Below are 576,716 nucleotides of genomic sequence, written 5' to 3'. Positions count from 1 at the left end.
TCTTCGACCAGAAGTGTGTAAGTGTTTCGTTTAGGTACTGTTGTCTCATATTCAGTACCTTCATGTATTGGAGCAACTTTTCTGACGGGTATGTTGGAAGGCACCGGAATATTATTGACAACAATAATTTCTGCGAAATTATAAGAGGCTTATTAATGAAAAAAAAAGAATAATTTTAAATGTCAGTAAAAAATAAATAACATGAAACGCTACATTGTTTTAAAAAATTGATACACGAATATCAGGAGATAATAATGACTGAGGAGGTGTCTGGTGCAGCTGCATCCGAGTCGAGTGGCCTGTCCCATATTTCATTCAGAACATACGCATACATAAATCATACAATATACCACTACGAGTAACAGAAGTTCAAGTGATAAATATTATATGTAACCAACGCCGTACTAGCACAACATAGTTGCAAACATGTTGCACAAGTCACAGGAGATTATACTCAATAAGAAGATTACATTTATCAAATATTCCGTAGCAACATACAAGTTTTCAGAGGGCAACATTGTTGCTTGCATACCTTAATCCAGTATCAGGAGATTATACCAAATAAGCAGATGACTTTTCATTTATATTTTGCAACAACGTGCAAGTGTTGATGAAGCAACATAGTTGCATGCGTACCACACTCAAATAACAGGAGATTATACTAAATAAGGAGACAAATATCTAAAGTTCCGTAGCAACGTGCAAGTTTTCAGGAGGCAACAAAGTTGCAGGCGAGCCGCACTCGAGTAACAGGAGAGTATACCAAATAAGCAGACAATATTTATCTAGTGTTCCGTAGAGAGTAGAAATGACATCAATAACTGTACAACATTGTTGCAACTGTACGAATTGTATTAGGAGATTATATTGCAACAAAGGTCATACTGATAAAACATTCTGTCTGTTGCATTCGACACAAAATTGCACATCTTATCACAAAATGTAACAAACAATTTTAATAATCAAATTGTATTAAGAAACTCATTTCGCCTATATAAAACTAGTGACGCAATACACTATTTGTCGAAAGTGTATTTTGTAATTTTTCTGGATATTTAAAGTTATTTAAGTAAAACAAAATTCTCATTGATAGTGAAAGCCATGGGTTTTATATAAAAACAAACACGCCGCTTTAGAAAAGAACTTTTTTCATGCGCAGTATTCGTTTTAATTAACTTTTACTTTATTTTCTGAAACAGAAAATATATTTTTTTAAATTCTTGCAGTTTATTAAAGTTGCTCATATTTTCTGTCGGTTTGAATGTCATACATTACAAAACTTTAAAAAATAAAACATAATCTGACTTTTAAGAGTTGACATTAAAATTTTAATCAGTAAAACAAGAAGAAAGAAAGCATTTTCAAAACTGATTATGCATAAGTATTTTTGTTAAATCCATTTTTTTTAATGTAATAATTATATTTGGCATGTATATATCATTTGTATGTATAATGTGAACATTGAATTTAGAGATAAATTGCACTAGTTTACTATCGGATTCCGTGGACGGCCAGACGTACGAATGCATCTATTCTCTAGGAACTGGACATAGAAGAAAGACTAACATCCACGAGCGAGAAAAGAATCCTGCGGTTCTTTGGGCATTTTTCCAGGGGAAACTCTGATAGTTTGGAGAAAACTATTCTCCTGTGTCGAGGAAACAAGGTCACGTGGACGTCAGAAAGACTAACGCAGCACCCAATAAACCATTAGGGAGATAAGAGTTAAAAGAAAAAAATGTTTAAATGTTAGGGTAAAACTAGTACAATCGAATCGGTGGGTGAATTTCGAGATCCGTGCAAGAGAGAGATAAGCATTATTTGCTAAATATTTTTTTGAATGGATGCAGTGATAGTTAGGGCATGTAGAGCTAATGGACGATACAAGAAAGGATAATTTTGGATATATATATAACAATTAAACCATATCAAATGCTGCATGGGACTACAAAAAAATATATACTCCAGGCTATGCAGTGAATTCAAGATAAAATATATTTCTAATTTCTCCTTGATGCTTAGTGTATTTTTTCTTGTGAATGTCTTAATTATTACTGTGTTCCATTGCAAACCAATAAATTTACAATTTGTTAGCCTTAGAACAGACCATCGTCTAGTTGGCCGACAAATTGTGAATTACAAATGTTAAAACATATTTACATGTATGTATGTGAATTGCTAAGTGTTTTTTTTCTTTCTTTTAGTTTATTTTCTCTTAAATATATATATATTAACATGTATGTATGTAAATTTTACTCGTATTATTAGATGTACGTATTATTTAAAACAAAGTCTTGTGAAAAAAGGGGTTTAAAAATATATTATCCCAGTGGCATTCAATTATCTAGCTCTAGAGCTTCACTAACAGAGGAAATCCGCAACTGTAAATAAATGGATTCGTCCTACCACTATTCAGTAAATTCATAAATAATAGTGATATGTTGAATACTTGCATGCTTGCATGCTGGTTGATGAAAATAGTGAAAGTCATGTCTCGAAGCAGACATCCCTAATGATGCTAAAAATCACTAAAAACGAAATAAAAAACATGTTTCTTATTTAATGAGGAAGTTCACTGGTTTTTTTTAAAATTATTTGTTAATAGACAAATCAAACTATTGAAATATAAAAAAATAAATTTAAAAAATTTAAAGAAATTTTTGAACAAGTGTAAAAACTGCTTTCAATTTTAATTAGTATGAATGTATTATTATTTTCTGTTTTTCATTTTATATCATGTACGTTTTTTTTTCTCATTTACTCGTATATTCAAAATTATATGAATTCTAATAAATAAATAACTTAAACAGTGTACGTCACTCTCCAAGCACAAGAGTTAGTTATTTTTTTTGGAGAGTTACAGTTATAACATTTACTAAATGTATAAAATGGCGGTCTCCGTGGTGTAGTGGTTAAGACGCTTGACTCACACACGGAAGGTTCCGGGTTCGATTCCCGGTGAGAATACAAAAATTCAATGTGATATTTCTCAAGCCTGGGTGTTATGTGATGTAATTCACCACTGTAATTGGGCCTCCTGGCCTGTTGTGGTGCTAATAATAATAATAATAACAAAAGTGGTTTTATATAGATTTAAAAAAACATGTACCATTTATGAAATATACTGAAATACTTATAATATTTTATTTTTTTTAACTAACCCAAATGTTTGAAAAACATATTTTTTTACTTAAATGTACAATGAAATGCTCCAATTTTTACCGCATGCGAGAAAAAAAAATGTTTTTAATTTACCGTAGTACTTTACTTCCTTATCACGAGAATACAATAAATTCAATTCAATAGTTAAAGTTCTTCTCGAGTTTTAACAACAACAAAAAATATGTGAAGCTAAAGCACCTATTTTATAAAATGATATTTAAATTTTAATAGATAATTACTTTTAAATATTCAAATACATGTCGATAAGCTATTAATTTTAGCTTGAATCACAAAAAAAAACAAGTATGTAAATACTATACCAGCAACTAGTATCTATTATTAAAAATAACGATTTCTTTTGACAGTTACATATTTTATTATAGAAATCTAACCCTTGAATGTGTGTCTGCAAAGATAATTGATGTCTTACAAAAAATATTGTCTAGCTGCATTACAAATCAAGCGAAATAGGAGCCCTTTATTCGACCTGATACGTGCTTCAAATCCTATTAAGATTTCGCAATACCATTAAACCGGTTTCGATCTGAATCATAGCATTACAAAACGTTTGAAATATTTTTACTTTGTTACCAATTTTCGCCAATTCAAAAGAGGGTCATCTTTCTGACGTGTTCAGGTCGAAAGAACAATTGTCTAAAAGGTCACCACTTTGAACTTTTTACCCTTTGAGGTACTTAAAACATTAACGAAGTGAGGGGTTGTTCCTTACCTTGACCCCTCGTAAAAGTTTTTTGCGAGGGTTTTGCATTTTGCAACAATGACGAAAGCTAACCGTTACTGAAGATTGACGTGGTAAAGCGCGGGACTGTGTCCAATGTATTATAACATTATGATATATTTATGATTTGTGTAATGTATTTGGTTATTTTATTGGTAATCATTTAGTCCAAATTCGCCAAGTATAAAATGTGTGTGTAATGTATTAATATTTCGTAGTGTAATATTTGCACATGAACACTTTCTAAATAACGTTTTATGTAAATGGCAGAAATGCCGTGTAAAAATAAATAAAAAATATGAGCTTATAATACTGTACAAAAAAGCTTAGGGCTGGTGTTTAACTACAGAGCGCTTCATTTATTACTTGTATTTTTTTTCATACGAGTACCTACATTTACAAAATCATAAAAATGGTAAAAGTATAAATAATTATAAATGATAACAATAAATAAAATAATTAGTTGTAACAACAACGAAAATTCCACATTGGCTTTGATAACATAGAATAGGCAAGGTCGATGACTCATGTTTTTAGGTAGGTACCTATTCTTTTTTATTTCATAAATCAACTCGATTCCCATTTTTTAATAGTGAGTTACTTTCAACCCATAAAAAAATTGCCACGAAAGTTGAAATATTTAGGTTAGTTATAAAAACACGAATATTTTTTAATTAAAAAATAATTTAAAAACAAATAAAATAGTGTGTACCTACAATAAGGGGTTGGGTGTTTTTTAAAAAAGGAATAAGGATGTCCAGTAATTTACGCTTGTCCGGGTAAAATAAAGAATACACTATTACGTGTGAAATAGAACAAGAACTTTGGGATGGTGTTCTTAACTCAGTGGCTATTTTCAGGCAATAATTGTTCAAATGGAAATCGAGTGGAAATTTTCTTGCTTCGTAGTCTAGTTGTAAGTACGTTTACTTACAAACTTGGCGGTCTCCATGGTGCAGTGGCTAAGATACTCGATCTACACATCAAAGGTTCCGGGTTCGATTCTAGATGAAAACACAAAAAATAAATGTTTAATTGCACATGTTAATAATATATACTCGTATAGAATTTAATGTTAAAAAGGTTTAAAAAAAGTTTTTTCAAGCCTGGGTGTTCTGTGTTGTAATTTACCACTGTACCTGGACGTCCAGGCCTAGGCCTAAAAAGTTATCATGGTCGACGTCTTAGAATATTCATTTAATAAGTGATTTATCACAGTAATATTTTATAGTCCCTGGACTAGCGTATGATGCGTAAGTTGATCATCTTACTTTTATGTATATCTTAAATTATCGCTGGTGTCTTGCTCTTTTGGTACTATTGTAGTGCCTTATTTAGCTTTGGATGCGAATAACAAAACGATAAAGTTTATATTGTTTTTAAAATTTTCGTCCAGCAAGCTTTTTTAGAAGTATCATTAATTATTTTTTATGCTATATATATTTTTTTAAATATCGATTGTCGAGACGATGAACGAATAAATAAATGAACAATTTGATTAAAATTAATTGCAAAAGAGAGCACAACATTTTCATAAACGAATATGGAAATTCAAGCGTTTACAGTGCTTATGACCTGTCATTTACACATTGAGTGACATTTAAGTAAAGTGAAAACATCAAACGACACGTCATGCCTTGACTTCCATATTCCATTAACAAAAATATTTTCCCTCTCTGTTGCAATAAATTTCAATCATATTTATTCAAATTTACTGAATTTTTCAAAAATACAATCAAAATCTTAACATTACTTAAAAAAATATTTTTAAAAGGGTTTTGCAAATAGGTATACCTATACTATACATTTAAAAAAAATCAAACGTCTCACCAAACTCTCTCCTAAATTCTTTTCGATATAAATTCACGTTTTAAATTATGTATCTTTTTACGTTTTATGCACCCACATCTCATTGCATTTTTTATTTATTTTTTATTTATTAATAGATTGACCGTGGTTTTTTAAATTGGCTCTAGAATTGCTAAAATATTTCTACTTATTTTTATGTAATAGCTGTAAAAATCCAGAATAAAATAAAATTCAAATAAATATTACTCCCTAGGGAGAAAAATCCAGCTTTGTCTACAAACATTTGGACATACTCAAAATATTATTGAATTATTAATTTAGCTTAATGATTAAGTGCGGTTTTTTTTTATATTACAGGGTAAGTAGACACGTTTCAGTGTCGAACTGGTAATATGAATTATAAAAGGCCCACTTACTGATTTTAAGTCCATTTTCGCGTACTTTCGTTTTCATTTACAGATCACGTGGGCCAGTTAATTTTGCACATTGGCCTTCTTTATTTATTCATCGACGGATCGGAGAAGACTTGTAAAATTTTAATCTTCCGCATTATTTGTTCGAGGCAATAAATGTTCCAATGGACGGTAGGTATCGTAAACGTGGGGGAGGCAAACACCCCTCTGGCCAAAACACCCCTTGGCCAAACTCACCCCTTCTTCCTCTACCAGCCTCAACCCCTTCCGCATCGCACGCATCTCCTAGCAAATCAGGGATGCCGTAGATTTTACTGTATTTTTAAAATGAAAAATACATTTAATTCATTGTCGTATAAAAAAACATCTATATTTCTGTTTCTATTGTTCGTTGGTCTGTTTTTTGTTATGTCTAGTTTTCTTGTTATTTATTTTACTAACAATATTTTGAGTTTGTCCAAATTTTTGTAGACAAGGACTGGATTCAACTCCCTGGGGAGCTGTTTATATTAACATTTTACAACAGAGATGAACAACATTCAAGAGAAGGTAATATAGAAGTCTAGGCATCTACAGGGCTTATGACCTGTCAATGGCTGGTTTAAGTGGCCACATTACACACTGTCACAACAATAAAGGTTTCAGCGCTTTAACTTCACTTAAATAAACAAATGGAAGAATTGAAGAAATATGGATGTTCAAACATAGGCAAAATGGTGAATGCCACACAGTGTGTAAAGTAGCCACTTAAACCAGCCATTGACAGGTCATAAGCCCTGTAAGTGCCTAGACTTCCATATTCCTTTCTTTTAGGTATTCTCCATCCCTTTTGTAATTTGTTAATATATACAGATTATTTTTACTTTTAATTGGTTTATTATATTTTTTTACTTATACAATCTACACAATAAGGAATTTCAGCGCTACGGGAAATTGGATATAAAAAAGGATTTCTTATGCGAGTAAAAATTAGACCATTTAATTGTAGGGTGAAGTAACTAAAAAATATCGAAAATAAAACCATAAAACAGATGAATCTCTACTTAATTTCTGCTATCGGAATTCCCAACTTCGACAACATCTCATTTTTTATTTTTGCTAGGTTTCACCTTAACCTCCATCATCAGACTGGCGAAATGTTAAAAAAAAAAAAATTAAGTACCTTTGTACTTCTAACTAAATGTGTACGAAGTTTATTACATGCAAATATTTTTATTGCAAAAATAATTGTGGCGTTTTAAAATTTAGCGTACTAGGCTAAACCAAATAATGTTCGTGATATTTAAAAAAATAGAAGTATTGATATTCTTACTTAATTTATTTAAGACTTAAATAAATTCTCCCTGTTTTTTCGTTATAATTCACTACCCCCAACTGATCGTGGTGCAGAGCAGAGATAATGATGATGTTCCAACAAAACAAGGTCACAGTCTCCTCAAAAATAAGATGTGCTTTAGCTGCAGATAAAAAAAAGGTAATGCAGTAAAAATCCCCGAGAATACTTTTTTCTTAGCGCGAAATTCGACATGTTTAACGCTAATGAAAAAATGAGTTGTTTGTTGGAATATATAATTATTTTAAACATCCATTGATCTATAAATATTTATTGTATAAACACCTTTATATTATACGGTTTTTTTGCGCTCTCCTCGTGAATTAAAAAAGAAAAAAAAAGTTTGAGTCTCCGTTCACTCTGAACAATCAACAGCTTCAGAATCAATATTTCTTTGTTTTATATTATCCAAGACCTAAGAATTTATCTCGAAAATAATGCTGATCGTTGTTTGTTTGTCAAGTTGAGAAACCAAGTGCATGATTTATTTATTCGCCTTAAATATATACTTTCGAATGCATGTTACCCTGGTACATACGAGTACATCTACCTTTGACGTTTGCTATGTAGTTTTCACTTTTTCATCCGCGCGCGTGATCTGGCTAAAGGAAACGAAACATTAACTCTCGCTGATATGTTTTCCTGGTAGTTTGACTCAATATAGAATTTGATTTGCAACCTTTTGTAGTTTGATTTGTCTGGTTGCATTTAACGTTTTTATTTTTTTAATTATCAATGTGAGAGTTAACCGAAATAAGTCATTATTACACATTACTGAAAGAAGTAAACGACATAGAAATGAGTTTCTGGTTTTAATTCATTTCAACAGAGAGGAAAAACATTTATGAGAAGGGAATTTGGAAGTCCAGGCTTTTACAGGGCGTATGACTTGTCATTGGTTGGTTTAAGTGGCCACTTTACACACTGTGTAACATTCACCATTCTGCCCATGTCTGTACATCCAGCCAGTCTGCAAGCATTTGGATATAATCAAACATTGTTGAGTTTCTGGTTGTTTGCTAACGCATATTAACATATTCAGTTTGTTTATTGACTAATAAATAAAGATATAACAATGAAGTCTCGACTTGTCAAATAACGATTTAAAAAATGTTATATTCTTATAAACAACTCTTACATATTTATATATAATTATCCGAGCAACTTCACTATAATGGATCAGTTTCATCAAACCTCAGCCATGTCGGTTGCGCGAAAAAAAATAAAAATAGGCTATTGCTTATTTTTATAAGTAACATTATCATTACATTATTTTCCCGCGGGGGTAAAGGAGGGTGATTTTTTTTGCTTCTTTTTCCTTCTTATAGCGCCATTTTCGTTCAAGTCTCCTTAAGAGCGATGAACGATAAACATCTATTCCACAACTAAACCTTCCTGCTTGAAAAATTCGGTTCCAGATTTAAATTGCCTTTGGATTTAATATTTTTTTTTGTAAATGATTTCTCAGATTTAGGCCTTTTAACCTTTATTTAATTTCACAATTCGTACACATAATTTGATTTCTATGTATTGCATTTATTTTAAATTGCATCTTGAACGCAACAAAATATATCATTTCGTTATATGATTAAAAAGTTACACTTAAGAAAACAATAGCAAAACGTTTTTAACAAAGATGAAAATATAAATATAAATGAAGGTAACATACACACAAAATATTTAAAATCAAGTACATATATTCTTTAAATAATAATATTGGAAATGTTTTAATTAAAATCTTTTATATTTTTACCACTATTCTGCACCTAAAATAAAATTTTACATTTTATAAGATCACATTAACTGAACAGGGAATTTGTTTTAAATTATTTTTTTTCATTTAAATCACACTTTTGTTTCTGTGTATTTTTACGCTACTAGGTACTGCATGCATTAAATTTAATAATGTAGGTTAAATCAAGTGTACCGCACTACGCGCCATCACACAACTTTGGAGGCAATACTTATTTCGTCTCATGTTATCCTAGTAACATGACAAATGAATATACCTACAAGCATTTTACTCTAGATACTTCGTGCAGATTCGCAGAGTTTAGAGGAATATTTGAATAAATATATATTACCTATCAAAGGCATGCTACCCTGGTAGTTTAAATCCATCTTCGGCGTTTGTTGTAAACCTGAGCAACAGTTTACGAAGCGTAGTTGGATAATGATAACCCTTTGAGTCCCGTCTGCGTGATATCTAGCGCACGGTACAGTGTCACATGAACAACAATATGAACTTAGCATGTAAATATCTAGACTATGTTTTACTGCCAATTCGACATTTTGCGTGAAATAGATAGAGAGACCAGTCTACGTTTGGTTTTACATGATATTCTCTTGGAAAACTTATCCTTATTTACACAATTTTTCTTTACCAAAATTATTCTAAAATCTGTTGTATTTGTCTGGCGTTTAATCGGTCAAATATTTTATGTTGTTCTTGTGGCCAAATTCAAACAGTAAAACAATTTGATTCACCCTAAGAATAATTATTTTAATTTTTCAATTAATTAATTAAATTCTTTAATTATTTTTGCGCATGCTTATAGAAACGGGATAGGTACTATATTGTATAGAATAAAAACTTCTCTAAAATTTGATTTGAAAATCGTATTTCCAAACATGAAACGAGTTACTTAGCCGTAATTAAGAATAATAGTAAACAAATTAATTTAAATAAAATAATGTATGCACAGCGTCAGCCCTGCCGTCAGAAGCGGCTGTGCGTATCCACGGTAGGGTGGTATGAGGGGAGTGGGATTTTGGGCAAATTGTGCCGGACACTGTCTTATCTCCGCACACTAGGCGGAATATTGATGATTTCAATACACAGTACGCATGCACGCCCCCCCTGACCCCGCCGGGGGCTGAGGGAACACGGGGGGCTCGGACGCTGCGCGCTATTTCCATATCTAAATTCTGTTTGAGAAAAGCGAGTGAAGAGAGTAAGGGCTAATAATTTCGTAGCCTACATCAAAAAGACACGTCGTTCATTTTATTAACTTATTTTGTCCGCGGATAAAAAAAAAATCATGATGACAGCAAACTACATCGTGGAGTGGCATCGGATACTTTATTTGAATTTTAGATTTTCTACATTTTATTCCAATTTTCGCAATTTTATTTCATTATATTATATTTTTACTTGGCTAAAAAAAATCCGGTTGTATGCTCCACCTAAGATATATCGCTAACCCAAAGCAACAGTGAGATAAACCCGAAATTTCCGATTTTGAGATAAACATGCAGATATGTTGATAACTTAAATAAATTAACGTTTTCAAATAATAACATATTGAAGTTAGATAGTTGACCTATGTCAAAATATTGATAAAATATTATTTTACTTATTTTATTCCTTTCGACCCTTCGCACACCTCATGGTCCGATTATCTGGGAATAGGTTCTTCAGAGATATCTCCCTGTTTCTTTGGGCTAGCGATATGCATAATGTATATCTCGATATTTAAATCTTGTTATTTTACCAACTTATTTTGGTATTTATTTAGATATTTAGATATTTTATATTTAATTTGAACCAACTCTAAGCACCGCAATCGTGTTTTAAAACATTCTTAGCCACCCGCGGTGGGTCAGAAGCGCGGGAACGAATTTGATCTACCGCCAAAATCGAAATGGCTGGGCCGCAGCGCGATTACAATCGGCAATTAAGGACGTCATGCATATGGTTGAGGATAAGTCCTCGCGAGAGATTACGAAGATACACTATCAACCTGACCTTCAAGTTTTGGGTAGTTACATCGATATGTACCAAGGGAACAAGCATATATACGCACTAAAGTGACATGCCGTCATTATAACGTCATAGTTTTACATTATACACTACCGACACTTCATCTTCAAGTTTTGTGCTGGGTACATCGATATGTATCGAGGGCTCAATTACCCCACGATACATATATCTAGACATTAAAAATGATAAAAATTTCGATCCATCGATCAATTTTTGGTTTAATTACTATTTTTTTTTAAATTTATCGTTTCGAAGTAGCCACTTTTTTTCTTAAAATACGAAAAAGAAATTATTCAATTTTGAAGTACTGTCAATTGTAAGAAAATCACGTAGAAGCTAGCATTTTTTGCTTTAGTTGTGATGTATTAAAAATGTTAATCGTTTCGAAGTGGCTGCTTTTTATCACAGAAGCTGATTTAAAATACGAAAGAAAAATACTTTAATTTCAATTTAGCATTGAACGCGGGAGAAAGTTTCAAGGACACTTATTAATTCAATTTGATCATATGACGTCTAAAATGACGTAATGAAAACACGTACCGACAGGTCGGTAGAGCATAACGAGGTAGATATAGATAGTAGTAAAGTTAAGTATACCGTCTCGGGATGTACCAATGAAGATAGTGTTTGTAATTGCAACCCTGGAATGCCTGGATCATTCCTGAATAATCATCGAAAACACGATTATGGGGCAGGTGACTGTCCAATTTCACTGCGTTCAGCTATCATCATATTTCAAGGTTAAGTAAGGTACTGCCATAAAAAATGCAAACATTTTAACATACATTTTAATAATGAAATTCACCCAAATATCTTAACGTAGACTAGACATATCAATGGTGCAGTAATAGTGGTAAAAAATTAATAAATTACTGCAAAGACAAGGGTCTCTAACTTCTCGAGAGACGAAGTATTTCCCGGCGGAAGAAAATGGCGTGTTTTCTTTGGGACTCTAAAAACATTTCAATTTTCCTTTTTGAAAATGCATACGCTAAAAGATTTACACAAATCAACCGAAGATTTTTTCTGCAGATCAATAATATAATATATATAGCATACTAGTGGACTCGACAGACGTTGTCACTTACCGGGTCCAATTATAAATTTAAACCATACAGGGACCCACCCAAATAAACACATTTTTTCACAAAATCGATCCAGCCGTTTAGGAGGAGTTCAGTACAAACCTACAGAAGAATTATTCGAAATTAGGTTGTTCGTTATTGACATTAAAAGTAACAAAAATACATTTAAATATGGAAGAGAACAAGGAAAAAAATGTGGACAATTGAAAACTTTCACCACTCACTCGGATTTTTCCTAGAAGCCTTATATGGCTTCTTTTCAGATTTGATTATTAAAAGCAAGTCTTTAGTTATAATTCACGAAAAAATCATATTCGGTTTATCATTATATTTTCAAATTACTTCAAAATAAAAAATCATGCGTAAATTTTAAAATTGTCCCTCGCTACTCCGCGTCCTGAGGCTGCGAAGCCATCCCCCACCCCCGCCTCCACTGGCAACCCCCGTACCCCACCCGAGGAACAGGGGACGAAGGAGAATGGACATTGTCCGAGATGTCGCCTCCCTTCCTCTGGTAGGGAAATTCGATATTTTCGCCCGTTTGCACCAATGCTTAAAAACAGGGGAGCGATGTTTTAAAATAGGAGGGAAAATCGAAAATTCCATTTCGAAGTCTTACTAGAATATTATATTTATCTTATTTTTTTAAAAACGTTTTTACCCTAGAGCCTATTACAAAATACAAGTAAGTTGTATTGCTTTATTTTCTATAAAATATTTTTACAGCAATATTTCAAATTTTTTAAGGTTTTTACTATTCCTTTTTTCGAAAGTCGTTAATCACTGCACTTTAACAGTAACATTTATTTTTAATTAAAAATGAGACCACCTATTGTATTTTTGTTTTCTATTAACTAATAAAATTTAATTACTAAATTATCAACTTAATGGATTCCACAAACTATTTTTTTCTTTCGTTAAAGTAAAACCAAATTATATCTTAACCAAAACTATTTTTTTTTAATAAAAAGTTCTTCACTGAAAGGAAATCCTAAACATAAAGGATTTCGTTTTTATAAAATTTTTAAAATCTGAAAATCATAAATAAATTTGGAATAGGCACAAAATATATTTGTGTTTGACGTTACTATTTTAAGTTTTTGTACGCTTATATGAGCAGCTATGGTTACACAAACCCTTTTCAAATCATTTTTCAATTAAATACCTGTATTAGTATGCCAGTTATACCGTTTACTGTAATTTTTGTATTGTATTTGGTAAATGTAAGATAATCAGTGTTATGTTTTAATTGCGTTTGGTGAAACTATTTGTTTAGGAAATTACATTTGTATATTTTTTACACGTTTTAGCAGTAAAAATTGCATGCATAAGAAACAAACGATAGGCTTCAAAAATAGGTACCACATATCAACTCTGGAACAAAACCAGGGGTGGTATTTTGAATGCTTTTGCTAGCGTAGAGAACGCTTCTTTAGCACGTATTTAAAACATAAATATACGCTAAAAAGGCATTTTCTATGCTTGCGAAAGCGTTTATAATACCAGCCCAAGAGCAGGGATACGTTAACTGTCATACGAAATAACAAGATAATCACACGTCATATGGTAAGAAAATAATACAAAGTGAATTTCTCTAGTACCTAACTATTTTTTTATATTTATATATCGTTTACACACTAATGTATCTCTTAATAAAAACGTTTTTCCATATCTATATGGGGCTTTTATGAATCATTAATGCATAATTATTAAAAACAAATAATATTAATTGATTTTATCTACGTCAACCATTTGTGTACCTCGAAGGTTGATAACTCGATTAATTGAATTGTGCCAACGTAGAAGGGCATATGCCATACACTGAGTGGTATTTAAACATGAAATGGTGTATTTATAGCAACGAGATATAATTGACGATGGTCACTTTGATGAAATCAGCATTATTTCATTTAAAAAAAACATTAAATTTGATTTAATGTATTTTTGCCTTAACGTTTTATTTTTAAATTTCTCTAAAAAAACAAAACCACGAGTACGCTTCTACATAAAAACAATTCTTTTAACTAGCTACAAGTGGCGTCGACATATTTTTTTTATGGAATCAATATATTTCTTTATTTTCCTGAATTGGTAATAAAAATTTGAAAATAATGAACTTTTTATGAAACAAGTGATTAAGATACGCTGAATTTCGTGAACCAGTTCATTACCTATTCACACAATTTAATGAGAAGGGTAACTGTATTTTACAAGGCTTAAACGACGTCAGTAAACTTCGGATAAACGGATACGTAATTTAAGATTTCAAATAAAGTTAAAACATGTCATCTTTTTTTTTTTTTTTTAAATAAATATCAGCGTTTTTATAATTTACCCGAATATTTCAATTTCGGTCGCCATTTTCAACGAGTTGTAAATAACTCACTATCAGAAAATGGAAATCAAGTTGGGTCAGAGTGCGGTTCGAACCTCGGAACTCTAATCCGTGAATCCGCAACACTAGCCACGGGACAACAACCCGATTCTAGGTATGTAAATTAAATTAGAAACAAGAATATATTGAGTGTTTCCAATTGTTTATAGACAAGGGTGGATTTCACTTCCTAGGAAGTTATTAAGATAAAACATAGGAAAAGTGGTAAATGTTACACAATATGAAAATCAGGTACTTAAATTAGCTAACGACAGGCCATAAATGTAATGTCATTGCCTAGATTTCTATATTCCCTTTTCAAAAATGTTAACCCCTATGTTGCAATAAATTTATGTTTGAATCGTCTCAGTTTAGTAAGTTTTATGTGCTATTGCGTAAATTGATGCACTTATTATAACGGATACATTATTATTATCTTCACCATAAATAATAAATCGCCCAATATATGCAAATATTAAAAATAAGATGATCATTTAAAACAGTGTTATTACGTGCGATATATTATTACAGAAATGCCTACGTTAGCACGCCGTCGTTAGCCATGTAAAAAGTCCAAATTTCCCTTCCATTGTACGTGATCTTATAATATATAATTTTGATTCGGGTAGGCAAATAGGTCGGCCAATCTACGCGTACAATGGCCGTCCGGCTGACGTTTTCAGTGTGGGTTATTAGATTATCGCCAACTATGCCAGGGGGTCTCCGAGTCGATATTCAAAACGGGGGGGTGTGGACGAGGCCCGGCGAGGGGCAAGCTCCGTCCCTCGATAGGATAGTGGTTCTAGGCAGATCGATCGAAGGACATGCGTGGGGCGGCCTGGCCAAGCTAAGGAGGGTGTGCGTTTTCTAAATTCACGCACCGTTTTGAAGTGGAAAACGCACGAGGGGACCGCATCTCCCGAGACGAGATTTCCTCTCGCGGTGGGGCCGAGTGGCGCGCAAACCGCAGCCCAATTAAGCGGTTTCTTTACTTATCTTTACGGTGTCTTCTCTCAACACTCAACTTCTTGATACATCTAACGTTTATCTTCTCAACACTCGACATAGAAAAACAAATTTCAAATATCACAAACTTTTCTGCTCGCACAAATTTCAAAAACACATTTAATCATGATGTTCACAACTACAACACACAAAACTAAAAAAATCTTCATGTATCTAAATATCACTCAGCGAAGTTTGACAAAAAATTTTGAAATAAACCGAAAGTCGAATAGTAAATCTAAAAGTTTAGCAATTAAAAAATATTACTTGGATCTTTTTTGATAGTGATAGTTATTAAAATATTTTCTCTAAATAGTGTATAATATTGTGTTTATGTTTCTAATATTATATTTTCTTACTATTTTGGACTGTATTAACTGATATGTATTGTCACAAAAAAAAAAAATTATGTACCGTCTCATATGTGTTTTTGTTTATATATTTAAATAAATTATATTTATTTATTTCTCCTGGAATTCATCTATTATATGTTTTATTAATAGAAAAAAATATTTTAAAAATATATAAAAAGTCATTCAATTGGATTCCCAATATTTAATTCAGCTTTAAATTAGCAAATAATAATGAAAATACCTCTAAGCATATAATTTGTTTTTATAATACATTGAACTACTATATACACTCTTTTTTTTAATCTTATTACTTAATTTAACCGTTTAAGTTGTATGACAAAGTATATCTGAGTTTTCTATGAAAAATGTATGCATATTTTATTTATCTACTGCATTTATCATCTGAGAAGTTATTGACAAAGAAAACCAGTAAATGAAATAAACAACTAAGAATATTCTAGATATAATAATAAATTAATAGTAACAAACGTGCTATTTTTTCATTGTAGTGGCCTCCGTGGTGTAGTAGTTAAGATGCTTGACTCACGCACAGAAGTTTCCGGGTTCGATTCCTGGTGAGAACATAAAAAATGACTTTTCTTAAGCCTCAATGCTGGAATTTACCGCTTTTATTTTACTCCTTGGCTGTTGCGATGAAAAAAAAAATTTAACGAAAAAAACAGGAACTGTTTTACACTTAACATGAAGATTTGTAATAATTAACGTAAAAAAATAGAAAAAATGTAGGCATATCAACTCCCTCGGAAATAGAATCAATAACGTCGTTTGTTCGATTTTTAAAAATTTAATCAAACTAAAGAGAAAATCTAGAGAGGAAATTTACTTTTTATAAAATATTACGAGTTTTAAATTTCAAGATCGGATTGTGATCCTGTGGGTAGTTTTGAGGAATTTTGGATCAGAAGTCCGAGGTTCGAACCCCACTCTAACCTAACCCGATTCACATTTTCTAATACTGAGTTATTTAAAAATCATTGAAAAATTTTGAAATTTTAACTTAACGAAAAAAAATTGGGTAAATCATAAGAACGCAAATATTTTTTTACTAACAAAAATTCACTCTGAGTTAATAAAAAAATACACTTCTCAAAATATCAATTGCATTCATTTACAAAAGACTAAAAGAAATTATTAATGGCAACAGGTTCACTGTTTGGCCATATATTATGTATCGTATCATTACTAATATACAAAACATAGTTCATTAAATAATCCATTCCTCACTAGAAACCTCCGTGTCGAAAACAGACAACAAGATAAGTTTTTTTTTCTTTAGAAACAATAAGTAATTTTATATTTATTGACACCTCAAAGTAATAATGCGCCTAGCTATAGAGGAGCCCAAACGTAGGAAAACTATTCTATGACTATTGGGTATTAAAAACGATGGGCCATACTCAGGTCGACAATTACCAAATTGATATTATTTTGTATTGTAAATACATTTAAATATGTACCTGTGTATTTTTTATTGCATGTTTATTCCAATTTATTTTTCTATATTTCGCCTATATTTATTTTATAAACTTTCAAGTTTTACATGGGTGTGTTTATTTTTTTATTTATTTATTCACTTTATTCACAATATACTTATGTTACACTAGTTTATTGAGACTTGAATCCCAACTCCATGGAAGCAAAGTCTTGTGTTGAGTTTGTTAGTTTGTACGTCACATCTCCGAAACGGCGAGTCGTAGCGGCCTGAAATTTGGACACGTCATTTTAGATGCAATTTCAAGGTTAACGTTGCTTTTTTCGAGTAAAATTTGAATCGACCTCTACTTGATAAAAACTAGAACTTTATATGGATGCCTAGTGCGGCCCCGACATATTGCCCGTAATCAACTGCCATTATCAACAGTAAACATACTTTAATTCACAAATTTATCTCCTTAATTGACAAAATATACTATCTTAGGTAAAAATGTTTACATAAGGAAAGTTTTTAAGCAACATAATACACGTTTCGGGACAATAAATGCCAAAAATCAATTTAAATCAAGGGAAAATATTTGAAATCAATTACTTGTAAAAACTGTCTCCTTTAACATCTTTGGCGCTCTGCTCTACTGCTGCAACCAAACATACTGCAATTCACCATGGTCGATTTTTATTTTTTATAACGTAAATATACAAGCTATTTACAAACAAAGCCAAGCACAGATTCAAAAGCGTATAATCGAACCGTTATGTTTATGTTGTCAAATAAAATAAAATGGCCACCAATTTGTAGCTAAGCAACAAACCAACATCGCTTGCGTTTTATGAAACATAGTGATAGGACTTCTCTATAGGTTCACGCATTATTACTCTGAGATTGATATAAATCTTTAATAACTGTCCACTGCATGCGAGTTAAAAGAATTGTATGAATTTTAATTGTGTGGATTGCACCCATTATTTTTTTTTTTTTTAATATAAAAATAAATATTTGCGTTCTTATGATTTACCCAAACATTTAATTTTGAGGGCCATTTTCAACGAGTTGTAAATAACTCACTATTAGAAAATGGAATCAAGTTGGGGTAGAGTGGAATTCGAACCATAGACCTTTGGTCTGTGAGTCCGAAACACTAGCCACAGGACCACAACCCGATTATAAATCCATATTTGGGCAGACACAGTTCAATGAATTTCATAAGGACCATATGATAGAGACTAATTATTTTAATTTGTTTCGATTAAATTTTTTGCTGAAATTATGGATAAAAAAGTCAGATTTAATTAGTTCTTTTTTTTAATGTACAAATAGCATTTATTTTTTTTATAATTTTCTCACTATTACTGACAAAAAAATGTGAAAATGTATACCCACACAAAAGCCATGCGTTTGTGGGATTTTTTTATGGTTATGTTATAGTTTATCTCTTATTTGTTTCTTATGTATAACTTTTGTAAAATGCAAGAAAAAAATGGAGCCAACATTTTTTTTTTAAAAAACGTTTACTTTTAACTTTTGTAAAATTTCATTTTTTACTCTTTAGATATATGCACATCATAAGAGCAATAATTTGTAACGATAATTTATATTCATATCTAATATATACATTCTGATGATAAGACAATATATCATTAATATTCGATGCCTTAACCCTTTACATGACGGTACAAATTATTCCAGGTGTAAAATACCAAATTTGTATATTTATATACGTATATTGTATCTTGTATGAGGATACATTTGATGTAACTAATCAATGTTAATATATATTTGATAATTTATTTAGTAGTTTTAGTGGTTTTGAAATAACAAGTTTCAAAAAACTACTCTTGGAGATCAATTTTGCGTAGAGTTTAATAAAAACATGAAAAATCCGTAATTGTCTTTAAGCTGTAAATAACATAATTCAAAAAGTTTAAATTTAAAAACTCTACTAGAACTGTGTTCCGAGAACAAAGGGTTGATGTAGGTAAGTAATTAAATTTTAAAAATTGACCTTATTTTATTTAACTACTAAAGTACCCTTTTTCTGCACCCAATAGTACGTTATTAATCATCTGTTTGTATAAATGTAAGACAATCAGTCTTACACATCATAAATATTTCATCATCATCATTTCTCTTTCCGCACCCAGTGCATTGGTAAACCAAATGCGGTGTATTTAGATCATCTGTTACATCCTCGGCCTCGTGGTGTAATGGTCAGCGCATTTGCCTAGGATGCAAGAGGACTCTGGTTCAATTCCCGTCATTGTTGATTTGAAATATTTATTTAAAAATATTTATTTTTATACACTGGAATATTCCATAGCCTGCTGGTACCTGAAGCTTGAGACTGATCATCCTACCTTCATGTAATAAAAAATCAGGTATCAATTCAGGGACTATAAGGTATTCTTGTGTAAAAACACCTTTTTTGAAAATAAATATTTTATGTCAACCATGACAGGAATCAAACTGGAGACCTTTTGCATGGTAGGCAAACGCGATGACGACCACACCACGGGGGCGACATAATAATACAGTATTACTAATTACTCTGGTTCAAATATTTTATTTCAATTTACTTTGAATTTATTTTGTCATAGTTTTAGGGGGACATAATTACTAATTTTTATTCATTTGATTGACTTATTCATCTCAAATTCGTTTATTTGTAGTTTTTTTTTGTAAAAAGTGCCTAATGTATGAACATTAATTATTTTTTTTTAGATTTTTCGTATCAAATGTTGAATTAAAAATCAATATTCTACGTACACCCTGACAGAAATCGAACCCAGAACCTCAAGAATGGTAGACGAACGCGCCAACCATTAGACGACGCAAACTTATCTCCACTTGATCCCGTCATTCAGAATTTTACCTGAGAACAGTCATCAGGAATCGAACCCGGGACCTCAAGCGTGGTAGGTAAATGCGTCAATTATTACATTACAAGGCAAACTTATCTCCTCTGGACTTTATTTTTAGGGTATTTTACCTGAGAGCAGCCATCAGACAGAACTGCATACTCATCCATCTGGACATGGACAAAGATAAAAAATATTTTTACAAGGTAAACGAAAGTCATAATTTCCATATCTGCACCCATAAGTACATAGGGCACTACATTAATAAACCGGAGCGAATCGTTATTACTCGATAAGTGAATGCAAGATGATCAATCACACGCTTCATATCCGGCCCAGGGGCCATGAAATATTGTAGCGAAAATTCAATTCCTAAATAAATATTTCATATCGACCCTGTCGGGAATCGAACTCGAGACCTCTAACATAGAAGGCAAATGCTCTAACTAGTACGCCACGAGGCAAACACGAGAACGATCTCCGCTCGATTGAATTAATTTAAGAATATTACCAGAGAGTTGCCATTGAGTAAAAAACCCTCGTCATTTTTTTTTTTCTTTTATTTCACACACAGAACTGTAAAAATCATGATTACGTATCTTTATTAATCATAATGTTAAACGTTGTGATACATACAGTATAAGAAAACAAAGGTATACATGGTAAAATGACAGTGTGTTCTTCATCCTCCTGGACAACGTACAAATATATACAGGATACTACAGCGTACAAAATACAGCACGGGGTATTTGAATTTCGCGTCAACGCTGTCATTGACCGTTGTGCGTCTGAGGGAAACTATTTCGTGAAATAATTTAAATTCCGCGAGCCCCTTAAATTGGATCCACCCCCCTCGGGGGTTGACCGCTGCCCCCCGAGGGCTGGGATGGCGGCGCGGGTGGGGGTCGGAGGGGGACGGGGCCCCTAATGTACCTACCTACATCTACAGTCACCTACATGTTTACGTATTCATATTCGTGCCTTCGCCCGCTCGTCCCTCCACACGATCCCTTCAAGGAAAACAAAACAGGAAGGAAGGAATGTAAAATTCGCGCACTTCGAAGAAGGTAACTGGCATACGTTAGTCTGTCGATGTCGGACATGAGGACGCCCAGTTACTGGGGAAAAGGCACAAAATACCCGGGCTTGAGAAAAGTCACTTTTAATTTTTGTGTTCTCACTGAGAATAGAACCGTCCATGCGTGAGTCAAGCGTCTTAGCCACTACACCACGGAGGCCTCCAGATTATTAAATGAGAACGAAATTTGTTAACCGAATCGCACTACTAGAAACTGCACAACGTTCAGACTTAACTTTGAAATAACTAATTACACGTTTTTCGGAATTTGGAACCCATTCAAAGAAACAGATATTTGGTATGCAATTATATTGATTTGTTTGACAGAAATGCTTGTTTGTTTTTTTTTCTATTTTCTTTTTTTTTCTAATTACGCATTATATGTATTTTTTTATGTGTTTTGTTTCAAACCAGCCTTTTAGACCTTTAAATGTAAAAATAAACTAAATAAAAAAAGAAACTCAAAAGAATATTGCTTACGTTGTAGAAAGCAATATTTATAACCTTCATCAGTTCAATTTTTTTTGCGTCACAAACATTAATACGAGTAATTGAAATAATCAAATAAACAATATGTATGTATAAACATGGTCATACTGGTAGCAATTTAAATGACTTAATTTATCGAATGTTGGGTAAGTAGCAAAAAAAATACTTAAAGGCAATAAACCTACATTTACATATGCGTTTTATTTTTAAAAAAAACATCGCAGGTATTAAATGTAAATGCCTAAACCATATATTTCGTGTGACTGAAAGAAAGTTCAGAGAGGATAGGTTTCTTTTACACTAATGACGGAATCCTTTTAATTTTACCATTTTACACATTCAAATTATTTTATTTTTTTCTTGTTTTGCCTTTAAATATACATTTTTTATTTAAAATGGAAATTTGCTTTGCAGAATGGTGAAGAACCTTTGCTGAAAATATGTCATTTAAAGTACACTTGTATCAATTTCAAGTAGGTTTACGTAATTGGTAATTTTCAATCCGATAGCTAAATCTTTTTTTAATCCAATTATCACACAAAAGTAGTAATATAGTAAAAGAGTGCAAACAGATAAGTACTAAAAATATCATCTCACTTTTCAATAAATAAAATGTAAAAATAAAATCAAGATATAAATCCCGAGATGGTTACATTTATTATGGACTGTCTAAAAATATTTCGAAATTCATTTTAATGTTACTAACGTCATTTATTTATTTTCTTATATTTATTTACATATACTGCATTATTACTCATTAGTCTTACGCTTAAAATCTAATCATTAATAAAATAAATGAATTGGCAAGTAATAAGAAAAACAATTATACAAACAAAAAACATTATTTTTAAGCTGAGAAAACTGAGTACCCTCTTTAAAAATAAATATAATTTTTGGTTTATTTATATGAGATACTTCTGGATCCCTTTTAAATAGTTGTTCTCCATAACACCTCTACTAGCTGCAAAACTTCTCCAGGCCAGGACAAGCCTTACACATGGACATGGACAGCCCTAGGTATTGTTAGGGGTGGATATGAAAGTACAGGGGAAGGAATACTTGGCGAGGTATTTGGTAAGAGATGGACCACCTACCCTTAAATATTTCCACTCATAAACCTACCCCTGTGCGAGTACGTGTGCTTATATATGGAAGTATATGCAAATATATGGGTTTCGAAATTATCTCGCTTCAAAGTGCAAAATGTAGATTATCCACTTTGACCAAATTATTAATAATACATGCACGGTGTTATAAAATATTATGCGACGTTAATTTATTTAAAATGATTATTCAAAGCCAACATAAATTAAAATGGAAAAATCAATCATCAAGAAATTAGCTTTCTTATTCTAAGGAGGTGGTTCTGAACTTTTTTGAAGTCAGGGAACACTTTTGATCATAAGGAAAATTCGCGGTAAACCAAAACTAAAGATTCAAAAAACATACAAAGATAACTTTTAGTAATAACAAGTAATAAACTACATTTATTTAAAAAATACATAAAAACATAAATACTCCGATGAAGCTTTTTGTGGCGAAAATGATTTAATGTGACACCTAAGCTTGTCAGTTTTTACAAATGTAAGCGATATTATATCTTAAATTTGATAAAACTACTCTCATTTCTTCATCCAACTTGCTAAGTTTTTCACGTTTCTTCATTATCATATTGGTTGATTTCGATAATATAAAACCTAGTTATCATACAAATATGAGGTTAAAAGCTGTAATTTTTTTTTATAATTAAATATACCTATACTTATGTTATAAACTTACTTGGAATGAACATGTTGAGCACGTGAAGGGAAAGATTGTCCCTGTAGCGGGAATACTGTACAGATTTTAGAGAATGCTTCCAGTTTTGCTGCTTCGAGCAATCTATTTTTCTATGGTCCATTCACATTTATCATACCTATGCTGTATTTGGGGTTTTGCAACTAAGAGCAAAATTTCTGAGGTGCATATTATTCTGAATAGAGCGATCAGAAATGTGTTTCACCTACCGTATGATACTTATGTAAGGGACATTTATTTTGAAACAAAAATCATGCCTTTTAGCATGCTTTCCTATTTCGAGATAACTGACACTATCATTAATACTACTCTCGACTCAATGCACAGTAACATAAAGCCCGCTTTCGTTAGAGACATCCATCGGTACAGTACTCGATCAAAAAATAATATTTATATTGGATCTGTGAAGTCTACGAAGTTTGGTACTAGATCTTTACAATACATAGGTTTCAAGGAATTTAATAAATTGCCACAAAAATTTAAAGTACCAATTTCAAAATATAGAAACAGGACGTGCGAATTGAAGAATTATTTTTTCCAGAAGTACTTTGAATAAATAATGTTAGTTTATCCAGAGAATGCGCATCTTGAACATATACATTTTAATATTTTACCGTTTTTGCTTGTATATGTAATTTTTAATGTTATTTGTGTTTTTTTAATACTTTTTTTTAGCTTGTATACATAATTTCAATACGTTTTTGATAAAAAAAAATAACCTGTATTGGGTGTGCGCATATTTTGTTAATTAAAAAAAAATATTTTAATTTGTACTAGTTCAGTATGTATATATACATACATGTAATTTTTAAACTTTTTAAATTTTCTTTCCCAGATTGCATAATGTAAACATTATTATGAATTTATTTCCATGCCTAGTATTCTGTTTATTTTGTTATTTTCAAGTATTTTTCATACCCTTTTTAATTTGCAGTATATCATAATTTTAATTTTTCTGCTTTTCTAAATAATATTATAGTTTTAAATATAAAAACGTCTCTAAATAAATTTGTTATCTGTTTGTCCCTAAATGAGTTTTTTTTAAAAAAAACTCCTTGGGAATATGTATAATATGTTTTTAATTAAAAAAAAAAAAAAAAAAAAAAACAGCATACACACAACACTATCGAAAAAAAAACATAAAAGATCATTCGATTACAGGCTATGTCTATAAGCAATATAAAAGCAATAACGCAAGGGGAATCCCCTGCGAGAAAGAGCTAGTAACCGAGCAACGGTTCTCTTCACCGGTGTTGTGAGGTGAGCGCACACAATTTCACTTTGCAAAGGTGCTGCCATCTAGCTTTTATATTTGCAACTCGCACAGTAAATGAGTCAACATTATTTTTTTTTTTTCATAATTTCGCGGAGCACTTGCAACAGGCTCGCGGAGCACCAGTGGTCCGCAGAGCACCGGTTAAGAACCACTGCTCTAAGGTAACAAATAAAACATAATGTAGTTATTTTCATTTACTGAATAATTTTTTAAAAAAATCAAATAAAAAGTTATAGTAAAATTTAACGATCAACGCCATGCATATGATACTAGAGATACAAAACTGTAAGATAAATAAAGAGAAAATCGAATTTAGGCAAAACTCGATGGCTGCTCTCATGTTAAAGTCCTGGAATAGAAAACAGAGTGGAAATGTGTACACCTCGTTGTATAGTGGTTGACGTGATCGCCTACTACTCTTGAAGTCTAAGGATGGATTACTGGCTAGGAGGACGTAAAATATTGAATTTATAGATTGTTTAAGCGGCAATATTTGATTGTTGCTGGACCGGCACCTAAAGCGTGGAACTGGCCACCATACCTTTATGTAATAGATGATCCAAAAAATCAGTATTTGGTTAGCAAATGAAGTGCCTTATGCACCACTGGGTGTGGAAAAGGAAACGGCGGTAATATTTTTTTACTAAAAAGTTATACTACAAAAAAAGTGTTTTTAGTATATCCAAATGTTTGTAAATAGGCTGGATTTCCTTCCTTGGGAGCAAAATTTAATTTTATAAGAAAATTAATTTTTTAGGAATTTTCCTGTCTAGACTTCTATATTCCCTTCTCAAAAATGTTTTCCCTCTCTGTTGCAACAAATTTAAAATATACTTATGTTTTGAGGTAGGTGCATCTGTATGTACCGACGGGTCTAGTACTCCTCGGTACGCATATCTACGCATTAAAAGTGTCAAAAAAATTGTTTCACATAGCAATTTTTCCATGAAATACGATTTTTTTTTAAATTTTTATAGTTCTGAGGTTGACAGTATTGTTCTCAAAAACCTATTAAAAAAATATGATTGAAATAAGTCAATTCAGTAACACAACTGTCAGTTTTGAAAACAAACGCCTTGATTTACTGACATAAATGTAGCTAAATTATGCCCTTTTAACATATAAGAGCATCTAGGCATTACATTGTTGCCACTATAAAAAATAAAAGTAAAATTATTTTTTTATCTTTTTTACTATCGTCCCGAGCAAACGTTTCGAGACCTTCAAAGACCCTGCTTTGTAATCGCTCGGTAGATAAATACAGATGATCGTTAAGCATTTCGTCTTGGTAATTGTCAATAATCAGACAAAAATCATGTTCAAAAGATAATATTCTGCTTGAATCGGGATTTTTCGGAGTTTAAAATCGCTTTGAAGAGGTCACTTTTTATCACAGAAGCATATTTAAAATATAAATGAGAACTATTTTAAATTTTAATTAAGCAAGGAACGCGGAAATTTTCGGGGTCATTAATTGGTTGGATTCGATCATTTGATGTGAGATCACAAGTCGGTAGAACATATCGAGGTAGATAGAGATAGTACAGAAGTTAAGTATACCGTCTTAGTATGTACCGATGAAGATAGCCTTTATAATCGCGGCCTTGGGGAGCTTTTGTGGAACTTATCGAGGGGGTAGAGAGGAAGAAATGGACTCTTATTTTATGCATACAAATATAGTTTGCTTCATATGTAGCCACATTAATGATTAAACGTCAAATGAAATATAAAATTGTTTCAAAAACTTATACAGTTTAGTCCATTCAACCTAATTAATTATTCTAGGTAGCAATAATGTTTTAAATGAAAATTATCATGTGTGATTTTACATGTTCATATTTATTTTACCTTTATTTCATCTGTGTGACCATATATAAAGCAAAGTGTAAACGCATGTAAAAAAATACAATCCCTTAATAATCTTAACATATTACAACAGAGAAGAAGGACATTTTAGAGCAGATAATATAGAAATCTAGGCATCTGTGTAACATTCACCATTCTGCTCATATTTGAACATTTATATTCCTTCAATGCTTTCATCTGTTGAAGTTTGTGAAGTTTATCACTCTCTTGGGGATATCGAAGATTCAGAATAGCACCCCTGACGTTACAAATGTTTCTTGAAGTATAATTCCTTATATATCACTAATATGATAATCCATTTGATGTAACTAATAACTGTCGATACATTTGTATCATTTTTTAGTAGTTTCGGCCATTTTAAAGTATTTAGTTCTAAAAAATTACTCTTGGAGAACAGTTTTGCTTAGAGCTGTCACCCGTTTGGTTGTGCAAAACGACTACTTCTTTACAAACCTCAATATTATAATTATGAGAGCAATGTCTTTTTTTTCAAATATTTTTGTAGTTTAAGTGTAAAGTGGATTTTAAATTTAATTATTATTGAAAAACACCAACTTCTTATTTTACAATCGCCTGACGATACAATTTGTACCACTATTTATAATAATTATTATTATGGATAACTTATATAGCGCCATTTTCGTAATATAATACCTCAAGGGCGCTTTACAAAGTGAATTTATAAAGATATAAATTTAATTTTAACTTTAACTTTTTAATTTAAGAAAAATAATGTACTTTTTCTTACTACTTTTCCACCACATGCTAAGAATTTATTTAAATGATTAAGAGAACAAGTGGGTTTTAAGTTTCTTCCGAAACATCACTTCACTCTCACAGTTTCGGATTTCTGCTGGGAGAGCATTCCATGCCGTAGGGCCTGCGACCGCAAATGCACGTTCGCCGAATTTAGTGCGCTGTTTGCGTAGAGGTATAATAACTTTTCCTTTCGACGTAGATGTAGCTGATTTAAGCGTAAGACGTTTGTCAGCTAGTTCATCTGGAATGCAGAGTTCCCTTAGATATTCATAAGCCAACAGAGTTTGTATTCCACACTCTGTGGAAAACAAAGCCAGTGCAATTCCCTAAGTAGTGGAGTGATATAACTGAATTAAGAGATTCCAAAAATAAGTCTCGCTGCGGCATTTAATACAGCCTGTAGGCGAGTCATTTTTTTCATCGGTAGACCTGCGTAGATACCATTACAGTAATCGACTCTAGACACTACAAACGCATTTATTTTATATAAAGAGTTTTAAAAAAAAAATATAAGCGAAATACGTAATTGTTTTCTGGCTATTATTAACATAACAAGAAAATTTCAAAAACTCTACTCAATCTATATTCTGGGATCATAGGGGTAATTTTGCAAGGAGGAAAATCAGTCAACACAGGTCTCGCTTACACCTTTCTAGCATAAAACAGTAATTTCACTAGTGCTTCTCCCTAACCGCCCAGTATACGTTTAGGAGTTATAAATGTCACTTCGCGGACAACTTCTGTTTAATTTGAACAACTAAACTATTAGAGGGAAATTCTGCGTAATTCATTAAGACTATTATTGTCTGCCACTACTGTTAGTAAAGAGAGAAAATGGTCCCGGCAGATTTCCATAATGACAGCTCGTTATAAACTTAAATATCACTCGTAATTTCAACTTTCACATTCAAATCCCTGCCGCCTATGTATCGTTCACGTGCTCAACTTAAACTATGACAGAGAAATATTACGATATTTTTATTTGTAATTTTAAATTTAACACTTTGTATCCTGGAGCCGTGTAAACACGTGATTAAAAAACTGCATTTTATTGACATCTAGTGACTTTTATTATTACTTTTTCGCTGCTGCTAAACCACGTGAAAACACAGGACCGGAACACACGCGTGGTTATTTTAATCACCCGTTTACACGGCTCCGGGATACAAATCACAAAAAAGGAGTGAGACCCTGTATATGTGCGAACATTGCAATGTGCCTTTCCATAAAGAAAAGGCCAATGTTGGCAAAACTATCATACAAAAATGACTTATTTAATTGTTTCAAATAAATATGAGAAGATTCAATTTATTTAACCCAGTATTTTTATGATTGTTACACTTTTAAGAAGCCTTTCACCAAGCATGAAATTTCACAAAAATGGGCCCGGCACAGGGTAAATTTAAGTGTATTTGGCCGGCACTCAAAGTGTTAAAAAGGTCTATGAAATACTGTAGGGTAAAAAAAACTTTTTTACTTATTAGTAACATGAAAAATATTTTTTAATTTAACATTTAAAATTCCCGCGAAAACCCTTGTACGTCACGATTCAGTTAAATTTTAAACTTTGTTTGTGAACATTTAAATTTTAATAGAATATCATCACGAATCTCGACGACACGGTTATTGTCAAGGCCAAACATGTTGCGTTTTTGTAGGGACATATTTTTCATCAATTCTATTTTAAAAGTTATGAATGAAAATATTTCGCCAGAATATACATATTGGTTTTTTAAATATAATACAATTAATTTTTCTAAATACATTTAACATATTTTTACAAGTACAGGTATGTGATATTTCTCTACTGTTTCCCTGTCTGGGCTGCAGAACAGCGTTTATTAGTTTTAATATCCAGGGTGACTAGAACTGAACCCGCCATAGCAAATTGGCGTATAGAGGAGGTAAATTTATTATTATTGGATCTCACTTTCCCTAGCTAAAGTTTTATAGTGTGGGAGATTTGTCAATTTTTATACTCTTTTGAGATTTTTCCGAAATTCGACCTCTAGGCATTTAGAACTATAAGTTTTTTCATTAGTTAAGTATGTTTTAATTATTTGTTGGTAGTCATAAACATTTGTGATTAAAATACGTCGGAACTTCCCTCAAACTAGGGTTAAAAAATAAGATATTACGCATTAAAAAAAAAATACTTAAAAAAAACCTTACGATCAAACACAAATTTTTAAAAAACTACGTTGATTCAATAATTTATTCTACTTTTAGTTGGTTCTCTAGTTCGTCACCTTTTTTTTAAAAGCGTCATATCTTATTCTTTAGCCATAGTTTGAGGAGAATTCCGACGTATTTTAATCACAAATGTTTATAACTACCAAAAAATAATTTGAAAAAAATTCTAAATAATGAAATAAAAAAGTTCTAAATGCTTGAAGGTCAAATTTTTGAAAAACTTCAAAGTATAAAAATTTACATATCTTCCGAACTATTTACGTAACTTTAGTTTAGGAAAGTAAGGTCCAATAATTATCAAATGACCTCCTTCATATGCGAATTTGCTATGGCGGGTTTAAATCCAGTCATCCTGTATTTTCTTACGAAAAAAAAACGTACTACACCAAATTCACATAATATTCACAGTTTTCATAAAAACTTATTAAGGGACAATTATCAGTGACAGGCCGAAACAAGATTTTCAGTCGATTTGCCTAAAATAAGAGTTTTTTATAACGTTTGAGCATAAATTCCTTATTATTAATTAAAGCCGAAATAAACTAAAGCTGGTCACAGGTCACGCGGCCGAGTCACAAACTACAAGATGCATCTGAGTACAGCCGAACGTAATCCGACACATCTAGACCACACGTTTCGGCTGAGCCGAAGTTTCGGCCAATTGTTCACCGAAACTGAAATCGAAGCCGAAACTGGCTGAAACTAAAACCGTGACCGAAACTTCGGTTAGTCACTAACAATTATGTAACAACATTCATTTATGGCGTATGTAAACATTTACCTACATTCGACGGCCATGTACAAAAGCAGAATAAAAACTATGATATACGTAACTACACTGGAACGGATTTTTTTACTTTGAGTATAATAGAAATATGACAGATACGTAAATAATCCTTGTAATGTTTTTTTAAGGTATGTTAACGTCATGTTTCATTTAAGAAAAAAGTTAAGGACAATAAATAGTAAATGATTTATTTTTTTTAATCCCGATTCGATTTTTATACAAGGAGAAATTGATATTTTTCAAATATTTTTTTTTACACGGTACCGTTTGTAACGTATTCCCCATGTAAAAAGGTTCCAGCATATTACAAATTAACAACTTAATAAGAAAAATATATATGTCATCATTATACCCTTAAACGTACTCGGTGGTGCATAGGGCACTGCATTAGTATACTAAGTGTAGGGTATATTGATCATCCGTTATATAAAGGTAAGATGATTAGCCTTACGAATATTAAAATATCAAAAATTACTAGTACCTGTACGAAATAAACACTCTGAATCGACCAATGCAAGAATATTAATTCAAATCACCTCTGAAAACAAATTTCAGTTACATGTTATAATTTTAGTTACCATCAAGTCTTGAGACTTTTCGGTGAGACACAATTTTTAAAAGGGGTTGTTTTACAGACATACATTTGATATTTCAATAATTTGATTATAAAAATTTATTATAAGGTTAAAAATAGGTTTTTTACTCTTTTTTCATTATTTTTATTTTTTATTGGGATAACCAGCAGCTGTATTTATCTTATATATAAAACAAAACAAACACAAATTAGCCAATTACAGGTTTTCACAAGTAGCATCACAGTAGGTTAAAAAAGATTCTCGAACATAAAATGAACAGTAATCTAATGTACATCCAATAGAAAAGAAAAAATACGACGAATTATTTCAAAAGCAAACGCCGCACGTCATTATGATTATTTGCAAATAAATATATATTAAATAATTTTGTTATTACATTTAAATTATTAAAAGTTCGCCATAAATATGAATTTTGCCTATAATTAGATAAAACAGGTTATATAATAGGTTTATGAAGAAAAATGTTATTCCTTAGAACTTGGAAAGAACAAAGAGAAAGTTTGCATAGTAGTTCAAGACAATCAATCAAACCAGAGGCAATTTTTAATAGATAAATTATATCGGCTATTTGACGGCGTTTTTGCAGAAGTTATAGGGGATGTTTTTTACATTTGAAGATCTTTCGTGCGAAGAATGGTTATAGGGAGATTCCGAACAATCTTGGAATAACGCAATTTAATGTTTGTTCTCCGAAGTAGTTTGTAATTCGGGGAACGACTAGGGAACCCTTAGTTTTTAATCTAATGTTGTGAGTGTGGGAAATTTTCTTTTTATGTTCCGGATCAACAAAGTGATCTTAAATCAATTTAAAGTAGTCTATACTTTACATAATATATTACATGCATTCGTTTTGTTATTAATTTTTAAGATATTTCATATTACCCGGAGTTTTACGACGGATTCACATATTTTTTTATATCTTTATTCTCGAACTACCACATTTCTACAGAATATAAAGTAATTATTTTCCAAAGTAATCCCAATTCCAAATTTATTGAAACATTTTTCAGAAGGGAATATGGAAGTCTAGCCATTTACAGGGCTGATAATTTGTCATCTGTCGCTGGTATACGCTTTTAAGTAGCCACCTTACGTACTTAGCAACATTCGCCATTATGTCTATATTTTAAAGTCTACATTTCTTCAAATCGTCATCTGTTTACTTTTGGATAGTAAAATAGCAGAAAGCTTTATTGATGTGGGTGATAGCCTTTTCAACACTTTTATCATACATCTGTTTTGTGTCGCATGTCGTTAATTCAGATTTCTGTAGTTGAATGAATTTAAATAGTTTTTGCTGAAAAAAAAATCACTGCCTTTAAAAAGATACACTGTACGGCCGGATAAGGTAACTGTTGGTAACTTATTATTGATATTTAAAGCATTAACTTTGTGGTCAAACAAAGCAGTAACATTATTTTTACTAACAGTATTTTTGTGCAACAATTATGGTGAAGGTGTATAGTAGGTTTTGCATGTTGGTTTAATTGATTTCTTGACGAAGAGACGGGTACGTCTCGAAACCGATAGACATAGAAAAGTCAGTAAGTGGTTAAATACAAATATTTAATAATATTTAGTGTTAGTTACTAAATTATTTTTTAAATGGATATTCATATCAATCAACATCATCATTTCGTTTCCACATGTAATGGGTCATAGGACATTGCATCAGTACACGATATTTTTTTCATGGAGCTGAGATGGTCAGTCTTGCGCTCCAGGTACCAGTCGAGGGACTATGAAATATTGTAGCGCAAGAATCCCTTTTTGAATAAATATTTCGTGACAACCATTTCGGGAATTGAACTAAACGCCTCTTGTTTCGTAGGCAAAGCGCTGACTGTCTGACTAGTTGAAAGGTGTTATTATTATTCAAACACCAAGACTGTGGTTTGGCGCCTTTAACCGAAGGGTTGGTGGTTGGTTTTGCTGAAAGTGGTCAGCTAAGCCTTATTTAGTTGAAAAGTTGTCGGTGGAAATCGTGTTTTATTAGTGCGGTCGAATATTGAATACATACGCATAACACAATCCCGGACTCTGAAGAAAATATTTCAGGACTATAAGAATGTTGACAGAGCGTGATATATAGGCAAGACAAGCGTGAGATGTTGAGATGAATGTACATTTAACGGTCCAATTTCATTGTAAAATCAATACGGGCCTCGTGCCCAATATATGTACAGCTATGTATTATACAAGTTGGTACATAGCAGATATATATAGAAGTACCTATGTAGCAGGTCCATTCTACAAACTACATGCTGATCCATTAAAGTGGAACAGTTCAGTTTTGAAGTGAAGGGGATAGAGAGTGACATTCACGGGGAGGGGTTGGGTGGGGGTCGAAGAGGAAATCTACCCCTTTACTCTTCCTTTGCCCCTAGTCGAAGTGGGCGCGGGGAGCGTATTCGCAAATTCTGCCCCGCTGCAGCCCAAACTAATTTCTTAAGAAAGAAAGGAGGAAAAAAGCGGGTGAAATGAGAAAAAACATTAAAAAATTGAGTCGAAGTGAAAACTTAGAAGTTTTTGGCGATTGTAATCGATCCTTTAAGTAAAAGTTGTATGTAATAGAATACTATTTCACTAAGTAGTAGTTTGAAATAATAATATATGTGATATATTTTGATTGTCGTTTGGTGTTATTTAAATTTGTTTTAATTTTTTTATTTGTATTTTTTTTCTTGATTTTATTTATGATTTATAAGTACAAATGATTTATCTTTATCAACTTATTTAAATCAGTATATACATTTTCATGCATTTTTATTTACCTAAGGAATAGTTATAAAAAATAATAAATGTATTTTTTTTTGTTTGTCGTTTAGTTTTATTCAAAATTGTTTTAATTTCTTTATTAATGTAAAAAAAATTCTTGGTTTTGTTTACAGGTTTAAAATATTTCAGTTACCACTTATTTATCAATACTTTGCTAACTGTAGATATTGTAATCCAAGAGATATTGATTTTTCTTTGGTTTTCGATTTACACCCTAGTCAAAATACGCTAAGGTACATCAATATGGCAATTACGTAGCGCCCTTTGAAGCATTTACCTACTCCCACCGACTACAAGGAAATAGGTGTTTTAACTTGCTGAACTGCGTCAAATTTTTAAAATAGTAAAATATTCGATAAAAATATATATTGTTTGTTTTCTGTGTATGAGTATAACTTTTCAGGGTTACAAAAAAAAGGTTTTTTTGAACCCAATTATCTAGATACAGAACTAATATTTTGAGAAATCGATTATTATTATTTACAGATCATTTCATCTATGTTACCACATTCCAGTAAGTGTACAAATAACAGTAATATTCATTTGTATGTTACCCTATTAATATTTAAAGCATTAAATTTATGGTCAAACATTTAACTAAATGTTATAAAATATTTGTATATAACCACTTACCGACTTTCCTTTGTCTACCGGTTTCAAGACGTATCCGTCTCTTCGTCAGGACACAAATTAAACCAGCATGCAAAACCCACTATACACCTTCACCATAGTTGTTGCACAAAAATGTAAAGCAACACAACATGCATTTAAATAAGCACATGCACTGATTAGGACAAACATGCACTGATTAAATTATAAAAATATTAACTGTATACGTTTTTTTATTATTATAATAATGATAGTTTTTTTTGTTAATGTTTTATGCGCTTGCAATGAAGCGCAAATCTTAAGATTGTTAAAAATATTAATAAAATACCGTATTTATTGTGCAATAGTTTTTATCTTTGCAAGTGTACCATCAGAAGTACATAAAGCATCTCTGTATCAAAGGTAGGTCCATTTCCTATGTTCCTTTTCCTTTCTTTGACACACTCCTGCTGAAAGCAGAATGGTTTAATAATTCAATCATTTTCGTTCAGATATGATATTGGCTTGTTTAACTAGCTTCTTTACACAGTGTGTATCATGCGCAATTCGGAATATATTTTAACATCTATATTTCCTCAATTTTTTCATCCATTGATTTTTGTGAAGAAAACCGAAACATTTATTAAAATGGGTATGATTCTACTGAATTATTTCATCTACTTTAATTCTTATTCTTAGATGTGGGAGTCAGAGCTATGCAAGCTCCTGATGTCACTGCGATCTGTAAATATCTATTGTGACGGATCCCCGTGAATAGTTCTCGCCCTCCAAACCCGGGTCTATAAAGACTTTGGCTGCTGTGAGGAAGGCGAGAGTTCTCATTTGGCTTAATCTCCCCCCCCAAGCCCGGATCCGCTAATAATCGGGCTATTAAGTAGGGATGTTTCACCTACTAACACGGGTCTGATAGTCATTCTCTTAAGGAAGTAAAATCTTATACTTATATTGGACATGCTCATAATATTGTTGAACATTTCACATAGATACTTTACAAGATACACTCTTCAATCTGCGCATAACTCAGCTCTACTGTCCGTCCACTTTAAACAACTGTTCTAACATTTTATTTTGATTTATTTTACACTTTATTTACATAAACAATTTATATACAATTTATATTAATTTACTTTGTTTATACAAAAAAAAAAAAAAAGTGAAACGAACTCCCTCTCTTAACACAAGTATCTACTTTATTAGAGAGGTAGAAACGTTATATATAAGATGTTCTGTATATTTACCTATTTTGTATTTCAAAAATGTATTTTATAAAAAAATAATTATTCAATAAAAAAATAATTTTAAAAAAAAGGGTGGTCATATTGCCTTTGGGCAATTTTTTACTACCTACCCAAATCATTAAGTTTGAGAAAATTACAAGTACATGGACATGTTGAATCTTACGATTTTATACAAAATTAAAAACAAAAATGTGTGTTTATATAATTTTATTTTTTTTATAATGGGTGATTTTTTTGTTATGATAAAACTTTCAAATAATAGTACTATTTTTTGTCAAACTAATGATGACTGTTGTTTTTTATTTTATTTATGCTCCGTAATAATATTTAAACGAACAATTTGGTTTATTATTATATGATCAACGTTTGCAAATCTTTTAAATTTTCTTTAAAAATAAGTTTTTAGGTCGCCAAACATACAGGGCTCTGCGTGAAATTGAATTTCGTGACAAGTTTGAGGACAACATTATTTCCAGAAATTATCTTATTAATGAAAATATATTTAGTCTCCGCAATCCTGTGATTTGACGACACGACAAAAAAATTTATTGGGTGTTAAAATATGTTCTGTCCATGTTTTTTCCAAATGAAGAGAAACAAGAAACAGAACAAAAAAAATACAACAAATTAGCCGAATATATATTCTTCTTCATTATTTTACAACAAATTAATCAAAAATTCAAAGCATCTTCACCGTACACTGGGCAAAAAAAGCGAGCAGTCTGGGCAGCTTTATTTCCCCGATTGAACGCAAACAGAAGGAGGTGTCCCAAACGCTCACTTTCGTCTACTTGACGTTCCATTTTGAAGGCTTATATTCAAATAAACTAATATATGTAACGTGAAAGCAAATACAATGTCTTGTAGAGCAGAAAATTTTCTTTTGAATGGCGCGGCGTTATAACCTTAATTTTACCCTTTTTTCTAACTTTTGCAGCTCATTTTTAAATTTGGAAAAAACGGGCGCAACTTATGTTAACACCTAATATATATGTTAATTCTTTAGAACACAATAAAAACCAAACTCATTCCAATAAGTATATATTATTATCAACAAAGTTTTGAGTATGTCCAAATGTTTGCAGACTAGCTGGATTTCTTCTCTAGGGAGTTATTCATATTTGAATTTATGGCAACAGACAGAAAAGATTATTAAGAAGGAAATATGGAAGTCTAGGCATTTCAGGGCTTATGACCTGTCATTAGCTGGTTTATGTGGCCACTTCACACACTGTGTAATATTCACCATTCTATCTATGAGTGAACTTGCACATTTCCCCAAATCTTCCACCTGTTGACTTTTGTGAAGTAAAAGAGCTGAAACCTTTATCATTTGGGTGAGATTCATCAGGCTGAATCAATTCATCTACTAGGCATAGCCTGAAAACTATGAATACCCGTTACTTTGCCTTATATGGTTTATGCTACAAATATATATATCTCTAATCTCCTGGCACTGTGGTTATTAATAATTATTTTTTGTGTTTTTTGCACTGAAACGGAAGCTCAATTGCGATAGTGTGTACAGCATAGTACTCTTTCTTAGACTTTTGCTTAGACATCTCATACCTATTAATCTTGATAAATAATGGCATAATCTACCCACTTATGTCAGAGACGCCCCCTTCTTTATTAACATTCAAATTCCGTATGAAATGTCACTTCCTGAATATTTAAGTTTTTCCTTTATCCTCCATCTTTTTTTCCTCTTTACACCCTCCTCTTTTCATAGTTAAGTATGGACATTTAGTCAGTTTTTACTTCATATATATATAATATACATTTTTATCAATATTTTATTCTATGAAAAAAATATTAATAAACGAACAACATGTTCATATAGAACTGATTTTCTCAATTCAAACAGTTTTGGTAGGTAGGAAGAAATTACTTTAAGGCAATATTACCTAATGCATATGTTTGTAAACTGTACAAATATATAAAGTGTTTAAATAAATAAATAAAAATTACATTCAATTTAATTCACCGAGAATTAATCCAAGATTCTCAGTGCTTGAGATAATATTTTACTAGCCATTACACCCCGTCTAAAACGTAAAGCTGGTCATTTTGTCTTTGTGGGAAAGATTACAAAGTAATACTGAAAATTATGTATAAAATGATTGTAAAACTATTTTTTCCTAGACAACATAGTTAAGAAAATTATTGTAGAATATGACAGTTTCGTCGACATTTTGTTTAAATAAGGTTTGATTTACATAATATTGCATTTACGTACTGTTTTGTTTTTAATTATTACTGTGGGGTGCACCCTTCTTTTTATTACCTCAAAATATGCCGAGTTTCTCTAAATGTGTGTAAGTTTAACGAAGATTGTATCCCACGGGCAGTTCATTAAGGTTTGTGGATATTAAAGAGACGGATTATTGAGAATAGAAAAAAAAATTGGGATTTGGCGCTTATGTTTTGTCATTGTTTTGTTTTCTAGACTCCATATTATTATTTTTGTAATGTTTTTAAGCATAGGCAAGGACTTCTCGATGGCAAACATTAAACATATTATTAAATATTCATATTATTTTGTCTGATCACAAGTGACAAAATTTATTACAAAAATAAAATATTTACAAAATAGTTCACTGAAAAAATGCATTTTAAAATATTGAACATTCAACTATCGAAGGAAAAATATTATGCCATAAAAAAATAAACTCAGTATGTAACAAAAATAAAAATATATAAATAATCATTTGAAGATTTCTGAACAATTATTTTCTATTGTTTAATATTATTTCTATAAAAAAGGGACTAAGTATTGAGAAATAATTATTTGAAAAAAAACAGGCTTAACATTTTCCACGATAGGATTCGCACTAGTTTAAAAGCTATACCTATATTTTCTCTTATAAATTTATTGGTTTCAAATAGAAAATGCCAGGATAGCATAAACGTGTCGGGTTATTTCTAGTTCCCGTGAGAAGAGTACCAATCTGTTGACTGAAATAGACATACAATTCAGGACTGCTTTGATAAGACGAGCAAGCAAGGTAGTCCAATCAGTGTCTACATATTCTTGTCTCACTCACGCAGCTCTCGAAGAGGTAAAGAAAATGAGAGAGATAATATTACTGTCTCCGAGTTGTCTCAAAGTTGGATAAGGTTCATGGTCTCCTGGTAGTAAACACGTGCATTATACGTCACTGAATTCCGTTTAACCCGGCTATGTATGAAGCATCAAACTACGAATTATGAAGAGTAAAATATAGATTTCAGAATAAACATAATACTCTATATTAAAATTAAAAACGTTATACAAATAAATGACGGGATTGAACGGCTGATAAAAAAATATACAAGTTACAAAAATAATTCAAATATATATAGTCAATTACGAACGACTCATCTCTATAAATTGCTTCTACTTCAATATAATATGCTCCAACAGAAAAAGATAATATTTTAGAAAACAAATTTCAGGGCGGTCATTGACCAGTTTAAGACGCAGACGGCCAATTGTGAAACTGGCGTCGCGGGTTCGATTCCCGTCTTTCTCATTTGTTTTTCTGAAAAGTTTTTCTCATTTGGCCTGGGTTGTGTGATGTATTTTTTACAAATTCCATCCCCTTGGATGAACTTTTTCTCTTTTCCACCTGCTGAAAAGCGTCTTTAATAGAAGCTTGGCGGGTGATTCCTTTTATAAATGGCAACTATAGAAACTGTACAATCATCTGCCTAAGTTTGAACATCAGTTTTTGTGTAATTATTTCATCTGTTTTCCTGAAGTTAAAAAGCTGAAATCTTAATCGATACGGGCAAGATTCATCTGACTGAATTATTTCCTCTCCGTATTAGGAGATGCCTAAAAATATTTTTTTATGTTCATATCGATGGCTCAGTTCTACAACGCAATGACTTTTGAGAAACGGCAGACCAAAGTTCTTTCTCTTCTTAAATTGTTAGAACAACTAAGTGAAGAACAGCACATATATTTATATAAAATATACACCTAATGGTTTCTAGTTTTAGAAGTTTGTTTATGCAAACTATCACACCATTTTAATTAGTTATGGAGCTGAAAGATAGCTAAGTTTATTAATTTAAATGTGAAAATCAATGTATTTTGTAGCAATACCTTTGTAAAATTAAAAATGAATGTTTTTTTCATACAATAATTTAGAGTATTAGAAGCAAACTAAGAAATCTCCACCAAAAACGGAAAATTAGTTATTGATGCCAAAATAAACTATACATAAAAACCTATCTACATAAATAATGGCGTAATTTAAAACCGTCTCTAAATCTTGTAAAAACAGGTTTCAATTTTACCACTTGACACCGCAAACTTAGCATTCTCCATTGAGTTAGTGAAGCATAATTAGAAACCCCACAATTATTTTTTCAAAGTTTTTTGCAAATATCTCAGTAATTCCTTCAATGGAGATTTATAAGTTTGCCTCTAATACCCTAAATTAATTTATCAATGGCTCAGTTCATAGAGTGACAACTAAAAAAAAAAGAAGTTTTAAACCATATTATTCAAGAAATAATACTCATATAGAACGAGTAAATTTTTAAAAATTCTGGAGCCTTCAACATATAGCTTTCGACATTTTACTCAGCTTATACTCATAATCAGTCACAAAAATTTACAAGACCAATTTTAAAATATTAGAGGAGGATGTGTTATTTTATTATTTTATAATTATAATATGGCTTTATCTCAGTAAATGAATAATATTGTTTTATCTCGGAATTTTATTTAACTTTTGCATTACTCGTGCCTGCGACCAAGCAAGGCAAAAGTTTATCCTGGGGAAAGGAAGGAGTTACCTGGTATTTTTCTATGTATTTAAAAAAAAATATGTTTGTTTATTTTTCTATACATATATTATTTACAAAGAGATTTAATTACAAAAATACATTTTAGAAAAACACATTTAAATTAAGCATAATTATAACATGAATTGGAAAAAATGCCCACAAAGACTTCAGCGTCTGAGCGTGGGCCATTCCTTTTTTAATTATTAAAAAGTCAATAGCATATATATATATATATGTATGGTATGACATGAACATGGAAAAAAGTAAAAGAGAAGAAAAACTAAATTAACATATGCTGATATTACGAAAACATGATTTATTTGCAGAATTAATGTATTTTTAATTTTAATTAATTTTTTAAAGAATGTGTTCCTTCCACGCTGATCCAAGACCTTAAACCTACTTTAAAATGTCCCAGTGATTTGATGTTATGTATGTAAATTTAATGTTTAAATATACTAGAAATATAGTTTTATTATTTTGATTTGAAGTTGTATTTAATAATACATCATAATTTTAATTCTGTTTTTGTTCATAATCCTTAAAAGTAAAAGTGTAATTACGTCTGTCATAAAATATTTTATATGCTTGTCCCTTAATGAGTTTAACCTAAAACCCATTGGGAGTATTTTATGAAATTATGTAAAATGTTGTTTCCTAAATAAATAAAAATAAAATAATTATTTAATTTTTCATGGTACATACATTATGCAGACGTTGTTTTACATAATGTATTTATTTTACTTATAAAATCAAGTAATTAGTTCATTTCTGAATAATCTATTATTATTATTTATTCTAAATACAAACATACATATATCTTACCAGTATCTAAATGGGGGAAAAATTTCGTTAATTTTACTGCAAGTTTTAGTGAATGAAAAAAAAACAAGTAAGCTATTTATTGATCACAATTTATTTTAACGACTTCGGCAAGATTAATGGAAAACTTCCCAAGTTTCATTTCTGTTCAATTTTTTAAATGTATTTCTTATTGATGGATTTATGAAGCGCAAGACGGATAAAATAAATAAAAATACAAATAAATATAGATAAATAATAAATAGACGTAACTTCCCGGCGCTTTCTCGTACCTACAACATGTACTTGCACGGCATTCTGGCTATCTCCACACTATGTAGGGAGGTTCCCATGTAAAGCAGGAGAGGTAGACTAGAGGTAGTTACCTACCCCTTACTTATGTACACTCTATGTTATATAAAGGTACGAACATACAATGAAAGTTAAAGTCCATCTCATAGAGGTCCTGCTTGCCTGGTCTATATACATACACAACTTTAAATATTATTTTTATTATATGTACAATGCATCCATGACTAAACTACAATAATTGTAACTTGTATTATGTGAGCGTTGCTATTTTTTTTTGTGTTTAATCCCAACTAACCGCATATTCAATCCAAAGTAAAATATCGGACAGCTTTTTGGAGGACATTTGAATAAATCAAAGACCTTTTCTAACCGTAACCTATTTCCCTTGCCATGGGCAGGGTGTAGAACGCTGCGTTAAAAAGGTGACAGAAGCTTAGGTAACAGTCGGCTTCCGTGATGCTGTGGTTAAGACGCTTGTCTCACGCACGAAATATTTCGGGTTCGATTCCCGGTGGGGACTCAAACATTAAAAGTGATTTTTCTCAAGTATAGGTATTCTGTGCTGTAAATCACTATTGTTTTAGGCCTTCTGGCCTGTTTTGTGGCAAAAAAAACAGTTACTTGGCAGAAAACAAAAAATCTTGTTATACAGAATGTCAAGAACCGTTGCCGTTTAAAAGTATGAAATTTTACAAAGCATAGAAATTGGTTTCATTTTCATAAAGATTTTAAATACATGTTTTTCTTAAAAATTTATGTTTTCGTGTATATAGAACATATTTTATTTCATATAATATAAAGGTGAAATTAATATTTTGTGACGACTGAAAATTTTATTAAAATATAACAAAACGTATAAACTTGATTGAGAGCTAAAAGTAGTACAGCAACTAGTAGTACACATTTAAAATACAACTTTTTAGTCTCTATTCGCTTTGGTATATAAAAAAAATACTATATCATTATACAGACATACAAATTTTATTTTTACCATATTTAATTGGACATCTACATATTATTTTCCCCAGTCCCTCATTCGATTACAGCGATTCATTCCCATTCGAACATACCACTTACGCAAACCAGATTTGTATTTAAAAATTACTCGATTCCTTTGTCGCCTGATCCAGAAATTTGAAGATCTTTGGACCTACCACAGAAAAATGCCCCTCATTCAAATGCATTCTTTTTTTTATATGAAGTAAATTAGGCTAGAGGAATATCTCGTTATAAAATCGTTATAAAATTGTCGTGTTTTTAGTGCCCCAAGACTAAATACTATTACTATATATTCAAACTTGCAATATTCTAGTAACCTTTATCGGCCTCATGGTGCGCGTTATCCCGTCACGCCGGAGGTCTCGGGTACAATTTCCGACATGTTTGATATGAAATATTCATTTATTTATTCAAAATTACGCTCGTTTTAAAATTAATAAAATTATTAAGGCTTTTAGGCTACATAGTAAAATTAATTAAATTAAATTATAATGACATGATGCGATAGAATAAAAATCCAGAAAAATAAGGTATAAATTTATTAAAAAGAAAGTTTTTACATAAGAATATTTCATAGTCCTTGGACTGGCACCTGAAGCGTAAGACTGATCATCTTACCGTCATGTAACAAGATACACAAAGATTGGTGTACAATGCAATGCCATATGCACCATTAGGTGCAGAGAGGGAATGATGATGATGAACTTTTAAAACTAGCTCTTGCAGTTAATATAAATTATTTTCTGAAATGATTAGTTTAGTATATTCTCAATCACTTATAAACGTTAGTAAATTAACAGTTAGTAAATCAAACTCAACAAACGAATAAATTCAAAAAAGCAACATAACTAAAATCAACAAACTAAAATCAATAAACACGAATCTAATGCCAAGATATCTTGTCCTGCTAATATTCTTCGACTCTGTAGTAGCTTTTTCCAAACAGCATGTGCTTGACAAAATCTTTTAAAAAATTGCACCTGAATTTCAAGAGGTACCTTGTTGTAGAATCTTATGCGGTTTAGGGCAACGAAAAATATTGATTTTTTGAAGTCTAGTAGTGGGCACAAATAGCATATATTTATTTATCTTCTGATTAAGATCTTACTTTAATAACATAACAACCTGCGCTAGATGTGCAGTGCCGCTGTAATTGGGTCTTCTGGCCTGTGTGGTGTCAAAAACAAAACAATGACACTGGCTTAGTTATTAATTTACAGTATTTTCATTTTCAATGTTTTATACCCAGAACAAATTATATTTCGTCTGGATCGAAGAAAGACGATGGGTGTGGAGAAAAAAAGACGTTGCCTTTCTGAATATTTCATATTAAAAAGTTAAATAAAGTCTTTTATTCCATGTTTAAAAAACAAAATATATATTATTAATATTTAAAGCATTAACTTTGTGGTCAAACATTTTACTAAATGTTATTAAATATTTGTATATAATCTCACCCTATAAAACCTATTCAGCTTATACCCTTCCTCCATCTCCTCTACTTTTTCCATTAATTCTCAAACAAGGGAATATTTTCATAACTTAATCAGTGCATGTTTGTCCTAATCAGTGCATATGCTTATTAAAATGTATTTCGTGTTGGTTTTATATTTTTGTGCAACAACTATGGTGAAAGTGTTAAGTGGGTTTTGCATATTGGTTTGCATGTTGGTTTAATTGGTGTCCTGACAAAGAGACAGGTACGTCTCGAAACCGGTAGACATAGAAAAGTCAGTTAGTGGTGATAAACAAATATTTAATAACATTGAACAAAATAAATTTATTACTAACACAAGTATCAAATGGTTTACTTTTGGATTTATCAAATTGTGGCGTGAGTGTCAAAAAAAATCAAACCGCTCTCACTTAAAGTTAAAGAAAATCACATACATCGTTGTTCTACGATCCCGACGATTTATGTGCTTTTATATCGTGTTTAATGTACTATATTTCATTTAAATGAAGAAATGCATGCACGACAAAAATTAAAATGGGGATTTAGAGAAGGGAATATGGAAGTCCAGGTTTTTATTACCCGTCATTGGCTGGTTTAAGTGGCCACATTACGCGCTGCGTAACATTTACCGTTTTGCCTAATTTTGAACATCCATGTTATTTTAATTTTTCATAATGTCGATTAAACCAACTGGTCCAAGAAGTAAAAAAATTTAAAAATATTCTTTAATCTTAATTTTCATAATCATCATTCCCTTTCTGCACCTAATGATGCATGGGGCACTGCATTGGTACACCAATCGGAGTTTATTTAGTGCATTCTTGTAACATGGAGGTGAGATGATTAGTCTTACGCTTCAGGTACCAGTCCAGGGACTATAAAATCTTCTTGTGTAAAAACACCTTTTTACAACAGAGGGAATAAGTGTTAAGTGGACTGTATGGAAATCGTTACTCACTTATAATGTTCTTCCGATTGTTTCTTATACGGAGCACTTCACTTTTGCTGTTGCATGGATAACGGTATCGTGTAGATGATGATGAACTGTATAAATATTTCAAATCAACCATGCCGGGAATTGAACCCGCGACCTCTCGCATGATAGGCAAACACGCTGACCACTGCGCCATGAGGCCGACTTAATCTTAACTTCATCATATTCAACAGATGAAAGGTTAAAGGAATGTGTAAGTTTAAACGAAGGCAGAATGGTGAATGTTACACAGTGTGTAAAGTGGCTACATAAACCAGCTCATGATAGGTCATAAGCCCTGCCCTGTTAATGCCTCGGCTTCCATATTTTCTTGTCTAAAATATTCTCTATCTCCTTTGCAATATGCAATAATGTGAAATATTGTTTTTACTAAACAAACATACAGATATAATATTGTTACGATTAAGTTAGAAATAATTCGTTTCTACTGCCGAAAGAGTATTTCTCCAGTATTGTAACTAAACGTGAATACAAGGGAAAATTCATGACTTAATTTTTTCCAACAGAGAGAAAATCATTTTTTAGAAGGAAACCAGGAAATCTAGGTATTTACAGGGCTAACGATCTGTCGTTGGTTGGTTTAAGTAGCCACTTTACACACTGTGTAACATTATTTTACTTCACAAAAGTCATCAGATGGAAGAGTAGAGGAAATTTGGATGTTTAAACATAGGCAGAACGGTAAATGTTACACATTGGGTAAAGCACTGTAAATGCTTAGACTTCCGTATTCTCTTTTCAAAAATGTTTTTTTCTCTCGGTTGCAACAAATTTAGATATAAATAGCTCCCTAGGGAGGAAATCCAGTCTGTCTACAAACATTTGGACATACTTAAAACAAAAAAATTAGGTCCTTGAAATCCGATTGTATTGTTGCTTCTTGTGTTTATTAGGAAACGTTTCAATCAAATTTGAATTAAATTAGTTATTTATCAATAATGTTTTGAGAATGTGCAAATTTATTTGGACATACTCAAAACATTGTTGAATTAACTACCCGGTAAAAGGAGAATTGGTTCAGCCGAATGAATCTCACCCACGTGATAAAGGTTTCAGCTCTTTTACTTCACAAAAGTTAACATTGAAAGCCCCTACCCACTTACCCGAATCTGTTTTAAAGGTGGTCCCTTTTCAGATCTGCACATTAAAAAAACAATGAATTTTTTTTTTTAGCCATAATGAACAGTAATTTTTTTTTTCAAAAAAAACCTTTCGTTTTCAAAATGTTCGCGTATTTTTTTTTTCGAATTTACACTTCCTGCTTTCAATGCCCCGATCGCCGCCAGAGCAACCTAAGTATAAACAGTCAATTTGTCTGTCACCCTCAATCAAATTTTACCGATTCTGACGGCGATGGGGTATGTTAGTTCATTAGCTTTTTAGTCAACCGGAAGAAACAAGTCCGCTCGAGAGAACCAGAACCGTTACCACTATCACCCCTCCACCAGCCGAATAATTCAAACCTACTAACCCCAAAAAAAGAAAATGTTTGTCAGCAGGTGGAAGATTTAAAGAAATTTGGATGTTTAAAAATAGGCAGAATGGTGAATTTATTTGTTTATTTTAAAGAAATAAACAGTCAACAATTATATGATAACATTTTTTAAAAATAGTCTGTCCAGTCTGACGATGTCAGTCACGTTGAAACCCGGTCACTGGTAAAAAATTTATTAAAAAAAAACTATAAATAAAAGTGGAATAAAACCACATACGTATTTTTATTGTTATAATAAAAAAAATACGGTTAAAAGACAGACCAGCAAAGTTTCTTAATAAGAGTCATACATATTATTAAATTTTGTTACAGCAAAATGGTGTGTTTATATGTATTTATATATTTTTTTGTAAATGTGAATGTTACACAGTTTGTAAAGTAGCCACATAAACCAGCCAATATCAGGTCATAAGCCCTGTAAATGCCTAGACTTTACTATGCCGTTCTCAAAAATGTTTTTCTCTCTCTGTAGCAACAAATTTAAACAGTTATTTATCGTTCACATCAAAGATATTCCTTTATTTGCATTATATTTTCAAGGGTTTTTTTTTTCTAGTGCACTTTGATTGAATAACACACAGAATTACGAATTTCAGTTATAAAAAATATCATAATAATATCCTTATGCTCATCCAGTGGTGCATAGTTCATTGTTTGCAACGTGTCGTGATTTTTTGTGCAATGGAAGGTAAGGTGATCAGTCTTGCACTTTAGAAGCTAGTCCAGGAACAATGAAATATTGCTGTGTAGAATCACCTTCAGAAGACGAGGTTGATTTATCTCCAATCGATTTTTTTTTTACATAATGTTTACCTGACAGTAGCAATCGAGTGAAACACCTACCAGGATTCTTGTTCTTTTTCACACACAGAACTGCATTTTTTATCCGCTTGGACACAGAACAAAAATAAAAATTGGACACGTATATAGCTTTGAAGACAGAAGATCTTTTAACAGCATTTTAAAATCATAATAGACTCATAAGAGTAATTAAGAAAGAATAAAACGTAGTTATGCAGAAAGCAGCCAGCCGTAGAAAAGGGAAACTGAGATAATGGCACTTTTGTGAGAAGAGTGAACTATCAAATTTACACAACAGTTGGAATGTTTTTGACTTAAATAAGTGATAAACAATGAGAACATTAGTTTTTTTTTATACTACAAACAAAAATCGTATTCAGTTTTTGACCAGTTTTAATGATTTTTAAAGTATCATAAGATTTTTCTAGTGCTGAAGGTGTTTTCTGCAATTTGAGAAGTGTCGTTTTTTTTATCGACACCTTTTTCAGAAGCTGATTAATACAGTGTTTTTGTATGAAAGTGGCTGTTTTTAGCAGAACATCGAATTGACATTGGCACCCAATAACATCAATACCATTTTTTTTCAAAATTGTGGACTGGCTGCTTTCTGCATAACTGCGTTCTTATTAAGCCTTAAAACATACTATTGTCTAGTTAGGTTACATATTGTAAATTGCAAATGTTTAAAATAAAAAAAAAAAATGTGAATTGTTAAATGTTTCTTCTTCCTTTTTGTTTCTCTTCTCTTCAATATCCATATATATAAATATGTATGAATATATTTTAATTTTATCTAATCAATGGTGCTGTGTTTAAGCTTAACTTAGATTATCATCTTAAGAACAATTTCACACTCATATTTTTCAATTAACCCAATAAGTTCTCTAAATAATTATTCATGAATTTTAATATTTTCATTAATTTACTTTACATTTAAGCATAAATAAGAAAATCATTTTTTGTTCTTTCAGCCTCGTGATCTTATGGTCAGCGCGTTTTCCTGTCTCGCAAAAAAAAACAAACTTCAAACTGAAGGTTAATAAATATATGTTAAACTACGTATTATTTAAGTATGTGTACATTGTTATGTTGGCCTCGTTGTGTAGTGGTCAGCTCGTATGCCTACCATGCAAGAAGTCTCGGGTTCGATTCCCGAAATCGCAGGAGACTGCCACTAAACATTGCATTGATTTATATAAAGTACTATTAAGTGTGTTGTCCAGATGTTTTTTAAAATTTGTATTTATGTTAAAAAATTTATTTTTAGTATTCTTTAATAATATGCAACCACTTTCACTTCATATAATGCTGTATCCCAACTCAACACAGGGCTCTTGACCTCATAGAGTTTGGAAATGGTTTTTTTTAATGGTGTACGTATATTTATATGAATAAATAAATAAATCAATAGTTGACATGAAATATTATTTAAAAATGTGTTTTTACACTTGAATCATTTATAGTCATGATATAGATAATGGTACGCTGCAATTAGTGTACCAATGCAGTGACACCATTGGGTGCAGAAAGGAAATGATGATGATAATTATATTATAAGAACACACATGGAATATGTTTATGTGTGCCCTATTTCAAGATTCAAAATAATAAAAAAAAACAAAAATGTCTCATCAAAATGTAAACATGATTAACATAAAAAAGGATTTTTTAATGCAGTATTTCTTAGTCTCTGGACTGGCACCTGAAGCGTAAAACTGATCATTTTACCTTCATGTTACATTTTTATATCAAGATATACCGTGGTTGGTGTACAAATACAGCGCCCTATGCACCATTTTTTGAGATGGCCCTTTATACAAATAATCAAAAACTAAAACTCTAGTCAACTACAAAACGAATTGATCGATTGATAATAATTAAAATAAATCCTTTTTTCAATTTCGACTAATTATTATGACATATTACCATCATCATCCCCCTTTCCGCATTCAGTGTTGCATTGGGCACTGCAATGGTCAGCAGCGTAGTTTGATCACCTGTTACATGAAGGCAAGGAGATCAGTCTTACGCTTCAGGCGTCAGTCCAAGAACAATAAAATATTGCAATTCGCAAAGCCTTTGAAATTAATGTTTCACGTCCGCCCTGCCAGGAATCAAACGCAAGGTCTCAAGAATGGTAGGCGAACACGTCGACCACTACACAGCCAGGCGGACTTATCTCCACTCGATTTTCTTAGTAATATCGAGTCTTGTATTTCTATTACGCACACATACCTGTATTCCTCATCCGCCCGGACACAGACAGCCCTCTACAAAAGTAATTTCAAACTAAAACAGATGATTTCAAAACGAATTGACTGGCTCAATTTAAATATCTTTTTTTATTTAATTTTAACTTATTTCATTTTTAAAACAAGTGACGTATAGAAAATGTCTATTTTAGGAAAGAGATAAAACTAATATTTTCTTTAATGCCACAAAGTCCGTTCGTTAGTTCAGAAGCATGGACTAGAAAATTGAATAATTTGTAGTAAATTTAAAGATTTATCGAACTGAGTGAAACGCTTTTCAGTAGGATTATACTATATTCTCGAAGCGTCCGAATTTTCTACGCGCCCCCCCCCCCCCTTATGTAGTTCCCTCTTCCCCCTCCCACCCCTAGGGGGGTTTCTCACCCCTTACTCGCCCCCTGCGGACCACCTAGCCGGTAGTGACTTAACTCACATGGACATAAGATGTAGGGGTGCCAATTTAAAACATAATTTCAAAGAAATACAAATATTCTAACATTTAAATTTAAATATTTAGTAATTATGATTTAATTTAGAGAGCCGCCAACGTCTTTATGGTTAGCGCGTTTTGCAATGTTTTTTTTTATTTATTGAAGTTTATGATTTTACTAGGAAAAGAGGGTAGTCGAATAATAAAAACATTTTCATTTTAAACAATTTATTTGAAGCACTAACTTTATAAATCCATACTAATATAAATAAGAACGTTTGTTTGCATGCTTGTTTGTTTGTGTTTCTTTCACGTCTCAATAGAGACACTGATTAACATTTTTTGCATTGAAATAGCCGACAAAGTAAGCAATTAAAAGGGATACTTATTTTTCATCGAATTAAAAAAAATATATAGGTACTTAATTTAATAAATGCAATGTGTGTCTGTGTTTTTATATGTTTGTGTTTTCTTTACGGATTGCCCGATTGACATAATATATAGGGTTTGAAAATGTTGTGGGAGAAATAGTTGAAAAAAGGGGGGGGGGATTAAGGAAAGAGCGTGAGTTTAATAGGTATATGGTGACACCAAACTAACATGGGGTTTTGCATGTTGGTTCAATATTTTTTTCTCAATTGGTCTGGGCGTTGTAGAGTATTTTTCATAACTCCCTTCCATATCTCTTCTTTATTGGTGTATTATTAATTTTAACGCAAAATTGTGTTTGTTTGTATGCGTTTCCTTCACGTCTCAACGGAGCGACCCATTGACGCATAGGGAAAGCGGGAGAGGTGAGAAGTAAAATACGATACTTATTTTCCATCCCGAATAAAAAAAGGATAATGAAAAAAACTTATAATTTTTCAAAAATGAGCAACATAATTTGAAAATTAGTAGGCGGTAAGGTGAAATGTCAAAAATAATCAATTTGAAATCATTTCTTTTATTTTCAGTAATTGATTTGAATTATCTATAGTTAGTTTGGTTTTTTTTTCGATTTGGTTTTGTAGAAGGATTTTGGATTTGAACAAAATGACGATTTTACGTCGCCATAGACTAATGGATAGTTTTTTTTTTTCATAGTAATAATTGAAGGATCAGCAATCGATAAATCTGTCTCTAAATAATATTTTATTCTATTGGGAATCATTTTTATTGATAAACGACAAAAAATATAATTTATGTAACTAATTTCTCCCGAATGCCAAGTGAGCTAAGCCGCGGGTAAATGCTAGTATATTATATAAAAAAATACATTTGAACAGACGTTTTAAATTAATCAACTATCCTTAACACTTCCTAAACACGTGAATTTCCTAGTTAGTCGTAACCTGAAACAAAAAACATATGTACAATTTCAAACTGTGAAATAAAAAAAATAAAAATTAAAAACACTTAGTCTAACGGGCATCTTCAAACTGACTAACTTTGTAGTTATTCATTATATAATTAAAATTAAAATAAAAAAACTTAAATTCAACCAATTAATATTGATTTATTTTGTGGACAGTGGTTTTTTTGAAAAAAAAAATTGTTTGTTAATATACTATCAAACGAAGCAAAAAATAAGTTAATGTATCGTATTATCAGCGCTATGATTTTTTTAGGTTTCGTAAATTTTTAATCACTCAACCCGTAATGTCACATGCTGTCGTCGGCGAGTTCTGCTGATTGGTAATTTGACTTCCCGGAAACCGGATATCTATCACAATATTATTATCATTGGTTGACTCGGATGAACTTTTGACGTAGATCTAAGTCGTTCAATTTTATTAATTTTTCATGTACTCTCGAAAAATTTGCCAAACAATTAAATTTTTACCGAGTATAAGAAAACATTTTAAAACCAATTTCCCATAGCACTGAACATTCTCATTACCAGATGGTATCAAGTTTTCTAATCAAGGTACAAGTTACTTAAATTTTGAAAAGGAAGATTGTGTAGCTTCGAAACCTGTCGGTAATTAAATAAACTTGAAGTGGTCAAAGACAATGTTTTTTTATTTTATATTAATTTCATTTTTATTTAATTCAATATAGGGGTTATTATTTACCAATATGATTGGTTAGGTTATATATAATTTTCAGTTTTTTTAAGTGAGCTTAAACGTAAACTTCTGTTCTTTTTTTTTTTTAATATTTATTTAAAGATACATATTATTTAAAAAAAAAAACAGGTATCACTAACTCTATGAGGCCAAGAGCCCTGTGCCGAGTTGGGATACAAGATAATGGAAAGCGGAAGCATACATATTATTGAGAAAACTAAAAATAAACATTATTACGGAAAAAAATATTTTAATAAACCTCTAAGCAACACGTTTTACCGGTATAGTAAATCTATGCTGTATTGAATGCAAATATGTGAAAATTACTATTCTTCTTCATTTTTCCACACCCTGTGGTGCATATCTAAATTATTTTTGTTATGTAGAAGGTAAGGTGATCAGTCTAACGCTTCAGGTACCGGTCCAGTAACAATGAAATATCACAAAGTAGAACCACAGTTTTTCAAATACCTGTCTTAAATTGAACCTAGACTTCAAGCTCGGTAGGCTGACGCTCCAACCAAGTTTAGAATGTGAAATAGACACAGATTCCTGGACGAGTGCTTTCAACTCGATGGTTACCCTGCGGTGAAAATCCTGTTAAAATAAATCGAGTGGAGATAAACCCTCTTCGTAATGTAGTGGCTAGCAGAATGGGCGTGAAACATTGATTTAAAATGAGATTCTACACTGCATACTACATTGTTCCTGGGCTGGCACTTGAAGCGTCAGACTGACCACCTTACTTTCCACTGCACAAAAAATATCCAGAAACGCTGTAATTGGAGTACTAACGCAGTATTCTTTGCACCACTGGAGGACAGAGAAATGATTCTAGAAGGGTTAAACCTAAGACACAGACACAGATTTTCTTTCTCGGGATTTCTACTTGAGAGCAGCCATCAGGTCGAAAACAAGCGTTCAGGATTGTGGTTATACGTTTTTTTTTGTTGTTTTTTTTTTAAATCTTACAATAGGGCACCCATAAACATATTCCTATGTGTTATCTAATTAAAACAATGTACATATATTTTATTTATAAGTTAATTAGCACATATTTCTCAACCTTCTGTTTGATATTTGTTTTAGTTTCTTCATAAGTGTTTTTCCCATTTCATTATATTTTACACTCAGAACTGTATTCTTCATCCGCCCAGACACAGTACTACTACTACTCATATGAAATGACTGAAAATACTTCTTCCGGAACGAATCGGTTTAATCAACAATAATATGTCCAAATCCGTTTATAAATTTTTGACATGCTTTATTTTTCATAGATTTTCATCAATCAATTTTAATACTGTCTCTAGAGGTTTAAATCCATTATTTGTGGACAAATATTTAAATAAACTCAAATATTCTTGTGGCGTATGTTTTTATTAGCTTTTAAAACAGGAATATTTTATATCATCTGAAGGGTACATTATATAAAGGATGCACGTCAAAAAAAAAGTTTTGAGATAGAACGTCTTTAAGGTTTCAAATATCTTAGACATTAAATTTAACTGATAAATATATTGCAATCTGCCTAATACAAACAGCTTATTGTAGTTTATGTTATCTAAAACGGTTTTCATTAATTTTAAATTATAGCTTTATTTCCGAGAGAGAGAGAGCGAAGTATGGACTTGGAAAAACAGGGATGAAATTAGGCTGAATGCTGTCAAAAAGCGATATCTCAGGCAAATGTGTAGTAAAACTATGTACGATAAATGCATGAATGTTGAGATCCGTACATTATGTAAGGCTGAGATAAGCACTATCGACAAAATCAAGAAAGGAGCTCTGCGCTGGTTTGGACATGTAGAGCGAATGGACAGCGAAAAACGGCTAAGAATATTTACAACGCAAATGTTAATGGATGCAAAAATAGAGGAAGACCGAGAAAGACATGGCATGACCAAAACCAACAAATACTTGAAGATGGACATGTCAAAATTCGGAATAATTGGCGCGCGTGCATGAGAAGATGTATGAATGTAGAGAAAGCGAGATTTGTATCCATAGATAGAGTGATGTGGCGTTCTATCCTCTCTGCCTACCCTTACGATGAAATGGCGTGATGGTTTGATGTTGTTGTTATTGTTGCTTTATTTTCAGTATTTAACTGATATCTACCATTTATCCCCTGTATGCATTTTTTTCTTGTTCAATCATCCTGCGAGGTAGAGCCTTTATGTCAAAATTCATTAAACATATATAAGGATCATGTGAACCTCCAGCAAATGCCATTATTAGTTTAAAACATATAAAAATAAACATCCATCAATTGATTAATTATGTTTAATGAGTTAGAAACTAGCTTAAATATATCTGCTCTTCAAGACCGTCGAAATAAATCCGACCTTCTAGTCCTATTTAAAATTCTTAACTCACTATTTGATGCGCCTGAACTCAAGCTTAATAAAATTAAACATCCCAACTAGAAACCTCAGACAAAACTTACGCTTTCATACCGATAACCATAGAACTAACTATGATTTGCATTCCCCTATGCCCATAATTTTTAGGTCTGCCAACAAACAAACCAGTCTTGATTTCTTGGATAACAAAAAAAAAACGATCACTGAATCAAATTCTATTATAAACACCTCTCTCCCGCTTCCACTCCTACAAAGTCTATTATATACCATTGTGTCTTTCTACTTTTCTTTATAATAATTTTCTTTGTATAAATATGTCCTTGAAAAGCCCATTAGGCGTATATATAAATAAATGTTTCCCTTGGCATTAAGTTCAAATTTTGGTATTTTCCTGTCATCATGAACGTTTTATCCCATTTCGTATTACTTTTTACCACCTTACATAAAATTGAGCTCTGTTACCTCGCTTTATTTCTAAATGGGAGTCTGATCTTTACTTTTTCTCTCAAATCTATTCTTTTAAATAATTATTCTGAATCGGGAACCCTATGGCTGCTATGTTAATAAAGCAAATATGCATATATGCTCGAAAATCTCCCTCAAAACTCCCTGTCACACACACATGCAAGACTCTACATTATTCGCACACATTATACGCACCTCCACTCTCTTAATTTGCGACAATATATACACGCACGTATACTTGTGTATTCGAATTCAATGCGTGAGCGAGTGTGTCTCCAAAACGTATGACCATATTAAAATTTGGCTCTCATGGTGTTTGTTGGAACAATATATAATAATATGCGAAGTATAAAAATGAATATAGGAACAATAATTAAATCAAAATTACAGCGAAGGCGGAAAACATTTTAGAACAGGCCATGCCTTTGTGGGATTTTTGTTTACTATTTTTACTGTTAATATGTTTTTCATTGCTATGTAATTATCCTTTAATTTTTGTATACTCTGTTTTACCTCTGAAAAATATAGGGAAAAAACAAAAAAAAAAATTTAAAAAAATACAATAATAATAAAAATAATAATACGGAAGTCTAGGCATTTACAAGACTTACGATACCTGGTTGGCTGGTTTATGTGGCATCTTTACACACTGTGTAACATTTACTATTTCGCCTATGTTTGCACATCTACATTTCATTAATTCTTTTATGTTTTGATTTTTATGTTACAATGTTAAAAGTTAAAGAGCTCAAAACCTTGTTGAAATTCATCTGACTTAATTATTTCACCTACTATAACGCCCAAACCATTATATGTACAATATCTTGAGTATGTCAAAAATGTAAAATCTTGATAACTATGGAGTGGAATGCACCCATGTCTACAAACATTTGAACAGGGAAAATACTGTTGATTCGTCCCTTCTTCGTCTTCGTCTTGGACTCACGGCTCAAAGGTCCGTGGTTCGAATCCCACTCTACCCAACTTAATTCCCATTTTCTAATAGTGAGTTATTAACAAATCGTTGAAAATGGCCCCCAAAATTCAATATTTGAGTAAATCATAAGAACGCAAATATTTAATTTATACAAAAAAAAACACTTATACAAAGTTGCTTTGACTAGAATATAACTAGGGATATTTATAAAACAGTAATCAATACATTCACCGTAGGGGTAGGCAGAGACGATGTACCGCCACACACGTCTATCCTGACATACATTCCTAGCTTCTTCCACATTCAAAAATCTTGTAATACATGCCCTTCGGTTGTGTCTACTTTTGACAAGACCAGACTTAAGATTTTGGTTTATCAGTTCATGCCACGTCTTCCTTGGTCATCGTCGTCCTACGTTATCGTCCATTCTCACCAAATACAAGTCAAAATAAAAATAACAATTTAGTGGAGCATAAATATCATTATCATCAGCATTACTTTTCCGCACCTAATGGTGAATGGGGCATTATAATCGTAGAGTTTATTGATTATTTTTTGTTACATGATGGTAAGATGATCAGTCTTCAGTTTCAGGTGCCAGGCCTGGGACTTTGAAATATTTCAGTGTAAAAACACAATTTACAATTCATATTTTTTGAGACCTTTCGTACTCATATGGTTAGAGCAAACGCGCTGACCACGAGGCCAACAGCCCATAAATGTAAACGTCGTAATTTAAAAATATAAACTGCATAAATAACAAACACAATAAATACAACTCTCATGGATGTAAAAGCCGAATGAGTGCAAAAAAATAATAAAATAAAATAATAATTTCGTCGGGGGAAATTTGAAATGCTTTAAGTGACAGAGTGAAAATGTTTACTGTAATATGAAATTGATTCAAAAAAACTTAATCATTTTTGTATCACAGAATCGTAATCACAACGTGTTTTTAAAATTTTATTTTCAAATAAAAACTGGATATTTGAAATCTGTATTAAAACGGGAATACAATAATTATTTTTCCAAAACATTACGGCCAAGAATGGCTAAAAATATTTACGATGCGAATGTTACTGGATGCAGAAATAGAAGAAGACATCGTATGACCAAATTCAACGAATACTTGAAGATGGACATGCTAAAAGTCGGAATAACCGGCGCGCGTGCATGAGATGTATGAATATAGAGGAAACGAGATCTGTATGCAAAGATAGAGTGACGTGGCGTTCTATCCTCTCTGCCTACCTTTACGGGAAAACGCATCATGGTTTTTTTGGTTTTGGTTTTTTACTCAAGACGAAAATTTATAATTGTCAAGACGAAAAAAAAGTTCACGAGGCAGGATAGATCATTTAAAAAAAAATACCATTTAAGTATAAAAAAAATACTTTAGACAGATTTTTACGTTATTCTTCTATTTTTGAAGTCTAAGTGTTATTCAGTAAATTAAATCGATAAATTTGACACATCAGCTGCTTCGCTTACAGTATTAGGCACACCTACATGCGCAATGTCTAAAGGTGTTACGCATACATTGAAATCAAAGAAAATTATACTCGTTTCCACTCGCATTACATCTCTTCAATTTCATGATATCCTGGTAGAGAGCGATATTTTTTTCTGCTAACGCCCGTTTTAATTGTCTTTGAATTGATAATTAATATACGATCTCGATTATCTGTGAGCAACTTAATCGGAATGCTCATAAAATCGAAAAGCTTCGGAACGAAGTTTTAGAACTAGAAAAATAATATTTAAACGAACTTTAAAGAAACTTGACAGAACGTGTTGTTTATATATTAAGAGAAATTAACAATAAATAAATATTTATATAAAAAAAAAATCTTACATTAACATATTTGGTCTACCTGAAGTGCTTTGAAACATATATTTTTTGGTAAAAAGTATGTAATGATTAATTAGATTACGCAATGTCTGTAATCGACTTTCAGTGAGGTTTCTTTAAATAATGGGAAAATGTCTCATGAACGACGGTTCCGCAAAAACTGTTGAATATTTTAAAGCAGGTGAAATTTTGTTTTAAATTAAAATCTTACAATATCTATGAGAAAACCTCAACTCTTAATTATCAATCTGTGCAACTTTGGAAACTAAAAGTGACCCATGTTTAATAATTTTTATACATGATGCATAAAATATTTTTTTGTTTGAAATTAATATTTTAGGAGTGATAATCGGAATCCCATATACAAGGATTCGTGTAAATCGAGAACATAGCTCTAAAAAACATTTGGCCGATTTCTTGATATCCTGGTGGAAAAATTTTACTACGCCCCCGCAAAGATTAACATTTACGAATACGTCGTCTTCATTAGAATATACCAACACTCAGTAATCTTTCTGCAATCGTGTTATCCAGGACTATAAGATCACCTATACATTTCTAGTGTAGTTGGGAATTAATTGGCTTCAAATGTGTGTGGTTTTTATTTTCTTTTTACCGTATTTATATGTATATATATTTAATATAACGTAACCATACTTATCAGGGAGAGGTTAAAAGTTCAAGTATATGCTTTCAAATGTGGTGCTGTATAGGAAATCACTTAAACTGGCGGACAAACGCATACATACATCCTGGGTTAGTGTTCTGAACGCTCTCGTGGCCGTAGAAAACGCGTTGCTAGCACGTAATTTAAGTACTTATTACATGTTAACAACGCTTTTTCTACCCCGCAAGAGCATTCAGAATCGCACTGCTGGTGAAGGTTCAAATAAATCGGACCCCACCATCTGCAGAGTACCTTTTAGTTGTGTTGATACTCTGAGAAGGAAAGATAGTCTGAAGAAGGTGATGCTGGTTGGTAGCGTAGATGGAGGGAGAGTACTAGCACGCTGGACTGACCAGACCAGCACTTCAACACGAGTGACTGCTAACCGCTGATCCATAACAACTGAAGAGTTAGTGATATTCGTTGCAATCCTAACTAAAAAAGTGCGGGGTATGTTTTTCGTCTTATGATACCAGAGAAACATGATATTGACAGGGCTAAGGTTACTGTAACGATAAATACTATCAATGAAGTTCATTCATAAATTTACTAAGAAATTCGAACTTCGCGGGGGCGTGTTTCGTGCTTCGTGAAACCAGGGAATCATAATGTTAACAGAGCTATTACGAAAAGTTCTAACTTACAGAATTCATTCAAAACAATCTTTCATCTAACTAAAGCATCGTTCTTCAACTTTTTGAGTATCACGATACGTTGAAAAGTAAATTAAGAAATAAATCAACTGACTTTACAACCCTGAAATAACATATTTTCCTTTTACCAAGGTTTTGCATTGCTGATGTAAAAAAAATCGTCTATTATTGGCAGAAATTCAGATACTTATATGTTTGTACTTCCAATGCCTTTTTGCGTTTTTATGTGATAACAATCAAAATACTGTTTTTATTGCGTCGTTCAATTAACTATAAAATTGTTAGTTTTAACAAATTACAATAACAACTATTATAATTACAGTGTTTGTTTTACAATAAATAGTGACACGTATTCAAAAGTTTTGTATGATTTCCTCTAGTTTTCGCCTTAGATGCTCTGGGATTTGACGCTAATAATATCGATTATAAAATTATTAAACCACTAAGTCGAAATGACCAAAAGTTTTTAAAGTCTTCAATTAATAACCTTTTCAATCGTGAAACTATATTTAAAATGACAGATTCCCTTTTTTACATTTAGATCGCACACTATCCTAACACTTTTTTGTAGATATTTGATATGATACATCTTAATATTTTGTAGGTTCTCGTAGCATTGTTTTGAATGACAGATCCATCTTTATTACATTTCAATCCTTCTGAATGACAAAAAATACATTGCGAGGTTCATAAGGCCAAGACTTCAATAAATTGGGCCGAAGTTTCGATCACGTTACAGTCGGTGTAGCGACTGTCACCCGCTGGTAACATAACAAACACTCTGGACATGCACGTAAGCGTTTTATTTTGTTCCGTTATTCGTGACCCCCAGTTTGAGAAGCGATGGTCATTCAGCGTATTCAAAGGCGAGGGGGCGTGTTTGCCAATTTATGATATCAGGGTATCATAACGGTAACAGGAGTGTTACTCCGATAAATGAGTCATTGACTCTCAAAACCCCTGTGACATTATACGTTTAGCATATAAATACAAAAAATACTTTATTTATTGTCGGTATTTAAAAATTTAAAACAAATACATTATTCGGTTGCTTAGTATCTTATGAGTTACATGACAATTTTGACTTTGAAAATAATTACTATGCAAATTTACTTTCCATTGCTATTTTTACGTGTTTCAATTGCGTCAAGAATTGTTATATCTCATTCTGTATATCCAATCTCTGTTATTGATAATTTAGTAAGAAAAAGGTTGTCACTTTACAATTTCTGTTTGTAGCATGCTATAAATGCACTTATTTAACATACAATAAACGAGTTGTTTTTTATGCATTTGTTGGAGTCAAAGTCAAGTGATCGATAGCACACACACGTGCCAAAAGATTTGACCTGCAATATAGAACAACAAACCAAGAAAACAACTAAACATTTTATATAGAATACAATACAGTACTGCACATAAGACATTAACTTACTAACGAAATCAGAATAAATATTTAGAGCAACGTCTTGGAGTCCATTAACTTCATTCACGCCATGAAGACATAAAGAACAATGGAATTCGACCTATAAAAGAGACCACAGAGCGTTGTAACATCAGTCAGCTGCAGTGCATTCAGATCAACTTCTCATCGCCGTACTCTCGCGCTTCACAACAAAGATACACGAAACTCAAAAAATCTTAATGTATCTAAATTTCGCTCAATGAAGTTCGGCAAAAAGTTTCTGGAAAATATTGGTCATTCCCAATTTAATAAATTGCCCAATGAACTAAAAAACGAAAAGTCAAATGGCAAACCTAAAAGTGTTGTGATTAAAAAATATTACTTATATCTTTTTGATAGTGATAGTTATTAATATAATTTATATATTTATAAAGTATAATACTGAGTGTAATGTTTCTAGTATTATGTTTTCTTTCTATTTTGGATTGTATATTCTAATATGTACTGTCGCAAAGGTGTTTTCTTTTTATATACAGTCCCAAATAGGTTTTTTGTAAATGTATAATATATTGTTTATTTATTTTATGTTTTAAAATAATTTTTAAAAAAGTACCTTATTTACTACGTAAATATATGCATACAATATCAATATTGTTTCTTCCCTCCACCTCCTGCTGAATTAGGAGCTTCGACCCTCAACAACTCATCAAAATCCAACAATGGAGACCCCGACGTGATCCGACGTCCCGACGTGATATCCCTCCGGGGTACCAGAATGGTATCTGATGAGACGCTCAACTACTGCAAACAACGCGATTGGAAACGCCTCTAGTAGGACAACTACAGTGAACTCGCTCCTTTGCGCTGACTCATCAACGCCGAACCTTCCTAACTTTCACTGGGCTCCACCCTCAACAACCAGCAAAATCCTACACATGTTAACAAACATAAATTTGAACACAAAACTTTGATAATCCTAATGTACGATATATTTTCGAATCCAATATTTGAACACTTTTTTTTGCCATAAAAAAGTGTTATGGCTGGTTTTGAAAATTAAGGATTTAAATACCATTGACAATATTGGGTCAATTAGAATCAAATAAGGTCAAATCCAAAATCAGTTTTTTTAAGCTTAATTAGATTTTTTTTGTTAACATATCACTCATATGCCCAAATTTTTGCAGACAAGTAACGGTTTCCACCCTCCGGGAGTTTATCAGTATTAAAACAGAGGTGCAGAAGAAGAGAATGTAATCTGTTTAAATCTAGGCATTTACATAACGCATAACCTGTCATCGGCTGGTTTACTTTAAACATTCTCGTATTTATCATCATTTACCAAAACAATTATAACTAAAAATAATCTGAAAAAAATAGAATAATTCGTTCGATTATACAAAAACGAGCGGTAATAAAAAAAATACCGACACTATTTTGAGTTTGTCCAAATGTTTGTAGCCAAGGACTGGATTTAACTTCCTAGAGAGTTATCAAAATTAACAACAGACATGGAAAACACAATAGAGAATGATAAACCAGCTAACGACAGATAATGCATCCCAACTCAACACGGAGCTCATGGCCTCATAGAGTTAGGAATGCGTTTTTTTTATGTAATATGTCTATATATATGAATAAATAAATAAAATTAATAACCCATATCCATCTGTTTAATGCCCTGTTATATTATATCAAATGGCTCCAAGATTAAAATATACGATAAATCATAAGAACGCCAATATTTATTTTTTTATAAAATGAAAATAAAAAAATCCTAAATTTTCTTATTTTCTTAATGGATATGACCAAGTTTTATTCTAATCGGCACAATTTGATATACTCGTACACCCTTAAACGTTTTTATCGAAAAACGTTAAACGGGGGCGTGTTTTCATATTATGATACCAGGGTATAATGATATTGACGAGTATGCTGGGAAAAATACTATAAACGTTTTTCATTGATAATTGATTGAGAAATTCACCCTTAAGGCTCCCCGCAGACGACAATTTTTTTATCGTCCGATAGTTAAGTTGCTTCTTATTAAAATTATTGCGTATAATGTTGTGCTTAGCGATTAAAAATCGGCATATTGAAAAGTTTAATGCTTAGATAAAATGAACATAGTCTAATTGCTTAGTCAGTACTTACTTACTTATCGGGTCCGGATTCGAGACCTTGCCACTTCAATGTGCAGCGACAGATATTGCCTTGTCAGTGGCCATACTCAAATCATCCACTTCACAAGTTAGTTGCGTTTGTGAACACCGCAGCAGATGAGAATCATCCTGCACCTCTCCACAATTGCAGTTTGTATCTCTCCCTCCAGAAAACCTCAGCTCTGTTGATTGTATTTGCACCTAGTCCCTCCTACCCTAAATCTGTTAAAAATTTTGCACGTAGTGAAGTCCAATTTGTGAATGGCATTATCCAGAGCCTATCGCCGAGTTTCTCTCAACAGATCTCTGCCTTTTTCTGCAGAGGTTTCCAAGTCAGTTGTGATTTTGAGGAAACTCCTTCTCGATTCCAGTCTTGGAAGAGCCATTCGATGGTCGTTAAGGGGGTGTCTAACACGAGTTATTTATTTACAGCTACTGACTGCCACAAAATATCACTCCAGAAAGCTTACAAAGGTCCTTACAAGGTACAACAGACGGGAGACAAGAAATATCCAAATTCATCTCGATCGACAGATTGAAGCCAGCCTTCACTACTGTGATGGAAAAGTCCATCGACACCATACCCACAGCAGTACCCACTTTGGACCCACCAGATCTACCTCCAGGAAATTATACCAACAATCCAAACCCTCCCCCGGAAAGGGGAACGAGAACAGAACGTCGTGTACTCTTCCCAGACAGGTGCCGACCATGAAAACAAAAATCTACTAAAAAGACATGAGCAAACAATTTTTCCCTGGATGCAAATTATGTTTTTAAAAACTCTTATAAGTTGCACAATAAGTTTTTCTGGGTTATTATGCCGTGTGTCGTTCGTACTCTCTACCGACGTTTCGGATCGCGTTACAGCGTCCATCATCAGGGTTGATGTTATTTGTGTATGAATATGTGTTACGTTAGGTATTTAGAATTTTTACCGTGTCGTAGTCGTTTTTGTGTGATGTTATGTATTTGGGACTTGTACCGTGTCGTAGTCGTTTAGATTAATGTATACCATTATGTACTTAGGATCTAGTACATAATGGTATACATTAATCTAAACGACTACGACACGGTACAAGTCCCAAATACATAACATCACACAAAAACGACTACGACACGGTAAAAATTCTAAGTACCTAACGTAACACATATTCATACACAAATAACATCAACCCTGATGATGGACGCTGTAACGCGATCCGAAACGTCGGTAGAGAGTACGAACGACACACGGCATAATAACCCAGAAAAACTTATTGTGCATCTTAACGGCCGTGAAAATCTAAGAAGTTTAATCTCTTATAAGTTATTGTTATTCCATTTTGTATTTGAGAATTCTCCATTGAGTTCGTGAAAAACAATTAGAAATCTCACAATTTTTTTCTAAAATTTTTCGCAAATATCTCAGTAAGTCCTTCAATGGAGATTTCGAAGTTTGCTTCCAATACCCTTATATATGAACTGTTCATATTTGTCTTGAAAATTTACTACTTTTATAAACATTATTTTTATAGACACGATATATACTTATAACATGTTTACCTAAAACTTGTGTACGTAGTAATAAAACTACAAACTGTGATATTCCAAAATGTCTTAAGAGCGTTCAACGATCAACTATTTATGTACCTTACAAAATAGTGGGTAACTTTTAATTCTTTAGCAATAACTATGATCGCCTACTCCATCTCCAACCTCTTTTAATCGTACGTAAATTATTTTATTAGTGTGTCAAAATATAACATAGTAACAACAAACATGAAGAGTACATTTTTCATTACAAATCAGACATTGTAGTCAATTAATTTGTTATTTCTGCTTACAGAATATCAAGTTTTGTACACTAAAACACTAGAAATTGGCGCTGTGGAGGAATAGAACGTACTCCAATAAACTTTTTCTATTGGCAGCGCTAGAGCAGACCTAATTTCACAAATACGATGTATTTTTTCATATGCGAGGTGGCATAGGTAGCTCGGTGCATTTTTTGCGGTATATCGTTCGCGTCCACACATAACACTCTTGCCCGCTTTAATTATCGCGAATATCTTTTGATTAATGTAATGTAATCTAGTATGTAACATTTTATAATAAATACTTCATACTTAATCTGCGTTTGTATATTAAATCCCAAGTCATTTAATGAGTCTGAATACACATCAATCCATTACAACATTTTTAATAACTCAAAATGTGTCGTCAGATGGTTTTTTCCGGTTGTTCTCGATCAGTTCTCATTGATCCATCCACGGAAAGCAAACCGGAAGTCTTCCGTAACTCTCATATCATAGATTGATTCATGTGAAGCAATGACGTTATTTAAAGTAGTTCGTTTTAATTAAAATATGTTTTATTATTTTTTTGGTACATTTTCAGGAAACCTTGCCGTACAAAAATGCTCCAATTTACCGCGCGCAAGAAAAAATTATTTATTGTATGTAATTTCCCGTAGGGCTGAAGTTCCTCATTCGAACACACCGTACATTCATAGACTGAACAGTCAACAAGTTGTTTTTATTTTGCATCAATGTTAATATTTTGTTTAATGCAACCGATTGTCGCAAACTATTGTGGGTATTTTATTATATAAAAAAGGCCACTGTTAAAGTCCGGTTGTTTTAAAAAATAGGTATTTAATAAAAAAACAAATAATATGTACAGTTCCAGGCAGAACAAATATCGGCCGCAAATATATATGACGTAAAACGGATTGCAGGATGTGGTTGGATGCAGTTTGCTCAGAATATGGAGATGTGGAGATCAAAGAGAAAGGCCTTTATTCACTCTTGGACAAGAGAGGGCTGATGATGATGATGATGAGGTACAGTGTAGGTTAGATTTCCCTATGAAGAGTCAGGCTTTTGTGTTTAAAGATATTGTTTTGAACATTCCATGCATTAAAAAAAAATTATGAAAAATTTGAAAATTTACTAAAAAACATTCTTCAATAATAAATAGTATAAATCATATTAAATAACTGTACTCGGACCAAATCCACATCTACTTACCTGTCCTTCCCATTTCTTAGCGCACTCCATGTAACAATAATACAACGTGTGAGTACCGGTAACAACTTTAAAAATCAATACACAAATAACATTCTACGAGTGAAGTGCGTTTTCTATCATCAAAATATTTTATAAAGCGAGCTGTGCCAGCGTCCATTTAGACCGCCAGCTCCAAACAAGTTGTGCCAGCGTCTCACGACCGCCAGCTTCACAAGCCAAGTTCCAGAACTCATCACGCCTCATCATCAGTAGGTTAGTGGAGTTGCGCAACCTTCCTTCCTAACTATACAGTCCACTCTAAATGTTCTTCCTCCTAGGACGAGGTATTCTTCACACCTCGTCCACTCCTTAACAAATTGTATAATAAATTATCTAGCAGATAGTCATGTTATTGTTTGTTTTACATAAAAATATCTGCTTTAAACCTGGTTAAGACATAATCCAGAGAAATCTTTTACCTTAAATATGTAGTAGATAAATAAATTGTAATTTTTGTTAATAAACAGTAATTATTATTATTATTATTATTTCAAAATTCACAGGTTCTTGTTATCGTTTCAAATACTTCTATTATAATAATCGTCGGTAATATTTCATTATCAGCCGGTTCAGACCACTAAAGTTACGTTACTACTATGCTCCTATCGCCAAACATTTTTTTCAAAGTTTGACAATCCAACCAAATTATTGAGTGATTGAAAGAGTATGTTTGCGGGGTCTCTAAAACTCAGCAGAATTAGTACAAATCCAGACGACGCCGACGCGGTGAATTAGGAGAGCATTATTCATTATTATGATATCGGCCTCGTGGTGTAGGTACAGGTCAACGCGTTTGCCTACCAAGCAAAAGGTCACGGACTCGATTCCCACATTGGTTGACATAAAATATTTATTTAAAATGATGTTTTTACACTGGAATATTTTTAAGTCTATGGCCTGGTACCTGAAGCGTAAGACTAATCATCTTACCTTCATGTAGCAAAACAATGATCATGATACACTCCGAGTGGCGTACCAATGCAGTACCTTATGTACCAATAGGTGGGGAAAAGGAATGATGGTAATATTGAATTATAATTTAATAAATGGCTACTCTCAGGTAAAAAGTCTGCAAAACGAAATCAAGCGGAGGTTAGTCAGCCTCATGGTGTTCTGGTCGGTGCGTTTCAATATTATCAGCTCATGTTAGTCCACTGTTGGAGACAAGCCTCCTCCTGTCTCCTCCACTACTTCCGGTTCATCGCCGCCCTTATCCACTATCTTCGGCAAAACCTCCCAATATCATCCGACCACATCATTCGTGAGCGTCCTGGGGACCTCCTCAGTTTGTGTCCATAATTGAGATGAATTCTCAATTCATTCCAAAAACACGGGGGTGAAATTTCGCGTTGTGATACCAGGAAATCATATTTCTAACGGGGCTATTTAGAAAACTCCCATAACAGCTGATTCAGAGGCGAAAGGACGATTCTGTTTATTTTGTTATTTTCAAGTATTTTTCATACCCTTTTTAATTTGGAGTATATCATAATTTTAATTTTTCTGCTTTTGTAAATAATATAATAGTTTAAAATTTAAAAACGTCTTTAAAAAAATTGTTATCTGTATGTCCCTAAATGAGTTTTTTTTTAAAAAAAACTCCTTGGGAATATTGTATATAATTATGTATAATATGTTTTCAATATAATAAAAAAAAAAAAAAAAAAAAATTTAAATACGTGATACTAAGAAAGCATCACATTGACAAAATTGTCGCGATCAATATTTCAAACGTGATTTATTGATAATAACATTGCGAGGGTGTATTCTTGAGATATTTTACAAAGGAATCGTATTATGGAGAGGTCTGTTAAGAAAACTTTCGTAACAGCTGATTAAGAGGTGAGGGGGCAAGTTTTTCAAAACGTGAGATAAGGAAGGCATCACATTGGTAGGAATGTCGCGAAAAATATTTCTAAATTGATTCATTAATAATTTACCGTACGTAATAAACTAATTTGCGAAGGTGTGATCTTGTGATATAAACAAGGAGATACAATAATGAAAAAGGTCTAGTTACAGCGAAATCAAATATGTTGAGGCGTGTTTTTAAATACGAGAGTAAAGAGAGCATCACATTGGCAGGACTGTCGCGAAAAAAAATTCATAACGTGATTTATTATATAACTTTGGTTTTAAATTTTTTTACGGGGCCAGGTTCTAGCATCGTTATGCCAAGGAATCATAATACTGATAGAGCTGATAACAAAACAAACGCTAAAGAAAATTTAAAAAACGTGATTCATTAACTTCTCTACGTAATAAAATACTTTTCGGGTGCGGGTTCGAGCATCGTTTTGCCAGGGAATCATAATATAGATAAGTTCGATGAGAAAATTCGCGTAAACGCTGATCTAGAGGTGAAGGGGCCAGTTTTTCAATACGTTGGATAAAGAGAGCATTACATTGGCAGGACTATCGCGATAAATATTTCCAAATTGATTCATTGATAATTAACCGTACATAATTAACTAATTTGTGGATGTGTGAACTTGGGATATTGAACCAGGAGATCATATAATGCAAAAGGTCTCGTGAAAGCAATATCAGAGACCTGGAGGCTAGTTTGTCAATACGTAAGATAAGGAAAGCATCACATTGGCAGGACTGTAGAGATAATTATTTCTCACGTGATTCATTGACATATAACTCTGGTTGATATTTTTTTGTGGGGGCAGGTTCAAGCATTTTTATGCCAGGGAATCATAATACTGACAGGGCTGATAAGATAACTCTCATAAGAGCTGTTGAAGACGTAAGGGAGAAAGATTCTCAATGCGTAAGATATGGAAAGCATCATATTAACAAGACTGTTGCGCTAAATATTCCTACAGTGATTCATTGATAAATTACTCTGGTTTAAAAAATATTTTGCGGAGGCAAGTTCTGGCATCAGTATGCCAGGGAGTCATAGTTATGACAGGATTGATAAGAAAACTCTCGTAAGAGCTGATGAATCACATTGGCAGGACAGTCACGATAAATATTTATTCTTGATCAATGAAAATTTACCGCTTATAATAAAATAATTGGCGGGGGTGTTATTTTGTGATGTTGTACCAGGGAATTCATCAACGCATGTATTTTTTACATATTTTATTTTTTTTGCACCACAACAGGCCAGGAGGCCTAATTACAGTGGTGAATTACATCACAGAGCACCCAGGCTTGAGAAAAATCACATTTTATTTTTTGTGTTCTCATCGGGAATCGAACCCGGAACCTTCCGTGCGTGAGTCAAGCGTCTTGACCACTACACCACGGGATCATATTACAGAAAGGGTCTCGTGACAGTGAAATCAAAGACGTGGAGGCTTGTTTGTCAATACGTAAGATAAGGAAAGCATCACATTGGCAGGACTGTTGCGCATAATATTCCTACAGTGATCCATTGATAAATTACTCTGGTTTATAAAATATTTTGCGGGGGCAGGTTCTAGCATCGTTATGCCAGGGAATCATAGTAATGACAGGGTTGATAAGAAAACTCTCGTAAGAGCCGATGGAGACGTGAAGGAGAAAGTTTTTCAATGCGTAAGATAAGGAAAGCATCATATTGGCAGGACTGTTGCGCTTAATATTCCTACAGTGATCCATTGATAAATTACTCTGGTTTATAACATATTTTGCGGGGGCAGGTTCTAGCATCGTTATGCCAGGGAATCATAGTAATGTCAGGGTTGATAAGAAAACTCTCGTAAGAGCCGATGGAAACGTGAGGGAGAAAGTTTTTCAATGCGTAAGATAAGGACAGCATCATATTGGCAGGACTGTTGCGCTTAATATTCCTACAGTGATCCATTGATAAATTACTCTGGTTTATAAAATATTTTGCGGGGGCAGGTTCTAGCATCGTTATGCCAGGGAATCATAGTAAAGACAGGGTTGATAAGAAAACTCTCGTAAGAGCCGATGGAGACGTGAAGGAGAAAGTTTTTCAATGCGTAAGATAAGGAAAGCATCATATTGGCAGGACTGTTGCGCTTAATATTCCTACAGTGATCCATTGATAAATTACTCTGGTTTATAACATATTTTGCGGGGGCAGGTTCTAGCATCGTTATGCCAGGGAATCATAGTAATGTCAGGGTTGATAAGAAAACTCTCGTAAGAGCCGATGGAAACGTGAGGGAGAAAGTTTTTCAATGCGTAAGATAAGGACAGCATCATATTGGCAGGACTGTTGCGCTTAATATTCCTACAGTGATCCATTGATAAATTACTCTGGTTTATGAAATATTTTGCGGGGGCAGGTTCTAGCATCGTTATGCCAGGGAATCATAGTAATGACAGGGTTGATAAGAAAACTCTCGTAAGAGCCGATGAAGACGTGAGGGAGAAAGTTTTTCAATGCGTAAGATAAGGAAAGCATCATATTGGCAGGACTGTTGCGCTTAATATTCCTACAGTGATCCATTGATAAATTACTCTGGTTTATAAAATATTTTGCGGGGGCAGGTTCTAGCATCGTTATGCCAGGGAATCATAGTAATGACAGGGTTGATAAGAAAACTCTCGTAAGAGCCGATAGAGACGTGAGGGAGAAAGTTTTTCAATGCGTAAGATAAGGAAAGCATCATATTGGCAGGACTGTTGCGCTTAATATTCCTACAGTGATCCATTGATAAATTACTCTGGTTTATAAAATATTTTGCGGGGGCAGGTTCTACCATCGTTATGCCAGGGAATCATAGTAAAAACAGGGTTGATAAGTAAACTCTCGTAAGAGCCGATGGAGACGTGAGGGAGAAAGTTTTTCAATGCGTAAGATAAGGAAAGCATCACATTGGCAGGACTGTTGCGCTTAATATTCCTACAGTGATCCATTGATAAATTACTCTGGTTTATAAAATATTTTGCGGGGGCAGGTTCTACCATCGTTATGCCAGGGAATCATAGTAAAGACAGGGTTGATAAGTAAACTCTCGTAAGAGCCGATGGAGACGTGAGGGAGAAAGTTTTTCAATGCGTAAGATAAGGAAAGCATCATATTGGCAGGACTGTTGCGCTTAATATTACTACAGTGATCCATTGATAAATTATTCTGGTTTATAAAATATTTTGCGGGGGCAGGTTCTAGCATCGTTATGCCAGGGAATCAAAGTAAAGACAGGGTTGATAAGTAAACTCTCGTAAGAGCCGATGGAGACGTGAGGGAGAAAGTTTTTCAATGCGTAAGATAAGGAAAGCATCATATTGGCAGGACTGTTGCGCTTAATATTACTACAGTGATCCATTGATAAATTACTCTGGTTTATAAAATATTTTGCGGGGGCAGGTTTGAGCATCGTTATGCCAGGGAATCATAGTAATGACAGGGTTGATAAGAAAACTCTCGTAAGAGCCGATAGAGACGTGAGGGAGAAAGTTTTTCAATGCGTAAGATAAGGAAAGCATCATATTGGCAGGACTGTTGCGCTTAATATTCCTACAGTGATCCATTGATAAATTACTCTGGTTTATAAAATATTTTGCGGGGGCAGGTTCTACCATCGTTATGCCAGGGAATCATAGTAAAGACAGGGTTGATAAGTAAACTCTCGTAAGAGTCGATGGAGACGTGAGGGAGAAAGTTTTTCAATGCGTAAGATAAGGACAGCATCATATTGGCAGGACTGTTGCGCTTAATATTCCTACAGTGATCCATTGATAAATTACTCTGGTTTATAAAATATTTTGCGGGGGCAGGTTCTAGCATCGTTATGCCAGGGAATCATAGTAAAGACAGGGTTGATAAGAAAACTCTCGTAAGAGCCGATGGAGACGTGAAGGAGAAAGTTTTTCAATGCGTAAGATAAGGAAAGCATCATATTGGCAGGACTGTTGCGCTTAATATTCCTACAGTGATCCATTGATAAATTACTCTGGTTTATAACATATTTTGCGGGGGCAGGTTCTAGCATCGTTATGCCAGGGAATCATAGTAATGTCAGGGTTGATAAGAAAACTCTCGTAAGAGCCGATGGAAACGTGAGGGAGAAAGTTTTTCAATGCGTAAGATAAGGACAGCATCATATTGGCAGGACTGTTGCGCTTAATATTCCTACAGTGATCCATTGATAAATTACTCTGGTTTATAAAATATTTTGCGGGGGCAGGTTCTACCATCGTTATGCCAGGGAATCATAGTAAAGACAGGGTTGATAAGTAAACTCTCGTAAGAGTCGATGGAGACGTGAGGGAGAAAGTTTTTCAATGCGTAAGATAAGGACAGCATCATATTGGCAGGACTGTTGCGCTTAATATTCCTACAGTGATCCATTGATAAATTACTCTGGTTTATAAAATATTTTGCGGGGGCAGGTTCTAGCATCGTTATGCCAGGGAATCATAGTAAAGACAGGGTTGATAAGAAAACTCTCGTAAGAGCCGATGGAGACGTGAAGGAGAAAGTTTTTCAATGCGTAAGATAAGGAAAGCATCATATTGGCAGGACTGTTGCGCTTAATATTCCTACAGGGATCCATTGATAAATTACTCTGGTTTATAAAATATTTTGCGGGGGCAGGTTCTAGCATCGTTATGCCAGGGAATCATAGTAATGACAGGGTTGATAAGAAAACTCTCGTAAGAGCCGATAGAGACGTGAGGGAGAAAGTTTTTCAATGCGTAAGATAAGGAAAGCATCATATTGGCAGGACTGTTGCGCTTAATATTCCTACAGTGATCCATTGATAAATTACTCTGGTTTATAAAATATTTTGCGGGGGCAGGTTCTACCATCGTTATGCCAGGGAATCATAGTAAAGACAGGGTTGATAAGTAAACTCTCGTAAGAGCCGATGGAGACGTGAGGGAGAAAGTTTTTCAATGCGTAAGATAAGGAAAGCATCACATTGGCAGGACTGTTGCGCTTAATATTCCTACAGTGATCCATTGATAAATTACTCTGGTTTATAAAATATTTTGCGGGGGCAGGTTCTACCATCGTTATGCCAGGGAATCATAGTAAAGACAGGGTTGATAAGTAAACTCTCGTAAGAGCCGATGGAGACGTGAGGGAGAAAGTTTTTCAATGCGTAAGATAAGGAAAGCATCATATTGGCAGGACTGTTGCGCTTAATATTACTACAGTGATCCATTGATAAATTACTCTGGTTTATAAAATATTTTGCGGGGGCAGGATCTAGCATCGTTATGCCAGGGAATCATAGTAATGACAGGGTTGATAAGAAAACTCTCGTAAGAGCTGATGAAGACGTGAGGGAGAAAAATTTTTAATACGTAAGATAAGGAAAGCATCACATTGGCAGGACTGTCACGATAAATATTTTTTTATTGATCACTAAATATTGACCTCTTACAATGAAATAATTTGTTGGGGTGTGATCTTGTGATATTGTTCCAGGGGATCATATAACAGAAAAGGTCTGGTAAAGGCAAAATCAGAGACATGGAGGCTAGTCAATGATTCATTGATAAATTTCTCTGGTTAATAAAATATTTTGCGGGGGCAGGATCTAGCATCGTTATGCCAGGGAATCATAGTAAATACAGGGTTGATAAGAAAACTCTCGTTAGAGCCGATGGAGACGTGAGGGAGAAAGTTTTTCAATGCGTTAGATAAGGAAAGCATCATATTGGCAGGACTGTTGCGCTTAATATTCCTACAGTGATCCATTGATAAATTACTCTGGTTTATAAAATATTTTGCGGGGGCAGGTTCTAGCATCGTACTGCCAGGGAATCATAGTAAAGACAGGGTTGATAAGAAAACTCTCGTAAGAGCCGATGGAGACGTGAGGGAGAAAGTTTTTCAATGCGTAAGATAAGGAAAGCATCATATTGGCAGGACTGTTGCGCTTAATATTCCTACAGTGATCCATTGATAAATTACTCTGGTTTATAAAATATTTTGCGGGGGCAGGTTCTAGCATCGTTATGCCAGGGAATCATAGTAATGACAGGGTTGATAAGAAAACTCTCGTAAGAGCCGATGGAGACGTGAGGGAGAAAGTTTTTCAATGCGTAAGATAAGGAAAGCATCATATTGGCAGGACTGTTGCGCTTAATATTCCTACAGTGATCCATTGATAAATTACTCTGGTTTATAAAATATTTTGCGGGGGCAGGTTCAAGCATCGTTATGCCAGGGAATCATAGTAATGACAGGGTTGATAAGAAAACTCTCGTAAGAGCTGATGAAGACGTGAGGGAGAAAAATTTTTAATACGTAAGATAAGGAAAGCATCACATTGGCAGGACTGTCACGATAAATATTTTTTTATTGATCACTAAATATTTACCTCTTACAATGAAATAATTTGTTGGGGTGTGATCTTGTGATATTGTTCCAGGGGATCATATAACAGAAAAGGTCTGGTAAAGGCGAAATCAGAGACATGGAGGCTAGTCAATGATTTATTGATAAATTTCTCTGGTTAATAAAATATTTTGCGGGGGCAGGTTCTAGCATCGTTATGCCAGGGAATCATAGTAATGACATGGTTGATAAGAAAACTCTCGTAAGGGCCGATGGAGACGTGAGGGAGAAAGTTTTTCAATGCGTAAGATAAGGAAAGCATCATATTGGCAGGACTGTTGCTCTTAATATTCCTACAGTGATCCATTGATAAATTACTCTGGTATCTGAAATATTTTGCGGGGGCAGGTTCTAGCATCGTTATGCCAGGGAATCATAGTAAAGACAGGGTTGATAAGTAAACTCTCGTATGAGCCGATGGAGACGTGAGGGAGAAAGTTTTTCAATGCGTAAGATAAGGAAAGTAACATATTGGCAGGACAGGTCCACTAAAAATTCCTACAGTGATTCATTGATAAATTAATCAGGTTTATAAAATATTTTGCGGGGGCAGGTTTGAGCATCGTTATTCCAGGGAATCATAGTAATGACATGGTTGATAAGAAAACTCTCGTAAGGGCCGATGGAGACGTGAGGGAGAAAGTTTTTCAATGCGTAAGATAAGGAAAGCATCATATTGGCAGGACTGTTGCTCTTAATATTCCTACAGTGATCCATTGATAAATTACTCTGGTATCTGAAATATTTTGCGGGGGCAGGTTCTAGCATCGTTATGCCAGGGAATCATAGTAATGACATGGTTGATAAGAAAACTCTCATAAGAGCCGATAGAGACGTGAGGGAGAAAGTTTTTCAATGCGTAAGATAAGGAAAGCATCATATTGGCAGGACTGTTTCGCTTAATATTCCTACAGTGATCCATTGATAAATTTCTCTGGTTTATAAAATATTTTGCGGGGGCAGGTTCTAGCATCGTTATGCCAGGGAATCATAGTAAAGACAGGGTTGATAAGTAAACTCTCGTAAGAGCCGATGGAGACGTGAGGGAGAAAGTTTTTCAATGCGTTAGATAAGGAAAGCATCATATTGGCAGGACTGTTGCGCTTAATATTCCTACAGTGATCCATTGATAAATTACTCTGGTTTATAAAATATTTTGCGGGGGCAGGTTCTAGCATCGTTATGCCAGGGAATCATAGTAAAGACAGGGTTGATAAGAAAACTCTCGTAAGAGCCGATGGAGACGTGAGGGAGAAAGTTTTTCAATGCGTAAGATAAGGAAAGCATTATATTGGCAGGACTGTTGCGCTTAATAGTCCTACAGTAATCCATTGATAAATTACTCCGGTCAATAAAATATTTTGCGGGGGCAGGTTTTATCATTCTTATGCCAGGGAATCATGATACTGACAGGGCTGATAAGAAAACTCTCTTAAGATCTGATGAAGACGTGAGGGAGAAAGTTTTTCAAGACGTAGGATAAGGAAAGCATCACATTGGCAGGACTGTCATCATTAATATATCTAACGTGATTCATTGATGAAATATTTTGCGGAGGCGGGTTCAAGCATCGTTATGCCAGGGAATCATAATACTGACAGGGCTGATATGAAAATTCTCATTTAAGCTGATAAAGACGTGAAGGGACAAGTTTTTCGATACGTGAGATAAGGAAAGGATCACATTGGCAGGACTGTCGCGATAAATATTTCTAAATTGATTCATTGAAAATTCACTGTACAACATAAAATAATTTGCGGGGGTGTGTTTTTGCTATATTTTACCAGGGGATCATATTTAAAAAAAGACTGTTTCGAAAACATTCGTAACAGTTGATTCAGAGATGAGGGGGCGAGTTTTTTGATATGTGATATTAGGAACACATCACAGTAACAGGATTGCCACGTTAATTATTTCTAACGTGATTAATTGATAATTTTCCTTTTATAATAAAACATTTTGCGGGGGTATGTTCTTACGATATCATACCAGGAGATCATATTTCAGAAACAGCTGTTTAGAAAACATTCGTAACACCTTATTCAGAAATGAGGGGCGTGTTTTTCAATACGTGCGATTTAGAAAGCATCACATTAGCGGGATTGCCACAGTAAGTATTTCTAGAATGATTCATTAATAACTTACTCAAGTTAAACAAATAGTTTTGGTTGTGGGTTCTAGCATCACTTTGCCGGGGAATTATAATTTTTACAGGGTTGATAAAAAAAAATCTCGTGCCACATGATATGGAGGTGAATGGGCAAGTTTTTCAATGCGTAAGATAATGAAAGCATTACATTGGCAGGATTGTCGCGATAAACATTTATAAATTGATTCATCGATTCATTGATAATTTACCGTCCATATTAAACTAATTTGCGGGGGTGTGATCTTGTGAAATTATACCAGGAGATCATATTACAGAAAAGGCTGTTTAGAAAACACTCATGACACCTGATTCAGAGATGAGGGGGCGAGTTTGTTGATACTTGCTATTAGGAAAGCATCACATAAGCGGGATTGCCACGGTAAATATTTCTAACGTAATCCATTGATAATTTACCTTCCATAATAAAATATTTTACGGGGGTCTGTTCTAGCGATATCATACCAGGGGATCATATTACAGAAAGGTCTGTTAAGAAAACACTCGTAACACCTGATTCAGAGATGAGGGGGCGAGTTTTTCGTAAAGTTCGTTTTATCGTTTTATAAAACTCTTGTAACCCGGTGTGACGGAGCAAGTTTTTCAATACGTGTGAAAACATCACATTTATTCATTATTTATTTAAATACATGTCGTTTATTACACAATATTTGAGACATAAGTCCCAATTCCATGGGACTGAAATTTTTGTGTTGAGATCGGACGAGCAATTAGTTGACACAGACACATGAGTTCATCTCCACAAACATAGGATCAGAAACACAAAAAATATTTTTTTTCAAAACACATATCTGGCACATCAATACGGTAAACAGTAAATTCAAACATTCGGAAAATCATCAATGAGTTTCCTACTCAAATCTCTCCCACTAAGGAAAATTCAGTCCTTAAAATCCTGTCTTGAAAATTGGCAGGACTGCCGCGATAAATATTTCTTAATTTATTTATTGATAAGTTAACCTCCCTTAATTGTGGGAAGGTTCGCTTTTGCATCGGCATGCCAGGAAATCATATTACTGACCGGACTGATAAGATAACTATCGTAACAGCTGATTCATATTCATTCCTTGTACCTGTAAAAATAGCAAAAAAAAACAATTTCAAGATTTTTTTTTAAAACACTCAGGTATCCAACAGTAGATCTATTCGCTGAGTTTAAGATGTTGGATTTAAGACAATGGTTCGTGAGGTGCCTACTGCTTAAATTTTCTGATAAATTAAGTTAGGTTAAAATAACTCAACAATATTAATACTCGCACAGCACTGTTTTTCCCCACTTGAATCAATCTTCTTTGTTAAAAAACAAAATATTGTTATTGTTATTGCTCTAAAATTAATCAATGATTCAATGCCAAATATAAAAAACTCAAAATACAAACCAAATTTTAAAGTAAAAATAACTGCACATACAAATAGTAGAGCCCGAGGTTTTTTCGAAAAATATACCTATGGGCGGGAGGAACAATCACATAAGACAAAATTTTTTTTTTTTTCATTGGCTCATCTTGTAGTATGAAACTATGTTCACGCGGATTGAAAAACACTTGGGTCAAATAACGGTTATAAGGATAATATTATCAATGTACTGTATTACACAAAATAAATTTAATAGTTATCGAATGCAAAAAAAGTTTTCTCGAAAAGGAACCTTTTCTTACTTTATGCCTTAAACGACGTTAAATTGGAGAGTCATCACCTTACTATGTAATCTCCACTATTATAAATAATCCAATTTCTATAAGTTTGAAGAAAAAAAGGACAGTCATTCAATATTGGATTTGATTCCCGCAATGTTTAAGCACAAAAAACTGTCACCTGAAAAGTAAGGCATTTTGACTTCTAACTGTCAGTAAAAATTATTCATGGAAGTTCGTTTTAATTTATTATATAAATAAAAGACGAGTGATACTTTGACCCACAAATTTGGAATATCCAGTTACCGGTTTCATCGCTTTTGCGACATCTTCGATAATGAGATAGTAAATTTTGACTTATTTTCCCCTTACCGATAGATATGTAGATTAATCAACATTATACTTTACATAAATAATACCCATATTATTTATATTCTAACGAATTACATTACTTTATAGTTGTTTTTTTATTATATATTTTACAATGAATTTTTGTTTAAGTATCATTATGTATTCTTAGCACATGTATATCCTTAATTTATTTTCATTTTTGTTTTTTGCAACACAACAGGCCACGAGGCCCAATTACAGTGGTTAATTACATCACAGAACATCCAGGTATGAGAAAAATCACATTTAATTTTAGTTTTCTCATCGAGAATTGAACGCGGAACCCGGAAAATTGTGCTGTTACTTGGATAATTAAATGTGATTTTTTTTATTTTTTTTTAAATTTGATAGACATTTATTTAAATTCAAAAAAATTCGTTATCATAATAATAGAGAATCTAGGTCATTTTGTGATTAATGACAGTCATAATTTATTTTCATAATTTTAAATATTTTAATCGTTTAAACGCGTCGATTTAAAATGTCGTTGCAAATTCAAGGTGCCATCATAGTATCACATCACCCTAGAAAACGCCAGTAAATAACAAAGTATTCGTGCAAAATGTGACAAATGAATAAGGGGTACGAATTGTAGCGAATATAGCAAGGGGAGTATTTCGCGCGTAAGACAACAATTGAGATTTTTTACAAAGAAAGTGATCCCGAAATAAAAGTAGGGTAAATGCGGAAAGGGTTTGTGATTCAAACAATACTAACGGACAATCTTAATCATATCTATTTTATAGACAAGTTGCAAGGAGAATCCAGTTCACAAATCCGGCCATCATTCATTCATTTAATGTAATAGCTCCGTGTCTGTCTAATAGAACGAAGGGGTTTTGATCAAATCTTTTGTTGAACTAGTTCTGATAATACAAGATACGTAACAATATGTATTTAAACAAAATTCATTTTACAAATTACAAATCTATGTATCTTTTCAAGTTCCGGTTATATAGATATATATATATGTCGGCCTCGTGGTGTAGTAGTCAGCGCGTTTGGCTACCATGCAAGAGGTCTCGGGTTCGATTCCTGACATGGTTAACATGAAACATTTCTTTTTAAAGGTGTTTTTACGCTAGAGTATTTAATGGTTTCTGGACTCATACCTGAAGCGTAAGACTGATCATTTTACCTAACAAAAAAAATATTTAGATACACTGCGATCGGTGTACTAATGCAGTGCCCTATTCACCATTAGGAGTGAAAAGAGAACGATGAGGATGATGTTTAATTTTCAACTATTAAAGTATACTCCATTTTTAATGCGAGTTTATTTGGATACAAATCAAATAAAATTATTATTTAAATTAAAAGTTCGACATCAATGATGACGTGATATTTAAAAACAAAATATACTATAGGTACATTTAAATAAAATTATTTACTTTATTTTAAGATTTGTAAATGTACCGTACCAATAAAATTATCAATAATTTTATTTTAACGAAAATCTTAAATATTTTCATTAGCCTTTTAAAAACGATGTTTAATAATTATTATTACTTGTATAATTTATTCGTTTAAGAACATATCATGTTTTATTTTCATCATTCCCCTTTCCGCACCTAATAGTGCATAGGCCACTGCATTGGTACACCAATCATTTTTTACATGAAGGCAAGATGATCAGTCTTACGCTTCAAGAGACCGAAACTATTTATTTATGTGTTTTTACAAAATAAATATTACAGTTTAAAAACACCTTTTTCAAAAAATATTTCACGTCAACCATACCGGGAATCGTAAACAAACGCGCTGACCACTACACCACGAGGCCGACATATATAAAAACTGAATATGAGGAAATCGTAAACACAAGTTTTTAATGCCCCTTTCGATATACGAACATAATTTATCCGTAATAGAAAAAATAGAATGCCACACAATTATTTATTATACAACGTATAGAGGTACGGACTTGCCATCAAACACATTTTTGCGTCTTTAAAAAAATCATGGCACGATCAAGTCCATCAAATACCTTAAGATGAACATGTCAAAAGTAGGAATAATCGGCGTGCGTGCATGAGAAGATGTATGAATGTAGAGGAAGCGAGGTATGTATGCCAAGATATAGTGTTTCGGCGTTCTATCCTCTCTGTCTACGGCATGATTGTTTGTTTTTTTTTTTAAAATCATTTATGCTTCATGATGAAAAAATACATAAATAATATTAAGTTTACCCATAATCTTAAAGATAACATGAAAAAGCATTTATAATATAACATGATTTAAAACATTTTTTTTACTGGAACGTTCAACCACAAACGTAATATATACATATACAAAATGAAAAATAATTTATACAAAAAAATCATGATTTATTTAACACTTTATATACATATAAGGGCGGGCACATTGCCTAAAGGCAATTTCTTCCTGTCTACTCAAACCGTTCAGTTTGAGAAAATTACAAGTATATGGACATTTTTTTTCAAAAAAATTATTGATAAACCCTTACGGGTTACACACATTTTACGAAATATTTTTACTTTTGAAATTCACATTCTACTGTTAATGATAATATTTTTAACATCTTTTGTAAAGGTTGTCTGAGACTTTTGCTTAGTTTTGTCTGGTAGTTTATTGTATAGTTCCAGTCCATGGTTTATAAGTCTCGACTGTCGTTGTCTCGTTTTAGAAGAAAGTATATGATATTTTTCTGATATTTTCGTATTGTGTTCTATATTTACTACAATTCTTTTCAAGTTTTAGTTCTTCGTCTACAGTCGTCTAGTGAATCTTACGATTTTATACAAAATCAAAAACAAGGATTAACAAAATAAAAAATTAACACTATACTATGAAGTTTGGTGGGGGGAGCGGAAGGAAAGATGAAGGATAAAGGAACATCTTAAATATTTAGATAGTAACATTTCAATCTTGACTTAAATGTAAATAAAGGAGGGGCATCTCTAACATTAGTGAGTAGATTGTTCCACAATCAAGCAGCAGCACTGTAAAAGAGGAGGCAAGAAAATTAGAGCGATGAAAGGGTATCAAAGGGGTTTTTTCGTTACTAGAACGAAGAAATAGTCCGTGTTGTGATAGAGGTTGGAAGAGCTCTCTCAGATAAACAGGCGAAGGGGGATTTTAAAAAATATTGTGAATAAGTGATAGAATGTGTATGTTTCTTCGATGCATGAATGATTGATTTTAACTAGCTCGGAAATGAGGAAGTTAAGTGAATTCTTATTTTTTTATTTGTTAATAGACTATCATACCAAGCCAAAAATGTTTAAAAAATATTTTTACGTACCTATCATATCATCAGGGCAATAAATTTTCAAGGTTTGGTAATTTTGTCCGCTTGTGATGTCACAAGTTCTCTTTCGCTTCTTCTCGGTCTGTTCTGCCGATTGGTCCGTTGATGGTAATTAAACCAGAAATATTTCACGATTATTTTATTGGCCGATTTATATGAACTAATGACGTCGTTCAAAGTTGTTTGTTTTAATTCTATTTTTTTTTTTCAGACATTTTTAAGAAATTTTGCCGTACAACTTAATGCTCTAATTTTTTCCGCGCGTAAGAAAACATTTTTTAGCTTCCGTACACCAGAAATCTATTCCAGCACTCGAATCGTTGGTTGATTTGGAAGAGCTAGTGAAGTCGTTCAAAGTAGTTCGTTTTTATTCAAATATTTTATTTTTTTGTACACATTTTCAAGAAACTTAGACGTTCAAATTAACTCTTTATTTTTTACCGCGCGTACGAAAATATTTTTTAAATCCGATTTCCCGTAGCACTAACCTTCCTCACTCACTGCCATGAGAATCCCAGCTATTCTAATACAAAACTTGTCATTTTTCGCAATTATATTCGCAGTGGCGAACGGTGATTTTATTTACAGGTTAGCTATAAAAAAATATCGTTTATTTGTACTTTAATAGTAGCTACATAATATAATGAGGGCTATATACACTATAAATTGCTATTTTTTCTATGGTTCTGTGTGATACAACAACTATCATCTACAAAATCAACTCAAACTACGTAACTTCGTGATATATTATATTGTATTATCCATTAATTTAACACATAACTCATTTAAAAGTTTATAATTCAATCGATACTCTCATAACGATTGAAATGTCAACTGGCCAATTTGTTCTAGAAATGAATCATGCTGAAAACGGCCGCGTCGAGCGCCACGTGTGTTGCGAGTCATATGTCAAAAGTATCGTCTCAAAGAAAATAGTCATTGAGACATAATGTTTGAAATACTGTTTTCCAAATCGAGATCTTCGAAGAATTTGTGTAAACTGCAAGTTGACTCTTGGAAAAAATCCCGCTACTGGTTTTATGTGTTTAAAATATAGTACACTTATTTGTATGAAGAAATAAGCTGGAGTAATCGGCTAGTTTCTTGACTCATTCACCTTCTAAAAATCGTGTTGATCTCAAAAACAGCATTTCTTAATTTGCAGAAACACCCACAATGTTGGCTCTAAGAGAAAAATCCCGCTACTGGGTTTAATGTGTTTAAAATATAGTACACTTATTTGTATGAAGAAATAAGCTGGAAAAATCGGCTAGTTTCTTGAATCATTGCTGGCGCTGGACGCGCTTTATTAATATTTGGAGAAACTTACAAATGGTGGCAACGAGCTATAAGAAAAAGTAATTATTTGTTTTTATTTCTGTAATTACAGTCATTGTTAAACATTATTATGGATTGTCAAATATAATGGTAAGCTGCGCATAATCGCTTCTATACACGATTCGCCCCTGTATGTTGATGTGTTTTGTCAAATTTGTACCAGGGTACCAGAAATCAATATGGATAATATTTTATTGTTCTCATCACTGATTTATAATATCCCTTCGTACGACTACACCCATTTCGTTCGTTTCCATAGATACAGGGGTGCTTTTCTAGTTCCCGTTTACGTTTTCACGCGTGTAATATCGCGCTCCAAAAGACACAATCTATTGATTACATTTCGGTACTGTAAATCAAACATTCAATGGATTCATTTTTTAGTACAAGTACGATGAGGGAGCTCAGCCCTACGGGAAATTGGATACAAAAAATGTATTTTTGTGCGCGGTACAAATTAGATCACTAAATTCCACGGCGAAGTTTCTTGAAAATGTATATAAAAAAATATATAAACATAAAAACGAACTACTTCACTAGTGCATAAAGTCACTAGTTCTTCCAAATCAACCAATGATAAGAGAGTTGTGATAGATATCCGGTTTATGGTAGGTCAACTGACCAATCAGCAGAACTCATTGAGAAGAAAGGAAAATAACTTAAAACGTCACACACGGAGTAATTAAAAAAAAAAAAATCTTAGCGCCGATAATACGATACATTAAAATTTACAAAAATACTTTTTTTCCGAAAATGTGACATTAATGTTAAAACGATACGTGAATAAAAATGTTCCACAAAGACTTGTGTCCACCTTAATATCTAATCCATTGTGCAATAAGTTTTTTTTAATTTTATTTTATTTAGTATTATATATTATATTTAGTATTTATTTAGTCTAATGTATTATTGTTATTATAACACCATATTAACATCTATACTTTGTTTTGAGACTGTTTTCTCCTCATTGGTAATCTCAACTTTTTTATCTCTAGTTTATAATATGTTTGGCATTATTGGTTAAATTATAATGGTTAAATAATGATGTACCCGTATGCTTGGAGAGCAAATTGGTGATGAACGAAAGTAAGTCAAAAGTTATGGTATTTGAAAGGGGAAGGGAGGTTACTGACTGCATAATAAATGTAAACGAGGAATGTCTTGAACATGTAAACAAATATGTGTATCTGGGAAGCATATTTTCAAAAGATGGAAGAGTAGAAAAAGATGTTTAATGGAAAGTGAATGCGGGCAACAAAATGAACGGCGCACTAAGCACAGTAATTGCTTATAAAAATATGTGAATTAAAGGCTTCTAAAAAGAATTTCAAGGCTTTTAAAAAGTTTTGTAATCATTTCGGCGAATTGATCATGTCCAATCAATTTAATCCCAGTCAGTGAAGAATTCACTTCCCTCTCTTCTCAATCCAATGAAGTACATATTATGTACTTCTGGATTACTTTCTTTCAGCACAAAGATGCTAAGGCTACCAGATTTCAGAGAACTCCTTCGGGCAGCTTTTCTCGTTTGACAACGAGCAAATTTTCCGTGTATGTGGGCACCGCCAAGGAGACTTATGTCCTCAGATGCGGTGTGCGGTATATGGTGGGTAAGCTGTGAATTAAAGCTACACCGGGAGTGCACATTGGAGTTTTAGTCCCAACACTTATGCATGGAAAGAAAATATGGAACTGGCAGAGGAAGGATGAAAGCCGAGTGAATGCGGTCGAAATGCGATCTCTCAAAATCAATGTATGACTGGGTTAAGAATGAAGAAATCAGGCGAGAGTGTAAATCTGAGTCAGTTATAATTAATAGGATTAAGAAAGGGTCTCTGAGATGGTTTGGTCATGTAGAACGAATGAACGACAAAAGAATGGTAAAACAAGCATACATGGCGAAAATGAACAGTAACGTGATACAAGAACGACCAAGGAAGACGTGGCATGATCATATAAACCAAAATCTTAAGTATTGTCATGACAAAAGCTGGCGCAACCGGATGACATGTATGACAAGATGTATGAATGTAGATGAAGCTAGAAATGTATGCCGGGATAGACGTGTGTGGCGATCTTTTATTTCTGCTTACCCCTACAGAGAAATGGCGTGATGGTAATAGTAGTAATATTATATTTAACCGCTTTATTATTTCATGAATTCAACTTTATATTTTATGCTTTACTGTGAGAAAGCAATTTTTTTAATTTTATTTGAAAATGTATTTGTAAACCTTTACGGATTATTACACTAATTTTACAAAAATAATATAAACATTTTTTATTCATGCTCTGTTGTTCAAAATCATATTTTTTACATCTTTTGAAAAGTTTCTTTTGTTTAGTTATTTTTTATTTTTTATTTATTTTCTTTTATTTAGGAAACATACAGTACAGTTACAAAGTTTAATATTTTACACAATTAGACTTAACTCTAATGGACCAGTGAAGTTTCCATATTATAAAGCAATTATATGTAAGGTTAATTATGATTATAAAAAAGAGAAGGAAAAAAAAAACATAAATGAAAGGTGTTTAAAAATTAAAATTTAATTAAAAAAATATATTTTAAAGTTTGTAGTTTGTTGTGAGTATTTACAAATGGAAATAATATTAAAAATGAAGAAAATTTCTAAGAGTAATTAAAAGTAAGGAATTGAAATAAAGAATGAAAAACATGCTCAGATGTAAAAATAACATAAAATAGTAATAACATTTTTTTAAAAAAAAGGAAAAACATAAATATACACATATTTATTTTAAGAGATTCAAAGAAACGATGAGAAGAATCTTTAAGTGAAATATAAGACAATAAATTTAGGTCAATTTAAAAAACATCTTCAAAATTAATGACACATTATAGTAAGAGCAGCAATGTATATGTGTATATATAAAATCATATATACATACATAATATAAGTATTTAAAAGTAGTTTAAAAGTATAAAAAACATGCCAATGCAGGAGAGAAAAAAAAGAATAAAGAAAAAATAACAAGTATAGCAAGTAATCTTTAAAATTTGAAAAAAAAACCAAGAGAAGTCGATAAAATTTCATTAAAGCGTTCTTTGTAGTAATACAAATTTCAAAAGAGAAATTTGATTTATAATAATAACATTAATGCATGTTATTTGAAGTGATGTAAGAGAAAGGGGATCAACGAAAGTAATGTCTGGTACGCATTCTTACTAAATTTGAATATCCCATGTTTCTTTACAGCATTACCTATGTAAGATAAACATTATTAAACACTTTATTTTTAAACAAGTAAACTACCGATTATACGGTAAAAAATACGTGTTTTGTTTTTGTAAATTTGTGTTGTGTTTAAATTAATTATTTTAAATCACATATATCGCGTTTGTAATAAAATAAAACATACGTAATCCTTATTCATTGGGGTTCTCGTACCGTCTAAAACGGGGTAAAAATGAATGTAACTATCAATCATTCATACACCGCGCACCCTTAGAGGCTCTATAAAATCAAATAAATATTTCTCCTTTTAAAAAGTCGTTAAAGCGCTTTACTCGGCGGGTAAACTGTAACAATCTAGAAAATTCGCAACATGTCCGAAATATAATCCACGATACCGTGTAGAGGAACAAGAAAATTAATTTATCAGGCAGTGAAGCGTTCATTGTTTAGGGTCACCGTCCGCTGTCCACGGTTGAATGAAAGATGACCCTTGCAATTTGTTTCAATACCTGACCAATATTTCGCTGTCCCTTCGAATGGCAGTTGACCCTTCGCAAACCCTTCCGTCTTCGCTACGTGTAATCCGGCAATTATTTGATAATTTTATCGAGCATATATTATAAGCTGGGGATCCCATCTAGGAATACATTATCTCCGTTACTGTACAAACAAAAAATTCTCCAAAAAAGCAAGTGGTGACCCCTGTCGCGTGTGACCCGATCGGTGGTCAGTCGACCCTTGGTGAGGTCAAACTTGACCTCGGTTTAGTGAGAATGAATGAGATTTACTATAACTGTAAGGTCATTTTGCAAATCATAATATGTATTTTTGTTACTTCAGAATGGGGAAAAAAAACATTATTTTTATCATAAAATTAAATGTTTCAGTCTTTTTTCTACTCCAGGTTGAAATTATCTACTATCTACGTGTATATAGAAGATGTTGCTAATTAGCTAATAAGGGTTTTAGAAGAAAATCTCCATTGAAGGAGTCACTGAGATATTTGCGAAAAACTTTTTAATAAAGAGTTGTGAGATTTCTAATTATGCTTCACAAACTAAATGGAGAATGCTAAAAGTTTGCGGTGTCAATTATAATTCAAATCTGTTTTTGCAAGATTTAGAGACGGTTTTGAATTACGCTATTATTTAGATAGGTACATTTTTATGTTTGGTTTATTTTGGCATCAATAACTAATTTTCCGTTTTCGGTGGGGATTTCTAAGTTTACTTCCAATACCCTCATATATTAAACAGTATTAAGTTTTGCTGTTGAAATTGTCGTATTTTGCGTAAGATGCGAATTTCGATGGATGCAGAAATAGAGGAAGACCGAGAAAGACATGGCATGACTAATATTGACTCCATATATATGTTCGGCATACTAAATGGTATAATCGATGTTCCATCATTACTGGGACAAGTAAAATTAAATATTTCGACTCGTAGATTGAGAAACAATGAATTTACTGTTCATCGATCAGAATAGAACAAACTGTGGCCTAAATTCTCCAATGACCCGTCTTTGTCGTATTGTTAACTCAAGACAAGATCTGGACTTTTTGGTTTAAGTTTACAACGATTTAAACGAGCACTAAATAAATAGTCCAGATCTTGTCTCGATGTCCCTTATGTTTGTCAATGCTTCTTTCTTTTTTAAAAATATTTTAAACTATTCTTTTATTGTAATATTTAAACCTTATAAATTGTATACATGGACAATTTCCGTTTATAAATAAATAAATGACTAAATCTAACAAATACTTGAAGATGGACATGTTAAAAATCGGAATAATAGGTGCATGAGATTTATGAATGTAGAGGAAGTGAGACCTGTATGAATTACGCTATTATTTAGATTGGTAGATTTTTACGTATAGTTTATTTTGGCATCAATAAGTAATTTTCCCTTTTTGATGGAGATTTCTAAGTTATTGAATAATATGTTATAGATAGAAAATACCCTCATATCTTCATTTGATTGTGTCCCTACGAATACCGTCATTTTTAATATTACAGAGAGAAAATATGGTTACATTTTATAAATTTATATTAATTATGTTGCATACTAAATATGCAACCAAAATCATTTAAAAATTGAATTGATATAAAAACGTAAAAAATTCCTTAATTTGAACTATCCCACTTACGCAATGTGAATATTTCCGCATCGAAAATGGCTTGACAGATTTACGTGCGGCTTTTTGCAAAATTATAAAATTTACGTCTTCAAGGTTTATAAATAATAACATTGTCAATATGTTGAGTAGAAAAAAATTAGAAGCATATATGTGTTTTTCGACAATTTTCCACGGTTGCATTCGACTAAAATGTATATTTTGAAAATTGGGCATGAGTTAAGTGGCATAATTTTAGAGGGTCCGGGTGCGTCTTTGTGTATTTTAATTAAAAACACCGAACTTGTTTCTATGGTTACATAAAAAGCATTATGAAGTTAAGTTTTGTAAGTATACTTAATGATGTTTAATCTTAAGAGAAAACGCGGTCTAATTTTCTTCATTCAAACGCATTCCCGTATTTCCTTTCTAGATAATGACACTAGAGCAGTGGTTTTTTTACAGACTATAGATATTTACTATTGGCGTGTTCCTATAGTTTCATTTTTTTTTAAATACTATGGAAACTAGACACAGTTTTATCTGCTGTCTTCGGGCGCACATTATATAAACTATTTTTGAAAAACGCAAAACGCACCGATACAGAAAATTTTATTTAAATACTCTGTCTAAAAAAAATAACGAAATTGGTTGACTTTTAGGGTGCGGAAAATGGGACAGCGAAACGTCGATTTTGTCTATTTTAACAAAAGGTCTGACATCCAGTTGTCTTTTTCGCACAGTATCGGGGAGGCATCTGCAAGACAGTGACAGAAAAACAATGTTCGAATACCTATTTATCAAAATTCTCTGTCCTCACAATTCATGTAAATCAAAACACAAAAATAATAATTTATACGTACATATTTAACTTGGACTAAATAAAATCATTGAAATCAATCATTCGATTGTGATAATTTGATATATGTATATACGAGTATGTACTCAAATCTAGCAATAGCAAAGCATTGCCGGGTTCAGCTAGTAGGAAATAAAACGTTACCTCGCAGTAACTTTACACAGGGCGTTTGATCTCGTGGCATTGGGATACGTTACTATTTTCTGAAATACTAGCTAAACCCGGCCACGCTTCGCTGTGGCTTTGTCTGTAATTAATTATTAGGGGAGTAAATAAAAATAGTCTTGCAACTGTACATTTACCGAGAAAACGCATTGCTTAAGTTGATATCTTTATTTGCTGTGAATAAGCTGTAGAATATATGAAATGCAATGTTCTGTAAAAAAATTGAGTCAAATCCATCCAATTACTTTCCGAGATTTGCCGCCGCAAACATACGGAAACTAAATTTTTTTATAATTACAGATTAAAAAGAAAATAAAGTAATGTACTGTAAGTGGCCATTCAAACCAGCCAATGACAGGTCATAAGCCCTGTAAATGTGTAGACTTCCATATTCCCTTCTTTAAAGTATTCTCCATCATTGTTATTTGTTAATATTAGTTGATAGTTTATCGGGATTACTTTTTTTCAGCACAAAGATGCTAAGGCTACCTGATTATAGAGAGCTCCTTGGGGCAGCTCTTCTCGTTCGGCAACGAGCAACTTTTCCGTGTATGTGGGCACCACCAAGGATACTTATGTCCTCAGATGCGGTGTGCGGTATGCGGTGGGCAAGCTGCAGTTTATCAAGACAATTAGTGTTTGATATTTTTATTTATATTTATATTTGGATAATTTATATAGCTCCGTTTTTGTGAAAATCACCTCAGGGGCGCTGTACAATAAATCAATATCCCAGCACGTCTTGCAGCTACAGAGCGCATGGACGGTTAGGATTCTTGTTTCTCGTCTCCAGTTATGATATATAGGAGCTAGATTACACGTCTTGCAGCTACAGAGCGCATGGACAATAAGAAATCTAGCCCCTATTTACATTTCTATTTTTTTATTTGACAATGGAGTTTAGAGTTTTAGTGATATTTTTAAAAATGGAATAAAAAACAAATTTATAAAAATAGAAGTTAGATAACAACAAGTCTTGCAGCTACTGAGCGCATGGACGCGGTTGGAATTCTAGACCTCATTTACTAAATTTGGATATTTGATAGTTGATAACATTTACCTATTGAAGCTAGATTACTAATCGTCTTGCGGCTACAAAGTGCATGGACGAGTGAAATTCTGGCAACTTAAAATTATCAATAAATTTACAAAAACAAACATTGAGCATAATAGTAAATTTGTAAAGTGTTCGTGCTAAAAAGTAAACAATAAAAAACTTAACAGATAAAGCACTTCAACACTATGGATAGCATAACAGATAAAAATATCCGAAGGGTAGTTATAATGTTATATATTCTTATACACAATAACATACATATTTTTATTAATAAAGACTGAAAAAATGAAAGTATATATTGTAAACGTCCACAACGAAACTGCTGTTATATGTTTTTAAGTACAAATTTGACTAACTTATACCAGTGTATTTTTTATCTCTTGGAAGTATTGCTTCTAGCTTATTTATCTACTTATTCAGTGATCAACGGAACATTTGGCGCAGACTATAGAAAAAGGGTGAAAGGAGAAACTGAAGGGTTGGATGAAAATTGTGTACGTAGAGACATCTACGAATTGGCAAGCAAACTATATTCATCATTATATCGAATACTCGTATTTATATGCATAATGCATGCTCTGTACCTAAAAATATTTTAAATTTAATTTTACATATTTTACTATATTGGATTAAACTATTCTATAAAAACAAAACTGGCGTATTAACAAATAATGACATAAACGAAGACTTAACTATGTTGGCTAAATGGACAAACACAAACTTACTCACACTTATTAAAAAAAAGGGATATTATCAATTTTTAATATTTAAAAAAATGACATAAAAAATATGCTTTCTTAAATTATGAACGGCTATGACATGTCATAGCCGTTCTCATCTCGACAATTTAATTAGCAAAGTGGTGACATTATCGAGTCTTTTTTTTTAAATCAAAAACTTTGGTCCAAAAACTAAAAAAATTTAATGTATGAAGCCTATGTAGACACTAAAATATGTTATATGCAACTACTGTGGGGAACGGGAAATCAAAATGATATTAACATATTACAAAGACAGCAAAATAAAATATTGAAATTAGTACAAGACCTCCCTTATCAAACAGCAACTAAAGAACTAAACAAACTAATTAATTGTAACTGAACTATTGAATCCTTAAAATTTATCCATAGGTTAGCTACTGATGCAATTGTAGATGAAGAACTAATACTTGAAAAAAATTGTGGTAAACATGGACACAATACGAAAATATCAGAACAATTTCATATACAACATTCTAAAACGAGACAAGGACAGTCAAGACTACCTAATTAAACCAGGGGCTGAAATTATTATTTATTCATTCATTCAAAACTACACTCGTTTTTTTTAATTATTTATTTATTAATCAAAAGCATACAAAAATTAACATATAAATCATCAAGTCCTGCATAAAATGCAGTTCGGTACCAGGTGCTTATAGTGTAGTTCTAATATATATACATAATCTTATCTCTTCAATTCTGTCAATATATAAAAACTCTTATTGCTATGGAAAAAAAAATATGTCCATCGAAAATAAAAAATTGTCCAAATAAAAAAGAAAAACACAAAAAAACTTCAATATGAATTAACTTATTATGGCTTTTTAGAGTCCGTGCTAAGCCATAATAATTAACAATGAAAAAAACATAATTAAATCAAATTATAATGACATGTGATGCAATGACAGGGTATAAATAACAAATAATAAAATTCCAAAGAAGGCAATGTAAAAAAAATAATCAGATATGAATATAAATTATATAAATTTAGATTCATGCATAATCCTGCCTGACAAAACAAAAAATATTTAAAATATTTTTTTTGTTTGGTACACCATTTTGTGAAAAGAACATAAATTATACTGTTATGGTATTTGTTACAATCAATTTAGTGTAAAGTTTCCGCAAATCAAGTTTTGTAAAATTTCCATTGAAAATAAGTAAAAATTGCATTTTTCAATAAAAAATTATAAAAGCGCCATCTGTGAATAATTAGTTTCATATTTTCGTTTATAATCACCTTAACAGAATAATCTTCGACTGTCTATAAAGAAAAATCGATATTTGTATGCGGAAATGAGTATATTTGCATGAACATTCAAAGTATCTTCATCGGTAATCTATAATTGAACATGTTTATAAGAAAAAATTGTATGCATATTCTGGTTTTCATACAGAAAACTTAATTAAACTTAAAAGCGAGATTTATTTTTGGAATCTCTAAGTTCAGTCATATCACTCCAATACTTCAAAAATAACACGGGATGCGTTTACTACAGAGGGTGGAATACGAACTCTGTTGGCTTATGTATGTATAAGTCACTGCACAATTCTGCTCCGGAATATCTAAGGGAACTTTGCATTCCAGATGAACTAGGTGACAGGCATTTTACGCTTAGATCAGCTTCATCTACGACGAGAGGAAAAGTTATTTTAGGAAAGGTTAAGACGCTTGACTCACACACGGAAGGTTCCGGGTTCGATTCCCGGTGAGAACACAAAAATTAAATGTGATTTTTCTCAAGCCTGGGTGTTCTGTAATGTAATTCACCACTGTAATTGGGCCTCCTGGCCTGTTGTGGTGCAAAAAATAAGAAAAACAAAGTAAATTATTTTACTGAAATTACAAATTCAAAAAGTTAAAATTAAATTTATTTATTTATTGAATCACTTTGCAAAGCGAATTTGAGGTATTATTTTACGAAAATGGCGCTGTACAAGTTATCTGTCATAATAATGAATGGAGAAAACAGGATTCTACGCCATGATAGACGCGTGTTCCGCTCCGTCCTCTCTGCCCGCCATTACTGGGGAACGGCACGTGGTGGCGGTGGCGGCGGCGGTGGCAATAACAGTTCCTTTGTATATTTGGTGACTTGCTCAAGGCTCAAGTGGCTCCGTCTCGCCACGACGGGGTCGGCTTTACGACCAGACCTTCCTCGATTGAATTTCGTTACTTTATTTTATTTTTTAGCATGTTTACACCCCCCTCCCGCCCCGCCGCCGCCCCCGCCCTAAACACATAACTTTCCAGTCTCACGTGAGGCGGGTGGGAGACGTGGCCGACGCAAGACGGCGGAAGCGTACTAACGACATGCATATGTCATCACATATCAATAATGCACTGCATCGATTCACCAAATGCTTGACGATTCATTAAATGCACTTATCAGCACTATGAAGTGTTTATCATTTCCTCATTTGCACCTAATGAAGAAGTTCAGATTTAAAAAAATATTTATTTGTTAATAGGCTATTAAAACAAAGCCAAAATTTTTTACTTTTTATTTTTTTGTATCGTATTATCAGCGCTACGATTTTTTAAAGTTTTGTATTTCTGAAATTACTCCGCGTGCGACGTCTCAAGTTCTCTTTCGCTTCTTCTAGGTCAGTTCTGCCTATTGGTCCATCGACGTTAAGTAAACCAGAAATCTTCCACAGCTCTCTTATCATTGGTTGATTTATATGAACTAGTGACGTCGTTCAAAGTAGTTAGTTTTAAATTAAGTCTTAAAAAATATTTTTTCGTTCATTTTCAAGAAATTTTTCGATTTAATTTAATGCTCTAATTTTTTACCGCGCGTAAAGAAACATTTTTCGTATCCAATTTCTCGTAAGACTGAAGTTCCTCATCATTCTTAGAATACTGTATTGTTTTTTTAATGGCAGTGTATCAGCGATAATTCGTAATATACGGACTAATTGCAGAAAAAATGTTTTTTTGTGTTTGTTTTTGGCATTGTATTGACTATACAGAAAACTTTAATTGACCTTTTATTTTCATTTGTTTGTAAATATTTTATTTTCTAGTTATAATGGCTACTGTTTTAATTAAATAAATAAAACAGCACTTACCGAATACAGACTACCTACAAAAGCAGTTTTAGTGACATACGCAAACTACAGTTTTCGTCATCGTCATTCCCTTTCCGCATCTAATTTTGCATAGATCACTGCATTAGTTCACCAATTGCCTCGTATCTTGATCATTTTTTAAGGTAAGACGATCAGTCTTGCGCTCCAGGTACTAGTCCAGCGACTATGAAATATTCTAATGTGAAAATACCCTTTTAAATAAATATTTCATATCAACTATGTCGAGAATTGAACCCAAAACCTCTTGCATGGTAGGCAAATGCGCTGACCATTACACCACGAGGCCGACAATAGTGGTCAGTATCCCCGCCCGTCATTACAGTTTTAGGGAATAAAATAGTTTTATCATATCTGTGCCTCAGAGGCAGACGGATGCAAATCCAAACGTCAAATGTTTAACAATGGCCTAATAAATCTACTTTCTGTAACTTATTTCTTGTAATTCAGAACAATAATTTGTATCTTTCATTAAAAGACTAACTTCTTTTTTAAATCAATGGACATGATTATAAACTGGATACGAAAATTTAAATGTTATTTCATTAACTTCTTAATTTGCATCCGTCTGCCTCTGAGGTACAGATATTACTATTTAACGTTTCTCCCTATCCATATCTGAGGGTGCATAGGGCACTGCGTTAGTTTTTCATTTTCATCGTATCTTGATCACTTTTGCTACATGGAAGGTAAGGTTATCAGTCTTACGCTTTGGGCACTAGTCTGAGAACAATTAAATATTGCGGTGAAAGTACTCCGTCTACATACCTGAACAAACCATTTTAAAGACCGGTATAGGGTGACCTTTGGAATTAAAACTTCGTATTATTAAAGGATGTTTGATTATTGATTAATGGAACATCATTTTCAAATGCATCCCTAATGTGAAGTAAAGGTGTATAGTGGGTTGTGCATGTTAGTTTAATTGGTGAAAATACGGGTACGTCTCAAAACCGGTAGACTTTCTAAATAAAAATCATGCATATTGAATTATGGTACATTTTTTAATGTGTGCGTGAGTATTGTATTTATATATATATATATATATATATATACGTAGGCGCTAGGGGTAGGCGCTCGAACTGTTACCAACTTCACGCTGCTGTAGCAACCAAACAGCTAATGAAAGTTCGCTCATGTTTCGACATGAGTCAGTCTGTTATATTGTTAATAATTCTACGGAAGCATATCGTTTTACGTCTCAGTTAAAAAAGTTATCGAAATGGAATTCAAACTCAACAGTGTTATTGCTCTATATTTGGCTGGAAAATCGCAACCAGCCATTATTAAATGAGCTACGACATTTACATGTGAACAAAATGTTTGTGTGTCGGGCCATTTCACGTTACAATGATACTGGTAGCATAAAAAACAGCAACCTCGACAGAAATGGTTCGAAAGGTGAAGCCCAGAATTCAACGTTATCCACGACAAAGCGCAGTTCAATTGGCGAAAAATCTCAATGTTTCTCCTCGTAGCTTGGGGCGATATCAAAAAATCAACTACGATTGAAGTCCTACAAAATACAAAAAGTGCAAGATTTAACGCCTGCGCAAAGGGCAGTTCGCCTAGCAAGAGCAAAAGTGTTAAAATATTTGCACGTTGGTGGCGAACTAGAAAATTTTGTCATTTCTGATTTTAAAAATTTACGCTTCAGCAATATGTAACCAAACAAAACGATCGTGTATGGTTACAGTGCAAATTAAAAGACAATTTAAACCAGCGAATTGCTCTGCGAAAGCAAGCGTCTGCATCAGTGATGGTTTGGGCCGCGGTAACTGCCACAGGACGCTCACTACTCGTTTTCATTGAACAGGGCGTAAAGGTAAATCAGCAAACCTACCGTAAAAAGATTTAGAATGAAGCGTTGTTACTTTGGGCACGTAAAAAAATCTGTAGAAATCATTAAACGTTTCAACAAGACTCGGCACCATCCCATAAAGCCCGTGAAACCTAACGTTTTTTACAAAAAAAAAAATCAGCTTCATTTCATCACAACAGTGGCCTCCATATTCCCCGGACTTAAACCCAGTGGACTTTTCCATATGATCCATTCTAGAGGCCAAACTATCAGCTTAAAAATATTAGACGGTCGACGCCTTAAAGATTGCTTTCGACGAAAATGGGATAAAATACCATCAGCCCACATTCGTGCAGCGTGTGAAGCCTTCTTGGACAGATTCGATGCTTTTATCCCGTTATCGGGTTGTTGTTCTGTGGCTAGTGTCTCGAACTCACGGACCAATGGTCTATGGTTCGAATCCCACTCTACCCCAACTTGATTCCATTTTTTACTAGTGAGTTATTTACAACTCGTTGAAAATGGACGTCAAAATTAAATATTTGTGTAAATCATAAGAACGCAAATATTTTATTTTTACATAAAAAAAAAAGATGGCTACATCGAATAATAACATTTTTTTAAGGAAATTGAAATGTTTTTACGATATACTTAAGTAAGACAAAATTACAGAATTTTTAATTGTTAACACTTCGAGTGCCGACCTCTGTATATAGATAGTAATATATAGCTAAAATTTTGTACCTTTTTAAAAAAACAAAAATAATCGGTCTACTTATGCATCTATGTTAAAACATTAAACATTGTTGTTTATTAATTTAATTTATTTATTTATTATTATAAACAGAAAATTACACATTTATACAAAGTTGCTTTGACTATCTAACTAGTTATTTACCAGGTTCTAAGCTAGTCAAAAAATATATAAAAAACAGTAATCAATACAAAAAATAAATAGTTTGTAGACAGTGGAAAATACATAAAAACATATTTAAAAACCCAGTAAAACACGTAGTAAAAACAAAATAAATGGTAAAAAACACGACGCTACAGAACCATCTGCAGAGAGATTTTTTAGAACAGTATTTTAATAGTTAATACGCGAAGGATTTTAGTATCCCTCCGTTTGTAGGAGAGTAAAGTTGTCCAATCTAAGGCGCGGCTGTAAACCGGGCCTATAAAACGACGAAGCGATTTTATGTGGAATGGGGGAGTCCCATTCCGTCTCTACCGTCCCTCTCCCTCTCCTCCCCCCCTTCCACCCGCCAACACTACCTGCCGTCATGTGACACGTCACCCGTCACCGGCCAATGGGGGAGACAAAAAGGGGCAACTATCGCCTACAACTATAACATTATAATATTTATTAATTTATTATTAAATGCGACCTCTTAGACGAACGGGTGGGAAATCAATACATGACAGAGTTATGAATGATGAGATCAGGCAAATGCAAATCTCAGGCAGGTTCAACATACCGATACATAGACATGCCCTATAGAGTAAAATACACAAAGTTATAATAGTTCAGAAACCGCGTACGCGCATCAAATTGAAGCCGGATAAACTACTCACAAATGAGTAGTTTTATATGTTTGCTTAGTACGCAACTGCTGATTTAAATTCAATTATGCTGTATTGTATCGTGTGTAAGTGTCAAAATACTGCTGGGATTAAAAAGGTATACGGTGGGATCACATTTCATGTGTCAGTAGCGAATTCACAAATAATATTATTTAAGAATTAGGTTATTCTACCATCTGTCAGATTGTTAAATAAAACATGGTGGACATTTTGTTAGTATCACCAAGATAGTCGAATTTCTTCGGCTTTCTATCGATAAGCCTAAGTGTAATATTAAACGGTAATAATTTTTTTTTAATAACTAAATTATTATTTAAAAAATAAATTCCTATGTTTGAAGTAGGAAAATTAGCTGTTTTTTATTTTTAGTCCAATCAGTAAAATATTTTTTGTGGTAAAACATAACATAACACAAAATTGTCTTGTGTAAGTATTATGGTAATATGTTGTTCACAGTCTGGCATCATTACGTGGCGGGGGCGTATGACAGACTTTTGGACACAGCAGGCTTATTCGGACACAATTTCGTTTCGCAAGTTCGTTCGTTCGTCTATGTCGAGGGAGCTTGTTCTGACTGGGTTCTGGGTTCTTTCAGAATATTTTTAACTGTAGTTATTTTTGTGCTATGGTTATTTGCATGATCAATAAGTCATTAGCACATCCCCAATTACACCATATTCTAAAATTTATTGAATTAAAATATAGCGTAGGACGATTAGGGTCTTTGCACAGAATTGTTCCTACTTTTGGTATTAGGACAATTAGGGTTTTTGCAAGGGATCGGTGTTATGACGAGAGGTAATTTCACCCGAGTTCGAAAGGGATCATGTTAGGATCTGTGTTAGGACTTTGCCAGTAGTGTCATGATCATTTGATGTACTTATGTGCTTTGGTATACGTATTGTTTATCTTCTGTTGCTTGAGTGCATGTTGTAAACGGGAAATTCTTCTAATGTTTCCTATATGTATTTGGGTTTTGTGTCGTTGTTTGATTTGTTTTTATTACTTATTACGTCTCAATTTGGAGCAAACACTGTATTCCTACAATCATGCTGGGAAATTAGAAAAAGGTGATTGTACTGACCATGTGTATTTGATTGACAATATTTGAAATATATTTAGATTTCTATATTTGATCACAAATTGACAATACTGAATTGAGGGGTACAATAAAAGCTTTAAACGTTTCTATGTTTCATTATTTTCACAGTTTAATTGTAAAGAAATATTAAACTTTTTCTTTTTCGCGCTAACTTTAAAACAAAATTATAGTGAATATGCGAAGCTGAAGAAAGACAAAAGTCTTTATGAACAGCTTCAGAAAAGGGGTGAAAAAGAAGAAGAAAAAAGAAAAAAAAAACTGAAACTTTTATTATGTGAGTGAGATTTATCTGACTAAACCAATTCACCTACTAGGCAACGCCTGAAAACAGTTTTCTAATTTTTATACTTCTTAAACCAGTTAGTTTAATTAACAAATGCCTTGAAGAGAATTCGTTAACCCGTTATATCAGCAAAACCAAAAAAAGTAGTCTCTCGGTAATCTGGGAGATATCGGACGAGAGCACAGTCAGATTACGGAAAACGCCGGATCACTGGAAAGCACTAATAATAACAGAAGCTATGTTGAATTGTATACATTACCAAGCTACTCGCTTGGCAGCTGCCTGTATAAAAACGCCAGATCACTGGCAGGGAATGGAGAAGTGAAGTGCTGGATTATAAAGGGAATACTTCACATCGATTTCTGTCTACGACCGTTCTGTAGCAGCAGGACCCGTATCTGAGTGATAATCTAGTTTCTGTTTGTAAACTATGTATTGTTTTTCAATAAAGACTTTTCATGGTCAATTTTAAAAATAATGTAAATGGGGCTAAATTTCTTACCTTGCCTGCACTCTGTAAATGTGCTCGGTAGCTGTAGCTGGAATCTTGCTCCTATCTTTTAGTCAAATTTATTGTAATTTTAAACGGGGAATCAGAATCCCAAATATACATGCGCTTTGTAGCTGCAAAATGTGTTGGAATATTTACTGTACTGCACCCTTGAGGTGATTTTCATAAAAACGTCAGTATTTAAACTGTTTTTATGAACTCTTTCCTCGCGTTGAAAATCGACACATTTTATTTATAAGTTTAAACTCTAATTCTGATAGTGATTATGACCATGAATATATAGACTCTGTACTTGATGAATACTTAAGCTATGAACCATTTTGATAATAAATTACTAACATATACTGTGAGCACCGCATAGTAGTGCTGTCATAGGCGCTCACAGACGTATGTGAGCACTGCAGTGAATGAGTTAATTATAATAATCTAGCTATTTTAAAACTTATTCCTTTACAGATATTTTAACTATACTTTGTTTCTTTGCATATGCTTATATTGAAAACTATTATTTTCAACTTGTAAAAGCAAATACATAAGCAAATAAAAGAAAAGTTATGTACAATTTGCATTTGGAGCCCACAATACATAACAAACATAGAAAGGATTGAAAATGTTCAACGAAAATGTTAAAATACCTAGATTATAAAAACTATAAAAAGCTTAGTACTTACAGCTAATCTTCCGAACAAAATGGATTTTATAGCCTTAAAAATAGATGCACTTGTATCTGAATTATGCTATTTATATAAATTATTAAATAATAAAGTAGACTCTTTTAACCTACTCTCCAAAATTAATCTTAATGTCCCCTTTCGCGTGACAAGAAATAAGTATTTGTTCCATCTGCCAGTCTGTAGCACTAACTATGCACAACACTCTTTCCTCTATTGTTCTTGCTCTAACTATAATGCTTTTTTTTCATCTATAAATATATTTTACATGCCCCTTAATTTATTTAAAAATAAATTAAGACTCCTTATTTCTAGCTGCGATACGATCCCACTTACTATTTAATGATGCTCACGCTTACACACGCCTGAACACTTACTCCTACACTAATACACATAAACACACATCTACACTTACTCTTATACAAGTACACATAAACCCACACTTTTGTTGTAACACAATTTAATAATATGTATGATTCTTATTTAGAAACTTTACTGGTCTGTCTTTAAACTGTATTTTTTTTTATGTTACTATACCATTGTCGACTGTTTGTTTCTTTAAAATAAATAAATAATGCAATACGCACATTATTTGATACACTAGTCCGCAGCATTCTAGAATACTGTTCCATCATTTGGGACCCTTCTGAATCAAACCACATCCTTGAAATAGAGAAGGTTGAAAAGCGATTTTTACGATACTTAAATCTTAAAGAAAATAATAATTATCCATTCTTGTATTTATCACTATTTCTAGCAGGGGTGCTGGATTACAATACCCTCGAATCTCATCGTAAAACTTGTCTTGGGAAACATTTCTATAAGCTGATTTCTGATAGTATATATAATCCAAATATACTGAAAGAGATCAGTTCGTATGTTCCCAATAATTATACTAGAGCGAGATCTCATGCACTGTTTTACACACGCAGAAGCCGTACAAATGCAGGTCAGAATTCACCCATTAATAGGGCAATTCGGTTGCTGAATACGGCTTCTGCGGATAATATGGATCTATTTTTCTGTACATATCGGCAGTTTAGCAGCTATCTGCTTTCTATTCATTCATCTCTAACTTCTATGTCTACAGTCTGTATTATGTGATGGGTTAAACAGCCCGTAAAGTAATACAGACTACAATTTATTGTCAAATAAATGTATAAAGCATAAAACAAAATTATTATATGATACGTTTACTTTACATTCCGAGTGCTTCAGCTAGTTATATTCCATAGTTGTAATAATTCTTAGGAAAAAAAAAACAACAAGAATAATTTCTCTGGGGGGAAAGTCAGGGAATTTGCCGACATATGAGGTGTCAGTGATCACTTTACACACTGTGTAACATTCACCATTCTGCATTAAAAAATGTCCATTTGTCTACAATATGTAGGCACTTAAAATTTTGTTTACAAGAATAAAAATGAAAAAGTACTTTATTTAGTATGGGGACGTAAATGAATGGATCAAGCAAATTAATAGGTACATATTTTACATACCCTTGCAAATACATATTTTAAAAACAATTACTTCATTTACACCACTAAATTATTAAAACATAGTTTTAGTTTAGTTGCCAGTTTCGTTCGAGCATATTATAATATAATAATAGAAATTGAATTGTGCCCACATAGAAGGGCATATTATACTAAACAAATGAAAAAAACCAGAAAACATATTTAAAAATGAAATTATATATTTAGCAACGAGGTACCATTGACAATCGTGGAATTTTGTGAAATAAACATGGTTTTATTTTTAAAAAACAATAAAATCAACTTAATTGAGCCTTGCCTAAGTTGTTAAATTACTCTAAAAAAAAAACACACATACCCTACTATATGTGCATAATATACAATACTGTAATAAAAACATCCTTTGAAATTTTTCTAATGAAATGTACAATTTTTTTTCATGTTTATGTTTTTGGGCAGTGGGGGAACAATCACATAAGTCAACTATTTCAATTTGTTTTTAATTTGCTCATCTTGTAGTATGTAAATATGTTCACACATGTTCCAAAACATGTAAGTCAAATAACGTTATTAAGGACAATATTAGTAATGTATTATATTCATCATCATCATCATTATTCCATGTCCGCTCACTAGTTGGAGCATATGGTGTCCACAAAGATCCTCCAAGCATCTCTGTCAGCTGCCAGCTCCTGTGCATCCTCCCAAGTCAAGATCGCGTCCCGTAGTTCTGACACGAACTGCCGACAAACAGTCAGCAGTGGACGTCTAGGATGTCGAGAACCTGATACCTTGTAAAGTAGGCAAGCGTGGTTAAGGCTCTCAGGAGGCATCCGCAGCACATGGCCAAGCCAACTGTATTGCCTCCGCTTGATGACAGTTGTCACCGGAGTCTGCTGCGTCCGTTCTCTTATTACACACCACCGCACACCCAATATTCTTCTGAGACACCAATTCTCAAAACTTGGAATTTTGGTATTTTGGGCCCTAGTGAGGTGCCACAATTCGCACCCGTAGAGGAGAATAAGTGTTATGCAGTTATGTTAAATTTGATTCCCGCAGTGTTTGGACACCAAAAACTGTGTCGCGAAAAGTAAAGCATTTTGACATATGTGAGTGTTCCCCCAACAACAACAACAACAAACCATCACGCCGTTTCCCCGTAGGGGTAGGCAGAGAGGATAGAACGCCATAACACTATATCTTGGCATACAGACCTCGCTTCCTCTACATTCATACATCTTCTTATGCACGCACGCCGATTATTCCTACTTTTGACATGTCCATCTTCAAGTATTTGATGGACTTGATCGTGCCACGTCTTTCTCGGTCTTCCTCGTTTTCTGCATCCATCAACATTTGCATCGTAGATCCTTTTAGTCGTTCTTTCGCTGTCCATTCGCTCTACATGTCCAAACCAACGCAGCACCCCTTTCTTAATTCTGTCAATAATGCATGTCTCAGCCTTACACACTTCACGGATCTCGACATTTGTGCACCTATCATACATCGTTTTACCACACATTCGCCTGAGGGATCGCATTTCGACAGCATTCAACCTACTTTCATCATTATTTTTCCAATTCCATACTTCGCTCCCATACATTAGAGTTGGAACTAGAACTCCGTTGTGAACTGCTAGTTTAGCCTCCTGCGATAAACATTTGTTTGCCAAAGTAGATTTTAGTGCACCGTTCACCCTGTTCCCGGCACACTCATAGATATTCAGATTTTACTCAAGTTTTTTTTTTAATATGATATATATTTTGTAGGTAGGTACTATCGTCATAAAATATGTAGTGAAGTAAGTATATTTTGTACCATGTAATAAGTTAATAAAATTATTTTATGCAATGTCAACTAAATATTTGAATTTAACTAATGAATAGTAATATTTTCTACCGCGATAATCCACTAAGGAAATATACAAAAATACAGTATTTTATTTATAGACTAAAATTTAACTTAAACAATAATTTACATAACGTAACAAGCCAAATTATACATTTCAAACTTAAGCTAAATTTTTTAATACTTTTAACTACGCACTTCCTAAAATAAATATAGATTTATGTATACAGTAAACCTATAATATATAAATATCTGAAAACTATTCGATAAAATTTAAGTGACTCACCAAGATTTCCTTGAAAATTTTCTGAAAATTTAATAAATACATAATTTAAGTTTATCTTGAAAAATAAATGTGTCTGCATTGTCCCATTCAAACCCTAACAGACGTTTTTTTATGGTTTTCTCAGCACAAAAAAGAAATAACAAAAAATATTTATTTTATATTATGTTATTGAATCACATTTAATATCAAATTATGCTAGAATGTTAACGAGTTTACGATATCGCATAAAACACGGTAAAATATATATTTAATAAAATTAATTATACTGTTTTTAATTCTTCTATACTATGTTGCAAAGATATCTAATATTTTAATCTTACTACTGGCTATATAAAAAAAAACTCAAAGTAATTAAGACTTAAATTGTTATTCAAATTTAAGAATATTGACGGTAAAAAAAGCTAAGTTACTGATCCCAACCTACATATTATCAATCAATCGATAAATACCAATAATACAATCTATTTATCTTACATATCCCTAATAGTTTTATATAACACCGGTCTTATCTACATTGTTTTGGAATCGACTTAAATAAAAAAAGTTATGCCCATTTTAAGTTTTTCTAAATCTTTGAGCGTCTCCTGCAACATTCATTTTATGGCGTATCACCCATTTAACCTTTTTACCGTCGATATAAAAACTTTTAATAATAATAAATTTTGAAAGAAAGACTTGTAAATAAATAACAGTGTATAGAAAATACATTTGTTTTATAAATAAAAATTTGTGCAGAGAGAAATGCATTTTGGATCCATTTGCAAAAGTTGGACATTAAAATTTCATCGATATTTTTTTTTATTTTTTTTTATTTCAAAATACAAAAACACAATTGTATTCCCATGAGTTAGCAAACTCATTCTGATATTAAAACCGCTGGAGATGCAGAGATTGCCTGTTTACTGATATTTGACACATTCAAATATGTAATCGTTCGGAAATAGAGCAGTAATAAATAATGTATGGTTAGAAATTCTCCAGTTCAGAATATTTTATATTAAAAAAAAACTTTCAAAGCAATGCAAATATTGTTTTAGAGCAAACGTGCCTCACATACTATCACTTTTTGTTCTGACTGGCATACTCTCGCTTTACATACTCTATCTAAACGCAGATTAACAATTCTATAATGTAAACAAAGCCATTTTTAAAAAAATTGTGTATCTTAACTGAAAACCCTTAATAAGAATTATGTTTTGATTTTTTATGAAATCTGAATAGAAAATTCAAGCATAATGTCGATTGTTAACAGTAAAAATATCTTAACCAAAAATTTCAGTCATATACACTATAAATGTGTTTCGATAGCTATCAATTTAGAAAAAGGGAATCACGTCATAAAATAGAGAGAATTGTTACCCTTCAATTATTGTTCAAATGTAAAATAAGCTTTCAACCATAAAAAGACTTAAAATAATATTTATTTCATCTCCCATAAAATTTACAAAATGTTGGTTAAGATAAATAGGCTGTTAACCACCGACATACTTTGAATAATGTGAGAATTTTTGCATTGTGAAAGAACACAATATCATTACTTATTATATTGAATTTTAATTCACTTAGTTTACTTGGCAAAATATATTTTTTATTCTCAGACTTTTTTATCCCGATTGATGGTCAGTTGAAAAAGATTGGTTGTAAAATAATTAAAACACTTTGTATTTTTACGCCACACATGAAACACACCCATGTGCGGAGTAAAAATACAAATATTCCACAAAATAAATTCCGAAATAATAAATAATAAGATAGTGGTCAGTTAAAATTGGTCGGTCAACTTAAAATTAATGTACAAATGTATGTATTATAAACACTTCAGCGGTGTAGATCCACATTAAGGAACTATTGCGTTTTTTATTTAATTATTTGGAAAAATAATGTAAATACATGGCGCATTCACCATGCACGTCTAACACACGCAAGTATCTAAGCAATATCATATTTAACAGACGCAAAAATATTATATATGAAATACCTCCAACCCAGAAATTTTATAATGTCCTCCACACCAAAGCGGACCAACATAATATTTATAACGTTTAATCATTTGATGTTCTTATATGCTTTTTAGTGTTGAGATATATTCAGCGCTACTATGGAGATGCCATAACAACATATTTACATAACAGATTTTCTTTAAATAATTCATTTCAATAAATTTTCTAACCAACCTGGCCTGTGAGTGCTCGTACTGGGCTTTTTGTGCCTATAGAATTATTTATAGATGTTCACACATTATACCTCTATAATTTACACATTTATCAATGTTTTTTTAAAAATGATAACGAATATCTAGACAAGTGCTCTTTATAAATCATTCTATTTTACTTTTGAATAAAAAATGAGGGAAAAACAGATTTAGGGAAATAATAACGGGTTTGTAAAATAAATAAACTTAATTTATATAGAATATATTTATATTTACAATTATCACTATGTATTAACAGAAGTGCAAATAAGTTATAATGTACATCAAACTTTGTAACATAATTGTTTTTGAAAGTCAATAAAAACATGCATATAAATGATGTCACCAAATGAAATTTTTAAAAAGTGCAAAAACAAAAAAAATCGAGTTTACAAAATTCATTAAAATGTTTAGGAATGTCTGGTATCAAATGAACATAAAATTACAATGACATCAAACATAGCCATTTAAATTACCAAGTTGTTTTATAAAACTTTTGATTCCCAATACCATACCTATAAATTATGTCTTTATGCTTGTGTTCCTTAGATTTTAAAAAAGAATTCAATTATTTTCCTTCTATAAAAGTATTTATTTTATTTTCATTAATATAAAACCGATTCAGGGGTGGTTTTAAGAAAAGATAACGCATTTCAATGAACTGCGATATTCAAACATCACATTTATTTTAATAAGTTTATTATTTTAATAGTTTTATAATTATTTATTATATTCATTGGTATCTAAGGCACTTTCAACTTATTTTTAAATTGACATAATTATTGAATGTACTGAAATGACTCTTTAGCTAAATCCATTAACTAAAACATGCTGATAACATGTTATGAACAATACTGTTCGCTAATACTTAACAAAACTTATATCTAATGAATAACTAAACTAGTTATATAAATAAATAAACTGGCTTAAAGAAAAATGTATCATTGGAAAGGCAGTACAATTATTTAAATATGAAAACATGTAAATATATTTAATGAGAAAAAACTATGTTACTTTACTTCAAATTAATTTAGATCTATGTAGCGTGAAATAAATTTTAATTGTAGATATTTATTAATTGAAGTAAAATCCTGAGGAGGAATCATTTACTCGTATACTCTAAGAGTATTCTATGTTTAAAGCTTATTATCATGGGTTTTGATTTCCTTTCTATGAAAACTGAGATAAAAATAACATCAAATGTAACTGAAATAAATAATTTCAAAATGAAGAATATAAAATAGAAGCCTACTAAATACATTGATTGTTGATTAGAAGATAATGCATTTCAGTAAAAAAAACTCGCCAATGTACAAAATGACAAATTCAGTAACTGAATAAATATAAAAATGAGAAATTTTTAAAATCGCAAACAATTAAGGTTCATTAATGGTGAAAAATACAAATTCAAAACCTTGTAATAAGTGTTTATAAATTAATCAATAATAAAGAAGTGGAGGCAAAGATACGGAGCCCATATTAATCCCATTCATAATAAAACATTCTCCCCAACTTTCTGTAAAACAGACAATTTCACGCTTTAATTATTATAGGTAACATATATTATAATAAGCGTTGAGTCCTGTGTGTAAAGATTGTCCCAAAATGCATGCGAGGTTTCAATTTTGCGCCATTTGTGCAGAAAAGTGATGCCAATGGAAGAAAAAAGACAGCGTGACAGCTGACACTTCAGGGTTATTAAAATTGCAATGCTACCCGAAAATTGAGCAAGTTTTGGACAAAATATGGTCAGAATGGTGATTTAACTTCATCAACAGTAAAGAGATTAGTTAAAAAATTCAAAGAGACTGCATCAATTAATGATCTTAGACACTCTGACCGTCCTTCAACAACTCGGTCAGTACAAAACATCAAAGCAGTTTATGAGTGTTGCTGAAAGTCCAGGAACATCAATTCGGCACTGTGATCAAGAATTGGGCATTTCAAGAAGCTCTCTACAGCATATTCTCACGAAAGATTAGCATCTTTGTGCTTAGAAAGTTTAATTGACTCAAGAACTGAAGCCTACTGATAACGCACAGTGATGAGAGTCTGTCGAATGAATTAAGGAACAACAAAAAGTGGATGCTGATTTTTCAAACAAAATATTTTTCAGCGATGAGGCTAAATGTATCTTGATGGCTTTGTTAATTGTCAAAATTGAAGTGACCGACTGAAGTTTCCATTTTAGCCAGTAAAAGGAGTCTCAGCCGTGGTTTTGGCAAAAATCGGTCGAACCTTGCGCTCAACAGAAACCTGCGGTCGATATGTGTTGGTTTATGTTCGGCTGTACTCGGCCGCGTGACCTGTGACATTTAGTTTGTTTTGACTTGTGATTTGTTGAATATAGTTAGTAGTTCAAAGATCTTTGATATTTATATTTTTTGTAATTGCTTTATAGTTGTTAAGTTGAAGTCACATGAAGAACTATTACATATAAGTTATATGTATAAGAAATTTGGAGCCAGAGATCAGCAGTACAACAATTAAGACTTCCAAATTTCTTTATAAGAATCATGTTTTCAGGAGTCAGTTTGAACAAACTACTAACATTAAATAAAACCAGATATCGTAATAAAAATTATCTAATTTATTAACTTTTTTTACATTTAAATAAAAATCTGCCAAAACACGCATTTCATTTGAAGAATGACCTTGCATTTTCTTGGTTAAGTCAGGTTTGTATGACTGTTTTTAATTTAATATGACAATTTCTCACTTACTCTCATTTCTCTAATTTACTTTTGATAAGGTTCACGCTTGAAAAATATTGTTCACATAAATAAGCCCAAGGGTGTGAGAACAGCAAATGCCCCATCTGATGAAATTGAAACAATTTTCAAATATGTTTTTTCCGTGCATTTCATGATAGCATTTGCAATATCCTGATCACGTATTGGACTTTTCAGTGGCAATAATCCTAAAAGATCTTATTTAGGACCCAACCCGTAGACTAAATAAATCGAACAATAAGTGAATCTTGCGCTGTGAGAGCTGCTGCACTCAAGTGGCTTAAGAGCCGCATGCAGCTCACGAGCAGCGGTTTGCCGACCACTGATATAGGCTATGCACTAATAGACATGCTCTTTTCAGTTACAACCATTTTATAAAATCTTTTCCTAAAAAAGCAATTGTAACTAACTGTTATTGAGTAAAAGTATATTTATTATTATCAACAAAATAAGTTACTTATTTAATATTAAAATAAGGAAAATAATTTTATGCGCATAATATAAAATAAATCAAATATCAGAATTGTATGACATTGAAATATCCAAAGTTCTAAGTGAATAAGTTACAGATGAAAAAAATTGTTATACGTCATTGCGTTGATTTTATTTCATTATTCAACTAAAGTCAAAATATGTTTACTTAGAAAGTTGCGATACGAAATAACTTTGTATATTTCAAAAATTAATCATTAATTCAGTGGTATGCACTCAGTATTAAAAATTAAAATATAAGGATATTTCAATCGCTGCACATATGTAAATTACTGATGGGTTTTTCTTTTGACTATTGAGGAGTAGGAGTAATGGAACGCCTGGCTGCTTCCACCTTCTCTTCACAACAGCGCCTGATCTGCTTGATATTTTTGATCAAATATACCGGAACGTCATCATCGCGTCTCTGTTGAGAGAACATAAATTATATTACACGAGACGCCATGGCAAAACCAATAATCAACAGTGCAAGAAATAAGTAAAAACACAATAAAATAATTTTGTTTAACCAAAAACGCACTGATAAACAATTGTGTAATTTTAAGAGCACGCAATACCGCTACAAACTATGAAAGAAAATAAATAAAAATGGAATGCATCAATCTTTTCTTACTACAAATCTACGCATTTATTTGTGGTGGAATTTCATTACACATAATATATTATAGAAATAAACGACAAGTGATATCTTTATATACATATATGGTTATTCCAAACTTGTGGATCACAGGTCGTTTATTTCTATAATAAATTACAAATCTACGCACTTTTCTACGCAAATGGATATATTGTGTGAACGATTTACACTGTGAATATAATATTAGCTATGTATCACCCGTCAATGGAAGAAGTGGTCTCCTGAAGCTATAGTTGTTTTATTTAAACAGAATAAAGTTATAGATCATTCTACCTGATAGGTCGCCCAGTTAAAGATCAATACAGTTTTCAATCAACTGACAAAGACAAAAAAAAATAGCTTAAAAAATAGTACCCAAATCGTTCAGTTTGAGAAAATTACAAGTACATGGACATATTTTAATACACATACTAAATTAAAAATTGAAAACAAAAATTACTTGAAAAAAAAATTCACAAAATACTATGAAGAGTGGAGAGGATAGTTAAGTTACTAAGTTACTTAATGTCTTTTGAAAAACTAATTATACTGCAGTAATTTCAATAATCAATAAATATTAAATTGTATAACAGAAACGTTTTTTTCTTATTGTTTAACCCTTGTGTGAGTTATGATGTCACATGAGTCTACATAGAATAGACTTGTATATCTCTTAGCAGGCCGCATTTTGCTATAACAAGCCTAAATTTTATAATTATTTTTAAAAATTATGGAAAACAAATTACCAAACAGTATATTATATATGTATGTACTAAATTTTTGTTTTTAAATAACTGTATTTAAAAACATGTACACTTTTGCATAATGTAACATGACGTTACAGCACCGTCTCCGGAGGCGTTTTTAAGCAGTCTTTTAAGAGTTAATATCACACAACTAGTGGTAGATTATACCATGCGCTTATTGCTTTTCATAGTTGTTACTTTTACAAATTGTCGGTATACCGATAAAAGCCTCTAAATGACAAAATTGACTAAAACAATTAAAGGGACTAAGATGATTTCATGCGCATTTATCAAATATAATGACAAAATGTACATCATAATTCTATTACTCTGATGACATCGATTGATTGGCCTTGTGGCGTAGTGGTCAGCGCGTTTACCTATCATGCAGGAGGTCTCGGGTTCGATTCCCGCTATGGTTGTCGTAAAATATTTATTTAAAAAGGTGTTTTTACATAAGAATATTATTTCATAATCCCTGGATTGGCACCTGAAGCATAAGACTGATCATCTTACCTTCAGGTAACAAAAAAATATCAAGATATGCCGCGATTGGTGTACTAATTCAGTGCCCTATGCATCATTAGGTATGGAAAGGGGATGATGATGATGACATGACTGTGTAGCAATTATAACACTTGTCACTGTATTTGACATAATATGTGTTCATACACGTACACATATTTATTACTAAGTCCCTTTATTTTTACAGAAGTGGATTACAGCTCAGAAAAACCGGGATTGAGAAAAATCACATGAATTATTGTGATCTTACCGGGAATAGAACCTGAGTGCACGGGGGAAGTGGCTTATCAATTACACCATGGTGGCAGCCAATTTACATAAGTCATCAAATGTTTATCATATTTTTCCAATATGCCATGATAATATATGAGAAAAAACTTTATATTTTATTCCTGTTACTGGGTGGAATGAAGAATTCTGTGTGTGAAATAACCCTGGATGAGTTTTGTTTGATGGAGAAAATTAAACTAAGTGGAGATAAATCCGCCTCATGCTCTACAGGTTAGCGTGTTTGCGCACCATGCCTGAGGTTCCAAGTTCAATTCACAGCAAGGTCAACATAAAATATTTATATAATGGGTGGCTTTTCACTGCAATATCTCATGATCCCTAGACTGGTGCCTAGAGTGTACAACTGATCAGCTTGTTTTCATGTATTGTATTACAAATGATCGCTGATACACTGCAATTGATGTCCCAATACTCGTAACCAGCGCCCTATGCACCATTATGTACGAATAAGGAAATAATAAAAACTTTATAAGAGTGATAAGTGCATTTAATGAAATGTTACGCTTAACTATGTAATTGATTTTTAGAATAACGGAACTGAGAAAAATGCTATTAGGATTTTCTAAAAATAAAAAATAAATTACAGTAACAGACATTTGAGAATAGAAGGTTTCATTCAGTTTTTTGTGTATATTAAAGTATAAAAACCTTAGTAAATAGTTACCCCAAACAATATTTGCATATTATCCTTCTATAAAAAAAATATATGTATAGCCTTTGAATGTTCTTGACATAGCAAACATGTTTTATTACGACATTCACCAGGAAAACCCTGTAAATATTTTTATAAGTGTTATTTTTACAATTACAGTACAAATATTCCCTGTTGAGCTATAATATTCAGAATTCTTTTTTTATTAAAAAAAACATCTTATTAATAATGTTTTTAGCTCTTAATGATTTGTCAGCCACTGCATAGCAATGATAAAAATAATTTTGAGAAATAGAGCATTAGAGCCCTGTATTTAATAGAGAAGTAACCAATCAAGAACGTTAGTAGATTGAAAGTTTTTATGTTTTATTATAATGTTAGTAACAAGTTACGGCTCGATAACAAGTATTCGGCTATAGTCCGACTCTGCAGGGATGATATTAATATAACACAGTAAATCACATGTACGCCAAATTACACCGACATAAAAACGCCAAATTCAAATAGAAATCGCTAATTTAAATTAAATTTGTTAGTAAAAGGTACCTGAAATAAGCATTCTCCTTCAAAATTTATGAATTCGTGTTTACGGGCTCTCAATAATAGTCCCACAAGTTTATCGTTGATGCGGGTGTATATCTGAAATCATATTTTTTTTCATGTTTTTAAAAGGCAAATAAAATACATTGGATATGGGACCATGGCAAAATTGTTAAATATGAAAAGAAAGTTATTATATAACACACAAACAAGGCGAAAAATAAATACAGAAAAAAGTAAATTAACTGTTGACAAAAAATTCCTCGTAATATTTTTTTTATATCTGACTTGTTTTATATCGTAATAAAGTTCTTAGATAACGCTCAATATTGGCGGTCATAAGCATTTATTTATGATACATGTAATCAATTTAACTATATTAGATGTTGACGTATTTTACGAAAATGAAATTTCCATTAGGTGGGCATTAGCAACATACGAGTATTAATGTAATTCTATTTTCATGTTAACCATAAATGTATCATTACAATTTGGATTTTCAGTTATGTTTTTAAAACCTTTTTTTAAATAAACTGATCTATGGACTTTATTTACAGGTCCTCCAAAATGAAATACAGGTTCAACTGCAATACTTCCTAAAAACAGCTTTTAAAAAATTTCAAAAAATTATTAATTAAACCTCTTCATTATAACATAAAACTACGCCAAACCTTTTTTTAATTTCATAACCTTCAAATTTCAAAAGAGTAAAAGCCGTATAATACTAATGAGAAAACTAAACAAGAAAATTCTATTCAGATTTGTAAACAAGAAATCTTGTAACTTATTTTGCAAATTTTTACTTCATGTATTAATTGGTTCATATTCTGATTTGAAATCTGTCTGAGGGCATGCGCAATAAATATATGTTATTATATGCACACAATACTGGGAATACGCACATGCCGATTTTGGGAGGAAAAAAATACATGGAATCTTTAAACAAATTTGGTCTTGAAGTGAAAAATTTAATTGAATTCAATTAAAAACTCGAGTGAAAAATGGGATCAAAAATTTAGGAAGCATTCGAAAATTTTGTGTTTCATATTAATGTAAGTTTTACCTATTTGTGTATTACATGACACAATATATTCTTAGTCAAATCTGACAGTTTTCTGATCTGTGTAATACAGCTTTAATTCACCAAGAAAATTGAGAATTATAAAATTTTCACCTACCGAAAAAATATATATATTTATCCATCTTAAAAAAAATGTAGAGTAATGTGGAACTAAGTTCTGGTATACAATTTAATTAAGACAATAAAAGTATAGTATTTTAATTGTGAGAAATTAGAAAAAGGAAACTGCAATACAATTTGTATTGATTTATGACACTAATTACTTGTAATATTTTCTTTTAGAATAGTTATTGGAAAGAGCCTACATGACTTTCATTCATTTTTATTTTTAATTCATTTTTAATCTATGTAAAACCGATTTGCCTGATACTTAATAATAGTCAATAAAGCAAAATAATCACTCCTTACACCACTTCATTAAAGTGAAATCTACAGAGCGTTTAGTCCTGCATTGAAAATAAATTTGTACACAGAATGGTATTCCTATTTCGATGTAAAATATTATAATTATTTAAACCATAAGGAAATGCTTTAAAAAACTGGCTTTTAATTATGCATGGCAATAGTAACAAGTAAAAAAAATTACCTCAAATAAATATCCAAATGATATGACCCTAATTTCATCGTCTACGATCTCTCCATATTGGTTGATAACTTCACATAGTTCCAACATCTCTTTACAGACATGTGAAAAGGCCTTAACTCCTCGTGCTTCACTTACTGATCCAGGAATGGGTCTGAAAATTATTAAAAATAATATTACCTCATAAATAACCCTTACATAAAAAGTCAAGAGTCTCGAACCATACTCCAATTCAATATTTTTCAAAGGACAGGTTAATAAATGAAAGCTGTCATATGGATTACTTCAAGCACCTAAGGCATATTTCTATTAATTGGAGTTATAATAAAAATAAAAGATCAAACATAATGGCCACTATCTTGAAACACACTGTATTCGAAAGATTTATTTATTCTGGATAACTTGTAAAGTGCCATTTGCAAGTTTAGTGCACATAAAACAATACAAAAAAAATCAATAGTAAAAAATATATAGAGCATTTTTTAACATGGTTAACAAAAGCGATGCCCGATAAACGAAGGGTGGCTATTGTAGGTAGTCCAGCATTCAGTATTCTCTGTCTAGTTACTTAAAACATGTGGCTAACAGCTGGGGCTGAGGGTCCGAGGTTGGTTAAGTACCAAGGGATGATACCTATTGTTCCGACAGCTTCGTGTCCGTTTAAGTCTTCTTTCTTTCGAATTGAGATGAAAAATTTATTAATACGATTAAAATTGAGAAGCGAGTGTACCGTTAATTATTTTTAATTTATATTGGATTAATGTGCATATTGTGTGAGATATTTTTATAATTTTGCGATAAAGGAATTTATCCAGTAACTATTTGGTGGCGTCAGAACATGTCCTGTAGCAGATGACACTCAAATTTAGAGTGTTTTAAATGGTTTTTTTAAAAAAGCTATCCCATAGATATTATGTGGGCTACTATCGACGATAGGCCGTGATGTTTAATGGCCTGTGTAAAGGCAAGGAACATTTTTATAATATTACAAGCACTTAGTTATAGACCATAAATCTCTCCCTCGGTTGAATCGAGTCGAGAAGTCGAAGGATGGACATTAAAATAGAATGATTTAAATAAGGAGGGTGTCACAATTGGCTAGATTAAATCTTAAGGATTGATAGGTAGAATGGTGAATGTTGGACGATGCGTAAACTTAAACCAGCTAATGACAGTTCAGTTCATTCATAAAATTTAGTATGTATTTAAGGCATGTTTCAAAATAATTTTAAATGTTTTCCTCGGCGAGGGGACACCCGGTGAAGGAACATTATTTTTAATTTTTTTAAAAATAAGAAAATTGTAAAATAATAAATAAATAAGACCTGAAAATGTGGTGGTGTAATGGTCAGCACATTTGCCTACCAAGCCAGAGGTCTCGGGTTCGATTCCCGACATGGTTGATACGAAGTATTTATTTAAAAGGATGTTTTCGCTTCAGAATATTTCATAGTCCCTGGACTGGTACCTGAAGTGTAGAACTGATCATCTTACCTTTATGTAACAAATATGTTCAACATACGCTGCAATTGGTGTACCAATGCAGTGCCCTATGCACCATTAGGAGCAGAAAGGGAATGATGATGATGAAATGCAAAGAAAAACATATTTGCTTCTCAAAAAAGTTTTCTAACTCTGTTATAATATCTATAAATTCTGATAAACTCCATAGAGGGTAAAATGCAGTACTTGTCTGCAAAAATTTAGAACTACACCAAACATTACCATAAACAATGAGTGAGAATATGATTTTTTGATAGTCAAAAATTCAGTACATGTCTACTGTTAACACTGAAAGTTTAATATTTACTCACTTTCCATAATCTTCTCTAGAGAATTTGGGTTTGAGTAAATTCTTTCCTCCTCCACACTCGGAGAAGGGGTTGAGCTCCTGAGCTTGCCGATGTGTAGCGGCTGCATTGTTGAATCTGGCTACTTTATCTTGTAATGATGAATCCTTCAAACAAATAATATTATTAGATAACATTACCTCAAAACATGCACTACAATAGTGGAGATTCCAGAATATTAGACATATTAAAGGAGCTCTGGAATCAGAGATTTATCTTTGGCAAACTGCTGTGTTGTAGAGCTTTAAATAACCTAAAATATAATTTTTATAACAGTGGCCGCCTGACATTGAGCGACAGTGAAGTATAGTATGTTTTCATTTATTTATTTGACAAATTGTAGTTACTTTATGGGCTGTTTAACCCATTACATAATGTAGACTGTAAATATAAGTTAGAAGTTAATGAATGGAAAGCAGATAGCTGCTAAACTGCCGATATTGAATTCTAACCCAGAACAAATTCATTCTTTAGTTGATGGGAATATAAACATTTTTGTCAATGGATTTCTTCAATCTTTGTAATAATAGAATAAAATTCAGTTATTTTTTAATACAAAATTGATATATTGTAGAGAAAAAAAAGTAAATATGCATTTTGATGATTTTACCCAAACATTTCGTTTCGTCAGTTTGTAAATAAAAATAAATCCCATTTTTTTATATGCCTTCACTTGTTTACAAGAGACTTTGAACTCACTATTGGAAAATGAGAATCAAGTTGTGGTAGAGCGAGGTTAGAACCTCGGACCTACGATCCATGAATCAATCATTTGGTTTAATTTTGCATATGCCCTAGAAATATTTTTTTGTTTCAAAATACGTGTTACTTTTACCCACTGTCCAATATTACTCGTATCACATACAAAAGTTGTTTGAACAAAAGCTTTATGGCTTTGTTGAACTGAATCTTCAGTCAAACTGTTTTTTTTAATTATTGTATAATAGCTGACTTCTTAACGGATATCATCAAACAGTTGATGCGTGGCCAGCGCAAGACACACAGGACGCGACGCAGGCCAGGTGCCCGGGTGCAGGTTTATAGAAGCCTTAATTTTATCTTCAAGTGTTGGGATCAGGAGGAATATTCTATACTTGTAGTGGACCAATAAGAAACTTCTTAAATCAGAAAATCCACTCAAAACCTGAGCTGATACCAGGGAGATTGTTTTTGTATCCCTTGCATGATCTGATGACTTGACTTTCTGCTTACTTAGTACTTCATATACCATACAACGGCGTTCGTTTGCAAATCTACACAAGTAATACAAAACGTCGTGTCGAACGCGTCATGATCAAACTGGTTTGACTTCCCCGCAAACCACATGGTCAGACCTAGAATGGCGCGTGGGCACCTGGTCCGCGTCACATCCCGCACTGCAAATTGCTCGCCACTGTGGCCACGCTTTTATCCGCATCTGAAGGGTGTGAATAAGGTACTGCATTTGTAATAAAAATGCATAGTATCTTGATTACCCGTTAGAGGAAGGTTAAGTGATTAGTCTTACTTTTGAAAAGCTGGTCAAGGAACAATGAAATATTACAATGTAAAACCACCTTATAATCAAATTTCATTCTTCATTCAGGAACAGAACCCGGCACCTCAAGTGTAACAGGCGAACTTTTTCAGAATTTTTATCTAAGTAACCATGGATTAAAAAATGCTTATTAAGAGATTTGGTTCTATTTCTCTCACAGGACTGTATTCTTCATCTGAAAAGAGCGCGTGAATCAGAAAAGAGGCCACAAGACCTCTAAAGCAGATCCGGGTTACTGGTAGGGGCTTTCAATTCATATCCGTTCAGATCAGACCAAATCTTAATAGATAATGATTATTAAATTATATTAACTATGAATTATTCTGTGTCCATGCGGGTAAAGAATTTGGAATGAGCTACCTCTTCTATAAAAATGCACCTTCTCTAGCCACCTTCGGGAAACGCCAGAAACATTACCATACACCCTCAGAATCCCGAACTCTCTGTATTCCATTGTTTTTTAAAACTCATATTTTTATCCCTTTTCTTTCCTTAGTTTCTCTTTCTCTCTCCTTTCAAACTCATTATGTGATTCCACATTCCTTATCCTTTAATATGTATAACATAATGTAAGTTTTAAAGTTAATATGTACAATATAGTGAAAGCCTTAACTCCCCATTAAAAAACGGCTGTTATTTTCAAATAATTTGGTTTTTTTTCATGCTTGCCTTTTAATATTTCATACATTTTCAATTTTTGGTACAAATTTTTGACCAGTCTGTTTTTTGGTTGGCTGGAAGATATTCCTTTCAGCAAAAAGTCCGCCAAAGTACTTATTCTTTGTAATTGAAGTATTAAATAAATTAATAAAATAAATATATAAAGAATACGGTACTGTGTTTGAAATAGAACCAGAACCCTGGGCGAGTGTTTTAGACTCGATAGCTATGATTGGAATATTATTGATAAAGGTGGTTCTTAGACTTCTTGAAGCTTGAAGAAAATACACAAAAAATTTAATGCATCGTACATTCGAATTAAAAGTACTCCCAGTTTCAAAATCAAAGAGCTCAAAATATTGTAAAATGCAAACGATATAATGTTTATTGTGTTAGTACAGCGCATTTCTATTAAGTATGTCGGATTTAAATTAATTTGTATTTAACTCTGTGAAGATTAATTAAATTTAAAAAAAAGACAATATTCTAATTATTAAATTATATCACTTAAACAATATAAATAATGGTAAAAATATATATTATAAACTAATGTTACTTACTCGTCTTGTTATTCAACAGACAAAATTATATAAGACATTTTTATCAACACTAATTTAATCAAAACAATGGAGTACTGTACATACCTATACTTGTAAAATACCCAACTTGAATCTGGATTTGAAGTTTCTGTTTTCAATATTCATAAATAATATATGTATCATGGCGGTTTAAAAAAATGAAATATTTGGATATGATTAAAACGCAAATAGTTCATTGTGAAGTTCTTCATATTACTCGATACAAGTATCGAGTTTGAGAGAATCCATCTTAGGATTGTAAATATTATAATGTTATTATGCTCTTGCGCAGTGTTATATAATTAATCCTTTAAAAATACGTTGGTCATAGAATGTTATTTAAAATAAAGAAATACCATAATACTAAATTTTACATTTCTATTTGAAATTTCCATTTAAAATACTAAAACCGAGCAATGATAACATTCATAACAAACAACTGACAAGAACAACGCTCTAGATTTTGAGGTTATATAGTGTTGCCAATCTCCGAAAAGGAACTAAAATTTTAGAAAATAAAAGGGAAAAATCGGTAAAAGTTAAATGTGAAAATTCAATTGGATGTACGGTAGGAGAAAACTTTTTTGCTTTTAAAATGGTGAAGCTTTTATGTGATCTTACTGCAATCACACAATCTTACAGCTAACTGCGACCGGTGCGGTGTGGGTAAATTTGAGTTAGGCCATCTTAAATGGTTAGTAATAATTTATTTATATGATTTAGCTGGTATCAATAATCCCAACTTCTATGATTTATCATAAATATTATTGTTGAATATTTACCAATTGAGTCTTAATTAATTAATATTTTGTTTACAATTTTTCATTACCGTTACGCGGGGGGATATAAACCAAAGTAAAGCGGTTATTAAATGGGGTAGTTTGTTTAGTTGGGAGATTGGCTAAGTTGAGAAAAAAAAATGATATTAGATTATCTCGGAGGCTGTAAATCAATTTACGCGTTCACACGTATGAAAAGACGAAAGCTGTGTTAACATAAATATTTTAGATACGTATGTACAGCTCGTATCAACGTACCTTTGCTTTAGTATTTATAAGGATTGAATATATTATTATCTCTGTGTTTTGTGTTTTCCATATAAGTAGGTAGAGAGGATGAAACATCTCAACATATTTTCCTTGCTTTTTGAGCTTATAAACGTCTTGTTATAATGCAATTTGGTTGTGCATATTTTAGAAATGAACAAATTTCAGGCTTTAATTTATCTGATCATGCCAAATCTGTCTTCGTCCAATGTTTTTATTTCAGTCATTATTCTATTGCAAAATTTAAACGATATATACATCATCTACATTGGGAAAATGGGTATGCAAATGTGTTCTTATGGCAGCATTAAAATGTATTCTGTCATAGTGCGTGATGTCAATTTTTCAACTTCTGGTCTAATAAGAAAAGAATAAAACACAGCCCTAAACAAAAAAATAAGTATTTCAACCAAAAACTTCTTCAATAAGAAATTTTAGTTTAATTCGAGGGAGGTTGGTGTCATCAAGATTGGCGTTACTGAGATTATATTTGTAATTAGTCATATTGTACATGATTATAGTCCTTAAAATGTAACATGATTAGAATGATAGTTGTCAGAAAAAGTGACGGCATAACTTTGTAGTAATGTCAAAAGAGTTATTTATATTGACACACGAAAAATCATTTGTATCTGGCGTGTTAATTTTTTTTTTTTAATACTGTACTTTAAACATAAATCAACATAAATGTATAAAATCAGCTTTAAAACTAAAAAAAAAACTAAAATAAACCTAAGTATTAACGACGTTCTTACAATCTTAAATCATTTTGCAAAAACGTAAGAGATGGAATGTAAATTGATCGAATAAAAAAATAATTAATTTGATGTTGTTCATGAAAAAAGTATAAATGTCTCATTTTTTGGTGAATAATTGTGTTAAACACTATAATAGGCTTGTTTTTGCGTTTTTAATATCAATTTTTGGAAACAGAGTTTCACGATTGCATGAATAAAATCGATTTGATCGGTGATCAGTAATTTTCCATCACTAATGAAATTAGTTTGACAGCTGTCATCTAATCGAGCTATATTTTGGACAATAGTATATTGGCACGGATGACAGAAGTGCCAGTGTTCATACTTAAAAAAATATTTAGTAGGTGATTTACAATTCAGGTTTTCGGGGCAGGTAGTCATAAATCACAAGCTATTCTTGGATAATGAATAAACGTAAATTATTTATTAAACAGTTTAATATTATTCAACAATTTTTTGAGAACGTTTAAATCTGTGTAAAAAATATTTAGTTTTTAGACTAACCACTGGAGGTCTAGTTTAGAACCCTCGAAGTCTACTTGCTAAAAATAAAAGATAGTCTCTAATTCAACATTATTTTTACTCGTGCTATGAAAAATAATAATTCTTGAATAACAAAATATCCGCAAAATTATATTAGTAAGTAGGAAAAAGTGGTTTGTTTTCCTAATTCTCCCTATGCTCATCTCCGTAAAGCGACCAACTGTACCTATGTCTACAATGACTGAACAATAAAATCGAATAAAACTACTAAAGAAAATGAAATACAAATATGAAACGGTTGATCCTTAAATTCGATCGTCTTAAATAAAAATAATCAAAAAATAACTATTTTATGTGTAACCGCAAAGCGCTTCGCTTTGCTTTTAATTTTCAAGAAAAACATTTTCGAAAATTTCGTTAAGACACTTCATAACATGTCACTTCGCTAGTTGCCAAATTTGATTATATGTAAAAGACCGAGACACTATAAATATTAGTGAATTATTTTTGTCCTGGAATTTAGGCTTCTGACGTCTTTCCGTTCAGAAAACAGTAATGTTATGTGCTTGTAAACAAGACGCTATCAACCCATGGGTTGAGTTCTAGATCCGTAATATTTTGTTACTTGAATTAAATTTATTTGGGTCACTTTAAAAATATAATGCGTTAAACTATTTGTTTCTTTCTTCGGTTTCCAGGTTTAATTATAATACCGGAACTAATGTTTCCACTATATTACGTGGGTATTATAGGTCGATCCGATAAATCGAAAGTTAACTTACGCATTTCTAAATGATATAAGTAACTGCACCAATAATAATAGATATAGATAACTTACATTACTCAAATTATAATGTACAAGTAATCACACTACTGTAACTATATATTTTTCCTTTAGCAAGACCCATCGACAAGCTTAAAGTTTGACAAGGTACAAAATAACAAATTTACTTTGTTTTTACGATTGTAAATTTTTTCTCCAAGTTTAATTTGTATTAACAGTGTTTTTGTTTATTTTGTTTCCAATGTGTTTTTTTATTCGTTTTATTTATCTTCGTTTGCCTACCATACAAGAAGTCTCGGGTTCGATTTCCGGCATGGTTGACATAGATTTTTTTAAATAAGTTTTTTACACTAGAATATTTCTAAGTTCCTGGACTGGCATCTGAAGCCTAAGACTGATCTTCATGTAACAGAATTGATCAAGAAACGCTGCGATTGGTGTACCAATGCAGTGCCCTATAAACCATTACGTACGGAAAGGGAATGATGATGATTATGATTTATCTTCAAATCAAAAGAATGTTTTTGATTTAGAAAAAAAACGTATCATTTTAGATGTTTGTAGCACTTACGTTGTAGTTCATTGTTATATTTTATAAGAATAAATAAAATTACTTTGTTTTAAGAACCATTTATTTTATTGTCACAACCGACTAGTTTCGAATATTCAATTTTGAATTTCAATCGGTAGTGACAATAAAAAAAATGGTTCATAAAACAAAGTAATTTTATTTATTCCCCAAAAAAAAAAAAAAGTATTGTTCACACTTCGACGGAATAACATATTATACTGTTTACTGTCATTTCAAACCGAAAGGTGGGGCTTGACATGAAGTTGAGTATTGCCCTATGTAAAAAGTCTACGATAACACAATACGAGTATGTTCGGAAACAGCGAGAACTTGTCCCTATTACAATATTTCATGGTCCCTGGACTGGTACCTGAAGCGTAAGATTGATCACCTAACATCACAATTGATCAAGATAAGTTATATTTTGTCTAGCATTGCAGTACCCTATGCTCGACCGGGTGGCAAATAAACATTATATTTTCAAATATTTAAAATCCATTTTCACGAAATACCTTTATTTTTTATTTATTTAACTTCTTGTGCACATGTATATGTAAATTAACGGGCTTATTGGCAAATTTCAGTTTCTTTCAGCCAACAAATAAATCATGTTATTTATGTTACAATACGTATCCGAGAGGAAACAAAATAATAAAACGAAACGTGTCCATACAAAAACAGAAATAGCAATTTTTGTATATAAATGAATTAATGTGAATACTAGTATTCAATTGATAAAGGTAATAAAAAGATTCGAAAGAATGAGATATTAAGGAAGAGAAAAGAGATGTTTTCTTAGGCGTGATTTAAACAGAGATACTAAAGAGACATCTTTGATGGAGAATGGGAGAAGATTCTTCAGTCGAACCGCATGAACACTAGGTATTATAAGTGTCACAAAATAACGTAAACAAAAATAATACTTAAATTTCTTGCAACAGAGAGGGAAAACATTTTTGAGAAGGGAATATGGGAGTCTAGGCATTTACAGGGCTTACGACCTGTCATTGTCTGGTTATGGTAGCCACATTACACACTGTGTAACATTCACCATTCTGCCCATGTTTGAACTTCTACATTTCCTCAACTCTTCAATCTGTTGACTTTTGCGAAGTAAAAGAGCTGAAACCTTTATCATGTGGGTGAGGGTGTGTAAAGTGGCCACTCAAACCAGCCAATGACAGGTATGTAAATGCCTAGACTGCCATATTCTTCTCAAGAATGTTTTCCTTCTCTGTTGCAACAAATTTAAATATGAACAACTCTCTAGGGAGAAAATGCAGCCAGTCTGCAAGCATTTGGACGTACTCAAAACATTGTTGAAAAATAATACTATCTACATTTCAAAACACGTATTCTGTGACCGAGTCCTTTGAACATTTTTTTGGTAAAATATTTCGTTCAAAACATCTGTTATAAAGCAAGTAGATTTTCCTAACTTCCGCAACAATAAATCTACCGTGCGTATTTAACAGGTGCTTATTTGTGTCGTTTTGCGGTATGTGCCGTAAATTATAGAAAATAAAGGTATGTAGACAATGATAATCCACGTGCTTTTAGTATCGTCAAGGGAATAAAAGTACTGTACGCACCAGCATTCTTGATGGACAGGGCGAGCAAGAACGCGCCCTGCGGCACATGGGGTCCGACAGCGCCACCACGGCCGGGACCTCGAGCCTGGGGCACTGGAAGACATCGTTGGGAGGGGTCACCACGCACTCGATTTCATTCCCGTTTTGCATTTTGATTCGATTCACCGCGGCGCCGACAGCCACAAGATTAACTTAGATGCGTCCGTTTTCTGAGGTGTGTACTACGCGCACTTCCGTCCACCACTAACCGCGGCGGAGCTGAGGAGCCGCGCCAGCGGCGGCGCGGCGCGGCGCCCCGAGCGGCGGATGCTCCGTCCGACTGTTTTGTTGTGTTGTGGGCGAGTTCCTGAACCCGTTACGTCACGCCCGAAAGTGACCGGTAAAACCAGCAAATGTAAATTTAGAAAATGAGAAAGAGCGGGAAATCCTCGCGATTTCCTTAAAATCGATATCAAAACGTTTATTTATTACCTTTATTTACTTTAACATATTACAACAGACATGGAGAATAACAAATTACAGCAGGGATGGTAAACATTTTAGAGAAGAGAATATGGAAGTCTAGGCATTTACAAGGCTTATTTTTATTTATTTATTCATTCATGTTTTACTCTTTCAAACTATAAACAATAATAAAAATAATGTGACCTCACAGGGGTTGCCCGTGCCGAGGATACTTAACAATACACTTTTTTTATGTTTTTACATTTGAGAATAAACAAAGAAGACTTACTTAATAAACAGAGATAATTAACGAAATATTCAGACTGTTTTAAAAACTAGGTATATATGTACATCTATATTATTTATATAACAAAACGCACTAAGAAAATAACAAAATCCTAACATAAACTATACATTTTTTTTTTATCAATATTCCTACAGAGATGAGGTAGATTTTTTTCAAATTCAGGATTATCGATATTCGAGCGTTTACAGGGCTTATGACCTGTCATATCAATATAACATATCAATGTCATGTCAATATCAATACATAGATGGTGCTCCAACACGCTAGTGAATGGTTTCTCATTTAATAAGATATATACAAGAATCAAAATGGTACCTGTGTCGATATTCGCTAATAAGCGGAATGGGGAATGTTGTAAAACGTAAAGTGGCCACTCAACCCAGCCAATGACAGGTCATAAGCCCTGTAAACGCTCGAATATCGATAATCCTGAATTTGAAAAAATTCTACCTCATCTCTGTAGGAATATTGATAAAAAAAATATATATACCTACTCCCCCTCGGGAGAAATCCAGATTTGTGTATGTACAAAAATACACATACCAAAAAATAATGTTGTATAAACTATACACTTGTGGAGCAGTTGACCTGTCGTGGGCTGGTTTAAGTGGCTACGTTACACGTTGTGTAACATTTACCATTTTACATAACATCCATATCTCTTCAATTCTACCATTTGTTGATTTTAGTGCAGTTAAAGAGCCAAAACCTTTATTGTTGTGAAGAGATTCATCTGACTGAATTATTTCACATACTAGGCAACGCTTGAAAATAATTTTCCAATTTTTAATTTTCTTCTTGGACCAGTTAGTTTTATTACAATATTTGAGTTTGTCCAAATGTTCGTAGACAAAATACTGTATTTCGCCCCCCCGGGAGTCATTCAAATTAACAAATTACAACAGGGGTGGAGAATACCTTAAAAAAGGGATTATGGAAGTCTAGGCATTGACAGGGCTTATGACCTGTCATTGGCTGGTTTAAGTTGCCACTTTACACTCTGTGTAAATTTGTTAATCTCAATGACTCCCTGGGGGGTGAAATCCAGTCTTTTGTCTCAAAACATTTGGACAAACTCAAATATTGTAAGACATTAAGAACATTTTACAGAATGGAATATGGAAGTCTAGGCATCCACAGGGCTTATGACATGTCATTGGCTGGTTTAAGCGGCCACTTTACACACTGTGTAACATTAACCATTCTGCCTATATTTGAACATCTACATTCCTTCGACTCTTATATCTGTTGACGTTTGTGAAGTTCTTTATTGACTTGTTAATTGCCATATATCAGCATTAAATTAAAATTATATTATTTATTATTTTTTGTTATATGTAGGCAACCTTTGCTGATGCGCCTATATCTCGTGTACTGCTTTTTGTCCAAGTTTTTCTTCTTTCAAAAAAGCATCCAAACGGTTTTTGAACTCGTTGACCGAAATGGAATGGACAACAAGGCTTGGCAATTTATTCCAGTCTGAAACTTCCCTGCGGGAATGAAAGAATTTCTTGAAAGAAACCTTCATGTTGAACCAATTTACCTGCTAGACAACGCCTGAAAACAATTTTTTTATTTTTTATTATTCTTCTTACACCGGTTAGTATCAACAATAAAATGAATCTCAAAATGTTTTACCTCTCTGTCGCAACAAATTTAGATCTAAATAACTCCGTAGGGAGGAAATTCAACCCGTCTGCAAACATTTGGACATACTGAAAACGTTGTTTTTATTTTTTTTAATTTCCAATTCAATAAAACAATATTTGTATTTCAACTCTGTTGTAACTATGTTTTCATGCGTTGCCAAGTAGGTGAAATGGTTCAGCCGGATGAATCTCACGCACATGATAAAGGTTTCAGCTCTTTTGCTTCAGATGGAAGAGTTGAGGAAATGTGGATATTAGTAATACAGTAAAGTGGCCACTTAAACCAGCCAATGACAAGTCATAAGCCCTGTAAATGCCTGGACTTCCATAACTCTTCCTAAAAATGTTTTCTCTCTGATGCAACCAATTATGTATATTTTTTTTGGTTTGTACTACTTTCAAGATCATGAGTCTTTTATTTGAACAACTTTATAATACTAACTTTTGTTCCCTGCTAGCCTGTTTTGTCGCATGAAAGCAGGGTATGTCTTTCTTTCAGGTTTCAGTGTAGGATATACTATTATAGGACGTAATGCTGTTTACATACAAAATAAAAATTTAATAATAATTGAAGTAGGTACAACATTCCCATTTGTTTAGACATTAAAACAAGTTGAATATAGCTACAATTGAACGAATGTGTATATTCAAACATCGGCAAAATGATGAATGCTCCATAGTGTGTGGAGACATTTTTTTTTGCACCACAACAGGCCCGGAGGCCCAATTACAGTGGTAAATGATCACAGAACACTCAGGCTTGATAAAAATCACGTTTTAATTTTTGTGTTCTCACCAGGAATCGAACCCGGAACCTTCCGTGCGTGAGTCAAGAGTCTTGACCACTACATTACGGAGGCTCTCCATGATCGTCGTGATATGATCGTCAAGATCATAAAACCACGACATTTTCTTCAGCTTTAGACAAGAGCGGTTTAAATTTTTTTTTACACTCAATAAGTACAAAAGTATATTCTTTAATACTCGGGTCAGTTACATTACTCAGAGTAAACATTCGCTCCCGCTTAAAGAGAAGCCCTTTAGCTCTATTGTATAAAACAAAAGCGTTCCTAATTTTTTATTTGGTTTTTAGTTTAAAAACAAACGTGTAACGGACGGTTTCAGTTTGCGTTTACAATTCTCGATCAGAGTACTTACCTATGGCCAATTTTATTGTTGTAAACTGTAACTTACTTCGTGGTTGATAATTATATAATAGTTTTAAGTTAAACGTTAGATCTTTACACTTTAGATGTAAATAGCGTATGTAATCCGTACATTTTCATAATTTTGCATCGAAAAATCATTTTTTTACCAAAAACAGATTTTACCGATTTTCATACTCACCGACACACACGTTTATCCTTTCCCTCACAAAAATTAAACATGATCCAAACGAGGGTACCAAACGACCCCAGCGCCTACTTGTATATGGCGTCAGGAGAATAAAACGTTGGAAGTGTTTATGACCGTGCAATAATTCATTCATGTTTTCGCGTACACATATTTTACTCATTCGTGTATTATATATATATTTTTTAGTTTGCCGAATGCTTATGTACATAAAGTGAAATTTACTCTTGTATTATTTACGTCTTTTTTTGTTTTAATATTTAAAAAAAAAAACAACTAAATCAAAAACAAAAATAGGAAAATGCTGCTTTTTATTAATTTCACGATTGCAAAAAATATACGGCAAATAGCTTTAATAATACTTAAGTTATCGAATTAAAATCGGTCTATGGGAGATTCGAATCCCCCCCTTCGGTCCGGCTAGGTTATTCGCTTCCCGAAGAGGTTTTTCATCCGTACATAATTTGTTAATCTTAATAAACTTAGGAGTTAAATCCAGTACGTATCTGCAGGTATTTGGACGTTCTTAAAATATTGTTGATTAACCACCTTACTTATTTCTCTATTCAGTGATTATCACGTGGAAAAACGTTAATTTATTTGTGAATAAAAATGAAACTTGATCAGTCTTATTATTCATTTCTAAATTTTGTACATTCGCTCTTAATTCGAGTATTGTGAACGAATGAATATTCACAGATAACACGCAATACAATGGTAACAATAATTATATTGTTATTGCGTGAGAACATTTAACTTTCTACTGCGAATAATCTCACTTATTCGAACGCCTACTTTTTGAAATTAATATTCCATTGAATTTAACGAATTTGGTATTCCGCGGGAAAATCACCAGTGAACTTGGTAAAACTTGAACCTGTGTGACTCTAATTATGTTGTATTAACGTCAACGTTTTTTTGTCGTCAGTAGGCTGAGACCGCTGAGACTAACGTTATTTACAAAATCAAGAAAGAAGTGCTACGTTTATTTGAAAACGTAGAGCGAATGAACGGCAATAGAACATCAAAAAGGTTTTTCAATGCGAATGTTGATGGATGCAGAAAACGAGGAAGACTGAAAAGGATATGGCACCACTAAATCCAACAAATACTTGAAGACGGACATGTCAAAAGTCGGAATAACATAGACAGGCGCCGTGGCGCAGTTAGGTCAGGTTCAGTACCGAAATAGGCGTTTATTGGCAAAAAATAAAAGTAAATACATGCAATACAAAATAAAACAAAATTAGCATTAGACATTGAATTGAATTGCAAGAAAATAATCATGGCAGCTTCACTAGATACAAAAATACCTGTTCTAAAGTTACATTTATAATATACGAGTATATACGAGTACTATATATATATGTCCACAATAATAATTATATATTATAATCGAAATAAAGAAATAATGAAAATAAAATACTTAAAACATTTATGAACAAGTTTAAAAAATTAAAACAATGATAATTTTTTTTTTTAAAATACATATGTAAAATATTAAGGAATATACGTTCAAAAAATATCGCGAATTTTGTGTTTTTACAAAAATTATTTATTTATTCACAAATATCCCTTTTGTCCCCTTCAAAGTAATCCCCACTCGATATTATACACTTTTGCCAACGTTTTTTTCCAAACCTCGAAGCACTTCGAAAAATCATTTTTAGTCATCTTGTTCAGATCCTCTTTCGATGCCGTTATTATCTCCTCAATCGTAGCGTAGCGTCGTCATTTCAGGGGCCTCTTCAGTTTCGGGAACAAGAAAAAGTTACAGGGGGGCAGATCTGGGGAATTGGTGGCTGCGGCATTATTAGTGAATTGTTTTTGGCCAAAAATTTACCCACAAGCAACGATGTGTGAGCGTGACGTTATCGTGGTGCAAAAGCAAGATTTTGTTATTTCACAAATTTCTTTTTCAAAGTTTCAGGCGGATTGCTTCGCGAAAATTGCGCATAACTTGCAAGTAATATTCCTTATTGACTGTTCTACCCTGTGGCAAGAACTCATGATGCACCACGCCCCTGCAATCTTAGAATACTGAAAGCAAAACCTTTACATTCGACCGAACTTGGCGCTCTTTTTTCGGTCTCGGCTCATGCGGCAGCTTCCATTGGGATGATTGAGCTTTGGTTTCCACGTCATAACCATAAAGGCATTATTCGTCACTGGTTATGACCCTCTAAACCAAATTTAGGTTGTAACTGGTCACCGAATCAAAAAGCTCCTGAGCAATGTTTTTGCGATGCAGTGTTTGGTCGAAATTGAGCAATATTGGTACTAATTTCGCAGCCACCCGTCTCATGCCCAAATCGTTGGTAAAAATCTATGGATATGTTTAGGTCCTCGGCAACTTCTCTAACAATAATTCGACGATTGGCCAATACTATTTTCTTCACTCCATCAATGTTTTCGTCTGTTGTTGGCGTGCAAAGAATGTCAAGGCTTTTATAAGGTTTTGTAATCATTTCGGCGAATTGATCATGTCCAATCAATTTAATCCCAGTCAGTGAAGAATTCACTTCCTTCTCTTCTTAATCCAATGAAGTACATATACATACTTCTGGATTACTTTCTTTCAGCACAAAGATGCTAAGGCTACCAGATTTCAGAGAGCTCCTTCGGGCAGCTTTTCTCGTTTGACAACGAGCAAATTTTCCGTGTATGTGGGCACCGCCAAGGAGACTTATGTCCTCAGATGCGGTGTGCGGTATGTGGTGGGTAAGCTGTTGTTGGCGTGCTCGGGCATCCGGCACGCTCTTAGTCGTTCACATCTTCTCGGCCCTCTGAGAACATTTTGTACCACCGATAAACGTTGCTTTGGTCCAAAAAAGCTTCGCCATATGCCACAGTCAACATTCGGAATGCGTTCGCGCACTTAATTTTGTTTTTCAAACAAAATTTTATTCAGATTCTTTGATCCATTTTTTGGAATAGGCAAAAATTGAAGACGAGCCAAAACACGTGCAAGCAAAGCAGCTGTCAAAAATTAACTGAACATTCAAAATGGCCGAACTTGTTAGACATGAGTGTCAATGTAACTCCACAAAAAAGTCGAAAATCGAATATACGTAACCCAGTTTATTACACATATAAAAATAATGTATAAATCAAATGAATGAAAAATATACATTGAGTATTGAAAATTGAAGGCAGCATTTAATTGTTATTCTTATAACCTCACCCAGCTGACTTCTTCCGATTCTGAGGAGCCACTCTTTAACTTTAATTGGGAATTTATTTTTGGAAGAATAAGTAATTTGTGGAGGTAGCTTATTATAGCATCGAGGTTTTATAAAACCAGAGTGTTTTTGGACAAAAAATGACTTCGTTTGAGGAACCACAAGACTACCTTTAGTTATAGCTCTGGTTTTTTATGTATTTTAACTAGTTTAGGTTTTTTATCATGGACATTTTTAAGAGAATCATTGGAAATAACTGTCTCTCATTCAAAACTTTTGATTTTTTAAATAGTGGTTCTGAATGACAGAATTTTTTTTTTGAAAATGATTCATATAATTGCTTTTTGAACTTTAATTAATGGATCTAGAATAGATAAAACGGCTCCACCCCAGCCAATTATACCATATCCAATCATGCTTTGACTTTGACTTTGGTTAGATGGCCAATTCCTACCGGTTGTGATGATTTGTTTGTTTTTTTATTTAAAACATGCATTATGAACATATTTCTTCCGCTTATTTCTAAATTTTAAATTTTAGTAATTATCTTTGATATGATGCCATTATTTTTTGCACCAAAGCAGGTCAGCCTAATTATGGTGATGAATTACAACACAGAACACTCGAGGCAAGACAGGCTTGTGAAAAATTACATTTAATTTTCGTGTTCTAACCGGGAAATTAAGTGGGAAAAAGTCCATCTCGTAGTGTACTAGTTAGCGCATTTGTCTGCCATGCGACGACAAACATTTGTTTTGATGGTGGTTTAACACTGTAATATTTCACTCTGTACAATTCGCCAAACTCTCAAAATTTTCCTTCTTTTAAAAAACATGGACTATCCTGGATTCAAACTAAAGATATTAACTCTTTTTTTCAATGATATATTTTGTTGCCCTTTAATAATAAGGAATATTTTAATGTTTTTTTATATGTTTTTTATTTCCTTTTTTAATTACTATAAAACAAACAAGTACCTTAAAATCTTTTACAGAATATTTTCTTTTCTCTTTCTTATACTACACAAAAATATTATATCTGCCTATTTAGCAAAAATTCATAAACATTTCTTGTAAACATACGAACAGGCCATGCCTTAGTGGGATTTTTCGTTTACTATTTTTACTGTTAATGTGTATTTCATTTCTATGTAATTATCCTTTATTTTTTTAATACTCTGTTTTACCTCTTGTCTATATTGTAAAAAAACAAAAAAAAAGGGGGAATGAAAGCAGTAGAGTATAAAATGAAAGCAGTAGAGTATAAAGTGAAAGCAGTATTAAAAAAAGCAATTCAAATTAACAATACATTAAACTAATCGGGTTGTGGTGCCGTGGCTAGTTTTGCGGACTCACGGATCAGAGGCCCGAAATTCGAACCACACTCTACCCCAACTTGATTCCCATTTTCTAAAAGAGTTATTTTCAACTCGTTGAAAATTGCCCCGAAAATTGAAATATTTGAGTAAATCATAAAAACGCAAAAATTCATTTTTTCTCCATAAAAAAAAATCGATATTTCGTATTCAGATTCAGAACAAATTTTTTTTTTAGTATGAGCGAAACCGGTAGGAAGACCCTCGGTTTTTAAACGATTTTCGAGTATGTGGGGGGAGTTCTTTCAGTGCAACATTTCGCTATCCCTGGACTGGTACCAGAATCGTAAGATTGATCACCTTACCTTAAAATTACAAATGACCGAGGTACACTGCGTCTAATGTTCCAATGTGATGTCCTTTGCACTAGGTGCATCAGATGCGTTTAGGGTATGAAAGCGGCAATAAGTCCGCCTTTTAACGATGTATACTTTTGTTTTTTTATTTCATATTTACAACAATGTATAAAACGGGACAGTGAGGACGTCTTTCATGTAAAAAAAAAAAAATTAATTAATAAACAATATGGTAAATAAAGATTAATTTTATTATGATTAATAAATAAGTACTTAAATTGAATCCATATTACAGCGCCTTTGAACTGTAGGCTTATTCTGTCACAATTTCGTATCGTAAGTTCATTCGTTCGCGGTGTATCCATCTCACTCTAACGCAATCTAATCGAATTTCACTCTCGTTCCCTCTTACGATACGATTGCATTTACGAAACTAATTATTTAAAAATAAGGCCACTGTTCCTTTGAGACGTCGCGTCAGCTCTCAGGAGAAATAAAATACAATTTTCTATTCATATCAAAATAATTTCTAGTTTTCCGTTAATCGGCCTTGACTGCGTCTCAGACAAATATTTACCGAGGCTAAATTTAGCGGAAGGAATCTGACACACATGCGTACACATATATGCGTACATATATGCGTACTACGTATTCCTGGAATGGTTGTGGAAAAGGAAAGAACATATTTGATTCAGTATGATTCGCTCTATGATGGCCCGAATGGCATCTTGCATTCCTCGTGACTCACGAATCGCATAAAGAATGCATAAACAAATTCTCCCGAAATATAAATATCCTGGGATAGGTGGTCGAGGTCACTCTTCTTTGGTATTAGACTTTGTGACTCATCGAAGATTTAAAGTTAGACAAAAATACGGTTAAAATTGGACGGCCACATCGAGCCATGATCGCCAAAATATCGTAACTGACAAAAACAGTATTTTGCCGAAGATAATTAAATTTTGTTTGACATCAATAGAATAAACACACAAAACTAAATTTCTGTACATCGTCATTTTCTTTCCGCACTTAATGAGTGCATAGGGCACTGTATTGTTACACCAATCGCAGCGTATCTTGATCATTTTGTCACATGGAGGTTAGAAAATCAGTATTACGGACTGGGACTATGAAATATTTTCGTGTGAAAATAACCTTTTAAATAAATATTTCATCTCAACCATGTCGAGAATCGAACCCGAGACCTCTTGAATGGTAGGCAAACGCGCTGACCATTACACCACGAGGCCGACAAATTTCTGCGCGCGAGAGGTAAACTACAGTATCTCCAAAAACCCAACTTGTTTAGGATAGACAACTAGTGATTTTTCATACTTTAAACATATTTTTCAATAAGAGGCTTTAAAGTCAATTTGTTTTTAAAATATATTGATTAAAATTACAAAAACACACATTTTATTTTTTTTGAGAATACTGTATGTTTACAATAAAAAATAAATAAATTATCTACGTTTTTAAAGAAATTGTAAGTTAATGCTATTTACCATGTATAGAGGACAAGAAATTTGATTTGAACATAATAACTCAATGTCATTATATTTGATGTTACCTTTCGCATACAGATTTGTTTTTCAAAGTATATTCCTTAATAACAAGAGTGGAAAAATATTCTCCCGTAAAATAATATTTACGTCGGTTACGATGTTTTAGCGATCATGGCTCGACATTGTTCGAAAAAGAAATGTTTTACGCAAATTTGCTTGCGAAATATGAATTAAAAAGGTTATTTTCGTAAAACAAAAAGGTAAGGTTTTTTTTACATGCGAGTACATAATAAAATATGCGGATAAAATTTTTGTACACGCGAGTACATATTATTATAACAGATATGGATAACATTTTTGTACGAACGATACATATTATTAGAAAACATACGGATAGCATTTTTGAACACGCGAGTACATATTATTATAACAGATATGGTTTTTTTTTTGAAAATTTATAAACCCTTACGGATTATTACATTCATTTTACATAAAATAATATATACATTTTTCATTTATACTCTGTTGTTCAAAATAATATTTTTTACATCTTTTGAAAAGTTTGTCTGAGTCTTTTGTTTAGTTTTGTCTGGTAGTTTATTGTATAATTTCAGTCCCTGGTTCATTAGTCTTAATTGTCCTTGTCTTGTTTTAGAAAGTAGTATATGGTATTTGTCTGATATTCTCGTATTATGTCCATGTTGACTACAATTTTTTACAAGTTTTAGTTATTCGTCTACAATTACATTAGTAGCTAATTTATGGATAAATTTTAATGATTCTAGTTGAAAGAGTTCAGTTATATTAAATTGCTTAGTTTGTTTAAAAAGTTCTCTAGTTGCAGTTAGATAAGGAAGGTAATATACTAACTTTAATATTTTATTTTGTTGTCTTTGTAGTCTGTTTATGTCATTTTGATATCCTGCTCCCCATAGTAGTTGCGTATAACATATTTTAGTTTTTACATAGGCTTGTATTTACATACAAAGTACACGAGAAAAACTGTTTTCTCTTGCCGCGAGAGCTGTTCCAAATAGCACCCTTGAGGTTTACGCCCGATTTTGCTGGCGTGGAAACGGAAGGTGGGCCAAATGTTATTCAGGTGCTCCTATATAATAATGAGCCAAACCCGTTGATTGAAATGCAATAATGGCGTTAAATTGTTATAATTATGTTTTCTGGCACTAAATAATGATCCCAAATGCTGTTCCTGCCTACGCTTTTGGCTGAGTAATAATGTAACTGACAGATATTTCAATCAAGATGGAAAAGCTTTTTTAAAGGGCATATAGAAGTCTAAGTATTTATTTATTTATTTTATTTTATTATTAATTTTTTTTTATTATTTTTTTTTTTTTAATTTTTTATTTATTTTTATAATTATTATTTTTTTTAATTTTATTTTTTATTCAGAAAACATACATAATAAGTATTAAAAACAACATTTTTTTAACATAAAAAGACCGATAAGGTTTTCATAAATTATGCAAAAGATATAAACATTAAATTGGCGGCCTCCGTGGTGTAGTGGTCAAGACGCTTGACTCGCACACGAAAGGTTCCGGGTTCGATTCCCGGTGAGAACACAAAAATTAAAATGTGTATTTTCTCAAGCCTGGGTGTTCTGTGATGTAATTCACCACTGTAATTGGGCCTCCTGGCCTGTTGTGGTGCAAAAAAAAAAATATAAAAAATGTGACAAAAAAATAAAAAATAAATAAGAATTTCAAGTGAGAAAAGAATAATTGTTGACATTTGCGTTTTCCATGGAGGTAATAAATAAAAATACCGAATGTACACTCCGAGCCATCCACGCACACATATGAACGAACATATAAAACATACACAAACATATGCATTACATGCGGCACATATACATAGCATAAACCACTAAAGATGCACATTCAGCAACTATCCCAAATAATCGACCCCATGAAGAAATTTTCTGTACAAATACAACGTGCAGTTAAAAATGTCTACATCAATACTGAGTCCATTATAATTATATGACTTATGAAGTCTTTGGCTGATTAAAGTGGCTACTTTACACACTATGTAACATTCATCATTCTGCCTATATCTAAGCATCCAAATTTCTTCGATTTTAAGAAATAATAAAAAAAATCTAAAATATTTTCATGTGGTGCGGTGTCTACATCAAAAGTGCAAGCATGCATATTATTAAAGAATACTAAAAGTAAAATTTATTACCCAAACATAAAACTGAATAAACATCCGGATAACACACTTAATAGTATATACATCAATGCAATGTCTTGCAGCAGTCTCCTGCAATGGTCTCTTCCCTTAGACAAAATCCAAACTTGTAAACTTTTAAAAATAGGTTTTTATTTTGCAGAACTTAATATATTCATCCTGGACATTAAATACTTTTGGGGCCACAAAAAGGAAATTTATCTGAGCGAAAGGCGCTCGTGTTTTTGGTATAAAATAATTCACATTACAGGAAAACGCCTTCGTAACATGGGCTCCTTCATATGTTATTCTTATAAATCCTGTCGAATCAGTCCACCATAAATTTATTTTTTAAAATGCTAACAAACTAGCAATTACCAGAGGTAACTTTAACTCCTCTGACATGGAAGTTTTTCGTAATGTATTGGACTTTTGAAACGTCAATTTAATGGAGAAATTTGGATGTTTAAACATAGGCAAAATGGTGAATGTTAGACAGTGTGTAAAGTAGCCACTTAAACCAGCCAATGACAGGTCATAAGCCTTGTAGATGCCTAGACTTCCATATTCCCTTTTCTAAGGTATTCTCCATCCCGGTTGTAATTTGTCAATCTTAATGACTCCCGAGCGGTTGAAATCCAGTCTTTTGTCTACAAACATTTTGACAAATTCATTTAATTCATAATTCATCAAGACATTTTATGGTAAAGTTGCATACTTTATTCCAATTTTTTACTGGTGCATGTTTACCAAAAATATAAATAATATTTGTTTAAATATGTCAAAAATCTTTAATAATTGGAACCTGACTACAAAAAGCTTGTTACTATCGAATTGTTCGTCTCAAATTTTCCGTCCTAATAAGACGAAACGTGTCATACTGTATACTCCTGTTTACTATAAAATTAAACGAAGAATTTTATTTTTGGATACCTTACGAATTCTCACCTAATTTCTCATGTTCTTATGAGTAAAAATTACTCATTAAATAGATCATCAAATAGTGCCTGACTCAACGCGGATTTTCTAGCGAGTTGGAGCAAGTTCACAGGCATGGGTCGTTTCTGATTGAATCACTTTAAACTGTGTCTGTACTCAACAAATGTTTTTTATTAAATGAATAACCCGCTAAGCCTCTATTTCACAGGACGCTCACAGTTAGCCGTTTAACCAAGTGCGCGTTAGAATAATGTTATTAAAAAATAAATCATTTTCAACGTGTTTGTTTACTATAATATCAAAATCAATTTCAATTGGGGTTTTGTGAGGGTTCAGTGTACGAGAGGTAATTTCACCTGAGTTCGATGGGGATCATGTTAGGATCTGTCTCAGGACTTTACCGGTAGTGTCTTGATAATTTGATGTATTCTGCTAATGTGCTTTGGAATACGATTTTTTTTTTTTAGTTGTGTTGGGCGAATTCTTCGAATATTTCAGAAATGTATTTGGGTTTAAGTCGTTGTTTGTTTTATTTGTATGACTAAATTTGTCTTCTTCCTTTTCGAAGCGGGATCTGGAGCGTGCGGCCGCAGTCTCGATTTGGAACTAACACTGTATTGCTTCACTGTCATGCTGGGAAATTAGAAAAAGGTAATTGTACTGACCGTGTGTATTTGATCATCACAAATTGACAATACTGCAGTGAGGGGTACAATAAAAAGTGTTAGCTTTGCAGCTTGATTGTAAAGAAATATTAAATTTTCGCTTAATTATTTTTTTTAAATATATAATGAATGTTCGAAACTAACAGACAATGATTTATACATAGTTTTGGGAAAGGGATGGGTGCTTTCATTTTAATGAGAAAATCAGCGATACAAGTACTGATTGACAAATATCGATTAAATTATACAATTCAAAAATAAACAAATGAAATTAAAATGCAAAGGATTGTGAGGACAAGATTGCCAATGTCCTATGCCTATTAGATACAAAGTATACTTAATAAGATACCGTCATCATCATGAGCTCGACAGCCCTGGGTGGGCCTTGGCTGAATCCAGGAGTCTACTCCACTCTTGCCGGCCTGCTGCCCTTCCTCTCTAGTTTCTCACTTCCAACATTGTCATATCTGCTCTGATACAGAAAGAGTTAGGCGTTATATGTGGTTTTGTCATCCATCCTAATTATATGGCCAGCCCTCCTCGAGCGTCCCACCTTGATGGAGTTGATTACATCGGGCGCTCGGTAGCTCTCTATTGTAACGACGACGCCGATGGTTGTTTTCTCTCACAGGGCCATAGGTAACTCTGAAGAGTTTTATTTCGAAAGCTGCAATGGTTTCCTCAATATTCTTTGGCATAGCCCAGGTTTCGGAGGCATATGTCAGGATTAGTTTAATCAGAGTTTTGTATTATTTTAGTATTTTTTCGTACTAGTTTCGAACGTAACTGTTTTTGAAGAGCGTAGTAGCAACGGTTGGCAGCCATTATTCTCCCAAGTCAATAAGATATTCTATAAAAATAACGCGTCAAAATACTTTAATTCCGCTAGTTAATTTAAACCCTCAAACAGACGCATGTTGTGGTTAGAGTAATGTTCTCGTACATCAGTCAACAGACGCTATATGGAATTCAGCTCATTTTATATTTAGCGAAATGTATCATTGAAGATTGGTGGTATATTATTTTAATTGCTTTCCGGTAGTTGGGGCAAGGTTAGAATGCATTGAAGCTGTTAAAGATTATGTTCATTTATTTATTTATTTACATACATAAGTTTATTGTACATTATTTGAGACATAAGTCCCAACTCCATGGGACTAAAAGTACATTACTTAATTGCTATGATCCAAATCAATTGAATTTATTTTGTACATGCAAGATTTAGGGTCATAAATACATATTTTATATGTCAATTTTAACTGCAGTTACCAATAAAATACGTACTTGTGTACGATGAAAATATTGATACGGTTTTTTAAGCAAATACCATAAAATAACGTTTGCTTACGAGTACGACAGAAAATAAAACTCGGACATCTAATCCGCAGTCCGAAACACTACCAGAGTATTACATCCCGAAAAATCTGATTTACATTCCTTGATTAATACACACGATACAATGTCCAACAGAAATTGTTGATTTAAAATAAAATCGTGCCGGATATCCCAGTTCATATTCAAGGTCTATAGCATGTTGCCAAATCGCCGAATCGCTACATCTTTTCTTCACTCTCTGATTTCTATAAAACTATCATAGCGTTTGTTGTTGCGTCGCAGTTAAATACTCGTATACATCACAGGCTAACAGACAGATCATCTCATTTTAATATTTAGAATAGCGCTTAAGCCTTCATTTTATATTTGGGATAAAAGGACAATAGATCCGGTAAACTGCATACCAAAATAAAACAGGGACCCTTCGAGTATCGTCTATCATCTTGTTAATCTTAATAATAAGTTAAGGAATGCTATCTTTGTTTAGTTTTTTATATTTTACTTTTTGTGCTGTTACATGTTCACTTAATTGCCATACTTACTAGTTCTTTGCTCAATTTATTATTATTGTGTTTTTTTATTATTTTTTATTGTTAACTTTTTAAAATCATTCTTATGTTGTTGAAATTCCATTCGTCGATGCGTTTTGTAGCTGCAAGACTTTTTGTGATGTTAGCTATCATATTATGTAAATGTTATTAATTATCAAATATCTAAATTTAGTAAATGTTTTCTAGAATTTTAACCGTCCATGCGCTCAGTAGCTGCTCAGTAGCTTTATAAATTTGCTTTTTATTTCGTTTTTTTAAAATATCACTTAAACTCTAAACTTCATTGTCAAATATTTTTTTTTACATAAAAATGTAAATAAGGGCTAGATTTCTTACTGTCCATGCGCTCTGTAGCTCATCTAGCTCCTATATATCATAATTGAAGACGAGGAACTAGAACCCCAACCGTCCATGCGCTCTGTAGCTGCAAGACGTGTTGGGATATTTATTTATTGTACAGCGCCCTTGAAGTGATTTTCGCCAAAATGGCGCCGTATAAATTATCCAAACATTAATACTATTGTTGTTATTCATTCCAAGTATTCTTTTAGCATCCTCAACAAATTTTCAACGAAAAATTGAGTATTTATTTATCCTGATTGTGTTGTGTTAAGTTTTCTGCAATTCTTTGAGATTAAATATCATTGCACAAATTTGTGTTTTGTATGAGCATTTTGTTTCCGAGAAGCCGTTATTCGTTGTTTTGAATAAATTTCAAACGAAAATATCAAATTGATTGAGAGTTATTTTGGCAAGCCGGCTGCGAAAACCGATAATGAGTTTCTTCAGCAGGCCATTGAGCGACTTGCGTAACAATAAAGCTTTTACTTTGAAGCATATTTTATTAAAACTAATAGGACCGGGGGCGACATTGATGTAGCATTTAAAAACTATATTTAAAAATACAAAACGGCGAAGTAAAATGTTTTGGCAAGAGATCACGGTCCCGGCGTCGGAATGGGAGGAATGTGGACCTGGCACGAGACGCGGCCAACACTTGTGACGTGGACGGAGTTTTTGCTGAATGAGTGACCGCCTCTGGCCACCCTTAATAGCTTGTTTATCGCGGCGAGTACTCCCACAAGATCAGTCGCCGCCTGACACCGTGACTCGTGACCGCCGCCGCCCGCCGCCCGCCGTCCGGCTTTAGACCGTCCTCCCTTCCCGTGCGCTGAAGGGCCACTCGTCACTCCCCTCCGACAAACCTTGCAATGCCGCTCTGACCGCTACAACGATACTTGCATTCTTATCATCGTCCATCGTCAAACCCTCAATTGCATTTAGAGGTGCATAGAGCACTGCATCGGTAGAGTAAATGCAGCATATCCAGATCATCTGTTACAGGAAGGTAAGGTGATCAGTCTCTGCTTCAGGCGCCAATGCAGAGACCACCTTATTTTTTAAAGAATCGAAAGCAAGAGCTCCAGCATGGTGGGCGAACGCGCCAACCACTACACTACGATACAGACACATCTCCACTCAATTTTCTTTTCCAGGATTTTTACCGGAGTACAGGGTTCTGGTTCTATTTATCACTACGAACTATATTCTTCATCCGCCCGGACACAGCTAATCTTTACTAACCATGCTTAAACCAGCCAATGACAGTTCGTAAGTCCTGTAAATGTCTGGATTTTAATTTTTCCTGCTCAAAGAGGTTTCCATCTCCGTTGAATTCAATTCGTCGGATAATTATTAACTATCCATCAAGAACTTGGTACTATTCAAAGAATTTGCAACATGGGGTTAAATTTTAGTTACGTGACATTTTAGAACAATATATTGAATCAATGCGTCATGTACCTTACTAAAAACAATCCTTTTATATTTTGTATTAATACTAAATCAAAGTACAAAAAAAACTTGTTAATTTCGGTTAAAAGTGTCTAGTATTAATTTAGCTAGTAAAAAAATAAATAAATGCTATGAAGATGTCATTTTCTAATCAGCTATATTTTATTTTATTCATTAAAAAAATTACAAAATGGTTGGTGGATACATATTTAATAATAACGATTCCACCTCTCTTATAGAGTGAAAACTCGTGTTTAGAGAGGAAGTTCGTTTTACATTTATTTTTATAGACATATATTTAGTATCTTTACACATATTTTTTATTAATATTTTATTTTTACTGTCAACACAGATTCCTTTAAATTTAAAAGATATTATATTCTAAAATATACACAATTTTTCAGTGTATGGATTTCAGGCTAGGGTGGGTCTCATGTGTTTTTTATATTTAAATTATATACTAGTTCTTTGTACATTAGTACACACTATATATCCCCGCCTAAATGGCATAAGTGATTTTTTTTTTAAATACGAGCGATGAAGTTAAGTGCTAGAGGAAATTAGATATAAAAATGTTTTCTTACACACGGTAAAAATTACAGTATTTAACTGTGCGGCGAAGTTTCTCAAAAATGTACAAAAAAGATTTAAAATTGGATTGGTAGAGAACCCAACAGAATATAAACACTCGTTCAGCAAAACAAATTAACTGTATAGTCTCATTTGTATCAACCGCCTTTGGTAAAAAGCATTACAATGTAATTGCTCCAAAAATATTTAATGATTTATTGCCAAATATAAAAGACGCAAAATGAAAAACAAATTTTAAAATAAAAATAACTGCACATATAAATAGTGTAGCGAGAGATTTTTTTGAAAAATATATGTAAATCAATAAACGTAGTACTTTATATAATTGGTACACATATTATTTATATATTTCATTGCTTTATATTTGTTTTATTATATATTATACTATATTATTTATGTTTAAGTAACTGTATTCTTGGCACATATATATATATATATACTTTATATTTGTATAATAATGATTTTTAATTTCTTACATTTGATTAACTAGGCATTTATAATTAAGTAGTTTTACTTTTTCTTTTTTATGTTATCGTTTTATTAGTATAGGACTACTTACGCTCTAAAGATAAAAAAATCTCCATCTTAGAACAGGCTGTGCCATGTTAGATGGAGACTATCATAAACAGAGAACACTCCGTTTTCATTTTACATTAATTTGTTTTAAAAAGATTCCCTGTTATTAAGTATGTTTATTATTTTTTTGCAATAAATTTATAAATAAAAAATAAAAATTAACTACTTTGAAACGCCACAGGTTCATGTGAACCATTATCAATAAATTAAAGGGTTGTTGTATTATGCTGTGATGGATTTCCGGTTTCCAGGAAGCCATGTTTGCGTTATAGGATTCTTCTTTTGAATGTCAGGAAAACTCACATATTTTAACTCGTGACGTCACGAGCGGTGAAATTTCAAAATTATACAATTTTAAAAAATCATAGCCATGATAATACCATATAAAAAATTTATATATATTCTGACTGACTGATCTAACCTGACGTACCTTTATGTACTAGTAGATCTGATATCATATATCATTTTTTTATTTGTTTTGGCTTTAATATTATGCGTAAAATGAACGTGCTTCAATTTTTCGCCGTCTCGGTTCAATTAAATGTAAGATATGGATTATTTCAACGATTAATTTAATATGCAATCAAGGAGAAAAATGGGTCAATGATGTCATTCGTTTACCTATGCTAATAATACAAAATGAACATTTATTTGTTCAAGAATATCAGTAGGGCAAATTTCATACAATCAAAATATATTTATTAAAAATACCAAGTAGAGTTATTACACAATTTATTAAAATGCCAAAAGGTTATTGTTGTTGGTTTAATTTTATTAACAAAAATACAACCAAAAAAATCATGAATTTTATATTGCAGTAATACACAAAAATTACAAGAGATTACAGTGGTCGTATTAGACTTAGATACATTTTATTAATAACATATTTACTAATGAAAATATCTTCCATTTTCCTATTGTCACATTTTAATCTAATTGACTTTATCGGTAAAAAAAAAATCCCTGAGCTCAGAGTTATAAAGCTTTTATTTTATTTGTATAAAAAACATTTTTAAAAAAGAAATTTCCCGTATTCTACGTATTTTGTTTTACGCAATAGAGGTAAAGGGGTCCTGTAGCGAATTATTACTCTGAGGTCTTATTCATATACAGACGATATAATATGTACGTGTTGATAAGTATGTACCTACGTAATAATTTCCCTACTCCATTATTATAAAATTAATTTTGACTAGTGATGTAAACAATGTGTTTTTAAAATAAAAGTCCACGTTTCGAGAGAGGTTTGAGGTAAAGACAGCGGGGGCTGTAACATTCCTTCCAAGGCTGGTATTCTGAATGCATTTACAGCGCGCAATAACGCGTATTTAGTATGTAAAAACGCGCTATACCGCGCTATAATTGCGTTTGCGTTCGGAATACCAGCCCAGGTGAGGAGCGTTAGTCACTTCCCGAGTTTATTCCCGTGGCTTCGTCACATTTGTCATTGACCAGTCACTCTAAAGCATTAGTCACGCTAAAACACTGTAGACCAAAGCAGGGAAACCTTTTTTTAGAGAGAGCCAAATTGGAAAAAATGGACTCAACGTGACAGAAAGCATTCGAGTAATTATATTTACGAGACAAAAATCAGATTAACATTAGATAAATTAAAAATACTTACTACGCGTTGATATAATAAATCCGGTGAATATTTGTTTTTTTCATTTTTTATTTTATTTTTAGTTAACACACATTTTTACGCATATATAATTTCAATTTTTATTTTTACAAGTAACTTAAATCCCACTAAGCCATTTTCCGTGGCTTGTTGGTGGAGATTTATATTTATATTAACTTAAATAATATTACCCAAATAAAAAAATAAAAAATTACAAATATAATTAACAGCTGGAAAGATCAGTAACATATATACAAATAAACTGTTTTTTTTCAAGCCCTAGAAATAAATTACATAAAAAATAAAAATATTTATCCACAAGATTCATACATAAACTTTTGATCGAGTGGCCACTTTCTTATTTCATTGTGTGTTAAATTTAAGTTCTGTAGTTAATAATTAAGAGTTGTTTAATCATACTTCTTACATATTTTTGATACTACAAAACAATTATACGAGAAGCGCGTATTACGGTTATGTTTGAGAGGAGTTTTGAAATTGTTACTATTAAATTGTTACAAAATGATGGAAAGCCACAGTTACCCTCAAACTGGTATAGTTTAATGTTTTTTGTACTGGAGAACTTTCTAATTCATTTGTGTGTAAATCTCTAATTAATTAAATGATAGGTGATGATAGATACTCTCCATCGGTACCAACGTTATTACAGCAATGCAGTGTATGTATCATTTGTTACTTAAAAGAACGATAATTTATTAGTTTTATGCTTTAGTCCAAGGATAACTAAACACATACGTGTAGCATATCTTTTTAGATACAAACATAACTGTTTCTCGCAACCTTGTTATGAATGGATGTCCTGATCTTACACGTAGTAGACACTACATAGTCAAATGTGCTGACTGTTTTAACATTATTGTTGTGGAAAACTACTTATATAACGCAATGTAGAAATAAATTATATCATGCATTGCATACAGATGACTTCTCCTATCGTCGTAGATGTATGTAGCTGATCTACCGCTATACGTCTGTCAGCTAGTTCATCTGAAATGCATGGTTCCTTTAGATAGCCCGAAGCGGAGTTGTGCAGCGACTTATACATAAACTGACAGAGTTTGTATTCCACCCTCTATGGAAAATAAAGTTTAGATAATTTCTGAAGTAGTGGTGTGAACTTAGAGGTTCTTATAATATACAATAAGAGATGGCAGTTACAGTTATTATTTATTTTGATGCTTTGATGAAGTCCAGTGGTTTTTTAGTTATTGATTTATTTGTTAATAGACTAATAAACCAAGCCAAAATTTAAAAAAATATATATTTGTATCGTATTATCAGCGCAAAGATTAAAAAAAAAAATGTATTTCTGAAATTACTCCGCGTGTGATATCAGAAGTTCTCTTCCGCATATTCTCGGCCAGTTCTGCCGATTGGTCCGTTGGCGGTAAGTAAACCGGACATTTTTCACAGCTCTCTTATCATTGGTTGATTCATATGAACTAGTGGGGTCGTTCAATGCAGTTTATTTTATTAAAATGTTTTTTTTTCCATACATTTTCAAGATTCTTTGCCGTACAATTCAATGCTCTAATTTTTACCGCGCGCAAGAAAACATTATTTGTATCCAATTTCCCGTAGGGCTAAAGTTTATCATTAAGTTTTAATACTTAAAATTAGTTCAGTGAAATTTCTTAATAAATGACAGCACTTCAGTTTTTCCAATCTGCGCAATAGCGTGCATTTACAAAATGCGCGTGTGTTGGCCTAATGAATATTCGTCATAAAAGAATAGATGTTTCCTAAAATGGCTTCTGAACTTGACTACACGTGATGGAAACGTAGTGCGTATTAGACGTTAATATAGTAAATGATCATAAAGATGAAATGCTGCCAAGTTTTCGGCAGACATCCGCCTTCGTCAAATTTAGTGTGTCCGCCGCCCGTCAGATACGTTTTCAGGGATAAATCATTCATTTATTACATTAAACTTAATGCTAAAGCTCTGAAACATTTCATCTGAACTTGGCGCCAAATAGGCATCCTACTGACAGCGTGACTTACATAAACAAACGCGTATTTTTTGGTCATTTCAACCTTCTTAATTTGCAGGAGAATACACATCGCTATCTTCACAATGTCGGGCTGGTAATCCTTTGCATGATGAAGTTCTCCGCATAAATGCCTAGCCTAAAAATGTTATTTTGTTATTTTTACCTTATAAATTTACCATCATTCGGATTATAGACACTTTTTCAAATGCCAATGGGGAAGTTTAGTGCTACGGGAAATATGATATATATTTTTTTACCCGCTGTAAAAATTAGAACATTTAATTATAAAAACAAATTACAACAGGGATGGAGAACACTCTAGAGAAGGGAATATGGAAGTCTAGGCATAGTAATTGTATGGTCAAGTTTCTCAAAAACGGACGAAAAAATTTATTAAAATGAAATAAATAGAAATAATCTAGTATTTTAGATAATAAATTTAATTAAGATACATTTTATTAGTTTCAATAAATGCACAATAATAATACTAGGTTTTTGGTTTATTAATGCTGTTTCTCTCCAAAAAAGGGACGAGCTCTTATGTTTGGAGAGGGAATTTCACTGAATTATCATTAATACGATTGTAGAATTAATTTGGCAAAAATATTAAATATTTTCATTTTTCGAAAGTCATTATTTGTATGTAATCTAGGTGTTTTTTTTTCAAAGTATTCCTATATAATTATCTATATATTAAATTCCAAACCCTGTTAAAAAAATGAGATGACGGGTTCAGGTCAATGTGAAATATATTTTTAAAATGACAATTAATCTTACTGCACCAGTACGCTAATCGCGGCGTAAATCAATGTTTTATTGCAAGGTTAGATGATTAATCTTACGCTCCACGTGACAGTCTATATCAGCGGTTCCTAAAAGGTGTTCCGCGGAACCCTGGGGTTTCGTGGAAGGGTCACAGGGGTTCCGAGAGAAAACCATAAATGGACATTTATTGAACCTCAAAAAATCCTAGAAACAATATTTTTTAGAGCAGGGGCGAATCGTATATAGAAGCGATTATGCGCAGCTTACTATTATATTTGACTATCCATAATAATACTTTACGGTAACTTTATTTACAAAAAAACAAACAAAAAATTACCTTTCCTATGAATTATTGCCACCGTTTGTATTTTTCTCCAAATATAAATAAAAGTATTAATAAACCGCGCCAAGCGACTAGCCGATTATTCAAAATTATTTCTTTATACAAATAAGTATACTATCTTTTGAACATTTTAAACCCAGTGGCGGTTTTTTCGTTCTAGAGTAAACTTGCAGATTACACAAATTATTTGAAGATTATCGATTTGGAAAACAGTATTTCAATATTTTTTTCTTAATGGCTATTTTTCTTTGATATGATACTTTAGACATATGACTATAATTACTTTCATGCGTCATTTTGCAAGACATGTGGCGCTTGACGGCTCTGTTTATTTCTGGAACGAATCGGCCAGTTGACTGAATTCATGGTGCTATTTTTTATAAACTTTTATATAAATTATGTATTAAAGTCATGCATAATATAGCTACATGATACAATATAACACAAAACTAAGTCGTTTGAGTTGAGTTCATGGATGAGAGTTATTGTATCACACAGAACCACAGAAAAAAATAGCAATTTATAGTATATATTACTTATCATATATTATGTATTTACTATGTAGGTACAAATATATGATATTTTTTATAGCTTACCTGTAAATAAAATCACCGTTCGCCACTAGTTATAGGACATTGACTGGGTTCAGAATCCATTCGCAAATCAGACCAAACCATTAAAATTAACTGTGTTGGAGTACAATCCAATATCAAGAATGTGCACATTATATAACAACATTAAAAACACAGAGATTGACATTTTTGACACTGGATTGTTTAGGTTTAAAAAGTGTATACAAAATGCGGTTTTATTATATTGGTTTTTAAAATGATTTAATTTTGATAATTTACACAACTAGTTTTATTAATTAATGAATTTTTATCCATAATTTAATTCAAATAATTTTCGGCCTCGTGGTGCAATGGTCAGCGCATTTGACTAGCATGCAAGAGGTCTTGGGTTCGATTCCCGACATGCTTGATAAGAAATATTATTTAAAAATGCGTTTTTACACTAGAATATTTCATGGTCCCTGAACTGGTACCTGAAGCGTAAGGCTGATCACCTTACCTTCATGTAACAAAAATGACCAAGATACACTGGGATTGGTGCACCATTGGGTACGGAAAGGGAATGATGATGATGATGAATTTTCGTTTTTTATTTTATTTAAATGTGTATGTCACTATTTTGTACATGTATACATAAGATGTATTTTGTTAAGGAATTTATTTTTGCGATAATTTTATTTTAATTTCAATCACTTGTATTGTTCATTTTATTTTAAAATGTACTTTATTAGTGTTTACGTGTAATTTATGAAAAATAAGTAGTCTCATTTATCATAAGAATATTTCTGTATATTTATTTATTTAAATCTTAAAGTAGGGCACACATATCATACATATTGTTATGTGTGTTCTAATAATAACATTGAAAATATATTTAATTTATAAATTGTTTATCACATATGTCTTGACCATTATTTTAAATTTTGATATGTTTTTTTCTTCATAAATATTTTTTTCCATTTCGTAATACTTTTTAATTGCTTTAAATAAAACTGAATTTTGTGACTTTGCCTTTTTTCTAAATGGAAGTCTAATTTTGTTCTTTTCTCTAGTATTGTGATCGTGTTCATGCTGGTTCCGATCAATTTTTTTCCAAAATTTTGTTTTTTTATTAGAGTTTATAATTTTATGAACAAATATCATTGTATTGTAAAATATTCTTTGTTTATATGTTAATAATTTCATTTCATTTACCATCGACTTTACCCTCGTATATCTGTTTTTTTTTCAAAATTATTCTAAAGGCTTTATTTTGTAATACAGTTAGTTTATCTATGTTTTCTTTGTTTGATAAAAATAAAATGCTACTACAGTAGTTAACGTGTGGTTCAATAATTGCTTTGTAAAGAGTTTACATATTATTTTTCATTGTTTGTAAACCAAACAAATAAATTAAGAATTTATCCTCTTTAAAACGAAAATTCGAATCAGCTGATTCAAACATGAATGACTTCTGGATTGGACTTAATGATAAATACCCTGCAGTGGTTGAGAAGGCTATCGTGGTCCAGCTTCCGTTTGTATAGACTTGTGAGATCGACTTTTACGCCTACACTAAAACCGAATTCAGAACTAGACTGGATGCCGCTCCAGAACTCCGTATTCAATTGTCAGACATTAAACCTAATTTTAGTGGTATTATAAGCAAAACTGTCATAAAAATAATTCTTAACCTCAAATACGCACAGTAAATATTTTAAATTCAAAACATACTCGTATTCTTTCTTGCTACAACATGCAAACAATAAGATGTTATGGGTCTTTAAAATAACAGTTTTGTCAATTTACTTTTTCATTGTCGAGGTGGGGTTCCGCCGAACAAAGGCAGATTAAAAGAGTTCCGTAGCCAAAAAAAATTGGGAACCGTAGGTCTAGATCAACTATGAAATATTATATACTGTGAAAACAAAACATATATTAAATAAATGTTTAATGACGATCTCGTCGGGAATCAATCCCGGGATCTCGTACATGCTAGAACTAAATGTGACAAATACACACTACACTAGGGGACGAATTTAACCCGGTATTTTCATCTCTTTACCTCAATGTTATGCATGTTTAAGATGAAGCTACATATCGTCATCGTACCCTAATTGGCACCTGGTGCTGCCTAGGACACTGCAGTGTATCTCGAACATTTGTTACAGGGAGGTAAAGTGATCAGTCTTATGCTACAGGTGTCAATCCAGGAACAGTAAAATCTATTAATACATAACCTCCTCATAAACAAAAAAATCATATTGACCCTCCCAGGAACTAAGGCCTCAAGCATGGTATGCAAACATGGCAAGTACTAAACTATAAGGCAGACTTTTCTACACTAAATTTCCTCTTTTAGAATTTTCATCTGAGAGTAGCCATCGAGTCGATAACTCTCCTCCAGGATTCTGTTTTTTTATATTTTTTATGGGAGTTGCTTTATTTTTTACCTTGCTTATAATATACGAGGTTTTTATTTCAAAAAGTGGATTTTTCTGCAATTAAATATCTTAAAATTTATCTAAACTATTGGGATCAGGAAGGACATATTAATGTGACAGGATTCTAGTTCCATTTCACACCCAGAACTATATTCATCATCCGCCGAGATTTTTTTTTTAATATACTATAAAATACGTTCCAGTTAGGCATAGCTGACCATCCCGCCAGATCCTCACACAAATATAATTTTAACATACATAACGGAAAATCGTAGGTAGGAAGAAATTGCCTTAAGGCCATATGCCCGCCCTTATTCATATGTGTGTAAACTGTTTATGTTTATAAAGTGTTAAAATAAATCACTAAATGAATAGTCACTATAATAATAATAATGATAAATAATAATAATTAAGATAAGTAATTTTTTGTTCATATTACCTTAAAATCAATAGAACATATTTTTCTTTAATACTTCATCTTCATATGAGTACCGATGTACCTAAGTTGAGTCTAAATATTAAGGTCTGTATTATAGCCGGTAAAAAAAATATTTTATTTTAGTTACCATGTACAAAACTTTTAGATATGTTTTGTTACCTTATAATTGTTTTGTTTTTTTATCTTACTTTAAGTTCCTTTTTATTTATGACGCAATTTTTTTAAAACTGGTGTTTCAAAATAGGCAAAATCGCATGATATCCTTTTCTTTTTGTACGATTTACCAGACTACAGCCCTAACAGGAAATGCAGTTTAACTTTTCTTCATTAAAACGTATTCCCGTATTTTATCCCTGTATTATGGGACTAGAGCAGAGATATTTTTACACTTTATAGTTATTTACTATTCGCGATCGCATAGTTCTGATTTTTTGGTCAATTGTTTCTTACGGGAACAAGGACCATATAAAACCCTAAAAAACGCCCTGTTTTAACTGTCTTCTTCGGCGCACGGTCCACAAATATAATAAATTATTTCATTGAAACAAAAAAATATATTTTAATACTCTTTCTCAAAAAACAAACAAAATCGATTCCGGTTTGAGGAGCGGAAAGCGGATTTAAGTTAAACATAATCAATAATGTTTTGAATATCTCCAAATACTTGTAGACTGGCTGGATCTCCTCCGCGGGGAGCTATTCATATTTCAATTTGTTGCAACAGAGAGGGAAAACATTTTTGAGAAGAGAATGTAGAGGTCTAGGCATATACAGGGCTTATGACCTGTCATTAGCGGGTTTACGTGGCCACTTTACAAATGTTTAACATTAACCATTATGCTTATGTTTGAACATCCACTTTCCTCAGCTATTTCTTCTGTTGACTTTTGTGAAGTAAAAAAACCGAAGCCTTTATCATGTGGGTGAGATTCACCTGGCTGAACCAGTCAATGACAGGTCATAAACCCTGTAAATTCATAGACTTCCATATTCCCTTCTCAAAAATGTTTTTCCTCTCTGTTGCAATAAATTTGAATAGACATAATCAGTCCAACGTGCAGTTGCGGGAGGATCACGGCATTTGCGAGAGAGTGTCAGAAAAACAAGGTTTAAATTAAAAAAGAAGGAAAGAAAAAAGTACGATACCAACATTACTTTAAATGAATATGCATTCTGCATTGGTGTAAGCATAAGGGAATATGTATTATTATGTAGGTACTAGTTATTGTGACCGTGAAACAACATGCAAACACATGGTCTCTGCAGCTAGTGAATTCCCTATAAGGTTAAAAGTATTTAACCGCATTTAGTGTACACTCAGAATATCATGTTATTTCCAGCCACTGCACTGGAAATAAGTACATTTTACGGCATAATAAACCGCATACAGACTCCAGGCTTTTTGTCAGATGTGTTCTCCCGCGTCAGAGAAGGACGATGAAAAGTAGAAGTCCTGCACTAGGTGAAGGTAAGAACCTGATGCTTGTAAAATACGGAAGTGTGGCATCAGTAGTAAATACTAAATACGTAGTCTATTCTGCATCATTCGTTACCGAGCAACGACAAATGCAACATCAGACCAGCTCAGAATTCTTTGGTAGGAAGAGCAATTAGTAATTTTTCAAAATTTGAGAAAATGTACGATCTTGACTTATTTAACGACTCCGCTTTCCGCTACAAACGAAAGCTGAGTTTCGTTGACACTAATAATATAAAGCCTTTCATATTTAACCCATCTTATAATATTTAGCCACTTTAAAAAAAAATACATGTGTAAAACAAACACCACATTTTACTTCATAAACCACACTCCTGATTCAAACTTGGAGATACTAACACAAATGGAGTCACGTGTTATACATATTCTCATCACATTTTGTTGTCCTGTTCAGAAATCTTTATATATATATAATTCTTCTGTACATGTGATGTCACTGAACTCTTCCTAAACAGCTTAACCGATTTACGTGAGGTTTTCAGCGAAATGTAGAACATTGCGCTGCGCGTGTTTATAGATATTAAAATCTTCAATCTAATCCTTTAAAAAAGTTAAAAGCATAAATTTCAAAAAGTGTGTCATTAGAAGTGTCATATTTGCGTCGATAGACGAGATTATGGGTCGGCATGGCAAAATCAGATCTTTTAGGTTAAAAAAACGTTTTATAGCGTATCCACTTTCCATTCACGTAAAAGACTAAAAAAAATACATCCAACCACAGCTTCCCCACCAGATACCGCTCACCCCATCTAAAGACTTAAGTCTCCGTGGCGGTGCCCACAGGAAAACAAGGAAAAATTGCTCGTTGCCGAACGATAAAAGCTACCTAAAGGAGGTCTTGTAATTTGGTCGCTATAGTAATTTTTTTGTTATGCAGAAAGAAGATTCAATTTAGTGTCGAAAATTGGCGTTTATTGTAGTATGGAATATGTCATGTTTACAAAACTGTCAAAAATATACAATTAGTTAAAATTAAGTGTAGTACAATTATGTAAAACAATATATATAAGGAAACACATTAGATCTGAATTTGTTGCAACAGCGAGGGAAAACATTTTGAGAAGGCAATATGGAAGTTTAGGTATTTACAGAACTTATGAACTGTCTTTGACTGATTTAAGTGGCCACTTTACACACTGTGTAACACTCAATATTCTGCCTACGTTTAAACATCCACATTTCTTTAACTCTTCCATCTGTTGACTTTTGTGAAGCAAAAGAGGTGAAGCCTCTATCATGTAGGAGATTCATCTGGCTAAACCAGTCAATGACAGGGCATAAGTCCTGTAAATGCCTAGACCTCCATATTCCCTTCTCAAAAATGTTTTTCCTCTCTTTTGCAACAAATTTAAATAGAAAACAATTTTCCAATTTTAAACACTGTCTATCATCACTAGGTATAGCTAAAACCTGTTCTGAGGTAGCCGCCAGCATTTACTAATTTATCAGATAATGCAGCATATTTAGTCTTAGTAATGTCTAGAGATGATTTTAATATGGAAATTTTGTAACAAAATACAAATACATCATTAGATGAAAAAAAGAGAAAAGTGAATTCTTTATTGACTGGGATGAATTAATTAGGCTTGAGCGACTCGCCGAAATGATCAAAAAACATATTTAAAATCTTTCATCTTTAAGATCTATAAAAGGGCCACGAATTGTAGCGAGAATTTCCATTCGGCGTTCATGAACAGAGAAAAGGGGACAAGACCGAAAATGTGTTCATGAGATTGAATAGGATTTCCGCTGCAGAAAGGGAAATCGACAGTCTTAAAAACATTTTTTTTTTAATTTACCACGACCTAACAAAAAAAAACAAAAACATCTTATTTTCTTACAACCACAGCTATCATAAATCTGTCTCAATCTATCCTTTCTGCACTATCCTAATATTTTTTATCGCGTAGGGTTATGTTTTTTACTGCTTCCAATTTCCCTATCATGGCCAGCGCATATCAGTCAACATATATCTATATCACCATCGATCTAAGTTCCCGATTATGATTGAAAATGTATAAGTATGGTACAGTATTCTTTATTTTTACGGGAAAATTTTCGAGTGTTTGGCTCTTAAGGCTACACGTTGGCCAACACGTTCACGAGTACGCCGGCCCTCATATTGGCAATAAAATCGCTACATGGGTGCGGGCCAATGTGCGGACGTGTATAATCTCTGGTGTGTATGTCATTAGCCCACAAAAAATACGTTGCTTAGACGTCGAGATGGACATGGACACGGAAACTGTTGAAGCCTCTACGTTTTTAAAATTTGATTTATTTTTTTAAACCTGAAGTTAAAAAAATTAACTTTGGAAGGATTATTGCTAAGAGATAATCGTCTAGTCAGCCAGAAAACTAACAGGTGAAAAATTGATATAAACTTTGACTTAATTAACATATTTTTGAATTACGGCTGTTCTTTATTCATTTACTTATGGAAGAAAACAGCTGTTAATTCAAAAATATGATATTTACAAACAAACCAAAATTACAAGCAAATTATTTCATTAGTGGGCAGATAAAAATGCTTTGGTTATCCACAATTTCATTACTTAGAATGTAAGATGCAGTAAAAAAGAAAAAAAAAATTTTTTTAAGTTTTAGCAACTTTAAACTTACTTATTAAATAATTATTAATACAGCGCCCATAGTTGCACATTGTATTAATGGGTTTTTAGTTACATTTAAATTATTTTATATGTATAATAAACAGTTTTCTCAATGGTATACTCAATAAATCAAAAAGTTTCTTCATTGCTCATATTTAGGCCACAATTTTGTCGAAAACCAATGGAAAATAGGCAAAAAATGACAGAAAAACGCGTGTTCTCTCCGTCAATTTGTAGCGTACTGATGAAAACTAAACAAATGTATGGTCGCGTTCACCAGTATTCACCCAGCGCCCTTTGACCTGTGTTTAAAAAACGACAGTATTCCGGGCGCGCGTGAGCGCATGTACCAGCGCGTGTGCCAGCTACGAATACTCCCCTCTACACGTTGGCCAATGCGTATTTGCCAGCGAACTGGCCAACGTTCAGAGCCGCCTTAAGGAAAGTGAAGCGTTGACCGTCTGCCGAGGTGGGCTAGCGGCCAACACTAATACGATTACCTGGTTCTAGGTCTCACTGTGTGACCAACCTGTGATCGCTTATGATTCACGACTTTGCTGGCGCCGAGTCTTGCTGAAATGCGATCTAAATAATCCCTAATCTCTTTCGCATCCAAACGAACTTTGCATGATTTTTTTATTACATTTTTAACTGACAATTCACCACACACACACACCGAAACTGACTGATTTATCATGTGACCCGGCTGTAAAAGTGAGATATTTATTTTCAGTTTTTAAATATATAATTTACTAAGACATATTTAAAAAAATATATAGACGGTTAAAAAATTTCATTTTTTCTGAATTATAATAAACTCCAAACAAAACGACCGTGGTTTTAAAATCAAAGGGATAAAAAATAAAATTGTCATCATGCCTAAAATAAATGTAAAACAAATGTTAGAAGTTCTCTAGTATTTATACTAAAATTAAGTGCGTGGCCACTGTGGCGAGCGTTTTACGACGCGGGCGCGCGATTCAAGGGTCTGGCCGCTTGGTTTGCGGGGAAGTCAAACCAGTTTAATCTTGACGCACGTGACACGGCGTTTTGTGCGACTCGTATAGATTTGCAAACAAGCGATGTTTGTAGTATTTAAAGTACTAAGTAAGAAAAAAGTCTACTATACCACTGGATTTCATCCAAAAGCAGATACATAGATGTCAGGTCATGCAAGGGATACAGAACAATCTTCCTGATATTGTCTCAAAATTTGTGAATAACAAAATTTAAAATTTTGTTATTCATTCAATTGGCTAAGACACTTGACTCACGCACGGAAGATTTCGGGTTCGATTCCCGGTAAAAACACGAAAAAACAATCTTATCTTAATTCACCACTGTAATTAGACTACCTGGGCCCGTATTCCAATAGGTAGTATTCCAAATTAACATTTACTTTCAATTATATCTACAGAATAAAATTAAGTTTTGTGTATTAAAATCATTTTTTTCAGAACGTGTTTAGTAACAGGTTATCGAAAAAGATATCTGAATTTTTTATATAAATGTGATATACACATTTTCGTACATAAATATCGATTTTACTTTAAACCGTCTCGATATGTACCGATGAAGATAGCATTTATAATCGCGGCCCGGCTTGCTGTGGTGCAAATAAAAAAATACGAGTAATATAGTTTAATTTCTTTTATTTTTTTATTTAAGTTCTAAAACAGCCGTTATTTTTTATTAATTAAGTTTTTTACGTATGTATCTTTAATATAAATTATGTTTTTTGTTACAAATTTCTGTCCGTTTTATGGTTGATTGAACGATTCCGCCAAAGTATTTATTCTTTGTACTTAAAGATTAAAATAAATAAACATGTTATAAATTTACACATGCGTGGCACATAAAGTTCTACAAGACAAGACAAAATATTATGGATATTAATAAAATGTAAATATTTTTTTAAAAACACGTAAATCTTAGGCCTATGAGCCTACCTACGTCACATCATCAAAAAATATTGATTTAATTGCCGAATCAAAAATATTTTTGTATTTATGTACGTTTGATGGCTTTTTTCATCTGGTTTACATATCTCAACAATAACAGGAAGCTGTCATACAGATTTAATGGATCACTTCCAAAAGAAATACATGTGTTTTTTGCCATTTCACTTTGCTCACATTTCGCCTTCTGATGACGCACGTGCGGCGGGGAGGCAAGTGGGAGAAGGGGCGTTTTCATAATCAAGTTCATTGAGTAAACAGAAACAGAAATATCGGCTTTTATATCAACTGCTCTTTTTACTACGCTCTGACGTCAACATTCACATCTTATCGCGAGACATTAAAACGGGAAGATGATATTAAAACATTTATTTATTTTAAACTTTAACCTTTCCGGGCCTGGAGTGAAAAAAATACGCGAGTCCCGAAGGGGGTACCAGGAATACACAAACTGAAATGCTGTAAATCATCATCATCATTTCCCTCCCGCACCTAATAGTGCATAGGGCACCAAGCAGGACACTCGTCGCAGCGTATCTTAATCATTTTTCGTTACATGAAGGTGAGATGATCAGTCGTACGCTTCGGGTACCGGTCCAAGGACTATGAAATATTCTAGTGTGAAAACACCATTTTAAATAAATATTTCATATCAACCATATTGTAAATCGAACCTGTGACCTCTTGCATGATAGACTAACGCGATGACCATTACCGCCGACAGCCGAGAATGAGGCCGACAAATACATGCTATGATTATGACATTTAAAAAATCTATCTGATGTCATTATAATTTCGTGGTTGTGTTTTATTTCATTAAATGAACCTATTATCATTTACAGGGCTTATGACCTGTCATTGACTGGTTTGTGGCACTTCGCACGTTTAAATATTTTTTATATTTGTCTTCAATTCATTCAAGTCATCTGTTGATTTTAGTGAATTTAAAGAGCTGAAACCTTTATTGTAGTAAAGAGATTTATATAATTTTACAAAATAATCTTAATAACTCCCTAGGCGGTGAAATCCAGTATTTTGTATAAAAATATTTGGATGAAATCAAAATATTGCCTATTTCATAATGTTTTGAGTTTTCTTCGAAATAATTTTTATTTCTCATAAAATACTGATGCGTAAGGATACTGTATGACGCGCTGGTACACGTTGAATAGCACTGATCTTGTCACACAACCCGTTAGAAGGGTTGTACAGTGGGAATGCGTGTAAAATGTAACGGACGATATACAAACAAAGAAAAATGTGATTGAGGAACTTCAGCCCTACGGGAAATTGGATACAAAAAATATTTTCTTGCGCGCGGTAAAAATTAGAGCATTATATTTTACTCCAAAATGTCTTGAAAATATACGAAAAAAATAATACAAAATATTTTAACTAAATCGAACTACTTTGAACGACGTCACTGGTTCATATGAATCAACCAACGATATGAGAGCTGTGAATGATATCAGGTCTGCTTACCGTAAATGAACCAATCAGAAAAACTGACAGAGAAGAACCTCTGACGTCATACGCGGAGTTGTTTCAGAAAGAAAAAACTTTAAAAAATCATAGCGCTGATAATACGATATGTAAAAATAAAATAAATAAAAAATTGGCTTAGTTTATCGGTCAATTGACAAATATATTTTTTTTAAAAGACACTGAACTTCCTCATTATGATTGAAAGAATTCGGCAGAAAAAAATATTTTTTAAAACTTATTTCGAATACACCAACATGGGCAATGTACATAAATCTACACAATTGTGTCAGTTAACATCAAACATGGATATATCCAGACTAAACATTTTTTCACAAAGAACACTTTTCTGAAACTGATTATTGCTATTCGACTAAATTGTTTTTTAGACTATATCTAGGTCTGACGTAGGTAGTAAAAGTATTCTACGTTATTTGATTTGATCGATTAGACTTAGTTTCCGTGTAAAACTTAAATATAATTTGGATGTAACTCATTTTGATATATCGGAATGGATTTGACTAGTTTCAATAAAATTAATTCGTGGATTTAACCAGTTTTGATCAAATCTGTCATTGAATGTCTGTGTCAGGGTTGTCACTTTTACGAAGTAAAAAATAAATAAAACTAATCGTTTTAAGTGTTATTGTGTTATTTGAGTGTTATTGAGTGGATGTTGCCGATTTCGATATAAAATCAAACTTCTGACAACAATTATTATGGTACAATATTGGATTTTCCCATTTTTTAAATAAGTATTCTATGTTAAACTAAACTTTTAATCGTGTTTCCACAAAAAATGTTTTTTTACCAATTTTGATATCCCTGACACAATTGTTTGCATTCATGTTATGGAGAGAACAGGTCAAACAGACGAAGTGGTGTGGTCTAGCAAAATATTTGTACGGATCTATCGGCTCCTAGATGGACAATGCCTGTTCTAAGGAACCGATATGTTGCGGTTAATAATAAATTTCGATTTGTGGAAATAAAAAAAAATGTACATACATTATAAATAATAATATTTTTACAAAATACAAACAGACCGGCAGAACTTGACAAATTGAAGTTATTTAAATAACGTATCGGCCTCGTGGTGTAATAGTCAGCGCGTTTGCGTACCGAGCAAGAGGTCTCGGATTCGATTCACACCTCGGGCGTCCCTGAGCTGGTTCCTGAAGTGTAAGACTGATAATCTTATCTTATAAGATACGCACCGATCGGTGTACCAATGCAGCGCCCTATGCACCATTCGGTGCGGAAAAGGGAATGACGATGTAATGTATATTGTTTTCGATTGTGGAGATTTTTTTTAGCGTCAATTTTAGTATGTTATTTGAAATGAGTTTTCGATATTCGTGTGTTTATTCAATAAATTGATTTCTTTTGTATTCAATTATTTTATTTGGAATCCTGAAATAGTGCCTACATAAACATATTCTTATATGGGCTCTAGTAATAACAATGTACATATATTTACTATTTATATTTAAAGCATCAACTTAGTGGTGAAGCAATATATATTTTTTTCTAAACCAACACAGTCATAGTAATAAAAATACATATAGAATAACAAGATCAATTACGAGTTTCATATAGAAACAAAAATTTAAAAAACAAAACGTACAGCTCGTTAGGTGTGAAAGGAAGTGGGATGGGAAAATAGGGAAGGAAGAGAAGAAAGAAGAAGAAAGAGTAAGTAAATATAAAATAATACATAAATAAATCAAAATTAATATGAATGAACACATACAAGAAACATACATACATACATACACACACACATCCATACATATACATACATAATAAGCACATATTTCTTAAGCTGCTGTTTGAATTTAGATTTTTTTTTTCGTAAAAGTTTTTTTCCAATTTTATAATATTTTTTTACTGCCACATATAAAATAGAATTTTGTGACTTTGCCTTTTTTTAAGTGGAAGTCTAATTTTTACCTTCTCGGGTAAATAATAATAACAAACGTAACCACTAAAATTGTTTTAGAAATATACGTATATTTTAATAAAAATAATAATAATGGTTAATTAACAAAAATTACAAATTCTTTATCTACTACATACATACATACTTATGTGATAGATTTCTCTGCATTATGTCTAATCTGCCTAACTAGGTACAACTTGTTTTAAGGAAGACATTTTTATGCAAAAATAAACAATGACATTACTACCTACTAGTTAATTTATTATAAAGTTATACAATATACATACCATTTATTATTTTAGAATGTTTTTTAATAATTTTTCCGATTTTTCTCTGCCTAAATCCAGTAATCATTTTATTACAAATTTATTCAATTGAATTCGGGTCACGGTTTTGTAATGTTCAGGTAACATATTGAATATTTTGGGGCCCAGAAACCTGAAATTTCTTTGCCCGGATTCTTAGACCCCATGACCCTTCTTTAATTTGACTTCAGGTAATGTGGGAGTGTTCCTTTTGGGATTTGGTAGAATAATTTGCTTTCACAAAAATAATTATTCCAGATATATATAATTGCCTTATATCTAATATATCGAATTCCTCCGCATATCTTTATATATATATACATAATTCCTCTGTACGTGTGATGTCACCAAACTCCTCCTAAACGGTTTAATCGATTTACTTGCGGTTTTCAGAGAAATGTAGATCTTTGCGCTGCGCGTGTTCGTATCTATTTACTTCTTCAATCTAATATGTAAAAAAAGAAGTTAGAAGCAAAAATGCTTTATTCGTCGACCTACCAAGGTTGAATTGATACAAAAAAATGGAAGGATGTTGTTTTTTGCTGGTAGAAAAATTTGTTTTTGAATGTTCACAAACAACATTTGTCTTTTGTGGATCTCAATCAGATTATTTCCTTAAATTCCTTATAATTTCTACCCATTTATTTATTTTTATTAGATTTTTGGTAATACTAAAATAATATTAAATTCAATACGTTTTTTAAAATCGTATTCCTACATAAGCACACCCCTCTGTCGGTGAGAAGACCGGAGTTTTACGTTTGCAAAAAGAATACTATATTTGAAAAAAATATTTATTTTACGTTTTGGAATTTAACCATAAACAGGTACCTATGTACCTACTTAAATTCAATATTTGATGTTTTAGAATTTAATCACAATTATTTAGGTACCTGCTTATCAATAAAAAGTCTTTTTCCAAGCTAATAGCAGGCAAACCAACGTTCGGGCAGGACAACGTCTGTCGGGTCCGCTATTATATATGTAGTTTTGATACATGTACAATGATACATATTATGAGGCAATGTAAAAAAATCAATGTTATTATTAATTTTAAAAATATTGATAAGATTATGCTCCAGGGGGACTCTAGATACCCTCCTTAGGCCCGGATGAGTTAAGTACAGAAATATATGCACTTTGGTTGACTTATTATATAACCTCATATCCACCATCCGTCACAAAAACTAGGTCTTACGAGTATGAATTCATTTGCCAAAATGGTATTTTTATTATTATTCTTTGAAATATGGGTTAGTGCTATATAAACTCCTGGCGTCACTGCGGCCGTAAAGCTCTATTGTGACGGGGTAACTCGTATTTGTGTAGTAAGAAAATTAGCTGTTGTGTATTGGTTGGAGCTCTACCCCAGTTAGAGATTTACAAAGAACACACGAGGTTGCTGTTTGATGTTTATTTATTAAATGGCGAATAAATAGTGAGTTGTGTTGCGCGAGTGTTACGTCGATGATTGGTTGAAGAGACTGCATTCGAACTATATTCTGTAACTGTGTGACTGATTGAACTGGACTGACTGACTGACTCACTGAACTTGTTGGGCTGACTGATGTTGTCTGCGTTATGTGGTCTCTTTATAGGCCAAGTTCCTTTGAAGTTTATTTCTTCGTGGAAGGGACTATGTGAATGTACTGTAAAACAATTCTCCCCATTTTATGTGCAATACTGTTAAAGTTGCATTATATGTTGTATTGGATTCTATAGAAAATAATGACATCGCTTTTTTCGGTCATCGCACTATTCCGGGTGAAATGTTTTAGCACGTGTGTGTAATCGATTATGGACTATGAACCCTACAAGACTACCAACGGTCAAATTGGGGTCACGGGTTCGATTCGAATTAGTCTGAGTGTTGTGGTGTATTATTCATATAATTTATTTCCTATCTGCTTACAAGCAAAGGCTGAGCAGGTTATTCCTTTAAAATATTAACTAACTAACTAACTAACTAACCATCACGCCATTTCCCCGGAGGGGTAGGCAGAGAGGATAGAACGCCACACCACTCTGTCCTGGCACACTTCCTTTGCTTCCTTCACATTCATACATCTTCTCATGCACGCACGTCGATTATTCCGACTTTTCACATGACCACTTTCAAGAATTTGTTGTACTTGATCATGCCATGTCTTTCTCGGCCTTCCTCGACTTCTACAACCAGACACATTCGCATCATAAATCTTTTTAGCCGTTCTTTCATCATTCATTCGCTCCACATGACCGAACCATCGCAAAAGACCTTTCTTAATTTTGTCGATAATGCTTAACTCAGCCTTGCATTCTGCTCTAATTTCGACATTAGGGCACCTATCAAATATTACAAATCAATATTACGGCTACTATTATGTAAAAATTCTGAATAAGGAATTTGAGTGGAGATAAATCCGCCTCTTTGCTGGTTGAATCGTTTGCCTACCTTTCTTGAGGTTCCGGGTTCGCTTCCTGGCAGCGTTGACGTGGTTATCATATATATAATGTAATATTGATTTTAAATGTTTTTTCTAACGAACCGTCTTGCCGTTTTGCCGTAAAGGTAAGGAGAGAGGACGGAACGCCATATTTATTATGCCTTTGCATACAGATTTCACTTCCTCTTCATTCATACATTTTCTAATGCTCCCCCGCCGATTATTCAGACTTTTGATGTGTTCGTCCTCAAGTATGTGAAGGATTTGGTCGTGGCATGTCTTTTTTAGTCTTCCTCGTTTTATCAACATTTGCATCGTAAACCTTTTGAGCCGTTCTTTTGCTGTCCATTCACTCAACATGTCCAAATCAACTCAAAACTCCTCTCTTGATTTTGTCGATAGTGCTTATTTCAGCCTTGTATAGTGTACGGATCTCGACATTTGCGCACCTATCGTACATACGTCTAAGAGGTCTCATTTTCACAGCATTCACCCTATTTTCATCGTCATTTTTCCAATTCCATACTTCACTCCCATACATAAGGATCTGCACCAGGACTCTGTAGCGAACTGATAATTTTTCCTCCTGTGACAAATAATTATTTGTAAAGGTTGATTTAAGTGCACCGTTCACTCCGTTCCCGGCACTCACCCTACTTTCAATATCTTTCTCAGCCATTCCATCCCTAATAAACATACTTTCCAGATATACAAAATCCTCTACCAGTTTCAGTAAAATTCTATTTACAGTAATCTCACATTTAGTCACATATTCATCTCTTTCAAAAACCATCACATTCGATTTATCGACATTCATCAGCAAATCGCTTCCCCGCTTTTTTAAACTGCAATATTTCATTATTCAAGGGCCGCGATTAGGAACGCTATCTTCATCGGTACATATCGAGACGGTGTAAAGTAAAATTGGTATTTATGTTAAAAAATGTAAATATTTGTATGGTAATTTAAAATATCTTCGTCGGTAATTTGTAATTGAATATGTCCATAAAAAAAAATATGCGTATTCTATTTTTCATACAGAAAACCTTATTTTACTTGGTCGATTAAACTGGAGATAAATGTTCACTTCCCATTGTAATACGGGTCTTGGGCCTCGATTACGATAGGAAGTTAACAGTTATCTTCAATTTTATCTACAAAGTAAAATTATGTTTTCTGTATGAAACAGAATACGCACACATTTTTTTTGTAAACATGTTCAATTTTAGGTTGCCGACGAAGATAATATGTGAAATTTTCAAACAAATATGCACATTTTTGGAAATTAATTTAAATGTTACTTTATAGACAGTCGACGAGAACTCTACTATATTGACTTCGTATTGTAATCGGGGCCCTGGACTGGCATGTGAAACGTTAGACTGATCACGTTACCTTTATGTAAAAGACGACGATCCATGCTGTGTTTTACAGGTGCCGTGGCGCAGTTGGTTAGACGGCTAACTGTGTTCGATTCCCGCCAGTTGACAATACTAGAGGTAATAATAAAAGGACAGCTTGCTTGTCACAGTATTTTTACGGATATAATCACGTAAATACTTGTAATAAAAAATGTGGAATCAAAACCATTTTCAGCTCTTCTACAAAAGCTAAAAATCTTCTGAAATCACCAAAGGACCGGGATGCTCTTGAAATCTAAAGTATTTTAATGAGAAAGTAACGTAGTTTTTTTATTTTTTTATTTATTAATTAACTATTTAAGTCAGCCAAATATATATTTTTTAAAAATAATTATATATCGTATTATCCGAGCTATGATTTCTAATTTTTTTTTTTAATTAATCCACTTGTGACGTCTCATGTTCTCTTCCGCCCCTTCTCGGTTAGTTCTGCCGATTGTTCCTCTGGTTGTAAGTAAACCGGAAATCTTCCACAACTCTCTTATCAATTTAAAGGTTTTGTAGCCTCTTTTCAGATCCGCATAATTTCAAAAACAATTCATTATTTTAGCTTTAATGAACGGTAATTTTTTATTTCTACAATTCTTTGTTTACAAAAAAATTGCGTTTTTTTTTAATTTTTACATTTACTGCTTTCAATGCCATCACCGTCAGAAGTATAAATAATTAATTTGTCACCCTCAATTTAATTTTCCCTATTCTGACGGCGATAGGGTATGTTAGTTCATTAGCTTATTAGTAAACCGGAAGAAACAAGTTTGATCGAGAGAACCATAACCATAACCCCTCCACCGGCTTAATAACTCAAAGAAAATCATTGTTCACAAATTCGCTCTATTCCTAGCACCACAGTATTTAAGACAAAAACCTAGCATCATCCTAGTTAAGACTTATCAAACACTATATTAACCAACCTATCAACCAACCTATCAACCAACCTATCAACCAACCTATCAACCAACCTATCAACCAACCTATAGACCAACCTTATTAACCCCACGCAGATGAAAAGCCACTGGTATATAACGTAACATTTACATAAAATCAACCCTGGTGGTGGACGCTGTAATGCGATCCGAAACGTCACAAAAGAGTGCCAACGACACATGTCATAATAACCCTGAAAAACTCATTGTTCGTCTGAACTGCCGAGAAAATCTAAGAAATTTATTCAATATTTACGCTCTTATCCAAATGTTTACACTTTTGGGCCATTTCCTGTCAGACGTAAATAATCGTGTTAGAAAATGGGAAACAAGTTGTGGTAGGGGAAGTTTCGAACTTCGGACATCTTGTTCCGTAATATGGGACCCAACCACGGGACCACAGCCTGTCTTAATTAAAAAACGAATTCTTTATAAAATTGCGGTTTTGATTATTTCCGTTTCACAAATAAAACTAAATCGTGCCAAAATATTTGTCAGTCTGGCAATTTCCCACTGAATGAAATAGGATAGATCGTAGGCTCCAAAGCAAAAACACAGTAGCCCACTAGAATCACAATTCTTAAAACGTTTTAATATTTGCATTGTATTATTTTTAAAATATTAATAATTATTACAAAAAATTCCGTTGCACTTCGTAATTCGGCAGGCGCTGTAGCGCAGTAAAACTGGCGTCGCGGGTAATTTTTAATAAAAATATTTTATTTTTTTTTTAAATAAAAAGAAATATTAGCGTTCTTATGATCTTTCCAAATATTTATTTTTAGGGCCATTTTCAACGAGTTGTAAATAACTCACTATTTGAAAATGGAAATAAAGTTTGAGTAGAGTGGGATTCGAACCACAGACCATAGGTCCGTGATTCCGAGACACTAGCCACAGGACCACAACCCGATTTGACATAGTTCAAATTAATATTTTTAGTGCTGTCAAGCTACAGTATCTTACAAGTTGCTACAGAATTTCGAGTAACAACACAACGTAACTGAGAGTAAATACTTTTAAATCAATATTTATTTAAAAAAAGCAGAATAACGCATCAAAAAATTTGCAACTGACTTATGTACATATTTTTCTTATATTGGTTTTTTTTCCCTTTATTATGGCCTTTACCATTCTTGGTAATACTAGCCAGAAACAAACAGTGTTTGCATATGTTAAATGGGAGAAAAACAATATTACAGACAAGACAGAAAAAACAGATAAACCTTATACATTTTTAAAATACATATAACATAATTGATCTTAAAATTAAAATTACAACAATTGGAAATAAAACGAAAATCGCAATAATAATATGCATTATTAGGAAAACACCCGAAACCTCGATAATACATATTTTACAACAAAAATATAAATTGAAAACATATTTGACATAGGTTAACTATTCTAGATATAAACATAATTTATAAGAACTTATTTCCATTTACATAATTAGGGTTACTGTGTTTTTCTTGACAGCCATCAAGGACGGAAGATTTCAATGGAATTCGGTTTTATATTGCTTGGACAAGACACGTGAAAGTTATGTAATGAGCTTTTTTTGACGAGTATTGTATAATTATATGTATAAACAAGCTTTTACCCGTGGCTCCGCTCGCATGGTATTAGCGAGAAATAAGTTGTTCAACAATGTTTTGGGTATATCTAAATGTTTGAAGACGGACTCGATTTCCTTCCTAGGGAGTCATTTAGATCTGAGAGAGAAAACATTTCTAAGGAGGCATTTACAGGCCTTATAACCTGTCATTGGCTGGTTTAAGTGACCGTTTTATACACTGTGTAATCATCCACATTTTCTCAACTCTTCCTTCTGTTGACTTTTGTAAACTAAAATAGCTGAAACCTTTATTATGCGGGTGAGATTCGTCTGGCGGAACCAATTCACCTACTAGGCAACGCCTGAAAATAATTTTCTGAGTATGTCAAAATTTTGGAAGTCAGACAAGATTTCTTTTCTAGAGGGTAATTTAGATGTAAATTTGAAAGAATGAAAACGTTTTTCGAAAGGGGAATATGGAAGTTCAGGCATTTACGGGGGTTATTTAAATGCCTAGACTTACATATTCCCTTCTCAAAACTATTTTCCCTCCCCGTTGCAACAAATTTAGAAATTAGTAAATTCATTAGTTTTGTCGTTTAACATTAAGAATTTGTCCAATGAAAAGACATTTTTTTTCGGGATAAAAAGTAGCTTGTACCGATTGCCGGTTCTCCGCTATACAAAAAACGTATTTTTGTCAGTCTATAACGATGAAGCATCGTTATTCTGTTTTAATATTTATTTTTCAGTAAGAGTTTTTCCGAGGGTGATATTTTTTTCTATACGAAAAGTAGCTTGTTGCACTTGTCAACTTACCGGCCATTCATATCTAATCGGCCCCTCTGTTGCGACGTGAAAGAAGAATTCACTCATTCATTAAGAATTTTCCAAAGGAGTGATGTTTTTTTTGGGATGAAAAATAGGCTATGACACATTCTCAGCTCTCCTGCTATTTTTTTGCGTTACGTTGAGCGGTTGCTCCGTTGCAACGCGAACGAAACACATTTTCGCATTTTAGTGTTGCTTAAAATGTAAAATCAGCAATATTCTGAATATCCAATTATTTGGATTTAACCCCTGGGCCCTAGAAATATGAAAATGTAGGCATTCATTTACAGGGTTTCATTTGTCATTATCGTTCTCCTTTCCGCACCCAGTGGTACATAGGGCACTGCATTTGTAAATCAAATACAGAGCATCTCGATCATATGAAAAAAATGTGATCAGTCTTACGCTTCAGGTACCTGTCCAGACGAATAAAATATTACATTTTAAACACCGAGAAGTCGATGTTCAGGAATTACATTTGAACGAACACCGAATAAAATAAATTAATTTGGATGTTTGCGCAATCACAGGGCTTATGACATGTTGTTAAATAGTGCAGTATGTTTGGTGTTATATTTTATTGAGCATAGAGCGCTTTTGCCTATACTGACATCTTCAATGCATGCAATCATTCAAGTTACGGCAACACAAACCATGGTTGATTGTGTAAAAAATATTATTACACCCGTCATTCAAACTGTTCAGCTTAGTGACTCCTGTGTATAGGCAATCTTTAAAACACATAACACTTACCCTGTAGCGACAGGCCATAAACCTTGTGGATGCCTAAACTTCCTTCTCATTAATAGATATATACATATACACGCAATTAGGAAATTCGGTTGTCTTTGTATTTATTTATTCTTTAATAGACTAATAAACTGCGACAAATAAAAAAAAAATCTTTATGTTTTGCATTATCGCTCCTTTCCTTTTTCCTCTTTTTTCCTTTCTCCCATTAAGTAATAGTTTTGATTTAAGATAATTTATAAACAAATACGCTTAATTCTATTTTTATATATCTTTAGCTTTTTAATATTTTGTTCTATTGAATATGTTCTGTAACTTGAATAATAAAAATAAAACTTTTATTTTATTGGTTTGTTGGAAGAAATTGCCATTTGGCAATAAGCCCGCCAATGTACAAATAACATTATGTACAAAAAGTTAAATAAAAAATAAATAAATTATCGGCGCAATGATTTTTTTAGGCTTTTCTAATTTTGAATTTACTCCGCCTTTGATGTCACAAGTTCTAGTCTGCTGATTGGCGAGTTGGCTTTCCGAAAACCGGAAATCTGTCACAACATCATTGATTGATTCAAAAGAACTTGTGACGTAGTTCATTTTAATTTATTTTTTTCATGCATTTTCGAGATACTTTAAGATTACTTCGAGATAATTAAATGTTTTAATTTTTACCGCGTGTAAGAAAACATTTTACATATCAATTTTCCCGTGGCACTGAACTTCCTCATTATATAGGGTAACGGGTTCAGCAATATCTTGTTAGTAATCTATGTACGTTTGTCCGGTTGTATGTCATTGTTTTTTAATAGTTTTGTTTCTTAAGTAATTTATTGGCCTCGTGGTGTAGCGGTCAGCGCATTTCTCCACCATGCAAGAGATCTCGGGTTCGATTCCCGGTATGGTTGACATGAAATATTTATTTAAAAATGTGTTTTTTACAAAATAAAAGACGAGTGATAATCCACAAATTTGATATATCTAGTGACCGGTTTCATCAAATATCATTAGTTAACCTGAAACACTAGCTAAATGACCCTTAAGACAAATATAATTCAATTTAATTTACTCTCATATAATCTTAAATTTTCTGTCCTTACCTCGGTTTTGTATAAATACATTGAATTTCTTAAAATACCAGTCTCGAAGATGTCGCGAAAGCGATGAAACCAATCACTGGATATTCCGAATTTGTGGATTAAAGTATCACTCGTCTTTTATTTTCTAAAATAAACGTGTTTTTACACTAGAATATTTCATAGTCCTTCAACTGGCTCCTGAAACGTAAGACTGGTCGTCTTACCTTCAAGTAACCAAATTGATCAAGATATGCTGCAGTTGGTTTACCAATGCAGTGCCCTATGCACCATTAGGTGCGGAAAGGTAATAATGAATATTTTTTATGTGGAAAGGCGGTCTGACTTTTCTTCATACAAACGTATTCCCATAATTTCTTTCTGGATTATGTCACTAGAGCATTGATTTTTTGGCAAATAATAGATATTTACTATTGTTTTATCTTTATGGTTTTTCTTTTTTGATAAATTGTTTTTTACGGAAGCTAGAATCATCCACAAACCCAAAAAAGCGCCCAGTTTTATCTGCTGTGTTCGGACGTACAGTATACAAATATGAAAAGAAATTTTGGAAAACGGAAAGAATACCGACACATAAAAATTAAATTTTAATACTTTTTCTTTGAAAAACCACCAAATCGGTTTAGTTTTAGGATTCCGATGGCGCGAGAGCGAAACATCGATTTAAGTTAGGCAAAATCAATGCCTGACATAGCGTCGTCTTTTTTACACAGTATCGGGGAGATATTTGCGAGAGAGTGGCAGAAAATAAATATTCAAAGACCTATTTATAAAAATTCTTTGATACCGCCCCCTTCCCTCTTAATTAAAATGAATTTAAATGAAAAAAATAATTTTTTCGCTGTTTTTAAATCTATTTGATTTATGGAGTAAAATATTGTATTTTTTTGTTTTTTTAACTAATTGATATTGATCAAAGCGTAAACGTAACAAATAATGAAATGTGTGTTATTGTTTTAACAAGCGTTCATGATGTGCATCTTTTCATTTCACAGTTTATTTATTAATTTGAAAATCAATATTTTCCACTAACAATAACACACCCAATACAATCATTTAACAATTATTTTATTGTTATCTTTGATAACCTGAGAAATGTCTCATTTTAAAAATAAAAACAGGACAAAGTTTTTAATTTGTTTATGTTCGTTTGATTATGGTTTATAATTGCAGCAGTACCACTTTTACAAAATAACAAGACTTCAATTGATTAAAAAATTATTATAAAAGACTAATCTTTATCATTTCCCTATCTCTATAAATTCTATAAGAGCCATGGACCCAGAAGCTAACACCGACTCATGTATTGAAGATTGGACAACAGACGTTAAATTTTTCACTTGTATTCGATTTTCAGTGTTTTATCTTTTAACATAAATTTCTCCATCTAATTTATTTATTCGCGATACATCCATAGATTTGATTTGTTAAATATTTTGTTCATTTTATTATAAGTAAATATTTGTTTATTACTACTTACTGACTTTTCTATGTCTACCGGTTTGGAGACGTACCTACTCGTCTCTTCGTCGGGAAACTAATTACACTAACTCGCAAATCCCTATGTACATCTTTATCATAGAAGCTTTTTATTTATTTTTGGATGGGAGTTGCATTTATTATTTAGCTTGCTTATTATGTAGATGTACAAAGTTTATATGTATTTAAGTGGATTTTTTCTGCGTTTAAGAAGCTTCTGTTGTATCTTTCAGGGTTAGGATCAGAAGGGATATTCTACAGTGAGCCAATTAGGAACTTCTCAGCATTTGCTCTTGTGAATATAAAACCCTTTGAAACTCTTCCACTAGAAGAGTGTTTGGACTTGTGTGTCCTACTTTGGTTTATTTGACCAACTATCATAGTTGTTGCACAAAAATGATGATAGGACACATGTTATTAGAAACCTACCATGAAAATTGAAAGTGCACATTGATGTTAGTTTTTAACAGCTAGAGAGTCTTATCAGCACGTTGTATTTATAATATGTGTATATTGGGATTAACATATTAGTGTACTTACTGTCCTGACAAAGGGACGGGTATGTTTCAATCTGGTAGACAGAAAAGTATATAAAAATATTTACTAACATTTATTGAAAGGTTTTATCACAAAGCTGATGCTATAGATATTAAAAATACTTTATTCATGTATGCAGCTCCTCCATTTTCATTTTACAAATTAAAATATCCATTATCCATCCCGTCAGGAAAAAACCCAGTTCTAGTCCGCGAAAATTTGGTCATTTATAAAATGTTCTTAGTGAAAATCATCTGATTTAAATAAATAAGGCAAATAAAAATTGGGAGTCAAAATTCTCGCCGTTGCATTTTGGATGCTTGGAAACCAATCCAATATTACGACTTCTGGTCTATAAAAAACTTACCCCCGTCCAAAAATGGATGTCACTAGTTTTTCTCCATACTTTCGTTCTCTACATTGGGCCAACACACGCATGCCAATGTAATATTCAAACTAAGCGTATACAGAGAATCGAAAAATACTATACGTGAATTCGGAAGTAAACTACCCACACAGATGTGTTATTAGATTCAATCAGGTTAGATGTTTATGTTTACACCTATTTTGTAATAAATTTATTGTTTTTTTTATTCAATTAGAGTTATGATTGTCTTTGTTATTTTATGTAAAGATCCATGTTTTGTCATTTTTTGTTAATGGCATCACTATTGCAATCTGTTACAACTCATATCTGTCAGTGCTATTTTTGTCAGTTAAGTACGTTGTGTTTTAAGTGTATTATAAGTTTTATTAATATTGTACGTATACTTAAAAAATATTGCAATATCAATAAAATAATGGAATTTTGCTGTTGTTGTTCAAACTATGCAGAATTTAATATCATCTTCATGCTCATATTTGCACCCGATGTTGCATAGGGCACTTCATTTCAACACCAAATAGAGTGTATCTTAAGAATCTGCTACATAAAGGTAAGATTATATGTATTACGCTTCCAGTTTAGGGACAGTGAAATATTGCAATATTGAAACACCTTAATAATATTTACGTAGACCCTGCCAGAAATCGAACCTGAGACTTTAAATATGGTAGGTAAATGCTCCACTACAGGGTGGACAAATCTCCACTCAATTTCCTTTTAAAGATTTTTACCCAAACCTAAATTTTGGTGCTTTTACAAGAACAAAAACGAACGCAATTATTTACAAGAATTTATTGGAAGGAACTATTATACAGATTCATAGAATGATATAATTAATGAATTTAAATATGTTTTTGATGTTATCGTTCAATATTGATCTGGTGATTGAACTATTTACTGCAGTTGACCGTAACCATGTAAGAATTAAATCATTTTCTTTCACCGGCCATGGTCCGCTCGCGTTCAAAGAAACCTTTCATGTTTGCAGTAATGTCATTTGTTTTGCGCAACTGCACCTAGATTAGAATTTAAAATTATTATTAAATGCACTATATAATATTTTAATATACGTACTCTTCAAGAAACATTATGCGTCAGCATTATCAAAAAAAGATAACAAATCTCAATGATCGAAAGATTATCGTATCATGGTGGAGTACGTTTTAATAGTAATGCAATTAAAAAAACGAATTATTCGATTCAATTTTGGTATTTCCTATTTAAACAAAATCAGGTTGTGCCATGCCATGCCATGCATATCTTCATCTTTCTTATTGCTTAGTGACTCGGTATGTTAGAATGCCAGGCACTGGGTGTATGATACGTCTCTATTCCCTATGGTCCTGGGCTAATTTGACGGCAGCGTTTTATGGTGTTCAGCCGCGAAGACCACAGGGAATCATGTCTCACATTGAATGGTGCTAATGTGGAGAGAGGGAAAAAATTCAAATATCTCGGAAGCATCCTCACAGAAAACCTCGACTCAGACCTATTTTCTGCCATGACAATCTTAATTTGAAACTTCGTCAAAGAATAATCAGATGCTATGTCTGGTTGAATCATGGACACACAAAGTAAGTGCTATTTTCAATTGCCTATGTCTATCAAGCAGGGGCGAATGCTCCTTATAATCGATTACATGCAGCTTACCATATTTTTTTGACATCGTAAGTAATGTTTTATAATACTGTAGTATTATTAGGAAAAAACACATCACCAAAAAAATATATTACTTTTCTTGGGTAAGTAAATTTATATATTCCTTTATTCCATACAGCGACCAGTTGCGCCTCTATTGGCCAAAATTATCACTACTGGATTACACGAGATTACTCTGCTCACTTTAAAATCACTAATTCAAATACGTCTTTAACCTAAAACTTTAGAATCTCGTTCGAAAAATTACACTTGCGATTACAGTAAAATCTTGCAGCTTTCATTAATGCAATTTAGTCTTTAAATACTTTTTCATAAGGGCTAGTATTCTTTAAAATACATCAATTTGACTTACGATAGTCTAAGGGAGGTGACAATATACGCACTCGTTATGTGTGAGAAAGAGATAACAAATATATTTCGTACGTCTTAACACGAAAGTTACAATAATAAGTAAGTAATTGACAATAATTGATCATACTTATGTTTCGGTGGTTTGAAAGTAAATTTGCTTTAAAATTATTAATATATTGATATTTTAATCGAAACCAATTGATATTTTAATCCATAATATAGTATAAATCCTTTAGTGGGTTTTAAAAAAACAAAGATTCGCTAATTGTTTTTTTATTGTAATTCGTTTTTGTGCATACGATGACAGTTGAATATTGTAGTATCCATTTAAACTTTTAAAATTTAGTTAGAGTTATGATAAAAACGTTACTAGTGTATAGTGTTAAGAATAAATATATATGAAGAATTATAACATGTATAACTTATGTCGTTTTGTGAATACTAATGTGATATAAAAGTCGATGAAACAATGATTCTTAAAACGTAATTTATGTTTTGTTTGGTGAACTATCGTACTCGGTAAGGTAAGGAATACTTTAAAATTATTAAATTATTATCATTTATTAAGAAATAGTGTTTTATTTCAAGACAAGTTATAATAGTCTGACTTAACCAAAGATGCACTGGTGCGCTAATGAATTATCCAGTTTATTCATTACTTTTTCGACACTTAGCCGAAAACGCGAAATTGCTGCGCGGTTAAGTCGTTGATTTCTAAGATGAAGGCGGGCCGGGGGGTTCGAGTCCACAGGGGTTACAATTTTTTTTGCAATTATGTTTTTTTAAATTGTATTTTTTAAATCAAATGTTTGTGCTACATTAGAAAATATTTTTACTGAAACTATTAGTCGCTGGAGCCATTTGTTAGGAATTATTTATTAAATATAAAATAGACTTGTTTTTTATATGCCATACTACCGCTATGGACATTTTATCAGAATTTTCATAGCTTACCAATTTAAAAACTCACCGCTCGCCACTGCTATCAAGTAAAATCGAGTGTTCTGTACGAAAATGTATATGTTGGTAAGAAAATTTAAGTTCCTACTATTGAAAATGTTTCAAAGCAAGTATTATAGGAATAACAAATTACAACAGGGATGGAGAATACCTTAAATAAGGGAATATGGAAGTCTAGGCATAGTTAATCTTAATGACTCCCGAGGGGGTGAAATCCAGTCTTTTGTCTTCAAATATTTGGACGAACTCAAATATTGTATTAAAGGAATATTTTTATACAGAACATTTTATTTTATAAAATGTAATTGTAGCACAACCCCAGCAACACTTTGCCTGTGCACTTACATGTCCATAAAAACAATATAATTGTTAACTTATTATTGATAGTAATTTAATTTCATGTCTCATGTTCATAATACGGTTTTTTATTCACTCGTAACAAGTTATTCAAACATTTTAGTTAATCGGTTATGCACATTGCTACTTTCAAACATTGATAATATAACAATAATGAAATTCAGTGATAATCTTTTAACGAATTTATTGTACAAAGCAATCACAAAATGCTATTACAAATAAATTACTATCCTACTTGAGATCGCTTATTTATTGATATCGCCGCTTTCTGATTCATCTTTCACAATTATTGCTCATGGATGATTTTAATCTGAGATATGAACTGAGTATCATATTATATCCAATAACGATCTAAGGAAGAGTCCAATGCACAGTTCAAATATAAATTATGCAACCTGAATTCAACTTAATCCATTAAAATTTATTAAAACTTAAGTTTAATTAATTAAAAGTGAAGAAAAAACTTAATTAATAAGTGTTATATGTATTTGTGAGAGCGTTATAATTTAAACATAATGTGAATCAGTAGGTCATGAGTTGAAATGGAAATATGTTCTGTACTAATTAACGTATTTTTTTGTTTGTTTTTATACCATTGAATTAGTTTTTTTTTGAACATACTGTTTTTCCCAACTTATTGTCATCTTCAGTTGGGGTGATGTTCTCGTATTAATGTCGCGGACTACGGATCAGAGGTCCGCGATTCGATCCCTGCTTTACCGCAACTTAATTTATTTTCTTAAAATTTAATATTTTAATCTAATTGAAAAAATGTTTGGGTTAATCATAAAAACGCAAATATTAATTTATTAAAAAAAAAAACAGAATTAAAAAATTACTGAAGATTGCGTCAGTTAACAAATACCTATCTGTAAACTGTTGTATAATTTCACAATACTGTATTTATTCCATTTTAAAGTAAGCCAACAAACTAGTTTGTTAAAACCACATGTGTATAGATCTCTATCGGTTTTTCATGCTAATATTACAATTTCAAGAAAACCAATAATAAAAATAGTTAGTTTTTAACGTTCAATAGTATCTGTTTTTTCATAAGCGCATTATGTAAATTATTAGTTCCGGTATTCAACTCAACTTAACATTGGCATCTCATGAGTTCAATTTCAGAATGTGTTGATATGAAATTGGATATTCAATTCAAACCTTTTTACTATACTTACAACTCTTTAAAAATAATATTCAATTTAATAATTCAATCATGTTTAATAACGAATTAGATAACGTTCCAACTGGTATTTCAAACGCAGTACTCTATACACTATTAGGTGGGGATAAGAAAAAATTGATACATTAAAAATCTTTTGTAAACTCATATACCACAAGACCATCAGTCTTGCGCTTCAGATACAAAATTTAATAAATATTGCAGTGTAAGTATAATTTCAAATAGACATAGAATTGTTGACTCAGTCGGGAATCGACTTCGAGATATCACCCATGGTTCTCCAACGCGTCAGTATCTACGATACAAGTGAGAAAATATGTAAAATGAATAAGGTTGAAATAAATTTTTCAATTATAAATTTGAAAAAATAACTGCTTTTCGCAAATTCGTAGTAATTTTTATTTATTTTTAAATTGTTGAAAATATTTTATAAACCTTTATAGATTTACATTCATTTAAACAAATTAAATGTATTTATTAATTCGTACTTTATTGCTAATGATTTGATTATTTTTGACATCATTTGTCAAGGTTATCTTAGTATTTTGTTTTTATGCAATTATTTATTCATTAATCAAATTAAAACACCGCAAAATGCTGTGTGCATTCGCGTCTTTTCAAAGAAGTTTCACTATTAAAAAGGGCAGAAACATTTATCTAATGAATGAAAATAATAATAAAAACTAAAAGATTACTTTTTTGAAGCAGGCACATACTTTTTTACTAAAAATATTGGTTACGTTTCAAACAAAAAAATATGAATGGTAAAAAATTTACTTACGACAACGAATTTGATGACGCTGATTTCGTGGTCTAAATCTGACATCTTAGATTCTGATTGAATTGATTAAAAAGATGTTGAACACTTCACAAGTTTTCACTAAAAAACACTGGACGTCTTCGGTTTCGCTCCCGAGAGAAACATGTAATAAGCAAAGAGAGTTAAAATTAATCAATTGAACGGATTGCTCTGAATTCCTTCGCGTGTAATGCTGGTTACTCTCCTAAGGGTACGGGTGTTGTGATCAGCGGAGGCAGCCTATTACAGAATGCTCTGACGTGCGGAAATCTTATAAATGCTTATATTATATTTAGCGACGTTATGTGCAAACGCAATTTAATTCGCCATGCTTTCGGCTCGTGCGAAAATATACTAAGCGACTGGCGTTCATTCTAAACATGCCATAGAACGGGGAAGACTATTCGCTCGTTCAGAAAATATAGATAAAACGAAAAATTTATCGATCCTAGAAATCGATAGAATATAACACTGTTATCCTCCCAATTACGTCCCGTCCATATCATCAAATAATTAAAAAAATGTCTGTCACGTTGAATAAATATTTGTATTGATTTGTAATTTTGTCGGTCTCGGGGTATAGTGGTCAGCGCGTTTGCCTACCATGCAAGAGGTCTCGGGTTCGATTCCCAAAACATTTGACAAAAAATATTTATTTAAAAATGTGTTTTATCCTAGAATATTTTATAGGCCCTGGACCGACACCTGAAGCGTAAGACTGATCATCTTACATTCATGTAAAAAAAAAAAAAGGGTATTAAGATCAGCTGAGATTGGTGTGGTAACGGAATGATAATGATGAATTAGTAATACGAAAAGATAGTCATTTATAATTCGATGTTGATTTTTTGACACCAATATTTTTATATGGGCATTTACCCTATGCTTATTGATTTTAAATTGTGATATGGAAAACTAAATGGGGCATCCGAGATCCTAATTAACAAAGAGCCGATCGACTGAGGCCCGTAAAGCAGTTTTGATAAATCTAAGGATAGATTTATTAAGGCCCGTAGGTTCAATTAAATGAGGCCCGAAAGGCCGAATTTACTAGCATGTAACAGTCGGTAACATCTGACTGTCAATATTTTTAATTACAGATTCTTTGCTATTCATTTTCTATCGCTTTTTAACCGCACTTTTTGTGCAGATATTTAATACATCTATTTTAATGTTACTGAGGCCCGTAGAGCGGATTTAATATGGCCCATAAGACAGATTTAATAAGGCCCCTAGGGCCTACTTAATGAAGCCCGAAAGGCCAAATTAACTAGCATGTAACAGTCAACGACTGCTGACTGTTATTAATTTAAATTACAGATTCTTCGCGATTTACTTTTAATAACTTTTTAACATAACTTTTTGCGTAGATATTTAATACATACACGTGACTTTTGTTTGGTTTCGGTTGCATTATTTTGAGTGATAGATTCTTTTTCATTACATTTAAATTGCTTCGAACAGCAAAAAATTAATTGTACGGCCCAAAGAGGTGATATTTCTCGGAGCCCGAGAAACTAATCAACCTAAGCTCGAAGGGCCGATCAACTGAGGCTCATAGGGCCGATGAAACGAGGTCCGGGGAGATTCCGGCCCGATTTTTCTAGCATGTAACAACTAGTATTTTTTTTTTCTCTTTAGATTCTTATGTTTATTTTTTTATATATAATTAGGTTGATTTTGTTAAATATTCTGGAACTATGTGCGAGATATCTTATAGATGTGCACCTATTTGATAAGGTCCGGTGTGACCCGTGTCGAAAAAATATTATTTTATAATTTAATTAAAAATAAAACATACGTAGCAGAAAATTTTAAGAAAATATATTTAAGTTACTAAGCACGATTCATTTGTCAATTTGTGCACAACCCACCTCCAATACATGTGCAATTTTCTAACGCCTAACCAAATATTCTTAAACCCTAACACAAGCCTATGTATTTAGTAGGCATTTACATACTTTAATTGGCATAGTCATAACATTTTGCACTTATTATTTATTATACAATTTGTTTTGATGAATTATCGCTTTTGGACAAAATCCAAAAGCGTCGGTTCGTGTATTTGCAAAGCGCTTATTTCAAAATACAGAACAGATACATGACATTACAATAACCACTATTATTTAAGTACCTACATAAATCCTACATTGCATTTAATTACATAATTCCGCATATTATTGTTCCTAAACACAAATGCACGGCTAATTGATTTGATAATAAAATTCAATCCATTTTCACCTACACCTACTGATATATTATCATCATCATCATTCTATTTCCGCATCTAATGGTGCATAGGGCACTGCATTGGTACACCAATCGCCGAGTATCTTCTCATAGATACATACGCGCAATATCCATAATTGTACATGTTTACACAGGATGTGACGTAATAAATGGATAACCTTATACCTTTAAATAGGGGAAACCATTATGGTTCAGAAAATAAAAATATGTACCCCGTAAAAGTCTCACAGTTTTCGAGTTAATCGTCATTTTTAAAAATTGTAAGAAAATTACACCCTTCGTCGCTCTTTTTGATGCCAATATTGCAAATATAGGCATTTTCTCAATTTGTTTTTTGGATAGTAGTTTGGAATAGGTGTGTTTTTAAATGTAAGGTACTTTTTTTACACTGCTAGTTTAGTTTTTTTGTAAGAAAATTATTTAGCTCTTTTCTTTTCTAAGTTTCATGTTTTGTAATATTTTTTTTAAAGTTTTACCTCTCGTGGTCAAAAAAATGTATGGCCACCTGAGTGCCTAATTAAAAAATAAACCGTCTATTTTATTGAGATTCTAAAATGGTAGAGCACACTGTGTTTCCAGTATTTAATACAAAGGTCATGGCTATTAAGGTGCGTGAAGGTTAAATTTTTCAAAATATAAGTTATACTAAAATTAACTTCATTAGTTGAAATTCACCTAAAAAGATAATTTTAACAACCGTGGAATTTCGAGAATTTACAATTTTGTGAGAAAACCAAAGTAAAATTCGAACATTTGTTAAATAATATTAATTTATTGAACTAACATTTAAACTAACTGAACCAACGTCTTCAAAGTGTCCACCACGTACCCTGATGCATGTTCTACGCCGTCAAAATAAATTTGTAATCTGACCATTCGTGTTTTGCTGTAGGCAATATTTTTTTTTCTTTCTTTCTTTTTTGCTGATTATGTACAAGGCTTATATTAACTGCAAATGTATGTTCCTTCTAATTTCTCTGACTATACTATGAGGATCTGATGGGATTATCGGCTGTGGCTTTGTTAAGGAACTCCGCATTTGCTTTAATAAGAAGAAACCACAGAAAACTTATTCAGGAGAAGCCGGACTATTGACTGGCATCAACAGACCTTCTTTTCCACTTTGAGAGCGTTCGGCATTTTGTGTCCTATTTACTTCAACAATCACCTTGACTATTTTTACCATGTATGATATTATCTCATGCAATAATTCCTTATGACTTACTACTGTTACGATATCTTCTAGGTCCTCATCCAGACTTCTACATCGCGCTTCCAGCTGCATTCGCTTTAAACTGAAAATGGGACAATGCATCAACAAATGAGGGACATCTTGGGGTTTGTATCATAACATGGACAGCTATTGATTTCTGAGAGCTTAAAACGGTGAAGATAGCTCATAAAACCTCCGCGGCCTGTAAGGATTTGAGTCAGTTAGGCAATGTAGTTGTATCTGAGCTTTACAATACGTAAGGCAGATAACTACAACCGCATCATCTTGATCATTTTTTGTTACATAAAGGTAAGATGATCGGTATTACGCTTTAGGTACCAGTCCAGAAACTATGAAATATTCTAGTGTAAAAACACCCTTTCAATTATATATTTAATGTCAACCATGCCGGAAATTGAACCCAATACCTCTTGTATTTTAGGCAAACGCGCAGACTACTACACCAGTAGGCGGACAAAATAAATCATCATTATATATCATCATCGTCATCTTAATTTTTCGATCAGCACACAGTAGTCGATAGATCACTGTATTATCTAGATCATTTATATTACATGACAGGTAAGGTGATCAACGCATAAAGTGCTAGTCCAGGAATTTTGAAGTATTGCAGTGTTTAACTATTACAAAACGAGGCGGACCATCAGGATTTTTCAAAACCGTTTTCTAAGAAAAGTGGCATGGTTGCTCGAAAGGGGTAATTGTTCCTATTTTTAAATAGAGCAATATCTTAATCTGTATTCATTGGAGAGACGTAGAACTGAGATGGACCTTATATGCATTTTCAAAATACTTAATGCTATAAGTTATGTCCATGTTCCCAACCGTGTCACCAGAAGTCAAAATCTGTTATTTATTAAATCTTCTAAAGGCAACTTTTGTTTTTATACTCCAATGTCCAGAATGTGTAGATTAGTCAATTCATCACACGACTTGGAATTCTTTGGGATATATCTTACGGTTTTTCGTATATCTCTTCGCGACTAAAACAGTGTGGGATGAAGTTGGATTGGCATGGTTAGCTCGAAGTCTTATGTCTTTCGTTTTTATGAATTTATTGTATACCATTATTGTATTGCCCTTGTTTATCTTTGCTACATAGTTTTATGTTCATTTTGTTCAGTTTCTTGTATTTATGTTTTGCATGTAACTGTTGTAATTGGCTAAGGCCCTATATATATAATAAATAAATAAATATACAATACCTCCAAGTTTTATAAAATCTGTGTGAGAGCTTCCATTATTGGTTGCTGACATTAATGCTCTGTAATGTTCATGACTTACTGGTAGCTTTACGTTGTTCGCGTATGGTATTTTATTTATTTCATGTAAAATCTGGTAAAAATTTTCATGAAATCGGGTAGAAAACCCACCCGATTTCATGATATCCTTATAAAATACTTATTGCGTATTTATTGCATTTCCGATAAAAATTTACTTTTGTGGGTTTCCGCCTTTTACAACATGGTCGAAATATAAAGTAAAAAATAAAAATAAAACAAATAAAAACTTGGTGGATAATCTTAGAAAAACAGTTTATTATCGAAGGATATCCGGCTATCCGGCTATCCGGCTTATGGGCTCGACAAGTATCCGGTATAATTAGCCGAATGGAACTCACCCACATGATAAAGGTTTCAGCTCTTTTACTTCACATACTCTTTTACATTTCGTGTATTTTTATTTATGTAAATGTATAAAATATCTTTCTCTATACCCCATATACAAGTACCCATGTGAGTACATTTCTTTATTTTTACTTATTAATGTTTCGTTTAGTTTTTCTAATGTTATTCATACTTTTACATAATGTTTATACTTATGTTAAACTGCTGCATTTGAATGTATAACTAGTGAATAGGGTGAATAAATAAATAAGCAAATAAATAAAGATGGAAGAGTTAGGGAAATATTGATGTTTAAACTAAACTCTTATAAATAAACAACTAAAACCGTGTAAGTCACTCTCCAAGCACAAGAGTTAGTCTTTTTTTGGAGCGTTACAGTGATAACATTTACTAGATGTGTAAAAGTAGATATGTTTAGAATTTTACAAAAATTTATGCTTTTTATGAAATTTATGAATAAAAAAAAAAAAAACATCGTCAGAATGTTACACAGTGTGTTGAGTGGCAAATGACAGGTCATCAGACCTCTAAATAATGCCTAGATGTCAATATTCCCTTCTCAAAAATGTTTTCCCTCTATGTTGCAACTAAATTTATTCCAATGTTAATTATCCATATTTATGTTTGAGTTTATGTACACTTAAAGTGAGCAGTCGTAAATCTTAATAAGTAAACTCCTATTTATTTGTATCATAAATATCTATCCAGAATTTAACATAAACACGTGTATTGGCAGATGATTTTAAATAAGAATACATATATTAGAAATGGTTTGTTTATTGGCACCACTTATTTTTTATTGGTCCAAAAATATTTACGTATTTACTCAGATTTTAAATCCTGATTAAACGTACACATACAATTCATCACCAGGTTTAATATTTCCTATCAAATATAAAACCTACGTTCGATCCTCGTCTCCTACTTCCTCAAGTTCATAGACTACCTAAGCCAAAAACTAATAAAACATATTCTTTTGCATCGTATTATCAGCGCTATGATATTTTAAAGTTTCGTAATTTTAAAATTACTCCGCGTGAGTCGTCACAAATTCTCTTCGGTGAGTTCTGCTGATTGGTGAATTGGCTTCCAGTATACCGTAAATCTGTCGCAACACTATCCTTGGTTGATTCGGAAGAACTAGTGACGTCGATCAAAGTAGTTCGATTCTTTTGTTTTTCATACGTTTTCTAGAAACTTCGCCGTACAATTTAACCTTGCGTTAGCAAACATTTCGTTTGTCCAGTTTCAGTTTTATTTATTAATATTTGTTTTCTAATTTGTCATTTTCAATAACAATAATAAATCGAAGTGGTTGATGAATACATATATCTAAGACACAAAGTCAAACTTGGTAAAGATAACCAGACATCGAAGTTACCAAGAAGAATAGGGTTTAATTGGGCTGCTTTCAGCAAGCTGAAGTATATTTTTGTAAATAAAGAAGTCCCTATATGCTTAAAACGACAAGTATATGAATCGTGCATATTGCCGGGGACAACATACGGACTAGAAACCATGTTTGTAACACAAAAAGGTAGCCAGATATTAAAATGTACACAACGATTCATAGAAAGACAGATGCTCGGTGTATGTCTAAGAGACAGAGTAAGAAATGAAGAAATAAGGCGCCGAACTGGAGTCGTGGATATCATGGACCGTGCAGCGAAATTGAAATGGCAGTGGGCAGGACACATGGGGAGGCAAAATGATGACAGATGAACACCCAGAATAATAAAGTGGAGAAGTGTTGGAAGGCCACAGAAAAGATGGGTCGAAGACATCGCCTCTATTGCCAGTTAAACATGGATGATGAAAGCGGGTGATAGGAAGGAATGGAGACGGTTGGAATTGGCCTTTATCCAGCAGTGGAGAGAATAAGGCTGAAGAAGAAGAAGAAGCCAAATTGAGCGATTTCCTCCTTCAATCACAATTTAAGCATATTGAATATACCTCGCTCCTGTTTATTGTGTTACCCTCTGCCTTTCCCGTTCCATTATTATGAGCTTCCTATTGTACCAGGATATCATGGAATGCATCGGATACTCTTGCCCGATGGTGATCACTTTAACGTCAGCATAAAGTATTAAGTTTGTAGGAGAAATGATAGTGAAATCAAAGTGATTTTTTTCTTTCTAAGATACAGTGAGGAAGTTCACTGGAAGTACTACTGGAAATTGTATAGAAAAAATGTTTTCTTACGCGCTGTAAAAACTATAGCATTCAATTGTACGGCAAAGTTTCAGTGTTATGTGTGTAAGTGTGTAGGTATCTAACAACGAAAACAGGCGTATCTATTTATAACATTATGTAACAAAGTAAAAATTTCAAAATTAATAGAAAAAAAGGTTTTTTCTATGCATTAATATTTGTTTTAATCAATTTTATTGCGTTTTCTTCTGTTTATCGTATTGAAACAATTTTTTTCTCAACTTATTGCGAAAACTTAATCTCATGGAATTAGGACTTGTGTCCACATTAATATAAATAAATAATATATTATTTTTAATTAAATAAATAAATACAACATTTGTGCAAAGTTATACAATTACATAAATATTTATTCAAAACCTATAAGAGTAACTAAAAATACAAAAATATGGTCATTATATTATCATAAATTCGTTTATTTCCCAAAACAGCTCTACACGTTGGCCTATACGTTCACTAGTACGCTGACAATTGCGTATTGGCAAACGTACAGTAGGGCGAATTTGAGGCTGGCAGAGCTGATGCTCGCGCTGGTACGTGCGCTCCCGCCAGACCTGAATATTGTCAGTTTTTCACGGTCGGTGAAGTAATTGTCAAAGCGTCCACACGATGACTGCCGGCCCAGTTTTTAATACGCCACTATCTCCCGGAGAGGGTGCACGCGTTTTTTTTTGTCATTTTTACCATTTTTCTCTGGTTTTTGATGGCGGCCTGAATATGAACAACGAAGAATTTTTTTTAATTTATCAAGTTTTAACCATTGAGAAAACTGTTTTTAAAATAAACATGAAATATAAAAAAAATACTAAAACCATTCATTTCAATGTGCAGACTTAAGAGCGGTAAACGAGCGGTATTAATTAAACCACTAAAAAAATGTGTGTATTTCTTTTTTTTCGATCCTACATTCCTAGTAATTTTACTGTGAATATTTTTTTTGTTTAAAAGTATTTATACAAAAAAATATGTGTACAAGCTGTATCTACCGACAAATTAAATAATTGGCCTATAACTTTGGTTAATTTGTAAATGTCGTATTTTTTATTGTGATAGCTATTGTTTTCATTAAATAAATAAATTAGTTATTTATAACAGCCGTAATTAGAAAATATATTTCTTTCTGCAGTTAGTCTGCCAAAGTGCATGCATTTTTTTATTTGAAGTTTTAAAAAATAAAATTAATAAAATAATAATTTTAAAACATAGCGGCTGCAACAGTTTTTATGCCCATTTCACACTTGAGCTATGTATTGTTTGTGCATTTTTGACGTACGCGCGCATTGACCCGTATCGAGGAACACAGAACGGCAGTGTTGCGATTTCGTTACCACTGCGCACCAACGTACTGATGAACGTGTAGAGCTATCTTTACAATATTTTTTTAAAACTAATATAACTCGCCGCATCCGCGGTGTGATGGAGGACACTTGAATCACGCACGGAAAGTTCCGGGTTCGATTTCCGATGAGAACCCAAAAATATTTTGATTTTTTTTTCTCAAGACTAGATGTTCTGTGCTGTTATTCTCCACAATAATTCTTACCTGACATTTGGTAGTGCAAAAAAACAGACTTGTTGGAAATCGAACACGGAACCTCACGTAAGTCGCGCTAATTATTATTACAATATTGCAAAATTTTATAGTAGAATTATTAATCTGCATTTAAAATATTAAAAAACATTGAATTATTAGTTGTTTCAATTCAGCCAGATGCAATTCGACCTGAGCTATTTTATTATTTGTACATTGCATACTGGACTTGCGCATAGTGCAATTTCCGAAGGGTATGAGTGATGACTGACGTCACGGCATGTGACGTCAGCAGCTGTGTAGGCTACCGTGTAACAGACAAACCACCTCCGTCGCTTTCCTGCGCTACTGATAACGGAGACCTGACTCGAGGACAACTTGCGCTGACTAAAGAATAATCAATAATATATTTTACAGGCGATTTTCCTGTTTAAAATTGTATTTCTGTGTCCAGGCGGATAAAAAATACAGTTCTGTGTGTGAAATGGAACCTGAACCCAGGACAAGTCTTTTCGACTCGATGGCTGCTCTCAGGTAAAAATCCTGAAAAAGGAAGTCGAGTTTATATAAATCCACCTCGTTGTGAAGTGATCTTGATTGCCTACCATTCTCGAGGTCATGAGTTCGATCCCTGGCTGGGTGGACGCTGAACAATTAAATGCTTTTATTTTTCCTAGCATGTAACAGTTGGATATCGCCGACTGTTACATGCTAGGAAATTTGGCCCTTCGGGCCTCGCTTTATCGGCCTCAATATATTTTTCGCATTCGCACCTCGCTCTTACACAACTTGGTTCTCATTTTCTAATAAATAAATGGTTTGGGTAAATCAAAAGAACACAAATATTTATTTAAAATAATAACAATAATCTATCACTTAGAATAACGCTTCAAGAACCACAAAGTTATAATATATTAAATATCCCGGCGGCCTCCGTGGTGTAGTGGTTCAGACGCTTGACTCACGCATGGAAGGCTTCGGACTCGGTTCCTGGTGAAAACACAAAAATTAAATGTTATTAAAGCCACTTTCTCTGCCTGTATGTTTTTTTTTAATTACACCACAAACCAAATACTCACTTTTTTCTGTTTTCTCAGAAAGCTACTTTTTTTGCCTGTCTGATATTATTTTATGAGCAAAATAAAAATACTGATGCCATCTAGCGGCCGACCTGTGAAACGTTAAACCAAAATTTCATCGAACATACAAACTACTTTCACATATTTTCAACTCGCTTACGAAACATTCTCGCTTTGGCAGTACATATTACATATACTAAAATTATAAATTTTCACCAGCGGGCAACATGGACTCGTACAGAACAGACGCAATAATCCATTTCTAGATCTAGAATAACAATATCTGCACCTCAGAGGCAGCCGGATGCAGATCCAAACGTCAAATGTTCCACAAAAGCTTAAAGAATCTACTTTCTCTAAGTGATTTCTATTAACTTTTAGCATTAATTTGTATTTTCAGTATATTAGTAACATTAGTTCTTTCATTATAAGATTTACATTGCTTCCAAATCAATGGACATGATCATAAACTGGATACGAAAATCGAAATGTCATTTCATCAAATTCTGATTTTGCATCCGTCTGCCTCTGAGGTACAGATATACAGGGGTTATTTAAACCCCTTCACATCCGAAACCCCGAAGATCAGTATGGGCAAGAAGACAAATTAGATTTTTTTCAAATAAAATATTTAAAAAAACAAATGGTTGCTTACTTCTGAAGGGGAAAAGCGAGGGGGTCGTGGCCACGCTTCTCCCCTGCAGAATTAAGCAACCATTTGCTTTTTTGACATTTTTTATTTTATTCGTTCTAAAAATTTATTTTAATGTGCCAATATGTCTTCTTGTTTATACTGATCATCGTGGTTTCGGATGTGACAGGGTTTAATGTATAAAATACCGTAAGACATAACGCTGTGAAAGTAACTGAAATAGACCAAATATGAAATACGAGTAGAGTTTTTTTTACATTAGTAAGATGTCGAATCTTTTTAGGCTGCAGAACTAAGTTTGTTCGATAAACCAGCTATATGTGGACCCCATTAAAGCTTAAAATCTAATTTTAAGATCTGGCTTAAGTGTAACTCTTGACGTACAAGTATATGATGGAGAAGCTCGCAGTATAACAACTAAAGCTGGTCAATCTCTGATCGCCACTGCAGTTTTACGACAACGCTCGTCCGCACATTTCACGGCAGATGGTCTCTGGAAGCTGGAGACTCTTCGTCACCTACTGTACTCCCCGGACCGTGCTCCGACAAATATTTACGGTGGGAAAAAATCTCCCAAAAGTCGGTAAAAAATACCCCTATGGCATTTGTCAACTCACGCCCACATGACTTTTTCAGCAAAGGCGTCAATTGACAATTCAACTACCATGCAAATGGGAAAACTGCATGTATAATATTCCTTAAAAATAAATATGTACAATACATATTATAAGCACATACAATAAATTTGAAAATAAATAAATGTCAGACTACATTTGAATTAATTACGTTTGACTATTATTTATATTATATTTTACATAAAAAACAAAACAGTTAACTTTTTGCATACAAAACGGAAATTTCATAATAAGCATCGATACACGTTCATAAATATAAATACCTAGTTATAAATTACCACATGGGTACTTTTTTAAATATTTGTACCACAGAGGAAGACGGATGCAAATCCAGAATTTAATGAAATGACATTTTGATTTTCGTATGCAGTTTATGGTCATATCTACTGATTTTGAAGAAATGTAAGTCTTATAATGAAAGAACCAATGTATTACGATACTGAAAATATAAATGATTTTTTTTAATTATTAAAAATCACTTAGAGATAGCAGATTTTTTAGGCTTATTTGGAACATTTGACGTTTGGATTTGCATCCGTCTGCCTCTGAGGTACAGATATAAATAAACACACTCATCATTACTCCGTTCTGCCATTTCGCCTTTGTTTGAACATCCTTATTTCTTCCATTTGTTTATGTTTGTGAAGTAAAGAGATTCATCCAAATTATTTCATCTCCAGACATAGTACCTACGCCCAGGCGCGGATTTTATTTCTATGTTCATTTATCTTATTTTAGTCTCTGGTTCTTGGAATCTTACTAGTGATATGTTGTTTTAAAAAGTATCGACCTATTCATAACCTGTTGCGAGACCGATTAATTAAAAAAATTAAATAACATATTTTATATTGTTTCACTCTGAATATAATATACATTATAAACAGAGAGCACATAATATATGCTGTTATTTTTTATTTTATAACTGATAATATTTAATTGAATATGACATTGTTAGCGCCACTAAAAAAAAACCTAATTCAATTTGTTGAATAAGTGTTAACACATGCTCTTGTGTTAGTAAAACAACTGTGTTTTTCTTACTGAATTTTCTTTGTTTGGAATGTAATAACTTTTTATTTTTCTATTTCCCTGTATTAATTTTTTAAACGCAATCAGTCAATGGTGTAATTAAATTATTCAAAATGACAATTGTGTGTATTTATTTATAAATGCTGCGTTATGCAGGTGCCCATTAACTGTATTGAATGTTAAGTACATTTTAATGATGATTCAGGATGGCCGATCACAAAATTTATTATATTTTAAAAATGTTTTGATGTTTTGATGAATTTTATGTCATAGATATTCTGTGTGTTTATATTTGTTTTCATTTACATTTGTTTTTATTTGTGCATTAGATGGTGATCGGTCACTGGCCCATTACTGTATTTATGTTGGCCGATTACTACACGAGTAACTAGTTTTATGCAGATGCCGAACAAGTCATTAATTGAACACTATGAGAAGAGTATTAAATTTGCTCTAAAATATCTTAAAGATCATGGTGGATTATTACGCTTTGTAGTTAGAAAATTCTGTGTCCTACGACCAAGTAATCGATAATGAAGAATCCAAATTCCAAACGCTTATTTGGACCATGCTGAAGTCCTTAAAAGTTTATTGCATAAGGGCTGTGGATTAATTTGAGGCAAATACTACTTGAAGTTAATTCATAACACCAATGTAATGGAGTCTCATAACACTGTTTTATCAAAAGAATAGACAGTAACAAAAAGAATTAGGTACAAAAATCATTGCAAGTTTGTTGATATTAAAAAAATTAAAAATTTTCAACAATTTTTTAGGATGTTCAAAAGTTTCCGATAGGCTGGATTTTTTCCCTGGGGAGTTATTTAGATCTTAATTTGTTGCAACAGAGAGAAAAACTGAATGAAAGGAAGGCAGAATAGTAAATGTTACACAGTGTGAGTGGCCACTTAAACCAGTCAACGACAGGTCATAAGCCCTAAAATCCCTAGACTTCCATATTCCCTTCTCAAAAATGTTTTTTTTCTCTGTTGCAATAAATTTAGTTTTTTTATTTAAAAAGAAAAAGGAAATGTTAGGGCATTTTTAACGAGTTGTAAATAACTCACTATTAGAAAATGGGAATTTAGTTGGGGTAGAGTGGCGATATTAGAGAAAAACAATCTAAGGAATTTTTCGTTCTCTATAAATAATGAGGAAAGTTTACTAACGACGCAAACAATCATGTCACTAAAAACCTTATGGCAAGTAATGTAGAAATGTCCATAACTGATCAATTGAATGAAACTGAAAATACTTGTGGGTCATCAAGCAATCTAACATACTTGAGATTTTATTATGGCCTGATACACCTGTTTGCTACCATATACAAGAGAACACTGTTTGCTACCGTATGCATAGATAAAAAATGTAGGGCAAAACAGGTGTAAAGAAAAAAAAAAAAAGAAAGGCTGAAGAAGTAAATTTAGAAAACGAAAAAAAAACGAATTAATTAGATAATTAAAAGATAAGGTGAAGAAAAAGTAAAGACAATTTATTGTTTGTATTATATCTTCAAAAAACCATTAAAAAGATTCCAAATTTACGGTGTTTTCAGTGAAATGCATATTCATAAGCATATTGCATTTCAGCCATATTTCAGGTGGTGAAATAATTGATCTTTTCCTTTGTCACGAGTGCTTTATCTTAGAAGATAATTTGAAGACTTGCGATGAAAGCGACACAAGTAATGTTTTGTTTGAACGTAATGATAACGAGGTAATAAATGATTCGTTTGATAAGGAGATAGATTAAATTTTTGATATTATATGACAAAAGCCATAAAACATTCATAAGTTCCTAATTTTCGTTGCTTTCCCATGATTTATATATCTATGTATAAACAAATGAAAACTTTAATATCGTAATAATGATAAAATCTGGGTTTGTTGTTGTTTTTATTTGTTTAATATTGTTATTTATCTATTTGGTTATATAAAAACAATGCTCGGCCAGTGGCTGATCATTGTAATTTTTACTGGCCCATAATTGGAACAATTTTTTATGTGTCTGATCGCTATATTGTTAACTCTTTGCTGGATTAAACTAAAAAAAAAATTATCATGCGCTGGATTAAATTTTTTTTTGTGATCTACACATATATCTCAACCGAAATGAATCTGAACATTACAGGCGGCTCCAGACGAAAAATGCTTGCCTTGTATTTATGTGGGTTTTGTAAACTGTATTATGTGTAGTATACTGTAATAAATATGGAACACGATATGGGTAACAATTGCCTGCGCATCGGAATGCGATATCCACAATTTTCTAAACGCACAATGGCATAACATAATATCAGTACTTTCATGTTGAATGTAGGGTTACAAAAGTGAAAATTGATGAATTTCCTAGTGATCATAGAATATATTTCCTAAAAGGTTCTATTCTGACCTCTTCTCGTTTTTTCGAGTTTCCACCAGTAGCGGATTAAAAAAAACCTCAAGGGAGAGGCGTATCATTATCGTCATCGTCAAACAATAATATCGCTTCGAAATGAAATCGGCCAAAAAAAATATTTTACTTAAAAAGTGATAGATTATTATAAATAACCTATCACTTTTTAAACATTACACACATGATTAAAAACGGGGAAGATCGTAAGTTAAGCCAGTAATATAAATCAATAAACCGGAATAATCGATTACGTATTATCCGAATAATACAAACAAAGCTACGAACATCATATTCGATACTTGTAATATATTTTTACACCACTAGATGAATGTCTGAATGTGTTATGATCTACGCATTTAGAAAAACTCCGTTGACAAATTTTCGTGAAGTCTGTCACTAGTCATTAATGTAATTATTATATCATGGTTGTTCTTTGTTATTTTAAAAACGAATCAATGCGAAATATTAGGTGTCGTCTACTATTGCATAGCCTTTAAAACGAATTCCGCCTTATTTTTCAAGTGTGTAGATTGAAACAAGTTTCGACTGAACTCTGAACATTTTAAGTGTCAGAAATCTATGCCAAAATAATTGTGGATAAGTTCTTTTAGTGCTTTTTATAAAGTAGGTAATATAAAATGAATATCAATCGGAGTCCAGCAATGACAATATACTCAGCGTATACAAACATCAGTGAACTGCCTTCAGCTCCATCCACACCTTCATCTTCCACTTCTGGTTGTCTCTCTGGGGATGACGTATCGGACTCCTCTCTTATTCCCGTGGGATTGGGAAGCATCCAGCTCAAAGTACCACCAGTGAGTTCGAAATCAACTAGTTTTTAATCGGAGTTTGGCAATTATAAAGTTCGATTGCGTCTTTTATTTTAATTACCTAACCTGTTAATATCTTCTGCCTTGATTGCGTAGCTTTGCAGATATTATTGTTTCAAATTTTGTTTTGTGAAAATTAAGATAAAATATATTTTCTGTAATTTATTATGAATATTGTAGTCTACAAATGTTGCGAAATTTCTAAAGCTTATTTTTTCATTTTTGCGACTTGTTTTGACAGATGCGTTCAACAGACGTTTGTATCAATCTAGGCATATCTATATGGTGCATGCTAAAATATCAAAAGTAATTTGTGATAAAAATGTTTGCTTGAAGAGAATTTTGCAGTTATTAAAGAAAATAGTTTATGTCTATGTTTATAGTTTATGACTATTTGTTTATTCTAGCCATTGTCTTTATATGGATGCATGTATATATGTTTCTATCTGTTTTAACTCGTTTGCGACACACTTTTCTCAAAGGATTTACTCATATGGACACATCACAACTCGCTTATTTTTTAGAATAATTTACTTGAATTGGACCATGGTTGATACATATTGGGACACTTTTATTGCAAATTGTTTTAACAATTAGTGTTTCCAACTGGGTAATCCATCCTTTATAAAATGCATGTGCGCTTGCCTCAGCTTCCTGATCTTAGATAGAAAATGCTTCAGGCTATCTTGCGAGACGATCCACACACGTCAAGCAGTATCTGCACCCCTCTGATATTAGCATGACGACGATGTCAATGTGGACATATTCAAATTAGGCCAATGTTATCGAAAGGTTCCGTGTGGAGCGCTGACGTGTTTAGTGACCTTGTTACATTGGCATGGTAAATAGTTGCGTCCCCATTCTGTTTTCATTGCTGGACAGACATAGCGTTGCCCTATAAGTTTTACAGTAGCTTTTATTCTGGGATGTGATAAATTATGGACGGTTTTGAGAGCGTTGAGAGGCGCTTATGATTCTACTGAAAGCAGTACAAAGGGACACAAATCTGAAAAAATTCAGCGTGCCCAAGAAACGTCAGAGGTCCTTGACGGTTTATGGCCGGCTACAATTCCTTATAGCTTCGCCCTTTTTCGAAAGTGGGTTTGTTCCTTTTTCGGATTCAAGATAACCAAGAAATTTCACTTCCGTCTTCCCAAAATGACTATTTTCTGAGTTGACCACTTGTAGATTGAAAATAGTTTGTGTAGGTTCTATTGGTGTTCGATTTCTGATGTTGATGCTACCAAAATGTCATCAATATATGCGTAACAATAATCCAAAACAGGATCCAAACCACAATTGCAAGATTTTGTCCCTGGAAGGTCTATATATAATTTATAATTAATAAAGTGATGTCACAATTGTCAAGGTCAAACATGTCGCATTTTTGAGGAGACAAATTTTTTAACAATTTTAATTTAAAAGTTATGTATATGAAGATTTCTCCACAGTATCCATATTGATTTTTTTTTAAAAGTACAATTTATCTTTCAAAATCAATATCACATATTTTTCATTGGTATTCGTAGTATGTGATATTTCCGTATTGTATTTTTCATGCTATGTAAATAAGAATAAAAACGTGTGTTAAAAAAATGCGTATAGATTAATAAAAAGATCGTCGACTAGAGTTGATCCTTTTATATTTTTATGAATATTTTTGAATAAAAAATACATTTGATATTGCTATGAATTCCTATTGCATTGTATTATCAATCATTCAATTCTATTTTTACTTGACAGTGCACTGCACTTATGCACATACTGAGAAATACCCTTTGATGATAATGTAATTATTTTATGTAAAGATACATAACCTTATTTGTTTAACCTTTGTATATCTATAAAGCACTCAATTAACTCCCTAATTATATTTCCAGTTGTTTTTATAACATTTTAATTCGCGTTCAGAATAGAAATTCTCAGAAAGGAGCAATTGAATTTGAGGTACATAATTATTATTTTTTCCTTCGCTTTTTAAAGAAATATTCTTGGTTACTGATTTTTGTTTCTTAATTTTTCATCCATTAATTTCTTGTTGTTATTTCCTATTGGGTGATTATCAATTTCTGTGTCTGGGCATACGAAGAAGGCAAATATTTCACATCCCCTTCAGCCAAGAAACAAACTAGGACTTCAAGCATGGTTGGCAATCGTGCCAACCATTACACTACGAAGCGGACTTATCTGCACTCAGTTTCTGATCGAGTGTAGCAATTGAGTCGAAACTCATCTAGAGTTCCAGTTTTATTTCACATACAGAATGTATGTTATATATATATACAGTGTATGTTATATATATACAGTGCTGTATGTGAAATAAAACTAGAACTCTTGATGAGTTTCGACTCAGTGAGTAATGAATTTTTTTTTTATTTACTTACCTTGCATGTACTAAAATTGATCTAGATATGCTGCAATTGGAGTACCAATGCAGTGCCCTATGTACCACTGTGAGTGGATAGGGATCTGATGATGATGATAGTCAAATTTAGAAAATTATTTAAGCACCTCACATATTTCCTTGTAAGGAATTTATACTATATTTATTATGTATGAGATGCTGTAAATAAAGAAGTATTAAAACACTCGAGGGCGAAAGCTGAATCAGAATCAGCATCAGCGATGTTCTCACAGATTGGTTTGAGGTTACCACCGGAGTTCGTCAAGGTTGCACCCTTGCACTGTTCTTTTTTATAATCCTCATGGACTTCATCCTAAAGAAATCAATTCCACTAGATCGAGGAATATCCATCTCCTCCTCCCAAAAACTCTGCCACCTAGACTATGCCGATAATGCGGTTATAATTGACGATTCAGTTGGGGGTTTTCAGGCCACTATAGGTACTCTAAATAGGTACTCCGCATCCATGGGTTTGATAAACAATATTGCAAAAACCCATGTGCTGTGTAACACTTCGTGTCTTGATGCCCAAAATCCCCTGATTCTGTCAAACCAAGTCATCGAAAGGATCGAGAGTTTCAAATACTAGGGAATATAAGTCATGGAAAATGGCAGCTTTAAAAAAGAACTCGGGAGTGCGGCTAGGAATAGCAGGCATTACATTCAACAGTATGAAGGCTGTCCAAATGCTGCCTATATGACGCCTGCATAACACCTATTCACCCAAAACAGCTAAATTCTGAGATTTGAGAATAGATGTCTCAGATGAATCCTGGATGTGTATTGGTTTGACTTTGTAAAGAATGAAGTAAAAGGAGAACGTACGCAAAAAAACTCCTGTGACAACTCTCATCAAGCGGAGGCTGACTAGGCCATGTACTGCGGATGCCTCCCGAGAGCCTTAACTACGCTTGCGTATTTTACAAGGCATCAGGTTCTCGACGTCCTGGATGTCCACTGCTGATTGTTTGTCGGCAGTTCATGTCAGAACTACGGGACGCGAACCTGACTTGGGAGGATGCTCATGAGCTGGCAGCCGACAGATGTGCCTCGAGGATCTTTATGGACACCATATGCTCCTACTAGGAAGCGGACATGGAATGATGATGATGATGAAATTATAGAATCTGAGACATGAGTTGCACTTTAAGGAAATAGAATTTGGCCACAAGTAAATACTTTTATCTATCTAAATGGGTACTATTTATATGTTCAGTAATTACATAAGTAAATAGGAAGCTTAGATAAAAGGAAATATGTAATATCTTATAACCTAAACTTATAATCTTGACCCATATCTATATTATTTAGTCTATATGTGTATAAATAACCTCAATTATTATAACCTCAAATTGGTATGGAGAACAATGTCTGATTTTGATAATGCTTCCGCACTTTTATACCTAGTCCTGCCATAAATACTGTTACACGAGTTCGAAAATTCATAAAATGTAAACAATAGCAGGTAAATACCCCTAACCTTTTTTCAGGTAAAGTACCAACCCTTATGCTATTGCTATAGTTAGTTAGTCGTTGAACGTCAACGAGTAAACATGGAGGGGGGTGTTAAAAAAAACCGAATCACTGTAATCGCGTTACACAAAGTTGAGAAGAAGCTGGGAGACATTTTTAACACCCTAAAACTTTTAGGTATAAGTCACCAGTTTGTGTATCAAACTATTAATCGGTTCAAGAATATTCAAAGAGCTGAAGACCGACAAAGATCTGGACGTCCTCGAACTGTGCGGACTCCAGGAGCTATTAAGGCTGTCAGAAGCCAAATTCATGGAAATCCTCTCCGTAAACAAAAAATCTTGTCTAGGGAGATGAATATATCGACTAGAAGTATGTCTCGCATCATTAAATCTTACCTAAAGATAGGGCTTACTGAAAAAGCACTGGTCATTTGCTTACTCTACCTTTAAGGGACATTGGGATGGCCAGAGCAAAAAAACTTATTTCATAATAGAGTAATAATTTGCATTGCAAATTCTGTTTTCTGATGAAAAAATATTTAACATCGAAGAAAACTTCAACAAGCAAAATCATCGAGTGTATGCTCATAGCTCTCGAGAAGCCGCTCAAGTCATTCTTAAAGTTCAAAGAGGTCATCATTCAACAGCAGTGATGATTTGACGGGGTGTCTCCTACGAAGGGGCTTCTGAGCTTCATTTTTGTGCGCAGGGTGAGAAGACAAGTGCGAAATTGCACCAAGATGACATTTTAGAGAAGATTGTTAAGCCTCTCAATGACACAATGTTCAATTTGAGATATTGGATCTTCCAGCAAGATTCTGCTCCAGCTCATAAGGCAAAATCTACCCAGAAATGGCTGGAAAATCACATACTGGAGTTCATTAGAGCTGAAGATAGGCCCTTCTGGAAGCCCAGATTTAAATCCTCTGGACTACGAATTGTGGTCAGTGTTAGGGACCATGGTCTGTAGCAGACGACATCCAAATTTGGAGAGCTTGAAACGGTCTTTGAAAAAAGCAGTGGCCAATTTTCCCATAGATATTGTGCGTGCTACCGTTGCCGATTGGCCATCACGTTTAAAGGCCTGTGTGAAGGCAAGAGGAGGACATTTTGAATAAAACATTTTTTTTCAATTAGTGGAATATGCATGTTGGTATAGTAATAAAAAACTTTTGTAAAATTAATTGCTTTTTTATTATAATAAAAACAGTTTGTAACAGTATTTACGGCAGGACTAGGTACATTAGCATATCTGGCAAAGGAACAGATATTTGCATTAATTTAATACATCATGCGGGTAAGGAGGCCCTATTACAGCGGCCAATTGCACAGAACGTCTTGGCTTAGAAACAATCACATTAAAAAAATATCTCATCGGGAATCAAACCATGCGTGAGGCAAGTGTCTTTGCCATTACAGTAGTACAGTAGCCCATAGGGGGCTACCTAAAAAAACATAATTTATATTGAATTGACTGTACCCGTATTCAAAATTGTGTGATATTATGTATGGTGAGCCTATGAAACAGGACGATTTAAAAAATCATCATACCCGTCCACACCCGATGGTGCATAGACCACTGCATTAGTACATTAAATGCAGCGTATATCAATCATCTGCCACATGAAGGTAAGATGATCAGCCTCGTGCTTCAGGTGCCAGTCCAGGAACATGAAATGTTGCAGCGCAGAACCACTTTTTAAATTAATATTTCATGTCGCCCATCCCAGGAATTGAACCCTGGACCTCAAGCGCGGTAGGCGAATACGCCAACCACTACACAATAAGGCGGACTTGTCTTCGTTCCATTTCCTAAAATTCAGGATTGTGAAATGGAGTTCTTGGATTCCTGGCAGGTTTAATGTAAATTTTTACTAACAAATTACAACAGGGATGAGGAAATTCTCTTATGAAAAAAGCGGAAAAAAAACTCTCGTATCTGTTAACTTGTAATGTAAAAGAGCTGAAACCTTTATCATGTGGGTGAGATTCATCCGGCTGTACCAATTCACCTACTAGGCAATGCCTGAAAACAGTTTTCCAATTTATGAACTTCTTGGACCAGTTCATTTTACTGTTGTAATTTGTGAACCAGTCTTGTCTACAACAGCTTATCCACCACATACCGCACACCGCATTTGAGGACATAAGTCTCCTTGGCGGTGAAAATTTGCTCGTTGTCAAACGAGAAAAGCTGCCCGAAGGAGCTCTCTGAAATCTGGTAGCCTTAGCATCTTTGTGCTGAAAGAAAGTAATCCAGAAGTACATAATATGTACTTCATTGGATTGAGAAGAGAGGGAAGTGAATTCTTCACTGACTGGGATTAAATTGATTGGACATGATCAATTCACCGAAATGATTACAAAACTTTTTAAAAGCCTTGAAATTCTTTTTAGAAGCCACCAGATCTGTATATCCGACAGGACCTATAACAGGGGTCTTGTCTACAAACATGTCCTAAATTTTTATCTTTAAAGTGGTTTCTGCTTTGATTTATCATTGTCCCTGAATTGACACAGGAAGAACGAAACTGACCACTTGACCTTCAAGTAACAGACGATTGAGACATACTCTGGAATCTCTTTTTTCACGGGAAGTATATTCCATAAAGTACCGTGTAAAAAAATAACAATGCTGGATAGGTTTCTATGTATAAATATCAATTAGGGATTCAAAAAAATTAAATCGTTTATTATTTATTGTATCTTACTATTTTTATTTAATTAATTATTAAAATACTAACAAATCATCACGCACAGGCCATGCCTTTGTGGGATTTTTTTGTGTTAATCTAACAGTTTTTTTTGTATTTGTAACTCATGTATACCTATTGTAAAATGCAAAGAAAAAAGAAAAAAAATAACAGGACTTTGAGTCTCATGGAGTTGGGACTTATGTTTAAAATAATGTGTAATAAACAACCTTTAAGTAAATAAATTATAAAGATTATTCACCATCGCCATCATATTGCGAGGTTAATACTACAACTAGGTAACCTGAAAATCAGCATTTGTGAGTTACCCACTAAGAACACATTTTTTTGTCGTCCTCCGTGAATGCACAAATAGACAAGTCGTGCATTCAAATCATAATAATATTTTATTTATTTTATTTTATTTTATTCAGAAAACATACAGTCATACAAAATAAGTATTAAAAACAACAATTTTTTAACATGAAAAGACCAATTAAGTTTTCATAAATTAAAAAGATATAAACATTAAATGTGACAAAAAAATAAAAAATAAATAAGAATTTTAAGTGAGAAAAGAATAATTGTTGACATTTGCGTTTTCCATGGAGGTAATAAATAAAAATACCGAATGTACACTCCGAGCCATCCGTGCACACACATGAACGCACATATAAAACATACACAAACATATACATTACATGCGGCACATATACATACATAAACCACTCAAGATGCACATTCAGCAACTATCTCAAATAATCGGCCCCATGAAGAAATTTTCTGTACAAATGCAACGTGCAGTTAAAAATGTCTACATCAATACTGAGTCCGTTATAATTTGAAAGAATCACCCTGCCTATTTGTAGCACTCACAAAGGAAAATACAAATATGTGTTTTTAGAGGGTAACTCAAACATGCTGATTTTGAAGTTACTTAGTTGTAGTAATTACCCCACGATATAATTATAAGCGAAATAAGTAAAAGAGCGATAACATATCCATCCACTGTATGTGTAACATTCTACCGAGTAATAAATACATTGATTGCATATCCAAATATTAGCGTTCTCATGATTTACCTGAATATTGTAATGCCATTTTTCTCTAGTGAAAACAACTATGCTTGAAAATGTAAACCCAGTTGTTCCTTGAACCAACTCTGAATCGTGAGTCCTCGACAGTACCACAGAACTACAACTTGGTTAAAATAACGACTGTATTTGTTGTCTGCTTTTATTTTTTCCGATTCAAACGCAATATTTATTACGGCTTCCTCTTCTGTCTCTACCTCGGTGTATATATATTTTTTCTCGTTCTAGGATGCATCATTAGAAGAGCTGACCAAGGCTATTGAAAAATCTAAGGAACTTGTGTTGAGTAGCGACCAATGTTCGACTGAGAGAAAATGGTTAGTGTGGTATTTAGTAGAACTTCGTTACCGAGTGCAGGAGCTGGAAGATCATCAGAGTAATCCATCTACCCTGGGATACACAATAGCTGGCCATCACTTTAAAGCTCAAGAAAATATTCAACCAAACACTAAATTATATTGTAACCACTGCAGCGGTGTTATATGGAGTGTTGTACAGGGATCTTACATTTGCAAGGGTATGTTGATTGTTCATTCTGTATGTTTGTTTGAAGATGCTGAATAGTAACGCTAGAGTGGTTATATTCCATGTATTGTAACTTAAATAAATATCCTTAAATACTTGTAATGTGGCTCTAAGCTCGGGAATGTTTAGTAGGAGAGACAAATCTAGAATGAGCTTGCCAAGTTATGTGGGTATGCATACCTACACTCCTTACATATATATAAATTGATTTGTGTGCTTTACAACAGGATGGAGCACATTTTTGAGCAGAGAATATCGCATAAGTCTAAGGCTCAAGATATTTCTATGGCTATACATTCATTATTCTGCCTATGTTTGTGCATCCATATTTCCTTAATTTATCCATCTTTTGATTTTCTTAAAGTAAAAAAGTATTTTTTCTGAAAATGTTCAAATAGTAAAAGTAGTCACTTTTGAGATCACCCGGGACTTTTTCTCATACCATATTGTATGTATTGAAATTGTCCCACAGCTCAGTTTTTATTGTAGATGGAATGTGATTTAAAAACTAACCAATCAGTACAAAGTTGCTGCATTTGCTCAATAACTTATAAAAATACGAAGTGAACGATAAATCAATCAGCATGCGTATTACAGAACTTGCCATTAGCGTTTGTCATCTGCAATCCTCGAATATATTGTTGTTTTCATTTGGCTATCATTATTATCAGTTTTTTTAATTAGTTCATAATTTTTCTTGTTTCAGTTTCAGTGCTGCAGAACAGCGTTTACTTTATATTTTTTAAATACATATTACAATTTGTCACCCACTAAATCAAAAAACTTCGGTGGAACACATTTTAAATAATAAATGAACAATAATAATAATAAAATTTTTAAAAAAGAAAATTAAATACACATTACTTTACTTAATGCACTGTGGTTAGTTTTGAGATTATTAAAAAACTTTCCAATTTTCTCAAAAACTAAAAAGATTTCAAAGTTTCTTATGAACAAAGTTTGTTTTTAAAATAATAGTTTTTAGACAGTAAATACTTTAGCCTACTCCTGAGAGGAATCAGAATAATGATACAGATATGGCGTTTTCTCTTAGATAAAGTTATTTTATTTTTACTTATTGGTGAACTTTTTACTAAAATGCATTTTTACAATAGCAAGTAAGAATTCATTCCTGATTATTTTATGAACAACCGTACTGGCGAAGAAATGCCATGGCGAAGAAGTCTTAGGAGCCCGATGAACCCATATCATCAATAATTTTAAAGTTCATTGCCACAGAATGATGTTTATTTTATAATAAAACGTAATATGTATATATAGTAACGATTAAGATTCCACAAGTACCCACGTAAAGGCTAGAACTATAAATTGTAACTCTAAATAGGCACAGCCAATCTCATTAATACATAAACACTTTTTACAGATATAATTATCTACTGTTATAAATAAACATACTGAGATGTTTTTAATCATTATTTTATTTTTAAATAAATGTGTTTTATATATATCAAGAGGAAAATAAAATAGGGATTAGAATATGCAATTGTATGAATATTAATAAGTAGAAAAATATTGTTTTCATTGTAATGTACTAGGTGTTTCAAAAAATTTGGAATAAGTGAAACAAGAAAACATTTTACGGCCAAATTCAGTTTTTTTTTTCAACACGAATTCCTTTTAAGTCTATACAGCAAGTCCAACGATTTTCTAACTTTTTTATCCCGTCCAAAAAGTAGCCCTTTGGAAGCTCTCCAAAATGGGCCTCTATTTCATCTAGTGTTCTTCATTTGAGTAAAATCGCTTACCGGTGAGCCCTCTCTTCAAGTTTGGAAACAGGTAGAAGTCGCTGGGGGCCAGGTCTGACGAATACGGTGGGTGAGGAACCTGTTCAAATTCGATTTTGTACAATTTTGCTTGTGCACTAACGATGAATGAGCAGACGTATTGTCGTGATGGTTGAATATTACTCCATGCGCATCTCAAAATATGGAGGTCACAGAAATATGTATAGAATGGTTTGGCCATCTTGGATACTGAGGGGCCTCAAATATTATATAGTAAAAAACACCTTTTTAAATAAATAATACATGTCAACCATGTCGAGGATCGAACCGGAGACCTCTTGCATGGTAGGCGAACGCGTTGACCACTACACCAAGAAGTCGACAGGATATTTTATAGTCCCCGGACTGGTACCTAAACAAAAATGATCAAGATATACAAAAATATTCAAAAATAATCCAGATACACTGCGATTGGTGTACCAATGCAGTGCCCCATGCACCATCAGGTGCGGAATGGGAATGATGAAGATGATGATGATGTTATAGCAGGGTTACCTGAATATAGAAGCGAATAGTATATTTTGGGATATCAACAATACATTTTATATTTACAGATTGTGGTTTTATTTGCCATTGCAAATGTGTTGGGAACGTGTTACGCGTGTGTGGACAAGTTCTGGCCACAGAAGGACACATTGAAACTGCCATCTGTCCTCAAAAAGGCCTTTCGGCTCAAGGCTACCGCTGTGCTGAGTGTAAAACTAAATTGAACTTTAGTAAGTACCTTATCAATCTTATTACTATGCATGCCACCATTATTTTAACCAGATCAAAATAGACATAAAAGCATTGTCATCCCAAAGAGTAATGCTATGCGATATTGTATTTTATAAAAATGTTTTCTTGGTTGTGATAACAATACAAATTCATGTATGAATAACGATTACTCTGACTTTCGACACATCTTCAAGTATATAGTATGCGTCTTATTTATGTGACTGCACTTTTACAACAAAAGCCTTTTTTGTTCTCATTTATTTTAATTCTTATTTTTAAATACATATAGTGTTTTAATTTCTTTTCCATCACTAATGTAAATTTTGATTACTTTTAGTATTACTATTTTATCCGTTATTTTTTGGATTACTTTAAATATTGTCTTTTCTTATAATTACTTTGAGCATATTTTTAATTTAATTTTAAAATTACTTTTTCCCCCTTAAAATATTGTTCTTCTAATTAAGAAGTTCGGTGGTTTGTAATTGAATCGATCCATGTTTGGTGATTTTGACATTTTTATCTAAGATTATTTTAACAATTCATATCTTTTATATGTAACAAAAAGGCTCTAATCTAACAAATAACTTGTAGAAAATTGTAACACCTATTTTAGTTCCATGTTAAAAGAAGACTAGTCCATTGACATGTTCCCTTTTAACATGGAATTAGATTAAACCATTTTATTGAGTGGCAATACTTTATAAGTGTCCTGACAGCTGTCAGTTTAGTAGTTTTGCCCTTTAAAAAAATGTGACTTGCTGCAGGATATTTAAGTCAATTCAACATGGTTACAGAGAAGAATCCAATGAGAAAGCGGAAACAAAATTCTGCTAACTTAGACCATCGAATGTGATCATCATTGGTATTACCTTAGAGTCATAATACGCCACCAGCTAATAGTGTCACCCATACGGACAAAAACCATTATATGATTATCAACTACGAAGTTAGCTACAGTTTATAGCAATGCAACGGGCCATATGTACTCAGGGCCCCGATTGCAATAAGAAGTTAACATTTGACTTAAATTTTATCTACAAAGTAAAATTAAGTTTTCTGTATGAAAAGAAAAATATTTATACAATTTTTTTACACATATTCTGCTTTTAGAAGACGAAGATACTTGAAATGTTTGTTGTTCAAGCAAATACACTCATTTTCGGATACAAATATCGTTTTTTTCTTTATAGACAGTCAAAGATAACTCTGTTAACTTCCCATTGTAATCGGGGCCCTGGTCGAGAATTGCAAGCGCAAACTGAACCGAAACCGCCCGTTACATATTTGCTGTTAAACTAAAAACCAAACCGAAAATTTGGAACGCTTTTGTTCTATGCAATAGAGCTAAAGGGCTTCTCTTTAAGTGGGAGTGAATTATTGCTTTAAAGATATTACATACACCCATATTGTGTTGTGATTTCAGGTGGAAGGTTAAGTGAGCCACGGCTTTGTGACTACTCTGGATTATTCTATTGCACAACATGTCACTGGAACGACGCAATAGAAATCCCAGCACGGATAGTGCACAATTGGGATTGGGATAAGAAATATGTGTCACAAGCTGCCTTTCAACTTTTGACCTTAACAAAAAAGAGACCAATCATCAATTTGGAGGAAGTCAACAATAAGCTCTTTAGTTTTGTGGGTGAATTAGATTTTGTAAGTTATATTGTTAATCACTGTACAAGAAAATTTTCTCATCCGTTATCTGATTAAAAAAGATAATTAATATTGGAGAAGCAAGCTGTCTTCCTATTTCACATGCCCTGACAACACTTTATCTGTACTGTATTTACTTGGTCCATGCTAGATTAATTAGGATTTTTCCTGGTCTTTGTCTATACGCCGGAACTTCTTTTTGCACGGGAGATACGCTTCACAAGTACCGTGTAGAAAAAGTATACTCAATAAAGTGATGGATAGGTTTCTTTATAAAAAAAATCATTTCAGTATTTAAAAAAAAAATGTTTACTATTTGTACTACCTACCTTGATTTTCTTGAAGAATGACACAAAATACTTCAAAAATTGTAACAAAGATTATTTAGCATCACTCTTCCATTGCGCATTCCTCTCTGCGCCTAGTAAGTAAAAGAACGATGTATGGAATTGTTTAATTATTTTAATTGTGTGTTTTGTAATATAAATAATATAGATGTACATAAATACCTTGTTTTTAAAACTGTCTGAATATTTGTTAATTATCTTAGTTTTTTTTAAAGTTAGTCTCCTTTGTGTATTCTCAAATGTAATTTTTAAAAAGTATATTGTTAAGTGTCCTCGGCACGGGAAACCCCAGTGAGGTCACATTATTTTTATTATTAATTATAGTTTGTAAGCAAAAAATATGAATAAATAAATAAATACTCGTGTTGCTATTACTCACTGTTAAATTATTATTTTTTTTATTTCTTTTTTGTACTGTTATTTCAAAACTGTCTAAAAAAAAAATTTTCCGGTGTATTTTAGTCAATCTATAAGAGTTCATAACCTATTGATTTCATAAGAAAGAACTCAATTATCCCGTTTGGACTCACTGCTATTCATTACCAAACTCATTCTGAATCAGTTAAGAGTCAAATATAAATTTTTTAGAATTCCTAACTTGCCTCATCTGCTGATTTAATTAATACCTTTTACTCGTAAAAAGTACTTTTAATAATATGTTAATTTAAATAACCTCAGGGTGTAAATGAATTAATATTTATGTATTTCCCAGGTTCACAAGATGCGAGGAGATTTCAAACACATTCGCAACTATTTAGTGGCTTGCCAAGAAGGAAGAACACTGATAAGTGGTGATATGCTTCACATGATAGAAAGCTCCAACTTGTACAGCATAGAGAACCTAGAAATGGCTCGAGATCGCCTTCTAGTTTCTCAGCTCAGTAAACTGCTAGAAAAGTTTAGAAGCCACATCATGGAGTGCCAGGTAAGGAATCAGTAAACCCAATGAATTTCACATACGCCATAAATATGTAAGCCCCTCACTCAAAGCTTACTCTGCGACCAATTTCACTAAGGAAATTGGTCAGTAACCTCTTTTGCTCGAGACTCTTACAACATTTCTATGGTTCTTGCATTATTATTACAGTAAAACCTCGTTTTTACGTTCCTCAATTTTATGTTTTCCCGCTTTTACACCTAAATGTCCACGACCCATTTTTATTCATACACATTCTCATTCAAATATTCCCCCTAATTAACGTTTTTTAAATTTTTTATCACCCCGGTTTTACGTTTAAATTTTTCTGAATTCATATCATGTGTCAAAAAAGCCAAAATTATGTCGTAATAATGGTGCCGCGGTCCGCGCGCCACTGCATGTGCCGCGTGAATGAAAAGTAAAAACAGGTAAACAACTAATAAAAGATAAATGTTTGTTTTAACCTAAATTCAAAGCAGGTGCAGTGTAATTGACCTTTTTGTTTAAGTGTCTTCCTTTAAGGTTAGTTTTAGTTTTCATTTGAACAAAAACGTCATATTGACTTGTACAAATCATGATGCGCAGTTGCCACTGTTTAGGAACAATAAAGTTTTAATATCAATGAATTGCGATGTTTAAAACATAACAATATAAATATTCAAATTTAAAAAAAGTATAGTTTAAAAAGTTGTCATAAAAGTATGAAACAATTTTGCAGCGATCTATATGACAGTTGTTTTTAGTGATGCCATAGAAAAAAAGTGATACCGTATAAATAAAATTTCCCAACATTTAAGGGAAAAAATAGTGAACGTTATTTTATGAGAATTCAAAATTTTATTTTTGTTATTTATTATTTACACATAAAATAATTTTAACATGTTGTTTTGAAATCAAAGAAAAAAACAGATTACATAATATTGTTTGAAAAAATACAAAATATTGAAATATTTTTAGTGAAATCATATAAAATAGTCAATAAAAAACATTAACAATCCCCAATCATCACCATTTTTACAACTTTTCTGGAAGTATATGTACACTATAGTGTAGCAAATTATTTTATTTTTCTGTAATTCCTATTTTTTCCATATATTTTTCATATCCTCACTTTACTGTTTGCCTCAGTTTTACACTCTTTTTCTTGTTCCTTTGAAAAATGTATAAAAAGGGTTTTACTGTATTTCATTTTTGTCCTATATTATAGGAGTATTGCCTCTGTGCTACAGAATTTCTAACCATTTGTCGGGAAATCGGATCACTATTGGAACTCTGAGTCTCCGAATGATAAGAAACTGATGGGTGTACATCTCTGTTTCAGCTTGAATTGCCTTCAGTAATTATTGCTGTCTGATATCAAACACTCTGAATTCCCTGAATAAAGAATAACTATGATACCTGTAAAGCTTATTCAGGACGGTTCTTATTAACACATGACTTTTGAGCTTTTGTTGCTTGTGATTGCTTTTGCTATGTACAGGTGTTCCACTCTATACTGTTATTAAAATTAAAATGCAATTCCACCAAGAAATGTCAGTAGAAAAACTCAATCTATACTGTTATTGATAACTTTTGCATGAAAATTATTTTGTGTAACTCTTTTTAACTAATGTCTGTCAATATTCCATCATATCTTTATGTTTTATTTCTGAATGTTGTCTTGCAGGAAACCTGCTCACAAACTTATACGACTCTGTTACAATTTGACTTACCCTGTCTGCGTAATCTAACAATATGAATCATAACATATAAATGTATATAAACATATACAGACATATACAAACATATACGTACAAGAAAGACATACTTTGCAGAGTGTCTCAATTATTTTTACATACATTAAAAATTATTAGTCTTCTGCTTCAGATTCCGTCCAGGGTAACTATGAAATATTATGGTGAATACACCTTTAAAATAAATATTTCATGTCAACCTTGTCAGGAATTAAACTCAGAACACTATCCAAACGAGCTAACCACTGCAACACCAGTAAGTTATAATATGTACATATTAAAAAAATAAAAAATTGCATTGTTACAAAACAAGTTAAGTTTAAGTTTTTTTAATTGAATTTTTTGTTTTACAACATAGTCTAATTTTAAATATAAATTAATTAAAATTTATTCTTAACCAAAGTACTTATTCTAACATATTTACTTTAGCTAGTACTGTGTTACTTGGTTATAAAATAATAAATACGATTATTTAATATTTTCTATATTTATATACATATATTTTTATTAAACTATATGATATAATTATAATACGAATCGGAACTGACTTGTTCATAAGACAGTGTCTTCAAACCACATGACTACTGGTGCAGTTACAACCTTCAGCTCTTGATGGCTAGGATTGCGTCTTGCCTCAGGTATTTGAACGAGTAGATATTTTAAACATCAAAAATCACATTAAATTTTTGTGATCACACCGGAAATCGAACCCGGAACCCTTCGACCATGAGGCAAGCGTCTTAGCAAGTGATTGCAATACTAGTAATTGTTTATTTCAGGCATGCTACGGGAAAGGCTACCTCTGTGAGCTATGCGGCAATGATAATGTCATATTTCCGTTTGACTCTGGTTCCATTGCGTGTGAGAAATGTAATTCATTATTCCATCGCGTTTGCTGGACAAGGAAACTAAAGACATGTCCTAAGTGTATTAGGATCGAGAACAGAGCAACAAATTCCGGAAGCCAAGATCCGGAAGACGACGTCGATTCGTGTATTGAAGATTGGACGTCTGATGTTTAATTCATTACATGTATTATTTTAACTCTTGATAAAAATTTATAAAATACTTTAATTTCTTTTTAAACATTATTTATTTGTAAGTTTTACTTTTTAGATACAAAATTTGACAATATATTGGGTGTTGATATAAATTGTGTCCGTTTTTTTCAAAAACATAAGAAAACATGAAGACACAATAAAAAAACTATTTCAATAAATTAGTTAACAATGTATCGTGGGTATACTGGCAAAAAGCTTTAACTCTCTAATCCCTGTTTTGAGAAATCAAGTCAATCATCTTTTATATCTTATTTAAATATAGTAAGATGTTAAGTGCACATTTAAGAACATGTTTTAAATTTTTCGGTTTCTAAATTTTATATTAAGGTATTTAAAACATTTAGCCTGAATAAAATACCAGGTATACGACTTAACCTTAAATTTATTTTTAAAACTACAGATATATGAAATTTAATATGAGTATTTTGGCAGTTTGTAGAGCGTTAAAACTTCACAAAACTGCATCATTAAGTCAAATCCGCCTATTTTCGAGTTAACGTTTTTTGTCAGTATACCCACGATATATTCTTGCATTATTTTTTGACAAATTTGACAATAATTCGTAGCATCTTCACTGTACACTGCACAAATATCGCAAACAGCTTTAGCAGCAAACTTAATTCGAAAGAATGCGAACTTAATTCGGAAGAATGCGAACAGAAGGAGGTGTCAATCATTTACTTGACATTCTATTTTGAAGGCTTGTAATCAAATAAAATAATACAATACATGTAACGTAAAAGCAAACACAATATCTTATAGAACAGAAAATTTTCTTTATTACCTTTACCATTTTGTTAGACTTCCGGTGCTCATTTTTAAATTTGGGAAAAAACGGACACTACTTATGTTAACACCTGTTTTACAAAAAAATCACAACAGAAAATTTGACAATCCATAAATATTAGAAGTCAGAGTAAGTTTATGTGAAGTAACTTATTGCCATATTTTCAATGTGACATTTTCTTACGTCTTTCTACCGCACTTGCAAATTGAATATTGTGATTTCGACTCTCACTACAATAAATAATATTATATTGACTTTAGTATGACTTTTTATAAACTATGATGTAATCTCCCAGGCAGGTCCTATTACTGATTTTATAGTTTGTGTCATCACTGTATCATGTTGAAATGAAATGAAAATGTATTATAAATAAACTTATTTAATTTTTGACCGATTTCCTTTAAGAATTTTATCGTTGATGAACTAATATGTGTTAAATGTATTGAAAGGCCGATACATAATGTTACCATATACTTCAATTTATAGGTGATACGTCTTCTTCTTCATCTTACTTAACATTATTAACATGTGTATTTAGTTTCGGTTCAGCTATAAATATGGGATAATCATTGCCAGCGTTCCGAGTATAAAACTGTATCTAGTATAGTAGTAAACAATCGGTTAAAAATGTTATGTAGCTTATTTGATTAACCTTTATTTCATATTTTTATCCCTTAAAAATTATATTCTTTAAAAATCTTAATCAATTAATGAAATCAATTATACAATTTGAGACTGAATTTTTTTTATATAAAAAAGGGTCTAATAATTTTATATTTACATAAGGTATTTTTTTATTTATTAGTGATTTAGTGATTTTAAATGTTACCGATAAGTGTAATGGAAATTGTTAAATAAAAATAAAAATTATGCGTTGTGATGAAACAAGTTTGTTCAATTTTTTTGTTTTTAATCTACAATTTGTTTTTTCTGAAAGAACAGACGCCTGACATTTGTGCAATCATAGTATTTATTAAATTCCAATTTAGAACAAATTAATTCCATGATAGTGATGTGATTTTTTGTAATACTTAACCTTTTTCTTGGCAATGTATCCTATAGGATACATGTAATTTCATTTTTTGTCATTAACTAAAACAGGAGTAAAACAGCACTCAGTTAAAACTGCTCTACCATATTTTTCATTCTTAAAAGCATTATCACAATCCAATCCACAAAGCAAAAAAAAACAATTGTTTGGGATTCTGAAGCCTTTTAAGCCGTCAAAATTTATTTTTTCCTCTGCCAAGATGCCAAGATAAGGGTTAATCAGTTTTTTTATTTTTCAGAATAATTTTATGTTTTTATATTTATATTCCTGTTTCATTTTGTTTCAAAATTTATGTAAATACATTTTTAGTTTTGGATAAGCCATAGACGAAATTCCATTTGAAAATAATGTATAGATTTTATAAGTAAAATGCATGTTACTTATACAAGCCTAACATTATTTTCTAATTGTAGACCTTGGGAATCAGTACATATCTAGGTACAACTGTTAGGCGACCGTTCTTATGCAACCTCCACATGCTTGTCATAAGCCGCTTGGCCAAATGCTTGGCAAGCCAAATGTCAGCCTCTTCACGATTGCATGTGTGGCAGTTTGTCCTCAGCGTCCAAGCGTAGCGAAATTCGAAGTTGCTAAGATGTATATGTTATGTAGGCGCTAAATTATTTTTATTTTAAATCAATGGATACTTTAAAAAATTAAGAATTCATCAATTGCTATTTAGCTGATTTTAAATTCTTGCTAAGCAAAATTTTACCTATATTTTAAAACAATATATAGATTTCACGGGTGCTATATCAGCCACTTATCGTCTTGCATTAACAAAAAGAATTTTGGCATCTTTAAATGGTTAAGTTACAAGAGTGTTCACTTTTTACTTAAAGTATCTAGCCAAACCATATAAAATGGAAAGCCTTTTCAAGTCAATTTGAAAAAAATATATTTTTGATACTCAATTAAATGTTATTAAAAGTTCGTTATGAATTAATAAACCATAAATAAATACCTAAAATTGTACAAGGATTCTGCGCCGGTAAAGTAAGACAAAATCCATTCTGTTTTAATTATATATATTTTTTCTTTTACAATACTATCAAAACAATGAATCAACATTTTGATTAATGAATTAATATTTTTTTTTTATTCATGGCCGTAGACAATTTTTTTCTTATCTTTATCGATTTCCCCGTTGGGTTTCAAATACGTCAGCGTTTGAAAGCTGTACTGACAGACCTCACATGCGTTTCCCACAAGCTTCTGTGCAAAAAAAACCGACACTGTCCCAATCGGCATCAAGCGCTCTCAAGCGTTCGCATTCCAAGCCAAACGCTTGATCCGCAGCTTGAATTTGTGAACGCTTGTCGACACTTGGCAAACGTGTATTGCTACCATTAGAACAATCTTCCTGTTAAATATTCTAACAACATCAAACGATACAAAAAAGCTTTTTTTTAGATTTATTCAAACTAAAGCTATTGTATCAGTCACCATTTTATGCATGTTTTTAGTCTTAATTTAATTTAATTAGAATTTATAATATTTACAATTTTTGGATTTTATGTTTAATTTTATAATTTTAATATTGTATATGATTTTATCATTTGTATATAATGTTTTTTTTTTTCAAAAATGCATTTTATAATTTTGATGGATTGAGGAGTTCTGTGCTACAGGAAATTACATATAATAAATGTTTTCTTCCACGCGGTAAAAATAAGAGTTTCTAAATTTAAGGTGAAGATTCTCGAAAATGTATAAAAAATGAATAAAAATGCACTAGTTAAATTAGAGCATTTAATTGTACGGTGAAGTTTCTCAAAAATTTATGAAAAAATTAATGAAAATGAATTCAGTCACAGGTTCTTGTGATACAACCAATCAATTTTAGCATTTTTATGTGTTGTAATAGACTTCTGGTTTCTAGGTAGCCAGTTTTTTCAACTTTTAATGTATTTTGACAGCTACGGGGCTCTACTTTTAAATGTCAGCACAACTCACCAACGACCACTCGTAACGTCACGAGCAGAGTAATTACCAAACTTTAAAGAATCATAGCGATGAGAATACAAAACATAAAAATAAAGTAATGATGTAATAACTTGTATTTCCATATAAGTTATTAATTTTTAAAAAATACTTGGTACACTTCCACTTATTTATTTTGGCCAATTAGCGCTTTCACCCCCTAATGGGCATCTTCAGACTGGTGAATATTATACAGTGTATGGATAATTTATATAAAACTAAATATTATCTTAAGTGTAGGTACATTTAAAAATAATTTGAAAAAGATACAATATGCAATATTGCAATGGAACAGAGTGAGACAAATGATTGAAACATGTGTTAGCGGTGTACTTTAAGAGAATGTTCTATTATATGAAAAATATTTATTGTTTTATTACAATGTACAGGGTCTAACTAAGGGGTCTAATAATAGCGATAGAATTTTAATAAATCAGCAGATAGAATTTAAAAACTTACCCTTATTAGCCCCCTTAGTTAGACCCTGTACATTGTAATAAAACAATAAATATTTTTCATATAATAGAATATTCTCTTAAAGTACACTGCTAACACATGTTTCAATCATTTGTCTCACTCTGTTCCATTGCAATATTGCGTATTGTATATTTTTCAACTTATTTTTAAATGTACCTACACTTAAGATAATATTTAGTTTTATGTAAATTATCCATACACTGTATAATATTCACCAGTCTGAAGATGCCCATTAGAGGGTGGAAGTGTACCAAGTATTTTTTAAATTAATAACTTATATGTAAATATAAGTTATTACATCATTACAATGGAATTCCATCAAGAATTGTCAATAAATAATTTAAATGAAATAAAAATAAAGAATTAATATTTTTGGCTTAGTGTGATAGTCTATTAACAAATAAAATAACACTGAACTTCCTCATTAAATTAATAACTGAACTAAAATTAAAACATTATTATTATTTTTATTTCTAAGAAAACTGAAATTCGGGTATCACTGAACACTTTTTGCTGGAGTAAGTAGTTTTTGTCTACTCAAAAAGTAAAGATTTATGAAATGTTTAATGTAAATTATAATTGCATGGATGATATAACAATTATTTTGATTAACTGCTTATTTTTTAGTTAATTTTTAAAATTATGGATTTTTTACAAAATGCAATCGTATATAAGTAAATATGTTTTAGTTTGTACCAGGTGTAGACGAAGGCAAAAAGATACTATTTATATTTATTCTTCAATTTACAATATTCAACAATCTAAAAATGCAAAACATTTTGAAATGTAAATATAAATAACACATCACTCAATAAATTCGTAGGATGACATATAGTTGGCGCCACTATTGACAAATCCATATTAGTTTTAGGGAGTACCAACCTTTAAATAATGCATGTTGAAATTTCAAAACCATCTGACGTTCAATTCACATGTTACAGTGGTTTTAGTGACACTACTTTTGTAATTTTCAAAACAATCGGAAAATCTGCATTTCATGTGTTGATGTAGCATTGCTTAAAAATACCATTCAAACAAAGCAATGGTTTGACAAGTGTTATTTGGATTCTGCTCCATCTAGACAAAAAGTATAAACGTAGTTTGCTGATTTTAAATGATATAAGATGATGATTCTGAACGCTCTAGTCGCCCAAATTTGGCAATTGTTCTAGGAAACATAAAAAGAGTCCACAAAGTAGGTTTGGCAGATAAGTTGATGTTGCGTGAGAAAGCTGTTACCTTAAAAATATCAGAAGGCATTGCCTATAAGAAAGCTCTGTTCGAAGTAGGTACCTCGTTTCCTCTCAGTTGATCGTTGACCATTCAGAGCGCTGTTTTAGCTCAATAAAAATATTATTTTCATGCACATGGATCCATCACTATACTCCGATAGTCCAATCGGCAGTCAGCTGAGTGGACAGCAGCCAGCGGAAGCCGCCCAATGTCAGCTGGTATGGCCTCTGTACTTTGGGATGTGTACAGCATTTTATTAATTGACAAAAAAGGAATCGAAATGTTAGGGAAGCATTAGAATGAATGTATCACTCTTGAAGGAGACACGTTGATGAACAGTCAAATTTTCCCCTAAAGTTTTTGTTTTATTAATCATACTACGAACTTATTGAGTGATGTAATACTATTTTATTTTTTTTATTTTGAATCTTGAAATAGGGCACATATAAACATATTCTTATCCAATAATACTAATTGTTTCCAATTTTTTTCAAACTTTCTTTGGAGTTTCACTAAATGATGTAACAAACTCTGCGTTTTATCAAAAGCTATATTGTTCACATATATTATCCAATTTGAAATGAAAGTATGTATTAACAAAAAGTATTTGTCAATTTTCATTTTTTTTTTTTTTTTAAATACATGTGCATTACAGCACACCTGCCAATTAATTACAATGTACATACGAGTTTTATAAAAAATTACTAAAAATGCCATAATGGAAAATTGAAGGATATATGAACATGTAATTCGTAAAAGTTAGAAAAAACAAAGATAACTTAATTACCCATACACATCACAATACATAGTTAGAGAGGAAGAGTCTAACACTGATAATCCAAGTAAGAAAATATCCACCTCTCTTAGTAAGCTTTCATCATCATCATCAGCCGTCTCTTGTCCAATGTTGAACATAGGCCTCCCCCTTTAGTCTCCATATTTCCCTATCCTGAGCCAACCGCATCCAACCACTTCCTGCAACTTGTCTTATGTCATCAGACCACCTTGTCTGAGGCCTGCCGACACTTCTTCTACCCGTTCTGGGTCGCCATTCCAGGACTTTTTTGGTCCATCTAGAGTCTATGATTCTGGCTATATGACCAGCCCAGCTCCATTTTTGGTTGGCTATGGACCACATTGGTGATCTTTGTTCTCGCTCTAATCCATGTATTGGTTTATCTGTCTCTCAACGAAATACCCAGCATTCTCCTTTCATAATTTGTGTAAATTTTTTTTTTGTGAACACAAAAGTTTCACAGCCATATGTCAGTACAGGGAGAACACAAGCATCAAAAAGTTTTTTCTTTAAGTAAATTAAATACTTCGGAGATTTTAGGATAAATGAGAGCTTACCAAAGGCGGCCCATGCTAAACCTCGCCTTCTTTCTATTTCTACCTCTTGATTATCTTTGCCGAGCTTTATTTCATGTCCTAAGTATATATAACTATCAATCTTTTCAATTATTTCTCCATTTACTAAGATGTTACATGATTGGTTTGCATCACTCATTATTTTAGTTTTTGAAGCATTCATTTTCAAGCCTATTTTCAGGGATGCTGTATTAACTTCGTTTATCATGTTTTCGAGTTCTTTCTCATCTTTAGCAAATAGGACTATATCATCTGCGAATCTGAGATTGCTAATGAGTTCGCCGTTGATGTTAATACCCTTGTCGTTCCAGACAAGAGTTTTGAAGACATCTTCCAGAGCTATTGTAAAGTAGTAGTAAGCTTCATAACAGACCAATCATTCTCAAATAGGCATCGATGGTAAATTGGTGCTGCATTCGGGAAGAACAAATTATCTGTGTTGCCTAACTCTTAAGTTCTTGACTTACCTCTAATGACAAACATAAATTCATCAATCCAAATGAATATTTCGTTATTTTCTTTATACTTGCACTGTTTACTTTCATACGAAGATTGCAACTTAAATATTAAACTTCCGCTTGCGTAACAAAAAATGTTTTATTTTTCTGTGTATCTAAAAGGCTGGTTTGCAATAACTTCATTCAACTAATTGTAGTTACTTAAGGCTGTAGAAGTGACAACTATGTAATACATATACTATACATATCTTAGAGTATATTAGATGTAAATACTCTAAGATACATATTAATAATCCACAATATCAAAGCTACAATAATAAAAATATTATTTGTCATACAAGAATAATCATTGTGGATGAGTTAATAAAGGATGTTTGTTTTGTAAAAAAAAGCAATAAATTTTTTAACAAATAAAGAATTAGTTTTATTCCCAATTACAATCATTACAAATATTTGGTTGAGAATAAATAATAAATCAAGAATAAAAGTAAATAATACATTGTAAGAGATAAACTAAAAGGCTTACTATTTTGTGTGATTCAGAATTTATTAAAATCTTCATGACAATCATTTGCAATTTTTCCTGTCACTGATTGCCAATCCAGAAATCAATTAAGTCATTTTAAAAACCACATAACTGACAGAAAATAAAATTTTCAGGGTGGGTAAAAAAGCAATTTTTTGCAAAAACAACACAATTTCTGCATTCATGTTGTTTTTAATTGACTTAAAGCTTTTTTGTTTAGCAAACCTGTGGTGCATGAGCTTCATTTGAAAAGAATGATCTACCCTCAATTATCAATAATCTGCAAAAAATCAATTTCTCGATCCTCTGCCTGTTATTATAGAGAGGATAATCAGGGTTAGGACAGGATTTATTGCACATAATCGGGGTCTTTTTGGTATTAATATTAAGACCTAGATGTGCAGAGTTTTCCTGCAGTTTGTCAACAATTTTCTGAAGATCACCCAACAGACTTTTTGAAAAGAACTGCATCATCTGCGTACATCAAGTCGCACAACTTTAGTAGGAGTTCATTTCTATGCCTCGATCAGGTGGTATTGATTTGCATTAGATAAAATCCATCAATATGATAAATTTGAATGGTACAAGGACGCAGCCTTGCCTCACTCCAGTGGAGACCCCGATCTAATCAGTCTAAGTGCTGCCAATTCTCAAACGATAATTGCTGTCTACATGGAGCACCTTTATAACGGCAATAATCTTGGGAAGAATACGGTACACATCGAGATTTTCCCAGAGAGATGGTATGTCTACTGTAAATATATTATTATTTTTCTTCTGTTTTTTTTTGTACTAACACTATCCACTCACTATTTATAAACAGCTAATCATACTTCTGCATAGTCTGTTTTTGGTTAAATGGATGATCCATGGTGTACAAAAAGTTAAATAAATAAAATAACTCAAAGTATTAATATGAGTATGAGCATTTACATATAAACTTAAAAACCATGATTTTTACCCATTACCTCCAGCCTGGATGGATGACGAATACAGTCCAGTGTGTAAAATAGAACCAGGGGTGTTTTGTAAATTAAATAGAGATTAAAAATTTCCGCCATACTAATTAGCGCATTCACCTACCATGTTTGAGCTTCTAAATTCGATTCCTGGTAAGGTAGACATTATTTATTTATTAATTTTCAATTTGATAAATTTGAACAATATCTGGGCTTTTTTGGTGTAAGTCTTTCTAGATTTACAATCGCTAAGATATACCAGATCCTGCCTTGAGGTAGTAATTATTATTTAATTTTTTCTCCAAGCTTTAATTTTGTTTATTTGTATTTTATTCAATTGTGTCTGTGTCGGAGACCAATTTTTTATATCTTAAATTTTATTTATATATTTTTTATATACAGTTTAGGAGATTTTATTTGGGAAATTGAATTCCATTAGGATCTTGTTGTAATTTACATTCATACTTTTTCGGAAAATTATTCCAGTATTTTATATTTGAACTTTATAATGATTTTAGAAGGTCCGACGCACTCTGACTTTAATTTTGTTGCACAGGTTATTTATTTTAGATTTTTAAAAGAAACTTTAAATTTTCACCTTTAAATTAGAATTTTCCCGCTATTTCGACTCGCCGAAATTCCGGGTCTATTTACGTGATTCGTATTGAAAATTATTTTATTACTTTTAGGTTTTTCGTGAAGAATCTAGTTAAGAACTCGAATCCATGATGATTGGCGATTTTCGCAGCGAAATCGAGCCCGGGGGGCGTCCGCCGTGGACTTGCGGAGTTCGGGCCAGCCGCTGCCGAATGCGCGAAAATTCAAATGCGGCACATCCGACGCGGCGACGGCTGCGGCCGGCGCCCCCGGAGCCCGATCGAGCTGCGGTCTTCGCCAAAAACCACATTTTTTATTATCTACCTACTATTCGACATTTAAAAAATGCACACATTTTTGACATTTAAGTATTCATACATTTATTATCTACCTGATTTTAAACGAATGAATTTCGCAATTTTTCTGTTTTTTCTGCAGGTAAAAACCCATTAAATCTAGCCTCTTGGGCTAACGTGATAATGAAGGTTTTTTATCCACTTGATAAGTTGGACAGGAGCTAGACATTATTGATAGATTAGAAACATTTTCACATTTATTTATACTTATAGAATTTTTTCTCTATGTAGTATTGTGCTACAAAAAAAAAAAAACTTTTAGAATGTGCACATTTTGGTAACCGATTGTGACACGGTACAACTTATTACATAAAATCTGTGCAATTTTGAATTTTTAAAAAAACTTTAAATTTTTCTCTACTCTGTGTTTTATTTCTACAATAGTCAAAATCACCTTCGCCCGCTTTGCTCCGAACCCGAAGATCTTGTGCGCCTTCGTCCTGTAGTCCTGGATAATCCACGTTTACGAGCCTTGCCGAAGGTACCCTTGTTTACACGCACTGGTAAGCAAGGCTTTGGACGGGGTTTATTCTACGGAATAAACAATGAAGGCTTGCACCGCAGGTCTCCGAGCTGAAGCAGAGTGAGGGCGCTCTACTTTTCAAAAGGGACGGTGGCGTCTGCGCAACACTCCCTGACCACCGATCCAAAAACTGGCAGCATAGTAGGATCAGCAAAATTTTCGTTTGCTAAGTGGCCGTCCGTGCTCTTCTGGCGCGGGCACGCGCGCGTGTCGGCAACAGTTCCTGTATGTTTTATATAGATTTGTGTTTGCCACTTTTTTAATGGACTAAGTCCGTTAATAAATAAATAAATATTTCCCTACAATTATAAACCCCCAATGGTTACAATATTTTTAGAAAAATCCGTAGAATGTTTGTTTTCCTGTCGATCATTCATCCTTATCGTGACAATATCGCCCCTTTGAAGATCAAATGCAGTGCCCTATGCACCACCGGGTGTGCGGATAGGAAAATGATGAAGATAATTATGATGTTGACTTTATGATGTAACGGAACTCATAGTTTTTTTATTGTATTATCAGTACTTAATATCACTAAAAATATTTTTTTTACGTACATTTAAAAATAAATAAAATAATGCAGTAATCATGTAACCACGTCTTGCAACACTGTATGAGTTAGTTAAGTACTAGTTGGTATTTATTTTGTCTAGTTAACCACATGGTAATAATTTCTATGCAAAAGTGACATTTCAAGCATTTTGTCTAGATCTAAATATCTTTGGAATTCGAGCCCGTACGGTTTGGTTTCAGTTCCTAGATTTTGTTTTGTCAGCGCGAAGTAGAGCGGAGCTCGTAACCGAGGGTAGACGGGGCGTGTTTTGTCATATTTAGTAAAATATATATTTTTACAACATAAACGTAATTCTTGAATAGAGTAAAATGATGTGTTTGACCGTCGTAAATAATATATTCCTTTTCGCTATTAAATATTCTGTGAATCGCGATCGAAATAATATGTGAAATTATATACGTATGTGTAAAATACACATACCTCTTCCAGTGAAATAACTTAGGAATTCGTTGCTAAAACGGAGAACATTCGCAGTTTTAATAGAAATGGTTTTCATAACACGGCGTTATCTTTTAATTCAAAGATGTATTTAGAGATGCATAATGTATTGGTGTATCTAGCGGCATTCATTTTCCTCTGTCAGGCCCTGAATGGCGTGGGTGGTAAGTCTAGTTATCTAAATAATGTAAACAGTGCAAAATTCCTATTTAATTCCTATAGAAAACTATTGCTTTCATATGTCGTGTCCTGTATTCCCTAAATATAATTTTGTCATGCTGCGCAAATGTTCCTCCATGATTATTTACCCATTCCGATTTTAGCTCACGGAATTATCCGATTATATGCCAACTTCTTATTCCGAGGTTATTATTTTTGTTTAATATTTCGTCTATTACCTACCGTTTACTTTCATTTATTGTTATCGTAATTCATCTCTTATATTTTTTACCTCCCATACAAAAACGTAATAGTCTGACAGTGACATTTGTATGGGCACTGCCTAGAAGAAAACACTCCAGAAAAGTAAGCAGTAAATTACATTTGCGAACATCGTAACATTTTATTTCATATTTCTTATCTATAAAACATCTTGCTTTTTTTGTCATTACTAGTATATTTAAAAATATAATTTTAAAAATGTTTCAATTATGTACCGAATGTTATTTACGAGATTAGCTTAAAAGATAATTAAATTGTTGTGATGATTATAAATGTGCAGTTAACTGGTTAATCATCATCCAGATTTTGTCTTTGGGTCACTAAGTTTGTGATAACTCTTTTAATCAAAAGAACGCTGACTTGTGCTAAATGAAATTCACTATACAAAGTGGCTGTATGCTAACCTAATGCATAATTCAATATGTATTCTGGATGTCAGTTTCGACATCTACTTTGAAATGAATAATTTGATAAGAATCTAACTTTTCCCAAACGTATCGCTGAATATAAAAGTACCCTTGTCATGATTTATTATTTATTCTACATATGTATGTGCATGCATAGTGTGGGCTTGAACTCTTTTCAATGTTCCTTGGTGCATCAAGTAAATACATGGCACAATAGTTATCAGTTTGGTGGATTACCCTTTTTGTGTGATTTTATTTTATTATTTTTATTTTATTATCTTTTATTCAGGAAACACGGTACAATTACATAGCTTTATAGTATACACAGTTAGACTCAACTCTAATGGACCAGTGAAGTTTCCATATTATTAATCTAAGGACATCAATTAACTATTTATATTTTTTCATAAAAAAGAAAAGAAAAAAACATAAATGAAAGTAGTTTGAAAATTAAAATCAAAGTAAAAAAGTTATTTTAAAAGTTTGTAGTTGGAAATAAGAATAAAAAAACATTTTGTGAAATGAGAAGACAAATAACTAAAAATAAAAAACAAAAATTATAATTCAGACAGCCATTTTGGAGTTAAAAATGTAAAAGTTATCTCGATAGGCTATTTTTTACGTGAAAAGAAAAAACACTGAACTCAAAACTAATTTTAAATTTGGTTGTTTTGGTTAGGTAAAATAAAAACCGGAAGTCAACATTGTTTTAGAGAGAACACATCAAAAGTCTCAACATCGCTGTTTTACACTAAAGAAAATATAAACATTTTAACTAGGTCATTATTGTTTTTTAACACATTGAAATTCTCATTTGGTTACATAATTATGATGTTAAGGAAATAATATTCACAAAATTCTGTTTCCTGAATATTTTACTCAATTTAGTTTACAGATTTAATTATCAACGTAAAAAATGCAGAATACCACAGAAAAGTCCTTACTCTAAAAAACAGAAAAGTATCTCAAAAATAAATTATTATTACTTGGTAGGCAATCTTATCCTCTATAGAAATGCAAAATCCGAGCAGCATGCACAGTTGGTAGTGTAGGTTACTATAACAGTGCAAAACACTCCAATACACGGGTAAAATTAGCGGTCCAAGTTCTGGTGCGCTTGCGCAAACTATTTAATTTCTCGGGAGCATTTCTAGCATATGCGCATCATTGAGTATTTTGTATGCGTATCTCAGCATCCGTCAGTCGTCAGTGGCCCCCCGTTATGTATGGTTGGTTGTTGCCGATTTTTGGGGCGATTACGTTTCATAATTACATAAATAATCTAAAATTAAAATACTTGGATGTTTTTTATTTTTATTATTTTAAATCTTGAAATAGGGCACACATAAACATATTATATACGCTCTAATAACAGTGTACATATATTTTATTTACAAGTTATGTACCTACTACCTACGTAGTTTTCCAGTATTAAAGGCATGTGCCGCATGTATCGCATGTATGGACGACACGCCACTGGTAGACACTCAATTTACTTGCCACATACTAATATCATTCTAAAGAAGGTTTATAAAATGTATTTCAATGTTTCATTTTAACTACAATGTGGCGCAAAAGTCATCACCCTATTGGAGAATGCCATCATTTTTGCAAATGGCGGCAAATGTCAGTTCTGCTTTGAAATTTGTAAAGTAAATAGATACAAAATACACGTCAACGAGACATGAAACACCATACTCCTCAAGAATGCGGAAAAATGGTTTTGATTTTTTTTGTGAAATAATTCATCGGTGGTGTTGGCGCGGCGAAAATTTAGGCGCAGATTTCCCGGTTGTCCAACACCAACTGAGCACACACTATGGTATTTAGCCGCTCGTGTAGAAGAGTATGGGACAACACGAGATGCTACCAGGTCTGGCCGGCCCCAGAACAACATTTTGCTGAGAATATCTTGGCTGTAGTTAAAGATGTCGCAGAGGACCCTGGAGTATTGACCAGACGACGTGCCACGCAACTGGGCATCAATCGGCGGTCTTTACAGAAAATTTTGGTTAAAAAACTTGAAGATATTCCCTTACAAAGTGCAAACAGTTCATTTGCTGTTAGTTGTTGACCACCAAGCGCGTTTAACCTACGCTCAAGCCATCCTAAATTTCAACCACAAGGAAGACAACTTTTATCGAAAATCATTATGAACGACGAGGCCTATTTACATCTCTGTGGATATGTGAATAAGCAGAATTATCAATTACAGGATGGAGCAACGGTGCATACTACATGAGCCACAACCAATATTCTGATGGCTGCATTTCCAGGTAGCCTAATCTCTCGTTTTGTTGCTTTGCACTGGCCGGCAAGATCGCCCAATTTAACCGTTCCAGTCTTCTTTCTGTGGAGTTTCTTGATGTCACGAGTCTATGTCAACAAGCCTCAGATTATTGAAGCTCTTAAAGAGAACATCTGTCAAGGTTTTTGTCGTGACTGACATTGTAGGACTGGTGGGAGACTAAACAAATTTCTATGTTATATACAAGTGCAACTAATGTGCAACTAATGTGCAACAAATTATATACAAGTGATAGTTACATACAAGTGATAGTTAAATACTGATAGTTATATACTGATAGTTATGTACAAGTGCAGCAAAAACCATATACGTATTTTTATTACTATAATTAAGATGCAGTTCCAACAAGAAATGTCAGTAGAAAAACTCAATATATGATTCAGTATTTTTGATGTGAACATCATAATATAGAGACCAGATAACAGAGGTATACACTAGGTGCGGGCGAACTAGTGAACAGAAGAGAGTTTGTATACAAACATTTCAATATGATTACTTGACATATTCTTGATTCTTGAATAATGGTCTCTGTTCATTGATAAACAAATATAAACACCCAGTAAGTCAAAGACATCAAGGTCTTGTAACTCAACCCTTAATGGCTATCTAGAATGAATAGCATGTACATACATACATGCATATAATGATAGTTATATTTATATATACATGTATTTGTGTATTTAAGTATACATTAGAGTTTAATTTGCGTAAAATATTAGGTGTACAACTTTTTTTTTTCCGAAATTCAAGGCCTTGTTGTAAAATACCGGTTATATATTATTTATGATTCAAAGTATTGTCCATTGCTGGCCACTACTTTCTCCCATCTTTCGGGTTGCGTACAAATCCCGCGTTGACAAAACTAGTCATCTTTTGAAGTGATCTGCAGATCGATAATTTTTTTTTTACTTCTTCATAAGACCAGAAGTGTCAGCAAGGCCATGTGCCATTGATCGAAACAAGTGATGTTCTCAGAGAGCAACGTCTGGAGAATATGGCGAGTGGGGTAGGATTTCCCATTTCAATGTTTCCAAGTATGTCTTGACCACTTTCGCAACATAGAGTCAAGCATTGTCATGCTGCAAAAATCACTTTATCGTGTCTCTCGTATTGCAACCGTTTGTCTTTCAATTCTCGTGCAGCTGATGTCATCCTCTTCTTAATTTATTTTTTAATTAAAATCAATATGTTAGTTTTATTCAATCTGTTACTTGTCTATAGTTTTTTTTTTTTTTTTTTTTTTTTTTTTTTTTTTTTTTTTTTTTTTTTTTTTAAAGGAATAACCCGCTAAGCCTCTATTTTGAGGCTTGTCAGCAGGTGGGATAGAGGGGATGTGGAAGAAGGTAATGAAAAATACACCACAACACCCAGACCAATTGAGATAAAAATCTTTCTGGCGTCGCGGGAATCGAACCCGCGACGCCAGTTTCACAGATAGCCGTCTAACCAACTGCGCCACGGCGCCTGTCAACTGCTTGAGTTGATAAATATGTATGAACATACGCGGCTAATTCCAAGTCACACCGGCCGCTGCCCCACATGGAACGAATTGTACGTGGCGTGTCAACCTAGCTGCCTTTTCACGTCCATTCTAGATGGCGTTCGGTTATGCAATGAGGGAACTGTGGAGGGAATCGCGGCTTTCATGCTGGCTAGCGGGCATCTATTTATATTGGCCGCTCGGAAGAATACTGAAAAAGAGTGGGGGGGCTGGCACGATTCTCATACCTAGTAAAACTCTAGGATAAAATTTTGTAACGTTGTATAAATATGTGCACATGTGAAAAATAAAACCTTGATTTAAAACAGTAAATACTCTCCTTTAACTCTACTCTGCCCGATTACTATGCTACTTTGTCTTCAGATCTTCACTGCACCTTTCCTGGATTCAGCAGAACTAGAAGTGGACTTACAACCCACTAGTCACCACCGTCACCGGCTCAAACGCATTAATTGCGTTCGATAACAATCGCGTCTGATTGTTTCACTCGGTTTTAACAGCTCATAATACTCTACGCTGAGCTGGTCCCATCAAATATGGAGCATACCTTAGAGCTGTGAATATTCGATTTGGCCGTCTACATGTAAGCATGGCCAGGAAATCCCCATGATTTTCTTTGTTTGGGGTTATCGTAATGGATCTATTTTTAGTCCCCAGATACAATGCAATGCAGAAATCCCTTCCGCCTTTGCCTTTCAGCAACTGTTCACAAGCAAACATACACCGTTCAACATCTCTCGCTTTCAACGCGTGCGGCACCCAATTTCTTTGCTTCTGAATCATTCCCATGGTTTTGATATTGCTTGTTGAGTCAGGCCTCCAATTCTTCAGCTTTGAAAATCTTTCTTCCACCATTATGGTTGTCTTCGATGTGAAAACCACCGTTCTTGAAGCGTTGAAACCACCCACTAATAGCTGCCTCACTATAAGTATTTGAGTATTTGAGAGCATTCAATAAACCTCTGCCGCAGATTTCATCATATTGAAGCAGAAAATTAAAACCTCCTGCAAATGATGAAAATTCAGCCCGTAAACTGTCATTTTAAATCGAGAATAACTTTATGATGCAGACCCAAATCGACTAATGTTTCCATGAGGTTATGTTGACTGGTGCCTAAGTTTATTGCATGACATGTTATTTATATTTATTTAAACCATTACTTACCGCTAAAGGCATCTACAGGAAATCGGTGGAAGCAAAAGTTGTACACCTAATATACTTACTCTTTATGTACAAAAATAAAATAAGTAAATATTAAATGAGGAAGTTCAGTGGTTTTTTTATTATTTTAATTTTTTTTTGTGTATCATATTATTGCTTATTAGGCGGTCTCCGTGGTATAGTGGTCAAGACGCTTGACTTACACATGGAAGGTTCCGGGTTCTATTCCTGGTGAGAACACATAAATTAAATGTGATTTTTATCAATCCTGGGTGTTCTGTGATGTAATTCACCACTGTAATTGGGCCTCCTGGCCTGTTGTGGTGCAAAAAAATTATAATTGAAAAATGAAATTAATTGCTACGTTTTTTTTGGGTTTCATTATTTTTTAATAATTAATCCACATGTGCCGTCACTAGTCTCTTCAGTGATTTTTCCTGATTGGTGAGTTGAAATTTATCACAAAACTATCACTGGTTGATTTAGAAGAACTTGCGACGTCATTTAAAGTAGTTCGCTTTTATTGTTTTATTAGGTAATTTTTTTCATACATTTCAGAACAATGTTCAGGGTCTCGAAGCTTTGCTTGAAGGGGTCGCAGTCACAAACAAGGCCAATTTAAAAAGCAGAGGATGGAAAACTGGCATGCAATTAGTATTATAAATAGGTACTTTTGCCTTGCTCGTGACCCCCCCCCCCCAAAGCAAACCAAAAGTTGGTCCTAGGGGGAGGGGGGATGTCAGATATTTTTCTACTCGTAAGGGGACGCGTATTCAAAAGGCTCGAAATATACTGTTTTAGAGAAACTTCACTGTACAATTAAATAGTCCATTTTTTTCTGCATGTAAGAAAACATTTTTTAAACTTTTGACGCATGTAAATTGATTTGTAATAAATAATATTTTTTGTCAGCATTAAAGCTCTTTTGTAAATTATCACATTTTAATTAGTCATGGAGCTGAGAGATTGTTAAATTTATTTATTTCCATATGCAAACATCTGTTTTACAAGAGAAAACCAATAATTTTTAACAGTTATACCTTTGCAGAATTGGAAAGGAGTGTTTTAATATTAAATTGAATAATTATAACTCATAACTTAAACATTTTGAGTTATCGCTCTATGAAACTGAGCCATCGATATATTCTAAGAGTAATAATTCTCTAGAGAAGCCCTTAAACTCTACAGCATAGAACAAAAGCATTCCAAACTTTTAGTTTGGTTTTTGGTTTAATGACAAACTTGTAATGGATGGTTTCGGTTAGCACTCGCAATTCTCCACCCAAGTACCTACGGCTCGTATTGCTGTAATCTGTAGCTAACTTCGTGATCAATAATCGTAGAATGGTTTTTCTCCATATGGGCAACTATTAGGATATATTTCATTGTTTTTTCTTCGCATATTTCTTATGTAGAAAGCTTTCAGGTGTATACTTATAACTCAAAAGTTTCTCACTATGCTTGCGTTTAATATTATATGGTATTCATGCGATGTTTTAATAATTTTCATTAAGAACTTATATTTTTTCTATTTATTACAATGAGGATGTTCAGTGTTTTTTTATTTGTTAATGTACTATTAAACTAATCCAAAAAAAATAATATGTATCGTATTATCAACGCTATGAATTTAAAAAAAAAATGTTATTCCTCGTATGACGTCTTAAGTTCTCTTCGGTGAGTTCTGCTAGTTGGTGAATTAACTTCCCGTAAACCGAAAATATATCACAACACTATCATTGGTTGACTCGGAAGAACTAGTGAAGTCGTTCAAAGTAGTTGGTTTTTATTAAAATCATTTAAATTTTTTTTATACATTTTCAAGATACTTCTAATTTTTATATTTTAAATTTTTACCGCACATAAGAAAATATTTTTCGTATCCAATTTCCCTTAGCACTGAACTTTCTCATTATGTTTTTTTATCAAAAAGATCTAGTGTCAGGTGATACTTATTCTTTTGCAAATTGTGTACATGTTGCTAAGTAAATTTCCTCATATGTAAAAATACCCAAATCCACTGTTCAATAATTGGATTATAATTTTTAATGACATTACCATCTTTCATACAATGCGGAACCAAAATATAAATATATTGACGCTGAAAGGAAAAAGTTACCAAGCGGCATATAGCAACTTTACAGAAGAGTCGATTCAAGTTTTTTTTGTTTTTTAATTAATAAAGAATTTCGTAGTTTTATTTCAATCTCATTTATGTGTGAGATTTTTTTTATTTATTAAAAGAAAAACTAAAAAACTTTAATCAACAAAGTTATTGGTTGTTATTATTATTATTAGTAATTTATTGTTGATTAAACTAACTGGTATAAGAAGCATAAAAATTTATAAATTATTTTCAAACGTTGCCTAGCAGGTGAAATGGTTCAACCAGATAAATCTCACCCACATAATGAAGGTTTCAGCTCTTTTACTTCAAAAAAGTTTTTTAGATGGAAGAATCAAAGAAATATGGATGTTCAAACGTAGGCAAAATGGTGAATGTTACACAGTGTGTTAAGTGGCCACTTTAACTAGCCAATGACAGGTCACAAGCCCTGTAAATGCTTAGACTTCCATATTACCTTCTCAAAAATGTTTTCCCTCTTCTGTAAAGTTGCTAAATGTCGCTTGGTAACTTTTTCCTTTCCCGCAGCGATTTGTAAGTATTATATTTTTTTTAATAGACCATTTAAGCTGTATAATTGCAATCTTCTGGTCTTAGGTGCAAACATCACAAACTTATTTCATTTATTAAACATTTGAAATAATTATTTTTACCTTAAATGGGACAAATATTGGTTTATCATAACAGATCAATAATTTTTTTAAACATTACACATAGTAAAAAAAATATGTTGGTACACCTGTTTACAATATTTTGAATATGCGAAATATTTACTTTGCGGAATAATTTGTATAAAATATTAAACAAGCGTCTATACTGTCTATACCTTCTGGGTGGATTATTATTACTGTACAATATTTGAAAAATAATTAACTTTGTTGAAAAATACATATGCCTCTAATAACAGACTTTCCTTAAGTATGTATTAATAATATTCATTGAATCTCTTTTCCTTTAAACAATTTGCAAAAGTTTTAGCAACCATCCGCGACTTGGAAAAATAAATATATTGTTTTCTAATAGATTTTTTTTGTTGCATAAAATGCAATCCTCTGCTTTATTCAGTACTCTTACAATATTACAAAAATAATAAAAGTTGCTAATATCACAAACCTTGATCATGAAATTAAATATTGTACAGTGGTTATATTACACCCTCAAATTATCCTTTATTTTTGCGTAAAATTATGCACCCAGCTTTTTAAACTATAAATTTGTTTTTTTTATTTTTAAAATCCCTTATTTATAATATATAAAATGAGGGGGTTAAAAACAAAAACGCTACTGTCCATGATCACTGTTTTTGGGAAGACCAATAAAACCAGTAGCGAAAGACTGATTTATTTGAAGTTCAATGTGCACATTGAACTTCAAATGAATAGTCTTTTAGCTACTTGTTTTACCACGCACAAGTTGCACATCAAACTTTGAAAAAATAGTCTTTTCGCCACTGGTTTTGTTGGTCTTCCCAAAAAAAAAGATCATGGACAATGGTGTTTTTGCTTTTAACCCCCTCATTTTATATTTTATAAATAAGGGATTCTAAAAATAAAAAACGATAGCAAAAGAGGCAATTGAAATACACAAACATCCAAATAACATAAACTAAGATGACGGGCTTAAATTAAACTCAACATGGTTCCCTGCGCTACGTACTACAAAAACAAATAGAAATGTGCCGACTGCGACACGGTACAAATTACTAGTACATAATCACATACTTTTTTCTTCAAAACACACAGTTTACCCCGAAGATGGCTCTTGTGATGGTAGCCAAAACGTCCGAACAAATCCAACACGGTATCACCCAAAAAAGAAACATTAATAACAGTGACCGTGAAAACTAGTTTATTTTTTATATATTGTGACTGTTTTATAAAAAATTTAGCATTTAAATCGGTTAGACACAATAGTATAATATTAAACTATGAAATATAACTCTTATGCTGAAATTATGGCATAAAATTGGTTTTTAGTTTATTTCAAAGCACTTAATTAAAATTACTATGTTGGTAGTAGGCTAATATTTCACCTATGTATCTAACTAGTACTAAGTGACTGCTTCCCTAATCCAAAACCTCACCGCACGCCCCCGGCGAATACCTATTATGTACCCATTTGTTACTCAGCAAGTTAGGAAGACTCTAATAACTTGTGACTTTTTCTGTTGACGACAGCTCTCAAATGCTACTGTGATATCTGCTACAAAACAAACAACACTTGCGAGACCGATGGATTCTGCTTTACGTCGACATCGTTGGAGAAAGATGTTATCACATATTCTTATAGGTATGTTTTAAACAATATAAATAGTATTTACATTTTTATTAATTTATGTGAAAACAGTTTTATCAAATATGATTTTATATTTACAAGCATAAGATACCTACGTATTGAGAATTTTTAATAACGTTTCTAACTTCTTTTTATAAGGTTTTTCAATTTACATGAGATTGTGATATGATTTGAAAACTTGATAGTATGTAGTTACATACTTATAATATATATAGTTTTTCAGGTTAGTTGTAGTAAAACAATGTAAGGCTGTTTGTTCGTAGATTTAAAAAATTACTTCTAATATAACTTATTAAGAAATTCCCATTTTCTACTCCTATACTACTCCTATATCATACTCCTGTCCGCACCCGATGGTGCATGGTTCACTGCATTGGGCATTGGTATACTAAATGCAGTGTATATCGATCATCTGTTACATAAAGGTGAAGTGACCAGCCTTACGCTTCAGGTGCCAGCCCAGGAACATGAAATGTTGCAGTGTAGAACCAACCACCTTTTTAATCAATATTTCGCGTCGACCTTCCCAGGAATCGAACCCGGGGCCTCTAGCATGGTAGGCGAACGTGCCAACCACTACACTACGAGGCGAACTCATCTGAACTTAATTTCCTTTTTCAGAATTTTAACCGTGAGAGTAGCCATCGAGTTAAAACCACTCGTTCAGGGTTCTGGTTCTATTTCACACACAGAACAGATAAAAAGTTATTCAATTAAATATATTTGTTTGTATCTAATCAACACAATTTCTTAAGAATACACATATGTATGAGTTTATTTTAAATTATATGTGTTTAGGATTTACAGTGGTATACGCCAGGGGTGGCCAACTTGATCAGACCCGAGGTCTTCTTGTTATTGTCCAGTGTCCGTGCGATCTACCAATCATCGTTTCCATATATGCACCCAGTGGTGCATTGTAACTCAAATTGCAGTGTATCTAGATCATTTTTGTTACATAGAAGATCAGTCATATGCTTCAGGATCCAGTCCAGGGACTATTACATATTTCATTGTAAAAACAAAGAGTTCACATTGACCCTGCCAGGATTCGAACATACCCGTCTACGGTACTGATTTTATTTCACAATCAGATTTTTTCTTTTAACCTTACCGTACATTTGATCAAATATTTCATTTTGTTACGCATACAATACAACTTTTAAAGATAGCTAAAAAATCTTGAAAGTCCTCATCTTTATGTAACTTTTTTTTTCCTTTGCCATGTCGCGATTGACAGTCGTATTAGCTTCGATTGGCCGACTGACCACTGCTAGTACACACCATCAGATGTAATTAAAAATTGCTGGCGACCCTTATTCTACCGGGCAGAATCGAGACACTTAGCTATCATCAAAAATACATTTTATTATTAAATATAAACTTTATGTTTAGTCTTAAAAAACAATCTGTTAAATATTTACCGTTAATGTAAATTACAACACTTTGAGTTTGTCCAAATGTCTGTAGACAAAAGGCTGAATTTCACCCTCTAGGGAGTCATTAAGATTAACAAACAAAAATCAACTTGTCTGAGAAGTTTAAAAATTGGATAATTGCTTTCAGGCATTGCCTAGTATGTGAAATAATACGATCAGATGAATCTCTTCACAACAAAAAAAGGTTTCAGCTCTTTAACTTCACTAAAATCAACAGATGGAAGAATTCAAGAATGTTCAAACATAGGCAAAATGGCGACAGTGTGTGGGCCACTTAAACCAGCCAACGACAGGTCATAAGCCCTATAAATGCCAAGACTTCTAAATTCCTTTCTCTAAAATTTTCTCCATCCCTGTTGTTATTTGTTAATGTAAATGTTATTCCAGAAAGTAAATGACGCAACTAAACCTTATATTTTTGTTACCTGATTTGATAATTCAGTATTTTAAATTTATGTAAATTTGCATTTATTGGTAATGCTCCTTCACCATGTTTAAGTATAAACATTCAAATGCTCGCATATGTAAATATATTTCATTCAAAATCTGCCATTTTATTGTAATCATTATTGAATTGTCGATCGATAAATCATATTAACCATTGTCAGTAACAGTCTTATCTGTTGAGATAAAGATTTATGTGGTCTTATTAGTAAATAATAACATAATAGTTCATGGAAAATTTGATATGATATTACATAGAACTGCAGGGAGAGCCTCACTTCATGGACTAATCATTAAATATCATATTACAAGCAATGATTTCTCTCGACAACTATAATATTGCATATATGTATACCAATATTTCTTGATAAAAGTCCCTCGAACATTAAATCTATTTATTATCTGTCTGAAAAAAATTGAGTGTATTAACAATAATACCAAAATACAATTTTTTTAAACTAAATTTAAATCAGACTAGTATTTTGTCAAGATACCTCTTGCGTATTTGATAAAAATATCCTTAAAGGAATGTTAGTGGTACTTATCTGTCTGCTTATTTTATTTATTTATTTGAATTATTCTTCCGAAATTGATAGTTTGAAGATTTAAATTGGCGAATGTTTTTTGTTGTGATTTTTTTTTTTTAAAAGACTAGAAATTTCTGACAATTGCTTTGTTTTTTTGGGTTTTATGGCTTTAATAGGCTCTAGTATTTTTTTAAATATTGAAACTACCATAAGACATTGTGCAATTTAAAAATTATTAATTGAATTTGAATTTTAGTATATTGGGCCCACCTATTAATACACACAAACGCACCCTATAGAGTAAAATATTGAAAAAACATAGGGACACGAAAACGTACCCCATAGTTATAGAGGTTGTTTAGTTAAACCAGGACTGCATTCAGGTATTCTTCAAAAATGGCTATCTTCCTAAATGTTTGTATTTAAATGTTTACAAACTACATTAGTTTTTGATAGATCCCAATCAGATTCTTTCCTTAAATCCCTTATAATTTCTAATAATTTATTTCTTTTTATTGGATTTTGGGGGATCCTAAAATAATGATAACTCATATTTATTACATTTTTGAAAATGTATTCCTACCAGTGCTAGCAAAAAGAGCTCCGCTATTGTGCCGCTAGGTGAAGTTTGACATTATTACAAAAAAGCATAATTAGATTGGAAGACGTATTATTTCAAGCTTTGTTAATCTAACCAATGAAAAGTTACACCATCCTTTTTACAATATCCGCAAAGTTTTTACACGTTTTCACGATACAAGCAGGCATTTCGGTTTTGATTCTAAACGTCAAGCTCAGTCACACCCGGCTGGTGGTTAAAGAATGACTAAATATGCATTGGGCATGACTGGGCATGGGTTAAGTGTCATCATTTTTGAGGGCTCAGGGCGCATATATGTATACTAATAGGTCAATGATATTGGGTGAAAAAAATATTTTACTATAATCAATATAGTATATAGTACCAAGGAGCCCAACTCTATTACCCACTACATCAGTGAAGTTATATAAATATGCCGTATATTTATGAAGAAAGTAGATATCTTAAATCATAAATGACCTGCATAAAATCTTATAAATATACAAATGTACTGTCATATTGCACTTGTCATGCTTCGCCGAAATGATAAAGTTAGGTCAGAAATTACGCAGCATTTTTCTTTTCAAATTAATGACTCTTCTTGGACTTCTTTCGAACAATCTTCTCTACATTTATACATAGTCGGATGCAGAGGTAGGGTCGGGATTTAACTTCAGACCGATGTACATATTATCGACTGTTGAAAGTAATACATTGGTGAATGTCAACAAACATTTTAACTTCTTACAGATGAGATCTAACTAACCCGTGTAAATCTGTATTTGTATATCTGTATTTATCCAATGAATTTCACGTACTTTTAATTTATTCTTTCTTTAATTACAAAAAGTTTTACTAGTTACAAAAACATTGCAAACTTCATATTTGACAAAACTGTTTTCTTAAAATTAAATTTTATCGTTAACATAAAGATTATTTAAAAAAAGCTTATCTTAAAAAGTGAACTTCTGAAAGGTTTGTGTATTTTACGTAAAAATCTCAAAAGTTCTCAGAAAATGTTCAATATAAAGAAGGGGGAGAGTGGTTAAGAGAGAGATGGGGGAGGGGGTAGCTAGTGACAGGGAGAGATATAACGGTATGGATGGATGTACACCAAGGTGCCTGGAGAGATCGCAAGTGTTCCCACCCGAGATGCCCTTGTGGTGCCGCAAGAGCAGCAACTCTTGCTGCCGAAACGTGGACTTGTGCAATAGCCCGCATTCCATCACAGGTAATACGACCTCAGCCCTAACAAACATTGTGGACTTTGTGAATTGTTTCCTTTGTGTGGCGTTTCTTTCATTCTCTTAACAAATAACGTAGCTTAACATTACCTATCGCTTAACACTCAAATGTGTTTTCCCAATGTATTTGATAAAATTCATACATTCGGAAACTGTGTGTTCTCTCCAGATATTTAATCAATCAAAATTATATATTTTTATTAATCTCTCGATTGGCTACCCCCTGTTTAATCAAACGATGATTTAGAATTAGGAAATTTGAAGTTTATTGCTAGTACCGAATTTGCTTAATAACAGTAGTGAAAGTTTTGGATGCATTTTCGTCCCGTTAACCCACTAAACCCCTCCTGTGTGGAATGCGATGCAGGTGTCTCGACCGCAAAACGATGTTTCCGGTTGAGAACCCCATCCTATGCCTTTCCACCGTGGCCCGAAACGACACTTTGGTGATTCAGTGTTGCAAGGAGCACATGTGCAATAAGGATGTAAAGTTGCAGCTGCAGGTGAAGAATACAGGTAACCAGCCCGGTGGATGCTCCCAACAACCAACTCGCTCTTCACTAACTTGCTCTTTTCCCAGTGTGCACCTGCATAAAATTTTATTTTCGCATAATAAATGGTTGATGGTTGTATGCATGATTTCATTTTTTTTTTATTTTTTAGGCTGTAATTTAGCATTTTTTTCCTTTACCACGCACTGAATCAATATAACACTCTTTTATAATGTTTATGTTACACTTTGTGCTATTCAAATCATATTTATATAATGATTTTAGACCTTGGATTCGTCATGCAGACTACTTGTGTAATCTATTTTAATAAACATATTAAAAATATATATACATATTATACAACTTTAGTTTATACATCTTTAAATATATTAACCAGGTTTTCAACCTTTGTCTATATTATTTGGTAAGTATTTTCAGATGATTCAATAAAACTATGCTTTGTGAAATACAAATTTATTGATATGTAAGTATTTTTGCCTTTAAGCATTGCTTATAGTTTAGTATTTCAACGCCCTTTGAAGTGATTTTCACAAAAATGGCACTACAAAAATTATTCAACTAATAATAATATTTGAAGATAAGAATATTATGTATACTTTTGTTATGGTTAAATATATTTTTTATTTTCATCGAATGAAGTAATGTTAAAAGTAATGACCACTAAAGTAAGTCTACCGTTAATTACGAAATATATTATGCATTACACTGGGATTATAATTAATATGAACCGAGTTGTGGTCCCTTGGTTGTGTCATGGACTCACAGCGGATCAGAGGTTTGAGGTTCAAATCCCATTCTACGACATTTTTGAACACAGTTATTTCCTAGTTGTTGAAAATGGCCCCAAAATCGAAATATTTGGGTAACATAAGAATACAACTTTAAATTTGTAGATTAGGTGAAACGTCAAATAGGTATTTTGTCTATATTGTACACAAAACAAAAATGATCTTGAATAATAGTATATGTCAGTTGGAGCCAATGTGAGTACTATAATTTGATACTACGACTTGCTTGCCGTTTTGGATGTGTTGTGGGCGAGCATTACCGCACACAGACCTACCATTGTGTAGATGTAGCATGCGCCAGAGTGATTCTAACCTATGGCTGTTGCTAGATGTTTTAACAAAGAGGCCGCATTCCCACCACGAGGCTATCCCGTGTGGTGTCGAGAACAGGTGGAGGAGCCACTAAGCGCCACCAACTGCTGCCAAGACTCGGACTTCTGTAACAAGCGTTCTGAGCCTCAACTTCCCCCGCGTGAAGGTATGGAGAGGGCTCTATTGCATTCCATCAAGGGGGCCGCTTGTTGTGATGTCCTGTTACTTCGTCTATTCATCACTGCATCTTGTCCGTCACTAAGTCTGGGGATGCGACTGTTCATGTTTGTGAAAGACTATACCTGCAATACTCTTCTTTGAACTAATATTCATTCAACTCAATTCATTAAATATATTATTGTAGATAGTAAAAAAGTTTTCTTTTTAATATCTAAGTATAAAAAAACTGAAGAATTTTAAATTAATCAAATCTGACTTTAGTTTTCTTGTTCATTGTGGTCAGTCTTTGTTGTATCCGTGTTTAATAATGTTTAAATGTAAATAAATGTATCTCAAAGTTCACATTTTTTTTAATGCAAAATATTTCATTAAATACAATATTGTATAGTCTTTAAAAGGCGTTTTTCATTAATCGTGGGTCCATTGCATGTATCTGCTCGTTCTCTACACTAGAGTACTTAACTTAATAAATTAGATTGTAGCACTTGTCTCACACAGGATATTCTAATTTGTGTACTCTAATGTTTGATAAGGTTTAACTGGGAAATAGTTTGACAAAAGAAACTGAAAATATTTATAAAAGGCTTATACCCGTATGCAGAGCAAACCTTAAGGTGAGGAAAGTACATTCTATTGTCTTCACCTTCGGGTTATTCTCTGCATTTAAAATTAGAATGTACTTTCCTCACCTTAAGTTTTGTCTCTGCATACGGGTATTAAAGTTCAATTAAAAACTGTTTTTTTCCTAAATATTCATTTTGAAGCAATAGCTCTTATTATAAATGTTTTTTTTAATATTTTTAAAAATTGTGTATCTGTTTTAATTATTGGGGTGTATATTTAATTTATTAATTTTATAACATTCATCATCACATCTTGGCAGATAATTTAATAATATAAACTGTGCAACTCGGTTAAGCTTAGACTATCTTATAATATCAGCGTGAAAGCACCACAATTATCTAAATGTAACATAAACAAGATACTAAAAAAATATGATATAAAATGGAAAATTGAAGGATGCATATGTAATGTCTCTTAGGTCCTGCACTAAATTGAATTTGAGATCAACTTTTTATTTTTGTTTGTACGAAATCTTATTAAACAGATCTTTTTATAAATAATATAGATTCAATTCAATTCATTTATTTAAATATAACATATACATTACAAACATATATTCAATATGTACATATTATAACAAAGAAAAAAATACACGAAAGAGACTCATGTCAAAGTAGTAGAGGCTCCAGAAAACCCCTTTGGATACATGGAACAGATCAACATCCAGAGCGATGTTGTTCAGCATAGCGGTAGCCCTTCCAACAGGCATAACCATAGGCAAATTGTTCCTGTATATCGGAATATGAAACAATTTATGCTGACGCTGTCTTAGGTAATAAGATTAAATAATTAATGTGAAAAACATGGTTGTTTCGAGTATTATTTTTTTATATAATTTTAACTCACTTATGCACTCGGTAAGAACTTAAAACCATTTAAAATTTAGTGTCCATATCATCTGATGAACTATATAGTTTTTCTTCAATCAATTCTGAATTTCATACAAGACTTGTTGTCTGTTTATCAAATGCCATATATTCACAGCAAAAATATACCATCTGGTAATTGCCAAATTCACGTGTCTACAAAAATATAACTTTGAAATATTTGGGTTTCAAGTTTAAAATTGGTTTAAATTCATTTAAGTTGAACTAAACTAGCTTCATAAAATTATCGTTATCTGGTTTCAACACACAATTTCATATTCACCATAGTGTACCGTATACTCTGATTACAACTTTCGTGAATTTCAGATATGCGACTTCGGCATTGGCCTGATTATATGATAGTTACGTCAGAGATTTTAAAGTCAATATGATCAAGAAATAAGACACTTGATGTCCTTTTAATTTTAACATCATTAGGTATTTTGTTTTTTTAAAGGTTTTTTTTTTGTTTAAACTGTTAGATGCATATTTTAAATAATTTTTACAATCATTTACACATAAAATCATAAATCTCTATCTTACATATTATGTTAAGTATAATATTCCTTTTGTTTATATTATGTCGTATTATAAAATTTACTAATGTTCACTTTAATCTAAACATATTTTAAATATGTATTATGTGCTTTTATATTGATTTACTTTCAAGTTCAATTTCCATAATATTTTTGCTTCTTGTGCATGGGATTATGTTGGTTTAGTAGTATTTATTATAGTTAACTTTTTTGTGTCAAATTTCGTAAACAATTCTTTTTATTTCTAATTTAACACCTTATCTACACGTAATGGTGCACAGGATTACTGCATCAATACCCGTATATGCTTTTTGGAGTCTTGCATTTTTCTTGAGGTACATGATTAATCTTATCTTCCCTTGAATAAAAAATATAAAAAAATGCTTAGATTTGAAAAACCACAATGCTGATCTGGCCGAGATTGAACCCAGAACCTGAAACATACTATTTTTTTTGGTGTAATGATGATTTTATTTTAAATTTATGCGCGGCTTTGTGCTAATTTATTTTGCTTCCCTTAGATTTGGTATTCTCAGAGTGTGTATAAACAAATATATAATATAAAATTCAAACAATTTTCAATAGAAGCCTGTTGATCTAAACTATCTGGTGCTTGGAATAACATTTTTATAAAAAGTTGTGTATTTACAAATGAAATATTGAAAAACATGACAATCAATATTTCATTATTGTTTATACGACTTTATGCTGGACTCATTCATCTTTAAAATCGTATGTGACTTATGTATAATGACAAATGGTAGCATTTTTGAACCACTTATGCTGCTAAAGTCAGTTAAAAATCTTACCTTGGTAATCAAATCTAAAATTGTGCCTGTTGAGGGTTGGACGAGGTGAGCATAAATACCTTGTCCCGAGGGAGGAAAATTTAGAGAGTGACTGTATTTCAAGGGAAGGTTGCCCAACTTCGTTAACCCGAAGCTAGCGGTCATTGACGCTGGCACAGCTTGTGTCTGGGGTCGGTGGTCTAGTTGGACGCTGACACGGCTTGGTTGTAGATAATGTTTGTTTGGAGCACTGAACTTGGTCAATGTTAGTTGGGCGCTCACACGCGCTTTTATTGTTGCGTGGAGCTACGTTAGAAAAAATGGGAAGTGGGACGGGAATAGATGGGTAGAGTTTTATTTGGAGCAATGTAGGTATATGGAGTTGGTCCGAGTTGTGTCTTTAACTCTTACTCACCATTCATCTTTGAATAACTAATTTATACCATTTTCACTAACATCAGTTAAAACGTATTACAGTGATAAATTAAATGACATAGGTGTTTCGAAATATTATAGCTGTGCCTATTTCCTATTCTTGGATTTAGTTTTTCTAGAAACATGATTTTTAAATTATATTAATAATCAACGATGTCAAAATACGTGTTCGACATATATTATGTATCAAACACCATGCTTTTAAACTCCATTAAATAAAATGTATTAATGTGACTTATTATGATATCTACATTTTAAAATTTTATTTATTTATTATATATTAGCTGAACCCGGACACGCTTTGCTCTGGCTTTGTCTGATATTAATTATTAAGGGAGTAAATAAAAATAGTCTAGCAACTATACATTTACCGAGAAAACACATTGCTTAATCAAATATCTTTATTTGCGTTGCTGTGTGACTGCTGTAGAATATAAGGAAATAAAATTGTAACTTTGGCTAAAATTGATAAAATGGCAGCACTGTGCAGAACTGTCATTCAGTACTTGTTAACTATGACAAATTATATGCATAGAATGTTCCGTTTCCGTGGAACTTCTGAATAACATACGAACCTAAATTTTAACATACATACATATATTTTTTTGCTTTTTCCGATAAATGTTACACATACAAAATACACTATCACTTAAACACAAAATCAAGTCGTAAATAAAATGATAATATGTATATGCTATGATTAAATAAATAAGTTATTTTAATCTGCTTTTTTATCCATAATTTTTTACAAAATATATATTTAATTAATTCATTCATTTTTATTCGTTTTGTCATTCACTACTTTTATATAGATTCCCTGGTATTAAATATGTACTTATTTATGCAATAAATGTATAAATAATGTGGTTTAAAAGCATCGCTGTACATTATCAGTATGTCACCTTCTTACAGATCACCACAGGAATTTCCAAATAATTTTCAAATATGTAATAAAATTAAATTTATGTTATAAATCTATCAAGACTTTTATATAAATCTACATGAATGGTGCATGGTTACCTAATAAATATATATTTTATTAAATATTATCGGCTTGGCTAACTTAGTTTCTTCCCAAAAATATGTTTCTCATAATTTTCTTATAACCTTTTTGTAGAGCTTTAAAATATTTTTAAAAAATTAACCTACATAGTTGTCTTTCTCCTTCACCGTGTTTTTAAAATGTAAATATGCACTTTGATAACTAAGCCGAAAAAGTATATATAACTTAAATATGATACCTACCTACTAATTCCAAAAATATCTACCTGCTATTTAACAGTATTTACCAGTATTTATTATTATGTATCCACTCTTTTAGTTTTTATCACACGCCATGTTGTTTTATTATATTTGGCTAATAATATAGTTAGTATAGTCCACTGAGGATGAAAGCAGAGAAAATATGGTTTAAATGCGAACCTTGGACAAACTGATGATGTTTTTTTATTTATATTTAAGCATAACAGACTTTTCAATGTCTAACAGTTTCGAGACATACCCGTCTCTTTGTTAGGACAATGACTGCATTAACATTTTAATATTGAATACACCGTCACGTCGTATTCACGAAAACATGCACTGATGCAGTGGCGTTCGTTCCATATAAGTATAAAATTGTAAGATTCTCTATGTCCATGTATTTATAATTTTCTCAAACGGTTTGGGTAGGTAGGAAGAAATTGCCTTAAGGCATATATTGCCCTTATATGTATATATTGTATATGTATATAAAGTGTCAAATAATAATAATAAACATAAGCAGTGCCTACCCTACTAGAATTTCATTGAAACAATAACAAAAAACAATATAAAAAAATAGAAGTAACTATTTTAAAATTTGAAAAATGCGCCAGAGATAATTTGTTTAAGTAGTTTATTGTACCAATCGGCGCGCCGCTATCAGCCTGGGTCGGCAGAGGCACAAACTACAAATGCTTATTTCGTTCATATGATCAAAACGTATATGGGTAAAAGTTAGTAGGCAGTGTTTTTCGAACGTTGGTAGGTACATTGTTTTAGAAAGTAAAAATTAATACGTTTCTGACATCTAGCGTTTTTATCGATTATTATTTAATAAAAGACAGTCGTGTCAAATAAATAACCCGAAATTGGTTTCTTTTACACAATCGAGAATGTTTATGTTCCGCGTTTATTTTGTTAATAAAAATTAATAAAGGTAATTTTTTTAAACTTATTGATTTGATAGCTAAATATGACGATATCTTGGAAAATCACTTGCAATTATCTAGCAGTTCATTTACGGGAATGTCAAATAGAGTCCAAAATGATTTAATTTCGAGTGTAGCAACTGTAATAAATAAAAATATATAAAAATAAAAAAAGGATTTCATAGCAATATATTATATAAATTTACCATTTATTTGGATATTTGATGTGGCTTAAGTACTTTCAATATTAACTACAGCATAGTGATTCAAACTAATGTGACGAGTGAAGGAAACTATTTGGTAAGATTTATTACTTATATAAAACTTACTTTTTTTTCTACTGCCTACCCTAGTTAAAAACTCTATGCACGCAGCTGCACAGATGTGACAACCGTAGTATCTAACCATGCACTGATTGCATTTGATTATTAATAAGTGATAATGTTTAACATGTTAATATTGTAATTGTCCTAACAGAGAGATAATGTCATCTCGAAACCCGTAGACATTGAAAAGTCGGTAAGTTGTTATATAATAATATTCACTAACATTCGTTGATGGAAAGTCGATGTATGATAGGGTTACGAATGATTAAATGGTAAAAAATGCACAATTATACTATAAAACATAAGTTTACTTGAAAATATGAAATGGCACTAAAATGACAAAATGAATAGATGGTAAAAATAGGCAAAGAAGACTTTGGTATGATCTGATTTTTATTTATTTGCACGTAAAAACAAAGCACATTTACATAGATTTTATAGGTATTTAAAATAGTACTGGAGTTTATGTCAAATCGGTTTCACTTATAATTTGTGATACAGCGCTCTCTCAGTAATCCGACTGCTATATTCCGCCGTTATTTTTACTAATTGGTAGCAAAAAATTAGGCTCTATAATTCGCCGGTATTCAATGTCGAATTCAGTAGTCTGCCGCAAACAAATGACGCTAAACAAATATTTTGTAATTTTATAAATAATTTTAATTAATTTAACCGTGCGTAAGACGCAAGTATAAATTCATCAACAATTTTTTTTTTTTACGAAATATCTGTTTGAAAATTTTATCATGTTTTGTATGTTTGTACAATAATCCTAATTTTTCACTAATTAGACACTTGCCTAATTTTTGGGGTGGCAGATTAGTGAGAAAGTACTGTATTTGTATGTTTACCAAGTTAAAATTTAGGTAAATGAACAACTTGCTTAAAAAACTCTAAATGCTTAATCAAAGTACAAGATGACAAGCTGTATGAAAGATATTATACCGGTGTAGTGTTCCTTCTATACTCTTCTACCCCTACGGAGAATTTGTATGTTAGTTGTAGAGTAGAACATATTTTGTATGAAGATAGTGTATACCGCCATGATTCTTCCGTAATGTGTCAGACTCTAGTAGTAGACGGTGGTAGTATTACACAGAAGTGTTGTAATAATTTCTCAATTAACATGGGATTATATTTTTCTAGTATTTGAGGGATTCGAGTAGGAAACTCCTTGATGATTTTCCGAATGTTTGATTTTACTGTTTACCATATTGATGTGCCATGTATGTATATATATGTATTTTTTTAAAATTATTTTTTATGTTTCTGATCCTATATTTGTGGTGATATACTCATGTGTCTGTGTCAACTAATTGCTAGTCCCATCTCAACACAGGACTTTTAAGTCCCACGGAGTTGGGACTTATGTCTCAAATAATGTACAATAAACTTATGTATGTAAATAAATAAATTATAATCATATTTTATTATTTATCAGTTACTAAGCAACGAGTTAATCGTGAATTAGTTTAAATAAAAATAGTATTTACAAACAATGATGTATAATTAAATAGACACGTTACTAGCCTAAAGTCGATAGCACTTCAGTTCGTGGGTAATTGTCTTCATTCTCTAAAGGAGTTTCGCTAGATCAGATGTGAAACAACGCAGAAAAACCTCTGTGTGTGATGAGAAAATGCATTGATTACACTGCAACTCTAAATAATTGAACAGATATATAGTTCTGTTTGTAAAAATAAGAAAAGGTAATAGATTTATGAAGATGTGTTAAACAACTTATAAATGAAATGTTATTATTAGAGCACATACAAGAATATTTTTATGTGCCCTATTGCAAGATTTAAAAGAAAAATGAATAAATAGTAGATAATTAATTTAAAAAAGATTATGCATTTTTCACAATTTTAAAGCCTGTAAGTAATAACACCGACAGACAGTGTCATAGCTATGAAAATGAGTTAAGCAAAAATATGAACTAAGAAAATATGTGTATCTCTTTTCACACAAATGTTTGTATCGTGATTCACTATCTGTTTATTTTTAATTTTCGAGGGCATTGGAATATTTGATAAATGTGAGATGTGGCTAGTAAATTAATAATGTGTCTATTTACTATATGTCAGTGAACGTATCTATCTAATTTAGATATTTGTGTTTTTTAATTATTTAATCTAATTAATAACATGGTCTATTTTGGGTAAAATTTTGTATATGTAAATAAATTAATATGAATTCTGAAAGTCATGTTTCATTTGCAGCCGCTACATTGAAAAAATATTTAATAGACAGAAGATCTTCTTACCAGGTAGTTTTGCGTTGACAATAGAATCAGATAAGTGCCCAAGAGAGGTGAGGAAAAACTCTAAACATGTAGGCTTCCGTAGAGTTCTACTAGTACAAAAATATTGTTTAGGCCATTGGTTTGAACAGTGTCCGAAGAGTTTTGGAAGCTTAACTATTTAATAGAATACAGTATTATCATCAAAGCTGTAGATTCAATATCATTGTCATCACTACACACCAAAAGAGTCAAATGAGATTCTTCCAATGCTATATAAACACAGAAAAAAGTTGCTAGTGGTGAAGTAAAAATAAACACATACTTTGAAAGTTTTATGTTATAATATAAAATGTTGAGAAAATATGGTTCAATGTGATTTACAAGATTGGTAGGCCAAATAACGGAACTATCGAAATCATCTTAAACATTAAAATAGAATTTGAATTCACAAACCAACACTATTACACTGTTCACCAAATAAACGAGGATGAAGAAGAAAATAACAATAGTGTGTGAAGCATTCATAATTAGTCAGATCAATGATGATTGTGACTCGTTTCTGGTGATTTTTATTCCAAGGGATAGCGAGAGATTGGACAAACTCCTTACAGAACTCCCGCAATAAATGAAAGAGCCGTTCGTTTTTAATGCTTTAAGCCTGAGTGTTTCATCGCCATTACAATCAAAAGAAAAACGTTTACTGGAAGTCAATTGCACATATCTATACACCATACATTGCGTACTGTTCAAGAAATTCACACATCTCAACTCAAAGCTCTAAATAACTCACCCCATATTAAAAATTAATCATTTTATTACTTTGGAATGTGGTAAAATAATTCTTTAATTTTGTCTTCATTAAAAACATTTTTTTTATACGAGCACACCCTACATTTTAGATACTCTAATAAACCTGTGTGTTTTACATAATCCAATATTTGTTTTTCAATTACATTGGTTTTACCATTTCAGCATAGTAATTATACAAGCGGTTCATTTAATTTGTTATAGTCATATCAATAGATGTTTTCTCTTAAAATTTAATGTTTTTGTAAAGTGCGTACTCTTATTTTTATAGTAAATCATTTGTGCCCAAAAGGTTATTCGTATTCTTTGGGATTGAAAGCTACACTTATTCATTGTGGACTGACACCATTGTCTGTTTTTTCTCTTTAATACGATGTTTGATGTATTTTTAATAATTGTCTTTTGTGCGCTAGGAATGAGTGGGAAGCACCATTACAGCGTCATGGAAGTAGCGACCTTGATATTCGTCCCTGTGCTACTAATTTGCATCATCGTAGCAGTCTGTTGGTTTTGGAAATTTCCAGAACAGGATAACAAACGATTAAGGGGGGCCTTCTTGCCTGGAGAAGATTCACTCTGTGAGCCTCAGAACCCCATCATGGGAGCTGCTACCATCCGAGACATGATTGAGTTGACCACCTCCGGGTCAGGGTCTGGTGAGTCTTAATTTCTGAGCATTAACTGAATCTATGATTGCAAATAATCCGCCACATGAATGGTTCCAATCAGATGCTGTCGACAATGGGGGTTATAGTTACACTAATTATTAGTCCGCCTCGTGGTGTAGTGGTCAGCGCGTTTGCCTACTATGCAAAAGGTCTCGGGTTTGATTTCCGACAGGGTTGACATGAAATATTTATTTAAAAGGGTGTTTTTACATTGGAATATTTCATAGTACCTGGAATGGTACCTGAAGTATAATACCCGTATGCAGAGACAAACCTTAAGGTGAGGAAAGTACATTCTATTGTATTCACCTTCGGGTTATTCTCTGCATTTAAAATTAGAATGTACTTTCCTCACCTTAAGTTTTGTCTCTGCATACAGGTATAAGACTGATCATCTTACCTTTGTGTAACAAAAATGATCAAGATACACTGCGATTGGTGTACCAATGCAGTGCCCTATGCACCATTAGGTGCGGAAAGGGAAGGGAATTATTAGTCAAAATGACTGCTGAAAATGTTTTTTTTATAATTTATTTCTTATATATGAGAATAACTAACCTAATTAATCTTCCGATTGCGTTATTGCAGCTGGTTTGCCTTTGCTGGTTCAGCGTTCCATCGCTCGGCAGATCCAACTATTGGATATCATCGGGAAGGGAAGATTCGGAGAAGTGTGGAGAGGTCGCTGGAGAGGAGAGAATGTAGCTGTGAAGATCTTCTCTTCTCGTGAGGAATGTTCCTGGTTTCGTGAGGCTGAGATCTACCAGACTGTTATGTTGCGTCATGAAAACATCCTTGGATTTATTGCAGCTGACAACAAGGGTAAATTCACTTAAGCAATATTGATAGATATCCCAAGAAAGACAATTTTTTTTGCAGTTCAGAATCAGAAAATAAAATTATAATTTAAATAATGTTTTTTTCTAGATAATGGGACTTGGACCCAGCTGTGGCTTATAACAGACTATCATGAAAATGGTTCATTGTTTGATTTCTTGACTGCCCGAACAGTAGATCCTGTAACACTGATCCGAATGGCTCTTTCCATTGCTACTGGACTGGCTCATTTACACATGGACATAGTGGGCACCAAAGGACTAACACACCATTCTGCTGGTAATTTTTTAATCAGTTTATTCAGAATAAGTTCTAAGCATGGACGTTAAACAAGATGTGGTTTAAAATTTTGCCTACAAAAAATTTAAGCCAATGTGATTTCTATCTGACTTTAAAAAGAGATCAAACCCAATCTGTATTTTGTATGTTGTAGTTAATCATCACCAAACATTCAAAATATTGAAGTTTTACCTGCCATTAAAACTCTTATCATGTTTCTATAGATGTCTGAAGTCCATATTGAAAGAAACACTCTTTTATTTTCCACGTTTCATGGTTTTGTTGCTATTCCTGAGTCTGGTTAACTCTGTGGTCACTTTTTCCATTTCTGTCGCGTATGTCTACGCTGTCCTGGTCACCATAGAAGGGTTTTTTTTCTTCATAAAGCTGGTAATGTCCCAGACCTTACCTGGACTCCGGACATCTATAGAAACATAATAGGAGTTTTAATGGTAGGTAAAACTCCAATTTTACGTGTTTTGAATGTCTGGAGTCCATACTGAGAGATATGTCTGTTATCTCCTGATGAACGGGTGAATTTTGGAGATTTACATTCCACCCCAGAGATTGTAGAATCTCTGCCGCTAAACGTGTTTGACATAGATCCTCCTTGGATTAGTTCTCTAGGAGGAAGTTGTCGGTAGACGATTGTCCGAATAAATGTGCTACAGTAGTTCTGCAACCCAGTTTGTGAGGGTTGCGAACATTTTAGAAGCAAATGAAAGGCCAAAGGGCAGAATTGTCATCTGTATCAAGTAATCTGTTCAAGTAATGTAACATAAGTCCTTGATAAATCATCCGCATGAACCTCCGATGCCTTGGTGCAATCAGGAAGTGGTAGTAAGCTTGCGATAGGACTTTGCCAGCCAAGTGTTGCAGAAATAATGGCACTATTTGATGACTTGAAAGTCTGAAAGGGACTGGATCTAGAAACGTATTGTTTTCAGGTTGAAGATCAATCTCTTAGACCCCTCCGATTTCAGTGTCAGGAACATTTTTAAAAGGAAGCTACGGAAATGGTCCACAGCTTCCTAGATACCAGTTTCTATCAGTTCCTTTATTTGTAAGTCCAGCTCGATAGAAGATTCTATTGGAAAAAGATCCAGAATCTTTCTGTGTGGCATTATGGGAGGGAGTTTTAATAAGAATAGTATCCTCACTCCCTCGATCATTTTCAGCATGAATTTTGATGTCCCAATAACAACCATGCTGATTGGAAGGACTTTAAGCACCATCCCTCAAATTGATTTTTCTCGTTTTCCTCGATTTTTCTCTGCGAGATGTCTTCACTGCCCTTGCAAAAACGGATCCATTATTTTTAAGGCAGAAACATAAGGCCTTGAGGTACCGGGTTGAGGACTTGTGGGTTTTTACTAACAGATTGTCCGTAGTGCCCGCTCTAGAGAGGAATGACGTCTGGTTCTCTTTATTGAACAAGTGTTCAGAGCTTGGCAGAATCTTATTGAGACCCTCTGACGTGTTCCTCCCCCCCCCCCCCCCCCCCCCTAACTGCCTCTGTTCGCCGCCCACATACGAATGAATGCCTTTAAAGACCCTTCGGTATGGGGAGTCATAAACAGAGAGGGTTTTGACTCTTTCAAACACGGACTAAGCACTATGTTGCTGTCGCGGCCCAATTTACCGGCAACTAAAACCCGGACTGGAACTCCTCCTTTTGAATGAAAAGAATGTGCCACAGAGCGGCGAAAGTTCTCTCCATGGAAGCTTGCAGATGAGTACTAAAGTCGCACCGTCGAAGCTCATCTCACTCCCAGCTCGATGAATGATGGTTCAGCAAGAATCTTTTTCTTCACTTCTGAATATCTCACCCCAGTCCAGTTTTCACTGTAAAAGTACTGGACTATGTTGATTTTGGCAATGGGATAAACCTGATGCTACTTAACTGTTGTACTGGGCTCTTAGAAGTCCTGAAGCAGACCTTTTTTGGCATCCTCTTTCTCTTCCTGTCCTGGAGGTCCTTCGAGGATGTTGTCTACGAGGAAGATTCAGCGCGAGTTGCAACCTCGGCCCCAATGCTACTGTGCTGATTGCGAAAAACCGTGTTTGACATCAACCCAATTAGTGTCACCAGATAGTAAATTCTAGGATCCACGAGGACCCTCATACACGTTTTGCCCAGAAATATGTTCGGAATCAAACAATGCTACCACATGGAAAAATGGACACTTTATCGACGCATAAACCCTTCTGTAGTGACTAGTACAGGGTAAACAATTCAACGGAAATGGAAAAAATGACCTTAGACTTAACCGCAGATCCAAGAATAGACAAAAAAAACACAAAACATGGAAAAAAGTTATTGTTTCTCTCTATATGGACTCCAGACATTATTCAGAACACGTAATAAGAATTGTGGTATAACCATATCTTTTGGCACTTGTGCAATAATTATAACATCCACTCACTCCCACAACTAATCTCTAAAACATATTTACACACACAAAGAAACTGATTTATGTATATTTCATGTATTTCTGTGGATATCTGTCTTATTCTCTGTATATGTCTTTGATTTTATATTGTTTTACCTGTATTACTGTTGATATCCCTAATAAATAAAATAAATTTAATAAAAATGTTTTCACTAGACTGATTTTATAATTTTGTTTTAAATCAGAATGACAGCAAATCGATAAAATATTATTTCCAATCAAAAGTTCCATAGTTTTACCTGTGTTCATATACTAAAAATACTTTTTTTAAATTTTTGTATTGACAAAAATGAATTATTTGCCTTCTTATAATTAACCCAAATATTTCAATTTTGGGGCCATTTTCAACGAGTTGTAAATAACTCATCATTAGAAAATGGCAATTAAGTTATGGTAGAGTGGGGTTTGAACCTCGGACCTCTGATCTATGAGTCCGCAACACTAGTCACAAAACAACTTAAATATTATATTGCACAGAATGAAAACCACAATAGCTTCTTGTATATTTTAATTTTTCACACCAATTTTTATTATATATTATACATTTTTCAAACAAGCTCTATTTTTATTCTTATATCTTTATTGTAAGTATTAAGTACCTATATTTGAAAGATACAAAGTAATACAAAATAATTGCAAATCGAAAGTTATTAATATGATTTCTTCCACGCTTTATTACTAGATGTGTATTTTATTATTATTTTTATCTCCAAGACAACCTGAACTAACCTTTAAACTTAGACCTATCTGGTAAGGTTACATTTAATAAGATAAATATTGCTGAAATCTCAAGAATTATTGCAACAAACATAAATAAACCTTTTAATCTGAAGATTAAACTGTAAATAACTCAATTATAATTAAATATAAAGCTATGCTGTGTACTGAGCAAAACAGAACTCTTTAAATTGCTTTCTTTATCATCATTTCTTTGATATAACGAGTAGATATGTACATTCATAGTATATTGTTGTTTTACCCTTTTTACACTGTATCTGTATGGCAGCATCCTTACAGCCATAGTTCATTTATTTCTTTACGGTTCCATGAACCTTTTACATAATTACAATAAAACCAGTGAAAAAAAATGCAATAAAACATAGCATAATATTAAAAAAAAAACAAAAACATTGAGAAAAGTATACAATGGGAAACAGTTTTTATTTATAAGAAAAGAAATATCACATCTGTAACAAATATAAATATTTACCTTTATAAAAGAAAGGTAAATAAAAGATAATATCAGTTTTTAAAAAAGAAGAAAGTTCTTTAAAAGGAAAGTTAAAAAGTTTACTACATGATTTATATAAATATTAATATTAAACAACAATAAATACAAACAATAATTATACATGCAAAAGTAAAGAGTTAAAATATAAGTGAAGAACTAATCATTATTCAAATTTTTAATTGTTAATTCTTTTTCAAAACACAGGACTTGATCATCAGAGGTGTGATATAAAATAAATTTAAATCATCGCTGTATTGATTTGCAAGTTGCTGCATGCGAATAATTGATGAATTCAATGAATAATTAGTGCCATGATGATGACTGTAAAACAAAAAATTAAGTCTTATTGGTCCATGTGGAATACGGAAGTTTATTAAAGTTATCAGTTCAGGGCAATCTATTTTATTATTTAATTATTTATAAATAAACTAGAGGTCATTTACTGTCCTCCCGTTTGACAGTAATGGTAAATTTAAATCAGTCATAAGGGATTTATAATTTATTTCTAGCACAGGTAGACCTAATTTATTTAGAATATATCTTAAAAACTTTCTCTGTGCTCGTTCAAGATCATATGAGTTGCAGTAATAAACAGGACTCCAAACTGCAGATGCATACTCTAGCTGTGATCTTACAATAGAACAAAATAAAATTAGGATTGTTTCAATATTTTGAAAATGCTGAGTGTTACGAATAACAAAACCTAACATTTGCATAGAATTATTGGAGATAATTTCATAGTGATGTGAGAAATTTAACTTAGTATCAAAAGTAACACCTAGGTCTTTAATAGAATGGACTTGTGTCAAAATATTGTATTATTAATGTAGCCATTGAACAACAGGTTTTCTGGATCGATTAAAGGAGATATTAATTTTGCAGATAACATTTTATGATTAACTTTGTCAAAAGCTTTTGAGAAGTCAGTATATATTGAATCAACTTGTGCATAAGATTCAAAGGCTCGACATATATAATCTTGATATAGTAAAAGATCGGTTGTACTTGATCGTCCTGACATCATATTCATCATTTCGTAGTTTTGACAAGTCCCTTTTCCTAATTTGGAACTGCTGTAAATAAAGAATTGAATCCTTCTACTGAAACAGACTGACGGTGGTTTATAATGTATGAAGTTATCCAGGGAAACAAATTTCCCCATTTACCAACCCTCCAAAGCTTGAGAAGTAGTATAGAATGGTTTATTTTATCAAAAGCCTTGGAATAATCCGTGTACAAAACATCAACCCATGTCCAGTGTCCATGGCATTCAGAACAACATCGGAAAACTCACAAAGCTTTGATTAGGCAGATCATTTCTAATAGAATCCATGTTGATTGACGGTAATGTGAGGTTTTATCACTTTTAACAACTGATGAGTGACTATTTTCTCCATGATATTACTAAATATAGAAAGCAATGATTTTGAGCTATAATTTTTAATTAAGCTCTTGTTTCCTTTTTTACGTATAGACGTAATGGTGGCTTTTTTCCAGATGCTGGTAATGTGCCTTCACTCTCAATACAATAATCATAATAATTAAAAAATATCTTTCGTCGCAGTCTCAATCCTGGGGATTGGTTTTCAGCAAAGTCCTACAACTCATCCTCCATTGGTTTTTATTCTCTGCAGCCCTCTTCAGCTGGACATATGAGGCACAGTTCAAATCCTCGCACACTTTCCCCAAATACTCTCGTCGGGGGCGCCTTCTGTAATTTGTTCCCTCAGCCGCTCCCTCTATTATGGCATGCAGGAGACCCTCATGGCGGATAAGAAAAGATATGTCAGAGGATATGCAATCTGCTTGGCACATTTTGAAATAAATAATGGATGTATGCCATCTGAACCAACTCCCTTGTTAATGTTTAGTTTGTTTAGGTATTTAGCCACCAAATAAATATTTATATCTATAGAATTAAGATCTACCATGCCATCTTCTGTGGAGAGTAGAAAATTACCACTTTATGTATTACACGATGAATATCCAAAAACTCGGAATTAAAATATTCAGCAATGGAATTAAATATTTTTTTGACCTTCATCGGCTAACTTATTTTTAAAAAACATTTGATGGGGCAATTGACTTCCAGTATGTTTGGATTTAACAAATGACCAGAAGAAATTAGGGTCTTAATTAATCTTATCTTCTGCAACTGAAATAAAATACTCGTAACATTCCCTAGACGTGTGTTTCTGTATTTCCCTTAGTAAGGAGAATGTATGGTAATCAGATATTTGTGGCATTTGTATATTGGTCAAGTTAGTCAATGAACATTTGCTACAGAATATATTGAAAAAATCAAAACACTTCCTTATTAACATAATACTAATGCTTTGTCTATGTAAAGCAAAAGAAACTTATAAATCAAAAGTGTACTAAATAGCATCAGTGACTATGTAAAAACTTCAATCTTGATTTGCCAACAAACAAGACAGTTTTCATTGTATGCTTACAATATATGTTCAGTTTTTTTTTTTTTAGTTATGTGACTGCGAAAAGGAAAATGTGAGTTCCTACCATCATCTGTTGGATTTTTTGTGATGACAGCTGAACAGTAATGATATAAATAACTTAAAACTATCAATACACATCATCATAATAATAATCTCCACCTTTTTACCACTCACCATTCCAATTTCTACCTAGTCCAATTTTCTTCCCTCTTTTCCTTAATGCTATCTGTATATATATTTATAATTTCTAAAATGCCCACTGGGTAAAAAAATAAATAACAAAAATAACTTTTTTTTTAAATATGTCTGATGCAGGAAAACCGGCCATTGCTCACAGAGATCTCAAGTCCAAGAACATATTGGTGAAATCCAATTTGTCCTGTGTTATTGGCGACCTTGGTCTTGCAGTGCGACATGACGTCACTCACGACACAGTTGATATTCCTTCTACTACCCGGGTCGGCACTAAGAGATACATGGCTCCCGAAGTAAGTGCATATTTTTAGCTCTTTTTTTAAATGACACTTACAAATGCCTCGTCACACAAGACCTATACTGAGGGCACATAAAGATGCTATCAAACTGTTAGCTAAAAATATTTACACATACATGTGCAGGTCGCTAGTTAGTGATGTCATGAAAGAGTAATATTAATAATGTCCATTATTTTTTATTTATATTTTTATTCATATAACGGATGCATATTACAAAAAACAACACATATCCCTAACTCTATTAGCCCAAGATCCCTGTGTTGAGTTGGGATATAAAAGTACATATTCATTAACTCTGCTCTGTCCGGGTGGATGAAAAATACATTTTTGTATGTGAAATAGAACCAGAACCCTAGACAAGTGTTTTCGAGTTGGTGGCTACACTTTGGTAAAAATCCTGAAAAAGGAAATCGAAAGGAGAAGTCCGCCTCGTTGTGTAGTAGTTGGCACATTTGTGTATCATTCTTGAGGTCTTGGGTTCTATTCGAAGAAATTGCCCCTTGTGCCTTTCTGGACATTGAGGGAGCTTTTGATAACACCTCAACTGAAGTCATTACTAATAGAATGACGAAATGTAGCGTTGATTCTATCACTTTAAAATGGATTAAGTCTATGCTATCGAACAGAACGGTCAGAACGACACTTCTTGATGCCACCATAGAGGTATCACTAACAAAGGGCTGTCCTCAAGGAGGTGTTCTATTGCCACTTAATGGTCCATTGTGGTTGACGATCTATTGTGTGAGCTCGATGATGCACTGTTTATGACTCAGGGATATGCAGATGACTTGGTGGTCTCGATTGTGGGTAAATGCCCGAGTACCATATCGAGTCTCATGCAGATGGCTTTAAAAAAGATGGAGGGCTAGTGTAAAAAGACAAAACTTTCTTTCAATGCCAGCAAAACAATTATAGTCCCTTTCACCAACAGGAGGAAGTTAGCTGCTCTTAAGCCTCCTACTCTTTCTGATAAAAATACAAACTTTTCCAAGCATGTAAAATATCTGAGAATAATCTTGGATCAAAGATTAACTTAGAATTTACACCTGCAACATTTGATCAGATAGTCATACTGAGCACTGGCTGCCACATGGTGGGAAAAAATGGGGCCTAAAACCAAAGGCTGCACTAAAGATACATACAGCCATGGTTAGATCTGTGGTCACCTATGAATCTATAGCTTGGCACAAAAATGCCCAGTAAAAGGTATGCAGCGGTGCATTATGCAGCCTACAAAGAATGGCCTGTGTAGCATTGCCACTGGAGCAATGTGCTCTACTCCATCTATGGCAATGGAAGCGATGTTATGGCTAGCTAGTTATGTTATGAGCAATGACAACTGTAAATCTAAAATTATGAGGAATTTGCAAGAATACCTCATCGATAATCCGATGTAAGCTATGCCATCGGATATAATGATTATAGAATTCAATTTCCAAAAGCATTTTACGGTGCTTATACCTGATAGGGAACAATGGCTGCCCGACAGCCCCCTACCCTACAGGGAAGGAGACATTGTGTGATACACGGATGGCTCCAAGAAAGATGGATAAGCAGGTTCTGGGATACACGGAGTTAGACCCGCCAAAAAGGTTCTCCATTAGCCTAGGGTTTTATCCCACTGTCTTCCAAATGGAACTCTATGCCTGCACTCATACAAATTTGTGCAGACAATACAAAAACAAAAGAATTTATATTCTCTCAGACAGTCAGGCGGCTCTAAAAGCACTTAACTCTGTCGAGATAAATTCTAAATTAACCTTTGAGTGCCTACGGGTGCTTAATTGTGTCGGCGAGTGTAACAGTGTCATATTAGTTTGGGTACCTGGACCTTCAAACATCGACGGTAACTAGGCAGCTGATTAATTGACAAGGCTGGGAGCTGAGACAGCCCCAATAGGCCCTGAACCCTACTGCGGGTTGCCTAAATGTGCTCCTCATAATGAGCTTAGGTCATGGGCCAGGAAGCAGAGTTTAATGCTCTGGCAAAAAGTACCTGGTCAGCACCATGCACTGACAAAAGGAACTGACAAAAGGGTACTCGCAAAGTTTTTCTTTTAACCTAATAAAGCTCAGCAGAAATCAAGTGAGGGTTATCAAAAGAGCCCTTAACGGGCACTGCAGATTAAACAAACACCTTGCTAGAATGAACTTTTACAAAACTTCTAGATGCAGGTTCGGCAGTGCAGATGAGGAAACACCTATACACATTCTATCTGAATGTGATTTTTTAGCCTCATCTTCAGGGGACCACTGATTAAACCTGAAGATGTTAAAGAGCTCGCCCCCTACCTAATAGCCTGATACTTTATGGATCTGGACTTAGAGGGGGAGATTTAGCTAAATGTAAACTTTCGCCTTCCACACAGTATCCAGGCTCTTTATAGACCTGGGCTTGGATGGGTAGAAGTATTCACGGGGACCCGTCACAATAGATCTTCACAGGTCGCAGTGATGTCAGGAGCTTTCATAGCGCTGACCCCTACCACTAAGAATAAGAATAGATATATCACCAGATTCTTCAGCAACTTTTTAGCATTTTGTGTAAACATGCTTTTGTGAAAAAAAATCCTAGATGCAGAAATGTTCTCTGCATTTTTCAACAGATTTAAGAATGATAAGAATGGATAAAGAATGATGTAAACAATATAATGTATATACTTGTGGTCTGAATAGGTTCTGGATGAGTCAATTGACAACCGCCAGCTAGACCCGTTTAAGCGCTCAGACGTGTACGCGCTGGGGCTGGTTCTGTGGGAGATGGCGCGACGCTGCAGCCTGGGAGGCATGCACGACGAGTACCAGCCGCCCTACCACGACTGCGTGCCGCCCGATCCCACACTGGACGACATGCGGCGCGTTGTGTGCTGCGAGCAGCGCCGCCCCAGCATCCCCAACCGCTGGCAGGCTGACCAGGTAATGTGCATTAGTATCAGCTGCCCTCGCACTGAAACAATCAAGTTACTATAAAACATTGCAAAACATCAAACAGTGTATCCAAACGCCGTTTTCACTGCACCTTGAAGCAGACTTGTATAACCCCTTTGTTTTTTAATATGAATGTTACATTTGAGGGTATACAGCAAAAACTGGGTCATTGAGAGCAAAACGAAAAATAAAGGCTGTATTTGTGGGACAATCAGTTCATTTATTTAATAAAATGAATTTTCAATTAAATTAATATGTCTTTTCCATTCAATCACAGAAAAATGAACAAAACTGTCACTTTGATTTTCTTTGAAAACTTTCTTGAACTGGCAAAAACTAGGTTGTTGCAGCAACGTCGCATTTAAACAGTTTTTTGCCGGCTGTGACCCCATATTTATTTCCTACAACCAAGACAGGCAGCCAAATTTTGCTAGTTTTTAATATTCATTCGTAATACTTTATTTTTTTTTTTTTTTTTGCACCACAACAGGCCAGGAGGCCCAATTACAGTGGTGAATTACATCACAGAACACCCAGGCTTGAGAAAAATCACATTAAATTTTTGTGTTCTCACCGGGAATCGAACCGGGAACCTTCTGTGTGTGAGTCAAGCGTCTTGACCACAACACCACGGAGGCCGCCTTCATTTGCAGGAGACTGCTGCGAGATATTGCATATACTATTAAGCGTGTTGTCCAGATGTTTATTGAAATGTTTATGTAATCACTTTTAATTTTTGCTATTATTTAATTAGGTACGTGGTTCCACTTTCCATTATGTTGTATCCCAACTCAATACAGGGCTCTTGGCCTCATAGAGTTTGGGATATGTTATTATTATTTTTTTGTAATTTATATGTTTTTGTACGAATAAATTTAAAAATAAAAAAAAAAGTAAAACTTATAGAAAAAAACTCAAAGAAAAATAATGTAAAAAAAAAGAAAGGTAGTTTCAGTTAATGTTTTTTGAACAAGTAGTCTGATAGGAGAAGATCGGTCTGTATTACGTAATAAAAATAAAAAATGGATTTTCAGGTGTTACAAGCCATGTCAAAAGTAATGAAGGAGTGTTGGTACCATAACCCGGCAGCAAGACTAACAGCTCTCAGGATCAAGAAGACACTCGCAGCCATTGGTGCAGAAGAACACATCAAGATGTGAAATATGTTACCTCCCAAGATTTAATTCTATAACTTATTAAAATAATATATGTACCAATAGATTTAAGTTTAAGCAAGGGAAAGCTCAGAAACATAATAGGCTTTAGTGAACATTAATTTACTATATAAATTTGGTTAAGTTTTACGATTGTTATTGAAATATATTTACGAGCACTAGTCTTAAAAGTGTGTTTACAAATTATGATCCAAGATCAAGGACAACTGAGTATAATAATATACATTCACTTGTTAAATTTCATTATATTTTTTAAACTTTTATTGACAAATTTGACTATCCGCTTTGCCTGACTGATAAATTTTAGTATTTGCATCTTTGGTTGCGAGATTTTCAATTAAGATTGTTTGAAAAATCATTATTGATTATTTTATGTCTACTGTGTAGGCTTCTTTTATTGACAAAGCAAAATAACTTCTTTCCAAGTGCAGCTATATTGCCACTCAGTTTTATTTGTAGTGTATTTTAATAAAAATAAATTACATTACAATGCAAAAAAAAATTTACATAATATTTCTTCATTTAACTAATATTTTTATACTGTTTATGTCACATTGTATTTTTTTTTCCTTTACATAACAATGCAATTTTTTTTATTTAACATTTCTTTATTTTACTAATATTTTTACACTGTTTATGTCACATTATCTCTATTAGCAAAGGAATGCATACTCGCGAGAGCTTTCCCTTTGTTGATTTTTAATATTCACAAGTTGTGAATGTAAATTTGACAAATTATTTTACTTAATATTTACATGCTAATCAAAATGTTTGTACCTTATTGGTGTACACAGTTATTTGCTTCAAAAAGTTGCTGTGAAATCAAGCATTAATCATTTAATAACGCTTCAAATTGTCATTCTTATTTTTATAAACAAGACATTTACAAAGTTTTATTGTGAATCAAAAAGATGCGTACTAAATAGAATGACATTGTTCAATTTTTTATTATTATTCGAAACGTCCTACTATCCTGTACTTTGGGATACATTTTATAATCCATAATAAATTGCCCAATCATATATTTAAAAAAAATATTGTATGTACATTGTGTTTTAAAATTTTATTTATTAAACTTATTGTCTAAATGATTCAATGGAGATATTTAAAATGAAAACATTTTTGTCGTTTTTATTATTTTTTCTAAAAAGTCTTTCCTGTCTTTTCTCCGAAAATTTTATTTTTGACGTTAGGTGTTTTATTTTTAAATTATTATGTACATGAATGATGAAATGTATTTACGAACTTACCTGCAAAAAATGTATTCAAAAATCTAATTATAAGATGTGCAATAATTTTACCACTCTGAGTACCTTGATTAATGTTATTTTCTTGGTGTTAATATGTATTTTGAAGAAAGTCAAAACACCTCAGAATTCATAAAATATTGTATGTATATATTTACAAATACATGATAAAATGTTAAAAGCTGTCAATAAAAACTGCAATAAAGCTTGTTAAATATAAAGATTATTTAACAGAATTAAAGATATAAAATCTACCTATTAATATTTATCAGCATGAACTATAAAATAAATATTTTTCGGAAATTCTAGCATTGAGTGGCTGGCTTAAATTTGTTGTAAGTGTATGTAATTTTTCTAACAACTGATGGAGATAATAATATAAAACATAATGTTTTATATGTACATACATTTTGTTTTTGCTAAAATTCTTTATTCAAATGTAATATAGATCTCCGAAATGTTTTCAAATTTATATCTTTGTACTCAATTTTCTGAACAATTTTTTTGGTAATTTGTAAACTTATTATTATTTTGAATATTGTTTCATATTTACGTATTATAAATACGTTAATATTCTGACATACTGTTTTTGTTTTGTTTGGACCATAACAGATCAAGAGGACCAATTACATCTCTCCGTTTTAAAAAAAAACTCGTTTTTATTATAGTGATCTCACTGGGTATCAAACCCAGAACCTCTGTTCATTAGGCGAGTGTCTTAGCCACTATACCATGGGCCCCTTTTTATGGCTTTCTTGTATTTGAACACAGTAAGTGTCTTAAAACGATACATGTTTTACATTATCCAAACTGAGAAAAAATTACATAATACATATTTAAACATAATGTGTGTCATCTTTACACAAGTTAACGATAGATTTATTTTTTAGTGTTCTAACTATGCCTTTACATTTAGATTTTTAAATGTCAAAAAAGTTGTATCCATATAAAAAAGATTTTAAGTATGCACGTTATTATATAATATATGTCATTCTACTTATAATATATACAGTAAAAAGGCTAAGTAATGTGCCACTATATCCGAAATTGAGATATGTGTCACTTTTCTCAGAATTTTAAGTTGTATTGTAGTTTACATCAAAAACCCTCTAGTACAAATTACATCATACAAAATTGGACTTATTTTTAAGAATTACATTTAAATCTGCTTTTGATATTTATTCTACATTGCCATAATATATGTGGTTTTTCATAATACCTGTCTTACCAACATTATTTTGAAATTGATTCTTAATAATAAAAAAATGCTCATTTTTCATTTTTTAAATCTTTAATCGACTCTTAGCCTTTTTACTGTTGATACAATAAGTACTTATGTTATAAATGCAATATGAAAAGCCTTTTATTAGTAGGTATATTGGTTACAACCCTAATTTTTATAAGTAAATTTACACTGATAACCACTGAAGCTTCCTTTTAAATCTTGCATATTGTATTTGAACAAATATATATTATTATACTATTGATTTGGTTAGATGTGGCCTGGTCAATCACAAATTGATGATACTACGTGCATACATAATATGTAGTAACTGCTCTCTTATCTTATATAAGTGGGGAATAGTAATAATTAAATACTGCTTAGCAAATTATTTCAAGAGATTAAGAGTTTGGGTGTAAATTTAACATTATTTCTCAAAAAAGTCATCGTCACTTGATACATAATTCAAAATCATTTTGTTTCATAATTTAGAAAAGGCTGTGAAAGATATATTTTATGTACCATTTTGATAGTACCTACACATAATATAATATAAGCATTCTATTGTATCTTAAAGTAATAAATTTTCAAGTGTTTTTATTCTTAACTGTGTCTAAAATATGAAATAGATAAAATCAATACAACTATTTCAAGTATGATTGATCTGAGCAAACATGTGTAATCTGTTCTAAACTTCATTCCCCATGGCTAGATGTTAGTTCCATATATTAATATGTATTTGTTAGAATATAAACTTACGTATGTGTATCGATGGATACATTCAGAGTCTGACAGTTTCGTCTGCCTTTCTCTGTATAACATTATCTTCCAGATGGATGTTTCTATGTGACTTGTACCGCGTGTCTATGTGTCAGTATCCTGATTTTACACTAATGCTAAATTATTCTTCCATTATATCATACCCAACCATACTTCGATTGATGGAAAAAAAAAAATAAGTGGTACAGCAATAGATAATCGGATTAGTTCTGAATTGAAGGTTTTTTTTTACAAAAATTACATGACTGAAATTGGAATCTTTTCTCATTAACTGCAAAAAACTTTATGTATTATAAAGTATTGAAACATTTGGAAATTTTTGAAAACAGTGTTGCAAAACATGTCTTCCGTGTTTTACAATATTGTATTCAAAACAATCCGAATATTTAGTTAATGTTTAATACAGAATGATTTTTGCAGTTAAAGAAAAAAAAAAACAAATCTCAGCTATACAGTTTTTGTAAAAAACCGCTTCAATTGTGATTCAATAATTAATACAATACACCCAAACGTCTGGCAACTGTTCTTAGGAAAAACATTCTATAAATACACACTTTGTTTTACCCAAAAAATTTATAACTTAGCAATTAAATTACAGGAAGTAATTTTGGAGAAAAACTTAGTTTTACTAAATACTGCCCAAAGTGGACACATTTATGCTTCTATACATTTACAAATGTTTTATATCAGTCTAAAGAACAAACACTAAATAAAATATATGTGATCTTTTACAGTAATGATAACTTTGACTACCTTTATCAAGATGCAGTCTTATCTAAAAAAAAATATAATATAAAGTCTCTCAAATAAATTGTTGGAAAAAAGTAACAGTTTTTTTTGTAAAATTAATACTTTTATGTATAAATGTGGTCTTCAACTCTCAACTTAAATTCATTACAACCCTGTGTTGTATTGTGTTGAAAGAATTTTTTAGAAAATGAATATCTCTTTATGTTTTAGAATATGAAAAATATTGGGTTATTTTTTAACATGTTTGATTTATGTTAAATTTATTTTCTGTTGATTCGGCAAATGTGGCCCAGCTGACTATAGGTATATCTTCAGCTCTCTTTCAAAATATAAACATTTATTACTGTTTAAGTAAACCATTTAACCTTTTTTTTTTACACATTTTTTAATCGCGAACTTTTATTACAAAAAAATTTACATGGGCTAGTAAGATGTTCAGTCTCGCCACAGGTGCCAATGAAGGGACTATGAAATATTGGATTGAAAAAATAGCTTTTAAGTAAATAGCAATTTATTGGGACGAAAAACTTAGTATTTTACATTTAGTGGACTAAGTTTTTTTCACATTCTTTGATTTTTTTATTGTACACTTTTTTACAAAAAAAATTGACACTTGGTGGTAAGATGATCAGTCTTACGCTTCATATGCCAGTGAAGGGACTACGAAATATTGCAGTAAAAAATAGGTTTAAGTAAATAGCAATTTATTGGGATGAAAAACTTAGTATTTTGCATTTACTGAAATAAGTTTTTTTTTCACATTAATTTTTTTTTAATTGTTAACTTTTTTTACAAAAAAAATGACACTTGGTGGTAAGATGATCAGCCTTACGCTCCATGTGCCGATGAAGGGACTACGAAATATTGCAGTGAAAAAATAACTTTCAGTAAATAGCGATTTATTGGGTTAAAAAACTTAGTATTTTGCATTTACTAAAATAAGTTTTTTTTTCACACTAATTTTTTTTTTATTGTAAACTTTTTTACAAAAAAATTGACACTTGGTGGTAAGATGATCAGCCTTACGCTCCATGTGCCGATCAAGGGACTACGAAATATTGCAGTGAAAAAATAGCTTTCATTAAATTGCGATTTATTGGGTTGAAAAACTTAGTATTTTGCATTTACTGAAATATTTTTTTTTTCACACTAATTTTTTTTTATTGTAAACTTTTTTTACAAAAAAATTGACACTTGGTGGTAAGATGATCAGCCTTACGCTCCATGTGCCGATGAAGGGACTACGAAATATTGCAGTGAAAAAATAGCTTTCAGTAAATAGCGATTTATTGGGTTAAAAAACTTAGTATTTTGCATTTACTGAAATAAGTTTTTTTTTCACACTAATTTTTTTTTTATTGTAAACTTTTTTTACAAAAAAATTGACACTTGGTGGTAAGATGATCAGCCTTACGCTCCATGTGCCGATGAAGGGACTACGAAATATTGCAGTAAAAAAATAGCTTTCAGTAAATAGTGATTTATTGGGTTAAAAAACTTAGTATTTTGCATTTACTGAAATAAGTTTTTTTTTCACACTAATTTTTTTTTTATTGTAAACTTTTTTACAAAAAAATTGACACTTGGTGGTAAGATGATCAGCCTTACGCTCCATGTGCCGATCAAGGGACTACGAAATATTGCAGTGAAAAAATAGCTTTCATTAAATTGCGATTTATTGGGTTGAAAAACTTAGTATTTTGCATTTACTGAAATAAGTTTTTTTTTCACACTAATTTTTTTTTATTGTAAACTTTTTTTACAAAAAAATTGACACTTGGTGGTAAGATGATCAGCCTTACGCTCCATGTGCCGATGAAGGGACTACGAAATATTGCAGTGAAAAAATAGCTTTCAGTAAATAGCGATTTATTGGGTTGATAAACTTAGTATTTTGCATTTACTGAAATAAGTTTTTTTTTCACAATAATTTTTTTTTATTGTAAACTTTTTTTACAAAAAAAATGACACTTGGTGGTAAGATGGTCAGTCTTACGCTTCATGTGCCAATGAAGGGACTACGAAATATTGCAGTAAAAAATAGGTTTAAGTAAATAGCAATTAGTTTGTAAATAGCAATTATCACTAAATATTTCATGTCAACCTTGTCGAAAATCTAAACCAGGACCTCAAGTATGGCAGGCAATCACGCTAACTATTACGAATGAGGGGGCCAAAGCTTTAATGTACATTTAAAAAAAAGGAAAACAGCTAAAAGTCACCATACTAAACTACTTATACACATTCTCTTTCTCGTATGATTCATTTCTTTACATATTACTTATGATATAGTTGCCATCATTTTCAATACTCTACCAACATTTTTGTTTCTAACCAGAACAAAATAATATTATCATCGTACATATCTAATTCCTTTGAATCGTGGTGTGGATTTGATTTATAATATTAAAAAGAAAAAAGTAAGGTTTTAGGATCATATTAACACCACATTTATATATACTATTTCGTAAACAAACTTTATGAATGCTGATTTACTATGAAACCAAAACAATAACCAAGACACACTTTAAACTTTGTTTATAGATGGATTCAAGAATTCCTCATGTAAACATACTAAATAAATATTAAATTTAATAGTTGATACTTTAAAAAAAAGTAAAAATATCTAAACGATACAAATAAATTTTTGAGAAGGTTGAAGCTAAGTTCTATCTTTGTACTTGCATACTTTCTCTTCTTGCTCTGAAGAACTGGTTTTCAAAACTGTACCCTATTACCCGTTTGAATATCTCATGACAGTAATATCATTCTTTCTAGGGAAAAGAGTGCGGTGTCTATCCAGTTTTTTTACCATTTTAAAACTGAAATTTTAATGAACAAATTGGACTAAAGATTTATAGTTTGAAAAAATTGTCCTCGTCTGCCAAAATATTTTACAAAAATTTACCTTGTGAATTAAACTTCATATCTCATCTACAAAGTACAATTTTACCAATGAGGAACTTCAGCCCTACGGGGAATTGGATATAAAGAATGTGTTCTCTCGCGCGGTAAAAATTAGAGCATTAAATTGGACGGCAAAGTTTCTTTAAAATATACGAAAAAAAATATTTTTATAAAAACGCACTACTTTGAACTACGTCACTAGTTCATATGAACCAACCAATGGTATGAAAGCTCTGAAGGATATCCGGTTGGTTACCGTAAACAAACCAATCGGAAGGACCTCTGACGTCACACGCGGAGATATTTCAAAAATACAAAACTTTAAAAAATCATAGCGCTGATAATATAAAAAATAAATAGAATTTTTTGGCTTAGTTTAATAGTCTCTTGACAAATAAAAAAATGACACTAACCCTCTTCATTGAAATTGGATTATTTTTGTAAATTTTAGAATGACTTTTATTAATCTGAATATAGTAAACATTGTTTTGTTTAATTTATTGCTCTTGTTTTTCCCTTAACACTAGAAATACCAGACAATTGCATTCATAGAAAGACCGCAACCATCATTTCGGCAGTTGATTGTGTATAATGATAAATATTGAAAATTTCTACAGTAATTTGGGTAGTGTGTTCATTAAATAAATATTATATTTTAGTCAGCGTACAGTTTGAACTAATGGTGTACATAGTTTAAATACATTTACAATATGTGTATATGTATTCGAGCTTGAAATTCGGTTTTAAACCTTGATGTTATTCTTGAAAGAAATTTGTCTTATATTTCTCATGTTAAGAAAGCTAAGGAAAGATGGCTTTTCGTGGATAAAATTATAGAAGAGGCGATTGGCTTAGGACTGTGCTACAAAATAGGCAATAAAACTATTAATATGATATGCTATGCAGATGATACAGCTTTAATAGCCAAATCTGAGGATGACCTACAAAGAATGCTGTATAATATCCACCTAGTATCACAAAGGCTGAACATGACAATATCAGTCAGAAAAATAAAAAGTCTAACAATATCCAGACAACCTTTAAGGTGTAAGCTGACTATCGACAGTAAGCCAGTGGAATAGGTCATGAGTTTCAGATATCTGGGAGTAGACATCCAAGTCATAGCGATTTGTAGACTAAATCCGTGGCCGTGGCTTCTCGCTACTATCCGTGGCCCTGTTATAAGTCCTATCGGATATACAGATCTGGTGGCTTCCAAAAAGAAATTCAAGGCTTTTAAAAAGTTTTGAAATCATTTCGGCGAATTGATCATGTCCGATCAATTTAATCCCAGTCAGTGAAAAATTCACTTCCCCCTTTTTCTCAATCCAATGAAGTGCATATCATGTACTTCTGGATTACCTTATTTTAGTACAACGATGCTAAGGCTACCAGATTACACAGAGCTTCTTCGGGAAGCTTTTCTCATTTGGCAATAAGCAATTTTTCCTCATCTCATGTCATATCCTCAGATGCGGTGTGCAGTATGTGATAAGCAAGTTGTATCTACATATTTATTTTTTTCTGTCCATGACTGACAACGGAGTTTTTGAGAAATCAATCTCTAGTTCTTTTTATTTTATTTAGTTGAATACTAATTTCCAATCTGCTATTTTTTTAAATCTTGTCAGTTTTTTTTCTTATTTCCGACTCTGCTCAATGGAGTTCTCATGTTATTCTTACATGTTTAGAACTACTATTGTCTTTTATCTTTTCAACAAAAATATAAAATAATCTCTTCTTTTAATACGACCATACAGACTAGCATGAAGTATAAAGGTAATGTATAATGGCCGATTAAATGATTCTTAGAAAATACGTATATGTTTATAAAATAGAGACTATATAAAACAAAGGAGAGGTAATATTGTAAATTATCTCAGCATAGTGGCTAATCCTCAGATTAATTGTTCCGGTTTTTCTAGGTATAATTTATCATATTTAAAAAAATAAATAACACCAATTTTTAAATATATGTGTAGGATCACAATTAAGGAAAAATTGCAAAATATAAAATCTGTACAAAGCTTCTTTTTTTAATCGTCATTTTACATTGCAAAGCTGTCAAAATGACTGCTTTTGTCTTTCTAGTTTTAAAAAACAAAAATATTTGATAATTCAATAAGTTATATGTCACCTGAAGCGTAAGATACCATCATCACACCTTTATGTAATTAACAATAATTAATATTCGCTGTGATTGGTACACCAATATAATGCCCTATACACCAGTTTATGTGTCTAAGAAAAGATAAGATTTATATCTCCCTTTTTATATGTATTTTACTGTCATTTATTCCCAGTATAAAGTACACATTTCCCTGTCAACTGATCACTTTTATGTACTTAATTTTAAATTAATTTATAATGTGGAGGAATTTATAAAACACTCATTTCTGGTCACATAATACATCTTCATTCAAATAATTATTTACACTTGAAGTTTATTGAATGAACATGTTGACATAAAAACTTAAATCAATTTTGACCTTTCTTCCACGCGTCCTTGTTATCGTAACGGGAGGGGGGTAAAATATAAAAAATGTAATTCAATTTTTTTATATATGTAGGACTTTTTACATACGAGGAAAAATAAATTATACTCATCATTGAAAAATAATATTTCTCAAAAATATTTAACACATTCTAAAATCAATTTAATATTAGTAATAAACAGTTCCTTATTAAACAGTACAGAGCAGTTCCCACGGGCGTAAGACTCTTACTATTTTGTGTCATTGCCATGTACCTACAATTATTGTAAACCTGTAAAATTTTAGAAGGGTGTATTTTCTATACTATAATGCGCTTTTTACTTGTTACTTACTCTGAAGCCCGTATTACACGGATCAGACAACTGAACTTGCAGCTAATTTACAGATATTCACTTGGTGGTACAACCTTCTGTTTTGAAATTAGTCTGAGGGCATTCGGATATGCATTATGCTCACAGTATGCTTCCACGGATTCTGAATCAGAAAACAAATTTATTTTTGGGTCAGAAATTAAATGAAGCTGTCGCCTCAAAAACTATCATTTTGCCTCGTGGTGGCAATTTTTTTTTCTTACATTATGTTCGTACAAGCATTCGAATTGTAATGCAAAATCAGATAAAATTAGCGTATGTACTAAAACTTTGCATTCACAAGATTTTACAATTCGCACCCCCAGAAGTACACTGTAGTTTTTATAAATCTGTTTTGCAGGAGAGCAAAAACAAATAGTTAAAAGTTTATTAGTGCTCACAATTTAATGCCTGGTAATTTTTGTGGTATTTTCTCATTGACTGTTAAAATATGAGAAGAATACTGTAGCATCATAATTACTGCAGAGTTCTCCTCAATAGTTTACTCAATTGATTTCAAAGAATGCGTAAGTTTGTTGTATCTCATTAAAAAAAATCATAGAAATATGTTAGTGTTCTCCTAAGAAACGAAAAAAAATGACATTAAACTGGATTCTCAACTCAAAACAGCCAAATTTAGGCTTAAGACAGTGTATTTCTGGCGGTGTCAATTATTATTATTATACTGTATGAGAAAAGATGACCAAATATTGATTTAATAGTCCTCTTACTAGGATAACCTGTTCAAAGGACTGTACAGTGTTCCAAATTTAATTTTTATTGTTCACATGTCACTCAATTTTTTAAAATAGTTCTATGCTAACATGCTTCAGTCAGATTTTCACTTCTTTTTTCAAAATATTTTTTATCTGTCAATACTCTGGAGAAGCATATTCAACAATTTAGCAGAGAAACAATTCTTGCACCTTTGACCAAATGCCAACAATGTTTTCTGATCGGTTTTTTTTACCACTTTTCTGATCTGTATAATATGGGTTTTACTTGCTTCATGATAGGGTTTCACTGATGTATTGGACACTTTGTATTTCAAACCCATTTTAAACCTTTTTTCTATATCCTTGGAAACCTTTATGAATTTTTGAGGTCCTATTAAATGTTGTTTTTTTTAGTTGTTGAAACTTCTAAATTTAATGTGCACACCACATGTGAACCACAATAAAATAAAGTTAAATGCCCTGATAACTAAGAATTTGTATTGGGAATATTTACTCTGCACCCACGGCTGTAATCTTCTAGGTTATGAATGTTCAAAATTAATATTTTAAGAACTAACTTCGTCTTTTTCCATGTTAAATAATATAACTAAATATTTACTTTCTGTAAAATCGCTACACCATTTAATTTGCCGATCGGTTTCAAAGTTCATTTTAACGCTCTGACAGAGGAACAGTTATGTTCTGAAACCGATCTGCAAATTAAATATAGGTGATTATACACAAAGTAAATATTTATGTTGTTGTATTATGAATATTTCATTTGAGAATTCACCTTTTTGTTAAAAATATTCATTGAAAATGATTTATTGTTCTTATTTTAGGACGAAAAATTCTGTATAAATTTGTCAATATTACTATCAAAATTGATTTGCATATAACCCTAGAACTGACATAATTAGTTTTGCATTGGAGATCAATATAGAATACCCACTAAATTATAAAACAGTGCTTTTTTCCAATGTGAATATGTCACAAATATCCTGGGAAACTTTTACTGACGCTATGCATGACCAGCTAGCTCTACAAATAAAAGTTTTCTCGGATGAACATTCATTTTCCTAGAAGATTTGTTAAAATAATGTTTTTATACCATTATAATATTTTTAATGTTTAGTTTTGTTTAGTATTTGAATCTACATTATTGATTTAGATTAAGAAAACATTATGTAACCTTATTTATATTTAGTAATGTAAAACATTGTACTTGTAAGTCTTTTATACTCACAGTAATGTGGTAGTAATTTGAATAAAGTTTAACATTTAGTTTTGTCTTTTATTTTCTTTACGCAAAACAAAAATGTTTTTACTTGAAAAACGTGTGTTTATCTATGACAAATATTCCAACAGACTTGGAGAACCAATTTGAAGTAGGATATGAAAGTCGATGATATAAATCAATGGGAGGATTTTCATTATGCCTGTTAAGACGGTTGTCTGGTCAAACGCACAACTTTTCATACAATTTCCTTATTTCAAAACACTGCTTATTCAAAAATTCTTTATTGCAATATACACATACTGTTTAGTAAATAACAGCATTTATTAATATTATTCCTGGCCTATTACCTTTCTTTCCCATCCTTTCCTTGACCCATCCTTATTATGGTACCTTCCATACATATAGATAGAAGAAATACTGAAATAGAACATTTTGATTTGGAACAAAACAACATTTTGACATTACACAAAACATTGTATACAAATTATTGGATTCATCGCGCGTCGTAAAAGTTATCATAAATCGTTACATAATTCACAGTGAATTTCGTCATTCAGTGCCCAAAATTGAAGAACATCCAGATCATATCAAAGGTAGGTCCATATCCGTGTTTCTTTCCTTTTTTCAAATACTTCTAACCTTTTACAAAACTGAATGAAATTAGTTTTTTTGCTACAGTCCGCTTTTTGTTAAAACAAACATTTTAGAATGCATCAGGTCAGGCCATAAGTTTGTGCGCATTTATAGCGTATATGAGATAACCTATGACTCACTACGTAGAACAATAGGTTTTCAAACTTGTCAAACCTTGTCATCGGTTGCCAGTGCATATTAGTCGGTCTACCCTCAACTTTCGTGAACATCGGATGAAAATAAGTACCCGTAGAAAATTAATATCGATAATCGAAATCGCCAGATCTGCCCTGTTCTGGACGTTCTGTTAATTTTGACAACAGCGTTCTTAACAATCTCGTGGAGTGAGAGCCACAATTAACAGTGGATTCATCTCGTCCAGGGTTCTGGTTCACTTACAGCTAAAGCTCATAGAATTCTTGTGGAGACTTACGTTGACCATGCTTCGTTGGAACATCATCATCATCATCATCTCCATTCTGCACTATAATCAGCTGGGTGTAGTGTAATTTGAGCTCCTTAAACCCGATGAAACCATCACGGGAAATCACTATTGACTACAATTTATGTTTTTGAGCCGAGCATTGAAGGATAAGCAGAGAGACACGAAAAGGCAATTTTGCAGCCTGACAACGCTCGGCTAAATGTTGCAAGGCCAGTCAAAACATACTTGGAAATGCTCAAATGGGAAGTCCTACCCCACCCGCCGTATTCACCGGTCAACACCCCTTTCGATCACCACTTGTTCCGATCCATGACTCATGGCCTGGCTGAGCAGCACTTACATTTTGGAAGCATGAAACGCCTACATATGAATTAACTCAGGCTCTCTCGGGACATGGATGCATGAGGGAATATCTGCATCGCTTTGGGCTGCGAGACGATAGTTGCTGTCCATGTGATGGCATCACTGAGCAGACTGTGGAACATCTTCTTGTATACTGTCCAATGTTTGATAGGCCGAGGTGGGAGCTTGAATGCAAAATAAACACTCTGATTGCTGCGACTAATAACCTAGCTGAGCTTCTGAACTGTAATGATACACGAAGAGAGACTGTTCGATTCATTACAGGGACGATCAAGCAGGCTAAGTTATTCAATGGTGGTATCTAGCTCCTTTTGTTTTTTGTGTCCAACTTTTACGATTTTTTATTATTTGTTAATGTAATATTTCTAGAATTATTTTGTTTATTCTGATTCTGCTTTATTTTTATTATTGTAAGTCTACGGTGAAAAATGTTGAAGTCAACGAAATACAATTTAAAGATAAATGTATTCGATAAAACCTTGCACATAACAAAAGCAAGGTACAAATAATTTGCAACTACAAAAAAAAAAAAAAAAGCACTTACATTCTCATGAAGATGACATTTACATAACCGAATATCGCACGCAACTACACTGGATCAGTATCAGGCATAGAAGAAACATTCACATTCTATATCTTCTTCACAATATTTAAAATAATCCCACTTCACCTGTTTATCTGAGAGAGCTTTCCCAATCTCTATCATAGCATGGGCTAACTCTTCGTTCTAGTAACGAGAAAACCCTTTCAATACACATTCACCGATCTAATTATTTTGCCTCCTCTTTCACAGTAGTAGCTGCTCGATTATGGAATAATTTACCCACTAATGTCAGAGATGCCCCTTCTTTATTTACATTCAAATCACGTATAAAATTTCACTTCCTGAATATTTAAGTTTTTTCGTTTTCCTCCCTCTTTCCTTCCCTCTTGACCCCCTTCTCTTTTCCTAGTATAGTGTAGATATTTAGTCAATTTTTACTTCTTAAAAAATATATATGTTTATCAATATTTTGTTGTATATTGAAATTATTAATAAACCAACAATATGTTAATTTACCACCGATTTCCTCGAATTGAATGCCCTTATGCATGTGTAGGTAAACTGTATATTTATAAAATGTGTTTAAATAAATAAATAAGATGCCAAAAAAATAGCTCGAAACGTGGTAACTTCAAAATATGAGTCATTATTTCGAGATGGTATTCGCACGCTGCCAGAAAGATGGTAGAAAATAATTGTTTGCGATGTATAATAGTTTCAATGACATGTTCTGTGCTATTTTTGAAAAATAAAACATATATTTTACAGAAAAAAACCTCGAAAACGTATTCAAATCCCCGATATACGCAGTGAAAGTAAGCGTATGTGAATAGGGAGAAACAGGAGAAATAAATACATATATATATATATATATAAAACGATGTTGCAAACTAGGCCAAACTCATATTTACGCTAATGAATTTTTAATTTTCTTTCAACTCCAATATCTCGAAAATGGTTCGTCCCGCTTAAAACACGTGTACATACGTCCTATTTTATGTAGAAATTAACGAAAAATATATTTGTAAAACTAGTTTTCCCCAAAAAATTAACAGCTCTGCGTAAAACACGCCTCATACGAGTGTTTTCACAATGTTTTAAAACTTTATGAGTGATCTTTCCCATTTGCTGTTTTTTGTACATTTTCCTGGACAAGGTACTTTAAGGCTTTACAAGGCTTTACAAAAATAATCATTGTATAGGAAGTTCCGATACCCCCGCGGACGGCGGCGGCGGGTAGGTAACTACGAACATTTGTTACGCAAGTAAAACCTTACGAAATGTGTCATCTCTTAAGTACATTCACGGAGACTGGACCGCTGTGCACGTGCAAACCACGAGCCCACTGCGTGATATCGCATGATTGGCCCATTTCACATACGGCAAAAATCTACACGGCATGATAAAATACAATACGGAAAATCGATATTTGAGCGTACTACTTGCAAATCCCGCAAAATCCAAAATTAAAAAAAAGTGAGATATTAATTAAAACTTATTCAGAATACAATTTTTTACCATAATTTTAACATTTTCAGTTAAAAATACGGCTTAATTTGTAAGACTTGACTTTTAAATTATCGGCTTAGCTGCAAAAATGACAACCTCTACTCGAGTATTGCAAAGTTGGTAAGGTATAAAATTAAATTTATTATTTCACTACTGTTTCTTGAGATAATCATACTTATGTCATCACTGCTTTCGTATAAAATATTTACTGATTATAATAAAAAAATAACTTGAGTATTGTATTAGTTTTTTGTGACTTGCTCAAAATAAAAAAAAGATGGATTTTACCGGGTTTGCAAGAAGTACCCTCATTTGTTGTTTTACAATTATTGACTTATTTGGCTAACGCAATGACTAGTACCTACGCCATGAGACCGATTAATTTCCAGTCGATTTCCTTTTGCAGGATTTTTACTTTAGAGCTATTTTTTATTAAACTTCAATAACGATTTTGATAATATTATCATTGAAATCTCTTTTGTTAAGTTTTACTATATTATTTTAATCGGGTTGTGGTCCCGTGGCTAGTGTTGTGAACTCACGGATCAGAGGTCCGAGGTTTGAACCTTACTCTACCCTGACCATATTTCTATTTTCTAATAGTGAGTTATTTACAACTCGTTGAAAACGATCACCAAAATTGAAATATTTGGGTAAATTATAAGATCGCTGATGTTTCTTTTTTTTAAAATAATATATTAACCGAGACGTTTTTATTGATATTTTAACTAAAGTCATTAACAGAGTTTTATAAATAAAAAAAGGAAAAATATAAATATTATCAAATTGAAATAGGTACTAACGAATCTAATAAATGTCAATCCACTATAATTTTACCGTGCCGTTTAGATTAAGATGATCTGTGTGAAATAGGCTATTCTCCGTCGGGTATCACGCGGCTGGTTTGTTTATTTGGAAATTCTTGTAATAATGAACAGACGCAGACGGTAGAATGGATAAATTCATGTCATTTGCGGCCCGGGGTGGGCCTGAGCGCGCCACTGAGTAACTTTGTGTTTTGTTCCCGCCAATTTTTCTCATCGCTTCTGTCAAAGTTCGTTGGAAGTCAAGCAGAATAACCAAGTTTGCTTACTTGCCTATTGTTTCGAGTTGCAGATTTTTTTATGTATTTAACGCTTGTATTTGTAATGATTCTTGTACCATTAAGAGCTGTGGCAAAAAAATGCATGATAGCGATCGGGTATCCCTGCGAAGCTATTCAAAACCGCTCTTGCGGCCGTAGAAAACTTTTTTATCTCGCGTATTTTGTATGTAAATACGCGAGATAAAAATGCTCCGAGATATTCAATACCTAATGAATTCGGATTTGAATCTTAATTTCAGTAATAAAATTATGAAAATGAACATCAAGATGTTTATTACGCTTTCAAATTAATACATTTTAGAAATAAAGTTGCGCTTTGTGACAAAAGGAAGGTTTAAGTTTATAATCTTAAGAAAAACTTCATTTATTTTGAATTTCGATTAAACGTATATTGAATCGGAAATAATAATATTGTAATCATTGGCCGCCCCTGGGACGCGCCCCCCAGGATAGGGTGCCGCGTGCCGTGGTGAGCCGTGTCCAGTGCGCCTGCGCGACCCCATTCTACTAGGATTTTGTGTTCCACCCGTTTTTCAGTCGTTTCTTATTGTGTTCCCCGACGGTTCGCCGCCACGGCCCAGACTGTTTTTTCCACCAATTCTAGTAAGTACGGAAGCATTTTACTGGATCTTTTGAGAACGATTCGAGAAAACACACCGGCCTGTGAGTCACGAAACTACACAACTCAAATAACAATATTGTCCTTCGTTGCTACATGTTTTGACGCGATGCACATATTTTCCATACTGGTGCCTGGCGCATTTGCGATCGATTTTTAACCCTCACGTTTGATGTTGTTTAGCGGCGAATCGCCAAATCAATATTTTTGTTCTTTTTGATGGATTAATTGCATGCAGATAAAAAAATTAACTGTGTTATTTTGTACCAGCGAAGTTTTTCAGATAAAAAAATTGGGAGCAGAGAAAATCAGCAGGTGTCGGCGCCGGCGCCGGCGCGCGGAAAATTTTCGTTGAATTTTTTTCACTGTCTAGCCAATATTGTTATTATTATTTTACCATTTAGTTCATTTTTTTAAGTATTATGTTTTCCAATGTATTCTGAAAGTAATAATCACACAAAAAGCAGAGTTTAGTGACCGTCCAAAACCAGAGACAAGCGAAACCGAATTTCGGCTTCTGTTCTAGTTTCGGCTAAAATCAAAACCGGATTTAAATAAGTTAAAAGTCGCTTCAAAACGTCTAAAACTAGGCGTTTTTCTTGTTTAACCTTACGAGTTTATTAAAACAAATGTTAAATAAAAATACACAATGAAATAAAAGGCATAATTTTAGAGAGTAAATTTGTATATTTTTAGCGCTTTTCGGTTCGTTGTTATGTTATGATTACATTTCTATCTTAATATATATATATATATAATTCCTCTGTACGTGTGATGTCACCGTACTCCTCAGCCGATTTACGTGCGGTTTTCAGAGAAATACAAATATTTGCGCTGTGCATGTTCGTAGATATCAAAATTTTCAATCTAATATGTAAAAAATAAGTTAGGAGCATAAATGTTTTATTTATCGATCTACTAGAGTTGCGTTCGAGGAGAATGCAATTGCAAAAAAATTGAAAAATGTTATTTTTTTGCGTATAAAAAAAGTTTGTTTTTGAATGTTTACGAATGACATTTGTTTTTTGTGGATCTCAATCAGATTATTTCCTTAAATTTCTTATAATTTGTACCTATTTATTTATTTTTATTGGATTTTTGGTGACAGCAAAATAATATTAAATTCAATACATTTTAACAATCGTATTCCTACATAAGTACTTCCCTTTGTTGGTGAGACGACCGGCGTTTGACGTTTGCAAAAAGAATGCCAGATTTGAAAAAATATTTATATAACGAAGTGTTGTACGAAAGTAAAGAAAGAAAAATTATTAGCGGTTACAGTGGCTGATTTACTGACATTTGCCAATAATGTTCCCAAACAAAATAAATAAATTACGCTTTTTATGTAAAACGAGCTGAACCCGGCAATGCTTTGCTATTGCTAGATTTAAGTAAATACTCGTATATATAATAAATTAACACTCTCAAATGTTTGATATCAACTATTATATTTAGATCAAATTAGTTATGTGTGTACACATTATTATTTTTGTATTTCGGATTACATAAATTATGAGGATATGCTGTGACAGTGAATTTTGATAAATAGATATTTGAACATTGTTTTTCTGTCACTGTCTAGCAGATTCCCCCTCCAATACTGTGCGAAAAATACAACTGCATGTCGTACCTTAAAAAGTGCCTAACTAAAATAGACAAAATCGACGTTTCGTTGTCACGTTTTCCACACTTCAAAATTGAACCGATTTTGTTATTTATTTATACAAAGTATCAGAATGAAATTATCTTTTTTGTCCTATTTTGCGTTCTTCAAAAATAGTTATCACATGTGTAGACTGTGCGTCCGAAGACAGCAGATAAAACTGGGCGCTTTTATGGGTTTTTGGATGTTTCTAGTTCTTATAATAAACAATTTATAAATAAAAAAACAAAACAATAGTAACTCGCCAATGGTAAATATCTATACTGTAAAAAATCAATGCTCTTGTGCCATAATCCAGGAAGAAAATACGGGAATTCGTTTGTCTGAAGAAAAGTCAGACTGCGTTTCCTCTTAAAATGAAATATTATTAAGTATATTTACAAAAGTAACCATAGAAACACGTTCAGTTTTTTTTTAAATAAAACCATTGACCTATTAATACACATTATGCAGCTTGAGCCCTCCAAAATTATGATACCTTAACTCATGCCCAAACAATCAGTCATGCTTAACGCGTGTTTATTCGTTCTTTAACCGCCAGCCGGGTTTTGACGTGAACTTGAGATTTAATTCGAAACCAAAATGCGCGATTGTGTCTTGAAAGCGGGTAAAAACCGTTGGAATTAACGCAAAAAAGATGATGTAACTTTTCGTTTGTAAGTTACCTGGGTACTTGTTTATAATTAAATTCCACAATTTAAAATAATAAATATTCTAATTTAGAACTGTTTTTATAAGGTCAAACTCTGCTCTATTTGCCAACAGGGGTGCACTTGATGTTGGAATACGATTTTCAAAAATGTATTGAATGTCAGTTAATATTGTATTATTATTACCAAATATCCAGTAAAAATAAGAACAGTTGTAGAAATTAAAAGGACTTTAATGAAATAATCCGATTGGGATCCACAAAAAACTAATGTTGTTTGTAAACATTCAAATATATATATTTTTTTAATATTAATATATATATTTTTTTTAGTATATGCATTCTCACCGAATGCAGCCCCGAGGGTCGATAAATAAAACATTTAAGCTCCTAACTTTTTTTTAACTTAAAGAATTGAAGATTTTAAGATCTGTAAATATGCTCAAGCCTAAGTTCTTCATCTCCCAAAAAACAGCACGTAAATCGGTCTAGTAGTTATTTAGTCTATCGAGGTCACACACGCTGATTTTTCAAATTCATGATTTTCTTACATTAAATATTGCCTTTGTTAACTTATTGCATTCAATATTGCGTTTGTTAACTTAAAAACTTTTAATATCAAATGTTCATTCGCGTATTTTATTTTTCTTAGGATACCTACATATCGTCGGTATACTGGTAAAACCCTCTAAATGCCAATTGACAACACTGAGAAAAATCTATTCCAGTGTTTGACTCAACAAAAGTATTTTCAACATTTTTAGGACACTCATGAAACCATATTAATTCCTTTTAATAGTTTTAATGGAAGAGATTAATTAAAATATATGGTAGATAAATTTAATGCTTTTTACCGGAAAACATTAAGGAATATATTTTTTTTTTAATAATAAGGTTTTATTTATACCTGATAACTTTGAAACTAAACCTAGAAGGATTTTATCATTTGATAATGCTCGAAATATGATATATAACTACATTTTGCAATTGTTTTTATCAAATTTTAACATTTATAGGGTTTTACCAGTATACCGACGGTAGTTGTGAATTATTTGCAGATGTATTCGTTAATTTTTACAAAATAACCATAACCATTCTATTCCATACATATATTATATATGTATACAGGGTGTTCTTTAAACCCTGTCACATCCGAAACCACGATGATCAGTATGAGCAAGAAGACATATTGGCAAATTAAAACATTTTTTTAGAAAGAATAACATTTAAAAAAATAAAACATCTAAAAAAGCAAATGGTTGCTTACTTCTGCAGGGGTGAAACGAGGAGGTGGAAGGGGGGAGTCTGACACTGCGCCGCGCTCCCCTCACTTTTCCCCTGCAGAAGTAAGCAACCATTTGTGTTTTTTACTATTTTATTTTTTAAAAAAATCTTTGCTCTAAATATTTTTTTAAATATGCTATTATGTCTTCTTGCCCATACTGATCATCGTGGTTTCGGATGTGACAGGGTTTAAAGAACACATGTATTTTATTGTTTTCGTGTTCTTTGAATGACCAAAAGACGTCCTTCTTAAGCACTTTGTCCCGGCATCCCCTTTCCATCAATTATTCCATCTATTTGAAGATTGTATATGCACAAATTGTATGTTTTCAAGTACATGTATCTTTGTTGATTAAAATAAATATTGTTGTTATTATTATATCTTGATTTTCTTGGACGCCTCGTGGTGTTTTGGTCAGCGCATATGCTAATAATGCTTGATGTCCAGGGTCTGATTCCCGGCAAGGTCGACATGTAATATATTTTAAAAATATTTCACAGTGAGACTGATCATTTTACCTTAATGTAACATGTAAAAAATGGTCAAGATACTCTGCATTTGGCGCACCAATTCATGGCCCTATGCACCATTGGGTTCCGATAAGGCGATGATGATACTGATGTATACTGCATTTTTACTACAGCCAACTCCAATTATCCGGATTAGTGAGCGCCAGAGGTTTTAACATAAAAAAATACTTAAACATGTCCAGCGATGTTAATGGCTGAAGAAACGGGCCGGCCGCCAGCGCCCTTTTTTATTTGTTATAACAGCTTATTTATTTTCTTATTTCCTGATATTTGGTAATCCGGATGACTGGAGTTCGGATAAACGGAGTTCTACTGTACTTTGCGAAATAAAGAGATTTTGAACACCATTACACGCACACATCATATCCTACTCTGACTATTTTATTTGGAAATATATAATATAATATAATTAATTTGGAAACATTATGTTAGCTATGATATCATAATATAGGAAAATATTTTGAATGTTCAATTGTTAAATTTAATTTTCAAACAGATTAATATCCCATAGTAAATAGATATTATTAAATAAAAATACATCAACATAAAAAAAATTTTTTTTCAACAATCAAACAATATTTTGTTACTGCCATCATAAAATTGCAACCGAGATGGAGAAACTTTTGAGAATAGCATACGGAATCATAGGTATTACATGGCATGTGACCTGTCAAATTCTGGTTTAAGTGACCACTTTTCACCCTGTGTAACATTCAAAAAAATGTTCCCCATATCTGTTATAATTATTTTAATTTTAATAAAGTCCATGGAGGTGAAATCCAGTAATTAACATATCTACACTAAATATTATTGATCTGTGTTTTAATTTCGTAATTTGTAGTTTTCAAGTTATCCACAAATTTAATTAATTAATCTCTGATATTACCCTGTAACAATATATGTAAACATGATAATATTGTGTATTAGCTAAAAATCATATACAGGTGTTATTTAAACCCTGTCATCCGAAACCACAATGATCAGTATGGACAAGAAGACATATTAGCATATTTAATAAAATAGACAAAGATTTTTGAAAAAATAAAATATTAAAAAAAACAAATGGTTGCTTACTTCTGCAGGAGAGAAGTGAGGGGAGTGCGGCGCAGTATCAGACTCCTCCCTCCCCCTTCTCGTTTCTGCCCTGCAGAAGTAAGCAATCATTTGATTTATTGATATTTTTTATTTTTATTTTTTATGACAGGGTTTTATGCACACACTGTATAGGTATCTCTATACCAGTGTTTTTCAGTTTTTTTTAATACGCGACTCCCCCCCCCCGCCCCCTCCAACGCAGTCACGAGCAATGCAAAAGTTAAATAAACATTAAGGTTAGATTAAGCGGGTCGCGACCCGCAGGTCGAAAAACAGTGCTCTATATCGTCAAGTTTCTGGCACAAGTTGGTGACTACAAATTTTCGAAAAATGAGATGTCTTCATAAACGGCATCAAATAATCTTTATTTAAAAAGAAAATAATAATATTTCGTATTTTATAAATACATTTTTTAAAAATAATATTCAGCTTGCAGTTTTATTTAAATTATTGACTTGGGGTGAGCTTTTAAATATAAAAGTGCAATATCTCACAACTAGTAAAATGTAGCTACCAACTTGTGCCAGAAACCCGACGATATTGTAGGATCTTTAACAAAATATCTTGCTGAGAATTTCATTTACCTTTTTGATCATGGTCTATCACTTCCCATTCCTCGACAATACCACATTATCCAGCACCTCGTCTCCTCCCAAACTGGTTCCACATTCCTCATCACATAATATGAATATTTATATTAAGTTTAAATGTCGCACTGTGAGTGTAAAAATGAAATAAGCGCAAATTTCTTATTTTCGAGATTTAAATACAAAACAATTGCATTGGTCACAAACTTTAAAGTGCAAAAAGGAAGTAACTTTTAATTCAATAACCCATAAAAAAGGTAAAACACATTTAAAAAACAAATTTTTCCAAGCAATGTGTGATTTTCAAACTCCCATATCTGGTATTTGAAAATACTACTGTTTTACACTTAGGGTGCGATGTTCAAGTTCTGTCTGCACACTAAAAAACAGCTGTAATTTGAAAACACATATCTGTATTTATATAGTTAAAAAAACATAAGTAAAAACTTTGACCAATTTTTGTTTCGATATTTGATTGGCTGGAAGATGTTGCATTTAGCAATAAGCGCGCCAAAGTGCTTTTTTTTTACTGGAAGTGTAGTAGAACTCCAATTATCCGAATAAATTGGGACCGGACCCCATTCAGATAGTTGGATTTTTTTCCGAAAAAGGGTCTATTTTAATAAATTACTGTATGTTAAAAATGGGAAAAAAAAACTATTTTTTAAAATTTAACGGACCCCGTGTCTCGACTTAAAATTTAGCCAGCAGTTACTCGCTTTAAATGGTGAACAACCAAGCTTCTGAGTTAAAATCTTAGCTTTTTCACTAAGAATAGGACCTGAGATTGAGTTTCCCATGGAACGTTGCTGCAAAAACCACCACTTAATCATTATTTTGCTAATCGCAGTACGTTTTCGTGTTAATTTTTTTTTTCTGAAATTCCGAAAGTGATTCGGATAATCAGCGATTTGGATAGTCGGAGTTCGGATAGTTGGAGTTCTAGTGCATAATAAATTAAAGAATTCGTACATTGGTCAAAGATGCGTCTTCATAAGAATTTTTTGTGTTATTTTTACAGAGATCGTACATTTTGAATGGATCCATAGCATCTAAATATGGCTCACGAACTTGTGTTTTATACCGAGTATCCGGAGAGAAAGAACTATAAAAAGCTTTTTCACAATGCTCTACTCACCGTAATAACTGACAGGTAATATTGAAATAATACATTATAGTTGCCACAGTACACCGAACAATTCTGCCCAAGCTCTGCTGAAATATATTTATGGCAAATACATAAACTACAGTATATTTAAAACATAATTTTTTCAACAATTTTAGTAAACAACTTAAAAATTATGACAAATTAAAGTAACTTCCTTAATCAGCTCCCTTAAAAAGTTATTGTTTTTAGCGTACGATTGTTTTTTTATCAACACTTAGAGTAATAATACGCTACTAGGTAATACAGTGGCCCATACAGGCAAAAACTATTCTATGATTATCAACCACGAAGTAAGCTACAGTTTACAGCAATATAACGGACCGAAGGTATTTAGGTCGAGAATTGCAAGTGCAAACCGAAACCGTCCGTTACACATTTGTTGTTAAACTAACTCTAAACCAAAAATTTGGAATGCGTTTGTTTTATACAATAGAGCTAAAAGGTTTCTCTAGTAAATTATTACTCTGAGTATCAAAATAATAATATATTGTTGCGGATATTTGAAATGCTGTTCCTAAGCAGACAACCAGTTTGTATCGTATCTACACTGTGTTTTTGCTTATAAACTGGAAACTTTCAGAAACATTATTTCGTTTTTGTACTGAAATATTTTTTTACTGCTTTTTGTTTTGTAACAAATGGTTCTAAATTTCTTGTAGTTTCATTTACATTTAACTTATTTTGTCAAAAAGCTGCCTTTTTGCCTATGAGGGCTGTACCCGCTGTAAGCAATTCAACTATTGACTAAAAATATTTTTGCATAAGTCTGCATCTGACTTGTCAAGGAACGGTTTGATTAAAGCAATATCTTTTTATTAATATTGTTTATTTGTATTGTTGTTTTTTTTATTAATAAACTATAAACATTTTCCAGGAGGAACAGAAGGCAGAACGATGAAACCAGGAACTTATTGGAGGATCCTCCTAATATTTCTAGAAACCCTTCACACTTTAGTGTTTTCTCATCAGTTCGCCTAGCAGTTTTGGACTCATGGAATTCACACTTCCATACACTTATGACCACCGGGGACGAAATTGAAGCAGAAGAACACATTCCTCCAGTTCATAATATTGAAACCTTACCACCGGTACAATACTCTTTAATAGCTAATTCTTTCTCATATACCAAAAACTATCATTTTAATGATAGCGGTCAGCGCGTTTGCCTGCCATGCAAGAGGTTTCAGTCCCGATATGGTTGATGTGAAATATTTATTTAAAACGGCATTATAACACCAGAATATTTCATAGTCCCTGGACTGGGACCTGAAGCGTAAGATTGATCATCTTTCCACTATGTAAGAAAATTGATCAAGATACGCTGCGATTGGTGTACCAATACAGTGCCCTATGAACCATTATGTGCGGAAAGGGAATGAAGAAGAAAAAATATCATCCAGTAACTCAGAAACAGGAGGGAATATTGACGCTACTGAATCGCGATTCTCATTTCACATTTCACATTCTCACCTTAGAAATAACATATCTTCTAAATCCTCTTTATATATCAGAAAAATGGAGGGATAAACATAATAAAAAAATAAAGATCATAATTAAAAAATTAAAAAATATTTATGCGACCGAAACTTAAACGGGGTTCAGTGGGAAAAATACCGTTTACGTTTATTATTCTGATAGCATTATTGTTCATTGTTTATACCCATTAAAATCTTAATCACTCGGGTTTTTATGTTGACAGTCTGGTTACTCTACCCTTACTACTCTTACCACGCATCTTATAGTGACCAATATGTAGTTTTAAACTTACTTGAATTACAGTCCCAAGTAATTTTTATTAAAGGAATGTATCGAATAAGCAAAATAACCCTAAGGAATCCATAATTGAATAAAGAAAATAATAGAAAAAAAAAATACATTATGTTAAAAACAGATATTACACAATATTTCTTATTGTAGTATTTATATAAAATAATAGATAAATCAATAATCACCTAAACACTAGTATAACTTCATGAGCTGTGTTTTTTGTAAATAGTATATAATATATTATAACATATTTATTAATATCACGTTTACGGCTTATTATGATTTTTCATTTTAATTTCCAGGTAGTTAATATTGGTCTTGTATCATTATTTTCTCTGATATTTGAAGTTGGTACAACAAATCCTGATATTTGTAAAAGAACTTTATTTTCACTCTTGGAAGTTTTGGAAGGTTACAAACCAGAAGAACTGGCAAAAGAAGCTTCTGAGGTAAGTACAAATACAGCTTTAAAAGATTATAAAAACTTTGCTGTATGTACACTATTGAAGATTTTCCTGACATTTTTTATAATATTTTGATCCATGATATCCACACATTAAATATGTCAATATTTTTTATTGAACGACCCATAAACAGTACTGGGGAACCTGGTGGCTCCGGGCACTTTTTCGTATATATTTTAAGTTTATGAAGATTCGCGTCGACAAAATAATTTTTTAAAAAATAAAATAATCAAGTCAATCTGTTAAGTACATGTGAAGCACATTACCACTATCAGATATGTGTTATTTTTGTATTTTCTGGTTTCCGAAAAGTGTCCGGAGTCGCCACTACAAGCGTGGTGACTTCGGACGACTATAAAATTCTCTCTGTATTCAATTAAATTAAAGTTCCGAGGACAACATACACTAAGTGACCAAAATATTAGTTTTTTGTTTAAATGATGTTGTGTGTAACACACGAGGGGTTGAAAAAAGTGAGAAATAATTTATTTTTTTTAAATAGGCACTTGTATATTTGATTAAAACAGTAATTAAAACCATTTAAATGTAGTAATCTAAATACTTTGGGCACTGAAAACTTGGCAGCTGCATCTCAAACAGATAAGTTTTTGTCCCGTACTTCCAAAATAGCTTTTTCAATATTTTGTGAATCATATTGCTGATATGGTCGTCCTCCAACCTTCCGTTTGTATATTCGCGGCATGTTTACTTCACCTCGCAAAATACGACATTTTTATATTTATTTTATATTCATTTAACGAATAGAACTCTATAGATCAAACCAATTAATCAAAATAAATACAATTATATTGTACTGGTTTGTTGAACACTTAACAAAAATTCAAAATTGGCAGAGACACGGTAGTGCCGCTATTATTATAATAAAACAACCCGCGTAGCGACATGCCGTTGCGAGCATACTGACGCAAGAGGACTGTGATTCGCGTTACCCCCTCCCTACAGATTACCTTGAAGCGAAACGATGTACCACTGTCCGACTTCCCCTGCCATGTCTGAAGCCACGCCGTTCCCCGGTATTTATTGACAGTGTCAAATGATTTTTTTTAAATCGCTAATTTAAATAATATATGTCCCAATGTTAGTAATAAAATTGCTGGTTGCTAAAAGCATTGAGTAGCAAAAAATTATATAAAAGTTTATGTATTAACAGGTTTTGGATAAACTATTTGAGATGTTGCTGCAGTTAAGTTGTGAACGTATGCCCAATGATCCACCCGCAATCTCTGATGGAACCAGCCTTCCTGCCATAGCGAGTTCTTGCCTATTGGCTTTGTCGGTATCTCGTGGCAATACCACTCAGCTCCTTACAGCCATCAGTCGCTGTATTATGTCACCTAACGCCCATGAAGAATCCAACATCATGGTAAATGCATATAACATTATTATGTTAATTTTCACATGGTGTAAAACTTGAGACAAAGTCATTCATCGTCCACCTTTCGAATTTCCGTTAATTCTGTGCTTATTTGAGGTACTACTTGTCTTTCCATATAGGTACAGGTTCCAGTGAGAATATAAAAAGCTTCTATTGATTTCAAAATAATTATGCAAAAAGTGATTTCATGCAGAGTGCTTCTCATATAAGCCTAATTTTCTTTTGAAATATTGTAAATTAGCATTTTATTAATTATCTGTACTGAGCATGATTAAAAAAATAATGCCAACATAATGCAATTAAAAAATCACGAAAAATACTATTTTATTGTGAATTGAATATGTAAAAGATATAAAAGACATAATAAAAATATGAAACCGTTAGTATTAAGTGAGATTTTAATGCCTTCACCGATCAACCAACATTCACCAATCCGTCTATGTTTGAACATCCATATTGCTTCAATTCTCCTATCAATATTTGTGAAGTAAAACAACTCATCAAAATTATTTAACCTACAAGGCAACGCCTGCAAATTTTTTTTCCCTTTTTTGACCAGTTGATTACTTAACAATATTTGAAGTATATTGTAATGTTTGTTTCTACAAATAGCTGTTTCTGAGTGTTTCTAAGTCTAACTTTTCTAAGTGCTGTTTCACCTTTAGAATTTTAAAAATAAATTGCGGCAAAATATTGACGATATTTTCAGTAAGAAATGAGAAAGCAAGGCCTGATCATATATTTTTACAGGTCCCTAAAAACATCATCACATTCCAAAGATTGGTTCAAAACTACATTATGGGATCTGCCACATTCTGCTACTGGCTAAATAGCGGAATTACAATTCAACACAAAGTATTTAGCTTTGACTTACCCCAGCCCGTGAACAAAAGCGAGAAGCCTGGAATAGTGGTTTACTGTCTGCTATCAGACGGAATTTTCTTGTTTCTCTATACAAATATTGGCTTAATGAAGATTGGCTCCGGGTTTGGTGGTACTATCAAGGCCTATGTTTACGTTCATAACCCAGACGCATTTGGTGGCAATCCTCTCGTGAGACTTTTGCACCATAAGGTAACAAATCATGTTATTAACTGTATTTTAAATTAGTACAACGTAGATTACAGCAAGATCTCAATAGAGACAGAAATATGTAACCTCCTCAAGTTCCCCTTTAATATTTAAATGCTTAGACCTCCAAATCGCCTTAGCAAAAATATTTTACCATCTATGTTGATATACGTATTATTTTATTTATTCACTCGAAATGTGCTGACACAAAACTGAACAATGCTGCTTACATTATTACATTTGAGTGTGTTTTACAGAAATCCCTGTACGCAAGAATAATAAGCCAATCGTTTTGGTTTATTGTTGATAAAAATAACCTGACTACTGATACCGTACAGGTGAATTGGAATGGAGTGGACGAAAGACAGATAAATACATTTGCGGATAATATTCACATCTGTGTGATATGCTCAACACTAGAGGTATTGTATTGATATATATGTTAAAGTGTATAATCAGTTTTCATCAAGCGTCCATGATGAGGGTCGATGAGATCAACCCTGATGATGGATGCTATAATGTGATCTGAAACATCGGAAAAGACTGTAAATGACACACAGTATAATAACCTAGAAAAACTCACCTTGAGTTCTTTCCATTTGTTTTCAACATAAATCTGAAATGCAATGTATAATATCCATTTTTGTCAAAGTCTTAAAGAAAGTATTGGCAATCACCTCACAATAGTTCATTTTCTTACAATCATTTTGAGTTTAAGAACATATTTTGAGTATTATTCAATTAAAATCTATAACCTACGTCCACTATCTATTAAAACAATTAGTAACGAGAAAATGTTCAAAAAGGTCATAAAAAAATAGATGGTGGAGCTAGGTAGAAGTAAAATGGATTGTTTCATTCGCCAAAACCAATATTTAATCAACTGCTCCACAAGTGTAAAGCTTGTGTTTTTTTTTTTTTTTAAAGGAATAACTCGCTAAGCCTCTATTTTGAGGCTTGTCAGCAGGTGGGATAGAGGGGATATGGAAGAAGGTAATGAAAAATACACCACAACACCCAGACCAATTGAGAAAAAAATCTTTCTTGATTTTTTTCTTGCAACTGGCGGGAATCGAACCCGCGACGCCAGTTTCACAGATAGCCGTCTAACCAACTGCGCCTGTCGGTGTTAGGTTTTTGTTCTTTCATTGTGCGTTTTGTAATATAAATAATAACGATGTACATAAATTAATTATAAACAGAAAAACGTAGTGTTTCAAACTGTCTTAACATTTTATTAATTATCTCTGTGTATTAAGTTAGTCTTCTTTGTTTATTCTCAAATGTAAAAATATTTTTAAAAAAAAAGTATATTGTTAAGTGTCCTCGGCACGGTTAACCCCAGTGAGGTCACATTATTTTTATCATTAATTATGTTTTGTAAGTGAAAAAATATGAATAAATAAATAAATTTATTTACATTCTAAACATCCATGATTATTTACTTTGGTTGTATGCCTAGACTACCGTATTCTTTGAGAAGTTATTTACCTCTGTTGAGATGTTTAACTCATTTAATAAATTTATTCTATCCAGGAGGGCTTAATTCTGAAGTTGTGCGAGTTACAAGGAACTGGTGAGAGTCGAGAAGTGGTGGTGACTCGGAAGGTAATCCTCAACTTATGGCGCCGTGTATTGTATACTCTCGGGGGAGCTGATGGTATTCAGACTCCGGTAGAGCTGACTGCTGCGGGGCAGGATGACGAACCCATGTACATGACTGCGGGACAAGACTTCAAACTTGTTCTCATGGCATCAGGAAAAGTAAGCTAAAATCCCTTTATTCTTTGATGATTTGTAAATTCGCAGCAACCTTTGCTGATAAATGTCACCAGACAGGTGATGCCACTTGAGAACCACATTTGCCTACTTTATCATGATCTTTAGTCCAAGATGTCAAGTTGACAGTTCACAAATGAACTATGAGATACATATCTGTCATGTTAGAAGGCAAAGGTGTTGACAATTAAAGAAAAAAAAAGAAATGTGATAACGCACATCAAACAATTACAATATTTAAAATACTGTTTTTAGTTTTATTCCACTTTTATTATAATTTTCACCAGTGATCGGGTTTCTTATGCTGAAGTGAAAGCAGAGGTTCTATTCTGAATCTTCTCGCGGGGGTAAAGAGTAGTTCATTTGTGGATTTTTATTTTTTGCATGCGACGTAACTTTGCTTCATATATTTATTCAAAGGGCTTTAACTTGTACAGAGGTTATAAACAATTTACGAACATAAAAATACTATTTAAAATTTTTATAAAAGAAATATAAAAAAATAAATTAAAATATTTTCACACAGATTATTAAACATCGAATTACGTAAAATAAAGAACAAACACATTTATACGGGATCAATTTAAAGAAGAGGACGGCACCCAATGAAATACAGTCAGCACGTTTAAAGAATTGTATAATTGTACAAGGCAACGGCGTGTGGCGGCACGTGAGGACTCCGGTCAATTCACAGAAGGCAACAGGTCTTCTCGGACTAGTTTGGTTAGTCATCGCGAGGGGCCCAGGTTGAACTGAAAAATAACTTAATACAATTTTTATTGATTGGTTGGAAGAAATTGAAGTTTGACAATATGGATGAAATAATTTTATAGCGGCCAAAAAGAAAATGGTTATTGTAGAGAGTTTTATATATATAAAAAAAAGTCCTATACCTGAGAAGAGCTGAATCTGAGTCATTTACCCTCGGCACTTTTCCGGTCGCCACGTTCCTCGTAGCTCCGCCCACTCCCACGTCACATAACTAGTTTAGTCACTAATACACTACACTCTGCCTCATTGTCGAAGCAGGGCCGTAAGTGTCCCTCCATAATATGGCGGAATTACGGATCAGATTTCATCCTGTATCAACGTAAAAACCGATCATGATGATTTTTTTGATTGATTGATTTGATTTGGTGTGTATTTTGTAGAACTCCGTATTTACAGTTATAATATTAGAAATCAAACACTGATTTGAGTCTACTGAACACTTTATTGTATTTTTACAAATATAAAAACAAAAATTTCGTGACAATTGTTTTGCCTTTTTAGGGCATTTTCCAACGAATGTGAAGATTAGATGGGTTGAATGTCCTTATATTGTTATATAATTCAAGGTACTTAAGTAGAAAATAAAAATAATCTTATAAACTATAGCATGTACATTAATCATAATTTAGGGGAAAACCAATGGTTAAGGGCGAGGCTAAGTGTTTGATGATTTTCACTTAGATCGTTATTATGACCTCGTTATTATGAAGCATTACAGTTGAATTGACCAAATCGCATTTGTTTTTTCCGTTTTTTAAACAGTTTTATAATGTCAATTATAATTATCTACAAGACTTGAGACATTTCTCAAAGAAAACTTTGTGTTTTTAAATATAAACTTGGTAAGTAGTTAAATTTTTCAATCAACATATATGTATATTTACTAAACTATGTTTTAATGCTAGTTTAGTATAATATTAAAAAATAGCAGTTTCAAATATGAAACACCAATATCTTAAAATAGCAGATTTGTACCAGCTAACCATACATCAATATATTCAGAGCATATTACAGCACATTATATGACATCTCTATTTTTTAGCTGTTTTATAACGGAAGGGCATTATCAAATGCATTTAAAACAAATTGGAAGCATATCTGCCGATGGAAGCAGCTGATGATGGGCAAAGGACAGAAAGTGACCATGGTGGCTGTCGGACATGAAGGTCAACATGCTCTCATGATGACTGAGGATGGACATGTGATGTTCAGTGGTCTCGCAAGGAGGGGCGAAGATGGGGACACTCCCAAGATAAGGCGTCAACCAAAACAAATACGGAATAAATTATTTGGAAAGGTAACTATAGTTGCTTTTATATGGTTTTCTTTTTCAATGTCATACTGTTTTAATTTTGTAATTTTAACATACATTCCCCTATCCGCACCCAGTGGTGCATGAAATTTGAAAAGAGTTAATAACCAAATCTACACAACAGTTAAAATGTTTTTGACTTTAACAAATGATAAACATGGAATTTATTAGTTTTTTTATACATTAAAAACTATTGAGTAAAAAAATATTAAGTATTTGACCAGTTTTAATGATTTTTAAAATTCGTTAAGATTGTTTTAGTGCTGTAGGTGTTTTCTGCAAATTGAGAAATACCGTTTTGTGATGGACACCATTTTCAGAAGGTGATTGAAACATTTTTTTGTATGAAAGCGGTCTGGCTGTTTTTAGCAGGACATAGAATTGACCTTACTGCACCCGATAACATCAATATCTAAAATTTAATTAAAAGTTTTTTTTTAAATCAACATGCGGTTGATTTTTAATGCGTTAGTGTGAGTTTTTTGAACGCGCAAGCTTAAGTTAAACCACCAGTAGCTATTGAGTGAAAAATCTCATCCACGGTTCTGGTTCTATTTCACACACACATATTGTATACTTCATCCTCCTCTTATGCATTACTCCTACTTTAACTTGTAATATTTCACTTTGACTATTTCAATGAGGAAGTACAGTGCTATGGGAAATGGAATATAAAAAATGTTTTGCCATTTGTTTTATATTTGCTCGACGTTAGTAAAAAACAATAGATGATTTCAAAAACAGTTTTGATAAAAAATTTACATTAAATATGTTTAACTCTTTTAATGTTTGTAGATTATGTGTAAATAAGCTGTTTTACTCTTATAGATGGAACACGACGTGGTTATTGCGATTGCCTGCAACTATGGTACCTCCGCTTTCGTCACTAAGAGAGGAACCTTATATATGTTTGGGAAGGACACGCATCATTGCTCTCCCAATGGATCGGTGACTGGATTACAAAATGTTAACGCCTACAAGGTATTTTAATTTATTTACTATTTAATAAACATATTTTTTATTACGACTATTACACATTTTTATAATCATAATATCTGTACCCCAGAGGCAGACGGATGAATCTCCAAACGTCAAATTTTAAACAATGGCCTAAAGAATCTACTTGACTGATTTCTAATAATTCAGAACATTAATTTGTATTTTCAGTATTTTAATACATTGGTTCTTTCATTATAAGGCTTACATTTCTTCAAAATCAATGGACATGATCATAAACTGGATACTAAAATCGAAATGTCATTTCATCAAATTCTGGGTTTGCATCCGTCTGCCTCTCGTATAGATTTTAGGTGTAAACATAAGTTGAGCTGGTGTTTCTACCAAATTTAAAAATGAGCACCAAAAGTACAAAAACAATTTACTGCAATGCAAAGTGAACATTTTTTACACGGCTTTATCGCGTTCAATCGAGGAAATAAAACTGCCACAGCTGCTCGAAATATTTCAGTGTACAGTCAGGATGCTATGAATGAAAGGAAAGCTTGTCGATGGTTTTTGCATTTCAAAGATGGCAATTTCAACCTGAAAGACATGGAGCATTCCAGACGATCAGTGGACTTTAATGAGGACCGCTAAAACCATATTAATTATGAAGATCTTCTTCAAAACAATTGGCTAAGCATATGAATTATATTCACCATCATCATCATAAGCTCGACAGTCCTTGGTAGGCCTTGGCTAAATCCAGGAGTATCCTCCACTCTTGTCGGTCTGCTGTCCTTCCTCTCCAGTTTGTCACTTTCGACAATGTCATATCCGCACTGATGCCGTCCTCCGTCACATTTTCGGCCTTCCTGGTCTTCGTCGTCCTTGTGGCACAGAGATAGTTAGGCGTTTGATTGAGTTTTTACCGTCCATTCTAATTATATAGCCAGCCCCACCTTGATGGAGTTGATTAAATCGGGCGCTCTGTAAATTTCATATGGCTCCCTATTGTAAAGACGACGCCGATGGTTGTTTTCTCTCGCAGAGCCATTCACAACTATTCTTCTCGAGGATTCTTCTTTTGAGAACTGCAATGGTTGTAGAATTATAGTGACATGACTGTATATCGCCATCCTTAATCATCCTACCGTCCCTCGATTGAGCGCAAACTGAAAACGGTATAAATAATGCTTCTAATCAAATTAAATCATATTTGTAACGTAAAAGCGAATACAAAATCTCGTAAAGCAGAAAATTTCCTTTCGAAGATGTATGACTTTTACCATTTTTAATATATTTTTTATCTTAAAACCTAATATATAAAAATATCGTTTGATGAAAAAAATCAATAATTTATAATTGTAAAAACTGTGTACATGAATGAGAGATTTTAGAAAGGAAATAATAGTCTCAGCTATGATCAAATTTTTTTATAGGTTGCTTTGGGCAAGGCTCATGCTGTTGTGTTGTCTCGTGAAGGAATGATTTACACATTTGGAATAAATAATAAGGGCCAATGCGGACGATTTTCTACTCAGTCGAGTGAGTAAATTCCGTATTTATTTATTTCCATACCTAAGTTTATTGTACATTGTTTGAGATATAAGTCCCAACTCCATGGGACTAAAAGTCCTGTGTTGAGTATTTGATGAACACTGGCTTATAAGTATGTATACATTGAAATTCCAATGGAGTGTATCACATTTGTTTGTTATAATTATTTTTAATAAGACAAAAATTACACTGGTACTGTTATAATATTTTTTTCCCTGCGAAGTCGAATCAATTTTCAAGTGGTTTAAATTACACATAGTTTGATTTTTAAACACTGATTTGAATCTACTTTAAATAGTTTATTTTATCTTTAAACACAAGAACGAAAAATTCGGACAATCGTTTCGCCTTATTAGGGCATTTTCAAACAATAATAATAATAATACTTATATTTTTGTTTTGGAAAAAAATATGATATAAAAAAACTAACGTAAGTATTTATTAACATGTATTGTGAAATAATTTAAACCACATTAGTTTTTAAATGCCCTAATAAGGCGAAACAATTGTCCGAAGTTTAAATTTTTTGGTATTGTGTTTAAAAATAAAACGAATGACATTTTGTTGAATATTAAAATAATAATATGGAGTTTCTACAAAATACACACTAAGTCATTAAATAATATTTTGAATTACCTTTTCAGGTAATCACTTTCGTGAGCCGTTTTGAATGTGCTTGTTTTTTAACCTAAAAATTACAAATGAAATCTTGTTTTTTATGGATTGATTATATATTTTAATCTTAAAAATGCACTATTAATATTTTTGATATGCGGAAATTCTCAATTATAAATTTGACAAAATTCTCTATTGTAAATTTGACATATTAAGAAAGGTTAATAAAAAATATGGGTAGTGGGGATTTTCAATTAATTTATAGAATTAATTCATAAAGTATAATATGCTTAGCCATGGTGACGAAATGTTTGCGGTGCAGCACGGGGAAAAAGGAGAAAACAAATAAGGAAAATATATTATTGACTAATTTGTTGTAAAATAATGAAGACAAAAAATTGACTCAATCCATAGATTATTAGGACACATATTTACATGCATAGCATTGTTTTAAAAGAGGCTGGATTTCTTTTCAAGCTAATTCCTCTCACTCTCTCAACCAAAATCAAATATTGCCCAAGTTATTATAATATAGAAATGATTTATTTAAATATAAATCAATTTTATTACAGAACTCAAAATTTGTCCTCCTGGAACCCACAAATGGAAGCAAGATCTATGCATGATCTGTACTCACTGCCTACGCTGCACTGAATTCTTGTCCAAGTGCACGAAAAAAAATAATTTTAGAGAACCGGGAGAGTAAGTATTGCTGATTTTATTTTTCTTCTGGTACTTGATAAGTATCTGTTTGATTTTATCAATGACTAAAATGTAAGTAGCATTTCAATTTGTAGATTTGCCTTCCCTGTCTTAATTCCCTAGTGGACTTTTGTCTAGATCGGTTATGATGCTACACAGAAAAATGCTGGTGTGCGAGATGAGAAAGTGCTTGAATGAGGGATGTTCATTTATCGTTCATCGGAAAATGTTTTCTTACACGCGGTAAAAATTAGAGCATTTCATTGTGCGTCGAAGTTTCTCAAAAATGTATGAAAATTTATAAAAACAATAACTATAATAATATATTATTAAAATTTAAAGCATTAATTTTGTGGTCAAACATTTTACTAAATGTTATTAAGTATTTGTATATAACCACTTACCGCCTTTTCTATGTCTACCGGTTTCGAGACGTACCCGTCTCTTCGTCAGGACATCAATCAAACCAACATCCAAACCAACATGCAAAACCCGCTATACACCTTCATTATAGTTGTTGCATAAAAATATAAAACCAACACGACATGCATTTTAATAAGCACATGCACTGATTAGGACAATTTTGGGGAATTATTATTATTTTTATTATTTTAGGATTAGGAAATATTTCACATTAGGAAAGCTTTGAAAAATAATGTTCCTTTGATAAATAATCAAACAAACTTCCAATATAGTCCTTTATACGATGTTCCACTGTAATGGTCACCTTATAAAACCTGTTAAGCTTATGCCCTCCCTCCATCCCCTCTACTTTTTTTATTATTTCTCAAACAAGATAATATTTTCATAATTTAATCAGTGCATGTTTGTCCTAATCAGTGCAAGTGCTTATTAAAATGCACGTCGTGTTGGTTTTATATTTTTGTGCAACAACTACGGTGAAGGTGTATAGTGGGTTGTGCATGATGGTTTGCTTGTTGGATTAGTTGGTGTCCTGACGAAGAGACGGGTGCGTCTCGAAACTGGTAGACATAGAAAAGTCGGTAAGTGGTTATATAGAAATATTTAATAACATTTAATAATAATAACTACTTTGAATTACGTCACAAGATCTATATAATCAACCAATCAATTACAAGGTTTTTATGTGTTGTGATAGATTTACGGCTATCGGTAGCCATTTTTTTCAACATTTAGTGTATTTTTCGCTACGGGGATCTACTTTTAAATGTCAGCAGAACTCATCAACCCAGTGGCGGCGTAGCGTGGGTTGGCACCCGAGGCGGTTTTCAAATGAGCACCCCCCAAAATAAAACAACAAATACTTACTAAACGTGCTTACGCGATTTTATTTTACTAAAATATTCAATAACATGTCAAAGTTTACTTTTCTTTCCCTTTCAATTGACAAAATAGAGAAATTGGATACTCGCGCTTGGCTCATAGTTGATCTTAAATACGATTTAATTACTTTAATTTTGAAAAGCTACTTTCAATAGTCCCATTTTACAATGAATCTCAGAACCTGCAGGGTAGTCTACTAGACTGCCATTTGGCAAGAAATGCTGATGGCTTCCAAGTCGCGCCGCCGTGGGACGATCTCCAAAATAATGTCTTCATCAGAAAATTCATCATAGATGTTTGACAAATTTAGAACTGTACCACGAAGTTCTTCTTCTGTTGACGTAAACAAAGTTTTAGGCTGCACAACACCAAGAATGACATCCATTGCTTTGTATCGATGGATTAGTTCCTCATAAAATCTATCGACACTTTCATGTATCGTGCAAAATAGTAGCGATGATAATACGATACATGAAAGTAATTTTTATTTTTTTTAGCTTAGTTTGACAGAAAACAAAAATAGATGAATACCACTAAACTGTTTAATTACAATACAATTTTTTTCTAAGATAAAATAACTTGTATTTAGCGGTCATGAGTCAGTTTGTTCCGCAATAAAATTAAAATACTCTCAGTATAATGATGATGTATACATTTTATCAAATATGCCTTGTAAAGGTGAAAAATATTTTACAGCAGGATTTTACAATGGCAGTGTTTGATTTTAGGGTATGTGGGTGTGGAGAGGGAGACAGCGGGTGTGAAGTGTGCGGCGCTTGTCGAACTTGTGCTGAAAACCAGCCGCCTACTCCTTCCACCTCCAAGGACAGCCGCAGTAAGTAATACGCTAAAATTGCAACAATTAAAAAAAAAAATCTTGTTCTCTTCCTTATCTAAAGCCCATATTCGAATTATATTAAATTAATAAAGTATTATTATTTATATTTAAAGCATTAACTTTGTGGTCGAACATTTCAAATAATGTTAAATATTAGTGCATAACTTCGTAATGTCTAACTGCTATTCGTGAGAACAGTCACTATAAATATTTACAAGTAAATAAAAAATACACCGTCACCTTAACCATCATCACAGTACGAGGGTTGATTGTATGCTCCACCCACCTATTTCAAAATGGGCAAGAAAAAATAAATTGTTTTTTATTGCACTGGACTGGACTTATATGCACTTCTTTCAGCAATGCTCCAACATTTCAATAGCTTCCTAGTAGAACATTTGTCTGACTCCTGCCAACCATTCATCTACACAGCACATGTCATCGTTGTTGTCCAATAATTTATTTCCTCGCAGCTCCTTGAGTTTCGGTAATAGTCGGCAGTCACTGGAGGCTAGATCAGGTGAATATGGGGGGGAGGGGTAGCAGCCATTGACACTTTGTGTGTTTAACGCCTTGTGTGCTGATGCATTGTTTAGCATTTTAGTACTGAACAACATTTTGCAGAGTACAGTGGCCTTTGTAACTAAACCGTTGCAGGTTACAATTTGCTACTCAGATACTTTGCACGTAGTCAACAGGGGCGTGCGATGAGGTATTTGATTAAGGAATCAATTACTTGATAACACAGTAAGCAATATTCAGTTCTTTGAAATAAACTGAAAAGCTATTTTTTGCTATAATTTCTTATATATTATAATACCATCATGTCAACCGATTTAAGTGCTAAATTTGTTATACAACACTTACAATTTACGAAAAATAAACATGTATTGGTTTGTTAGAATTGCTTCCACAAAGCTGAAGATCTTAATTTGCGCATGCGAATTCAGTACTGGGCGACCGCCTTATAGGAACCAACAGACTTACGAGAGCAAAAAAACATCATTTTGAACTCAATTATTTAGCTTCGGAACTTATATTTTGCCAAATGGGTTATTAATTACAGAGCATTTCATCTGTGTAACCACATTTGAGTAATTTGTACAAATAACAGAAATATTCCGGATAAACTACTTGAACCATTAAAGATGAAACAGAAATAAGTCTATTTATACTAAATGCGTCTACTTATATTACTGGGACCATCTTTTACTATTTGAGCTACTGAAAATATGAAACAAACTGTAAACTGTAAAGGCCGTACTTATTTTATTAAAATCAAAGTTTAATAGGCACAAAGTTGTTTAAATTATTATGAAAATAAAACTTTGTTATCAGTGTTACACAATTTTATTATTTTACAAGAACACAACTATAGTTTCGGGAGAGCACTCCTCCCATCGACGGGTGATATAAAACTAATATAATAAACACAGAATATCGTTCACAATGTCATCGAATCTAAACCAAAAATCATAATAATTTATAATGAAGTGTTACGAAGTGAATGCCGATTCAATTAAAAATACAAAGTTGTTTATTTATGTTTTGAGTAGTCGTAAACGTGTACCGTTAATACAGTGGTTAATACCATTGATGCAAGTAGACACAACGAACATTAATTTTCTAATATAATTTGCAAAATGAACAAAAATGCAATTATACTCTGATGTCCGCCCATTAAAGAAAATTAATCACAAGAAAACGTATTGTGTTTTGTATAAATAGAAATAAATAAATTTGAACTTTGATAAACCTCCCTTGAGGTTTTTTTTTCTCAAAAGTGGCGCTACATAAATAAGTGTTTTTATGAAACTATTTCGTATAATTGTATTTTCCAGGCCATCCTCCACTTGTTGTAGAGGAAATTGCAAGCAAAGCATCACGAAAGAGTCATACTTCACAGTGTAAACAACTACTGACTGATGGCCCGGATGAATCTTCTGACAACGATGGTTCACCCCAGAGAGCTGCTTGTCTTCCTCCGGCTCAAATAGACCTCGGAGGAATGCGGATAGCCCAAATATCCTGTGGCCTGCATCACACTTTACTCCTTGCCCTTTCTGGGGAGGTGTATAGCTTTGGTTCTAACCAATACGGACAACTGGGTGTGGGAGATCTCAACATAAGAACGTCCTTAGTGAGGATAAAGGTGCCTCTAGCCATTCAAATAGCTGCTGGATCCAATCATTCCGTCATACTGACACACTCCGGAGAAATCTACACAGTCGGTAACAATAACGTAAGTTCGTCCCCTTTCTCTTATTCATTACCAATAATAGAGCGTAGGGCCCTCCTTGCATGGCACACCAATCGCAGTGTATCTCGGTCATTGGTGTGAATACATGAACGCAAAATTATGCTTCAGGTGCCAGTTGATGGACTATGAAATATTGCAGTGTAAAAAGACCTTTTCAATAAGTATTTCATGTTAGCCTTATCGGGAGATTAAACTTTATGTATGGAAGGCAAACATGCTAACCATAAAACCACTAGGCAGAAAATGTTAGTTCAATTTAATACTATTTAGAAGTATTCAAATAATCAAAAGTTTGTATAACAGAGAGGGAAAGTATTTTTGAGAAGGGGTTATGGAATAAGTGTGTATATTATCACCTTCACTGTTATCAATATTTACCGTCTTATCCCGTGTACGTTGAATTCATTTCGGCTACCATTGCAGGAGCCATCTTCAGTGTAAACTAATTTACGAAATGCCAAAGTTACCAAAAGTGCTGTGAGTCAGCTGGCGAAGATTTGAAAGAATCGCAGCATAACCTAAAAGAGACTAGTGAAGGTCTTGGTTTGCTCGGGTTCATTTATGGTGTAGAATGTTGGACACAGAGAATGTGAAAAGAAAACAATCAAAGCTTTCAAAATATGGTGTTTGCGGCGAATGATATCTATACTCCAGGAACAAGACATAAGATAAAGACCCATGTGCCAGAAAAGGATCCTGAAGTTCTTTGGATATATTCCAGAGGAAACTCTGATAGTTTGGAAAAAATCCTCCTGGGAAGTGTCGAAGGGACAAGGTCGCGTGGACGTCAACCGAGAATATAAAGAGCTTAGTCGCTGAATTACCAAAACTATCGGGGACAAATTAATGCCTACAGAGTAGCACAAGACTGTTTCAGGTGGCAATACACATTAAAATAACACGAGTTATCATAAAAATCAAATTAACACAAAAATAAAACTATGAGTACTAAGAATTTAAAAAATAACGCTGTGATTAATAAAAAAGGAGAAATAAAGCTAAACACATCTTTACACTTTGAAGTTCTGTTTTTTAATGAGGAAGTCCTTTAACCGTTTGCTTCTTTGCTCGAAACTGGTATAGTTCTTTACCTTGGCGGGAAGCTTGGTTAAACATCTCTATAAATCTCAACAGAGGCAACGGTTTTGGGAATTGGATATGAAAGCCTAGACATTCAAAAAAATGATCTGTCATTAGCTAGTTTGACTTTACACAATGTATGATAAGCAATTTAAAAAAAATATAATTGGCACATATTTTTAATAATGATTTAATGTTTATGTATTTCTTTTTTTTACGAATTTTGAAAAGTGTTTACCAATCAATGATCAGATCAATGACTGATAATAGGCCCTGCAGGTGGCTAGATTTATATATTTAAAAAATGTATCCGTCGTCGAGGTACCTCTCTAAATTAAGTTTGATTTTTTTTTAGTTTTGAATACTTGTAAATAAATACATCCATTTTTTACAACGAAACTGAATTTACAAACCAATTTGTTTTAGAAAATTTGGAAAAAAAATTTCATAGTAATTTTGCTTTCAATGTTTTCAAGAGTAGGATTAAAATATTATCTAGACAATATGTTATAATATCTAGACAATTAGTTATCATACCTAGACAATTTGTTACATAAACGTAAACTGATCATTCTTGCACTTCAGGGCTGCTATTCTGAACGCTCTCACGGCCGTGTAGAACACCTTTATAGCGCATATTTAGCATGTAAAGCATTATCTACGGCCGCCAGAACGTTTAGAATAGCAGCCCAAGTGCCAGTTTGGGGACCATGAAATGCTGCAGTAACAAATCACCTATATTAATTAGCATTTAAAATTATTCCAGAAAGGACAACTCGGGAGAAGAGGTGACAACTTAACACCTAGCCCAATAGCTCACTTCGGGCCTTCCAGGGGGTGTAAGGCCAAGTGGATTGGTGCTTCTGGTGATGAGACATTTGTTAAGCTGGATGAGATTGTCATTAACACACAGACTCTGCAGTCTGCCCACATAACTGGGGATCAGCACTCATTATGTAAGTATTGCTACCAATGTTCAACAAGTAAAATGAAATAAAAATATTTAAGAATTTAAAACTGACCTTTTGATCTGAACTTCTTCAGAAGCATATAAAGCTCACCACGTCGGATGATGCTATGAATGAAAGGACAGCTCCTTGGCGGTTTTCGAGTTTGTAAGATAGTAATTTCGACTTAAAAGACATGGAGCATTCCGGACGACCAGTCGACTTTGATGAGGACTGCTTTAAGCATATTATGCATGAAGATTCCCTTCAAACTAGCGTAGAATCGGGTGAGCAGATGAATTGTTGCCGCATGACTGTATACCGCCATCTTAAATCGTCCTACTATCTTAAAACAACAAAACATCGACGAGCTGTCCTTTAAATTATATTTTTACAGAAATATAATGTACTAGATCAATGAATAAATATTTTAGAATAACATAAAGGCACATTTCTATGGTTTATTTATAATTTCAGTTATCCAACCTAAAAGAGAACATAACTCATTTAAACAGCTTCTGGTGAATAAAGGAGACGGCAAGCTGTCGGTATTTAACTCTAATGTTAATATAAGCTTTGGCAAAAGCCTGTTGTGCTCTGATCCCGCCTACGATGTGATTTGGCAGTACGATCCGGAAGCGAAAAGCATTATCTGCCACAATCTTCTGATCTCCAGTTCGGTGTTCTACAACCACAGTTGTATGGAGTTTCCCTCTGTAAACTTTCACCCTGATAATCCTGTAGTCAGATCGGAGATGAAGAAAATCAATATAATGAATGAGGAACTTGCCCTTTCTAAGGTTGAACGAAATAGTGGACCCCAAGACCATGCTGCCCTCAATATGCTGGCTTGTTTGGAACAAATTTTCGTCGCCGATAAACTCAAGTAAGAAAAAATATTTATTTGACTACATCTATTTATAAGTCCTAGTTTCGTAATAAAATAGGAATATTTTAAAACTTTATTATGTATGTATAATTTAATAAAAACAATAAATAATAATTCTATGGAAATAGTTGTATTTTTATTTATTTATTATCATATTATATTACGTAGACAAAATTACAATTTATACAAAGTTGCTTTGACTTTCTAACTAGGGTTATTAACCCCGTTAAAATATGTAAAATAGTAAAAAAATATGTAAAAAACAGTTATCAATTTATAGAAACAATTATAAAGGTAGTGGACAAAGTGAAAAACATAGTAAAAAATGGAGTAAAAACATAGTAAAAAATGTAGTAAAAACATAGGAAAAATGTGGTAAAAACATATTAAAAAATGAAGTAAACACATAGTCAAAAATGTAGTAAAAACATAGAAAAAATTAAGTAATAACATATTAAAAAATGTAGTGAAATCAAAGTTTAAAAAAAACAAAAGGTTGTGATTGTGCTATTTCCAAAACATTATAACTTTTGAACCAAATGAGATAATTTCAATTTATAAAGAACTTTCAATGTTAAATAATTATTATTTTGATAATAATAGAACATATTAAAATATCGTGTCTGGAACTACTGATGTTTTTTGCATAAAAATAAAGTGGACTACAGATTTTTATTTCAACTGAAAAGCGTATTTTATAACGAAAGTGGACTTCGATGTTTTAATCATGTATAAAATAGCTTATTGCAATAATTTCCGCATTTTTTATTTCAAAAGAGCGAAAAGTGGACTCCCGGTATTTATCCTCTAAGTACAAATATATTCGATCAAATATTTGCCGGTCATTACTATGCCCTTAATACTTATGTCAATGTGAAAATATATAATTTTTATGATTTTGCATATTTTATAAAAATTTGTTAATTTCTTTGATTATCGTATGCAATCTTAAATCAAATTGTTTTGGAAAACTAAATCATGTTAATTAACTATTTTTTTAAAGATATTATGTGACTTAGCAACAGAAAAAACTTGAATTAATAATACAGAGATTGTACAACACAAGAATAATATTGTGTGTGTTTTGAACAAGTAATGTAGAAATTCTTTCGTACATATTATGTGTACTGTGTTATATATTGAATATTAAAAAAATATGTTATAATTATACATATGTGTAATATATTTATGCGTATTTACAAATAAATAATTTTTAAATAAATATGTAAAAATGTAATTTAAAATATGCTGAGAGATGGAAAACAGAATAGTAAAAATGAAAGATAGATATTGTTTTTATATTTTGACTGTCTTGTCTTAGAGCGGAGTTATTTACCCTAGGTATACAGTAAAAACAACTTTTAGAACTTTTAAAAGCGTAATTATATATTATACGATAAATAAATTAATGTTATTATGAGAGTTTTTTTTTACTACTGATTTGATTGACCTAAAACCTACATGTTACAAAAAAATATATAGTTCAGTAGGCCAGTAAATCAATCACTGTCTCGAGCTGTTATATGAAAATACGTCATTTTTCAATGTAAAATTATTAATGTTAATGAAAATTTTACTTCTTTTAGATTTACTATATCTGAAGATCCATGTCAGGATTCCTTGGATACAAAATTTGGGCGAGGTGATGAGTATCACTTTGTGGATCGCTTCGCAGATTCGGCGGGTAACGGAGGTAGCTGGGGATACAACCCTAATAATGCCGAGGCTATTCGATTCATGGTGGACGGAGACATCATTTTAGGTAATTAAGTGCCCTATCTTTATCTGGGCCATTCTACATAAAATAAAATTGAATTTTCTGTATGAAAGATTTAATATTCAAATAAATTTATTTAAAAAAAAAATGTTTGATTACACGTCATCGACGTAGGTACTGAAATTTTTTCTACAAATATACACATTTCCGTACTGAAAACTGTTTTTATTTTAAAGACAATTGCAGGTAGTTCTGTTACCTTCTCATTGTAATCGAGGCCCTGATTTCATTCTTTAAATAAGGATCTGTGAGTAAAATTACATAAAACTTTCAAATGAATTTCACACTTTAAAATTTAAAAAATGGCTGTCGCGATGCTAAACTTATCTAAATACGAAAAAAAAAGTTTTTTTGATAGATATAGAAACGAAGATGGGGAACATTTTTACGGAGAGAATATGGAAGTCTAGGCTACATAGTGTTTGACGTGATCACTGAATCACTTAAACCAGCCAATAACAGGTCACAAGCTAAATGGATAGATAGATATTCCCTTCACTGGTGAAGTATTTTTTGATATTGATAAACTCAGAGATAAAATCCTGTACTTGTCTTCAAAGATTAGGACGTAGTATAAATATTTTTGATTTAATTGTTCATAGGAGGACTGGGGCTGTACGGGGGGCGGGGAGAGTATACTGCCAAAGTAAAAATATTTGATATTGGCTTCGAAGGGGGGGATATAGAGGGTGACGGAGAACTGATGGCTGAGAGCGAAGAAATAACCTTCCAGTGCCCATCAAAAAGTGTTTATAAAGTTTACTTTGACACGGCGTTGAAATTAAGGGTAAGTATTTTTGAGAAAATTTCTTATTTGATTGACTAAAAATAAAGATAAAATAGAATATTTTGTGTCACGCGAGATGATTAGCCTCATACCTCAAGCAGTGGCGAATGGTGATTTTATTTACAGGTAAGCTATAAAAAATATCATATATTTGTACCTACATAAAAGGTTCATAATATAATGAAAGTAATAAATACTATAAAATGATATTTTTCTGTGGTTCTGTGCGATACAACAACTCTCATCCATGAAATCAACTCAAACGATGTAACTTCGTGATATATTATATTATATAGATAAAAAAAAATAAAAAAATACCACTATGAATTCAGTCAATATTAGGCATTCAGTTGAAATGTCAACTGGCCGAATGTTATAGTAATTAATAGTGCTAAAAATGCTCGCTTAGAGCGCTATATGTCCTACAATATTATGACGCATGAAAGTAATTATGGTCTTATGTCAAAAGTACCATCTCAAAGAAAAATATTCCTTAAGAAATAATGTTTGAAATACTGTTTTCCAAATCAATAATCAAAAATGTGTGTAATCTGTAAGTTTAATCTAGGAGAAAAAGCCCGCACAACTTAAACAACCGTAAACTTATTTGTATGAAAAAATAAGCTGTAATAATCGGCTAGTTTCTTGGCTCACCGCAGGCGCTGGGCGCGTTTTATTAAAATTTATATTTATATAATAGAATAAAAATACAAACGGTGGAAATGATTTAAATCAAATGTTAATTATTTATTTGTTTTTCTGTAAATAAAGTTACAATAAAACATTATTATGGTTAGTCAAATATAATGGTAAGCTGCGCATAATCGCTTCTATACACGGTTCGCCCCTCACCTCAAGTGTCGGTTCATGGACTATGCGATATCGCAGGGAAAAACCACCCATTTGAAATATTTCACATCAAACGAACCCGTAGGCAAATGCACTAGCCACTTACCAGTACACCGCTTGACTGACTAATCTCCACTTGTTTTTTTTAGGATTTTTACCTTAGAGTCACCATCGAGTTGAATACAGTCATCTTTAGTTCTAGTTCTTTTTCACGTTCTCAACTTGGAAATTTATCTTGTTAATAAAAATATAAAGTTTTTAAAATAATGAATGTTTTAAATTCTTGATAGGCGAATCGATGGTACGTCGCTTGGGCGCTGATCAGCGGACCTACATCTGACAGCGGGATCACCGGAGGACGTCGCCAGCAAGCGTGCGGTTATACATTCAATTTCAAAAGTTCCAAGAAATCTACTAATGGAACCGATGTAGTCACAGGGCAGATTCCTCACCTCCTCTTCAAGAGAGTTTCCGGGAGCCCGAACAGTTCCAAATTGAATTTAGACACCGAACCCATCCATGTCTTGTCACGCAACTTCGGCACGGAAATAACAAGGGAGGGATTAAACCAACTACGAAATCTTTTACTGTGGAGTTGGAACGAATTCCGATCAAATTGCGCCATGTTGTCCACGAAAAGTTCTAGAGGCAAAATGTTTATTGAAAAAAATATGGAAAAAAATACACTCATTTGTTTATACTCTCTCAGGTTGACCCGAGAGTATTTGGTATTCTACTATCCACTTAGAGTCAAGAAAAATCCCCTGCCTGAGTCTGAAGAACTGATAATGGGGATATACGATATCAAATGTCTTTTAATAGGGATCTTGGAAGAGAACCAAATTCCATTCAATGCCCTGTATATCGGTGAAAAACATGCAGCTGTTGCTCAAACCTTTTTCAATAGGATTTTGGATGAAGTTCACATAACCTTCGAAAGGCTATTTCACATATTGTTCCCAACTTCCTTAATGAAATGGAAAATACTCTGTTCATTACTTTCCAATGTGAAGGTAACTGACATACCGTTTCTGTTTTTTTAAATTATGTATAATATAATTAGAAATAGGTAGTTATTCAATAATACGAGGGCATTGGAAGCAAAGATAGCAAACTCCCGTTTTGGTGTTTTTGAGAAAAATAACAAAAACTGCTACACTAATGCCAAAGAGAGTCTTCATGTTAGAAATGTTATTTTCACTGAACGTAAACTGTAAGATACTTATAAATTAGCTTTAATAGAAACACGAAATTAAAAAGCTTTCTTAATATTTGTATGGCACGGCCATTTTGAAAATTTAAATCTCAAGGCTGTCATTGGTCAAATAAAATGGCTGATGGATATTGCTATGCTTCCAAACAGTATTTTAGAACCATCAGAAGTATGATTTCAAACTACATTTGCAACTCAACTTATGATTTTTATAAAAATAAAGTTGATAAACTACAGAATAACATCATAACCGAAAAAAAAAACTATTTTTTGTATTATATATTTTGTTGCCCTTGTATAATATAAGGAATATTTTTTTGTTTTTTTTTCATATCTTTTATTTCGTTTTTTAATTACTATAAAATAAACAAGTACCTTAAAATCTTTTCCAGAATATTTTATTTTCTCTTTCTTATGTTACACAAAAATATTATAACTGTCTATTTATTATAGGAGCAAAAATTCATTAATATTTTCGTGTATACCCTTTGTGGGATTTTTTGTTTCCTATTTTTACTATTAATATATATTTCATTGCTATGAATTCATACTTTATTTTTTTAATACTCTGTTTTACTTTTTATGTATATAGTAAAAAAACAAAAAAAAATAAAACAAAATATATTTTTTGGCAGTTGCTATCTTTGCTTCCAATGCTCTCATATTTACAAGGAAAATAGCATTTATAAATGAAAAAATTGTGAAATATTGTCTTTATATGTGCAAAAATATACCCAAACAACATTTGGTAAATATTGAAAACAACCAATGAGATCAAGTCACATTTTTAACTTGTAATATAGAAAAAATATATATTTTCGTACATTATAATTTTGATTTGTTTATCAGGACGGAATCTGCAGAGATAGAGAACTATTACTTAGTGCAGTTCTGGCAAGTCTTGAGAATCATCCTCACCTTAAACACGTTTTTCCGTTTGTTCGTCGTTTTGAGCAACAGAGCTCTGTATTCATCAAGACATACCCTCTCCTTGCAGACAAGATGCAGACTCTTTCAAAAGTAAGATTGGTATTGTTACTTTACTCAAAAGTGCATGGTAAATACAACATCACTCCTTGACCAAAAAATTAAAAACTCAATGTTACTAAACTGACCTGTGTGTGATTTTTATTTATCATAATTGCAGTTTTGATAACACAAATCTCCATAACAATTATTGAATACACAATCAAAAACTTTTTTATCATTTCGTCGTTGTGCCGGTAACTGATAAGTTACATTGTAAAAATTGTTAAGGAGATTAATAAAACACTATCGTTTGACGATGGACTTTATTTTACATATTTTTTTATTGATAACAAAAAAAAATACAGAATTTAATTTGAAAACATATTAAGTATGTTTCGTTGAAACAAAGTAGTGTAATCTTAATGATAAATTAAAAATACTTTTAAAAAAGAAAAATCACTTAACTCTTAAAGCCCGGCGCCTGACGAATTTTTTTTTCTCAATAAAAACTGTCTAAAATGTTTAACTAACTATGAACTTATTTTCAATGTTTTTTATATGAACTGTTAGTTAGATCATTTATATTTTATGTATAATACATATTAAATAAGATTTACAAGTACAAATTTGCTGGAAGTTTTTCATGTTTTTTAACCATCATAAATATTGTCGGGGAGCTATATTACACCCTTCGCCGTATATAATCTCAACTGTCAACTATCAATATCAATCAGATTTTGTAATGTCGAAGAGTAAAAGGGAATAAACTAATTAATTTTGTTTTAGAATGATGAAATCAGCGTAACAGCCGAATTTGAATTGAAGGAAACTCTAGATTTATTAATTGACATTGCCACTAAACCTGCCAAGATGTATTTGGAACTAAATAGATACCCTTATACTAGTTCGACAAGAAACAGGGTGGTTCAACTCTCCTGCGCCCTGCTGAATCAGTTACTTGCTGAACTGACCTTCAGGATCATTAGCAGTGATGTAATATCTTCATGTTGTACTATTATATCCTATAAATCGAAACATGCTAATTTACACTTTTTTTAATAAAATTGAAATATTGTAACAAAAATAAGTTGATAAAATAGGTTTAATAAAACATAAAATGAAAAAATAGTAAAGTATCAACTTTACATTTTTTTAAAGTGATAAATATTTTAATGCGAATTTTTTTTTTATTTCAATATAATTGCAAGTTTTTTTTTTTTTTTTTAAATTTACTTACGCACCCACACACACGCACCCTCTCCCTCATTCATTCCCATACACATGTACTCTCTCCCTCATTCATTCACGCATACACACATTCACATACACACACATGAATACAAACGTTCACACATACAATTAAGTAAACTCTTTTCTTATACAGGGTGTTCTTTAAACCCTGTCACATCTGAAACCACGATGATCAGTATGAGCAAAAAGACATATTGGTACATCAAAAAAAAATTTTAGAACGACTAAAATCTTTAAAAAATATACAGAAAAAAAACAAATGGTTGCTTACTTCTGAAGGAGTGAAACGAGGAGGGGGGAGTCTGATACACAGTCAACAGGACGGCCGCGCCCCCCTCGCTTCTCTCCTGCAGAAGTAAGCAACCATTTGTTTTTTTTTTAATATTTTATTTTTAAAAATTTTCTTCGTTCTTAATATTTTTTTTAATATGCTAATATGTCTTCTTGCACATACTGATCTTCGTGGTTTCGGATGTGACAGGGTTTAAATAACACCTGTATATTATGTATTATTCTCTAGTATTGTTAATATATTTCTACTTATTTTTTTATGTAATAGCTGTAATAATCCCAAATAAAATAAAAATATTTTTTACACGTTTATTTTAAATGTTGTCATGGTACGACCATGATTCATAAATATCTAGAATAGATTCATATAATTGCGCCGTTCGAGTTATTACATTAAAATGCCCATGGATGTTGCTACGAACATGTCAGACAGGTGCGTGTCTGACGGAAGGAGCCAATTAGTGTTTTTATGCGCCCTTTTCTCCCTATTTGATCTCTTCCTGCCCTTTGGTAGAATAGGTTTTCATTTAGTCTCGTTATCTGCGCACCGACGCCGACGCTGCTCAGGTTGACCACGTATGCGCCAACCCCAGCGTTCCATTGGATCGCGTAGAAGATAAAGGCGCTTAACTTAGAAAAAGGGTTAGCTCCTTTCGTCAGACAAGCGCCTATCTGACGCATTTATAGCGACATCTATGGACATTTTAATGTAATAACTCAAATGGTGCAATTATGCAAATCTATTACAGATATTCTTAAATCACGGTCGTACCATGACTATGTCCATTGTTTCATGAGTATTTAAAAAAAATTATGGCACATTTTTTCATACAGTAAATAAATACACTTTTCTAATAGTAATTCAAATTGACCTTTTTGGTATTATAATTCGGTAGTCAGATGGCAGAAGGGACCATCTGTAATTTACAAAAATGTTCAGGAGAGCTGAAATACAACTCAATTTCAAGACTTCAATCCCCAAACTAATATATTTTAGTGTTGCTTTTCAATAATAAATAACCGTTCTTAATTATGGTGTTTTTTTTTGTGTATTTATTGAAATATTTATTAAAACTTTTGAAAACTAAAAAACAGAAAAAAATACAAATGGTCCCTTCTGCCATCTGATTACCGAATAATATGGCATTGTACACTAATTTTATTATTATTTGATAACTTTGTTAAAACCACTTTAATGTGAATTTAAGTTGTGCAAACAGAGTGGGCAATAATATATGAACATTTTACGTAGGAAATGACACCAGCCTGTAATATGATAACTTTGGTTACCCCTTCTCGCTTTATGTTGTTCAACTATATGTGTGGATGGGACACAACTAAGGGGTACCCGGATGCTATATCATTCACCGTAGATGTTCCGGAAGTCCTAATATTTGGAGTGGTGGTCTATGGTGGCTTAGAAATCCTGGAATATGAATTGGAAATTCTGTGTGATGTAAGTAAACAAAATACTTAGATAGGTTACCTTACACATTATAAACAATACTTTTAGGCTCCTTAAGATGACTTACGTATTTTGATATACTATTAACTATACTATTAACTATTAACTATACTATTAACTATACCTAGTGAGAATAGACGGCGCCTTATATGTTTGCTTATATTTTAATTTTTATTATTTGTATGTGTTTTACCTTCTTTACAGTTTTGCAAACAGATCATAATAATACTATGCATGCAATAGAAACGCCGATTTTTTCGACGCTGAACGTTTAACAGTTTACTGAACCAATATTGTATTTTGAAAGATTAATTCCTGTTCTTTCAACCAACCGTGATAGGGATTCATTTAATAATAAAAATGGGTAGTAAAAAAAACATGTATACTTTTTTAAAAAGTGGTCTCTATCTAATTCGTAATTAGATAGAATCTTTGATATCATGATGAGAAAGCAGCCAGCCATAGAAATGTAAAACTGAGAAACGAGCGAATTATCAAATCTACACAACAGTTTCAATGTTTTTGACTTTGAAAAATGATAAAAAATGAATACATTTTTTTTACTGCAAACAAGAATCTAATTATGTATTTGACCAATTTTAATGATTTTTAAAGTATTGTCAGATTTTTCTAGTGCTGTGGGTTTTTTTGCAAATTGAGAAATGCCGTTTTTGTGATCGACACCATTTTCAGAAGGTGATTATTCCAGTTTTTTTGTATAAAAGCGGTCTGGCTATTTTAAGCAGAACATAGAATTGACCTTACTGCACCCGATAACACCAATATATATTTTTTCCAAATTGTGGACTGGATGCTTTCTGCATAACTACGTTCAATTCATCTACATCATATGCATATATTTTATGTACCCTTAAGATTTAGTTTCAATTTTGGTGTTATTTATTTTATTTATTTCAGGATTCTAATCCCGGAAGCACATTTCCACAGTGGACTAGCCTAGAGTTTACAAAAGGCACCGCTAATGCATTTTTGACTGACACTGTTGACATAAAGTTTGATCGACCTGTGTATTTGAAGGTAAGTTAAGTAAAACTACAGGTTGATAGTTCATTATTTTATGTTATTTTGAATGTCCTAGTCATCAAGGTCAAACATGTCTTAAAATACATTACAAATTCTGGTTATTTTAGACTCACTTGAAATATGTGATTCGCCTGTGGAATCACAGCGCGCCAACTAAGAATGGGGAACAAGGAGTTTCCAGTGTCAAAGGCCCAGATGGCACGCAGTTCACTTTCTACAGGAGCACTTTAAGCCTGAACGGGACATCCGTAGCGCACGGTCAAATCCCTTCATTAATCTACGCAAAGTAAGTGTTCTCTTTACTAGAAAATAATCATGAAAACATTGGCAAAACTAGGTTTCAAAATTCAGCAAAAACTTCACTATATATTATATTCTCAGGCTCAACTTTACTTAAATGTCATTTGTAAAGTGATCAAAATGAGGAACTTCAGCCCTACGGGAAATTGGATACAAAAATGTTTTCTTACGTGGAGTAAACATTAGAGCATTAAATTGTACTGCAAAGTTTCTTGAAAATGTACAGAAAAAATAATCAAAAATATTTTGATAAAAACGCACTACTTTGAATGACGTCACTGGTTCATATGAATCAACCTATGATCTGAGAGCTATGGAAGATTTCCGGTCTGCTTGTCGCTTCTGGACCAATGGGAAGAACTTAATGAGAATAAGCGGAAATGAACCTCTGACGGTACACGCGGAGTTATTTCAGAAATACAAAACTTTAAAAAATCGTAGCGCTGATAATACGGTATATAAAAATTTAAAAAAATATTTTTTTTACTTAGTTTAACAGTCTATTAACAAATAATAAAAAAATCAAAAAACCACTGAACTTCCTCATTTATTATATTTGTTGCTAATTTTTAATTAATATATTGATATCATAACAGAGACAATAGAATTATCATTGATAGATATCTCTACCAAGCTCAACAAACCTCACCTTCACCTAAATACTCGTGACCGGTGCCAGGTTTCAGTTTGGTTTCGGCCAATAAAACGAGTTTCGGCCGTGGTTTTGGTTTCTGCCAACAATTGACCGAAACTTCAGTCAGAAACCTGCAGTCGGGATGTGTCAAATTACGTTCAGCTGTACTCGAGTGCATCGTATGGCTAAGTTATTTAGCTTATTTATATTTGTGTAATTCCTTTATAGTTAATAAGTTTTAGTTCCAATAGCGTACACCAAAGAACTGTTACATATAAATTATGTATATGTAAAACATAACAACGAACCAAGAAGCTCTACAAAGAAACAATTTACTCATAAATTTATACCTTTTATTTCATTGTGTATTTTATTTAACACATATTTTAAGGAACTCGTAAGGTTAAACAATAAAACACTTAATTTTGCGCGGTTTGAGGTGAATTTTAACTTATTTAAATAAGTTTAGGTTTCGGCCAAAACTAGAACAGAAGCCGAAACTCGGTTCCGGATTCAGCTGAAAATCTTGTTTCGGTCGGTCACTACTAAATACCTCTTCAGAAGTTGCGGAAGGCACAAATATTGGTCAGAATGGTAAATATTACACGGTGTGTAAAATAATTACTTAAACAAGTCAATGACAGGCCATTAACTCTGTAAATGTACATATTCACAAATCTTTTCATCTCTGTTGAGATGTCTATAAATGATAATCAGTCTATTTAGAAAAAATATAAAACAAAGTGGATTGATTTTCCAGCGTAAATCTAATAGGATTTGGTATTACTCAAAATATTATTAATTTTTATTTTATTATAGGTGCCAAGATAACTACTCATCGGTTTCAAGTAATGATGAGGACGTAAAAGTTACTCACCGCGATGCCCTGAAAGTGTCCAGCCAGATCTTGCAGAGGTCCTCCGTCTTGATGCAGAAAATCAAAGATATTATGTTGCCTGGGAAACAGTTTAGGGGCATTCAGCACATGGCTTGTTTCAGCACTCTAATTCCAATCACTCTTGTAAATCTATCTCAGCTGAATGATCCAGAGGTATGTTTACTCTTTCATTGAATTCAGTTTTTCAAATAAATCAAGCACTGATTTAATATTACACAATATCTCTCCGCCAGTACTGAATTCATTTAAATTGAATTATGGCTTATTAATTTACTATCGTGGATTAGTAAGACGATTATTTTTTTTCATATCAAAAGATATCTCAAATATTATGAACACTGTAATATAATAAATCCACACTTTATCCCCTTACTAACTCCACCACATAAAATATTTTTTTCAAATATTGTGTTTTATTTTTCAACAATTCAAAATAAAGATTTAGGAAATCACAATGCATATAAATCGCAAACATTCTTGTGAGAAAGAAATATACATATTCCTTTGGTTATAATATATTTCTGTGTAACTTGTAATCATAGATATTACACTGGATGTCAGTGTTACTATTTATGTGCTTGGTTGTGACGAATAAAATAATAATAAATAAATGTTTTTTACACCACAGCAGGCCAAAAGGCCCAATTACAGAACACCCAGGCTTGAGAGAAAATCACATTTATTTTTCTTATTCTCACCAGGAATCGAACTCGGAGCCTTTAAACATTTCAATTTTTAAGGCCATTTTAACAAGTAAATAACTCTAATCCTTAAAAAAAAACAAATTGCAATCAATCATCATGAACTTTCGCATATATATAAATTAAATTGTGTATCTTTTATGTATGTGTATGCGCATGGGTATATGTATGTATGTGTGTGCGCATAGGTACATATGTATGTGTATAATATGTGTATTCTAGTAAGTTCATATTTTTTTGTCAGTACTTTCTATTAACTTATAAATTATTATTATGTATTAAAATGTAATTGCCTAGCTTGGAACGGGGTATGTACCCTTGTTAGCTGGGCAAAGTGTACAAAAAAATACATGATAAAATCTATTAACAAAAAATAAAACTCTAAATTAAAAATTGTGTTGTCCTATTACGTCATTGGTTATGAAACAATATAAGAAACACTAAAAAATTAATTGTTTTATTTTCAATTTGATACATTGTTAAGTAATCTTGACCGGCATCGACATTGCGTAATCTAACAATAAATAATTAATAGATGCATTTACAATAATAACATTTATTATATCAAATTTTTCCTTGCAGAGAAAAGATCTGTGAAATAAAACCAAAAAAATAAAAATAGATGTATACAGTAAATACATACAGAGGTTACAGTGAGCGAGTAAATATTAAAAACGGTCATAGTCGCGACCAGCACAACAAAAAAATATTAATATGTTCAGGACCCACGTAGTAATGTCTTTTGTAATTTATGTTTTTAGACCTCTCTTCCATATTATTAATTTATATTTAGACCCCCTTCCTTTCAATCATAGTTTAATTTACAGTTTATTTCAATAAATTACACGTTTAACGGTGATTTTACAAAAAATAAATAAATATACAGCAACGATAAAAAAATGTGTAAATATCGAGCCATAATTGGCAGAACAATGTAAGCGACATTTTTGACGAATTGCATTTTTTTAAGGAAAAGTGTTCCTTATTGCCTTCTGCACAAGTGTTAAAAAAATTCACCTGCCACATTTAAGGATATTTATTTTTATCAATTTTATTTATATATTTTATTTATTTTATTTATTTTATTTATTTTATTTATTTTATTTATTTTATTTATTTTATTTATTTTATTTATTTTATTTATTTTATTTATTTTATTTATTTTATTTATTTTATTTATTTTATTTATTTTATTTATTTTATTTATTTTATTTATTTTATTTATTTTATTTATTTTATTTATTTTATTTATTTTATTTATTTTATTTATTTTATTTATTTTATTTATTTTATTTATTTTATTTATTTTATTTATTTTATTTATTTTATTTATTTTATTTATTTTATTTATTTTATTTATTTTATTTATTTTACTTATTTTATTTATTTTATTTATTATTTAAAAATTTGGGCAAACTTAAAATATTGTTGATAAATCTACCTGGTCCATGAAGAAGTATAGAAATTGAAAAAAAATCATTTTCAGGCGTTGTCTAGTATGTAGATGAAATAATTCAATTAGACGAATCTCACCCGCATAAATACAGGTTTCTGCTCTTTAACTTCACAAACACAAACAACAGATGAAAGAATTGAAGGAATATAGATGTTCAAGAATGGGCAGAATGGTGAATGTTACACAGTGTGTAAAGTGGCCACTCAAACCAGCCATTGACAGGTCATAAGCCCTGTAGATGCCTGGACTTATATATTACCTTCTCTTAAATGTTCTTCATCTCTGTTGTAATATGTTAAGATTAAGTTAAGTCAGAAATAATACCTTCTGTTTTTTTTTCCTTTTTCAGAGCTGCGTAAGAACTCTTCAGCTATTGTCTGATATAATTCCAAACGTGTCTGCAATAAATGCATTGGAGAAAAAAAGTACTGAATTACTAAGCCAACCAAACTGGAACACCACGACTCCGCACTATGTAAAAGTGGAAAGTGAGCACCCATACAGGCACGCGGAAGTTATAAATCAACGGTAAGTAATGATTCTACTCACGTTTCTATTATTTGACTTATTAATTCACCTAAACAATCCCGTTTCTGCAAGTCAGTTTACATTGGTATTGATGACCAACGTTATTTTATTAAATATATATCCAGAGGGCATAACAAAGACATAGTAATTCTAAAGAGACCGATATCCCAACTGAGATAAAGGAATTATAAAAGAATGTGCCTAATATTTGTGATTTCCATCATCATCACCTTCAGGCCTCTCTGTTGGCTGCCAGCTCCTGTGCATTCTACCGAGGTCAGGTTCGCGTTCCGTATTTTTAAGAAGAATATTAACTTTTTGGAAGGTAGGTGGCTAACCCTACGCTCCCGAGGCCTGAGGTCTGTGCCCAAATGCTTTGTAACCCTAAGGGCGGCTCAACATACCCACTCAGGCATGGGTTACCTTTCAATCTCTTTTCGTCTGATTTCTCAACACCAACCTGTCTGGCATGAGGCGCCCTTTTGGTAGTTACTACCGCCAGCATAGCTTGGTGAATTATTGAAATACTCAAGCTTCCTCACCACAATAGGGTAGAGATCTGGGGGAGGAATCGGTTTTCACTGAGTATAAGCCTTCATGAATGCAGTTCCTGCTATTTCTATCCACACCTTCAGCTCTTTTCGAAAGCTGCCATTTTCCGTACCATATTTATTTATTTAATAAACGCCCAGAGGGCTCTAACAATATTTGGTTAAGAAGTACATAAAGTATTATAGTAATTGACACAAAATGTAATAAGAATCATTTCACTAATATGTTAATTATAAAAAAGAAAAGAAAAAGAAACTATGTAAAGATGGATAGAAATCAAAAAGAGGAGAATCGAGGGGATGGCCATTTAATGGAAAGGATAGCTAATTTAAAAGCAGCAGGAGTGGTGTGGAGCAAGTCCAACAACTCATAATAATTATTAGCTGTTCTATAATTGCGTGCCAGGGGAAAATGGTGGGTAAAGTTAGTCCTTTTGTACTCTCACTGGAACATGTGTTGGAGTCTTGTGCTCCTTGTGAGTACACGAAAGTTTATCAGGGACAGTACTTTTGGGCAATCTATTATGGTGCATATCACTAACTCTTAACTAATACTTAACTATCGGCTCTTTTGATGACAGAGACAATCAACATTCATTTCAACAGTGTTTTGAGTTTGTCCAAATATTTGTAGACAAAGATTGGATTTCACCCCCTAAATTTATTAAAATGAATATAAAAACATTGAAACAGAGATGTAGTTCATTTTTATAGAAGACAATATGGAAGTTAAAACGTTTGCAAGGCTTATGAACTGTCATTGGCAGGTTTAAATGGCTTTACACAATATACAACATTTACCATTCTGCCATTGTTCATTAGACTAACTGGTCCAAGAAGTAGTATAATGTTTTTCAGCCGTTGCCTAGTGGGTAAAATCATTTTGTCAAATGAATCTCCCCCGCATCTATAAAGGTTTATCTCTTAAACTTCTCAAAAAGAAGAAAGAAAAAAAAAAGAATAATTAAAAATAAAGGTATAAAACCTAGGCAAAAAAATCTATATCTACTATTTATATCAAACAAACACCACACTCCATATTCACAACAATGGAGATACCAACAAAATATAGTCACGTGTTATCCCGTCACATTTTGTTGCCCTGTTCAGAAATTGTATTATAAATATAAATAAAAACCAACAGATGGATATTCAAACAAAAGCAGAATGGTAAATGTTGCGCAATGTGTAAAGTAGCCTTTTAAACCAGCCAATAACAGATGATAAGCCTTGTAAATACCTAGAATTCCATATTCACTTCTTTAAAAGTAAACTCCATCTCTAATTAAATGTAATATTATGTTATTCATCCATTTTACTTTTTATTTCCATCTGTTTACCTCATTTTCTCTTCCAGTGTGAGCTTTCCTTCATCAGTGTCATGGATGGTTCTGGAGATGGATCCTCGTAGTGGAACTGTGCAGCCTGAAGACTCGCTGACAATCTTTATCAAGGCCGAAAATGACTATATTCCCACAACTCCAGGCCAGGAACAGTTTCTCAACTTTCACAACTACAAAGTAACCAGCTTGTACCACGAACGTAGTTCTGAGACTGTATTTACCGATGAGGGCTGTGTGATTTCAACTAGCGGACCCACTTTTGTGCCTTTTTATCATCGACTATCAAATATGTAAGTATTAAAATCAAAATCAACCTTTTCTTTTCGCCACGCACAAGTTTATAAAACAAACACTAGTTTCGAATGGTTAAGCCTATCCGTCGTCAAGTGTACATTTTTGAGTTGATAAAAATTACAGATTAAGTAATAATAATTCGTCATTCATCATACGTCCTGCCTCACCTACTGGTCCATAGGGTACCTAATGCAGCGTATTCGATCATCTGTTACATGAGGATAAGGTGGTCAGTCTTACACTTTAGGTGCCAGTCAGGAACAATGAAATATTGCATTTTAAATAAATTTAAAAAAAAAAACAATAAATCATATATCTGTACCCAAGTATCGAATTTATATTTTTTTCCAAATATTTTTGAAATCAACTTGCAAGACTACAAACAATTGTATCAGTCATTTGAGAGACCCCATCAGTCAGATTTTTTACATTTCATTTAAATTTTTATAACAAACATTATTTTTGTGATTTCTGAAAAGTTTAGAATGACAGACTTGTCTCAAAAATGTATCTCAAAAAAGCTCCAACTGAGATAATCAGCTTTAAAATGTTTTATGGCATTAAAATCAGAACACTTCTATAGTTGCAACCAGTTGCCAACTGGCTAATATAAAATAATGTCAAATATCATATGATAGATCTCAGAGACTAAAATATTTTGAGCCGTAATACGGAAAAAGAATGCATCTATAGATGCATCGTTTTACCATCAGACAGGTGTCATGGGATTTCTCAAATAACCGATTCAATTATATTGGGTCCTAATAAAATAGGGGCCCAATTTCAAAGGGACACTAAAAATTAAAACCAGGTAAAGATTTTATTTTCGGCTATCCAGAATAAACACATAATCCCATCGCGGAAATAATTTTATATAGATTTTCTAGCATTTTCCAGATAATTCCATTTTTAAGGTAAAATTATAGGAAGCAGTATAATTTTTAAAGCCTTTCAGGTCTATTCAAAAACCAATATAGACAGTACGTAATACTATTTGATAAAATTGTGTTACTAATTTATATTATTGAATACCTACTCCTATCTTTGCAGAAAATCAGAGTGGCCTCAGAACGCTCTAATTGCTCCTGGAAACACCCTGCTATTTTCTATGGAGACTGCGACAGATTACATCAAGGATGAACATGCTAATCGGTAATCATTTGACATCATACATTTTTGTAACAGTAATACAATATACCAAAACGTCAGATCATACAAAAAACAGGTTTTTTTACATGTATTTTGTCAAAACTGATAAACTTCAAATTCTTTGTTTTCTAGATTCAAATACACTATGCATGTATATACAGCGCCGGATCTAACGGGATGCAGCCCCCTGTCGCTTACTGCAAAGGGATGGGAATATACGCGTTTACAAATTAATATGAGCATAAAATTTTCCCCCTCCCTTGTAAGCAATGAGAAAGTTCAGTGTTTTTATTTAATTTTTTTATCAAACTAAGCCAAAAATATTTTTACGTATCGTATTATCAGCGCTATGATTTTTAAAGATGTGTATTTTTTAAATCACTGCGCCCGTGACGTCACAATTTCTCGTCGGTAAGTTCTGTTGATTGGTGAGTTGGCTTCCCGGAAACCAGAAATCGAACTCAACACTCTATTATTCCTGGTTGTTGAATCGTTTTAATTCGAAAGAACTTGTAACAAAGCAGTTCATTTTTATTAATTTGTTCATACGTTTTTGAGAAACTTCACCATAAAATTGAATGCTATAATTTTTACCACGTATAATAAGTCATTTTTTATATCCAATTCTCTGTAGCACTGAACTTCCTCATTGTCTAGTTCTTAGTGCCAACCAAACTGTTATAGGTCCGGTCCGGCTCTGTATAAACAAATACATAAATCAGGCTTGCCAAATAATTTACTAGGTCTAAATCTTTTGCAACAAAACAGTACATACCGTCGATAAAAAGAAATATAATTCCATTATGTAAATAAACTACTCGGTTTATACTTATTATCATTCTTACATTCTTGAATTCCTGTCTGCAGGTACGGATTCAAGTGTCTTGTGATGGGATACGAGGACTCGCCTTACCTGGTAAACAACGAGAGCATGTTTGCACAACTGGAAATTGAGATCGCCTATGCAGCAGGAAAGTGTGCCGCTGCGTTAATCAATCCTCAAGTAGACAACTGCATTACTAAAATAGGTGAATTTTTTTTCCAGATCAAAAATATTTCTTAAAATTAATTACGCAAGAAATACTTGCTTTATGTCATCATCATACAGCCATTTCCGTCCAGTGCTAAACATAAGACCCCCTGCGTTCCTCAATGCATTTCTGCCTTGCGTTTTGTGCATCATCCAATCATCTGCATTTCTCTTTATATCATTTGTCCCTGGTGGGGGGGGGGTCTCCCACTACTGCATTTGTCGAGATCTTCATTCAGCTACCCTTCTAGTCCATTTTTGGCCTTTTAGTCTTTTAGGCAACATGTCCCGCAAATGACCATATAATCTTAGCCCTTTCGACAACGTCCGTTACTCCGAACCTTTTACGCATCTCAATGCTTCTTATCCAGTCTGAGTTTGAAATGTAGCATGGCTCGTCCATTTTTTCTCTGTGCAACACGGATCTTCTTTATAATTAATTTGTTGAGTGAAAGTATTTCTGCTCCGTATGAATACTGGAAGCACACATTAATATTCTCCGTTTGAGAGTTTGGGTAATGTTGTTGCTGAAGAAATTCTTCTTTATGTATACTTATTTTAAGTGATTTAATATCTGCATTCTCTCATGGATTAAGTAAAGTTTATCATCGTATTTATTTTACTTCAGATATGAAATATTTCATATAAAATATATACGAAGGTCATCCACAAAATAAGGTTACAACATTTATGTAGGATCGAACAATGCTTGTATTTTATTGAAATTCACAGAACAATTCATAAATATACTCAACTATTTTTCGGCCGAATCGCCGTCAAGATCGAGACATTTCTGTTGTCGGGGTACCAGTTTTTGTATGGCAGTGTCATAGAAATCTACCGCCAGCTGTTTCAGGTGCTTTTTCATTGCTTCTTCGACCTCCTGATCGTTGGAAAAATGTTTCCCATCTAAAAACTATTTTTTTCTCGAAGGCACCAAGTCAGGTAAATAGGGGATGATATCCCACCTAAACTTTGTCAACAGCTCCTGTTTTAAAATTCACGCGCGGTGGTCACGCAATTTTGACGGTGCTCCAGTGTGAGCATTTTGGGCAACCACCTCACACACAACTTCTTGTAAACAAGTTTTTCGACTCAATTTCACCAAATGAGACATCGTGAAATGCCAGAAAAGTTTTCGTGATGGTCGTCAAGCGTCACACGGCGGTCCTTTCGCACTTGTTCTTCATCTTGTTGCACGAGTTTGTCAGAAATCACTGATGGTCTCCCACTCCGTGCCTCGTCGTGAGTATCAGTATGGCCTCCTCTGAACAACTTCTGAACTCATCACATCATTACCATAAACTTCCATGAGCTTCCATGGATATTCGCGCGCGGCAGTATTGTTTAAAAAAACAGATGACCGCGCGGATCTCACACGGACGGGAGGTGGCGGGAGCGCGTGATGTGCTCTCCATCGGAAAAAAATACTGCGAGTAAACAAAATTGCCGACAAACACGCGTAATTAAATAAACTGACCGTTAGGATCCCCTTACACGTCAGCTGCGCCAACTTTGGAACGAAAAATTTCCCGCGGCCTCAGGAGCCTCTGTAACCTAATTTTGTGGATGACCCTCGTAGATAGAAATCGAAGTAGATAGATTCCTGAAGGAATTTGTTTTAAAAATAAAATAAAAATTCAAAAAATAATCCAATAACAGGTCATAAGCCATGTAAATGTCTAGACTTCCATATTCTCTTTTAAAATGTTTTTTTTTATTTATTATTAAATCTCTCAATAAATAAAATCATCTGGCTTGAATAACAAGTTTAACTGATGCAGAGTTTTTCTTTACAGCGGAATCTAACAGTGCTATAGAAGATGGAGAGGATATAGAAATGCAAGTTCCAACGGGAGAAATTCTGGCTCGGGGGCTGGCTCTCTCACAACTTCCAAATGTGGAAGAAGCTCTGAGTGGAAATATCAGCTATCGGTGAGTGCTAGAAAATATTATAAATTTATTCAAACATCTTCATGTCAGAAAACGTCTTCAGTCTTCATGCCTTCCATGTTTCTACAATATTGCTAAATGTATTTATGAGCTTTCTATACATTTCTACATTGTACCAATGTGATTTGTCACTTTTAAAATACAGAATCAATGTATTGCCATTTTTGTATGTTGTGTTTTTGGTTTGAATAAAACGTTTCGTCCATCGTCAAGTATCCAGCATTTATATTAGTCATCACTATATTATATGTACAAAAAAGTACAAACGCATCAATCATATACCGTAGCATAGCTCTGTGAATGATGAAGAATAAGCATATATTTTTACTTCATTAATAATACACAGCAACCGGAAAACGTCTGGTTTTTTTACGATTCTATGTATATATGCTTGGTTTTGGATAAACATTCGCATTCGAGTTAAAAAGGGATAATTTTTTATTGACGTAAAATATTTAGATTGAATTGATTTTCCAAGATAGACAACAGCGGGAATTTATAATCCTTTTTTTTTAAACTACCCTTACTTATTTAAACTAAGTATTTTTTATAAGCAACAAGCTGAACCGTACAATGCTTTGCTATTGCTAGATTTAAAGAAACACGATAAAAAGTTTGAGATCAATTATTGTATTAAGTTCAAATTTGATATGTCGATACATTTTTTATTTTGGGTTTCAGATTTCATAAATTTTGACGATATGCGGTGACAAAGAATTTTGATTAATACGTATTTGAACATTGTTTTTATGTCACTGCATGTCGTGCCTTTTATGCCTAACTAAAATAGACAATATCGACGTTTCCCTATCTCGTTTTCCGCACCTCAAAACTGAACCGATTTTGGTATTTGTTTAGCCGAATATTACAATGAAATTTTCTTCTACGTTTCTTTTTGCATTTTTCAAAAACAGTCATCATATTTATGTACCGTGCGCCCGAATATAGCAGATAAAACTAGGCACTTTTATGGGTTTTTGAATGGTTCTAGTTCCCATAATAAACAATTTATGAAAAAAAAAACAATAGGGACATGTCAATGGAAAGTATCTATGTAAAAAAAATCAATGGTCTTGTGCCATAGTCTATGGAGAAAATACGTGAATTCGTTTGTATGAAGAACAGTCAGACTGCGTTTCTTCTTAAGATAAAACATTATTAAGTATCCTATCAAAGCTTTGTTTCATCATGCTTTAACGTAACCATAGAAACAGGTTTGGTGTTCTTCAATAAAACCATTGACCTATTAATATACCGAATGCACCTTAAGCCCTCTAAAATTATGACACTTGACTCATGTCCAAACGATCAGACATGCCCAACACGTATTTAGTCGTTCATTAACTGCCAACTGAGTTTTGATGTGAGCTTAACATTTTATTAAAAACCAAAATGCCTAATTGTGTCTTGATAGCGTGTAAAAACCGTCCGAATAAACCCAAAAAAGATTATGTATCTTTTCATTGGTAAGTAGGAACCTATGTATATGTTTATGATTGAATTCCAAAACTTCAAATAACTCATTTCAAAACATGGAATTCTTTTTGGAAATGTCAAACTCTGCTCTTTTACCAACAGGGGTGCACTTTATGTAGGATTGCTTATTTAAAAAATGTATTTGATGTCAGTTAATATTATTTTAGCAATACAAATAATCCAGTAAAAAGAAATAAATTTGTTGAAATCATAAGGAATTTAAGGAAATTATCTGATTGGGAGCCATAAAAAAAATGTTGTTTGTAAACATTTAAAAACAAACTATTCTCATACACAAAAAAATAACATCCTTCAATTTTTTTTGGATACGTATTCTCGTCGAATGCAGGCCCCAGTCAACAATGAATAAAACATTTACGCTCCTAACTTTTTCCCTACTTAACAAATTACAGATTTGAAGAGCTACAAACATGCTCAGACTAAAACTTGTCATGTCCCAAAAAACAGCACGTAATTTGGTCCAGTAGTTATTTAGTTCATCGACGACACACATACAAGCATTGTCTTTTATATAGTTTTAACAATTTATTACAATATATAGATATATTGTAATAAATTGTTGCAGCTACGTGCAAACAAACATTCGGTTGACTCATGGACTAAGCACACAAGACTGCATAAATATATAACTCTCTCTGTATGCTTATGATATCCAAAATATTTTTTATGTCCTTGGGTTTTTTGGGCAGTTCAAAATTTAAGGGGAAAAATGATTGATAAACAAAATTAAAGTTGAGAACCATGATATATTTTTAATTCGGATACAAACATGAAACAATTACGATTTTAATAATACATATATGTAAAACTGTGTTATATAAGACCGTGACCCGGAGCCGTGTAAACACGTCATTATAATAACCACGCGTTGTGTCCCGGTCCCGTGTTATCACGTTGTTCACCAGCAGCGAAAAAGTACTAATAAAAGTCACTAGATGTCAATAAAATGCACTTTTTTGAACAACTAGTAAATCACGTGAAAACACGAAACCGGGACACAACGCGTGGTTACGTAATCACGTGTTTACACGGCTCCGGGATACAAAGTGTTAATAGTGTTAGAGCAAAACCGTATTGTTGAAGACCATGTTATAGATGGTTACCTGTAGATAATTATTTTAGACACATTGAACCGGCACTGGCAAGAACATACAAAATACAACTTACATCTACAGAGGATTCTAGTAAAATCTTAAGGCAAAATATATATGTCGCAGCCGTATTGTCATTTATGCCCGAATACAATACATATGGCTACCCAAATTACAAAACGGCTCCGTATTGTAAAAAATCGAATTGACGATTAGCTGTATTGCATTTTAGCTGAATAACCACGGTCACAGATAAATAATATGTTTTTTTATTCATTCCGGCTAACCGAACACTCAGAAATAATGTTTATTATGTACGGAAAAATTGTGAATAACGGACATTCACTCAATACTACTGGAAGTAAATTAATGTAGCCAATTAAAAAAAGAAAACACCCGAAAACCAATACATAACAATATTTTTATGTGTTATGTGAAGTTAGGTTAGGTTATGATAGTTTAGGTTAGGTTAGAGGTATTGGTACCTATCAATTATTCTATCGATTTACAATTCTCATAACCTAACCTAACTGATTATTAATAATAAAACAAAGGTGTTTTCTATTTTTTAAAGTACATAATATCTGTTATAATATTGGCCACCCTAACGCACTCTCTAAAAATTCTAATTTACAGTAATAATATGCTTTATGCTTTTATGTATTCCAACTCAAATGACAATCTGGCTGTGACATATACACGGTTTTTCAGGCCCGACCGCGATTCGTCAGACGAACATTCCTCATGGTAAGCTTTAAAAAAAATCCTACTTTTTTTTCCAAAAAGTCATTAAAAAAATAAAATAAATAAATTGTAATCTCAAAACGTAGTAAATCCTTAATTTCTCGGACAAGCAGTCCCTCCACAAACCGCTGCCCCTCTCCTACCCAGCCGCTTTCCTTGTCCGCGTCTGGTGCGTATCGCTTCGTTGATCCAATACGTTTTTATCTCATTTTTTTTGTTGGAGAGGGGTAGAAGTTTGCGGGAGGTATGCTAGTTTGAGAAATGAAAGATTTACTCCATTTTGAGATTACGAAGTTTTTTTTTTTATAATATGACTTTTTGGATAAAATTTATTGAGATTTTTTTAAAGCTTACTGTGAGGAATGTTCCTCTGAAGTTTCGCGGTCTGGCCCTGAAAAACCGTGTACATACATGTTTTTATGGTTTCATGGATTTAAAAAAACATTTTCACATTAGTTTTTTTGGTGTTCAATTTGATTGCAATGAAAATAGTAATATTTCATATAAAAATACTGATATTTAATCAAGTTATGTTTATTTTTAATATTTATGTTAGTTGTTATGAACACAGTTTGTTCTTATTTAAAAAACAACTGGCTATTGTGGAATAAAAAACCAAAACAAAAATTAAATGGTTTCAAAAAATTCATCATGGTTATGGATTTTTGTGATACCTATAATAAATTTATACAATTGTGTCCTCTGAACGTATTATGCTTCCATTTAAAGCTGCCTTTGCTTGGCTTATAATTCATAATATTTGACATAATATTATTTCATAATTAGAATGATTCGAAGTAAATTGGAATCTAGAGCTGCCTAAGAATTCTTACATTGGTTTCAAAAACAACTATTAATAAGAATATAAAAATAGGACGCTTATCACAGCCGTATTATGATATACAGCAATCCCTCTAATAATACAAATTTCGATAAATTTTTACACATTTCAAAAGTGTAATACATAATAGTTTCAGTAGTATATACATTAAAACATATATTATTATGTTCATATATAACATAACGTAAGTTCAAATAAAAAAAATGAGTACCAAAATTAAACAAAGTGGTAAAGGTAAATATTCGAATAAAAAATTTCTGCTCTACAAGATATTGTGTTTGCTTTTACGTTACATATAGTGTTTTATTTGATTACAACGCTACAAAATAGAATGTCAAATAGATTACTTTGAGTATTTTCGACACCTCCTTCTGTTCGCGTTCAATCGTGGGAACACAGCTCCAAAAGCTGCACGCGATATTTGCGCAGTGAACGGTGAAGATGATATGAATTCTTGACTAATTTGCTGTAGAATAATGAAGGAGAATACATTTTTGACTAATTTATCTAATTTTTTTTTGTCGTGTTCTCTTTTTCATTTGGTAAAAAACGGACACAGCTTATGTAAACACCCAATTCTCATTACACAATAATTAAATAAAATTCATAAATAAAACAAAAATAAGTATAAAAAAAACCTTACAATTAACATTGCTGTTCCAATAAATACTACTAGACGTCTCTCTGATTGAAGCATAAAATATTTGAAAGGATTAATCCAGTTGTGGTCCCGTGGCTAGCATTACGGACGTGAGTCCAAAGGATTCCTGAGGATCAGAGGTCCGAGGTTCGAACCCCTCTGTACCCCAAATCGATTCCGATGTTCTAACAGTGAGTTATTTACAACTCATTGGAAATGGCCCCCAAAATTTAAATATTTGGGTGAATTATTAGAACGGAAATATTTTTTAAATAATTTATCGCTAAAATGGGGTGCACATTTCCATGGCAACTTATATTTTTATCATAAAATTGTAAAAATTCCTAATAGTTTTTAAATATTTCAAATTGGTACAGTGCGTTCGAATGTTTGATGGACTATATTAAAAATAAAAATGACTTTTTTTATTGTGGCCCTAGTCAAATTGTAATTTCTTTTATTTATTTTTATTGCTAATTATTGTGATTTTCTTGCATTAAATATATACTCCTTGTTGATTTTCCGAATGTTTTAGTTAACTGTTAACCATATTGATGTGCCATATATTTATGAGTTTTCTAAATTTTGTTTTTCGTTTTTGATCTTATATTTGTGGTGACTTTTAGTCCCATGGAGTTGGGACCTCGGTCTCAAATAATGTGCAAGAAACTTATGTATGTAAATGAATAGCGAAATAAAAAATGTCAATTTTTATTCACAATATTTTTGACCACAATATACTGACCACTGAATTGGGTGTTACGTTCTTCCTTTCCTGAGCACATTATGGTGCATAAGGTATCGTAGGTTTTATTCATATCATGTAAAATATCCCCCTTAATTACATTAGAAAGGGTTTTTCAAGGAGCTATTATTTTTTATGCATAAACTAAATGTTGGCGTTCTCGTCATTTACTTAATTACTCTGATTTTTACAAATATTTCAATGCATTGTAAATCACTATTAGTAAATGGAAATCTAGTTGTGATAGAGAGTATTCGCACCTCGGTTTTCTGATCCGCGAGTTTGCAATACCACAGGACTACAACCCCGTAGGTACTATAGTTATATATATATATTTGGAACTGGAACTTGGAAATTTATACAGCGCCGTTTTTATGAAAATCACCTCAAGGGCGCTGTACAATAAATAAATATCCCACCACATCTTGCAGCTACAGAGCGCATGGACGGTAGGGATTCTTGTTCCTCGTCTCCAATTATGATATATAGGAGCTAGATTACAGCACGTCTTGCAGCTACAGAGCGCATAGACAATAAAAAATCTAGCCCCTATTTATATTTTTTCATATTTTTATTTGACAATTAAGTTAAGAGATTTAGTGATATTTAAAAAAATTAAATAAAAAACAAAATTATAAAAATAGAAGTTAGATTACAACAAGTCTTGCAGCTACGGAGCGCATGGCCAGTTGGAATTCTAGACCTCATTTACTAAATTTGGATATTTGATAACATTTACCTATTGAAGCTAGATTACTAATCGTCTTGCAGCTACAAATTTCATGGACGAGTGAAATTCTGGAAACTTTAAAAAGAAATTAAGCATAGTAGTAAATTTGTAAAGTGTTCGTGCTAAAAAGTAAACAATGAAAAACTAAACAGATAAAGCACCATTTCAACACTATGGATAACATAACAGATAAAAATATCCGAAGGGTAGCTTTTGTAGATTTTGGGTAGTCACTAGTCACTGTCGCGCATGTGCAAACACATGTTGTTTGCTAATAAGGATCTATAAATTGCTAACCGTTTTGACACATTTCTTTGGTTTAAAAAGTAATTTATAATTAAACAAAATTTTATATAGTTTTTTTTAAATTTAAAGTACCTTTAAACGGTTTAAAATTATTAAAATTAACTTTGGGTACTTTTATTAGTCGATATTTTTCGGAATTCATTGGTTGCTTATCAAAATAATAATCACATTTTAAAAGCTCATGTTTTTGAAAAATACATTTTTCTGAACATTTTTTCCTTATCTCTAAAACTAATATTTTTTTAAACAAATAATGTCTATAAATATTTCTAAAACTAGTATTTCAATGTCGCCAGTTTTCACTTATACGATAATGACTAAAAAAATAAGTATTTCAAATAATAAAAATAAAAGTATTTTTTTACCATACTGTGTAAAATAAACATAAATTAAAATCACCTAATTTTTTTCTTAAATTTTGACTTTGCTACAAACCCCAAATACTTTGTATTTTTTTTTTATAATTAAGGACCTTGCATAAAGAGGGAGGCGAGTCCAGTTTTAAAAAAATTGGTAAATTAAAAAAAAATGTTTTAAAAAATAAAGGACATATCTGAGATTACTTATTATACACAACATTAATATATTTATACTATAATACAGTTTTTAGAGTAATTATTGCTTATTTAAAACTTTGTTGTGGGTGTCAATTTTGAATCTGCCCCCCTTTGCACCAAACGTAAAAATTTGACTACCGTTTTAAGGATTATAGTTAACGACACTCACAATAATCACAATTTTTGTTGTTTAAAAAATCATAATATGTTCACTCTACTTTCATATTTTTTTGCCAAAAGGCTGATTTGCTTCCGTATCGCAGAAAATATACTGCACTGTAATGTATTACACTGTCCATGGTAGCAGATTCAAAATTCGCAATAGCTCGCTTGCTTTTCAACGGAATTGACTCTCTCGTGGAAAACACTGTTCATTTTTTACAAAAAAATAGGTGAAAAAAAGTGTAGTGATAAAAAATTGGATCTGCCCCCCTCTTCATGCAAGGTTCTCAATTCCTCGAACAGGAAGTAGGTAAACTTGGTTGAAAAAATTCATACAGCATAAAGAATCTTTGTGGATTCACTGGTGTCACAGAAAAACAATTTATTTACCTATGTCCTTGTTTATCTGAAATACTTGACACAATAATTGTCATTTGAGGAATATACATACACCGGAACCTCTTTTTACATGGTTTCGAAATAACATGGTACAAAAATTTACAATGCATAATGCTAATATAATTATTAAACTATTCGTTTTTTAATCCTATTCATCGCTTTTCATTTACTGGGCGTGTTTTATTATAATGATAGTGAATAATCTTTGTTACGTAGTTTATATTTTAAATAAAATTAAGGTACAATAAACAGTAAACAATTTCTTTATTTTAAATCCCGAAATGATTTTAATGAAAATAAGCCTATCCACCATTGTTCTTTTTTTGTATACTTTTTTACTCGGTGCTGCGTGGAATGTATCCCCCGTGTAAAAAGATCACTATCTAGAGTCCTATTCTGTCGTTAGTTCGTTCGTATTGTATGTAGGGGGAACTTACAAACCGAATTTCCATACCTTTATACAAAAAACTGTAATAATCACTTTCTGAAAATAGTGTCGATCACAAAAGCGGCATTTCTCAGTTTGCAAAAACCACTCATAGCTCTAGAAAAATCTGACGGAACTGTAAAAATCATTAAAACTGGTCAAGTCGTATGTAAAATAAAAATTACCTATTCATTGTTCATCATTTTTCAAAGTCAAAACATTCCAACTGTTGTGTAGATTTGATTATTCACTCGGTTCACAAAGATGCTATTATCTCAGTTTCACTTTTCCACGGCTGGCTGCTTTCTGAATAACTACGTTCTAATGTAATACGAGCGCCGTGCAGTCGACTACAAGTCGGTGGTTAGCAGCTCGGCTTTCTCCACGATGACGTGCAGCTCCGTTTCTCTGTAAGTCCTCCCGTCCGGCACGATGACGGGCACCTTGCTCCCGCGCTTGCTGATCCACGTGAAGCCGCTGTGGCCCACCCTGCGCGCCAGGCACAGCACCGCCGCGCCCAGCAGCGCCAGCGCCGCCGCCAGCCCCGCGCCGGCGGCCCCCACCACCGCCCACCGCACCCCCGACTTGCCGCACTTCTCCTCCTCGTACGCGCGCACGTACTTGAACTCCGCGCGGCTATTCCCGAACGGAGTTTCCACCGCGCACATCACGCCGCTGTCGTGACTGGAAACGGCGACTTTCCAGGTCTCTCCCGAGCAAGAACAGAGAGAATTGAACTTGAGGTCACTCAGCATCAGCTCGTACGCCTCTTCGTCGACCCTCAGCGCCCCTCGCTCGAAACTCGTAACTGTGTTGTTATCAAAGCGCATTTGAACCCTGCCGTCCACCTCCGTCACTTCCCTAGGAACTGAAAATCCGGCGAAAGCGCCAGAATTTATTTTTTCAAAGTTGTTATTCTTCACAAAGACAGTGCCGGACGATGTTATCCTGAATGCGTCCCCCTCGACGGTACCGAAGTTGCTGTTTTCAAGTTGAACAGTCTCGGCGCCGGTGATGAGGAATGCGCTACTTCTCACTTCGTCCACTGTGACATTATCTAGCTTTAAATTCCGTACCTGGATATCTGACGCAAACCGACTCGGAATCGATCGAAACTTTGAGTCTCTTATGACGAGTTGATCTAGCGAGAATTTCTTGAAGCACTGTGTCTCGATGCTCTCGAATGTGCTGTTCGATATCTCGATGGATCTCAGCCCCACGAAGTTGGAGAAGGCGTACGGCCTGACGCTTCGGAAGTGAGAGGACGTGACGGTGATCTCGTCTACGCGGCCCGCGACGGCCTGCGAGGGCAGCTCGTCCACCCGGGAGGCGACCACGGCGAGGCGCAGGCCGGGCCAGGAAGGCCAGGAGGGCGCGGGCCCGGGGGGCCGCCAGCGCCAGGCGCCTGCCGCCAGAGTCAGGAGCCCCGCGTCGCGCACGTGCACGCCGCGCAGCTCGCGCAGCCCTTCCAGCGCCCCCGTCAGGAAGGACACCTGAGCGCAGTTGCTCACCTCGATCTGGGTAGCGGTGGCCAGCGCCCCTTCAGTTCCAAAAATTACTACCTGCGAAAAAAAAAATTAAGCACGTTGTAAATTCAGCATAAATATTACTATAGTCCTTAAAATATAGCTTGATTAGAATGACAGAGGTCAAACTAATTTCATTAGTGATAAACAAATTACAACAGGGATGGAGAATACCTTAGAAAAGGGAATATGGAAGTCTAGGCATATACAGGGCATAAGACCTGTCATTGGCTGGTTTATGCGACCACTTTACACACTGTGTAACATTCCCCATTTTGCCTATGTTGTCCCTTTTCTAAGGTATTCTCCATCCCTGTTGTAATTTGTTAATCTCAATGACTCCCGAGGGGGTTTAAATCCAGTATTTTGTCTACAAACATTTGGACAAACTCAATCATTGTAATAAAATGATAAATAATTATACATTATAATTAATTAAATAGGTACAAAACAAGGAAATAGTGGGAAAGAAAAATGTGGAAATTGATGAGTGGTGAAGGACGAATAAAGGAAAGTAGAAGTGGAAAATTGCATTTGATTTGATGACGATAAATAAATAGAAGAAGAGACAAAACGTCTATACTATGAATGAAGCCAGTTAGTTCTCTTCTGTACCTATTATATGGAGTGTTAAATATATCTAGACATTCTAGACTATTCAAATTCTTGTTAAATGTTTCACATATACAATTGACGGTAGAATGTTTCCGATGATTTAGGTTTAATGTTAGGAATATAGAAAATATCAGTCTAGTTTCTAGTTGGTCTTGAGCTTTAAGTAATAATCTCTATCTCCTTGTTTTGTCCATATTTATCTTATTTTAATATATAGTTTATTTTTTATTTATATAGTTTTAACTTCAAGCCGTCGTCGCTTTATTACAGTATTATTTAGTGAATACACATAATTGGATGGCAGGCCCTACTATGTAATACATTTTATATAGTTTTTAAAAAAAATATTATTTTAACCTGTGCATCTGTTTGTATTTGAAATAAATAAAATAAAATAATAAGTAGGTATAATAGTTTATTAAAGTTGTCAATATTGTAATACCGTTCGTCCACGGCATGTTATATAATTAGTTTTTAAAGGGAACTACCCGCTAAGCCTCTATTTTAGAGGCTTGTCAGGGGACAGAGAGAATGTGGGAGGAAGTTATGGAAAATACAGCATAACAGCCTGAACAACTGGCAGGCATTGCACCCGCAACGCTAGTTCCGTCCGTCACAAGAAAATAACGCATATACACAATATTACAACGTACTGTATAATATATCCGTAGCAAAAGATTGTACTAGAAAAGGCAATTAAAAGTGATGACCTCAAGACGAATTTTAAACGAGTGCACGGAAGGTAAACGATTACGTCATTGTGATCACGCATGATGGATGACAAACCATGTACCGGGCGTACCGGCCCTGACTGCAATGGATAGTTAACGGTTATCTTCAATTGTCTATAAAGTAAATGGAATTTTCTGTATGAAAAATATAATATTCGTATAAAATGTATTTTTGGACACTTTTTATTGCAGGTTTCCGACAATAATGCTTCACATTTTTGTACAAATATACACATTTTCGTACAGAAAATATGAAATATAGAAGATTCCTTATAGACAGTACACCCGCTTAATTATACGATGTCAGTAATTATGTATGTAGTCGTATGTACATTATTATATTTTGTACCTTTTACATTATATTTGTATAACTTTTTTCTATTCTTATTCTTTAAATGTAAATTTATCTCGTTTCTGTTTACTTTATTTTTATTACTGTTTATAAATATTACATTTTTTTAAATTTTATTCTAAGTGCCTAACATTTCTTAATTGTTAAATTGCTTTTATTTTGATACCGATAGTGTACTTAATCAATAACTTACACCACTATGGAAAAAAATATATTGACGGTTTTCACAATTTTCGTTTAGACGTATTCTTATTTTCTGTATACAATATATGTAAAAACTGTTGTTTTTTTCCCAAGTGAAAATAAATAAATAAATAAAAATTCGATTTCACTTTAAGACAATTGAAGATAACTCTGTTAACTTCTTATTGTAATCAATACGTGATGAGATAGAACATTATTAAATTTAGGGCCTACTACATTCTAAATAATTGCATCAATAAAATCATAGGGCTTTACTCATAAACTTGGCATAAAGTTACGCCTAAGTATAGTGGTATAATTCGGATGGGAATTCGGTAGAATAAGGATCTTGTTCCCATCCGAACTATACCACCATACTTAGGCGTATCTTTATGCCAAGTATATGAGCAAGGCCCATAATATTTCGAACGGAGAATACTTCTTGTATCTACCTAAATTTTATTTTTTTATCCAGAATAAGTATTTATTTTTATTTTATTGAAATAAACGGCACTTAGTGCCTTTTACATATTAGTTACAATTACAATTAAATATTCATACATGTAAGCATAATTATAAGTAATACAGAGCATTCAAAACAATATTATTAATTAACAAATTAAGAAAGTCTAAAAAAGATAAACTATAGGGATATATAAAAATGAAATATTACCAATTATCGATAAAAAAAAATAATTTGGTATTAGAAATATTTTAAACTAGTTAAAAAAAAATATGAAAACAATTTTGAATAACATTAAATGATAAAAAATAAAATTATATATCATATTATTTAGAACTAATACTAAGGTAAATAGTATATATTTGTATATAAAAATATATAATGATGTAAAAAAAAAATGATGAAGAGTAATATTTTGTACTTACTTTCTGTTCAAGAAAAGAAACGAAAAAAGAAAAAAAAACACTAATAAAGAAGACAATTTTTAGCAATAGTAACAAATAGTTATCTAGAACTATTACCAATGAAATGCAGGAGAAGAGCCGTTTTATATGTACTAAATTTCATGTGAAATGAGTCACCAACGTCCTGGTACTCATTGCCTAGACTGTGAAGTCTATTGATGACTGCATTTTTACCATACGATATATTTTTCATCGTGCGTTTTGACGACTATTTTGTACGACTTTTTTCCTGTTTGCTCACAAAACATCTGATACAGAAGAATGAGGAAGTTTAATACTATGGGAAATTAGAAATAAAAAATGTTGCCTTAAGCGGTAAAAATTCTTAAAAATTTATGAAAAAAATTATAAAATGGTTTTAATAAAAACGAACTCCTTTGAACGATGTCACTATCTCTTTAGAATTATCCGATGATAGAGTGTTGTGAGAGATTTTCAGTTTACGGGAAGTCAGTTCACCAATCAGCAGAACTCACTGAAGAGAACTTGACGTCACGCGAGGAGTAATTTCAAAATTACAAATTTAAAAAAATCGTAGCGCTGGTAATACGACGCATACAAATATTTTATATTTTTTGTCTGGTTTAATTGATAGTCAATAAACATTTTTTTTTTTAAACCGCTGAACTTCCTCGTTAGGATAAAAATAAAGGCGGATCTACCCGCTGGCCAATAGTTTGCCAGCACACTGGCAAATACGTATTGGTAAACGTGTAGAAGGGGGTATTTGTGGCTGGCAGAGCTGGCACAGGCGCTGGCATGTGCGCCGGCGCGCGATCCGCCTATTGTCGGTTTTTCAACACAGATCGGAACGGTGGTGAACGCGTCCACACGTTAGTCCAGCGCCAGCGACCAGCTTTAAAGTGATTCTAAACGAAAATATGACACTAATCATTCATAGATGGCGCTTTTATCATTTAAAATATTTATAACAAGATAAGATATTTTTTGTTTTGTACACCATTTTGAGAAAAGGACGTAAATTATATTGTTATGCTATTTGTTACAATCAATTTATTGAAAAATTTCCGCAAACCAAGTTTTGTAAAATTTCCATTGGGATTAAACGTAAAAATGGTATTTTGTAATAAAACATTATAAAAGCGCCATCTATGAACAATAAGTCTCATATTTTCGTTTAGAATCACCTTAAATACGCTACAAATACCGGAGAGGGCGCACGTAATATTTTGTGCGCTTTTGACGTCCGCACATTGGTCACGTGGCGTCCGCACGCCAACGTGTGGGCAGTTTTAGCGATTTCATTGCTAGTACGCGCGCCAGCGTATTGGCAGACGTATTAGCCGGCGCGGCGTGTAAATCCGCCCAGAGACAAATAAGGCGAGTGATGTCACCGGCGTCATACTTAAACAACACGTCGTCGCTTTAGTTCGTTTTCGTCCAACAGACCATTTTTAACGAAATTCAAAGTGTACAGGAGTTCTATAAAAGCCTTTATTTATAAAATTGAAAGATTTATTTTTAAAAAATGTTTAGGGGGTTTTTTAAACGAATTTCGTCGATGGTTGTGGACATTATGTATGCCTATTTCGTAAAAAAAACTTTAAAGCTCTATTTCTGCTGATTTGTGTTTTGGTCTATTGGACAAAAACGAACTGAAGCGACGACATGTGTGGCTGCGTGTGTGTACTCTGATGCATACATTGCATTTATAATTTTTCATTTATTTATTTATTTAACTTTTTGTACATACTGTTATTTGCACATTGGCGGGCTTATTGCCAAATAGCAATTTATTCCAACTAACCAATAAAATAAAAGTTTTATTTTTATAATTCAAGTTACAGAACATATTAAATAGAAAAAAATATTAAAAAGCTAAAACTCAATGGGAAAAAGGAAAAAAGAGGAAAGAGGAAAGGAGGAGAGATTAAGGAAGATAAAGGAGATGTTTCTTCAGACGTGATTTAAACAGAGATAATGTAGTAACATCTTTGATGGTGGATGGGAGATGATTCCACAGTTGAGCCGCATGGACACTATATGAGTTAGAGAAGAAAAGGGAATTGTGGATTAAGAGAGTGCCTTGAGAATTATAACGAAGAGGTTAACCATGAACTAATAAGCGTTGAAATTTTTCACGCAGGTATATAGGAGCGTTAGGACATAATAGGTACTAGTAATAGACCGAAGTTTAGGTTTTGGCCAGTAAAACAAGTTTCGACCGCAGTTTTAGTTTCGGCCAAAAATTAATCGAGACTTCGGCTCAACCGAAATCTACAGTCGGGATGTGACGGATGACGTTCGGCTGTACTCGGGTGGAAGGAAAATAGCAGGTAGCAATTAGAGGTATTGGATTGATGTCCATTCAAATAATTAGTTATTGTATTCCCATTGTCTAACAAACAAAAAAAAAACTAAACTGATTTTGTGATTTTTTAATCTATTATTATGAGTTCTAAGATCTATCATATATACATTATATATTTGTATTTCCCTTACAGTCAATAGGTTAAAGTTCCTATGGCGTACATTGAAGAACTGTTACATATATATATGTTATATGTACAACATAACAACGAACCAAAAAGCGCTAATAATAATTAAATTTGCTCAAAATGTATGCCTTTTATTTTTTTTAGTATTGTTAATATTTATTTATAAATTATCTTATTTAAAGTATAATACATATGAATTACGTTCTCCGGAGTCACTGCAATTCGACTCAATTTTTCCCTTAGGTATATTGAATTCGTAAGGTTTAACGATAAAAAAGCCTAATTTTGGGCGTTTTGAAATGACTTTTAACTTATTTAAATTCAGTTTTAGCTAAAATCTTGTTTCGGCCGGTCACTTTCTAACAGGCACGCTTTTAAAAGTTTTCAGTAGTATTTATTATTTTTAGTTCATTAATATAAGTATTGTGCTATTTTTATACGTAATATATTAGGGAAATATTAAGTTTTTTTGTACATTTTTAAAGTAATAAAGGTTTATGAAATACTGTCCAGTAAAAAAATCTTTTTTTTTTACAATTATTAGTAGCATAAAAAAAACTTAAATTTGTAATTTTAAAGTCCCGCAAAAACGGTGATTCCATTGGCCACGCCCCTAATACGTCACGATTCATGTATATTTGTTCCTGCTATTGAAATTTGTGTAGAACAATATCACGAATCTTGACGTCCCAACAGCCAAGGCCAACGTCGCGACTTTCTAGTGACATATTTTTTAATATTTCCTTTTTTGAAGTTAAATATGAAAACGTTTCTCGGCAATATCCATATTGATTTTGAAAATACAATTAATTATTTTAAATCCATTTTATATATTTTTATGTGATATTTCCCTACTATGCCAATATGTACGAACACTATTCAAAAAACGTTTAATAAATCAGGTTATTAAGACGAGACCAATAAATATGAAAACTATGAAGGAATAAGTCAGTCATTTATTATGAATTCTACAAAATACGTGTTATACTCCTTACCCAGTTAAACACCAAATATGCACGATATGTACACGTAAGGGAAGGTGGGGCGTGTCATGACTAAATCACATAAGAGGTTATTGTAGAAAATCCTTTTATAAAATCTAAGTCATAATTTTAATAAGAAAATAAATAGTCATCAACCTATTATATGTTGGTATTATTAATTATTACCCTCATCACCCAAAGGACCAAGCGATAAAATGAAGTTTTACAAAATATGGAAACTGTCATAATCCGCCCCACCCGGGGATTCGTTGGGACAAGGGTGGGGCAAGTTGTGACGAACAATATAATTTAGTATTTAAGAAATAATTTTGTGAAAATAAGAACAAATTATTTAAATATTCGTAGTTAATGTAAAGTATGATTCACGATCATTACATATTGTATAATTCAAATGTTTTCTGTTTGGTGAAAACAATTCCTGTTTCCGATTAAAATCATTCTCCACTAGTCAAACAAAAGTCACAAATAAAATCTGATATGTATTCAGTGTCACAACTCGCTCCAATGACTATTTCCAATTAAAATGGCCATGCAAGTGAATTTATCTGAAGGAAGTAGTTTATTTATTGCCAATAATACAGACAAAAGATATACCATCTCAATAATAAAATATATAATATCTAATCTTGTTCTGACAGGACAGAAAAATACTTCGAATATTTGAAGGAAAGGTTATTTTAACATCTCTAAATCGCATTTTATCGTCTAACTTTTTTTTGACAGCAACTGACAGTGAGCAGTTTACACGAAATGAAGCTATGCGGGTGTTGCGAAGTCAAGTAACGCAAATTTTAAATTTGTTGTCACAACCTGCCCCGTCACAACACGCCCCACCTTTCTCTACATTAGGGCGGGTAAAAAACAGCGATTTTTCTATTATCAAAACAGGCCTCAAAACTTGCGAATTGGCATGCTTATTAATGGGAAAATACTGAAAAAATCTCACATTACTCAAATTATAGCGCAAAGGCCTAAAATTTTGAAAGAAAAACGAGAACTTTTTAAAACTTTTTTTTACTTTTAACACGGGGAAAATAATCATAAATATTGTAATTCTTCAAAAATATCATAAAAATACGTCATTTTGGCAAATTGCCATACAGAACTGAAATTAAATCAACATCAACTTAATGGAGATATACACATCACAACAGAGATGGAGAACACTTAAGAGAACAGAATATTGTAATCTAGGCATTGACTGGGTTTATGACCTATTGGCTGGTTTCAGTTAATGCTATTGGAGGTGCCACGATTCGCATCCGTAGAGGAGAATAGGTGTTATTCAGGCGTTATTTAAGCGGCGTTTGGTTTTCACCAATAAAAAATATCCGATCTTCAGACAGCCTCCATACTGTTGAATATGGCGCCTACTACTCCTAGCTGCACTACCAGTTGCGTTGCAGTTGTATTCTCCTCGTTGATATATGTATACACTAAATACAGAACTAAGAACCCGTCTTGTGTTCCATTCGACCTAAGTTCCGGAATCTAATAACTCGTAGAGTCAGTAAACGTGAAGCAGCGTAAAAAGGCGCGACATACAGCTTCGAATTCACAGTAAACTGCCGTAAACAGTTAGCCTTTTTTACTCTACTACGTGTTTTGTATGGCAATGTTAACGCGACAACGCTCATTTTTCGGAACTTAAGTTTAAAATATTGTTCTTTAAAGCATCATTTCTATTTAATTACAAATCCGTGATTTTCCTGCATTATTTTGTAACAAATTAATCAATAATGTATTCTTCTTATTTGTTTTCTCCTTTATTTCTACGATTGAACGCGAACAGAAGGAAGTGTCGATAGTGCTTACTTTCGTCCACTTGACATCCATTGTTTTTGACCAAATAAAATCATATATCTAACGTAAAACCAAACATAAATACGTAATGTTTAAAACTGTCTGAACATTTTATTTATTATATCTGTATATTAAGTCTTCTTTGTATATTCTAATATGTAAAAATATTTTTATAAAGTATATTGTTAAGTGTCCTCGGCACGGGTAACCCCAGTGAGGTCACATTATGTTTATTATTAAATTATTAATGGAAAAAAAGTTAAAAAGTAAAAAAATAAAATAAACACAATACAATACAATTTTTAGTGCAGAAAATTTTCTTTCGAGTGAGGTATAACCTTTATCATTTTGTTTAAATATTGAAGCTCATAATTTTTTTTTGTTAAAAAACGGACAAAACGTATGTTGACATTTAATAGTATGCACGCTTGTACCCACGACCTATTAGGAGCGCACTCGACGCGGCTGACGCATGACGTCACCATCCATTCGGCTAACGACAAGCCGATTTATATATGCGCGCGTTTTTAAAACCGAGAATTATGAATGAAAACATGTTTTTTTTAATATATGGATGAAGAATAAAGTACTAAGTGTGAAATATAATAATCTGTAATAATCCGTAAGGGTTAATTAATAAATTTGAAATAAAAAAATAATTTTAAATTTTTTTAAAAAAACAACCCTGGATGAGCTTTTGACTCGATGGTAACTCAAAAGTAAACATCCTGAAAAGGGAAATCGAGTAGAGATAAGTCTGCCTCGTATTGTAGCGATTGGCGCTTACCGTACTTGAGGTCCTAGGTTTGATTCCTGACAGGATGGGCATGAAATATTAATTTTTAGTTGGTTTTACACTGCAATGTTTCATTGTTGCTTTCAACTGAAGCATAAGAATTGGTGTTCGGTGCCCTATGACCCACTTCATAGCAATCGTAAAAATCCGCGTTTAAATATTTACTAAGTTCTCTTTTAAAAGTATCTCCCTATAGTATTATAAAACCATGCATCTTTAATTTGATACGATTTATTTCATTATAATAATAAAAATACGTATTCAGTTTATTTTTATTAAATCATACAAAAGTTTTATTGTACTCCCAGGAGTTACAACAAACTCATTTTGGGACAGAAAAATATTCACATAAAGATATGATAATAATATAGTAATATAGTAACAAGTAATAATATGTACATAAAACTGAAATAAGATAGCAAGTTAAGTATATAATACAAAGAAATTAAAACAAATCATAATAAAAATTAATATTAAACCTTAAGATACAGTAAGAAAGAAATATCCGAGGAAAAAGAAGAACTTAAAACTAAATTTCAGCTTCCACGTACTTTCTCAAGTAGTAATTTTTTTATAAATAAAGTAATTTAATTTCCCGTTTATTTATAATATTCGCCAGATACCGACATCGTCAGGCTAGTTATATATCATTACAATTAAAATGCAGTTCCACCAAGAAATGTCAGTAGAACATCTCAATTCGATGGCTTTCAAATTCAAACTAATTTTCCCAAAATAACATTACAAACAAAATATTTAAGGCGTTATATTGGGACAAAATATCAAACCAGCATTGTTTCGACATTATTAAGGTATAATAATCTCCAATAGCAAGAGTATCTGCCTCTTAAACATAGTTTCACTGATGTGGAAGATGGCGATCTCCAAAGTGATCATGTTCAGCTGCCTGACTGCTCTTCCAATCGGCATACCCAGGCTTGGGTCTATAAGGGCTAATGTCGTTAATCGCAATAACACAGGAGATTATTTTTTCAGCCATTTTGTGGCGTAACGAATATTAATAGAAAAACATTGCATTATGTATATCGATGGCTCACTTCCAAATAGGGATAACTAAAAATAATATGTTTTGAGTTTTTAAAAAAATTTTTTTTTTTAGGTAATCTTTTTCAAGAGTTTTTATTATTTACTCAAATATTTAAATTTTCTAAAAACTAGATAATTTAAAAAAATAAGTTTTGAGTTTTAAAAAAAATATTTTTTTTTAAGTAATCTTTTTCTAGAGTTCTGATTATTTACCCAAATATTTAAATTTTCAGATCATTTCCTAAAAGTCGTAAGTAACTTAAGCTGGAAAAAAGGAAATCGAGTTGTGGTAGAGGGGGACTTGAACCTGAGACCTTTGGTCCGAGAGTCCACAATACTACCACAACCCGGTTCATTTTATTAAAAAAAAACTGTCTTTTTTTATTTTATAAAGGTTACTGTTAAAAACAATTGGTTTTCTCGTTTTTTTTATATGGAAATAAAGAAACTTTACAATCTCTCAGTTCCAAAACGATTTAAAACGTTGTGATAATTTAAATAACTTTAATCCTATGACTAGTAACCGTTGTGTATGTATTTTACATAAATACGTACTTCACCTTATTTGTTTTGAATCAAATTAGGTCCATCAAAACTTTGGTAAGCCATTACTCATCTCTGCATGTAACTGAGCCATCGACATGTGTATAAAATAGTTTAATATATATGTTTTTTAATTGTCATCGACCCTCCAAAAAATGTTGGTTGAAAAAATTAAACCTTGCATTGGCCCTATTAGATCCAAACCAAAGAATTTATGATTTATTTTAATTTTATAATCGATTATTGTGTAAAGTAAAACCTTTTCAAATTTGAATAATCTCCAGAAATGGTACATTTTTTAAATCAAAATTTGGGCAAACGATAATAGTGCATACTTAAATAATGATTCTATTCGAATATTGTTATTATTTTATTATTATAGTATCGATTTCATGAAACCACAAAACGACCCTGAACACGAACTCATTTCTTTAACTGATCGCTCAAAAAATGATTGCGTATCTTCACGTACTTGCACATCGAATTATTGTAAACGTGTTCAAATCTCATGCTTTAGTAAGGATCAGTCATTTTTCAATGCGAGTAAAACAAATTAAGTTCTAAAATAAGTTTAGTGCTTCTGGACATTATAATTATACAAACTTTCAATCATACAGCGAAACTTCTCTAAAATTTAATAAAAAAAATATATAATTAGTTCGCCAATCGTAAACGCCCGTTGGAAAAAAAACAACCAAATAAGACAGCAATTAGGAGCTAGCACTGACGTCATTAGTAAAATGGACGAGAAATTTAAAATTATGTGAATCATTAAAAAATCACAGTGGCGTGAAAATAACGCGATGATTTTATATTTTGTCTTGTAAAAAACAAAATATTTTCTTGCTAGTGGGATGGCAAAAGCCATTTTCTAAACTGTACAGGACAAGCAAATTTAATAATTATTCCTTCTGTCACATGGCTTAAAAGTGTGAACAGAACAGATGAACTCCATGTTTTGAAAAGACCATTTCTAAATAAGAGTTCTATAAGAGATCTATTGCATAGACCAAAAGCGTTTAACATTTTTAGTTTGTTTTTTTTTTAACAGCAAACGTGTAACGGACGGTTTCGGTTTGCGCTTGAAATTCTTGACACGGGTATCTAAGGCCCATTGTATCGCTGTAAACTGTAGATAACTTCGTGATTGATACTCGTAGAATGTTTTTTGTCCGTAAGAGCGGCTCTGTAAGCGAGTGGCGTATTATTACTCTGCTGTAAGAAAGAGCACCAGATTTTAGCATGTTTTATGTAAAAATGTCTGTTTTGGAAAAAAAAGTGACAGATTTACCAGTTTACCATGACACGGCCGCTGAAATAATAATTTAAAAAATAAAGATCTTCTTAATTTTCATTAAGTTTAGTTCCTACCTATTCAGATTTTCATACCTGTAGTAAATATTATGTCTGTAAATATTAAGTAAATAAATTACAGCAATTTTACGTTATTAAATTATAAAAAAGTATAAGCTGTATTTTGAATTGAATAAACGTTAGAAAAGAAACAAGGCCGTGGATTCAGACATTTAAATGTAATTTTATTAATTATTTGGTAAGTTTTTTTTTCAATAATATTGCGTAAGAGTTGAAAGGACATTTTTTTATAATGGGCCATTTAATTTCTTCGTTGTTAATTTATTAATAATAGTTAATTAGTCAATGATACATTATAGAATAATGCTAATCTTGCGGACTAATTATAATTACTAATATTACTCATTAAAGTTCTATGCGTATGCAAAGGACAGCGGGGCTAGGTGTAGCAAAAATAATAATGTTGTAAACCTCTATACCAGCGGTTTCTAAAAGTGTTCCGCGGAACCCTGGGTTTTCGCGGAAGGGTCACACCCCAGTGAGAGAAAACCATATTTAGGCATTTATTGAACCTCAAACAATCCTTGAAAAAATATTTCCCGGAGAAGTTACAGGACGTCGACTGGGTTCAGAATCCATTCGCAAACCAGGCCAAACTGAGTGTGAGAATTTGATCGATGTTAAGAATTTACCTCCCTAAAAAAAATTCGAATCAACTGATGCAAACTTGTTCGACTTTTGGATTTTAAAGATAAATACCCCGCAGTCGTTGAGAAGATAAATTTAACTAAATTATTCTTAATAAATATGAGAAAGCAGCTAAATCAAGAGGGAGGGGGTGTATAAACAAGGCCAACACGTCATTCCCACCATTCGGATACCAACGATCTGTTCCTTTTTTATTAAAAAAAAATCCATTAAAAAAAATCCATATTTAAAAATGAAGATAAAAACATGAATTTTTTTTTATTGCGATTACAAAACAGTAATGTGTTGAGTATGTCCAAATGTTTGTACACATGCTGGATTTTACTTTTGTTTGCAACAGAGAACGAAAACATTTTTGAGAAGAGAATGTGGAAGTCAAGCCTTTTTAGGACTGATGACCTGTCATTGGCTGGTTTGTGTTAAAAGTGACCACTTGGCCAGCCAATCCCTTTTCCCTTTTTGAAAATGTTTTCCATCCCTGTTGCAATAAATTTAGAACAATCAAGTACTTTATTATGCGAGTACAATCATTTTTCAAGGCGCTCATGTTACAAATGTTCCCGTCCTCCTCAAGTCACTCTGTTAGCCAAGGTTTTCTATTTATATTTAAATCTTCTTATGATGAGTAAGTTGCAAATACATAAACATTATAATTATTTTTACAACTTTCATGTAACACTTTACTAGTCTGGCAAGCAACTAGTTGCATTACCATATATTTCTGTATACGTATAAATCGGCACCTTTGAAGTATTATATTACGGAAATGGTGCTTAGTAAGTTAAACATAATCATTGTGTACCGTTTCACTTTTTTGGTTAGTTGATATTACGTGTCAGGCTGAAAAAAAATGCTTCTTTTTGTGACTATTTCATAAAATAAAACACTTGACATATTTTCCTTATTTTTTTAAAACAATGAAGTCAAATTTTGCAATAACACGCCTTAATTATATGATCATTTATAAAAAAATAGATTATAAAGCAGTTATAAATACGCGACCTCGCGTTGCGGTTGTCAGTGCGTTTGCCTAGCATGCAAGAGGTCTCGGGTTCTATTTACGACATGGTTAACATGAAATATTTATTTAAAAGGTAGTTTTCACGCTAGAATATTTTATTGTCCCTGGATGGTACCTGATGCGTAAGACTGATTATTTTACCTTCAAATAACAAAAACTATTAAGATACGCTGCGGTTGGTGGTACTTATGCAGTGGCCTATGCACCATTAGGTGCGGAAAGTAAATGATGATGATTTAAAAAATATTAAGTCTTGTGTTCTATGGTTCCTTCTTATATCAGATAAAAATGAGAAGATTCGTGCTTACAAGTATGGTAAATACTAGTGATGAACAGATAGTAGTTTGGCCGGATACCGGATAATCAGCGAGCCCCTTAGCCAGATAGCCGGATATCCGGCCTCCTGGTATCTTTCAATAACTAACAGTTTTTCTAAGATTAATAATTTAGTTTTTATTCGTATGTTCCTTTATCCATTCACTTCAGGTAAAGGGCGGTGGCTCTTAAATGAAATTTTACTAATTTCATTTCATGAACTCATTTCTTCCATCTGTTCAAGTTAAAGAGTTGAAACCTTTGTAATATTATATAAGATTCGGAAGTTTTAAATCTTTAGAGATATTTTAGGGTTTAGGATATAATAGGGTTTGAGATATTTAAGCATCAGAGATATTCGAACTTTTAAGATATTGGGATATTCACGGATTTGAGATGTTCAAGATTCGGAGATATACAATATTTAGAGATATTCAGTAGTTTGAGATATTCAAGCATCAGAGATATTCAAGATTAGAAGATAATAAAGGATTTAAGATATTTCAGATTAAGGGATATTCGAGGATTTTAGTTATTCAGGATTCTGAGGTATTTAATATTTAGAGATATTTAGGGGTTTCATATATAAAATTAAAAAATATTCAAGGATTTGAGATATTCAAGATTCAGATATATTCAAGGAATACTATCATCGACGGTCTTCCAGGACTCCGCAGGTGTGAAGAATAGGCAACTCGGATTAGATGCATCCGAAGCACGCCAATGTGTAGAAAAGATATACATTTTTAATATATAATTAAGCAGGCCTTTGTGGAGTTGGATCGATGCTGTTTTTATGTGCCTCAAAATATTATTATGTAATTCGATATAACGAGATATTTTGTGTTACGCTAGACCGTGGTTCATATTTATTTGTGGAATCGGGGCAATCTGGCTGTGTATTGAAGTCTGGTTTCATTCTATCATAATATTCCGGAATCTGGATGTCTTCTGGACATATGTATATATTCATGTGCGCGCTTAAATCAGGAGTTCAATGAAACCAGAATATTTGTTCTTGGACGTGTAAATGTTACAAACATTTCGTTAAATTTCTCTAAAATGTATGAAATAATTTCCTAAAAAGAATGATTAAAAATTGAATTCAATATTTCAAATACATGGACCCATGCATGCTGTAATTTGCAAATTATTTTGCTAGCAAACACATTTGACATTAATATAAAAAAACAATGTTTCTCGTAGAACAACTAAAAGAGAAAAGTGACGTCATAAGTATAGATAGAAGCGGTGCGCTGTGGTTCTAAAAACCTAAGTCTTAAAAAAAAATACGATCACATTATAATACTAATCGTTAGCTATAAATTAATATAGCATGGAAATACGCATAGTTCAGTCCAGGATAAACTTAGATACATATTTTGTATTTGAAACACTTAGTAAGCTCGTTATATCCAAATTATTCATGTTTAGATGGCGTTTTCATCGATTAAAAATATATATATCTGCGTGCCAGAGGTAAACTACGGTAACTACAAATTTTATGAAATTGAGTAATTACTATGCCGAAATTCCTATTTTACATGGTTAATAGCATTGACTCCTAATTTCTTTTAAAACAAAGATTGTGGATTTATTTGTTATTATAACTCGACTCCAAACGATGTCAGGTTAAGGACACTAAGAAAACATACTGCACTCCCAAAGATTATTAAAATGTGTATTTTTGTAATGGTATCAATACATGTTCTGTACTGTCATCAAGCGGAGGCGATACGGTTGGCTTGGTCGCGTGCTGCATATGCCTCCCGAGAGCCTTAACCACGCTTGCCTACTTTACGAGGCATCAGAGTCTCGACGTCCTGGACGTCCACTGCTGACTGTTCGTCGGCAGTTTATGTCAGAATTACGGGAAGCAAACCTGACTTGGGAGGATGCGCAGGAGCTGGCAGCCAACAGAGGACCCTGGAGGATCTTCGTGGACACCATATGCTCCAACTAGGGAGCGGACATGGAATGATGACGATGATTAATATATTTTAGAAAACAAATTTACTTTAAAACCTCTCATTGAAAAATACAATATATTTCAAGTACGACAAATCACTAATTTGTCTCTCCTGAAAAGTTGGGCTTTTGGAGATATTGTGGTTTACCTTTCGCATACAGATATTTTTTTGATGTTTTCAAAATTATAAATATTACAAAAAGAATCTGCGATATAAATTGAAACACGAACTACCGCTTGCTCCATTAAAAGGGAATCAAATTAAAAAATATCAAATGTATGTATTTAAAAAATACATGGTAAATCTTGTTTTGAAATCCTGTTAATATTTTTCAATTATTTTAGTACAATGTACTGCGTTTTTCTTTATTATTTTAAATAAATTATCCAAAAAAATCTTAGGGAAATTATATTATAACAATTATTATTCGATCGTTAATTACATGTATTTATTTAATATCTATATTAAATACGTATTTATTAAAATACGTAATTTTCTTGATTTTTTATTTTCTCTGGTTAAAGCGTTGTATAGTAAGTCCTTCGGGTTCGAACTGTCAGTAGGGTCACAGTGAGTCATATCTTGCTGGAGGATGCGATTGTATAAAATGCTGCAAACGCCCAGTTGCATTCCACCGGCAACACTACTGACCAGTCCAACTCGTTAGCATCCACGTCGCGAACCCCGGGCAATGGAATCACACTCATAACGATGTGATCACAACAGATAACGAAAGGAAGAAAGGTGAGTTTTTGGCGCCTCATAACCAAAACCAACCAGCTAAGGGAAGGTAACCCCGATAGAAAAATCCACCAGAGAAGGCAACGGGAAACCCCTCTGGTCATCTTTTCCCAGGAATCACTACGGCGAGTACATCAATAAGCAGTCGTCCTGGCTGCGAAATGTAAAAGTAGCGCAGGACAGATACATATGCTTTCGCTGTGGTGGTTGCCAACGTCGGGGGGACCCGGCAAGGCACCAGAAGAAGAAGAAGTAAGTCCTTGTTTTTGAACATTGTATCTAGTACATTCAAGGCGATCTTGTTTTATGTGGATGTCTATTACTGTTTTTGTCATATTTAATTCCTTGTCTGTAAGTTCACCCAATATTATATTATTTTCCTAAAGATAATCAAATCGCAGCATTCATTGTTTTATCCTTCGAGAAAAAATGTAAACTTCTTCAACAAACGGTTATATCTGTTGTTGATAACCCTATCCTCCATCCATTCGCTATCGCCAGAGATTTACTATAAGTAGATAAGTATCTACTTTTTTTTTTTAAGGAATAACCCGATCAGCCTCTATTTTGATATGTTAAGTAAATAACAGCATTTATCGATACTATTCCTGGCCGATTACCTTTCGTTCCCATCCTTATGGTACCTACCTAACATCAAGATAGAGGATATTCAAAATTACAAGATTCGGATGTAGAACAAAAACCAAACAACATTTTTGACTTGACATAAAATCGGATAAAAAGTAGTTGGAATCGTCGCGCGTCGTGGAAAACATTGTCTCATTTTATAGTTCATTTTGTCATCCAGTACTAGAAATTGAAGAACATTCAGATCATATTAAAGGTATTCCTATCCTTTCTCAAATATTTCCCAATAACAAATTTGAATGAAATTCGATTTTCATTTACAGTCCGCCTTTTCGTTAACAGATAAGAATCTACTTTTTTTTTATTTTTAATGAATAACCCGCTAAGCCTCTATTTCGAGGCTTGTCAGCAGGTGGGATAGAGGGGATATGGAAGGAGGTAATGAAAAATACACCACAACACCCAGACCAATTGAGAAAAAAATCTTTCTTGGATTTTTTTCTCGCAACTGGCGGGAATCGAACCCGCGACGCCATTTTCACAGATAGCCGTCTAACTAACTGCGTTACGGCGCCTGCCGTATTGAATTATGATATTTAAGTGGGAACGTGAATTGTACACACAGTCGCCTTGTTTACTTACATACTGATGTCACCGTCTTTTTAAAACTAAAATTCTCACTAACGCGCGCATTACAGCTTGTCAAACAATCTGAAATTATATTCATTGCAAAAACACGACATATTCCGCTCATCACGCGACATTTCTGAAATCTACTAGAATTGAAAAAAAAAACAATTTATTTTTAATCTCACTAAATATTTATCAAATGAAGAAGTTCAGTGGTTATAAACTATCACACTAAGCTAAAATTTTAATTTTGTGTATCGTTTTAACATAAATATGTTTTTTTTTAAATTTTTAATCAGTTCGCGCGTGACATCACTAGCTCTCTTCAGTGAGTTGTGCTGATTGGGGGTTGGCTTCCCGGAAACCGGAAATCTATCTCAACTCTCTATCATTGGTTGATTTAGAAGAACTTGCGACGTCATTTAAAGCGGGTAGTTTTTTATTATTTTTTTCATGCATTTTAGAGAAACTTCGTTCTAAAATTAAATGCTCGAATTTTTATCACGCATAAGAAAACATTTTTCAAATCCAATTTCCCGTAGCACTAAACTTCTCATAATCATATTGGTGTCTATTAAATACTAAATCGAATACTTATGGAGAAGTAAGCACCATATTCATATTGTTAGAGACAAAGTTTATTGTATTTTATTTTCATAATAAAGTATAATGAATAACCACAATCATAAAAATTAAATATACCAGAATGAGCGTAGAATCAAGTTTGCATGCATCGCACTGTGTCCGAAAAATACCAAATGCTCTCCCCCCCTGCATGACATCTCAACTGTGCGCATGCGCGAAGTGGTGTGAACAATATATTATCATAACACAAATATAAAATAATTTTGTTTTATATTATGTTTTACCACAAAAAATACTTTGCGTACTGGACAAAAAAACAGGTGCTTTTATTAGGCAAACGTCAAAAATAACATTAAAAAATCATTTAGTAGTTAAGTAAAATTAATACGGTTTATACTAAGACTTATTACTAGAAAGCCGGGTAAAAAATTCGACTACCCCAGCAATACTAATAAAATGTCTGCCTTGTTTTATTTAACAATCTGACTTACGGTAAAATAATGGTAAAATAATCGAATTCTTAAATAATATTATTGGTGAGTTCGCTACGTGCACATTTAATGTGATCCCACCGTATTCCCTTTTAGTCTCAGCAGTATTTACACTTTAAAAAAAATAAAGTGTTTGAAGGAGAAGATAAACAAAATGAAAAACTTACAAACAAATAAAGTCAAATAAAAAATATTTACCGCAAATGTGTACAAATAATGCAATTAATTTACATTTCAGTGAAGGGATCACGGAAAGAAAAATTCAACGCTAATCAAAAGAATAATCGCTATGACACTGTGAATAAAATAAATACATATGCCTTTTTGTATTGTTTTATTAATTCTAGCCAAAAATAATTAATATTTGAAATGATAATTACTTACAAATTTATTCATATTTTCATAGTGGTTTTCCTTTCTTGATTTGTATGAATATTCATTTTTTTTTTAAATCATTGAACCATCAAGCATCGCATCGCTATGAATCAATAATAAAGAAATTATCATGCATCGCTTGATTTTGAGATAAATGTAGATACTCATTTTATTATATAAATACTGTTGAAAAAAAATCAGTATGGACGTAAAATATTGATTTAAAAGGTTACTTGAATTGCAATATTTCATTGTTCCTGGCCTGGCACCTGAAGCGTAAGACTCTGTGACTTACCATCATGTAATAGATGATCAAACTATTATGCATTTGGTTTACCAATGCAGTGCCCTATACTTTATTGACTGCGAAAAGGAGGATGATATTGATTATAAAAAAAATTATAAAATTTTAATCATTTCAATACATTATTCCATTATGATAAAATTATTTATATTATTTTAACAATAGGGAAATATCATATGCCACAAATACCGATAAAAATATAATGGATTTAGAATAATTCATTGCGATTCTTTTTCATTTTCGAAATCGATATGTATATTGTGGAGAAATGTTTTCAAACATAAATTAAAAAAAGAAATTTAATAAAAATACGTCGCTAGAAAAACGCAACATGTTTTGCCTTGGCAGTTTTGGCGTTAAGATTCGTGACAATGTTCTAAACAAATTTGAATGTGCAGGAACAAATAAACATGAATCATGGCATATTAGGGGCGTGGCCAATGGAATGACCGTTTTTGCGGGAATTCAAAATTACAAATTTAAAAATATTTTTTATGCTACTAATAAGCAAAAAAATATTTTTGATTAAAATTATTTTTTTAATGGACAGTATTTATACACCTTTATTACTTTAAAAATGTTTGAAAAAATATGAAATTTCCCTATTCATTCTATGACTAGTCTTATTTACTAGTAGATTATTTGCATGTATTTTTGTACCTAACTGAATAAAAAAAGGTTTTTAACTTTATACTATTATCTAATCTAATTTAATGTCGTGTCGTAGGAATCAAATATGAAACATGAAGCATTCGATGCAAATAGTAACGTGGTAATAAAATTTGAGTATTAATCTTAAAAAGGGTGAAATAATAACAGTGTTTTTGATAAACGCATGTTTTATTGAAATTTTCAAATAAGTCATGTGTACATCGCCAAGCAATAATAGTCATTTAAAATCGGCAAAACCGCATGATACGCAATTTAACAAATTAATAATTCAAGGGCAAACAATTTTATGTGGAACTTAAAAAAAATTTCGAGCAATATCAAAAAAATATTTTTTTTAAATTCGCATCTATAAACAAGATATTTACAGAAACGTCAAATATATTTCGACGCTTTACTGGCAGAATGCATTAAGTCATAAACAAGTTTCGAGTTCTTCGCATGTAAAGATTTTTTATTCTTTCAACGCATTATTTCTCCAAATATTTTCCTTTATCTTATTATTTTTTTAATATTGAAAGATTAATCTTTGTCCTAGGCAAAACATACAATTTTAAATCAAAATCTTGCACCTATATTAAAAAATATTCCAAAAATATAAAGACTGTTTACTTAATGCATTATGTCAGTATAGCCTCGATTTGTAACTTACGACTGTTTACATTGGAAAAATTGTGTATTTATCGCTTTTACAAAGAAACATTTTTTTTTCTTAATACTATCGGTCTACTAGAATTTTCCACTACAAATAAGATTTTAAAAAATTAGAAATAATCTAATCTAATATTAATTTCCAGATTTTTTTTACTATTTAGTGCGAAAATTTCTTAGTAACATAATTGTGTATTTATATTTTTTAGCAAATCAAAAGTTTGAATTATTATATTTAACACAAATATTACATTTTAAATTTCGTTGTCACATATAGCTACGCTAGAAAACGGGAATCAAGTTATTGTAGATCAGTATTAAAAAAAACTTTTACGTAAAAGAACAAACGGGTAAACCGTATTTTTTTTCCGCAATACCCATATTGATTTTGAAAATATAATTAATTTTTCTAAATCCATTTCACATATTTTTATCGGAATTCGTAATATGTGATATTTATCTTGTGAAGATAAAACTCCGTTAACTTCCCATTGTCATCCAAGCCCTGGGGTGGTGTTCTGAACGCAAAAACACGCGTAGAAAATATTAAACGCATTTTTAACGCGTATTTACGTAGGTACTAAATAAACGTTAACAGAGCGATCTCTTCGCGCACAATTTCGTTCAGAATACCAGCTATGGTCCTATTTCATGCACATAACTGTATTATTCATCCGCATGGACACAAAAATATACCCCAATGTAACAAGTAAAATTTCATATTATGTACCTTCACCCTTAAAACTCGCAAGTTTATTTTTTCGCAAAATTTAAACACAACAGCCATATGTTATGTCGATTTAAATGTGCGTGAAGAAACGTACCCATTGTTTGAAACAAGTAAATATACACAGGTGATTTGGTCTAAGACTTTTCAATACAAATAAATAAATGCGAGCACCGCGCAACGTGTTATATGAGAATTATCACTCTGAGGTTATAATATTATGCCTTAAGACCATTTTATACTACCTACGGTTAAAACATTAAATTCACACGGCACGATATAAAATTACATAGGATGGATTTACTTTTATTGTGTTATAGTAAGCATTTACATTTAAATGATGCCGAGATATTGGATACTTTTGGGCGGACTTACGAGCTAACTCAAATGCTTTCAGGTCATAGTGCTTTTCGAAAATATCTTTATAGATTTAAAAAAAGAGATAACGATCGCTGCCCTTACGATGGACTCAGTTCTCAGGACGTCCTCCATAAAATATATTACACGATTGTCCTATGTTCGACGCCGAAAGGTTAAACTGCAGACAAATGTGCGCACAATACGGCCAAATTTTTGAGAACCCAGAGGAAGTAATACAAAATGAAGCCACTGCCGAAAAATACACTGACTTTCTAAAGGCCATAGTTACAAAAATGAAAAAAAAATATGAAGGAATTGATTCAGACCCGTGAAAAATGAATATTGTGCAAAATATACATACCTGGAAAAGAAGCTACGACCTGTCAATGACTTATTTCAGTAATCGCATTACCATTCTGAAATAGAGTACATTTCAACAGGTTACTGCTTTAATCAAAAACGGTAGCTTGCCTAATAGATAATTGTAATTATTACAAATATTTATTTACATAATGTATTAGCATTGCGAGGTACCATACTTAAAGTGTCATCAATGTCATATAGGTACCTACGTTTAACTAAGGCCCATCTTATACGTAATTACGTATCATCCAAATACACGCGACACGGTAAAATTAAGTGGATTTATACTTCAACAATGTTTGAGTATGTCTAAATGCTTGCAGAATGGCTGGATTTCCTCCCTAGGGAGTTGTTTATATTTAAATTTATTTCAACAGAGAGGGAAAACATTTTTGAGAAGGGAATATAAAAGTCTAGGCATTTACAAGGCTTATGACCTGTCATTGGCTGGTTTAAGTGGCCATTTTACATACTGTGTAACATTCACCATTCTGCCCATGTTGAACATCCACATTTCCTCAACTCTTCCATCTGTTGACTTTCGTGAAGTAAAAGAGCTGAAACCTTTATCACGTGGGTGAGATTCATCCGGCTGAACCAAATCACCTACTAGGCAACGCCTGAAAACTATTTTACAATTTAAAAAAATAAATAAAAATGAACAACTCCCTAGGGAGGAAATCCAGCCAGTCTGCAAGCATTTGAACATACTCAAACATTGTTGAATAACTACCTGGTAAAAAAAGAAGTATAAAAATTGGAAAAACATTATTATTATGTAGGTAATTTTTTATTTCTGTACTATAACAGTTGCGTCCCAGCTTAACACGTCGGTATTAATGCTGTTATGTGCCAATGTAGTGCAGCACACAGATAATAAATATTCGAAGTCCAACAGATCAATTGAGAAGACACGAAGATGTACATTAATTTATTATTTAAAAACATTACAAAAAGCCATTATACTGTTACATTTGAAAGCTACCGTGTATATTAAAACTAAGTTTTTCGTCAGAGGGACGAAGTAACCACGGGAGATTAGATTTCTAATTCATCCTCCAAAGGACTGAGTATAAATTGACTGAGAATATCTAAGGGAACTATGCATTCCAGATGAACTAGCTGATAGGCGTCTCACGCTTATATCAGCTACGTCTACGGCGAGAGGAAAAGTTATTATACCTCTACGCAAACAGCGCACTAAATTTAGTGAACGCGCATTTGCGGTCGCAGGCCCTATGGCATGGAATGCTCTCCCAGCAGAGGTGCGAGGCTGTGAAAGTGAAGTGATGTTTCGGAAAAAAACTTAAAACCCACTTGTTCTCTAAATCATTTGTATAAATATATTATATTAATATTTCATACTCGATTTTTTTTTTAATATTTTTATTTTTAAGCACTCTTTATACCACATATATGTAAATGGCAGAAATGCCGTATTTAAATGAATAAATAATTCATTAAATAAATAAATAAATAAATAAATACATAAATAAATAAATCCGTAACATGTGACAATAAAATAAATTGTTTTAATTAAATTACACATTTAAAAGCTTAAATTAAATTTATTTAACAACGTCCTTGAGGTATTATATTACGAAAATGGCGCTATATAAGTTATCCATAATAATAATACAAGTTTTGGTCTTTTGGAGGAGTTTGATACAAAAAATATGTACATTTATTCTTCCCACGCTACATCCTGAGATTACCGCGTTGAAGCATATGGTTTTCAAGTGCATACGATAAACGACCCTTTTCAATAGAAATACATGATTTTTGCATTCCGTAAGATGTTAATATTAGTCTCAAGGGCTTTACCAAATGGTTAAGTGCCCAATGCATCAAAACTTTGGGTATATTTCATCCTGTGGAGAAAGTTATTTCTACCACCAGCTTACTAAATACAAAATGTCCCCTGTGTACGTGGTTGATCCATAACAATGCCACGGAGTTGAGGATTGACTAATTTTTTTTATATTGACAAAGACATAGACACAATCTACATCCACCTGATACTCGTACTACAAAATTTGGTCTAAAGTCTCTGCTGTACCTGGCTTCTAGGGAATATAACAGGTTTCCGGGGCTGGTATTCCAAACGCTCTCGTATCCGTATTATCTCGTCTATTTACAAACAAAATACACGAGAAAAACTGTTTTCTCGTGCAGCGAGAGTGGTTCAAAATAGCACCCCTGAGGGTATTCGAGGCTCTAATAATGTGGCTAACAGCCTAAGCTGTGTTACCTCAGGCAGTATGCGGAAAGTGTTAATAATGAATATATTTGTGTATTTGTATTTTGATCTTTATTTTGCTTGTCATAATATTTTTGTGTTTATAATAACTGTGGGTCCTGTCGTGAATGTATATTATAATAAATGTAATTATCTTAAGGGTCAAAAGGAGTTATTGTAACTCAAGGGGAATACATGTAATGTATTTGAATAAATAAAAAAAGAGATTTGGGTGAGAAATGTGCAGCGGGGGAGAGGAAAGAGGGGACACTAAATTGGGAACCCTCGGACAAAAGAAATAATGTCGCGCTCAAATACACAAAACCGTATTATGGAGCGTATTGCGACAGTATAATATTTATAAAAGTACTGTAAAATTAATAAATAAATATTTAAATAAAAAATATTGTATTACTCAGAACTGAAACCACGAAATTTTCTGGACATTGGGATATTGTTTAATTAAAAAATGTGAAAAATAATAAAAATGGATTATTTATGTGCAAAGTTTAGCCAGACCTCGTCAGGCGTCGTGCATTCGCATATAACCCTTCCGTAGCCGTCACAGCGACAGGGGGGCGTAACGCACCACGTGGCGGAGGACCCCCGGTACTCTGCCCCCCCGAGGGCGAGGCATCCCGCCAGCACCGTCAGCCTCACCCACACCTCCATCACACCTGCATGAGAAGCACTATTCACCGATCACTTGCCACTCCGGTGACGATTTGTTATCGCAACATTCACTTTATTTTATGAATTTAAAAAACTATTTATAGTTCGTTAAGCGTAAACAATGCTGTTGTTACTTTACAAATATTTCACTTCAATTTTATCAGATATTGAACCTTGAGTTGTTTTATTATTTCTGAATAAATAAGAAAATTTGTATCATATTTTACCAGATGCACCAATGAACTTTTCACCTGCCGCTGCTGATATTTGATAATTATCGCAAGTTTCTATTAATGTTACGAACTTTCAAAATTGTTTATCTGAAAAAGTAAAAATATTTGCTAAAATTTACGTAAACGTTTTTAATTTTATTTTCTCTTCATGTGGTTTTTCTCTTTTAATAAAATAATAAATTTTTTTCGCCCTGTTTGAGAGATGTTTACATTAATCGACAACTTCCAACTAATTACAATATTTGAGCTTGTCCAAATGTTCGTAGACAAAAGACTGGATTTCACCCCCCCGGGAGTCATTAAGATTAACAAATAACAACAGGGATGGAGAATACCTTAAATAAGGGAATATGGAAGTCTAGGCATTTACTAGGTATTCTCCATCCCTGTTGTAATTTGTTAATCTTAATGACTCCCGGGGGGGTGAAATTCAGTCTTTTGTCTATGAACATTTGAACAAGCTCAAATATTGTAATGAAACCAACTGGTCCAAGAAGAAGTATAAAAATTGAAAAATTGTTTTCAGGCGTTGCCTAGTATGTGAAATAATTCAGCCAGATGAATCTCTTAACAACAAGAAAGGTTTCAGCTCTTTAACTTCACCAAAATAAATACATGGAAGAATTGAAGAAATTTGGATGTTCAAACATAGGCAAAATGGTAAATGTTACACAGTGTGTAAAGTGGCCACTTAAACCAGCCAATGACAGGTCATAAGCCCTGTAAATGCCTAGACTTCCATATTCCCTTATTTAAGGTATTCTCCATCCCTGTTGTAATTTGTTAATTCCAACTAATTAATAACTGTGTAGAGCTGCGTTAGAGCGAACCTCGATTCACTGAACTGGAATTCGTGACTCTACCGCGGGATCACAATTTGACTCTTTGCGATCTTATTTGAGGTTCTAAGAATTAATTATATCGTTATATATTTTGTCAACTATTAAAATTCACCTTTAGCAGTAGCAATTGCTAAAACGTAATTGATTTTGGAACGATTTCTAATAATTATTATTTTCGTAACTATTTACTACTATCACTCTCACTATCATTGTCACTATCAGTATCACTGTCACTATCACTAATCACTCGCCACTCGCACCGCCACCGTCCGCTATCAGCGCAGTTGTGAAACTTAGCGGCGCAGCGGTTATCAGCGCCCGAGACGAATTACGAATGTGAGAATAAAAACTAGTGCCGCGCCACGCTGTGCCTTTTTTTAGTGCATGGAAAACATAAAGCTGGTGTGCGGTACATGCTACACACAAAAACATTACACGAAAATTATAAAAATATTCCGCGTAAAGTTTTTTAAATCCATATCTATAATATTATTGCAAAAACAAATCTGTTAAATTCGTTGTAGGTAGTTGTATAAAAATATTACTTAATCGATAAAATAACACTTGTTTGTCATATTTAAATAACTGTTTCTTATAGCTGTTTGGCGTTAAAGGGCATTTTCAACATCAATTTGAATTGATTTGTTAAATAAATTATTAGAATCGGGTTAGAAGAAATCGGAAGAAAAAAACTATTATTAAAATAAAATATTGTTTAAAAACATTCATGTAGGTTGTTCTTATAGCATTACATATTTAACTTTTGCCATTATTTGTAAATTATTTACCAATTTTAAATGCCTAATTCGCCGAATATAAAAATAAAAAAAATTTGGTTTATTTCATTGTAGTAATTCAAATGAAAATGATTTTTTTTTTGTGTTTTCATTTCGTTCGAATAAAGAGATTAGATGTTTTCACCTCTGTTGTAATATTGCGAGGTAATTACCACAAATAAGTAACTTCAAAATCAGCATTTGTGAGCATTCAAATCATCACAATGTGATTTTAATGAATCACGACTTGGCTATTTGTAGCATTCATAGAGGAAGATACAAATATGTATGTGTTTTTAGTGGGTAAAGCAAAATGCTGATTTTTAAGTTATCTAACTGTAGTTATTACCCCACGATATATTAAGATTAAGTTAGTGTTTAAATTCAGATTTAATGAAGTCTGTCGATTATTGAATGTATTGAGATAGATTCAATTCACAACAAATTGAAAATAGTTATGCAGAAAGCAGCTAGCCATAGAAAAGTTAAACTGAGATAATAGCACTTTTATGAAAAGAGTCAATTATCAAATCATCACGACAGTTGGAATGTTTTTGACTTTGACAAATGATAAAAATGCATTAGTTTTTTTTTATTACAAACAAGAATCTAATTATGTATTGGACCAGTTTAAATGATTTTTTAAGTTCTGTAATGTTTATCTAGTGCTGTGGGTGTTTTCTGCAAATTAAGAAATGTAATTTTATTAAATTTATTTTCAGAAGGTGATTTTTATGTATGAAAACGGGTCGGCTGTTTTTACCAGAACATATAATGAGGAAGTTCAGTGGTTTTTTTGTTTTTTTATTTTTTAAAAGACTATCAAACTTAGCTAAATATTTTCTTTTTCAATTTTCATATATCGTATTATCAGCGCTACGATTTTTTAAAGTTTTTCATTTCTGAAATAACTCCACGTGTGACTTCAGCGGTTCGTTTCCGCTTATTCTCATACAATTCACCCCATTGGTCCATCCATGGCAAGCTAACCGGAAATCTTCCATAGCTCTCATATGGTAGGGTAATTCATATGAACCAGTGACGTCATTCAATGTAGAACGTTTTTATTTAAATGTTTTTTCGTACATTTCGGGAAATTTTGCACTACAATTTGATGTTCCAATTTTTACCGCGCGCAAGAAAACATTTATTGTATCCAATTTTCAGTAGGGCTAAAGTTCCTCATTGACCTTACTGCACCCGATAACACCAATATCTAATTTTTTCAAAATTATGAACTGGCGGCTTTCTGCATAACTACGTTAAATTATATGCAATACACCATTTCCCAGTTTTATTATTATGTATTGATAACTTATATAGCGTAAATACCACCTTGAGGGCGCTTTTCTGAAGTATTGAATTAGAGTGTCAAATTCACACTTCTTTGTAAGCTTCGTTTTGTGGTGCATAGTGCATACCGCACGTCGCAAATTATTGTGTTACTTTTTACTTCCCATCACTACATCACTATTGGATTGGATTGAGAAAATAATAATGTATGATGTATTACGTCTACGTATTCTCGCCCGCGCATATAACTCTAAAACGTATTTCTCCCAACGTCCCAACTCCGCATTTAACTGATTATCTGTGTCTGTGTTCAAATTTAATTCCTCCAATTTCTCTCTACTGGAAATAATATAATGCACTCGCTTCATTAGACGACAATTTCCATACAACTATCTACCCATTCTATGCAATGAGGAACTTCAGCCATACAGGAAATTGGATACAGTAAATGTTTTCTTGCGCGCGGTAAAAATAAGAGCATTAAATTGTGCAGCGAAGTTTCCTGAAGTACGGAAAAAATAATCAAAAACATTTTAATAAAAATGGACTTTTTTGAATGAAGTCACTGGTTCATATTTTTTTTTCAATAAAAACCTTTTTTATCGTAAAAAAACAAAACATGCAGTAAAAAAATGGAGTCGGTCAATCTATGATATGAGCTTTGGAAGATTTCCGGTTTGCTTGCCATGGATGGACCAATGGGAAAAACTGAATGAGAATAAGCGGAAAAGAATCTCTGACGTCACACACCGAGTTCTTTCAGACATACAAAACTTTAAAAAATTGAACCCGCTGATAAGATATACAGCGTGTTCCTTAAACCCTGCCTCATCCGAATCCACGATGATCAGTATGGACAAGAAGACATATTAGCATATTAAAAAAAAAAATAGAACGAAGAAATTTTTTTTAAATAAAATATAAAAAAACAACAAATGGTTGCTTACTTCTGCAGGGGAGAAGCGAGGGGGGCGCGGCCGTGCGGTTGACATTGTATCAGGCTCCTCCCTCACCCCTCCTCATTTCTCCCCTGCAAGAGTAAGCAATTGTTTGTTTTTTATTTATCTTTTATTTTTTAAGATTTTAGTCGTTTTAAAAAATTATTTTAATGTGCCAATATTTCTTCTTGCTCATAGTGATCATCGTGGTTTCGGATGTGACAGGGTTCAAAGAACATCCTGTATAAAATTTTAAAATTAAATTGTTGGCTTAGTTTAATTAAAACAACAAAAAAACCACTGAACTTCCTCATTACAAAACATTAACTATGTACTGTGTAGTATGTAGGTAAAAATTGAAACTGAATTACCGAAAGTATATCCAAACAAAAGATAACACGAAACGTAGATACCATAGGTAACATAGGTATGGGTATACGAGTACCGATACATTTTTATTATCTTCGTTTCTCGGAATCGCGTTTCGTTTGCAATCCCGCGCAAGATAACAGCTGATAACTGATAACAAGTTAGTGCTTTAGCATAATATATTATGTTAGGAATAATCGGGAAATATCACATACTACGAAAACCGATAAACATATTTAAAGTGAATTTAGACAACTCAGTGTTCATATTGCGGAGAAATGTTTTCATACATAAATTAAATTTTTTTTTTTTTATAAATATGTCACTAGAAAAATACGACATACTTGGCATCAATGATGACGTCAAGATTCGTGACGATGTTCTATAAAAAAATTAACGGTTTCAAAAAAGTTCAAAATAAACATGAATCGTGACGTATTAGGGGCGTGGCCAATGCAATGATCGTTTTCGCGGGAATTCAAAATTCAAAATTTTAATAAAATATATACGCTACTAACAAGTAAAATACTTTAGAGTAAAAAATATTTTTTACTCGAGAGTATTACTTTTTTTTTTTAAATATTTTTTTATATTGGAGTTGCTTTATTATTTACCTTGCTTATAATATTCAAGGTTTATGTATAAAAAGGTGGATTTTCAGCAATTAAATTTCTTTTAATTTATCTAAACTGTTAGGATCAGGAGGGATATACTTATGTGGACCAATCGGGAACTTCTCAACATTTGCTCATGTGGAGAGGAAACCACTTAAAACTCTTCCCGAGAAAAGTATTTCATATTATGGCGTAGCGGTTAGTGTGTTTGCCTACCATTCGAGAGGTCTTGGGTTCGATTCCCAACACGGTTGATATGAAATATTTATTTAAAAGGGTGTTTTTACGCTGGAATATTTCATAGTGCCTCGACTTGTACCAGAAGCGTGAGAGTGATCAGCTTACCTTCATGTAACAAAAAATGATCAAGATACGCTGCGATTAGTGTAGCAATTACCAATGCAGTGCTCTATGCACCATTAGGTAATGATGATGATGATTTCATAGACCCCTATTACTTTAAAATTGTGGGAAAAAAACCTGATATTTCCCTATTCGATGATATTTTCAATAATTATACTAGAATTTAATAAGTTAAGATGTGGTCGTGGCCGTATTGTCTCGTGTGTTTACATACAAAATACACGCGAAAAACTGTTTTCTCGTTAACGAGAGCGGTTCAGAATAGCACCCCAGGAAGAGGTAAAATTCCACATTCCGACTCGTAGGTTGAGTAACAATAGAGTACTGTTCATCGATCAGCATATAACAAACTATCCCCTCAATCCTCCAATGACCCGACCCGTCTTTATAGTATTGTTAACTCGAGATCTGGACTTTTTTGATTTAAGTTTACAATTTAAACGAGCACTAAATAAATAGTCCAGTCCAGATCTTGTCTTGATGTCCCTTACGTTTGTCAATGCAATTTTTTTTTTAAATGTAAAACCCTATAAATTGTAGAAATGGACAATGTCCAATAAATAAATAAATACATGTAAAAGGCAGCGTAATTGATATGAACGTAAGCCGATCAGTCTTACGCTTAAGGAGCCAGTCCAGGGACAGTGAAATATTGCAATATAAAACCACCTTTTAAATCAATATTTCATGTCCACCTTCCCGGGAATCGAACTCCGGACCTCAAGTATGGTAGGCGAATATAGACTACGAGGAACGAGGTGGATATTTGTCTCCGCTCAATTTTCTTTTTGAACCCTGTTCTACCACATTTTCTTTATCATTTCTAATATTAGTTATTTACGACATACTGAAGATGGTTCCAAAATTGAAATATTAGTGCAAATCACAAGAACTATTTTTTTTTAAATTTATTTTCCCGGCTTATATTTAACTAATTGAACAAAAATATTCACCAATTTTAAGTCACAACATAATATGAATGTGAAATTAATATAATTTTGACAAAAAAATAACATACGCTGGTTTCAGAGCTAACACGTGTGTGACCATATGTTTTTTTGTGCTGACTTACGAATAAAATAAATCAACTTTGATAACAACAAGAAACATTAATAAACTTAAGATATTTTTAGTAGGAAACGTAGAACAATAGGATAAGTCAAGCCAAACAGTTCATTCTAAAATAATACTTTTGTCTCGTACTTTATTTTAGAGAATATATTTTTATCCGATTTATTGGTAGATTATGTACTATGTACATATTTGACATTATTATTTGCTAATAAAAATTAATGTTATTGCAATATTTTTAATTTGTCAAATGTTTGTAGACAAAAGATTGGATTTCACCCCCTAAGGAGTTTAACAAATTACAACAGAGATGGAGAACATTTCAGATGAGATAATTTGGAATTCTAGGCATTACAGGGCTTATGACCTGTCATTGGCTGGATTAAGTGGCCACTTTACACACTGTGTAACATTAACCATTTTGCCTATGTTTGGACATACATATTTCTTCAATTCTTCCATCTGTTGACTTGTGAACTTGTGACTAGTGAAGTTAAAAAGCTAAAAACTTTATTGTTGTGAAGAGATTCATCTGATCGAATTATTTCACATACTGGACAACGCCTAAAAAAATTGACCAATTTTTAAACTTCTTCTTGGATCAGTTGGTTGTATTCCAATATTTCAAGTTTGTAGACAAAATAATGGATTTCACCCCCTAGGGAGTCATTAAGATTAACAAATTACAACAGAGATGGAGAACATTTTAAAGAAGGTAATATGGAAGTCTAGACATTTACAGAGCTGCCAATGACAGGTCATAAGCCCTGTAAATGCCTAGTCTTCCATAATCTCCTCTCTTAAATATTCTCCATCTCTTTTGTAATTTGTTAATCATGTCATTCCGTTTCCCAAAAGTACGCAAATTATTTTAGTTAGAAAAAATCTTATTCATATATTTTAATTTATATAAATCAACATATTTCAACAGAGATGGAGAACATATTAGAGAAGGGAATAATATAAAATGTACAGGGCTAATTATATACCTGTCGTTGGCTGGTTTAGAAGTATGTGTGATTTTTTTATTAATTTTCAGTCGCCTATTAAGCTAAATAATTCGGATGAGTCTCACATGTATACTTGTGTAACAATGAGGAACTTCAGCCCTACGGGAAATTGGATACAAAAACTGTTTTCATGCGCGCGGTAAAAATTAGAGCATTAAATTGTACGGCAAAGTTTCTTGAAAATGTACGAAAAAACAATAAAAAATATTTTAATAAAAACACACTACTTTGAACGACGTCACTGGTTCATATGAACCAACTAATGATATGAGAGCTTCGAAGAATATCCGGTTTGCTTACCGTAAACGAACCAATCTGAAGAACTGACAGAGAAGAACCTCTGACGTCGTATGCGGAGTTATTTCAGAAATACAAAACTTCAAAAATTCATAGCGCTGAAAATACGATATAGAAATATGTTTTTTTGGAAATAGGGGCTAGATTTCTTACAAGACGTGCTTTAATCTGACTCCTATATTACATTATAATTGTAATATACCATTCTTGGAGACGAGGAATTAGAATCCCAACCGTCCATGCGCTCTGTAGCTGCGAGACGTGCTTGGATATTTATTTATTGTGCAACGTCCTTGAGGTGATTTTCACAAAAAAGGCGCCATATAAATTATCCAAATATATAGAAAAAAATAAAATGATTTGGCTTAGTTTAATAATTAACAAATAAAAAAATGTAAAAAGACACTGAACTTCTTCATTCAAGGAATATTTAAATTGGTGAACGTAATATTATTTGTCAATAGTTATGTAGACAAAGAATCAAATACATACAAGAGAGAGATTTGGGTGTACTGATGGATAATAAGCTTTTATTTAGAGATCACATAAATACAATAGTAGATAAGGCGTACAGACTTCTAGGGTTTATCTTACGAATCTCCAAGCCATTCTCATCACCAAATACATTCAAACTTCTTTACTATACTTATGTGCGAAGTCAACTCGAATTCGCTTCATTAGTATGGTCCCCTCAATATAATGTATATATTAATCAAATTGAAAACATTCAATAGAAATTTATAAGGAGCCTGGAATATCGTTTTGGCAACATTGAAAATGATTACGGCGCATCTTTGATCAATTTTAATATAGAATCACTACAAAAAAGGCGCCTTACATATGATTTAATTTTTCTTTTCAAAATTCTCAATAATATAGTTGTTAATATATCTTTTACAAAATATTGGTTTCCGTTGTCCTCTTCGCTATACTAGATTAAATTCCCTTTTTTTATGTACCAACTTATAAAAACAATTATTTCTCGAATTCATTCATTAAACGTACCTGTAGAAATTATAATAGACTCAGTATTGATGTAGACATTTTTAACTGCACGTTGCATTTGTACAGAAAATTTCTTCATGGTGTCGATTATTTGGGATAGTTGCTGAATGTGCATCTTGAGTGGTTTATGTATGTATATGTGCCGCATGTAATGTATATGTTTGTGTATGTTTTATATGTGCGTTCATGTGTGTGCGTGGATGGCTCGGAGTGTTCATTCGGTATTTTTATTTATTACCTCCATGGAAAACGCAAATGTCAACAATTATTCTTTTCTCACTTAAAATTCTTATTTATTTTTTGTTCCATTTAATGCTTATATCTTTTTAATTTATGAAAACTTAATTGTTCTTTTTATGTTAAAAAATTGTTGTTTTTAATACTTATTTTGTATGACTGTATGTTTTCTGAATAAAATAAAATAAAATAAAATAAAATAAAATAAAATAAAATAAAATAAAATAAAATAAAATAAAATAAAATAAAATAAAATAAAATAAAATAAAATAAAATAAAATAAAATAAAATAAAATAAAATAAAATAAAATAAAATAAAATAAAATAAAATAAAATAAAATAAAATAAAATAAAATAAAATAAAATAAAATAAAATAAAATAAAATAAAATAAAATAAAATAAAATAAAATAAAATAAAATAAAATAAAATAAAATAAAATAAAATAAAATAAAATAAAATAAAATAAAATAAAATAAAATAAAATAAAATAAAATAAAATAAAATAAAATAAAATAAATTAAAATAAAGTAAAATAAAATTAAATGAAATAAAATAAAATAAAATAAAATAATATATGATATGAACCGAAAATATATGTATAAATATTAGGCTTTGTGTATGGTGGTACACGCCGTTTTTCTTTGTTTCTATCATACATTGCCTAATCTAATTATTGGAGCAACTAACTTTTATAATGTTAGTGATTTTTTTCTTTATTTTTTTACTGTACTTCTGACTGCTATAACTTAAGCGTATTCATTATTGTTCATTGTGATCGCTCAAATGCTTAGCATATTTTTAAGCACGTCGATAGTTATTTGTGATTGAACTACTGGGCTTGAAGGGAGAGAACTATTCACGGGGATCCGTCACAATAGATCTTCTGGGATCGCAGTGACGTCAGAAGCTTGCATAGCACTCCCAACTCTAGGAATCAGAATAAACCTCACGAGGCATAAAATGACTTCACCTTATAATATATTATAAATAAATAAATATTATACTTATATAACCCTACCAAATTTAAAAAAATAAAAATAAAAATAGGACGTATAATGATTAAATAAAACGTTTCCGTTTTTTTTTTTTTTTTTTTAATTCTAACTTATTGAATTTCCTGACTATCAAAGCAAGTCATCAAAAAGGTCGAGAATTACAAATACCTGGGAGTATATGTTACAGAAAATGGCAGCTTTCAAAAACAATTGGGAGTGTGGCTAGGAATAGCTGGCGCCACATTCGACAGTATGAAGTCTGTCTGGAGATCGGATACTTAGTCAGTGAAAACCAAATGCCGCCTATATAACGCCTGTATAACACCTTTTCACCAGAGTCCAAAACAGCAAAATTCTGCGTTTCGAAAATATATGTCTCGGAAGAATCTTGGGTGTGCGCTGGTTAGACTTTGTTAAGGATGAAGTAATAAAAGAACGGACGCAGAAAACTCCGGTGACAACTGTTATCAAGCGGAAGCGACACGATTGGCTGGGCCATGTACTGCCGATGCCTCCTGAGAGCCTCTTTTTTTATATAGGAGATGCTTTATTATTTACCTTGCTTATAATATACAAGGTTTATATTTCAAAAGTGGATTTTTCTGCAGTTAAATTTCTTTAAATTTATCTAAACTGTTGGGATCAGGAGGGATATACTAATGTGGGCCAATCAGGAACTTCTCAGCATTTGCTCATGTGGAGAGGAAACCACTCAAAACTTTTCAGGAGAAGCCGGCCTGTTGGCGGCAGTCAACAGGCCTTCCGTTCCACTAGAGGAGTGTTCGGCATTTGTTCCCTACTTTGGTTTAGTTTACCAATTGCCTGCACAATATTTATCATGTATGATACTACCTCTCGTGTGAGTTCTTTATTACCCATCACCGATGGGATGTCGCAAAGATTTTCACCCGGACTTCTGCATGTCTTTGAAAGCTGAAAAAGGGGCAATGCATCAACCGGGCATCCTGAGAGCCTTAACCACGCTTGCCTATTTTACAATGGGGATGGAGAACATTTTAGAGAAGGGCATTTACAGGGCGTATGACCCAACAATGGCTGATTTAACTGGTTTTTAAAAATTATTTTTAAAATATATTTTTTTAAATAAATATTTGCGTTCTTTTAATTTTACCCAAATATTTCAATTAAGTGGCCATTTACAACGAGTTATAAATAACTTACTATTAGAAAATGGATATCAAGTAGGGGTAGAGTGGGATTCGAACCTCGGACCTCAGATCCGTGAGTCCGCAATACTAGCCACGGGACCATAACCCGATTCGAATATGGTTTGTTAGTTCAGGGATCTGTATCAATGTACACGCATCATCACTACCATAACATTAACGGGTTCATCCTGTGACGAGAGTGCGAGGAATAATGAGCTCATTAGGAGGATAATATGCGGTACCAGACAATTTTGATGAACACGTATTTGAACATTACTTTCTGTCACTATCTCGCAAATGCCTTTCCTTGCACTGTGAGAATAATACTACTGCAGGTCGAACTGATTATGCCTGACCAAAATCAACAAAATAGACGTTTCTTTGTCTCGTTTTTCGTACCCCAAAACTAAACCGATTTTGTTTTTTTTTTTGGGAAAGTATCCGAACGAAATTTTCTGTCTGTTGTATACTAAACGTCCGAAGACAGCAAATAAAACTAGGCGCTTTTGTGGGTTTTTAGACAGTCTTTGTTACATTTTTTTTTTAATAAGTAGAGACACGCCAATGGTGAATATATACTGAATGAAGTCCAGGAAGAAAATACGGTAATACATTTGCAGAATAAAAAATTGACTGCGTTTCCTCTTAATAGTCGAGCAGTGTTTCCAAAGTATAAGAATTTCTCTCTAGGTATGTTACATCCTGTGGAGTACGTAATTTCTACCACCAGCTAACTAAATACAATATTTACTATGTAAGGACATGATAGGTACACCAAAGGCAGCGTATATTTATATGAACGTAAGGCGATCGGTCTTACGCTTAAGGAGCCGGTCCCGGGACAGTAAAATATTGCAATATAAATAATAAATAATTAAATATAAAACTACCTTTTAAATTAATATTTAATGTCCCCCCTTTCCCGGAAACCGAACCCAGGACCTCAAGTCTCAAGTATCGTAGGCAAATATAGACTACGAGGAACGAGGTGGATATTTGTCTCCGCTCAATTTTCTTTTTGAACCCTGCTCTACCACATTTTCTTTATCATTTCCAATATTAGTTATTTACGACATACTGAAAATGGTTCCAAAATTGAAATATTAGTGTAAATTATAAGAACTAAAACTAATTTTTTATTTTAATTTTCCCGGCTTACTTTCAACTAAATGAACAAAGATTCACCAGTTTTAAGGCGCAAAATAATATGAATGTGAATTTATTTAAATTTTGACAAAAAAATTACATACGCGGATTTCAGGGCTAACACAAGTGTAAAATCCAGGGAGAAAATACAGGAATTCGTTTGTATAAGAAAAAAATTACCGCGCTTCCGCTTAATAGTCAATAGACGAGCAGTGTTGCCAAAGTATAGGAATATCTCTCATACAAAAAATAAATAGTAGAAACGTACGCGAAGCGATTACACCCCTTGTAACTAATTCGTTTCGTAAGTTCATTCGTATCATATCAGCGGGAACGAGAGCGAAATACGATTTTGGTTGCGTTAGAGTGAGATGGATTATTTACGAAACGAAATTGTGACAGAATGCTTAAGCCCATTTCACACGTATCGTCCAAATCCACACTACACGGTTTAATTAACTCTTAAAAGACTGTGGTAAATACTCCCTTTGCGCGCGGTGATGTAACATCGTGTTACCACTAGTAAAAGACGGATTATTCTAAAGTTCAGACATTTGAAAAAAAAAAAAAACATAGAGACATACTGTTTTATAATTCCTTTTCCACAATGTATGCGAATAAACATATAATTTGGCTCTGTTATATCAAATTAAATTAAAAATCACAAATACACCGCTCATGCTACGCGCGTGCGTCCCCCAGCATTGCCATCAACCGACTGAAGACTAAATCTGTTTTAGACGACTCCCGCCGCAGAACAGCATCTCTGTCTTCCTTGTTATGACTTTTATATTCGTGCTCTCTTGTATAAGGCATCTGTATAGATGTTTTGTTAAATTAGCGGACATTCATTCTTCGCATAGCAAGGATAAATATTTTTTGTATTGACATTTAGCATAGTTATACAAATTTTACTTTACAAATCGGGTGTGAAAATGTCCATTTGAAGATTACAAAAAATACAAATTCATAATTTTAAAAAATAAGAGAGATATATTAAGTCTTGTGTCCTATGTCGACTAGTGTGACATCACAGCCACACAAGAGTTAAGGTGGATTGACATTATTTTATTTTTTAATTAGCTTCTTCTCTCAGGTAAAAATTTACGGAGATACATATGATTTTGGTCCTCATCACGCCTGTCCTGTGGGCCAATGATCAAGTCGGTGTTGGAAGGGAATCCTTTATTAACTAGGAAATACATTAGCTTTAGTCATTCGGGTCAAGAAGTATAGGTTAGGTCAGCCATCAGCTCGCTCACTAATAATTATTTTACTTGTCGCTATGTAGACTTCCCTCCCACTCACTGTCATTTCGTTTTTTTTTTATTTAACTGTTCTTTTGCAACACGTAAAATGTAATTTTTATTTTTGTAAGTATTATTAAATTAATATGCTTCAACTTTTGTTTGTTTCTTGTCCCATTTTATCAAACGGTTTTTAACTCATTGAGTTGGGGATACGTTACTCATATGAAATATGTATATTACATAAGTGAGGGTACTACTAGACTTGTAAACCCGGCAAAATCCAAAATCAAAAAAAGTGAGATATTAATTGAAACTTATTCAGAATACATTTTTTTACAATAATGAGAAACTTGAGCCCTACGGGAAATTAAATACAAAAATGTTTTCTTGTGCGCGGTAAAAATTAGAGCATTAAATTGTAATGTAAAATTTCTTAAAAATGTACGATAAAAATAATAATAAATATTTCAATATAAACGCACTACTTTGAATGACGTGACTGGTTCATATGAACTATCTAATGATATGAGAGCTTTGAAAGATATCCGGTTTGGTCACCGTAAACGAACCAATCGGAATAACTGTCACAGAACAACCTCTGACGTCACTCGCGGAGTTATTTCAGAAATACAAAACTTTAAAAAATCATAGCGCTGATAATACGATATATCTTCTTCTTCACGTGTCATGTCGGGTCCCCCCGACGTTGACGATCACTTAGGAGAAAGCTTCCCTATCCTGAGCAGTGCGAAACAGCTCCTCCACAGTTCTAATCCCGGTCCATGCTCGAATGTTTCGAAGCCAGGAAAGCTGTTTTTTTCCGACCCCTCTACGTCCCTCGATCGTCCACTTCATGACAAGCTGAAGTATGACATATTTATCAACTCTCAACACAATTGAATTTAAATCCCGTTATACTGTAGCGAACGTCTTAAACAAAAATAAAACAAAAGTAAACAAAAATAATAATAATTATTACAAAAATAACGGTATTCCTTGAAAAAAACAACAATAATATAAAACTAACAAACCATCACGCCGTTCCAGTTTAATATTCTATTAACAAATAAAAAAAAATAAAAAAGACACTTAACTTCCTCATTACAACATTGTCAGTTAAAAATACGGCTTTATTTGTAAGAACTTGACTTTTAAATTGTCGGGTTTGTTGCAAACATGGCAACCTCTACTTGAGTATTGTAAAGTTGGAATGCATAATTTAAATTTATTATTTCACTACTGTGTCTTGACATAATGCTTATGTCGTCACTGCTTACGCGTAAACTATTTACTGGTTATAGTAAAAAATTGAAGTTTAAAGAAGTTGAAGTGAAGTATAGTATTAGTTTATTGCGATTTGCTCAAAATAAAGAAAGATGGATTTTGCCGGGTTTGCAAATAGTACCCTCAAGTAATGTATAAAATTCTAGGTCAGGGTTCTAAAAATATACAAGGTGTTCTTTAAACCCTGTCACATCCGAAACCACGATGATCAGTATGAGCAAGAAGACATATCGGCAAATTAAAATATATTTTTAGAACGAATAAATTTTTAAAAAATAAAATATTTAAAAAAACAAATAGTTGCTAACTTCTGCAGAAGAGAAACGAGGAGGGGGGAGTCTGACACGCCTTTAACCACGCGGCCGCGCCCCCCTCGCTTCTCCCCTGCAGAAGTAGGCAACCATTTATTTTTTTTAATATTTTATTTTTACAAATTTTCTTCGTTCGAAATATTTTTAAAAATATGCCAATATGTCTTCTTGCCCATACTGATCATCCTGGTTTCGGATGTGACAGGGTTTAAAGAACACCCTGTATACTAATGTTCCGGGCGTTTTTTGAAGGTGCCAGAGAAGATGTATTTTGTACATGAAGAGGTAGCTCATTCCAAAGTCTAGCACTTTAACAGAATAGGAATTGCTGAAAAATGATGTGCTATGTGCAATGAAGTGCCCTATGCATCACTGGGTCCGGATATGAGCATAATGATAATGATAAACTCCGAATATGTTTTGTATGGAATATAAAGCATAGATTTAGAATTAAGGTCTGCTGGTTTACCGATAACCTTTTTAAAGCGGGACATTTGAAATTAGGGAGAGTTTTCTAAAAATATTCCTCCCGTATTTATTTTTAAGTGTCTACGTTAAAAACATTACTCAAATGATATTTACAAAAATAATTCAAATAAACGCTCTAACATTTTCAGTAATTTTCACTGGAACAGAAGTGACCTTTTTTAAGTACGTGCTTCAATTTTGCGAAAAATAATAGGTTAATATCGTCGGCGGAAATTTGAAATGCTGTAAGAACAGTGTAAATTGTTCAAAATACGTAAGAGAAAAAAAGTTGTTCTTGTTGATAAGCTAGTACAAACATTGTACAATACAAATCTGTACTTATAACTGTCGGCGGAAATTTAAATGCTGTAAAAGACGAAATGTAATTTTTTTGAGGAAAGAAAATTATTTTTAAACCTATATTAAACTATTTTAATTTTTCATTTTATTCATTTAAAATTTATGTAGATGATATATTGACACAGGTAACATTTTAAAACTTTTATGTTATTAATGACTATGTTGTCACATGAGTAGGTACGTAGAATTTGAGACTTGATATTTTTTTAACCGTCATCCATTCCCTTTCTTAATTGACATAATGTTTGGTTAGGTTAGGTTAAGTTAGAGGAGGTAAGTACTGCTCTAAAAATTCGTATAAATTTTTGTTTATTTCACGTTAGTAAACTGTAATATTGTGTAATAAGGAACTTCAGCCCTACTGTAAATTGGATACAAAAAATGTTTTCTTACGCGGGGTAAAAATTAGAGCATTAAATTGTAACGCAAAGTTTCTTGAAAATGTACGAAAAAAATAATTTGATAAAAACGCACTACTTTGAATAACGTCACTGGTTCATGTGAATCAACCTATGATCTTAGAGCTATGGAAGATTTCCGGTCTGCTTGTCGCTTCTGGTCCAATGGGAAGAGCTGAATAAAAATAAGCGGAAATAAACCCCTGACGTTACACGCGGAGTTATTTCAGAAATACAAAACATTAAAAAATCGTAGCGCTGATAATACGATGTTTATAAATTTTGTTTTTTTTTTTGGCTTAGTTTAAAATTCTATTAACAAATATGTTTTTTTTTAAACCACTGAACTTCCTCATTATTTCGTGTTCCCATTTCTCATACATTTAATACTGTTTTGTAAATATAGCCAGTGGCTTTTTTCTCAAGTCCATTGGGATTTTTCGTTTCTTATTTTCTCGAGAAGATAATAAAAAGTCTGGGAATTGACAGTCATTGGTATCGACAGGTTTAACCGATAGCTTTAAACATTATATTACATTCACCATGGCATCTTTTTTTGAACATTCATTTATCTTAAACTTCACAATTAATAATAAAATAATTATAATAAAAAATAAACTTTAATAATAAACTGCCTGATGAGCTAAGACACGAAAAACTCAATAAAAAATCCAGAAGTGTCGCAATTAAAAAATGTTTCTTAAATCTTTTTGATATTGATAATTATTAATGTAGTTTACATAAGATGGTGTTTTATGTTTTTTATACAATAATGTTTTCTTTTTATTTCGGATGAATTAATTTGTATGATGTTATGTATAGTCAAAAAAAAGTTTTTTTCTTATTTACGGTCCCAAATGAGTTTCTAATAACTCCTGGGAGTATAATATGTAATTTTTGTATTATATGTTTTATTAAAAAAAAAAAATAATAATAAAAACTCGATGTATGGCGATTATTATGAAGTTGAATTATTTCACCCACTAGGTATCGCCTAAAAACACTTTACGAATTTTACGGGTACTTTTTACGAGTTTTTTCCAACTAATTATTATTTTTGGCAAAAGAAAATAAGTGAACTGTTTTCAGTCTTCCGGAGTTATTCCTCTCACTTCTTCCGAATAACGCCATCTTTTGACATAATCAAAAAACTATTTATCACTGACGCTATTTCGTACAGTAAATCAACTTATCATTCTTACCAAAATACTATTTGAATTATTCTATTTCATGCAAGACGTTATTATTTTTAATTTCTAAATAAAATAAATTAAAAAAAACTTCAATTCTACAACAAACTAACAAGTCATATTTTTATTTCGGATAGATTAAAAAAACACAGACCTTGCCTTAAAAACCCTAAATATCACAAACCGATCTTTTTTTAGGATACCTTTATGTACCTACCTGCTAAATACCACATTTTTCTTAGGTTTTAATATATTTTAATGAAATGAAATGATACCTACCTTTAAATCCCTGTGCCTCTAAACACCATAATTAATTTAATTAAAATTGTGATATTCGCTTTTTCTAGAAAATGACAAAACTTTACTGATAAAAGCCATAATAAACGAGGGTACTTTAAATTTACATAAGGCTAGGTACATCTTGTTTACCAAAAACCAAGTTTTAGCGTTGGTTTTTTGACAATCTTAACATTATTAATTAATTATTTTATATAAAATAAAATTGGTTTGAAGTAAAGTGCCATCTCTGTATTTTATTTGGAAACATAATTCGAGCTTAGCTGAATCTACGGCCGACGCGACGAAGAATAATTTTATAAATGAAAGTGATGTCAATACCACAATAAATCTGTTTTACTGTATAAGAAAGAGCTCGAGAATATAAAGTACAACAAAGAAGACAGAGACGCTGTTCTGTGGCCAGTGTTTGTGTGAAAGACACAAAACAAAAGAAGAAATTCATTCAATCAGTCGGTTCTTGGCAGTAAAGCTAGGGTTTCCTAGGACAGCGGTGCCCGTAGTTTAACGGCCGTAGTGAACGGTGATGCAGTGGACAGCCGTCGTAACGGTGACTAGAGTGTGGTTTCATAGGAAAACGGTATTATCAACACCATTTAACACCGTTTACCTCGGAAACCACTCTCTAGTCGACGTTACGAAGGCTGTCCACTGCATCACCGTTCACTACGGCCGTTAAAATACGGGCACCGCTGTCCTAGGAAACCCTAGCTTAAGCGGGAGTGCGCTAGTAATTTGACCGTAGTATTTATGATAATTTTAATGAATTATGGATAAGGAATTATTTAACAGTATGTCTATTGTTTTATTTTTTAAATATCTGAACTTCAGAATATTCAGTGATGGCTTGAGGATAAAAAAAATACAAATTAGATTCCTAAAAATGTTAGAAAATAAAATCAACATGATTACTTTTCAAAATGACTACGAAAATCTTTTCCCGATGTGTAAAGTTTTGACCGTACAAAATATGATGTATTATCGCCTGGTAACAGAGTACTATAGATTTCTACAAAACGCTGATATCCCATAAGTAAAAAACGCGCCAAAAAGTGAAAGGAGATTTCACAGAAAAAAGAGCTCTAAATTCGTATGGAGAGAGGACCAGAGCGTACCTATATACTCCCACCATGGTAAATAGACTCCGAGACGAAAAAAAAAACTGTTTTAAAAATCCTTTTCTTTAATTCTATGTTAAGTGTGTAAAAAAGTAAACAAAACTGTTTTAAAAATCCTTTTCTTTGATTCTATGTTAAGTGTGTAAAAAAAGTAAACAAAACTGTTTAAACAGTGTTAAAAAAAGTGTTGTTTGTTTATTTTTTATTTTAGTGTAAAAAAAAGGCTTGATTTACTTATATTTCATGTTTTTACTTTTACTGTGTTGGTACATTTAAGATTTTTTTCTTTATGTATGCATTTATGTTACTAAAATATTTAAAGACAGAAATCCTTGCAAAAAAAACTGCTTTTGCAGTTTGGTGGGAATTAAATTAATGTTAAAAAAATGCTTATGTAAAATAATTTCAATAAAAAAAAAACACGATGTTACATCACCGCGTGTAAAATAATTTTGTAGCACAGCCTTTTAAGAATAAAAGCAAGCAAAGGTTGATTTAAAAAATGATTGAACTGGTATCGCCTTAAAATGATAGGCGAATCAGCTGAAAAATATCGATAGTGTGCGGTAAAAAATCCCACGTTGATCGCAAAATTTCGCTCATCGCGGCCATGTCCAGAACGTATCCCCCGCTCTTTACTGAGAGATTTTTTACCTGCTAATATGTATATTTATTATTTATACGTACTAGCAATCCACCAAAACCCGCCAAGTGCATTGTACAATTTTTTTTAAACAAATCATTCAATCAATGCTAACGACTTAATATACAAAGATCAAAACTCAAGTCAGGTAGCGTGTAGCGTAGTTAATTGTAAGTATAATACATATGTAATGCCTAATGCCTAACAGTACAGTCATCTCCCATTTACTTCAATTACAGCTATTCTAGCTACCGAGATAGGTACTGAGTACTGACAGGACGTCTCCTTTCGGCGCAAGGAACGGAGCATTGGAGACAAGGAGCCCGATGGAATTCGGTATATTTAGCTCCAGTCGCCGCAGTACTTTATGCATTTTGCTGGAATCTACTTCAAATCCGGGAAATCCTTATTTTCTGTTTCATGGCCGACGTCTGATAATTTTTCTGCACTAGAATGACTAAACTATTAAAAAAAGAGTGTTTTTTTATTTAAATTTGTTATTGTATGTATTATATCAATTTTTATATATTTATGTTATTTCAATTTTTAAACAAATCCATTGTAAAATTAGCACTTAAAAGATCCATTAAATCCCCTTCAGTTCGTTTTTATCCAACAGACCAAAACACAAATCTGTAGAAATAGATCTTAAAAGTTTTTTTACGAAGTAGGCATAAATAATATTTTAAAAACCCATTAAACAACTTTTTTTGGTATGAATTATAAATAAGGGAAATATTTAAATCCATCTTTCTTTATTTTGAGCAAATCACAAAAAACTGATACGATACTTAACTTCACTTTTTTTTAAACTTCATTTTTTTTATTATACTTGGTAAATATTTTATACGTTAGCAGTGATGACATAAGCATGATTATGTCAAGAAACAGTAGTGAAATAATAAATTTAATTTTACACATTATAACTTTGCAATACTCAAGTAGAGGTTGGCATGTTTGCAACACACCCGATAATTTAAAAGTCACTTACAAATAAAGCCGTATTTTTAACTGACAATGTTATAATTGTTGTAAAAAATTGCATTCTGAATAAGTTTCAATTAATATCTCACTTTTTTTAGATTTTGGATTTTGCCAGGTTTGCTAGTAATACCCTCAAAAAAAGGCTTTCTCGGAACTCTTGTATACTAAACTCAATCTCGTTAAAATTGTCTGTTGGATAAAAACGAACTAAAGCGATAAAATGTCACTATGCATCTACGAAAGTATTCTAACTTTGTATAAATTAAAATTTCACGGGAATGCGGTAGAGAGTTGTGAGAGTATCTTTCACAATTTTAGATAGTTATCATTTTTTTTATATACAATAGTCATATCATTAGAAGCAGTAATTTTGTGATTTTATTTGTTGAATACTATAATAAAACTACTTCGTGTAAAATTACTAAAATAAATTTAATATGCCGACTGATTTCAGAACAATACTGTTAATTTTTCACGGCCTAAAAATAAACACATACTAAATATTTTAATTCTTACCAAATAACAAGTACCTACCTAGACACCTAAAAATACATCAACTGTTAACATATGTGTTAAGTGTTTTTGTGTTTGGTTAGAACTAAAGTAGTATTAGTTTATTTTTTAAGGCTGTCATGTTCTGAAACCGGTCGGCATATTTAATTTATCTTACACAAAGTAAATACGACGTTGAATTTTTTTTTCTTATATTTTAACAGCATTTTTACATAAATTTTGACTTATCTCGATCATTTTTTACGTAAATTTAAGATGATCAGTATTATGGTTATTATGTGTTAATGGGTGTTACGATAAATCTTTTTAAAATAAATACTTTCGTCGACATTATCGAGAATCGAAGCCAGGACCGCATGCGTGGTAACTGGTAACCAAATGTTGTAAACACTAGACCGTTTTTTAGGCTAGTTTTTGCTTCGTAAAGCATAAAATTAACATTTCGAGCTTGTATATCTTACCCACATAAATCTCGTATATCTGAGTATTGACAAAAACATTCAAAACTACTAATGATTTAATAAAATACTTGCGTATTATCTGCTTATTTATCTTAATTTCTTGCATCAAAATTACTCTCGTTTAAATAATATTATAGCATATACTTGTAATAATAATTATTATTATTATGGATAACTTATACAGCGCCATTTTCGTAATATAATACCCCAAAGGCGCTTTACAAAGTGATTATATAAATACATAAATTTAATTTTCACTTTTTAATTTAAGAAAAATAATGTACTTTGTCACCACATGCTAAAAATTTATTCAAATGATTTAGAGAACAAGTGGGTTTTAAGTTTCTTCCGAAACATCACTTCACTCTCACAGTTTCGGACCTCTGCTGGGAGAGCATTCCATGCCGTAGGGCCTGCGACCGCAAATGCACGTTCGCCGAATTTAGTGCGCTGTTTGCGTAGATGTATAATAACTTTTCCTTTCGACGTAGATGTAGCTGATCTAAGCGTAAGACGTCTGTCAGCTAGTTCATCTGGAATGCAGAGTTCCCTTAGATATTCTGGAGCAGAGTTGTGCAGTGACTTAAACATAAGCCAACAGAGTTTGTATTCCACCCTCTGTGTAAAACGTAGCCAGTGCAATTCCCGAAGTAGTGGAGTGATATGACTGAACTTAGAGATTCCAAAAATAAGTCTCGCTGCGGCATTCAGTACAGACTGTAGTGTACTATTGTATGTATTAGAATATGTTTAATATATTAAATCGTTTTAGAAAAAAAAACATAAACCCTCTTCATATATAAATTATTTAAATAAATTCTTAGCGGGTAATCCAAATCAAATTAAGGACTGTTGTGAAGCCCCTTGAGGTGTTATATGGGTTAAAATGGTGCTTTAAAAGTTATCCACAACAATGATAATAAAACTTAAGTTGGTGACAGATTTATTTATCAATTTTATCCAGAACTGAATTTTAATTTCTTAGATTTTTCCTCCCTTATTCTGGGAAATATTTTTTTTATTGTAGAAATAAAACATGAGTGATACAAAAATTCATAAATTTGGAATAACCAGTTTTAAAATTAAGAACCATATTATAAAGAAATCATTTGTAACTCTATTTTATTATCCTGAATCTCCCTAAAAGTATAAAGTAACCTACTATTTAAACCACCTTGGTATGGCTAAAATCCGTCGAAACCTGTTTAAATGGTTTTTTTAAATAACTTTACGATACAAACAAATATCTCAGATTTCAGTCATCAGTTACAATGTCCTTGATTCTCGTGCTAGTGACTAATGCATTTATCTCCTCTCAACTTGCTAAAAATAATAAATGTCTTTTTCACACAATAACTTAATGAATAATTTCAGCAATCTCAGGTGGTTAAAAAAATATGTTACTTTTAGTGTCCGGCTAAAACAAGAATCCGAAACTGAAACCGAATTTCAGCTCCTGTTCTAATTTCGACCGAAACCAAAACTCATTTAAATAAAGTCACACCAAAACCCCAAAATTATGCGTTTTTATTGTTCCTCAAAAACCTTAAGAGTTCATTAAATTAAATGTGAAATAAAAGGCACAAATCGAATGAGTAAATTTGTTTATTTTTAGCGTTGTTTGATTCGTTGTTTTGTTATACATATAACTTATCTATGGGTGGCTTCAGCCAGACGACAGAGTTTGATCCAGGATACGGCCCTACCCAATGTAGGGAGTACCGCTTTACCCACCGTCAAACTACTGGTACTTAATTCTGACCTTTCTCTTGACGCTTAAATTAGTAGAACGATAAGTTCATGCTTCTACCAGCTGAGACAAATTAAATGCATACGCAAAAATGGGCCGGTTGACGCCGCCCATCAATTAATACATGCGTTTGTAGTGTCTAGAGTCGATTATTGTAATGGCATCTATGCAGGTCTACCAATGAACAAAATGACTCGCCTGCAATCTGTATTGAATGGCGCAGCGAGACTTATTTTCGGAATCTCTAAGTTCAGTCATATCACTCTACTACTTCGGGAACTACACTGGCTACGTTTTCCACAGAGGGTCGAATACAAACTCTGTTGGCTTATGTATAAGTCACTGCACAACTCTGCTCCGGAATATTTAAGGGAACTATGCATTCCAGATGAACTAGCTGACAGGCGTCTCATGCTTAGATCAGCTACGACTACGTCGAGAGGAAAAGTTATTATACCTCTACGCAAACAGCGCACTAAATTTAGTGAACGCGCATTTGCGGTCGCAGGCCCTATGGCATGGAATGCTCTCCCAGCAGAGGTCCGAAACTGTGAGAGTGAAGTGATGTTTCGGAAGAAACTTAAAACCCACTTGTTCTCTAAATCATTCGAATAAATCCGTAGCATGTGACAACAAAATAAATTGTTTTAATTAAATTACAAATTTAAGAGCTTCATTTAAATTTATTTAACAATAGAATCACTATGTAAAGCGCCCTTAAGGTATTTTATTACGAAAATGGCCCTATATAAGTTATCCATAATAATAATAATAGTATAACGTAATCCGAGACATCCCAACCGCAGGCTTCAATATCCGAAACTCGTTTTATTGGGCGAAACTGTCCGAAACCGAAACTTCGGTCAGTCACTAGTTACTTTATAATTACAGGATTAGCTAATATTACGGAATTAGATAATAAATATAATATTATGATTCGGTGACTAGCATTGGATACTGGAGATAGAAATGAAAATATGGCGTAGGAATGTTAAGAGATGGTATAAGAGTGTGCTCTCTTGAACTTTACAGAAAATGAGTAAAAAATGTCACCCGAGAAACCGTACCATGTGCGCACGCGGATGTCTGAAGCCCTAAATATTTTGTAGAATCCAATATTATTTTTCTCGCGTCCAGACGGAAAGAAGATTACACTCCTGCGAATGAAATAAAACCAAAACGATGGAAGAGTGTTTTCGATTTGGTGGCGGCTCTCAAGTAAAAATCCCAAAAAAATAAATCGAGTGGAGATTAGTCGGCTCTGAAGGTTACCGGTTAGAGCGTTTACCGACCTTACCTGAGGTCCTGAATTCGGTTCCCGGCAGGATCGACTCGTTCAGGACCTCAATCATAGTAGACGGACGCGACAACCCTTAGGCGGACTTGTGATTTATTTTTATAATAAATCACCTTCATTATTCCTTTATCTCACCCTAATGGTATATAGGGCACTGCATTTGAACACTAGTCGCGGCGTGTTTTGATCATTAATTTGTTACAAAACGCAAGATAATGAGCCTTATTAATTTATAATAACCACATGCATATAATTTATTTATAAACACGCACAGTGTATGATATATCTTTGTACGAATATGAATGTGTTTCATTCACAATATCATGTGCATTTTTTTTATTTTGCTTGGATTTTAATATTCCACTGAAAGTATATTCTAAATGAATTATAAGTGGCCCAACTTAACATGAATATTCTAGTGAGTCAGAGCAAGTTCATAAAACTTCACTGTTACCGCGTACCTATTTCAGAACTGTCAACTGAGCTTCTCTTTATTAAGCTATCTTTCTCTATCTATCTATAGTATAAAAAATAGTAAAAGAGTACCCAAAACGTAGTTTAACATTTTGCATTATTTTTATACCTACACATGTATTTTTTTTGTAAAAAAATTATGAAAAAAATATTTACACGACAAATGGGAAAATTAATGCACAATTTGAATTCTGCTGTAATTTTTACAAAGCTGTGTTGGTAACGAAAACGGTAGTTATAAACTATTCGTGTAAACAAAGTCATTTGAAATTATTCAATGTTTGATATGAATAATATTGACAAAACAATAATCTTTTGTCTTTATTTACCAAATTAAAATAATATCAAAGAAAAATATGGCCGTTTAAAACATATGTTCGATCTGTACTGGTATTATGAATAATTTTGAATTTCATTAAAAGTTGAGACGATTTATTACAAAAAAGACAGAGGGTTTAATCGATAGTTTTTTATTCATTCAAATACATATTACCCTCACCGTTATTTCCACTTATGATTTTTTTAATAATAAAAAAAACTCATTTGTTGAAATTACACTATTCATTATTTTGTCCTCTGCTCTTCCGTGAAACACCGGGAAATTAAAAACACTTATTACACCTTATTAACTCATTTTTCTGTAGCGCTATAATTAATTAGAATTACAATTTATTATAATCCATTGTTCTCCGGCGCAACGTAGCTTCTACATTGATGGAAAAATAATTTCATCAGATCATTATCTGCAACAGCAAAAGGGATTTCCTTTTTGCTACATTTGTCTCACAAAGAGAAATTTTCAGCATTAAAATTACAGACTTATTTTTTTTATTTTTCAACATAGACGACATGAAATGCCTAACATAAGTACGCAATATGCACTAAACATAAAAAATTAAAAATATAATAAAAATAGTAAAATTACGTAACGATTACAAAAATAAATAATTTGAAATTAAATACACACAAGTAATCAAAAATATAAAAAAGGATTAGAAAAGATAAATTAATTTAATTCATTTTCACACAAGAAAATCAACGTATAAAATAAGACCAAAATTATGTAAACAATGTATCTACTACCGACATATAGTAGTACCTAAATGGTATTTTTGCTGAAACGGTTCTGCAATTTTCTTTTTATAAGAGAAAAATTTTAGTTTAAAAAAATATGTTAAATAATAGGTATGTCATTTAAACCAATGTCAAAAAAAATCGGTGGAAAGATGACTACGTATAATATGTCTTTTTTTAGACATCTGGATTTTTCAGCATTTTGTGTCAACACATAAAAAAATCCTACATTAACAAATGTTCAATATCTATTCATACTAGAATCAAGCTTGTCAACTAAAATTCAGATTTTTCTGAGCCCATCAAAGCCCTTCATATTTTTTTGAAAAGAGAAGTAAATCGTGTTTTGCCAACTTTCAACTGAAATATACTTAGAAATATCCTTAGACTTGCATATTCCTTTCTCAAAAATGTTTTCCCTTTTCTGTCGCAAAAAAATAGATTTAAAAAATACACACTTCCTGTACTATCCTTTTCACTATAACTTATGTAGGTACTCGTACTACTTACCTAGGTATTGCGTCCTTACAAATATGTATTTTTAATGCTTTGTTAAATTATGACATTGATATGTTAAAATTTAAACGATGGTTTTAGTCTCAGATGATTTAAAAAAACGAATGATTTAATTTTCGAAAATTTTACACTTCATCATTCCATGTCCACTCCCTAGTTGGAGCATATGGCGTCCACAAAGAGGCACTATGCATCTCTATCGGCTATTAGCTCCTATGCGTCATCGCGAGTCACGTTCGCGTCCGTAGTTCTGACATAACAGAACAAGACTCCATACTACATTTAATTTGCCAGTACCTAGGACTAACTCAAGGAAAAACGTATTTTTCTTTAGAGCGTGTCATTATTATAATACCGTTCTCTCCGGTCACGCAGATATTTCATCTCTCCTATATGAAATATAGAAGATTCCTTATAGACAATACACCCGTTTAGTTATACGATGTCAGTAATTATGTATGTACTCGTATGTTCATTATTATATTTTGTACCTTTTACGTTATTTTTGTATAACTTTTTCTTTTCTTATTCTTTAAATTTAAATTTATCTTGTTTATATTTGCTTCATTTTTATAACTGTATATATACCTTTTTAAAAATTTTATTTGCGACTTCCTGTGCCTAAAATTTCTCAATTGTTAAATTGCTTTTATTTTGATACCGATAATTTACTTAATCAATAGCTTAAACCACTGTGGAAAATTTATATTGACTGTTTCAACAATTTTCGTTTATATTTATTCTTATTTTCTGTATACAATGTATATAAAACTGTTGTTTTTTTTCCCAAATAAAATAAATAAATAAAGTGCCGACGAACAGACAGCAGTAGTCGTCCAGAACGTCGAAAACCTGATGTCTTGTAAAGTAGGCAAGCGTGGTTGAGCCAACCGTATCGCCTCTGCTTAGTGACAGTTGTAACCGGTGTTTGCTGCGTCCGTTTTCTTATTACTTCATTCTTCACAAAGTCAAACCACCGTACATTCAAGATTCTTCCGAGACACCTATTCTCAAAACTCAGTATTTTGCTGTTTTGGGCCATGGTGAGATGCCACGATTCGCATCCGTATAGGAGAATAGGTGTTATGCAGGCGTTATATAAGCGGCATTTGGTTTTCACCGAGTAAATATCCGATTTCCAGAAAGCCTTCCTACTGTTGAATGTGGCGCCGGCTACTCCTAGCCGCACTCCTAGTTCTTTTTAATAGCTGCCATTTTCTGTAACACTCACAGCTATTTGAAACTCTCGACCCTTTAAATGATTTGGTTTGACAGTCAGGGATTTCGAGCATCAAAGTACGAAGTGGTACACAATACATGGGTTTTTGCAAAACTAATTTTAAAATTTTCGAAAAAAAATAAAATATTTGTATAAAACTCGAGTTCTTATTATTTACTCAAATATTTCAATTTTTCAGACCATTTCCTAAAAGTCGTAAATACTAATTGTGTAATAAATAATAGTTGTGGAAATCAAGTGGGATTTGAACCTCGGACCTTTGGCCCGTGAGTCCACAATACTATAACGGGACCACAAACCGCTTCGAAAATTATACAAGCACGGTTGACGAACTCGCCAACCACTACACTACGAGGCGGACTTACTTGTCTCCAGTTGATTTCCTTTTGCGGGATTTTAACCTGCGTGTACTCTTCGAGTCACACACAGAACTGTATTCTACATCCGCTGCATACTAACTTTAAAATATTTTATCGAACCAAATCAATCTGTAAGAAACTTATCTGTAGGATGGCCTAAATTTAAAAATAAACCCAAGTAATAGATTTTTTAGCAATTCGCATGATAATTTTGGCAGCGGAAAATAATGTCTTGTAGTATTTAGACAAATGTGTATGTTCTATATATATATGTGTATGTACCATCCCAGACCTTGATGGGCTTCGTAGGCGGAAGAATACATATAAATATCTGGCGTGTTAACTTACTGCCGCTATTGCTTCATTTTCAAATATGATAATTGTCAAAATAAAGAGTTATCCATGAGAGACCGAGACTTTTGAAAGCAATATGGAAATCTAGGCGTATTTATAAACTGATAAAATTATCAAATTTACCCCAGGGTATAATTCATTGAAAACCCGTTTTATAAGAAAATTTTCATTTTATTATCTACTAGGGAAATATCACATACTACGAATACCGATAAAAATATATTAAATGGAATTAGAATAATTAATTGTATTTTCAAAATAAATATGAAGAAATGAAATGTTTTAATACATAAATGTAAAAAAGATTTTTTTTTAAATACGTTCGTAGAAAAACGCGACGTATTTGGCCTTGCTTGTTGTGACGTCAAGATTCGTGATATTGTTCTACACAAATTTCAATGGCAAGGAACAAATAAACATGAATCGTGACGTATTAGGTGCGTGGCTAATGGAATCACTGTTTTTGTGGGAATCCAAAATTACAAATATAAAAGTATTTTTTATGCTACTAATAATTAGCAAAAAACTTTTTTTTTTTACTGGACTATATTTCATAGACCTTTTATTACTTTAAAAATGTAAAAAGATATATTTCCCTGTTCTACCTGTAATAAAAAAAAGAGTTAGAGATGAAATCTTAATAAAATTGAGAATATGAAAAATGTACGAAAAATAGCAATGCCAAACATTTAAGACGACATTAACAACAGAAAGCGCGAGAATCAAGTTTGCATACATCGCATTGTGTCCAAACATTGCCAAATGCCGCCCCCCCTGCACGAAATCCCACCTGCGCGCATGCTTGAAGTGGCCGCGTAATGTTGCCAAACCACGAACAATATATTATCATAACACAAATATAAGTGTGTAAAGTTTGTGTTATGTTATGTTTTACCCCAAAAAATATTTTACTGACACGAATATATATTTTTATTTTTTTTAAATCATACAATTTTTTTTTTGTACTCCCAGGTGTTGCAACAAACTCATTTTGGGACAGAATAATATTTATATAAAGGTATCGTAATAATAAAAATACGGTAACAAGTAATAATATGTACATAAAACTGAAATAAGATAGCAAGCAAGTATATAATACAAAGAATTTAAAACAATTCATAATAAACATTCATATTAAACATTTACATACAGTAAGAAAGAAATATCCGGGAAAAAAGAAGAACTTAAAACTCAATTTCACCTTTCACGTACCTCCTTAAATAGTATTTTTTTAATATAAAAAAAACAGCTGCTTTTAAGAGGCAAACGTAAAAAAAAACATTAAATAATCATTTTGTAGTTAAGTAACATGAATATAAATCAATATTATACTAAGGCTTATTAATAGAAAGCCGGTTGAAAAATTCGACTACCCTGGCAATATTAACAAAATGTCCGCATTGTTTTATTTAACAATCTGACAGAAGGTAAAATAATCAAATCCTGAAATAATATTATTTGTGAATTCGGTACTTACGCATGAAATGTGATCCCACCATATTCCTTGTGGTGGTTAACTAATGGCCAAAACGTAAAACTACTCATTTATGAGTAGTTAAGTCGGCTTCAGTTTGATGCGCGTGCGCGGGTTCTGGACTATTATAATTCTTTGCCAGTAACCAGACAACAACAACGCTGCCACATTAAAAAAGCAAAGACAAACGCAGGATAGTAAAAAATATCATACAATGGACTTCACTACAATGACTTACCTGACTACATGAAACATTGTACCGGAGACAAATTTGAAATCGACATTAAAATGCACATGATGATTGTATTAACTTCACAAGACATCAAATGACTTGGTCTTATACGTTATGTTTATATAATCCTAACGTGTATTTAAATATATTAATAAATATATTTTAAAAACGCCTGAAGATGCCATTTATAAACGTAATTATAATTTAATCTAATTGTACCTACCTAATATTTTGTTTTTTGTGTGCACTTTAATATTGTAATTATTTTCTCTAGTTTAAAAGAGAAAGAAGGGAGGACTGATAGCTCCGTATTACTCCGTATGGATCCGCCGGCGAAAGGATTTTTAAGTTCGATTAAACAAAAAACTTTTTTTGATTTTTTATTACACTAATATTTTATTTATTTTTTACGTATGGAATGATACGCAGTGGCTATTTCAATGTATGCTTTTTTCTTATTTTTTTTTATTGTATTAGTAATGTATAGAAAACTATAATTGGCCTAAAATTTGGTTTATTTGTAAATATTTTTTTTTTTTGTAGCAATGGCTGTTGTTTTCTTTTAATAAATTAATAAATAAATAATGTTTTTTTATAAATTATATGAACGTTCAATGATGAAATAATGCTTAATATCATTTATTTTGATTTATTTGACACTTTATATACATATTCAATAAATATACATATAAGGGCGGGCATATTGCCTTAAGGCAATTTCTTCCTACCTACCCAAACCGTTCAGTTTGAGAAAATTATAAATACATGAACATATTGAGTCTTACAATTTTATACAAAAATTAAAAGCAAAGATTAACAAAAATAAATATAAATATTAAAAAAAAATAACACCATACTATGAAGAGAGGAGAGGGGATGGGAAGGAAAGAAGAAGGATAAAGGAACAATTTAAATATTTAGATAGTGACATTTCAATCTTGACTTAAATGTAAATAATGAAGGGGCGTCTCTAACATTAGTGGGTAGATTATTCCACAATCGAGCGGCTACTACTGTGAAAGAGGAGGCAAAAAAATTAGAGCGATGACAGGGTATTAAAAGGGTTCTCTCGTTACTAGAACGAAGAGATAGTCCGTGTTGTGAAAGAGGTTGGATGAGCTCTCTCAGATAAACAGGCGAAGTGGGATTATTTAAAATATCATGTGATGTGTACGGTTATAACTTAAATAAGCCAATACAGGCCATTAACGCAGTCAGTGTCTTTACACGCTGTGTAATATTCACTATATTGCCTGTGTTTGAACATCCATGTATCTTAAATTCTTCCATCTGCTGACTTTTGTGAAGAATGTGCGGAAACCTTTAATGAGTAGGTAAAATGATTCAGACAGTAAAACCAGTCCCTCCACGCACTCGAATACCGTAGACCGAGGATCTTCCTATCGGTTTCACTAGTAGGCATAAAACAATTTTTGACTTGCCTTAATTTACCTAATATATCAGTGTTTTTCAACCTGTGGGCCGCGACTAGAGTTGTAAGGAGGTAAAATTACCCCGATAATTAAATTTATCTGGTAAACCAGATTTTGGTAAAATAGGTATTTTTGGATAATTTTCGTTTTATATAATAACGTTACTATACTTGACGTTGGTTCGGCAGTTTTCTTCTAGAAATAACATTTGTTGCTTCTTACGTCTCGGTGGTCCATAAAACCTTATCCATTGTACAATTTCTGGACAATCAAATAGAGACTTGACTCTTTTGTACAGTCACATTAAACTAAACATTTCTCTCCTCTGTCGTGGGTAGTAATAATATGTGTGCACACTTGGTTAGGACAATGTAACGCGGTGCACTTAATGCTATTTATTTGTTTATTGGTGTGGGAGAGGGATGATGAGTTAATGCGTAGTACTTCCTGTGGCTTCGGTTCTTGCTACCTCACTCCACCGCACTAAAAGGAAATTCTCAGTATTTTATCAACTCTTAAAACGCTGAAAAATTCTTTACAAATGGTGCTGAAACGCCAAGTTACATAGCGCAAAAGACAAGATATTTTAAAATACAGTTATGAAAATATATTTTAAAATCATAGAGATATATATATTACTGAATAATATTTTTTCCATAACGAATAAACGAAGTTATTTATAAACAAATTACAACAGTGATGAAGAACATTTTAGAGAATGAAATATGGAAGTTAGTCAATTTACCGGACTCGTAACTATTTTTTTTTCTAATATATATAATTTTAAACCATTAAAAAACATATACATTATTACAAGAATCGATGAATAAAATTATTGTAAAATACATACTTACATAACATATTTTTTCTAACATCCGTATTCATTGTTGTTAGTACTAAAAGTAGAGCGAATGGACAGCGGAAGAACGCCTAAAAAGATTTTCAATGCGTACGTTGATATATTAGGAAAAAGACGAAGGCCGAGAATAATAATTTTATGGCATGACAAAACCAGCAAATACTTGTTGAAAGTCAGAAAAATCAACGTGCGTGCATGATACAAGTATATATGAATAAATATTGAGGGTGCGAAGTCTGGATGCAAATATTACAAATACAGAGTAGTGTGACGTTCTATCCTATGACTACTTCCACCTACGGAGAAATGGCGTTATGGTTTGTTTGTTTGTTGTAACTTCTATATTCCCATCTCAGAAACGTGCTCAGTCTCTGTTTTTATATGTGTCAATCGTAATAATAATAATTTTTAATTTTAAATATCATAAAATGTATTATAATCAAACGACAGGGAAGTGTACAAATAATATCGTGTTATTCAAATGGTTGAATAAATAGTTCTTATTTGACCAAACTATATCGTCTATCTTGCGATCTGTTTGACAGGATATTAGTCTTGATCCAGCGATGCAGACGTCCAACTTTCCCTCCACCTCTTTTGTGGTCGGCGTCCTTCTGGGATCTCGTGCATAAATGTCCTAGATCTTGGGTATTCTCGCTGGGTCTCTCCAAAATCGTTGTCTCTGCCTGCTTCATCTCACAATGTCCTCTATGTTGCACGTCCGGCGAATCTCTTCATTCGGTATCCTGTCTCCGAGGGTTCTACCTACGATGAGCCGCAGCGTTTTCATTTCGGAAGTTCCAGGACGTTTCGTTTGAATAATATCTGCTCTTGCTTCCGTAAGTCATTATGGGTCAAAACAAAACTTTGTAAATAAATAAAATAAAAAACGAAAACCTACCACTACGTATTAACAGAGCCGAAAAAGCTTTTCAAGAAAACATTTTTATTTAATTGATTTTCTTTTTAATTCGTTAAAATCCAAATAAAATTTATCCATCCATTTCTCTTGAGATATTTACCAATATCGACATTAATCATTGTAAACGATGCAATCCTTTACTTATTACTTTATCATTGTAATAATATAGAGTTACTCCACGAGGTAAACGCGGAATTTGTCAGCAAAATATTGTCAAAGCATAACGCATCCTGTGGATTTTTTATATATTTTTGTACACACTACTCTATATTTACACTCAGACTTCGCTTCTTCCACGTTCTTACATTTTCTTAGGCGCGCACGTCAATTATCCTTACTTATGTATTCTTTTCCATAGTCATAAATTTATATAAATAAAAATAACAAGAAGTTGAACGTTACAAGTCCATCCTCTAGCAAGTCCGCGGAGATATCAATATTGTTAACTACACTTTACAATAAAATTATTTAATAATATTTTTTTGTTTTATTCGTGTTCTGAATTCTTTCAATGCGCGTTGTTTTTTTTAATAGATATTTTTGGCATTATATCATAGAATCGTGATCGCTTAAAAAACAACAATTTACATAAATATTTGGAAAATTCAAGTCGATCGACAAACCTCGTCAAATTTCTCTACAATGGTAATACGGGTTATGTTTGACTAAGGACTAAGGACAAAAAGACCCCTCAATATGCGCTTTATGTAGTATAGGAACGTTGTAGTATATTGTTATGGAGCTTTGTCAATAGAATGCGGGCTTAGATAAGCTAACCTTACTTTAATTATCACTTAACGCGAGAAGTGAGATTGCATCCGGCTCGATGTAAATTGTGCATTATATTATGTACTTAATATAGGTAGGTATCTTATATGGATTAAACCGTTTAGGAACAACCATTCCGGCAAATAATACTTTTTCGTCTGTTATCTTATTTCATAAAAAAAAACAATTAAATAAAGGACTCACGCCACATATATATGTATACAAAACGTTAAAGAGCCTTAGAGCATAAAAAATGTTAGGGAAGGTTACGTTTTTGTAGCATTTTTTAATGCAAAAATGTAACTTAAATTATTATTTTTTTATTTATTCATACATATTATAAAAAAATACAATAATAATGTATCCCAAACTATATGAGGCCAAGGGCCCTGTGAAAGTGGAAGCATGTACATAATAGCAAAAATAAATATTAAATATTATTACACAAACATACATATATTTTATAGGGCATCTGGACAACACGCTTAATAGTATATGAATATATGCAATATCTCGCAGCAGTCTTCTGCAATGGTCTCTTCCCTTAGACAAAATCCAGACTTGTACACTCCTCCTGAAAACGACTTTCGTTTCGTTTTATACTATGTAACTTTGATTTAACCTTTTTTAATATAACCGGCACTCAGAGTATACTCACCTAATCCATGTTCGCTCCTTGAGTGGAGCATATGGAGTCCACGAAATCTCTCCAGGCCCCTCTGCCAGCCCTCGTGTCCTCCAAAGTCAGGTCCTGATATGAACAGATAATGAACAGTTTCGGGAAAGGGGCGGGCGTTTTCATGATCATTTTTTGAGAAAAGCCTGGTATAAATAAATTCCTTTTATGATGCGTATTAAAACTGGTATTCTATATGACTAAGAAGGTAGCGAACAGTACCTATAGCATAATAATTATACCTACATTAATCTTTTCAATGCTCTCGTTATCTGCATTCCACCCAGTATGAACTCAAATGAATGTCAACAATACATTTATTACCCAGCAAAACACAGTTCTATGACCCTGGGCAAAGACCAGCAGTAAAATGTTCTCTGTTAATATTTAAAAAACAATTATGTAAACATTAATGGTTCTTTCTCTCCTCTGATCCTCCTTCCACCTATAGCGCTCTTTGTTACAATGGAAACATTGTTTTCCAATATGAAAATTTTGCTGTTTTAATATTATGATTGTTTGCAATGGAGGGGCTTTTATGAGGATGCTTCATTTATAAATCAGTGAGATGGCATAGAATGGTTATAGTATACGTATATATATTCAGTTTCAAAGCAACATGTTTACTTGACGTTTTGAATAATTCAACAGATTCGTATGTAATTTGAAACTGAATTCGCCGGTACTTGGTACATAGTACTATTCACTAATAGGGAAATATCATCATTTAAAAAAAAAAATTAAAGTGATAAAGTTCTATGAAATACTATCCAATAAACAAAATATTTTTGCTAATTATTAGAAGCATAAAAAATATTTTTAATTTTGTAATTTTGAATTCCCAAAAAACGGTCATTAATTTCATTGGTCATGCCCATGCCATGCCATACGTCACAATTCATGTTTATTTGTTCCCAACCATTCAAATTTGTTTAAAACATTGTCATTAATCTTGACGTCACAACTACCAAGGCCAAACATGTTGCGTTTTTCTAGCAACGCATTTTTTATTTTATTTAAGAAGGTAAACATGAACAGAAAATATAAAGGAAAAATGATGAAACCCACTAAACCGCGAAACCAGCTTGTCAGCAGAAAAAATGAAAATAAAAAAATAAAAAATAAATTAAAAGTCATGATAAATAATCAAAATTAACAATGTTTGAATATGTCCAAATGCTTGCAGACTGGCTGGATTTCCTCCCTAGGGAGTTGTTCATATTTAAATTTATTTCAACAGAGAGGAAAAATTGTCATTGGCTGTTGGCCACTCAAACCAGCCAATGACAGGTCATAAGCCCTGTAAATGCCTAGACTTCCATATTCCCTTCTTAAAAATGTTTTTCCTCTCTGTTAAAATAAATTTAAAAATCAAAATAAAAATTTTAAAAATATTTTTTTTTTACATTTATGTATGAAAATATTTCTCCACAATATCCATATAGATTTTGAAAATACAATCAATTAGTCTAAATCCATTTTATATAACTGTACCTCAGAGGCAGACGGATGCAAATCCAAACGTCAAATGTTCAACACAAGCCTAACGAATCTACTTTATTTAAGTGATTTTTTATAATTTATAACATTAATTTGTATATTCAGTATCTTGATACATCGGTTCATTCATTATAAGACTGACATTTCTTTAAAATTCAATGGGCATGATCAGAAATTGGATACGAAAATCGAAATGTCATTTTATCAAATTCTGGATTTGCAGCCGTCTGCCTCTGAGGCACAAATATTTTTATCGGTATTTTCATATTATATTACTGACATTTTTTTACAAAAATATTCCAATTTTCATGCGGAAAATTTGACTTGACATTCCTTTTTTTATCTGTACATGTGTGCTACATTTTCATAACTTAATAAATGTTTGTTTTTCGGAAAATCCAATAAAAAATTGCATATTTTATGAGACGACGATAATATTATCATCGCGGAGATTAGACCTTCCTACCGTGTATTGGTATTGGATAATGATTCACGATGTTTTGGCATCTGACCGGTGAATATATTACGCGAGTGTTGGTAACTCACACATACGAATTCAATCATACTACACCGTGGTACAGAACAGAACACCGAACAAGACTTTCACGTTGAAGTTATTCATATATTTAAAAAAATATATATAAATAAAACATATTAGCGTTCTTATAATTTCCCCAAATATTACAAGTTTGTACAATTTTCAAACAAATTTTTGCAGGTATAATGAAGAAGTTCGGAGGTTTTATAAAATTACGACTATTAAACTACGCTATATTTTTTTCGCAATATATTTTTACGTACCGCATTCAACTTGAGACAGTTTTTAAGTTCAACTGACTATATATTTTTATACAGGTGTTCTTTAAACCCTGTCACATCCGAAACCACGATGATCAGTATGAGCAAGAAGACATATTGGCACATTAAAATATTTTTTTAGAACGACTAAAATCTTAATAAATAAAATATAGAAAAAAAATGGTTGCTTACTGCTGCAGGGGACAAGCGAGGAGGGGGAAGTCTGAACCGCACGGCCGCGTCCCCCTCGCTTCTCCCCTGCAGAAGTAAGCAACCATTTGTTTTTTTTTAATATTTTATTAAAAAAAAATTTCATTGTTCTAAATATATTTTTTAATATGCTAATATGTCTTCTTGCCTATACTGATCATCGTGGTTTCGGATGTGACAGGGTTTAAAGAACACCCTGTATTATTAATATTACGCTTTCAAATTTTAACACATATTTGAATCTATGTTTCAGGTTACAGAAGCCTACCACATTTGTGGACATATTATTATTCTTAATGATATTTTTTTTGTCCTAAATTAACTGCAAATGTTGCAAACATGAGACACAATAAGAAAGTCGTAGTTTCCCATGAAGCATTTTACTGCTTTAACCATGAGACAATAAAAAATATTAAAAAATTCAGTCTCCACGAATAATATTGTAAAAATATCATGCACAATTAGAGAAATTAAATAAAACAATTTTTATGCTTTAAAAAGCATGATATATTTGAAACGCTTACGTCATCAAATAAAAAAAATACAAACAAGAACAAAATTAAACCTCTGTCAAAAATTGTTAAAAAAAAAAAAAAAACTCAAAATTGAGACTGTGTGTAACTTGAGACATGTACAATGATAGAACAATTAACAAATATTAAAATGCATACACTATCTTCGCAGTCTGTAGTTTTCTGTGATAAAATAACTATTGTAGTCGTACCTAATTATAAAATAATTGAGTTTTCTCCTAATTATTAAACATAACTATCAGTAGAGATTTGAGGCAATTTCAGACTTAATAATTATTCTCGTTAAAAGATATACTTATTTATTTATTTTAGCACCACAACATGCCAGGAGTCCCAATTATAGGGGTGAATTACATCACAGAACACACAGGCTTGAGAAAAATCACATGTTAATATTTGTGTTCTCACCGGGAATCGAACCCGGAACCTTTCGTGTGTGAGTCAAGTGTCTTGACCACTACACCACGGAGGCCGCCATGACTTATGCGCCTAATTTAATGTATAGTCTCAATTTACCTTCCAAAAAAATGCGAATTTTTAGTTCACTCTACCAATCTGCGTCGAAAGTGTCAAACATGGCGTTGACTTGTTTACGGAAAAGTGCCTAACGAGATCGTACTATTAAATTGATATAGATCACTACAGTTTGTTTTTACTATTATGTGCCGCGGAAGTTTCGTCTCAAATTACATTCAAGTCTCATGTTGTATGCTTTTACGGTATCGTATTATCAGCGCTATGATTTTTCAAAGTTTTGTGATTTTGAAATTTCTCCGCCTGTGACGTCACAAGTTCTCTACGGTGAGTTGTGACTTGATTGATGTATTGGCTTCCGGACAACCGAAAATGTATCATACTACTCTTTCATTGGTTGATTTCGGAGAACTAATGACGTCGTTCAAAGCAGTTTATTTTTATTAAAATCATTTTTTATATTTTTTTTTGCTTTTTCGAAAAACTTCGCGCTACATTTAAATACTCAAATTTTTAACGGGCGAAAGAAAACATTTTTTGTATCCAATTTCCCGCTGCACTGAACTTTCTCATTTCTTTGATCTCGTTTATTGTATTTTATTTTATTTGCCTTAAAATGTTTATTTCCTCTTCCAAGTCCCCCATTCGCCTAATTAGCCTGGGAAAAAAATATTTGTTGTTCTGGTCATTTATAAAAAATATTTAACTGAGATATTATAAATTCTTTTGTTTCTGATTTGCACCGTATTATTGATTTATCAGTAGGTTCACATATTCCTTTTTAAAAAAATATTTTATTTATTTAGACCTTAGTCGGTTGGGCACCCCGTTCCGTGCTGTGCTTAAAAGATAATCGAGAAGTTCCGATGGAGCGGGTTCGAACCTCTGACCTCTAATCCGTGAGTCTGCGATACTATCACGGGACCACAACCCTAAATTTAGATATTAAAGTAGTTTTCTGTTCTTTTTTATATACTTTAGTTATACTTACACTAGATAATACGTAAGGTTTACTTTTAGTATATAAAAGTACCCTTTTGCCACTCACCATTCCACCTACGCATGAAAAGTAAAATTCGTTTTATTATTTCATATGTTGATATTTTAAATATATTCCCTTCTCATAGAGACTACTCACCACAAATGCATCTGTCAGTCTTGATTAATTATACATGTATTGTATCCTCTTGCATATTATGGGGAAAAGACAGTTTGGGACATACATTAAACACTAGTGCATCAACATGTATTTTTGCATTGTAATATTTTGAACCTAATGTTTTTATTTTATTTTATTCAGAAAACATACAGTCATACATAATTAGTATTAAAAAGATATAAACATTGAATGTGATAAAAAAAATAAAAAAGAATTTCAAGTGACAAAAGAATAATTGTTGAAATTTGCGTTTTCCATGGAGATAATAAATAAAAATACCGAATGTACACTCCGAGCCATCCACGCACACACATGAACGCACATATAAAACATACACAAACATATACATTACAAGAAGATGCACATTCAGCAACTATCCCAAATAATCGACCGCATGAAGAAATTTTCTGTACAAATGCAACGTGCAGTTAAAAATGTCTACATCAATACTGAGTCCATTGTAATTTCTACAGGTACGTCTAATGAATGAATTCGAGGTATAATTGTTTCTACAAGTTGGTACATAAAAAGGGGAATTTAATCTAGTATAGCGAAGAGGACAACGGAAACCAATATTTTGTAAAAGATACGGCGAATCAACAATTTTATTGAGAATTTTGAAAAGAAAAATTAAATCACATGCAAGGCGTATTATATGTGTATTATAAAAGTTTTAACCATAATGGTCTATTGAAGTTACCTAGATCAATTTTGACAATATCAGAGCAATATTTTATGCTCTAAATCCTTTGAGACCGTATGTATGTTCAAACTAACACTACGTTTGAAAATAATGTCGGTTTTTTGTTTTTGTTTTCTAATTTCTAGGAATCTTCTTTATGGCGTCTATTTTTGTCTGATTGGTAGGCATCCCGCCTAAAGTGGCATTCACATTTGACGATTCGACTCTCGTTAGAGCATTTGATTCCTCTTATTATTATTTGCATTATTTAGGTCAAATGACACATGGCCTGTGACCTAAAACGTTTATATTTATGTATTTTTTATAAATGTTTTCATTATAATTGTTATTTTTTATTTAATAAAATGGAATTTATCACCTGGTACCCATGCTGATAAAAAAAAAACACACTTTGAAAAACAAAGTGCCTATGTTCGAACTAACATAGCAGTAATTAGAATTAGAAATATGTACGAGTATGTGAAACAACTTATAAATGAAATATATGTACATTGTCGTTATTAGAGCACACATAAGAATATGTTTATGTTTGCCCTACTTCCAAGATTCAAAATAAAAATACATAAATAAATCATTTCTTAACTATAAAAAAAAACTTTTTTTTAAAAATAATTCTCTTACATCAAATATTTTTTTACAACTGCCAGATTTAATTCAGATTTCAGAGGGTTACATTATTTTGTGAAAAATATTTTTGTAAATGTTATACGTATAGAACATTACGATCAATTTCATAGGCTTCAGAGACAGTAGAATTCTATGAAATTACAGAAATAAAAAACGCAATTTTTCAAATTCTAAGATGCCATAATAAAATATGGTTTAACACTGCAATATTTGATTGTCCCTGGGCCCCGACTACAACGGGAAGTTAACATTTATCTATAATTTTATCTACAAAAAAAAGTTTTCTGTAGGAAAAGCAGAATATGCATACATTTTTATATTTTAAACATGTTCAATTATAGATTACCGATGAAGATACTTGAAATGTTCATGCAAATATACATATTTTTGTACACAAATATCGATTTTTCTTTATAGACAGTTGAAGATAACTCTGTTAACTTCCCATTGTAATCGGGGCCCTGGACACCTAAAGCGGCACCCTAACTTCCTGCATCGGACGATCGAGATTTGCTGCATTTACTTAACATATGCAGTGCCCTATGCCACTTCAGGCGCGGATAAGCGATTGACGAAGATAATACTTTTGAATATTTGTTTTAGTTTTTATTTTATTGACACATTTTCACACCGGAGTTTCTGCGACTTCGTGTGGGGAGGAAACATGCAGCGTACTAACACAAGCACGCCTTAGATGTGTCACTCAGCACAAGTTGTGGGAGATGCGAATAAACAGATAGCTATTTCTAACTTTCCCCACCACCTCTAATACCCTCCTGACCCCGCTCCCGAAGGCGCCGTTTCATTGGCTGCCTATACAATATTTTGTATAAACATTATTTGATGACTCCTCATATTCGTTTTAGCATTTTTCAGTGTAAATATCACGAAGCGCAGGTGCCAAGCGTACGCTCGCGATTTCATGAAACTACAGTGCCAAGATTTTCACAATAGCAAGTTTAATTATTTCCCCGATGCCAGTTACACAATGGTTTGTACTTTCGTAGGGTGAATTGTTTATCAACAAGATTTTGAGTATGCCTAGGGGTATTCAGATTTAAATTTATTGCAACAGGAAGGCTTACAGGAATAAAACGAGAGAAAATAAGGTATTCATGATCGTGAATCGCCTTGCTGTCGCTTCTTGCTGTGTTGCCTACGGGTGCGATACCATACAACTTGTTGTTAATATCTTGGTACGGGTTTACCTACATAGATAGATGCAATAAAAAACAAACATTGGAAAATATACACAGTACATTGTACTTTTTTTTTAAACATCCACTCACTTACCCGAGTCTGTTCTAAAGGTCTTGTGGCTTCTTTTCAGATCCGCACATGGCAAAAACAGTTTATTTATTTCTTAGGTGTAATGTACGGTAAATTTATTTATTTTTTCAAAAATAATCTTTGTTTTCAAAAGATTCGCATGTTTTATTTTTTTGAATTTACATTTACTGCTTTCAATACCTCGATCGCCGTCAGAGCAACGAGTCAAGTATATACAGTTAATTTGTCTGTCACCCTATCAAATTTTCCCAATTCTGACGGTGATAGGGTATGTTAGTTCATTAGCTTGTTAATAAACCGGAAGAAACAAGTCCAATCGGGAGAACAAGAACCGTTACCACCCCTCCACCAAAAAAAAAGAAAATCATTGTTCATAAAGTACATTGTACTGTACTATTATGGATAATAGATATATATCTTTTCTAATGCATACATTGTATATTATATTATTTCATTATATACATTTTTCGAAATGCCAAAAAAAAAATATTATTAAATTATGACTTATCATTGGCTGGCCTCTGCGCATCCTGTAACGCTCACCATTCTGCCTATGTTTAAGCAGCCACATTTTCTCAACTCTTCCGTCTGTTGGTTTTTATGAAGTAAAAGAGCTGAAACCTTTATTGGCGTGGGTGAGATTCATCTGGCTGAATTATTTCACTTACTAGGCAAACTTATAATACTTTTTTCATACATACAAGTTTTATATTTATTTTAGTTCTTAAAATTTGACTGGGATTAGATATTATTTTGGTTGTGATTTAATTTGTTATTTTTTTATTTTAGTTTTTAGTTTGAATTAGAAGTCAACAATATTTTGCTTATAGTCAAATGTTTGTAGACAAGGCTGAATTTCATTCCCCAGAGCGTTTGTAATATTTCATGAATTTCATATCTAAAATGCCTTAAAAATAATAATAATTCAACTACAAGAAGAAAAAAAAAGAAATATAGAAGTCAGCTGTTTTTCATAAAAATGAATACTGAGTTACTTAATATAATTTTTAAACCTTTAATTATTTGAGCTTGAAAAAAAAATCTTATCTTTGACGATCAGATTTTAAAAAACAAAAATACTGAAAACAGTGATATGCCTGGCGCTATTTATTTATTTATGTTTATTGTTGTGCACACAGTGCTATATTGGTATAATAAAATGATATTATTATAAAAAAACATAAACTTAACACAACACCAATTACGTACACAATACAATATATAAGACAATATCTGAACAGGACAACAAAATGTGACGAGAATATGTATAACACGTGTCTCTATTTGTGATAGTATCTCCATTGTTGTGAATAAGGAGCATGGCTATGGAGTGATGTGTGTAAAATGTGGTGTTTGTTTTATATGTATAGTACATTTAGTATTTTTTGTCTTTGTTTTTTACTATTTTTTTTTTAGAGGCAAAATATTATTATTATCATCAACAAGACTCAGCTTCCGTCTACAGCGGAGAGCTGTGGCCTTATGCTGTAACAAATTCGTTTCGTAAATTCCCTCGTTATGAGGGGACGAGAGCGAAATATGGTTTTGTTAGCGTTATAATGAGGTGGATATATGACTAACGAACGAACTTACGAAACGAAATTGTGATGGAATAAGCCTGCTGACTCGTCCAATCCATTATGGAATCGGTAATTGAATTTAGTTATGCAGTAAGCAGCCAGTCCACAGTTTTGGAAAAATGAGATATTGATGTTATCGGGTGCAGTAAGGTCGATTCTATGTTCTGCTAAAAACAGCCAGACCGCTTTCATACAAAAAACTGTATTAATCACATTTGGAAAAAGGTGTCAATCACAAAAACGATATTTCTAAATTTGCAGAAAACACCCACAAAACTAGAAAAATCTTATGGTACTTTAAAAATCTTTTTAACTGGTCAAATACATAATAAGATTCTTGTTTGTAATATTTAAAAAAACTTATTTATTCATTGCTTGTCGTTTGTTAAAGTCGAAAACATTCCAACTGTTGTATAAATTTCATAATTCACTCTTTTCACAAAAGTGCTATTATCTCAGTTTCGCTTTTCTATGGCTGGCTGCTTTCTGTATAACTACGTTCAATTGTTCCTTGGGGCAGATTAGGTCAGATCAAAATGGCATGTTAAGGTCGTCTATTTAATCTCCATATTCAGAGAAACTGATTTTCAATTCAATTTGTAACTGTAATTTACCACAAGTATAATTGTTTTAGATGTTAACACTACATTTATATTAGATATTAAGACCACGGCTATTTATCTAACCGAACTCAAAAATAAGGACAGCGAATTAAAACACGTTACTTTTTCCAAAAAACGTTTATTTAACTTTCAAAAATATCGTACATACCGTCATTCTTTACATGATTCGAAACATGGATATAATAATGCCGTACGTAAGTATACTTCGCATTGTTGATCCGACATTATTTCTTTGCGAGACCAAAAGATTACATGCCCCTTAAGTGCTTGGCCATAGTGGCGAGCGTTTGAGGCGCGGTGCGGGCGCGGTATGCGGCGCCTTGCCGCGCCCGCGCGCTCACTATGGACACTACACTTGTTTACCATATGTTTGAGTTCACCGCGCCCGCGCCGCGCCGCAAACGCTTCCCTACTATGGCGGAGCACTTAGCATGTACGAAATCTTAAATCGTCAAATCGTCCAATTTTTTCCGCCGATTTTCATGAAAATGCGGTACAAGAAAGACGCAATAAGATATTTTCACAAATCGGAAATTACGTTAAAAATCTATTAAAGATTTAAAAGGAATTGTTGTTTTTTAAAATGAGGTTTTTTACACATTTTTGGTTGAAAAGGCTTCAAAATCCCAAACATTTTTTTTTGTTTTAATCAAAATTTATGATTTATGATAATTCGGTTAAGATTTTTTAAATGTGGTAAACGACATTTAATTGAATTCTGTTTTACTCGTGTTATAAGTCCGTGAGAAAAAATGAGATCATATATGAGAAATTATCCCATAGAATACATTGCCAAGAAAAGGGTAAAAATAATAATTAAATAAAGAGAAATGACCCCATAGTGTACAAATCCGGGACTAAGGAAAATATTGACCGATTAGGTTATTTGACGATTTCGTTCGTGATAAGGTCCTAGTTAAGTTTTTAAAAAAATAGTCAAATAAACAATGCCTTGTACATTACACGTAAGGCGAGAATTATATATTTTTTCTAGGATACTTTGTAATATAATGTTTGTCTATTTCTAATAAATGAAACACTTTGTTTCTAACAACATAGTCTTGCGGCTTATATCACAGTGGCGCTTGACCATCAGCTACGGTTTTATAAATCTTATTATGAAGGATGATGAAATGTGAAATTCCACAGAATTTGAGCGAATATTCATGTTTTTTTTTATTCATGGATAATTAATCATTGTATTCAATAAATGTTTATGCCTACATACGATTGCATGCATACTGTCAAATAGTCGGATTTATAGCATAAGTGAATTTACCGCATAACATTTTCAGTAAGTACTTTATAATCTTGATTTATGATGATATAATTTTTCGTCGAATCATCAGTCATCAGTAAAAAAACATTAGTAATATTTTGCAGTTTTATTTAAATGAATACCCGCTTCATTGAAAACATGATAATTTAGTAAAAAGCATTTGGTAAGATTCGGTTATAAAATCATTTATGATATACCTATTTCAACCGCATCAAAAAACTGTCCAATAATCTCAACACTCACTTTTTCAACATTTTAAATATAAATGTACAAAACGGTATTATAGTTTTATTTAAGTCGTATTTTGCAAAACTGGCCACACACATACAAGTTTGATCAATATGTCAAATAAAATATACAATTGAGTATGTTCGCGGTTAAAAATTATATTAAAGATATCAGGGCTCCATCTATGATATTGCAAACTATTAACCAGAAACTCGAAACCCGTGTGCGCAATCGGCCAATAGATTCTTTAACTTCCCATATGTACGAAATTGTGACGAAACAAACGCAATCGCAAGTAATTTCATACAGATCAGAATTTAAGAAAACGATAGAACGATTAGGCGATTTCGCATATGCTTAAGTACTTATGCTACATGACCAGTTGACGATGTTTATTCGTTTGACAAAATGTGATTTGGATAATTAGGATGAAATGAACGGCAACGTGAGTCGAGGACGACCAAGGAAGACGTGGCATGATCAGATAAACCAAAATCTTAAGTCTGGTCATGTCAAAAGCAGACAGACCAGAACAGCATGTATGACAAGATGTATGAATGAGGAAGAGGCTAAGATTGTATGCCAGGATAGACGTGTGTGGCGGTCCATTCTCTCTGCCTACCCCTACGGGGAAATGGCGTGATGGTAGTAGTAGGATGAAGGTAGTCCGACTGACTCCGGAGTATTTTTAATGCTGCTTTCTTATTGCTTAATTCACTAATGAGGGAGTGTAGCGGTTTTTTAATTAAAAAAAAATGTTAATAGACTATCGAACTTAAGCCAAAATTTCATAAAAAAATTGCATCGTATTATCAACGCTATGATACGTCACAAGTTCTCTTCGGTGAGTTCTGCTGATTGGTAAATTGGCTTACCGTGAACCGGAAATCTATCACAGCACTCTATTATTAAGAACTAGTGATTTCGTTCAAAGCAGTTCATTTTTATTATTTTTTTCATCCATTTCAAGAAACTTCGCCATATAATTTAATGCTCTAATTTTTACCTCGCGCAAGAAAACATTTTTTACATCCTATTTCCCGTAGCACTGAACTTCCTAATTACTAAATTCGGGTTGAGCAAAACGAGAAAAATGGTTTACCGTGCGCACTATCAAATGCCGCACAGTGGGGCAGGATCCAATTTAACCTGGCCAAAAGTCTATTCATGTTTTTTTTAAAGTAAATTATGCTACAATAATTATTTAATAACAAAAGAAACAATTTAAAATTACATGTTATATGTTTTTTTTTAATTCTGTGAAGAAGTTATATAATTACAAGAACATATAAAATTATAATCATACTTAATTCAAATTGTCAATCATTCGAATATTAATTAGTTTTTGAGAATGTTTCTAAAGATGAAGAATGACAGTTGAAGTCGCTGAGTGGAGATTTGATGCATCGGAGTCTTTTTAATACTCAAATCGTTGCCTATATTGACATTATCCCGATCCCTTACAATCCCATTTAGATATCAAATGACTTTCGTATATATATTTTTTAATTGAACGTTTTTAGTACATCATTCTTAGAAAGCAGCAATTGTTTACGAGTGATTTTCAGCAACTTTTAACAATTTACTTCAGCAGAAGTAAAAGTGATGGTGATTGCACTTTTATCGAAATATCGTCTTTTAGCTTTCTGCACAATTTTGTAAGATGGAAATATACATTCCTTATATGATCTTATAATATTATATTGATGTCTCGTTAACTTGGCTTCCACTATCACAAAAAGAGCTTCATCAACCGTCAGCCGTTGTATTTTACATTTTTCGTGCGCTTTAAGTGATTTCCTGCTCTTTTTGCCGTTGTAAAACTACTTTTTTAATGCAATTTTGACGCTTTAACTATTATGTATTCATTTTTATTGCAAAGTACCAACTGTTTTAGATTTGCGCCTCTTCGACAGCTCACTACTTTCAGAAAATTCAGTAGTCGGGCGGCTTTGAGAATTTGCTGAGAAAATGTGAATTTTGTCTGAGATGTAACGTTCTGCTTTTTCAGGCAATTTAAAAAGTCAATGAAATATTTCATTAAAAACTGCTATCGGCTATTACATGTTCTATTGACTAGATCTCTTCACAATGTCGTATCAAAACTCTTGTCTTATTATATCGCTTGATTTTACGGGAGCGATAATAAAGGACGTGTAAACTCCGCGATAGGTAGTTTTCGATTGACTTAGTTTCGCGACGCGTTAATTAGAGGAAAACGGGGGATATGTGTTTGTCCGCTAATCGGTAAATAATACGAAATTATTATTTTAGAATACGACATTTGACCAGATTGCTCATACCGGGACCCTTATGTGCGCCGCGCCGTCTCATAGTCGATGAATTTCTTTTAATGCTGAAGAAGATAGGATATGAAATTATAAATACGATCTTTACAAAGATTACTCGAGTTTACATTTCGGTGGAACCAAAGTATCTATTGTATAGTAATTGTTAACTTGCAAATTTGGCTATATTGCCTTTAGTATGTGCATGTTTAAGTTTACTTTGCAATATACGACTGTATTAATAACTATTATTTATAATGGCTGTCTTATAACCTCTCGACTTCTATAATTTCTATTTCTGTACATTTGTGTCCATTCAACTACTATTGGCTAAAATTATCCCCGATTTCATCATAGTCGATCTTAAAATCAAACCAATATCAGAGTACTACTTTCAAGTAGTACATTTCATGACATCGTACTATTTGTTTAAAATAAGCGTAGAAGTTTTATTATTTGTTATCAATTTTTCATGCTACCGTATTTTTCGGACCATAAGACGCACTTTTCTAACTCAGAAAATTCAACCAAAAAATAGGGTGCGTCTTATGGTCCGATGCGTCTCACCGTCCAAAATTTTTTTTTTTCTAAAAGTTTATAGATAAATTTTAGAGTGCGTCTTATCGTCCGCAAAATACGGTAACCACAGCACTACTAAACAAATACACTAAGCAAATAATACAAAATTACGATTACAGGTTATAAATGTAAAATAGGCAGGTTACAAATACTGTCAAATTGTAATTGTTTTTAAAATATCAAAATTTTCATTACTTTTTATCAACGAAAAAAAAGTTAGTTATAGGATACATTTTGTATGGAAATGGATCACACTCGTTTTATATTTTTAACAAAACAAATCGTAAGAAAATATTTACGCCAAAGTAGTGGAATAGGCACGATGCGCCGTACATTACAATTTAAGCATATGGAAACATATTTGATTAAGTTTAATGAATATACATTCTATGAAATAAGTAACACAAATAAAAAAACAATCAAATGCTGGATTCATCTTACCATAAAAACTAATATCTCATTTAACTATATTTTATTTGGAAAAAAAACAGCCAATTCCAAGATTAATTATATTATTATTTACTAAACATATACATGAGCTTTAATATTATATAGTCATTAAAATATACTCAATGTTACACAGCCTAGTGCATTAATATTCCGGGTCAATTGAGTTCATTGCAAATAATCCAAATAAAATGTGTACCAGCACTGACCAAAAAGGCATATATTTTGTCCTATTTGGTTGCTTTTGGCTATTTAAGTGAAAAAAATATTATATATTACATTATGAATAGTAAAACAATTTATTTATTTTTAAAAACATTTTTCGCAATGGTACCGACACCCCCGATCGATTCTCAACATTAATGCACTAGATCGCACTATACGCTGTATATATATTTATTTAAACAGAATATAGGTACACTTCACATTTGTTATTTAATTTATGGATTATTATTTGCTAATAAATACAATTTGTTTAACAAGGATATAATTAAACAGGCTCTAAAGTCAAAATCCAAATACAGAGAGTAAAAAAGTTTGAGAACATATGATCTCAAAATTTGATAATTAAAACAGTGTACATACATATATTTTAAAAATATCTTCATAATAATACCTATATGTCAAAAATATATACAATCTTAAAAATGTATCGGTTCAACACAGTTTTGTCTTTATATAGATTGACTTGTTCCGTTTTGCGATTGTATAAATCACATATTGAATTTTTTTTTAAATTATTATTATCATATTCAAAACAGAAAAATGTGTTCATCCGTGAATAATTATTTAAAAAAAAACAGCGATAATCTTAAGTGAACCTGTCGTCGCCACCATAAACGGTAAGTTTCTACGCAAAAGTATTGAAAATATGGCCAAACGATTTAGATACAATTAACACAGCCAGCATCTTAAAGTTTGAACACTTGTGTAAGTCTGTATGTCAGTAAGCGGGTGTTCAAGGCCTCTTGGGGGCCTCGGGCAGGGGGCGGTTGGCCATGCGCGCGGCCGCGGGCGGCGGCGGCGGCGCGATGCGCTCCCCGATCGCGCGCAGGAAGCTGAGCGGGCGCGAGCCCTGGCCCAGCAGGTCGGGCATGGCGCGCGCCTCGCCCGGCAGCTCGGCGTACACGGGCTGCGCGCGGTCCCGCGGCTCCAGGTACTCGGGGCTGAGCGCCGGCCCGAAGGGCGCCAGCCGCTCCAGGGATGGCGTCCTCGTGCCGACGCTGACCATCACCTTGTTGTGCCGCACGGGCGCCTGGATCACGTCGTACAGATTGTCGCGGTCCTCGAACGCCGGGGCGACGTTCGTGTTGCAACACTCCTCTACCTTTATGAGATCGTAGAGATGCTCGATCATCTCCCTAGCCTCGCTGTAGTTCTCCGGGTCGTCCAACTTCTCTCTGAGACTCTCCAGAAGTTCCTTGGTCAGCTCTTCGGGTAGAGTTTGGGTCGCTTTGTCACACATAGCGACGGGGTGGTCGGTGAAGTTCTCCAGATCGATAGCGCCGCTGAGGGCTCTCGTATCATTCAGCCGATGGCTTTCCGTGTATTCGTTGATGGACAGGCGAGATATGGAACGGGCTGTATCCACCCCGTATACGTTGCACCTGTCGAACAAGGACACGCAGCAATTGTTGGACGAAATTATTGCATTTTTTACATCAGTGCAGTATCCTTTTCGCCTGGCGTACTGGATTAACTTCGCCAATATAAAAATGAACGCCGCAGTGAGGGCGATGGCCAGGAGAGATATTAGTAGTATTTTAACTCTACTATCCATATCATCATCATCGACTTCGTGGTTTCTTCTGTTCTGAAATTTAGTATTTTTAATTTCATCGACTAGCGAAACGTTCGTTGCGTTAGAATAAGTACAGTTGATGGATTTGTTGTTTCCGCAGAGAGCGAGAGTGTAGTTTGTCATCTGCATGTTTCCTTCAGTCAGGACGTTGAGGCAGTGCGCGATATGAGGGTTGCTAGTGGAGCAGTAGCTGTTGTTCATTATCGTCTTCACCGCGGCGAGGTTCTGGCCGAACACTTGCAATAACCACTTGTCCATGGAGCAGCTACATTCCTGCAGGAAATAATTGTTCGTGTACACCACTACAGGAAGCACTGCTTGTACGTCGCTAATGAATTTAAGGCTTCCAGGGGAGACTTTCATCAGCAGATTATCGACGAACGAGAACTGTCCGTTGTTGTTGTAGTTCGCACTGACAAAGGCTCCCGGTTCTAGACGATTGAACAAATTTCTCTCTATCCGCATGACATCCCATTCCTGCAGTTCGAAGCCATCCATCCTCACTAGTTCAAATTCGTTATCGGTTATAACGACTGTAGCAGCTTTAGAGTTGCAGGCTCCCCTGGCTACTTCCCTGATGCTAAAATTAAGAAGTAAAAATAACTTCAATAGTACATAAAAACAATAAAAGGAAATAAAAGGAAGACATATTGTTTAACCTTTTAAAACATCGAAACTAAATACAGCATTTTAATTGTAAAAATAGGTACTCTGCATAAACACACAGTAGTTTATATAAATACAAAATTAACGTTTTATTATCGCAAGAATTATCGACCAAATTATAGATTTTTTCCTGGCAATATATTTGATGGAAAAGAGTTCTAAAATGTATAAATTGCAATTTCAACAATAATGTATACTTAAGGGAAATATTGATTTAATTGTGTTATTTTTACAGATATGCAATTTGAAATGTAGTTCACGGTTTAAGTTACAAGGGAAATTTGTTTGTATTATTCACTTACAAGCAATTTTTGATGTATAAAGCTTGTGCCGATGAGAGTAAGGCTTCACTTTCAAACAAGCGTACAGTGCAGTCAGAGAATTCAATCTTGTTGATGAGGCACTTCTGCGGGAAAGCACCCTTGAGGATTTTTCCAAATGTGGAATTTATGGCTATGACAGCGTTGTAGAGCATCCCGTTAAAAGCATTGGGATGAATCGTCTCGATGTTGGCTCTGTGGAATCGGATCTCAGCTACGCTCGTACCGAACGTGGAACTGGGCAAGGCTGCGGAAGTGACGTTGTTGAAGATTATCTGTAACAAAAGAAGACTCGGTTTGCACAAGGACAAACGATTTCACAGATTTCCCGAGACATTCAGCATGTACGAAATCGTCCCATCCCAGACTCGAATGTGTATCAATCTAATAAAGATCTCTTCTCCGTGCGCCGTGTCGGGTAGCGATCACTGCGGTGAATGCCACACAGGCTACTAGAGTATTTGTATTAAACATCAAAGCTAAAACGGCAATTGTTTAAAGGTTGATATGAATCAGAATATCGTAAAGATAGGCTACTTGGTCGGTTTGACGATTTCACAGTTTTCACACACGATTTAGACGTAAAAAACAAAGCTGTTAAACAAATAAAGAAAGAAATTTGGAATTCTACGCATTTACAAGTGCTTATAATATTAATAGTTTAACAGTAATATTCATCATTCTGGCCGTTCAATATATACATTAATTTTTAATTTGCCATAGTATTTTGTTTTTTTAAATATTAATATTTGCGTTTATGATTTACACAAATATTTCCATTTGGGGATCATTTTCAACGAGTTCTAAATAACCCACCATTAGAACATAGGAATCTGGTTGTGGCAGAGCGAGCTTCGAACCTCGGGTATCTTTTCTGATTCTACCTCGGACAGAACCTCGTGTAGTTTGTTATGTTTATTAACAGGCCTGCGCTGCTATTCTGAACCGCTCTCGCGGCCATTTACATGATTTACGTACAAAATACGCGAGATAAAACTTTTTCTACGGCCGCGAGAGCGTAGTAGTAAACTATATTTTACCCGCGGCTTCACTCGCGTGGTATTAGTGATAAGTTAATTAATTAGTTTTGTCGTTTAACATTTTTTTTCTCTTAATAAACTGAGATGATTATTATATTTTATTCTATTTTTGCACAACAACAGGCCATGAGGCCCAATTACAGTGTTAAATTACATTACAAAACACCCAGGCTTGAGAAAAATCACATTGAATTTTTCTGTTCTCGCCGGGAATCGAACCCGGAACCTTCCGTGAGTGAGTCAAGCGTTTTAACCACTACGCCACGGAGACCGCCAATTATTCGGGATTAAAAGCAGCCTGTAAAAAACGACTATCTGTTAGTCTATGGCGACGCAGCATTGTTATTCTGTTTTAAAATTAATTCATTTTTCCACTAGATTTTTACCGAGGGAGTGATATATTTTTTCCAGATCAAAAGCACCTTATGATACTTGTTAGCTCTCCGGCTATACGTAAAAGATCACGTCGAAAGAAACACAAACAAACAGACAAATACACTTTTGCATTTATAATATTAGTATGGATTATTGCCGTTCAACTGATGTCTTACCTTTGTAACTGGTCCACGTGTCCCCGGTTTCTTGTCCAAAACGAATGTTCCATTACTCAGATCCAAGCTGGCGACATCGTTGATGCTAATCTCTACCAACCAGAAAAATGCCTTCTTGTGGAGGATCACGTTTTCACACCTGGATATGTTAACTGTGGTAGGCCCTTCAATGCACAACAAAACAAAACACGCTTCAGAAATAATTCAAAACAAAATAAGAAAATAATATTTGATTTAAGACAACATATTCCTTTAACGCAATAAAAATAAGAAAATAATTCAGATGTGACGTCAGAAGCAAAATACGATAAACATTAATACATATTAGATTTATCTTGCTAGTAAAATTAACTTGTTAGTGAACCAGAAGCAATGATTTTATCTAACTATAAAACCAATAATGCAAGTACTGTAAATACATTAAAAGATTGGAAAAAAAATCAGTCGCATTTACATGACAAAACACAAAGACATTAATATCAGGTTTCGTCATAACCAGTCCTGCAGTGTGATCCGGAGGCTTTCTGCGCCCCAAAGAGAGTTCAGAATCGCACTGCTGAACATGCCAGTTACGACGGAATCCGATGGCGGGTAAAATTCTGAAAGTTGTCAAATCTTAAAACAGATTTTTTTCAATAGAAAAAAAATGCGCAAGTTGCTTAGTAAATACACGCAAGTTGCCAATGTAAAAATATGCAAGTATCAAGATTACCCTTAGTATTTATTTTAGGGATTACCCTTAGTATTTATTTAATTTAGGGTAAAAAATTCTTATTATTTTGATTTTAAAAAGCAATAACAAAGAAACCAAATTACGCAGAGTACAAACATATGTTTTGATGTAACATTTAATTTTGATTATGTCTAAATATTTTTTGTGTCCATATTTAGCGGTATGTTTAGATTAGTTTTTAAATCGTATACGCATATTGAAAGCTCCGCCCCACCCACACACATACCCGGATCAGAGGTCTTACATTGCAAAGACAACATTTAAGCTTCAATGGAACGGTTAATTTTATTTTTTTTAATATTCTTTGTTTACAAAAGATTTGTGTTATTTAGAATTTCGATTTACTACTTTCAATGCCCAATCACCGTCAGTGCACGTCAGTATATATTATAGTCAATTTGTATGTCACCCTCGATCTAATTTTCCCAATTCTGACGGCGATAGGGTATGTTTGTTCATTAGCTTGTATACGCATTTTCAGAAAATTCGTGTTCGTTCATTCGCACGCATATATATTCGGCAATCGGTAGACGTCGCTGGGTTCGCTCGCAAGGACAAGAGCCAAGCTCACCTTTGGCGTTCTTGAAGGCGTCCGTGTCCACGGTGACGTAGGGGCTGGTAGAGATCGTGAGGAGCAAGTGCGGCCCGCCCAGCTCCAGGAAGGCGTGCGGCTCCACGTGCACGCGCGGCACGCCGGACACGCTGAGGAGCACGAGGTCCGACTTGTTGCTAAAACTCAACGCGCCCAGCACGAGTTCCCGCCCGCCGGAAATCGTCACCTCGTACGCGTTGGAAGGTAGCGAGACATCGCTGAGGGCCACGTGCTAAAACAAATAAACTAAACTATATCATTACAGCACAATACATTTTCTAATCAAACAATATGGACATGTAGCTCAATCACAGATATTTATCGTCGTCGATTAAAAGTCCTTCAGCAATTTAACTGATCACAATGGAAGTGGACAGCGATAATGAACTCGCGCGTGCGCATTTGAAAGATTAGTATATCGTGGTAACGTGGACAAACGATAAACGTCAAAGTCAACGCGAGTCGAGTTTCAGTTTGTCCGTTTGTCGTTTGCTTTACAAAGTTTCTTATCCTTAAAGTGTGTCAATATTAAAAAAAAAAAGAATAATCCTTGATCAATAAATTTAAGTCGATGTTTCATTGAAAACTTTTATCGTGTCAATTATTGCCGACAGTAGCGCACATTGTGATCGAGCTACCGAAGTGAAAAAGTTTTAAAAAAATAACTGGTAATATTCTTTGGAAACTCGTCAAACATTCCGTTATTACGATAAGAATCTGTCCTGCTAGAATGAACCTTTCTGAAACTTCTAAATGTAGGTTCTGCAGTGCAAATGATGAAACACCTTTACACATTCTATGCGAATGTGATACTTTATATTGCCAAAGAAGCCGTTTCCTCGATGGATGGACGTTGGTCAAACCTGAGGACGTGAGAGCATTCGTCCCTTGCCTGATAAACGCTACAAGAACTTGGGCTTGGAGGATGAGATTTATCAATGTGAGAACGCTCGCTCTCCACTCAACAGTCAGACTCTTTAAATACCTAGGCTTATCTATCTACATAAGTCAGTGACGTCAGGAGCTTATTTAGCATTGAACCTTATCTGCAAGAATAATATAAATCTGTATAATAAACTCGTGACGTGAATGCGACCTTTGAAGTACTAATGTGACAGATGCCCTCAGGTTATCTTATCCACCAACCCCAGAATAGGTTATTAGGAACGAGTGCTTTTCACATCTTCTCCAAATATAGCTCAAAAAAATGTATTATAATAATACATTGCAATATCAAAAACTTTTACCATGTAGTTTGCTTGAATGGTTCAAAGAACGCTCATATGAAATCGGGATTTTATTATATTATTGCAGTTGTTTTAGCCAGTGGCTACTTCGTAAAACCATTGCAGAATGATTCCATGAACCCTATACACTTTCGGCAACATAAATAGCCGAATGACTAATTAAATACAAAAGTTCCCGTTAGGTGTTCAAAGTAATTGAACCCAGGTTTGAGTCATGGGTTATCACTTCTAGGAACAATTAATAGCTGGTATTATAACAATTAGAACCTGGAAAGCCCTTAATTTCTTCAGTTATACACCTGATTTGGCGATGATTAGTCGTTTTCTTGGAGTGTCCTTATTTTATTAAAGCGAAATGTCTACGAGACTTCAACTTTCGTTAGGAAAAAAATCTGTTATTATTGCGTTATCTAAAAAATACTTTTCTAATTGTGATATAACAAGGCAAATACAGCGCAATGAATCGACTGGGACACTAAACCGAAAAGCGGGCACAGGATTAAAACGCTGCACTTCAAAACGTGATGATCGTGTTCTAAAAAAAATATCATTAAGAAATCGGTTCGTATCAGCTCCAGAACTAAGAGCACGACTACAGGAAACCACCGGTGTCAGTGTTAGTGTACGCACAGTCACACATAGACTACTAGAATTTGGATTACTGGCCAGAAGACCTGCAAAAAAACCTCTATTGAATCAGAAAATGAAAAAAAAAACATTTGGAATGGGCGAAAGAAAAAAAAACTGACTTGGGAAAGAGTTGTATTTTCTGATGAATCAAAATTTGATTTGATTGGTCCAGACGGTTTGCAGACAGTTCGCCGCTGAGCTAGAGAGCTTGCACCCACAGTTAAACATTCGCCTTATCATGGTGTGGGGATGCATCACAAAATTGGGTGTCGGTAATTTAATTAGGATAGAAGGGTCAGTGAATGCTGAAAAATATAATGAAATAATTTTATAGGGTGTTGTGCCAACAATTGAAAACATAACTGAAGAAATTGATGACCCTGTATTTCTGGATGATTCACTTGGCTTGTTAACCATAAATGTTACTCAGAACAAATTACACAACGGTTTGCTAGAATTATATTCGAACCAGCTAGAACTGCACAAAAAGGCCGGTGCACAATATGAAGTTATGCAAAATCAGAATATGATTGGCAATATTGTTTTTTCTTTTCAAGAAAACATTAATATAAATAATTTAAAAAAACAGGAATATAAAAAAACACTTTATTATTGAACACCTATTTTTATAATCTCTATTTAGGAAAATATTCATTTAATGACAATATTATTTTACACAATAAAACATAAAATAAACAATATTCGTCCCGATTAACCACCAACACATAAGTGTTAATTAAAATACAAAAAAAGAGTACAGACATAATAATGTATACACATAAAATAATGAATATATTTACTATCGTTTTGATGCTTTAAAAATAAACACAGTATTTTAAAAAAAACTTCAACTAAAACTAGAGAAAAAATATTAAAATCATTTGCGTATTCAAACAGAATTAGAAACATTCAAATATGTTTGAACCTGGTTAACTCAAAATTGTCCAGAATAGACCACTGTGGCAAGCAGCTTGGAAGCTTTATTCTCTCGATTGAACGCGAACAGATGGAAGTGTCAAAACTGCTCACTTTCGTCTACTAAACATTCCATTTTAAAGGCTTGTAATCAAATAATATAATATATGTAACAAAAAAGTAAACACACTATCTTGTAGCATTGGTAGAGCAGAAAAGTTTCTTTCGAAAAACGTATAACATTTATACCATTTTGTTTTAATTTTGGTGCTCATTATTAAATAAAAAAAACGAACGCAATTTATGTTAACGCCTTATAAACGAAAGATAAAAATATTGCATTTCTAAAAATTAAAGTCATACATAATAAATTAGTACAGAAGCAGTCTGTCTTCTAACCACTTTCGTTGTAAAAACATAATTTTATTTCTATTGAGACATGTTTTCAAGTCATGCGGCAGCGTATCAAATATTTTAGGAATATAATGTAATCTTTAGTGTCCATATTTATTTTAAAATTTTGGTACAACTAGATCATCATTTGATCAATTTTAAAATTTTATTTTGATCAATTTTAAAATTTTGGTACAACTAGATCATTGAAACACAATTATCTAACAGATAAATCTTGTTAGATAATTGTGTTTCAATTTATTTTTGTTCATTGGGCTAAACATGTGTTGGAAAATAGTTTTACTTCATAAAATACCTTTAACTGGTAAAATATTCCATTCTTTACATAAATAGAGTATTGTCTTTGACTGTATACATGAGTTAGTGCAATCAATTTGACAAGTGAATTTTAAACATTTTGTACATATTTCATATTTGTTTCACAAAAATGTCCCCAGGTAGTGATACCGTATTATGGATTCCGACAGAGACAAATACATTAATCTTAATTTATTTGTTAATTCATCTAATTTATTCGATATTTTACGATTTTGAACATAGTACGCTGTTTATAATGTGTTATGTAGTAATCTTTCGACCTAAGTAATAATAATGGAATTACCCATCAAGGGATTTTATCATGATAGTCAAATAGAAAAATAGATGTTTTATTTTATTTTATTAAAATAAACGGCACTTAGTACCTTTTACATATTAGTTACAAATACAATTAAATATACATACTCGTACATGTAAGCATAATTATAAGTAATACAGAGCATTTAAAACAATATGTTTAATTTACAAATTAAGAAAGTCTAAAAAAGATAAACTATAGGTATATAAAAAAAAGAAATATTACCAATTATAGCATTATCGATAAAAAATGATAATTTGGTAATAGAAATACTTTGAAGCAGCTAAAAAAAAAAACAATGAAAACAATTTTGAATAAAATCAATGATAAAAATAAAAAATGCATTATTATTTAAAACGAATACTTAGGGAAATAGTATATATTTATGTATAAAAATATATAATGATGTAAAAAAAAATGATGAAGAGAAATATTACTTATAAATTCAAGAAAAGAAACGAAAAAAGAAAAAAAACCACTAATAAAGCAGTTTAAACAATTTTTAACAAGAGTAACAAATAGTTATCTAGAACTATTACCAATGAAAAACAGGAGAAGGGCCGTTCTATGCATTTTTACCATATGATGTCGAAGTATTGTTGCCACAGTATTGGTAGGTTTGCCGAGTTGTCCTTTTCGGTACATTAAAATTAATTAGTGATAAAATATACGAGTATTATACGATTGTACTACTACTGCGAAGGAAACGGCGTACGGGCGTACCAACCTAATGTTAACTAATTGTTAGGATATAAATCGTCACATTTTTTCGTCTATCTTTAATGGATAATCCACGGTAGGAAGTTCATCAACAAGGAAATGAAGCATGGCATACTAATCTCACTAAGTATCGAAAAATACCGCCTTCTACCGCTAAAGCACGGACGGGCGATGGTATCATCACTCACAACGATAAACAATTAAAGACAGCAAATTTCATTACAGTTTATTTATATACAAAGTTTATCGACACGTTCGCTGTATAAATAAAAGAGAATGATAACAACTTTAGAAGATAATATAATATTGTGTAAACCAATTATTATTATTATCTTGCCTTGACGTCAAGAACACATTTTATAAAGTATGTACAAGAATAAATACTTGTGCATTTATTTTGATACCAACTACCAACCATTTATATTGTGGATTTATTTCTGACAGGTCAGGTCCACTCTTGCAAATTTAATGTCGCAATAACATAGTATTTTGGAAGCTATGGACATGCGTTTTTAAACGGACACCATTTATGCAGACTTTAGCGAGGCATTCAATAAGTTTCTCGTAAAATAATTCTTCATAAATTAAAAGCTTTGGGAGTCACCTGTAACATCTTTAACTGGTTCAAAACTTATCTTGACGAAATAAAATAAATCTGCGAAAGTCGAGGCTTTTATTTCTTTTCAGTTTTCAGTTTGAAAAAATAATATTTCCTATTTTCGTTGATATTTACCAATTTTCGTTGACAATTAACATTGAACTTTTTTTTTAAAAACATCTAGCGTTATTAAAAAAAAGGAATTGTTTGTCCTTTACGCCAACGTCAACGGGTTTTAACGGAAAATTGTGAGCAAAATGACTTTTTTTATATTTTTTTTTTTATTGAATATTTTTTTTTACAAAATACATTTTTGAAATACAAAATAGGTAAATATACAGAACATCTTATATATAACGTTTCTACCTCTCTAATAAAGTAGATACTTGTGTTTAGAGAGGGAGTTCGTTTCACTTTTTTTTTTTTATATAAACAAAGTAAATTAAAACAAAGTAAATTAAAACAAAGTAAATTAAAATTAAAAATAAACAAGGTAAATAAAAAATAAAAAATTAACATTCTTTGGTATGGAGTCTAGGAAGGGGTGAGTCTTAAATGTTTTTTAATTTTAGTTTTAAAAGTTTGATAATTTTTTATAGATTTTAAGCTTTCCGGAAGTTTATTAAAGTTTTTTTTACCTATGTACGTATAATGGTTTAACGCTGCTGTTGTTTTACATCTGTGCAAAATTTTATTTAAAACTCATTATAGAAATACAGTATTTCAAATATCTGTCGACTACATTTTTTCCTAAAAAAGTTATTTTAATCAACATTAAGGGCAGGGAGAACGTGTGCGGTTATCAAGTATCAATAGAAGCTGCTGTGTCGCTGTTACTCATTAGCTGTGTATTTTTGTGGCGATAATATCTGAATAAGACCCGTATCAAACTATGAATGACAACCGCAATGTGCGCAATATAAAACAAACCCAATAAGGAACGTGATTCAAGTCGAAACAAAATATAACAAAATCCTCAGACGGAATATTAGTACATATTCCAAACACAGGAGTGATCTTAGACTTTAAAAAACCTTTTTTACTGTAAATTTAAAAATATAGATTACACAAACATCACTCTGTCAGATTTAAAATTTACACTAAAAATGCATTATGTAACTTAGTAGACATTATAATAATAAATATGTACAACTCCCTTCCCCTCCTTATCCTCTCTTCAAGCATTCTTGTCTAATCCCGCCCAATTTACAGTAACTTAATGTTCTTAAAATATACTTTTTTTAAATTTGATTATTGAGTACATGAAAATAACATTTTTATATGTATTTATTTGATATGTAATATATTTTCTTTACTAACTTTGTATACTATGTGGAAATCTGTTATTAGTTCTGAGTTTATACACGATATCTGTTTGTTTACTAAAAATATGTATGTAGAACTGTTGATTTCCCAAATAAAATAAATAAATAAATAAAATATTGAAACCATAGGTGAACAATTAAATATAGCAATTCCGGGGTAAAAGTTAAAGAAGGAAAAAAAAACAAATCATACCTAATATAATAAAAACAATATACAAGAGTGGATAATATTCAAATACATAGCCTTAGCGAGAATGTTGTAATTATCCTACTGTGGGTACAATCTTTTTCTCTCCGGCCCAATAACAACTGAACGGTCACCGAATGTACATGTGATTTCGATATTCTCAGCGCGATCGCTAACAGGTAATTTTAGCTATCAAGTCATTCCAATCCACTGTGTCGTTTTACGACAAGTGCCGATCTGACCACAGGATCTGATAGAGCCCGCCGCGAAAGAGAAGTTCGAACATTAAGGTGCCAAGAATCCCAGTACAAGGTAGGTAATTGCATTGATTCGTATTATGGTTCGGTGGCAAAGTAACTGAAGATCACACAATAGCAACGCCAAATCTGCGAACCAGCAAAAAACGCAAAATTCGAGCGACCACTTGCTACTTGGCGAGAAGCGCGATCAACAAGTAAATTTTAAAATACCACAAAGGTCTATATTAGAATTGGGCCCACTATTATAAATAATATTATATATTATTGACTTGTCATACCATTTAACAAGAAAAAATATTTTTGTATGCTAATAAAACTAAAATTAAATAAACGTTTTAACTAACAAATACATAAACAACGACCTAACTTGTTGACTAAATAAATAAACACAAACTTACTACTATTTTATGAAAACAAAAAGTAGTAAATACATTTATAAACAAAACGATTAGTCGAAATTAGATAGATAGATCGAATAGATCTACAACTTAGATGGACAATTTACATCACTAATTTAATTAGAAAAATAGCATTTAGATAATATTTAGATAGTTAAAAAAAAACAACGTCAAAAAACATGCATGAAGCCTATGTAAAATTTAATATTTAAAAAATCTAACGTATGAAGACAGTGTAAAATCTTGTATGCAACCGCTATGGGGAACGGGAAACAAAAATGACATAGGTAGACTCAAACGGCAGCAAAACACAATATTAAAGTAAGACCTGGGTACCTGACTTACACAAACTAAAGCCCAGCTTTAAAAAAGTAAACAAGAAATAAAAAAGAACTGAACATTATCACTAGAATCTTTAATATTCATTCATAAAATAAATACTGATGTTATTGTAGACAGTGAACTAGAACTTTAAAAAATAGTGAAAGACACGCACACAATATGAGAATAACAGAACAAATACCACATACAACATTCTAAAACGAGACAAGGACAATCGACACTAATAAATCGGAGACTTAAATTGCTTTTACAATAAACTAGCAGAACGAATTAAATAAAAGATTCAGGCAACTTTTATAAAAGATGTTAAAAATATTATCATAAACAATATCATAATTTGCATAAAATAGAAAAATTACTTTGTTAAATTATTGTAATAAACCGTAAGGATTTTTAAATAAAAATATCACTCTAAGTAATAAAGCATGATAACAAATCGTTCACAATGATTTTCGAAGCGAAAATCGCAAAGAAAGTCATACCTCACACCTCATATCGGCCACGCAGAATAGCCGGCTAATGCCTCCGCCTCCGCGGTGATCTCACTCTGCAATCCTCTGAACAAATAAGCTCGCGTACCTAACGTCTCTCACACTTAGAACTTGAACCAATTACCGAAGGAATTTAAACACGACGTGTTTCTGATAGGACCAATCAAATTAATCTTTGATTTTTAACATATTTAACATGATTTTTCACATAATCAATCATTAACACAGAATTAAGATTCTAACAAAAACAATATGCCTGCAAGGTCAATCTTTGCGCGTAGTAATGTCAAAATGTAAATGGTTTGAAAAACATTCGTAAAATACATTAAATATAATATACTATGCTGGATAAACGTAGGAACCAGATTTCTTCTTCCAAGTCTAGGATATTTAAAATTAGGAATAAAAGGAAACTCACTAATTTTAATATTACGAAATTATTCATTTACTTAAATGAAGTACAAAAAAACACAAATGAATGAAGTATTTTGTACGAACGTTCGATTGCAGCTTTCACTTCAAGAACAAATCACAAGCACAAACAAAATTGTGAATGTTACACAGTGTGTAAAGTAGCCACTTAAACCAGCCAATGACAGGTCATAAGCCCTGTAAACCCCTAGACTTCCATATTCCCTTCTTTAAGATATTCTCCACCCATGTTGTAATTTGTTATAAACAAATCAATGGGAAATACAGCTGCCCACGACATTTACTATCGTCAATCAAATACATTATGAATATTTTTGTAATTCTATAAGTTAATAATTATTTTATAAATATAAATTTAAATTAATAATTCCAATCAGTCTCTTAATTTCAATTTTATTGATTTGTAATTTAACGTATTGTTTCGTTCTATTTAATATATCTGTGGTTCCATCTGTATTTTATTACCATCATATTTAATAACATCATTGTTTCTCGATACGGACAAAAGTCCCATAGAGTTGGGATTTGAGACAAACAAATTATACTATTAATAATATAAACTAGCAGATAAGATAAGTTATAGCCCTTCGGGCCTCTGTTAGTTGGCCCTTCGGGCCAGCATTAGTAGTTCTTTCGGGCCTCAGGGCCCCGATTACAATGGGAAGTTAACAGAGTTAAAAGAATCTTCGACTATCTATATAAAAAAAACGATATTTGTGTACGAAAATGAGTATATTTGCATTAAAATTTAAAGTATCTTCATTGGTACTCTATAAATAAATATGTTCAGAAGAAAAAAATGTATGCATATTCTGCTTTTCATACAGAAAACTAAATTTTACTTTGTAGATAAAATTGAAGATAAATGTTAACTTCCCATTGTAACGGGGCTCTGGTATTTAGCCTTTGAGCTAAGTTGGTCTTTCGGTCTTGCTTACGGGTTGCGGTCCCACGGCCGGAGTCGGGGATTCGCGGATCAGGGGTCCGATGTTCGAACCTGATTCCTGATTCCCCTTTTCTAATAGTGTGTTATTTACAACTCGTTGAAACTGACCCTTAAAGTTTTTCACTTGTATTTAGTTTTATGTATTTTTATACAACTATAATTGGCCTAATATTTTGGTTTATTTGTAAATATTGTATTTTCTGTTACAATGGCTGTTGTTTTCTTTTAACAAATAAAATAAAATAAATAAATTAGTAGTTTTTACTTTATCATCAATCTTAAAATTACGATAAATGTAAAAATATACATAAATTATTGTGATCTCACTGGAAATCGAATCCGGAACTCTCCATGTTGTCATTATTGAAGTTAAGTAAGAAAAACAAAGGAAGAAATTTAAGATTATTGAGCAGAAATCAACAAAAATGCCAACTTTGTGAAACGTTATCTCTGTCGCACCAGTCCGGTGTAGAATAATTAATGTAATACTGAGAGAGACAGCGCCTTTACAGAACGATTTAGGACGCATGTGTATTCCTGCAGTTTCGGACAATTTTAACACAAGCTTTTACGGACGAATTATAACAGATTAAAATGAGCCTTATTTATACCGCATGATATATTATATATATATTTTATCCGCCAATATCCACCCACCCTAATTTTACCGGACCGAGTAGATTGGCAAGATACGAGTGAAACAGGCCCGTACACGACATACACAATCAATCATTTTTAGAATAATAATATATGTATTTATTTAATTTGTAATATATTTTATTTACTAACTTTGTATACTTTGTGGGAATCTGTTATTAGTTCTGAGTTTATACACTATATCTGTTTGTTTACTATAAATATGTATGTGTGTTTTTAATATAAATATGTATATAGAATAGTTTTAAAATAAAATAGAGTAAAATATAAGATAATGGTTTATTTCTATAGCCCATTTTGCACGGGTTACCTCAACTTTGCCATTTTCGCGTATGTTTGTATTATAAAATATAGATAGAATAAGATGCATAAATTATAAATGTGTATATGGATGACAAAACACAATAATTGGTATACTAGGCCATGGCCTTACTAAAACAATGGTGTTTATGTGATTGGTGCAGTCGGTAGAATGTACTTACTCTCGAATGTGTATGTATCATAGATACTAGATAAGTGCCTTCATCATATAAATAATAATACACGATGTCCGTACAATGTTTGGCTTGTTTATATGAACCAAAATAGAAGGCGATAGAATTGGGTTACGATTTTGTTTATAGCGGGGAATATGGAGCTGAGCTGAGTGGATTCCTTATCCATGAGCGATTGGGGTAATAACTAGTAGGAGAAAAGTTCATTACAAACAGCCTTTAAAAAAACTGTTATCTAAATAATAACACGAGAAGATTTAAACACTGCTGGACGCTCCTGAAACTTAAGTATAAGGTCAAAAAAAAAACATTTATTGATTGAACGTGGATTATGTTATAAAAAAATAAATATTCGGAACATGGTACACAACTGTACGATACAGAAACAATTACTCTGATCGCAACGTATCATCAATCGGTTTTTATAAAATGCAGAAGGGCGATATTACGCTTTAGGTATGAAATATAGCGGAGAAAATAAATAAACCACGGGGGTGTCTAAACTTTTCTATAATTTTACCAGAGAATAGTCCTCGAAAACACTTGTCGAGGGTGTAAGTTAATTTTACACACAGAGTTGTATTTTTTATTCCAATCTGATAGGTATGAGACTAAAGTATGTTTATTATTACAAGAATTTCCAAACAAACAAACTATTTGCGTGATATCCGACGGAGAATAGCCTATTTCACACTTGTCATCTTATTCTAAACGGCACGGTAAAATTATAGTGGATTGACATTTATTAGATTCGTTTTTGCCTATTCAAATTTTATAATGTTCGTATTTTTATTTTATTTTTTTATTTATAAATCTCCATAGTTAATGATTTTAGTAAAAATATTAATAAAAACGCCTCAGTCAATATTTTATTTTTAATAAATAAAAAAATAAAATATTAGCGTTCTTATAAATTTATAATAAATATTTCAAAATATTTCAATTTCATTTTTGACGAGTTGTAAATAACTCACTATTAGAAAATGTAAATCAAGTTGGGGTAGAGTAGGGTTCGAACCTCTGATCCGTGAGTCCGCAACACTAGCCACGGGACCACAACCCGATTCAAATAATAAAGTAAAACTGAACAAGAGATTTTACTGATAATTTTATCAAAATCGTTATTTAAATTTAGCGAGTACTCTCAGGTAAAAATCCTGCGAAAGGAAATTGACTAGAGATTAGTATGTCTCATGGTGTTCTGATTATTGCGTTTGCCAAGCATTAAATATACAAAAAATTGTAAAACAATAAATATCGATCCACTGTATTGTATTTTATCATGCCGTGTAGATTTTTGCCGTGGTGTAAAATGGGCCGATCAAGCGATATCACGTAGTGGGCTCTTGGTTTGCACGTGCACGGCGGTTCAGTCTCCGTGAATGTACAGTAGGGCTTCCATTCAAGACTTATGATTCTCGTAATTTCGAGTCTTGAGAAATGCCAACGTTTTTTCCAATCCTCGAAGCTTGTTCAGCTCCTCCTTCGATGCCGTCTTTGATTCCTTAATCGGAGCGTAGCGTCGTCCTTTCATGGTCCTCTTTAGTTTCGGGAGCAAGAAAAAGTCACGGGGCGCCAGATACGGGAAATGTGGTAGCTGCGGTAAGCAAAACCTTCACATTCGACCGAACCTCGATTTCCACGTCATAACCATAAACCCATTATTTGTCACCCGTTATGACCCTCTGGTGCAAATTTGGGTTGTCGCTGACAGAGTCCAGCGTTTTTGCGATGTTGTTTTTCGTCGAAATTGAGCAATTTTGGTACAAATTTTGCGGCGACCCGTCTCATGCCCAAATCATTGGCAAAAATCAAATGGCACGAGCCAATCGGTATGTTTAGGTCCTCAGCAATTTCTCTAGCGGTGATTCGACGATTGGCCAATACTATTTTCTTCACAATATCAATGTTTTCGTCTGTTGTTGACGTGCTCGGGCGTCCGACACGCTCTTCGTAGTTCACATCCTCCCGGCCCTCTGGGACATTTTGTACCACCGATAAACGTTGCTTCGGTCGGTTCAAAAAAGCTTCATCATATGCCACAGTCAACATTCGAAATGTGCTCGCGCACTTAATTTTGTTTTTCCCACAAAATTTGATTCAGATTCTTTGATCCATTTTTTGGAACAGGCAAAAATCGAAGATGAGCCAAAACTCGTGCAAGCAAAGCAGCTGTCAAAAATTAACTGAACATTCAAAGTGGCCGAACTTGTCGGCATAAGTTAGAGACAGGAATGCCAACATAACGCCACAAAAAAATCGAATTTACGCAACCCGCGGAATTTCAAAATTTGCGATACTTTTTAACATACCTCGTGTATCTATGTTATTAGCGCGTAATTTACATAAGAAATAAAAAATATAACCATGAAAACATAAATAATGAAAATAATATATCAGGTATTTTTCGTCAGAGTTTTTTAAACTATTTTTTAAAGAAATATTTGCGTTCTTACGATTTACCCAAACATTTCAATTTTGGGGACCATTTTCAACGAGTTAAAAATAACTCACTGTAAGAAAATGGGTATTGAGTTGGGACAGAGTGGGGTTCGAACCTCGGGCCTTTATAATAAAATCCGCGCGTCCGCGACACTAGCCACGGGACCACAACCCGGTTTGTTCATCAAAACGACGTTTTCTTACAGACAATCAAGAGTTAGTATTTTATTAATCAAACGTCAGACCAAAACTGTCGAGTAGAAAAGCACAATTGAGTTGACAGATGTAGGTACTCGTATGTGCGTCATATGTACGAGTGCATCTGTGAATCCAACTCACTGTAAAATAAAGGAAATGACTAATTAAATCATCAGAAATTTTGTACTTGGGTTTTTCATCGTTTTACAAATCATCAACAACTGACAAAACCAGTCATTAATAATGCATATATTATATCATATAGATTCATAATATTATAAATGTATAGACATCATAAAGAGCGATCAAATAACACGAAATACCAATAAACCTTAGCAAATAAATGTTTGTCGCAAGAGGCGAAATTGGCAGTTCACAATGGAGCCCTGGTTCCGACCCAGAGGTATGGGAGCGAAGTATGAACTTGGAAAAACATGGGTGAAAGTCGGCTGAATGCCGTCGAAATGCGATCTCTCGGGCGAACGTGTGGTAAAACTATGTACGATAGATGCACAAATGTTGAGATCGAAAAGAAAAGTTGGTTTGGACGTATAGAGCGAATGGACGGCGAAAGAACGGCTAAACATATTCGCAATGCGAATGTTGATGGATGCAGAAATAGGGGAAGACTGAGAAAGACGTGGCATGACCAAATCCAACGAATAGTTGAAGATGGACATGTTAAAAGTCAGAATAATCGGCGCGCGTGCGTGAGAAGATGTATCAGAGTAGGTATAGGAAGCGAGATATGTATGCAAAGATAATGATGTGGCGTTCTATCCTCTCTGCCTACCCTTAAGGAGAAACGGCGTGATAGTTTGTTGTGGTTATTGTTGTTGTAAAATATCGCTTTTCATTTCGTGGAAATGTTAGAAAAATAACATTTAGAGACACAACGTGTACATTTAAAAGATACAATGAAGGCATTCAGGTTTATGACAAGTTATCATAACAGGTAGTATGGCGATTGTGAGAGAACCAGTAGCCGCTCTTGGTCTGATACGAAACACAGAGACCTTTACTGTCAGTCATCAACTTGTGAATGCCATCGAAAAAATAATCATTAAAGTTATGTAAATTCATCATCATCATTGCCTTTCCACGCCTAATGGTGCATAGAGCGTATCGATCATTTTTGTTACGTGAAGGCAAAATGATCAGTCTAACGCTTCGGGTACCAGTCCAGGGACTATGTAATATTCTAGGGTAAAAACACCCATTTAAATCAATATTTCATATCAACCATGTCGGGAATCGTACCCGAGACCTCTTGCATGGTAGGCAAATGCGCCGACCATTACGCCACGAGGCCGTTTCTGTTTTCAAAATTATGTATTTTCTATACTGCTAGTATGAAAAATGTAAGATTGAATTCGAAAATTTTCTATTTGTAACAACATTTTTGCGGGAACAACTTACTAAAGCTTAATAAAAAAATACATATATGCCATTGCTTATAGCTAATATAATAAATAACTAGCAGGCAACATGCTGACTGTTACGTGCTAGGAAATTCGAACCTTCGGGCATCGCTTTATCGGCCCTGCGGGCTTCAGTTGAACGGCCCTTCGGGCCTCGATTGATTAATTAGAATCTCGGGCACTGTGAAATTTCACCATTTTGAGCCTCTCAATAATTTTTTTGCTGTTAGTTGCAATCTAAAGACTAAAGTACTATTCCAAACGTAAGCGTTCATTTTTAAGTACGGACGCAATAAGGTCTTGGTAAAAAAATGTTGCCTACACTTCAATCTCGTGTATATACAGGGTGTTCTTTAAACCCTGTCACATCCGAAACCACAATGATCGATATGGGCAAGAAGACATATTAGCATATTAAAAAAATATTTAGAACAAAGAAAATTTAAAAAAAAAAATATTAAAAAAAAAACAAATGGTTGCTTATTTATGCAGGGGAGAAGTGAGGGGATCGCGGCGCAGTATCAGATTCCCCCCTCCCCCTCCTCGTTTTTCCCCTGCAGAAGTAAGCAACCATTTGCTTTTTTTGATACGAGTATTTTATTTTTTTAAATTTTATTAGTTCTAAAAATATATTTTAATGTGCCAATATGTCTTCTTGCTCATACTGATCATCGTGGTTTCGGATGTGACAGGGTTTAATGAACACCCTGTATAGGTATTTAGTACTTACATGTATTTAAATGTTTTTGTCAGATGGCTAGTTGTGCTCTAGTCTGAAGATATTAAAATTAAAATCAGAATATAGTTTATTATGATACACATATATGATTATGTTGGTCAAGTGGTATAAAACATAATATAATGTAAACCGGTTTAGTGTCCTTTCTCCGCCGACCGCAATACGCACCGCGAAATCATTGTCGGCAGTCGCCATTCGCCACGCGACATTATAATATTTAATAATATTTTAACTTTAATAAATAATTTAATGCGTACCGCAGACAATTCAGCAACGCAATTCACTAGAATATTGAATTTCACCACTATAAAACTTCTTAGAAGTTTTTCTGGGTCAACATCAACTCTGATGATAGACGCTGTAATGCGATCCGAAACGTCGGTTAACAGTACGAACGACACACGGCATAATAACCCAGAAAAACTTATTGCACAATTTTGCTAGTTACAAAAAAAATGTGCCCTCTAAACACGAATTTTCACACTATTAGAGAGGTAGAAACGTTATCATTAAGTATGGTACAAAAAATGTAATTTTATACTTGTTAACAGTTTTTTCAATAAATAAAAAATATGTATATTTCCGTATTTATTTACAAATACTTGATTTATTAACATTTATTGAGATACAAGTCCTAACTCCATATGACTTAAGTCCGGTGTTGAATTGGGACTTACGACGAATTATATGCTACAATAATATTGTAGCGTAACAAGAACATCATTTAAATATAACATGTAGCACATGAATATAGAAAGAAAAAAACAATTACAACTAACTAAATAGTTGAAAAATCATCATGGAATTTCTAAGTCCGATCCCTCGCCCCAAGGAAAACCCAGTCCTGAACACCTGTAATATTAAATATTTTGGAGGATTTACCTACACGTGTTGGATGCTTTGGACGTACATATGAGGCGTATCGTATAACTAGTTTTAAAAAAATATTTTAAGTTCATTTTGATAAATTAAAACAAAAACAGCGCGGCTATTTCTGCAAGCTTCCTTTAGGGGGAAATAACCGCAACTGAGTTTAAATTGTTAAAATATACCATATTTATTTGTATGAAGAAATAAGCTGGAGTAATCGACTAATTTTTTTACTCACTGCTGGCGCTAGGCGCGTTGTATTAATATCTTTATTTATATTTGGAGGAAAATACAAACGGTGGCAATGATTTATTAAAACAAAAAAACATTATTTGATCGTTTTTCTGTAAATAAATTTACTATAAGGATTACTATGGATGGTGGAATATAACGGCAAGCTGCGCATAATCGCTTATACGAACGATTCGCCTCTGTCATATATCATATAGCTCTTATGATATTATATATATTTTTTTAAATAAAGTATTGAATCGTTTCCAGTTGTGTTGATTAATAATTCTTTTACAAAATAAAAATAAAATTATAGCAGTTTTTATTAGGATTTACTTAGTTATTCGATTTTGGAACTATTTTCTGTTAGCCGTAATTCGCTGTTTTTAAAAATGGCTAGCAAATTGTAGTAGAGCTTAAAATTTTTCCTAATTAGCATAAACAAAATTTTGAGAAACCGCTGGAAAAAAACATATTATTATTATAAATCTATGCTCTGTTTGTAACATGGCCACAGTGTTATTTGACAGTTTACAAACCTTTTCGTAACATGCATATGATTATCTGTATAAGTAGTAAAATGAAGCTCAGTAACCCTTCCATAAAATATGATACTCTTTAACAAACCATGACGGATGCTGAACGGTGACCTCTGTGAACTTAATGAATTACTTAAGCAGCTTTTAAAAAGCTGTTTGCATACCTGATTATTTTATTTGTCAACGTTTTCTTAAACGCCGTTATTTTTCACCAGCAGCAATTTGCAATGCAAATTGAGAAATTCCTCTTTCGGACCATTTCACACCATAGCAAAAATCCATACGGTACGATAAAATAACAGGGTGGAATGATAAATATTTTATTATATATATATTTATTTACTTTATGCCAGGCAAACGCAATAACTGGTACACCGTGAGGCCGACTAATCTACACTCGATTTCTATTTGCAAGATTCTTACCTAAAAGTAGCCGCTGAATAAATTTTTACAAAAAATACAAAACAATATGTTGAAGTGTGGACTGTATGTTTTTTGTTAAATAAATTTGTGTACCTTGGAAGCAGGATCTGGAATGGTAGAAAAAAAAACAAAAGTCGACTGCCATATATGCCAAGCAAGGCTTGCGTTCAACAAAAAATCAAAGATTTTCGAGTCAAACAACATAAACCTAAAACTCCGCAAGCAACTTGCCAAGACATATGTGTGGAGCATATTGATGTACGGTTTTGAGACATGGTACCTTACCGAAAGAAAAAAAAAACAATAGAGGCCTTCGATATGTGGTGTTACAGAAGCATATTAGGAATTCTCTCCGAGAACCACATTACTAATGACGATGTTCTCAGTAGAATCGAAGAAAGGAGCACCTAATCAAAACCATCTCAGAGGGGCGAGCCTAATGGATCAGCCTAATTATGCACCATGAGGGTCTCCTGCACGACATAATAGAGGTAATGGCTGACGGGACAAATCACAGAGGGCGTCCCCGACGGCAGTATTTAAAACAAGTGTGCGAGGATTTGAACTAGGCCTCATATGTTCAGTGAAGAGGGCTGCAGAGAATAGAGAGGGACTGATACAATCCCCAGGATTGAGACTTCGAAGAAGAAGAAATAGACCGATCATTTTTTAGAATTCTTGATGTTTTATTGTAACTTGTAATTTCACAAAGATTTACTGAATTACTCTGTTGGTATAATTATAATGAAATAAAAATGGTGGATAACTTCGCGTGGTTTTATAATCGTTTGAAATCAGGAAACTTTAAACTGATAATAGAATTTGTAGAAATAGGGCGTGAACGGCTTCGCGAGTCCTTTGATTGACAGCCGAATTCACTCTTAACATAGGCGCGAATTTAGTGCGCTCAGCGCAAGAAAAAAAACATATTAAATAATAAAACAAGTTCTTAAAGTTTATTAATAAAAATCCACCACAACATATATAATAATTGTCAATCCACCCTAATTTTACCGTGACATGTGGAATCGGAAGATGCTTGTGAAATGGAGTTTAAATCAATAGGTTATTAGACTGCTCGGTTTGCCTTTTATATTAAACAATAATTATAGTACAACTCGAGACACGCAATAACTCCTTACTGATTTGAGAAGACGTCTTTTTCACGGCGTGGTTTTATCCACGATTACTTACAATTTGGTCAAATTTTCCTAACATTTAGTCGATTAGAATCTTCCATAGAGAAATGAAAATAAACACCTACATAGTTTATGAAAATTGCTACATTTAAAGTTATACATTTTGTAACAAGGTACTAACGTCAGTAATACGTTACAGAGTGGGTACGCAACTGACAAAATCTTATTTTATAAAAATACGATACCGACAAAAGTATTGATTGCCGTAGTAAAATAATATCATATTATATTAGAGACCCCTTCTTTATTAACATTAAAATCAAGATTGAAATGTCACTATCTAAATGTTTGAGTTGTTTCTTTCACCTTCTTCTTTCCTTCTCGTCAAATCACCTCTCCTCTCTTCATAGTATAGTGTAAATTTTTGTTTTAATTTTTTGTATAAAATCATAAGATTCTGCACCTAGAATATGTCCACGTACTTGTAATTTTCTCAAACTGAACGGTTTGGATAGGTAGGAAGAAATTGCCTTAAGGCAATATGCCCGCCCTTATATGTATATATATTGTATATGTATATAAAGTGTAAAATAAATTATTAAATTATATTACAATACAAAGTTTATATTTGAAGCACTAACTTTGTAGTTATTCATTATAATAAAATAAATAAAACAACTTTGCTTTTAACCACTAAGGTGAATAATAAAAATAAGTGGTTAAAAACAAAGTTGTTTTATTTATTTTATTATATTACAATAATATTAAGTTTGCTGGTGCAACCTCTCGATGTAAGCTCATTGTACTATAATTTATGGTAGAAATAAAATACAAGTGACACTGAAATCCACAAATTTAGAAATACCAGCGACCTTAAAAATTTTACTTTTCAGACGATATAACAGGGAAACATCCCATTTTTATTTACATTTTAAAAGTAATAAAGGTCTATGAAATACTGTCCAGTAAAAAAAAAATTTTTGCTAATTATTAAAAGCATAAAAAATACTTTTGAATTTGTAATTTTGAATTCCCGCAAAAATGGTCATTCCATTGGCCACGCCCCTAATACGTCACGATTCATGTTTATTTGTTCCTGCCATTGAAATTTATGTAGAACAATTTCATGAATCTTGACGTCACAACAACCAAGGCCAAACACGTCGCGTTTTTCTACTGACATATTTTTATTGACATTCTTTTTTACACTTATGTATGAAAACATTTCTCTATAATATCAACATTGATTTCGAAAATACAATGAATTATTCGAAATCCATTTCATATATTTTTATCGGTAATCGTAGTTTGTGATATTTCCCTATTGACAATAATTTAGTTCTTCGGGATGATCAACCTATCAATTGTCAATTGCCATAAAAACTTCATTGCTTTCTGGTAAAGGTACAACTATGTATTTGGAGCATAAAAAAACATTTGCCTTAGGTATGTACGACATTCATGTCATGTCGGCCTCGTGGTGTAATGATCAGCGCGAATGCCTGCCATGCAAGAGGTCTCGGGTTCGATTCCTGACATGGTTGATATGAAATATTTATTTAAAGGGGTGTTTTTACACTAGAATATTTCATTGTCCCTGGACTGGTACCTGAAACGTAAGACTGATCATCTTACCTTCATGTAACAAAAAATATTCAAGATATGCTTCGATCGGTATGCCAATGCAGGGGAAAGGGAATGATGATGTACGACATTTAATAAAAAAATAAACGAATAGTAAACCCACTTATTCTCTAAATCATTTTTAAAAATCCTTAGCATGTGGTGACAAAGTACATTGTTTTTTTTAAATTAAAAAAAAAAATGATATCTTTATATAATCACTTTGTAAAGCGCCCTTGAGGTATTATATTACGAAAATGGCGCTATATGAGTTATCCATAATAATAATAAATTTAAGGATAACTAAAAAATAATTGACAGTATTGAAAGGGTTAATCTTTGTTTTTGCTACAAAGCAATAAAATTATCTTTATCATTGTGTGTTGATAGGTCAAATTTCGTAACTGACTGATGTTTTTTTCATGAATTAATAATGTATTAAATCTCCAAGTAAATCTTCAATCAGTAAATTTAAACTGTGCCACACTAGGTTTTCTTGAGAAAAAAGGGACCACAGTTGAACGTAGTTATGCAGAAAGCCACCAGCCATAGAAAAGAAAAACTGAGATAATAGCACTTGTGTGAAAAGGGTGAATAATCGAATATATACAACAGTTGGAATGTTTTTTACTTTGACAAATGATAAATAATGCACGCATTAGTTTTTTTTTTTAAATATAAAAGAGAATTTAATTATGTACATGACAAGATTTAATGATTTTTAAAGTCTGCCTGACCACACAACCTAAGATGTGCATTTTGCAGAAAACAGCCAGCCCTAGTAAAACTCTGATGTGTGTTATGTCATTATGCATTACACATACTATATTACAGTATTTTGAGATTGTAGACAAAATACTGGAGTTGCCTAGTACGAGTATATGAAATAAATCGATATTTATTTATTATATATACGGCCTAAGCCAATTACAACAGTTATACGAAGAAACACATGGACAAGAAACTGAACAAAAAGAACCTAAAACTATGTAGCAAAGACAAACAAGGGCAATAAAATAATGCTATACAATATATTCATAAAAACGGAAAACATAAGACTTCGAGCAAAACCATGCCAATCCAACTTCATCCCACACTGTTTTAGTCGCGAAGAGATCTACGTAAAGCCGGAAGATCTATCCCGAAGAATTCCAAGTCTTTTTTTCAAGCCTATCAACAGGCTTATGAAAGCCCTGACAGATTGGCATTATTGACTATATATTATATAATAACACTTAATCTAAACAATCTTAGTCTATTTAAATTTACAAAGGTATAATTATGTCATAATATAGGCGGACATGGCAAGTGTATCATTGCGAGTCAGGAGTGACAACACCGCTTGCTTCTTGAATGCTTGTCTCTGTTGTGTATACATATAAAAAAAAAAATTCGTATTTATTTAATTAATTCTAAAATCTCATATACTTATTTATTTATTTCGACGACTTACGCCTTTGACAAAGTATAAAATAATATTGAAAAACGAATTATAATAAAACAAAACACCTGAACACATTATACAAAATATAGATACATGAAGTAAAGTCATCAGGAAATATACCTATTATATTGGCGTGATTCCTACATTATTTTAATAAAAAAATAAAATATGATATTTTTTTATTTATAAAAAAAATGCTCTTATGTTAAGTTGGCTACATGTCGCTTAGTAAATTTTGCCTTTCCGCCGTCGATATGAATATGTATTTTTTTACACAAAAAATTCGCTTTTATTTCATACAACGTTAACTTCCGATCGTAATCGGGGCCCTGAAATGGACATCAGAGGTTAGAATTAAATAATGTTGCAAGACTTACAAAATAAATGTCAACGCATGTAATTATGCGTATGGGGAGTTTGAAGTTTGTTGTACAAAACAGATGCGTATACTCGCACGCTCAATTCTATCGTAAGTAGTCGAAACGTGTCTCGGTTTCATAAATATCTCGCGAACACAGGAAACGGTTTCTTGCTTTCTTTTTCTCTACTCCGGGCGTACCATACCCTACAGTCCCTACGATACAAGCGACCGTCTCCTCACTCCTAACCCCGGTTAGCCACGACTGGCCGGTTTCGTCTGGCGCGGTCCGCGGCGTGACGGCTGGGCGTCGGTTAAGCGGGCGTTTAGTTAAGGAAGCCGAGGATAACCTGCTACTGTCTGATGTACCGTATAATATACCTACTCGGAACGCCAGCGCCACTTGAGATGACTTTATTCAAGTTCAGATTAACGGAGATATATAGGGTCGAAGCACCAATGAATGACCGTTTGAGGTTCAGCTTGTGGCGAAATCCACATTGAAGGTATAAATTTCATTATTTAGCGTACAAAATAAAAGAAAACAATATACTTTATTTTTTCTAAGTACTTTTATTTTTTTATTGAAATACGAGTATTGCAATTATAATTAATATTACTCAAAAAAAATAGCAGAATCACCAGTGAATGACCACTACTACCCCGGTAAAAATAATACTCAGATTTAAATAGGTGCGAAGGTTTTCACGGTCACTGTTATCAATATTATGTAAAAAAGACAGTTTTCCCTGAAGATGGCTCCTGCAATGGTAACCGAAACGTCGGATCAAATCCAACATACACGGTATCACCCAAAAAAGATACATAATATTAATACTCAGATTTAGTTATTTTTTATTTATTTATTTTTATTTATTTATTTACACTCTTTATCAAAATACAATTTTATGTTCACTTTGCCCAGCTAACAAGGGTACATACCCCGTTCCAAGCTAGGCAATTACATTTTAATTATAATAGTTAACAAATTAATAGAGAGCACAGACTAATAAAATATAAACTTATTCGTATACACATTTTAATACATATACATATACACATACATGTATATATATATACACACACACATGCATACACCCATGGGCATACACATACATACATTCATAAAAACATGGACAATTTATTTATGCGAAACTTCATGGTTGCCATCTATAAATATATTTTTTTAAATTATTTCTTATTTTTATATCTTATTTTCGACATCTAGTAAGAATCTCCAATCCGTGGCATGCATCAACTTTTCTGACTCCCTACGACCAATGTTATGAAAGAGCGAGGTCAACACCTTCCGCAACTTGACAACACTCCCGTCTTTCCACGATTCTGGCAAAAGGTTATGACTTTTTTGCCTACGTAATAGTGTTGTCTCGATGCCAGAACAGTGTTGACCCTATTAGAGTATCTTGTATTATGGTTGTGGTTGACGCTTGGGTAAATGTATCTATTTACGTGTGTAACCACTACCGTTCTCAATATATACTGTTGGATAATATTCAGTACTCTGAATTCTTTGAAGAGCAAGTCACTTGGATAACGAAATGTTTTTTTTTTTTAAATTACTCGGATTAATGATTTCTGTGCAATTAATACAGGTTCAAGGGCGGTTTTTGTAGTTACATCATAACATTATAAAACACCCTAACACATTTGAATATGGATATATTCAAATAATAATAATAGCATCAAATAAAACACTTACCACACCTTTCCTTATAAAAACACCATCAATCTCAGAACAATAACGGGAAGACGCACTATTACCTTTTGACAACTCACAGTTCAAAACTGATAGATTTATTTCTTACCAAAAGATGTGTCCGCTTACTGTTTTTGTCAACGTTTCTAGTAGTAAAAGTTTTTTGACTGGACACATGTAGCGATTCTTATTATATTTTGTTTTATTAACCAATGGCCATTTACTGGGGGGTGGTGATTTACTGGTGCTTTGACCCTATTTTATACAATGGAAGTTTCATGCCACTAAAACTCTTTTTTAGTTTAACCCTTATTTTAGCAGGCTGAAAAAATACTTTTTTACACATTTGATGGCTTCAGAATAAACAATGAATGTACAGGCTTTAGAATCCCAAACAAACATATGTTTTTTTTTATTTTTCAAAGTTTATTATGAACTGTGATAATGCATTTTTACCTGAATGCTGTATTACTCGTGTTTTAATTCGGGAAGTAACAGATCAAGGTGTATTTAACTCCATATATCAAAATAATTTGGTTTTAAGCGAATTCTTCAATTATTTTTTGTTCTTTCTATACGTATCTCAAGAACACCGAATCAACCCGTAGTTTAATATATTTTTCTAAAATATCAAAATCTGCCTAACTATTCAAACAACATTAAATCCAACATTAAAACTTTACAACAGGGATAGAGAACATTTTAGAGAAGGGATATGAAAGTCTAGGCATTTACAAAACTTATGACCTGTCATTAGGTGGTTTAAGTGGCCACTTTACAAACTGTAACATTCACCATTTTGCCTATGTTTGAACAATCATATTTATTAAATTTTTATATCTGTTGATTTTGGTGAAGTTAAAGAGCTGAAACTTTTGAAGGGGGGTGAAATCTAGTATTTTGTCTACAAACATTTGGACAAACTCAAAATAGTGTAACGTTAAATCTTGTGTATCTCATAGGATACATTGCCAAAAAAATGTTAATCCATGACCTCTCCCTAGGTGGAGCATATGACATTCACGAAATTTTTCCAGGCCTCTCTGTCTGCGGCCAACTACCGTGTGTCCTCTTCTAAGTCAGGTCTGTGTCGTAATAACGTAGTTCGGACGTGAGCTGTCGACGAACTGTTAGGCGTCCAGATCCGCGATAACCTAATGCCTTCTAAAATATGCGAACGTGGTTATGGCTCTCGGTAGGCATCTTGGCCCGGCCGGCCGTATTGCCTCCGCTCGATGACGATTGTCACCGGAGGTTACTGCGTCCGCTGTCTTATGTCCACATTCATAACACCGCACGCCCGGTATTCTACTGATGCACCTAATCTCAAAACTCAATATTTTGCAGTTATGGCCACGATTCTACGTAAGCATATAGGCGACATTTGTTTATTAGGGTAAACTCCTAATCTCCAAACAGCTTTCATACTAAGTTAAGCTAAAAAACATAAAAAAAATAAAAAAACACAAAAATATTCCTTAATATTAAAGGGCAACAAAATAAATCATAGCAAAAAAGAGTTCATATCTTTAGTTTGAATCCAGAATAGTGCATGGTTTTTAAAAGAAGGAAAATTTTGCAAGTTTGGAATCAATGAAATATTATCAGTAAAAAAAGAATTAAAATTTTTTGGGCCTATAAAATATGCTTGTCTCGTTACAATATGGTATTTCTAACACACGATTCCTTCTTTGACTTGATATATTTGAACTACTTGTAAATAAATTTTGGTTATTAAATATATATTTTAAACATTGAAAACAATATATTTGTCTTAGATCTAAAAGTTTAGCTTCTTGGAACAATTGGAAAGAGGGAAAAGTGCGATTTTTGTGAAGCATTATTTTTAATATAAATTTATGAACAGTTTCTAATGGTTTAATATGATTGTTGTATTAATTTAATACTTACTAGAAGAAAAATTAGAAAAATGGTTTTTCGGTAGGAATTAACATAACCTCTGTAGTCAAAAAGACTGTTGAAACAAAAATAAGTACTGCATCACAGATTGACCCTTAACAAATTTAGATTTTCTTATTTTTTAAACCATCGCACCGTCAGTCCGTCCTGACCGTTGACTGAAGTTGGTCGAATGACACGAATTTCCCTACCGTATTATTATTTTAAAAAGGTGAATGCTGTCTACAATTATTTATAGCCAATTACATCCATTAATTTGGAGTACATATGTGGCATTGCTTATTTTGAGCTCTGCTCACGAATGAGAAGTCTCCATCACTCGGCAAATGAGTGTGGCCGGTAACAAGATAGTTCACGTAAATCTTATTTATGTTAGGTAAAGTGTTTACCATAAACATGACAGAACATTGCGTTCCAATTGCGATTTTGGCCGCCGCAAGTCGCTGAATAGGCTATGAAGCTTGGGCCGTAAGCAGGTTTTTGTAATGGTACCAATACAAAGTTACTAATTACGAGCCTTTGGCTCCGGTGCGGTGGTCCCGTGCCACATATTCATAAGATTTCTTTCTCCGTTGTGCTGGTAAGCGTGTATATCAAACTTAAGTATGTTTAGTCCCTTTAAGTAATACACTTCGCTTGTATTTTTTATTTAGATATGGAAGAGGAAGGGTTCTTTGAGGTCGAAAGTAATTAATACTTCTGCGCTTTCAGCTTCGAGACTGGCTCGTTTTGTGGAATTTAAAACTCCACTTGATTTCTCAGCCAACTTTGTATGTGTATCCATCTTCTGTCTAATTTATATACACGTTTTTATAACTGCTTCAGCAGACAAACTTACTTGTGATTTGTCGTGGAATCAAATCTTACGAGTACAAGTGTCTTTCTTGTGTATTTAGAAGTGAAGTTTAAATTCTGTGCGGAACACTTTCACATAGGTATAAATATTAAAAATATATTTCTTTACCCTCAGCGTGGCATTTTCCACAAACAATGTGTACCTACATTTTAGAGATTCAAATTAAGGACCAAATATCTTAGCGATCGGATGATCTATCTCCATGGTGGCTTCTGTATACCTAAGCTGGTTATGATGGTGTTAGCGGACGGTGTTTGCGTTGTAATGCATAATCTAAGCGATGGTTACACGCTTTTTACGCACACCCTTTTTTGCACACTTTTTACAAACATGGGTATTGTTGAAGATGAACCGACGGGTGTGTTCGTGTTGTTTATGGCTTGGTATCTGATTTCGCATCCTTTTGCGAAGTTGCGTTTAAAGCTGAGATAGTTCCTGCGTACAAACGCATTTATCAATTGACGGGCAGCATCAACTGGCAATTTTTTGCGTATGCATTTAATCTGTCTCAGCTGGTAAAGGCATGAACTTATCGTCATATTTATTTGAGCGTCAAGAGAAAGGTCAGAATTAAGGAAGACTCCCAGTAGGTAGTACCGAAATCACGACCAGATTCGAAGTAGCTTTCTTCATAATTACGGAGTATAAACGAATTTTTCCAGCCAGTAGAAGTGCTTAGTTCTTCTGTGTCTGAGACCATGAGTGCAAACTGTACACACAAACTGTTGCTGAGATTTTAAACAGCCGAATGAATCACAATGACAGATATTTTCTTTTCATTCATGGCTCATCATTCATCATAGACCAGTGCAGCCCACGGGGATACGCAATACTGCCGACGATGCTTCTGTCGACGTCAAACAAAAATAGTCCCTAGTTTCGTACTTCTAGTTATTAAATGTATAACCTTCTTATAATATTAGACCACTTTAGAATTGCAATGCTGATTAAATCAAAGTGTTCTATGTAACCATGATGTCACATACACCAGCTGAGTTTCAGGAAGCTTGTAAAACCGGTGCTAAAGTGGTATATTATATGTAACACAATGCTAATTAAACCACTTTAGAAAAAAGTATTCTGAATGATAAACACTCGTGTGCAGAAATAATATTAAGACCACTTTGTTTGGATAGGTTTAATTTCTTTGTGTTCAAAAATGCTCATTACTCGATTTCGTCATAAAGGTTTTATACATTCTATCAAATAAATACCGGAACTGAGTAATTTAAAAGGCCCGCGTATTTTTTAATAATAATAAGCAAATTATATATATTTTTTAAATATATTATTTTTCAGTTATTTTTTTACTAAATTGGCACAACTGTATTCTATATTAATAGCGTATTTTTTATTTAAGAAGGTAAACATTAACGGAAAATAAAAAAGGAAAAATAATGAAACCCACTAAACCGCGAAACCGGCTTGTCAGCAGGTTTATTATTTTGCCTATACAAAAAAAAGTTAAAGAAATTATATAAATTTAAAAAAGTAATATAAACGCTATATAATATATATATTGTCGCTAAGTTTAAGCGCGATCTGTCATTTAGTTTGTTGTCAGCAGTCAAAAACATTGGTTGTACTTAAGTGCGTGTTGCGAGTTTTACTGAAGAAAAGAAAAAACAGAATTAGTCTTAAATTTTGTGTTGCGAACACAATTTCGGGTTCAAACGCGTCGAAAATGTTGCAGAAAGCCTACGGTGACTCTACTATATCGAGAACAAGAACATTTGAGTGGTACAGAGCGTTCAAAGAGGTTCGTGAAGTGGTTGAAGACTCGCCTCGTCCTGGCCGTCCTTCAAGGTCGAATACTGAAGAAAACATCGACCAAGTGAATAAATTGATACTTGAAAATCATCATTAGCTTGAGAGATCTTTCACGTAAACTAAACATCTCTCACGAATCGGTTCAAATGATTTTTGTTGATGTTTTGGGCATGAGACGCGTCGCAGCGTGGCTTGTTCCAAAAGCTCGGTTTTTTTTCAAATGCAGCAACGAACACGAGGACATGCTGGGACGAGTCGAAACGGACCCCACATTCATAGAGCGCATTGTAACTGGTGACGAGACATGGATATATGAGTGCCACATGCAAACCAGCTAACAGGCATCGGAATGGTGCTTGCCCGATGAGCCGAAACCCAAAAAACCACGTCAAAGTCGCTCGAAAATCAAAGTCACTGTTTTCTTCGATTCGTCGTAGTGTTCACTCGGAATTTCTTCCTGGCGGCCAAACAGTGAATAGACAATATTATTTGAGCGTTATGAGACGTTTGAGAGAGAACACCCGCAGAAAAGGCCAGATTTGTGGAAGAACAACTCTTGAATTGTGCACCACGATAATGCACCGTCTTACAAAGCCATCATTGTGAATGAATTTTTGGACAAAAACTCAACGAATGTCATCGAACAACCCCCGTATCTCCTGACTGACTCCCTGTGACTTTTATCTGTTCCCCTAACTTAAATTGGACGTAGTTATGCGGAAAGCAGCCAGCCATGGAAAAGTGAAACAGAGATAATAGCACTTTTGTGAAAAGAGTGAATAATCAAATCTCCACAATAGTTGAAAAGTTTTTGACTTCAACAAATAATAAACAATCAATACATTGTGTTTTTAATACAAACAATAATCTAATTGTGTATTTGACCAGTTTGAATTATTTTTAAAGTACCGTAAGATTTTTCTAGTGTTGTAAGTGTTTTCTGCAAATTGGGAAATTTTTATTTTATTAACATATACGGCAAATCTGTCTTTTACAAAAAATTATAATATTAACATATTTGGCTTAAAATTTAAAAAAAAAAGAAAACAAAATTACCTTTTACCCGAGATTTATAAAAAAAAAAAATACAACATATTCGGTAGAAAGTTTATACAATTTAAGAATAACTGTAAAAATCAAATTAAATTATATGTTTTTTAAAAGTAATATAACAAGGAAATCGTAAAGTACTGCTCCATATAGCTGGGCAATAAGAAATGTTGTTTTCGTGATCGACACCATTTTCAGAAGGTGATTGATACAGTTTTTTTTTTAAAGCAGTCTAGCGGTTTTTAGCAGAACATTGACCTTACTGCACCCGAAAACACCAATATCTATTTTTTTTTTACAAAATTGTGGACTGGCTGCTTTCTGCATAACTACGTTCAATTACCACTCCGTGGAACTCGCTTTGATTCGATTGACGAAATAAAACAAAATTCGCAGAGGAAATTCAAGGCGATTCCGGAGTATGCTTACAAAAAGTGCATGGATGACTGGATTGTTGGAAAAAATGTATCGCTTAAAGAATAATTGATTTGTTGTTTTTTTAACAGAGTCCCGGTATTTGTTGGACAGACTGTAATACCAGTTTAGTTCCAGGATAGCCCAGGGTTTCATCGATAACTCGGCCATTTTAGAGAGTATCAATTTTTATGTTCCTGATGGCTATCTCCGACAGCGTCAGCACAGACTGTTTTACCTCCCGGTTTCCAGAACCAACCTGCCTCTGGTCATGCCGATTGGAAGAGCAGTCAAGCAGCTGAACACTATCACTTTGGAGATCGACATCCTTTACATTAGTGAAACTATGTTTAAGAGGCAAATACTCTTGCTATTAGAGAGTATTATACCTTAAAAATGTCGAACCATTGCTCAAGGGTTCTTGGTTTGATATAAAGTTCCAATTTAACGTCTTAAATCCTTATTGTTATGTTACTTTGTGAATAAATCATTTGAATTTGAAAATGTTTTAATGTTTCGGGCGGGAAGGTTCATTCGGTCGATTATCTCCTGAAATGCGGGATCCAAAGGTTTCAGGCGAGTCAGAAAAATAAGAAACCTACCGATTATAAACAAATAATATAAAAAGATTGCGTAGTTTTCCCAAACCGAAATGAAATCTTATATGCTTTGAATTATGCGTTGGCCACAGCGATGGTATGCCAATAGTAGCGTTTCCCGACGAATGAGGATGTTCAGTGGTAAGAGAAATTGTATATAAACAGTGGTAAAACTTGGGGCATTTAATTGTACGGCTTGAAAATGCATGGAAAAAATTCTTTAGAATGGTTTCAATACAAATGACATTACAACAGAGACAAAGAACATTTAAGAGAAGGTAATATAGAAGTTTAGGCATCTACGGGGCTTATGACCTGTCAATGGCTGGTTTAAGTGGCCACTTTACACACTGTGTAACATTTTATTATTTTATTTATTTGACACTTTATATACATATACAATAAATATACATATAAGGGCGGGCATATTGCCTTAAGGCAATTTCTTCCTACCTACCCAAACCGTTCAGTTTTAGAAAATTATAAATTCATGGACATATTGAATCTTACAATTTTATACAAAAATTAAAAGCAAAGATTAACAAAAATAAATATATATATATATATAAAAAAATAACACTATACTATGAAGAGAGGAGAGGGGATGGGAAGGAAAGAAGAAGGATAAAGGTACAATTTAAATATTTTCAACATTCACCATTCTGCCCATGTTTTTAAATATGTATATACCTTCAATTCTTTCATCTGTTAATGTTTGTGAAGTTATTACCTTCTCTTAAATGTTCTTCGTCTCTGTTATAATATGTTAATATAAACAGCTCCCCAGGGAGTTAAATCCAGTCCTTGTCTACAAAAATTTGGACAAACTCGAAATATTGATGACAAATGAACTACTTTGAAACGTTACCAGTTCTTGTAAACCAATAAATTATAACGTTATTATGTGTTGTTATAGAGTTCCGGTTTCCAGGTAGTCATTTTTTTACGTTTATTGTATTTTGATCGCTATGGGGTTCTATTTTTAAATGCTAGCACAACCACCGACGACAACTCGTGACGTCACGGGCGGAGTAATTTCAAATTTACAAAACATTCAAATATCAAAGCGAGTATAATACGATACATATAAATGTTTTTTTTAAATTGGTTGAATTCGATAGTCTTAACAAATAAAATTAATCTAAAAAACCACTGAACTACCTCATTGTTGAGGGTAATGCAATCTTTGTTAAACATATGCGGCTAGAAAGGGAACAACGTACCTATTTACTATACGTCAGTGACCATTCGCACATTAATAAATCTCAGCATTTCATCCAAATAGAATGTTCTACGTGCATTTGGCATTTTCTAATACCATAGTATTGTGAAATCATAAAATAATTGTGATTTCACAATGCTATGCTAAGTATGCTATCGCGTCTGTATGGTGTATGGTGTATGCCGAGTCTGTTCGAAAGCAAAACCATTTTTAAATTTGTAACGTGACTCAACAATTTAGTTTGTGTCTCAACCAGCGAATGCAGAAGACACCAATTTGAGTCAAGATTTCCAGTGCCCGATTACAATTTACAATGGGAAGTTATATTCGATTGTCTAAAAAGTAAAATTTATTTACCTATACGAAAATGCGTACATTTGCATTAAAATCTGAAGAGCTATTGTCCGAAACCTGTAATTGAACATGTATAAAAAAATATTTTAAGTAAATATTAAAGTTTTCATACAGAAAACTCAATTTAACTTTATAGAAATCTGAAGATAACTCTGTTAACATCCAATCGTAATACGGGCCGGGCCATAATTACCTACAGTGAGAAGATAACAGAGTTATCTTCAAATCTATAACGTAAAATCAAAATTTCAGTATGAAAAATTAAATAATATTCATATGAAATTATTTTAAAAACAATTTCAATTTATTCCAGGTTATCGACAAAGGTACTTAAATTTTTCATCATCAAAAATTATAAAAAGTTCTTATTTATATTTTAAATGGGCTTCTTTTATGAAAAGTGCCCACTTCAAAGCGATTATTAACTCTAATAAATCCCAATTCAAGCAATAAATGCTCGCTTGAACGTAATTTTTATATGACTTTGACAATAACCAAGACGGTATGCTTAACGATGGTCTGTATTTATCTACCGAGCGATTACAAAGCCGGCTCCTTTAACGATTCGATACGTACACTCACACTCAGGAAGATAATAAAACAGATGAAAAACATATAATAACTACATTTGTTTTTTATAGTGGCATCATTTTACGCCTAGATACTCTTATATGTTAATAGGGCAGAATATAGCCACATTATTTTTGCGTCTAGGCGTTCGTTTTCAAAACTGACAGTTACGTCAGAATTCAATTCGACTTCAAAATTTACTTATTTCTCTCTCATATTTTTAAGGGAGAATTTATCTTCAACTATGCCGTTATAATGAAGCTATGTCACTTTAGTGCGTAGATATGTGTACCGTGACGTACGCTTCCCCTTGTTACATATCGATGTACCTACCCAAAAATTAAAGGTGGGGGGTCGGTAGTGTATCTTCGTAATCGCTCGAGAGAATTTATCTTCAACTTCAACAACGTCATGGTGAAGGTATGACGTCCTTAGCTTCCCATCATAATCGCAGCCCTGGGCTGGTATTCCGAACGCATTTATAGCGCGCTATAATGCGTATTTAGTACGTAAAAACGCTATTTTTACGTACTAAATACGCATTATAGCGCGCTATAAATGCGTTCGGAATACCAGCCCTGGTGTGTCATAGCTTATCTGTGTCTTCCTTTATCTAAATCAGTTCCATGCTAAATAAGTAGGTACAGTGTATGTGGCTATTTTGGCACTAATTATCACTCGGTCAGTTCAGTGAACACATCGTTTGGCAGTAATTTGACTTCAATGTTACGTGTACGTGCATGTTAGGCTGGACGCTGCGCTGGGTAGATTCGTTCCTCCAAAAACTGCCTGCATGAAAAAACGTCATATCGTAGGTAGTATACATTTCAAAGGGAAAATATTATATTATTACATTTTAAATTAAGTCGAATACTTATTGCAAAAAAACATTATTTTAGAATCAACGGAAGCTTTATAAACAGCCCGCATTATTTATTTATTGTATGTACGGCCTAAGCCAATTACAACAGTTATATGAAGAAACACACGGACAAGAAACTGAACAAAAATAACATAGAACTATGTAGCAAAGACAAACAAGGGCAATAAAATAATTCTATACAATATATTCATAAACACGATTAACATATAAGATTTCGAGCTAAACCATGCCAATCCATCTTCACCCTACACTGTTCTAGTGGCGAAGAAATCTACGAAAAGCCGGAAGATCTATCCCAAAAAATTCCAAATTGTGTGACGAATTGACGAATCTACACATTTTGGACATTGGGACATAAAAACAAAAGTTGCTCTTAGAAGTTTAGATAAATAGCAAATTTTGACTTCTGGTGACACGGTTGGGAACATGAAAAGAAATTGATTGCAACAGAGATGGGACATTATAGCATTAAGTATTATGAAACTGCATATTGGTCGGGTTGTGGTCCTGTGGCTAGTGTCTTGGACTCACGGACCAAAGGTCCGTGTTTCGAATCCTACTCTACCCCAACTCGATTCCATTTTCTAATAGTGAGTTATTTACAACTCGTTGAAAATGGCCCTCAAAATTAAATATTTGGGTAAATCATAAGAACGCAAATATTTCTTTTTACAAAAAAAAAAATATATATAAGGTCCATATCAGTTCTACGTTCCTCCAATGAAGACAGATTAAGAGATTGCTCTATTTCAAAATAGGAATAATTACCTTTTGCAATCAGAGCACCCATGCTACTTTTCTTAGAAAACGGTTTTGGACAGACTCGATATGTTCAATAACAGTCCAGTAGAATGGAGACCAAATTGGAGAAGCATATTCTAGATGGGTCGAACTAGTGAGCAGTGAAGAGTTTTGATGGTAATAATATTTTTGAAGTCCGTCGTTATGGATAATAAGGGGTTGAATATTGTCATGGAGCTTATGCGACATATTAGCAACACGTAAGAGTAAGACCCATTGGCCTGTTTCGCATGTGTGTCAATCACTCGGCCCAGTAAAATTACGGTGAGTGGATTTTAATTTACTATTTTCTTTTCCTTCTTTTGATTTACTGCTTGATTATTTTATTTTCTTCTCGCGGGTGAAAATTCTGCTAGAGGAAATCGAATGGAGATTAGTCGGCCTCGTGGCGTACTTATTAGTGCGTTTACCTGCCGATTAATAAAAAAAACAATTGAAAAAAGTCATTATTATACATTATACGATAAAGGTCTATCTATCCTATGTTTTTGGATCGGGTCGGGTGGATTTTTGTTATGGTGTGAAAACGGCCATTATGTAACATGTCAAACTCAAAGGCCGACACGGGTAAAATAAAAAAGGTTTATTTTTACGTGAGCCGCGAAAAAATAAGAAAAAAACCTTCGTACCTAATCAGTGTTTATAGAAACGTAGGTTTATTTCGAAAAGTAAGTATACGTAATAATAAAAAAAAGCACGAACACAAGAGATTGTTAAATGAGGAAAAAAACGAAAAACATAAATGTAATTAAATTTAAATGGGTACAAACGAATCTAATAAATGTCAATCCACTATAATTTTACTGAGCCGTTTAGATTAAGATGATATGTGTGAAATAGGCTATTCTCCGTCGGATATCACGCGGCTGGTTTGTTTATTTGGAAATTCTTGTAATAATGAACAGACTTTAAAGGATAACTTTAGTCGGTCTTCGCATACGATCGCGTTCATCTACATTCATGCATTTATTCAATCATCGCCACACGGCGATTTTTCCGACATTTGACATGTCCATCGTTCTTCTGCTTCCGTCAACATTCGCGTCGTAAATCCTTTTAGCCGTCGTTTCGCTGTCCATTCTCTCTACATGTCCAAACCAAAGTTGTAATTAAAATAAATTAAGATTATAGGAATTTGAGATGGTCTCTTAGGTTCAATGCTCAACAGATGTTCTAAAAATGCAAATAATTAAAACCTAAATAAACGGAGTAATAAAATTTATTTTAAAAAAACGTGTTCATAATCAACGTCTGCAGCCGAATAAAGAACAAGATTTTTATGGCAGCGCGAGTTACAGGAGAGTCTGGCAGTTTATTGTTACATTTATGGAACATTTCACGGAATAAAACATATTGTTTTATACGGATTACTATATTGTGGCATGTTTCTAAAAACGTGGGTCATTAAAAAGCAGTATAAAAGTTCCTATAGATTGCCAAACGAACACATGTGTGTCGGCCACGTATAAATAGTTAATAATACGCGTAATAAAATATATAAATTAGTCCATCGGTGGCTTACTTCTGTTTCGTTGAAGGTACAGTTGACGTTGACCTTAGAAGGATGTATCGCTTTGTAACAATGGCAAGCTTCATGCTTGCACAGTCCTTGGGCGGATTGCGCCTTGCCGCCTTGTATCAGCGCGAAGAGCATGAAGATGAGGCAGCCGCTGATGCCACCCATCGTGGGTCCTCACAGCATGGCTCCGAGCACCCTCACATATCCACAAGCCACTAGACACGACACAACAAAACACAAAATAACAAATAACGCACAAACTGACAGAACGACGAACAATAACACGACGGGGCAACACGACGAGCACACGCCACTCTAGCGGCGACAATAATCATCAATAAAAACATACGAATGAACTGGCTAGACGAGACAAGACCGTCACCGTACCCCCTCCACATTTCTGACGTTTATCGAATGAACAAAGCACCAGCGCCAGGTTAAGAACGAATGATATAACGTCAACAATTTTCAAACGTCTGGCTGAGTAGTTAGTACAAGTTACAGATAGTACCTAGAGATATAAGGTCGGTATTATACCATTTGTACCTTATTGCAAGATACGGTATAATACCACTTGCTGTTGTATTTTTTAAATGAAACGTTTGTCTTAATAAAATGGCTGTAAAGTCATTTAAATTGTGTTTTTTATTCTGAGATACTTATGAGGTGTACCTAAGGCGGTAAAATTACCCCGGTGTTTTGTAGTAATATTACCAGATTTTGGTAAAATACGATAATTTTACGTAAAAAAACTAATATGACGTACGAATTTATATTTTTCGGAGATACAACAAATACGAATAGGTTTGTTTCCAGGTTTAGATCCATCGAGTGGTTGCTAAGTTTTATTATAAGTATGGGACGTTCAAGGTCATTCGTTATGTACTTTTTTTGATAAAAAAAGGTTATGATGTTTTGAACAGGAACGGTAGACATAGGGTCCTTAGTAAAATTTTGTGTTTGTGACCTTGAACGACCCCCGCTTATGCCGCAATTTTGAAAAAATCATTAAGTTTTTTGGTTATAATTATGCCCCTATAGATTTTATAGAAAAACAAACAAAAGCCACTTGAAAATCTTAATCATTTTTTTCTTCGGACCAATACTTTCCAAGATACACGTTTGAACATCAAATCGATTTTATCAAAGTTCCAGAAAAGCGGTATTTGGACTAACTTTTTATAAATTATCCGATAGTTTACCAATTTAAAGTCATCATCATCGTCATCCTTCCATGTCCACTCCCTAGTTGGAGCATATGGTGTTCACAAAGATCCTCCAGGTATCTCCGTCGGCTGCCAGCTCTCATGCATTCACATAAGTCAGGTTCGCATCTCGTAGTTCTGACATGAACAGCCAATTAAGTCAGCAGCAGACGTCCAGGACGTCAAGAACCTGATGTTTTGTGAAGCAGGTAAACCTAAATTGCCATTACCTGATATACAATTATTTTGTGTATTATAATGTACACTGTTTGAAATATTTGTAAAACCTACCACCTGTATATTTGTAAATTTCAATACTTATGTCGGAACACGTGACTGCGAGTAAAATAAGCACTTTAAAAACAACTGGTGGAACTTTTTATTTAAATGCACTTGAAAGTACTAAAAAATCATGATGACATAGATCATAGATTAAAAATTTGAGCTCGCTTTTTGCTATATTACTTTTATTTAATAAAGATGGCATGTGAAAGGAAACAAATCAACACTACTATTCAGGACTAAGCAATATAAACAGCACCCATATGGAAATGGTAATAAAAGTAACAAATTTAATATTAATATATATAATATTCGTTGAAATCCAAACCAAAAGGAATGCAGGATGAAAACTAATTTTAATCACCGTTTTTTAAGGATGGTGACGCGAGCGGTAGTTCAAGGTACGATCTTACTTTCAGGTCTCACGTAATACTGATCACATTAAGTTCCAGTAACAGACGATCGAGATATTGATTTATTTATAGTTTATTTAATAATATATTGCCCTATGCGTCACTGCATGCGGATAAGGATTTGACCATGATGATAAAAGCTCCTTAGTCGACATAACAATTTTTTTATGCATAAGTTATGTTTTGGCCGCCACTACACCGCTGTCATAATGTTGTATTTTTTTCGAGATAATCGATTGTATGATACAAAATATCGTTAAAAGTTTGAAATATACGAGTAATTTAAATAAAGCTAATTACTTTTTTTAAGTAGCAAAACAACTAATAAAAAGGTTTTTAGTTCGCAATTTAAAAACATTACGTCATCTTAATGTCAGCAAACAGTTTTTATACTTCAACTAAAATATTTTTCATTTAAAACTAAAACTGTGCGTCTAGAGGTAAGATAAACTAAATTAAAAAACAAATAAAAATCTCCATGTTCCACTGTAAAAACTACCATAAAATTACGGGTATTTTACATCTTCAATAATACTATAGCAGCCTGGCAAGATGATCCTGGAGAAAAATGGCCTAAAAATTTGTAGAAAGAAGACCGAACATCTCTACCTGCAACTCCTTCAATTCGACTGGATTGGGAAATACTAGTAAACTGTGACTCATTCAAGCAACTGGGCTCTATCATTCACAAAGATGGAAGATGCACAGCGGATGTAAACTATAGATTAGATATGAGATGGAAGAAATTCAAATCGGTAACACAAATCTTATGTGACCCAAAAATACCTTTAAAGCTAAAAGGAAAGGTACATCAGACTATTATTATACGGGCAACACAGTATATGACTCCAAATGCTTGACTATGTACAACTCCTATTTAAGGCAACTTAAAACAGCAGAAATGCGAATGCTCAGGCGGTCGGCGGGATTATCATTAAAATATCAAATTAAGAGTTCACGTATTCGTGGTAGCCTGGGTGTTACTGACATAAAAGCTGTAAGGGAGACAGCAGAGATGACACGGGCCCATAAAACGGAGACCACCAGACCATACAGTAAATAAAGCAGTGTCTATGGATCTTTTCCGGCAGTTATCCAGAAGAAGTCAATCCAAAATCCTGCAGAGAAACGGCCCAGGCGAAAGTAACATCCAGAACCAAAGATTGTAAGTCTAATAACGAGAAGAGCCAACCCCAACAGCCTATTTAGGCAATGAGTTGGGACAGTGCCAGGAAGAAGATACTAATTATACCATTTTCTTTTTTGTTGTTGTATATAATGTTTGTCGTTATAAATGGTGTTAAAATAATTCATATTAATTTTGTTTATTATTATGATACGTATTATACTATTTGCTAAAGAGTTTTTTGAATGGAACTTTTCTCTTAATAAAATGGCCGTTCATTAAGTGTTTGGTAACACTCCCACACGCCAGAGGCAGTGTTACCAAACTGTGTTATTTTTTTACCTGGAAAATAAAATGCAGTAAGATGTGGTATTATTCCGATATAATTCAGAGCAATTTGGTTTTATTTATTTTTTGCACCACTACAGGTCAGGAAGCCCAATTACAGTGGTAAATTACATAACAGAACACCCAGGCTTGAGAAAAAACACATTTTTAAAATTTTTGTGTTCTCACCGGGAATCAAACCCGGAACCTTCCGTGCGTGAGTCAAGCGTCTTGAACACTACACCACGGAGGCCGCCGATATATTATACGATATATTTACAATTCCAGTCAAAAGTCACAGGTCACAAAGTGTTCGTTCTGTATCGAAAACGAGCTTGTATGCGAATAGTATTGATTCATTATAAATAATATACATTCACAGCATGGAAAAAATGTCAACGCAAGTTTAAAATAATACATAAATGAACTACTGTTTAAGTAATTCCATTGTGAATATTTTTCCTTTTTAACAAAATGCGCATTTGTGACATTGGCAGTAACATTGAATTGTTTGGCTTATTTTATACGAGTCTTCCATATCCACACGACTCGGTAAAATTAGAGTGGGTTGGTATTTTTAATAGTTTATTATATTTTTATTATTTATTTCGTTGCTACTCTAAGGTAAAAATAATGCAAAAAGACAACAAGTAAAGATTAGACAGCCTCTTGGTGTATTGATTAGTGCGATTTTCTACCATTTAATAATTTAAAAAATGTAAAACAATAAAAATTAATCCACCTCATGTAATTTTATCGTGCTCTGTGAAATTTTACGACTGTAAGAATTTAGCTTTTAAAGAACGTGCATAATTTTTTTGAGTGAAATTTAAGGTTACATTTTGCATCGAATTTTTTTTTATGTAATTTTGAATTCAAAAATGAAGTTTTTTTAAAGACAATTAATGACAATTAATTTTTAGTTAATTTTATTTTTTTTTATTTTATTTATTTCGAATACAAACAGATGTACAGGTTAAATGAATATTTAAAAAAAACAATATAAAATGTATACATAGTAGGGCCTGCCATCCAATTATATGTATTCATTAAATAATACTGTAATAAAGCGACGACGGCTTGAAGTTTAAACTATATAAATAGTAAATATACTATTTATTAAAATAAGATAAATATGGACAAAACAAGGAGATAGTGGAAAGGAAAATAAGGAAATTGATAAGGAGCGGTAAAGGATGATTGAAGGAAAGTGAGAGTGGAAAATTGCATTTGATTTAATGATTAAATGAATTATGAATGAAGAGCATGAATCAAGCCTATTAATTCTCTTCCGTACATATTGTATGGAGTGTTAAATATATCAAGACTATTAAATTTTTTGTTAAATGTTTCACATATACGAGGGATCGTAGAATGTTTCCGATGATTAGTTTTAAATTTACGAATATAGAAAATATCAGAGAGTCTAGTTGGCCTGAAGGGAACACGGTAAGCAAGTAGATTAATGAGTTCCGGGGAATCGAATTTATTATTGACAATTTTATAAAGCAGGATCTGATCAAACATATCTCTTATGTGTGCTAATGAATCAAGGTTATAAAATAATATATAATAATTGTCGTAAAATATTTTTTTGGGTGAAGTAGGACATCTGTTGTCGTTTTTAAAAACAGCTTTTATAGAAATCTGTGATAATTAATAATATGTATTATTTTTGAATGGATGTTGTAGCGTCAAGTATAATAATTATAAATTAAATCATAACTAGTTATTTAAATAAAGAAATATCAAAGAAAATCAACAATTTACCGATTTTTTAAATTAATTTCAATAATCTCAAACAAATTAACTGTTTTCAAGTGATATTCTAAAACGTTGATTCTTAAAAAAAATAATTAAACAACCAGTTAGTTAACAAATACCTGCGTACAGTACGTATTCACCTACATTATACAATGAGGAAATTCAGTGTCTTTTTTTTCTTTTTTAATTTGTTAATAGAATATTAAGCTAAGACAATTTATTTTTATTTTTTAAAGTTGTGTATTTATGAAAAAACGCGTGTGACGTCAGAAGTTGTTCTCTGACAGTTCTTCCGATTGGTTCGTTTACGGTGACCAAACCGGAGATATCCTTCAAAGCCCTCATATCATTAGATGGTTCATAAGAACTAGTGACGTCATTCAAAGAAGTGCGATTTTATTAAAATATTTTTTATAATTATTTTCAAGAAATTTTGCAATAGAATTTAATGCTCTAATTTTTACCGCGCGCAAGGAAACATTTTTGTATCCGAAGGGCTAAGTTCCTTATGACCTATTCGCTTCAACTAATACTTGCTAATACTCGAATAAGCATTCGAATGAGTGACACGAGTATTTGCAAAGAAAAAAATACTGATGTAAATAATTCCTACGTCCGATTCTAACTGCATCAACTTTATTAATATTTTCCAACACATTTAAATATGATTTATTGAAAGTCTCAAAATTATAAAAATATGAAAGTATTATCCGTTAAGATTTAAATATATTTTTGCAAAAAAGTTACGATAAAATCGTGACATTTTAAATTCTCTCTAAAGTTTGTTGTCGTCGATAGTTCGGTTATAAAAAATCGATTATTACATCACAAAAGTGAAATATGTTCGACAATGAGAAAGGGGAAAATAACGTAGAAGGCTTAAAAGTGACATTTTTAATAAGGCGTAATTCTTTTAATTTTTAAGTTACCTACCTGTATCTTGTTTGTTAATATTAATTTTAATCTGATCGCATTATTGAATCCTTACATTAATTTGCATAATTCACACGAAAACAGTGATTACAACGACCCATAATGTGTGATAAACAAAAAATCCTAAATACGTACGTATTAGGTATGTAAATGCTTTTTTTCTTCTGTTTTATAGCTTTTTCACTCCCAATGAAGTTTGTAAGATGGATCAACAAGTTTAGTGTAGTCAATACTTATTTTATAGAAGTATATGTTCTTATAACATATTCATGTCTATAGTATAAACAGTCTCAAGTTCCTTTTTTATAGATCGTGTGACTTTTTTGGCTGTAGAGACTCCATAAAAAATAAACAGAATGCATTACTTTTTACATAATGGAGGCCTGTGGAATGATTTAGGTTCGGGCATGCATTGCGCTGATCACTTCAAGTTTTAGTTATCGACAATTCTGCCAATAAGCCGTGCTAGGGTCGAATTTGAAAGTGGCTGTGCTCTACTTCCTTCAATGGTCTTGAATGTTCTAGAAGTTGATATCTGGTTCCTACTCAGTAAAGTGCAAATCTTGGCTTTTAGTCCCTTTACATTTGAAACATCAGGATACTAAATACAGAAAGCTTAACTGTCTGAAGCATTACGTATTCTTTTGCTTATGTCATCCGGAGCCATAAATCACCTAACGTGTCGTCCGTACTAAATGGTAACACATTTAATAGGCTCATTTTTTGTAAGATTTATTCCATTTGCATGCATTCCTTTCATTTGCTGATGCTGAGTTTATTACTTTCTCTGGAATTTGACGCTGGTACTCTGAGGGATAGTAATATAAAACTAATAATGGTGGCCTCCTCGGTGTAATGGCTAAGGCATTTGACTCACACGCGGAAGGTTCCTGGTACGAATCCCAGTGAGAACATAAAAATAAAATTAGATTTTTCTCCAACCTGTTGTAATGTAATCTACCTGTAATTGTGCCTCATGGCATATTGTGGTGCAATAAATAAATAAAAGACTACAAAGGGAAAATTTCAAAAACTGTGAAAATCTAGTTCAGTAGAACTCCAATCTGATGACAGTCAAACAGCTTACTTTGACCGAGATGTTCAGCAAGCAATTACTTTATTTTACAATACAGTACGTACATACTGTACTAATGTACAGCGCGTGGGACTACGCTTAGCATGTACAAGTGTTGCCTTTTCAATGAATTAATTCAAAAGCTCATTTTTCATTTTCAATCATTCATTTCAATTTTCAACGTACATTCAGTAATTAATTAAAATAGACCCTTTCTTCGGAAAAAAATCCAATTATCCAAATGGGGTCCGGTCCTCATTGATTTGGATAGTTGAAGTTCTTCTGCATCTAGCAGCGATAGCAATAGCCGACTGTTTCCTGCTGGTTAATATTAAATAAAGTATTTTTTAAAATTATATCCAATTAAATAATAATAAAGATGGTTAATTACGATGTTATTGCAGGCACGGAAGCAACAAGCAGCAGTTCCTCTCTGATTTTATTGCGTGCGCGGGCGACAGTGCAGGCGCGCGGCTGGCGCGATGGCTGCAGCCGGAGGCGCGCGTATCGCCAGCGCGCTGTGGGCTGCGAGCGAGTGCGGCGCGCGCGGGCCGAACAGCGCGTGCAGTTCTGTTACTGCGCGACCAGCGCGGCCGCCGCGCGCGCTGTCCCGGCCTGCCACTGCTGGCCACGGCACGCTTGCTGGCACCTGCGCGCGCGCCGCCACAGCACGTGCCCTATGAGGTCACGGTTAAGGAGAACATGAGCTTCCACTGCATTACCATGATGAAGGTGACATATTGTACATTTATTTTTACTTTATTTCTTCTTCTTCTTTTCCACATCCGCACCTAAGGGGAGAATGTGGACATCACCGTACGTCTCCAAAAGACCTTATAGCTAGCCAGCAGTCTCGCCTCTTCCTATGTCAATCCCTCGTCCCTCAATTCCGCTTAAAAAAGCCGAAAAATATTAATCAACGGTTTTTCAGATGCAAAAAAGAGTATCCTGAGGCATCAGCAGCGAGTGTTCAAATAAGGTCCTCTGCCTTACCCTCAAACTGTCAGTAGGGTCACATCTTGCTGAAGGGTGTGATTCTATAAAACGCCCAGTTGCATTCCACCAACAACATTACTGACTAGTCTTACTCGTTAGCATTAGGATCAAACTCATAACGATAAAGAGAGGATGAAAGGCGAGTTTTTGGCGCCTCCAAACCAGAACCAACTAGTTAAGGGAAGGTAATTCGACGGAAAAATTCATCAGAGTAGGCAACGGGAAACCACTCTGGTCATCTTTTCCCAGAAATCACTATGGCGAGTATATCCAATAAGCAGTTGTCCTGGCCGCGGAATAAAAGAGTACCGAGTAAGAGGACTGAGATGCTTTTGTTGTAGTGATCGCCAACGTCAGGGGGACCTGACAAGGCACCGCAAGAAAAGAAGAAGATAGGAGCTCAATCACAACACATCTTACATTTATATAGCATCATTTTTGTGAAATGTCCAAAGAAATCACAGCAGCTAGTGGCATAAAGGGTGACAGTCTGAACCTTTTATTGTTCAATTTAACAATGTACAAGATCATTCCCAAATAAGTGATTAATGCAATTTGTATTAAATTAGTTAAGGAATCAATTAGATGCTCTTATTGGGAACATTTTAACTTTTAAACACCTAGTGCATTTAATGTTCTCACTCCAGGAATCATTTCATAGTTATAACGGAAATAAGAGAAGCCACTAATTTTTCAATTTATGGAAGATAAACTATGTAATAGTATAGTCATTTTGCAACTGGCTTATTATTAAAGTAACTTAACAGGTTTTTATGACATGGGCAAATTCATACTAGGCACAAATAGATTTTTTTACCCCTGAAAACCTTTGTGGTTCTTTATCCATTCTGCCTACTCCTGAGAAAAACTATGTAGTAGTAGCAAAGATTTTTATTTTTACCATTCATTTTTCTGCCATAGATAGATACTCTTGTTATTATGATTCTTATGATTACTTATTGACATATTTAAATCAATACAGTTATGCGTCTGAGAACAACTCTGATTTTGTTTATCTGACCAGTTCGATTCACCAAACTAATAAAAAGTTTTTTTACTGCCACTTTTCTGGGCCAACAATATAACAAAATGACTTGTTTTTGGTAGGAGTTACAACAATATTCACTTGAGGAACTTCATCTAGCGTCCCCTTGCTCCAACCGGCCAAGGGAGGTGCTAATGGTGAGCCAACAGAACGGAGATGAGGTGATGATGAGCTGGGTGCCCAAGTACCCCGGAACCTACAGCATCTCGGTTACAATAGACGGATATCCCATGGACGAGGTAACACATAAATTAATACTCTGTTTTTAACGCATAAGCTTGAACAGAAATTACAAAGTAATAACATGTATATTATGTAAGATGAATGTGTGGGAAATTTATGTATGACAGGGTTAAGAACGGTCATTACGGTCTAATTAATAAGATTAAGAAAGATTTACTAAGATGGTTTTGTCATGTGGAACAACAGAGTAAATGGTAATATATTTTTATAAAGATGGCCAAGAAAGACTTAACATTATCAGATAAACCAAAATAAACCAATTTTATGAGATGCTAGATGGAACTTGAGTAAAATATACTGTAAATCATCTTCTGATTCTGTCACTGTGGTTGCATCGTCTGCGTAACATTAGTTCCTTCATCCTCAAAAGCGTTTTTATTTATTTATTTAGTTTGTGGAAAAAACTGTTCAAGTTTATAAAAAAAGCTGCCAACTAAGACAAATATGAACTGTTAAATAACTTTTAATATAAATGGTAATCACTGGCGTAAAAATACATATTCTAATCATTTTTGCAGACTCTGTCGCTGATCGTAGAGGAGGATCCGGAGAGCCAGAAGAAGAGTGCAGCACCTCCCAAGCCAGCTGTACCGGAACCTGCTAACAATGTTCGTATGTTTGTGGACAAAGACTCGGCCGGACTCCGAGTTAGAGCTTTTCCGTCTCTTCAAAGCGATCAAATTGGCTTAATAGCCACCGGTTGTGCAATAACCTTTGATGATGTGGTATGTACTTCAGCTGCGGCGGTCTTACAGAGTGGTAGCGTGCTTGTATTTAGTTTTCCATTCGTAAAAATCATTTTATCCATTGCATAATTTAGTTAATGGAGCCTGTTTCAATGAACGATTAAGATAATACAACTTGTTTTAATTAAGTTAGTTTAGTTACAATAGTTATAGGACCTAGAATAATCTAACAGATCTTCTTTTTCAAGATTATTTATCATTACATCTACATATGTCGTCAGTATACTGGCAAAACCCCCTAAATGACAAACTTTGAGAAAACAAGTTATAAATGCAGTTATGACATTTTTCCAGCTTTATCAACTGGTTAAATCCTCTAAATCTTTCGAGGTTTAGTTTCAAAGTTATCATGCATAAGCACTCACTACTATTTTATTATTTTAATGTTTTCTCTTGAAAACGATTAAAAGTCTCATCCATTGATACAGTTTAAAGGAACTACTAAGATGGTTTCATGAGTATGTATCATGTCCAAAATATGTTAGAAAAACTATTCAGTTCGAAAATATATGTGTTATGCAGTGTAGGATTGTTCACCTTAGGGACCCCGCTTTGTACAATTACTTTGATGCCCTAGTTTTTATATTTTGTATATTTTTTTGCACCACAACATGCGATGAAGCCTAATTGCAGTGATGAATTACAGCGCAGAACACCCAGGTTAAACACCCAGAAAAAACATAATTCATTTTAGTTTTCTTACCGGGAATCGAACCCGGAGCCTTCCGAGTATGAGTCAAGCATCTTAGCCACGATGCCACGGAGGCCGCCAAATTTTTCAATATGTACTTATGACAGAAGTAGAGAAAATTAAATTTTATGTGACATGTACGAAACGAAATGAAACGTTTCAATTTCGGGTCCATTTTCAACGAGTTGTATATAACTCATTGAAAAAAAAAATGTGTATATCATAAAAAATCTTATATGTACGGTTTGTATAAACACACTCAGTTAGCTAGTTTAACTTATTGTAAAATTTCACACTGAATTTACGTATCAAATAATCAAATATTTCTTTGAAATAACTTGTACTTCTTACATTACGTTGGGTTTTTGATACAAGTTGGTAACTACAAATTTGTATAAAATCAGATTGATTCATAACTGGCGTCAAATAATCATTGTTTAAAAAGTGAATAAAAATATTTTTTATAAAATTCTGCTCGGGGTTTTACTTGAATTATTGATTTGGGATGAGCTTTTAACTTTATAAGTGCAATATGTCACAATTAGTGAAATGTTAGCTACCGACTTGTGCCAGAAACCCGACAATATACGGGTGTATATCTTCCTTTACTAATATGTTTTGGTCAATAGAAGTCACCGAGAGAATGTTTTGTTTTTTTAAATGGTATAATACACATTTCCTTCAAAGTTTTCCATTTCCATTTCCATTTTTTTTTTTTTTAAATCAGGACAATATTCTCGATCATATGAAAGAATCAATTTGAATGTTTTCTAATTGTACTTTAGTGTACTCGTTAGTTCATTTTAATACAAAGCCCTGCCTAACAATGTCAACTGAAGTCAAATGTATATATACACATTTTTATAAAAACCGGTACATACACATTTCTTTGTGTAAAAAAAAAGAACTGCCAAATTATTATTAGCATTATTTGTTACAAACAGACAGCCTTTGCTGGTGCGCCTACATTTTGTGTATTGTTTTTTGTTTCCGTACTTCTTTCAAAAAAATATCTTAACGGTTTTTAAACTATGAGTAACTAAAGCAGGCATTTGTAGTTTATCCCTTTGACACCGCGGGCTAATGGTGATGCACCGGTTGGTACAATGGAATAACCGAATTATGCTCACACAAATTCTTCAAAAAATTTCTTGCATATTTTATATTTCGTTTTTTATACTATTCATATTTTTTATGATAATCTAGTAGAGTAGGCACTGCTTAATTTGCCTATAGCAACGCACGCCACTGATTTACTGTAAGTAGAATTGGTTTGAAATAAGTCAATGCCTAAGATTAGGGCGATTTCTCATATCGGTAAAACATAAAGTATTTTAACAAACTACAACAGGGATTGAGAACATTTTAGAGAAGGTAATATGGAATTCTAGACATTTACAGGACTTAAATAAATTATTTTTTTTAAGGAATAACCCGCTAAGCCTCTATTTTGAGGCTTGTCAGCAGGTGGGATAGAGGGGATATGGAAGGAGGTAATGATAAATACACCACAACACCCAGACCGATTGTGAAAAAAATCTTTTTTGGATTTATTTCTTGCAACCATTGGGAATCAAACCCGCGACGCCAGTTTCACAGTTGGCCGTCTAACCAACTGCACCATGGCGCCTGCCAAACCTTATGACCTGTCATTGGCTGGTTTAAGTGGCCACTTGACACACTGTGTAACATTCAACGTTTTGCTCATGTTTGAACATCCATATTTCTTCGATTCTTCCATCTGTTGATTTTAGTGAAGGTAAAAACCTAATACCTTTATTGTTGTGAAGAGGTTTATTAGATCAAATTATTTCACATACTAGGCAACGCCTCAAAACAATTTTCCAATTTAAACTTCTTGGACAAGTTGCTATTATTACAATATTTTGAGTTTGTCTAAAATTAACAAACTACAACAGGGATGGAAAACATTTTAGAGAAGGGAATATGGAAGTCTAGCCATTTACAGGGCTTATGACCTGTCATTGGCTACATTAAATGGTATTCTCTTCTCTAAAATGTTCTCCAGCCCTGTTGTAGTTTGTGATCTGTGATGTATCTTAGTGACTCCCTAAGGGGTGAGATCCAGTCTTTTGTCTATGAACATTTGGACAGACTCAACATACTGTAATAAAGTATTTAATTTTCTTAGACTACCTCTATGTCATTTTCACTTTTGGCCATACCTATGCACAGATACGTGTTAATAGTAAAGGCTTGACATAAATGCACCATTTTGTGATAAAACATTTTTTAAATTTAAGTGTGTTTTTTTCTAGATAATATATCAAAAATTTTGTAGAAAAAATATTTTTAAAGTTCAACCCTTGAATGATTTTGTTAAGATAGATGTGATGATGAAATAATTCAGGAAAATCCGTATTCCCTTCTTAAAGAAGTTCTTTGTGTATGTTCAAACATTTATCTTCGTAATATTTATTAATATGAGCATTGAATGTTAAAATTTAAAGCTTAATCCTCTGAATTGGCTATGATAAGCTGACTTGGTTTAAGCCAATTCTACTCTACCCTCTCACTTAAGTTCATTGAAACAGTCTCCTGTGCAAAGCATTACATAAATAGAGTTAAATATGCCAATAAAATTTGTCTCGCTAAATTTAAAATCATCTCTGTAATGCTAAAATTCTAGACCTCGTCGCTTTAGTAACCACTGTTAAGCCAAAAAGCACACGCGACCTATACATCCGCAACGTCAACACTCAATCAAAGGCACAAAATAATGTTGAATACTATCTGGGATAAATGGAAAGTGCATTATTAAACTGTAGTTCAAAATTCAACTCAATATAATACATAGCTGCAGTCTTACGACAGGGTTATTCTCAGTGAAAGAGGTCACAGTCTATTTTTATTTAAAGTGACTCAACTGACAAAAGGAGATATGTGTCTGCTTGTAAAAAAAATGTGGGAATATCCCACTGAATGGTGGTTAATTAATAGAACTCCATATAAGATAACAAAATACTAACCTAAGGGTTAGAATTCTATCAAATTTAAAACAGATTCACACTTAGCTATGTTATACCGTAAACAAAAGGAATATTGAGTTGACATTTTGTTACAGTTAAAAATATAAAAATCCCATTGTGAACCGAATCACTAACAGTATTTTCTACTTCCATATTGATTTTAGAATGAATGATATTCTGTTTATTGTGCACTGTCTACGTTGGCTATGTTGCCCTCAGGTCAAGTGTGCGTAACCGTAACCATTACTACATTGGACGATAATTGATTTCCAGATTCTGTTGGTAATTTAAATCTTCCGATTATATGGATCTACAAAGATACACTTTTACAGTAATTTCTATTCCCCCCTTTTCTAAAACGTTCCTTTATTTATTTAAAATTGGCATTTCCACTCATATAGTAAATTCTAATTTAATTTATTCCAATTTAGCAATTATTATTTTGCATGGCATTTATAAAAAATTAAACTTACTTTAATTTATTTAAGAAATAGTTATTTTGCTTAAAATATTTACAGTTAATCTAACAGTTTATCAATGAGTTTGTTTTAAACTGTTAATTAAATTAAAATCATAATGAATATCTACCCTTTTTCCTATTCATGTATTAAAATTAGATAATACCTACAATTATCCAAATGTATTTATTGTTGTTCTTATCATATAATATATTTTCGTTTTACTAAAACTATCTGTAAGTTTCAATATGTCTTGTGATTAATAATATATTTCTCGGTTTTAAAATAAATTATACAGTATTTAAGCCATTGCTCAAGTTTTTGTTGTTGCAGTTTGAGCAATCATTGTGACAGTTTGTTCCTGTCATAAATAACCTTATTGTTTTGAATGTTTCCGCCAAAAATTACTAATTGACCATCCAAGTCTAACTTTTAACATACATACCATTATACCGAAGATTATCATAATATAAACTTTATCTTCTTAGTATTTTTTAATATTTTTAGTTTAATTAGCAGTTTAAAACATGGCTAAAAGCAATTTGATATTTTGAATTACAATTATGCTGTCCCATCTTGTTTTTACATTATTTCTTTTTCATAGCATGCTTCTATAAAATTCAAAATAATACTGTAAATTTGTATAATACTGTAAGTTTTATTCACTTAACATGCTCTCAAATATGTAGATAGTACTGAAGACATCTTTTCAAATTGGAAGAAGTTTAATTAAACTTCCTAAAGTTACTTATATATTTTTTTTAATTTTCTCAAAATAAAAATAATTTCACATTTTAAATACTTGTCTGGTCTGTTTCCAAGAAAAGAAGTCTTTTTGAAGCGTGTTCCTACATGGAAAATTTCAGGATTTATTATTTATTCTTACTAAAATATGCGTGTTGATGATTTATTTAAATGATTTAATAATATATTATAGCCAATAAAAGAACCTATATTAAATTAATTTTATAACTAATCAATCAGACAGTTATTCCAAAAACTAACTTGTAATATTATAATATATTTAAATTTGATTTTACTAATGTTTTCATTGTATCAAGTTTATTAAATTACTTAAATCAATATATTTGTATATCAATTAGGTTATCATCATTATTTGTAATTAATTACGCAATAATTTATATAATTCAGCAATCCTTATGTTTTACCTAGAGTAATTAATCTTGAAATCACCCTTGTTTAAATGCGACATTGATGTTGTCTTGTATGATGCAAATCCACCATTTAGTTGATCAGTGAAGTAATTATATATTTTTATAAATATTTAAAAATCTGATTTTGGAAACACATGGAATTGAGGGATGTTCTTACAAAACTACGTGTGTAAACTTTCCCAAATAAAAAAAAAAGTTTTTTTATTTATCCTTGAACTATTAATCTGAGCTATTAATCTGATGTTAATAAAACATTAACACTTGTTTATTTGATAATGAACACTATTTGTTGTGTTTTTACTATGCAAAATATCGGAATGTGTTTTATCTAGGGAAGTTTGTCGAGTTTTGAAAAAAAAAATGTTTCTCAATTTTATAAATTTATCTTTAGATGTTCAGTATAAATAAATGAAGACAAAATTATCGATTGAATATTTCCAATGAATATTTCAAATAATTTGATTTTAGATATTACCTAGTAACTAAACCGAGTCATTTTTGTAATGAAAATCTGTTTTCTAATTATTTTGTTAATGTGTAATTATTTCATATTTTAGAGCAATAATAGAACTAAATAGATAATAGAGTAAGAATTCACTAATTTCATCTAATTGACTTCTTTTTAAAAAATTGAAATTGTGCGATTGTAAATTATTGCGAATTTGCTGATTATTGATTAATAGCAAGCATGCGTTGATAGGTAATTTTGTCTTTGAAAATAAAATTTTGGTTGACTTGCATCTGCTTTAGTATAAAGTGCTAAATTGGGAGTTCTATTCTAAATTATTGACTCTGAATATAACATATGTACTGGGACCTGTTTTCAATATCAAATAAGTCTTGCGTTGACCTTACCTATAACATTTCATTTAAATAAAAATTTTTAGTACTAGGTAGGAAAAATCCACAAGGTATTGAATGTACATAATATTTTTGCTATACTATAGAAATCTCTGTAGAATAACAAAATATGTACATTTTGATGAATTATTTAATAGATACCTCAATAAATATGTAATATCATTCTTGGTCACATGTGTATGTACGAAAAATGCCTTGAAGTATTTTTTTCACAACTTTACAGGAGAAAAACAAATAATTGATTTTTTTTGTTCTTATTTTGTAAAAAAGAAAATGTTTTTTTTAGTTTAGACACGACACTGGCAAAAGTATGAAATTTTATCATAAAACACAAATTTTAATATTTTCAATAATTTTTGTGACAAATTGCTACAATGCACGAGGCATATCCAGAAAGTAAGAGTACTGAATTTAAAAAATAAAAAAAAAAATTACAGTACCTTGTTTGTATGTATATTACTTATTTTCTCACATAGTCGCCTTCCCGTTCTATGCAGGTTGTAAGTCGTGGCACAAGCTTTTTGATGCCCTCCTCATAGAACTCTTCCGCCATCTCCTTCGTCCACTTCAAGACCTCCTGTTTCACCTCATCGGTAAAAAAAAAATTCCACCCATGTGAGTCTTCAGGAAGGTAAAAAGATGAAAAAGTGTCTCAAAATGTCCCAACCAAACTAGTTAACACGCACCTTGGTGGCGGGAACTTGCGAGCGCTAGCGACCTGATTCAATTTGTGCTGATCTGTCGGTTGTTTTGCGACCCATCTCGAGCACAATTTTCGATATTCCAGCATTTGTGTAATTGTTTCGTATAACAGAGAACTGAAAATTTGTGAAAAAATCACAGACATTTCATCTACGGCCTATCCGCGATCTTCACAAACAGTTTTGTCGATTTTTTGCACCAACTCATCGGTCACAATTAAAGGTCTCCACTCCTTTGCTCGTCATGAATATTTGTTCTTCCTTCATTAAACTCATTACACCACTTAAATACATTTGTTTGGTCCATAGCACCTTCGCCATAAACAGTTTAGATCCATGCAAAAATTTCAGTCGGAGTTTTTCCTTCTGTGAGAAGGAACCTTATGACAGCGCGCACCTCACACATGGCAGGATTTCTTATTGACATCTTACACAGAAACGAACACTAGGAGGCAAGTTTTGGTACTAACGAGGGTCACCAGTGCTCTTTGTGTTCAGGAAACCCCCCACTAATAATCAGTGTTGCCAACTTTTGGAAAAAAAATCTCACAGCACGAGAGCCAAACAGTACTCTTACTTTCTGGATATGCCTTGTATAATTCCAAAACCATCTGTTAATTGGAGAATATTAAATAAATAAAATATATAGTTTGGTTGACTTATTTTGTTTTGCAGAATACCTAATATAATATATATTGTCTTTTTTTGGGTGATCCCGTGTCAGTTGGATTCCTTTCGACTACTATTAAAGTAGCCATCTTCATATTGATAACAGTAGCCGTGAGAATCTACCACCTACCTACTATAATAAATTGTTATATTAAATCAAATCACTATTTTTTAAGTCTTTTATCTGCAAATTACTAATTTTATTGTACCTATTCCTAAAATCACCATATTAAAAAAAAAAATCACTGAAAATTATAAATTATGAATGATCTATTTTGTGATATAAATTTTAGTTTTTTTTATGCAAATCATTTATTTAAAAGTTATCAATAAATTTGTTTTGAATTTCTATTTTTGATGATTTAACTGAAATAATTCCACAATATTCACAATTAGTTAAAACTATCATTCACCTTTTATAGTGGGTAGATGTATATTTTTTTTCTTGTAATTTTCTCAATGGAAAATTTCAGTTTCTCTGAAGTAAGATTTTGATTTCCATTTCAAATGAAGATAAATAATTATGAACTTAATTTAATTATTCACACGTCAACTGGTTAAAATCGCCGATAAAACAGGTCCCAGGAATGCAAGGTAATTGGTTCTGTGCGGTAAATATTCAAGGAGGTGGTACAGAAACATATTTGATGGAAAAAATGAGAAATTTAGGGGTCTTAAGTCAACAAACTCTGGGCCAATTGAACCCTTTTAATCCCAGCATATTTTGCATAGAATGTGTGAATTTTTTTTTTTTTTTTTATCAATGACAATTGCTTATACTTTTTTTATCTCAATTTATACCCATTGAGTTTCTGAATTGAGAAACAAGTTAACAAAATATCTCTAAACATTTGATTTTAATTTTCAAATCTATAAATAATCATTTAACATAACTTATATAAAAACTCAGCCTCATGATATCAAAAGAGTTAAAGACAAGAATATAGGCATAAAAAGACTAATGAAATGAACTTTTAAAATTATTTAGTATATCTATTGGGACCTCGAAATCTGTAAGCAAAGCGCTTTTAAATATCATGGCCCCGAAAGGTATTTTATTCAGTATTTCGTTTACCTAATTTATTGGCTGATGACAATGATGTAAATATGGAATAGGAACATTTTTCACACAACAAGTGTCAACTAAATGCTAATAAAATAGTGCAAAATTACCCTCTAATGTAATTGAGTAAATTGTAATGATAAACTATACACGGTGTTCTTTAAACCCTGTCACATCTAAAACCACGATGATCAGTATGAGCAAGAAGACATATTAGCACATTAAAATAATTTTTTAGAACGAATAAAATTGACGAAAATAAAATATTAAAAAAATAAAATGGTTGCTTACTTCTGCAAGGGAGAAGCGAGGAGATTGATACACCGTCAACCACATGGCCACGCCTCCCTTGCTTCTCCCTTGCAGAAGTGAGCAACCATTTATTTTTTTAAATATTTTATTTTTAAAAAATTTCGGTGTTCTAAATATTTTTTTAAATATGCTAATATGTCTTCTTGCCCATACTGATCATCAAGGTTTCGGATGTGACAGGGTTTAAATAACACCCTATATAATAGTTTGTCTTCTTTTAGAAAAAACAAATAAAATGAATGAACTTTTTAAAAACTATTTTTTTTTTTTTTTTTTGCACCACAACAGGCCAGGAGGCCCAATTACAGTGGTGAATTACATCACAGAACACCCAGGCTTGAGAAAAATCACATTTTAATTTTTGTGTTCTCACCGGGAATCGAACCCGGAACCTTCCGTGCGTGAGTCAAGCGTCTTGACCACTACAAATCAAATGTTTGAGTTACAATATATTTTGACATTTTCCATCAGAAACTTTCCTTTACCATGTTTTTGAATGGTTACCTCTCAGAATTGATGACCCTGTACAAATTTAATTGGTCGCAACGTAATGTAACGAGATACTCTCCCAATTTGGCGCTCCACTACGCTCAATGCACCCTTGTTAATCAATACTTGTGTTCAGGTTTTGAACGGTGACGGAGTCTGGGTGAGGCTTAGCCTAGACTCCGCCAGTCGCTTCTGTGGTACACCCAATAGTGAGATTGATGCATGGTGTCTCCAGTATAACGCCCATGCCGGCCGCAGCTTGCTCTTCCCTGAGGAAGACATGTCGCTGAAGGCCATCGGCCATCAGGCCCTTGTTCCCAATGCTCTGCACCGTGCCAGCAGAAAGTTCCGCGTCGTGAAGCATTGCAACATCCTCGGTGCTCCCAAGAGATTAGCGCCTGTTCTGAAGGCTCTTAAATATGGAGATACCATCAGGGTTCATCAGACGGTATTACACATCAATATTACTCATAATAATTATTATTTAGTTTCGTTCATTTATATTTATGCAATTTTTTGCTGTTAATTTTAATTTATTTTGACAAAAAAATACAATATGTTTTATAGATATATAATATATATTATATCAGGGGCATGCTGTGAGTTTTTTAATAGGGAGGAAATTGATCTATTTGATTGCACCACTTGCCTGTTGGAAAATGAACGCTCGAAATCGATCTGGTTCGCGGGATGCGTTATCTTTACCTGCTTTTCCACCGAACCCTAATACAATGAATTCAATTACCTACCATGTACTGGAGTTCTAACACCTTATTGTTTGGAACTTCTCTCGCCCCAGTCAGGACCAAATCAGATCCTGTGGTCAGGATGGAGGGGCACTTTACTTGGTTCCTCGATTATTATTATTATCATATTATTACACGACACAGTGGAATAAATTAGTTATTGATCACAAAAATAACTTATTCGAGATCGCGGTGAGAATATCAAAAGCACATGCATAATGACAGTTCGGTTCTTATTTTGTTTTTTTGTTCTTTTTTTGTTATATGCATTTGAATAAAGTATTATGTTGGGCCGGAGACAAAAATGTGGTACCTATCTACAGTAAGAATCACAACATTTTAACTAGGGCCCAGTAGGCAGCAAATAAATTCAACAGTAAATGTGGCGTAACTACTATATATATAAAAATTTAGGTTCCGTATGTTTGTGGCCGCAAATCTCGGAAAGTAACCGATGGATTGACTCAATTTTTTTACAGAACATTGCATTGACTCATAATTTGTCATAGTTAATAAGCACTGAATGACAGTTTTATACACTGCTGCCATTTATCAATTTTAGCCAAAGTTACAATACTTTATTTTACATACAATCTGTATACATAAAAATTTAGGTTCCGTATGTTTGTGGCCGCAAATCTCGGAAAGGAACCGATGGATTGACTCAATTTTTTTACAGAACATTGCATTTTCTTATATTCTACAACATAGTCACAGCAAATAAAGATATTAAATTAAGCAATGTGTTTTCTCGGTAAATGTATAGTTGCTAGACTATTTTTATTTACTCCCCATAAAATTAATACCAAACAATGTCACAGTAAAGCATGGCCGGGTTCAGCTAGTAGGTACATAATAATGAACACTGCTCTTGAGATATTAAAGTAGAACTAAATATGTATGTATTATCTAAAATAATAATTTATTTGAAAGTATGTATTTACAGAACTATTATTAGCTGATTTGCCGTTCTGCTCATCAGTAAAAATCTTTATTTTATTTTAATTTTAAAATGATCACAATTTTATATTATTACTTAAAATATACAGAGTTTGATAAATTACTTCCACAAAAATAGCTAGTTTCAATCTGGAAATGAGTATACAAATATAAATGAAATTGAAGTACGTTTGTTTACATATGCTTTTGTTCATCTTTTAGTACACAACAACGAAAGAGACGTGGGCCCAACTCGATCGGTCCACGATAGAAAGACTAGAACTTATGTCACACTCACCCGAGTGCTGGGTCTTAAAGTCTGCCCTAGAGGCTATTCCCGATGATGAAAATGATATACCAGGTAATTAATAATGCATAATTTGGAAACTCTTACAAATTGTTTTTTTTTGCACTGTATATTTGAAGCTCAATAAAAGAATCGATGCATGATGCAGACAATGGCCTATTATTGGTCTATCAATTAGCATGCTTTCTCTTCTTATGTATCCTAATCACAATGTACATTTTGATTAATAATTTATTTCTATTAGTAGACAATACGGTAAATGTGGGTGACGCGGAAGCCACATCAAGTCATGCCAATAAAATAGTAAGTGTCTTGTATTCTAAGATATTTAAACAAAGTTATTTCCGAATTAGGACATGTTATATAAATTATAATGTTTTTTTTTTTCAGTCTTTAAATCCAGACGATGCTGTGATGAACCAAGGAGGAAGTCCAAAAGTGTAAGTTTTTCAATATCGGTGCTGAGATAAGCGTTATTGACAAAATTAAGGAAGAGATGCTGCGATGGTTTGGAAATGTGAGTGAAAGAGCAACAAGAGGATGGCCTGAAAGATTTACAGTGCGAATGTTAACGTGAGCAGGATCTGAGAAAGATCAAGAAGTATGACACGTCATTCCTCTATCCGCATCTAATGATGCATAGGGCGAATATACAATAAGTAGCTCCTATGAGTTAAATATAACTGCTCATGACAGTCAATGTGTTTATGCATTTGTCGCTTTATTTTTGCAGTGAAAAGAAGAAAAATAAAAATGGGAATCCTGTCGCCGGACCTTCCAACAAGCCAGGTTGATTATTTTACATAATTTTTTATTCTATTGATTTGATTTATGAATTTTTAATTTACGTTTTTTTTGTTTTTCCTTATTCACATGTACATATGTCACTCTGTTTTTATTTTACCACAAAGATGAACACGTTTTTGAAATAAAAAACATGTTCATCCCAACTCAACACCCAGTGGGACAAATGATGTGATGACTCATAAATACTTTTAAAAAAAAATGTTGCTTAAAATTACTTAATAAGTCAAGAACTTTATTAAATAATTTTTTGTTTTGTTTTCAGATTATGATAATTACAATGAAGACAGATCTAAACAACAGAAGGAGTCACGAGACCCACAACAACTGGAGGATGCTGCTAAGGTATACTGTTTACTACATTATTTTTTATAATATCCGTATTCTTGCTTAAGCTTGCAGCCAAAAATAAAAAATAGTTAAAAATAATTCATATTTCTCAAAAAATGTATAAAATTTAGAAATTCCTGCCTTGACATGGGCTTATCCGGTGTATAATTTCAAAACTAAATTCTCTTGTCCACCTCATGGTCAATGGTCAGCATGTTTGTCTACCATGCGAGAGGTCTCAGGTTTGATTCCCAACATGGTTTACATGAAATATTTATTTAAAAATATGTTTTCATAGTCCCTGAACTGGCACCTAAAGTGTAAGTCTGATCATCTTACCTTTATGTAACAAAAGTGATCAAGATACGCTGCGGTTGGTGTATAAATGCAGTACACCATGCACCATTAGTCGCGGAAAAGGAATGATGATGAAATATTAAATGTATTCAATAAATAAATTAAATAAAAATCTTTGTCAATAATTTTGATACAAAGTATTTGTTGAATACTTTTTTACTGATCATCAAGCGTATTTAAACGGTTTAAAACATTATTTACCATTCTTGGTTATATCTGCTCAGGTAAAAGAGCTTAAAAAATAAAACAATACCAAGGATTTTGATCGATACTTTGTATTGAAATGATTAACTGTGTGGTTTTATCAAGAAATATCTACAAAAAAGCATCGATACTGCTTTATTTTTAGATAGTAATGAACACCAGAAACATATTTTATGTATGTCTCTATGTAAAATGTAAAAAAATAAAAATGAATATTAATATGTAAAAAAATAAAAATGAATATTAATAGTGAAAAATATTTTTTTAGGTATCAGATTTCAACCCCCCTGTAAATGAGACACCAGGAGATAGCGCCGACACAGATACACCGGTAATACCTTTTATTTGCTTGGTTAAGAAAATATGTATTAGTATTGCAATAAAGAGAGAAAAAATATAGAAAAGGGGTGACACATTCTACTTAGACCTGGACGGTTCGTAGCAATGCAGTTTTACCCAGTGCCATGTCGTGGTAAATATATTACAAATTTACAATTGTGTCTATTTTTCATAATTCTACTGTGCTCATCAAAATATCAATAAAATAAATACTAATTGCAACTATAATTATCTGCAGCTTATTTCAACGATGAAAAAGTCTTATTTAATAAATACTTTTTCTTAGAATTTGGTCAGCACCTCAACCGGCCAATTACTACTAATGGATGAATTACCAGGGTTAATAATGCGGGCAATATCCGAAGAGAATTTTTGAAATATTTTATTATTTAAAATAATGATGCCGTCGTAAATATATAAGTAAAACTGTTACCTGCTTTATTGTTTTTTTTTATAAAAATTGCTAATGGAATATTTTGCATTTTGTTTCCGTTCGTCGGGTCTAAAGGCAAGTTAAGAGTTTTTAGTACATTGGATAATTTGTTGTTTTTACTATTTGCAAAATGCCCCAAACTTTTTGTGCCAAACCTGGTAAACGGGTGGATACAAACCCACCCAGAACTTACTTTTGATGGAAGAATATATAAATATATATATATATATATATATAACACACACGGTATCACCCAAAAAAGAAACATATTGATAACAGTGACCGTGACAACCTTCGCACCTATTTACTTATCTACTGTTAGTATATGCGTACTAAAATTCTAAAAAACTATATGAACTGAGCTTTTCAGAAGTCAGCCAGTTCTCGTATTAGACAATTATTTTTAAGTGGGAATTACTGGGATTTTTATAATATAATTTGAGAAATCATTTGAAATCTGAAATATTACTGCTTGATTTTTTAATGCTAAATCAAGTTAACGAGTGGATACAAATCGTTGGGATTGTAGAACAATGACTGATGTGCGTGACTGTCTTGTTTTTTGATATTGAAAAAGTCTTTTTTTTCTAGGTATGAACAAAAAATATATATGTAACTTACCCAAGTATCAAATAGTATACTTTTGCACTTATCAAGTTGTGACATAAAGTGTCAAGAAAAATTAAAACCGCTCGCACGTAAAGTTGAAGAAAATCACAAGTGTTTTTGTTCTACGACCCTGACAAAATGTGTTCATGGTACTGTAGTGAATTTAAATTAAATAACACATGTACTTACTATTTTACCGAGTAACACCACACTACGCCAATGCCTTTGTTACGAACCATCCAAGTCTTACTTATTACTAATATCTATTGTTATTTATAAAATGTAATTATTACATAGTAGCAATAAACTTCCTCATCAAAGAAAATAAAATTTATTTTCTTATTGACTTTTTATCAAATTTAAAGAAACCGGAGTCATCTTCTTTACCTGAATCTGTGGGTCAAGCAACATGCAGCAGGGACTACACTGAATCTACCGAAGTTATTGAGGATATTCCTATTGCAATGAGTCCTTCAGTGGCTGAATCTAGAAGGGCAATGTTTGCTGCTTTTATGTGGCACGAAGGTAAATTATTTCATAGCTACGTTTTTTCTACGTAAGTATGTACAGTCAAATTTATGTGAGTTTGTAAATATTAAATAATCTCTTTTTTTTAACCACATATGAGTTTATTTCAAATTTTTAAACATATAACTTTGCTTAAAGGAGTACTCCTTAGATCAAAATTCTGCTGTGACGCACACAAGCGTCCATACTATCCGAGAGGATAATTATAGTATTTTTTAAAATTAAAATTCTTATGTATGTACTTATAAAAGTGTGGTCTAAAAAATAAAGTTATTTAATATTCAAAATGTCAGTTCACTAAATTATTGCGAAAGAATGGTATGTTGTGTGATTTTATTACAAAAATGGTATAAAAAAATATGTGAAAATATTTTCTTTTATTTGTTTTTTTTTATTAAATAATAAATAAAATTATTTCTGCACCATAGCAGCCAAGACGCTTAATTGCATTGAAATAACCCATTTAATTATGAAACCCTGTAAATTAGCGTGACTTGCCTGTTTTAAACCACATATTCGTTTTTAAACTATACAAAGACATCTTAACTATAAAATATAAGAAATTTGTAAATATTTCCAACAATATTTTTCAGGTATTGTGCATGATGCTATGACATGTGCCTCATACCTGAAGTTCCATCCGAATCTTCCCAAGACTGGTTCTGAAGTAATGACCAGACCACCTACTCACTATGACAGAATTCCCCAAAGACATTCTGTGGAAGTCACCAATGCAGGTAATATTTTTTTACATTACTGGATTCTCTGTTGTCCCCAATTCCACCCCATCCCCGATTTTTTTTTCTCCAGCAGAGTGGTTTCAGATTGGACCACTTACAATCTTATCTTATCTATTCTACTAATTTTAACTAATTTGAGAGAAAACACCATCTGCTCCTATCTAATTGCTGAAAACAAGTGCAAATGATCAAATTTCATCCCCTTCATCCCCTTCATCCCTCACTCCATACTTCCACAAACAATACTTGATATAAGTAGTTGATTTATTACCTCCTAGATTACTTTTATCATTATTACCTCCTAGTATAAGATTTAGTACACTATTAAAATAATAAAACAGGATTATATTCATTTCTAAATTAAAATGAGGAAGTTCAGTGCCATGGTAAATTGCAGATAAAAAAATATTAACTTACGGGCCATAAAAAATATTATATTTAATTGTGCTACTAAACTAAACTTCCTCATTATGTGTTGCGATAGATTTCTGGTTTCCGGGAAGCCATGTTTAGCATGTTTTCATACAAACGGGGTTCTATTTTTATTTAAGTTGAGCTGACATTGCGAAGTAATTTCAAAAAACAAAAATTGTAGCATTGATAAAACGATGCATAAAAAATTAAAATTAAAATTTGACTTATTTTGATTATCCATTTACAAATATAACATTTTTTAAAAACCACTGAACTTCCACATTGAATAAATAATAAGTGGTTAAAAACAAAGTGGTTTTTTTAAGTTTAATTATAAAATAATGAAAACAAAATTAGTACTTCAAATATAAATTTAAAAGCAGTTTGGATGCTTTTGAAAATAATTTTCATATCAAATCGCAGTGTCACATCAACCCTGATGATGGATGCAATGCAATTTGAAACGTCAACAAAGAATGCGAACAAAACTTGTGACAATTATCCAAAAAAACAAAATAATTATTTGTTACACAATTATCTCACATCTCACCGATTGAACTCATCATTGGCAGGGAAGTACCTGAACATCCAGCCATCGACTTTAGAGTCCCTCAGCCGTTGTGGGCAGCATGCGCGGAACAAGCGTGGCGGGAGTGGCGAGGGGGGGGTGAGCACCATCCGGGAGGAAGACGTAGAGGGATTGGTCAGCGTACTGCCGGCTGCCTTCCGGATCCTCTTAGCCCTCTGGGACAGCCTCTGCGAGCTGCACAACATAGAGACTGGCAAGAATAACGATAAGTAAGCCACATACATACATAATAGGGAAATATCACATACTAGGATTACCGATAAAAATATATGAAATAGATTTAGAATAATTAATTGTATTTTCAAAATCAATATGGATATTGTGGAGAAATGTTTTCAAACATTACTTCAAAAAATAAATTATTAAAAAATATGTCACTAGAAAAACGCGACGTGGCATTGATAAATGTGACGTCAAGATTCTTGACAATTTTTTATAAAAATTTTAACAGTTGGGAACAAAATTACCATGAATTGTGACGTATTAGGGGCACAGCCAATGCAATGACCGTTTTTGCGGGAATTCAAAATTACAAATTTAAAAGAATTTTTTATGTTACTAATAAGTAGCAAAAAAAAATTTTTTTTACGCGGCAGTATTTCATAGACCCTATTACTTAAAAAATGTTTAAAAAAAGTTATATTTCCCTATTACTATTAACTCCTGTGTTTCTATGATATCACGTAATTCTACATAGAATACAAGACTTGATATATCTCTTATATTTAAAAAAACAATATAGCTGTATTTTTTTATAGTAGGGATTTCTTTTTGCCTTTCAAAGGTTAACATTTTCAAAGATACAATTGAACTTGGTTATGCAGAAAGAAGCCAGTCCACAATTTAAAAAATATGAGATATTGGTGTTATCGAATTCAGGAAGGTCAATTTTATGTTCTGCTTAAAACAGTCAAGACGCTTTCATGGAAAAATCTGTTATAATCATGATGTCAAAATGTCATAAAAATGAATGTCATTTCATATATTAAGAGTTTGTATGAGGTTTCATGCAATATTAGATCTGGCTGTCATCAAAAACATTAGATCTGGTAATTAATATAATTAAATTCTTATTATATTGTAAAAAAAGAATGCATGCATTATTTATCATTTGCCAAAGTAAAAAACATTCCAAATGTTGTGTAGATTGGAGACACCTTTCACAAAAGTGCTATTATCTCAATTTCACTTTTCTATGGGTGGCCGCTTTCCTCAAAACTACGTTTAATTAAAAACGTGATGTGATACATGTCAAAATCTATGGAAACTATACCTATATAATAACTATGTAGGTATGGATCTATAGCAACAACATTTTAGTACATCTTTGTAAATAAGTACCATATAGGGCCAGTTGCATCATAAATAATTGTTGCGTTTTCATAAAAATAAATTGCTTGTAAAATTTTGCTTTAATTGTGATTTATATCTTAGTAGCTAATTTTAAATAGGATCGAGAAATGTTTCGATTTTCATTTTTCATTGAGCCCAGAGTGAATTATGATAATTATGACAGAGCACCATTTAGTGGTTAAGTTTGAAAATTTGAGTTAGTTACAGTGCATGCATCAGTTCATAATATGACATAATGCGCATGCGTCGTAAGGTGCAATGGCAACACGGAAGAAATGTTGCAATTAAGAAAAATAAATATTACCATTTCATATTTTTCATCCATAACCTTATCTTCCTGAAAACAGAGATCAATATTTTAGTATAGCCGTCTTCGTCATATCTCGGTAGATAGAGATATTAGAAAGGTTAAATATACCGGCTCGATATGCACCAATAAAGATAACGTTTGTAATTGCCCCCCTGGTTTGGTGTACAAAAAAAGAGATTCAAAAAATGATTTGTAATTTTCAAAAGTACTTTAAACTTTTTTACAGGCAACCAGAACCCACAGATGGTACCATTGTGACTAATTTAGATCCAGAATCAGAAATTGATAGCTACTATTCAGAAATGGGTGAAAGAATGAACAGATTTCATGACATGGATGGTAAGATTGATGCATTATCATTTTGTTTGATGTAATAACAATGGTTATTATATTTTTTTTTTTACAAATACCTAGAAAATACATAAATTCCAAGGATGTACGCTGCAATACGATCTGAAACGCCGGTAAAGAGTGTGAATGATATACAGCAAAATAACATCTCATTTTGCATCTAGCATCATTTTGGACATGAAATTTTATCAAGAATAATTTACATAAAAAAATAATTACATTAATAATAATCAATATGATACAATTATATTGATTTTTTTCTAATAATGTTGAAAAAATAATTTAAAAAAAAAGTTTATTTATTTTAATTTTTATCAAGTTTTTTTTACATATTTAAAGAACATTCACTCAGGTAGAAATAAGAATACAGGATGGAAAAAACAATTTACTAGAAAACTTAATATCTTGATCACAGGTAACATGCAACTGTTTTTGCTTCATTCCCTTTGCGCGTGGCAGACACACCGCAGTGTTTCTAACGTACCGACGATGTTCGACCTTATGTTTACTATGAATAAGACCCAGAATCCATCTGAGATTTAGATTAAAAATCATACAGAATATATCCCTCATTACTATTTGTTGAGTTTTGTTTTGATTTTGGTTTGATTCTTATCTAAACAATGAAAAATACAGAAACATAACCGAATTCCAAATCAAAGTGACTCAATTTGAATTCTTCGAGGTTGTCACAAGACTTGGCCGGCCGTGCATGCGTATAATTGAATCCTTTGTTTTCACTAAGACCTGTAAATTGATGTTTAAATCTTTGCCACTTTTAGTTGACTTTTATCTTAAAAATTTTACTGAATCGGTTTTTTAAGAAATAAATTTTCATACATACTTAACTAAATTTCTAAGCTATTCTTTCGTTTCAAGAATAAACCTGTGAACTGTTTTATAGAACAAAGTGTTACGTATGTATTTAAAATGTCTCATTTCTCTGCGGAATAAATTTCTGAGAAAACGTAGATTCCGATCTTGAAATGAGTCATGAAGAGTTTGATGCAGCTGAACTTCCAGATCATCTAGATCTTTCGGATTCAGAATCAAATGATCGCGAAGAAAGTTTGCAATTACCTTCCAATGCCGCTATTGAAAACTTACCAGGATATTTTGTACAACCATAAGGGCCTATCAGACAACCATAGTTGGTTGGCCCATTTGCTGCCCATAGTTCATAGATTTGACAAATTCACGGCTGAAGCGCAGCCTTTAACAGAAGATTGAAATAGTTCTTTTTTAAACATCTTTTGAATTGTAAATAGATGACCAAGATATTTGACCAAACAAGTCATTTTATTTTACCTTAATGAGGTGTAAGGCATACGGGCTAAAAGCTAGGGATTGGCAAACAACAAATATTTCTGAAATGTAAATTTTTTTCACGCCTACAGTAGTCGCCACTTAGCTATAATATTGGTAAACTAAATTAATTTTATCAATTCCATTATTTAGTAAAACTATATCAATAGATAGATACAAACTAATCTTACTTCAGTGACAGTAAATCGAATTCAGTTTAACTTTATAAAATAAGAACCTTTGTGAGCCATACATGAACATTTTCAAAATTGCCTTACAACAATTCGGTAGTCAGATGGCAGAAGGGACCATCTGTATTTTTCAAAAATGTTCAGGAGAGCTGAAATACGTCTCAATTTCAAGATTTTAATCCACAAACTAAAATATTTTAGTGTTGCTTTTCAATAATAAATTACCATTCTAAATGACGCAGATTTTTATATTTTTTTGAATATTAATTTAAACTTTTGAAAACTAAAGCAAAAATACAGATGGTCCCTTCTGCCATCTGACTACCGAATTTGTGTGTTGAGAGCATGATAGTTTTCAAAAGTCGATTGAGTTTTAAGCAATACGTCCCATAAGAGCGCCATAGATTTGGTACAAAATTGTTTGTGTTGTGTGACGTTACGACTGACTTTATTTTTGATTATGATGAAGGCACGGTGTTGTGGCCAGTAGTTCGATTTACGCAACAGTTGTTCCTGGTTAAGAAGGGATAAATTAAATCGACTCGTACCTACACAGTAATTACATTAGTTAATTAATGTGTAGTTGAATGTCGCGCCGATAGATGGCGAGATGGTTTTTCGCTTGGTCGGCAATATTGCCTGATTTGCGGTGGATGGGTGTTTGTTCTTTTCGAAAACATGGGAGAGAGTTTGACTGGCGTTCCGACTTGTGTTTATCAAGACAGGCTTCTTCTTGAAGATATTCATGGCTGCAATGTGCTAATCCAACCCAAAGAAATCATCCCAGTTAAGTATTCACCAAAACAAAGATCATCGCATTCGTCATAGGATATTCTAAGGTCAGTTTTTCTTTGTCTTTTTTGATGGGAAACAATTTTCGCATGTTGAACTGCTGGCATATTAACAACTAACGATTGCTTTAAATAAATTATAATAAATTAAAGTGTTATTTACACGCACCAGAGCTTATTATACACATGGGGACCCGTCACAATAGATCTTCACAGGTCACAGTGACGTCAAGAGCTTGCGTAGCACTGACCTCCACCTCTAAGAATAAGAATAATGATGAAGGCGCGGAGCCGATGATCAGTATTTAAGCGTGTCAGGAGCGCGGTTATGACTTTTCTCCTTAAAGACTTTGGGAAAAGTGAACAGCCTTTAATGCGACAATTGGTACCCCAGTCCAAATTTGTTTAAATACCCCCATTTAAAAAAAATAACGTTCCGTGAGAAAAAAGGCAAACAAAGGCATGCCTGACTTCCCAAAAACAAAAAAAAGGAGATCATAAATACTAACACCACGGTCCACTTCTCGCTATCAAATGGCATGATAAACTAGAGGTACACATGCTGACAATAGTTCACTGAAATACTTGAGCACCATCAGGAAGGAAAGTATTATAAAATCACTTTGTGTTCTGAAATATAACAAAAATACGGGTTTCACAGACAAAACCGACATAATGCTATGTAGTTTGAAATGTGTGCGGAAAACCATCAAGCGGTACAGAAAATTAGCATTTTATTCTGTTGCCATGTTTTTGTGAAATGCCTGATGTCTATTTAAATCTGTCAAATTAGTAAAACCTTCTTTAGCAGACTTCCAAATGGCCATTATTTTTGAATCATTAGAAAAGTATGTTAAAACCACTCGCACAGTCACAGTGATTGTGTTTTGGATTCTGGAGTGTAGGGACACACCAGGTCTCCTCCCCCGTCGCGATAAGAGTCCAGAAAGTTTCTTCCTCATGTGCAAAACAATCCGAAAATTCACGTGCAGTGGACACGCAATTTTGACGTTCCATTGGGATCCCCTCTACACGTCAGCTGCGCCAACTTTGAAATGAAAAATTTCCTGCGGCCTCAGGAGCCTTTGTAACCTTATTTTGTGGATGACCCTCGTATTACAGACATAATTAAAATTTATTTATTATTTTATGTAAGTTAGACTAATTTAGAACTTTTTAATGATTTAGAGTTTTATAGTAAAATTTAAAAGATAAGACACAGATCAACAATTCATTCTCTGTAAATGTACTTGGTTGTTTGTCATTGTTTTGGTTTTATTTTAACCACTTGCACAAAAATGGCACATCCGACGTGGAGTATTGCAATTGGCACTCGAAGTATGGCACTTGGAGTATCTAGTACCGGTATGTGACGACTTATCAATATTGGTATAAATGGAGAGTCGCTGGAATATGATGGCCGCGGAATGTTGCCAGATCGCGAAAAATATAACCATATCATAAATGTAAGATAATTATATTTAAAAAAAATGTAATTTGTCAATTTCTCTAAAATCTTATTGTACACGCGGAAACATTGATTGACACAACATAGTAGATAAGTAAAGGGTCATTTAATAAGAGTAATTGAATTAATGAACTTTGAACTTGAAAAATAAAACAAATTTTATTTTACATAAAACCGATATTTTTATGTCATATATTTGTCAATAATATTTTATCTTTTAAAGATAATTTTGGTCAAATGTCCACCACGGCGTTGTTTGATCCGAGAGGTCAAATTTTTCGTTAGTTCTCTCATTAGGTGAGCAAAGTGCTAGTCCATGATTGGAAAGTTAAACTAAATTCTCCGATAGATACCGAGGTGCCGGATTTCGAAGGAAATTGAAAGTTTATGCCCCGTCCAAATAAACTATTTTCTTTTTATTTAAGCTTCTATTAATTTTTTTAAACTATTTTCAAGAGAAAAACATCACGATTTTTTTCGGATGAAGAGTTCAGTAAAACTTTTTACCAATTTCCTCATTCCTATAAATAATACCTTTTTAATAAGAAAATATAAATACAGTCTACCCGAAAGTTCTAATTTCCCCTTTGTTGAGTAAGCTTTTTTGTAATATTGCCTTTTAGAAGCAGAACTATCAGTAGAGTTTTACATTTAGATAAACGACCTTTTGTGTCATAAAAACATTTCGCCTTAAAATGCATTGAGGAAATTATGCTTCACTTTGTTGGTTTCCAAAACTCATCACACCGTACTCTTTGTATTATTTTTATCCACTCTGGTTTCCTTCTTTCATCAGCAGTGCCCCGATTACAATGGGAAGTTAACAGAGTTATCTTCGACTGTCTGTAAAAAAGTTGGATAGTTGTGTACGAAAATAAGTATATTTGCTTGAACATTCAAAAGGTCTTCGTAGGTAACCTATAATTGAACATGTTTATAAGAAAAAATTGTATGCATATTCTGCTTTTCTTACAGAAAACTTAATTTTACTTTGTAGATAAAATTGTAGAGATGTTAACTTTCCATTGTAATCGGGGCTCATGGAAGCTAAAATTCCACTAAATCAATTAAAACCAATGTTCTTATTAATAAAAAGTAGCGTAAAAAAAATGGCTACCCTGGCAACACTAACAAAATATCAATTTTGTTTTCTTTGACAGTCTGAGAGATGGAAAAATAATACAAATTTTGAGTAATGCATTTGGTACTTACACGTGCATTTGCTACTTACACATGCATTTGCTACTTTCACATGAAATGTGATCCCATCCTGTTTCTTGTTGATCCCAGCAGCATTTCTACACTTTAAAATGACACAACACGGCATAGTTAAATTCAAATCGGGAGTTGCGTACTGAGCGACGTCTACAAAGAAACTAATGTGTTCAAAATGTAAAACCACTCATTTAAGAGTAGTTTAGTCGCCTTCTGTTTGATGCGCGTATGCGGTTTCTGGACTATTCTTAATTCTATGGATATAAATATGGGAATAATGGCTGGACTGGTAAGTGTTTTTAGTAGATTTTTTTTTATGTTGCTCGCATTGAATGATTTGTTAATTCGGCTAGATGTCGTTTAAGATTATGAGAAAACAAACAGTTTTTGGCTCACATACTTATTTATGTTATTTTTAGTGCTTTAAGTAATATGAGTCAAAAACTTAAATGTGTCCAGCGTGAAAAGGTAGCCTCTCATCTCACTTTGCAAAAAAGTAAAAACTGTAACGGGGAGATTTGAGGGGGTAGGGAGGGGGATTTCATCCTAGGTAGAGGGAGAGAGAGTTGTCTCTTTTAAATCTACACCCTCAAGGATCATTTTCTGCAAGTCAAAAAACTTTATAAATTTTGCTATTTTTCCCACATAATAGAATGACTCAACTAATAGCTACACAACCAGGAATAACTCATGCCTATGAACTTGTTCTGACTCGTAAGAAAATCCATGTTGAGTAGAAGCACTTGGAATGCATTCGTAAATATGTGCATTAAATACAAAGATTCATATAGAAGTACATACATATAACTATACAAATATTATATTTACAAATAAAATTGGGTATCATCATAATATTTTCACTTATTTATTTCCTATTCTCTTAACAGTGATCTTCTCCCATCCAAACTATCCAATTGAACCATATTTATATTTTTAAAAATATTTATACTCCTTTGCTACCCGTTTAAGCAAGTTAAAGACCCTCAGACCTCAGACCCACCACTGAAAAATGCCACTTTGTCAAAGTTGTCCTATTTATTTACTTTAATTCTTGAAATAGGGCACGCATGAATTATATTCTTGTGTGCTCTAATAATAACAATGTGCTTATATTTCATTTATAAGTTGTTTGACACATTAATTAACCTTCGGTTTTTCGGTATCGAGTAATTTACTGTGTGTTTTATATTTGTTGTGCCCAAAAAGTAAATTAGGTACAACAGGACGTGCTTCTTAGACAGTACATTTGGCTGTATTGTTGTTGTGTCGTATAAGTATTTTTAAAATGTTTCTAAAATTATGAATTAACTCTAAGTTTGATTTTCCTTTATATGAATTTTTGGTTTTATTTCAGGTACCGCTGCATGTGAAGTATTTAAACATTGCGAAAAACATATGTGTGAATTATGTTTAGAGCTCGTGGACTTGCCAGTGACTCTCCATTTGCTACAGAACCATCGTGGCTGTGGGCGTCCATCCAATGGAATGGGCTATAACTATACTGGGCTCTATTTGTGCAGTTGGCATGGACAGTGTGGAGTGGCTGATGATGGTAACAATATAGTAATTAGATAGATAGATATCATGACGGAGTTCAATAAATAGGAAATCATTACAAACATTTCAAATTGGAAATACCATACTCTTCATTTTATGTTTATTTTTTACTATCACTTTCATCTCATAAAACAATTTTTTATGTTCGTTCTTTTGTTTGAAAATTCATGTTCAAATAACACATTAATAGTAAGTGCGTAATAATAAGTGCTAGCAGTGCAAGAATTCTTTACGTAAATACCATATCCACAAGTGTATATCCTAAGGCTGAGACAATCATCATCGAGACAAAATCAAGAAAGGAGTACTGCGTTCGTTCGGACATGTTGAGCAAATGGACATCGAAAAACAGCTCAAAGGATTAACGATGCGAATGTTGATGGAATACCGAGATAGACCTGACATGACCAATTTCAACAAATACTTGAAGAGAGATATTTCAAAAGTCAGAATAACCGTCACGCGTGAATGTGAAGCGAGGTCTGTATGCAAAGACAGAGTGATGTGGCATTCCTATCCTCAGCCTACCTCCACGGTGAAACGGCGTGACGGTTTATTTGTTCGTATTAAGCTTTAAAGGACAAAATCAATTTTCAAAAGGATCAGGACCGGGTCTTCCTTAAGAGGAGGGATTTAAGTTGGAAACTCCATAACGATTTTTCAATTCTTTGAATTAGTGATGCGATTATTTCATGTAAATAAAACATTTATCATTGTTTTTTCATTCCATATTATTATGCTCCATCCATGTATATGATATTATCACTTTTATATTTATTTTTCCAATGATGTTCTGTTAATACTAGTACTCTATCCGTCCCAACTCAACACAGGACTTTAGTCCCATGGACTTGGAACTTTTGTCTTCATAATGTAAATAACTCAAGAATTTGGAAATTAATTTAATTATTAGCAATATTTGAAGCATTAACTTTGTAGTCAAATATTCTAAAATATTATGTCGGTAAATAACCACTTACAGCCACATTTTCCAACGCTTTTTCACAAAAATGGCACTAAATAAATTATCCATAATTGTAATAGTACCAACTTTCCTTTGTCTCCCGGTTTCGAGACATACCCGTCTCTTTGTAAGGACATTTAATACACTTACATGCAAATCTCACTCTGCACCTTCATCATTCATAGTAGTTACACAAAAATAATAAACCAACGCTGATATACACATGCTATTAGAAGCTGACACCAACATGCACTATTTATAACGTAATGTTTAGTCTTGTGGGATAGGTACAAAAAGGGAGGCTAGGGAGGGGGAGTATGAATTTACTAGGTATAAGAGATGGGTGTGTCCCGAAACCGGTAAAAATTGAAAAGCCGATAAGTGGTTATATACAAATATTTACTTGCAATAATCAAATAAATTAATTAAATTTTTTGCCAATTAAAAAAAACAATAGTAGTCTGTGTTTTTTATTAATTTACTAGCTTGTGAATAAATAATGTCATTTTTTCATTAAAAATTTCATTTTTAAATACATTTTTTTACATGACCGTCAGTTTTTAAGACACTTTCCCATCCTACTATGCTATATGTAAAAGTATTGAACTCAAGCGTAAATATACATAACAAGTGCCCCGACTCAACATGTGTTTTCTAGTGAGTCAGGGTAAGTTCACAGGCATGGATCGTTCCTGGTTGTGTCACTATAAACTAATTCTTTGTACTCATAAATCTATGTATAATGTTATTAAAAAATACATCTTTCATTTTCTCAAGATCTTCTTCAGACTCTGAAAACCCTTTTTTGTATGTTTTTAGGTTACATGGGACCCGGCTATATCATGTGTGAGTGGTGCCGAGAGAAACACATGAAACGAAGTAAACCATCGTCACCCATGAGTGCGAAGAATGATCCGTCTGCCGAAAATCAAGAGAAGATAGTGAAGGTGAAGACGCATCACACCCTCAAGAGAAACGCCATGTTTCTACTGGAGTTAGAATCCTCTGCTGCTGATGGTAAGACCATGTTTTCTCTACTCAAGAAAAGTCGCTAACTATTAAACATGAAAAAATGCAACAAATTACGATAGAGAAGAGCATTTTAGAGAAGGAGATATAGAAGTCTAGGTATTTACAGGGACCTGATATTGGCTGGTTAAAGTGTTCACTTAATACATGGTAATATGCACGATTTTGCCAATGTTTGAACATCCATAATTTTTTAATTATTCCATTTTTTAACTTTGAATGTTTTATATACGAGTATATATATATTTTTTGTTTACTTGATAAAATATTTTTTATACAAAATTTATTTAAGAGTCCTCACTAGGGAAATCTGTTCAGAAGATGACTGTCATTGTTAAACATTTTTTTTTACATATTTCATATTTCAATAATTTCAATATTTCAACATTGTGTAAAGTGTTCACTTTAACCGGACAATGACAAATCAAGAGAGATTTCCAAATCCCTGTCATAAAAATGTTCCACATCTTTATTGTAATACTCTATGTCATTATAGATGGCTCCCCAACTGGTGGAATCTAGATGTTTTCTACAAATATTCGGACATGGTCAAAATATTGCTGAAATTTTTTTACTTACTAACAGTAATCACGTCTCAAGATACTAAAAATATGCAATTGATTGCTTGTGTCATTCTTATGACACAATTAATTATTTAACGCCCAACACAATGTCCTGGGAGGCATTTCCGGAAGGAAAGCTCGGGAGAAACTCATTTTATGATATGATTTGTATGACTGAATGAGGGTCATACTTATGCCCCATGCGTGGCTCCATGTGTTTTCGCCATTTCGTTCATTTAAAAAAATGTACATTTTGCCTTTCGTGGATGTCTTATATCAGCCATTTCAGCTAGACTGCATCTTGCTGCAGGTATAAAAATCATAATTAACAAAAAAAATTGCATCCTAAGGGTAGGTCCCAAAGCCTTTCTTGTTGGACTCTAGATGCCATTACTGTTACGCATTTTATACAAATTATGGCATCGGATTACATCACAAAAGACCCAGGCTTGAGAAAAATCACATTTAATTATTGTGATCTCACCGGTGAAATTAATGATCTTTGAAATGATTGCATATTTTTCTCTTTCTACATCTATTTCTACATTTATTTCTTTCTATGAAAATAATCGATAATAGTCAGTGAACAAAAACAAAAGTTAATGGAGAAATTCTATTGATTTAAAAAAAATAAAATATATATAGTTTTAGTAACCTTAGGGAGCAAGAGTAAGGGAAAGGGAGCCGACACATATAATAAAAATCTTATTATTCTTCATGTGTCATGTCAGGTCCCCCTGATATTGATGACCACTTGGGAGAAATCTCTCTATAGTGATATCCTGGGGAACTGGGGAGATCGAAGCGGTTTCCCGTTGCCTTCTTCGGTAGAATTTTCTGCCCAGATTATTTATCCTTCGCTGGAGGAGTCCCGTTTTATGGCACCGGACACTCGCCATTCATATCTACTATGGCACTGATGTCAATCCCAGTGGTCACATAGCCCAAGGATCGTGGGGCCTAAGAGACCACTCACGGATGCTAGGGAGTAGGGATATTGGCAGTGTTGCTGATGGAATGCAACTGCAAAATATGCTCCACTTGACCCTGCCAATATTTGAGACATAATATCTCATTAAAATATCAATAAAATGAAATGTATAATTTAATGTTGGGTTTATAGAAAATGACAAGAGAGTGACTGACTCTGTGCAAGAAATCTCTCCCTGGCATCCAGTTCCCGCTTTTGTGGCTACAGAACTACTGAAACCTGATGATCATGCAGAATTGGTGCTTTCCAATGAAGATGTAAGTACTCTTTGTAAAGTGAATAATACAACTCATTATTTATCAATATCTCAAGACTCAAAAAGTCTTTGAATTTCAATATGAACACATTATATCCAAACTAATCAGTATCTTAAAAATTAATCATCTTTTCCATTTCGGAGCAGATTGAAGAATATAGTTCTCTCAGTAAAATAAAACTAAAACCCTAGATGAGCGCTTTTGACTCGATCACTAATCTCAGAGAAAAATTCTCAAAAATAGTTTTGGGTGGAGATAAGTTTGCCTTATGGTGAACTTGCCTACCATGTCTGAGACCCTGGGTTCGATTCTTGGCCCTAGGTTCGATTCTTGGCGTACGTCATATGCATAAATATTTATTTCCAGGAAACCTATATAATACTGGCACATTTAACATCAAATCTATAGATTTCCATACTTCCTCCTCTAAAATGTTCTCCACCTCTGTTATAATAATCTTAACCTTTCTATGCCGCTAGGTATTGCTATGGCAGTTCCCAGCAGGCTGTAAATTTTTGGCAATTTTTAGAAAAGATGTATTCTAAAAAAGTCATTTAAGACACCATTGCCTCAGAAAAATACTATTAAAATTTTCACAAAATGTCAGGGTTTTGTCACTTGCCACATAAATTCATATTCTACATCATTGTATATTTCATACGTTGTACAATAATTATTATTTAATCAGGGAAAACTATTTTTAAAAACTTACAATAAATCTTAAACACATCAAATTTAGGTCCCGATAATACATAGATCTTATAAAATAAACAAACACAGACTTGCGCATTTCACTATAACATTGAGAAGTAATATAAATGCACTTTTCTGTCCACAAATATTTGTTTTATAACACAAAGAAAATAAATAAACAATTAAACCCCAGCGAAATAATAAAATAAAAGCATCAGATAATGCGACAAACTAAATTTATCAAAAAATAACACTCAATACTAATGAGGACTCCCAAAGTCAACCCTGTATTATCGACGCTTGTTAAACATCAAACATAACTCTCATCTGAACTGCTGTTGTGTCAATATTCATATTGTCCTAGTGTTTTTTCATCAAGCTTCTAATAGTTGTCTCCAAATGTACAAAATCTAAAATTGTTCGCACTACTTGACCTCGACGTAATGCGCGCACAAAGGCACGCGTCTCTATAGGCTATTTTTGTATAGCCTGCTCTCTAGGCATTTACAGGGCTTATGACCTGTCATTGGCTGGTTTAAGTGGCCACTTTACACACTGTGTAACATTCACCATTCTGCCTATGTTTAAATATCCACATTATCTCGACTCCTCCATCTGCTGACTTTTGTGAAGTAAAAGAGCTGAATCCTTTATAATGTGGATGAGATTCATCCGGCTGAACCAATTCACCTACTAGGCAATGCCTGGAAACAATTTTCCAATTTGTATACTTCTTATACCAGTTAGTTAATTCAACAATGTTTTTAGTATGTTCAAATGTTTGCAGACTTTCTGGATTTCCTCCTTAGGGAGTTATTTAGAGGTAAAACATTTTGGGATGGAAATATGGAAGTCTTGGCATTTACAGGACTTATGACCAAACATAGACAGAATGGTGAATGTTCATCATTCCTTCTCCGCGCCTAATGGAAATTTAAATATTGTTATCTTACATTTGTGTTATGATTATATTTTTCGCGATCTGGTAACATTACGCGGCAACTTCAAGCATGCGCTCGGTGAAAGTGGGGCAAAGTGGGGGGTTTTTCGGACACAGTGATGTATTCAAATAAAATTCTACGTTCCTTCTGGACAATTCTTAACTCTATGCTGTTTGCATAATATACGTATTTGAATGTTTGTGTCGCAGGTCTTTGGAGATGGCAGTCCTGAAAATAGTACAGAGAGTGCTTCTCGTTTCCCTCGCTCCGCCTCCATGGGACCAGACAGCCTACAGCCACTAAGGCCAAGTGACGGGATATATCGCAGGCATCGTTATACCAGTAAGATCCCCTCTCTTTTAGTAAAACTGACATTCATCTTAATTTATAAATTTATAGCACAGGGGTCCATGTATTGTTTAACCTATTTGATTAAGATAAGGTTACTGTGAGTAATTTATTGCTTCGATAGCATAACATGCATGCATATCACCTATTCTCCTCTACCGATGCGAATTATTGAAAACTTAAAGTTTCATCTTAAAATGTAATAATTCATATAATGTATTAAATGCACGTACGTGTTTTGTATGATTTTTAGTGTCACAATGGTATTATGACATTCACAGGCGTAGGGTCGAGGAAAAGGCTCCTTGATTTTAAACTTGTAAAATTATATCAGTTAATACATTTCTTATTTTTAATACTTTGTTAAAACGGATACTATTACCACTTAGTAAATATATGTTGACACCTGTATAAATTTATCCACAACCCAAAACTCAAACAATACAACCGTATTGCCCTTAAATGATTAAGCCACCAGAGTTTCAATACGTAGTCAATTACTACCCTAATCTCAACACATGTTTGATAAAACCGTATTATTTTTTACGCCTTTTATAGTTAAAATTATGATTTTATTTACACTCATACAGTGATGCACAGTAGAGGCACATGTCAGTGTTATATTCATGAGGTCAAAGGGCTCAATCTCTTTTCTAGATGTTAAAATCAATTCCTGGATAGCTTTCGAAAAATAAAAATGAAATATTTTTGAATGCTTTACCTCTTGCTTTAGACAAAGGCTTACTAATATTATGTTTCAAACAGGCAGTTCCTCATTGCTGTGCCACCCGAGTCCAGCCCTTCTAAGTTTGGTGGTTCCAACTGGAGAAGAAATCAATTCTGTATCTCCTGTGACTATTTGTCCAGAGAGCCTTCTTAGTCGCCCCGTCATGGCGCTTCTGCTAAACAAAGATATCAATGTTCTGAAGAAGAAAATGGTGGATTCTGTGCGTTTTGCTGCCCTTCGCAAGTATGGTCTAGAGGTATGCATTATTTATAATTAATTATCGCCTTTAAAAGATCCCAATTGCGTAGTTATAGATGTCAATCGACAAATGAATTAAAATAGTGTACTCAAATTTTATTACAAAAAAAAGTGCAAATTAAGCTACCAAGTTACCAAATATTTTTTTTATCTAATTATTATTATTGAGAAGCCGCCTTTGCTGGTGTGCCTATATCTATGACACATTTTTGTGTCGTACTTTTTGTAAAAAAAACATTTAAGCTGTTTCTAAATGTGTTGACTGTAGTGGAATGGACAGACACCATATGAGTAAAATTATTCTAGTCTAAAACTAATGCCAATCCAATAACAAAAATGCGAATATCGAAAATAAATCCCATATTTCAATATATCAAATCAAAATTGAATTAACACCAATAATTATTAGCATAATTTCAAATATAAAAGGAATTTATCCACATTTTTCAGCATTGCATCAGTATATTAATAATTGCAGCTTGTATGAGGAAGTTTAGTGTTTTTTTTGTTTGTTAATACTATCAAACTAAAAAAATATTTATGTATCGTATTATCAGTGCCACGATTTTTTTAAGTTTTGTAATTTTGAAATTACTTATCCCGTGACGTCACAAGTTCTAGTCAGTGAGTTCTGCTGATAGGTGAGTTGGCTTCCCGGAAACTGGAAATCTATCACAGCACTCTATCATTGGTTATTTGGGAAGAACTTTAAATGAATGTGACATAGTTTAAAGTAGTTCATTTAAAAAATTATTTCCTACATTTTTGAGAAACTTGGCTGCATAATAATTAAATACGTACTCTAATTTTTACCGCATGTAGGAAAACATATTTTATATCTAATTTTCCGTAACACTGAACTTCCTCATTAATGTATCAAAAACACACGCTTACATTTAACATTCCATGTCGAGCATGTCCGAAACGTAACCTGGGATTTGGTGTATGTAAGTTAAAGGCGGGAACCACAAAATAATAATATTTATTTATGATTGAAACAATGTTCTAGGCACTAAACTGGATGTTACGCTATGCTACTCAACCCATGTGTCTGCATGACCTCACATGGTGGTTCAACAGTGCCATGGAGCAGTATCAGCCATCAGCAGTTGACAATAACAGGGATAATGATAATGTAAGTTTATTTTACATACATTTAATTTACTTGCACAAAATTACGCATAAATGAACATCTCAAGCCTAAAAATAGTATAATAACATTAACCATTATCAAATATCAACGGAGATGGAGAACGTTTCAGAGAAGGAAATATAAAAGTCTAGGCATTTACAGGGCTTATGACCTGTCATTGGCTGGTTTCAGTTGCCACTTTGCACACTGTGTAATATTCACCATTTTGCCTATGGAATTAATTAATGAACGGTTAATAATAATAACTAATTCTAACTCTATTTTTAACTTTTGTGTAACTTTGATGTATCTTTAAATATCTCATATTTTGCTTAATGTAACACGACGTCACAGCACCGTTTTCAGAGGAATTTTTAGCGCAGTCTTAAGAGTTATTAAATTTGAACTGAAATCTATAGGCCAATGATGAAGAGGCCAGCAAGTGGTCTGAAGAGCTGGCCGGCGCTGGTCTGCGTCTCGGAGTACGTAATGCCTTGCATGAGCTGCTGCAGGCCATCAGCCGCCTCATGCCCATCCTGCCTCCAGCCTGTCCAGCGGCCCTACAGGCCATCCGCTGCTGGGCCCTCCAGTACGAGACCAAAGATCACAGCTTCTTGCACAGGTAACCAGCAGAACCTAACAGAACCAGAAGTCTAAATATTTTAAAGTCTTCAGTTTAATAAATTTCATACTAATTATGTTTCACTTTGGCAAATTTGAAAATATTGTTTTATTTGTGTTTAGGTCCCAGATCTTTAACAGCATAAGCAGTTTTCTGTCCCACACAGAAGAAATGAACGATGAGGTCACAGTTTCTCAACTAGAACCAGTCGCAGGACCAAGCAATGCTATAGAAAATGTTCATGAAATGGTAATTTACATTATTGAGTAATCCAGATAAATCAAAAATAAGTTTTCACAATCAAAATTGTACACTAACGTAATACAAATTCAGAGACAGCATTTAGTTATTAGGGCATTCGACTACTAAGCAAGAAGTTTCAGGCTTGATTCCCAAAATATTTGACACAATATTTTCGTTTAAAATGGTGTTCTCACATTGAAATATTTTATAGTCCCTGTACTGTCATCTGAAGCGTAAGACTGATCATTTTGGTGACAGACTGTTTGATCATGACAATATAAAAATAAACTAATGTTTTTTGTTAGACTTTTTGCAATTCTATGCAAAATAGTCGTGGATTAAACAGGAATAAAGTTACTGTACTCCAGAACATTGCACTTAATATTTCACCCGATTTCATTATTCAGTTAATATCCCGTGTGTAATAATTTTGGTCTTGTGGTATATAACAGAAAATGATAAGCTGCTTCTTTAGTTCAAGCTCTAGATTACTGGTAAAATCATTTTGCGTGCGTGTGTCGTCGATCTATGGATATCGTACCCGCAGGTTGATGTAATTTTGTTAACTTTTTAGGAACCAATGGAGATCATGGTATACCCGGATATAACGCACCAATGCGAGGTGACGACTTCCTCACGCCAGATCCAGGAGGGGGCCCTGACAGACGGCTGTACGGAGACATTCTGGGAGTCTACGGAAGAGGAGCGTGGCCGTGCCAAATGGGTGCAAGTCACCTGTCCCGTGGCCGTCGCACCCTCCTCCGTCCACCTGCACATAGACAATACAAGAGATATTGCGGTAAATATAACTATAATCAATAACATTTAGGGTGTGTCTAAAGCTTTGACAATTTATTTTATTTATTTATTGAAACCAAGCAGCAATACAAAATTAAACAATACGTACGTATTTCACTCCCTAGGGAGTTATTAAGACCTAAATTTATTGCAATAGAGAGGGAAAACATTTTTGAGGGAATATGTAAGTCTAGGGATGTACAGGGCTTATGATCTGTCACTGGTCGGTTTAAGTGACCACTTTTAACCTGCCATAGGAAAAAAACACATGTCCTATAATTGAGGAAATACGGTGCTTGGTACACTTCCGCTTTGAACAATTATTAATTTACTCCCTTACAGGCTTCTTCAAACTGGTAAATATTATACAGTGTTCGAAATGTTTATATAAACAAAACATATTATAAAGCGTACCATGTATTTTGATTTGAAACTTTTATGAAAATGTATATAATCACTTATTTACTGAACATAACATGTCCAATTCACTTAGATAATGGTTTATTTTGTATTACAGTGCAAAATATTTAAGGTGTCCTTCACATATGGATACAGCACCGAAGACTTCGTGCTACTCCACAATTTTGATCTCACACCGCAATCTTCAGGCTGGATCATGTGGGCCTTACCATGTAAGAAATGTGTATTATTTTGTAAAAATATTATCACTTAAAAAACACAAGTATGTTACCAATACCGATCCTTTTAGTAATAATTATTAACGTCATGCTGAACGTCAACCACAACCGGTGTATGTTAAAAATGCCACGTGGCCTATCATTACACTACGAGAGGGACTTATCTCTCCTCGATTTTTTTTTAGGATTTTTACACAAGTCATCGAGTCAAAAATATTTTCAAGGTTGTGGTTCTATTTCGCATACAGAACTGTGAGTTTGGCTAATTATATGGAGGTCTTGCGTCAAATATTGTCATTATTTCTCATGACCATATTGCAAACACGAATGGTAGCAAAAAGAACACAGAACTGTGTTTTTCATCCGCCAAAACACAATATTATTGTACATTGAAAATATTATTTGTTTTAGATAACAACGAGCGACACAACAGCCAAATGGTTATCAGGTGTGACATTCGTGGACCTGACAACTTTGTGAGAGTTCGTCAAGTACGCGTTCTCGGGTTGCCCGTGGTCGATAATAACAAGCGCATTTTGCCCGCTAATGTTACACTACAGAAATACACCGAATTGGAAACTCTCAGAGTGTTTCGTCTTATAACGTCTCAAGTAAGTTCTAAATCTTTAAAGTATTTTAACTAATACAAATAAACTGTGAAACGGGCATCGCTGGTTCGATTCCTGCCAGTTGCAAGAAAAAAAATTCAAGTAAGATTTTTTTCTCGATTAGTCTGGGTGTTGTGGTGTATATTTCATTACCTCCTTCCATATCCCCTCTTTCCTACCTGCTGACGAGTCTCTAAATAGAGGCTTAGCGGGTTATTCCTTTAAAAATAAAACATTTACGCCCAATGTTTGAATTAAATTGGCTTATGAAAAGTCTACAAAAAGTCTGGAAATATGAGAGGTAAAGGAATGACTCATTTTATTCCATGCCTATCTAGTTGCTCCAATTCGCTGGAAAATCAGTGTTGAATCTTAGTGCGATTGAAATGTTGTTGTTGATTTGTTCAGTATTTTTATTCTGAAGAATCTTTGTTGGAACGCATTAGTCATGAAAATATAATATCAGCAAATAAATTATTGATGGTTTCTATTTAATGTTGTTTTTGATTTACTATTTTGGAAATTTTATATAAAAAATCATTTACCAAATAAAAACTATAATTAAAGCTTTAAATTTGTGATTTTTAACATAGTGATTTCAAAGAATTGTAACCTATGCTAATTGTTTATCTGTTTTTACATACTCATATAAAAAGTCATTCATTTACAATGCGTGTTTTGAACATGGTAAACTATTTTAGTTATGTCAATTTTTTTTATGGTGGTGTGCATTTTACAGGTTTTTGGAAAATTAATATTGGAGGACCTAGACGATTTTGATGAAGTCTATGAAGAAGAGCGAGAGCACAAGGATCTTAAGGAACACATGGTTGGAATTTTATTCTCTAAGAAAAAATTGAATAGTCTTCAAAAACAGGTATGCTCATAATATAAAGTATAAATTATTCAAAATAAATGCAGTAGTGAGCGTTGAAATGTTTTCAGCTCAAAGAAAATGGTTTGTTTGTAATATATCTTATTTTTTCTTATATTATTGTAAGTATTCAATTTCATGCTATAAAATGATAGGTTTCTAATAGAACTAAAAAAAAATCTTGCCCTGAAAACATGTCTTATTTTTATTTTAAAGAAGTGTGTTTATTTGTGAAAAAATCAACAAATAAATAAACTTGAAGAGGTTTATTTTTTTACATATACATATTAATTATCAGAGTCATATTATGGGGAGAAAAAAAAACAGTTTTTGCCCGATGACGCAGTGCAGTCATCTTGAAAAATCCACTCAGAAATATGTAAACAATGCAATTCAATTGACGGGAATAAAAAGTCTTCCGAATTTTTTAAATGAACTTTGGCATTTGTTGTTCCATTGATGAATGCCAAATGTCCTTTTTAAAAAGAAAAAAAATCATTTGCCAGACAGGATGTTTCTCTTTCGGCTGACAACATTTGGCGCTTAATCGTTGTCCAGATCTCCATTCCACCCTACCGAATTCCATTCAACCAAAGAATATAAATTTACTCTCATTGGAGAAAATTAAAAGTTGCATATATATTTTAGTCCCATTTCAATATTTTTTGCTAATTTTAAGTTTTAGCACACACTTTTTCTCCAGACGTGCTGTTTTTGCAGGCCTCCTCGCCCAAAAACCATATCCCCATAGTCAATGATATAATTGTGGTATGAACGCTAATTGGAACACTACCAGCTTGAATAAACTCAGTTCTTAGGCATAATCGCTTCAGCAATCGATCATTAGTTGTTTTTTTTTCCTTAACCTTTTTTTCGCTCTAGACATGCAGCACCTTTATATTTTTTAACACAAATTTAACTAAATTTAACGCTGATATAATGCCTGTTAAATTAAAAATGAACAAGCATTATATCGGCGGCATTTAGTTTTCACTGAGTAAATACTCAATCTCCAGAAAGCTGCCATTTGGTGCAACCTGACAATCAATGCACGGGCTGCATAATGTATTATTTTCGTGTGGTGACAGAATAAATAGAAATACAGTTGTGTGATAGATAGATATAAATAGAAGGAGAATCCTGGATAAGTATTATCCACTCAATAACTACTCAGGTAAAAATCCTGAAGACGATAACTAAGTGAAAATTAGTTGGCCTCTTGGTATACTGGATAGTGCATTTGCCTATCGCGAAATCCTGAATTCAGTTCCCAGCAAGCTCGCAATGGAATATTATTTTAAAAGATGATTTAACGCATAGTCTCTGGACTGGCACCCAAAGTGTAAAACTGATCTTGCCTTTGTGTACATTACAAATGGTCACTCATCCGCTACAATAGAAATGCCGATGCAGTGCCTTAATTACTATTAGGTGTGGATGAGGTAATAATGATCATAATATTATTATTTCAGGTCATGGTGCATATTGTAAATGCAGTAAGTTCTGAAGCTCAAAGGGCACGAGAGCATTGGGAATTGAACAACTGTTTGCAAGACATGGCTTCCAACTCAACCATAGTAGATGAAGATGGAGTTGAACTACGCCACATTACTCTCCAAGTGGATGAGTACATTTTTGAGATGCTCTCGATGGTATGTTAAAACCGGTTGTTGCTTGATTTACCAGTGTTTTAAACTTTTTTTACATTTCTTCATTTGTTTTAGGTTCTGGCCTTGTCGGGCAGTTGTCTTGGGCGAGCATACCTGGCTGAACACTTATTTCTTATTCAGGACCTTCTGACATTGCTTCATACTGGTAGTGCAAGAGTTCAGCGTCAGGTCTGTATAGAACATTAATTTTTAAAACTTATTTTACACATTAATTATTCAGTCCTCCATAGAACAAGTTTTTCCCTAGTGAGTAGGACTCTTAAATAAATTCTGTAAAAATATTCATATAGCATAATAATAAAAACAGAATATTGATTACCATAACAGCCAATACCAAATTATGTAACCCTTGTGTGACTCTGTGATGCCACATGAGCCTACATAAAATACAAGACTTGATCTATCAAACCACCGGAAGTACAGTTGGCCATTTTACAAGAGAGCAAAAACAATGTGGTAATGCCATAACTTAATGTATTATTTGCTCAATTGACTGTAAAAACATAAGAACTGTAAAAATATAAAAGAAACACAAAAAAAATATGTTTTTTGCAACACAACAGGTACTGAGGCCCAATTACAGTAGTGAATACTCAGTACACTCGGACTTGAGAAAAATCACATAAAATTTTTGTTTTCACAGGAATTTCCATTCGCAACCTTCCGTGTGCGAGTCAAGTGTCTTATCACTACACCTTGGAGGCCGCCAAATGATTCATATAACTATAGAAATGATTTTTTTTGTAAAAAAATAAATTACCTAGTTGTATGATTAACATAGTCTCGTACAATATTTACAACACATTATTTATCAGCATTGTACAGCAGACGGCCTCGTGATGTAATGGTCAGCACGTTTGCCTACCATTAAAGAGGTCTCGGGTTCGATTCCCATCATGGTTGATATATTTATTTAAAGGGGTGTTTTCACACTAGAATATTTCATAGTCCCTATGCTGGTACCTGAAGCGTAAGACTTACTTTTATGTAACAAAAATGATTAAGATGATGATGGTGACTTTTATTGTCCTAATTGATGAAATTTGATCTGTACACTTACATTAACTTATTGATGTTCACTACTATATTTTATCTAGTATTTATTATGTATATTCTCTTTATATTTAATTTAAAACTTATTTACACTTTTCAATTTTTTTCAATGCTTTCTGGTATTTCTTCAAACAACTTTCCTTGAACATAAGTCAGTTCTGGGACATTGCTTTTGATTTCTTAAAAACTGTTGAGTTTTATTTTTCTTCAACCCTTTTGAACCTTTTTTTTCGTTCTTTAATTTAATTTATATTTAATGTGCAAATGGCAAACGTTGTGGGCCATATGCACCACTAAGTGCAGATAGTAAATATGCATTTTGAATTTCATCAGGTCATATCTTCAAAGTTATAGTGATTATGGAATTTTTTTTTTTTACTGATTTAAATTTTAGGTGATTGCTGTGCTACGTAGGATGATTGACGAAGTGACCCCGCGTCGCATGACAAATGTCCTTGCCTTCGGGAAAGTGGCTCCCCAGGGTACATTTATCGACCACCTGGTCAGCTGCTTGAGCAAGGCACTCACTGCGCAGGTGAAGGGCAGAGCCAGCGGACTCAATGGGCTGAGTGCCCCGACAAATATGGCCGCATGCCTGGCTGGCAGAGCAGACGTGCCGTGGTTCCTGCACGGAACTATGTCCCGCGGGCATGCGGAGCTTGTCGGACAACTGCTTCTTGATATGATGCAGGTTAGTTTTACCATTTGTTCCACAACAGGCCAGCAAGCAGAATTAAAGAGGTGAATTGCAGGTTTGCAATTATTGCTATTGCCATTAAAATTGTCTCTCTCACTTACGAAATGTCAATCCAAAAGACATTTGTAGTGAAAAGATGGCTATAGCCTACGTAAAACTCAAATAATTATATGGTATGAGGTCTCTTCGTCAGGACACTATTACACTAACATGCAAATCCCACTATACGTCTTCATCATAGTAGTTACAACTTGATAACAAAATGGTTTTTAATGGAATATTTCTTTAAAGGGAAAAATGTCAGATGCGTGGAAGCAGACAGCTATATCCGCCATGGCCCAGAACCTGTTTGTGCTCACCATGATCAAGGAAGAAGAGAGGACTGTTTCTAGCTGTCTCTCTTCACCAATACTGTGGAGAGCTCTTGGTTCACTATGTGTTATTGACGACATGCAAGTTGACAGGTAGGTTTCTGCTACATCATTTTCATGCTTTATTATAGATAATTTATTTGATTTGGTCCAAAACTAAAATGAATCTTACATCTTTGACCATATTTTGACAATGCACAGCGAATACTGTTTCCCAGCCAACTGTAGTGGCTTCCAATCACCCAGAATGATTCAACCTATAAGTTACAATAAAAACCTAGATAACGTAGGTGTTGATTTAGGCTGTTTGTTTTTAACTACTGAGAAACAAATTATTATTAATAATTTGAACTTGTCCTGTAACTATTATTTGTCATGTGCAATAGTGTTCATTAGGTAATAAAAAAAGCTAGCTTAGGAATGTTTTTGAAATACTATACTAGATACGTTGTGTGTTGTAGCAAAGGAATGCTTTTATTTCACTTCACGTCACTTTTATAAAATCCAAGTAATCTTTATTGTTAGGAAAAGGGGGGAGTTTTGGTTACTTATAGACTGACTTATTGTAGGAACTTTTCCACTTTTGCCTTACCAAGAATTACATTATGAACCTTCTTGTAACTACTAATTTTTAAAAAAATCGCAGGCTCATTCTGTCACAATTTCGTTTCGTAAGTTCGTTCATTTGTCATATATCCATCTAACTCTAACGCAATCAAAGTCGTACTTCGCTCGCGTTTCCTCAAGCCTAGTTGTCCATTCGATTTTGGTCAACCAGTTTGGATGCTTTTTCGAAGAAAGAAGAACGCAGACAAAAATCAGTACACGAGATATAGGCGCATCAGCAAAGGTTGCCTACCTGCCTGTAATGAATAATAATAACATAACGATACCCTAATTTTAAAAATTTACTAACTTAAAAAAGCAGATATATTTACACTAAGGAGTTATACATTTTTAAGGGTATTTGCGATGGTTTTGAAAATGTCTAATTTATTGCACGAGTATCCGAAAACAGAGAGGAAAATTACATTTTTTGTCTCTCAAGTGAATTTTTTTATTTTTTCAGCATAAATGTTTCCTAGTGAGGCCAATAATTACAAAACTAATACCCGACTAAAAATATCTTTCTTCGGGTCTTCAGTCTTTTTCATCAAAAAGTGGAGTTAGCAAATTTGCATTTTAAGATATCAGTAATCAAGCTAACGAATTAATTTCTCAGGTTGAGTCAACGTAACTGGCAGGATGTGGTCGGCGGGGAAAGTAAACCGAGGCAGATGAATGAGATAAGACCACTATGTGCCAACCATGATGATGGAGCAACCCTGGCCATTATGGAGTGCCAGCACTGTGGACCGATGTGCACCGAGTGTGACCGCTTCCTTCATCTCAGCCGTCTGTCCAGGAACCACATTCGCACGGTAATTAGTCTGTCAATATTCCATCGTCATCCCCCTTCCCGCATCCAGTGGAGCAAGGTCGCTGCATTGGTAAACCAAACGCAGCTCATCATCTGTTACGTGAAAGCAAGGTGATCAGTCCAACGCTTCAAGTGTCAGTCCAGGCATAATGAATTATTGCAGTTAAAAAACCTTTTATATCAATTTCACATCCGGCCAGCCACGATTGAACCCAGAATCTTAAGAATAGTAGGCAAACTCACCAACCACTGTACAATGAGGCGGACTTATTACTTATACTCGATTTCCTTATTCAGGATTTTTTCCTTAGAGTAGCCATCGGGTTGTAGACATTCGTCCAGGGTTCTGGTTCTATTTCACATGTAGAACTGTATTCTTCATCCGCCTGGAGACAGAGAAAAACAGGCGAACACAGACAGTAGAAATTATTCTAAAATGTGTTCTACTCTAACCTATGTCATTACCATCATACCCTTTACGCACCTAATGGTGCATAGGGCACTGCGTTGGAAAACCAATCTCACCGTATTTTTTTTTACATTCAGGTGCCATAGTCCAGGTACTTTGAAATATTATAGTGCAAAAACATATTGTTAAATAAATATTTCATGTCATCCATGTCGGGAATTGAACCTGAGACCTCTTGCATGCTAGGCAAACGCTCTGAACGACTCTGAAAAATGAAAAAAAATCCGCCTCAAGGTTAATCAAAGTTTTTCCTACAATGCCTAAGGTTCATTTCTAAATAGAAATTGTAAATAGTAAGCTTGACATGAAATATTTTCACTGCAATATTTTTTAGCCCCCAGACTGGATCTTAAGGGTCAGGCTGATCATCTTGCCTTCATGTTTAATGATCAAAATATGCTGCAATTGCAGTGCTAGTGCAGTGCCCTATGCACCACTGGTGCGAGTAGGGAAATGATGGTGAAAAAATTGATGCATTTAAATTATTAAACATAAGTACAATGATGTTCAAATGTCTAGAAACCCCCCCTCCTTTAAAAAGCATAATGTGAGGTAATTAGTGATGAAAACATTATTTTTGAGGAGTTTATCATGTTGCCTAGCCGAATTACACCATTAGTACTAATGAGGCCGGAATTATCCTAAATTTGAACGCATTTCAACAAAATTGGCTTTAAATTTATTGCGACAAAGAGGGAAAATATTTTTGAGAAGAGAATATGGAAGTCTAGGCATTTACAGGGCTTATCATCTGTCATTGACTGGTTAAGGTGGCCACTTTACACATTGTGACATTCACAATTCTTAAATGTTTAAACTTCCACATTTTCTCAACTCTCCATCTGTTGACTTTTGTAAAGTAAAAGAGCTGAAATTGTTATTGATGTGGATGAGATTTACCATGCTGAATCATTTTACCTACTAAGCAACCTCTGAAAACACTTTATAATTTTTATACTAGTTCGTTTAATCAACTATGTTTTGAGTATGTCCATGTTTGTGGATTATTGTTACATCTTTGAAATAAATCGATAAAGTCATAAAAAAGGGGGTTTCCAGACATTTAATCTCATTGTTTTACTATCATGTGTGAGAATTTGTCTTGTAGTATAATTTGTGAATTGTTGGCACAGGTTGTCAAGGAGGAAGAAACCGCCATAAGAGTGGATCTTCACGAGGGATGCGGGCGTGTGAAGTTGTTCTGGCTGCTTGCTCTGGTGGACCAGCGCAGTACCAAGGCCATTGTGGAGATCCGAGGGCACTCGGCCTCTCCCGAGGGCATCGGGGGCCTCCTGCCTCAGCCCTCCAGCGGGGTCTGCCGCTTCTGCGGGGCCCGCTCCAGCGTGGGCCTGCTGGCCATCGGCAATGTGTGCGCTGAAATGGAATGCCAGGTGAGTGGGAAACATGTCGGTGAAATATGAATACTGTAAGGGACAAAGTGTACAGTAAACGATTGGCATTTATACATAAACATACCTTAGGTAATTTAACCCATTTTTTTAGTGGGTAACTCACAAATGCTGATTTTAAAGTTACCTATGTTAGTAATTACCCCACAATATGAGGTGTGTTAACCCTTAACGATGAGGATTTTGTTTCTTTTTAATATTCGCCATTAATTCTGCATTATGATCATCATGTTGTGTATTATGAGCTCCTTAAACCCGACAAAACCACCCCAGGAGATCACTATCTATTAAAATTGATGCGTTTGAGCCGAGCATTGAAGGAAAACCGGCGCTATATGAGACGAGACATGACAAAGTAAATTTCCAGCGTGACAAGGCTCGGCCACATGTTGCAAGGTCAGTCAGAACATACTTGGAAGCACTCGAATGGGGAATCACCGGATGTTGCTCTTTCCGATTACCACTTGTTCCAATCGATGACTCATGACCTGGCTGAACTGCGCTTCCGTTCTCATGAATGCCAAAAAATGGCTCGATTCTTAGGTAATCTCAAAAAATGAGTCATTCTTTTGAGATGGTATTCTTATTATGCTATCGCAAAGATGGGAGAAAGTAGTCACTATCGGTGGACACTACTTTCAATGACATATTGTTTATAATTTTTAAAGAATAATGCATTAATTTTCACAAAAAAACAGCATGAAATGATTCAAGTCTCTAATAAATAAACATGTTATCTTAAAACTAAGTATTTTACATTGAAGTTTTTTGTTTATTTTTCACCCTTTAAAGCAATGTTGATTTAGATTTATCTACAACTTTAAAAAGATAAAATGTGGCACTGTTGCTCACTTGTGCTCAAATAAGTGATACTGCAAGTTGTCAAACATCCATCAAGCGAGTAAACTGTAAAGCTAAGGATCTAAATTTGTTGCAACAGAGAGTGAAAACATTTTTGAGAAAGGAATATGGAAGTCTAGGCATTTACAAAGCTTATGGCCCGTCATTGGCTGGTTTAAGTGGCCACTTTCCACACTATGTAACATTCACCATTCTGCCCATGTTTAAACATCCACATTTTCTTTATTTGATAATCAAACCCAGCCAATTAAAAAAAAAAAATATTTAGATATATTATCATATCAAACATACAAGTCTTGATTTCTTTGATAACAAGTTGTCTTCTTTTATACAATCACTGAATCAAATTCATTTATAAACACCTCTCTCCCGCTTTCATTCCCACCAAGTCTACTATATACCATTGTGTCTTTCTACTTTCCTTAATAATTTTCTATGTATGTATACTATCAGAGTCTTTACTGTATATGTTAATAAAATAAAAAATGTGCTGTACAGGAGTACAGCCGCAACGCGTGCACGCGCGTGCTGCGCTGCGGGCACCTGTGCGGCGGCTACGCGGGTGAGCGCGCGTGCCTGCCGTGCCTGCAGGGCTGCGCCGGCGCGCGCGCTGCCTCGCCGCTACTGCAGGACGAGGCGGGCGCCCTAGTCGCGCCGCGCCCCGCCCTGCGCCAGGACGCGGAGGACATGTGCATGGTGTGCTTCTGCGAGCCGCTGGGCTCCGCGCCCGCGCTGCAGCTTGCCTGCGGGCACGTGTTCCACGTGCATTGCACAAGGAAGGTCCTCGAGAAGAGGTGGATCGGTCCAAGAATCACGTTCGCCTTCTCACAGTGTCCCATTTGCAAGGTAACGTTATTAATTTTAGTAAAAATAAACCATCTTTGTTTAAACCGCTTATTTTTTATTTTATTACCTACCAGTTTGAAACTACACAAGCTTCTTTATCGAGGTATAATTTAACAATGGATCGTATTCTACTTTATATCTTATCCTACTTGTAATTTTAACAGTGTCCAGTAAAAGTAGTACTAAATAGTTGAGCATTGATCCATCTTTATTATTGTTTGCTTAAACCCTTATACATAGATTGGTTTAAAATATCATAATATTTATATTGATCGAAACTTTATCTAAGTAGCATTAGCAATACATTTAATATTTCAAAATGGTTAAAAGTAAATAAATTAAAATCAAATAATATTTTGAGTTTGTCCAAACTTTTGTAGACAAGGACTGGATTCAACTCCTTGAGGAGCTGTTAACATTAACATATTACAAAAGAGACGAAGAACATTTTAGAGAAGGTAATATAGAAGTCTAGGCATCTACGGGGCTTATGACCTGTCATTGGCTGGTTGAAGTGGCCATAAATAAAGGTTTCAGCTCTGTAACTTCACAAATATCAACAGATGAAAGAATTGAAGAAATATAGATGTTCAAATATGGGCGGATGGTGAATGTTACACAGTGTGTAAATGTTACACACTAAATTAATGTGATGGCCTTATTAAATAGAAGAATAAACTTGTAGGAAGACATGGAACACCCAGCGCTTGATGAGTTGCTGGCTCCTGTGCGGGAGTTGCAGCAGGAAGTGCGCAAGAAAGCTCTTACGAGGCTGGAGTATGAGGGGCTGGATGGAGCGGCCATCATCAACACCCGCTACCAGGGCAGATCTGCAGAGTACGCCATGGACCGATACGCCTACTATGTCTGCTTCAAGTGCAAGAAGGTCACATAATTCATTTACTATTATTCAATTAGAAGCATGCAGCTATCAGCTGATATGCCCCTATCTAGTCTTACATCTTATCAAAGCTTATTTCATTTCCTATATATCGTCGGCCTAACTTATAAAACTCGTAAGTCCCAAATTCATAGTGAATTTTTTTGAGATATTTTTTTTAATAATGGAACTCTGAACAAATATAAAAGTTTTCCACACATACTCGTATAAATTATTTGAAGTTCTAACAGAAAACATAATTTTTGACCATTTGTGGACGAGTTTTACAAGTTAGGGTGATGATATGTCCAATTTTTTTTTGAATGTATTAACAGATAGTGTCATTACTATTTCTTGAGGCAGATCATTCCACGCATCCACAAATCTTGAACAGTTACACTGGAGATAAATTTAAAATCAACCTAAAAAGCACACGATGACCACACTAACTAGTTGAGACATAACAAGACTAGACCTTATAATATTTCTTATATAACCCTAATGGGTTTTTAAAAAATAACAAATAAACAAAAAATCTGCCATTGATAAAATGTTTAACTGGATTGTTTGTCTTCTCTGATTTTATAAAATGTTATCTCAGTTGCGTATTACAGCTAAGTGTGAAAATTTCATCAAGTTCGCAGTCATATTACCCATACAGCATTTTATAAATTTCAATGAGATCTTTTTTTTCTCTGTTCTAGTGTGGTCAGGTTAAGTCTCCGAAGTCTTTTCTCATATGGGAAAAAGGGCTTAAGATATAATAATTTATCCATACGAATACCCTAGCATTTTAATACAAAATTATTCACTATTCCCTGATCTTGTGGTTGAAATCTGCTCAAAATGTTGGCAGTCAAGAAGATGACTTCTACGTTGCTTAGTTTTGGTGTACCAGTGTGGACAGAACAGTTGTTGACGACGAGGGCTATTTTCCTTTTTTACTTTTCATCTGTCTGTTGATTTTCAGTCTCCAAAAATTATCCGAGTCAACCAGGAATTTTTATTGCTCGTATATTCCAAGGGTCTCACGCCTTTAAAACACATAGGATGTTTGGATTTACGATTGCAAGAAGAGGTAACTTGTCCGTTCCGGTCGCGTTTGCGCAGAGAAGAAGGGTGAGACAATCTTTGCTTTGTTTTCCTCCATGACACTGTTCTCTGGTAAATGTGAATGTCTTGTCTGGAAGGCACTTGTAAAGCAACCCAGTCTTGTCCGTATTGTAGATGTCTTCAGGGTGATAACCGCTCAAGATATTGGAAAGGTCAATAATCCATTGTGGGCAGACACTTTCGACAGACTTGCTCTCGTCACATAATTTTGTTAATGCTAAATCATGGTGTTTTTTTAAATCTCTCCAGTTAGCCGTTGCTAACAGTAAAGTCTTTTTTGTCAATTTTAAATGCAAATTTTTGAGCCTTTACTTTAAGGATTGGTCCACTCACCGGGATGTTTTTGCTCAATGTCTGCTTGAACCAATCAATAAGACTCCTCTCAGCTTACGTTTCATCTTGTCATGACTCTCACCACACTCGGACTTGATAGCTTCTCCGTTTTTAATAATTTTATAAAATGTCGATTCCCCCGCATTAAATTATTTTATGGATTAAATATCGACTCGCAGTTTTCCATTTTCATAGGCAGCAACGATCTACTGATCACTTACACTGCCTTCCTAAGCAAATGTGAATTCGGGTGCATGTACATAACAACATGTAGAACGTCAGGACATGCACAAGCAGTGACGCTGCGGCTACATCTGCAAACTAAACGCTCTTTTATAGAGGTCACAGTTTCGGCTCTCTCTTATAAAGGTCAGTTCAGATAGAACGACTCTCTTATACAGAGTTTTTATAGAGGTTTTTGGGGGTAAAATGACAGAACCTTAAGCCAGCTTAAACCTCTTTTAAAGAAGTTTCTCTTATTAGGTTCGACTTTAATAGTGATAGTTGATAGTTGAGTATTTTAGCAAGTATTTCAGTAGTATTTCTGTCTCCCAAATTGAAACCTCAAAATACCATATTTAGCTATGTAAACTGGCTTTTAATGGAAAACTATTTAACAGTTTGTAAGTAACATATATTTAGGTATGCTGAATTAACTCACGGATTTCCAAATGTCAGGTGATGTATATCACATGTATTTATACCCAAAACTGTGTTACCACAGTATGACACAAGAAGAAGGTGAATATTATTGTTATGATTATCAATGTATTTGTTTGCAGGCATATTATGGAGGCGAAGCTCGCTGTGAAGCTGATGGCCCCTCAGAGTACGATCCTGAAGAGCTGGTCTGCGGGGGCTGCAGCGATGTAGCATCTGCTGTCTCCTGTCCCAAGCACGGCACCGACTTCCTGGAGTACAAGTGCCGCTTCTGTTGCACCGTAGCCATCTTCTTCTGTCTCGGGGACACCCACTTCTGCAATGGATGCCACGACGAGTTTCAGAGGATTAGAAAAATCCCCAAACATCTGCTGCCGCAATGCCCTACCGGTGTGTAATATATTGTTTTATTTAATTTATAATGTATATACCTAGCGCCAATACATTAGTTACTGATACACAGAAAAATCTATTAAATATTCTTATTCATAAAATGAGCTTCTTTATCCAATATATGTATATATACATATATATATATATTTTTTAAGCTTGCAAAACAATATTAAATAACATTACTATTTAACGGGTTCTTATGATTTACACAATTACTTTTAATTTTGGGGCCATTTTCAAAAACTCACATTCGTCCCATCTCAACACAGGACTTTTAGTCCCATGGAGTTGGGACTTATGTCTTAAATAATGTGTAATAAACTACATGTATGTAAATAAATAAAATAAACAAAAATGGCAATCAAGTTATGGTACAGAATGGTTCGAACCTCTGACCTCTAGAGTTTGCAACACTAGCACAAAAGGACCGCAACCCGGATTTAATTTTAATTTTTCTTTTATTTGATTGTTTGTTCCCCGAATGTCTGTGGCAAGCTTTAGAAAACTTTCATAATTTTAATTATTTTGTGTGTTAGTTTTTATTTTTTTTATATTCATATAAAAATTTCCAAAATATGACAATAAATTTGCAGATAAAATAATTTAAAAATAATACCTAATTTGCACAGGCGACTCAAACCACTTTCAAATTTGTATTGAGTTGTCATTTTCATTTTAGGTCCTAAAGGGAGACAACTTGAAGGAACTCCGGAAGATTGTCCCCTAAGGGTTACTCATCCTCCCACAGGAACGGAATTTGCACTGGGATGTGGTGTATGCCGTAACACCAACATGTTTTAAGTCCTGCAACTCTACTTAATTAAGAATGCTGCAATAATATCTTAGTACAGTAATATTCTCCAAATAAACATTTTCTAAGTAGAGAAACATTCTCCGAGTAAAACGACATTATCTGAGTACAACATCATTTAAAGTGTAGCTGTATTACTTACTTACTTACGAGCATATGGTGTCCATGAAATAGCTGTATTACACAGAACAGAAATCGATCTGAAATCTGAAAAAAATTCTGAGCTAATTTTAAAATTTTTACTATAAATATAAAAGTGGACACGTGCAAAAAGTAAAACGCTGTAAATACTGGGGGTACGCCTGCACTGATTTTAAATAAAAAAATAGTGCATTCTAGAATCAGAAAATTAATTCATTCTTATTAGATTTCATCATCTTAAAAATATTAACTTACATTTTTTTTTACGTATTTAAATGCACGTAAAAAATTCAAAGGAGAATCGGATCATATTTCTGACTTCTATAATTTAATATTCACATACCGGATTTCATCCAATCTGTGTATGTATTATACAATATTTTTTGATCCATATGATTCAGCTTCAAAACAACATTCTCTGAGTGCAGGAACGTTCTCCGTGTAAAATAAAATTCTCTCAAGTACAAAAACATTATCTAAGTACAGATAGCTACGTCTCTTAGTACAGCCATATTATTCCAGCAAAATAGCATTCTCTAAGTAGAGAAACATTCTCTGAGTACAGCAACATTCTCAGGGTACAGCCATATTCTTCAAGTAAATAACATTCTCTAAGTAGAGAAACATTATCTGAATAAAACAATTTCTAAGTACAGCTAGTTATCGGAGTACTAAAGCAAGTACTCAGATAACTGCATCATTATCTTAGTACAGAATGTTCCCTATGTACTACAAGTTCTTTTATTACTGCAATCTACTGTGACATTCTCTTAATATTGCGACATTCTCTACGTACTGTAACACTCCAGTACTAAATTGTGATATTCTCTGAATACTGTAACATGCACTGAAAATTCTGAATACAGTAAGTTTTAACATACTTCATGTACTTCTCCAAGTTCTAATGAGTCTAAAATGAACACTTAGCCGTGTATCTAAATTTTTCCTTGGTATTCTTTCTACTCAATGTCAACTCATTTTTTGTACATACTTGCATAATACATATCTGTATTATCTTCTATCTGGTACACTTTATTCCATCACTGTTTTTTTTTCAGATACACGGTTGAGAAAGTAACGTGGAAAATCCATTTGTGGTGTGTAACTTAAAAATTATACTAACTGATCTATACTTGAGTACATAGCAGATAACTACTGCATCCTTAACTTACCAGTAAAACTGAAGTAAGTTTTTTTAATACATATAATATAATCAACGATTTATAATCAAGTCCATATAATATAATAATCAACTATCTCATTAAAATCTTAACTGGTTGTTTGAATTTTTCTTCATCCTTAACGAAAAGTGTATGACACTTAAAACCCTTTAATTTTTCTGTCCATCGCTATTATTTGTACTTTTCATTATTTTGGGTTCATATATACATTCCAATTCTTGTATATTTTAGTCAGTTTGATTATTGTTGCAAAATCGATTAAAAATAATATCTACAGGAGTTACTTTGTCAAATCTGATCCTGGGGGGGCGATTACAAACATTCCTTCTGTCTCCTTCCGTATTACGAAGCCAACGTGTCAATATGAGTTTTTAGGAAGATCACTACACATCATACGATAGTGTTTCTTCCGAAGTGTTGTAATTACACCTTATGGCACATGCCCATAATGATTTTATTTTGTTAAAAAAAAAATATTTGCGTTCTTATGATTTACCCAAACATTTAATTTTGAGGGCTATTTTCAACGAGTTGTAAATAACTCACTATTAGAAAATGAGAATCGAATTGGGGTAGAGTGGGGTTCAAATCACGGACCTTTGATCCGTGAGTCCGAGACACTAGCCACAGGACCACAACCCGATTATGTCTTCTCAAACGTCAAATGATCTGACCCATGTACTGTAACTACCTCAAATTTTCAAATCTTAACCACAGGTGCTCTCACAACTGTCTTAACTGTCAAACTTTACTCTGCGCTCAATGTCAAATTAAAATTAACCCGTTTCTTTTTTATTTTTGTTCCTTTGATTTTTATCAACTAGCCGCTTTTAATTATTTAAAATTTTAATAAATTGCAATTAAAGGAAAAAACTCTCACTTGAATATGATTTTTTCACTTTCAGTGCGTAGATAAGCATACAGTGGGATGCGGATCCTCGATAGCTATCGACGTTCTTACCTTTAAATTCGAAGATTCAGAGCCAATTGTGTGACTTCAAATATACCAGTGGTCGGCAAACAGCAGCTCGCAAGTCGCATTCAGCTCTTTAGTCACTCGAGTGCGGCTCAGCGCAAGTTACACTTTTTGCTCAAATTATTTAGTCTGCAGGTTCTATAAAAGAACTAGGACTATTGCCTTTTGAATTATTGAGGATATTGCAAATACTGTAATCGAATGCATGGAGAAGCATCATATTGCTCTATAGCTCCATATGATGAAATTATTTCGATTTCAACATATGGAGCTAAAATTATGACCGAAGTGAGAACCGTTTTTTTTTCTATTTTCAAAGCAAATATTAATCACGAGATGCTTTTTTACCATCATTCATCAAGAGGCGAAACATTTCAAATGTTATGGATTTGTTGATCAAGATTGCCGACACAATTGTCATTAAATCTTCTTTACATTGCTAATTTAAAGAATGTTTACTCAATAACAGAGAGTAAATACGGAGATCTTCACTGCATTATAAGATTTGTTGGCTTTGAAGAGGAAACAGTTTAATGAAAAGAAATTTGGCTCTTAGAAATCTTAATCGTCGAAATGCTGATCTTTGGCTCTTTTTATTAATGAGTTTGCCGACCACTGAACTATACCGTCATACTAAAGATATGGCTTTCGTATCTTCCAATTGTAATCGCTCCTCTCAGTTTGGCTCAAGAGTCAATACTCTTGAATTTCACAATTGAAATTAACAAAAATGAACATTCAAACATTTTTCGAGCTGATTAAAATCTTTCTGATTATTTCAATTTCTTAAGATATAACAGTAGTCAAGTAAATATTAATATTTTCTTGACCACTGTCAAAATTAATAATTAATTTTAATTTATTATCATCTTAATGACCACTTATAATGCGCCAATCCATATGCTGAAACTGCATATGAGTAAGCCTTGTAAATTCTTAGAGTACCATATAAATCCATAATAGATGGATGATGGCAGACCAAAAGACTTTGTTATGGAAAATATCCATGAATGAGTACAAAAGTTTTGCTAATAAATGCTATTCCAATATTGGTAATTTACAATAAATTAAATTGTACAAAAAATACACTGGATGTAGTTGTAAAATGGCACAATTAATTTTGTAAAAGAAAATAAGAAAACGGTCATTTAAAAGATATTCAAATTTTCACAATAGTGTAAGGTTGAATGGTCATTAAGATGTTGAAGTATACCCCGAGGAAGAATGAACTTTTTCTATCAGGTCCTGCATAATGGGATATTTTTTCTACAAATAATTATAATAATCGTATTAATGTGTGTTTTACTCATAAGCTTATAATACAAATATACTCAACGAAGATTTCCAATCCACTTTATCGTAACAGTGTACACTAGGGTCTTATTAAAACTAATTGTATTTTATTTTCTCAGAATCCAGTTACCTGGTACCTTTTGGACTTCATATTATATGTATGCAAATTTTCACAAAGTTTGATTGTTCTGTGTCTTGACACTTGTGTTAAATAACCAATTTCTATATTCAGTGAGAGTTTACAATTAATTTTACATATCAATAAATTAAGTCTACATAAGTCAAGACCCTAGTGTACTAAATAACAAATATACCAATTGGGTAGGGTTACCAGATTTCTCCAATACCTTTTTATTAGAATTATACTGAAAAATTGTATATTTTATAACTTCTTTATTTAAAACTGTGCATTGTGATTTGTTTCTCTTTGTTTAGTAGTAAACATACATATTGAAAATAATAAATTATGAAACATCATCTTGCCGATATTTTTCATTGTGTTTTGGAAATGTATTTTGTATACTCCGAGACTATGTTACAGTCCAAACATTTTTAATTTAAAGCATGTAGTATTTTAAAAACCACAAGTAAAAATTCATGTAAGGTTCTTATTTTCAAAAGAGGATTTTTTAAATAAATTTGTCCTATACTGACATAAAAAAATCTGGTAACCCTATAAAAGATTAATTAAAATAGTATAAATGTCTATGATACTCAAATTATAATATCAAATCCTCAGAGTAATAAGGCGCTTCCGCTGTAGAGTTGCCCACGTGGAAAAAATCATTCTAGGATTATTGGTCACGAAGTTAGCTATAGTTTACAGCAAAACAATGGGCCATAGGTACTAGGTACTTAGGGTGAGAATCGTAATCGTAGCGCAGAACCATCCGTTACACATCTGCTGTTGAACCAAACCACTTTTGACCTATGCGATAGAGCAAAATGTGGCGCATTATTACTCTGAGATCAAATCATTACCTAACCCTTTGCATTTAGATTATTACCTCGATTCCACCGTTCGCACAATGTTTAAATTTAGGCTAAACCACAAAAAGTTAAAAAATATCGAAAGTAAAATCGCATACATAAATTTACAATAAGAAAAATACTTAACAGTTAAATCATCATCACCATCATTCCCTTTCTGCACCTGATGGTGAATAGGGAACTGCATTGGCACACCAACTGCAGCGTATCTTAATCATTTTTGTAACATGAAGGTAAGATGATCAGTCTTCCGCTTTCGGTGCCTGTCCCAGGGACTATGAAATATTTTAGTGTAAAAACACCCTTTTAAATAAATATTTTATACCAACCAACCTCTCGGTTACCAAAGTACTTTTCTTATGATAAATAAAAATGCAGTTCCACTGAGAAATTTCAGTAAAGAAACTTAATCTTTTCAAAATTCACGTGGAATATAGAACATGTGCTTAGTAACTTTTGCTAATTTATTGTGAATTTGATTCATGACAAAGCATCCAATAATTAACAATAATTCCTTATAAAACAAAACTGAAAGGGTAGTCATTTAAATTGGTTTTTACGGGCGCTCAATAACCAAAGTGTATTTTATAAGAAGTGCAAAGGGTTATCCTATATACTTAATCTAATTTATGTTTGTAATCAAGGTTTCAATCAGAAACAAACAGTATCAAATTTTGTTTAGTTACATAAACATATACTTTCTTAATTTCAATGCGATGAAAACAGAATTTAGATGATTAATGTTTATTTATTTCTAATTATTTAACTTGAGGAGGATGTCAAGATAATTTAGGCGAGGAATGTGATGTAAAGAAAAAAAAGATGCTGAATGAAAACATTGTACATATTATTTTTTAAACACGGATTCAGGAATTAAATATCAACTTTATTTATATTTTCAATAATAAAATTGCACTTCCATCCACTCCATTTTGTATTAAGTATTATTATATCTGTAAGCCTATTTCTAAAAAAATATGACTGATATATTATTTTTTTATATTTGGGGCTGTCTATTTATGACATCACACCTGAGGGTGGCAAGAGGGACACGAGGCAGAAGTGTTGTAGATATGTTCTGTAACACCATCTTTTTAACATTTTTCTATTAATCTTATGTTTGAAAGAAATGAGTAAATGGGGAGTCAAAAACACCCAAAATGGTGTGACGTCATTAATAGAGCTCCCTTTAGAGTGGTATTTAAAGACTGTTTGTTAACTAAGGTTTTGGGATCGATGAAAGTATGAAAAACTTGATGATAGGAAATATTTTTGTTAAACAAATGTGATATGGTTTTATGTTTTTTAAGTATTATTTTAGTTGTAAAAAAAAAAATTGAATTTATTTGTAAATTAATGGTCGACTCTTATGACATGGAAAACATTGAAATGAAAATCATTCAGTAATGAGTGAAAATCATTCAGACATGCAACTCCTTTTCCACATATAAGAAGAAGATTGCAATTTCTATTTGTAATGTTGTTTAAGCCGACCATTTTTATTTATAAAACTGTTGTAAACTAAGATCTTATAATTTCATTTGCATTTTATTTTTTTTGTTTATGTTTAAAATATTCTATAGTGATAAATAAACATACTATAAAGGAAGTTCTGTTTTATTTTAAAACTTTATTAAACATTTTATAACTGTACAGGTGGTATATTATACATATTGTTTTATATACATATTCACTAAGACTAATACCTATTATTATTTTTACCTTTTGAGCTAGCCTTGCAGAGATTCTATACCAAACAATTCACTAAAATAAAGTGTGCTAAGGAGACGTTTTTGCACTTACGCCTCGATTACCAGTTGGCAAATTACATTGATAAACACTACATTAGAGCCATTGTCACGTTGGTACGGTAAACTGTTTAGATGAACATTATGAGCCTCATTATCTTAAGTTATTTTTTTTACATAGTTGAAGAATCAGTGAGAATATTATCATAAATATTGTACACATGTAATGAATGACAACCTTGTAAAGGATTTACGAGGGTAGGCTGAAAATGAATGGATATATGCTTATAGAACGCGAACAAAATAACCTTCAGAAGCGCCAGGCAGCGTGTGGAAATAATATTCCCCCCCAATAGGCGGCCTCCATGGTATAGTGGTTAAGACACTCACGTAAGTGACTCGCACACGGAAGGTTTCAGGTTCGGTTCCCGGTGAGAACACAAAAATTAAATGTTATTTTTCTCAAGTCTATACTGTGCGGCAATTCACCATCATAATTGCCTAGTGCCATAATGGCCTGTTGTGGTGCAAAAAAAAAGTTAATGCACAAGTTTGGAGGTGCTGCGTTCATCCAGTGTATTTTGAGAAGCGGAAGTATAGAGGCTGAAAAGGTGACTACTACTGAGATTTATTGTCATTTAAAGGCTGTTTATAGTGAAAATGCTGTTGATAGGTCTACTGTAAATCGATGGGTAGTAAAACTTCATGGAAGTGAGCCTGGAAAAGCCATAATGGTTGATGAAACACACAACGGACATTTGATCACTGCCACAGACGATAAACACCTCAAACTCATCGACGATTTGATTCAAAGTGACCGGCGAATTACTCAAAAGCATATTGGAATATCCAAGGAACGTGTCGGCTTCATTATTGAACAAGTGGGATACCATAAAATGAATGGGTACAACGCCACGTCTCACAGATGAGAACAAATAGCGCCGATTGGAATGCTGCAAGCAAATTTTTCAGAGCTACCATGAAGAAGAAGACAACCTTCTTTTGAATATTGTAACGGGGGAGGAGTCATGGATCCACCATTACGACCCGGAAGAGAAAAGACTAAATATTGTCATCAGTCCTCCCCTCAGGCAAAAATGTCCAAAACACAACCATCCGCAAAAAAAATACTTTGACTGTGTTTTGGGATCTTACCGAGTTTATGTGACTAATTATCTGGAACGAGGGGCAATGGTAAATTCTTCTCAGTACATACAGACTCTAAGACACCTCCAACATAGTCAGCCTGGCGCCAATAATCTTGCAACATTACAACATTCATTCACACACCTCGCGTGAAACTGAAGAGGCTTTGCGAAACCTTAAGTTTGAATCAATTCCACACCCTTCTTTCTCCCTCGATCTTGCTCCTTGCGATTTATATTTTTTTCGTCTACTTAAGAGAGACCTCAAGTGTAATCATTACATCTCGGACGATGAGGTAAAGGCGGCTATCAAGTCCTGGATTTGAGAAAAGTCGGAAGAATTTTCCAGTGGCTGAATTTAAAAAAAATTGTTACCTGTTTGGAGAAATGTGTTGGACTTAAGAGTGACTATGTTGAAAAATAAATTAATGATTTAGAAGCTTAAGAATTGTACTCTGCCCGATTTGCTATTTGTTTTTATTTGTGTTCTACAAGCATACTTTTCAGTTTACCCTCGCATAAATGGGATTACATGCTGTATTAGCAGAAGTGCCATAAAATAAGTTGACTATGGCTATTTAGTATTTGAAATGATGTTTATCTAACCATAAAAATCATTAGTAAAATTTGGTGCTCAAAAAACTCATACGCACATTGCAGACAAAATATTTATATATTGTATGTATACATATAATTATTCCATTTATTTAGACAGAGCCATATTTATTTTTTTTTTTTAAATATTAAAGCTAGATCAGTGATAATTTACTAAAAATATATTTTTTTAAATCATACATTTCTCGTCACTCGCATTCAAATGTCAACTGGTAGGGTCAGTGGAATTATTATATTTTTAATCTCCAAATATATCTGAATTGGATTTGAAATACCGATGAAGCTCCTCAAGATCTTTAAAGACATTTTGAGAGAGTAAGGTAGGTTTGGGGGTGACCAAAGCCGCCTGCCAGCCGGCCTCGAGGGCGCCCTTGTAGTCCAGCACTGGGTTGTCACCGACATGCAGAGCATTAGATGGAGCCATGCCAGTCATGCGAGACTCGGCGATAGCCTTTAGGAATACTTCCTTATCGGGCTTAGCGAAGCCGGCTTCGTACGAAATTACCATGAAATGGAAATGCTCCCGTAGCCCGACGTTGGATAGAATGTCTCGCAGCCTCGGATCAAAGTTGGAGATGATCCCGACAATGACTCCGCAGTCCTTTAGAAAGTTCAAGAGCTCGAGACAGCCATCCTTCACGAGCCAGTAGTGCTCACTCTTGTAGGAGTCTATTAGGAGCTGCGCTATGCGATCGACGGTGCGCGGGTCACGCACGTGAGCGCGCAGCGTGTCGCGCACGACGCGTCGCCACCACTCGTCCCACGCCACGCGGCTCGCGCGCCCGAAGTTGGGATGAAGGTCGGCCATGGCTCGGTAGCTGCGCTTGAAGTCCGCGCTCACGGCGGCCCCGTCTAACTTTTCCCCGCAACGCGCCGCCACCTCCGCGTACTGCTGTCCTGGGGAAATGCGGAACCGAAGGAGGGTATTGGTTATATCAAATGTTACCAGGCGCACCTTACGGAACACATTTGCCATCGCAATCAGAGATAGAATACTATAATGACATAACCTAAAAACATCGGTCAAAGTGTCAAATGTCAAAATGTTTCATTCGATAAAATTAACATATTAAACATAAACGCTAATCGGTTGTGAATTAGTTCGATTAAAGTGATCGAATGAGTGATAATAACGGTATTTTAGGTAAATAAAACATCATCGACCCAGTGGCGGCGTAGCGATGGTTGGCACCCGGGCGGTTTTTAAATGAGCACTCCCCAGAATAAAACAACAAATACTTACTAAACGTGCTTCGGCGACTTTATTTTACTAAAATACTCAATAACATGGTCAAAGTTTACTTTTCTTTCTTTTTTAATTAACAAAATAGAGAGATTGGATAGTCGCACTTGGCTCATAGTTCATCTTAAATACGATTGAATTAATTTTAATTTTGGAAAGCTTCTTTCACACGAAGCCACCGAAATGCAAATAGTTAGGAAGAATCTGAAACGCAGCAATAATCCCATTTTACAATAAATCTCAGAACCTGCAAGATAGTCCTCTGGACTGCCAATTGGCAAGAAATGCTAGCGGCTTCCAAGTGGCGCCGCAGTTGGACAATCTCCAAAATGTCAAACGTCTTCTTCAGAAAATAAATTCATCATAGATTTTTGACAAATTTGGATCTATACCACGAAGATCTTCTTCTGTTGACGTAAACAAAGTTTTAGGCTGCACAACACCAAATATTATTCGGATGTCATCCATGGCTTTGTATCGATGGTTTATTTTCTCATAAAATCTATCAACACATTCTAACATTGCTCTCCGCAGCTCTTCTGGCAATGTTAGTCCAGAGTCTCTGGCCTCTTCTCATGGCATACGTTTTCAGAATCTTCTCCTTCCTCTTCTTTCAATTGAAATATCCAAGTCCTCACATTTTTTAGTTGCGTTCCTACGCAAAGAAATAGCTCTTCCCACTATTTGGATACATTGACTGATGTCTGTTTGTACTTTTGTGTCTGGTTCACTTCTTCTAGAACTTCACACAAAAAAGAAAGGTATCGTAAAAAAACTAAAGTCACATAAAGCCGGTAAAAGTGTGGATGCTGCTTCTCTTGAGTCAAAGTTTTCTCTGCTGCTGCTGGAATCACATATCTATTTGAGTGTGGAAAATTTAACAGTTTGACCAAAAAAACTGAACAATTTCTTGTGCAGCTTGCAAACTGTCCCGTATAAATCTAAATAGTAGACTAACTCAAGAGCATGCTCTAGGACCCGTTTCGTCTGCTTTAAGGTCTGAGAGATTGTTAGGACGATTAATGTCTTTGCATAGGATTGTTTCTACTGTTGGTATTAGGAAAATGGTTTTTGCGAGGAATTCAGTACTATGACGAAAAGTAATTTCGCCTGAGTTCGATAGGGATCATGTTAGGATCTGTGTTAGGATTTTGCCGGTAGTGTCTTGATAATTTGATGTTCCTCTGTGATTTGTTATAGATACGTATTGTTTTTCTTCTGTTGATTGAGTGCATATTGTATAGGGCAAATCATTCTAATGTTTCTTATATGTATTTAGGTTTCGTGTCGTTGATTCATTTGTTTGTATTACTACGTTCTTCTTCCTTTCTTCTTCCGATGCGGGATCTGGAGCGTGCGGCCGCGGTCTCAATTTGGAACTAACACTGTATTCCTCCACTGTCATACTGGGAAATTAGAAAAAGGTGATTGTGCTGGCCATGTGTATTTGATTGATCACAAACTGACAATACTGCAGTGAGGGGTACAATGAAAGTTTTTTAAGTTTATTTGTTTTGTTATTTTCGCGGTTTGATTGTAAAGAAATATTAAATTTTCGCTTAATTCGTTTAAAAAAAAATTGATATTGATATGCGAAACTGAAGAAAGACTCAAGTCTTTATGAACAGTTTCGGGAAAGGGGTGGATGCTTTCATTGTCCCGTATAAAACGAAAACTGTATAGAATATTGAATGGTCGGCGCCACATTTGGCTGACCTGACAGCTAAAGTTTTTTTATGTAAAAATTGAAGTGGATATTAAAAAGATTAAGGTTTCAAAAACGTAAAAAACAAAGAACATACTCGTATACATTCTTAGCTATATTAAGAACTCCCTGCGTGTAAACATACGACAAAAACTTACGATTGCGCTTCAAAAATATACATATTTGTGTCTTATTTGGATAAATAAATTAAGAATTTGCTCGCCCCCCGCATTCACCTTGCTTGTCACGCGTGCTCGTGGTTGTGCGGTACTATTAATCTGTGGTTGTGCGAGTATTTTTTCTGAGCTGCACTGTAGACAGATTTAACTTTTAAATCTGTTTATGTGCAGAATAAAAAATAAATAAGTTAAGTTTGCTTTCGACCTAATAAAACTCTGAGTAAAAAAATGACTAAAAAATGAGCTTAGGTTACAGGCCTGAAACAGAGCATAACGCTCTGTCAAAAGGTATCTTGTCAGCACTATGCGAAGGAACTAATAAAGGGATACTCGTAAAGGTTTGCTTTCGACCAAATAAAACTCAGACGAAATCGAGTGAGGGTTATCACTAGAGCCCGCCCAGGGCACTGCAGATTGAAGAAACAGCTTGTAGAATGAACCATTCTGATACAACTAGATGTAGGTCCTGCAGCGCAAATGAGGAAACACCTGCAGATTGAAGAAACAGCTTGGTATTATGAACCATTCTGGAACAACTAGATGTAGGTTCTGCAGTGCAGATGTGGAAACACCTATGTGAATGTGATGCTTTCTATAAAAAAAGAAGTCGCATCCTCGGGGGACCACTAGTAAACCTGAGCATGTAAAAGAACTTACACCCTACCTAACAGCCCGATACTTTATAGATCTGGGCTTTATAGGATCACATTAAAATTATTTTTTATTCTCTAACATCTATCATCCAGTTCATTCGGTCAGACGTCTCCAAATCATAAGTTAATGAGAATTTTAATGATCACATAAAATAAAATATTGTCAATTTGTGTATATTTTAATATTTTTCAACAGATGTTTAGTTATTGTGTGCATTGGCAATATGTCTGCATTAATAGGACGTTTGGGATATTTTTTAAGTGACCCAAGCAATATTACCATTGAATTCTGTAGACGTTTTTCACCATTTTGGTGGCATTTTGCAGTCATCTGAGGAGTGCATCAAATAGATAGGAAAATATTGTTTGCTTACTGCATATTAAATTTTAGGTTAGACTAAACTAGTCGAAAATTTGTGAGGTAACTTGGAAAATGCCAGACGATTGGCATTGGGATTTCATAATATGCAATGAAATAAAATTAGAGTCAATATTTTCAATGACCGTCCATTTATCTTAACAACACTTGTTTCCTAAGTATGGTTCAAGTGAAATGATTTAGTCCAGGATTTTTTTAAAAATAAATAATTTGGCTCTTTTAAATACTAAGGGATGCAATGTTTAGTAATAAATCATTATTGAAATTATAGGCAATTAAATATGAACATTAAAGGACAATTTATTTATTAATTAAAAAATACAGCTATACAAAATGATGTTTACATTAAATTTTCAAATACTCACTTAAGTGTGCTCACATATTGATTGGGTAATTAACATAATCTATTGTACATACTTTGTTTGAATGATATTGATTATTATAGAAACCTTATTGATGGTCAGGAGATAACTACATATATACAAGCAACAAAAGCTTTTGTAATTGGTAATGATCATAGTTAAATATAAATAGTCATAATTATATATATAAATTTATTTTCGTATTCATTGAAAATGTTTATAATATCTATATATTAGTTATCTTTCAAGTGCGGGTTTTGTTAGTTGCAATTATTTTAAAAAAACTGACAAATTTAGATGTCTGAAAAAAAACCATGAAAGAAACACGTAGCGCAGACATTGAGGTAAAACTAAAAATAAAAAATATTCCAATTTTATTTTGGAAGTGCCACGCAGTACTCTCGGTGTCTCGGTTAAGAAACAGCCGTAATTTTGCAGTTGACTAAATAGAAATGTTGGTATATAGTTCCACAAGTTACAACACAGTACTATTGGTTAAACAACCATATATTTTCTGTTGACTAACATCATTTAATTAACTAACTCAAATTTAGATTATTATTTATTTTACCAGGAATATGCATAAAATCTCAGGAATTTTTGAGAAAAAAGCATAGCTTATTTATTTTACGTTAGCAATATTATCCCCAAATAGGTAAATTAGTAAAATAAAATCAATTTAAGGAAATACATTTTAAAAAAAGATTTATTTAGCTGTATTCAAACAAGATAATCATACCTATATCAATTTTAGGGATCCCTCCTTGCTTAATTTCCTATCTCCTTCCTGCTATTTGTACTCCTTTCACTCCCGCTTGTATTATTTTCTCAAAATGATGTTTGAATAAACATTATTTATTTTAAGTATTTTTTATTGTATTAACTATTTCTTCTGTACTGTATGTTTTAATAGACAACGCCCAAAATACAATGATATGGTAAATAAATAGTATTTAAGGATCAATTATTGTACTTTTCAATGTCAGCTTAGTGGACTTTTTCTAAAGACTTTAGAAATGTAACATCACTAATTTGGCGCAACACTTTCTCATCCAATGTCTCATACCGCACTTCATACACTTTTATTTAGTCAGCTACAAGCTTAAGGTTATATAATGAATAAAACATAATTAAATAGTATAAAAATTCGGAATTACGTATTTTAAAACAAGAGATTAAACTGATTACCGCTTAGTAGATGTGAAAGGCAGCTGACGAATTGGCAAGGCTGGGAGCTGAGACAGCCCCAATAAGCCCCGAACTCTACTGTGGGTTGCCCAAATGTGCTCCTCGTAATGAGCTTAGGTTACAGGCCCGGAAACAGAGCACAACACTCTGTCAAAAGGTATCTGGTCAGCACTATGCGATGGAACTAATAAAGGGATAGTTGTAAAGGTTTGCTTTCGATCTAATAAAACTCAGACGAAATCGAGTGAGGGTTATCACTAGAGCCCGCCCAGGGCACTGCAGATCGAAGAAACAGCTTGGTAGAATGAACCATTCTGAAACAACTAGATGTAGGTTCTGCAGTGCAGATGAAGAAACATCGATGTGAATGTGATGCTTCATATAAAAAAGAAGTCGCATCCTCAGGGGAACACTAGTTAAACCTGAGCATGTTAAAGAACTCACACCCTACCTAATAGCCCGATACTTTATAGATCTGGGCTTGGAGGGGGAGATTTAGTAAAATGAGAACTCTCGCCCTCCACACAGTAGTCAGGTTCTTTAAAGGCCTGGGCATGGAGGGCGACCCGTCATAATAGATTTTCACAGGTCGTAGTGACGTCAGGAGCTTATATAACACTGACCCCCATAGAATAGAATACAATAGTAGTTGTGCATAATTACAATTTTGCATTGTGCATAATTATTTGTGAGTTTAAAATCACAAAAAAAAACAAACATATTTTTAAACAAAAAATATTGCGACAAATACATATGAGTTTCATTTTAATAGAAAATAATGTCATGTTCCCTTGAAAAAATCATATTAGAAATGTGTCACTAAATATTTGGGTAGCTAAGTTTGAGTAGTAAAATTTGAATAGCATGACATATAATGGCAGAAAATGTAACATTATAAAATAGTTTTTTTAAATATTAGAGAACATTCCAATTCTCTTGAATTTTTCTGTATAAAACAGCCAGAAGCAAATAAGAGAAATGAAGTATACCGGCTTAGACATCTAGAATATTGTCGTTGTTACATGAAATGTTAAAAAAGAGGCAAAAAAAATATGAAAGAATTAAAAAACATTAAGTTTTTAATTGTTACATTTTGAAGGCAACGATTAAAAATAATTATGTAAAACAGTTTTACATTTTTTTATTTAATACCATTCACCAATTTGAAATAATTAATGTTATTTACTTATAAGAAACCATTTTCTTCCTTAGATTGTTACATAATTATTGTATGTTGAAATAAAGTGCAATGTGGAAACTACTCAATGGTGTTAATTATTATTGTATATTATTTAAGGCACAAGTGGACAATAATACATATAGATATATTTATTAGTTCACAAGAAAATAACAATTTATGTATGCCGTATGTATAGACAAGAGGTAACTGCATATTATGAAATAAAAAAATAAAGGAATATAATTGAAATAAATAACATAATATTATACAAGTGTCAAATTCTTAGTTTATTAAGCTCAATTTGGTAATTTTGTCATATGATTGTAAAATTTATTAACCCCCCATCAAGAAATAGAGTTTTAAGTTAAGTATGACATTTCACAAGACTTTGTGCATAGTATTCAGAATAAAAAAAATACTATGCACAAAGACTTGTGGCACTCTTGACGGGAGGGTGCAATATTTTAGATCTTTTACAGGGATATTATTTTATTTTTTAAATTTGTTCAGTTCACTATTCAACTGCATCCATATATATTATGATTGACGAAATATACATACATAATTGATTGGAATACACTGTTGTTTTATAATCAATTCATTTTTAAGCGTACATAATAAAATTACATCAATTGAACAACCAACATAAATGAATTTAACAAGAAATATAAATATAGAAAAACAAGAGTAAAATGTATATGTATTATGAATTACAATTATAATATGTATGCATATTATACAGATTTGATTATGAATATCCATTACTATTAATGATAATTTATAAAGCGCCATTTTTGTGAAAATTACCTCAAGGGCTTGTATTCTAAATGCATGATATATAATAACTTCATTATGAAGATAAAAATGTGCTGTTGAGTTTTTAAGAATAGTTATATCTATTAAAGGCAATCTTTTTGAGTTATGTAATTTGTGGAAGGAAAAGATTTGAACCCGGTTATGGTCTCGTGGCTAGTGGGTACTACTCATGTGTCAGAGGTTCGAGGTTCAAACCCCGCTGTACTACATCTTGATTACCATTTTCTAATAGTGAATTATTTACAATTCGTTAAGAATGGCCCCTAAAGTTAAATATTTTAGAATTATTTTACATTACTTTTTAGTATACACACATATAGTATAAGAAGCCAGTATTATTTTCATTTCAAGAGTTAATACATCAAATATAATACTGTACAAGTTAAACTAAGTATATGCATTTTTAAAGGATAAAAAAAGCGATGAAAAGATCTTAAGTTTTTAAAATACAATGTACATATAATATATATATTGGGCCAATGACAAAGTTATGAATCTGAATTTCGGATAGTTTTGATGTATAAAGACAATTTTTCTTTAAAGGTGTTTCATTAATATGAAAATGCAATCAATTACAAAATTGGAAAAATTAATTTTTCATTCATCCACCCTTGGCTTGCAGCACCATCGTAATGCCTCACCAACGATATGTATACATGGTTGGTTATAGGTAAGGATGTCGTCGGCAGCTTCTGATAAGGTCACCGTGATGAAATGTAAGTAAAGTAAATCCACACCAGTATGAAATATGCTCTGTCAACATTAATTTGCACAAGGGTGTATGCATTTAAATTAAATATAATAATGTTTCGCGGGAATTACAACTAGGCAACTTTAAAATCAGGATTTTTAGTTAATCACTAAAACCACATTTCTGTATGATGGTTTTAATACACAACTTGTCTATTTGTAGCACTCATGGAGGACACAAAAATGTGTTTTGAATGATTTACTCCTTTTGATTTTGATGATTTACTTCTTTTACTGTAGTAGTTACTCTGCGATATTATACATAGTTATAAATTTATTCAATAAAATATTTTTTAGGGATAAGCCATGTAAAGAATTTACAAATATAAATTACTTTTCCTTTTTAATAATACACGCCGAGATTCATTACTAAAAATAAAACAAACTTCTGCATCATAAACTATTAGAAATTTAAATGCATCGTGCTCATTTCATTCAAAACAACATTCATAATTATAAACCCTTTAATAATTTTCGGAAAACATTGATTTGTCAATCTTCGTCAATTTCACGAATAAACTGCATTTCACTCCTTTTCAATAAACGAGCCTCAAATGAGCCTCAAGTTTAACGGCGATAATTGAAATAATTGAAATAAAATAAAATACATAATTATAATTAAATACAGAAAAAGAGTGATATTATTCCTAGAATACTTCAATGTGAAAATATTTTGTTTAGAATACTGTTATTTCATATTTTAAAAAGTTTATAGCAAAATATTATGGTTAAGGCAACTTTTTCTGTCCATTCATTATCTTCATTTTCTAAGGCAACAGTATTTGAAAATATATTTAGTCTGAAGAAATTTTACATTTTTCGGTTTGTTTATTTGTAAGTATATACTTAATTCACTCGAAAAATACTAAATGTGTTTATTATATTTATGTTTAAATAAATTACACAATATTACTTCTTCAAATTCAGAAAGTCTATCTTGTCGAAAATAGAAATTTTCATTTCTATGATAAAAAAAAACATTGTTATATGGCCACCTTTAATTAAAGAAACTTTTAAATTAAAAAAAAAAAAAATAGCTTTACAAAATAAAGAGATTTTATTTTTTTTTATATAAAAGTTTTAGCAAAGAAATATTATTTAGGGGAACTCTTTACAAAAAGTATTTAAAAAATATTAAATTTGATAATTTGTTTTGAATAAAAAAAGTGAAAGGATTTATTTTGAAAGATTGAAAAAAGTATGTAGTACTGTTTTTTAATTAATAAATTATTAATTCAAGACAAATGTTATTATATATATATATATAGTTGGATAATTTATATAGCGCCATTTTTGTGAAAATCACCTCAAGGGCGCTTGTTAATAAACACAATTGTGAATTGTACTAGCACCCAAGTGACTTGCAAAAGTAAAACTTAAATAAAATAAGGTTTAAGAAATATTTAAGCATTGAGAATTTTAAACCATTCTATGATAATGTACTCGCTTCCGGACAAAATGACGATTTACAGCGAAGAAACCTTTGAAAGATGTATTTATTAAAAAAAAAAAAATTATAGACAATAGTTATTTACCACACATCTATAAATTTAAAACATCAAAACTCATTTGTAAAATTAAAAAATAATACTTGAATATTATACATACCGACTTTTTACAACCTCGATTATAAAGAGGTTCTTATTTGAACTGGTAATTTAAGAAAGAATAAAAAAACATAATGTTTGTTAAAATATAATAGTATACATTGGTATTAACGTAAATAAAGATTATAATAAGATGAGTGATTTTCAGTATTGAATATTACACAATACATTTAATTTACATTACTGTTACTTATAATAATAAAAATACGTATAAAGTTTTATTCCACTTTTATTTAGATATTTTTACCAGTGACCGGGTTTCGTCGTGACCAACATCTTCCAACAAACCCAGTCACTGGTAAAAATTTATAAATAAAAGTGGAATAAAACTATTTACGTATTTTTATTATTATAATTAAAATACAGTTCCACCAAGAAATGTCAGTAGAAAAACTCAATAGATTACTGTTACTGTCTATGAATAAAATGTATTGAAACAATGTTGTTTGTTTCAAACAAAATATCGGAGCTTTACCTACCATTAAAACTTTTATGTTTCTATTGATTTCTGGAGTCCATATTATGAGAGAAGTGTTTATTTTCTTTCCCGTTATCTGTGGTTTTGAATTGTTTATTCCCAGGTCAATGTCTTAATCTATGGTCGCTCTGTCCGTTTCCGCCGATTTGATATCCCGGTTATCCATGGATTTAGTTTTTTATAAAGCTCATAATTCACCGGGGCCGATTACAATGAGAAGTTAACATTAATCTTCAATTTTATCTACAAAAGTAAAATTAAGTTTTCTCTATAAAAATCAGAATATGCTTAAAATTTTTTCTTCTAAACATGTTCAATTTTAGGTTACCGACGAAGATACTTTCAATGTTCATGCAAATATACTCATTTTCATACACAAATATCGGTTTTTCATTATAGACAGTCGAAGATAACTCTGTCAACTTCCCATTGTAATCGGGGCCCTGGTAGGTCTTACCTGGAGTCCAGAAATCAATAGAAACATAATAAAAGTTTTAATGGCAGGTAAAACTCCGATATTATGTATTCTAAATTGATTTCTGGAGTCCATATTATGAGACATCTGTCTGTTATCTCCTGGTGACCGGGTGACACCTTTAATTGATATCAACTGGTTGAAACAGGCTTGCTAGAGAGGAAGTTTTTGAGACTGTATGATTTAGAAACTCTCTTTGATAATATTTTCAGTTTTCCAACTTCCTCTCTCAATATATTATCAATTGGGTAGTTTTCTAACCAATTGAGGGATGCGACCGCTGAACCTGTACTGCCGGGGGTAGCTTCCAATCCTGTCATTTTCAGTGTGGTCTTTACCCATTCTCCTATTATGGTTCTTGTAGCCGCTTTCTTTTTCAGCCTAGAGCTAATAAACAGGCTCTTGAAGTTATCCGCTTCCGATCTCCGATTTTGACAATTCTACTCTACCGGGTTTATGTTAAGCTCCGGTGATTTTACGAGTTTCCAGCTGGATTGCCAGTGTGACCGGGTATCTGTCTTTGATCCGAAAAAGGGGCATAAGATAATGGAAGTACCTTCGTCCTGCAGGTTTCCTTCTGATATATTTAGTAACGTCAAGTAGTGTACTCTCCGTCCTGATGAGAGCAGCAATAGTGTTGCCACTCTACATCTTATAGGGAGATCAATTTAGGGCTATTTTTACTTTTTTTTTGCCAGTTTTTCACAATCCGTGGATTCCAGACACGATGATTATTGGTCGTTGCATGCGAGAATACGGAATTTTCATGATGTAAATTGATAAATATAAACATCCTTTAAAGTTTTATTGATGGTAACACTGTTTTGCCCAAGAATAAATTAGATTGTTTCTAAATGATCAGACAAAATCGACGAACGTCGCAACACGTTGGAAAAATGACGCTTCACAAATAGACATCCACGGATGACCGTGATATCAAATTTGTGGAAACGGACCGAGTGACCATTGACTAAAACATTGACCCAGGAATAGACGATACAAAAACCACAGTCAACAGGCAAGAAAATGAATGTTTCTCTCATAATATGGACTCCAGAAATCATTTCAGAACACATAATAGTGATATAAATGAATTTTGAAAACACAAATTAAGTATTATTAGTTAAATGTTAATCTAATATTTTAAAGAAGATATATTTATTGAAGATAATTAAGTATCAAAACAAAGCTAAAAAGTACATTAAAAATGTATAATTTAAGTGCATGAAGCCCTTCACTTGAAAATATCATTAATTTGGTGATCTTTTTTTACATTAGGAAACTTCCTAAAATATCTTAATTATAACTTAATATTTATTATGTAAATATCTTGTTACATAGATTTAAGTGCATCTAACTGATTTGTTTGATAATTCAATAAAAAAAATTGCTGTAAAAATAACAATACTAAAGAAAAAAAAACGTAATTTATACTAATAATACCTCTTATATAATATTTAAAATATATTTAATATGTACATAAAATTAAATCGTTAACATGTGCAAAATATATTTTCTTCAAATGATTGATCTATATTCCAAAACATAATATTACACTGACTTAAAGAATTTAAAACATCAGAAAATGTTATACGATCCTAATATTAATACAAAATAACTTAATCACAAGTATTTTTTGAGATTCTACCATATTACATTCTGTTTTAAAGTTTAAGGAATGCTTTCAGAATTTTCGCACCAATCAAATAAATCATTTTTGAATGGCGCAAAATGTTAAAAATGCTTTTCAAGTGCAAAGAAGTAAATATCTTAAAATGTTTATTAGATAATTTCACAAATTTAAAAACGTAAAATAAATTATGGAAAACCATTAATTACTCTGTGTAAATACAATATTGTAATATACAGAACTCTAGTATATATTAATTGCAATTATGTACACTCGATATTTAGTAATTAACCACTTCTCAATCAGCTTACTCCTCGGAAAGAAATGTGTAAAATATATTTCATTATTCTATTTTGCTTCCCAAAACTCAAAATACGGGACAAAACCAAAATGTTTACTGGAAGGAATGATTTAAGGCCAACTGTATAATTTTCGTACCTCACTAAGTAATACATTTGAATACTGTTATTATTCGAGGGATTCACGCACAACCCAAATAATACCTAAACCTATCATAGGATCGCACAATGCGTTCAGTGAGAATAATATGCTAAGCCAATAGATAAACTTATATAACAATAAAATTTTGGACGATTCAGATAATGCCAATTTAGCGTGAAATCCTCTCAAAGGCGGTGTACATTAAAGATGTAATATTATCTTTAAAAACATTTAAATATTTTCAAGAATCAAAATATCATTGTAGTCCATAAAAATATTAGCAAGCAATACATCTGTTTATTCTGTCGCTGCCAGCTTGCATATTGTATTAGTAAAAAACAAAATAATAAAAACTTTCCTCGTGGTGTGTTGTTCCTAACATACTAGTGTCTAAAATACAATTTCATTGATATGAGGAAATGTGGCGTTTGCCATATTTTCCATTTTTGAACCCTCAGTAGTCGCTTTGTGAAGTTGATAAATTATACATTTTCTTCGTTTTATAAATGAAAATTATAAAGCCCACCACAAAATTTCATATTGACTCGGGTTAACGACAGAGTCAAGCTTCGAAGGGTGAAACAGAAAAAAACATCAATTGTAAAAGTGGTAATACAGAGCGAATTTAGATTATATTACTGATAATCTTCGTTTCCACCATTCACGCGTCTTGTTGATGCAGAATATGGGAAATATAAACCGTAAGTAGATTTGAAGGAAGTGGATAGTTAGATTCTTCTAGATGAAATAATTATGACTAGGGTATTCATTAATGTTTCTTCATCTGCATAATATGACAAACAGTGCGGTGCTAAATCATATTAAATGGCTTAGAACAATAGTTGAAGGTATTTGGTTCACATGTGTATAGTGGCAGCAGTGTAGCGAGCTTCTCCGCGGCGCCAGCCCCACTGTGATGGCCGATACTGCAAGGAAATAAGACAAAGTTATAGAAAAGTTTGCTTTTTACTAAACTAAAAAAGGATGTATAAATCAACATTTTGGTGCTAAAGATATTGAAATAAAAAAGGGAAGCTTGTTTTTTATTGAATTTTTTATCTCACATATCACCCCAATTATGTAATTTCTCACTAGAACACCTCAAAGAGTTGTAGTGTGATAAAAATTTCAAAAATAATTTTTGTGAAACAATCATACATGATGAATTGATATTACTACTACTATTATGTTAATGCTTAGAAAAAAACCTTGGTATTTTAGAGCAAAAAAACAAAAGTGCCTTCCTTGAGAAGACTCAATAAACGTGTCTATTATTTTTGTTTTTATGTATTTAAATAAAATTGTAAGTAATACTGAGCCCTTTGGGATTATATCAACAACAATAAAGAAAACAATTCACTCGTCAAAAGTGAAATGATTTTATTGTTCGGGGAATGAGCTATATACATACCATGTTTGATTTAAACATCCTCGTACACTACTAACAAGAAAATATTTCACTACTATACGCTAAAAATAAAAACCTTTTATGAATGATCCATCGAATCTTTGTAAATAAATTTATCTGTAACGAGATACGTCGACCAAATAAAGGAACTAACTCATTAACCTGCTGGTCGTGAGATTCAGTCGATAAAACAGTATATACCGGTTGTACATAAATGCATACAAGCGACGTGGATTCATGAAAATCTCAGATTCGATTCCTGATCTATTGGAAAAAAATACAATTTTTCACGGAAAAATTCCATCCCTAGACTGGATCTGAAGAGTACAACTGATCATATTGCCTTCATGTAACAAATGTCCAAGATTCGTAGCATTTTCTGTACCAATGCACTGCTCTATGCACCACAAGGTGTAGATAGGAAGATGGTTATGGTATACACGGAAGAATTACAACGAAGTCACAAAAACTTAGTTCATGAAATAAATTAATAATTCATGTTTAATTTAATAAATAAATTATCATAATTTCACTATCCACACACAGTGGTGCATAGATCACTGCATTTGTGCTACTATTGCAGTGTATCTTGATCGTGCGAGTATGCATGCAAATACTACTTTGGGGAAAGTTTCATTTGGCCTTGCTCCTGCAAAGGTTGAAAGCTCCAACCGATGATATGCACGTGTAGTTAAGTAGAGTTAAGCAAAAACCAAGCCTCCTAAATAGTTAAATGAATACATATTTATACAAGGAACCTTGCTTGCTACTATTTCAGTTATCTATTATATATGAATTAATTAGATTAGTGCCTTGAAAACTACCACTGTAAGATAAAACCATTGAAATAAACTTTTCATCTACACAATAGACGTGCAACTACATACCTACATACTTTTGTTTTTTTCTAAAATCTACTTGTTTCTACCAAATCGGTGCATTTGTTAATGTTTACTTACTTTAACACCCTTTCCTGCCTAGGATTAGCGATGCAATAATGATAAATGGAAAGATTATGTATTTGCATACATCGTGATCAATTCATTTAGGATGTGATTTTATTATCTAGTTTGCCATATATTGCAAGAGAAAGAGAGAATATTCTGGAGAAGGGAGTATTGAAATCTAGGCATATACAGGGCTTATAACCTGCCATTGGCTGGTTTAAGTGATCACTTTACGCACTGTGTAACGTTCACCATTCTGCCTATGTTTGAACATCCATATTTACTAAACTCCTCCATCAGCTGACTTTTGTGAAGTAAAAAGGCTAAAACCTCAATTGATGTGGGCGAGATTCACCTAGATGAATTATAGCTTGTATTTAGTACATGAATACACACTAAAAATGGTTCTCTATGCACGCTATGGCGTTCAGAATACCAAACCAGGCAACGCCTGAAAATACTTTTAAATTTTTACACTTCAGTTTAATAAAAAATATTTCGAGTACATTTATTTATTAAATATACGGCCTAAGCCAATTGCAACAGTTATATGAAGAAACATAAATACAAGAAACTGAACAAAAAAAACATAAAACCATGTAGCAAAGACAAACAAGAGTTTGTAAAGTTGGATTTCACTGCCAAGAGAGTTATCAAGATTGATTCAATTTTTGTCTACAAACATTTGGACATACTCAAAACGTTGTTGGTTATTTATTTTGGTTGAAAATTTTAATTAATGCCAACATAAATTGAATACGTGTAACAAATTAACCGAGCATTGCGATTCTAAATTAAAAATATTTAAATTAGAAGGTTAAGTATGAAAGTTTAAATGAAAGAAAAACTGAAAACAATATTTTTTTTGGTTGGTTTAAACACGAGATGATTTAAAGAATCATAATTTTCTATATTAGAAAAAAAATTGTATTTAAATAAACTTTTAAAAGATTTTAGAATATAGAATTCCTGATGAATTTTTTTACACGTAATGTTTGTTAGGGTTGAAAAAAAATACACACAATGAACATCTTCGACTAAAACAGCAAAGTACAGTACCCGGCAATATATATCGTACGTCAGCATTTAGAAAGATCTTCCGCTATATTTGGCTTTGAAGAGCTTCGTCTTTGTCATGCACGTGTCATGAGTCATTGCTAAGACCCAGACGGTTCATCACATTTACACATTAAATATTGTACTTAATCTAATATCTTCTAAATTGAATTTATTTTAATTGATTTAACGGGGATATTTTAATAATTGCTTATTTGGGATTTCCAAAATTGATTGAATATTAATGTACCCACCTCTTTTAATTGTGAGGTGTTTTCCGTCACTCTTCATTATTACTCTCTAATTAGGGTTTTAGTTCATAGCAATTTGTAATTCTAAAAATACCGTATTCATTTGTAAATTAAAGAAAATCAAATGAAAATAAACTATCGCTTATTCTCTAATGTTTGAGATCTCATAAGTCATCAGTTATAAAAATGCTTACAGTTATTTATTATTTATAATGCTTACACAATTATAAGTATGAAAACTTTAACAGCTCTGCTCTGATTGGTGCTCTCTACAATGTCAAGTTTGATGAAATGGCCAACAGGCTCTTGCTAAGTGCCGATGTACAATATGTATATAATGCCGGGAACTGTAAGTCATTTTTTAGGTGGTGAAGACGGCGGATATTAATAAATTTCAAAGAAATTAAATCATTAAAATCACATTTTCTTCTCTAGTGTCCCATTATGTTAACAAATTTTTCACTGTTTGTTAATAAAATGGTTTATAATTTCATTAGTAGTTATTAATTAAGATACACATACCTTGATAAGTAACTGTCCACTATTTGTGTGTGGGTTCCGATAGGCATAGAGTAACCACACGGCCAGGCTACCAGCTGTCACGAGAGCTACCAGACCTGCAACTATACCTCCTGCAGAACTGGCACTCTCAACACTGCCTTTCTTGTCTGATGCTTCTACACTCGCTGAAAACCAAAATAAAATGATTTTAAGATAATACAACCAATACAATATTTTGAGGATAAAATTAACCATTGCCGTAGAACAGTTTACAACCATAATTTAAATAAAAATATGGGAATATTTTAAAATTAATAAAATTCAGTCATTCAAATGGTGTAAACTAAGTATAAAATATAATTACAAAAAATATATACACAATATGTATTTTGAAAATGTCTACAATCCATTTTTATTTTGGCAACAACAATGGATCAATAGATTTGTTGTTAAATGAAAGCAATGGCTTTTGTCTGTCTAGTACCCTAAAATTAATTGCTCGGTTAAAATGGGAGTGGGCAGAATATATTGCGCAAATTTCAGGTGATATACTACAGGGTCCATTATTAAAGTAATGCGGATTTTCGGGGAAAAATAGATTTATTTATCGGACCTGTACAAATGCTTAGAATTCTTCACAATACTCTCCCCCTGCATCGATACACTTGCGGCTTTTGGATGTTTTCCACGGTCTCTGAATGCTTTCCTTTCAGCTCTCTCTTCGGTCGGGGAAACAGGAAAGTCACACGGAGCCAAGTGGGGACTGTAAGGGGGCTGGGGGACCACCGGGGTGTTGCTCCGGGCCAGGAAGTTGGTAATGATGTAGGCTAAAGATAATTGTCATGGTGGAGCTTGACCGTGTTTTTGATGTCAGCCCTCAAACGTGCGACCCGGCGTTTTGATCACCTCCAGGTAAAAGGCAGAGTTGACAGTTTTTCCCGGCGGTATAAACTCAAAATGGACAATTCCTCGAGCGTCAAAGAAGACAGTGAGCATTGTTTTAATGTGAGACTTGCTCATTTGCGCTTTCAAGGGGCAGGGGAATGATTTTTTGTGTCACTTGCTGCTCTGCCTTTTTGATTCTGGGTCGTACTTTGGTACATCCAGGATTTGTCTCCGGTTATGACAGAGTTAAGAAAGTCCGGCTCATTTTGTATCAAATCCAACAGTTTGTGATAGCGCGAAACTCGAAGTTCCTTCTGATCTTCCGTCAACACTTTCGGCACAAGCCTCGCGCAGACCTTGCGCATGTACAGATTCTTGGTTACTATACCATGTACCGCAAATGTGGACACGGGTAGGGTGTCAGCAATATGCTGGATGCTCAATCGACGGTCGGAACGCAAAACTTTGTGCACAAGATCTACGTTTCTGTCAGTTCTGGCCGTTGTTAGGCATCCAGAACGGGGTTCGTCGGTGAATTCCTCACCGCCCTCCGTGAACGCCTTGTGCCATCTTCCAGCCTGTGACCTTAAAATGCAGTCACCCTTGAAGGCGTCTTGAAGCATCCGGAATGTTTCGGTTTCATTCTTTCCAAGCTTCACGCAAAACTTGATGGCGTAACGCTATTCAAGCGAACGCCCCATTGCGCCGTGTTACAAAGTAAAAAACAAACACCTCACGAGGAGGCACGTCTTTTCCCTCACACTGCTCGGAGCAAACTGGTGACTGGCTGCGTTGGAAGGGTAGACCCCCAACACGTTTCCTGACTTGTTTTAGCGCGCTGCCATGGATAGTCGCATTACAACAAAATCATGCGGATTACTTTCATAATGGACCGTGTATGCATTAAGCGTGTTCTAAAGTGGAGGCGAAGAACAATGTTCATCAACAAGATGGACAAATATTACATTACGGGACACAAGAAGACAGTGGATGGCAAAGGCACAAGTTAAATGGAATTAACGAGGGGGGCCAATATACTCGTATGTATATAGGCTACTTTGCAGGAGAAAGCTGGTAAACGGTGAAAACAAAAATTGCAGAAGAAAAAAATATGAAATCTGCAAAATTAAATTGAATAGTTTTTTTTTCTTTAGTCATCATGAAATTTCTATTTTGTATATAACATTGAATTTTTATCTTCTTTTATAAAATATTGCGTGTAAATATAAGTTAGTAGAGAATATACTTGACTCCAATTATAATTATGACATTTTACTTAAAAAAAACGTAATACGAGGTATATCCAGAAAGTTCCGTATGTATTTCTTGCCATCCCAGCGCTGCAATTGCAGTTTTGTGTATGCGTAGTACTTATCACTTTGTGGTGCTTGTTTGAAATGCCAAATAAAATTAAAAATCTCTCCGCTTGTGTGCAAAGGTCTGTAATTTGTTTCCTTAATGTAAAAAACATTAAACCAATCCACATTCATCAACAGATCTGTGAGGTGTATGAAGAACATGTGACAGGTGATTCATTGGTACGGAGATGGATAAGAGTTCAATGAAGGTCATAATAATGTGCACCCTTTATTGACGAGAGAATACAAAAGCTTGTGTCAAAATAGTTTGAGATCAAAAGATTGTTTTACAATAAAAAAAAATCTGAATATGTACTTGTTTTCATTAATGTGTTAAGGCTGTAGTCTGGTAAAACGCACGCAAAATGAGGAAATTATTAAATTAAATTAAATTAAATTATCCGATTTTGCCATTTGCCATTTTGCCAACTCAACTGTTGGCAATATTTTTGTTTTTTTTTATATGTCCGAGAAGTAGTTTGTTATGTATGGAGAAAACCGTAAACTAAAATGTCGATGAATGTGTCCTCGTTACATCCGAGATCTCGCTATTTCCGTGATCGTTATAGCCAAATTCGACTGTAATTTCATAATAAGAAAATTAAGAGATGTGTCTAGTGTATTATTTAAATACAAAAATTATTAATTACCTCCTATGAAATAGAACACAACTTTCTGTCAAAGAGGAATGGTCTACTTCTCCATTAAAGTGTACAACTTACTTCCATTGTTCAGAAGGACAATATTAATAAGTAGTACTATCATTATAAAATTGCTATTAAGAAATGGATATTGGAGGTGGGTTGAGCACGGATTGATGAGTGGATCAGGCCAAGTAGGTAGAAAAGTGTTTTAATTTAAATTGTTTATTTTATAACGCATGTTTCAAAATTATGTGAAATGTATAGAGGAACATTATCTTTCATGTAAAAAAAAATATGCATAAATTGTGAAATAAGAAATAAATAAATAAATTTACATACTGTTTTGAACCCAGAAAATAAAATTTCATCATTATTAACTCGATACATATAACATATATTTTGTACTAACATAAATGACGCTTTGTAGCAAAGTGAATTGGAACAAAAACATAACATATAGAAGCGTTTACAAAGCTTCTAAGTGTTTGGCACATATCATCGAGAGCTCTTCATTCCATGTTCAAGTGGTACATGTGATTGATTCTTGAGGCTTAGAATCATAAAAACAGATTGACTAATGTTTTCAATTTTTGTGTAAATAAATTGTTTAGAATTTATTACTTTTGTCATTCAGTAAAGTCTCAATAAAAAAAATGATTTAAAATTTAAAAAAAAAGTTTACTTATTTAATTGGTACTCTCAAAAAACATATTTTAAATGGTTCAAATATGCATAGTTGTAGGGATTAATGAAAACACTATTAGTGTGACTTACATTTTATTATAAGTAATCAATTAAAGTTTCTTTATTCCAATTAGAATATTTGAAAAAAAATCTTAGATACCCATAACTTTTACATTTCAATTTTTGAAAATGATAATTTAATTGAAATGATATTTTAAAAATTAAAGTAATTTGATAAATTTTTATGAGGTTTAACCACCAATTCTAGTGGAGTGAAGGAACTCTCAGTAACAGAAGCCAATAATAAGAAAGGCATTGAACTTTAGCGGTGCTGGCGGTAACATAAACATGGTATGTAAACACAATCAAACCCCAGTACCGGTGAATGTAATATCTTGAGTAGGAGTTATATTACTGGAAGGATGTCCAATAGAATATGGGATATAGGAATTATCAACCTCCCCGTGAATGGGATTCAAGAAGATAACAACCCCTAAGAAAGAAAAAAGGAAGATTCATAGTAGTTCGGCCTCGCATTGCCGAGTTCTGTACCTACACATAATACAGAGCAAAAATGTCACTGTTCTATAGGGGGATTTCACATCAGGAATGGGGTTATTTCACACTTTTTTATAAATAAGACAAAATAACACTACTGTAATATTTCATATATTTGTGTTATCAGAGTAGATTATACATAAAAAGGTCCCAGTAAATCAATTTTTGTTTTGTCATTTTTTTTATATCTAATTAATCATTTGAATATTTATTTTAAAATGATTATACATATTTTGAACTGAGAGTTAGCATTTCTTTTATATTTCCAAATTCCGATTTGATGGCCGAATTTAAAAGCAGACCTAAAAAGAGGTGTGTTTTGTACTTTGTAGAAGAGGACTGGAGCAGGATATGTAGAATAGAAAACAGGAGAAGGATGGTCAGAGGTAGGAACCGGTGCAGAGTAAACCTGAAGGAGACGAAATCTCACTCTGGGATGCAAAGGTGGATACATCGTGTAGAACAGGGGTGTGCACTCTATATGGGCATTTAAGCAGTGGCTATTTTACTTGATTATTATCACAAAAATATTTTAATCTTCTGTGTGGAATCAATGTGTGTAAAATTACAAGTCAGGTGTATGTTGATTTCAAAAGTCTTAATATTTTTATGATAATCAAGTAGGGTAGGTATTGCTTAAATCTCTGTATGGAGAGCACACCCGTGTGGAAGGGGATGGGAGTAGGGATCACCCTAAAATGTGGTATAATTTTGAGAGGGAGTTATAATTTTTAAAAATACACCCATAACCATTATTATTCACTTATCCGCACCTAAACATGTATAGGAACTGCATTGGTACTCCAATTGCGGTATATCTCTATTACGTGTTATAAACAAAAAGGCAAAAGAGTCTCACGTTTCAGGTGCCGGTCCATGGACAGTGAAATATTGTAGTGTTAAAACAACTCAAAAATAATTATTTTAAAGGGGTCACCTATTAGGAAATCGAACACAAGCCTCTTGCGTGGATAAGCTAATGCGCTAACCACTACCATGGGACGGGCATCAAATAAACACACCCTAAATACTTGATACATTTTAATGTCTCCTCAGTTTGTGGCACATAACAGACGGAGAAGCAGACAGAGGCGACATACTAAGGACATATAGAGATGCTATGCCATTAATTAAATAAACGCTATCCTTAGTTTGTGAAATAACCCTATTCTATGTAAATATATTGACGATTTTAGTTTATTGTTTTTAACACTAGAAAGGCCGCATAATTTGGATATCTAGAAAGACCGAAACTGTCAATTTGATAGCTGATCATGTATGATGATCAATATTGAAACATTCATTAGTTATTTAAATTTTTTTTGGTGCAGAGTTTATTGAATATGTTTAAATTTTATTTACGTTAGCATACATTTTGAGCAAACAATATAAATAGTTTATGTATGTAACTGCATTAAAAATATGTACATACACACTTGACTTTTACATGATGAGTTTTTAGCAAAAACATTACACATTGTTTATTCTAGTTTTTTTTGGATTTGCTTGAGTTACATATATTTTTCTTTTTTTTAAAAAAGGAAACAGTCAGACTAGCTTTTTTTTTTAGTAAAAAGACACTTTCCAGTAATGTTTTAAGAATAAATTACTTGCAGGAAATGTTTTATTTTTTTATTAAAAACATTATCTAAGAATAAACATCGGCAACTAGATGATGCACAATTGACAGTTTTATTTTCCTATTTTCGAGTTATTTTTATAGATTTAGAACAACTTACTAACAATATCATTTCGATAGAAATACGAAATATGACCATATAGATCAACCTGAAGTTTGAAACTGAAGCCGATCATAGCATAGCCGATAATAACCGAACAAATGATTAATTAAAAAAATAATTTGATATGAAAAAGACTACAAAACAGAGAAAAGGAAGTAATATTGTGAAATAACACAAAGTAATTCTGTAAACTTGATCAGCTGTTAACTTGACCGCTCCGGTTTTTATAGGTATAATATAACTCATTATATTTGAAAAGGTAAATTACATATAAATTTTTCAATTTTAATTACATACATAGAATCATAATCAAGTAAATTTCACAAAATATTTCATCTGAAAAACTGTTAAAATAAAAAAAAAGTATTTTACAATGTAAAACTATAAAAATGACTGTTGCGTTCTTTCTAGTGTTAATAAATAAATTTAGGTTATATATCTGGATTTATTCATGACTAGATTGCTCACCTGCATGCTCGGCATTCAGAATAGATCCATTCTTCAATGTGGTGTAAGAAGGAGAATTGTCTCCAATGTCTGGGTTCAACACTTTGTTTTCTTCCGAGGGGCACATATTGACGTCAGTCACATTTACAAGACTGCAGCCTGAAATAAAAATTATTCATTTAACAATTTACTATGTTGGTAGATACATATTTAAATAATTACGAAAAACTTTTTCAAGAAGGTAACACGGAAGATAGGCATTTACCGGGTTTATGGCTTGTCATATGTTGGTTCAAGTGGCCATTTTACACTGTAATATTCACCATTTTGCCACCACATTTCCTCAACTCGTCCAAATGTTGACTTTCATAAAGAGCTGAAACCTTTATTGGTGTGGGTGTTGCACGGTAAGTAAATTAGCCACTTAAACCAGCCAATAACAGGCCACAACCCCTGGTAATTTCTAGACTTCTGTATTCCCTTCTCAAAAATGTTTTCCCTCTCCTTCCTAATGAATTTCGATCATTATAACTCCCCAGGGAGTGGAATCCACCCTAGTCTAAACATTTGGACATACTCAAAATAATATTGGAAAAAATATAACAGCACAGAAATTTAATGAAAAAAAAGAAGAACATACCTTTTTGGAACCAATCCTGTCGTTGACGATCATTTTTATTTGAACAGCGTTTTGCTTTAGAGCACCATGTGCACTGAAAAATATCACATTTTATATTTCTTAAAATAAAAATTCAACAAATTATTATAAGGATGACCTTTAGTATTGAAACTTTGGAGAGGAATATAATTTTTAGCTGTCTAGCCTTCTACAACTCAACTGAAGGAATGAAGTAATAAGTGAACGGACAGAACAAACTACGGTAACAACTGTCATCAAGCGGAAGCAATATGGTTGGCTTGACCATGTACTGCGAAGGGAGCCTTAACCACGCTTGTCTACTTTACAAGGCATCAGGTTCTCGATGTCCTGGACGTCCACTACTGATTGTTTATCGACAGTTTATGTCAGAACTACGGGATGTGAACCTGACTAGGGAGGATGCATAGAAGCTGGCAACCGACGGAGATGCTAAGAGGATCTTCGGGCACACCATATGCTCCAACTAAGAAGCGGACATGGAATGATGATGCATGAATAGTTAATTTTTTATACGTTGTAATCTAAAATTGATTGATAAAACAGTATCACTTATCTATGAATAAAGTGGAGGCAATACAGTTGGCTATGCCACATACTGTGAATGCTTCCTGAAAGCAACTAGACCCTACTTTACAGACATCGAGTTCTCTAATCCTGGACGTCAACGGCTCACAGTTCATCTATAGACAAGGACTCGATGCAGGTGACGATGTGAGATATATAAATAAAAACAATGGCTTACATTGAATGAGGTGTCATGCTGCACGCAAGTATTACAGGCTTTGAACTGTGGACAGGATGGTAGAGCAGTTATCCACAGCAGTGTATTATTGCCGATGTGCTGGTTTCGGAATTCTACCCGGTGATACTCGTAAATTGTCTTGCGCCTGATAATTGCTGGAAAGATAAAGGCAATAAGTATCAATGTCATTACATACAAAGTGAAGCATTGCTTAGTGAAATATCATATTATCTATTAACCTATTCCCTGCATTCAAAATTGACTTATTTTGTTTATTAGTTTAAACACTTATTCTGTTAATGACCATGAATTTACTACGGCATAAACTGATGAATACTTAAGCAAGGAACCTTTTTGATAATAAATAACTCAAATGTGCTGTCAGCAATGCGTAGTAGTGCCGTCATAGGCACTCACAGACGCATGTGAGCACCACAGTGAATAAGTGAAATAACATTAAAAATAGAGATTCATTAAAGACACTGAAAAATCCCTTCTAGGTACTTATTTCAAACGTAAAATAATTTGGTCAAAAATCAAATAAATAAATTGAGAAATCATGTTTATGGCTGAATCTAGTTTACAAACGAGTGGAGGCGTATTATATAGTTTTTAAAAATCTAGTTTATATAAACTTTTTTGATCTCACAAGTTCCATCTGGTGAATGAAAAAGATCATTTGATTCAGACAGAGGAAAACTTGTGAAAATCCGGCACTGCCCAAACACTAGGTTCGGAGATCGTGCTTTTGCCGTTGCTGGCCCCTCTGCCTGGAAGTAATTGCCTTCAATTCCCAGTCAGTTCAGACCTCAACTGAAATCTCACTTCTTTTGTTTATCACACTCTTAATTTTAAAATCAGAAAATATCATATATAATGTAAGTTTACTTATAAAATTGTAAAGCACCCTTGAGGTGACACAATAATAGCGTTATGTAAATCAGCCAAATATTATTATTATTATGTGTATATTGTAAAGTGACAATTTAAGGTAGGGGTTTCCAAACTTTTTAGCCTAAGAAGCACACTAACTCCCAAGAGCTTGGTTGGTTGGAAGAAATTGCCATTTGGCAATAAGCCTGCCTGTGTACAAATAACATTATGTACAAAAAGTTGAATAAATAAAAAATAAAAAGAGCCGGGACCTAACTACCATACCTAGCTATCAAAGTGTAGTTTTAAATTTCGGCCAATTTTTTATTTGGGAAATTGCAAACAACATCAAGATTTTTGAAGTGTGGACACCTCTGATTTAAGGTGATCCTGATATTTTATTAACTTGTTAATCTAACTCAAATAAAATACAATAAGTATTGGCAGAAAAAAAAATGATTGTTTAAACTACAGTTGTGAGAAAATTGCTTGGGATTTTTTGCAGTCTCTTTCAAAATAGAATTGATTTATTTTGTACGCCCAAGGGGCATTTACAAAAAAAAATACATGCTAAAATACTTTAAAATAAAACACAAAATAATAAAGGGAAACAAGAAAAAAAAGTAAGCATATAAACAAAAAAATGCAAGAATGGGATTAAATTAAATAAGATAAATAATTTTTTGTATTGTACATCATTTTGTAAAAAAAAACTAAATTAAACTGTTATAGTATTTGCTACAATAAATAGAGTGTAAAGTTTCCCCAAACCAAGTTTTGTAAAATTATTTCCATTGAAAATAAACGTAAAAATTGCATTTTTCAATAAAAAATTATAAAAGCGCCATTCATGAATAATTAGTTTCATATTTTTTGTTTAGAATCACCTTAAATCAATGAAAATGACACGTCAAGTTGTTAAAAATGATTTTTTCTATGTTAAATTAATTAAAAGGAATAAAAAACATTAATAATTTATATAAATGAAAAATTCTTACATAATGACATGTGGTCAATGATGAAGGCATCACTGAGGCCAACTTTAACAGGGTGGTGGGCATCCTGGATAGACTCTATGGGCAAGGGAATGTTCTTGTATGCAAATGCCATATCACCATTATTGTAAAGAGTGGCGGCAAAAGTGAATCTCCCGTCCAGTGGCTTGTCTTGCAGCACTACATTTTCCCATAACACAGATAATGAAGTTCCTAGAACAGTCCAGTAAGAAAATTTAAGGAATCAACAAAGTGACAGTTGATTATTTGCATTCATGGTTACATTTGCTATTTGCGTTATATTATGGCCGTATTACAAGGATCAGAAAAATAAAAAATTGGTCAGAAATCTGAATAGAATTCTAAACTTGTAGCTAATTTAGCTACGTGGTACAATTTTCTGCTTTGAAGTTAGTCTATCGGCAAACACAAGAAATTAATAGGCGTTACGGCATAATACTCGACAAACGCTTGCGCAGATTCTGAATCAGAAAATTGATGCATTTTTATTAAAACCTGTAGTATTAGAAAATGATATGGCGCCTTTTTTTATTTTACATAGAATTTATAAAAACAGTACAGTAAAACCTCATTTTTATGTTTTCCCGCTTTTTACGCCAAAATGCTTATGTTCCATTTTTCTCCTTCCAAATCTCATTCAAATATTCCCCCAATCATTGAGAGAAGTTTTACATTGAATAAATTTCAGGATTTATTTGATGAGTCAAACAAAGGAAAATGCCACAAAAATGTATGTGATTTAAAATGCTTGTATTTCTATTCAAAAACAAAAAATTTAGATTTTGCTTCGACCACTTTCATGTTCAATTTATTATCTTTGAATTATTATAACAAATTTTAGTCTAAATTTGAAATGGCGTAATCTGCCAGTCTAAAAGTAATTATATTTTAGTTACATAAAACTTTTAAGTATATTTTTTGATAGGAATACCTATAAAAAATATTGTTTTTATCTAATTTATGTATTTTTATTATGGCACGATTAAAAAAAAACATTCGTTTTAAAATGGCAAAATCGAATGATTTCCTCATTTTGCGGGCGTTTTACCAGACTTCAGCCTTAAAGGCTGTTTTACATAGAATATTGATACATTTTTCAAACAAATACAATCTTAGTGACTTTCAGTGCCTTTTGGGGTTAGTTTTTATTGAATCCTATTATGTTTTTTTTTTAAACAAAAACCCCATATTGACATTTTACTAAATTATGACACGCAATCAACACAACATGGCATGTTTAGGAAAAACAAAGTCTTTATATCAATAAATTACGACGTAGGTTTTAAAATGTGGAAATAGAATATTATTCAATATTTTTTTTATGTAGGATTTTATCTTTATTTATTTATTTTATCTTTATAAAACACAACGTTATTTAAAAAAAAAGAATAATTTATGTTCATTAGATAAGTACCTGCATATTGACTTGTTATACTATGAAACATTTGAATTCGTATTTTGTACCAGTCATGTAAAAGCCCTCTGGGCGTATATAATAAATAAATAATGTGAAAAAAAAGTGGTTAATAAAGTTATCATGAAATTGTAAGAAAAGTTTTGTCGCAATCTAAATAAAATGATGGTTGAAATTCCAGTGATTTTAAGAGATGCCATAGTAAAACAAGTGATACCTCATAAAAATCATTGTATGTATTCAAAATTTCGCATTTTAAAATTTTTAGTATTTACAAATAACATTATTTAAAAATGTTTTAAAATTAACTATAAAAACAGATTAAATAATATTGTTTGAAATACGAAAGCGTTTTTAATAAAATCATTGAAAGTAGGTAAAAATATGAATATTCCCCAATTTTTCATATTTTTCTGGAAGTATTTTTGCAATATAGTCTAGCACAGTGTTTTTCAACCTTTTTGAAAACGCGTCCCCCCTTACGAGTAAAAAGAGTCTGGCCATCCCCACCACCAGGACCATTTAACTATTGCATTTGCTTAGGGAGGTAGCAGTCGAACAAGGCAAAAGTTAAAAAAATATTAAGGTCATGGAGTGGGGGGGAGGGGAGCTAATATCTGCTCAACTTTTGCCTTGCTTAGGACCGTAACCACCCTAGTGAAAAACACTGGTCTAGCACATTATTATTTTTTTACATACTTTTTCATTCCCTGACTTTGAAGTTTTCCTCGGTTTAACTTTTATTTTGTTGCTCCTTAAAAAATGTGAAAAAAGGGGTTTTACTGAGTTTTCTGATCCATATATTACGGGATTTAGTTATAGCTAAAAACAGGTACAGAAATCTTCGAACTCACATCAAAACATGTTTTTATTTTTATTTATATACCATTATTATTGTAAATTGTAATACTTTCACACTCCCAAGTCAGGTTCGCGTCCCGCAGTTCTGACATGAACTGCTGACGAACGGTCAGCGAGGGACATCCAGGACGTAAAGAACCCGATGGTTTTTAAAGTAGGCAAGCCTGGTTAAATCTCGCAGGAGGCATCCGCAGAATATGGCCGAGCCAACCGTATCACTTCTGCTTCATGACAGTTGTCACCGGAGTTTGCTGCGTCTGTTCTCATATTACTTCATTCTTTACAAAGTCACAGCAACGCATGCCCCAGATTCTTCTGAGATATCTATTTTCAAAACTCGGCATATATAGGCGGCATTTGGTTTTCACGGAGTAAATATCTGATCTCCAGACAGCCTTTATACCGATAATAGTGGAGTCTGCTATTCCTAAACGCACTTCCAGTATTTTTGAAAGCTGCCCTTTTCCGTAACATACACTCCCAGGTATTTGAAACTCTTGACCCTTTCGATAACTTGGATAATATCGCGGGGTAATTACTACAACTAGGTTACTTTAAAATCAGATTTTTTTGAGTTAACTTCTAAAAACACATCTTTGGATTCTATTTATTTATTTTATGTTAAATCTTCAAGTGTTAAATTTTGGAAAAGTGAAGGTTCCATTTAAAAACACTTGTCTATAATTCTATTTCACACTCATAACTTCTGTGGGCACAACAATAAACTTAAATAAATAACTGTATCCTTCACCCGCTCGGACACAGACGCATACACAGATGTACAGGGTAGGGTCAAGAAGTAGTAGAATTTTATATTTTTATTGAACTGATCGGTACACATTCATAGTAGTCGTCAAAATAGCACCGTTGTGCTTCAACACAATGCGAATAACGCGATTTCCACTGCGCGTATGCCTTTTGGAACTAGCTTTCTGGAATCCCTTTCAGAGATGCCATCACGGCCCCTTGGACATCTTCTACGGAGCTGTATCGGTTTCCCTTGAGGTCCCGTTTGAGCCGAGGAAAGAGGAAGAAGTCCGACGGAGCCAGATCTGGACTGTAAGGGGGGAGTGAGGCCCTGTGCTTGGTCAGAAACTCCCTCACCAGCAGCGCGATGTGGCATGGTGCGTAATCGTGGTTAAGCATCTAAGAATTGGCGATATCTGGCCGCACACAGACAACACGTTTGCGCAACCTGTCAAGCACATCCATGTAAAAAATGGCATTCACGGTCTGTCCAGGGTGTACAAACTCCCCGTGAACCACACTACGACGGGCAAAAAAGATGAGCATGGATTTGATCCTTGACTTGCTCATTCTGGCTTTATTCGGAACCGGGAGTTGTTGGTGTACCACTCGGCGCTCTGGCGTTGGGTCTCCGGGTTGTAATGTTTGTCACTGGTTCAAGTCATTGTCAAGTAAATTTGGGTTTCCTTGGACACAGTTCCGAATTTCCTGGGAAATTTGCACACGATTCACTTTCTGTTCATCACTCAGGACTTGGCGCACACCTTTCGCATGGGCAAATCCTCGGTAATATTTTTTCGATGCTACCGTACAAAATCCCTTACTCATCAACAATTACACAAATGTTTATGCGACGGTCGGAGTTCAGGAGTGCCTTTACTTTGGCCACATTTTCATCAATCCTTGAAGTTGATGGGTGACCGGCGCGCTGGCCGTCTTCTTCTTCCCAGAACTGCTTATGCCACTCGAACACTGATGATCAGCTTATGGCAGCTTCCCCGTAGGCGTCCTTAATTATTCTGAGGGTCTCCGTCAGGGTTTTCCTGAGTTTAACGCAGAATTTGATGGCGTAGCGCCGCTTGAGGTTTTTCTCCATCTTGGATCACGACACCTTTTAACAGAGGTTCACGGAAATCAACATGCTTACTCTCCGCTTGCCCGAAGGTGACTAGTAAAAATATCGGTCTCTTTGGAAGGCTCCCCACTACCACACCCAGGTGGTCCGACCCCCCTCCACCGCTCGGTTTGCGCTACAGAAATTCAGTCCTACTCCTTCTTGTTCCTACCATAAACATAGCCTTTTACCATGAAAATTAATTTGTAATTAAAAACTCCATCTATCATCCTGTCAAGTGCCATAATAGAAATAATTCTAATAAACATTACACTGGCCAGAGTAAATTTTTTTGGCTATACAGCGATGTTCATACAGGCAGAATGGTGAATGACAAAGGTCATAAGCCCTGCAAATGTAGTGATTATTGTTTCCCACTCTAAATTTAGATGTAAAAATTTTCAACATTTTATCTTATTCTTACTTCGAGCACAATTATTCTAAATGCCACCATTCTTTAGTTACATGCAGTCTATAATAAAGTTAATACTCTCTTAAAGTTTTCCACGGTGGTCAGCATATTATGATATTTCATTCTCTTTAACCGTGGCATTCTTAGATATCTTAAACACTCTCTTTATCTTTATCATATTGGATCCCTCTCCACTCCTTTTAGGTTGTGGAGCAAGGTCTTATTTTCTGCCATCTATTTATTCATATCGTGAAGAGGTAGGTAGGTATTCATTTGGTTGTCATGTAAGATGTCGAATAGGACACAAATAGTACAAATGAAATGTGAATGGAAATACGCTGACAAGTGAAAAATAAAATTAGGAAAAAGCTGTAAAAGGACGGAAATTTCATAAAAGATGACAGAAGAAGATAGTTCTGGAAGACTAAAAATGTCACAATAGGCCGCAGTGACGTTAGGAGCTTATTAGCGCTGACCCCATAATTAAGAATCAAAGAAGATTAAAAAGCGGAAAGATAAAATTTTTAAAAGATTTTTTTTTATGAAGAGAACAAGAGGACACGACAAAAAAAATTACAACAAATTAGTAAATAATGTATTCTCCTTTTTTACAACAAATTGATTAAGAATTCATAGCATCTTCACTGTACACAGCGCAAATATTGCGGGCAGCTTTGGGAGCCTCCCAAATTCCCTCAATTGAACGCGGTGTCAAAATGCTGATATTCCATTTCAAAGGCTTGTAATCAAATGAAATAATATATGCAGCTAAAGTTCAATGGTTTCCACAGCTTTTCAGATTCCGGTGGTGTTTATCTGGGTTATTGTGCCGTGCCTTGCCTCCTTGCCAAGGAGTATTAACACACAGTACAATAACCCAGAAAAACATCACAAGAATACATGTAGCGTAAAAGCAAACACAATATCTTGAAGAGCAGAAAATTTTCTTTCAAATGACATATAACCTTTACCATTTGTTTAAACATTTGGTGCTCATTTTTTATTTGGGAAAAACGGTCAAAACTTATGTTAACACCTTATAATATATTGGAAAGAATACAAAATAGCTGAGATATGTAGACAAATTTTGAAGAGGTTGTAAATTATTCACTTTATCTTCTTACCTAATATATTTCGCAACAATAAATACATATTTAAAATGTCGAAAAATACAACCAATAATTGACGCAATTATAATACATGTATAAAAGGCTAAGATTACAAGGACAAAACTGTGTATAATCAGGGTCTATGTTCAAGGTGCACGAAAGGAATGCGATGTGTTTTGACGCCGTTTGGTTGAGTTTCGATAAAAATTGGCACCAAAATATTTACGAATTTGTGAATATCAAGCAGCTAATTTTTATCTTAACTCAACCGGACAGCCTCACAACGCACTACTGCATTCCTTCCGTGTGCCATGAACACAGACCCCGAGTATATGTATGTACAAAAAATAAAATACGGAGTATTGAACTAACACCAGAAAAAAATATTTGATCAGTGACACGAAGTTAAAACTTCTACACAAAATAAAATATAATATTGAGAGAGTTCTATCTTTGTGTCTAACACCAATATGGGATTTTTGTTAAATATCGCTCTTGTAAACCTTAACTTCATACATACAGATACATAATTATGTAAAAAAAATAATTTTTCAATAAACAAAAAGCATTGCAATAATTTACATAAACGCAAGAAAAAACATGATCACATTACTTGAACGCAATTGTCAACTAACCATTGTCAATATACTTAACAAAGCTGTCATTGGAAAAGGTAGTGTCGAAGTTCGCCATTAGGGGAGCGATGTACTGAGTGGCGGCCAGCCAACTGTGAACATATTTCCCCGTGAACAGGAACCCACCAGTAGCAATGGTTACGTTTTTCACCGATTGCCCGTAGAAGATGAAATCAAAACCGAGTTGGAGGGTCTGCGTAAGAAACACATTGATATTATACTAAATGAAAAACTACAGTATTCGATGCATTGTGATAAAGTTGATAAATGAAAATGAAAAATGTTGTGTGATTCCATATATAAATATAGCATTTGGTATTGGAAATAATATTCACTGTTGGATAAGAAACGTTCCTTATGTTTGCACATTGTTTATCACATTTTTTTATGTACAAAAGATATTAATAAACCACCAAATAGCTTTATTTTTAGCTACATATTTAAATTAAATCTAAAACAGCTCTTCGAAAGAATTCAATTCCAGCACAAACATTGACAAAATGTTTAAAGAATAAATAAAATGAATAATCTCGGGACTACATGTTATAATTTGTATGTACAAAAGATATTAATAAGCTGCCGAATAGCTTTATTTTTAGCATATGATCTTTACTTCAAATGAAAATCACAGTGTTTCATTCGCAGAAAGTACATACAGCTATATATTTAGATTAAATTTAAAACAGCTCTTGGGAAGAATTATATGCCAGCACAAACATTGACAAAATGTGCGATGAAAAAATTAAATGAATAATCTCGGGACAATATGTAATCTATCATGGAATCTTAAAAACCAAATTTTATGGAACTACAAATTACATGCAGATTGCATATTTCACAATACACATTAAGCGTGAATACATTACAATTATTGGATTGAAAATAGATAAATAGCATATTTGTAATTAAAATTGCTAGTGGCAATAAGTCCGCCATTTAACTATGTATACTTTTGTTTTATTTTGTATTTATCACATTGTATATTATGGTTAATGAATATTTATTATTATTATTATTAGTCTTTTTAGCAGCACACAATAGAAATATTAGCAAATTATTTTTCTACGCAATGGAACTGTAACTTGAATGATTTTATAAAGACTTGAAAATGTTTAATGAGATGCCAGAAAGTTTCAGAAAAGCTATTAGTGTCATTTAAAAAGGGTTGCATACACATATCGGATTAAATGGTCATTTGTATAATAAAAATAATATGCATAGACTGAATATGTGTGATACTAATTTATACAGTTTTTTATTATTGTTTTTACAACTAAATAAAGAAGATGCAATACAATAGTATACATAATTACAAGTATTTTTTAATTCATTTATTGTATATCAGACTAGACATATTGGAGCTTTAATAAATAATTAATAATGAAGATATGTGTAATACGTACATAATTTATAGAAGTTAAATTTCAAAGAAATATAAACTTACGGATGCTCGCCTGTGAGAATTACTCAGGATGTTGTTAATTTTTATCTCACCACTACTCATAATACCATTCCAATGTTTGTCAAATGCTTCTTTGTCTGTAATGAATGTACTGTTGTAGTATTCATGAGTATCCTTAAAACAAAGAAAAAAATCATTTAAACTTTTTAAAATGTACATTTTATATGAAAAATATGTTTTTGACGAGCAAAATATAATCATTTCTCAGGTGCAGCAAATATAGTCCACATATAATTTTGTAGTTCACAGATACAGGTACTAAACACAGAATACAGTAAATCAAACATCCTTTACAATAATTCTACAAACATTTGTTTTATTGTTGTGAAAGCTGCTCTGATTTAGCAAAGTTATGAACAAAGTTTCACGAATCTAATACTACCTATATTTGATTCCATAAATATAAAACACATATGAATATCTAATCACGTGAATTTTGTAGAAATTTAAAAAATCAAAGTTTGAATCGGGTTGTAGTCCCGCGGCTAGTGTTGCGGACTCACGGATCAGAGGTCTGAGGTTCGATCCCCACTCTACCCCAAGTTAATTCCCATTTTATAATAGTGCGTTATTTACAGATAGAAAATTGACATACTTGGGTAAACCGTGAGAACGTAAATATTTAATAAAAAACGATTTGGATAGGGAGAATTTTGGATGTTACAGTGCATAAAATGAGTAATTTTTACACAATGTTTAAAGTGATCACTTCTCTAAAGATATCTTCCCATTATATATTTTTTTTGTAATGTTTCGGTGTGGCAAAATGGTGTTAAATTCTTTCAATCAATTTCTTCTTCTTGTGCCATATAGGGTATTCCCGACGTTGGGAATCAATTCTAAAATGGCCTCTCTGTCTCCTCCACTCACTACATTCCGGTCCAGTGTCTTATATTGTGCAGCCAAGATGTTTGCCTTCGGCCTCATTAGTACAAGTTGGAGGATTTTATGCTTGTCTCCATGAAGGATGTGACCCAGATAGAAAATCTTACAGACCTTTATAAATTTTAACAATTCTCTGTTGTATTAAGCTCTTCTCGGGACCTCTACATTGCTGACCAAATTTGTTCACGGCATACGGAGCGTTTTTAAGTGAAGCCGCATCTTTGAATGCCTCTGGCCGGTTCATAATGTGTGCTTTCAAAGTTCAGGTTTCTGAACCATACAACAGAACAGACCAAACAGCATTTCACCATTCTATGCCTATGTTGTAAATTCAATTCATCATTGCAGAATATTGTTCTCATTTTTCTTGAATATGCTATGGGCCATTTCGATCTTGCATTTCACTTCCAGATCTGGGTCTACAGACTTTGTAATAATACTGCCCAGATATTTAAATTGGTCCACCATCTCTAACAGTTCATTTCTTAGCCGTAAAATAATGAAAAAGTAGTCTGCCCAGCCAAATACCATCAGCGTTGTCTTTTTGGTGTGAATGCTTAAGCCCAATTCCTCTCCTGCATCGTTTATGTTAATAAGAAGTTCTTGAAGATTAGCTAAGATGACAGTGTCATCAGCATATCTTATATTGCTGACAGATGTGCCGTTAATCTTTACTCTTTTCGAAGAGTTTTCTAGATCTTTTTAAAAGACATAATTGGAGTACATATTGAACGATAGCAGCGACAATATGCAACCCTGTTGTACATTTCTTCTAATTTTAATTTCATCAGAACAGGCATAACCAATTTTAATTTCGGCAGTCTGGAACCGGTAAATATTGTTTGTAAAGCTCCTATATTTAGCATCTATGTTGCGTTCCTCTGGCATTCACAACAGTTTAGTATGTTTCACTCTATTAAACACCTTCTAATAGTCTAACCTGCAAACACTTCCTTTTTTGCAGTAGGATGTTGACTGCAAGCAGTGCTTCTCTTGTTCCAAAGGAATTCCTGAAGTAAAACTGCGTTTTGTCAAGATCTTGCTTGCATTTGTTTTTAAGTATGTGACTCATTAGGCTTTTAACAATGGTCGCTACATTTCTTCGGATGTCGTTTTTTGGGCAGTGTTATGAGCGTTGACTTCAACCAATCATGAGATATACCCCAGTATCATAAAATTTTATGAAATAACCCGAGCAGACCATCCACATTTTCCTCACTAATGAGCTTCAGCACCTCAGCAGGTATTTTGTCTGGACTAAAGGTTTTCCTATTTTTAAATGTAATTGCATGAAGTACCCCAGAATGTAGGATTGGTGGACCCTCTTAAGATCCACTGTTACTAAGATCTGGTCTCAGATCATTGAAAAGGTCCTGAATATAGCCCTCCTAAGTCTTAAGGATGTCTTTTTCTTCTAGTACTAGTTATTGCTGTCATACAGACAACTAGGTGTTAAGTTTTCATTATATTTTAAATCTCCTTAAATTTCAAGTGAACACCAAAAGAATCATGCTGATGATCAAGAGCCTCCAGTTCTTTACATTTTCGTCTCATTCATTCCTCTCCGGCCTTTATAATTTTCCTTCTAATGGTACGTTTCACATTTATGTAATTTTCGGGGTTGTCTTTTACTAATCTTCACTCCTCCATGAGATTTAAAATATGTTTGGTCATCCATTTTTGTCTTTTTGGCGCACCTCTTGGCTCTAAGTTGTTTCTGCACATGGTGTTTATATGTTCCTTTAGACCATTTATTTGCCTTTAATCCCTAAAGAGTAGACTTTTCGGTGGGATGAGAGGTTAAAATAGGGTTTTCTTTTTAAAATGATAGGCGGGAGATATTAATTACGATATGCAGCCTCCGTGGTGTAGTGGTTAAGACGCTTGACTCACACATTGAAGGTTCCGGGTTCGATTCCCGGTGGGAACACAAAAATTCTAATGTGTTTATAGTATGTAGTAAATATGAAATACATTACATTTCTTGCCTGGGTTGCATTATTATCAGCAAGCAACTTGTCTTGAGGTTCAGTAAAATCGTTCAAATTCAGTTCGTCAGATGTGGAGTTTCCTGAAAAAAAAAAAAAAATTGTAAAAAATAAAACGCTCTTCTACATAAAGTGTGTGAGTTGTCAAATTTACAGTACAAGATTTTAATATCCAGTGAATAAATTATGGAAATTACATGCAAAACCAGTTCGCATATGAACAACAAAATGACAAATTTCATGTATTTTCCTTGTCAACATAATCTCAGAATTTTCGCATTTGATTTTATGGCATCAAAAATATAGAAGTATTTTCATCAAATTTAAAAAATAAAATAATAATAAAGAATATATTGACTTTGTCAAAATGTTTGTAAAAAAAGTTCTCAAAAATGGTCTCCGCCTCTGTCGCTAATCTTGTAATGAAGATGTGTAGTGCTACCTGAAATTGGTTTAAAATGTTTTCTTGGATAAAATAATAACATGAATATTTAGGTAATTGTATTGTGGCACCAAAATTTATATTTTTTAGTAAATCGTAAGAAAATAAATATTTTACTATTTATGACCTTAAAAGATTGATATAAAAAACATTGTAATGTAAGAATGAACACACATCTAGATAGGACAAGAATAAAAAAATTAAAAACTAATACCCTGTAATGATATCGTCTATTAATCTGACGAAAATTAATATAATATCAGTGAACAACACCTTCTCCAAATCATACGTAACAAGTAATTTAAAATGCTAAATTAATCACAATGTACTTGAAATATGTATGGCATCAGACAAATGAAATTTTATTAATTAATATGTACATATTATAGGAGTATTTTATATGAATACCAAGAGCTCTGAATTATTGTAATATGTACACACAATACACTTTGTCACATAAATAAATACAAAATTAGTTCTGTCTACTGTGTGTGGATTAGATACCTGATTATGTAATTGATTCTTCATATTGTATATTACAAACTTGTAAAAAAAAAAAAACATTGTAATGTATTTGTCAATATTAATTGCATAATATCATTTTGTGAAAACATCAAACATATTTTTCTAGCCTCAGAAATAATTTAGAAATAGGAATTCACAACACTTGGTGTAAAATAAATTGAGTAAACAAAGGCACAAGGCTACACAGAATTATACATGTTCAACGATAAAAGCCTCTGTCAATAAAATAATTAGACCAATTACTATTATAAGCATGAAATTCAAATTTTTATCTAAACCATAGATAAGTTTAGTGATGTTTATAACCAAAGAACCACTGTCTGTTACAGATGTTTATAACCTCTTTCATTAATATTTTTCTAAATAAATGGAGTATTGTAACAATTATTGTGAGTATGACCAAATGTTTGTAGATAAGCAGTGGTTTACCCTTAGGAGGTAAATAAAAATGTTTTTAAAAAACACTTATCTTTCAATTACATTATTCAAAAGATGCTACAAAATTGATTGGGCTAAGGTGTGGGAGCGTCCAATTGAGCGTTAAAGTGTGCAATGTAGTTAAGCTTAGACTATACCCTGTATGCATAATCTATACGTATGAAAGCACTACACTAATGATATGAATTATAAAAGGATAAACTAAATTCAAAATATAAATTGCAATATTGTTAATAAACCATTATTGTTATAAAATATAAATTTCAAGGATTTTGCCTAGTTAAAAAATAATAATTTCAGGTAAAATATAAATTTTTTATCATATATAAAAAAAAAAAAATTGCCTGTTAAAACACCTGTGTCAAGTGGTATTGTAATGTGTTTTGGATATTCTAATTTGCAGTTGTGAATGAATTAAAAAACCCATTCATAAAGTCGCCAAACAGAAATAGTCACACAATTTCACCAATGATATTAACTTAAAATTTCAAACTAAAAACAGGCACAAAATGATAACAGTGAATATGTTCATGATCAAAAGTAGTTAGATTGGCATTCGGTACATTTGTATTTTAAAGAATTAGTTTCCAACAATGTTCCGAGTAGGGGAGCATGGGATACAGTGGATCACTTTTTTTTAAACTTCTGTAGCTTTGAAGTTTAAGCCAAATTCTAGTCTCTTTGATAAAATCAAAGAAGCATTCATTGTCTTCAAAAGTAATGGTTTCGATTTGCCGCTTTAAAGCTTATTTAATCAGGCAGACTCCCGAAAAGGTGACGCAATAGCTGGCAGTCGGCGTCCTAAGAGGAGACAGCGGCACAAACAGATCCATACAATCTATAGAAAGGATGAAGAAGAAGTATTGACCAAACCATCGCAGCATGCCCTCCAGCTCTGATGTCGCAAAGGTAACTAGTATGGCAGAAGGGGGTATGAAAAAGTATCAACAAAACAAAAATGTGTGCGTGCGTGTGCAATACACACGAAGCTATTGCAAACAATCCACTGTATCCCGTGATCCACTGTTACCTATGCTCCCCAATGTCTATATATTTGTAGAGAGGCTGGGTTTTATTACAGGTTTCAGCTCGTTTACTTTGCAAAACTTAACAGGCCGAAGAGTTGGGGAAATGTGGATGTTTAAACATAAGCAGAGTGGTGAATGTTACACAGTGTGTAAAGTGGCCACTTAAACTAGCCAATGACAGGTCATCATAGGCCCTGTAAATGCCTAGACTTCCACATTCCCTCTCTGTTGCAACAAATTTAGAGTTTTTATTTTTTTTAATGATATGCCCTAAAGAAACCAAGCTTTGTCACAGGGAAAAGTCGATCAATAAAAACGTACATTAGCCACTGACTGACCTTGGTAATGGTTGCGACACATGCAATTACCTTCGTGTGCTTATTGATTACTATGCAAGTGTTTCTCCTGCACGGAGTGGCGTTATTAATAATACAAGACATAGAAATTTACCTTCTTCGGGCATGATTGGGTCGCTAACAAATATTGGAGTTGCGCTTGAGGCATTCTTGGAACCATTGATTCCATCCTTGTACTGACGAATACCCGTGCCATTCTCACCTAAGTTATGGGGAATATTAAGTTCGATTTCTGTAAATAAATGATAACATAATTAATCAGATGTATTAACTTAGGACTGGAAATTTTTTTTCTAACTCGTCACCTGGTGGCGAAAAGACCCTAGCGAAAAATAACTAATATCTCTTTTGTATTATATAACTTTTTTATAACATGTCGATATTACAATGAAAAGTTCATTTTTTTATAACTATACTAACGGCAACATATGATGGCACTTGTGACATTATAATAGTGCCATGACAGTTTTTTTTCTTTTGATTTTTGGTATATTTTTATAATCTAGAAACAATTTTCCGTCAGATGGGGAGAATAGAAATGGGTTTTTATATTTACGACTGAATAGTTTAGAACTAACTAAAATAATTTTCTATTAAATCCGCATATTCTATTCACCCTGTTACATTCGAACACTAAATAATAATACTTTAACCAAAATCTAGTTGAATTTAATTTTGAAAACAAATGTAAGTCAATTCATTGGCAAAACATCATAAACTTTATGGTCACTCCATAAAATTGATAATGAACTATGTTTACATTTCAATACAAATCACTACACATGGTAATCATTTTAAGAATAAAATTAAAATAAATTTGATTTTGAAATTCCAAGGTTGGTAGAGATATTGATAATACATATAACAGCATAATACGGTTTTACTGAGCAGACAGATAAAAATAAAAAAGAACCTAGGTGTTTTTTTTTAAAATAAGTTGTGTAAAATCCATTATATGTTTTAATAACAGCATTATTTGAATACATTAATAAATATTTTATAGATAAATATGTATATCTCAGAAATTTGTTGAATATATATACTGCCGAAGCGAGTACAGTAAATATGTGTACATAAAAATTTGTTTAATATCAAACCCATTGAAAACACTAAAATAAAACATGAATTTTTCAAGCCTGGGTGTACTGTGCTGTAATGTGGTACTATAATTGGGCCCCCTGGCCTTTCGTGGTGCAAAAAAAAACAAAAATAATATCAATACTGCAAAAGAAAAAAAATAATAAACTTAAACTAGCCAATGACAGGTTATACACCCTGTAAATGCCTAGACTTTCATATCCTTCTCTAAAATGTTCTCTATATCTGTTGTATTTATTTAATAAAAAGACACATTGAAATGAAAATGATACACGTAAAATGTTAGCATTAGTTTTTTGTCGCTACTGACAGTCCTGTTTTGTTTAGTTAAAAAATTTAGTCAGCAGAAATTTGTAATGCTGTAAAGGATAATGTGTGAATCGTTCAAGAGAAAAAAAAGCTTAAAAAAATACATTTCTCTATGTATTATAACATATCGTTGCGGTTCAGGCAAAAGTCAGTAACCCTAAAATGACAGATTTGAGTTGCCATTCGAAGTGTAAAATTATGTAATTTAAGAGGCGAACATCACCAAGGTAATGTAGTTAGAAGAAAGTTAGATAAATCTGAATTATTTGATTTTTACTATGTGACTTTATGCATATTAGCATATATTAAAACATAGAAAAGCATGTTAAAAAATAATTTTTAACCACAATTTTATAATAATTATTCCTAATATTTCCTTCCTTTTGCTAACTCTTATAGCTTGCATTGTCCAGATTATAAGCAAGCGAAAATCATTTAACCAAATTTTAGCCACTACGACTCATCAAAAACCTTCCAGATATTTAAAAATGTATTAGAAGGAAAAGTTACTTATGGAATTTATTAAAAAGACATAAGGTTGCTACTTAAGTTTTGAGATATGGCAACACCAGCGTGAATATGTCAAAAATGACATTGTCATCGTAAAGTTTGCCATTTTTAATGGTAAACGCACTCAGAACATTTTGTCATACGAGTGATATTTGTGTTTACAGATACTCGAAAAAAAAATTTTGTTAAAAAAATGGAACTAAATCGTGAACATTTTTGTGCGATGATTTTCTAGGACTTTCTACATGGATTAAACCAACAACAGTGAAGCACCATCTCGAGCCACAGTGTTTCGCTGGTTAACTGAATTCAATCGGGGTCGCACTTTGTTACAGGACGAATTTCGTGAAGGTCGTCCAAGATTGGCTGTTGTGCTAAAAAAAATCGATGCTTTGCGTGAACTGATATTGCAAGATCGTCATGTGACATACCGTGAGATTGAGGCATGCTTAGGCATTAGTTTCACTCGCATACATTCAATATTGCATGAACATTTGGTCGTCAAAAAGATTTGTTCGCGTTGGATACCGCATAATTTGACAATCGCTCAAAAAAAGGCTTGTGTCGATTGGTGCAAACTAATGTTTAAAAAATTCAATCGCGGTGCTTTAAAAGACATCTATAAGATCGTGACAGGCGACGAATCATGAATCTATGCATATGAACCCGAAACTTAACAACAATCGACTGTATGGGTCTTTCAAAACGAGCCAAATCCAACAAAAGTTGTTCGCGCACAAAGCACTTCGAAGCAAATGGTCGCTTGTTTTTTCGGAATAACTGGACATGCCGCCACCGCTCCATTAAGGCAACGTAAAACGCTCAATTCTGAATGGTACACCACTATTTGTTTGCCAGAAGTGCTCCGAAAAATAAAGGAAACCAATTGCAGAAGACAAATCATTCTCCACCACGACAATGCAAGCTGTCACACATCAGCTCAAACAAGTGAATTTTTAAGCATTCAAAACATCGAATTGATGAGTCACCCGCTGTACAGTCCTGATTTGGCACCCAATGTTTTTTCTTATTCCTGCATACCAAAAATAGATTGCGTGGTCAAGGTTTTTTGACGCCTGAAGAAGTGGTTGATACGTTCAAATCACCTATTTTAGAGGTACCTCAATCAGATTAGAAAAAGTGTTTCGAAAATTGGTTCAAACGCATGGAAAAGTGTATTGATCTTTAAGGAGAATATTTTGAAAAACAATAAAGCCATTTTCGATTATAAATATTTGATTTAAATTGTCGATCTCAAAACTTAAGTAGCAACCCTCGTATAATGTACCCTAGAAAAATTAAGCTGATGCAATCTAATATACTGAGTTTTAAATATACAAATATGTACAGACAAAAAACAACACATATATAAAAAAGAGAATACAAAATGTAACTGTTAGATAAGAATTATAACACTTTATAATGCCTTTAATATCCAGTAGATGGTTTGGAACTGAATGGAACTTTTTCACTCGGTAACTCAATTCAAATCGCTAGTTGGAATCTTATTCCAAGGGGTCGAATGATTGAAATACTTGCAATTAAAACATAGGATTTTTTTTTATATTTCTTAAAATCTAGAAAGTTAAATTATGAACTTACTTGGAATAATTTTGTCATTTTTTTGTGGTTTCACAGTAGTAGTTTCAGTCTGGATTATTCCATTGGTGATAGATGTTCCGTTACTTCCCAAGGAGGTGGTAATGGAAACTGTATAATTTGTAGCGGTTTGATTTGAAGAAGTATGATTTAATACTGCTTGATTTGTAACCGTTTGATTTGTAACGGATGGACTTGTAACAGTTTGATTGGTGATATCTCGGCGTAATCTATGGCAGTTTAGTTGAACAATATCTTCCAGCGAAATATCCTGATTATTATCCGAGATGTAGGGAGCCTGTATACAATCATCTGGAAGAATAAAACGATATGATTAACTCTGCAGCATATTATGGTGACATGTCATTTAACCTATGCTGCGAATCCCAAACACAGATGTTAAATGTTTAGCATGCCACAGGCGTGATTCCGAATATGGCCAATTTTAATATTTATTTCCTGATGCATATATTAAGCATTTCTTGGTTCATTCTATAAATCTAATTTTCTTTTTTTTTTAAATAAAAGAGAAATATTCGAGTTCTTATTATTTACTCAAATATTCTAATTTTCAGACCATTTCCTAAAAGTCGTAAATAACTTGTGCTGGAAAAATGGAAATCGAGTTGTGGTAGTGTGGGATTAGAACCTTTGGTCCGTGAGTCCTATCTATCTTTCCTCTATATGGAAAAGTTTTTGGTTGATTATTTAGAAAATTTCATAGATTTCAACAACTATTTGGATACACAATAACTAAGCAAAAATCGAGTGCAAGTTTTAAAACATACTTTTTGATAGTTTTTTGTCGATTGTGCAATGTTAGTCTGATATTTTGAGGCCAAAGACTGGGCACTATGTTGTATGTTAAGTATCAAATCGTATAACGATCTTCAAAAACAGTTTTTTTATAAATGTAAGTGATTTAAAATTTTCATGTTTCATAACATTCGAGGTGCCATTTGACATATTTTAAGAAAATATCAACATCTAAGAGAAATACTTTTTTAAGTCAAAATTATACTTATAAAATAAGCAGAGAGATCACATGGAATATCAAGATGTCAAGTTGTTATTGTGCACACATTTCATTAAAAATACAAATAATTTTGAAATAACAATTTGAAAGGAGGGTTTAAACTGCTTGTCCCTGAACTGGGACCTAGTGTGTAAGGCTGATCAACTTATCCTTATGTAAAAGATGGTCAAAGTACGGAGAAAACGTAGTGACAATGCAGTGCCCTATGCATATCTGGGTGCGGATGGGGAAATTATGAATGATGAGATAGAAAAAAAACTGTATTACACTGATCTTTGTATTATCTAAAAGCTTTATTGTAGTGAAGAAATTGAAAAATATGTCTCCGATAAAGACTCTAATCTCAATATAAACATATTTAATGAAGTTTTTCAGTTGAGTATTTCAACTAGCATTAGCTTACTTATGATGATGTTTATTTATGTCCAAAACAGCTTTACGCAGCATTAACACAAGACGGTGTCAAATTAACAAGGTTAAAAGGTAGCATAATTTAAATACAGGATCTTTATATGTATGGAAGCATAATATTTAAAGAGGCAGTTAAAGAGATCAAACACAAAAAAATGTTTTAAAATTGACAAAATTAGTCACTACTTATTTTTATAAAACATATTTTTAAAATTAAATAAAAGTTTTTTCTGCATTAGTGTGCGTGCATTACCACTACCACTTTAAAAGATTAATACTTAATGACCCTAATGATAGTTAAGGAGGTGTTGGTGGTCAATTCTGAGTCTGATACAAAATATCAACATCATTAAAATGTATTTTTCTGCACATAATGTCACATTCACTAATGTGACATTATATACAGCGCTTCAGTGATCATTTCGGGTGGCTAGTGTTGCGGACTCACGGATCAGAGGCTCGAGGTTACCCCAACTTGATTTCCATTTTCTAATAGTGAGCTATTTACAACTCGCTGAAAATGGCCACCAAAATTGAAATATTTAGGTAAGTTATAAGAACGCTAATATTTCCTTTTTCTTAGATTTTTTTTTTTTAAATTCACACTAAGGTAAGAAGATCAGTTTTACGCTTCAGGTACTTGTTCAGGGGCTATGAAATAAAGTAGTGGAAAACCACCAGCTTAATACATATTTCATGTCAACCTCACAAGCAATCGAACAAATAGAAAGTCCAGGTACTGTAAAATATTGCAATGAAAAATCACAAATTGAATAAATACTTCACGTCAACCTTGTCGAGAATTGAACCCGGGACCTCAGGCATAATAGATAGACAAACGCACTGATTAGGCCGACTTCTCTCCACACTATTTCCCTTGTCAGGATTTATATTTGAGAGTAGACATTGAGTTAAAGACACCTTTCCAGGGTTCTGGTTCTATTTCACACACAGAACTGTATTCTTTAACTACAGATACCATGGAAATAAAATTAGAACAAAAATAAATTGATGCTAATTAGATATTTTTAAGAACACAACTCAAAAGGACAGTCAGAAAATTTATTCCAAGCAAGACTTATACAGTCTTCATGATTCCTAATGTGTGCAAGCGAGCAGTCATATGGAAGAACTCAAACTAGGAATCTACTCATAACAATAACTATGGTGGTACAAAACAAATTAACGGTATGTGGTGTTTTTGGTTAAAAGTATACTATTTTAGGCCCAATTACAGTGACGAATTAGAGCACAGAATACCCATTTTGAAAAAAATCACATTTTAATTATTGTGATTTCATTGGGAACCGAGCCCGGAACCCTCTGGATGAGGCAAGCGCCTTAAGGTTTCAGCTCTTTAACTTCACTAAAATCAACTGATGGAAGAATTGAAGAAATATGGATGTTCAAACATAGGCAAAATGGTGAATATTACAGTGTGTAAAATGGCCACTTAAACCAGCCGATGACAGGTCATAAGCCCTGTAAATGGCTAGACTTTCATATTCCCTTCACTTAAATGTTCTCCCCATCCCTGTTGTTATTTGTTAATCTTAATGACTCCTTATGCCCTAAGGATAAGGGGGTGAAATCCAGTATTTTGTCTACAAACATTTGGACAAATTAAAAATGTCGTAATAAATTATTCCTTCTCTGCAACTAATAATGCACGGGGGATCGCATTGGTACACCAACAGTAGCATATATTGATACTATTTTTACAAGAACTGAAAATGACTTATCTTAAGCTATCAAAAAGAACTGGGAGTGCGGCTAAGAATAGCAGGCGCCACATTCAACAGTATAAAGGCTGTCTGGAGATCGGATATTTACTCCGTGAAAACCAAATGCCGCCTAGACAACACCTATTCTTCTCTACGGATGCCAATCGTGGTACCTCACCACGGCGCAAAACAGCAAAACACTGAATTTTGAGAATAGATGTTTCAAAAGAATCTTGGGTGGTTTGAGATTAAAGGGAATGAAGTAATACGAGAACGGACGCAGAAAACTCCGGTAGCAACCGTCATCAAGCAGAGGAGGATACGGTTGGCCAGGCCATATACTGCGGATGCCGGATGCGGAGCCTTAACCACGCTTGCCTACTTTACAAGGCATCGGGTTCTTGACGTCCCGGACGTCCGCTGCTGGCTATTCGTCGGCAGTTTATGCTAGAACTACGCGATGCGAACCTGACTTGAGAGAATGCGCAGGAACTGGCAGCCAACAGAGATGCCGGTAGGTTCTTTTAGTGCCAGTCCAGGAACTACTTAATTAAAATAAATGATAGGACAAGGGCTAATTACTGTAGTGAATTCACAACGGCCATCAGAAAGAAATCAATACTTATGAAATGTTGTAATTGATACAGCTTTATTAGATATAAACAGTAATGCATCCTTCATTCTGAAGCATATATTGCACTTAGAATAAGAAAATAGCAGAGTACGCATAATCATAATGCATAATTTAAATTAAACAAACAAACAAACCATCGCAGTGTTTTCTCTATCCTCGTAGGGATAGGCAGAGGACAGAACGCCATGTCACGCTATCTTTGCATACAGACCTCGTTTCCTTTACATTCATACATCTTCTCATGCACGCCCGCTGATTATTCTGACTTTTGACATGTCCATCTTCAAATATTTGTTGTATTTGATCAAGCGATGGCTTACTCAGTCTTCCTAGTTTTTCGAAACAAAACTTTTTGAGAAGGGAATATGGAAGCCCAGGCATTTATATATTTATTTTATTTATTTGACACTTTATATACATATACATATAAGGGCGGGCATATTGCCTTAAGGCAATTTCTTCCTACCTACCGAAAACCGTTTAGTTTGAGAAAATTATAAATACATGGACTTATTGAATCTTACAATTTTATACAAAAATTAAAAACAAAGATTAACAAAAATAAATTTAAAAAAAATAAATTATTAACACTATACTTTGAAGAGAGGAGGGGGTGGGAAGGAAAGAAGAAGGATAAAGGAACAATTTAAATATTTAGATAGTGACATTTCAATCTTGACTTAAATGTAAATAAAGAAGGGGCGTCTCTAACATTAGTGGGTAGATTATTCCACAATCAAGCGGCTACTACTGTGAAAGAGGAGGCAAGAAAATTAGAGCGATGACAGGGTATTAAAAGGGTTCTCTCGTTACTAGAACGAAGAGATAGTCCGTGTTGTGAAAGAGGTTGCTCTTGACCTGTTATTGGCTGGTTTAAATATATTCAGAATTGAAAAGTATTTTCAGACGTTGCCTAGCAGGTGAAATAATGCAGCAAGATGAATCTCACCCACGTCGATAAAGTTCAAACACAGTCGGAATGAAGAATGTTATGGTGTGAAAAGTGGCCACAAACTAGCCAATGACAGGTAATAAGCCCTGTAAATGCATAGACTTCTATATTCCTTTCTCAAAAATGTTTTTCCTCTGTTACAAAAAACTTCAATATTGATGATTCCCTGGGGAGCCCCAGCCATGTCCACAAAGATTTTGGCATGGTAAAAATATTTATTAGTTATATTGTTGAAATACTTAGTCACAAGACACACATAATTAATGAATCATTTTATTCATTTATTATTATACGGCACAAGTGCCTTTTACAATATAACAATATAATGAGTTAGTAAGATATACAAAAGTTAAAAAACAATATTTAAACATGGGTATAAAAAAAGAGAAAAATATATATATTCATGTAGCATACAAAAAATATAAAAAAGTCGGTATATATGAATATAAAATTAGTTAACACCAGATCGTTACCATAAATAGCTTTTACAAAAAATTAGTTAATCATTACTATAGAACATAATAAAATATTTATAAAGGGATGATTTGAATTCACAGAGATTCAAGTTAAAAATGTCCATATGAGGGGTAAATTCATTTCCTAGTACGTGTATACGTGGTATAGGTGAGTGACAAAGATAGTTAGTTTGAGAAGGGTGAAAATAATATAGAGTATTTTGTATAGTTGATATATTAATATTTATTAAATCCAGGAGTTCGCAACAATCGAATTTCGAATTACTGATTTTATATAAAAAATATTAGGTCAGTTATTGTCGTGCGATCCTCCAGAGTAATTTTAAAAAATTAACAAATACATGTAGTTAATTTATTCTATAGGAATATGCAGTTTGAAATTAACGAATCTTAAAAATTTTCATTGGACTCTTTCAACATTATTTGTGAATTTCGAAAAAAAGGGACCATATAGTAGAGTTGTACTCTAATTGGCTTCTAACCAAGGATATAATATACAAGAGTTTCATTATTTTAACTGATTCAAAATTCTTTATAGTTCTAAGAATGAAACCCAAAGTTGGAGTAATGTGGTTGATATGGCTTTTGAATATAAGTTTTTCGTCAAAGCTTATGGTGCCTCACGTAGAAACTGAAACACTCGCCTTGTCTTTAGGGATCTACAGGGTTGATTTTCAGTGAATAAATTGTGATTCAATCCACTTCTGACAAATCGAAAGACATTTAGAAATAAAATTAAAACATACCTGATCCTTAAATGGTTTTAACAAGACTTGGAAACCAAGAATCATATAGAAGATTATGTACCCAGATTACCCGCGAATTAATATATTGCGAAATAACTCATTTTCTAACGCACGATATTTTTTTTTTATTGTTTGAATGCAAATTCGAATTACTAGATGAATACGAGAATAAATGGTGTCGGAGATCTTGTTACAACGAGAAAGACGATTTAATTAGACAAAAGGCAACACAACATAATTTCTCGAAACGTCCAGACAACGCGCGAATGGTACAATGTATCTTCAAATAAAAAACAGCAACGACGTAAGACGTAATATTATGCGATGCATGGAGCACGGGAGTATTATAAAAATTGTAAATCGGCATAACAAATTAACGTAGAATGAATCATTCCAGGCGAAAGGTTAAGTAACATTCTGTGTTGGCGTCTGCATAATACACCTTTAGTTTATTTGTATCAATTAGGATGCAGTGATCTTTAACCAGTGCTACATTTGCGAACAATGAAAAACTGTTCCATTCATTCACTGGTAACTAAGCGCTCGAGGATCGCAATAAATAGCAAAAGAAAGATATTCAATAAAGCACAAATAATGATTACCTTGTATAGAAAAATTTACACAGAAACATGTCAAAATTAAAAACGCAATTGACAGCATCTCAACGTCAAATGGACGGACGGCCATTTTCCTCGTCAACACTAACACTGACACATATATGAAAATTGAATAGATGTGCAAGTGTTTCATTCTGACGTCATCAATGTCAACATAGTATTGCCAATGGAGAACATATTTTTCATTGATACAAAAAAATCGACCTAAGAAATTTCATAAATATCGGGGCAATTTGTCAATATAATGAATTCATTTTTTACTAACTACATAATAATATATTTCAATCTAAAGTTAATTTTCGATTACCAGAAAATATGTGATTACCAAAGTAAATAATATTTTTTTCAAGGAATATTTTTATTTTTAAAGAATGTCGCTAGATGTCGCAAGATATCTGTAATCTGTGTGTCAGACTTACAAAGTATAAATTGGCGGTGACATAAATATGAATATATTTTTTAATGAGATTTATCTATGGACTTCTTAACTCTCATCGTTGTTGTGCTTTATTTTTAAAAAGTTATTTGACGCTAAAAAATCCCTAAGTAATACTCTATAGTAATGCCAAAAGTCATAAAAAGTGATATAAGGGAGACTATTCTAAAATTTAAAGCATTTTGTGAAAGGAAAATAAAAAATAATGGGCTATTAATTCCATTTGGAAAAATAAATGCTTGCGTTGCTACTATGATCGGTAAATGTTGTCACACTTTAAGAGTAATTACCCTACTTTTTTAAAGATTTTTTTTTTAATAGATGGTTTTTATGTAGCATAAAAACTATCTTAATAAACAATTTATTAACAACAAATAAATAAATATTACAATATACTTGTGTAAATTTGTTTTATCAATTTATTAACCAAATCTCAGCGGGGACTATCTTTAGACGGTCAGAAAAATTGTGCTCCGCACGCGGAAACTGTCTTTAGACATTTTTGACTTAACAGGCTAATACTTTGATAAATGCACGATAGATGGCCAAAAAGTTTGTATTGAACTTGAAATTATTATTCTCTGAACATTTGTTGATGAGTCGGCCTCGTGGTGTAATGGTCGGCGCGTTTGCCTACCATGCGAGAGATCTCGGGTTCGATTCCCGACATGGTTGATACGAAATATTTATTTAAAAAGGGTGTTTTCACACTAAAATATTTCATAGTTCCTGGACTGGCACCTGAAGCGTACGACTGATCATATTCCTTTATGTAACAAAAATGATCAAGATACACTGCGATTGATGTACCAATGCAGTGCCCTATGCACTATTAGGTGCGGAAAGGGAATGATGATGATGATGAACATCTCTGAATAACTTCTAGTAAAATATTTGTTTATATTATAATAGATTTTAATAAGAGCGGGCGAAAAAATGACAGCAGTTTTAAAATTCTCGCTTGGCAGTGACCTCGTACCTTAGAGTATATACATAATACTCTAACCGCCTCGTACCGTATCTTGAGTGTCGTATAACCTTATATATATATGGAACTGTGCGTTGGTGTTATTGTTATTTGATTATGCGTGTTATTTGGTACCTTATGTTATTTTTGTACTGATAAAACATAACAATTTTGTTTGATCCATATCTTTTTATCGAACTCATGTTTCTTTTTTGTAGGTGTATCTAAACGATTTGTTCAGAGAATTGCCCTCGAGGCTTCTTCAACAGAAACAACAACTCCTAGAAAGAAGAGGAAGATAAAAAAAATCATCAAAATTGACAGCATTGATAACTGTCAGAAAAAAAATTCAAGAGTTAAAAAGGAAGTACCTACCATTCCTAAACTTCGATCTGAGAAACGATATTAATTTTGAAGGAAGCTGTGAAACTTTAAAGATAATTCTTCTGGAAAGATGTCACTCTGAAAGAGTAATTACGATGGAACCGAATGATATCCAAGCATGGAGGGAACGGTTTTTATTCGAATAAAAAAATGAACCGATTAAGTAATGATAGACGACCAGTCATATGTTATATACCTTGATGAAACATTTATCCACTCATCATATTCAATGAATACGTTTTGGCAATCTAATGAAACACCCGGAATTTTAAAAGATATTTCATTGGGTACGCGGTGGATAATTGTAAATGCTGCTAGTAAAGCAGGTTTTGTTAAAGATGCTTCCCTGGTTTTTAAATTAAATACAAAAAGTGGTGATTACCACTATGAAATGAACGCAAACATTTCCGAAATTGGCTAGTTGAGAAACTCTTGCCAAATTTACCGGAATAATCAATTATTGTTATGAACAATGCTCCATACCATAGCATCAAATTAAATAAAACACGCACTTAAAACAATAAGATACAAGAATTACGCGACTGGCTCTTGGAAAACAATTTATCGTACCTACTTACAACGCGTAAACCGGCACTTTTAGGAATTATTGATTTAATACAAAGCCTCCGGTGTACGAAATCGACAATATTCTTACTCAAAATGGCCATAGAGTTTTACGGTTGCCTCCGCACCACTGTGACCTGAAGCCAATCGAGCTGATTTGGAGCTCAGTTAAAAGAATGGTTGCAGACAATAATGTTTAAAGGGACAAAGTAGAAATCCCAAAATTGATTGAAAAGGCATTTCAATCTATTACTTCAGCGGAATGGAAAGCACACTGTGACCACGTGATTGATGTAGAAGAAAAATACAATAAAAGCTATGATTATCTTAACCTTGATGACCAATTTATTTTTTCACTTAATAATGACACTGAATCAGACCCAGACTCAACGGAAAGTGAAAGTTTTGATGATGGTGATATGTCAAGCATCCATTTGTTTGATCACACTTTTATTTAATTAGTTTTTATTATTAATTAGATTTTTTATAACAGCCTGTATTTCATGTGCATGAATAATAAAATTATATTTAAAGAAACAAAAAGCTTAAGTTATTTTCTGGAGATAAATTTTCTTAGCTAAAGGCATTTTTAGATATTCCTATATAATTTCTAAAATATACGTCTTTAATTCAATATATATAATGCATACATATGCGTTTTTTATTTCCGAAATTCCATACGATATCTGGAAACATTTTAGTATGGCAACCCTAAAATTTACTTCAGCGCCTTCTCTTCGCGCCAACTTATACTTGTGAGTCTGCAACTCAAATTTTGTGGTATTATTCAACAATATGTATTTTATGTACCTACATAAAATACATATTGTTGAATAATGTATTTTTTCGGCACAGTACGTTAATGCTACAATATCCTAGACAATAAAACAATTCGGTATTAAACTAATCAGCCTTGCGGACCTCCTCCTAGACCCAACTTTCCCAACTTTCTCCTCAAATCAATACGCTTCTCCCCCCCGTCGTCATGCACAATTTTTAGTGAATTAAACAAACACTTGAAATAATAATGGGCTTGTGAGGTTTATGGTCCATGATCGATGACACACGTACGTGCGAAATCATTTCACCTGAAATAGAGCGACGACCGATAAAGCAAGTCATATTTTTATATCGAATACAATACAGCATATTCTGCAAGTCTAACAGTATTGCACATAACGACGAGAGCAACGTCCTGCAGTACATTAACATCGTTCCTTGGAGACGTGAAGAACAAAGGAACGTGGCCTACAGGGCGTGGTAACGCCCAGTCAGCCCAAACAAGTCAACCTAGTCGTGCAGAAACTTAGTTCTAGCCTGTAGTTCCACTCCTCATCGATAACACTAGCCCGGCATAATTCATTGTTTACTGATGCTAATGAGGACTTAGATAATAAATGTATATTCTGTGACGATTATGGACAGAATAATTAACTTTCGTATAGGTGTGTGCCATGTGGTCTCTGGGCTCACGCTGATTGCTCCGGCTATGGCTGCGACTTATGCCTGAACAAAGCTTGACCGTATTATCAACCTAGTGACTGGTATTACCTGATATGGTGTTTAATACCAGTCAAATCGTATAACTTATTGATCGCAATGGTTGTGATTATGTTAGAAGAATGCCGAAAGTATAATTAGTAAAAAGTTTGATGAACAAATGTTGATTAATAGCTGATTTTTTATTATTTTTCCTTAAGTGAGCGGTTATATCCATTCTTACCCTATATAATATACCCAGCTTCATAATTAGTATCTATAGTATATAAATAAAAATATAACTAAGAATAATAAAAAAATAAATTTTGTTGCCTTCTAGCTATACATACTTCCTTGGCCACCTTTGAGAAACACCTGAAACATTATATATTCCTAATTTCCATGAATTTTTTATCCCTTTTATTTCCTGAGGTGGTATTTTGAACGAAATTACGCGCAAAGAGATCGCTCTGTAGCGTGTATTTAGTACGTAAATACGCGTTAAAAATGCGTTTTCTACGGGCGCTTTTGCGTTCACAGGACTGGTATTCCGAACGCGTTTACAGCGCGCTATAATGCATATTTAGTACGTAAAAACGCGCTATACCGCGCTATAATTTCGTTTGGAATACCAGCCCTGGTTCTTCTTCCTGTCTCCTTTCAAACTCCTTACCTGATCCCATATCTCTCGACGTATAATGTGTTTAACGAAAGCATTTTCATGAATAAATTAAAAAAGACAAACTTAATTTCCCCTCTAAAAACAGCTGCAATTCAGAAACACGCATTTAGATTGATACATTTTTTAAGTACAAAATTTGGCCAATTTTCGCAAATCTGTTTTTTGGTTGGATGAAAGATATTGCTTGTGGAAATAATTCCGCCAATGTGCATTTATTTTCTACTTGCAGTTTATATGAGTAAATATACATATTTTCTAGTAAATTATTAACTAATAGATTAATTTGTTAAAAAATAAACTCGAAACTTGATAAACTAGTGAAGAATAAAAAGTTTGAACTCATATCTGGGTTCAATGAAAACTGTAAGATGTTTGTCGATATGATAAACTCTATGTTTTCTTACAAAAATTTAAACGGGTACACTGCTCTGCTGCTGTCAATAAAATTTTAAAATTTCAGTCGCTCATGTTGACAAATATCCGTAAATAGTTTTTAGCGTAAAATAATACGATATAGGAGATTTTTGAAAGAATTTATTGTAAAACGATTCAATTACATATGTTTTTTCTTAGTTAACATTTTATAAATATACATTGGTAACTAATTAATACGCACTTAAAATATAATTCAAATTTTTTACCACAAGCACAATTTGAACTGAGGCAAAAAGTGATACATCGAAGCAAAGTGAATGACAAAAAATATTATGGTGACAATTTTTTTGAGCAGTGATAATTATTTGATTATTCAGCATTTCTGTATTTAATTTATCATATCTGGCGAATAAAATATTTATCAGAGTAAAGTCTTCTTTGAAATCTTTGAATACTTAATTTAACTTAATTAAATTTGATATGTTACGATTAACCAACAATGAAGTATGGACTTCATTATTTCTACTATGTATATGTGCACAGATACGTAATTGTGTATTTAATAATAGTTTAACTAGGTACATAAATATCTACATTTACAAAGCGGAATAAAGTTCAGTGTGAGAGACAATTATTTATTCGAGATTTTTTATTCTAGAACCATCTTAAATTTACGCAAATTGTTTTGACAATATGAAAAATGAATGCAATATTAATCTCCCAAACTCAACTTACGACGAATTTAAATAAACTAAAAACAAAATGAAAAATATTGTATTAAAGATTTTTAATGAATTACAAAATATATTTATGATACAAATGGAAGAGGTATGCACATAAAAAAACATGTACGATAACTGGATCCTAAAAAAAATAATTTAGACCATAAACTGATTTTAATTATTTTTCGCCATTTCACATCATCGTCAATAATTCATTACACATAACACGTTTTTTTGTCTTAGACTAATATTATGTATTAGCCTATTTTTTTCAAAATGTTCATTGTTTTCTTTCATAAAATGAGGGGAGTGTCCAGATTCGTGGGACACCTCATGCGTACACTTTCCTTTGGAAAATCAATAAAAAAATATGTTTTTATATTAATGGCACTTTATGGCAACGACTTCAGGTTTGTGCGATATTATAAGCACGTGTATAAATCATTCATTCATTCATCCTTTCAGAAGTAAACTGTATAATTTACTTTTCCCATTGCGCATTGGTACTAATCGCGCTTTCCGGTGATTCATTTTATGTAGGCAGTAGATAAAATTTAAAAAAAAATTAAAGCCACAAAACATTGACATATCTATTATATTCAGTGTGTCAATAAAGGCTGTAAGGGTGATACGAATTATTTACAAAGGAAATGTTTGATTTCCTGTTTTAAGACGAATTTTTCTCTTAATAAGATTTATGTTTATGAACATATCGAAAATACCAAAAGAGAAATTAACAGTGACAAAATATGGCTTTCGGTATATGAGGAAGTTCAGTGCAACGGGATATTGGATATAAAAAATGTTTTAATACACGTGGTAAAAATTATAGCATTTAATTGTACTGTGAAGTTCATTAAAAACTTATGAAAAAATGAGTAAAAATGATTTTGATAAAAATAAGCTACCTTAAACGACGTCACTAGTTCTCCGAAATCAGCCATGATAGAGTGGTATGATACATATCCGGCTACCGGGAAGCCCATACACCAATCAAGACAACTTACCAAAGAGTACTCGAGACGTCACAGGCGGAGTTATTTAAAAATAACAAAACTTTGAAAAAAATAGTGCTGTATAATCAGCTGTATATTTAAAAAAACGTTTTGACTTGGTTTTGTAGTTTTTTAATGCATCAACAGTATGAAGGCTGTCTAGAGATCGGATATTTACCCAGTGAAAACCAAATGCTGCCTACATAACGCTTGCATAACACCTATTATCCTCTACGGATGCGAATCGTGGCACCCCACTAAGGCCCAAAACAGCAAAAATCTTAGTTTTGAGAATAGGGTCATGTGTGTGCGGTGGTTTGAATTTACGAGGAATGAAGACAACTGTCGTCAAGCGGAGGAAATACTGCTGGCCAGGACGTATACTGCGGGTGCCTCCTGAGAGCCTTAACCACGCTTGCCCACTTTACAAGGCATCAGGTTCTCGACGTCCTGGACGTCCACTGCTGACAGTTCGTCGGCAGCTTATGTCAGAACTTCGGGACGAGCACCTGACTTGGGAGGACGCAAAGGAGTTGGCAGCAGATAAAGATGCATGAAGGCTCTTTGTGGATATCATATGCTCCAGCCAAGGAGCGGACATGGAATGATGATGATGATGACTAACGAATAAAATAAATTCAAAAACCTTCCTCGTTGTGAGCCCCAGAAGGGAAATAACCGAGGCCCGAAGAGCCGACCAACTGAGGCCCGTAGAGCCGATGTAACGATGTCCGATTACATGAGGCTTGAGAGGCATTTTCTGGCTACAGCCTTTTATTTTCTACATAACTACATAAGCTAAAACTGGTAGGGAAAAGGGTAGTTAAAATAGATTGGTAATAATGGTATTGATCAACACCCCAATAATGTTGTACATATTTTTTTTAATACATAAATCAAACGAGGTTGAATAAATTTTCTTTTTCAGGATACAAAACATGGAAAAGAGGATTGGAATATTAATTAGTTAGAAATAATTCAATTTCCTTTTCCTCATTATGTTATTATCAAGTTTGATCCAATAGATTTAACTGCATTATGTATTGCGTGCCTAAATATTACATGTGGAACCTATTTTAAGGCACACATTTTTAACATTTAATGAACTGATATAATTACAAGACAATAGTGATACGAATGATATAATTAAAGGTATTCACATAATAATATTATTTACTTACATTCCCATACTCACATTTACAAGCGCACAAGCCTAAGGTTATATAAAATACAACAAAAGAATATAAACATAAATATTTATAAATCAATTTGTACAAAATTTAAAAAATAACGTTCATTAAATAAAATTTGTCCGTTAGGTTACAAATAATTGTAGAAATATAATAATAAATACATTAAATATATTTTCGAATAAAATTTAATTTGGTGTTAAATATATTTGACCTGAAATGAGTTTTGAATTTCACTTCGGTGTTTGTTTTCATGCGTGATATTGCGGTATCAAAATAAGGCACGATTTTTTTAATGAATTAATTTTTGTGTTCGATTTACCCAAATATTTAAGTTATGGATAATGCCATACTCGTAAATAACCAAGGATGAAAATTGGTTGTATAAGAGCGGGAGCAGCCTAGGACCTCTGATCTTTAGTCTGAGATACTACTATGGAACCACAACTCGACTTATCCTTGAAATTTATTCTTATTTGACAATAATATATATATTTTAATAAAATTAAAAGTAGAATACACTGGAACCTCATTTTTCACGGGGGATACGTTCCCCACAGTACCGCGAAAAAAAGTATCGTGTGTAAAAATCTATTCGGGATTTAAAAAAAAGTACTTGTACATTATTTATTGTACCTTTCTTTATTTTAAATTCATCGTGACATCAAAATACTTTTGAAAATCATAAAAAATATGATTAACATAATAAAGCATTTTTTTATATTTTTAATTAATGTTTGTATGTGCAAGCCTTATCTCCCAATTAAAAAACAGCTGATATTAGGTTTTTTATTTATTTTATCATATTATGTATGTATCTTTTGATACATATTTATGGTTTTTTAGTGCAAAAATTTGACCGATCTCTTCTTTTGACCAGTCTGTTTTTTGATTAGCTGGAAGATATTGCTTTTAGCAATAAGTCCGCCAAAGTACTTATTTATTGTACTTGAAGTTTTAAATAAATAAGCTAGTTAAAGAGGGGTGCAGGTCATTCCAATGACGAATAGTATATTTATATTGTATGACGCATTGCTAAATATTTTATTTTTTCATTGTAAATTTTAGAACATATTATTTCGAATCCGTGTAAAATGGGGTTACAGTGTATTCATGTATTTTTTTTATTCTGATGTTATTCTGATGATAAAAAGCTTGTTAAAGGCCTGTACCAAATATTTTCGCTGCAGCTTTTAAGATGTGCTTTCTAATACTGAATACGAAATTGAAACAGTTCGATAATTTTTTTTAAACTACAGTATGAAAATTATTTTTCGAATCTTCTTTTGCGTATGTTTAGAACACTTGACAAATTTACAGTTTATTTATTGCAGCAATTCAAATTTTCGACATCACGTTACAACAATTTCCCTTTTTTATTGTGTATGCAGACAATTGGTAGAATTCCAAATTAAAATTGGTAATGTATCCAAAATAAAATCAAATAAACGTGTTATATTTTGGATACATCACCAAATTTTTATTTATTTTTATAATAATAAGTAATATACCCAGGTAAATGATACTCAAATAAAAATATATAAATTAAATTACCTCAACGAAACGGAACCAATCAAAGCGGCTATTTTACAATAAAATATACTATTCTTAGCAATAAAAACTAAAAATATATTACAAATATATGGCCCAACTTTACAATCACAATTATGGCAATAATTTCAAACAATAATGTACAAGATATTTGTTTCATTACTAGCACTGAAGCATAAAATATGATCTCTCATGATTAAATATACATTTTTGGAGAGAGGTTATTGCATAAAATAACTTGAGTAATACTTATTTTTTATGTAATATTTTAAGTGCTTATATAAAATATTATAATATTTATATTTATGTACATCTAGTGCTGTAAATATTATGTATTCCAATGTTATGTGAATGTGCATACATTTATAAGTTTACGTTATAAAATATTTTTCTTTTAAATGTTTCAAGCCGGTGATATTTGAGTATAAACCAAATAGGTCTTGGCAACAATAATAATAAAAACATCTTTATCCTCCTAAAAAACGTTCTAAATATTTTTTTATGATTTGGTATAAAATATAATAGACACACGTATAACATAATGTTTATATTTTAAATACATACACATTCCAGAACGAGCTCATGAATTTTTTTTTGTTGTTTATGGAGCGTTTCCACCTGGAATTATTTTAATCCGAATAAGTGCATGACTGAATTGAAATTTCAGCGTACCGATGATTTTGATTTTGACTGACTTGACTGAAAAAACAAGTTAGTGTGAAATATTACACGATTCGAAAGATTTTTTACGTTGTATCTAGACCAGCATCTGAAGCGTAATA

At 32.8% G+C, this 576,716-nt stretch overlaps 8 protein-coding genes across 14 annotated transcripts; 3 read left to right on the top strand and 5 right to left on the bottom strand.

Annotated features, from left to right (window-relative positions):
* Positions 1-108,551: 108,551 nt before the first annotated feature.
* Positions 108,552-177,734, bottom strand: LOC148277571 (actin-binding Rho-activating protein-like). 2 transcript variants are annotated; one of them, XM_088232703.1, is made up of 5 exons: positions 177,361-177,734; positions 115,882-116,024; positions 114,071-114,221; positions 112,410-112,502; positions 108,552-109,439 (listed from the first exon to the last, which is right to left on the bottom strand). In XM_088232703.1, the coding sequence occupies exons 1-5, from the start codon at positions 177,403-177,405 to the stop codon at positions 109,326-109,328; spliced, it is 546 nt and encodes a 181-aa protein (XP_088088829.1). In that variant the 5' UTR covers positions 177,406-177,734; the 3' UTR covers positions 108,552-109,325. The 2 variants fall into 2 exon arrangements, with proteins under 2 accessions (XP_088088829.1, XP_088088828.1); XM_088232702.1 differs by lacking the exon at positions 177,361-177,734 and adding an exon at positions 123,927-124,189.
* Positions 177,735-192,359: 14,625 nt separating this feature from the next.
* Positions 192,360-217,064, top strand: LOC148277570 (differentially expressed in FDCP 8 homolog). The gene is made up of 6 exons (XM_088232717.1): positions 192,360-192,839; positions 200,749-201,037; positions 203,405-203,566; positions 204,994-205,229; positions 206,289-206,501; positions 209,008-217,064. Exons 1-6 carry the CDS (start codon positions 192,660-192,662, stop codon positions 209,248-209,250), a joined length of 1,323 nt encoding a protein of 440 aa, XP_088088843.1. The 5' UTR covers positions 192,360-192,659; the 3' UTR covers positions 209,251-217,064.
* Positions 217,065-220,218: 3,154 nt separating this feature from the next.
* On the top strand, positions 220,219-258,708 carry babo (TGF-beta receptor type-1 babo). Of its 3 annotated transcripts, none has more exons than XM_088232714.1 (9): positions 220,219-220,786; positions 230,744-230,855; positions 235,463-235,611; positions 246,099-246,341; positions 246,942-247,175; positions 247,281-247,469; positions 253,925-254,097; positions 256,780-257,019; positions 258,066-258,708. In XM_088232714.1, exons 1-9 carry the CDS (start codon positions 220,708-220,710, stop codon positions 258,189-258,191), a joined length of 1,545 nt encoding a protein of 514 aa, XP_088088840.1. In that variant the 5' UTR covers positions 220,219-220,707; the 3' UTR covers positions 258,192-258,708. The 3 variants fall into 3 exon arrangements, with proteins under 3 accessions (XP_088088840.1, XP_088088842.1, XP_088088839.1); XM_088232716.1 differs by lacking the exon at positions 235,463-235,611 and adding an exon at positions 234,970-235,082 and having other exon boundaries at positions 220,318-220,786; XM_088232713.1 differs by lacking the exon at positions 235,463-235,611 and adding an exon at positions 236,725-236,873 and having other exon boundaries at positions 220,567-220,786.
* Positions 258,709-275,021: 16,313 nt separating this feature from the next.
* Positions 275,022-517,214, top strand: hiw (MYC binding protein highwire). Its single transcript, XM_088232701.1, has 66 exons — positions 275,022-275,115; positions 281,965-282,096; positions 282,986-283,199; positions 284,181-284,327; positions 285,514-285,726; positions 286,489-286,812; positions 287,067-287,231; positions 288,346-288,573; positions 290,402-290,656; positions 291,500-291,652; positions 293,053-293,158; positions 294,358-294,487; positions 296,521-296,627; positions 298,472-298,872; positions 300,737-300,926; positions 301,395-301,803; positions 303,393-303,568; positions 304,186-304,370; positions 305,510-306,232; positions 307,282-307,452; positions 308,188-308,394; positions 310,196-310,399; positions 311,327-311,446; positions 311,560-311,738; positions 313,206-313,437; positions 315,791-315,969; positions 317,878-318,153; positions 319,208-319,309; positions 320,174-320,334; positions 322,136-322,271; positions 455,527-455,854; positions 457,226-457,402; positions 457,925-458,131; positions 467,698-468,009; positions 469,469-469,607; positions 469,798-469,856; positions 469,944-469,993; positions 470,287-470,342; positions 470,623-470,702; positions 471,517-471,579; positions 472,995-473,154; positions 473,751-473,894; positions 474,884-475,109; positions 476,790-476,902; positions 483,239-483,436; positions 485,225-485,422; positions 487,121-487,245; positions 489,089-489,221; positions 489,993-490,210; positions 491,222-491,347; positions 491,764-491,966; positions 492,089-492,215; positions 492,784-493,008; positions 493,525-493,639; positions 494,057-494,256; positions 494,993-495,130; positions 496,600-496,779; positions 496,852-496,965; positions 498,245-498,541; positions 498,839-499,011; positions 500,141-500,339; positions 501,941-502,198; positions 503,576-503,923; positions 504,609-504,809; positions 507,032-507,299; positions 507,982-517,214. Exons 2-66 carry the CDS (start codon positions 282,002-282,004, stop codon positions 508,101-508,103), a joined length of 12,468 nt encoding a protein of 4,155 aa, XP_088088827.1. The 5' UTR covers positions 275,022-275,115; positions 281,965-282,001; the 3' UTR covers positions 508,104-517,214.
* On the bottom strand, positions 327,554-358,550 carry LOC148277568 (uncharacterized). Of its 4 annotated transcripts, none has more exons than XM_088232707.1 (3): positions 358,325-358,550; positions 356,985-357,457; positions 327,554-331,990 (listed from the first exon to the last, which is right to left on the bottom strand). In XM_088232707.1, exons 2-3 carry the CDS (start codon positions 357,135-357,137, stop codon positions 330,779-330,781), a joined length of 1,365 nt encoding a protein of 454 aa, XP_088088833.1. In that variant the 5' UTR covers positions 357,138-357,457; positions 358,325-358,550; the 3' UTR covers positions 327,554-330,778. The 4 variants fall into 4 exon arrangements, with proteins under 4 accessions (XP_088088833.1, XP_088088835.1, XP_088088834.1 ...); XM_088232709.1 differs by having other exon boundaries at positions 356,985-357,330; positions 358,325-358,548; XM_088232708.1 differs by having other exon boundaries at positions 358,395-358,527.
* On the bottom strand, positions 401,802-448,350 carry LOC148277567 (uncharacterized). The gene is made up of 5 exons (XM_088232704.1): positions 448,001-448,350; positions 412,203-412,455; positions 410,899-411,062; positions 409,290-409,582; positions 401,802-408,901 (listed from the first exon to the last, which is right to left on the bottom strand). Exons 1-5 carry the CDS (start codon positions 448,160-448,162, stop codon positions 407,479-407,481), a joined length of 2,295 nt encoding a protein of 764 aa, XP_088088830.1. The 5' UTR covers positions 448,163-448,350; the 3' UTR covers positions 401,802-407,478.
* LOC148277565 (rhythmically expressed gene 2 protein-like) lies at positions 516,058-517,398 on the bottom strand. Its single transcript, XM_088232711.1, has one exon. The coding sequence runs from the start codon at positions 517,176-517,178 to the stop codon at positions 516,441-516,443; it is 738 nt and encodes a 245-aa protein (XP_088088837.1). The 5' UTR covers positions 517,179-517,398; the 3' UTR covers positions 516,058-516,440.
* A 5,956-nt stretch (positions 517,399-523,354) lies between these two features.
* Positions 523,355-566,703, bottom strand: l(1)G0289 (plexin domain containing lethal (1) G0289). The gene is made up of 12 exons (XM_088232705.1): positions 566,575-566,703; positions 559,997-560,305; positions 556,572-556,709; positions 553,680-553,771; positions 550,798-550,929; positions 549,354-549,546; positions 543,044-543,253; positions 541,173-541,327; positions 540,410-540,482; positions 539,791-539,928; positions 533,473-533,636; positions 523,355-530,214 (listed from the first exon to the last, which is right to left on the bottom strand). Exons 1-12 carry the CDS (start codon positions 566,657-566,659, stop codon positions 530,146-530,148), a joined length of 1,758 nt encoding a protein of 585 aa, XP_088088831.1. The 5' UTR covers positions 566,660-566,703; the 3' UTR covers positions 523,355-530,145.
* Between the last annotated feature and the right edge of the window lie 10,013 nt (positions 566,704-576,716).

This window comes from Micrasema longulum, unplaced genomic scaffold (assembly GCF_059751315.1).
Source record: "Micrasema longulum isolate JH-2025_06_02 unplaced genomic scaffold, ASM5975131v1 h1tg001011l, whole genome shotgun sequence".
Classification (NCBI taxonomy): Eukaryota; Metazoa; Arthropoda; class Insecta; order Trichoptera; family Brachycentridae; genus Micrasema; species Micrasema longulum.
This window is presented reverse-complemented; position numbering and strand designations above follow the sequence as displayed.

Coding starts and splice junctions, on each gene's coding strand:
- LOC148277571 (XM_088232702.1), bottom strand. CDS start 124,076: ATGCAAAACGGGAATGAAATCGAGTGCGTGGTGACCCCTCCCAACGAT. Junction 114,222..115,881: donor TCTAGAGAAGATTATGGAAA/GTGAGTAAATAT, acceptor AATAATTTTCAG/ACCCATTCCTGGATCAGTAA. Junction 112,503..114,070: donor CATTTGGATATTTATTTGAG/GTAATTTTTTTT, acceptor ATATGATTTCAG/ATATACACCCGCATCAACGA.
- LOC148277570 (XM_088232717.1), top strand. CDS start 192,660: ATGAATATCAATCGGAGTCCAGCAATGACAATATACTCAGCGTATACA. Junction 192,840..200,748: donor TCCAGCTCAAAGTACCACCA/GTGAGTTCGAAA, acceptor TTCTCGTTCTAG/GATGCATCATTAGAAGAGCT. Junction 203,567..204,993: donor TAAAACTAAATTGAACTTTA/GTAAGTACCTTA, acceptor TTGTGATTTCAG/GTGGAAGGTTAAGTGAGCCA.
- babo (XM_088232714.1), top strand. CDS start 220,708: ATGTATTTAGAGATGCATAATGTATTGGTGTATCTAGCGGCATTCATT. Junction 254,098..256,779: donor AGAGATACATGGCTCCCGAA/GTAAGTGCATAT, acceptor TGGTCTGAATAG/GTTCTGGATGAGTCAATTGA. Junction 257,020..258,065: donor ACCGCTGGCAGGCTGACCAG/GTAATGTGCATT, acceptor ATGGATTTTCAG/GTGTTACAAGCCATGTCAAA.
- hiw (XM_088232701.1), top strand. CDS start 282,002: ATGGCTCACGAACTTGTGTTTTATACCGAGTATCCGGAGAGAAAGAAC. Junction 308,395..310,195: donor TCAGGATCATTAGCAGTGAT/GTAATATCTTCA, acceptor CATTTTACGTAG/GAAATGACACCAGCCTGTAA. Junction 498,542..498,838: donor TGCTTCTTGATATGATGCAG/GTTAGTTTTACC, acceptor ATTTCTTTAAAG/GGAAAAATGTCAGATGCGTG.
- LOC148277568 (XM_088232707.1), bottom strand. CDS start 357,137: ATGGAGGTGTGGGTGAGGCTGACGGTGCTGGCGGGATGCCTCGCCCTC. Junction 331,991..356,984: donor AATGCACGACGCCTGACGAG/GTCTGGCTAAAC, acceptor TTTTTTTCGCAG/GTAGTAATTTTTGGAACTGA.
- LOC148277567 (XM_088232704.1), bottom strand. CDS start 448,162: ATGGGTGGCATCAGCGGCTGCCTCATCTTCATGCTCTTCGCGCTGATA. Junction 412,456..448,000: donor GTACCTTCAACGAAACAGAA/GTAAGCCACCGA, acceptor TATTTGTTTTAG/CACGTGGCCCTCAGCGATGT. Junction 409,583..410,898: donor CACGTGGACCAGTTACAAAG/GTAAGACATCAG, acceptor CTTTTGTTACAG/ATAATCTTCAACAACGTCAC.
- LOC148277565 (XM_088232711.1), bottom strand. CDS start 517,178: ATGGCAAATGTGTTCCGTAAGGTGCGCCTGGTAACATTTGATATAACC.